Source organism: Leucopleurus acutus (assembly GCF_964270905.1).
Source record: "Leucopleurus acutus genome assembly, chromosome: 20".
NCBI classification, from domain to species: Eukaryota; Metazoa; Chordata; class Mammalia; order Artiodactyla; family Delphinidae; genus Leucopleurus; species Leucopleurus acutus.
The window spans coordinates 30,990,223-31,566,938 of record NC_139162.1 but is presented as its reverse complement, the minus strand read 5'-3'; the positions used below and the strand labels follow the sequence as shown (position 1 = coordinate 31,566,938).

The following is a 576,716-nucleotide window of genomic DNA, read 5'->3' as shown; positions in this document are numbered from 1 at the left end:
CGAACTCAGATTGAATTACACCACCAGCTTTCCTGATTCTTCATCTTGCAGACAGCAGATCATGGGACTTCTAGACCTCTGTAACCACATGGGCCAATTCCTATATTAAATCCCCTATCTATTTATCTATCTACCCCCTGTTGCTTCTGTTTCTCTGGAGGATGCTGGCTCATACAAGAGGAGAGAGGCTTCTAGACACACTGACATCCACTGAGAGGTCTCTATCTGGTGCTGACCATCAGTGCCCAGGGTCACTGCTATGTCCAGCCACAGGATTAACCCATTCCAGTGCTCTCTTGGGGACTCTTGAGTGCCCAGACTTTTTTCTGCTGCTCCGTGCCAGCCAGAGGAAAAGGGGGGCCAGGTGAAGCCTGTCCTCTACCACAAAGCCACCACGTCGGCTCTGGTGTCATGCTGAGAGAGTATGGAGAACTGTGGAGTCTTGCCAGCTCAGGGTTCAAATCCAGGTTTAGCTGAGGCCAAGTCACTCCTTAACGAATGCATGGCTGAGCCTCTTATTTTCCCCTTCAGTGTTGATCAGTAGGGGGCAGGCTCAGGTTCTGGCTACCTAACTGTGTGACACTGGAAACCTATTGAACATTCTAGGGAGGAAGCAGGAAGGTCAGTCTAGGGAGTCAGAAGAAGACACAAGTCCCTGGGACAAGTCTCTTAACCTGCCTGGCTGTCCCTCTTCAGTCCTGACACTCTTCTCAGCAGCTGAGGAATATTCCATGATGGCAGTCACCATCCTTCGTTGCTTTAATCCCTTGCTGATGAAAAATTAGGTCATCTGCACTTTTTCCTATTTTATGCAAAGCTGCAATGGGCAGTCTTTAGAAAGTATCTGCACAGGCTGTTGTTACCTGACAGAGTGTGAGGTCACTGGAACCACTCTGGACTCTAGTCCCCAACCATACCATTCATTCCCTCTTGGCTGTCTCTTTTAAAGGAGTGTTCCTTCAAAACGCAGGAGTGAAGAGAGTGCAGTTTACAGCTAGAAGACTCCAGTTCACATCACAGTTGTGCTGCTTACCAGTTGTGTGGCTGTGAGCCAGTTTCTTGACCTCTCCCAGCCTCACCATCCTCACCTATAAAGTAAAAATACTGCCTTCCTCACAAGGTATTGCAAGGTCTAGATGAGATATGATAAGTAAAAAATATATAAAGTGTTTAGCATTGTGTTTCACTATTGGCAAACACTTAATAAATGGCTTGTTGTTGCTGTTATTATTATTTTGACTTGAGTAGGGAAAAAAGAGGAAGAGCAGGAGAAGAGAGAAGGACAGTGAAACATTTAGGAGCTTATCATTCATGGACACACCAGAAGGTGGTCCACACCTGCTCAAACGTGGCTGTCGGGCTTCCCTGGTGGCGCAGTGGTTGAGAGTCCGCCTGCCGATGCAGGGGACACAGGTTCGTGCCCCGGTCCGGGAAGATCCCACATGCCGCAGAGCGGCTAGGCCCGAGAGCCATGGCCGCTGAGCCTGAGAGGCCCGCGTACCACAAAAAAAAAAAAAAAAAAAAAAAAAAAGTGGCTGTCAAGTGAAATGAATTGTCTGCAAAGAATGGATGAACCTTCACCTCCTCAGCCGTATCTCCACTTCCTGCCGTATCTCCTCACCTCCAGGAAAAAGGGAGTCCATCTGGGGTGACTCAAGAGGACCCTTCAATGCTCCGAAATGGCAAATAACTACTCAGGTATGTTAAATTCATAATAACTTTCTGGTGGAGACACATAAAGTCGGTATGAATTCCCAACGAAATGCAATTAACTCTAAGCTATTTTAGTAATTGTGAGATTTTGTTACACATAAAAATCATTCATGATGACTTGAAGCCAAACTACATTCCAAAGGGTGTATGTTGTTTGGGGTTTGCTTTTTAATCAAACAGAAATAGGGGATGCAAAATTATGGGGAACATAATTACAGGGTTGAATTTTGGGGGAGGTAGGTTTTGTTCGTATTTTTTTTTAAGGTTTTATTGTGTTTATTCTATTTGCCTCTCCTGAGATTCAAAATACAATTGAAAGTGGTATTAAAAGACAATCATTACCCCAAGCCCAGAGGATAGAAGGCTCAGCATGTTGCATATGAGCCACTTGATTTCAAGTGGTGTTAAGAGGGTTTTTAATTACTCAGCCTTGGACTCAGGTATCACCTTCTCTGACAAAACAGCAAGAGAGGAACAGCTTTCTAAATGGATTAGATCACTTCCCCCACAACCTGCCCCATGACTGGGAGCCATTTTGCCACACCGGGGAAGCTGTTTTAAACCAGCTCATTAGAGGGGGCAGGGAGAGATGCTATTCAGAGTTCCCCGGGGCCCGTGGGGAGAAAGCTGAGGGGAAAGTAAGCAACTCTCATCAGTAGTCAACATCTCAACACTTCTCCCCACCCAAAATCTGCCTCTTTCAAGGGCACCACTCAAACTATATGGAACGAAAAGAGCAATACCTAAGAGAAGGGGCTTCAGAGTTGATCAAAAAGATCTAAGCTCCAATCCCAGCTTGGGTACACAGAAGCTTAGGCAGTTCTTCAGGGATTTTAGACTCACTTTCCTCACCTGGGAACAGGGCATAAGAATATTATTTGCCCCATAGGATTTTTGTAAGAATTTTTTAAAAATTTAAGTCTTGGCAAAATGCTTCTCCCTCAGTAAATGTTCATAGGAAGTAACTATAATTAGTGTTATGATGACGGCCTTTCTTTCCTCAATCTACCAAACCAATGTCATACAACAACTTCATTCTCGTCTCGTCCTAAATCATCCTTCAACCTAGTGTGTCTTCCATGACGCTCAGCTTCACCACTGGCTTCTGTGAGAAGGGTGCCCCATTCACACAAGCCCTGATCACTCTGCTTTTCAGCTCTACCATCTCCTACCCCACCTCAAACTCATAGTAAAAACTACGGGTGGGGAGAGTGGGACTGAAAGTTCCAACCCTCCAATCATGTGGTTGGCTCCACTGGCTACTAGCCCCCATCCTTAGGTGAGACCCAAAAGTCATCTTGTTGGAACCCTCTTGCACTGTTGGTGGGAATGTGAATTGATACAGCCACTATGGAGAACAGTATGGAGGTTCCTTAAGAAACTACACATAGAGCTACCATACGACCCATCAATCCCACTACTGGGCATATACCCTGAGAAAACCATAATTCAAAAAGAGTCATGAACCACAATGTTCATTGCAACTCTATTTACAATAGCCAGGACATGGGAGCAACCTAAGTGTCCATTGACAGATGAATGGATAAAGAAGATGTGGCACATATATACAATGGAATATTACTCAGCCATAAAAAGAAACGAAATTGAGTTATTTGTAGTGAGGTGGATGGACCTAGAGTCTGTCATACAGAGTGAAGTAAGTCAGAAAGAGAAAAACAAATACCGTATGCTAACACATATATATGGAATCTAAAAAAAAATGTTTTGAAGAACCTAGGGGCAGGACAGGAATAAAGACACAGACGTAGAGAATGGACTTGAGGATATGGGGAGGGGGAAGGTTAAGCTGGGACAAAGTGAGAGAGTGGTATGGACTTATATACACTACCAAATGTAAAATAGATAGCTAGTGGGAAGCAGCTGCATAGCACAGGGAGATCAGCTTGGTGCTTTGTGATCACCTAGAGGGGTGGGATAGGGAGGGTGGGAGGGAGTTGCAAGAGGGAAGAGATATGGGGATATATGTATATGTATAGCTGATTCACTTTGTTGTAGGACAGAAACTAACACACCGTTGTAAAGCAATTATACTCCAATACAGATGTTAAAAAAAAAAAAAGTTACCTGTTAACATAGCAAAAAAACACCTTTATCACTCTCATCACTTAGGAAATTCCAAGGGTTTTAGGAGCTCTGTTCTGGAAACCTGGACAAACACCAAATATATATAGGTTATCATAAATCATGCTACCACCCTACCTCACAGGGCTGTAGGGAGGACTGAATGAGTTATTTCATGTAAAGCACCTAGAACAGCATTGAGTAAGTGTTGGCTATTTTTGCTTTGGTTTATTGTCCCAAACACATGTGCATTCATTCAATTCTCAGAACCATGCCTATGAAGAAAGCAGAACATGATTTACTGATGAGGTTTAGAAAGTTGTCCCTCCTATCAGAGTTCACCTTTGTTCTTCCAAACTTGGGTCAAGTAGAAAGTCAAATCCCCCCTATATGATCACCCACCCAGAGAAAGGCACTGTTAACAGGTGGTGTGTGTTATTCTACATGTTCAAAAAATATGAATACATATAAATGAAATTCTTCTATACAACCGGCCTCATTTTTTAATTTAATAATATATTGTAGATATCTTTCATGTCAATATTATTGGCTATCTCATTCTTTCCAATGGTTAATTCTGTCCCATGGCATCCATGTACCATACTGTGTTGAACTAATCCTCTATCCACCAAAATGTGATCCTGCATTCATCATCATTTTAAATACATCCACACAAATGTATCTGAGTATTCAGGATACCTTTCTAAATGTGCACTATCTAGGTCAAGGAATATGAATATTTAAAATTTGGGTACCTATTGCCTGTACACCCACCCCAAAGAGAGTTTTTACTGTATTTTATCTTTTGGTTTGCCCTTTCTTCTAGTTCTGATCAAATTTTACCTTGGGTTACATTTCATTTCTATCTGTATTAGTTTGCTAGGACTACGGTAACAAAGTAGTCTTACAGACTGGGTGGCTCAAACAACAGAAATTTATTTCCTCACCGTTCTGGAGGCTGGAAGTCCAAGATCAAGATATCAACAAATTAGTCCTTTCTAAGGTGCCTCTTCTTGGCTTAGAAAGAACCATCTTCTCTCTGCATCTTCACATGGTCTTCCCTCTGTACCTGTCTGTGTCCCAATTTCCTCTTCTTGTAAGGACACCCATCATATTGGATTAGGGCCCACCCTAATTTCCTCATTTTAACTTAATGAATTCTTTAAACACTCTATCTCCGATTGACATATATACACTACTATGTATAAAATAGATAATTAATGAGAACCTACGGTTTAGCACAGGGAACCTTACTCAATGATCTGTGGTGATCTAAATGTGAAGGAAATTTTAAAAAGAGTGGATATGTGTATATGTATAACTGATTCACTTTGCTGTACAGCAGAAACTAACACAACATTGTAAAGCAACTATACTCCAAATAAACATTTTTTTAAAAAAGACCCTATCTCCAAACACAGTCACATTCTGAGGTTCCAGGGGTTAGGATTTCATCATATGAATGGGGTGTGGTGTGTGTGACACAACTCGGCCCATAACATTACCTGTCACCTAACAATTGCTTTTTGTATTTCTGGAATGCCTAGTATGAAAAAAAAAGAACTCAAAGAACTATTAAGGCTCTCAAATGAAAAATTCGTATGAATACATTTAGTAGACAACAAAGTATGTTTAAAGATGAAGGGCAGTTACTACACTGTTTCTTCTTGCCTCTGCTTCTCCCATCACCACATTCATGCACCCCTACCCCTCCTGGCCGCTTCAGAGTTTACTTTCCTCAAGAAGAGGTCTGCTTCCTGTGCAGTCTCCAAAGGTAAGCAGGACTCACCCTCCCTCCCCAGGGTTTGTGAAACTCTATGCATTCCATGCTTCTAAAAACAGTATCCATGAGTTGGTGACACCATCCCAAAAGGGACCAGTTGGCTTTGGGATAGCAGAAACGACTTCATCGGGAAAGCCATTAATCATAATTATGAAATAATGAAATGGCTGTCAATTTGCCCATGCCTAATAACACCTAGTTAATAAGAGGGTCTTTTTATTTCTCGCAGTGGAAATGCATGGCAGGGGATAGTGTTTCTGGGAGAACATTACACGTCTTGGGTGGCTGAAACGCCTTGGCCAGTGGAAGCCACTCAGCTCTTGGCCGAATGCCTCGGCAACACTCTATGAGACGTGCAAGAACCTCTCCGAAATGCACTGCCTGCCTCTGTCTTATTGCTTAATGAATCCTCTTCCAACTGATATGCCTGTGCATTACCATGGCTGCTTCCCTGCCGTGAGAGCCCACAAAAACTTATTTGGCTTTTTTAACAGGACTCTCCAAAACAATGTCAAGAACATGAACTTCTAAATGACATCATACTTTGTCAGAGCTGTGAGTCCTGTGACATTGACCAAATATGATCCTGACGTCTAATAAAAACGTCCGGGTCCATCGAAAGCATTACCATATTTCAAAGAATTTATATTGCAGGGAGGTGGGGGAGAGGGGGGATGGAGGAAGATAGGAACTAATTGGAGAGTGGAGGCTGATATTGCCTTTGGTACCATCCCCTAGTGGACACTCTTCTTATCCTTCCTCCTAATTGTATCGTTCTAATCACCAAAATGTCTCTATCAGGTACCTAACTGAGTGGTAGGCTGTGTGAAGCACTGTCCTAAAAGAAATTCATTTCCAGATCAGTCAATTCTAGATGTTTCTGAGAAGGGGTTCCAAAAACAGACGGACAGTGTTCAAATCCCAGCTCCATCACTCCCTAGCGGGATGCCTTTGGACAACTTTCCTAAGCTCCCTACCTAACCCATTTCTCTCAAATATTTAAAAAAAAAAAATTAATCGCATATGACAGTATGTTGACTAGGGCTGAGAACAAAGTCTTTGCAAAGTACATATAATCAAAATCATCTTTAGAAAATCCTTTAGACCCCTGTTGTCCCTCTAAATCTACCCCTGTAATCCTCAGGCACATTCCACTTTGAGACCTCTGAAAGGAAAGTCTAGATCAAGCGTTGACAAACCATGGGCCAAATCCAGCCCACCACCTGTTTTTGTAAGTAAAGTTTTATTGGAACACAGACACACATTCATTTACATATTGTCTGTGGCTGCTTTCCCACAGCAGCAGAATCGAGTGGTTGCAACAGAAGCCATATGGCCCACAAAGCCTAAAATATTTCCTCTCTGGCCCTTACAGAAGAATTTTGCTGACTCCTAGTTCAGGAGCAGATGTCTGTCCATTCCACCCCCTCTGCCTTCAAGACGGCTCTCAAATCCCTCGCAGTGAATGGAGAGAGATGGAGAATTCTCAAGCACGCCACTTGCCTGGATGGTAGTCTCCATTAAGTTGTAATATGTAACCTCTACAGCCTTAATTTGGGTTAATGGAGTTGTTGGTTGCCAACAGAATTAAAAAGAAATCTTGGCAAACATCTTGCGCAGGAGTTAGGTTCTGAAATCAGCTAGAACTGCACTTGGGATTTGATTTCCCTAAACTCAGCACCTCTCTTTCCCAAGTGGGAATCAAAGTGAGGGGTGAGGGGTGTCAGCACAGAAGCAGGGCCTGTTGGGAGAGTTCTAGGGTTAGGCTCCGTCCCCCTGGGAGCTGGCAGGATGGGAGACTGAAGAATTCTCTGCGAAGGGACAAATCAGGGCTTCTTGGCTACTGGCTTCACAGGAGCCTTTGACAAACTGGCTTTGCCCTCCAGCTCAGTATTTCGCTGTCAGTTCCCAATGTCATCTCCACCACTTTACCCATTCCAGCTCCTTCCTTCCCACGAGAGCAGCTCAGAGACACTTCACAGGAGATATTAATCACGCTGATTAGGCTCGACCTTCCCTTTTGTAAACTAATGTTGATGGCCTCAAACCAATCAGTACCTGTCGCAATGTTTCTGGTCCCTAATGAGGGTGCAAGACAGTGCAAGGGGAGAGTGCTCTGTGTGGGAATTAGGAGTCCCTCCAGGCCCGGCCTGCTGGCGGCAGCTGCCAATTCTGGGAGGAAGTGGTTTTCAGAAATTTCCTCATTGCTGTGGCCTCTTTTTTGGTCTTTTTTTCCCCTCAGCTCTATTAAGCTATGATCGACAAAAACAGTACACGTTGTACAACGTGATTTTTTTTCAAGATGTACAACATGATGATTTAATATGCACATGCACTGTGAAAAAAATCAAGTTCATTAGCACATTCATCACCTCACAAAGTTCTCTTTTTGGGTGTGTGTGTGGTGAGAACACAAGATCTACTCTTAGCAAATTTCAGGTATACAGCACAGTATTATTAACTCTAATCATCATGCTGTACATTAAATCCCCAGAATTTATTCATCTTGCAACCCTTTTATGGTCTACATTCATAAGGCTGCCCCTGTTGGAAAACAAAAACAAAAACAAAACAAAACACTACATTTATGCAGCATCTCTGCATACAGTTATCTCCCTACGAAGATGTTACAGATTAGGGGCAACAAACCTGGGCTCTTGACTCACGCTGCCAGGATATGAATCTTGTGTGCCTCGTACTAGCCAATGACCCTGTAGGAGTGTGAATTTCTTTATACCTCAGTTAGATCATCTGTAAATGAGGGACAGTAGTCAGGGCCAGCTTTGTGGACCAGTGACGTCAGCAGTTGCACAGAACTCCACACTTAGCAGGGTCTTGAACTTGATCTAGTTCTCTGTGGTCACCAACTTGAAATTCTTAGGAATTTTTGAACAAAGAGCCTTGCATTTTTATTTTGCACTGGGCCCTACAACTGTTGTCGTTGTCCTGAAGTGGGTACCTCCCTCACAGGGATCACTGGGATAGATGAATGCATGGGAAGTTCTTGGTACAGTACCTGGCACATGGTAAGCATCCCCAAAATAAGCTATTCTCATCAATACTGCTTATCTGATCTCACAACAGGCTTATGAGGCAAACTGAACTGAGTCTATGATTTAGCCAACAGTATGATTTTACTTTACAAGTGAAAACTTTGAGGCTCAGGGAGGTGAAATATCTTCTCAAGATCATCTGACTCAGCTTTGTTCAACAAATGTTCATTCATTCATTTATTCAGAAAATGCTTAGTAGGTTCCGATTATGTGCCTAAAGGCTTGGGGAGACTAGCAAAAAAGATAGACCAGTGTATCCCTCGTGCATCTAACCATCCAGCACCAGCTCTTCAAAACCATAACCCAGGGTCACTATCCTCTAAGATCAGCAGAGCCAGCTCATGTGCCCTTCCAGCGGTGACTAAGGTGAAGGCACGCTACAAATACCTTTGGTCGTGTCCCAAGGTCTTTGCGGAATTTTCGAGTCTCAGTCATGGAGGTGTGTCCACTGCCCCAGCGTTAACCTCCAATGTCACTTGTCATTCCTAGGCTTCCCTCCTGCAAGGACACCCCAGGGGATGACCTACTGATCCTCCATTTTAGTTTCCTTGCCCCTGGGGAGAAAGTCCATATGCACAAATACTGCTCTGCTCAGCCCGTTGCTCTGGGGTCTTGCTTATCTGAGAAGAGGATGAAACAGCGAGTCCCTAGAACCTAATCAGCTGCTTGTCCATCATAGCAGAGCCAGAGCAGGAACTGCAGTTTCACCCTCTAGTCCACCTGGTCCCCAGGATGAATCGGTCCCCTCCTTATGGCCCCTCCAATTGATCCCAGCACCCATGGTTAGTCAAGTAGTCATTGCCAAGAACTCACAACCTTGTTTCTGCCTCACCCACCCCCATTACAGGGCCTTTCCATCTATCCATGAAATAAGATGTGCTGTTAAACCAGCATTTCCCAAACGTAGAGTCATTCATGGTATTTTTCCACGTCCTCATACACCTATCTTATAAGGTACGTAACGTTTTTCTTCAAGTTGCCTTTTTTCAATTAAATAAGTTTATTTAAAAGAAATTTTATATCTTTAACAGCCCCACTTGCCCTAAACAGAAAGTGACTGCACAGAGGAAAAATAAAATAAAATAATATAAAATAAAATACCGGGTAAGATCGTGTGGGTACCACTTATAACCATCTTCCATACCTCAAGAGATATGCAGGGCCCACTCCGGGAAACTCAGGGTTAAACTAATTCCCAGCACTTCATTAACAGCTGACAACACCTGAGTGTACTACCTATTTGTGGATATTTGCATTTTTATAGGGGACTCTTGGAAACATAATGCTTCACATATAGAAATAACGTGGGGATTCTAAGCAACTGGTAATACGAGATATTTTGCTGAGAGCAGGGCTTTCCGGTAAAGCTGAAAACTTAACACATGGGCAGCCACTTTACTCATCTCTGAGTAATGCAGACCCTGGACACTCAAGAGTGGAGTCTGGACTCCCTGTTGAACGGAGGAAGAAAGGTAATCTGCTTTCCCAATGAACTCTGTTTTCTTTGTGCTTTGTTCCTTTCCCAAGTGAAACCAGATAAGGAACGGCTGCCAGGTCCTCCTGTCATTACAAATGACTGGTGGAGATGTGAGTTATGGAACAAATAATCTAACAGGTATCTACTGAACAGATGTTCAAGTGCTTATCTGCTGATAGCCAGGGCTGGCCTGCTGCAAAATGGAGAAGACGGTCCTGTTTGTCAGCCACGCCTTTCTTGTCTATCTTGCTTTCCCCCTGGGGGTCATGATTCCCCTCAACTTCTCAGGGGTCCACCCTTTCATAATGCACCTGCTGACTTTTCCCTCCTCTCTTCCTACCTAAATTTGACAGCCTTGATCCATTTCAAACATTGGAGCTGCTCCAGGTAACACAATTAGAACAGGAATACCCACGATGAGCTCTGTAACTTTGCATGCTTCACCATCAGCTCAGCATACAAAACTTTCTCACTTTCTGCCCCACGATTAATCACTCCCCTGGATGACTGACAGTGGGAACATTCATTTCCTTTGGACAAAAGCACTACTTCCACCCACTGAGTGTCATCTTGTCACCATGGTCTCAAAAGACAGCCATGAAAGAGTCAGCCGTTTGTACATTTCACAATGTCCGGGCAGTCCAGTCTTATCTATGACTAATTTGTTATGCAGATACAGAACCTTCCAGAGCCTGTGGCCTCCTACTGTTGAAATGAGATGACCTCAAGGAGAGAAGACATGGGAATGAGTTCTAGACATGCTAGAAAGCTAGGGAGAAAGGTAAAAGGACCTAGTACTTGCCAAATGACATTTCTTTTAATAATCAAATTATAGTGAATCCAAGTTCCCGTATGCTTAGGTGATCCAAGGTCCAGTCTTTCCTGGAGGTTTCTCTTCAAATATCAGAGGGATCCCCAGGTTGCTTACTGGACCTGTGAGTCAGACTCCTCAATGTTACCCGCTGCCACCTCCCAACTGAGACTGACTCATGGGCAACCCAGAAGGTGTGACAGACTCATCTTCTGCTGTTGGTTGCCCCGGAAAACTTCTCCTTCCCATGGCCAAAGTGGCCCCACAGCTGGAACCCAAACAGCTCAAAAAGTGTAAAGAAATGCCCCCAGAGGTTGCCTACCATCTCCAGTGCCTTGCTTATGTCCAACTAACGCTAGATGGTAGGTCTCTGCTAATTGGTTCAGGTCACGTTCAAGCAAGCCTTGCAACAAAACTGCCCAATACTGCAAAACAGTTTTGTGTGAAGTAAGAGATGAGCTGGATGTTAGACACTGGCTGGGACATTGTCACATTATTCCCAGACGTTTTGCAAATAGAGTTTGTTTCTCCAATAAGGATAGTGGGTAAGCAGTGACTTGTGTGTCTTTCTGGGTGAGTGCAGACTCAGGTTTTAGACTTTTTCTTCTGCTAACACAACAGCACACCAGATCATAAGGATCTGTCTGGATTCAGGAGTTTGACTGGGACTATCTGGTCTACCAAGGTGTGTGCTTCCCACTACTGCAGGCCAATAAATTGAAATTCGGGGGCCCACGTTGCCTCTGTCTTCCCTAAGGTGCTATTGCATGGAGGAGGAAGCCACCCCAAAATAGATAGAACAGCCAGGGAATAAATGTCTCCCAGCCCCCAACATCTATCCCAGACAAATGAGAACATGGATGAAACAAGAGACTCTTACAGTATAATTTTCAATGCCTTGAATTCTTAACAAAACCTCCAAACAAGAATCTCCTAGGAGAGGATAGAAAAATGCAACTGAAATAAAGACTTTTGGAAACGAAAAAGAAATGGCACATTTGACAAGGGTCAGCTGGCCAGGCTCCTGTGATGACAGCATTCTGGGAGTATTGATGTGTATCAAGAGCTGTAAATGGTTGCAAAAATGTACATGGATTCCTTGACATAATGTACTAGCTCACACCATCTGCCACTTTCAGCAGTCATGGACTGCATGCTTGAAATCCTTTTTAATCACTTTCACTTAGCAAGGAGTTGAACTCCAAGCTAATTTTTGAAAATCTACCACTAGAGCACTTCCTTGGGGTTGTTGCTCTGGTGGCCTTCAGGGATACCTAAGATAGACAGAAGTCTATGAAAGAATGCCAAGCATTTCAAAACTTGTGTGCTAGCCTACACTGGGTACTAAATTGAGCTTCTCTTATGCTAATAATGTTGGCCATACATAGTAGATAGGGCAGTGAAATCCCCACATACCAACATGTAGTTTCCACAGAATTGATCCTATATTCTCAGGGGGCAAAAAAGAATTTTTAATATAGTATGGGCACTTAAGCCAATTACTCTTTCTCAAGAAACTCAAGGTCTATTCAACTCAAGAAACCACGATGCCAACACTTCAAGGAGAGTATGACAGTGCTAAACGTATTAAAGTCTGATACCGTATACCCTAAACCATGTATGCTACATTTCCCAGTGAATATAAAATATTTTTAAGGAAATGTTCAATTATACACAGTTTTTGCCTTAGACATTTAGAGTCCTAACCCCAGTCTTAAGAGTTAAGCCTTCTTTTGAAATTCTTTCCAAGTCCACAGAAAGCCACCCTCTCTTTGGAGATTGGAGGGAACACGCGTAAGGAGACAGAAGACCCAGAGTTAGTGGGTGTAAGGGTCTCTGAGGTAGACTCTCCAATTTCTGGTGGGCTTGTTTTGTTCTCCCAGGGAAGTGTCGCCTTGGCAACAGTTTGCCAAAAAAGTCAACTTTTAGGGCCAAATAACAGGACTTTCTAGAAAGGAAATAAAGATTTTTCCTGTCTTTCAAAAAGAGCATAAGAGGGCTTCCCTGCTGGCGCAGTGGTTGAGAGTCCGCCTGCCGATGCAGGAGACACTGGTTTGTGCTCCGGTCTGGGAAGATCCCACATGCCGCGGAGTGGCTGGGCCCGTGAGCCATGGCCGCTGAGCCTGCACGTCCAGAGCCTGTGCGTCCAGAGCCTGTGCTCCGCAACGGGAGAGGCCACAACAGTGAGAGGCCTGCGTACCACAAAAAAAAAAAAGAGCATAATAGAGAAAAAAAATCCCAGATCAGGGCTACATGCACTGCCACATACCCCAGAGAGATATGAGTGGAAACCACACATTGGCACCTAAACAGAGACAGTTATATAATGAGAACTTTTTTCAGGTATCATAACTGAAGCTTTATTTTAATATGTTTCATTATTTTCGGAACATCACTGGCAATTAAAAACTTGTATGCATGGGTGATTTTACAGTACAGTAAATAAAAGACCTTTACATATAAGCCACAGATGTCTGTCTGTCTGTCTCTCTCTCTCAATGGAATGACCTTTGGGGTTACATTGCCAAATGGACTGATTTTAACACCAAATTCCATTGCTCTGTATTGGCTCCAAGATTTGTTCACCATAGAATGAACCTGTTTCCCACAAAGCCTCAAATTCATCTTGTGGTGGATAATGTTATGTCTCAACTTGACTGAGCCATGGGGTGCCCAGATGTGGGAGCAAACATTATTCTGGGTGTTTCTGTGAGGGTGTTTTGGGATGAGATGAACATTTAAATCAGTAGATCGAGTAAAGCAGATTGCCCTCCCTAACATGGGTGGGGCTTCATCCAATCAGTAAAAAGCCTGAGTAGAACAAAAAGGCTGAATAAGAGGGAACGCCTTCTGCCTGACTACTAGAGCTGGAACACGGGTCCTTCCCTGCCTTCAAACTCAAACTGAAATATCTCTTCTTCTTGGGTCTTGAGGCTGTCAGCTTTTAGACTGGAGTTTACACCACCTGCATTCCTGGTTCTCAGGACATTGGACTCAGATTGGAACTATACCACTGGAACTCATGGGTCTTCAGCCGGCTGACTTTAGATTTGGGGGACTTCTCAGCCTTTATAATCACATGAGCCAATTCCTTGTAATAAATCTCTTTATACACACGCTTGCACACACACATACACATATATCCTATTGGTCTGTTTCTTTGGAGAACCCTGACTGAGACTTGCCTCTGTAGGCAGAACAGTCTCTGTGGTTTGTGCATCAAACTAGGTCTCAACGTGACTGTATTCATCAGAATAGGCTCTGGTAACAAGCAATTCCAAAAACTCAGGGACTTCTGGCAACATTGGTCATAACTCACAATACTCACCCATCCCAGGTCAGTAGAGAAGCACAATTATTGCAGTCACTCAGAGATACAGGCAGATGGAGTAGCCATCACCCCACCACACCCCCCCCCCCAGATCCTGCTGGTCACTGTGCCAGGAGAAAAGGAATCTCTGGACAGTCTTGTACCAGGAATGTAATGTTCCAGCTAGAAAAGACATGGAAAAGACAAACTACTTTTTCTTACAACTCATTGACCTGGGCTGGTGCATGGCCTCATCCAACCATTAGGAAAATAAGGAGTACAATCCTACTGTGTGCCTGGAAGGCAGAGAGTTGGAAATATATAGTAAGGATTGCTAAGGTCAGCTATACTCATTTAAGACATGATTCTTACTTCCTCTGCTAATCTTCTTCGGTTGTCTTAAAAATCACAAAGCAGTCTGACCAGATCCTGTGAACTCATTGCTAGAACAGTAAAAAAGGAAAAAGAAAAGAAAATCCTTGAACTGACTGATAGGTTGTCCAGCTAGTAAATTTTCATTGAAATAAGTAAGTAAATAAATAAACAAACACAGCACCCTCAGAGTGATGCCTGGGATTCTTCTTCGATGGTCCAGTTTTGCTTTGTGGTAGTAGAAAAGCATTAGTGCCCAAGACGAAATGTTCCTTGAAGATGTCCTTTTCTCCTCTGTCCCACTTTGTGGGCAGTGAGCTTTCCAGAGTTCTTATCTCATAGTCACTAGTCTTGATTTTAATTCTCTTACACTCACCCCCGAATTTATCTTCCTTCCATTCCAAGAATTGATGCTTTATTCAGGTGAGATATCACATTTATCTCAAGAGCATCATTACATAAATTGTAGAACAAGGCAGTGGGAGGGTAGCCTTAAAATCAGTGAGAATAACTGCTTCACTTTATGGATAAGGAAATTGAGGCCCAGAAGAGGAAAGTTACTTTTGCAGGTCAGAGTCAAGGCTCCTAACTATTAGCCCAATTCACTTTTTACCAAACCATGTGTCATCGTGGAGGAACCAAAAAAGAGATTTATTTTGCCCAGGAAGTATGGGAAAAAACAAACAAACAAAAAACTAAAAGGGGCTAGTCCCATGAATCATAGGGAAAGAAAGGAAGATAGAAAATGAGTACCTGTGATGTTTAAGAAAAAACTAGGGGATGCTTTATCATATTCAAGATTTCCAAAAACCATGTTTCATGATGTTCAGATTCACCCTCCTTGTTTTTCTCTCTTCAGTCTCTCTTTACTTACGCACAAAAAGACACGAGTTAGACAACAACAGGGTATGAAACCATTTCACTGAGCATTTCAGGACAGGTGAGTCATAAAAGAAAATGACCACTGACTCATTCCTTCTGAAGGTGAAAGGAAAGAAAACAGAGGTTCCTGTTGCATGAAGGGCATCCTTACAATTGACTTTTCCCCTACAAATGGTGTTTTCCCTGGGAGTCATATTCTAACCTATATTCATAAAGACTAGTGCAGAAATCAAAAGTTAAATAATACCTCTGGCCTTAGCCACTGACCTCTTCATAAGCACAAATTGCATTCTCACCTCTCTTGGAGCTCTTTGATATCTAACATATATTTAAAGTAAGTATCAGTCATATAGAACATCTGCATAATCTTGGAGAGGGTTATAGTCATGCAAATAATACTAGTAGATGAGGGACCGGGGGATAAAGGCACTGTTCACTGTAAGTCTTAATTTGAAAGCTAGATCTGTAACCTGTCACTCTAATTACACCAGTCCTCTGTCCTCCACGGGTCCCCTACATATCCATGTGTCGTGGCTTTCAATGGAAGGGACAAAGCGTTTTAGAGAAGCGACAAAAGTGTTCTTGTCAATTACAGCAGCTATTAATACTAATTGTGCTTTAGAATTCTCACTAACAACAGCATCAGAGACCCTAATTAATACACCATGGTTTATAGAGATAGGATGAAACCGAGGTGTTACTGACACCAGTGTAATAACCAGGCTGGTTGCGATGTGAACTGGCTCAGAGTTAGAATTTTAAGTACCATACAGAAAAGGAATTCGTATCCTTCAGTCTCCTGTTGTAATGGGGGTGTGGGGAGCCGGCCTCAATTGCAGAGTTGTGGCTGGAGGAACATAAAGCCCCTGAAAGGGGAGTCTTGCTTTCTAAACCTTTTGGAAAATGGAAAGGCCTTCCCAGTGTTGTCAGTTCGAGTAAACGTGTGCAGTGGGGTTGAACACAGAAGGGGGCTTATCCTGGGAAGTTTCACCTTCACAGTCAAACACCAAGAGAAAGAGTTACAAGGTGACTTCCATAGACGAGCTTCTACTTCTCGTCGAGAGAGTAAATCGGAGTGGAGACTTCTAGAAAAGAAGAAGGAAAGTGTCTCTCCTTTTGTTGATAGAATTAACTGTTTGCCTTGGACTTGGAGGGTATTATGCCAAGTGAACTAAGACAACAGAGAAAGACAAATACTGTATGATATCACTTATATGTGAAATCTAAAAAATACAACAAACTAGTGAATATAACAAAAAAAAGAAATAGACTCACAGATACAGAGAAAAAAAACTAGTGGTTACCAGTGAAGAGGGAAGGGGGAAGGAGGAAATAGGAGAAGGGATTAAGAGATACTACTATGTATAAAATAAATAAGCTACAAGGATATATTGTATGGCACAGGGAGTAGAGCCAATATTTTATAATAACTATAAATGGAATATAGCCTTTAAAAATTGTGAATCACTATGTCATATGCCTGAAACTTATATAATATGGTAAATCAACTGTACCTCGATTAAAAAAAAAGAGAGATTGCCTTGGTTTGGGGATGGAGGGTTACACTTGCAAATAGGTGTTTATATCTAGGTGTTTGTATCTGTAAAAGAAACACACACACACACACACACACACACACACACACACACACACACACACCTTTTCTCAGCCATGCTCTGCAGAGCTGCATGGCCCAAATTTACAAGATTTCCTCTCCATTCCATTGGTAGAGGCCCTCTTTTCACACATCTCAGAGGGCCAAGAGACTATTCCAGATGGTAAAACAAATTCCCTTCATTTAACTTGAATTTATATCAAGATCTGTGTGCAATAGCTTTGAGCACAGAGGCAACCGAGGAAGGGGATCTTATTTCTCTATGTGTATTATTTTCAGATCTCTGATCTCCTTTGACCTGGTCCTGTGTCCTACTATGCAACATTTCCATGCACAGATACTACAATCAAGGACTTGTCATAGAAATCCATTAGGACGTGCAATCATGCTCTTAACAGATAGGATCCAACAGATTTCTTCTCTTGGGCAGGGAATAGTCTTGGCCAGTGATAATGCACAGGTGAGGGGTTTTGTCAAACCAGGTACTGATCTCAGTGACCAGGACCAGTCATTTTACTGCTCTGTGCCACTGTTTCCTCAGTGGTTGAAAGAGGGTGACAACTACTGCCCCTGGTTCCTCCTAAGAATGTTATAGTGAGGAAAGGACGTGAATGCCCTTGGATGGGGGAAAGGTAGTATACAAAAGTTGGATGTTACTAACCAACTAAAGGAGAGGTTTTTAAAAAAAGGAGTAGAGAAGGGAAGATGAGAGAAAAAGGAAGGAAAAGAAAATATAAGCATATTCACAAATAGAACCATCCACCCTCAGAGGAGCTGTTGGAAAATGTCCTTATTCCATGGGATGTTAATAGGTGTTATATAATAACAATATTCTAGCAATCCCATCCTTAGGCCCGTAGAAGAGAGGACCCTGACCTGGGTCTTGAGTGACAGAGGCCTAGCTCTGGTCCTTCCCTGGTTGTACCCTTCAGGGCAAGGAGTCCCAGGTCCATGGGGGCATGTCTGCTTAGAACCCACACCCCTCCTTCCAGCCCACACTCTGTGTCCCCAACAGTCCCCAAGCTCCTATGGGAAGAAGCTTGGATATGGATGTGCTATTAGAGTGTCCACACACATAAACCAGAGGTTTCCTGTAGTGTGGGATGCAACCAGGAGTGGTATGGGAGAGAGAACAGACAATGAGCTGGGGGCCAAGGAATAACCCTCCCAATGCAGAAGCCTAAGGAGTCCAAGAATCCCAAATTCAAACCTGGATTTCCACGTAATTGAGAAGGTATATTCATCAGTATATTGAGGATATAGTATATATTACATAACAGTTCGTTATGGTATATGTATCTCCACTTACTCTCTTGTCAAGGCCCTGAAAATATTAGGAGTGGGCCTAGATTCCAGGGTCAATTAAGTTTGGGCAACACTGGGATAAACACAGTTAAACAGACTTTTTTTCAGGGCAGAGTGTCACAAAGCCTTAAATATGCATCATGCATTATGCATATCCAAGAAGGGATTATACTATATTTCCTTCATTCCAAAATGCACATTTTTTTTCACATTTTAACATTTCCGAAATCAAAATGCATCTTACATTGTAGTCAGCCAGAAAAACGGCTGTGCAAGAACATATGCATTAAAATTTGCATAGTGAGTGTCAGTGGCTTGGAAGAAAATCTCAGAGACAATAGTGGAGCGTGTTTTAAGAAATGTGGCATCACCCAAACTCCTGGTGACATAGAAGAAGATACCTTGGGGCAAAACACACATATCGATGACTCTTGGAGTCAAATGATACACAAGAGTCAAACTCAACATGAAAGAGACCTAAGAAATTTAATTGGCTTAAATTTTCTTCTTTAGGTGTATGCAAGAGTGATTATGACAAAAATGTATATAACTACATAAATATTAGACAACTCTTTCAATAAATATAAAATAAAAATTCTAAGCGCTAAGAAAGTGTTGTTTCATGGTTTAGTCGGTAGCAATTTGCCTTCCTTAGTTGAGCACAAAGTAGTGGTATGTATTTATTTAATGGCATTTTGGAGCCTATGAAATACTACAGCATGCAAAGCTTCCCAGATGTCTTTGAACAGGGAGGCTCTTTTTTGCTAAATGATTACTTGAGATTAATGATTTCTGGATCATACTTTGAAAAGGCTGCATTATATCATGAAATATTGAAATGTAGGGGTTGGAAAGGGCTTCAGATGACCCAAATCCCTCACTTTCAAGCTAAGAAAAGTGAGATACAAAGGGGAAGTGACTGGTCCAAATTTATACAGCACATAAATGGCAGATGTAAAACAAGCTACCCCGATGCCTGATAGAAAATATTTGATCCCTAGATCAATTGAATCTTCCTGGATTTTATCACACTCATTATTTCTGTCCCACACAGAGTGAGTCAATCAATATTCTGTTCTTTTGTGTCTTGGCAAACTCAAAACTTGTTTAGGATTTGCTTGTCAATCATCAATTAAAAAAACGAAAGTGACTGACAAAGAAAATTCATCCAGAGGTCTATAAGCCCACAGATTCAAGAAGCTCAGTGAACCAGTAGCAGAATAAATTTAAAGAAGACTGCTGCAAGATACCATAATCAAATTACTGAAAGCCAACCATTTTTTTTTAAATCTCCAAAACAGTCAGAGGCAAGAAATATAAATAGGTTAAAGATGAAAGAATAGAAAATAGATGTGCAAACACTAATCAAATGAAAGCTGGAGTGACTTTATTAATACTAGACAAAGTAGACTTCAGAACAGGAATATCAGCTGGAAGCTGCTGAGGAGATTTCTGATATTATTACAGGTATTACATCTAACATCAAGTGATGAAAATGTAAATCATCGAGAAGACCTAACAATCCTAAACATATACACCCAATAACAGAGCTTCACAATATATAAAGCAAAGCTGACAGAACTAAAAAAGAGAAAGCAGGAAATCTACAATTATAGTTGGAGATTTCAACAATCCTCTCTCAGGAATCAATAGAATAAATAACTAGAAAATCTGTACAAGTACTCCCAGTTTTACAGAAATGTACGTACACAACTCTTTGGAGAAGCAACACATTTTGAACCTGGATTTTACCCCTGTAAAGTAATGATGCAGACTCCTGAAACTGTGCTCAGCATTGAGTCCTGTCAAGTGAAGTGGGTATTATCTGCATTTCAGCTTATGTCAAGAATTAAACAGCTCATGAGTCATTAACTATGGGCTCTCCACTTCTGCCCAAAGCATTTGAGAAGCTAGCAGGAACTTTTACAGAGAGTTTATCACTGAATGACTGAAATGTGTACCACCTCTTTCTTGGGGACAACAACCCCATTAAGGACACAGAGGGAGTAAAACATGCATACCCCCTCTCCTGTGTCATTTATCTCTAGAGAATGCTAGATAATTCCCCTTGTGGTAGACGGATCCAATCACGACCCTCAGTGAATCATGCTTCCTTGTACCTAGGCTCATATGTAGTTTCTCCCACTATGACTGTTGTCTTGTCATGTAACTTGCTTTGGCCAATGGGACATCAGCAAACATGTAAGGTAACATACTCACAGGTCCATCCTAATCCCCAGAACCTGTGAATATGTTACCTTATGGGCAGAGGCTTGAAAAACACTAAGAAATTGGGGTTTCTCTCTCTCTCTCTCTCTTTCTTTCTGGAACCCAGCCACCACGTCAAGAGTCTAGGCCAGCCTCCCAGACACACGTGCCCCATGATAACCAAGCACCAACCACCATATATGTGAGCCAGCCATCTTAGCCAACCAGTTCCAGGCAAGCAACCATAAGTGACCCCAGATGAGACTGGGGGAAGCTCTGCAGAAATTGTGACAGAACTGCGCAAAATAAGATGATTGTTTTAAGTTTGGGGGTGGTTTAGAAGGCAGCGAGCAATGACCTGTTATTCCCCAAGCAACCACCAGCTCTGTACCAAGAAAGGCATGAGTAGTAACCACTCTTCTGGTGACTCAAGGGAGAGACAGAAAATGTCTCATTAGTATCGCCTAGGAATTCAGGCTTTACCTGTTCTAACGCAATCCCTCTCTCAGCCCCGCAAAACGACATGTTAATAAAACACATGTGCTGGAAATCCCCTGATACCATTCTAGGCAGAACTTTTTGGTTAGGAAAAGAAAAAGAAACTTAATTTGAAGCTTTAATAACCTCCCAATTAGGTTGTTTCTGTTAGTATGAATATTTAATCTTGACAGTACTGTGACTATTTTAGAACTGAACCAAAATGAAGTAAAAATGATCATAAATAATTTCATTATTAAAAATAATCTTTGTTATGTATGTTCCTGTGCCTATCTTTTATTAAGTTTACTTTTCATGTTGACATTTTTAAGGGCATAATTGTATGTTTTCGTTCTTAGTAATATTGTTACCATATATTAATTATGGCATCATGCCAGGAACACTAGTAATGAAATTTGTTGCGTTTCTAGCCCAGCCATAGTCTCTCTCTCCTTCACAACTAACAGAGAGATGATCGGCTTTGAGCTGTACATTGATTCCCTGAATTATCGTCTCTCCTTCTTAATTTGTGAGTCAAGCACCATTGGTCTTGATTTATGGGAAAAAATCAGTGTAAACAAGAATGGAAGGGATCGTTATCTTTGCCCTTTTTTCAGGAGTTTCCTGGAGGCCCCATATAGCACCCAAGGAAGGGTGATACGGTAGGCAGAAAAACAGCCCCCCAGAGATGCCCACATCCTAATCCCCAGAACCTGTGAATATGTTACCTTCCATGGCAAAAGGGGCTTTGCAGATGTGAGTAAGGGCCTAGGGATGGAGAGACTATTCTGGATTCTCTGGGTGGGCAAAATGTAATCACAGGGGTCCTTAAAAGTGGAGGAGGGAGGCTGAAGAGACATGCAGAGCGGTAGATATGACAACAGAAGCAGGATGGGAGTAATATCATGTGAGGACTCAACCCACCATGGCTGGCTTTGAAGATGGAGGAAGGGGTCATGCATCAAGGGATGTGGGGCAGCTTCCAGAAGCTGGAAAATGGAAGGAAATGAATGCACCTCAGTTTGTGAATCTAGGCATCCCACTCACAGGCTGCAGAGCAGGAGGCTAGCTATTTAACCTCTCCAAGCTTCCATTTTCTCATCTGTAAAGTGAGGATAATAGTGGTTATTTCCTAAGGTTATTGGGATCATTAAATGAGGTGATTTGCATAAAGCTCTTAGCACAGTGTCTAGCACACTTTAAGTACTTGTTAAAGGTCAGTTATTGTTGCCATTATTAAAACCTGTTGTGACCGAATGTGTGATTGTTCCCACTTATTTGCATTCTGCCTTCGTAGAGGATCCCACTGCCTGTCCACATGCAAGAAATCTACAGAGCCTTCTTAGAGGTGGTGTGCGCCCCCAGCCCCCAGTGTCAGGCTTGGAAAGGGGGCTCCTTTGGCCAATGGATGGTGAGCACACCTGAGCTGAACCACATCCAAGGGGAAGCATCCAGGCACACAGGTTGGCTGGGCCTCTTTTTCTTTTCTCTTTGTGACAAGAAAGTCATTTCCCAAATAAGGGCTGCTCCTTCCACCTGGGTCCTGGCTGGGAAGACACACGGCAGAGCCACAGCACATGTAAAGAGGGATAGAAATGTTTATTGTGGGAAGTCATTGAGATTTGGGGATAGTTTTTTTTCACAGTAAAGTTGACAAACACACCTCTCAGAGATACAGTTTAGAGAGTCTGCCAGCTCACTTTCTGTCTCTCTCTCTCTGTCTCTCTGTCTCTTTCTCTGTCTCTGTCTCTGTCTCTCTCTCTCTCTCACACACACACACACACACACACACACACACACACCTCCCCCCAGACTATTCCAAGAACTACACTTCACAGACCCACAGATATAGAGAACAAACTAGTGGTTACCAGTTCAGAAAGAAGGAGAGGGGAATTGTAGGGGTGGGAAGTGGGAAGTACAAGCTATTGGGTGTAAGACAGGCTCAAGGATATACTGTACAACACAGGGAATATAGTCGATATTTTGTAATAACTGTAAATGGAAAGTTACATTTAAATTGTATTTAAATATTTTTAAATTTTTTAGTAAATTATTAAAAAAAGAACTACACTTTGTTCTCAAGTACTCTGACACTCACATTAGTATTCTGTGACCCCCAGGGTCCCTAACCATAGTTATTCCAAGCACAGATGGACCTTTGGCCTTACTGGGGCCAAATAAATTCCCTGTCTGAGAAACTTGGAATTGTGACATAGAGGCAGCTAGAGACAAGCTCTATCTATTCCAAGAACTAAGGGATTTGTGCAGCAGATGAGGTAGAAGAAGTGACCCAGTTGGATGATCTTGAAACATCATCATCAGACTTGATATCAGACATTTGCAACTTGGATAAATTAACAATCTGTGAGTGTGAGGAAAATGAGGAGAGGAGTGAGGGCATAAGCCACTGAGCATTTTATTGGATCTGGGGAGGGTTCTATCTCAAGGAAGAATGGTAAAGAGTAACAGTAATTTGAACAATAAAGCAATGAAGACCCAACAACAAAGACCCAATGCAGCCATAAATAAATAAATTTTTTAAAAAACAATAAAGCATCCTACTGTCTTACATATCAAAGCACCGTAAATTCCCTATATACGAACCTTCAAGTTGCGAACTTTCAAAGATGCCAACGTGCGTTCACACATCCAATCACGTAATGTAGTTCACGTGTCTGGCATAAATTTTCACGTGTGTGCATCCTCTACAAGTGGTTGTGCTTTGTGTACTTTACTGTACAGTACTGTATAGAGTACAGTAGTACAGTACCTTTATTTCAAGCCCAGGATGTCCTGAAGTAAGCATAAAAGCAGTGATGATGTAGCTGGTATTACTGTACTTTTTAAGGTACTGTACTGTAAGATTAAAAATGTTTTCCTTACTATTTGTGTTTGTTTTTATGTATTATTTGGTGAAAAATATTATAAACCTATTATAGTACAGTACTATACAGCCGATTATGTTAGCTGGGTACCTAGGCTAAATTTGTTGGACTTAAGAACAAATTGGACTTACAAACGTGCTCTTGGAATGGAACTTGTTCACAGGTAGGGGACTTACTGTATAGAGCTAGGTGTTTCTGAGTTGTTTTAGCCTCACATCAGAGATCAATATTCTTTTTGTTTTTTTCTTCCTTTTACTCCACCATCCTCCACATGTAGATTTTCAACCTCCAACTTATTACCTCATAATCACAAGATGGCTGCCATAACCCAGGGTATTGCACCCTAACACTACAGCATCTAAAGCAGGAAGGGAGAGGACAAGCCCTTTCTTTCTACATGTCTCTTTGTAACCAGGCAGGAAAACTCCTTCCAGAAATAGCATTCATCTTATGCCTCATTGGCCAGGACTCTCTCACTTGATCACTGTTGAGGGTTGAATTGTGTCCACCCCAAAATCTATGTGTTGAAGTCCTAACCCCCAGTACCTCAGAGTGTGTGACCTTATTTAGAGATAAGGTCTCTATAGAGAGATAATCAAATTAATGTGAGGTCATTAGGGTGGCTCCTAATCCAATATGACTTGTGTCCTTATAAGAAGAGGAAATTTGAACACAGACACGGACAAAGGGAAGATGATGTGAAGACACAGGGAGAAGACAGTCATTTAAAAGCCAAGGAGACAAGCCTGGAACAGATGCTTCCCTTGTGGCCCTCAGAAGGAACCAACCTTGCTGACACCTATATCTTGGACTTCCAGCTTTCAGGACCGCGAGACAATACATTCTTGTGACTTATGCCACCCAGTTTGTGGTACTTTGTCACAGCAGCCATAGCAAATGCATACAGCCACCCTTTGCCTAAGTTCAAGAGACGCCACGAGAGTGAATACATAATCAGCCTCTATTGTGCGAGGCAGACCCGTAGGCATAGAATATAGAGGAGAAAATGCCTGTTGGCTGGGCAACCAGTAGTGACAATCCCCATCTTTGTTTGCAAGTCACAGAAATAGAATCTGACTAGCTTAGTGGGGAAAGGAATGCATTAGAATCATATAAAGAAGGGGTTCGGATTAGGGACTTGAGGGGAAAGCTAGAGAACCAAGCTCAGACAAGTATAGAAAGCAGGGTGGGACTGGGGGTCTGGATAGCAGGAGTGACACCACCTCTTCTCATATCTCCCCCACTATAATGAATGAGCTCCTGATACACTTTCTGCCCTTAAAATGCTTAATATTCCAAGCTCCAGGAGAGACTGGACCCACCTTTTGACCAGGTAAAAACAGAGAAGCATAACCTGAGTTAAGTCCAACAAAGCAAGCCTATACTAAGTTGAAGACAGAGAATTCTCCAAAAGAAAATTAAGGAATTATTTCTTAAAGGATTAAGAATAAATGCTGGGGGGCTTCCCTGGTGGCGCAGTGGTTGGGAGTCCACCTGCCAATGCAGGGGACACGGGTTCGTGCCCCGGTTCCGGGAGGATCCCACATGCCAAGGAGTGGCTGGGCCCGTGAGCTATGGCTGCTGAGCCTGCACGTCCGGAGCCTGTGCTCCGCAAGGGGTGAGGCCACAACAGTGAGAGGCCCGCGTACCGCAAAAAAAAAAAAAAAAAAGAATAAATGCTGGGAGGCCAGAAAAATCCATCCACTACACTGGTCAAAGAAGGGCAATGGGTACAAAGACAAATAAGCCTTTCTTACAACTATTGCAGGTGGCCCAGATCCTGGGGAGGGGTCCTCAGGGCCAAGTTATTTTTAAGCTGCCCACACTTTTCAATCTAACACCCCCAGCTCTTGAGCATGATAACTAGTTACCCAGTATCCATTCAGGAATCATTTTCCAATCTCTTCTTCTAAATTCTCCCTATTCCCTTTGGATCTTAAGCCCTCAAAGGACCAAATTAAAAAGCAAACACATAAGCACTGGTGTCAATTCACCAGGATCACCCAGTTTCTTCAGATCCAGCAACTTTTTGCATACAAATAACAAAGAAAAAAAATCACTTGAGTCTTGGTTGACAAGGTACCAAAACATTTAGTCAATTAGATCACATTGGCAAACAGACTGTCATTCTGGTCGAGGGAGGGGAGAGAATCTGTCACATTAGTTCTTTGACTAAATTGATGGACTGCCTTGGTCAAAATAAGTCTTTTTTATTAAATGTTGACAGATCATAGTATATCAAAAGGAAAATCTACAAAAGCCACTTTTCATCTATGTAAACAGTAAAATCAAGATGGCATATCGGAAATCTCTAAATAATACTTTGTCTACATAAAAGGGTGTAATTCTTTAGGTCAGAATAAATTAGGAAAGAAAGCCTCCTTTTTGAGTAGAAAAGGGTTGAGAATCTAAATTACCCGGAGATGGTGTGTCACCAATATCAGTATGATTTCTCACCACCTCTATCATTTCACAACTACCTGCATAGTTTCAGCCCCATATACTATGCACGCCATTCTGTTTTCTATTATTATCTTATTTAACCTGACCATCAACTGTATAAGGTAAGGAACTGCTCTCTCCTTTGCAGAAAGAGGAAACTGTGGTTTATGTGGTCTAAGTAGCTTCCCCAACTTTAGACAGGTATGAAATTTCAGAGTGGAGATTTGAACTTATGTCTGACTTCAAAGCCCTTGGTTTTAACCACTGTGCTAGTGGCTGCCTGCTAAGAGCATCTGACTGTACCTTCCTGGCAACTTTTTCCTTGGGTTGACTCAAAAGTTCTAGAACATTCTTTTACAACAGTTTGGGATCAAAGAGGACCCACTTTCATCAGCTCCCATAAATACAAAGATGACCTCTTGACAACCCTGGCTTCAAAATTCCTTCACCCAGGGGAAATGTGCTGCCGACTGGAGCTGTGAGCAGCCTTGCTTAGTCTCAGAGCAGTGACCTAAAAGAGCCAGTCTGCAAGGACTGGAAAGTGAATTACAATAGGAGAAAATCAGACTTCTATGCAGTGGATGCTTGATGCATTCTTAGAAGCCTAACAGTAATAGGGGGAGACCTTCAAGATGGCAGAGGAGTTAGATATGGAGATCACCTTCCTCCCCACAAATACATCAGAAATACATCTACATGTGGAACAGCTCCTACAGAACACCAACTGAATGCTGGCAGAAGACTTCAGATTTCCCAAAAGTGTGGCTGACAGGGTCTTGGTGCTCTGGCCAGGTGTCAGGCCTGTGCCTCTGAGGTGGGAGAGCTAAGTTCAGGAAACTGATCCACCAGAGACCCCCCGGCTCCACATAATATCAAATGGCAAAAGTTCTACCAGAGATCTCCATCTCAACAGTAAGACCCAGCTCGCCTCAACAACCAGCAAGCTACAGTGCTGGACATTCTATGCCAAACAACTAGCAAGACAGGAATACAATCTCACCCATTAGCAGAGAGGCTGCCTAAAATCAAAATAAGGTCACAGACACCCCAAAACATACCACCGGACACAGTCCTGCCCACCAGAAAGGCAAGATCCAGCCTCATCCACCAGAACACATGCACCAGTCCCCTCCACCAGGAAGCCTACACAATCCACTGAACCAAACTTACCCACTGGGGGCTGATACCAAAAACAACAGAAACTATAAACCTGCAGCCTGTGAAAAGGAGACCCCAAATGCAGTAAGTTAAGCAAAATGAGAAGACAGAGAAACACACAGCAGATGAAGGAGCAGGGTAAAAACCCACCAGAACAAACAAATGAATAAGAAATATGCAGTCTACCTGAAAAAGAATTCAGAGTAATGATAGTAAAGATGATCCAAATCTTGAAAATAGAATGGAGAAAGTACGAGAAACGTTTAACAAGGACCTAGAAGAACTAAAGAGCAAACAAACAGTGATAAACAACACAATTACTGAAATTAAAAATTCTCTAACAGGAATCAATAGCAGAATAAATGAGGCAGAAGAACAGATAAGTGACCTGGAAGATAAAATGGTGGAAATAACCACCACAGAGCAGAATAAAGACAAAAGAATGAAAAAAAATTGAGGACAGTCTCAGAGACCTCTAGGACAACATTAAATGCACCAACATTCGAATTATAAGGGTCCCAGAAGAAGAAGAGAAAAAGAAAGGGACTGAGTAAATATTTGAAAAGATTATAGTTGAAAACTTCCCTAATATGGGAAAGGAAATAGTCAGTCAGGTCCAGGAAGTGCAGAGAGTTCCATACAGGATAAATCCAAGGAGAAACACACCAAGACACATATTAATAAAACTATTAAAAATTAAATACAAAGAAAAAATATTAAAAGCAGCAAGGGAAAAACAACAAATAACGTACAAGGGAATCCACATAAGATTAACGCTGATTTTTCAGCAGAAACTCTGCAAGACAGGAGAGAGTGACAGGACATATTTAAAGTGATGAAAGGGAAAAAAATACAACCAAGATTACTCTACGCAGCAAGGATCTCATTCATATTCGACAAGGAAATTAAAGCCTTTACAAACAAGCAAAAGCTAAGAGAATTCAGCACCACCAAACCAGCTTTACAACAAATGCTAAAGGAACTTTAGGCAGGAAACACAAGGGAAGGAAAAGACCTACAATAACAAACCAAAAACAATTAAGAAAATGGTAATAGGAACATACATATGGATAATTACCTTAAATGTAAATGGATTAAACGCTCCAACCAAAAGACATAGACTGGCTGAAAGGATACAAAAACAAGACCCATATATATGCTGTCTACAAGAGACCCACTTCAGACCTAGGGACACATACAGTCTGAAAGTGAGGGGACAGAATAAGATAGTCCATGCAAATGGAAATCAAAAGAAAGCTGGGGTAGTAATTCTCATATCAAACAAAATAGACTTTAAAATAAAGACTATTACAAGAGACAGAGAAGGACACTACATAATGATCAATGGAACTCAAGAAGAAGATATAACAATTGTAAATATTTATGCACCCAACATAGGAGCACCTCAATACATAAGGCAAATGCTAACAGCCATAAAAGGGGAACTTGACAGTAACACAATCATGGTAGGGGACTTTAACACCCCACTTTCACCAATGGACAGATCATCAAAGATGAAAATAAATAAGGAAACACAAGCTTTAAATGATACATTAAACAAGATGGACTAAATTGATATTTATAGGACACTCCATCCAAAAACAACAGAATACATTTTCTTCTCAAGTGCTCAGGAAACATTCTCCAGGATAGATAATATCTTGGGTCACAAATCAAGCCTAGGTAAATTTAAGAAAATTGAAATCATATCAAGTATCTTTTCCGAACACAACGTTATGAGACTAGATGACAATTACAGGGAAAAATCTGTAAAAAATACAAACACATTGAGGCTAAATAATACAATACTAAATAACCAAGGGATCACTGAAGAAATCAAAGAGGAAATCAAAAAATACGTAGAAACAAATGACAGTGAAAACACGATGACCCAAAATCTATGGGATGTAGCAAAGGCTGTTCTAAGAGGGAAGTTTATAGCAGTACGATCCTACCTCAAGAAACAAGAAACATCTCAAATAAACAACCTAACCTTACACCTAAAGTAATTAGAGAAAGAATAACAAAAAGCCTGAAGAGTAAGCAGAAGGAAAGAAATCATAAAGATCAGAGCAGAAATAAATGAAAAAGAAATGAGGAAACAATAGCAAAGATCAATAAAATTAAAAGCAGTTTCTTAGGGAAGATAAACAAAATTGATAAACCATTAGCCAGACTCACCAAGAAAAAAAGGGAGAAGACTCAAATCAACAGAATTAGAAATGAAAAAGGACAAGTAACAACTGACACTGCAGAAATACAACGGATCATGAGAGATTACTACAAGCAACTCTATGCCAATAAAATGGACAACCTGGAAGAAATGGACAAATTCTTAGAAAAGCACCACCTTCCGAGACTGAACCAGGAAGAAATAGAAAATATAAACAGACCAGTCACAAGCACTGCAATTGAGACTGTGATTAAAAATCTTCCAACAAACAAAAGCCCAGGACCAGATGGCTTCACAGGTGAATTCTACCAAACATTTAGAGAATAGCTAACACCTATCCTTCTCAAACTCTTCCAAAATGTAGCACAGGGAGGAACACTCCCAAACTCATTCTACAAGGCCACCATCACCTTGATACCAAAACCAGACAAAGATGTCGGAAAAAAGAAGACTACAGGCCAATATCTCTGATGAACATAGATGCAAAAATCCTCAACAAAATACTAACAAACAGAATCCAACAGAACATTAAAAGGATCACACACCATGATCTGGTGGAGATTATCCCAGGAATGCAAGGATTCTTCAATATATGCAAATCAATCAATATGATAAGCCATATTAACAAAATGAAGGAGAAAAACCATATGATCATCTCAATAGAGGCAGAAAAAGCTTTTGACAAAATTCAACACCCATTTATTATAAAAACCCTCCAGAAAGCAGGCATAGAGGGAACTTACCTCAACATAATAAAGGCCATATATGACAAACCCACAACCAGCATTATTCTCAATAATGAAAAACTGAAGCCATTTCCTCTAAGATCAGAAACAAGGTTATCCACTCTTACCACTATTATTCAACATAGTTTTGGAAATTTTAGCCACAGCAATGAGACAAGAAAAAGAAATAAAAGGAATCCAAATTGGAAAAGAAGAAGTAAAACTGTCACTATGCAGATGACATGATCTATACATAGAGAATCCTAAAGATGCCACCAGAAAACTACTAGAGCAATCAATGAATTTGGTAAAGTAGCAGGATACAAAATTAATGCACAGAAATCTCTTGCATTCCTATACACTAACGATGAAAAATCTGAAAGAGAAATTAAGGAAACACTCCCATTTACCATTGCAACAAAAAGAATAAAATACCTAGGAATAAACCTACCTAAGGAGACAAAGACCTGTATGCAGAAAACTATAAGACACTGATGAAAGAAATTAAAGTGATACAAAAAGATGGAGGGATATACCATGTTCTTGGATTGGAGGAATCATCACTGTGAAAATGACTATACTACTCAAAGCAATCTACAGATTCAATGCAATCCCTATCAAACTACCAATGGCATTTTTCACAGAACTAGAACAAAAAATGTCACAATTTGTATGGAAACACAAAAGACCCTGAATAGCCAAAGCAATCTTGAGAATGAAAAACGGAACTGGAGGGATCAGGCTCCCGGAATTCAGACTATACTACAAATGTACTGTAATCAAGAGAGTATGGTACTGGCACAAGAACAGAAATATAGATCAATGGAACAGGATAGAAAGCCCAGAGGTAAACCCACACACATATGGTTACCTTATGTTTGATAAAGGAAGCAAGACTATACAATGGAGAAAAGACAGCCTCTTCAATAAGTGGTGCTAGGAAAACTGGACAGCTACATGTAAAAGAATGAAATTGTAATGCTCCCTAACACCATACACAAAAATAAACTCAAAACGGATTAAAGACCTAAATGTAAGGCCAGACACTATAAACCTCTGAGAGGAAAACATAGGCAGAACACTCTATGACATAAATCACAGCAAGATCCTTTTTGACCCACCTCCTAGAGAAATGGAAATAAAAACAAAAATAAACAAATGGGACCTAATGAAACTTCAAAGCTTTTGCACAGCAAAGGAAACCATAAACAAGACGAACAGGCAACCCTCAGAATGGGAGAAAATATTTGCAAATGAAGCAACTGGCAAAGGATTAATCTCCAAAATATACAAGCAGCTCATGTAGCTCAATATCAAAAAAACAAAAAACCCAATCCAAAAATGGACAGACGACCTAAATAGACATTTCTCCAAAGAAGATATACAGATTGCCAGCAAACATGGAAAGGATGCTCAACATCACTAATCATTAGAGAAATGCAAATCAAAACTACAATGAGGTATCACCTCACACCTGTCAGAATGGCCATCATCAAAATATCTAGAAAAAATAAATGCTGGAGAGGGTGTGGAGAAAAGGGAACCCTCTTGCACTGTTGGTGGGAATATAAATTGATTCAGCCACTATGGAGAACAGTATGGAGGTTCCTTAAAAAACTACAAATAGAACTACCATACGACCAGCAATCCCACTACTGGGCATATACCCTGAGAAAACCATAATTCAAAGAGTCATGTACCAAAATGTTCATTGTGGCTCTATTTACAATAGCCAGGACATGGAAGCAAACTAAATGTCCATCGACAGATGAATGGATAAAGAAGATGTGACACATATATACAATGGAATATTACTCAGCCATAAAAAGAAATGAAATTAAGTTATTTGTAGTGAGTTGGATGGACCTAGGGTCTGTCATACAGAGTGAAGTAAGTCAGAAAGAGAAAAGCAAATATCATATGCTAATACATATATATGGAATCTTAGAAAAAAAAAAGGTCCTCAAGAACCTAGGGACAGGACAGGAATAAAGACGCAGAGGTAGAGAATGGACTTGAGGACACGGGGAGGGGGAAGGTTAAGCTGGGACAAAGTGAGAGAGTGGCATGGACGTATATACAATACCAAATGTAAAATAGAGAGCTAGTGGGAAGCAGCTGCATAGCACAGGGAGATCAGCTCAGTGCTTTGTGATCAACTAGAGGGGTGGGATAGGGAGGGTGGGAGGGAGACGCAAGAGGGAGGGCATATGGAGATATATGTATACTTATAGTTGATCCACTTTGTTATACAGCAGAAACTAACACAACACTGTAAAGCAATTATGCTCCAATAAAGATGTTAAAAAAAAATAGAGTAAATTAAAAAAGAAATTATTTCACCCAAAATGCCCTTGCCTTTCTTTTAGGCTCAAAGCATGGAGTCCAACAAGGTCTCCCCTGCCCTGTCTAACACTCTGTTTTCCGAGTGCAATGTGATTTCCCGCTTAGGCTGCACAGTCTGTGTTCTCAGAGAGAAGAACTTTCACACAATAGTGCCTGACCCATGGTGTCCACTACTGCTTTATTCTATTTAACTCAGGCACCAGAGGGGCTCTTTCTCTGAGCACAGTGGTAAGATTTTCATTGCATTGTCATTGACTTTTGTCTTATATTTACGACCAGGTCTTCAATATCTCCTTTAATTTAAAGAGCAAGGGCTGTTTGAAAGGCACCAAGGCCAGCTACTCAGTGGACTGTCTCCTGCCACTTCTTTATTGCTTCTTGCATTTTATTCATCCCAACTTCAATTTCTTCTTTGTGCAGTGTGACCAAAGCCCAAAGGGGATCACAGAACATGAAGAAGGGGTTTCTGGTTAACCCTTCTCTTCAGGGATAATGGCTCAAGAGGTACATAGGACTTTTGTAGCTCATGGACTATTTTTATTCTTTGCCTTAAGGGTTGTCACAGAAATTAATAAGGAGTGAGCTTCCCGTGGTCCATTCCAGTAAGACACAAAATTATTTTGAACTATTTCAATAGCCCAAATCAATTTCTTTAAATTCTAGGCCCCTATTTTTCAACACTTATCTCTTAGACAAGCATTATATATAATTAAGCTGAGCTCCAGGATCAGACCCAGAAGGAAGAAGAGTCATATGAGAAATGAGGTTCAGAAACATGGGCTCTTCCTTTTAAAAAAAAGAAAGAAAAAAATCTTCACAAGAGTGGTCACACTTCTTGCCCTTATCCTCACCCATCTCTACTCTTAAAACTTAAAAGAATACTTTGTAATTTTCTATCATTCTTTTCCCTTCCAAATTTATAAGCACCTTCCAGGACAAAGGACAAGTAGTGAAATGTAGCATGCCCACAGAATCAGCTGTCCCAAAAGCCATCCCCAGTCAGGTCCCCAAAACATGACTCATAGGTTCATATCACTTTCCCAAACAGGGAGAGTTTAGTCTCTAGAAAGAGATCCATTGCATCTAATTGCTTGATTTTAGACAGCATTTCTTCTCCCTCTTTCCCAAAAAGTTCTTACTAAATAGATGATATATTTTATAATCCATGTCAATTTAAAATTAAAGAATTTGGGAATTCCCTGGCAGTCCAGTGGTTAGGACTCCACACTTTCACTGCCGAGGGCACTTGTTCAATCCCCGGTCAGGAAACTAGGATCCTGCAAGCCGCATGGTGCAGACAAAAATAAATAAATAAATTTTTACATGAATAAAATTAAAGAATTAATCCTCCTGCCTCTCTGTCAGGGGACTTCTCTTAATCTATTATGTATTATTTAATATAAATTACATGTATTAGTTTTGTATGTAAATCATGAAACATACAACAAAATGAAGACCTGTCAGCCCATGACCCTATGTACACCACTACTACTGTGTCTACCTGAGAGCTTCTTCTCCATCCCAGCTCCCCAATACCTATAGAGGCCCAAGATTTTTCATTGTTTTCTTTTCTTTTAGTTTTTACATGTGTGTCTCCCTAAACATATTGCTTAATTTTGTTACTCTTTGAATTTTTAAAAATTGGCATCATACTATATGATGTCTCCAGTAACCTTCCTTTTCATTCAATTTTATGTTTGTAAGATTCACTCATGGCTGGTCTATGTGACTGTGATTCATTTAGTTTCTTTTCTGTATAATATTCCATTGTGTAACTATACCCTAATTCACTTAACTATTCTCATATGATGAATATTTCGATTGTTTCCAATTTTGGTGGCTCCAAATATTCTTTTACATGTCTCCTAGTAAAGACATCCAAGGATATCTCTGAAGAACATACCAAGGAATAGAATGGTAAATCATAGAGCATGCAAATGTTCAATTCTACAGGAGAGTGACACATTGTTTTCCAAAGTGGTTGTAACAATTTACATTCCTGCCATCCTCTGCTGCAACTTCTATTTCAATCTTGTAGAAGTCTGAGAACAAGACTGAAAGAATGAAACAGGATGAGCAGAGTTTGACATAAGTTGGGAAGGGGTGCAAAAGAAGATTGCACATGGGGCGATGCCCTCACCAGGCAAGCCAGACTAGAATCCTCTTCCTGACTGTGTCTAATCCCTCTGACCCAGCCCAGCTCGCAGCCATAGGCAGCCCATAAAATCCACCATGGCTTCCTGGTCCTCAGAGCCCTTCCCACCCTTGTCTCATGCCTGCCTTCTTGGCAGGGTCTCCCAGTCTGTGCTTGGCCTTGGCCCTGAATATTGTCAGTCTACAAGGACTTCTTGAGCATCTATCACATGCCAGACGCTGGAGGTATACAAGAGATACAGCAGGCAAGGGGCTCGCCCTTATATTCTATTGGAGGGAAAAGATAATAAGTAAACAAAAAGATGAGTCCAGATTACGACTATTGTCCCTTGTCCTATTTATTTTCTTGATAACAGGTGAAGAGCTTAAGAAAAGCATTCCAGGCAGAGAGCTGGAAAGTTTGAGTTCTCTAAGGTTGAGCTCATCTCTCAGCATTGCCAAATGAAGCCGTGGCATCAAGGGGAGAGCCCTAAAATGCGAATCATGGTCCAAACCTGCTACTTCTTAATGATGTGACGTATGGACAGGTTGCTTAAGCTGAGTCTCAGATTCTTAGGATGTAAAATGGGATGGGCAGTGGGATGGGGGACTTTGAGTACTTGTTGTACATTGGGCACTGTACATATTTCATGTCTTTCAATCTTGAAAGTAACACCACTTTATGGATGAGAAAGCTGAGGCTGAGAGATATTCAAGGTAACTTTCCCAAGGCCACCGTGATAAGACTCTAACCAAGGTTCTCTAAGACTCTACAGAGCAATGCCTCAGAGATATCGTGAGCACTAAATAAGAGAATGTATGCAAAAATGTTATTGAAGCATTCTTTAGAAATGTAAGGTGTAATTACTAATTTTTAATCTTATTTCTAGTTGCTTGCCCACATACTTTCTGCGTAATGAGCCATTTGCCCTTTCCAAGATGCTTCTTGCACTTCAGTGAAGGCCTTTTCTCAAATCATTCCTTTTCCCCAAATACTCTCCCCCATCTTATCTACCAGGCACTCTTTCATTCTATTTTCAAAAAGACTTACTCAGTGATTTCTTCCTTTCCAATTTTTCTTACTCTTGTCCTGAAAACAAGACTGATTACCACTTCTTCTGGATTCGAATGGTACCTAACACATATAGCATATATATACAGCATTAGCTGTTGACACAGTAATGCATTAACGTCCACCCCAAAACTATGTAACTTCAAACAACAGTAATTTTTTCTTGCTCAAAAATCTGGGTGTTGGCTGATCTAGGCTGGGCTCAGCTCCAAACTGAATGTTGAGTCCAGATCTACTCCACGTAAGTACTGCTTGGAGCTTCTCCAGAGAAGTGAACTCCTTCTCTAGATGAAAGAGCTGTAGAGTCAAATGGCAAAGGATATAGCATCAGGGACAGGTGAAGATTTGAGGTCAATAACCCAATCTGTCACACATACCTAGTAAAATGTTCATACCATTCACTCAACAACTTCTTACTGAGCACCGACTGTGTGCCGGGCACTCTTCTAAGCTCTGTGGACACAGCAGTAAGCAAAACCAGTTAAGGTACCCAACTGAATGGAGCTAACATTCTGCTGGGAGGGAACAGACCAACAGACAAGAAAAGTAATTTCAAATAGTGTTCAGTACTGGACTTCCCTGGTGACGCAGTGGTTAAGAATCCTCCTGCCAATGCAGGGGACACGGGTTCGAGCCCTGGTCCGGGAAGATCTCACATGTCACAGAGCAACTAAGCCCATGCACCACAACTACTGCCTGCGCTCTAGAGCCCGTGAGCCACAACTACTCAGCCCACGTGCCACAACTACTGAATCCCGTGCGCCTAGAGCCCATGCTCCATGCCAAGAGAAGCCACCGCAATGAGAAGCCTGTGCACCACAACGAAGAGTAGCCCCTGCTCGACGCAACTAGAGAAAAGCCCGCACACAGCAATGAAGACCCAACACAGCCAAAAATAAATAAATAAATAAATTTAAAAGAAATAGTGTTCAGTACTGTAAATAAAACCCAGACATATGGTAGAGTAATGAGAACAACAGCAGGAGCAAAGGGGAACACAGATATCTTAGACGGGGTACGTGGCAATGTCCTTTCTGAAGAAATGGCTTTGGAACAGATATGAATAAGGAAGCAGAGCTGGTCCCACAAACCATGTGGAAATCTGGGGAAGAGCCTTCAGGGATGGCTCCTGTGTTTAAGGAGCACAGAGAAGCCAGTGTAATATCAGAATCACCTAGAAGGCTTGTTAAAACACGGACTAGTTGGGCTTCCCTGGTGGCGCAGTGGTTGAGAGTCTGCCTGCCGATGCAGGGGACACAGGTTCGTGCCCCGGTCCGGGAAGATCCCACATGCCGCGGAGCGGCTGGGCCTGTGAGCCATGGCCGCTGGGCCTGCGCGTCCGGAGCCTGTGCTCCGCAACGGGAGAGGCCACAACAGTGAGAGGCCCGCGTACCGCAAAAAAAAAAAAAAAAAAACCACAGATTAGTGGCCCTCACCCCCAGAGTTTCTCATTCAATAGATCTGGTGTAGGCCCAAGAACTGCATCTCTGACAAGTTCCCAGTGATATTCATAGTGCATGGGCCACTTCTGAAACTGTGGTACCTGTATGATCAAGAGAGTGTGGCATAAGATCAGGCCTGTTAGGCTATGCTGCAGAGCTTGAATGTTACAGTGTGTGCAATGGGAAGCCACTGGAGTACATTAAGCAAGGGAGTGATGTGACCTGATTTAGGTTGAATAGAGCACTCTGGCTTCTATATGGAGAGAGGGTCACAAGGGACCCAAAGCAGAAGAAGGAAGTTATTTACATCATATCATCAGTTCTCCAGGGTTCCTACTTGGGGTGATGGGGCACATGGCGCTGCCACCAACATAGAGGAGAATCATGGAGAGAAGCTTTGGGAAGGAGGTGAGGTCAATTCAGAGGCCCCCATGGGACATCCAAGACCACCATGCTGTACAACTCTATTTAATGTGAATGGCAGCCCTGCAGAACAGAAGCATAAAGGGACGAGGTGAACAGGACCTCTTGACGTTGTGCAACATGTCAGCCCTGGAATAGTCTCCTACCACTGAGTTGATATCCTAGTGAAAGGAGGCAGATGAGAGGCAAGCAAGGTACTTTCAAATGATGCTCAGTACTATGAAGAAAATCAACTCTCAACTATGTAGATCGAGACCACTCATGTGGCTGCTACTCCCAACTACATGGCTGGGGCGTCCTGGTGCTGCATTCTTAGAACCTGCTTAGTTAAAGAAGACACACAGAGAATGGTAACTTGCAGGTAATAATAGTAGTTAACATTTATTAGCACCTATGAGGTGCTAAGCACTAAAAGCTCTTTTCGTGTATTATTTCAAATAATAGTCCTATGAGATGTGTATAATCATTATCCCCATTTTACAAATGGGAAAATTAAGGCACAGAGTGGTTTAGTAACTTGCTAGAGGGTACACAGCTAGGAAGGAACAAACCTGGGATTCGAGACCAAGGAGGCTAAATGCAGAGCTGACTCTTGTACCCACTCAGCTCTACTGGCTCTCAGTTACTTGCTAGCAGACTCTGTCTGAAGGGGTCTATATCACCCTTGTCCCCTGGCCAGACTCCAATATTACCAAGGAGAAAAATCCAGCCTTTCCAAGGCCTATGTGCTTTGCCAATAAGTAGCTAGAACTGTCAGAGTGTCTGTAGCATTAAAAAAAAAACAAAACCCATGCCTGAATCTATGTTACAGACCTTTTATACAGAGAAAATATGGATATTTTCTTTTAATAATGCTACAGAGAAATAATGAAATGGTAGCATTACAAAAACATAATTAGGTCTTCAAAAAAAATCTCCACTGGAGTCCTATAAAAAGACCACAGGTGTTCGTCATTATTTTTTATTTAGCAGACAGTTTTAGCCACTGTTTGTTTTTTCCCCCCGTTTATTAAGTTCTGGTATTTTAAGATGATTTGTGTATAATAATATCAATAATTTCCTGTTTGCCTGTCAGTTGTGAGCTGTTTTAATTACAGATATTCATTTTCACAAGTTAACTTGGTAAACATGCTCATTTGTTATGTTCCCTGTTCATTAAATCAGTTAGCACAGCTAGTAACTACGTTAAGTGTCTTGCTGTCGGGTTTCAGCAATGGCTGTTCATCGGTTTCCAATACTATTTCTCACAGAGACAGAGACTTCCTGAGAGTCCCTTCCCATTGGACTGGAGATGCAGAGTCTTCCATCCACTTAAGGCTTTGTGTATCACAGTCAAAATCATTAATTCAGACTAGAGCGCGGTACTTGGTAACCAGAGGCGAGATATGAGATAAAGGAAAAAGGACACCCTGATGAGGGAGGATTTGTGTAGACATGTTCAGAGCACACCTGATCATAACCCTGTCCTTAGACAACCTCACAACTGACCCCTGCAGAAGGGGAGAGCCTACGCGACCACCGCTGTACCAGATGACCTGGACCTCTGGCAGCAGTAATTATTCCAGGGGTGGACGTCAGAGAGCATCGGTTGCCTCACTCAAGCCTTTGAAGGAGCAATGTCAGGTTGGAGAAGTAAAATTCGGATAGAATCGGGGCTGAGCCTCTGTGCCATTACCGCCCCAAACACACACAAGCGTGGAAAACTATTGAGATGAATGAAGCAGACATTCCTCAGCAACAGGAGAACACGCAACCAGAAAAGAAAAAGCGGACAGAAGGAAGGTCACCTGAAGACTTAGCAGTTCCCAAGAAACCTAGCTACCCGGGTCCTTGAGACTTCTGGGCGTCTTTACAATAAACTGGTTACTTAGCTAATTTAGTGAGTCTCTGTTGCTTACAACCAAACAGCCTTTGATCAGTAAATATGTAATCATAGTGACTAGGATGATGGTGGTTCCACTAAAAAGTGTCACATCTGGTACATTCCAATTTTTCTAGGAAGAAGCCCAAAATACCAGCGCCTAGGTGATTAGACGCTTCGTTCAAATTTTCCTTTAAGCAAGTGAGGACTACAATTATGCTGACATGCCAAATCAGGACTGAGGGAAGTAAAGGGTTATAAGCTCCCAGTAGCTAAGTCAAAAGGCTCAAGAGGAATTAGTTTGTCCGAGGTGTGAGTCAGGATGGAGAAACTTGTGTCAAGGCACTCAAGAGTAGATATTCAAAACAGAGTAAAAGTTCCATGAATTGACCATGGTCAATTCTTTTAACTACTCTACGTTGTTTCTTTTGCGGCCTTGCTGAACTCTCCTAAAAGAGAAAGATCCATTGGTTGTCCCTGGGCAAGCAATGATGAGAAACCGAATGAGAAGGTTTGATGTAAGCATGGGGCAATTAGGGAAGATGACATTTAGGCATGCTGAGTTTAAGGCAGGGCATCTAGATAGAGACATCAGACCCTGAGGGACACCATTCATCACCATAGGGTAAAAGCCACCACATTTAATAAACCCAAACCAATCTGGTAAGGATTCTACAAAAGGCTGCAAAACTAGTCCCATACTATTTTCTCCAGCATACATGACACTGTCCTATATTTCCTTCTCTAGTTTGCAATTTCAGTTCCTCCCTACTTGGCTCTCCTATCTGCTCATCATACACCCGTCTTTTGGCTTCTCCTATGGGCCTTAGCTATCCCTGGATTTTCCCTCCTTTCAGAGAGAAATCCCTGGGTCAATGCTGGAAATACATGCTGGAGTTCAGGAGAGAGCTAGGGGTCTCATGCTCCACCCCTGGAGGTAAGAATGGAACACATCCTAAACCACAGGGTCATGGGCATGCAGGGTAGGTAGAGAAAGAATTTTTGTCCCAAGGCCCCCAAAGGAGGTGGATGATAATAGGACCTAGAGTTCATGTGAAGGATTATAGTCTTGGAAGAGAAGGAAACTTGAAAAGAAGGAGAAATGTCAAGGTAGAGCAGAAGAATGACAAGGGATCTCCTTTCAGAGACTTTCATCTTCCCTGTAAAGTGGGAGTGTGGGGCTCAGAGATAGAATTACAGGCATGAACAGAGTGGGGAATATTTGGAGAAGGCAATGCCTATGTACTTATGAGACTCCCTTTCATGAGTACATGGAGTCATTTTTGTGCCGGCACTCTAGGTTTTAGGTACACTGCATCCATTTTCCCGACTCTGATAAGAGCACCTGGTTGTGATTTGGAATCCCCAATGGATGCAGACTTACTGAGACTGTCAATCAAAGTGTCCCACCCTCCCCTGCCTAAGGGGTGGGCAGGTGACCCAAGCTAGACCAGTCAGAGGTCTCTCCCTGGAATTTGAATCTTGAGTGTAGCAACACAGAGACTGAAAACTCTTGGTGCTGATTCATTCAGATGGTGGCTCCTGGAAGGGACTGCCGTTTGGTTCCCGCTCTCCAAAGGCAAGCAGAATTCAGATGCCAGTCTGTCAGAGGTCTGGTTCTTCAAGTTTTCCTTTAATTTTGTGAACCACTCACTGCTTTCCAAGAAGTTCCTTTTGTGCTTGCATTGGTCAAAACCAGGTTCTGTCGCTTATAACTTACAAACCCCAACCAAGGCATAAGTAAGTATTACCAGTGTTAAATAAAAAGTAAGACTTGGGGGAAAGAATTAAGAATTCTTAAACCAGGGTTGCCCTCCCAGCCCTGCCACTGACACTAAGATACTGGGCAAGTTTGAGCAATTACCTTAAGCTCACTCGGCTTCATCTTCCACATCTATAGCAGAGGTTCAACTATATGCTGCTAAGATTCTTTTCTGTCTTCACAGAAGTAGTTTTTCCCACATCTCAAGTGCTTTAAACCGTCTCTAGTCTCTGCCATCCACTAACGCTGGCCTCAACCATTGGGCTGAAGGGACTTTAAGCAAAGGGAAGAACAGAAACGTTATATAATAATACCATTCCAATAGCCTTCATTAAAAGAATTCTAAATCCCATGTGATAAGCCAATTTTGTTAAGCAATATACGTTTAATCTGATTTCATTATTTTTTCACTCTTTCATTTAGCATCAACCAAGTACTTCTTTCATAGACTTTACTCTTTTTCAGGGCCTAAAACAGGAAGTCAGGACATGATCTCTGCCCTTAAGAAGCTTGAAATTTAATTGACGAGGTCCATGAAATCCCTAGAGAGTATTTCCAGGAGGGCCAGAATCACACACCCAGCACCTAGCGGGTGCCAAGTATCTAGTAAGTAATTAGTAAACATTTGTTGATTAAATGAGCGACAACACACATACACATACTGTTATGTAGACTATAACCTTAAGAATTCGGAAGATGAAAAGAAGATGAATATTTCTTTTGTCAAGTACATAGAAATTTAACATAGGTTTCAATTCTAAAAATGTTGGTCAAAATAGCTCAATTGAAGGATGACTATTTGCATTTCAGAAAAGAATATTCTTAACTAAGGGAAATTATTTAAAGGGTCTAGTATGTTTAAAATAGATTTTTCTTTGAATGAGAGTTTAAGAACATTTCTGTCGTAAATGAGGGTAAACCTGAACTTGACGTGCTTAAACATAACTCCATCCAAAAACTTAAGGCCTGTCCCTCAGATGCCAGTGTAATGGAATTTGACATCCAGCAGTGTTAAGCAAATGGAATTAAAGCCTCGGGTCCCTCGCCAGGCCTGTCAGCACTTAGAGGTCTGAGTAACACAGGCGACTCTTGTTTCAAGAGGCAAAGTTCAACCTGAAGATCACAATCCCTTAGGCAGTAGCGAGAGCCTTCTGGCATGGCCAAGTGGACGAGACTCGGGAAAACCTGAACAGTGAATGCAATAAAATTAAAATGCGAAGGGGGTGAACTGCCATGGCAGCAAGCGTAACCTTCCTGGTGTCTTTAGCGGTGTTAATGGATCTACTTATGGCACAGATGGTGGTTTTCAGAAAAGTCATTTTTTCTCTTAACAAATTCATGGCTAAACTAAAAAGACCACTATCAACTTCATTATGCTTTCCAACTGACTTGCTTTAAGGGTTATTCTTTTATTACAGCTCTTAAGCTCCCATTTCTTTTTTAATGTACTTCTTTTAATACCAATTTTCACAGCACTAAGAAATTTAACACTCTTCAATGGTTATATTAATGGCAAGGAACTATTGCAGTCTGGAGAGAAGCATGAAAGATACTACTATTGGACTGGTCATTTGTTACCTCCTCCACCACAAGTTAGGGACACAGATCCTAGGAGGTGGCCGTCAGATTGCCACTGAGGAGAGTGGTAATGAGAGAAATGCGGTGTCATACCTCCTCAGAGAAAACTTGCTTCCTCGCCAGCAGCACGAGAGTTACGACACACAGCAGATTCTATATTACTCTTTTCCAACATGATTCTATGATAAGTCTCTCCTAGCCAACTGTGTCCAGTTAGATTTTTCAAGTGACCACAGATCTAATTTGGGGTTGGTCACACGAACAAATCCATAAGCATTTTACAAACATCATCATGAGTAACTGTAACCACAAAGATAAAACAAAGTTTGTATAACGTGGGATCAGCCAGAGTTCTGCATTAGGAGACAACAAAACAATTTTATTTTTTTCGAAGTGAGAGGCAACCCAAGATACAAAATATCTATAAACAAGATAGTACAACTAAATAAAACACCTGATCTATAGGAAAAGTACCGGTAGAAATACATGAAGATGCCACCAACGGTTGTCCTCTGGTGGTGGAATTATAAGCATGTGCTCACTCACTCCCATTTCTCTATTTTTCAATCTTCTTACAATGTGTTTATTTAAATTTATAAGGAAAAATTTTAAATATTTTATCTCAAGTGAAGGAAGAACAGGGACCATTCACCCAGAGGTTTTTTTTTTTTTTTTTGCGGTACGCGGGCCTCTCACTGTTGTGGCCTCTCCCGTTGCAGAGCACAGGCTCCGGACGCGCAGGCTCAGCGGCCATGGCCCACGGGCCCAGCCGCTCCGCAGCATGTGGGACCTTCCCGGACCGGGGCACGAACCCGTGTCCCCTGCATCGGCAGGCAGGCTCTCAACCACTGCGCCACCAGGGAAGCCCACCCAGAGGTTTTAATGAGAGAAAATGTGTCTCTAGTGATTTGAATTCCATTTGAAGGCCCCCCTTTACCATATGACTTTTGAACAGTTCATACCATTGCATTGAGAAATCATACTTAGCATCAAAACTGGTCAAAGAAAGGGTCACATGATCCAACCCTGCCTCTTTGCAGATGGAGAAACTGAGGTTTGGAAGTCCCTTACCTGGGACAGAGAAAGACATTCCTTCCTTCAGCTCCCTCGTCTCTCAACTAGATCATTCCTTTCAAGGTAAATCCTTGCCTGTGGTAGAAAATCTGCATGCCTTGAAGGAATAAAAATTTAAGACTCCACTTAGACTTAATCAAGTTTTTTCACTGTATTTTGCCATTTGGTTGCAAAACAGACTCAAATTCAGCTGCTGGATTAGATTCAGGGAGACAATGTTTCATAATTCTTAATTTATGAGAACTACCATGGTCTCCAAAGCCCTTTTACTTTGAGTCTCCCTCCTGAGTCTAGGGGTTATGTGATGGTGTGTGCAAGTGACTGCAGTTGTGAGCTCCTGTATCCCTATTTGGCTAAGAAAACTCTGGAATCTGCCTCAACAATATTTTACTGTGACATGGTCTGTGCACGGTACAGATGTTACAGGCATATGGAGAAACACAGAGCAGCCTGTGTTATCTGGAAAACAAGAGCTTGAGTGGAACACTCTAAAATCTTTGCTTGCTTAAACTAATCCTATCTTGGGGTGAGCGGGGGGTGAGTTAACATGTTGGAATATCTGAGGAAAATTAAAGTGCTTTTCAATGAAAGGTTGAATTTTTTTAAGAAAGTTTGCTTCCGTCTTTTTCTCAGAGACATTCCCCCCTTTGGAAATGGAAAGCAGTTCTTTTTTTATTCAACTTGTCTTTAATTTTTATCTCATGTGAAGAAAGAACAGTGATGACACACAAAGAGGTTTTTTGTTTTTTTGCGGTACGCGGGCCTCTCACTGTTGTGGCCTCTCCCGTTGCAGAGCACAGGCTCCGGACACGCAGGCCCAGCGGCCATGGCTCACGGGTCCAGCCGCTCCGCGGCATGTGGGATCCTCCCGGACGGGGCACGAGCCCGCGTCCCCTGCATCGGCAGGCGGACTCTCAACCACTGCGCCACCAGGGAAGCCCCACAAAGAGGTTTCAATGGCAGAAAAATGGTTTCATGCTTGATCATTTCATATCACACATTGCCCCTGGAGCGCCTACAGATCGCCAGCATGGGAGAGGCTCTCAGTACAACCCAGGAGCAGGCCTCAAGGGCTTGGCATATGCGGGGGTATTCCTTGAACAAAAAACACAGGAACAAAGGGCCACAATTAGAGGTACCTTTAGAGGCAGAGAGAAATACTCATATTGTGAAATATTTGAGCACTTTTGAATGTACTCTAAACTTTTAAACTCTCCCATCATTTTCCATATCCTGATTTTTAATGAGGAGCACCACAGATAGATACCAAAAAGAAACCCAAAAAAACCTGAATGAACAATCAGGAGAGTCCTTAAAAATCAGAGACATTTGAAAGAAGCTACATATATCTGTAACTCAACCTGAACACAACATTGAAGAAAATTGTTCTTTGTCTCAGTGTGCAAAGTTTCTCACTAAGTTATACGAATGCAGTACTTAGCTCATTTCAATTCTGATTTCCCAGCACAGTTTTCTCTGCAGTTGGCTCTGAGGTGGAATGGAGCATCACATAGCCTCTAGAAGGTTTTACTTTCTTTCCCATGAACTTTCAGGTTGGCACGGCGGTTAACAGATATTCATACTCCAAACCTCCCAATAAAATGCCCACCAGGATACACAAAAGGCCTATTGTGTCTACAACATTGTAAACCAAAGATTGAAGACCACAAACCTAAAGACAGAGGGAATGGATCCTAGCTGTTTCATTAAGTGAAACTGATTTAGAAACACATACATACTCTCTGAATCCAAAGAGGATAGTTAGCTGCAAACAAGGTAAGAGAAATTAACTCTCCTTCACTATCTATGGCTCAACTCTATGACCCAAGGATTGACCTGACAGAAAAACAATCACCCTTTCCTCTGTCCCCACAACTCCTAAACTAGAGCCCTAACCTTGCCTCCATCAGCTTGTCTCTCCCCATCCATTCAGAGGCATCAAAGCCCAACATATAACATGGCAGAAAGAGAAGGGGTTGAGAAGAGGTGTTTTTGCAGCCTGAGCTACACTACCTTCACAAGAACAGCATCAGAAACAGGCTTGGAAAACAAGAAGTGCTGAGAGCCATGGAAGGTGTTGGGGAGAGGGTGATTTTCACTTCATACACTACTCAAAATATTGAAAATGATCTGTGACTCTTGAAATTTTTAAATCAGACTGCAACACAATTTCTAAAACAGACAAAAATAGTATATAGACCAGTGGGCAGGAGGCAACTGATTTGGTTAAAGACTGTATAACATACGTGCAAGCACACATATGCATGTGCGTATACACACACACACACACACACACACACACACACACACACACACACACACACATACATTTCTCTTCCAACCAAATCTTTATTGCAATGAAGGTGAGGGCAAAGTCTTAGATATGGAAGCATTAGGTATAGTGTTGGATCCTTGAGAAATACAAAAGCTCAAAGAAACAACAAAACCATCAGTCAGAGCTCAGTGCTCAGAAATGAATGATTTGAAACATTCTTCTAATCTGAACCGAAAAAAATTAAATCCTGGATAGTGTTGGGGGATTTTGATACTTAGCTTTGAATAATTGTTTAGTAACTCACTTTGGCTACCTCAACTAGCGTTTCCCAAAAGTAACAAACTGGTCTTAATGATTAGCTCTCCTTTTGGCTCTACTTCCTCACCTTTAGACAGGAATGTGCTAATGACATTTCTTGAAAGACTATAATAAAGAGAAGACATTAAAACATCTCAGATGGTCTGCCTGGAACATGCTCTAAGGCCAAGAGGAAGGCAAATGGATGGATGATACAGCTGAAGTGGCACATTTGAGATGGGCTAGAGAAGGGTTCAAAGAATCCCTTTACTTGTACGATATTAGCATTTCCCTATGTGACCTAAACAAACTCTCAGGCTTGGGGAAAGAAGTCCTTCCTCACATCTCATTTTGTAGGTAGACTTCTAAAGAAAGGCAAGCTAGTGTACAGTCGTAGATCTTATGAAGTCTCCAATGCCTGCTATCTCTCTGTGTGCTTTTAAGATGTTAAGAGTCTAAAAGTTCTTAGGAGGAGCATTGCCTTGATGGAAGAGTCTTGTTTAAGAAACCCAAGTCACTTATTCTTTGGGAGACCTTTTCATCAGAACCATCTCCATAGTGCAAATTCTAGAATAACCCTTGTTATGAGTACTACATATGTTTTCTGAAACCTCAAAGGTACAAATCAGATATTTTACTGAGACATCTTCTATTCCCACTGTCCCCAAATCTCCTGCTACAAAAAAGTCCTGATTCTGAAGGAAAGATTCGTCAAACTACATTCAACCAAGATTTATAGAGCCCCTACCAGGAATTTAAGGGAATGAATTCTACAGTTTCCAGAGACACACTATGGAGATCCTGTTTCATAAGGTTCCAAAGGCAGCTCAAAAGAAAAAAAATAATAACCTAAATGTGATCTTTGAGGATCTAATAATCATAATAATAACCTTGGGTATTAAGTGTCTGCTGTAAGTGACACCAAGGAACCACGCCATCCAATGTTCTCTCTCTGCAGCTTCTCTAATGCTTAGTGGCATTTGAACACCTGATCACCCCCACTGTGTTGAAAACCTTCTATTGGCTCCAATGACGCCACATTCTGCTGATTTTCCTCCAACCTCAATGGCTACTCTTTCTTAATTTTTTAAATCAAAGCCATCTCTAAAAGTTGGCATGTCAGGCTCTAGGGCTTTCTCTTCTCTACCCATGAACCCTCTGTAGGTGATTTTTTTTCCTAGTCCCATGGCTTTAAATATTCTCTATACACAGAGAAGTCTTGAGCTCTCGCCTGAGAGGCGTGGGTCCATCTGCCTATTTGATATAGTAGCAGGCACTGCTCATATCCCTATATTGACACAAATCCAGCTGCCAGCACCTGCATCTCTTTACCTGAGGGCTTTCTCCGATGCCTAGAGGCTGCTCTATCTGTACACACAACAGGTCAAAGGTGCCAGGATTCTCTTTCTCCCCCAGGGACAGCCTTAAATCAATGGCTGCTGGGAGTTGATGGATTAAGAAACCCAGTTTCCTTGCCACTCAGGTGGAATAATATTGAGGTGTATGTTCCACACTGACCCCCGCAGTGTTCTCCAAGGGAAACTTGCCCACAGTGGTAACTTGCTTGATCGTGTATACTCGATTGGCTGCCTTTCCCTCCCTGCCTCACCTCCCCGTGCCTGTACCAGTGTTTCCTGGGATCATCTCCCAAAGAATCTAGTTATACTCCAATCCTTATCTTGGGACTTCTGGGAAAACTCAAATGGAGACATGTCCCTACACATATACATTAAAACCCCTCCCAATCTACCCTTCTATATATGTCTCTTTCCATCTCAGAAAACGACACCACTATTTCCCCCCTTCCTCAAACAAAGAATTAGGAACTGTCCTTACTTTTCCCATTTCCATCCATTTTCATAGCCAAGTCCTGTCTCTTGATCTACCTTGTTCTTTCACTTTCCTTCTCTAGTCCTACCGCCCATCTACCCATCGGCTTTTGTCTGAACTACTACAACAGTCTTCCATCTGGCCTCCCCAAATCTACTCCCCACCCAGATGCTCTTCTCTACAAAGTGTCCAGAGTCATCTCTAAAAAAATTTCAATCAGATCAATTCACTCCCTTGCTTAAAATATTATGATGCTTTCCCATCACACTCTGAGCAAAATCTGAACCAATGTCTTCCAGGCCCTTCACAGTCTAGCCCCCTGCTCACGACACTCCAGGCCTCCTTGCTCTCCTCCAGACATGCCAAGCTTATGCCTAACTTAGGATCCTGGGTTGACATTCCCTCTGCTCACAGATATTTCTAGGACAGACCCATTGCCATCCAGGTCACCACTCAAATATCCCCTATTCTCTGGACATCCAGTCCCAGAAGTGATACCCTGTCCCTCTCTATTACACCACCTGAAATCTTTATTTCTTTACTTGCTTTTGTCTACCTTCCTACACCAGAATGCACGTTGTTGTCTGCCATGGGCACCACGGTAACCTCAGCCTCTGGAACAATGCCGGGCACACAGCAGATGCTCAAAAATACCTCTTGAACGAGTGCACACTCCCGGCGAAGCACCACACTAGGTGTTTTACAGACACAAGGAAACATTGCCATTGACACTTACTACTCTGACCTTCAATTTTCCGTTTCTAAAGTGGCTTGCCAAAGATCACTCAGCTAATTAGGGGAGATAACCGCCTACTCAGGGATGCTGAAGAGTTAGAAATGAGGATTTGTGGCTAATTGTTTCAGTTGAAACAGCTAAAGTCATGGACAGCTGCCTCATCTAGAAACTCAAATAATTAGGTCCCACATTTAGCCTAAGTTTCCCGCCTTCCTATAGTCACCTTCAAAAACACTAAACTTGAAAACAGCAGTACCCTCGTTTATAAAGAGGTATCTAGCACAGAATTGTGCATGGAAACCTTCTGACTTAAATCCTAAACATTCAAACATGTTTGAATGCTGATGCTAAAGAAACAAAAAAATCAGAAAATTTGAAAATTAGATTTCATTGACATAGAAGTTACCAAATGACAGCAGAGTCTGATGACAGTGTTTTTTAATTTTTTATCAAAAGTCACACTTCAGAACCTCTTTGTGGATGAAACTATTCTTAGCATCCTTTTCACAGGTTAGGCTTGCTGGATGATCAAGGCCCAGTAGGAGGCATATATATATTTATAAAATTCTACATGACTTTTAGCATGTTTTACTGTGATAAAGTGCACATTTATCAAACCCTCACAGGACTTTCAGAATTTAGAATTCCAGGCCTCATCCATAAAAAGGCATTGTATTGTTTCCTATTTAATAAGGGAATTACTTGAACTCAAAAACTTGTTTGGCGATCTAATCATAGTTTGGTTACAGAAGGTTCAACGTTAATTATGAATGTAATTCTAGGCCAGAGCAAGGCTCTATGGGAATGTTTGGGGATGAGAAAGATGATCTCAAAGGAAGCAACATCAATACTGAGGGGGGGAAAGCCTTTTAACAGATTCATAGCACTAATATGTATGGCTGTTACCCAGCAGGCATCTATTAAAGAGTGAGAAGACAAAAAATGAAGAAGGCGAATATGTCCCTACAACTAAGAGGCGTGTTAGAGCCAGAAGCTGGAAACTCAACCAGTTGCGGACCACTGTGGACATCCCCCAGGTAAATGTGTCTTTTGCCCATTATATTCCAGACACAGACCCTTAAGTAGAAGGAGAGGCATCAGTGGGGAAAAAACCTACCTTCCATCAGCTGGATGGACTTTTCTAGGAGAAATTGTCTTTGCTTCTCAGGAGGCCCTGGTAGAATCAGGCCTCCCCTGGCCAAGCAGCAACCTCACTCGCACTCTCTTCTGTGGACCTTTCCTCCTCCCTGTTGCCTTCTCCCTAGCCCCTTACTCCACCTTCCTGAGAGCACCTGCCTCCAAGTCTTTGACTCAGGTTTTCAGGGTAATCTAATCAAGGCACCATTCATGGGAGTTGATAGATACGACTTAAGATGATCACTTCTTCCATTTTATATAATACTTTACTCCTTCCAATTTCCTAAGAATTTCACATACTTACCTCCTTTGGACCTCTCAAAAACCTTCTGGGTTGTTAATGGAGAGAAGGTTATCTTCCTCACCTGGGCAGTTGAGGCAATTTAGATTCAGAAGTGGAAAGAGCATTGGCCAAGATGACAGGGTTTGTCAAAGTTACGGCTGGACATCATCACCAACCCAGGGCTGACATCAAGTCCTCAGCCCCACCCAGTGCACTTGGATTTTCCTCAGACTGCCTGCAACATCATTTCCTTCCTCGTCTGCCCAGCACCTTTCTCCTACTTGTCTTAACTCCTTGACTCTAGGAAGCCTACTGAGCTCTTTTAGGGAAGGGACCAAGTCTTATTACTCTTGATATCCCATTATGACCACAACATCAGTGCCTAGGGCATCATCAGTACAATGTGTCTGTTCCTTAAATGAATGAAAAAATAAATAGTGAATGAATGAGTTCATGATTCACTCTTCCAGGGCATTTCTCTTCCTGCTCTGATGAACTGCTTACTAGTCTGCCTCCCTCGAGTCTGTGAGCCCCTTGAGAAACCATATTAGTCATCTTCACATCTCTGTGCCTGGAACAGTGTTATGCACAAGTTGGTACTTAACAGCATTTCATGAATGAATGAATGAATGGACAGAACTTCACTTTCCTAAGAATAATATGGCACTAGGCATAGGATAAACTGGCTAAAAGTCATCTAGAAGAAAACTCTGGAATCAGGTCACAGATGAACCAAATCCACAGCAATACAAAAATCGAATCCAAGCTTTTAGTAGATAATTGTTGGTTATCTTAATCTAACAATTGAAATCTAATATTAAAAACACCAGAATTGTTGATAACCATGTATAGCTGCTGCCACGTGATGGTGGTTTTTTCATAGAGAGTATATATTTACAGACAGGTTTCATAACATTTGTGTGCCTCAGGTGTCTTAATAATAATAATAATAGTAATAATAATAATGGCTGTTTCATATATCAAGCACTGACTTTGTACCCAAGCTGCCACATTGCATTGTAGTCTATATGACTGCCATCCACTGGAGTTGTTCAGTTCACAATCTACACAGCTTTACTTGGCAGCCCTACGTTGTGCTAAGCACTCCATGTGTATTATCTCATTTAATCTCCCCCAACAACTCTGAAAAATGTAGAAGTACAGGCTCCATATTACAGATAAATCAATCTAGAGAAGTTAAGTGATTTACCCAACATCACACAGCCATAAGCTATGAAACAGGATTTGCACCTGCGAAATCTGGCTCTGAGGCTCCCAGTATGAACTTCATTCAAGACTGTGCAGTATTATTACAAAATCAGAATAAACTCATAGATAGGAAGGAGATACTTTTGCAAAGGGTAAAGTCAGGATATCTTTTAAAAACTTTTTTATCTCTACCTTTCCTTGATGATCCAAACCCAAGAGGTTTTATAAATAATCTGGGAAAATTTCTAATCTCCCTGTACAAATTCATATTTTATAACGTGAACCTAAACTATAGCTAAGAGAGAAATAGAATCAATCCCAGCCATTACTGATGTTCTTTATCAATAATGGTAAATATAGAATGATTCAGAGCAAAAGGGAGAAAGAGCTAGAATCTGTTGAATAATGGAGAGTCACAGAATTTCCTTCCTTTAAAAAAGTCCTGGAAAATGTATTGGAAAAATCCTCAAAGCCATCAACTCAACAGCAGCCCTACTTCTGAGAGTGATGTATTCTCAGGCTCCCAAGCTGAAAACAATTGATTTCCCCCCAAGTTTAGCAAGCGTGGTCCAAGATACTTTTTCCTGGGAGAACACTGGTTTTCAGCAGTCAGCATAAACTGTGAGTACATAAAGTATGTTTTATTATTCTGCATAGATTGTTTTTAAAAACGGAGTAATGTAGATTTTGAATGTTCTCCTAAGCCCCATAGAGAATCTGGCCAAAGATTTGTGCAGAAAGCTGGTTTCATTAGCTAGTCTCAAGCTTAAAGAGCAAAAGATAAAACATACAGTACCACTTCAAGAGCCACAGATTTCAGAAATGGACAATTCCATGAGTTTTTCAGATAACTGACGCTCACCATTGTAAGCACAAAAATTCCTTTTTTATTTTCATCTGTTTGGTGTAACTCTCTCATATATGTTCCTTAATTCTCTATCTTTGTAATCAGAATATATGGAATATATTTTAATAGCTGCTGGAGGATGTGAGGTTATCATTATGAATCTCAGTTATCACATTTGAAATCATATCAGTGATGTTACGCTCCCAGAATGATTTCTGCCCCATGGAAAGGGCTTGGAAGGGTGCATTTATATAAGGTTCTGTCTACCTTGAAGATGTTGTTTTATCCTTCCTTCTGTTCAACAGCTATTCTTTTTTTTTTTAACATCTTTATTGGAGTATAATTGCTTTACAATGGTGTGTTAGTTTCTGCTGTATAACAAAGCGAATCAGTTATACATATACATATGTCCCCATATCTCTTCCCTCTTGTGTCTCCCTCCCTCCCATCCTCCCTATCCCACCCCTCTAGGTGGTCACAAAGCACCGAGCTGACCTCCCTGTGCTATGCGGCTGCTTCCCACTAGCTACCTATTTTATGTTTGGTAGTGTATATATGTCCATGCCACTCTCTCACTTCGTCCCAGCTTACCCTTCCCCCTTCCCCATATCCTCAAGTCCATTCTCTAGTAGGTCTGTGTCTTTATTCCCATCTTCACCCTAGGTTCTTGATGACCTTTTTTTTTTTTTTTAGATTCCATATATATGTGTTAGCATATGGTATTTGTTTTTCTCTTTCTGACTTACTTCACTCTGTATGACAGACTCTAGGTCCATCCACCTCATTACAAATAAGTCAATTTCATTTCTTTTTATGGCTGAGTAATATTCCATTGTATATATGTGCCACATCTTCTTTATCCATTCATCTGTCAATGGACATTTAGGTTGCTTCCATGTCCTGGTTATTGTAAATAGAGCTGCAATGAACATTGTGGTACATGACTCTTTTTGAATTATGGTTTTCTCAGGGTATATGCCCAGTAGCGGGATTGCTGGGTCGTATGGTAGTTCTATTTTTAGTTTTGTAAGAAACTTCCATACTGTTCTCCACAGTGGCTGCATCAATTTACATTCCCACAGTGCAAGAGGGTTCCTTTTTGCCACAATATTTTAGATCAGAGGTGGGCAAACTATAGCCCGTGAGCCAAATCCAGCCCATTTCTTGCTTTGTAAATACAATTTTATTAGAGCACAGCCATGCTCATTCCTTTCCATGATGTCTATGGCTGCTTTCACTCTACAACAGGCCAAGTTAAGTAGTTGTAACCGAGACTGCATGTTATGCAAAGCTTAAAATATTCACTATCTGCTCTTTACAGAAAAAGTTTGCCAGCTCCTGTTTTAGTTTCATAGGTAAGTCAGTGCCTTTTGGAAAAATCTTGCCCTCTCCTTCTGGATAAAGTACTGTGTTTGGCAACAATTGTGTTCTTAGCAGCTGAAAGACCTTTTTCGTTTACACCTATGTTTCCAGATATGTCCCGGATGGCTGAGGAGGCTAAAAACCTGACCCTCAAGTAAGGGAGCATTTCCCAGACTTTTAAAAGTTATAAAACACCATTATGTTTGATGGTAGTTTACAATGGCCTAAAAACAATGTTTGTAAATGAAAGAGTTGTATCTATAGCCTGAAGCCAGGTATGTAAACATCACTGTCATTCAGTTCTGATGCCTTCAAATAATTGAGCACACAGCTAGTCCCAACCCTCAAAGCACAGCTTGAGCCACTGACTTTAATAATAATAGAAAAATGAGCTGGAAAAAAGAGAATTAGGCAGTCACCCAATTAAAAAATAAAATTATAAGGAACAACAACTGAATCAAACTTCTCCTCCTACAGAGGAGAAGTCAACCAGAGACATTGTTTAAAAACTAACATGGCATTATAACCCAGAGCAGATTTCCAGCTAGAGGAATTACAGCATATGGTATTTCACATATAAAAGGTAATTAAGAACTGCCTTGGAAAAGAGCATTTGTAGACACCTCATCAGTGACCTGGCAGGCTGGTTTCTATCAGTTTCTATTCATTACTGTCAGTAAGAGCAAAACAGGGTATGATTAATGCAGTCCAGTGCAATGAACTGCAACAGAGGAAGACGCCTCCAAAAAAGTCTAGACAAAAATACCATCATTTGCTAAGCCTGAGGATTCTATCTGCATTTTATACCAATAAATAGTACTATTATAATTGTTATTATTACTAACAAAGTAATGAGCATTTAAACATCGCCTAATACTAGACTATGTGTTAGATGTGTGTTAGCTTATTGAATCATTGAAAAAGTCAGTGAAATAGGTGGTAACATCATCCCTAATCTACAGGTAAGGAGACATTTTTCAAGAAGTCAAGTAATTTAAAAGGTAGTAGAACCAGAATACACAACCAGACTTGAGTAATTCCCAAGGCTATACTCTGAATTCTAGTTCTACACTGCACCCCCCACAACCCATTTCACTGGGACTTAGAACTTTGAAGCTAGACATTAGGTGCCCTCCAATATAGCTTATATCATGGCTATCCGATAGAAATAGAGTGCAAGCCATATATGTGACTTTATATCCTCCATGTAGCCACAATCAAAAAAGGGAAAATAAATAAGTGGAAATAAATTTAATAACGTATTTTTACTTAATCCATTAAATCCATAATCGTTTCAATTCAACAAATAATAACTAATTAACTAGCAATAATTATTCAACAAATAAATAAGTATTGAAATACTTTACTGTTTTTTTCATGCTACATCTTCTAAATCCAACAAATACATTACATCTCAATTCAGACACTAAGGTTTCATTAAGAAACACAAGACATATTTAGATATAAAATTTACAGTTAGAAAAACCACTTTTTCATGTATTCATGTTATTTCAAACATGTTTAAAAGTTTCCCAATGCTTATTGAGTATCGGTCTTTAAATTTGAGCTTAAATTCATTAAAATTAAATAAATTTAAAATTCAGTTCCCTAGCTGCAGTAGCTAGATTTCAAGTACTTATTAGCTCCATGAGGCTAGTGGCTACTATATACTGAGAAGAAAAATCTATATCCTACTTTTCACATCCTAAGTATTGGAGCAAACTGAGCAAATGATAAATGGCACTGGTGAGTAGAAAAGGGAAACATTGGGAATGCAGGGACTGGGTCCCAAGTCTGATTTTGAATGTTCAAAATTGTGTAGCCTTGGGCAGGCCTTTTAACTTCTCCAGACCTCTCTTCCCCTGTGCAAAATAGGGGTTGAAATAGCTGCTCTGTCTCTTAAACTTGTTGTTAAATAAGATGATATTTTTGAAATAATTCAAAATTTTAAAAGCTATATCAATGTAAGATCCTATGATCATGCTATCTACTTTTCATGATGAGTAACTCAATTCTGTCTGGAGTACTGTTTCATGTCAGCCCAAGCCAGATCAGCATAAATGGTCATCAGGGTTAAGAAAGCACCCCAAGAGCAATAATTGGAATATTGCAAGTTGAAGTCACATATGAGGATCTCTAGATTATTATCTCCTTAAGTTTAGGGTATGTAACAAAGTAGTCACTCAATAAACATTTGTTGAGCTCATGAATCAATAATGGCATGGATGAATAAACATCTAAGCCAATCTGCCTGTTTTGAATATCAGGTCTATCCTAATTTGTTTACCTAGCAATCTAAATGTATGTTCAAAATACTTACATTTTCCCTGTCAGATACATATGTTTATTTAGACAGATGGCTCCTCATGGATGGTCCTCTACAACATGATGGCACATAAACACCTCCAAGGGTAGCATGATTAGAGGTGGCCCCTGAAATCACCTGAAACATGGGAGAATTACTTCCTTTCTAGAGCAGAAGTTGGCAAAGTGTATTCCATAGTACAGGAATAGGCGTTTTAGCCCAAAACACAGTGCTGTGGCCAAGTAAGTTTCAGAAAAACAGAGCTAATCAAATTTCTTAACTTCAGAAATTCTGAGAGCTTTTAATATGCTAAAGTGCATTGAGAATGGCCAACTAGAGAAACCTAGTCTACAGAATTTATCAAATTCAGTTGATCATGCAACACTTTCCTAAAGCAATCTTCTAGGACTATGAACCTGAGAAATCCACACTGGGAAGTGTTGTTATAAAGAAAGACAAATGCATCGATATGACAAAAAAATTACTAAAAACTTATGGACACAAACTGGTGGTGCCAAAGAGAGAAACCTGGGAGATTTACTCTTGTCAGGACTAGATCTCTGGTTTTAGGCACAGTCAAATTCGGGGGCTGAAACATGGTCATCAGGATCCAGCTCTTCTCCATGTGTCAGCATCTTCCACCCATGTGTGGGCTTCATTCCCAGGCTTCATAGGCTAGCCCTGGCCACTTCAAGATCACATCCTTCTAGGTTCAAGCCCAGGGAAATCACTTGCTCAAGCAAAAATCCCCAAGATGAACTGAATTTAGATGAATTAGATTCTAATTGAATCTAAGAGTACCCACCCTGACCCAATCGCTGTGGCCAGAGGACTGAAATTCTCTGAGTGGTCAGGCCAAATCAGGCATTTCACCACTGCAATTCGGAATTAATACCTCCTAAAGCACAGGGTTGAGAGTGGAGGACAGGGTGAGTCACCAGGGGATACTTTTACTAGAAGAAAGAAAAATGGATGTTGGGAGCTGAAATGAATCAAAGATTAATTTCCCAGGATTTCTAAAATACAAGTGGCTTTCTGATAGTTTGGGTAATGTCCCCTCATATTAACAGCTGATTAAAAATCCTAAGGTAACACAGCACCTGAGGAGGAGATCACATCCCCAGATTTGCTCAAAACCTGACCCAACTAGCAAAACCTTGATCCTTGCCTTTGTTTCCCTTTGTCATTTCTGTGGCTTTAGTCTTACCAAATTGGACACCACAGTGCTATCTCATATTTTTCTTCTACACGTTAATCCCTGTTCCCCAAAACTAGAGAATAATGAATCTAAGAAAGAGCCAAATTTATACCAATTTCCTTCTTAACAAATTCCAAGGCTAAGTCTCCCAGTCCTATAATCCACAGGAGGAACATCTGATTTCACCAGAGCTATTTCCCTATTGTTGACTATTCTACATTTTAGCACTGCATTGTGAAAACTATTCAGAATAACAGGTATTATGCTTTTAGCCTGCATAAAACTAAATATTTCTGTCATAGGAAACCTCGAGGTCTGTGCTACTCAATACAGTGGCCCGTAGCCACGCGTAGCTGTGAAGCAGTTGAAATGTGACTAGTGAGGATTGAGAAATGCTCCAGGTATAGAATACACATTGGATATCAAAGACTTATCACAAAGAATGTAAAAGATCGCATTAATAATTTGTATTTTGAATACATTTTGAAATGACAGTCGTTGGGATATCATTGGTTAGACAAAATATATTATTATAATACATCAAAATACAGTCATCTCTCAGTATCTGTCGGGGATTGGTTCCAGAACCCCTGGAGGTACCAAAATCTGGTGATGCTCAAGTCCCTCAGCGTAAATGGCCCAGGACAGCCGCCATTCATATTCGTGGGTTCTGCATCCTCATCCACATCCGCAGATTCAACCAACCAGAGATGGAAATCAGTATCAGCGGTTGGCTGAATCCACAGACGCGGAACCTACGGATACGGAAGGTGTATTGTGTATTACTAAAATTAATTTCATGTCTCCTTTCACTTTTTAAAAATGCACCTACTGGAAAAGTTTAAGTTACATATGCAGGCTTTGTTATATTTCTATTGGAGAGCACGGCTCTAAGCCCTCTCTACGTGTGGCAGAGATAAAGAAATACTACTTTACAGTTACGGTGGCAAATACCGGAAGAAATGGATAAGAGAGTTAAACGTGAGTACTTCTAGAAAGCTGGGATGACAATTTTCATGTTACCTTTTCAGTACAATCCAAATTATCTTTAACTATGTTTATTCATCACCTTAATTTTTAAAATCTCGGTAGCAGCAAAATAATAATTAAGCATTTCAGGGGGACCGCATTGAGACCTTTTAGATATGGACTTGTTTACAACTGCTCCAATTTTTTTTCAGCTCAGTACCTATACTTCTTAACCAGGGTGGATGCTTCAGAATCACCCGTGGAGCTTTAATAAAAATACATAAACCCAGGAACCATCCTAGATTTTTCAAGCATATTTTTTTCCCAAAGATTCAAGGTGATTCCTTCTCTCACATCTAGTTAAGAACTTCTGGGCTATGGCATGGAACTCTGGGATCTTATGGTAAATGTTATAATGGAGTCAAAACTATTTATTGAGGAAGATATTGGCCCAAGCTATAGGTATTCTTTAGGTAATAGGTCTACTTTCCTTTGGAAGGGGAGCCATTGTGAAATCACAAGTGTCCTTATTAGACTCTTCAACTCTACCCTTGGGAATACGCGACTGTTAAACATATTCTGGCTTAGTATTAGCTGTTGCCACAGAATAGCTATAGGGCAGGTATTGTCAGGGTGTTACCCCAAATGCACCACCACTCAGCACATATCTAAAGCCCAATTCAGGGAAATATTTATGGCAGATTTCCTGAGGAGTAAATAATCTGACCCTTTCTCTGCACCAAAATATTGTCCAGAGACCCTACACTGGAAACACTTGGGGTTCTCATACAAAATACAGATTATTTTCTTCCAGGCCCAAGGTGGGGTTGCATTTTCCTGCCTCCCTTGAAGTTTAGCATGACCAGGTGACTCGTTTTGACCAAATGGACTTGAGAAGTAACATGCCTATTTTCCAGACGGAAGCTTTTGGAGCCAACGTGTAATTTGCCCCAATCTCTTTTCTGCCTCAGCAGTCATGGAAGCTTAGAAATGGAGCCTCCCATAGCCTGGATCCCAGAGTGCAAAAGCCATAGAGCAGAGACCCCACCCACTTCCCCAGTCGACCTGCAGTGGTCATGTAGCATGAGCAAGAAATTAACCTTTGCTCTTTCAAGCCCGTGAGATTTGGGGACTGTTTGTTTCTGCAGCATAACCTGGCTTACCCTCACATTTGAGAAGTTTAACAAACTTGCTGGGTGGATCTTACGCACAATGAAGTTTGAGAACCACTACATGGGTGTGCCATGATCTCCTCCTGGCTTAGGCATGGGCAGGAGGGAACTGCCTGTCTAGGTTTCATGTTTGGTGCCCATAGAAATGTTTTTGCTGCTTGGCACTGTGCCACTGGCCTTCAGGGAAATACAAGTATAAGAAAAACCCCAGCTACTTCGTTGTGTTTCTTTAGGATGTTGTTGAAGACTCTTGTCCCTCAATTATAGTGTCCTCTTGGCGAGGACCCAGAGGTCCCAGAGACCCAGAGACCCAAAAGTCTCTCTGATGCCAATACCAAGCACAGTTTGGCTTCTCCTGAGTCATTAGTGTGTTTCTAATCTAATGGTGACTAGGAATTATGGCATTAATCCTACGAGGAGCCTCCAAGCCAAACGCATGGTCTTCCTTTCACAGTATGCAACTTCATAGCATTCCTTGTGTGGGTCAATCTCATGCCTTCATTTTATTCTTCTAAAATGATTTCCCCCTTTCCACCAATTTTTCCGACTCACTCATTTTTATTTTATTTTGAATTATGTGTTTTTGTAAGCTGCCTTAATTCTTTTCAGGAAAAAAGGTGGTGTAGGAATAAAAATATAGATGACATGCAAGCATGCATGCATAAATAACAGGCTCTTACTGCCAGAGCTGCAATAATGAACCTCAACTTGTTTTTTAATGATGGCAGGAAAAGAGGAAAGAAAAGAGCAGGAAGAGGTTGGAGGGGAAGGCGTGGGGAGAGGATGTTATGACATGAACCCTCCACAGTATTCCAATTCTGGCTCCTAGTTAGTAGGCAGCTGAGGAAGGCAGCTTTATCTTCAAGATAAATGTTATAAATTGCACCTAATGAAATAAGGTCTTATTTTCCCACCTTTTGATTTTTAAGATATACAGTCCTGTGTCAACCAAAATATCTAGACTTATAGCACCCAATTCTATTCTGCTTGTAGAACAAATTCACTGGCACAGTCGATTTTTATTTTAATTATTTGTATAGAGTGGAAAGGAATGGCCTGATTTATTACCGGGTTGGACTCCAATGGCAATATTATTATAGTTGCAACAGATGAATAAACTAATATATTTCTTAACGCCATAAAACAACCAGCTACATGTCAAGGAAAATTTTTCTCCAAAACAACTGCAGAAAAGAAAAGAAAATCAAGGAAAACAGTGGCCTCCTTAGCCTCCCAAAGCCATTCCAAAGAAAACAGGACTCCCACAGACCAGGAAAAACTCATTTCAACAAACTTACTTTCTATCTACCCCCTGAAATTAAAAGTTGACTGAAATAATTTATAATATTGTCTCTGGCATTGATGTGTTTATTCCATTTGAATGTGCTTTTAAAAACATCAGTAGCCACAGAAGATGATTGTTCTCTCATAACCCAAAGTTTGACGTGCTGATGCATGCAGCCTTTGGCAGCAAACCGCAGGATTAAGTTGATCAGAACTATGTGCTGTGATGACATTTTAATGCCTGATCAGGACAGAACTGTTCTTTGCAATTTGCTTTGAAGGGGGAATGAGGAGGGAGGGGGCAAAAATGGGAGGACGTTTTTTCAATCCATCTTTGCTTATCTCCAGTGTGCATGCCATTCCTGCGAAGGCTGAGGGCAATGAACAGCGGACTACAGAGGGTGGTTAAAGTCAAGTGCAGCACTGAATGCCTCCCCTGGAAGTCTTCACTGGATTAGGTGAACTCAGACTGTGCTGACTGCCAGGCTGCAGGGTCACCAGTGTTTCTGTTATCCACCAAGATGCTGAGGTTGATTTTCTGGTGTTTTCCATTTGTATCTATTTCAAGGTAGGCTGCACACCTCAAAACGTGCAGAACTACCCAGGGAATGTGAAATGTGTGTATTCCAAAATACACATTAAACACACATGTAATAATAGTTAAGACCTCCGGTTCTAGAATCAGAAAATTTTGAATGAAATTCACTTTCCACATACTTCTTGCAGTGTGTCCTTGGGCAAGTTCCCTGAACACTTTGAGCCTCCCTTTTCTCATCTGCTGAGTGGGGATATCAATGCCTACGTCATACGATTATTGAAGGGACCAAAAACAATAAGCTTAGCACAGTGCCCGCCTCAGGCCAACAGCAGAAGCTCCCAGGGGTTATTTACTACAAACCCAATCATTTTTAAATTGCACAGGCTGCTTTTTATGCCAATGACCACTTCCAAATTCTCTTATCAGGTCTGGAACTTGGTTTCCTTTCCAGGTACTTGTAGTTTCTTGGAATGTCCCATTTGAAAGTATATCTTTCAAAGCAAGTGCTACAGCATCATAATTCAGAGAAGATAAAACACTTACCTAGGAAACATGGAATGTAAATGCTATGGGTCTGAAAATACTAGTAGGCCCACAAGGCTAGCCCCAAGAGCTGTCAAAACATTAAGCCTTTTTCTCTTCTGGGCAGCAAATTTTAAAATAATAAAAATAACAACAACCATGTGGTTGTATGTATGAGGCACTTACTGTGTGCCAGGCACTGTATCATAGCCCTTGCCAAGCCATAACTCATCTAATCATCACAGCAATCCGCTAAGGCAGTTAGTAGCTGCATCCCCATTTTACAGATGAAGAAGCTGTCTCAGAGAGGTCCAGCCACTCGTCCAAACTAGGAAGTAACAAAGCAAGAATTCAAACCCAAGTCAGTCTAATTCTGCAGCCTATGGTTTTAACCAGTCTTAAGTGAAAATCTAAGACGGTGGTCACCCACATTCTGTTCCTTCCCCTAGAAGTCTCTTTTGCTCCTGCTGGCATTGGAAAGTTCATGTAGCACCTCTCACCCCTCACGTTGGCACAATTCCACTTTAAAGAGCCCTTTCTAAAGGGACCATCTGCAGGCAAAGGAATGACTCCCATGGTGGGTCTGGCTTTGGAGGAATACATTCTCTTCTCCATCACTAAGATTTCAACACACAGGGTTCAGGCACTGCGGGGATCGACCAAGTTATTAAAAAGGTGGTCTCTGCTTTCAAGGAGTTCCCTTTTAAAAGCAAATGCACAAGTGAAAAAGTCCCCTATTCACAAATACCCTGAGACTTAGAGGGAAATATCCCACAAGGATCGGAGGGAAGAAACCTCTTTTTCTGAATGCCAACCTTCCCTCGGCACAAGTAATTAATTTCATAGCTAGAAAACCTCCTACCTATCTGGCCTGAAGACCCCCATCTCTAGCTCAAACTAGACAACAACCAAGGGATAATCAAAAGATCAAAAACAGATGATTTAAACCTCTCTCCACTGTGAAAAAAGAACATTCATATTTATTTATTCCTTATTGAAAAAAAGATTTCATTTCTAACTCTAAAAGAATTCATAGTTTCTTTAGGCCATTGTTCTGATTTGGAGCAATTCATCACACAGCGATAACACGCTGATGATACGTTACACTAATACATCCTTACACTGGTAATGCTCTAATGATCTGGCAGGCTCCTAAATCACCAGAGAGCTGTCACTCCCATGATGTGTTACTCAGAGATATGGCTCTGATCAGAGGAAGGCATCCAGGAACCCAGCAATGGGAGAATTATACTTTTTGACTTCAGAATTGTTTGACTATAAATAATAACCTCTTTCATAGCAAATAGAAAACTCAGCCTGAAATCAAGAGAAGCAGCAAAATTTCTTATATTTTTGAATACATCAGAGACACCAAGATAAGCATATATATTAGCGGCCTCGGCTATGTGATGGAGGAGGTCACTGATAAGAAAATTTCTGGAGTATCAATGGGGTTGCTGAACCTGTTCCTGAAAGGCAATCAGTTGGGTGCTTGTGGATCCATTTGTCACTGATGTGGATTTCATCAGTGCCCGAAAATAAACAGTGTTAAAACCTGAGTTAAGAGAAAAATGACAGAGTGAGGAGAGAGGCACCCTCTTCAGCACCGTTGGCAGGAGAGTAAATTGATATAACCTTTCAGAGGGCAATTTGGCAATATTGATCAAAATTTAGAGCATGCATGTTCTGGGCCCAGCAATATCATCTCTAAAAATCTATTCTGCAGACATTCACACATGTACAGAAGGATATGTTATGTGTAAGAACATTTAAGAACTGTTGCAACCGAAAAAAAACAAAAATGGAAACAACCTAAATACCCATCAATAGTGGAGTGCTTAACTACATCAGTCTGTGTTCATTCTATGAAGTTTATGTGGTCATTACAAATGATGATGTGGATCAATGGCTTTGAAAGTGTTGCAGAGAATTGTAGAGCTGTGGTTGTCAATTTTCTGTGTGGACAGAATCACTTGGGGAGGTAATAAAAAACATAGAGGCCCACTGAAGAAGAATCAGATCTAGGCCTCTGTATTTCCATCAGGTTCTCCAGCTGGTGATGAGATACACTAAAATCAGAGAACCACTTTTCCAGAATACCTAGAGGGGCATCCAGTACTCTGGATCCTCACTCTAGCATCATTCAGAGAAGTGTCACTCTTTGTGTGTGTGTGTGTGTGTGTGTGTGTGTGTGTGTTTCTTTACTTAGGGCTCTGCAAAATATTTTCTTACAAGGTTGCTTTAAACTGGTTTGAAGGGACTTCTTTGGTGGTGCAGTGATTAAGAATCTGCCTACCAATGCAGGGGACCCTGGTTCCAGCCCCGGTCCGGGAAGATTCCACATGCTGCAGAGCAACTAAGCCTGTGCACCACAACTACTGAGCCTGCACTCTAGAGCCCGTGAGCCACAACTACTGAAGCCTGCGCGCCTAGAGCCCATGCTTCACAACAGGAGAAGCCACCGCAATGAGAAGCCCGCTCACCGCAACTAGAGAAAGCAGCAACGAAGACCCAATGCAGCCAAAAATAAATAAATAAAATAAATTTATATTAAAAAAACTGGTTTGAAAACAATCACTGTAGAAAGATAGTTAAAACTGAGTCCTTATGCTGTACTTTACAGTCATTCTCATTTAATCCTTATAGTAACACAGTGAATTAGGTCGTATTATTACCCCAATTTGGGGGACTAGAGGCACAAAGAGGGTAAGTCAATTCCTCAAGACCAGCACAGTTAGTAATTCTGAGGCTGCGACGTGAACCCAGGTGGTGTGAGAGCTGAGATCTGAGAGCTCTGTTTTCTGACTCCAACGTGCATGTAACCCCATGTATTTGTTGACCTGGAAACAGGTCTACAATATATGGGGTTTTTGAGAAGCAGGCTAATAAACAGCATGTGCAACTGGGTACCATTTTATTATATATTCATAGAAAGGGATGGATGTGAACAGAAAAAAAAATGAAGCTATACCCAAAATGAAGAGAATGAGAAGCATGTGTAAGCCAGCTGGAGAACGTGTCCTAAAGATTCCGAATTCGATATATTCTATTATCCCAGGCACGATCATGTCCCCTCCTCAAGTTGCATATGGGTGGATTGCCCTTGGAGAGCACAGCATTTGTGTATGACCAGCCCGTATTTTGGACACTGAAATGTCTTGGGTGTTAGGGTCTTATTGAGGAAGGAGATCCTGTATAAGCTCCATGCAGGCAAGAACCCCATCTGTCTTGTTTCTCTTGTATATTCAGTGCCTACTCAACGGAAGGCACATAGCCCATGATCCATAAATAGTTACTGAATGAATAACATTGTAACTATGGATATGTGACTGAAGGATATGTGACTGTATTGAGAAGAATTTTTTTCTGCATTTTAAGAATTTATTTTTTTTATAAATTTATTTATTTATTTTTGGCTGTGTTGGGTCTTTGTTGCTGAGCACAGGCTTTCTCTAGTTGTGGCAAGTGGGGGCTACTCTTCATTGCGGTGCACGGGCTTCTCATTGTGGAGGCTTCTCTTGTTGTGGAGCACAGGCTCTAGGCACGTGGGCTTCAGTAGTTGTGGCACGTGGGCTCAGTAGTTGTGGTTCGTGGGCTCTAGAGTGCAGGCTCAGAAGTTGTGGCACACGGGCTTAGTTGCTCCGCGGCATGTGGGATCTTCCCGGACCAGGGCTCAAACCCGTGTCCCCTGCATTGGCAGGCGGATTCTTAACCACTGAGCCACCAGGGAAGTCCCAAGAATTTATTTTTTAGAGCAGTTTTAGGTTCACAGAAAAATTGAGAAGTTACAGAGTTTTCCTATATACCCTCTGTCCCCACACATGCATAGTCTCCCCCATTATCGACACCCTTCCTTGGTGATGGTTTACTGCTGGTGTTATATATTCTACAGGTTTGGACAAGTGTATAATGATATATGTCCACCATTAGAGTATCATACAGAGTATTTTCACTGCCCTAAAAATCCTTTATGGATTTAGCCTGTTCATCACTCCTTTATGGATTTAGCCTGTTCATCACTCCTTTATGGATTTAGCCTGTTCATCAATCCTTTATGGATTTAGCCTGTTCATCACTCCTTCATCCCTAACCCCTGGCAACCACTGATCTTTTTACTGTCTCCATATAGTTTTGCCTTTTCCAGAATGTCATCTAGTTGGACTCATACAGTAGGTGGCCTTTCCAGGTAGGCTTCTTTCACTTAGTAATTATACATTTAAGTTTCCTCCAAGCCTTTTCATGGCTTGATAGCTCATTTCTGTTTAACATCGAATAATATTCCATTGTCTGGATATACCCGTTTATCCATTCACCTACTGAAAGACACCTTGGTTGCTTCCAAGTTTTGGTAATTATGAATAAGGCTGCTATAAACATTGTGTTCCAGTTTTTATGTGAATCTCAGTTTTTGACTCCTTTAGATAAATTCCAAGCAGAGAGATTGTTGGATCATATGGCAAGAGTATATTTAGTTTTGTGAGGAACTGCCAAAGCATCTTCCAAAGTGGCTGTACCTTTTTGCATTCCTACCAGCAATGAATGAGAGTTCCTGTTGCTCTACATCCTTGTCAGCATTTGGTATTGTCAATGTTCTAGAATTTGGCCATTCTGAAGGTGCGTAGTGGTATCTCATTGTTGTTTTAATTTGCATTTCTCTGATGATGTATGATGGGAAGCATCTTTTCATATGCTTATCTTCCAACGGTATACCTTCTTTGACAAAGAGTCTTAAGGTCTCTGCCTCTTTTTTTCAATCAGGTTGTTTTCTAATTGTTGACTTTTAAGAGTTATCTGTATATTTTGGATGACAGTCCCTTATCAGAAGTGTCTTTTGCAAATATTCTCTCCCAGTCCGTGGCTTGGCTTTTCATTCTCTTGGCAGTGTCTTTTACACAGCAGTTGGCAAAATTTTTAATCACAAGTTTGCCATAGGCATGATTAAAATTTTCTCACCTTTGTTTAAATCACCTAATCTAGATAAATCACCTTAATGGTTATTTTTTAAAGAGATTTCGCACTATGTTTTTTATTTTTTTATAGTTTATTATTATTTTTTAAATTAATTCAGTCATTTATTTATTTTTGCCTGCCTTGGGTCTTCATTGCTGTGCACGGGCTTTCTCTAGTTGCAGCAAGTGGGGGCTACTCTTCATTGTGGTGCGTGGGCTTCTCATTGTGGTGGCTTCTCTTGTTGCAGAGCACGGGCTCTAGAGCACAGGCTCAGTAGTTGTGGTGAATGGGCATTGTTGCTCCACGGGATGTGGGATCTTCCCGGACCAGGGCTCAAACCCGTGTTCCCTTCATTGACAGGAGGATTCTTAACCACTAGGGAAGCCCACCTTAATTGTTATTTTTAAAATCTACAGATATAGTGGAATTGAACTCACTCAGGAGCCAAGGGAGAAGTGACACAAAATAAGTAGCAGGTGGTTCTCCTAGTTTCATGATACTTACAATTTCTTACTAAAATGAGAAAACACAGATTTAACAAAGAATTACAAAATGACACAGAAGTTTACAAATCACATGTTAGATTACATAGTGTAGGCTGAATTAAAGGAAAGGGAAGAGTCTAAAATAGCCACAAAACACATAAGGTTTTAACTGGACTCTATAAAAATAATTTGCATTAGCCAAGAACATAAGTAGATCTAGATAAGTGGTTCTCAACCGTTGCGTTGTTGCGTACTAGTGAACCATCAGCCTGGCACAGAGGTACAACCAGATTTTGCCCAATAGGACTTTTTTTGAATAAGGGCACAACTGAAAATGCATACAGTTCCAGCAGCATCTGTTTGATGGACAGTTCAGTTGAGTAGGCAGGAAAACATAAATGATGGTTTAACCTGCTGTGAACGAAGAGTCAAGTGTGAGGTCAAATGGGCAAGAGCTTTTGAGTATTTAAGAGAGTATCATCAAGGCAGTAAACAATTCTATTCAAATAGCAGGATGGTGTGGAACCCTAACCACTAACCTCTTTGTAAACACTGGGAGATATTGTGACACTGCAGTAATGATGGCATTGTAATTATTCCCAACGTGTTCAAACGTTGTTGTTAGTCTCCTAGTCACTCCAAGAGGGCTGCCAAAATTCTAATATTTAAAAGTGTGCCATGAATCCACAAAGTCTGGGAACCACTGATTTATGACCTCTCCCACTCATATGTTCTGCTTCATTTTATAGTTTTGCCCTTAGGACACAGCATTTTAATAATACTAAGCAAAATCATTTGTGGGCTATGGAATTTTGTGATTGCCTGCAACTGTTTGAGTTGAGAAGATACTTTCTAAAAATAACTGTTTATTTTGAAAGAGTTTAAAACTCACATGAAGTTGCAAGAATAGTGTAGTGTTCCCATGTACCCTTCATCCAGTTCCCCCCAATGATTACTTTTTTTTTTTTTTTTTTTTTGCAGTATGCGGGCCTCTCACTGTTGTGGCCTCTCCCATTGTGAAGCACAGGCTCTGGACGCGCAGGCTCAGTGGCCATGGCTCACGGGCCCAGCCACTCCACGGCATGTGGGATCTTCCCAGACCGGGGCGCGAACCCATGTCCCCTGTATCGGCAGGCGGACTCTCAACCACTGCGCCACCAGGGAAGCCCCAGTGATTACATTTTGTATAACCATAAATGTCATCAAAACCAGAAAACTCACATTGGTACAATACTTTGACTCAGGTTGTACTGTTTATTTTTACAAATTGTCCCCAACTTACAGTGGTTCAACTTATGATTTTTTGACTTTACAATGTTGCAAAAGCAATATACAAATTCAGTAGAAAACATACTTTGATTTTTGAATTTGGATCTTTTCCCAGGCTAGCCATATGTGGTGCAATCTTCTCTTGTGATGCTGGGCAGTGGCAGTGAGCCACAGTGGCCAGTCAGCCACACAATCACGGGGATAAACAACTGATACACTGACAACCCTTCTGTACCCATACAACCATTCTGGTTTTCACTGTTAGTAAAATATTCAACAAATTATGTGAGATACTCAGCACTTTATTACAAAATGGGCTTTGTGTTAGAAGATTTTGCCTAACTGTAGGCTAATGTAAGTGTATTGAGCAAGTTTAAGGTGCCAGGCTAAGCTATGATGTTCGGTAGATGTATTAAATGCATTTCCAACATGATATTTTCCACTTACGATGGGTTTATCAGATGAAATTCCATCATAAGTCAAGGAAAATCTGTATACAGATAGTTTAAGGCATATTTATTTATAAAATAAATCAAACCAACTTTGAGTTTTTAACTCTGAAAAATTTGAGGCGTTTGACTCCATATGTTAACTCAGTCAGCAAAAGTGAGTATAAAAGTTTAGTTTGGGTATCTGAAAATCAATAAATAATGCTTTATTGAGAATCCAGTATATTTTAGGCATTGAACTAGTGAGTCAGATATACCAATAGTGCCTTCATACAGCTCACAGTCCACAGAGAACTACAAACCAGCAAATGGCATTGGGAACACAGCAAGAAACATTCTGTGATGCTTCTGAGGAAAGACATGGGAACACATAAGGAAAGACACCTAACCTGGGTCTGGAAAGTCACAGAAGGTTTTCTGGAGGAAGGTGAAACCTGAAAATTACACAGGAGCTAGCCAGATACAGGAGGGGTGGGAAAGATGTTCCAGGCAGAGAAATAACCTGTGCTAAGACCCAGAGGTGAGAAAGAGCATGATCTACCTAAAGGACAGACAGAAGTTTTGTGACTGCACAGGAGATGAGAGACAAGCCCCACAGGAGGGCAGCTGACTAAGTCTACAGCTACGCTCTCCAATACAGGATCCCCTAACTACACGTGGCTATTGAGACCTGAAACGTGGCTAGACTTAATTGAGATGTGCTGTAAGCACAAAATATGCACCAGATTCTAAAGATTCACTACCAGTATATATATAAATTTTAAAGTATCTCAATAATTTTTATCTTGATTTCACATTGAAATGAAAATGTTTTGAACATGTGAACAAGAGCCCCAAAATGCAGTGTCTTCTAGGTTATGTTGAGAATATAAATTTTAATCTGAGGGCAATTGAACCACTGAAGAATTTTATGCAGGAAAGTGACATGATAGATTTTTAACAAAGAGGATCACTCCAATCAATGGGATGGAGCAGGAGTGAAGTAGGGGAGACAAGTTAGCCATTGTTGAAGTATTCCTGGGCTAAATATCTTTCTGCCTGTCCTAACCCTCAACTCCCCATGTCTACCCTGGTGCAAATCCTAATTAAACACGTGCCCTACTTAGGGCATAAGGTGAGGTCAGAGCACACTTGGAAACTTTATAAGAAAGCCTTTTCTCTGTAGCTCAATTTCCTAAGCTTAAATAATAAGCGATAAGGTCCTTCCTAGATGTACTGGGTGAAATTCAAAACTAATTACAGATCCATCTCTGTTCTCTGCTTTCCTTTGCCCTATGTACATCAAAATGATATGATCTCAAAAGGACCATTAAATCAACTTAACTCTTCAATGTCCCATTGACATCTCAATTCTTCATTTAGGGGACTTATTCAGAGATCGGAGGTTAAGGATGAGTGTGCCTTCCCAATCCTGTCCCTCAGTTCCAGCCACTGGCTAATCAACAAGCAATCAGTGAGGGATCCTGCTGTCAGCCAATCAGATATATCCGATGGGGGCATGGGGGTGGGGAGCAATACAGCGTTAGTGTATTAATATGCCTACACTGACCATTGTTAGTGACATCTTTGGAGGTGATTTTAACCACCAACTCCTCAATTATACTTTTTTTTTCCTAGGTTGACTTGCTGTTGTTTATTGTTCTCATTGTTTTGTTAATTGTTGCTATTGCTTAGGTTTGGGTTTTGTTCTTGCTTTTTTCGTTAGTTTCAGTTTGAGGGTCATCTTGGGCACACTGGGTAGATGGAAACTGAGGTCTGGAGATAGGTGTATTGTTTGTCCTATGGAGTGGATGCAAAAATGAGTAAGGAAAGGGGCTTGCCTTTGAAAAAAAAATTAGCCTAGAGGGATAATGAAAATAGTACATGCAGTAGTATAGATAATTCAATGGTATGCAAATAGTGGGAAACGGTGTTAATCAAAGGGCACACATCAGCTGTCCTCCAGCCACCTCAAGGCTGCAGGTGAGTTTTGTTTAAATTGGATGACTATAAAATATTTGACTTAGTTGTCAGCTTTTAAAAATTAAGAACTTTTCCTTCAAAATCTATATTTCAGACTTCTCTTGAAAAATAGGAAGTTTTTGCCACACTGGGCCTGTCGTCCCATATGGCAATAACTGGCTGGGGCAGCTGGGTAGCTGCTGCCCATGCATCTCCAGTACTTCAGCCTCCACTCTGCCCAGCTATTTTATACCCCACCTCCCTCACTCATTTATGTTATCTGCCAGGCCCCCGTAGACACTTGGGCTAGCCACCCGTAGTATAAATGCATAGAAAAACTGCATGAAGGCTAGGCCCCATACCTTAAGAGTGGTTACCTATGAGAAGGGTCGTGGGATTGGGAGGCACTCTCTGTTTTCCAATTTACGTCTGCATTTTTGAAGACTTTAGGACAAGAGTATATTCATGTTTTATTACAACAACTTTACAAAGCAATGTTTATTGAGAAATTACAGTCGTGTGTAGAAAACTAAAAATACCACAAGAGGAGAATAAATGGATTACTATGGATTCTTAGAAGGGAGAGAAATTATCTTCAACTGGGAAAATCCCCCTGGACTGAATTGTGAGATTATGCTAGAATCTCAGCTCTGTTCATTGACATTTAGCAGACAGATGCTATATGAGAATAGGCAATGTATTTTCTGCCTAATACATATAGTGGCAAAACAGCTAAGTTGGAGATCTTCCCTCGTGGTCCAGTGGTTAAGACTCTGCACTCTCAATGCAGGGGGCCTGGGTTCTAGATCCCACATGCTGCAACTAAGAGTCCGCATGCCGCAACGAAAGATCCCACATTCTGCAGCTATAGATCCCACACTCTGCAACTAAGACCAGGTGCAGCCAAATAAATAAATAATTTTTTTAAAAAAAAGCTAAGTTGAAAGGTCAAACAGGATTAGACTATGTGAAACCTTGGACATAGTAGGTCATAATGAAGAAAAAAATCAGCCTTAGACCAGTCTATTGTTCTCTTCTTGCTTTACTAATACAAAAAACAAGCAAGACCAGGTTTCATGTCTATTTAAGATGAGACCATCTGGGCCAGTGTGCTTTTGCCTGTCCCATACAGAGGCACAAAAAAGCATGACCATCAACTGGGCAAAACCCAGAAAAACCGTGTTCTTCTCAATACATGCTGCAGGACAAGAGTATGTTCAAATGAATAAACGCTCTTTAAACAGATTGATCAGCCAGTATTGATGGTCCTGATAAATTTGATATTCTCAGCTTATTCTCTGTGCTCCATAAAAGAATTCCTTAATCAAATTTCATTTTTCAGTTTCCATTAAAACCTAAAATAAGAGACTCCTGAGCATGTTTCAAAAGTCTACAGAAAGCAGTGAAAATAAACTTAATAGTCAGCTGGGATATAGCAAATAAAAAGAAATCACTCTTCCTCTCACTGATTTTTCAGGAAAGAGGTAACACATAAATTACAGTTTTTAAATCCATAAGGAACTGCAATTATTTGCCTATACTTTCAATTTATGGCTATGCAAACAAACCAGCTTTACTTTGAAGATTTTAAAAATAATCCCCTTCATCTTAAAAGAAGTTTGGATGAGATGAATCTGTTAGTCCTCCCAGCTCTAGGAGCCTATGTTTTATGACACTAAATTCACTCAAACAGCTGTTGTTTTTTAAATAACTAATTAGCACTACCATGGCTGGCTACTGAAGTTAATTGGGGGAAAAAAAGTCCAGCAATGAATTATTTCAACCCATGTGATGATTTCTTTATTACGTATTATCTCTAAATTTCTAATGTGATTGTTTTATTATAAAAATAACGATAATATCCATTAAGTACTAAGTGTTTTTATGTGCCAGACACTTAACTGGTGGTATTTTTTTAATCTTGACATCAGTCCTATTAAGTAGATACCGTACTGCGCCCCACTGCATACATTAGAAAACTAAGGCTCAGTGGGGTTAAATAACTTTCCCAAGGTCTCAGAGATAAGAAATGGTGGAGCCAGGATTCAAACCCAGATTGATTTTATGCCAAAATTTTTGTTCTTATTCATTCCATGCTACAGTCTCCAGATTTAAGGGTAAGCTTTTTTTTATCAGGAGAAGCCAAATTTAATCTATCCCTTTGACTGATCGATTTAGTGATAGACCATATAGTCTCTATAACAAGACTCCAATAGAAAAATAGCCAATTTTTCCTATCATTGTCCTATCACTGTCCATTCTACACATTTTAATATAGCTTTATATTTCCCTTTATATTTCTTTTATATTTACTTTATAATATAATGCTCATGTAAAAAGAATCAGAGAGCTGTAATTATTTTCATCATCTCAAACATGATCTGCACTTTTAAGAAGATTCTTAGAAATGTGTATCTGAGGCCTCCCACCCACTCCCAAACATTGCTTTATTACTCAACCATCTGCATGGCTCCTTGGACAAAGAGTATGTCACTTTCATACCTAATAGCTAAATAGAATTGATATGACACCAAACAAATGCCTTTCCGTTTGGGAGAATTTATACTTGAGAAAACATTTTCCCCCAGGAAGCCTCCATTTATCCACCAGGATGAATCACGAGGATGGGTTACAAAGGCAGTCCCCAAAGAGAGGATTTGCTCACGTGCTTTGATTGGTGGGCTTTCGGCTCTGAAAAGTATACCTGCAAATTAAGCATGTGAATTATCTTCTCAATGTCTTCTAGGTTTTGTTCATTTCAGTGGGAGAAGAGAGTAAGGCAGTGTTTAGACCCAAAGCGCTTTCCAAATGGAACATGCAAGTTAGATCTAAACATTTACTAAGAAGGCATAATCTGAGTCCAGTCATATTATTTTAAACAGAAACATTGTTTGGCCAGAAATTACTTCAGGACAGAGCTGATTCCAGCATTCACCATGGCTACAAAAGGGATTCTATTTTGGCCAGCAAATACTTCCAAAAAAACATTGCTAGCCATCCATGGGAAAGGAGTGAGTGCCCCCTGGTGAAAATGTGGGAAACGTTTCCATATGTTATTTTTGGCTGGCAAGAGGGTGCAGATGTCTTCACAATAAAAATATACTCGCTATGAGTGCACGTCTCCTTGAGAAGAGTTGGCACCATTTGGAGCACTGGATCTACAGTGTGGCAAAGACACACAAAGAGAGGAGGGTAGCCAAAGCAATCGCCAAGGCACAGTTAAGAGGGCGGGCACCCAAGTTACACAAGGTGGGGATCATGGGTGACCCTTGTTTTACTTTTTTATACCTCTGTTGGATGGTCTCTTGTTTTTCGCCCCTCCAAATCCATTCTTCACCCATCTCCACCCTGCCCTGTGTCCCTGGAGACTGACCTTTAGGGACTACATTAAACTATTTCCTTGTTCTGTGGCTTCTAGTTGGGTTCAACCAAGGGAAGACACCAGCAGGTGATCAGAGGGTAGGAGGAGAGGGAAACTGGGTTATTTATTCCAGGAACTCACTCTTTGTCAGTAGAGGTTGGGATGGACGGTGTCCCTCCACCAGCTCTGTCGGAAGCTCTCTATTATACCTATAACTCTCCAGGATCTGGTGAACTATCCCTCCCGAAGCCCCTTGAGGCTTACAGTGGTAATAGTTCCTTCCTGTTGTTGGCCTTGCGTGCTTCACCATTCTTTGTTGGGTTCCCTTAATCCTAACCACACCTTTGTAAAAAGTCCATACAGTAAACATACCCTCTTAGCTGTTGTGAGTGTGCCATCGTCGCTTCCCCTTGTGTCCTCCGACTTATACAGTACTTTGCCATATGTTCCAAATTTTCTGCAATGGGCATCTATCCCAATGCAACTGCAGGGATGACTAAGGTTACTGGTAGTCCCCATTACACCAGTTCTGACCACTTGGACTTGGGTGAGGTCAGAAGAATCAGAAGGTGGGACCATTGTTTTCAGGGTCTCACCCCACCGTCCTGTTCTCCAGGGGGTTAATGAGGCCACAGCCACCCTCTCATTCCAGCTGCTGGCTTCCACTGCATCTCTACATTTTGAACGGGAAAAAGAAAGGCTCTGTTTACGTTCAGACTGTATCACCAGGAGGGAAGGAGAACAGGGTGTTCTGTCAGGAGGGATCTAAAAGATTAAGCAAACAGTAGACTGGTTCTGTGGGTCTGGAGCCGGCAAGACTTGGGCGCTCTGCAAACCACAAGAACAGAAGGGCAGCCCGCTGGGTCAGCTTCCAGCCCAGGGGTCGGTTTTTGATAAGAGGAAACAGACATAGTTAGACCTTGCCAGTTACACCTGTCCTCCAAAGACCCAGACTTGCTTCATTATTCTATTATGAAACAGTCTTCCAAGACCTTGCCTGAATATACCTTTTGATACTGTAAAGAACAATGGTGAGAGAGGAGCATGGACTTAGGCCCTAAAGCCGGGCTCAACTCCCAGCTCCACTCCCCTCTTACTGTATGATGAAGGTCAATTTTACTTACTTTACTTCAGAGACTAACTGTCCTCAACTGTCAAATGGAAATGGCAACACTTATAGCATAGGGTGGTCTTAAGGATAAATGAAATCATGTAGATGAAGTACACCATCCCGGACACAGAGCTGGAACTCTATGATATGATTTTGCTTGTTCCCTTTTACTTCCCGAGGTATTGTAGGGTTCCATATCTTCGCTGAAATTCAACAATTAGATCATCATGAAGAAAACAGCTCAGATCTAACATAGAGATGGAATTGTTATGCATCAAGGAAGTTTCTCCTTGCTTCCTTTCACATCTGCTCAGCACTGACACACTAGGGATCATAAAATTAATGATAACTAATTATTGAAGACTCATTATACAACAGGTACAGTGCTAAGACTTTTTAAAATTTTATGTTTATCAAAAATATAAATGCACTAAATAGTTAAAGAGTTGGACCAGTTTATGCAAAATTCAGCAACTCTCCCCCTTCACCTTACTTCTGTCTTCCCAGAGGCCACCATTTCCTACTCTCTGGCGAGATTATTTGTGTATTTACCTTCACATCTTGAAACAATACCCTTATTAGCACTTCTTTATTTAGATATTATCCATTGACCTCCTTCTATGCATAATGACAACTGAGCTCCTATCTATTCCCCTGCCCTTCACCACACACTTCCCAATATAACTTTCCCTTCTCCCAACTTCCCAACTAGTTTGTGATTTTCCTAGATCTACATTTCAGTGTTGACATGACAACTGTGTAAACGCTGTTCACAGCTGAGTCATGAGCAAACTAAAGATTATGTTTCTTTCCCTTACAAATTTTAGTTTCCCTAGAGATAATTGTCTTGTTTTCGTATCTGTTTTCCGTGAACTTGTCACTAATTCAACTCCAAACTCTCTTTGGTCTGAATCTCTTTTAAAAATATTTAGATGATCAGATACTCCATCAATTTCCTACTCTTGCAACAAACTTTCCTGGAGGCCTCTGATAGGCTTCAACCTCTATTTGTTACCCTCCAGGCCTGGTGCACAGCTCCTATCCTGGGACGTCCCCTCAACATCTTCCCTTTACCTCTCCCTATTTTGGGTGGAACAGATCCTTCAGTAGCTTCCTGAGAAAGCACAGTGGGAAATAAAAGTTGTTTAAACATTGCTTACTAAAAACATCCTTATTCCACTCTCATACCTGATGGATAGTTCAGCTATGTATAGAAGTCCAAATGGGAGTAATTATTTTCAAGTTCTGAAGGCATTTCTCCATTGTCTTCCAGCATCCATTATGGCCGTTGAGAAGCTTGAAACCATTCTGATTCTTGGTCCTGTTTTGTGTGGCTAGTATTTTTCTCTCTCTCTTTTTTGTCCCCAGTATTCTGAGATCTGTGGGTCTGGTGTCAATCTTTTTCCATCCAATGTGCTGATAACTCAGTTGCCCTCCCTATCTGGGAACTCACCCTTCACTTCTGAGAAATGTTCAATTGTCTCTCCCTCCATCTTCTCTTTCTGGAGCTCCCGTCATTCAGATATTGTACTTCCTAGACTGGTTCTCAAAATTTTCTTCCTCTCTATCACTTCAACTTTTTACTCTACTTTCCAGGAGATATTCTTGGCTTAATCTTTTCCTCTGCTTAATCCTCAGGCTCTCCTGTTGAATTTCTCATTTCTGTTCTCACTTGTAATTATCAAGAGCTCTATTTTATTTTCTAAATGTTCCTTTTTAAAAGCATCCTGTTCTTGCTTTATGCATGCAATGATAAAAGGTTTTTTTTCTTAATTTGTTTCCCCTGAATGGTCTCCACTTTTTTTTTTTTTTTTTTTTTTTTTGCAGTACATGGGCCTCTCACTGTTGTGGCCTCTCCCGTTGCAGAGCACAGGCTCCGGACGCACAGGCTCAGCGGCCATGGCTCATGGGCCCACCCGCTCCACGGCATGTGGGATCTTCCCGGACCGGGGCACGAACCTGTGTCCCCTGCATCGGCAGGCGGACTCAACTACTGCACCACCAGGGAAGCCCTGGTCTCCATTTTTTTTCCAGATTGTTATTGTTTGTTTGTTTAATTGTTGCTGCTCATTTTCATTTCTGTCGTTCAATGTTTAAGCTTTCTCTTGTGTCTGGTCATCCAATTGTCTGCTGTATTTAAGAGTGGTGGAGAGAAAACACAGATTACAAGCTCTGAGTGGGACATACTGACTGCGAACTTGACTAGGTGATCTGGCTGGACTGTTTCCTTGCAAAACATCCACAAATCGGGCTTCCGTGGTGGCACAGTGGTTGAGAGTCCGCCTGCCGATGCAGGGGACACGGGTTCGTACCCCGGTCCGGGAAGATCCCACATGCCGCGGATCGGCTGGGCCCGTGAGCCATGGCCGCTGAGCCTGCGCGTCCGGAGCCTGTGCTCCGCAACGGCAGAGGCCACAACCGTGAGAGGCCTGCGTACAGCAAAAAAAAAAAAAAAAAAAAAAAAAAGAAATCCACAAATCAGATGAGATTCCCCAGAAAAGACTCTGTCCACCTCCTAAGAAGGGAAAAGGCCAGAATGTTGCTTCCGGAAACTGAGTGAAGGGAGAGTTGGGGGTCGTAGCAGCTAGAATGCAGTCATTCATTTAAACCCTGTGTTTTCAGTAGGGTAACCCTTCAGGTATGACTGGGGTCTCCCAATCCAGAGAAGAAGAAGGGCCAGTTGTCTAGCTGTACACTATGCAGCTAGCTAGGATAGGATTTGAGGCTAGAACTGTTCTGAAATAGACTTTCAACCTATCCTCCTGGCCTCTGATCCCCTGCTTCACCCCATCTGTGTTCCTGACTCCAAGCCTTTGGGTCTGTGGTTTAAATCAGGTTGATTTTCAGCTTTCCACACTGCAGGTTTGAGATTCCGTTTTCTGAAGTGTGCTAAGTTGCACACTATCCTATTTATCTGTTAATGGCCTCTAAAAACTTGTTGCTGCTGTCTCCTCTCCCATTCGTTTATTCAAAACAAAGCACAACACTTCATTTAGTGGTGTTTCAGGAGAGAAGAAAAGTAAATGAGTAAAATGCATGGATTCCAAACGTCTTTACTCAGACAATCCCATGAAGCACTTTACATATATTATTTCATTTACTCCTCACAGTCCCCCTCTGAGCAAAGTACAATTATTATCCCCATTTCACAGATGTGGAAACCAAAGCTCAGAGAGCTTAATTTACCAAAGGATGCACAACCAACCAGAGGCATAACTAGGATTTTAAAATTTGCTCTGTCTGACTCCGGAGCCTCATTTCTAATTACCACACTAATGTGCAATGTACATAAATCATGTAGACCTAAAAAGAAAGACAATATGGATGTGACTCTAGACCCTGTAATCTAAAGTTCCCTATGGTCAACAGACATTATATGAAAACTGGTCTAGATCTGAATTAAAATGCATTGCACAAGTGTTGGTAATATGATGTATTTGTACTAGGACGTCTTGGGCTTAAACAACAGTTTGAAAGTTTGGATTACAATTGGCATCTTATTGGATTGTAATATAATGAGTAGCATTCTAAATAAAATGCTAGAGAGTGAACAAAGAAGACTTTGACATTTGAACTCCTTCAGTGAATATTTTGATCAAAGTCAATAATTTCATCAAAGGTACTTCAGCTGCTAAAATAAGGCAGACCTAATATTCAAACTTTTTATAATGTGAGCATGTAAAATTAAATTTTCTCTGTCAGCTTCTGATCATCTTTGCTTTTCATCAGGTGTTTGAGGGAGTGAGAGAGACTTGTAATGTTTTCTTCCATGAGGAGGAATCTGCTTTAACATAAGACTCCTGGCCTGTCTCTGCCCCCTACCCCCCAGCTCCAGATGGGGGAATGTGGGGAGAAGAAATCGGAAACACATAGTTGTCACTCCTCCTCTCTCTTTCATTTTTGTATGCTAGTTGTCTGCCAGATGCATCTTCCCCACGTGCTCTAAGGGCCAGGGCTGCCTGGGACTAGTGTGTAACTCTGTGTATCCATCAGGGTTCCACCAGGAAGAGATTTATTACAAGGAATTGGCTTATGCAATTGTGGGAACTGGCTAGACAACCAAAATTCATAGGGCAGGCTACGTGGGCATGCTGGGAACTCTGGAACAGGAGCTGATGCTGTCATCCATGGGCTTAATTGCTCCTTCCTCAGGGAACCCTCAGTTTTGCTCTTAAAGTCCTTTCAACTGATTAGATCAGGCCCATCCAGATTATCCAGGATAATCTCCTTTACATAAAGTGCACTGATTATAGATGTTAATCACATCTGCAAAATACCTTCACAGCAACACCTAGATTGGTGTTTGACTGAATAACTGTACTATAAGCCTAGTCAAGTGGGTACATAAAACTGACCATGACAGTGTGTAAGCTCATTGTTGACTCAGACCTAAGTCACATTCTCAGATACCAGCTTTCCTTCACACGTAGTAGTGCTCAAGAAGTACTTATTTGAATAAATATATGAATTATAGTCTCCATCTGCTTACCCTTCTCAATGTTTTTGGAACTCAGGATGCAAGAAAGGATATGGTCCACTGTAGCCCCTCAAACTCACCCTGCCCTCCCCCCCCCCACTCCCCAGTCTGAGTCCAGTAGGTTCGAGGGACAACAGATGCCAAGAGAGGCGGTCATCAAGCAGAGGAGAAGTGTCCCATGAGACAAGGAGGGGTCCCAATGGGGTTGCCTGCAGCCCAAAGAATTGTGGGAATAAAATAAGTGTCTCCCCAATGAAGGGCTTTGGACAAACCCAGCAAGTTGCCCTTGACCTCAGAGTGGAACAGGAAAGCAGCCAAGTATTTTTCATGATCCCAAATGGGATGCAGAAATAGCTTACAGATTAAAGCTAGAAAGGCTGGGCTTTCAGAAGTGAAGGACAACACAGCAGCCTGGATCAATGACCCAGGCCAGATGGGACCATTTCAGCAAATGCCAGCAGGGCGATTTGCAGGTCCAGGACTCAATGCCTCTCCTCTACAAAACTGTAACATGAGTAGGGACCCCAGAAACTAGATACAATCCAGGAGGACCATGCAGGGTCAAGTGGAATAGACCCTGAATTGATTGAGATTGTGTCCCACCCTCCACCATCCCTCTCAGAATGGAAGTTCAACAGGCAAATTATGGTGGATTATGGAAAAATAACATATTTCCCATGCATCAGAGTTTGTGGACCAATACTCATGCCTGGCTACACACAGAGACTGGTGGTGTGGACTGCAAACGCTTCAGTTAGAAAACCCTTCTTTCTTTCTTTTTTCCTCTCCTTCTTTCTCTCCTTCTCTCTTTCTTTCCTTCTTTCTTTCTTCCTTTTTTTTTTTAAATAGACACTTCTGGATCTTTCATCACTTTATACCTAGGCTAAAAGAGTGACCTGAGGTATCTAGGATCTTCTCAAGGACTGAAGAGACAATAATGCCTATAACTGGAAAAGAAAAAAAAAAAAAGTGTGGATGTATTCTTTACCCCAGCAGAGAAGCATATAGATGTTTTGCTCTATCCAGAAGAGGATGGAGTGTTTGGGGGAGATTTTTTTATTTTTAGTTGCATACAAAATTCATTTTGAAAATGAAGTTTAAATTTATGTATTAGAGTAATAGACTATTTGGAGGTAGCTTCACATCGACTCAATTAGAAAAGAACCTTTATAGGGTAATTGACTATTTGGATGTACCTTCAAATCGATTCAATTAGAAAAGAATTTTTACAAAATATAATGGCCTTCTAAAACACCCAGTTTTGGCAAAGGTGTGGAGAAACCCAAATTAAGACATGCTGATGGGAGTAGAAATTGCGCAGCTACTTTGGAAAACTGTTTGGCAATATCTACCAGCCTGTGACTCAGCAACAAAAGAAATGGGCAAAACAGTCACCGAAAGATATTGTGATCGGTTTAAAAGCATGGCCACAGTATTTACTACCTCCTCCCATCCAGAGGTGGAATCTATTTCCCCACCTCTCGAATTTGGGTTGACCATGTGGCAGGTGTGACAGTGTATGCCTGTCAGAGTTCCAGAGTCTAGACCTCAAGATGTCTTGTAGCTTTTATTTTCACCCTCTTGGAACAATGCTCTGAGATTGCCACGTAAGCCAGTCTAGCCTTCGGGAGGATGCGAGCCCACGTGGAGGAGACGCAAGATGCCTCAGCTGACAGCTAATTGCCAAATGTGAAGGCTGTCTCAAACCTTCCATTCCAGCTGAATACAGTTGCACGACGGGTCCAGAAACGACCTGCAGAGGGACCGCCAAGCCAACCCACAGATTCATGAGAAATAATACATCATTGTTGGTTTGTTGTGGTGGTTTTGAGGACAGCAATATGTAATAGATTCAAAAGTACAAAAATAGGTGCAACTATTCAATGCTTTTAGAAGTCAGAATAGTGGCTTCCTTTGGGGGATGGTAATTAGAAGGGAACACAAATGGGGGCTTGGGGGCTTGAATGTTCAAGTTTCTCGGTCTAGGTATTAGAGGCAAGGCTATGTTCAGCTTGTGAAAATTCAACAATCTGTGTAGTCAAAGATTATAAACTTCCAGTTATAAGATGAACAAGTTCTGGGAGGTAACACTCAGCATGATGACTATAGTTAACTATACTGTACTGAATACAAAAGTTGCTAGAAGTGTAAATCTTAAATTTTATCACCACAAAAAAATGTGTAATTATGTGAGGTGATAGGCATGTCACCTAACCTTAGAGTGGTAATCATTTTGCAATATAAATGTGCATCAAATCCTCACATCGTACACCTTAATCTCACACAATGTTATATGTCAAATACATTTCAATAAAGCTGGAAAAAAAATAAATGAAATAAATCAATGAGTTCAACAAACTATAGCCTTGTCTCCTGTGCACTTCCCCATCTGTATGTCACACTTTAATAAAAAGTTCAAAATATATACCCTATAGATTATCTACTGGGTTGGAGCTGTGGAAAGTGGGACATACCTTTCATGGCAATGCACGGTTATATATGGATTCAGAGTCTCTGAAGAGGAATTCCCAGAATGTAGCTTTAAATTATTTTACTGGGTTCTGCTAGCTCTCAGTTCTAGTTACTGTGGCCTTAAATTTTAGATACTATTTTTCCTGGGATTTAGCTAAGTGATATGACGCCAAACCAAAAATAAAAATAGAGTCTTCCCATCCTTGAATGTCCTCTACAATATCTTTGACAAATAATTAAAGTACCACTCATTCAATAGCCATTTATTAGGGATTTACTCTATCTTGAGTTCTGTGCCAGTCCCTGGGGCATACAGTGGTGAGGAAGATGGGCACTCTGGCTACTCTCAGGGAACTTACATTCTAGTGGGTCTACTTCATTTTGACTAGTAACAGGGAACTCACTATTTCACAAGGGAGCCTCTTCTACCCCTAGAAATTTGATTGTTAGAGATGGCTTCCAAACCTAAGTGTCCATAGACAGATGAATGGGTAAAGTAGATGTGGTATACACACACACACACACACACACACACACACACACACACAATGGAATATTACTCAGCCCTAAAAAAGAGTGAAATAATGCCATTTGCAGCAACATGAGTGCAACTAGAGATTGTCATACTAAGTGAAGTAAGCCAGTCACAGAAAGACAAATATTTGTATGTAGAATCCAAAAAAAAGTGGTACAAATATACTTATTTACAAAACAGAAATAGACTCACAGACGTAGAAAACAAACGTATGGTTACCAAAGGGGAAAGGGGGGGGTGGATAAATTAGGAGTTTGGGATTAAAATATACACACTACTATATATAAAATAGATAACCAACAAGGACCTACTGTATAGCACAGGGAACTATATTCAATATCTTGTAATAACCTATAATGGAAGAGAATGTAAAAAAACAATATATATATTTTTATACACATGTATAACTGAATCACTTTGCTGTGTACCTGAAACTAACACAACAACTAACACAACACTGTAAATCAAGTACATTTCAATAAAATTTAAAAACATTTTTAAAAAAAGAAATGGCTTCCCTATGTTAAACCAAAACCTCTGTCCCAGTGGAGTTCATTCAGTTTGGTCTATGAAGTAGCAGAACAAACTTCCAGGCTTCCTGAGCCTCCCTTTCTCTGGATTCAACAGTCTTGGTTCCTTTCCCCTTATCTTGTCTGATACCATTTCAAGGACCCCACCTTTCAGCCACCCTCCTGGGACAAGCTCCAGGTAGGCAAGATTTTGATTGAAGTATTAGACTCAGAACCAGTTACAATATTCTAGGTAAGACTCGATCTAGAGCAGGGTTTCTCAACCTTGGCATGACTGACATTTGGGGAAGGATAATTCTTTGTGGTGAGGGCTGTCCTGTGCATGGTACAATGTGTAGCAGCATCCCTGCTTTCCAGCTGTGACAATCAGAGGTGTCTCCAGACATTGCCAAATGTCCCCAAGTTAAAAACCAGTGACCTAGAAACAGCACGATTGCCGGGTTTTCTGTCTGGACGTTCTACGTCTACACTTAAGCCTCCAAAGTGCTAATTTTACATGGAGTTCTCAGGCAATAGCTACAAGTTTTCTCTTGCTTGCTCTAAACTACATCGCCCAAAATAAATACATACACACATAAAATAAAGTAGAATAAAAAGGCAATTGCCCAGAGAAAAACAAAGTTTGTGCTGTAGCCTCACAAAGAAGAAACTCTGTCTCTTTGCTCCAATAAAATCAAGCTAATAGTTTTATTACACATCCATGTCTCTTTCAGAAGGGAACTGTACAGTAGAATTAAGCAGACAGAACTTGAGTCTCTGTGACCAGTTGAAAGAGAACCAAGGTCCGGAAACAAAGTACATATTAATTTAATTTCCCACCAACCCATTATGGTGGGGCAGGAGGGGAAAAGTTTATGGGAAGGAGAGAGCTACAGTAGACTGTCAGGTTCTTAGAATCCTCGAGTTGTCCAGGTCAAAATCAGGAAATCTTGTCTTTGTCCTATGCTCAGTAAACAGACCTTATTCTTAACTGAATGAATAACAGCCTAGTGTGTACAAAGCAGACACTTAGAAATTAGGTGGGTGGTGTGCGTTTACCCTAGAACTGAAGGAGAATCTCAATCAGGCTGAATTTAGTTTAGCTCGTAAACTTTTGAAATGGGCAATAGACTGGATCTTGGTTACTCTGTAAACCAGAAATTCAAGTTTGTGACTAGTGTTAGCTTAACACTTCTCTGTCAGAACATACTAGAATTGTCTTTATAGAATGAGATCAGCTGGCAGCCAAATTACACTTCCGGAATAGGGCAGTGCAAGTCTTTAGCACAAGAAGGTAAACACAGCGATCTACTCTTTTTTTTTTCCTTTTCTTATCTATAACAAATGCACTTTGAGTTATCCTACTTAAGTGGGGGGGGAAGGGTGAGCGGAGATGGGAGACACATTATTTTGTTTTTGGTGTGCATAACTGGAGGAATTCCTTCAAGCTTGGGGTGGGAAGCAGGCAGTGAAAGGCCGATGGTTAATTCTTTTGTTTGGTTTTTATTGTGCATGACTAAATGTATTAGACATGTTGGATCACAGAGAATATGCATCTGTGAATCACTGCCCTGTTGAATTTGTATGTGTTTTGCCTACTAATATCAGCTACCCTTTCCAGCTACAAAAGGCCTCCCTACTAACATGATATCTGAATTACCTTAATAAAATTAGAGACAGAATGTGTTATGTGAGACTTCTGCAAGAAACAAGAGATCCTTCCCAACGCCTTTATAAAGATACTGATTTTCTGTGATTTGTGTTTTCTTTAAAAACAAAATAGGAAAAGATGAAGAATGGGAAAGTAGGAAGCATTGCACAGAAAAGAGAGTGATGAATATAATAGGTTTTAGAAACAATGCTTTATAGCGTCCAACTAACTACAAATAATGCACATTTTTAAAAAATTTAATCTTTTCAACGAAAAAACCTCATTAAACGTCTGCTGTGTGAATGGAGTCTGGCTTGGCTAGGTCATTTTCCAATATGGTCGCTGGAAAGCTACTGATTCAAAGGACAGACCATTCTGTAAATAGATGGGTGGGTTTTTCTTCTTTTGCGGATGGAGTAGTAATAACGTATTGCACTGGGCTTCTACTAGACACCAGGGGGAGAAATCTGAACATCGCAAGGTTTTCATCCGCTTTATTGTCATTCCTTGGGAGAAGAAAAATGAGATTTACTTAATCACAAAAGTATGACAAATGTCTTTCTTCAAATCTCAAAATGTTTTTCAGTGAAGATTTTCAATTGAGAGAGATTATTATTTAGGGGGGACATCCTTGAAAACATCTTTACTCCCTGTTTGAAAATCACTCACCAAGAGGATTACTTCTAGCTTTATTGCCATGTCACAAAGCCAGGTACTTTGTGTTTAAAACAACAGTAGTGTGGTCTTCTGGAAAGAACACTGGACCAGGAATAAGAGGTCTGACTGGCCCTCCTTCTACTATATGACCTTGAATAAGTCACTTTCTTTCTCTATGCCTTGGTTTTCCCATTTGCAAAAGGAGGGCTTTGAGCTAGATTATCTTTAAGGCCCCAATGGCTCAAAGCAATCTTAAGATTAAATGTGTTCCTGCCTGCCAACCAGATATCACTCTGAGCAAACATATTTGCTCTGCTGAATGGCTGTGTTTCCCCCATACACATAATTGAAGATATTTTCTACCTGAAGTTACAATTTCACCACTTACCTACCCAATATCATTTAAGGTCTCCTCCTTCTGCTTTGAAGTTCAAAGAAAGAGAAGACTCTGTATAATGAGAACGGCCCCTTTGAAATGTACCCTTCACAGCTGCAAGCTCGGCGGATCCTGCACTGTACAAAGACGAGGAGGCTATTGTGATGCAGATGTGCTCCAAACCGCGTCTGCAGCAAGAACATTTCCATGGGTCTTTACTGTATTTCTTCTATTATTCATAGAACACAATCTAAATGAAGCCATAAATTTTACCCCCCCCCACTAGATATAGAAAGAAGATAATGGAAATTGTGAATTATGAATGAATCACTGTTATTGTAATTCCTTAAGGATTCTGATGGAGATGATTAAATTCATGCAAAGACACAGATTCTAAACTTTTATGCCTGAGTCCTTAGTCATGCTGCTTGGAATTTCACAAGGAATGGAATAGAGATGATCTCGGTTTTGCATTTACTTGCGAAATCCTCTCACAGATAATCTACCTAGGTCTGGCCCCATCACCTTATTAAAGATGAATTCATTCCTAGGGGAGGGGAAGGTGTGGCAAAATAAGTGTGTCTTCCAACTATTCAGACACATTGTTTGGGATCTTAAACACAAAGCAGTTGAAACCTTCAACACTGAGTTCTTGGAATTTATTTTCTCCTTTAGAAAACCAGAGGGAGAAAGAACAAAATAATTAGGAGTCCCTATCTTTCTTTACAAAATGACCCAGCAACATAAAGTCAAGGATGCAGATTTTTTTTTCCTTCTAAATTTGTTTTGATAACAGGAATTCTGGTCAGCAATTATTCTCTCAACCTTGGTACACAATTCTTCTCAATAATAACAGTGGACCATGAGATTCAGAAGCCGTTCTGGTTTTGATAGTGATAGAAAGTGATTAGAAGTACTTCACTGATCTGAGACAAAGCCTCCGGAAAATTTCAACCTTAATCCACTTTAGTCTTGCGCCAGGCTTTTAGAAGGTTATAGCCCCCCAAATGAGATTTGAGATGATATTTAACAGTTCAAGTGTCATTCCGGAAAGAGTTCTCTTTTGCAGAACCCCAAAATAGATTTTTGACATTTTTATGCTACCGAATATGCATGAATTGATAAAGATATAGGCACATGCAAGCTTCTGTTCAGTAGCTGCTTTCAACTCTCAAACACAAAATAATTTAAATTTTAGAATATATGTGATTATGCACGGTGTAAAAGGTACCAGTGGAGATTCTCCATAAAAGATGCTAATATTCACCAAAATGTAGTAGATGCAAGATGAGCTAAGAGTTCTTGGGCAGCCAAGAACCCCTCCCTGATCCTCAATACCCTTATTTGCAAAATGAAAAATTTGGATTAGATGGTGTCTAAGGTACTTTCCAGCTTTAACTTTCTCACTTCTTGAATAGAAAGCAAATTGAGATGCAAATGTTCTTACTTTATGGGGCCTGGGCTAAGAGGTATATGAAAGGCTTAGACTCCATCCTCCGTCTTGAGGACTTAGGAGTGTCCTGAAAGTCTTGAATGGGGGTTGTCTACATACAGCCAAGTTTGGGGTCAAAAACAATGTCACTGCTGCTACTAGCCAAGAGGAGTCTTTGCCAGTTGCCAAAGGTAAGGACAACTAACGATCTGAGGCCACGATTCCCCCAGATCCCAGGTGCTGCACCCATGGTGCTTGCTTGAATGGCTGCTCAAGTGGAGGCCAGAAAGTGCCTTAAAGAAACTCCTACCTGGTCCATACGGGCCCTTCAGCTCTGCTTCCTTCAACCCAGGACCCATTCACACCTCTCCTTCCTTGTGGGCCCTCCTGACAACTTCAGGGCATCAGTCAGTATCCAGTCAGGAAAACAGAACTTACACTACACTGAAGGCATTTAAAGTGGAGAACAAGTTACAAAGGATAGAAAAATTCCAGGGCCATCAGGAGACAACCAGTCAACCTGTAAAGCTACAGGGACAAAGGGACAAAAGGAGGAGCCCAGATGCTGTTGGAATCAGGGGTGACACCTGCTGGGCACTAGAACCTTGGAGCTGATGCAGCTGCTGTCAGGGATGCCACCAGAGCAGAGAGAAAAGAGGAAGAAATGTCCTGATGTCTCCCTCCCCTCACGCCCCCACCACAATGTCTGTGCCACACCCTGGACAAACCAGATGAGTAGAAGAGCCTGGGAGCAGCGTCTGCAGGGGTCAACCTTGACATGCAAAGCAGAGCAGCAGAAAGGTGAGAAATGGGTCTCAGAGCAAGCCCACCATGACCCGCACACCTGGGAAACCTTTTCTCCCATCAGAAGCCAGAAGTTTTCCTCTGATGCAACTCAAATCCTTCCTGCTCCTCTGAGGCCTAAGGCTTTTTTTTTTAAACATCTTTATTAGAGCATAATTGCTTTACAGTATTGTGTTAATTTCTGCTGTATAACAAAGTGAACCAGCTATAAGCATACGTATATCCCCATATCCCCTCCGTCTTGAGTATCCCTCCCACCCTCCTTATCCCACCCCTCTAGGTGGTCACAAAGCACCGAGCTGATCTCCCTGTGCTATGCAGCTGCTTCCCACTAGCTGTCTATTTTACATCTGGTAGTGTATATATGTCAGTTCTACTCTCTCACTTCATCCCAGCTTACCCTTCCCCCTCCCCGTGTCCGCAAGTTCATCTCTACGCCTGTGTCTTTAATCCTGTCCTGCCCCTAGGTTCATCAGAACCATTTTTTTTTTATATTCCATATATATGTGTTAGCATACAGTATTTGTTTTTCTTTTTCTGACTTACTTCACTCTGTATGACAGACTCTAGGTCCATCCACCTCACTACAAATAACTTAATTTCATTTCTTTTTATGGCTGAGTAATATTCCATTGTATATATGAGCAACATCTTCTTTATCCATTCATCTGTCGATGGACACTTAGGTTGTTTCCATGTCCTGGCTATTGTAAATAGAGCTGCAGAGAACATTGTGGTACATGACTCTTTTGGAATTATGGTTTTATCAGTGTATATGCCCAGTAGTGGGATTGCTGGGTCATATGGTACTTCTATTTTTAGTTTTTTAACGAACCTCCATACTGTTCTCCATAGTGGCTGTATCAATTTACATTCCCACCAACAGTGCAAGAGAGTTCCCTTTTCTCCACACCCTCTCCAGCACGTATTGTTTGTAGAGTTTTTGATGATGGCCATTCTGACAGGTGTGAGGTGATACCTCATTGTAGTTTTGATTTGCATTTCTCTAATGATTAGTGATATTGAGGATCTTTTCATGTGTTTGCTGGCAATCTGTATATCTTCTTTGGAGAAATGTCTATTTAGGTCTTCTGCCCATTTCTGGATTGGGTTGTTTGCTTTTTTGATATTGAACTGCATGAGCTGCTTGTATATGTTGGAGATTAATCCTTTGCCAGTTGCTTCATTTGCAAATATTTTCTCCCATTCTGAGGGTTGTCTTTTCGTCTTGTTTATGGTTTCCATTGCTATGCAAAAGCTTTGAAGTTTCATTAGGTCCCATTTGTTTATTTTTGTTTTTATTTCCATTTCTCTAGGAGGTGGGTCAAAAAGGATCTTGCTGTGATTTATGTCATAGAGTGTTCTGCCTATGTTTTCCTCTCAGAGTTTTATAGTGTCTGGCCTTACATTTATGTTTCTAATCCATTTTGAGTTTATTTTTGTGTATGGTGTTAGGGAGCACTCTAATTCCATTCTTTTACATGTAGCTGTCCAGTTTTCGCAGCACCACTTATTGAAGAAGCTGTCTTTTCTCCATTATATAGTCTTGCCTCCTTTATCAAAGATAAGGTGACCATATGTGCGTGGGTTTACCTTTGGGCTTTCTATCCTGTTCCATTGATCAATATTTCTGTTTATGTGCCAATACCATACTGTCTTGATTACTGTAGATTTGTAGTATAATTTGAATTCAGGGGGCCTGATTCCTCCAACTCTGTTTTTCTTTCTCAAGATTGCTTTGGCTATTCAGGGTCTTTTGTGTTTCCATACAAATTGTGACATGTTTTGTTCTAGTTCTGTGAAAAATGACTTTGGTAGTTTGATAGGGATTGCACTGAATCTGTAGATTGCTTTGTGTAGTAGAGTCATTTTCACAATGTTGATTCTTCCAATCCAAGAACATAATATATCTCTCCATCAGTTTGTATCATCTGTAATTTCCTTCATCAGTGTCTTATATTTTCTGCATACAGGTCTTTTGTCTCCTTAGGTAGGTTTTTTCTGAGGTATTTTATTCTTTCTGTTGCAATGGTAAATGAGAGTTTTCCTTAATTTCTCTTTCAGATTTTTCATCATTAATGTATAGGAATGCAAGAGATTTCTGTGCGTTAATTTTGTATCCTGCTACTTTACCAAATTCATTGATTAGCTCTAGTAGTTTTCTGGTGGCATCTTTAGGATTCTCTATGTATAGTATCATCTCATCTGCAAACAGTGACAGCTTTACTCTTTTCAGATTTGGATTCCTTTTATTTCTTTTTCTTGTCTGATTGCTGTGGCTAAAACCCCCAAAACTATGTTGAATAATAGTGGTGAGAGTGGACAACCTTGTCTTGTTCCTGTTCTTAGAGGAAATGGTTTCAGTTTTTCCCCATTGAGAACAATGTTGGCTGTGGGTTTGTCATATATGGCCTTTATTATGTTGAGGTAGGTTCCCTCTACGCCTACTTTCTGGAGAGTTTGTTTTAATAAATGGGTGTTGAATTTTGTCAAAAGCCTTTTTTACAACTGTTGAGATTATCATCTGGTTTCTATCCTTCAATTTGTTAATATCCTGTATCACATTGATTGATTTACGTATATTAAAGAATCCTTGCATTCCTGGGATAAACCTCACCAGATCATGTTGTATGATCTTTTCTTTTCTTTTTTTTTTTTTTTTTTTTGCAGTACGCAGGCCTCTCATTGTTGTGGTCTCTCCCGTTGTGGATCACAGGCTCCGGAAGCGCAGGCTCAGCGGCCATGGCTCACGGGCCTAGCCGCTCCGTGGCATGTGGGATCTTCCCGAACCGGGGAACAAACCCGTGTCCCCTGCATTGGCAGGCAGACTCTCAACCACTGCACCATGAGGGAAGCCCCCTGTATGATCCTTTTAATGTGCTGTTGGATCTGTTTGCTAGTATTTTGTTGAGGATTTTTGCGTTTTTGTTCATCAGAGATATTGGTCTGTAGTTTTCTTTTTTTGTGACATCTTTGTCTGGTTTTGGTATCAGGGTGATGGTGGCCTCGTAGAATGAGTTTGGGAGTGTTCCTCTCTCTGTTATATTTTGGAAGAGTTTGAGAAGGATAGGTGTTAGCTCTTCTCTAAATGTTTGATAGAATTTGCCTGTGAAGCCATCTGGTCCTGGGCTTTTGTTTGTTGGAAGATTTTTAATCACAGTTTCAATTTCTGTGCTTGTGATTGGTCTGTTTATATATTCTATTTCTTCCTGGTTCAGTTCTGGAAGGTTGTGCTTTTCTAAGAATTTGTCTATTTCTTCCAGGTTGTCCATTTTATTGGCATAGAGTCACTTGTAGTAATCTCTCATGATCCTTTGTATTTCTCCAGTGTCAGTTGTTACTTGTCTTTTTTCATTTCTAATTCTGTTGATTTGAGTTTTCTCCCTTTATTTCTTGGTGACTCTGGCTAATGGTTTATCAATTTTGTTTGTCTTCTCAAAGAACCAGATTTTAGATTTATTGATCTCTGCTAGTGTTTCCTTCATTTCTTTTTCATTTATTTCTGCTCTGATATTTATGATTTCTTTCCTTCTGCAAACTTTTGGTTTCTTTGTTCACCTTTCTCTAATTGCTTTAGGTTTAAAGTTAGGTTGTTTTTTTGAGATTTTTCTTGTTTCTTGAGGTATGATTGTATTGCTATAAACTTCCCTCTTAGAACTGCTTTTGCTGCATTCCATAGGTTTTGGGTCATCATATTTTCATTGTCATTTGTTTCTAGGTATTTTTTGATTTCCTCTTTGATTTCTTCAGTGATCTCTTGGTTATTTAGTAGTGTACTGTTTAGCCTCCATGTGTTTGTATTTTTTACAGTTTTTTTCCTGTAATTGATATCTAGTCTTATAGCATTGTGGTCAGAAAAGATACTTGATATGATTTCAATTTTCTTAAATTTTCCAAGGCTTAATTTGTGACCCAAGATATGGTCTATCCTAGAGAATATTCCATGAGTACTTAAGAAGAAAGTGTATTCTGTTGTTTTTGCATGGAATGTCCTATAAATATCAATTAAATCCATCTTGTCTGATGTGTCATTTAAAGCTTGTGTTTCCTTTTCATTTTCATTTTGGATGATCTGTCCATTGATGAAAGTGGGCAGTTAAAGTCTCCTACTATAATTGTGTTACTGTCAATTTCCCCTTTTATGGCTGTTAGCATTTGCCTTATGTATTGAGGTGCTCCTATGTTGGGTGCATAAATATCTACAATTGTTTTGTCTTCTTCTTGGATTAGTCCCTTGATCATTATGTCGTGTCCTTCTTTGTCTCTTGCAATAGTCTTTATTTTAAAGTCTATTTTGTCTGATATGAGAATAGCTACTCCAGCTTTCTTTTGATTTCCATTTGCATGAAATATCTTTTTCCATCCCCTCACTTTCAGTCTGTATGGATCCCTAGGTCTCTGGTAGACCGCATATGTATGGGTCTTGTTTTTGTATCCATTCAGCCAGTCTTTGTCTTTTGGTTGGAACATTTAATCCATTTACATTTAAGGTAATTATCGATATGTATGTTCCTATTACCATTTTCTTAATTGTTTGGGGTTTGTTTTTTTAGGTCTTTTCCTTCCCTTGTGTTTCCTGCCTAGAGAACTTCCTTTAGCATTTATTGTAAAGCTGGTTTGGTGGTGCTGAATTCTCTTAGCTTTTGCTTGTCTGTAAATGTTTTAATTTCTCCATCAAATCTGAATGAGATCCTTGCTGGGTAGAGTAATCTTGGTTGTAGGTTTTCCCCCTCATCACTTTAAATATGTCCTGCCACTCCCTTCTGTCTTGCAGAATTTCTGCTGAAAAATCAGCTGTTAACCTTATGGGGATTCCCTTGTATGTTATTGTTGCTTTTCCCTTGTTGCTTTTAATATTTTTTTCTTTGTATTTAATTTTTGATAGTTTGATTAATGTATGTCTCGGCGTGTTTCTCTTTGGGTTTATCCTGTATGGTACTCTCTGTTCTTCCTGGACTTGATTGACTATTTCCTTTCCCATGTTAGGGAAGTTTTTGACTTCCCTAACTTTTGAAGAGCTTTGACTCATTTTTGACTCTATTTGAAGAGCTTTCGACTCTTCAAATATTTTCTCAGATCCTTTCTTTTTCTCTTCTTCTTCTGGAACCCCTATAATTTGAATACTGGTGTTTTTAATGTTGTCCCAGAGGTCTCTGAGACTATCCTCAATTCTTTTCATTCTTTTTTCTTTATTCTGCTCCCTGGCAGTTATTTTCACCTTTTTATCTTCCAGGTCACTTATCCGTTCTTCTCCCTCAGTTATTCTGTTATTGATTCCTTCTAGAGTATTTTTAATTTCAGTAATTGTGTTGTTCATCACTGTTTGTTTGCTCTTTAGTTCTTCTAGATCCTTGTTAAACGTTTCTTGTATTTTCTCCATTCTATTTCCAAGATTTTGGATCAACTGTACTATCATTACTCTGAATTCTTTTTCAGGTAGGTTGCCTATTTCATCTTCATTTATCTTGTCCTGTAGGTTTTTACCTTGCTCCTTTCTCTGTAACATATTTTTTTGTCATTTCAGTTTCTTTTTTTTTTTTTTTTTTTTTGATGGGTGGTGCTGTATTCCTGTCTTACTGGTTGTTTGGCCTGAGACATCTAGCATTGGAGTTTGCAAGCAGTTGGATAGAGCTGGGTCTTGGTGCTGAGATGAGGACCTCCAGGAGGCCTCACTCCAATTGATATTCCCTGAGGTCTGAGGTTCTCTGTTTGTCCAGCAGTTTGGACTCGGAGCTCCCACCACAGGAGCTTGGTCCTGACCTCCAGCCTGGGAACCAAGATCCTGCAAGCTTCATGGAGTGGTTAAAAAATAAAAAAGGAAGAAAGAAAGAAAAAAAGGAGCAGTACAATATCAAAGAACAAAAAACAAAATAAAATTAGAAAGATAAAAAATATATTAGAAAAAAAACTATAATTGAAACTACTGCAACAAGGTAAAATAAAACCACAACAGAAAAAAGAAAATAAAAAAATATAAAAGGGGGGGGGGGGAAACAAGCCAAAAGGAGAGAACAATAATAAAGCATAAAGAATAAAATAAAATTAGAAAAATAAAAGATTTATTAGGAAAAATATAAAAGAATCAACAGCAATGAATCAACAAGGTAAAACAGAACCCCAATCCAAAAGAGGAAAAAAAAAAACCTTGGCAACGGGGGCATAGTTTAGGTGAGGGTGGAACTTAGGCAGGGGCAGGGTTTAGGATGGGGAGGAACCTGGGTGGGTGGGTGGGGTGATGTTTGAGCATGGGGCGGGGCCTAGGCTGGGGGACGTTCAAGCATGGGGCGGGGCCTGTGCTTAGGACCTGCGCAGAAGGGGAGAGGCAGCCAGTGGAACAGAGGACCTCTGGAGTGTAGAGTTCTGGAGTTTGGAGGTGGGGCCCTGATGAGGATGTGTGGGTGGGGTTTAGGCCCAGCGCGTTGGAGGGGGTCTCAGAGGGGGTCTCCGAGGGTAGAGGTGGGGCCCTGGATGGAGGTGTAGGGGCGGGGCTTGGGCTCCGTGCGGCAGGAGGGAGGCTCCGAGGGCAGAGGATTAGGCCCGGGAACCAAACAGGCTTCCTGGCTCCTAAGTGGAGAGGGAAAGCACTGGCCCCGTTGCCTTCCGTTCCTTTGTGCCCCTCCCCCACCATCTCCCCCAGGGTCTCCCCAGTCGCTGCTGGACCCCTAACCGTGGGTGTGTCCCTCCGGGTGTAGGAACTCCTCACCTCCCCCAGCCACCCCTCAGGGGTGCCGTCCCAGAGGTCTGGCCTTTACTTTTGCTCCCCCTTCCCTCCCTCCCACTCCCTCAGGACCCCTGCAGCTGGAGGCGGCCTCAGTGGGCAGAGGATCAGGCCCGGGATCTGAGCAGGTTCCTGGGGGGCCAAGTGAGCAGGGGAAACCTGGCCACGCTCCCTTTTGATCCTCTGCCCTCCCAGTGTTCCCCAATTTCCCCCTTCGGACGTGGGATCCCTTCCCCTCCCCCAGCTGCCCCTCAGGGGAGCCTGTCCCGTCCCGCCTCTACTTCTCTTCCCCCTTCACTCCCCCGCCCCATGCCCCACATCCTATCTGGTCACTGGGGTTTCCTCCCGTCCCCTTAGGTGTCTGTGGTCCCCCACGGGTGCCTGGTAGGTTCCCTAGTTGTGCAGAGACACCAATTCCACGTCTTCCTAGTATGCCCTCTTGACTCCGCCAGGCCTAAGGCTTTTGAAATTCAAAACCAAGAAGAGACTCTTTTCTCTGAATTTCTGCTAAGACAGCAAAGATGGAGTGCCTGGCTGACTGGATGGAGAAGTACCAAGAGCTAGAGAGCAATTCAAGAAACTAAAATCACACTATTAATACTTTTTTTTTTTAAAGAAATTGGAAGTTTAATTCAGAACAAGTTTGGTTTGCTTTCTCCAACAAGAGTCATAGACATTGTTTAGTAACATCCATACTTGTTTTCCTTCTCTGGAAGGAAATAATAATGTTTAAAATTCTTCACATATTGGAGATGTCGAGATGTGCATAATTCAGATTCGTCTGGAGTTTGGTATAATCTCTTCTTAGTTAGATCCAGGTACTGTAGCTCTGTGTTATAGAGTCCAGGCTGTTGGATACTCCTGAGTTTAAATGACTAAACTCATTCTTTTACTCCTAATGATCATACATATTCATAAGAGTATGAGATGATTCAAAGACTAAATAATAACAAGTGACACCTATTATCACTTATTATGTACCAGGTACCATATTAACTGTCTAATATTTATTAGTTTATTTAATCTTATGAAAACCCTGTGAGATATTTACTATTATTATCACCTGTTTTGTATGTGTCAAAACTGAGCCATGGATATTCTGAAAAAGACCATATATATATATACATATATGTGTGTATATATATACGTATATATACGTATATACGTATATATGTATACGTATATATATACGTATATATACGTATATATGTATACGTATATACGTATATATGTATATATGGAACTGAACCACTTTGCTGTACACCTGAAACATAGTAAGTCAACTACCATAAAAAAAATCAAAATTAACATTTATGAGGAATTTAATAGTAAAAATTAAAAAGTGAAAATTATTTACTGATGTATTCATCTCATTTTTAAAGAACTGAGTACTGACCTTATAGTAATGATAAAACAGGAAAAAAAAAGGTCAATAGCAGAGCAAGAAGCAGTGCATCATTATGGTGAACAGTATGGCCTCTAGGAATACCAGAGCCAGGTTGCCTGTTCCGTCATGGTTAGTACTTTTTAAATGTTATGCCATCACGTGTTCTTTTCTAAGGCCACAATCACCCTTCTAGACACAGGTCCCTGTTGGCTGTGTCAATAGTCCCCTTACTGAGTTTCCCATCACTGCATCCCAGGATGAACATTTATTTTTACATGTGGAAACAGTCACATCAACTCAACTCACACAATGGTTATATTTAATGAATGTCAAAACGGACATATCAGTTATTTCTCATCAGATAGGTAATACTCCTCACCCAGGAGTATTAGCATCACAGACATAGCTCATATGAATTCTTCATCTATTCTAATTCAGTAACACTAGGAGACAAATGCCAATGACTCATCCCTCAAAACGACCTAGGTAGAAGTCCTTTTCTGCCCTCATTTCTCACTCATGGTGTTGGGTCATTCTTCCATAGCGCCCACTGCTGCTCTTTTCGTTGCTTGATTCACACTTGTAGTTACCTGTACAAAGTCTAGCTTTCCCTGTGATATTAAGCTCCAACTTTGTAGGGATTGTGTCAATGTGATTCACCACTACATCTTTAGTTCCATAGTGCCAGGAACACAGAAGGCATTTCATAAATACTTGTGGAATGAATGGGTGAATGAATAAATAAAGCCACTCATAAGACTGCCTTCAAGTATGCTGGAGAGAGTTATGCCTCTTTGGAAAGAAAGACTTTCACAAAGGAGGAAGTGCAAAAGATTTTGTGGGCTCCAAAATTATCTGCCTGCTGGCCTGTCATGATTACCATATTCTCTTCACAGACTCACGTCTCAGGATTCACATATAGTCCCCAAGTAGCTCCTATTAAGTAGTTCTTACTTAAGTGGCATATTTAGGCCATATCAGAGGAGAAAGTAGTTGACAAGAATGAACTGAACGTTCTGAGGTTATAGGAGCGTATGGGATTTAAGCTTGGGAATAGCTACTTCAATTAAAAAATTTCTTTCCAAGTACAATTTGCAAAATGTAATTTTTTTTTTTTTTGCCGTACGCGGGCCTCTCACTGCAGTGGTCTCTCCCGTTGCGGAGCACAGGCTCAGCGGCCATGGCTCATGGGCCTAGCTGCTCCGCGGCATGTGGGATCTTCCCGGACCGGGGCACGAACCTACGTCCCCTGCACCGGCAGGCGGACTCTCAACCACTGTGCCACCAGGGAAGCCCCGCAAAATGTAATTTTGATGTCTGACCCTCCTCGAAATCTTTCACCTTTTTATGACATTTCCATAATTACTTTTGGAGAGGAAAGTTTCCTTTTCTAAAAACTATGGGTTTCTGAAATACCAAAGATTCCTTCCTCAGTCCCACAGTTCTTCAGTTAAGGTAAAGCAAAGGTCCAGTTTATACAGAGCCTTCAATCACTGGATGAGTCCATCAGTGGTTTACAAACCACTTAATGTATTAAAAAAGGAGGGACAAGAAAGAGTCCTCAAAACCATCTCAGATTTTTTTGTGTATATATATATATATATATGTGTGTGTGCAAGTCTCTCCCTAGAGATTTCGATTCAGCAGGTCTGGAGTGGAGCCCAGGCATCTGCATCATAATAATCCCCACATGAGGCCATAGATCAGACATTTGGAGTCCCACTAAGCTCCTTTCAAGCTTTGACATTCTAAGGGTTTCAGTCTTTTCATCAGCAGAGGAGCACTTGTCCCAGCAACCCCTGCTTTGAAAGGGGACCATCAAAGGGCAAGAGTTCTGCCCCTACAGTGTTCTGCTCAGTGGTTCTCACCAGTGAGAACAGCAGCCTCTGTTTACTGAGTGTTTCTATGCAGTCAGGCTTTCAGCACATGTCAAGGGAGTTACGGGCTTTTCCAACATGACCTTAATTTCTGCAGCAACTCTCCCAAGTAGGTCTAATAGCCTCTCTCCCACAAATGAAGCAACCAAAAGGCTTTAAGAGGCTGAAAAGATTGCCAAAAGTCCTTGGCTTCAAAATGGTGGAATCAGGATTTGAACTCACAGCTGTCTGATTCCAAATCCACAGGTTTAACCACTGCACTAGCCCATCTGCTATGCCAAAGAGCACAGGCTTCCCATTTAGACAGAGGCGCTGGAGACAAGGACAAGATTCAAATCCCAGCCAGAAAGTGAGCAAAGGGAGGCAGAAGGACAAAGCCACACTCATTTCTTTTCCAAGCAAAAGTCCCCCTGCTGGCATTGTTCACAACAGCCAAAAGGTGGAAACAACCCAAATGTCCATCAACAGCTCAATGGATTAAAAACATATGGTGTGTGTATATATTAGTCAACCAAGAAAAAGAAGAAAATCCGCTCTTTGTGGCATGGATGGACCTCGAGGGCATTATGCTAAGAGAAATAAGTCAGAGAAAGACAAATACTGTATGATCACACATGTACAATATAAAAAAAATTTTTTTTAAACCTCATAGATATAGAGAAAAGACTGGTGGTCGCCTGAGTCAGGGGGGTGGGCAAATTGGGCAAAGGTGGTCAAAAAGGTCCAAATGCACAGTTGTAAAATAGTAAGTCCTGGGGATGTAATGTACAGCATGGTGACTGTAGCTAATGACACTGTAGTGTATATTTGAAAGTTACTAAGAGAGTAAATCTTAAAATTTCTCATCACAAGAAAAAAACGATAACTCTGTATGGTGATGAATGTTGATTAAACTTATTGTGGTGATCATTTCATAATAAATTCATATATCAAATTATTATGCTGTACACCTAAAACTAATACAATGTTATATGTCAGTTATATTTCAATTTTTTAAATGTGGTATATGCATACAATGGAATATTACTCAGCCTTAAAAATGAATGAAATTCTGGTGCATGCTACAATATAAGCTTTGAAAACAATATGCTAAGTGAACTAAGTCAGACACAAAAGGACAAATATTGTGGGAGTTCAGTTATATGAGGTACGTGGAATAAGCAAATTCATGTAGCGCCAGAAAGACGAACATAAGTTACTAGGGGATTGGAGGGGGTGGGGAACTGAAGAGTTATTGTTTTATGGATACAGAGGTTCTGTCTGGCGTGATGAAAAATTCTGGAAATTGTTGCAGAACGTTGTGAGAGTACTGAATGCTGCTGATTTTTACGCTTAAATGTGGTTAAAATGGTGAAAAACAAAACAAAGCAAAAATCACAGCCAAACTGGATTGATCCCAGAATCGTAAGAATGGTTTCATATCAGAAAATCCATAAAAGTAGCTCACTTTAATCGACTAAAAGAGATAAAACATTTTTTAAAATCTTGCTACTGTCACTGAGGTCAAAGTTATGTCCTATGCTACTCTTTCCCAGTCAATTCTGCTTGAAATTTTTAACCAAGGCATTCAAGTGAGGCATCAACAGGATACCACTGTGAAAATGGCAGCAGATGAGGGTCATCTGTAGAGTTTTTTAGTCTTTTATTTTACTTTCTTCTTCTGTACGTCCAGAGAAATCAATTCAGTAAATATATGGACTGTCTTTTAAAATGTGATTTCTGGGGCTGGAGCCTCTTTATCTCCCCAGCATTTCCAATTTCACTGTTCCCCAAGACTTCCTACTGCAAATGTTTCAGCCAAGTAAACTTTTTTATTGAAGTATAGTTGATTTACAATGTTGTGTTAGTTTCAAGTGTACAGCAAATCTATATATACACATTCTTTTTCAGATTCTTTTCCATTATAGGTTATTACAAGATGTTGAATATAGTTTCCTGTGCTATACAGTAGGACCTTGTTGTTTATCTATTTTATATATAGTAGTTTGTATCTGTTAATCCCAAACTCCTAATTTATCCCTCCCCCACCTTCCCCTTTGGTAACCATAAGCTTGTTTTCTACGTCTGTGTCTATTTCTGTTTTGTACATAAGTTCATTTGTATCATTTTTTTAGATTCCACATGTAAATGATATCATATGGTATTTGTCTTTCTCTGTCTGACTTACTTCACTTAGCATGATAATCTCTAGGTCCATCCACATAGCTGCAAATGACATTATTTCATTCTTTTTAATGGCTGAGTAATATTCTATCATACATATGTACCACATCTTCTTTATCCATTCACCTGTCAATGGACACTTAGGTTGTTTCCATGTCTTCGCTATCATAAATAGTGCTGCTATGAACATTGGGGTGCATGGATCTTTCCAAGTTAGAGTTTTCATCTTTTCCAGATATATGCCCAGGAGTGGGATTGCCGGCTCATATGGTAACTTTACTTTTAGTTTTTTAAGGAACCTCATACTATTCTTACAAGTAAACTTTCTAACGCACAGTAGATTTCAATTTCTTCCCATTGCAAATAGTGTGGAGTTCCCCACTCACCTGTAAAGAGAGTTTAATAGAACAGTCTCCACAGCTTTGGAAGCAGAGAGACAAACCAGTAAAAGACTCTATAAATCACAACCTGTCTGGATCTGCAGAGGGAGATTCGCCAACTTCTAGAAGGCCAAGATCTAGGGAACTCCTGCTTTTAAGTGTCAAAGAGGTAGGTAAAGAACAAGCAAGAATGGGACTTCCCTGGTGGCCCAGTGGTTAGGAATCCACCTGCCACTGCAGGGGACACGGATTCGATCCCTGGGAAGGTAAGATCGCACGGACCGCAGAGCAACTAAGCCCATGTGCCACAACTACTGAGCCTGAGCTCTAGAGCCCATGAGCTACAACTACTGAGCCCGCATTCCACAACTACAGAAAGCCTGAGTGCCTAGAGCTCGTGCTTTGCAACAAGAGAAGCCACCGCAATGAGAAGCCCGCACACAGCAATGAAGAGTAGACCCCGCTCGCCGCAACTAGAGAAAGCCCGGGCGCAGCAAAGAAGACCCAATGCAGCCAAAAAAAAAAAAGAAGAAGAACAAGCAAGAATAAAATGGCTTACTCAGCACTCAGTGCTATAATGAACTTACAAATATTGTTCAGGTTCTATGTGTAAATACCTACTGACAAGGCTTTGGGTAAGTGTGTGGCTGACATCTTCATTCTGGATTCTGAAATAAATACTCAATGATTACTATTTCCATATTATTTAAATTTAAGTAACTTCAAATGGTTAATGTTTTGAGAGACTGGGGTATTTGTGAAACATCTAATCCCCTTCCAAAAAACTGCAATATTAAGGGAGGCCAGATTAATTCACGGATTAGGCAGCAATAATGGGACACTAAGAGAAAAAAAGTCTATGGGTCGGGCTTCCCTGGTGGCGCAGTGGTTGAGAATCCGCCTGCCGATGCGGGGGACACAGGTTCGTGCCCCGGTCCGGGAAGATCCCACATGCTGTGGAGCGGCTGGGCCCGTGAGCCGTGGCCGCTGAGCCTGTGCGTCCGGAGCCTGTGCTCCGCAACGGGAGAGGCCACAGCAGTGAGAGGCCCGCGTACCGAAAAAAAAAAAAAAAAAGTCTATGGGTCACCTCAAATTACCAACTGTAAAAATCTATAAGTCTAACTGCAGCACATCGAGATCTTGGTGTTCCTGACAAAGCAAATGATCTACTTCCATGTCCACTGTGCTCCACTATCACTGGCCCCTTCTCTGATGCTAACGGGCCAAGCTCCTTCCTGCCAGGGGCCTTTGCCCATGCTGTTCCCTCCACCTGGAATGATCTCCCTAGAGAACTCTGCATGTTTGCATTGTCTATCCTTCAGATGTCTGCCCGAGTGGCTCTTTTTCTGGGTGACTTCATTGACTCCAGCCTACTAGGTCCCCTTGTTACATACCCTCTAAGCCCCCTGGACCTGTCCCTTAGTAGCCCTCATCACAACTGGAATAGCAACTTACGTAATTAGTTCATGTCTGTCTCCCTCACTAAACTCTAAGCTTCATGAGAGCAGAACTGATTGTGTATGTATCAGGACCAGCTGCATATTTAGGACGGCCAGTGCAAAATGAAAACATGGGCCCTCTTATTTGAAAATTACTAAGAATTTCAAGACAGAAACAAGAGAACATTAAACCAAGCATGAGACCCTCATAAGCATGTAGCTTTGGGCAAAAGCAGAGGTCACATGTCCATGAAGTTGGCTCTGGTCTTTAGGTTTACCACTACATCCCCAGCTCCTACATACTTGCTACATAGTAGGTGTCCAATAAATATGTTTTTCATAAGTAGATAGAGTGCAGAAATTCTCTGACATTCTCTTCTTCCTTTGCTCCATCCATCTCCTATCACTTCAAGGCAAGAAACGTGATTCCTGCTACGGTCACTCACATCTTTCTTTAAAGGTTAGACACTTCCTCAGCAGCCTCATCCAGAGCCCCTAAGATTGAGATTTCTCTGAAGTTGCAGCTGAGAAATGTATTTTTATGTTTTCTTAAAGAAGGCTCCAGTGCATCCTTCAGTGAACTGTTCTTGAAGAGGAGGGGAAAATCAATGCTCTCAGATAGTATTACATTGCCCTGAATAATCCTGAAGCTACCCATGACTTACTGTAGAGGGTATAATTGAAGTGAGGATAAACTGCACACCATTTCAAAGTCTACTAAATTGAAACCGTTCTTTTTGTTGACACAGGCTTGGGAAGCTGTAGATAATGTGATTTAAAATAAATACACTGGCCCGGTATACTTCTATAATTGAAATAAATATGGAATAGCCCATAGAGTCCACAGGCAGTTGGGTACATTAACACCTTGTGTACCAGGTGACAGGGCACCTGCATGGGAAGGAGGACGTGGCACTGAGTAAATTTGGGGAAGAAAAGGGCACACATCCTCAAAATGAGATGGACACTTTCAAATGTTGAGTTTTCAGAGCCTTTCTGTAGAAAAAAGGCTGCCAGGTAATGAATCCTCTCTTGATTCTCCCACCACACAATTCTGTTGAGTCAATATTAAGGACTCCCGATGCCCAAGGGCAACAGTTGCAGTAGATTTAAAAAAGAAAGAGAGAGAGCAAAGAATTCGTTTTCCTTTTTCTGATGGCTCCCAGGGAACAATAAACAGCAAAACTCCAAAAACTTCATTCAGATAGTTTCATCAGGGCTCTTTTGAGCAATCTGAATGTGTAATTTCTCAGTCAGGATGTACCTGAACACCCCAGTGGGTGTGTATCCATCAGCTAGCTTTCCATCCGAGAAGCAGAGCCACCACGAGTGAAAAGACAGATTCGTTAGAGGGTCTAGGTCATCAGTGATCCAGGGACCAGTTAGTTGTCAGTGAAGGTCTGTTGCCCTGTCCTGAAGTCAGCAGGCTTAGCCACTGCAAAAGGAAGATCATGATGACATGAAGGTGAATAAGGACAAAATGAGACCAGAAGAACAGTCTGGAACCACAAGGACTGATGGTAATGAGTGTCTAGCCCTCGTGGGAACCAACATTGGTCTCTCACCACCTCCAAGCCTGTAGCATCATTGATACAGGTGTCCTGCTGGGGAGCCCTGCAGGAGCCTGATGCAGAATCCAGAGAAGCTGAGGGAGGAGATGCCAGGAGTGAGAGCAGCCATCCCTCTACCCACACTGCCCCCCACACACACACACCATGATGGTCCACGCTGACGACGTGGTCAGCAGACCCATGACATCCAGTGTGAGTTGCAGCAGAACCTGACCCTCTTACCACCTTTCATAGAAACAGGACCGTAGCCACAATCCTTAGACTTACCCTTAGATATTTTCCTTTTTCACTTGAGATGTCGTACAGAAGTATGGTTGCAGGCATTTTGGTATAATCTAACCCTGGAAGACATACATATGAAATCTACCTCTGAAGACATATGTAAGAAAGCACGGCATCTGCCCCCAGAAAACTTCGGACCTACAAAGGAAGACAGTGTTTGTCCAAGGGAAAATAAGATTCAGGAGCTTTCTGTCGGTTGCAGTGTTTAACTTTTAAGCCAGGTGACATGAAGTTACACTGATTTATCAAAAAGCCTCATCGGAAGGTGCCTGCCCTTGTTGAGCTTACCTTCTAGGTATCTGTGTGGGGATGGGAGTAAAGAGGGTGGGAGGGAAAGGACCATACTGTCAATAGAGGTAAGTAAAATGAAAGAAATAAAATATAGAGTTAAGCAGTTGAGAACAAATGGGGGCAGGGGAGGCCCCCTAAAGCGGGGATGGTCAGGAAAGAAGGTAACATTTGAGCTGTGACCTGGATGACGATGAGCCTGCCATAGCCTCTATGGAAAGAGAGCTCCCAGCAGGGGGAAGAGTAAGTGGAAAGATCTCGAGCCAGAAAACCAGGTGGGGCTGCAGCAGGAGACTGATTCAAATGAACTGACACTTTTACAAATCACTCCTAGAGACCATGTAGAGAATGGGTGCAGGGTGGGAGTTGATGCGGAACAAGAATGGAAGCAGGGAGACCAGTTACAGATGGGGAAACGGATGACCAAGTAGAGGAAGGGAACTTGTTCAAGGTCAGCCAGCAAGAAAGGAGCACCTCTGAATGGACTCACTTCCCTCCTTATAGGTGAGAGCTTCTTGCTCTAGCTGGAGACATCAAACCATCAGGGGTCTTCATCCACAGCAAGTAACCAGCCGCTCCCCTGGTGTCACATAGCCTCTGGGCTGCCCACAAACATTCACTGTTGGATATTTAAATGTTTTGCTAAATGCGTCAAAAAAAAAAAAAAAAGGACATTTTATTCGAAGCAGCATTTACAGTCACTTCACAGCTGGTGGCTGCTAATCGTCATCTGTTAGGTTGGACATCAGAATGTGGCATCAGGGCTTCCCTGGTGGCACAGTGGTTAAGAATTGCCTGCCAATGCAGGGGACACAGGTTCGAGCCCTGGTCCAGGAACATCCCACATGCCTCAGAGCAACTAAGCCCATTCACCACAACTACTGAGCCTGAGCTCTAGAGCCCGCAAGCCACAACTACTGAGCCCACGTGCCTCGAGCCCGTACTCCGCAACAAAGAGAAGCCACCGCAATGAGAAGCTCTTGCACCGCAACCAAGAGTAGCCTCTCTGCTCACCACAACTAGAGAAAGCCAGCGAGCAGCAATGAAGACCCAACACAGCCAAAAATAAATAAATAAAATTTTTGAAAAAAGGAAGAATGTGGCATCAGAAAGTCTGTCCATCTGTCCTGGGCTCTATCAGGCTTCCTTATGCTTCCCATCTACAACGTGCCTTCTTACCATTCTCTCCAGGGCAAGCTGCTCTGTCTCTTGGTCCTCAAGCCAACCCTCTCTGGGAGGAGAAGACAAATTCTTATTCATGAGGTTTCACTGGCTGGAGAAGTGGAAACAGCTATATGAATTCAAAATAAGAGTCTGAACATGTGGGTCCCAGTAAGAGTCTGTCTCTCATGGCTGTCAGCCCAACACCTCAAATCCTTTTTGTACAGAGGTTGTTAGAGAGAAATAATTACATGAATAAAGAAAGCAATAGACGTGCACTCTCCCTGAGCTTCATCTTCACCCGTAAAATGAGAATGTTAAATATACATGGGGAAAAATTGAGAAACATATACATCAAGGTGTTAACAGTTTCTATTTCTGAGTGAGAAGATTTTTTTCTTCTTCTTGCTTGTGTTTGGTAACATTTCTATAGGAAATATGTATTGTTTTTGCAGTAAGAAATAAAAACAATCAAAGCTATTTTTAAATGAAGATAGGACGTACTGTCTTGCCTACCTCAAAGCCCCAGTGTGCAGGCCTTAGAAGCCATGGGATGGTCTTGGTCTTAATCCAACCCCAGTGAGAGGCCATGGGAGTCTTATAAGCAGGAAGATGACATGTTTACATGTGCAGGGTGTGTGTGTGAGACACCACTCTCACCTTAATGTGACGAAGGAATCTGAGAGATGGCAAGTGGAAAATCGCCAGTTTTCTCCAAATCCTTCTTCCTGGGCACATATTCACCCAGCTAGAGCCTCCATTTCCCAGCATCCCTTTCAGCCAGGTGTGGCCGCATCACGTGAGCATTCGCAGAACAAACAACTTCTACTCACTTGTTTACCAGGAAGTGTTAGCCACGGGCTTCCTCTCACCTGTGGGCTGGAATGTCGATGTGGCAGCGACCCCGCATCAACCAAGAAGACAAGGACAGCACCCTAGGAATCGGCAGAGCAACAAGGAGGAAGCTATCTGGGCCCGCATGACCTTAGGGCACAGACCCTCTCACCCGCTCTGGACTGTGACACAAGAGACGGACACACGTAGATCTGGCTTGACCCACTGTATTTTGAAGTTTCTGTTACAGCAGCTTAGTCTTTATCCTAACCAGTATCATGGATATTAGTTCAAATTCTTTGGTCGTAAGAAACAGGAATTCACTCAGGTTAACCTAAGCAAAAAAAAAAAAAAAAAAGCAAAGGCAATTTACTAGAAGGCTATGGGGGGCTAAGGCCCAGAATCAAAGGAAAATCTAAAGAGTCTGGCTTGGAAGCAAAAATTAATTGATAGTCTCTTCTGGTACTGCCAACTGGATGAATAACTATAGTCATTTTCAGTCTTTATTACATTCTGCTCAAAATTTAAATTCCTAAGACAGAGCCTCTGAACGCCTAGTATAGGTCACATGCACCCCTGGGCAGATAAGGGGGTTGGAAGGAGTAGCAAGCACCTTGTTTGATACTCCCACTAAGGCTGTACCTAATGGAACTGGATGATCCCCCAGGAAAAATCAGGGTGCTGCAACCCAGAAAAGGGGACTGGATGTCTACCCCGAGTGCAAGGGCAAATATGAGGCAACAGCTTAGAAGGCTACTGCAGAAGTCCGGGTGACCGTCGATGCTGTCTTGGATGAGGATGGTAGTGATGATGGTAAAAAGCAATAGATGAATGTAAGATATAATTAGGAGGTAGAATCAAAAGAAGTTAATTCATACGTACTCCTTCAGTGTCATGACAATTAAAAACAGAAAGCGTAACATAAGGCCAATCTAAGACAGAGCTCTCTTCCCCGCCGGGTAAATGGGATAGGAATTTTGTAGGTAAGCTTTAAACTGAGAGATGTACACACCCATTGTAAGATTAATACCTGATCTGTTTAGCCAAAAATACTGAGAATTCTGGGAGTTATCCTTGTGGCCTAGTGGTTAGGATTCCGGGCTTTCACTGCCACGGGCCAGGTTCAATCCCTGGTTGGGGAACTGAGATCCCGCTGGCCGCATGAGAATTCGCAGATGCAGAATGGCTGTTTGGACTAGGACTGCAGCCCCAGTAGGGCCGCAGCTCCACTGATGCTGCCCGTAAAGCTAAGACTCTACCAGAACTGAGAAGCTCAATTCTTGCTGCTCCACATGGGACTTCCGAGAAGAATGTGCATAAACAATTGGTGCCCTTGACAGAAAATATTTACAGACATCCAAGGCTTTCCAACTCTCAAGCCAAACTTAAGGCTGGCGAGGCCACATTCTAACCCAGTTTAAAAAAGCAAAAAGCAAGACAGTGCCTAGGTGCCTCTGAACAATATTCCTAGCCCAGCTTCCCAACATCCCAGAAGCCCCAGCACCCTGTGAAGTTAACTTCACTTCTCCCAGTGATACTGTCAGTCCTCTGCTCATAACCCCTCAGTGCTCACCATTCGCATGTGGGCCAACAGTTTCTACAGCGAGCACTCGTGGCTATGTCTGAGTGCTTTCTCTGGCTGCGGGAACATGCTCAACCCACACGAGGAGCAGGGTAGAGAGCAGCTCTTTGGCAATAAGGAACAGGAGTGAAGGGGTCAATATCCCAGGTCCTTAACCCTTGGGTAGATAGTGCAGAGGTGGGTGCCACACTGTCTTCCAGAAGTCCCCAGTAGGGTTGAGTGGTAACCTGCTCCTTCCTGCCCCCTGGATTGGCTGTCCTCCCTTCCCTGTCTCTCTTCCCCACTTCCTTTCTAATATCTCCTGGTATCACCTCCCAAATAAATTGCTTGCTCTGGGATCCTTGGGTCAGGATCTGGGGAAAGCTCACTCTAAGACACCCATTACAATACACTAAGATTCGGGCTTCCCTGGTGGCACAGTGGTTGGGAGTCCACCTGCAGATGCAGGGGGCGCGGGTTCGTGCCCCGGTCCGGGAGCATCCCGCATGCCGCGGGGCAGCTGGGCCTGTGAGCCATGGCCGCTGAGCTTGCGCGTCTGGAGCCTGTGCTCCGAGGCCGCGGCGGTGAGAGGCCCACGCTCCGCAAAAAAAAAAAAAGAAATACACTAAGATTGGATCACAGTGTAAAGTCCAACTACATGTTACACACAAGACATATATCTAAAACAAAATCCCTCAGAAAGATTGGAAGTGAAAGAATGAACAAGACATTCCAGGTAAAAACAAAGAGAAAATGGCCAAGTGCGAGTGAGGCCACAAATAAAACCTCAACAAATTCTCAATATCAGAAACACCTCCGTGGGAGAAGCGGGGAAGGGAAGTTATTGCTTAAGGAGTAACAGGGAAGATGACAATGTTCTGGAGATGAATGTTGATGGAGGTTGCACAACCATGCAAATGTACTTAAGGTACATTTAAAATGGTCAAAATGATAAATTTTGTATTATGTATAGTTTACTGCAAGAAAAAATATCTCAGCATACTCTAATTACAAAGCAATAACGTTAGAAATTAATAAGAATGCACTAAACAATAAACACACTGCACCTGAAAAAGTGGTGAACCTCATCTTAAGTAATTTTTGCATCAAAGAAGAAATCCAAATCAAAATATTGGACTATGTACAAAGGTGTATCAGAACATATGGAAAAAAACAAAAGCAGTATTTAGGGAAAAATCAAAGCTTAAAATGTGTATACTGTTAAATAAGAAAGAATAAAAATAAGTTACAAAAACTTCCAAAAGTTTTTTTTAAAGCATAACAAAATAAATCTAAGGAAATCAAAAATAAGGAATAAGTAGGTACAAAAGCAGAAATTAGTGACTTAAAAACATGAAAAGTTGGGAATTTCCTGGTGGTCCAGTGGTTGGGAGTCCATGCTTTCACTGCAGGGGATGCACGTTCCATCCCTGGTGGGGGAATTAAGATACCGCGTGCCGCACCACACGACCAAGAAAGAAAAAAACAACAATTTTTTTTTAAAGGCATGAAGGGACTTCCCTGGTGGCACAGTGGTTAAGAATCCACCTGCCAACGCAGGGGACACGGGTTCGAGCCCTGGTCCAGGAAGATCCCACATGCCACGGAGCAACTAAGCCCATTCGCCACAACTACTGAGCCTGTGCTCTAGAGCCTGCGAGCCACAACTACTGAAGCCCACGCACTCTAGGGCCCGTGCTCCACCACAAGAGAAGCCACCGCAATGAGAAGCCCACACACCACAACAAAGTAGCTCCCACTCGCCACTACTAGAGAAAGCCCGCGCGCAGCAACAACCCAATGCAGCCAAAAATAAATTTTAAAAAAGGCATGAAAACTTGTGACTAGAGAATAAATCCAAGAGCTTGCTTTTTGGGGAAAAATAAAATAAAATGTATGTACGATTAACTAATCTAATAAAGAAAGAAGAAAACAGAATAGGTACAAAATATAAGTGATGATGGAAATAATAAGAGATAATTCAAAGAATCATGATAGAGGCTTCAATTCCTTGTAAAGTTGAAGACTGGGGTGAAATAGATAATTTCCTAGAGAAGTATAATCACAGCTGACCCAGGAAGAGGTAAGAGTATAAATACGCTAATTTTTTATAGACATTAATTTATTGTAATGTTTTTACATCACAAGTGGAACCACATACAGATATGCTTTTTTAAATACACTAATTTTAGAAGTAATTCAGAAAGGAATTAAAGAGCTAGCCACTCAAAATGTGGAAGAGAGTTTCACAAAGGAAAATAACCAAATCTTCACAGAACACATAACTCCAGTGCTACTTCAACTGTTCAGAGTCTTAAAAGATCCTTTCCAACTCCTTTTTTCAAAGCTAGCAAAACTTTGATACCAAAATCTGACTAAAATAGCATAATAAAAAAATACAGAGTAAATCTCACTTATGAATAGTAATGCAAAAATCCTGAATAAAATATCATCACTTAAGATCTGGCAGAACACTAAAAGAATAATATAACTAGATTGAAAATGCAAAGATAGTCAACATTAGGGACTCACTAGAGTCACATGTCAATGGAGAGAAATGATATAGCCATCTTCAAAGATGCTGGTAAAGGTATCAGATTAAAAAACATTGTCTTGTTGAAAAAAACAAACTCTTTATTAAAACAAAGAAATAGTTACATCTTTAATACGATTTTTTAAACATATATATAGAAATGTATATAAGAAATATAAGCAAGAAAAAGTCATCATCGTGTATAACAGTGAATTACCAAATCATTCTCATTAAAGTCTGGAATAAAGGAAGATACCCATCACCACTACTACTATTTAACATTCCTCTGGATGCTTTAGCAAGCCACAAAAATGTGATAGTTAAAATTGGAAATGGAAAGGCCAAATAATGTGCTTGTGTACCTATGAAACCCAAGAGGATCAACTACAAAGCTATGAAAAAAAGGGGAGAACTCAGTAAAGTGAGTATTTAAATTTTATATACACATAACAATAGCTTTCTGTATACAATATCCCAATTAGAATACATAATGGAAGAAAAAAATCTCATTTATAAATAGGAATTTGAAAAGATAAAATACTGAGGAATAAGCTTTAAAGGTGCAGAATCTATAAAAAGAAAATGCTAAGGCACTACTGAGGGACATGAAAGAAAACTGGAATGAATGGAAAGACAACCCTGTCCTTGGAAGGAAGGTTGAGTGTGTAAAGATGTCACTTCACCCTAAATCAACCCATAAATTTTATACAATCTCAATAATATATCAATAGAATATTTCTTGAATGAGTAAAACTCATTCTAAAGAGCTATAAACCTTCAGTAATTAAAATAATTTGGTCCAGGTACATTATACAGACAGAAAAGAATGGAGAGTCTAGAAATGAATCTAAATACCTGTGGAAATGTATTATGTGACAAAGGTTGCATTTCAATCAGTGAAGAAAACTAGAATCCTGTCAATAAAAGACATGACAACTGGCTAGCCATTTCTGGGGGGGGAAAAAAACAGATCCCAAATTCACTTCTTACTCCAAAATAAATGTTAAAAAAATCAAACATTTAAACATAAAAAATAGTAAAAACGTTAGGGAAAAAACACAGGATAATTTAGTTTTCTTTTTAATTTTGTAATAGAAAAGGCCACTTGATGATATAAAACCCAAAGCCACAAAGAAATTTTTTTAATCTTTTAAATTTAAATTTGATTCCATAAAAATTTTAAATATCTCTATAATAAAATGGTCACCATAAACAAAGTTTAAAAACAAACAAAAAATGGAAAAAAGTGTTTGTGACACATATGACAAAGGGCTAATTTTGTCTAGGATAAGAAGATTTTTACAAGTTAAAGAGAATAATTCAACGACCCAATACATAAACGAACATGAAATATGCAATGCGGTTCACAGGGTTTAAAAAAAAAGCATTTAAAAAATATACTGAACAGGGCTTCCCTGGTGGCGCAGTGGTTGAGAGTCCGCCTGCCGATGCAGGGGACACGGGTTCGTGCCCCGGTCTGGGAAGATCCCACATGCTGTGGAGCGGCTAGGCCCGTAAGCCATGGCCACTGAGCCTGTGCGTCCGGAGCCTGTGCTCCGCAATGGAAGAGGCCACAACAGTGAGAGGCCCGCATACAGCAAAAAAAAAAAATATATATATATATATATATATATATATATACTGAACATCTAATCATCAGGGAAATGCAAATCAAAACCACGATTAGATATCACCTCACACCAGTCAGAATAGCTATTATCAAAAAGACAACAAACAACAAGTGTTAGCAAGGATGTGGAGAAAAGGGAACCCTGGTACACTGCTGGTAGAAATGTAAATTGGTGCAGCCACTATGGAAAGCAGTATGTAGATTGCTCAAAAAATTAAAAATAGACCTACTGTACAATCCAGCAATTTCACTTCTGAATATTTATCCAAAGAAAAGGAAAACACTAATTCAAAAAGATATTTGCACCCACATGTTCACTGCAGCATTATGTACGATGTCCAAGATATGAAAGCAACCTAAGTGCCCATCAATAGATGAATGGATAAAGATGTGATACGGATATACAAAGGAATATTACTCAGCCATAAAAAATAATGTAATCTTGCCATTTGCAACACCATCAATGGACCTAGAGGGTATTATGCTAAGTGAAATAAGTGAGACAGAAAAAGACTGTTGGAACACAGGGATTTTGAGTAATATCCTCCAAACTGAAAAGAAATTTTGAGACCAAAAAACAAAGCAGACAACTACATAAAGTGCAATTATGAATTTATTGTGGGTAACCTACACACAGGCAGGATTGGGTGGACAGCCATCCAGAGGCATTCACAGCTGCACTCTGCACTGCTAAAAGGGGTACAGGGGGATTTAAAGGTGCCAAAGCTAAAAACAGGATCTGACTACTAAGGGAGAAGCACATCTGCACCAACGGGAACCGGGGGAGTTTTCCCCCCCGAGGTCTCATGACCATTATTCCTCAAGGGCCATTAACCATTGCATCAGCAAAAAGGCATCCTTCCTGTTTTCATATCAGAGGAAGCCAAGGGTAAAAGTTGATAGGGAACTCATCTGGCTTGGATGCATCCCTTGTGAGTTAGGCTAAAGCTCAGCCATGCAGAAATGGGAAGGAGCGGGACCAGGTCTAGGATGGAGATGACCACACGGAGTCAGTGTGGCTTAGCCACACAAAGACAAATACTGTATGATTTCACCTATATATGAAATCTAAAAAACAAAACAACTAAACAGAAAGAGAGGCACAGATACAGGGAACAAACAGATGGTTGCCAGAGGAGGTGGGGGGGAGAGGAGGAGAAAAATAAGTGAGGGAGATCCAGAGGTACAAACTTTCAATTCTAAAATAAATGAGTCACGGGTATGAAATGTACAATGTGGGGGAATATAGTCAATTATGTAATATCTTTGTATGGTGACAGATGGTAACGAGAGTTATCATGAAGATCATTTTGAAATGTATAGAAATATCAAAGCTATGTTGTATAACAGGAACTAACATAGTGTTGTAGGTCAACTGTACTCCAAAAACAAAAAACAAACAATCTCACAGAAAAAGAGATAAGATGTATGGTTGCCAGAGGCTGGAGTAGGGGCTGGGGGGAGGTGAAATGGATGAAGGTGGTCAAAAGGTACAAACTTCCAGTTATAAGAGAAATAAGTATTAGGGATGCAATGTACAACATGATAGATAGAATTAACACTTCTGTATGTTATATATGAAAGTTGATAAGAGAGTAAATCCTAAGAGTTCTCATCACAAAGAAAAAATATTTTTTCTATTTCTTTAATTTTGTATCTATATGTGATGATAGGTGTTCACTAAACTTATTGCGGTTTCATTTCATGACATAAGTAAGTCGAATCATTATGCTGTACATCTTAAACTGATACAGTGCTGTGTGTCAATTGCATCTCAATAAAACCAAAAGAAAAAAAATATACTGAACATGACTTCTTATATTATAAAAATATAAATTAAACCATTAAAAATATGTCATTATTTTAACCCATCAAAACCCGGCAAAAATCAAAGTGCCGCTAGTGATATGGGGGAAAACCTTTATCCTCATATACTATCAGCAACATGGAAATTGTTAAAACTCCAATACAATCTCCCCAAAATTCCCATGTACATAATCTTGACCCTGCAATTGCCATTCTAGAAACAGACTCAATAATTTATCCTAGTGGTATATTCATACAGGTACTCAAAGATATATGTACAATGATGTCCACTGAAGCATTCTTTCTAATAGCAAACACTGGAAATAATCTGAATGTCTCTCACTGTGGAAATGGTTTAAAAAACAAAGGTATACAACCTGCAAAGTCAGTAGCCTTTCAATAGAATGAGGTATTTCCTGGTGTGCTGATATAGAATTATCTCCATGATATACTGAATTTAAAAGAAAAAAAGCAAGGTCCAAAACCTTGCGCATCCCATCTGTTCATAAAATGACTATATCAAGACAGTATATCTCTGGAAGGCATCACAAGCTACCAGCAAGGAGGAAGGATTCTGGGAGGGAGAGCTTGGACCTAGAGGTCAGGTATAGAGGGACACTTATTTTTCACTGTATATGTTCCTATGCTGGGTGAATTTTTTACCGTGTGCTCATTTAATTTTGAAGAACTAAACATTTCAAGTAAGTCTCCCTGAACAATCCAAAAAATAAAATAAAATTAAGAAAATGATTCCATTTACAATAGCATCAAAAAATAATAAAATACTTAAAAGTAAACTTAACAGAAGAGGCAAAAGACACATTGAAGAAAGCAAAACATTGCTGAAAGAAATTAGACAAAAATAATGAGAAAACACTCAGAAGTGATTAAAATGGTACATTTTATGTATGCTTTTTTTAAAATTAATTAATTTATTTATTTTTGTCTGTGTTGGGTCTTCGTTTCTGTGCGAGGGCTTTCTCTAGTTGCAGCGAGTGGGGGCCACTCTTCACTGCGGTGAGCGGGCCTCTCACTGTCACGGCCTCTCTTGTTGTGGAGCACAAGCTCCAGACGTGCAGGCTCAGTAGTTGTGGCGCACGGGCTTAGTTGCTCCGCAGCATGTGGGATCCTCCCAGACCAGGGCTCGAACCCGTGTCCCCTGCATTAGCAGGCAGATTCTCAACCACTGAGCCACGAGGGAAGCCCTATGTATGCATTTTTTGTTTTGGTTTTGGTTTTTTGTGGTACGCGGGCCTCTCACTGTTGTGGCCTCTCCCGTTGCGGAGCACAGGCTCCGGACGCACAGGCTCAGCAGCCATGGCTCACGGGCCCAGCCGCTCCGCGGCATGTGGGATCTTCCTGGACCGGGGCACGAACCCGTGTCCCCTGCATCGGCAGGTGGACTCTCAACCACTGTGCTACCAGGGAAGCCCTATGTATGCATTTTTTTACCACAATAATAAAAAAAAAAATTTAAGTAAATCTCTAGATCCAAGGATTTTCCAAGTAATTCCCTTTGTTTCTAGGTCCAGTGAGATACGGTTTTGTTGTCCTCACCATCATCAACGTTTTTTGAATATCCTCTATGTATGCATTGCCTTATTTAATCCTTAAAATTGCCCCATGACGTTATTACATTATTTTCTACAGGAAACTGAAACACAGAAGAGTTAAGTAACTTGCCCAAGATTAATAATTTGAGAGCTAAGACCTTGAACTTAAGGCATTCAAACAACCACTCCTCCTATTTGACCACCTCTCTCTACTCTGCCTCTCAGGAATTGGGATGTGGAATTGAAGAGTGGAGGTGGGAAAGGCAGGCAGGAAATACCCCGTTGTTTTTGTTTTTCAGAGACTTTCACTTCCAATGGCCCTATTGCACCTTAACCCTGCCCATTCACGGGAGGTTTCAGGTGAATTAAATCAGACGCGTATGGCAGCCCTAGAGAACTAGACGAAGGTCTTATTGTATTAGTCATTTTTCCTGTCATCTTGAATTAGTGTCATATTAGCTTAATGCAATACTAACATGATACAGAAATGTTAGCATATTACAGACTACTCAGTGTGTCAAGTAAGAACTTTATCATATTACCCTGCCGCTGATATGTCAAAGGCAGGGAGGAGGTGTGAGTGTGCCCATAAAATAGAACCAGTTAATGTCAAATCCAAGCAAAACCCCCTAAATGAACCTTGAATTGGAGAAAAGAGAGATTATGTTAGGATATCTGATTCCAAAACCTGTAATCACATAAATATTAAGAGAAAAGCTAACATAGTTGCCTTCCAATAAGGTAACAAAGAGGGTGAATCCTTGATGAATTGATATTTTCAACCTGGTGCCCTTTTGCCCTAATTATTGATGGAGAGCAGACTTGAAGGGAACTGGGAAGGGAATCTCTACTTAGGACCCAAAAAGTTGGATCTTCCGTTCTCATATGAAGTCTAAACCTCTGCCTGGTGGATAACACCTTATTGCTGGGTAAATGGCCAGGGTTCTTATCTTGGAATAAATAGACCCTTAAGGAGTCCAACATTGACTTCCAGAGGGTGATTAAATCCCCCAAACTTTACATAAAATTATGTGTGTGCAAATGGCTTTTTTTTTCCTTGGAAAAGGTCTGCAGACTCTTAAAGGGGAGCTCCAAATAGTTCGGCACCTCTACATTAAAGGTAGATCAGGAAACATCCAGGTGGAGTCACACAAGGAATAACTGGAAGACCTGGGGTCCAGTCCAACTCTATCTTTGACTTGCTGGATGACATTAAGTCACATCTCCCTCCATTATTTCATCCAGGTAATGGGGATAATCATATCTGTGTTTTGTATTTCACAAGGTTTTGGTGAGGCTTAATGAGATGACATATTGAAAGAACTTGAAAAAGGATAAATCCCTTTTTTTAAAAAAAAAGTGATCAATGAATACTTCCTTGAAAAATTATTATCAGTTTTCAAAGGGGAGAAGGTCACAGAGACACCTACACACACTACTGTGATCAGGACTCCTGTATGAATTACTTGGTCCTCTGACAACAGCATCAACTATATTTCTGTAAGAATCTTCTTGTTTTTCTCATGGTAACACATCTTTGGGTTCCTCCACCTGTGGGGATATAGAGACTTCATTGAACTAGCTCCTGATGGAACAATCTAATGTATGATCCAAACACAGAAAGCTATCAGCAACTTTGGCACAGAGAGAACAAGCCCATTTCTCAATTTTTCAAAGTGAATCCGAGGCTCCACGTCCAAACCAGGAGAAAGATGTTGAACTCAAGGCAGTACTACTATGAATGTGACGTTCCCTTTAATTAAAAATCTATTAACAAAGTTCCTGATAAGCCGAAGGTATTTACAAATATAAACTAACAGCTATTTATTAGAATGTTTATTCTAAGGCCTTAAAATGAGTTTTTCCTTGTAGTGTGATAATTGTTCAGATGGCTTCCTGCTGATTTAATTACTTCAGCTAACTAGGATTCTGAGAGACAAGTTTCCCTTGGCTTTGGACTTTCTATCCCCAGTTGTCATCACTGGGGCCTCATTTTTTGTAGCTTAAGGACCAAGCTTGTATCTGTGCCACCCAGCACCAAATACCAATGCTGAAAGATGTGAAGTCAGTATGAAGAGGAAAGAAGAAAAATCAGGCCTGTGCATGTGTTTCCCAGGCCCTCCTTCACAGACAAAGAGGATGCTACTGGGTCCCACAGCACTAGGTTGAGTCTCTTTTGGTTCCGAATGTGGGGGGCTAGTTCTATTTTACTTCTGGCCTCTGTGTTGTCAGTGACATACTTTAAGCCATTATACGAAGCCTGGGAGAGGTATATGACTCAGCGGAAGAGTGCCAGGCTTAGCAAATGATGGACTGAGTGTGCTGGTTTTAAAATATGTCCACATAGAGAACAGTCTGGTGGTTGCCAAGCAGGGGGTTGGGGGAAGGATGGAGTGGGAGGCTGGGGTTAGCAGATGTAGGCTTTTATATATGGAATGGATAAGCAGCAAGGTCCTACTCTATGGTACAGAGAATATACCTTATGATAAACCATAATGGAAAAGAATATAAAAAAGGAATGTGGGGCTTCCCTGGTGGCACAGTGGTTGGGGGTCCGCCTGCCGATGCAGGGGACGCGGGTTCGTGCCCTGGTCTGGGAGGATCCCGCATGCCGCGGAGCGTCTGGGCCCGTGAGCCATGGCCGCTGAGCCTGCGCGTCCGGAGCCTGTGCTCCGCAATGGGAGAGGCCACAACAGTGAGAGGCCCGCATACCGCAAAAAAAAGAAAAAAGGAATGTGTATACATATATGTGTATATATATATATATATATATATATATATATATATATACACATGGAGACAACACATGTGATAATCCAAGAAGGTGTCAGAAGAGACCAGAGCGTGAAAGGTCTTATAAGCCAACAGAGGGAGTAGCTTTAATTCCAGGGGAAAAGGGAAATCAATGGAGGGATTTAAGCTGGGAAGTGACACAGTCCAATGTACATCTTTAAAAGATGACTCTGGCTGCGGTGTAGGGGTCAAGAGGGGAAGCCTTGTGATCCGTTAGCCTCAGGGCTTCACTCAGGAGGTCAAAGGCCATGGCCGGCCTGGGTGGAAGCAGGAAAGATGAAAAGAAGAAATAGATTTGGGTTAAGTTTTTATTGTAAAATAGATACGAATGCTGAGAGATTGGACTTTGGGGGGAATCAAAGATGACTCTGATTTTGGGCTTGAGCAATGGGAAAGAGAGCAGAGTTAGTGACTGAGATATTGAAGCCTCAGATAGAAACACATTTAAGTCCTATCTCTGTGACTCAAGCCTCAGCTGGTTACAGCTTCCGTGGCCAATGGGGCCAGGCTTATGGATGAAACTTTCCTACAAACCAAGGAAGTTTGCTGGGTCATATAATGCATTGTAATTTGTTAAAAGGGCTTTAATGTAGGTTACGTATTTGAAATCCACAATTCTATGAGGTAATCAAGATGAATGTTTATATCTCCATTCTCAGATAAAGTAAACTGATGTTCAGAGAAGTTATGTAGCTAGAAAGAAGCCCTCCAGGGCTTCTTAAAGGGGGAGCAGATGGGATTTTGGACAAGACAATTCTTTGTGCTGAACTGTTTCCTGCACGTTCAGCACCCTTGGATTCTGCCCTAGTAAATGCCAGTGGGGAGCCCCTCACCCATCCACCCACCCAATCACTGTGACGACCAGATGCATTTCCAAACCCTCCTTAGGGGGGCACACATATATACAATGATTATCATTAACTGCTAATCCCCTCCCCCTGCACACACACACACACACACACACACATCTTCAAAATTAAAAAGTAACATTATCCAGCTTCCCCCTCCCTGAATTAATTTGTTCATGAAGCCCTTCCTCTCTGCCAGGCACTTGTTGGGTGATGAGGATACAGAGATGGATCGAATCGGTGCCTATTTTCCATGACTTCTAAGTCAGGTAAGGAGCTCACGATCCCTGCAATATCTAGAGAAAAATTTTAGGAAGGTTTTCCAGGCCTGATCTCATGCAAAATCTTCAACATGTAACATGAATTCCTTCCTGCTGGTAATAAACAAGTATCAGGCGTCTGAATATACAAACACATCATACAGAAGACAATTCTGGGACCTCGGGCAAAATATTATAATATCTTCATGGGCTGCCCAAATTCCAAGCATTAGATTTGATGAACAGCTTTATTGAATTTTGTGGATAAATATTTAAAGCCTTCAAGGGCTTGTGTAAATCACACCTAGGCAGACCCACTTGCTCACAGCGCCATCTGCTGGTAGCTACTGGTGTTGGGCAGGGAAAGGACGGGTAGCAAGGACTCTATCGAGAGCGCTGCAAGGCCGGTCTGGGAGACGCAGTCCTTCCGCACTGGCCCCAGAACTCAGACCCCGAACGGGCCAACCTCAAGGCACCAATCCTCAGGAGTTTCGAGGTGTCCAAGAGCAAAAATTTAATCAACATAAGATGAAGGAAGCAGAAGGAAGGCGGGTATGAAGGAGATGCAAGAATTTCTTGTTTGCAGAGGAATTTTGGAAACATAGTGCCCTCCAGAGGTCATACAGCCCTGCCCCCTGCTCCAGGCAGGAATGTACCGGAACCATCAGGAGAGGAGAGTTCACAACCCCCCCAGGTACAACCTCCCAGGGTCTTTTGCTCCTTGCTTCCCTGACACTTATCCTGTAGAGGAAAGCTGCACAGCTCTTTTGAAAAATCATGCCCTGGGAACATATTTAATAGTATACAGAGTGTTCATGCAGTCAGAGTGTGTGGGAAAAATTGACAAAATAGAAGATGTCTGTGTGTGCACGCATGCAGGATATGCACCAAAGTATTGGCAATGTTTACCTCTAATGGTGAGCATAAGGGTGATTTTTAAAATTGTCTTCCTTGTGGCTTTCTGTATTTTCCACATCGAATAAACATGTACTTTCCACATTTTCTCTAATAAACATGTATCACTTTTTTAAGAAGAAAAAGAAATCTTAAGGGAAAAAATACTACCCCAAGAATAAATTATTCCTTTCTTCCCTCCAGCTTTATTGCAAGTTCACTTCCTCTGGTTTTACCCACAAGGTAAGTAGGTTAAGGCAATTAGTATTAATAATGGTGATGATAACAGCTTACAAGTGAGCATTTATTATGCAAATCTGTACGTGTAAAGCATCTAGCCCAGTGTCTGGCCCTTGGTAAAACCTGAGTTAATGTGAGCTATTATTATTATTATCATTAGCCTTCTCTAAAATATACAGAAGACTGACCTCAAAAAGCTCACAGTTTAAATGGAGCAATAAAAACAATATATAGAGTTTCTAATAATACCAGAAAGAAAGTGACATGATAAATCAAACAGGAAGCGATGCCCCTCGAGCTTCTGTTTTAGGCAGGTTCTTTTGGTTGCAAGAGATTCACTCAGTCTTTAGCTCAGCTAAAGAATATTCTCAGGAGTATCTCTCAGAAGCCAAATGTAAGAACCAAAGTGCAGCTTGGCCCTACTGGAATTGAAAATGGGAAGCCAGGAAGAATCAAGTTTCCCTCCCTCTTCCCACCTCAACTTCTGACCTTTCCATTCTAGATCCCACTCTCTTACTAAGCTGCATCCTCTTGCACAGAGCTTGTACTATCCACTCCCAAACTGCCTCTACCACCCCGTTTGTACCCCGTGCATAATAGCTAAGTTGCTCAGTTTCTGTCTCCCCATTCCAAATTCCTGAGTGGAGAATTTGATTGAACTGGCTCTTCATGTTTCCATACCAGACCACCCAAATCACTTTATCACTGGCCAGCCAATGGCTGAACTACCCTTTGATCAGGTTCTCACCACTAGTGCAATCAACTTGGTAAGAGGAATTGGCACATGTACATAACACGCACCACTGCCAGCATCAGCTGGGGTTATAGGTGAGCATATGCAGAGCAGGCAATGATTGACATTTCTAGAATAGTACTTGTTTGTTTCCATTTGTTTTGCCAGGTTTCTTTCCTATCTGTCCTCATGGATTGATTCTTCTGGGAGTGTCTGACTGCTCAAATAGTAATGAAGGAAAAGTCTTTGTCACAGGTTGGGTTTCCCAGGAAACAGATGCTGAGATAGAGATTAAGGTACAGGAGGCTGATTCCCAAGTTCTCTTAGGGATCAACACCAGAGAAGGGAAAGACAAGAAGCAGGTCTGGTAGAGGGAGAGGTCAAGCTGTGATGAGATCTCAAAAGACATTTGGGGGACCCTGTGGGAAGTCCTCAAGATGGGTGTACCCAACAAATCTGTCCCTAGTTGGGGCAAGAGAGCCTTTTTACCACGAACTCTAAACAGTCACACCCTCAGACAAGTTACCCCTAAAAAATGCAATTCATATGACAGACCCCTAGACCATCATAGATTTTTGTCTCTCACCCTCTGGAGTTCATTTGTCCTATCAGGGCCTCCAACATGCTAGCCACGTCTTGCTTATCTAGTCAGATTAGCATGATGTTATCAATATAGTAGACCAATGTGATATTCCAAATGTGGGATGTCCAAACAGCCCAGATCTATTCAGAGTATATTATGATAGAAGGTAGAGAATTAACATAGTCCTGGAGCAAAAGTATAAATGTATACTACTGACTGTTCCATGTGAATGCAGACTGTTTCTGGTCCTCTTTTCTGATAGGGAATGAAAAGGACACATTTTCCAAATCCATGGTTATATACTATGTGTCTGTGTGTATTAACCATGTCTTTTATGTTCTGTATTCTGATGCTTTAATATCTGAGGCCTTGCTATCCCTGGAGGGACTGTCCCTCCCAGGGTTAGTCAATTCTTAGAGGTAGTGAACAGCTTGCCCACTAGCATGCTTTTCAAATGCTAGCCAACCAATCCAGTGCCTATACCCTCAGCTGCCTCCTTTATTGGGCTCTCACACTCTGAGCCACTAACAGCCCCTGTACCCCAGAGCCCACTGGAATTATTCAAACTAGCCAGTCGTAAGCCTGACAACCCTGCCTCACCCATTCCTTCCCAAGGAAGCCCCATTGTAGACCCTTTCCCGCATTTCCTCCAACTCCCTCTGCCTCCTGACCAACCTGGTGCTTCCCCATGTGCCCCTCCACCCCATGGTGTGGTATGCCCCCTCCTCTTGGGAATTATGAATAACAAACGATTTTTTCAATGATAGTTGTCTTCTAATCTGTTGGCCTTCCTGAACCTCACATTTTCTATTAATACACTATATTTTAGAACTGTGTCCTTGTTAATCTACTCTGGCAAAGATATGGCATCTGACATAGTAGCTGCAAGGGGAACTACTACTTTGTTGAGGTTGCAGTGGTCCACTGTCATCTTCCAGAGTCCATCTGATTTTTTCAGGGGCCAGACTAATCAATTGAATGGAGGGATGATGGGTACCACCACCTCTGCATTGTTTAGGTGTTTAGAGTGGCACTAATTTCTACCATCCCCCTTGGGATGAGATATTGTCTTTAATTGACTATCTTTTCCAGGGTTGGGGAATGGGAGGCAGTTTCATAGCCTTACCCTTGCCCCTTCCACACTATGGTAACTCTTACCCCATAGACCAAGGACTGAATGTGTGGGTTAAACCAACTATGAAGTATGTCTATCCTGATTATACATTTGAAAACTTGGGTAGAGGAAATGGAACCCTTGTACACTGTTGGTAGGAATGTAAATTGGTGTAGCCACTGTGGGAAACAGTATGGGGATTCCTCAATAAGACAAAATTAGAACTACCATATGATCCAGCAATTCCACTTCTGGATTTGTATACAAAGAAAACAAAAACACTAATTCAGAGAGATACGTGCCCCCCAGTGTTCATAACGGCATTATTTACAAGAACCAAGATATGGAAGCAACCTAAGTGTCTGTCAACAGATGAATGGATTAAAAAGATGGATGTATGGATGTGTATGTATACAATGGAATACTACTCAGCCATAAAAAAGAATGAAATTCTGCCATTTGCATCAATATGGATGGACCTAGAGAATATTATGCTTAGTAACATAAGTAAGACAGAGAAAGACAAATACTCTATGTTATCACTATATTTGGAATCTAAAAAATAAAATAAACAAATGTATATAACAAAACAGGAACAGACTCACAGATATAGAGACTCACAGGTATGGAGAACAAACTAGTGGTTACCAGTGGTGAGAGGGAAGAGGGGAGGGGTAAGAGAAGGGTAGGGGATTAAGAGGTACAAACTACTATGTATAAAATAGATAAGCAACAAGGATATATTGTACAGCACAGGGAAATATATACCATTGTTTTGTGATAATTTTAAATGGAGTATAATTTATAAAAATATTAATGACTATGTCATACACCTGAAACTAATATAATATTGTAAATCTAGTCTACTTCAAGAAAGAAAGAAAGGGAAGGGGGGAGGGAGGGAAAGAAAGAAAGAGAGAGAAAGAAACTAAGAAGAAAGAAAGAAAGAAAGAAAGAAAGAAAGAAAGAAAGGAAGGAAGGAAGGAAGGAAGGAAGGAAGGAAGGAAGGAAGGAAGGAAGGAAAAGAAAAGGAGGGAGGGAGGGAGGAAGGAAGGAAGAAAGAGAACCAGGGACATGATGACTGAGTCCACAGACCTTGCAGATTGTGAGCTGGACTATAGCCAGGACTTCAAACCTGGTCTCCCATGCCCCCAGTCTAATTGGGGGGTCATGATGACACTTTGGCCTCTAGGTATCAATGTAAGTTGGGATCCTGTGTCCAACAGTCCTTGAAATGTCTGGGCATTCCCCTTTCCCCAGTGTACAGTTACTTCCATAAATGGCTATAAATCCCTTTGGGGAGAACCTGGAGGAATCATTACTGTATATACTTGTCTTATGTTGAAGTGTCCTTCCTCCTGGATTACTGGCCTCTCACTGGATTTCAGGTTCCAAAACTAGTTCAGGTCTGGCAGAAATGGGTGAGTTGTTGTGCCTTCTTATTGAGAGTGAGTGATCTCAGCCTCCTGATCATCTATCCTTGATTTCTTTTGATTGTGTAGACTCAGTTGTACTCTTAATGGCTGCTCATCTCCTTTGCCCCTGGAGATGCCATTTTCCATTAAGCATCTTCATAACTCTGCAGGAAAGACCTTACTGGCTGTTCCCCTGACCTTTTAATTTATTACAAAAATTGTGCCTACCTTATGTGTTAATGTCACCCTCTGGCCTCTATTTTCCCAGAATGCTAGCTTCCCTGTTGCTATCAGTAAGCCCAGTTCTGTTATGGTGTCTCCTACTGTTACCCCTGGCAAGCCAACAGGCCAGTGCCAGACTTTAAGGAATTCTGGTGTCCCTTTCACTAGCACATATCTTATTTACTTACGAGTGTATCTTCCAAACCTTTCCATGGCACACAATCCAGTGGGTTTTCTGCCTTTACTCTGAGCCTTTCAATCCTGTTTCCACCACCTTCCATGGAAATTCTGGCATTTCCACCTCACTTACCATGGACCATTTCTTTCTCCATGCCTCTGAAAACCATCCTAGGAGCAGGTCCGCATCATCTCCTGGGTCACTGCACCATCCCTCTGTTGGCTTCTCAAAAATTCCATCTTCTGTGTAACTACTCTTTGCATTAAATTCCCTCATTTTAAATACTTAGAGGTGTTTCTGTTTTCCTGGTTAGACCTTAATGATTCTCCATTCAACATCTCCAGATTAAAACTCCCTGAGGCAAGGAACCATCTGTTCTCCATCTTTGAGGCATCTAACTAAGCACCTGATATTTAATCAGTCCTCAGTAGAAGTTTGATTAATTTACTGGACAATATTTACATAGAGGATAATTTCTCCTGTGAAAATGTCTGTCATGTGTGTAGTGAAAGGTAAGCTTCTTAACATATTGTGAAGCATCATCCTTTGAAAAAAAGAATTAGAAAGATTCCTGCTTTCAACTGGAAAGAACGTTTTAAATTCCTTTCAAAGATAATGAACTGGCAAAGCTTCCTTCCATTATAGCTGTGTTTATATGTCTGTTTTAGCCATTAGTATTTCCTCAGAAAGCCAAAACTGCAGAAAAATCAGTGTCCAAAGTCACTGCCCGACAGTATAGACAAAATTTCCCCTTCTCTTCTACTCCTGTCATAATGTTTTCCTTTCTACCATTTAATCTTTAACTATAGAAAACTTTAGCCATTTTCTAATCCAGTTCCTTTATTTTATAAGTGAAAAAGCAAAAATAGCCCAAGAAGATGAATGACTTGTCCAAAGCCACAAAGCTATGAGAATGCCTAAAACTTAGGTTTCCTGACTCCCCAGCCCCACTCACCTTCCTGGAATCACCCAGATTTGCAGCTCAGTGAAACGGCAAAGAAGACATAGTAAGACTGTAAACTCAAATATATCAGTAATTACATTAAATATGGATGGAATAATCATTCCAATTAAATGATATACAATTTCAACAGGATATTTTTTTTCTTTCCTGAAAAAATTTTATTGAAGTATAGTTGATTTACAATATTGTGTTAATTTCTGCTGTACAGCAAAGTGACTTATATGTATGTATATTCTTTTTCATATTCTTTTCCAATATGGTTTATCACAGGATATTGAATATAGTTCCCTGTGCCATACAGTAGGCCCTTGTTGTTAATCCTAGATTAAATATTTTTATACTTATTTTTCTTTATATGGACATATTCCTTAGTGTGTGAAAACAGTCACTTCTAGATTGAATGTGCTTAAAATACCAGTAGCTACAATCAGTATGTAGCAGCATCAACAGGATATTTTTAAAGTATAAGTAGTTTACAAAGGAGATAGATAAAACATAAAGTTACAAATAAAAAGGCAGAAAATATACTATATAAACATTAAATTTTTAAAAGCTGGTATAACTATGTTAATATCAGACAGAGTAGACTTTAAGACAAAAAGCCTTATCCTAATGATAAATTTTTCAATTCATCCTTAAGATACAGTAACTAGAAATTTTTGTGTACTTAATAACATTCTCAAAATATATAAGACAAAAATTGACAAGATGCAAAAGAGACAAAAGTATAATCACAGTGGGAGATTTCAGCGATTCTTTACAGAACAAATGAAAATCAGTAAAAATCTAGAAGATTTGAACAATACAATTACAAAGGTGACTCAATGAACATCTATAGAAAATTGCAACCACTAACTACAAAAAAACACATGCATTATTTCCAAGAAATAATATTTACAAATATTGCTCATTTGTCCATAAAGCAAGTCTCAAGAAATTTCTAAGGATTGAAACCATTGGAGTATGTTTACTGACCCTAATACTAGAAATCAATTATGAAAAAAAACCTAGAAAAATCCACAAGTTTGAAAAATTTTTAATATACTTTAAATAATTAATAAGTAAAAATTACAGTGGAAATTTTATATATATTTTAAATGAATTGTAAAACTAATGTACAATAAACTAGTTATGTGTAGACATAAATATTTATAAGCTGCAGATAAACCCATGGTTTAAGAAAAATTCATAGCTTTATTAGAAAAAGAGAAAGATGGATAATCAAAGGGCTAAGCATATATGTCAATAAGATGGAAAAAGAAAAACAAAGGAGGTATAAAGAAACATAGAAAGAGAAATTTAAAAAATAGTAAAGAAACATCTATAAAGAAAACCAATTAACCAAAGTTAATTCTTGGGAAAACCACTAAAATTAATAAATGCATAATAAGACTCCAAGAAAAGTAGGTAGAAGGCACAAATAATCAGTCAGAAATAAAAAATGAGGCATTACTACAGATTTTATAAGCATTAAGAAAATAATAAGAGGATATTATGAACAAATTTATGCCAATAAATTTGAAAGAAATTTAGTTGAATGGACAAATTCCAACAAAAACTAACTTAAGAAGAGATGGAAATAGAAAACTTGAATGGTCTTATTAATTTACCTAAAGAAAAAAAAAATGGCCAATTTGCCACTGGAGCCTTCAGCCAAGATTAGAAAGAAAAGGCAAACTGGTGGCCTCTGGGCCAGCTCCTGTTGCAGACTTTTTTTTTACAGCCTTACAGTGTTTTAAAGTTTTTGTTAACTCTGAATGCTTTTAGACTGGACAAATGTTCCTCAGTTCACCATAGATCTCACCCAGTGCTTCACTTTTTTAGGTTACCTGCTAGGGTCCTTAAGGTATTTAAGTAGGCAACCCTTGAAACCATGCAAAATCATTAAGATTGTTCTAATTTCAAACAGTTGAATAAAAAGAAGTCTGTCTAGTGCTGTTTTTCTAAACGTCAAATTTAGACTATTTTACAAGTACCCCAAGTGAAATTTCTTGGTGCAGCAGGAGGGATCTGAGGCGTGAGTGATATCATTGCTGTTTAGAACTAGACACATTTGCATGTCCATAGACCCCTTTCAGTTGGTACTTAACCATAAATTATTCAAACTGCAACAACAAGAGGGAACAGTTCCCCCAACACTCCATTCACTCCTGATGTCAGTTACAAGTTTGGGGGGTAGGGTTCCAAACCCAGTTTCAATAATTCACTAGAAGGACTTACAGAACTCACCAGAAGCTATGATACTCACAGTTATGGTTTTTTACAGGGAAAGGATACAGATGAAAATCCGTCAAAGGAATAGATGCCTAGGGCAGAGTCTGAGAGGGTAACAGATACAAAGTTTCTGTTGTCCTCTCCCATGGAGTCAGGATGCATTACTCTCCCAGGATTGAAATGTGACAATACACACAGAGTATTGACAAGCAGGGAAGCTCACCTGCTTTGGTGTTCAAAGTTTTTATTGGAGCTCCATTACATAGTCCTGATTGCCCAGTTGTTGAATTCAGTGTCCAAGTCAACTGACACCACGTGACCCAATCTCCCACTATAAATCGCATGGCTGGTCTTTCTGGCACGGCCACTCCACACCCTAAGACTGTCAGGTGTGACTGGTCCCACACACAATCCAGTGTGCCCAGCCCACACCTAACCAAAGACACTTCACTCGTGTATGACGAAGATTACTTCCCAGAAGCTGAGGGCAAAGCCAGACCTCTTTTGGGGCAAGTCCAAGTTCCTTACTCGAGGTTCTGACATAAGGATGATGGTCCTTAATTCAAACTCTCTGCAGTCATATCTATTAACCCACTTACGGATAGACAGGAACATAGGCAAAGGGTCCAGTTTCAATAAAGGAGCCGTAAAAAATGGAGTAACTAAAGTACAAAGTAACATCATCTTACTATATTCTTTCTACAGGAGATATTGTCTCCTGATTCTTAATGTTATACCCCGGAATAACTCACTTGAGACCCCAGCTGGTTTCCTAAGGCAATTTCAGCAAAATAAAAAGGGTAAGACACACTGAAAGCTCACCCTGCCTCTTCCTATTAAATATAGTTTTAGTATCTCTTTTCTTCCCCAGAAATCCATGTTGAGAACTGAAGAGATCTTTACCACAGAATAAGCAGCTCTATACCTTTGTTTTGTGGCTGACACCTTTCAGAAGAAAAATAATAATTTAGCATGTCTCTCTATTTAAGTTGCTTGACAACCAGACTATCCAACCACAAAGAGATCATGGCAGTCATAGAAACAAGCCTTGGGATTTTTCATAGTACTAGTCACATAACATCCCTCAATAAAGTAGTCATTCGCTCTTTAAATATCTAACTTAAAAATCCTTATTTGTTAGTGGCTATATATTCTCCAGAAACATTATTATAAAATTCTTTGAATAGTAAGCTCTCCTTATGCATTTAAAATCTGATTTACCTATGAGTTTCCAGGGGCATAGCATAAAATATAGTAAGATATACCTTGCTGCTTTGCTAAGCAGACTCCTTCTTTTTTTCATAAATGGTATAATGGTAACATTCAGCCCAGGCTGCGTTTGAATTATCACAGATTGTGAATTAATGGCATCTCTGTTTGGCATAGTATCTCATGCACCGTGAGTGCTAAATAAATATTTGTTGTATTAAATTGAATTTGTGCATGTTTTATTATACGTCCATGTTAAAGCTCTAAGAATTTGAGATAAGAGGCTAATGGGGCTCAGAGGGTACAATGAGTTCAGTTGTTTAATATCCAGGAGTCTACATGAAAGAATACCAATTCCTCTACCATGTGTTTTCTTGAGGGAAAGCACATTTGATCAGCACTGATAAGACAATAGAACGAATCGCAGAGCCAGTGTCACTTTTTTTTCAAATCCACAGTAACATATATATTCATCTTGTCAGATCGCTATATAAATAGATGAGGTAAAACAACATGGCATTTGTTGTACTTCAATTACTTTCTTGTATAATGTCAAGAAGTAAAAGCTAACAAACCATAACTTTTCTTGACATTTCCTCCCTCAAGTGACCAATGATGGATTTGCCTTAAAAAAACATTCATCATTTTAAAGAAGGGTAGAGACAGTACATTTCTTTGTGTTATTTTTTTTTTTCCATTTTTTAAGCCAGTGGTTAAATTGAAAAGCCCAGCTCTCCCACAGACAGGAACCAAACCTGGTTGATAAGATTACATGTTTCTAATCCTGGGGGATGTTTGAAGTCATCCAAGTAGAGAGGGCATATGCTGTCATAAATGGTCCAGAGATGGAACTGAATTCCCAGAGAGGCCAAAAGGCCGCCCTCACCATCACAGCACACTCCTCCCCACTGCCTTCAACCCACCTTCCCATTAAACAGTGTGCGTTTTGCCAGGCAAATCTTTTATGTGGCCAGATCTGACAGCCCAGCGTGATTGTTAAGAACACTGGCACTTGAGTTTGAGGGACATAGTTTCAAATCCTATCTGTACTATGTACCACTCTGTGACCCTGCTCAAATTATTTACGTTCTCTAAACCTCTTACCTTGTCTGTAAAATAAAGACAATAATATCTAATTTCACAGAGTTATTGCAAAGGATAAAATTAGATAACATGTTAAAAGTGTTCACAGCAGAGACTCCTCAAAAAAGAAGATATCTGTTAGCAAACTCATTGCGGGCTCTGTGAAGACAGGAACTGTGTCAGGCTTATTCACCATTTGTATCCTCAGAGCCTAGCCCAGAATTTGGCCCATAGGTGTTCAATGTTTGCTGAATGCCTTAATGTATGGATATTATTATAATGATGATTTTTATTTTATTAGTAACCTCTTTGGATGCCGGGGATCAGTGTATCAAAATAATAATTGTTAATATCATATATTGAGTATCATTAAGGCTAGCCACCTATGATTTCATAGGTGTTAAATCATTTAGTCATCACAATAACCTTAGGAGATAGATATTGCTATTGTCATAATTCTGTAAATGAAGAAAGTGAGGTATAGAGAGGTCAAGGCATTTGTACAAAATTACACAGCTAGTAAGCAGTGGAGCAGGGATTTGAGCCCAACAGAAAGCATTAAATGATACTCTACCGGGAAGTGGGGTTAGCCATTGTTCAAAAATAAGGATAATAGCTACTACTTACCGAATACTTCTAAAGTATTCAATACTTCTAAAGTATAGTCATCACTTTTATTTAACATTCACAGTGACCTGAGGAACCATAATTACCCTTGTTTTCCAGAAGAGAAAAGTGAGACACCAACTGATTAAACAAATCACCCAAGGGCACACAGCTAGAAAGTGGCTCAGGTAGGACTCAAATCCGGGTCTGTCTGATTTACAAAGCCATGCTTTTGAGCCCTATGTTTGAGGACATGGTAGGATAGTTGGAGAATGGACTTTGAATTCCACTGTCAGATTTTCTATTGTGCTGATTGTGGTAAAGATTGTCACCTGTTCACAGGTGGGTTTCCTCTTCTTCCTGGGCACACAGCTAGACAACATTTCCCAACCTCCCTGGCAATTTAGTATTATCATAAGCCAATGGAGCATGAAAGGAAATAATATGTTTTACTTCCATGCTTGGTCTGTGGAAAACTCCTCGCTTCCCTTTCGAGATAAACAAGAGAACGACTGGGCTTTGGTGCAGGGGTCAGCAAACTATGCCCCAAGAGCCAAATCCAGTCAGCCACCTCTTTCTGTAAAACATGTTTAATTGGAAAACAGCCACACCCATTAATTTACATCTTGTCTACGGCTGCTTTCATGGTACAAGGTCAGGGTTAAGTAATTGTGACAGAGACCATGTAGCATGCAAAGCCTAAAATATTTACTATCTGGTTCTTTATCCAAAGAAAAAGACAAATTGCTAACCCCTGGTCTAGGGAATGGCAGAGCCACAAGATGGAAGGAATCTGGGTTCCTGAGTGAGTTTGTCAAAGAGAGCTGCCCCGTCAACATGAACACCAATCCCAGACAGTTACTGATCAAGAAATAAACTTCTGTGATGAGGCATTACATTCCCGGGTGTATTTGTTATAGAGCTATCCTACTGTAACTTAGTCAGAGGACACTCTAGTTAGAGAAAATAATAAATTGCTTCCACGTTCAGAAAGAATGACCTCCCTGGTTTTCAAAAATGATCCTCAGATGATCTCACTGCTTCTCCATATCACTCAGCCCTTACATTCAGCCACCCCACCCAGTAATGGAAGCACCTCCTTCTTTGTGAGAATATACGGCACACAAGCGTCCCCATCACCCCCAGGAAAGACCTGTCAATGTCAGTGTTCTAACCTGGTATCTCTACTTCTTGACAATTTTTTGTTTCTGTTCTTTTAATTAGGGGTTTCGGCATTCCAGAAACAATCAGAATTACAGCACTTATCCAATAATTCTATGTTGAGAAATAGGATTCTGGCAAACATAGAAAAATATATTTTCTATTAGTATATCCAAAACTAGAATGTAATAAAACACAGACCTTTCAGAAGAGGAAGGGGGGGAACCCTCTGTAAAGAGAAGGAAAGCCAAGAGCAGATTACTTACTGCCACAGAATCCAATATTGTAAAGTACTTTTTTTCCCTTTTCCTATGTCACATTTTTAATGCCTCCGTGAGCTCAGTATGCTGTAACTATCAATCACAGGAAACTACTGACATTATGAAACTGCTTTTAAGATATACAGAGTTTTCAAAGCCAAAGTTGTCTGAAGAACAAAATTTTTCAAAGCTTGTATATTTTCAAAAATATCTATTTGATACACCAAACTGAGTAATGGCCAGCTGTCTCTAGTCTGTAACTGCTTGACAGAGTGCATGAATATTGGCTTGTGGAGAACATTAAATACAGGAAACAAAATCTTTTTATAAGAATTCCCAATTCTGCTCTGGTCAACCTCTTCATCTGTGGGCAGCAGAGGTCATACACCAACACCCAGGTGCTGAGAGCGGGCAGATCAGAATCAAATTAATTTGGAAGTAGACATAGTCCTCTTGACATAGTGTACCTGGTTTTTGACAAATTAAAATTGTATATATTTAAGTTGTACAATATAATGTTTTGATATAGGTATACATTGTGAAATGATTATCACAATCAAGCTAATTAACATATCCATTACCTCCTATAGTTACTATTTTGTGTGTATGTGGTCAGAACACTTGAGATCTACTACCTTAGCAAATTTTCAGTACATAATACAGTATTATTAACTATAGTCACTATGCTGTACGTTAGGTCTCCAGAACTTTGATGCTTAAGACATTTCGCTGTTTTTCAAACACATATGGATATAAGCCATGGAGCCAAGTTTATGGGTATGGACTGGAGCCTATGAGAATTTGCATCATCTTCTAAGTGGCCAAGAAAGGCCACCTAGAAGAAATAGATTCTGATCACCAGCATTACTATCAGCATCAATCATTTTTTCATTCAACAAATGCTGAGTTACTGCTATGCGCCAAACACCATTCTAGATATTGGAGACATGATAGCAAAATAGAGTAAACTCCTTTCTTCATGAAAATCACATTCCAGAGGGGGATTATATAAAATAAGGAAATGTACTATAGATATTGAAACAGAGTAATATTATACATAGTCTTTGATGACAACAAATACAATTAAAAATCAATAAAAAAACCCATAAAAATCTTATATGCTTGGAAATGTTCATTTATAAATATGATGAGTTCATGGACCAAGTAAGAAATTACAGTGGAAATTAAATCTCAGTAATAATGAGGAATTTCCCAGGTGGTCCAGTGGTTAAGAATCCATGCTGGGGGCTTCCCTGGTGGCGCAGTGGTTGAGAGTCTGCTTGCCGATGCAGGGGACACGGGTTCGTGCCCCAGTCCAGGAAGATCCCACATGCCGTGGAGCGCCTGGGCCCGTGAGCCATGGCCGCTGAGCCTGCGCGTCCGGAGCCTGTGCTCCGCAATGGGAGAGGCCACAGTGAGAGGCCCGTGTACAGCAAAAAAAAAAAAAAAAAAAAAAATCCATGCTGCCATTGCAGGGGACGTAGGTTCAATCCCTGGTCAGGGAACTAAGATGCTGCATGCTGTGTAGCACAGCCAAAAAAAACACCAAACCTCAGTTACAATGAAAAACACTACCAATCAGGACCTATGGAGTGTGATTAAAGCAAATATATATATATGTATATGTATATGTGTATATATATATATACACACACATATATACATGTATATGAAATCTAAAATTTAATGAGATGAGTATCCAACACCCCCAAAAAGTGATATTAGCAATGAAAAGTGAGCCATAAATACAGACATAGCAATAACTAAATATCAATATGAGTATATTATAACCATTATATCAATACACTTGAAAATCTAGTTGAAATGGACAAACTGCTAGAAAAATGTACCTCGACAAAAGCAAATCAAAAAGAAAAATAATTGAAACTGAATAAGTTAAAATACATCCACAAAAAGGAAAGTGTTAGCTGATTTACCCAACCTTCAGGAATACATCATCCCGCTCTTATATAAAATTTCAGGGAGTAGAATAATAGCAATGATAGCTAAAACCAAAAGGTTGCTTATTATGTTATGGACACTGTTCTAAGTGCTTTATTTATTTTAACTCTTTTAATCCTCAAAATATCTCCATGAAGTTGGTATTTCCACTTTCCAAATTAGGAAACTGAGGCAAGAAGAGATAAGGCTTAATTTTTATAAGCAGCTAGAATGTAAAAGAAAACAAGGAGAAAGCATTCTCCTTTCATGAGATTAATATAACTTCTTTTAAAATTTATTTATTTATTTATTTATTTTGGGCTGCATTGGGTCCTCGTTGCTGCGCTCCAGCTTTCGCTAGTTGCGGCGAGCGGGGGCTACTCTTCCTTGCAGTGCATGGGCTTCTCACTGCAGTGGCTTCTCGTTGCAGAGCACAGGCTCTAGTCACGTGGGCTTCAGTAGTTGTGGCACACAGGCTTCAGTAGTTGTGGCTCACGGGCTCTAGAGCTCAGGCTCAGTAGTTGTGGCACATGGGCTTAGTTGCTCCACGGCATGTGGGATCTTCCCGGACCAGGGCTCGAATCCGTGTACCCTGCATTGGCAGGTAGATTCTTAACCACTGCACCACCAGGGAAGCCCTAATATAACTTTAATATGAAAACCAGACAAAGGCAGGAAAGGAAAATTATACATCAAACTCAATTATAAAGCTACAAAAATCCTAAATAAGATATTAACAAACCAAATGCAAACATGCATTATAACCAAGCAAGGCTTATTCCTGGAGTGCAAGGTTGGTTTAACATTAGAAAATCTGGGAGGGAGAAATTAGAAGGTTGGGATTAACATATACACACTGCTATTTAAAAAGTAGATAACCAACAAGGACCTACTGTATAGCACAGGGAACTATACTCAATATTTTGTAATAACCTATAAGGGAAAAGAATCCAAAGAAGAATATATATATATATATATATATATATATATATATATATATATATACACATATATATTGAACTTATATATACAAAAAGTATATATATATATATAACTGAATCACTGTGCTATACACCTGAAACTAACCTGATGTTGTAAATCAACTATACTTCAATAAAAATTAAAATAAATTAAAATTTTTAAAAAATTAGAAAATCTACTAACATAATTCATCATACTAACAGATAAGAATATATGATAATCTAAATAAGTACCGGGGGGAAAAAACTTTTAGCAAACTTGTAATAGAAAGAGAACTTCCTTACTGTCAAAAACCTACTGTAAATATCTATCTAAAGCTAAAACATTATACATGTGGTCTCTTTAGGGGAAGAAACAAAAATAACTGTTACTCCCTTATACTTATCATGTACTAAAGGTCCTAGCCAGTGCAATATGAAAGAAAAGAAATTACATATATTTTTCTCACTGCATATTCAATTGAGAACTATGTTACTATATTTTGTTTCATTTACATTCTATGAGTATTTCTTTTTTGAATTTTTTCTTTTCTGGCCATACCACACGGCTTGCGGGATCTTAGTTCCCCGACCAGGGATTGAATCCGGGCCACTGCAGTGGAAGTGCCAAGTCCTAACCACTGGACTGCCAAGGAACTTCTGTTTTTCATTTTTTTAACCAATTTTTATTGAAGTATAGTTAATTTACAATGTTGTGTTAGTTTCAGGTATACAGCAAAGTGATTCAGTTATATATATGTTTATATATATATACTTTTTTCAAATTATTTTCCCTTATAGGTTATTTCAAATTATTGAATATAGTTCCCTGCGCTATACAGTAGGTCCTTGTTGGTTATCTACTTTATAAATAGCAGTGTGTCCCTGTTGTTTATCTCTTTTATATATAGTAGTGTGTATATGTTAATCCCAAACTCCTCATTTATCTCTCCCCCGATCCCCCCCACTATCCCCTTTGGTAACCATAAGTTTGCTTTCTATGTCTGTGAGTCTACTTCTATTTTGTAAATACACTTATAATGAGTATTTCTTAAAAAGAGGTCTATGGATTCATGAAGAGGACTGTGGATATATACTCAGTCCTTAAATATCTCTACAATATTTTTCATTTCATTTTATAAGCATTTGTAAATATTAAGCATTTTATATCTGGATCATTTGGATAACCTCCTTTGACCTAACTATCCCCATACAATTTTTGCACTTAAGTTGGGCACTGAGTTAATAATGATCTTTCAAGGAAAGAGTAAAAGCAGACTTCATTCTTAAAAGATGCTTTCAACATGAAAGCAAATGGTGATAGGGCAAATTGTGGTGTGAAAGTTCCACAGTAGTTAGAATGGAAACATCTTTATGTGAGAACTGAGTCATCACTGAGCCTACAAGCATGAAGGAATCCCCACCTGACAAAAACTGACCGTAGCATCATGACCCAAATGCATTCCACGTGTGATGATGCGGTTTCTGCAAAACCGTGTTTTCTATCACCTTAAATTAATATTGTCAGTTATATGTCTTTTAATTTACAGTTTCCTTTTTATTTAATTTACAATCTTATTTTGGTTTTTATATGAGCAAAACTCATAAATTTAAGGAGTATATACAACATTTAATATGTAAACTTGTTTATACTTGTGCAGGTAACATTATAATAAAACGATTTAAAATTTTTTTAAATGAGGGAATAGGACCCATGAGGATTTTGTAGCTTGCACGGAAATCAGTGGGCAGTTAGTAATTCTGGTACAATATTTATAATTGCATTATTAGATTTGAAACACCTTTAAATTTGAAGAGTCTGGATTTAACTGACAAGGAAACATGTGAGAAGCAATGGAAATGGATTGTAAATGTCAGCATCATGTTTGATCATACCAAGGTGACCTTAAAATGCCATCTTATCCACTTTAATTTAACAAGGCTGATTCCCTAAAATATCAAATATTTGATATAACCAAGAATATATATTGAACTACTGGAACAAATAGCTAGAAGATATTTTAGTTGTCCCACTTGAAAAAGCAAGATGTAGGCAGACTCTTCTTAACATGGATGGGAGGGTAGTCCTCCTTAAGTGGAAAATTTTATCTTTCCTCTTCATTGAAAGCTGGGCTAGTCAACCTTACCCAGACATGGGGAACATTTTCCTTTACAGGATTTCTTCTAAGGGCCCCTGTCCCCCCAAATGCCTACCATCAGAATGTCATTCCTTTATTCAGATATCCCAGCTCCTCTTTTTTAAAAATGCCATTTCCCTGGGAAGAACACATTAAATCCCTAAAATCTTAATGAATAAGCTTTAATCAAATTGCTTTCTTCCCTGAAATAATAGGCTGGACATATAAAAATGGAAGGAAGGAGCTGAAAATAAATAATATTTTTTAAAATTATCCTTTATCAACAGGTAATTCCTTACCAGATACTGTAGGGGCTTTATGTACTCTCTAATTCCTATAATCCTTTAAAGAAGGTTTTATTTGCCCATTTTACAAACGAGGGAACTAAAATAAAGAATTAAAGTAACTTGCGCAGTCATACAGCTGCTAACTAAAGGAGTGAGGATTTGAACTCACATCCTGCTCCAATGCCTTTCCTCTGCACCAGCTGTGTGTTCACAGAAAGTTAAATGTAGTCAGATTGGCTACTGAGCACAAAAGATAGATTTCTCTCATAGCATCATTTTGTTGAGAGCAAATCCCAGTTAGGACACCAATCCTGATCAGCTGACCTCATCCCAAAAATTTTGTCTGAAATGTGGTTCAATCACTGAGGAGAAATTTCTCATCCAAATGGTCTCCCCGGGATCTCTGAACATTGGTTATTTGGATGGTTCAGTATTTCCACGGGTTAGGAGTCCACATTTCCCCACTAGAAAAAAACAAAACAAAAAAACGGCAGGGATTGTGAGATTTCCAGGAGATTTCTATTTCTCTCAAAGAACTCCAGGGATCAATATCTGTGGGAAGAAGAGGCCAGAAGCAGGACTGGGCAGAAAGGGAAGTTATACAGCAATGTATTTCCATCAGAGCCTGGGCCAACAGCATGGGGCACTCTGGAACATACGTGGTCCATCAGAGCTCTCCCACAGTGGGCTGAAATGCTTTATACTCCTGCCGTAATCTGTGGGCTTTCCTGGCAAGGTGGCTCTCTGCAGCTGAAGGAGCTGAGAGTTAGAGGTTGTCTGTTAACAGCACTTCCAGGAGTTGGGGAAACAAGTCCTTCTCTGAAGGCAGGGTCTGGGCGGCAAATGTCAGCATTCACCACAGTCCACACTTGGCACTGCACAGATCCACTTCGACTTTGTTCAAGGAGCTGCTCCTCCAGGATTCCAATGGGCCTCCCTGGGGGAAACATAGAAATGAAGGTTAGTGGAATGAAATACAGACCCCACCCTGCAGCTGGTCTTGGAACCACACTGATACTCATCATCTCCCTCCTCCATGATCCATTCTGGATTACCCTCACCCTCAACTATCACCTGTGCATGTCTCAGTGGACCACCTGGTGGCAGGACCCCATCACTGAGGGGTCTGGGCTCCTGGTCACCATGCCCTCCTCAGGCCAGGATGGCTGCACTTTTCCATTTACCATCACAGTTGAGCAAGGGAGTAGCAAGAGGCATCCAAGTGGATCGTTTGGGTGCCACAGTTATTCAAGCTCAACTCCATCCATCATTCACACCTGGGACTTTGAGTCTTAAGAGCCTTAGGCAAGAATGAAAAGAAGTTTTCGAGGTCCTTTACCACTGTAGCCAGGGTACCTTGATCACTCTGCTCCTGCTGCCAGCTCTGTATTCCTTTCCTATGGCAAGAGATTCATTTCCTGTGGAAACAGATTACCAAACATGTCATGGCTTAAAATAACAGAAATTTATTCTTTAACAGTTCTGGAGGCCAAAAGGCTGAAATCCACATCACTGGGCAGAAATCAAGGTGTCTGCAGAGCTGTGCTCCCTCTAGAGGCTCTAGGAAAGAGGCTATTCCTTGCTTCCTCCATCTCCTGGTGACTGCCAACATTCCTTGGTGTTTTGCTACATCACTCTCATCTTCTAGGCCAGCATCTTCAGGTCTGTCTCTGCTCTATTTCCACATCACCTTCTCCTCTGTGTGTAACAAATCTCCCTCTGCCTCTCTCTTCTAAGGACACTTGTACGTGCATTTAGGGCCCACACAGATAATCCAGGGCAATCTCCCCACCTCAAAATCCTTAACTTAATCAAATCTTCAAAGTCTTTGCCATATAAGTTAACGTTTACAAGTCCCGGGGATTTACTGATATCTTTGAGGGACATTTTTCATCCTACAACAGTCTTTGACAAAAGTGCTTGAGATTTCTATGAATTGATCTGATGTGGCCCTCAGCATTTAGGACAGAAGGAGTTTATTTACTCCTATTTCCTTTAACCTATCTAGGAAGTAAGCAAAAATGAGAAGTAAAATAGTGAAAGGAAATAAATTTACATATTATCCCAGCACAATGTTCATCAAGCTAGAGGGACCCAGAGCTTGTAATGCAATTTGCCCACACCCAGGGTCTCTTTCCCTAAAGCAAATATTTCCCAAATTTTAGCATTCACACAAACTTCCGAAATTTTGCCTAAATGGAATAACACTTATATTCAGCATAGCACCTACGTTATTATTTATCCAATATTTTTCATTAAAGTCACTTTCTTTTTCAATTAATTTTTATTGGAGTATAGCTGATTTACAATGTTATGTTAGTTTCTGCTGTACAGCAAAGTGAATCAGTTATACATATACATATATCCACTCCTTTTTTAGATTCTTTTCCCATATAGGTCATTACAGAGTATTGAGTAGAGTTCCCTGTGCTATACAGTAGGTTCTTATTAGTTATCTATTTTATACATAGCGGTGTGCATATGTCAATCCCAATCTCCCAGTGTATCCCTCCCCCACCATTTTCTCCCTTGATAACCATAATTTTGTTTTCTACATCTGAAACGCAGTTTCCTTTTAATGTAAATAAACACTGTTTTAAAGAAAATATTATTTCACTATTAAAAAGGGAAAATAAATATCACCTATCATAAAATACAACAAAAAAATAAATGGTTAAAATTCCAGGTAGATACCATGCTGCCTGCAAAGGTCCTGAGTCTGAGTCTGCTCTCTTTGTAAAAAGTAAGATTTTGCAGGTGTTGGGCTTTAAAGACTAGCACCCATCTGAGACTTTCTTCTTAGTATAATCAGAAGGATTAAATGAGAAGTGAAAAGAATATGGCCAATATTTTATAATAACTATAAAAGGAATATAACCTTTAAAAATTGTGAATCACTATATTGTACACCTGTAGCATATAATATTGTACATCAACTATACTTCAATTTAAAAAATACTTTATTACTAAAACAAAAAGAGAGAGAACTGAAAAGGAATGGCTCTCTCTCCATCCAGTTCAATGTCACATAACCACCTAAAATCGTAACTCACTCACCACGTAAAATGTTCACAGAGAAGACTAGGAACCCCTGCCCTAGTGAAAAAGGAAGTTCTAAAACCTACCCAGCTCACTCCACCCTAAGTTTCTATCTTATCCTTTGTCTTCTGTGTTTTTAGAGTCTTTGTTGAAAGTAATTCTCTCTCTACAGAGACATTGAGAAGAAGCACATTGGTTATTTAGTTCCTCCTTAACCACTCTGGACTCAGTTTCCTCATCTGCAAAATGGGGGGTAATAATAATACCTCTTATAGGGTTGTGGTGAGGATTAAATCTGTTAAAATATGTAAAGTACTTACACATAATACATGGTAATTGCTGTGTCTGCTATAATAATAATGACTATTATTATTCTCATCAATTAGATAAGTAGTTATTTATTGCCAGCATTGATTTTTGCCTTGTGCTAAGCTTTGTGAGACTGGAAGAGAAATAAGCCATAATCTTTGCCGTCGATGAACTTACAATTTCACCAGAGAGGTGAGGAAATAACAGACAAAAAAATAGACAGTTCTATAGCAATTCTTAGAAGCCTGTGCTAGAAACCAAAACTCACGCTAAGAACAGATAAACACGGTACGGGCATACCTCATTTTATTGCACTTTGCTTTATTGCACTTCAGAGATAATGGATTTTTACAAATTGAAGGTTTGTGGCAACACTGCATCAAGCAAGTCTATAGCGCCAAAAGCGTTATTTGTAATTAAGTTATGTACATATTTTTTAGACATAATGCTATTGCCCACTTAATAGACTAGAGCACAGTGGAATCATAACTTTTATATGCACTGGGAAACCAAAAAATTCGTTCCACTAGCTTTATTGTGATATTTGCTATATCACGATGGTCTGGTCTGGACAGAACCCGCAGTATCTCCCAGATGTGCCTGTGTTTGCTGGCGGCTCTCATTTCCACTTGCCTCCAAGGATCCATTTTTGCCACCACCACCCCCGTTGTGCTTCCAAGGATCTGATCCCTAGGGTCTGCATCACGCTAATTCCTTGTCCTCTGGCTTCCAGTGAGAGGCAGCCAATGAGAGGCACCAGCAAGAGATCAGCTGGTGAGAGGCGAAAAGGTCAGGGTATTTCTTCCTGGTTTGCCCTGCTGCAGAGCTGTGCCTCTGGCAACAGTTACCTCTCTTCTATGGCTCCAAGTCTCCCTGATTCTAGTCATTTTCTTTTTTCCTCTTGCTTCTTCCTCCTTCCCACTGTTACTGATACCTAGAGGCCTCAACATCCTTTACTGGTCCCTTAACTCTTCCCACACCTCTGTAAATAGTCCCTTCCTAGAACTCCTTCCTAGTTAAATCCTTTTGGAGGAAATTCTGTTTTCTGCCAGGTCCATGACTGATCCAAGAACTGTTAGACATCAGTGATCTGAGTGTCATCTAATTCCTCTATAAACTCTGAAAACAATTACTAAAGACATTAAGAGCTTGATGCAGGAAATAATAGAGTCGTCCAGATTTTCTTTATTGGTCAGAGTATCCTGCAGCATACTAGTGATGGCAGCCACGTTTGGAACATTCATTACATGGCAGATCCTTTAATAGCTCCTTTTCATGCTTCATCTCATTTAACCCTCCCCAAACCCAATGAACTCATTAAGCCTAATTTTAAAATAAAGAAACTGAGATGGAGAGTAACTAACCTCTCCAACTTGGGGTAGAGCAGATCCAGGGTATAAACCCTGTTCTGCCTGCCATAGGGCTACACTTACTCCCTTAACCACCAGGCTACACATCCCCCTTCTACCGTGGTGTCACTGTTACCAAAAGCAGGGGTCCGGCTGCTCGCCACTCAAAAGCCAACAGAGAGACAAGGTTGACGGAAAGGAAAGTTTGCTTCATTTCGCATGCACATTCTATGTGTGCTTCAAGCAGTAGACTTAAAGCCAGCAGTGACACATCATAAGTAGTTATACTCTGTGACAACTTCACTAGACAGTTTATAACTAGAAGTATGACTGACAACATATTCAAATTTCAGAAACTTCATGTAACTTCTAGAACACTTATATTAATGGTATTTACCCATACAGTAAAACCTAAGAATGCTTATCATTATTATTTGACAATGTTTCCATGTAATTTAATGTACCAAATAATCCTAGTTACCTTAATATTTCTCCTGAGATGCCTCAGGGCCTTCTGGAATGCTCAAAGTTAGCTAGAGAAGAAACTTATAATCTGTTATCAAAAGTAGTTCAATATTCCAGGAAAACTTTGTTCCCTTAACAGAAAGAGAAAACCAAATTCCAGTCTTGTACCAGCTTACTATTAATAACAAAATTCATTTATCTAATTAAATTCAATGTAATCTTAATCCTGACAATGTACAAAATTCTTTTCTCAAAGTTCCTTTTTCACAAACCTTTTATCACTTTCTGAATCCATATTAATTTGTCCCTTATTTTCCCCACACATAAGCAAGCAGCTCTAGGACAAAATTATTCTTTTCTTCCTCGATAAAAATATCTCCAGTCTTTATACCTTCTCTCACCAGCTACACATATCTTACTTGCTTTACACACTGAAATGTTTCCCATATCATTTTAGTATCTTTAATTACATATTACAATTTTTAACCTTTAAAAGACCTAACAAAACCAAGAAACAAGTCATTGAACTGTTTATACCAGCATTTTCTGATTGGGAAACTTAAGAACATATTCCATAACCTCTAAAAACATACATTTTTTCATAGCACAATGTCTCTTTAATGTGGTGCAAGATGCATGTTTAATGAACCCAAATATCTTTTGAAGTTCTACTTATTAACCCAAGGCTGAAGTCTCAGACAAAGTGGGCTGCATTTGTATTTTAAGGACATGATAAGAGTTAACTTCAAGCTTTCTCTTAGGCATATTTTTGTCCTCTCAGGTCAGAATTCTGAAAACAGTATTTTTTCAAGCTAGCTTTCTTTAACTGCATATACAAAAAGAACCAGTTTTGGAGTTTCAAAAGAGTTTCATCTTAACAAATTTTCTCTGGAGTCTGAAGAATACTGTTGCCATAGATTGTTTTTTAAAAAATCATCTTTCTTTTTCTTTAGTCATAATTTCATAGCTAAAATTTTTCTAATGAATTGAACATGAATTTCCCATTTTACAAAAGACAGCAAAGATACCAATCACACAAATGGAATATACATTCACACACCAGAAGACAGAACTGGATGACCGATACGGAGGTCATCCGATACGGAGGATGATCGATACGGAGGATGATCGATACAGAGTCCCAAACGAACATTTCCGCAACACAAACGGTCCTCGACGTCAGTCACACGTCAGAACCAACTGGTAAAATGCCCAAATAGCACTTCATGCTCAAAAGAGAAGTTTGCCCGGGTGCACACTGATGGACTTACTCGGTCTTGGAGCTCGTCAGCTCGTCCAGACGCATGTTTCCATTCCACCAAGGAAAAGCGTCAGTTGGCAGCCAGTGCTGAGCAGAGGGGAAACAGGGAGAATCCCCAAAACAAATGGCTTCGGCAGCTACTCGGAACGTCCCCCCGCAGCTCCCTCTCGGAGCCAGCTAGACACAAGCAGCTGGCTCATCGCAACCATCTTGGTACATCGTCATGGCCAGCGGCTCTATTCTGGAAAACCGGGAGCCAAATGTCGTGAGAGTGCAGCCTCATGTTGGGTGGCACAAAACTGTTACCAAAAGTGCAGGTCACTGCTCAAAAGCCAATAAAGAGGCAAGGTTGGTAGAAAGGAAGCTTTGCTTTATTTCAGAGGCCAGCAACTGGTGGCGGGGTTGAGGGAGGGGGCAGACCAAAGGTCAACTCCCTCCCCCCCACCCCCCGACAATCAGTGGACAAGAGCTTTTATAGACGGGGGGGGGGGGGGGGGATGTTATGAAATTGGTCATGCCGTGGTCTGATCAGCATCATCTTGATTGCTTTAAGTACAGTTAGTCTTTAGTTCCAGGACTGGTTTGTTTCCCATTTCTTTGAGGCAGGTTCTCAGAATTGTGGCCGCTTACGTCATGGCAACAGTCTGGTCATCATGTAGTTAACTTCTTCCGCCTCTTGGGGGTTTCCATATCTATAAGACAGCTCAAAGGCTATGGCTCAGAATATCTGTAGCCCTTGAGGAGCAACTAAATGTCCTTGGACTTCGCTTAATGGCTAAACTATTATAATTTGGTCTCACTTGACTGTTTTCCTTTGTTTCTGCATTTTCTCACTTCTCTAATTTAAACTCATTCTTTGGCGAAAGATTTTCTACAGACAAAAGGCAGACTGAGGACATGGGCAGGGGGTCGGGCAAGGACCATGGGGTCCTTCTTCATTTCACCACTAGTTGTGAGATATCATGGATTTCAGAAAACTAGGAGAAAAAAGCTCTCCCACTGCCTTTTTGCTGAAGCCCATGTTTGCCTGGAATTTTTTTTAATGTATATTGTCTCCCCAAAATGTATTCTTTTCTAAAATTCCTCAGATTTGCTCTCCCTGGGCTATTTTAGAAGATTTAGGTTAAAACAAATGGACAGGGAAAGGAAACACATACATATTTCTCCTGGTTTGTGAAAACTGATTATATCACTTTAAATCATATCATTTGACTCAATTTGCTGATCTGATTACCCAATTACATACTTTCTAGGTTAGCTTTACACTATGGTCCCACTGGTGTAACCCTCTTTCCAAGCAGAGAGATCTCTCTCTCTCTCTCTGTCGTTCTCTCTCCTCACTCCCTACCCCAGGCTTTACCTCCCTCTACCTACTTTTCCCCTAAACAACAATTTCTCTACCTATTTTTTCAATTATTACAACTAAAGCTTTCAAGTTAAAGCAAACAATGCTGTTTTCTTCCCAAAGCCAGCCATTCCCTGACACAAAGTAACAGTGATACTAAGCATTGCCAGCAATTGTTATGAAAATGCATTTCTGTTGTATCCTGTTGTCATGGCAGCTAAAGATCAAGACATGCCTGCTACATACAGCAATTTATACTGATTTGAAAGACTGTTTGCGGGGGGAAACATGAAAATGTATAATCGAATGCATTTGAAACCGTAGCCTGACAAAGTACCATATCTGTTATTCAAATAACATTTCTAAAGCAAAGTACATCATTTATTTCAATCAGTGTTGTGTTCATTATTTATGCTCTTGGATTTACTTGAATTTCCAACACACTGGCAATTTTATTATTTTTCTTGGCATTCAGAATCTCTGTATCACCTTTGCTCAGGCACTGGCCAACCTAATACAGACAGAAACACTCAAGTCACATTGAGAGACCCAGAGCTGCTGTGGCATTTTCTCTACTGCTTCTTTGTTTGCTGGGCTGGGGACATCCCTTAGGTGAATTTCTCCCTCGGTCAGCAACTGCTTGAAATGTCACAGCACGGCCAATTCCCCTTCATCCAGATTGTCATTTCACTGCAAGATACTGTACCATATATATCATGTTTTGCTTCTCCATGGGGGATGGGGAGAAAAGTCCAAGAATAAAAAAGAGAGAGGATGGGGGATGCCAAACTGAGAATATAAAGGGTTTAGATGCAAATAATTGAGTACAAAATACCACTTTTATTAACAATCTGGATGGTGGTTCTTGTCCCTAATCCTTTTTATTGGTTATCCCTCCAAATCACCCCGGGAGACCGCTGGTATTTGGCAGGAGAGAAGTAGAGGCATGGGGGGGGATTAAGGGCCTACGATCACAGAACAGATCAGTAGCAGAGCAACGATGAGAACATAGAATTCTGACATTCCTGAGCCATTGTTCAGCCCGTGGCCTGCTGGACAGAGGCCTCAAGAATTTTATTGAGATTGTCTAAAGCTTAACCGACTGCCACTCCTCCGAGGATAATTAGCTATACCACTTTTCCCACAGCCAGTAATGCACACTAACATTTTGGCCTTGGCTTTATGAAACTGATTTTCATCCCGCTTGAGGATAGTCACTGATTTCATTCTCTTAAATCCTGCCTCTTCAAGATTGGCATCTGCAGGCCAAAAGCAGCGAGGTGCCTCCCTAAGGTCCAGCTTTCCTCCTTAAACTGTCCACTTGAGTCAAATGTATGCATCCACACTTGTCACATTCGTAAAAATCACCAGTTTACTGTGTCTCCCCTCTCATCCTCACCCAGGATGGACAGGATCTGGAGAACTTGGTCCTGTCACTGAAAAGGAAAGCAGCAAAAAGCTGTCACTACAGACTTACAGTGTCTGGTCATCAGGCACTATTCCATGTGCGGCACACATAATAATTTTACAACAACACATTGAACAAAGTTCTTATTATAGTCTCATGTCCACAATGAGGAAACTGAGGCACATGGAAGTTAAGTAACTTGCTCAGTGTAACAGAGCTGGTAAGTGGCACAGCCAAGATGTAATCGCAGTTGTGTGGCTCCAGAGACTGTCTGCTCAGCCACTATGCTAAGCTAAACTGCCTCTGTGACACCAAGTGGTGAAGAGCTTAGACTCCGGGATCCAACAAACCAAGGTCATCTTCTAGCTGCAAGAGTGATCCTGGATAAATGACTCTACAAAGCTCCAGGTTCATATGTTGTAATAATGACTGCTAGATTTGCTAAATAAAGTCATTAGCGCTGTACGTGGCACATGCAAGCCCTCCAGAAATGTTAGCTGCTCACTGTAAGGAATGAACACTTTCAGAGCAAATGGGCCAGAACATCTGGCCCACGGTAGACTAGTCCAAGGAAGAGATTGGATATGGGGGAAAGAAAGAATTCCTTCTGCAAAGTCTTGCCCCTTCCACTAAAAAGTGGGCCAGGGGGCTTCCCTGGTGGCGCAGTGGTTGAGAGTCCGCCTGCCGATGCAGGGGACACGGGTTCGTGCCCCGGTCCGGGAGGATCCCACATGCCGCGGAGAGGCTGGGCCCGTGAGCCATGGCTGCTGAGCCTGTGCGTCCGGAGCCTGTGCTCCGCAACGGGAGAGGCCACAACGGTGAGAGGCCCGTGTACCGCCAAAAAAAAAAAAAAAATAGTGGGCCAGGGCAGAAGGGGTAAAATGAGAGCAAAGAGATGCCATAACCTAGGAAGAGAGGAAGCTTTTTCAAATGATAGGAGGCTGACTATGTTTTGGACAAATTAAGGTAAGAAGAGAATCAACACAGACATGTTCTGGGAATGAAAGACCCTCTAACGAGAAGCTAATTTGAGGCAGTGGCTTCCCAGGGTGATTAATTTAAACACTCTCTTTGATCAAACAACTAGTCTGATTTTTTATGTTTACCAAGTCCTTTGTTGCCTGAATGAAGCAACTCCTTGGTGCAATGTGATCTTTTTTCCTTTCTGTCTTCATCTAGTCAAAGCTGGAAGGGTTTAAATTTCTCTTCCAGGAAAGAAGCATTCTCTCATAGAAAAGCATGGAACCAGGATGAAATCCCAACTTCGGTGTGGCCAACTTCCTGATACTGGGAGTCCTGGAATCACCATATATTGAAAATTCTACAAGAATCTTCTAGTCCAAAATGAGTATCTCACAGCACCACCACAATCTGGAAATCTTCCTCTGGTTCTAGCCTAACCAGAGGCTAGATCTGATGCTGATCTTATCATCTGTCTGTTTTCCTGGAGTCCTGCTCCTAAAAGATATTGTAGAGTCAGGGCCACTGAAGTTTTGTCAAGGAGTCAAAGACCTGCAGACTAAGAGTCGGAGAACCTGGGGTTAAGTCCAGGGTCTGGCACTCACTGCATGGCCTTGGGCAAGTCACACCTCCTCCCTTTGTGTCTGGTTTCTCATCTGTAAAATGAGAGCCTTTTATCTGCTTCAGGAGTCTATGATTTTTATGAACTCATTCAACGAGAAAGATATTCTTTGATCCGTAGATACTATCCATAGCATGATTTACTACTGGGGGCGTTCGGGGGGCATATTTTTCATGGTCTATTTTTTATATGGTAATCATCAGTCTCTATAGACTTGGGATAATTTTGCCATCAAAATTTTCCATTATAGTGGCATTATAGCTCTGTTTCAACAAGCTTACTCAAGTAACTTTTCCGTTGCAAATTCACACGATAATAGCATTATAAATGGCATCTCCAAAGACTTCAATTAAAATTGATTTGTCACTGTAATCTTAGCTAATAATGGTATGGTAATGGCATTATAATGAGGAGATCAAAGACTTACACTGAAATTATTTTGGCATTGTTACACTATATTCTAAATGGCTTTGAATAGGCTGCTCTATACATAGATTTGAAACTGTTGTGTCATAGCAATATTAAAAGCTAAGAGTATAGGTAATGGAATCATCCACTCCTTTCCCCCAAAGCCCAGCTAGGAATTTCTTCTACCCTTTTCATTACTCATAAAGGCGAAATTCAAATAGAACTTCAATTCTAATTCCCCCTACCCAGACCTTCAAGGAAAAGAATGAGATTGAGAGGATGCTTCTGAGTGCCTACAAATCCTGCTCTCAGATGTGGCTGGAGCGAGCCCTGCAACCCTCCTTCAGCAAATGCTGGGGCCTGAGTTCCTCTGCTCTCAGCTGGGGCTGGGACATACTGACCTGAGCCAAGGGGTCCTGTTAGTGGAGACTGTGCTCTCGCTCCTTCATGGGTGGTCATGCTATGGAACTGGAATTCTGCAGCTTCTGAAGTTTAATACCTCTTGCCTCGAGCCCCTTGTGGCTTTGCTGTTGTCACCCTTGTGGGCTTTGAGCGACATTGAATCCTTCGGCTCCCAGCTCTCTGGCTGTGAAGCTAGCTGTGTGTGTGGTTGTTTTGTGTTTATTTATTTACCTTGACAGGGACATAAATTAAATGGAATGAAATATAGACTCAGTTTACATTTACTTCAGAGAATATTCTAAGGTTCTAATATTGTTCTAGGGTTTTTTTTTTTCGGGGAGGGGGTGTTGTTTGTTTGTTTGATTGTTTTTTTGGCCATGCCACATGGCTTTTGGGATCTTAATTCCCGGACCAGGGATCAAACCCGGGCCCTCGACAGTGAAAGCGCAGAGTCCTAACCACTGGACTGCCAGGGAATTCCTGCTCTAGTTTAGAGAATATTATTATATCAGTTAACATTAAAACTAACAATTATATAGTTTTTGCTACATGACAGAAGCTATCCTCAACAATTTAAATATGGTTGATCCTTGTTATTCATAGTAGTCATGCTCTGTAAAGGCCCTACAAACACTGAATTAATGAATTCCAAGCCACGGTTCCTAGGGGAAATACAGGGTTAGTTTCCGGTGAGCCTCTGGTCACATTTTTGTCCATTGATCGATATAAAACCTTATTTTATGTATGTTTGTGTTTAAAAACACCTTATTTAACATATATTTTTCAATCATTTACGTTGAACTCACAGCCAACGGCACTGTAGCTCATGCCTGAATGAAGCTTATCTAACACATGTAATTTCTCCATAAAGGACATCACAGTCTCCCCATGCTCAGGAACACTAGACTTTAGCACTATGCCTGAGGGCCATTTTAATCAGTGAAATCACTAAAAAAAAAAAAGAACAAAAATGCTAAAAAAAAAAAAAAAAGACACTAAACAGACCATGAAAAGAACCCTTGTTTACAATATGAGAGCTGAAACAAGAAGGCAGTGTTGCCTTGTCCAACCTCTCCTGGGAACATGCACTTTGAGCAGCTTAAATGTTTTTCCTGCATGTCCGTGAATGACCACAAAATTGCCACAAGTATTGATAGTGAGGTTAAAATAAATTTAGTGAGTAGGCAAATTTGCAAATACAGAATCTACCAGTAATGAGAATTGACTGCATAATAAGTGATTTAATCTTTACCTCAACCCCATAAGTTAGGTACTGTTACTATCCTCATCTCAGAGATGAGGAAACTGAGGCACAAAGAGATGAAGAAAGTTGCTCGATGCTCAGTGTTAATTCAAATTAATTGATAGCTGCCCTGGGTTTGTTTCTACTTAAGTCATAAGCTTGGTGTTTAGTTTAGTTCGTTTTTTATTTAGGAGATTGATTTGGAAAAGCAGCATGACCCTACTTTTTGGGTGGGAAGAGGTATCGGTAGACCTCCAATTTTTCAGGCCTTTGAACTAAGCCAGGTTGGGAGACCAGCATGTAGAAGCTGAGGCAGACCCTCTTGGTGCTAACCCAAATCATTCTTCCATCTTGTCCCCCTTCTTCCTGGCTGTTAGAGCACCAAACTTCTGTGTGGCTCTGCACTGAAGACAGAGCCCCTCCACCATCCCAGGGGAAGTGAATCTCCATTGACATTAGCCAATCAAAGCAATTCCATTTCCCTAATCCAATTGGTTTAGGCAAGGACATGTGCTGCAATTCTAGCCAGTGAAAAGTGAAGGGAAATGCACTGCAGAGCTCCAGGGGAAGGTTTTCCTTTCATTTAAGAGATGTCTGAGAAGGAAGAGTTCCTTCTCCTGCCTCTGGATATCACTGTTTGAGAATGTGACACTCAGAGCCACTGCAGCCATCTTGTGACCATGAGGAGACAAACTGGAATGGCAGAGCTGAAAGATGTAGTTAAGGCACATTCCTGAAGCCAACCTACCACTAATCCTTTTGCCAACTTTTACTTGTTTAAGCTGTTTTTAATTGGGTTTTGATTAATAGAAACTGAAAGTATCCTAATAGATACAGGAATTTTGCTTAGGAATCCATTATAATGGAGACCTGGGAGACACTAAGTACAGAAATTATATAGGCAGAAACACAGAGGTTGAACCCTATTTAAGAAGCACAATGTATTGGTTGCTAAGAGATGCTGAGAGGATATAAATGGCCAGGGAAATTTCCCCTCCTCAGAGACAGCTTATAATCTAGTTAGTTGAGAAAACCAAACACAGCCATTTCAAGAATCCTCGTGCAAAGTAGATTCCATTTAATTCTGCCAACATTAATTCTGAAATACATGTGGTAGAGGTCTGTTGATGAATTAGACATACTCCCTGTCCTCCACAATCTAGTAGAGAAAACTAGACTGACGGGTGATTATAATTCAAGGAATATTATAGAAAAAGATGTTTGGGGAGAAACGTAAGTGCGAGATTAATTTCTTTTGGCAGACCCAGGAAAGCATCACGTTTCTCCTGTGTAAAATCCTTCGGTGATTTCCAGTTGTACTTCATTTATTCAATAAATATTTATTGAGCAATTACTTGGAACAAATCTAGATGCTGGGACACAGTAGTGAACAGCAAAAAAGTCCCTGCTCTTAGACCTTAAATTCGAATAAGGAGACAATACAATAAACAAATGAGTAAATATATGCTATGTCAAGGGTGGTGATACCGAGAAAAAATAAAGTAAGGTGCAGAGGGTAGGCGTGTTCTTTTATTTTTAGTTTTTTATTGGCAATCTAGAAAACATTTATTGAAAATCATGCACAGATTACAGTGTCATTCCAAGAAAAGTTATCTTCTGTCAGCTTGAAACTAACTGAAGGAGCTGGTGGAATTGACATGCTCCTGTTTAGATGCTGGGGTCTTAGGGATCCTTGAGTCTGTGCTTGATATCTCATTAGACTTGGGGACTCTACATTTCCTGGAAGTCCTATTTTATAAAGAATGGTGAGAAGCTGGCATATGAGCAGAAAGCTAAAGGAAGTGAGGATGTAAGCCAAGTGTGGATATCTGAGAATGGTGTTCAAGGCAGAACGAACAGCAAGTGCAAAGGCCCTGAGGCAGAGAGCTCCTGGCATACTTGAGGAACAAGAAGCAGGTCAATGTGCCTGGAGGAGAATGAATGATGGGGGAAGAAAGTTGTGGGAGGTGAGATCAGAGAGGCAGTCAAGGGCAGAGTCAAATTTACTGAAGTTAATGTACTCAGAAAGTCATAGGTTTTGGTATAACCTGAAAAAGTAAGATATTTTAGCCACAATCGGTTAAGACTATTGTCTCTTTCCATTCTGACTTGTCCATCACATTTCCCTCTGTGCTGGGTCTTTAGAGAGGTTGCAGGTATTTGGAGGAGCTAGATAAGAGGAAATTATCTTGGGGATACACCTAGATGGGGGTTACTGAGATATATTTATGTGAATCACAGTCACTTTCATGACTAGCTGTCCCTGTGTAGGAATGGTTCCTGCAGCTCACCACCCAGCACTGTGACCCAAAGATGCATGGCTGGAGTTCCAGTGGGAATATGAATGTGTCCTATGGAGTCCACAGTGTCCTATGGAACTCTGTGAAGAATTTAACAAAATACAGAGCCAGAAGCTAGTCTTTAGACAATTCTCCCAATATCTGATGTGTAAACTCATAAGCAGAAGTTTAGTTCTCATTGACACTTGATCACAACAGAACTTCTCTCCCATCGGGAATATATTCAAGAGTACAGAGACTACATTGATAAATGTACCTTTGTTGATGGAATCTCAAGAAACAGTTTATCAGACAAAGGCACAAACCCAAAGCAGTTCTACAAACAGCAAGTCCACCCGTGTGTAAAGTCACCCACCGTCAATAACAAAACATAAATTTCCAACAGTCATCCTAAAGGAGAAACTGAATTATCTTGTGTTCTCTCTATTGAATATGATATTATAATATCTTTATCATATGGAGAGGCAATCAAAGTGTATGCAGACAAAGAATATAAGGAGGAAAATGTGACAGGGTGGTTCAATCAGTTCTTTAATGAAAACATTATATTATTTTTCTGGATTCTGTGACGTTTGTGGTGTCAGCTTTTTGACTTGTAATTTGTAGTGAGTTCTTTTCTCATACTAAAAGTATATTCATTTTCAAATGTTATTTTGTATTCCTAATTTTGTATTATTTATCTTAAAGAAACTCCCAAAATTGTATCAGCTTGAGGTCTCAGAAAACCCAGGTCAGCTACATTTTGAAGGCTTCTGAGGCATGGTTGTAACCGTATTCCAGCTAAAGTTTAGGAGGGTCTTTCCAGCAGCAGAATTCAGTAGTGATTACCAGATTTGGGGATTTCATGGACCAGTAATATTTCCAAAACAATTTTTTGAGGGGACCAATATCTGATTGCTAACTTTAAAAATAAAAAGCCATCTAAATAAGCATTTAACACAACCATATCTATTGCTCTTTTTAAAATAAAAGTCTTATAAGGAAATATACTAAAGTCTTTATGGAGAAAATTATATAATATAATGTCTACATTTTGTTTTAAATTTATCCAAATGCGGGAGCCAGAGGAGGGTTGAATAAAACAAGATTGCTTATCTGTTGGTATTTGTTGAAGTTGGATGCTGGGTACATCGGGGCTCAATATACTAGTCTGCTTTTATAAGGGCTGGTAATTTTCATAATAAAAGGTGTAAAAATTAACCAGATCTAACATACCCATAATTCTATAAAAGAAAGAACATATGAGCACATCAGAAGTTGAGAGACCATAAAGTACCATCCTTATATTAAATAAATTTAATCTTAGGAAAAACTCATCTATACTGTGCTTATTTTTGTTACTGCTGTTTCAGAGTCAATCACGGAAATTCATACCAGGCTGCTCAGGGACCACCTATGTGGGAGTGAGGTCAAGTTGGCAGATGACTCTCAAATGTTTCAGAAAAAAAAAAAAAAAAGCAGTTTGAATTGTACTTCCTAATTTTTTTAAATTAATTAATTTATTTATGTTTGGCTGTGTTGGGTCTTCGTTGCTGCGCACGGGCTTTCTCTAGTTGCAGCGAGCCAGGGCTACTCTTCGTTGCGGTGCGCGGGCTTCTCATTGCGGTGGCTTCTCTTTGTTGGGGAGCACAGGCTCTAGGCGTGCGGGCTTCAGTAGCAGCGGGCTTAGTTGCTCTGCGGCATGTGGGATCTTCCCGGACCAGGGCTCGAACCCGTGTCCCCTGCATCGGCAGGCGGATTCTTAACCATTGAGCCACCAGGGAAGTCCCTTTCTTAATCTTTTGTAAGATTATGGTGTGTGTGTGTGTGTGTGTGTGCGCGCGCGCGCACGCGGGCGCGCACACAGGCGCGCACGTACAAGAGAACTGGAGTTAAATCTTGGATTTTGCCCATACGCATAAACATTACTGTGTAAGTCACCCGACCTGCCTGAGCCTCCACTTTACCTGAAAAATGAGTATAATAATATTTCCCACAATTTTTTTAAAGATTAAATAAGACACCATGTACATTTTACACATTGATGGTAGAAGCATGAATTTGGTACAACCCCTTTAGGGGACAATTTGGCGACTTCTTCTCAAATTTTACATACATTTATCTTATGGCCCAGCAATCCTACTTCTGAGAATTTATTCTCCCACAATCCTTGCATGTATGTGAAATGACGCATGTGCAAGATATTCATGGTAATATTGCTTTTAGTTACAAGACCTGAAAACAACCCAAACATTCATCAGTAGAAGACTAATTAAATTTTGGTACCTCCATACAACGCAGCTGTGAAAAAGAACCAAGAAGTTATGTACTGATATGAAAAGATCTCCAATCTAAATTGCTTAGTGAAAAATATAGGATGCACAGCATGTGTATAATTTGCTATCTTTAGGTTAAAAGAAAGAAGGAAAATAAGAATATGTATTCGTATTTGCTTAAAGAAAGTGTAAGGACATGCAGTAAGCTATTAGAACAGATTCTGGTTTTTTGGGAGGTTTTCTTTTTGAAGGAGTGGGAACTGAGGAGATGGGGCCTAAGTTCAAGACGTTTTTCTATATAATTTTTATATGTTTTTATTTTAAATTGTATGAATGCATTCAAAACTTAAGCTTGAAAAAAGACAATGTATGTGGAGAACATTCATGGCACATGGTACAAAAATTATGGAAGTCATATGATTCTTACTGTTATTACCACCATCATCTTTATGGCATTATCATCTTGATCTTCACTGTCCAACACAGAAGTTTCTAGACACATGTGACTATTAAGCATCTGAAATGTGGTTGGTCCAAGTGGAGATGGGTCATCAGTATAAAATACACACCAGATTTCAGACTTAGTGAGACAAAGGACTATGAAATATCACATTAAGAATTTTTATATTAAACAACAAGGTCCTACTGTATAGCACAGGGAACTATAGTCACTATCCTGTGATAAACCACAATGGAAAAGAGTATATAAAAGAACGTATATATGTGTATAACTGAATCACTTTGCTGTACAGCAGAAATTAACACAACATTGTAAATCAACTATACTTCAATTAAATAATTAATTAATTTTTTTAAAAGATAATCCAAGAAAAGAATTTTTTTTTTTTTGCGGTTCGCGGGCCTCTCACTGTTGTGGCCTCTCCCGTTGTGGAGCACAGGCTCCAGACACGCAGGCTCAGCGGCCATGGCTCACGGGCCCAGCCGCTCCGCGGCACGTGGGATCTTCCCGGACCGGGGCACGAACCCGTGTCCCCTGCATCGGCAGGCGGACTCTCAACCACTGCACCACCAGGGAAGCCCCAACAAAAGAATTTTTCTATTGAATACATTTTGAAATGAAAGTATCTTTGACAGATTGATAAATAAGATATATTACTAAAATAAATGTCACCTGCTTCTTTTCATTTTTTTAATGTGCTTACTAGAAAATTTTAAATTGCGTACTTGGCTCACCTCTGTGGCTCGCACTATATTTTGGATAACGCTGCTCTGTAGCGTTAAGTACTAGGACTCATACAAATGAGAGGCTTCATATACGCTCGTTAAGGGAATGAGAGAATACATATCCTGTGACAATCTCATAACATGTGACAAGACCCTGGAGGAGAAGAGTTAGGCTGCTCAAAGTGCTTCTTTATTTTATTCTTAATTTTTATTGAAATATAGTTGATTTACAATGTTGCGTTAGTTTCAGGGGTACAGTAAAGTGATTCCGTTAGACATGTACATATATATATATAAATATATACATCAAACTTCTTCTTTAGATTGAAAGCATGAAAGCAGAGGAAACTCTCCTCCTTGTCAGCCCTTATTATCATGGGCACACACGTGTAAATTTAACAATTTTAAATGTTCTCTCAATTAGCATCAGCAATGACCCAGTACGAAGAGGATGTGTTTCCTTCTTGTACAGAATTGTTTGGAGTTTTTCAAGCACAGTAGCCTGGAGAAAATGCTCTTCTTCCTCTAGAGGTTTGTGAAAGCAGAAGACACTTGCAGAGTCCCATCCAGAAATATATTGTATTTTTCAGTTCAGAAAATGAATCCATCTCATAAATCTCACAGATACCACATGCATCACCACATCTGAAGTGGAGCAATGGAGGAGAAAGAACACTGGCTTTGGAGTCAGACAGATCTGAATTCAAATTTGGGCTCTGGGTTAGTTTCCTAGGGCTCTGAAACAGAGTATCACAAAATGTTTGGCTTAAACAACAGAAACTCATTGTCTCATAGTTCTGTAAACTGGAAGTCCAAATTCAAGGTGAGGGCACGGTTGGTTCCTTCTGAGAGCTGAGAGGGAAGGATCTTTCCAAGTCTCCCTCCTGAGCTTGTAGGTGCATCTTCTCCCTATATCTCTTTACATTGTCTTCCCTCTATGTGTGTGTGTGTCTCCAAATCTCCCCTTTATATAAGGTTTGGATTAGGGACCATGCTAATCACTTCATTTTAATTTGATTACCTCCGTAAAAATCCTGTCTCCAAATAAGGTCACATTCTGAGGTCCTGGGGATTAGGACTTCACTATATGAATGGGGCAGGGGGCTCTGTCCTTACTTGGTGACTTTCACTAAACCTCTCTGAGCCTCAGTTTCTTCATCTGGTACCTGGCAAACTTGCATAGAGAATGGAAAATTACATACGTAAAAGCAGTTAGCTAAGCTGGTAGCCCCGGGACTGCTGTTAGTCATCTTTGCCCTCACTTGGGGACATCTGTTTGAAAACAATGCCAACACCAAGAAAACAAGGATGGAGAGACAATGTTCCTGGTGATGTCGAGCACCTGGATCCAGCCATGACTGAAGTCAGTAACTCCCTAGAATTTTCAGATAGGTGAGCAAATAGATTTCATTTTGGTTTAAAACAACAACAAATGTGAAAAAAAAAAAGTCCCCAGGGCCTATGACATAGTCAATCAGCCTTTATAAAATGATGTATATCTTTCATGTTTGGCAGAAGAGCATCACTGCCAGGCCCTACAGAGAAGCTACCAGAAAGTGCCTTGTAATAATTAGACTGTGCTCCTAAGCTCTTAAGGAAAAGCTCATCATTTGTGGTGTGGCTCCACAAAGCCACTGATGATATTTGTACGTTTCAGACACCTTAAAGAGGGCTCCAGCTTTTGCCTGCAAAAGCAGGTATTTTTCGCTGTTCTGTGCCTTTTCTCTTTCTTCGGAGCACTCTCTCAGGGATTCAGGAACATGCCTTCTAACCTCTAATCTTTTGATTCTTAAGCAAAAGCTGCTTATTTCCCTCTCTCATGGATCCTAACAAACAAATTACTCTTAACAACTTAAAATTTTCACCAAAGTGTAACTGACCAATAGATCGTCCAGAGATAGTTGCATTTTCACAGGAAACAAATCCCTGAGCCTCTGAGGGTGGGGACAAAGAGTGGGAAGAGAACTACCAGCCCATCAAGGCCCTCTTCCAAAAAAAGATTAAACAAAGTTGACCAGGATTATGCTCCGTTTGCCTACTTTCATAAACATTCTCCTTTTCAATTTTCACACACACATTTTTTTTTTTTAAAAAGACCTTACAAAGTAACTATCACACCCATTTTACTGGTACAGGAAGAGCCCAGATTATACAGCAGAAGAGCTGGGATTTGATGTGACATCTTTCTGATGACAAAAAGCATCTCACGTCACAACCAACCCTGCCCATCCCTGCCTCCCTTACAGAGAAACTTAGTACTGTGTATCCGAAGCATTCCGAAAACACCCTGGAAAATGTAAAATGCTCCACAAATGCAAGGAATGCATGTAAGACCACAAATCAACTTCTGAGATTGTTATGTGGCACCCCTGTTGAAACTGGTGACCCTAAAAGTCTCTTACAGGAATGAAACTCCATGACTCCATAGCCATAAGGTGTATAGCTGTAAAGAAAATTCCCATAACCTATTAAACTCTGCCTTGCCTAGGGTGCTTTCAGCTGCAAGCAGCAATGTCTTCAACAATAGAAGGGATTTATTGGCATCTGCAACAGAAAGGCCTAGAGATAGATTCAGGAAGGCCTTTATCCTGGAGCTTAGCAATGTCACCAAGTTCTGATTTCCTCCTGTCTCTTGATTCTGCCTTCTTCAGTTCAACTACATCTTAAGTGCTGTCAGCCTGCTTCTTCATTCATAGCCAAAGAAAAAGAGGAGGCTGTCCCAGGATCCCCTAGAATGATCCTGAGATTCATTCTGATTGGATGGCCTTAGGTCACATGTCCACCACCTCTGTACCAAGCACTGCGGCCAGAGGATGAAACGCAAGTGATTGGCTCAGTAGATCATATGCTTTACTCTTGTAGCCTGAGAAGTCTTCTACCTCAAAATGAGAGGCATTCCGGGCTTCCCTGGTGGAGCAGTGGTTGAGAGTTCGCCTGCCGATGCAGGGGACATGGGCTCGTGCCCCGGTCCGGGAAGATCCCACGTGCCGCGGAGCGGCTGGGCCCGTGAGCCATGGCCGCTGAGCCTGCGCGTCCGGAGCCTGTGCTCCGCAATGGGAGAGGCCACAACAGTGAGAGGCCCGCATACCGCAAAAAAAAAAAAAAAAAAAAAAATGAGAGGCGTTCCCAAATAGTAATTAGGAACTATTAGAAAGGGAGAAGGAAAAGATGCTAGAAAAGCATTCAATATATGTCTATTATGAAGCCTTTTTAGCCTTTCCTATCTCATAATGCCTGATCCAAACTTGTTTGGAGCTTCCAGAACACTCTGATCCAGCCCCTAATTAGCTGGATTGCACCAGATTTTCTCATCTATATTTCTGTTCGCTGAGCACATCAGTCCTCCACTTACTCATTTTAAGATTCAAATTAGTAAGACCCTTTTAATAGCTTAAATCTCTCCACTGAACAAGCTTGTCTGTTATCTGGAAATATATGGTCACATGAACTTATTCAAAACACAACATTTTCTCATTATAATGAGACATGATTATTAATGGAAGAGTGCCCATCAGAAATGAAAATAATCCTTCATTTTGTTCAAAATAAATGTGCTCTAAAAAGTACAGAGATGGTAAAATTAATTTGAGAGTGATCAATTCCTGCATTTTAAATGAACATAATTATGTAATCATTAAATTATTTAATGGGCTTCATTAGGCTTATTTCTGGCTTGGGTGTCACATTTTTTTATTCCAATTAGCTCAAGTGTTAAAATTAATTTTTTATTACTGGTAAGAGTACTAATCCAAGTCAAGATGATAACTGGAGGCTGGCCAGCCCTACCTGGAGGCTAAGCTGAGCCATCCTTCCCCTAACAGTGGGATTCTTCATGTCAGTACAAATACAGACAATCAATGTTTGGAGAAATAGCCTGGGCAGGTCCATGACAAATATCAGACAGGACAGGACACTGTCAGATTCAACTGGGTGTTCCATAGAAAGTCTCGCAAGAGGACATCTCCCAGAGAAAACATATAGCAGCCCATGTAGCAGCGCTACATTAGTACCAAGAATGGGCATGAGCACCATCTAGAACAGGAGAAACTTGGACATCTCACAGACCCACGTCAAATCCCAATTTTGCTAGCAGGAGGGGAGGTGACGCAAAGCAACTTATGTAACCTCTGTGAGCCTCAGTTTCTTCATCTGCAAATGGCAACGAAGAAGTAACAAATAGTTTCTCAGAGTTGTTTGTGAGGATTAGCAATAATGTGTATGAAGTGTCTGGTGTATCGTATTCACTCAATACATGGCTATTATTCTTGCTATCACAGATTTAATCTTCACAGGTGCTAAGGTTGAGACGCACACTAACTTTTTCAGTCTGAACATTAACAATCAACCCTATAAATAACAAGGAATCCCGAGTTAAGTGTTGCAAAAAAAGAGACACTCCAAATTCTTCCTTTAAGAAGACATTATAGGGACTTCCCTGGTGGCGCAGTGGTTAAGAATCCACCTGCCAATGCAGGGGACACAGGTTCGAGCCCTGGTCCAGGAAGATCCCCACATGTCGCGGAGCAACTAAGCCCATGTGCCACAACTACTGAGCCTGCGCTCTAAAGCCCGAGAGCCACAACTACTGAGCCCGCATGCCACAACTACTGAAGCCTGCGCACCTAGAGCCCACGCTCCGCACCAAGAGAAGCCACAGCAATGAGAAGCCTGCGCACCTCAACGAAGACCCAACACAGCCAAAAACAAATAAATAAAATAAATTTAAAAAAAAAAAGAAGAAGAAGACATTATAGAATGCAGGCATTAACTATTCCTACAAATGAGAGGGGCAATATGGTTTGGGGATTAAGAGCATGGGATCTCAAGGCAGACTGCCTGCGTTCAAGTAAAACAACTACTTCCTAGTCATGTGCCTTTGATCAAGCTACTTAATCTCTTGAAATCTTGGTATCCTCATCTAAAATTGAGAGTAATAACAGAACTGAGTTACTGTGAGAGTTAAATTATATCATGTGTACAAAGTCAAGTTCCTAGCACCAGGAAATAACAGATATTATCTATTAACATTGTTATTCATTAGTAGTAGCAGTTGTACAGAAACATAGGACATTGACAAATATGTTTTCTAGACTTTAAAAAAACAAATATTTCAAATTCAGACAAAAAGATAGATTTGGTCCACTAAGCTCAAAAACAAATTTTATTCATGCATTTCACAAACATTTAGTAGTTACCCACTATGTGTCAGACATTAAATTTAGATGTGTAACAGGAAAAAAATATTGTGAAATTTTTCAAGCTTATTATTCTAATCTGTTCTTTCTTACCGATTAAGTTAGAAAACTCTTCCTAACATGTTCTCAGGAGGAGGTGATGGGAAAAGGTCACAGGTATGCCATTCGGAAAGCTACCTGTCTCTGTTCATACATTCGACAAGCCCTCAGGTCACAGTTAGAAATGCAAATGAGGAGCTCAGTGTCACAGCCAGCCTGGCCTTTCAGTAACTTGACACAGCCAACCAGGGACCAAGTGCCTCTGTGTTTCAGAACAGGTTCTTTTTATTTGTCTTGCCATATTACAGCCATTATGGATGTGTAAAATTGAAGGGATCCGTCAAAATTTAAATTACACACAGAAGCCTAAAAAGTAGTAGCCAACCTCTTCTTTCTCTCTTCCTTCCCTCTCTCTCTCCCTCTCTCTCTCTCTCTCTCTGTTTCTTTATTTTTTTCTATTTTTTCTTTTTCTTTTTTTAAGTTTAAACAACTGATACTGAAAGCTCAGCTTCTCTGTAGACCAGTGCAGAATCAAATCTCGGAGACAAGTGTTTTGGGTGAAGTAGAAAAGGATAGCTTTATTACTTTGCCAGGCAAAGGGGGACACAGTGGGCTCCTGCCTTGAAAAACTATGTGTCCCCACTTGGAGAAGACAGTGAGAAGTTTTATAGTAATTGTTCAAAGAGGGTGTGATCAGCTCATGGACGTTCTTCTGATGGGTTGGTGGTGAGGTAAGTAGGAGTCAGCATCATCAGCCTTCAGGTCCAACTGATCTGGGATCTACGTGCTTGTGTGCAGCATACCATCATTAATCGTTAACTTCTTCCACCTGGAGGGGGTTTCCCCGGCTGCAGAAGAGCTCAAATATATTGTTGTGTGTATCCATTGATAGGGAAACAGGACCTTGCCCCAGGGCTGCTCTTGAATGTTTGTTTCTCCCTGGTCTTGCAGTTCCTCCCTTCCCTAATTAACAACTGCTTGGATCTGCCCATGTGAACTCAGGAAAGGTCGTGGAGGCTGAATGAAGGCTGTTTCCTGTAATCAAAGAAATGGGGGACACAGAAAGGCTTTGTGCCCAGGAGCCCCACAGGGCCCTGCTCCGTATCAGAACCAGAATTGCTCTCAGAACTCAGGTAAGTTTTTCTAAATCAAATCAGAAGCAGATCTTGGACAGCTGGTTAGCCATCATGTCAGGAGAAAAAGGATGGCCAACAGACATTGCCTAATTCTAACTAACCCTGCACTGACACCCCTGTGATCTCTGATTTAGCAGAAGAAAAGCTGAAGCTGTAGCCTGTGGACCTGGGTTGCCAACAGTCACGACTCCCAACATTAATTAAATAAACATTCATTAGCAAAGCAGGACCATGATGAAGTCCCAGTTCTCTGACATTTCAGGGGCTCCAACCTTTCCTTGCGTGAAAAGTTTGCTCAAAGCAGATTAGGACAGGCTTTTACAACTGCCAGCTAGAATCATCAGAAATCCTCCTAAGTCAATGGCTGGACACAGGACTGATTAAGGATCCGGTGCAGGTGACATCCCTAAAGGTACAGGCTACAAGACTTGCTAGGTTCATGCAGGAAGGTTCATGCTAGGTTTATGCATTTTAACCCAAGCTGCCTATCTGAAGCTCATTTTGAATATTCATCAAATTAATTAACAGTCACTAGATTTGCCAATAAAAATTCATTTTTTATACCAGTATTCTAATTAGCAAATCCATTGCTAGTGATCTCTAAAGGATGGAAGAGGACTTACAGTAGCCACTTCTGGAGTCTGGCTCCTCGGGTAGGTGTTCACCCCAGTCTGTGCACACTGACAGTGTGTTACCTGACACCAGGCAAGTCACCTGGCACATGCCTACTATCCCATTAATTGTGCTAAAGCATTTTAAAAGAAACTTTACAGACATTGTCATATGCTGGGAGAAAAAAAGGCCTCTTGTTATTTATTGACTTAGAGCAAACCAGGTAGAGAAGAGAATCCCCAGGGTCACCTCTATTCCTGGAATCTGAGGTCACCAAGTTGTAAAGCAGAGGAAAAAACTGCCCCACAGCCTCCTGAGAGATCCAAGAACTAATGCAAGTTTGGAAAGGGACACAGAGGCTTCTTTCTACTGGGCCTACGTGACATCTCTGGCCGTCCTGCTGTGGGATTTGGGCAAGTGCATTAGATTCATGAATCAGCTTTCCGTGTTCTTTCCCGATGGACTTATAACCTGAATCCCTGAGTTAACACATAAAGAACCACTGGGCTGGATTCAGGACAGACCCTAACTAACCATTAGCCCCCAGGTAGTTTTCCTAGCCTGATAGAAGTCCACACTGCCCGACAACCACTGTGTATTAAAGTGAGAGAAAGAGGGAGCTGGAATGTGGGTCCATCGGGACTAGAAAACTTTGTTTTCTCTTTTTCCACTTTTATATATCAATACTCTGGTTTATTTTAGCCCTGTTCTTATTGTTACATCCTTCGTTTTTCAGGAAAAAATCCTCTGTTGGAAATGCTGGAATTTTCCATTAAGTTGAAAGCTATATAGGTTGTCACATTTTAAAGTATGGGAGTCTAATAAATTACATATGGTGCTAAAACTCTGATTAACATTTCACCCAACAATTAACAAAATTTTATTTTGTTTTATTATGGGTGGGGCAGGGACATACCGTGTGGCATGCGGGATCTTAGTTCCCCGACTAGGGATTGAACCCGTGCCCCCTGCAGTGGAATTGTGGAGTCTTAACCACTGGGCTGCCAGGGAAGTCCCTTTTTTTTTCTTTTTTCAATTAACAAAATTTTCATAAAGATTTGGTGAGACCAAGACTCCAACAGAGCTGATGGAAATGTAAAATTGTATAAACTTTTTGGAAGATATTTTCGAAATATGTCTCAGGAGCCTTTGGAGAGAAAAAAAAGTATGTCCTTTATTTCATTTAATTCACATCTTTGAATCTATGTAAGAAACACTTAGAGATGTAAGTAAAGATTTGTCTATGGATGTGTTTCTCAAAAGCTTAATAATCATGACAAATCAGAAATATTTCAAATGTCCAATAATAGGGAAACTCATGAAGAAATTATGAAAACATCTATAGTATAGTCTTATAACATCATTAAAATCAGGGTTTTTTTTAAATTTAAAACATGAGAAAACGCTCATGAAATAACAGTATTTTATGAAAAGTTAACACAAAAAACTACAAACATTGCATGCTCCCTATTTTGTGTTAATATTTGTGTATACATTGTGTACTTAATTTTTAAATATTAGGAGAGGGCTTCCCTGGTGGCGCAGTGGTTGAGAGTCCACCTGCCAATGCAGGGGACATGGGTTCGTGCCCCGGTCCGGGAAGATCCCACATGCTGCGGAGCGGCTGGGACCGTGAGCCATGGCCGCTGAGCCTGTGCGTCCGGAGCCTGTGCTGTGCTCTGCAACAGGAGAGTCCACAACAGTGAGGGGCCCGCGTACCACAAAAAAAAAAAAAAATTAGGAGAAAATACCCCCAAATGTTAACAGTGATCAATCTGGAATTATTGGTAATCTCATCTCTATTTTCTCCTTATATTGCTCTGTATTTTTTAATCTTTTCTCCCATGACTATGCAGTTATCATTTTGTAAATGTATTGATATATAGATGAACATTTAAGCACAATAGAATACACACACCATATATATATATATATATATATATATATATATATATATATATATTCTATCATGCTTAAATGTTCATCCCCTTTGATGAAATAGTCCTAGATCATAAACTGCATTGTTAAGAGCAAAGGTTATTGTGCTGTGGATATATCATATAGATCCCTTTATTAACAGGGGGTTCTGGTTAAACAGAAAGCCAGATGATAGAGAATAAGTGATTCCTTCATAAGGCTGCTGAGTTTGCTGAAAAGCACAAAAATTGTGCCCCTTAGAACTGGCTGAGGCCCTAGAGATCATCTACTCCAGTGCTGTCAAATATTTTTTAACCATAGCATCCTTCTTTTATCAGAAAATCCTAGGAGAATCTGCACTACATAAAACCAACATCAGAGCAGCTGCTCTGGTTGAAGTGAGGGAGGCAAGTGTAGAATTCCACCCACTTGATCCCAGCTCTGAGGAAGCATGGGGCTCTGTGGAAAACCAACTGAGGACCATTTGGGGCAGGATAATTTATTGATCCATTAACTTATACTTGTTCAATTTATACTTTTTCCAAGCAGACTTTGGTCCATTCGGGCTGCTATCACAGAAAACCATAGACTGGGTGGCTTATAAGAAACAGAAATTTATTTCTTACAGTTCTGGAGGCTGGGAAGTCCAAAATCAGGGTACCCCACCCCCCCAGATTCAATGTCTCATGAGAGCCTAATTCCTAATTCACAGACAGTTGTCTTTTCATTGTGTCATCACATGGCAGAAGGGGCAAGGGAGCTCTCTGGGGTCTCTTTTATAAGGGCACTAATCACACTCATGAGGGTTCCTCCTTCAAGAGCCAATCACCTCCAAAAGGCCCCATCTTCTAACACCATCACATTGGGGATTAGGCTACAACATAAAAGTTTGGGGGGAACCCATTCATTCTCTGGCAGTAGACCTTTTTGTTTCAGGAAGAGTTGATGTTGGAAAGCCCAAAGCTGACGTTGCCCACAAGAAACTTGTCTTCCTGGATTTTGTTAAAAGCCCTTTGAAAGATTACACCAAGTATAGCAGGAGTGAAACACTTAGGAGAGAATCCCCAGACTGGGGACAGAATGGGGGTCAGTGGGTCCAGGGCCTCAGACCCTGTTTCCTCAGGTGGCTAAGCCTCAAGGAAGAAGGGCTATGAGGTGCACCCATGGTGACTGGGGACTGGGCATGGAGGCCATCAAGACCACCAAGCTTTCCTTGCTGCATGTATGACACCTAAAGGGACCACACAGTCTAGGAAAACGGGCATCTCAGAGGTGGCATTAGAGACCAACGATGTGAAAACTGGAGGAACCTGCCTGATGTGTGTGTATGCTGAGATGCCACAGGCTTTGAACCACCAGGAACAAGGAAAGCTCCAAAAAACAGAATGAATTTCCCAGCAAGATGCAAGGTGGGAGCTCAGCAGCATCAGAATCAGATCAATGTAATCAGACTCATTAAAAGAAAATCAAGGAAGTGGTGTTTTTGCACACCTGCAATCAGGCACTGCGGGATGAGTTGTGACGGTTAATTTTATGCGTCAACTTGACTGCCCCATGGGGTGCCCAGATTAAACATTATTTCTGGGTGTGCCTGTGAGGGTGTTTCTGGATGAGATTAGCATTTGAATCAATGGACTCAGTAAAGTAGATCACCTTCCCCAAGGTGGGTGGGATTCATCCCATCCCTTGAGGGCTTAATAGAACAAAAAGTGGGGGGAGAGAGGATGCCATCCCCTTCCTTCCTGCCTGCGTGAGCTGGGATATGGATTTTCTCCTGCCCTTAGAGTAGAATTTATACATACCTTTGGAAAGCCTATTTTCAGGCCTTCAGACTCAGGCTGAATTATATCACCAGATTTTCCAGCTTGCAAACAGCAGATCATGGGATTTCTCAGTCTCCGTAATCATGTCAGCCAATTCATCATAACCAATATATACATAAAACATTTATTTTATATATATCTTCTATTGGTTCTGTTTCTCTGGAAAACCCTAACTAACACAAAAGTCCAACTCCTTGTGCTACAGAGGTGGGAGTTCTTACCCAAGGTCACACGTGGGGCAAGTTGGTGGAAGTGTCAGGCCTAGAACCAAGTTTCCCGGAGGCCTCACACCAGATCAAGAAAGTTTATGAACAGAAAAAGCATTTTGAAAAGGAAGGAAGAGAAGGTGAAGAGTGTGGTCGGTAGAATAACAGCGCCCCGATGTCCATGTCCTAACTCTGGAACCTGTGAATAGGCTACTTTATATGGTAGGTGTGGTCAAGGATCTTGAGTGGATTGATTATCCTGGATCATCCAGATGGGCGCAGTCCAACCACAAGCGTCCTTATATGGGAAATAAGGAAACAAGAGAGTCAGAGAAGATGTTTCAATCGGAGCAGAATTCACAGTGATGTGAAGGAGGCCATGAGCAAAGGAATGGGGGCAGCCTCTGGAAACTGGAAAAGGAGGGGAAACCAACTCTCCCCGAGAGCCTCCAGAGGGAATGCAGCCCTGTCAACACCTTGATTTTTTTTTTTTTAGTGAGACTTTGACCTACAAAATGGTAAGATAATCAACTTGTGTTGTTTTAGCCAGAAAGTTTATGATAATTTGTTACCATGGCAACAAGAAACAGAAAAGAAGAAAGGGGGAGGGGAAGAAATACGGGAAAGGAGGAGACAGAGAATAAGGAAACGTCAATCATGTCTCCTGGGGCTCAGCTGCTGCAGCCTCTGGAGGGCTGTGGTCACCCAGCACCCAGCCCCTGCTCAGGTCCCAGTGGGTGTTGAGTTCCTTGAATCAGTATTAGCAAACACAAACACACGACAGCCCTCCTGACTTGCCAGGCCCTGTCCTAAGTGTTGCATTCACATTAACCAGTTTGGTTCTCCCAGCACTGTAAGGAAAGTGTAACAGGGGCAGGGTGGGCCTGCAGCGGTTAGCTCACAGCCACTAGCCAGAGAGCTCGCTCTTGCCCCATTCCCTGAAAGACTTGGGGAAGGATGAAACAGGACTGGAGGTTGAAATCCAGCCCCCCTAAAACTGAGTTCCTCTGCCGAGTTTATACTTAACCTCTCTATCCAAAACATGATTCCCCTTCTTGTCCAACACCTGTTCTCCTCGAGACCGGGGAGTATCAAAGAAAAGGGGAGAATTGTAATGGGGGAGGCGCTCGTCCATTAGGCGAGACTGTTATTGCAAGACCCTTAGCGCTCAGCCGTTAGGAGTCCTACTCTGCCATCTGGGGGGCCCGAGGAGCCTGAGGGCTGGCTGGGTCCTGCGTGCCTGGCTCCCTCAGTGATGACGGCTGGGTGAGGTCTCGGGACCTGGTCCTGAGGGCACCGCCAGCTGAGAGCTGCCTCTTCAGCAGGGCCTGGGCACTGGCAGGAGGACCCAGAGGGGGTGCGGGACAAATGCTCCTGGGCTAGGTAACTGGCCCACGTAGGGACCCCCTTCTCTTAGCCAGGGCCTGGACCTTGGTGGGTGAAAGTCGATCCTTGGGACCTTGAACAAGTATAATGAGGGGTAATGATGTTACTTTACTTATGGGATTTGTTAAATGTTAAAAGCCACAAGGAGGCATGGAGACAGAATTTAATGCCTCCCCTTTCCTTTCTTGTATACTTCTCAAAACTATGACCTTTAAGAATAGTATACCTTTAGGGACTTCCCTGGTGGCTCAGTGGTTAAGGATCCGCCTGCCAATGCAGGGGACACGGGTTCGAGCCCTGGTCTGGGAAGATCCCACATGGCGCAGAGCAACTAAGCCTGTGCGCCACAACTACTGAGTCTGTGCTCTAGAGCCCGCAAGCCACAACTACTGAGCCTGTGCTCTAGAGCCCGTGCGCCACAACTACTGAGCCTGCACTCTACAGCCCGTGTGCCACAACTACTGAGCCCGCATACACAACTACTTAAGCCCGCACGCCTAGAGCCCGTACTCTGCAACAGGAGAAGCCACCGCAATGAGAAGCCCACGCACCACAATGAAGAGTAGCCCCCGCTCATGCAACTAGAGAAAGCCCGCATGCAGCAAAGAAGACCCAACCCAGCCAAATATAAATAAATTAAATAAATTTTAAAAAAAAAAGAATGTTACAGCTTTAGATAAAAAGTTGCAGAACAAGGATAACATTTATTTTGAACACCTGATCGTGACCTGACCTACATGGACAGCTACAAGAGCAAAGGATCTGACACCAAGAAGTTTGCAACAACTAACCCGCCCCTCCCCGATCTTTCCTAGAAAAGAGCTCTGCTGAAAGCCTTCGAGAAGTTTGGGGTTTTTAAGGCATAAGCCATCCATCTCCTTGCATGGCCCTGCAATAAACCTTTCTCTGCTCCAAACTCCGACGTTTTGGTATTGTTGGCCTCACTGTGCGTGGGGCATGAGGACTTGCATTCGTTAACAAAAGTACTACTATTGTCCCCATTTTACAGGTGAGGAGACCGAGGCAGTGGAATTCTGAGAAGCTTGCCCAAGGTGACATGGCTATTAGATGGCAGAGCTAGGTTCAAACCCAAGCAATCTGGCTCTAGTTTGTACAGTTTCTTGCTGCTGTGGACAGTGGACAGAGAGAGAAAACAAGAGGGAGACAGAAGTAAGAGGAGAAGAAAGATGGGGTCTATTTTCCTCCAATGTTTCCCAATGTCTGCCTGGTTTCAAAGGCAGGGTCCACATCGGGTCTACTGCATCCAACCGGTCATGAATGCAGGAATGGACCACTCAACTCCAGGGGTTCTACCAGCATGCCTGCTCATATCTACTGCCCCTTTCCAGCTGCCTGGGAGGGACTGAGAGACTCCACATCCAGCTCTAACAAGAATGTGGAAATAGATGGGTCACATACAAGCCAGTTACGGCTGGCAGCCAGGTTTGGGGAAATCACTTTCCCTGGAACCAATTGGGAGCCCGTTTGGGGGATAAAAGGGACAGCACATTAGTCTTTGTGGTCAGAAGCAGCTTTCATGCATTTCACTGAGCAAAACGAACCTGAAACATTTTGAAATGAGAAAATGGGGTAAGGCCAAATTGCTCAGTCAAGGCATTTAAAGGGTCTTTAGTGTGACATTTCATACAGGACCTAGCGGCTTGTTCAAGCGTGCAGGTAGAGACTAACATCTGTCCATCTAGAACGTGTGTGCATATCCTCCCTTACATGCCTCCACGTGTGTCATTTAATACTTTTGTCATTAAGACATCCCATCACGTATCCATAGAAAGGAGGGTTAGGGCAAGCGTGAACAATTGAAATTCCCACATAGACTGAAATCTCATTATTTGCAATTAGTTGAACCTCCTTTCCCATCCAAGTTTTTTAGTAGCATCAATTTCGGGAAGTTAAATAGTGGTGCCTTACATAAAGGCCTATGTCACAGAGTCATACAATCAGAGAATCTAATACAGATCTTCATCAACTTACAGTGAGGTTATATCTTGATAAATCCTAGCCTACAGTTGGACAAAATCATATAACACAAAGCCTATTTTATTTTTTTAAAAAGCATTGAATATTTCATGTAATTTTTAAAATCCTGTACTGAAAGTGAAAAACAGAATAGTTGTGTGAGTACAGAATGGTTGTAAGCGTATTGGTTTTTTATCCTGGTGATCATGCCGCTGACTGGGAGCTGTGGCTCACTGCCGCTGCCCAGCATCTCAAGAGAGGATCATAATTCATATCGTTAGCCTGGAAAAAGATCAAAATTCAAAATTTGAAGTACAGTTTCGACTGAATTCCTATCGCTTTTGCACCATGGTAAAGTCAAAAAATCATTAAGTCGAACCATTGTGAGGAACCATCTGTACATGGAAAAAGAGATCATTGAATCTAACCTAGAGGAGTAACCAGACTGAAATGTTTGGGGGAGCTTCAGGGTAAATCTGGTGCAGGACCAAAATTTTTAGCTTAGACATGATTTTCTTTGTCTGGAAACATAATAATGCCTGTAGTAAGAGGTCCGTTAACCTCTGTTTGAATGCAACAAGTAACAGGAAATTCACCACTCAAGATGACTCAATTCAATCCTGTACATCTCTAATCTAAAGAAAGAAAACCTTCTCATATTAGACCCATATCTACCACCTTGAATACCTTCAAGGAGGTCATGACTCCCCAAGAACTGATTGACTTTCAGAGATTGTCTCCAAGATGTGCCTTTAATGCCTCATCTGACTTAAGGCCAGAAGTGTAGCCATCAAACACACACACACACACACACACACACACACTCTGTTTACTGGCCTGACATCTCTGCAAATGACCAGCCCAATTATAACATCAAATGAAAATGAGGTGCATGAGGCCCCAGGTTCAATCCCCAGCATCTCCACCAAAAAAAAAAAAAAAAAAGATGAGGAAATACAAGAAGGGAACAGAAGAGAAAGAGGAAGGAGAAGAAGAAAGAGAGGAAGGAAGAAAAAGAAGAGAGAAGGGGGAAAGGAAAATGAGAAGAAGGGGAAAGAAAAGAAGATGGGATGGTGATATAGTTTCATGGGGCTGTGTGGGCACTAGCTGATTTGCTCTATAGAAAGGGAAAGTTGGATCTGGAAATATTGCCATTGTCCTAAATATCCAATGGAACACCCTGCAGTCTTTTATAAAAATCATGTTTTATAAAATTCAGTAGAATAAATACTGGAAATATTCACAATATATTGCCAGATGAAAAGAGGTTATAAAGCATGTAAGGCATAATTTCATTTTTTAAATCTCTATGTTATATATTCCTATCTGTAGACAAAATTGATATTTTTTTTAGTAAACATAGATTCATCTATATATGTAGTGATTATCTCTGGGTGGGCTAATGACACAATATTCTGAATATATAATAGTTTTAATATTTCTCCTTGTGTTTCAAGTTTTCTGCATTGATTAGTATTACTTTTATAAATAACTTTAAAAATTAATTTAGAAATAAAACTTAATATCTATTCAGTCCTGAGACTGCGACATTCTGGATTTCTAGAATATTTCCTAGGATGCTTTTAAAATGGGAAAATGTAGGAACTCCCTGACAGTCCAGTGGTTAGGACTGCACGCTTTCACTGCTGAGGGCCGGGGTTCAATCCCTGGTCAGGGAACTAGGATCGTGCAAGCCATGCGGCATGGCCAAAAGAATTAAAAGAAAATGTGAAAATGAGGTAGGGCTGTTTGGGGTCACTTCTAGAATTGAGTAACTTTAGTGGTATAAGGAGACTCTATGATGATTTAATTGAACACTTTCCTTAGAAACATTGGGAAATTAAGTCCCAGAAAGATAAGTGACTTGCCCAAATTCACACAGCTACATTAACTGGTGAGTCTTGTAAAACCAAGGTTGCAGCTACACAAAACCAAAATAATCCTCTAATCCAAGCAATGTGTCAAAAATTGGATACATTGGGTATGGATAAGGGACCAGCAGGGCACACTTCCAGCTAGAGTAGATGCCTAAATGTCTACAAATCTACAGGTCCCACTTGTACAAGGTCAAAGCTCAGATCGGTGGACAGCCTCAGCTTGATGAACACGCTTGACATAGAAGGGCTATTGGCTATTTCCAAACATGAAATCCGCCCTTGAAGGATAAAGACTTGCCACTCATTGGATTGGATAAAGACTTGCCACTCACTGGATTTTCATAAGAAATATACATCTATTCATTCATTCAACAAATACTTCCTGAGCACCAGTTATTGTGCCAGGCACTTCCCACTTGTTGTCCGGGTCTTAGGATTATATATGATGTTACTTTCATCTTTCTGTTTTCTTAACATTCTGTAATATAACAGCTACATTTATAAATTTTAGAAAAATCTTTAAGAGAACATTCCAAAATAAATAAATGACATTCCATATGCTCTGTAATTTTTTAAACTTTCAGAGTTATAGCAATATCTTGGGAGGGTTAAGCCTGCCAAGTAACTATTGGAGGACAAAATTCATATTAATCTCTAAGTACTGATTCAACTGTAGAAAATGGGTCTCATGATCATAGACACATTTGTCATAGTCTGAATACACATTCCAGCAGCAGAACCTATTTCCTGTGCTTGGGGCCGTTATTCCTAATTCCATAGAAATTAGGAATCAGAAGGTGCTTGCCTGAAACCAGCTACAGGAGTGTTAGCAAGGACTCAAAGTGAGCATCTTGAGGGGCAGCAACTGTTGCCACTGACCCCAAACAAAGAGCAGAGTTGTTCTTGCTTACAGAGCTCCTGACAGAGGGGGTAATTATTTTTTCAATCAAAAGTTTGAGGGCTGAATGAATGCATGAACAAATGAACAAGTGAATTTTAAGAAAATCAAAAGTGGTTGAAGTATGTCAGAGAGGTCTTCTGGCCAACTGAACTCCCCTAATCTTCTAAAAACTAATTTCTCCCTACAACTCTTCCTTGACACCTGGCATTCCACCACTTAGAGCCCCATTGCTTTAGATCAGGGATTGACAAACTACAGCCCACAGGCCTAATTCAGCCCACTGCCTGCTTTGTAAATAAAGTTTTACTGGAACACAACCACATGATTTGTGTTTTGTCTATGGCTGCGTTCTAAGGGCAAAGTTGAGTACTTGCAGCAGATATCCTATGACCTGTGAGGTGGAAAATATTTACCATCCAACCCTCTGAGAAAATGTTTGCTGACCCATGCTTTAGATGACACTCCTTTAAAATTTCACTGGCGATAGTAACAGTGTGAATTAGTTTATCCCAAGGTCACTTAGCTGTTTTGGTAGGGGAAGGGGTACAGAGAACTTGAGGATGCTAGGTTTTCTGTGTGTTAGAGAGAACATCTCAAGGCAGAAAATGAGCACAAAAAGGAAGAAAATGGGAAGTGGTAAATAGACTTCATCTAGTTTACAATTATGCTTGCCCTTAGATTAAAATGGAGATGAGAGTAAGAACTAAGGACTGTCAAATTTTGAATAGTGAGAGTGTCAGACTTCAGAATCAAACCCAAATATTTCCCTTTTCCAATGAAAAGAAAACTCAATATTCTGATTTTTCTTCCATATACCAGGTCCCTCTGCTTTCAGACGTGTTGCTTTGCTTCCATTTCTCTGTAGTCCGAAGAGTTAGAGAAATTCTTTTAGATTCCACCCGTCCCAAGTAATGCACTTCTGATTTTTTCTTCTCAACTGACCTCATTTAGCAGGATGGAAGGCAGCTTTTCCTAGTCTATTAAGACTTCAATAAAATCATCCATTTCTAGTTAACTGGAATAGTATTCACATTTAGACCTGCATATTAATTGGCTGATAACGAGATGATAAAGCTGCTTTTCTCTGCAGGTGTACCAATCGATTTCAATGAAACTGAAAAAATGAGTTCTTTTCTTGTTGTATCTGAAATTAAAAAGTGATTTATATTTTCTAATAAAGTGCTTTTCATTGATCTCCTTCTGAAAATGTATGGTTTCATTTGCACTCTTTTAAATTATAATAGTTTCCATTTGTAAAAGAATGATTTTCCCATATCATTTCTGGCTTTCAATTGATGATTAACCTTAATATAGATTTGAAGGAGAATGTGAGGGAGGGTAGGTTAAGAGCCTCCGTGCCCACCCCCTAAAAAAACCTGCAACTTTTAATGACCTTAATAGTCTCAGACTACAGAATTCTTTTCCTAAATACATTGTGGTCAGAGGAAGTTATGTTTTTCCCCCATGAAATCCATTTTTCTATTTCACAACTTTCCTTTTGTCATAGAATTGTATACCTGTACCAATTGTTTTCCATTTCTGTTGTGTCAACCTGGCTGCAGGGCAAATGTGGAAAGAGAAGGGTTTTTTCCTTTCTTCCTCCTGTCACTGACAGCAAATTCTTACTTGGAGATGCACATGGAATCCTGCTGTTATCGGCTGAATTCTGGCAGGTGTGAAAACTGGCAGAGCAATTGCATTTCACTTTGATTTAGTATTATGGTCTTCTGAGCCATAATAATTAAGTAGCCATGAAAGGAAAGCTGTATTCTGAACATGTGATAGAAAAATCACAGAGTCCAGCACTGGAGTCTGTTGAGGAATCAGGGTCATCTCACTTCTCTGTCACCCAGATGCACCTGAATTCATATTCAGGCTGGAGATTCTTTGCAAACAGGTGTAGAGTGGAGCCAAGAGACCACATGGGCATTAGACCTAATTTAAGAGGCATTGTCTGTTTATTCACATAGGAGATAAATGTTGGCTGATGAATGGATTAACGGCTGCATGGATGCATGAATGAATGAATTTATATAAAGGCAATTATCTTTGCAGCTCTCATGCAAAGATTACCTTTGTGATAGGATTTGACTGCCCCCTACACAAAAAAATTTCCCTCCCTCCAAATCTCACAGTGCCTAAATATTCCCCAATATTCCCAGATAGTTTTGTCTAGATTCAATATTACCCTCTTCCAAGTTCTTTTTTTAAATGTTCCTTGAAGGGACAAGATTTGGATGGCTAATACTGCAGCATGGATTCGTTTATCACCTGCCTTCCCATGTCTCAGGAGACTGCAGACTACCTAATGACAATGGACATCACAGCAGGGCCAAGAACATGGTAAAAGGGGGTACCAGGGTGAGTAATAATGAAGAACTCCTCTCAGGTCTGCAGAGGACTCTGTTTCTAGTTATACTCCCAGGTACAATACTTCCCAGGTTTCCAGCCATCCTTTAAACTCTCAGAGAATAACTGTCCACCAATTTCTCAGGTCAAGGTGAGCCAGGGTTGAGGATTGATGACTCCTGTCTCCACGTGAAAATAAAAGTAATGCTAAAAATAAAAAATAATCATAAAATTTATTTTATAGTTATATAAAAATCATATTATATGTATATACATAATTATATACTGTTACATAATTATATAAAAATAATATAATATAGTATAGTGTGATAAATATAAATAACATAAATTACGTTATAAATTATAAAAATAAATAAAAAGAAGAGGAGGAGGATTTATTGAGCACCTTCTGTGTGCCATGCACTTTCCATGCATTATCCAACTTAGTCTTCAAGATAATGTCCCTTCTTTGCCCACTGAGGGAGAGGATTTGTTTTTCAGGGCCACACCAAGAAAGGCACAGAGCCAGAACTGAACCAAGATACACGAGTCTCCAAAATCCATGCTCCAAACTCTGTTCTCCCTTCTACTTTGGCCTGATACTAAAAATAAACATTTTTTAAATAAATAAATACTTTAGGGAAATTCGACAGAGTAAATAACACAATTTCTTCAACGAATAAATTGCAAAGGAAAAAAGAGAGAGGAGGAATCTGTAAATTAAAGAGACTTAAGAGATACATCAACCACAGACAGTATATGAGCTTTGCTTGCATTCTGATTCAAACAAACCTCTTGTGTGCAGTGCTGGTGGTATAGCTGTGAGCGTAGCTGCCTTCCAAACAAACCATTTGTTTAAATAAAAGAAAAAGAGAAAACGAAAGGAAAGGAGGGAGGGAGGGAGGGAGGGAGGAAGGAAAGAAGGGCGGGAGGAAAAAAAGAGAGAGAAAGAAGACAGGGAAATTTCACTGGATATTTGATGATATTAAGGAATTATTTTTCATATTTTTAGTGGATACTAATATTCTTATTTTCTTAAACAAAAGAGTCATAGTGTAATATTTGCAGCTGAAATGACAATGACATCTGAGATTGGCTTCAAAAGCACCCAGTGGAGAAGGAGGGTACAGGTAAACAAGATTGGCCTGGGTTCATAACTGCTGGAGCTGGGTATTAAGTACTAGGAGCTTCATCTACTTGTACAGAAGTTTGAAGTTTTCTATAGCAGAAAGTTTGTAAACTAAATAAACAAAATTTTTTAATGAAAGGAAAAATTGGCACTATTTTTTAAATGGATATTTGCCTAACCCTATGACTATACTAAAAACCACTGAATGGAACCCTTTAAAAGAGTGAACTTTGGCTTCCCTGGTGGCACAGTGGTTGAGAGTCCACCTGCCGATGCAGGGGACACGGGTTCGTGCCCTGGTCTGGGAATATTCCACATGCCGCGGAGCGGCTGGGCCCGTGAGCCATGGCCGCTGAGCCTGCGCGTCCGGAGCCTGTGCTCCGCAACGGGAGAGGCCACAGCAGTGAGAGACCCGCGTACCGCAAAAAAAAAAAAAAAAAAGAGCGAACTTTATGGTATGTGAATTATAGCTCAGTAAAGTGTTTTTTTAATGATACAAACAAAAGAAACTAATGTAGATTAAAATATGGCCAATCACATCGTGTTCCTAAATTTTCATCTAATATCTCTTAGTAGGTGTTTTTTTGATTTGTTTTGTTTTGTTTGTTTGTTTTGGCCATGCCCTGCTGCTTGTGGGATCCTAGTTCCCCAAGCAGGGATGAAACCGGGCCCTCGGCAGTGAAAGCGCAGAGTCCTAACCACTGGACCACCAGGGAATTACCACACGGATGATTTTTAATAAGTGAATTGCACGCATACTTGGAAAAAGAAAAAGTAAGTGATTCTGTCTTATTTGGGCTCATCTCATGAGTTCCAGGCTGTTATTCAAATGCTTTGGCTCACATCCACCAAGATGTCTTCAGGAACTTCAAATGAATTCTAAAATCACAAAAGCAAATACAGTTGCTAAAAGCACATTCTCTTCTCACTCCTCTTTGAGGCAGGAGGAGCTGGTGCAGACTTGCTGTGCAGTCCTTAGATGCAGTGAAGAACACAGGAAAGGAGGAAACATTGTTCAGTGTATGTGGCCTCCCAGCCGCCAGAGGGACTAACTGCCAACACGCCCAGCCTTGGGAGAAGCACCCAGTCTGCTCTGAGCAGGGAATCGGTCTCTGTTTGGTCTAGCCTCCTAGGGAGTCCCCATCTCCTGCCCAGGGACAGTGATAACCTCCTAACTGGTCTCACCTCATTGTGGCCATAACACATCCTCCTCCATCACACCCCATGTTAATGAAAGCCGTGTCAGAGGGTCCTTACTGCTCTCAAGATAAAGACCAGCAGCATAACTGTGGCCTAATGTCCAGCACAGTGTGGCCTCTCATTCTCTCTCCAATCTCATCTTACACCCATGCCTGTCTCTCTCTGAACTCCAGGAACACTGACTTTCTACTCCCAGTAGTCAAACATCCTTCCACCACAGGGCCTTTGCACACGCTGACCCCTCCGCATGGTTAACACCTCCTCATCCTTGAGATCTGGAGATCTCAACACACACAAAGCTTTTCTCAGAGCAAACTTTCCCTGACATCCCTCAGTCAAACTCCCCCATTTTTGGTTCCAGTATATTTGTCACAGTTGGAATTTCACACATTTATTTGATTAGCATCCCTACTAGGCTATAAACACCATAAAGAATGAAATTATGTCTTCTTTTGCTCACCACTAGATCCCCAGGGTCACCACAAAGCCTGGCATATGGTAAGCACAGAATATCCATCAAATTAACAAAAGGAATTAATGAAAGAAGAATGAATGAAGGGATGGGTCGATGAGCCTCCAAAGCACAGACCCCTGCAATCACTGTTTGTTAAGAACTTACACAAGCTCCAACAAAGTGTCCCCTCTTGCAAATTTGAGAGTTTTTCCCGAAGATACCTGAAAAATATATCCATATCCAATACAACCTACTTAAGAAGAACTCATCAGTGGCCTTCTCTCTCTGGCACAAATCCATTTCATGGGAAGAATTTTTAGTACTTTAATGATGCCTTTCTGCCTTACAGCATATGACAATTCAGAGCAATTAGCTCTACCACTATAATATGAAAGGTTGGAATGCATTTAAATTGGGCTTGATCTTTGTTTAATCTGTGTTTTCACGGGTGGAAATCAGGTTTTTCTGAGCCAGCTCATTAAAAAGGACATGGTGGTGGGGCTTTAGGAGATGTTGAAACTCCTCCTTCCCAAGAGAAGAGGGCCTGAACTCACCTTCATTCAGCTTGACTTTCGCTAGAATTGTTGTTCCCTCCACAGGTATGCCCTGAACTTGGACCTCAACTCACCTGAGCTGTAAATGTCTGCTCTTAGGAGTATACACCACTTCATCATTGACATGCCCTACCCATGACTTTCATCCTGCCTAAGGTCACTGGCCTCAAGGAGTCTTTGTCTATATGCTCCAGAGCAGGGTACCTGATGCAATCGTGTACTTTAATGCAGGCCAATTTCTGCCAAGAATGATGACCAGGGGATAGTTGAGTGGCCAGGAGTCATGCCTCAGCACTTTGGTTGTACTAGGTAATAAAAATACCATCTATCTTTTGTGAAGTGCAAAGATTCTTAACTTAGCATGTGCAATGAAATCACTTATGGAGTATTTTAAACCCAAGCATCAAACCAGACCTCTAAGTCAGCATTTCTAGAGGTAGGGACTGGACATCTGTATGTTTTTAAAGTACCACAGTGGTTCTGATGTACAGCTGAGGTTGAGAGCCACTGATCCAGTGTTCTACAACTTGAAAAGAGCTCTCACCTTAATCCTAAGGAAGGTAACGATCACCCCCATTGTACAGAAATGGAAACTGAGGCTCAGAGAGGTTAAGTGACTTGCCCAAGTGAGGCAGGAGATAGATGGGCCCCAGGCTGAGCAGCTGGAGTTTGTCCCCTGTGGACAGATACTCCAAGATGAAGACGAGGAAGAGCTGAGCCCTGCCCAGTTAAGAGACCACATATTTCTCATTCTTGAGGTCAAGGAGACCTTCCCGACTATGCATGTTCAGAAAGGCTCCGTGGAGGTCAAAAAGGGAGTGATGTCAACCTACCCATAGGCCTCTTTGCTAGAATCCATCTCGGCGAAGAGATGCTCACGCACACAGGGGAGGACCCTGAGATAAACCAAATACAGACTCAGAACCAGGCAAAGCAAGATGATTGGCCAAAGGAAACCCTGAAGAAATGCCCCATATAAGTGATTCAAACTACCACGAGGGCGCAACTTTCACTCTGAGCCCACCCTGTGCGCCTATTCACAGGTGCTCTTTTTCCTCTAATAAACATTTTACTTGCTTCACTACGTTCCATCTCTCTGTGGAAATCCATTTCTACACAGCTGATGGGCCAGGGCCTTGTCACTGGCCACTAGCTGTTGTGGTCTAGTGACTAGGATTCAGCGCTCTCACAGCCGCAGCCTGACTTTAAACTCTGGCTGGGGAACCGAAATCCTGTTTCAAGCTGCGGCAGGCCGAGGCCACCCGAGATCACAAAGACACCCAGTTTGCAAGTGGCCTAATCTAGACTCAAAGATGTTAGCCTATGTTAGCCTCATAGTCCTTTAGACCAGAATGAACAGAGGGGAGAGTACACTCAGTAACTAATAAGACTAATGATTAAAGGAAGTGTAGCCTGAGACTGCTTAGCTGCGTTGGTAATGGGTTGGTAGTGCTTTTAATTCATTGTCAAGCGTTTTGGAGAGTAAGTCAGCACTTGTCCTCCCCCTGAGAGAGAGGCCACGGGGGGTTCCTTCCATAAAGCTGTGGTGGTTAGTGTTGTATGGGCTTGTACCCTGTCCACACTGCTGATTATAGCAGGCTGGACACAAGGTCACTTACAACCAGATGGATGGTGGATGATTACCTGATCACTACTAGTCAGCGGCTCAAAACAGAGTTTGGTGTAAGGTAATTGGGGGTGGAGGGCTGGAGAAAGGCAGCAGAAGTGCAGAGGAAGTAGCTGGAAGACAAAAATAGAGGGAGAACCATTGGAAAAAGAAGCAGAGACAGAAGAGTCATGAATACAACAGCATCACAAGATTAAGGAGGAGCAGATGCCCACGCTTCAGGGGTGACAAGATGGCCAGGTCATTGTTGCAGCTCATTCCAGTTCTTTGAGGCCCTCTTTTATGTGACTGCTGGGACATATCTCTGTCTCCTTGACATCTCTGGGTATTACTAATATTATCCACACGTGCTATCCTTGTACCTAAAGGGTACTGACAAGCACAGTTACGCAACGGCAATAATAAGGCATCTCCCTGCTTGCTCAGCATCTCAAAGGAGGCTGCTTTGGCCTCTGGCCACCAGAGACATGTCTGGTTGGCCATAGAGTTTCCCAGAATCCTTTGCACCTCTGAGAAACTGCAGGGCATCCACTGCTCTCCTGGATCACAGCCTGGTAGAGCTGAGTCTTCATTCCTTTGTCTCTATTGCCCTCTAGTGCTCACTTGCTATAGCTAGCTTTAGACAACATTTCTCTTCAGCTAAGTTTAAGAATCCAAAACCTTTCAAAGAAACTTTTTACAAGTCTATCCATCACTTCGTGGAAATTCATTGAACACATATGGTATGTTCACTTTTCCATACGTGCATTAAACCTCTGTTCAAAGTATTTTAAAAGTCTATCCATGCACCTATCTATCAAATATTTATTGAGTGCTACCACAGGATATGCTACCGCAGGATAAGCCCCCTTTTAGATGATAGAAAAGTATTTGCTGTCATGGAGACCTAGCTTGGGAGACTGACATCAGATCTCATAAATGAATGTGAAATGACAACTGCGACAGTGTTACAAAGGTCAGGTTCATGGAGAATCGACTTGGCACAGAGGTTAGGGAAGGCTTCCCAGGGGATGTGAGAATGGACTAAACCATGAGGGAAGGGCCAGAGTTACAATGTCAAAAAGGCCAGGGAGGAGCACATGCAAGATCTCAAGAGGAAATGGGATGCATCTGAAGAAGTGAGAGAAGTTCTGTGTAGCTAGTACGTAAAACGTAGGAATGTGAGGCTGGAGGGGTAACTGAAGCACTGTCTTTATAGGGTCTTGCTGACCACATAAGAATTTTGATCTCTGTGAAAACCATTGAAGAAAGCTTGTTTTGTTTTGTTTTGTCCTGTTGGGGTCAGATAGTGGTAGGTGATCAGATGTGTGTTTTGAAAAGATCCTGCTCTTTGAAGGAGGAAGAATGATTGCAACTGGGCCATAGCTTCATAAAAGACTCGTTCAAAGGCTACTAATGTAGTCCAGGCAAGAGAGAATGGTGACTTGGTCTAGGTAATAGTGGCAGAAGTGGAATAAAGAAGATGGAGTCAAAGGGTATAAAGAGAATAACTGGGCTTGGTGGTCAGTTAGAAGTGGGAGGATGGTGAAGGATGGGATGCATCGAGGATGACTTAAGACTCTAGTTTGAGTAGCAGGATGGATAGTGGTGCTGTTTCCCATGACAGGGAACACTGGCAGAGAAACAGATTTAGGGGAGCAGGGGATGAGAGGAGCATGAGTTTGGTTTGGGCAAATTAAGGTTAATGTGTCTTTAGTACATTCAAGTAGATATGTCAGCCCATTCATTTATTCAACAAGTAATTTAAAAAAACAAAAAACCGGGGCTTCTCTGGTGGCGCAGTGGTTGAGAGTCCGCCTGCCGATGCAGGGGACGCGGGTTCGTGCCCCAGTCTGGGAGGATCCCACGTGCCGCGGAGCGGCTGGGCCCGTGAGCCATGGCCGCTGGGCCTGCGCGTCCGGAGCCTGTGCTCCGCAGCGGGAGAGGCCACAGGAGTGAGAGGCCCGCATACCGCAAAAAAAAAAAAAAAAAAAAAAAACATACTTACTGATCACTTAATATGTGTCAGGCACTATTACAGGCTTTTTCCCTTATAGAGTTCACATTGTAGGGACTTCCCTGGTGGGACAGTAATTAAGAATCCACCTGCCGATGCAGGGGACACAGGTTCGAGCCCTGGTCCAGGAAGATCCCACATGCCAAGGAGCAACTAAGACCGTGCGCCACAGCTACTGAGCCTGCGCTCTAGAGCCCATGAGCCACAGCCACTGAGCCTGTGAGCCAAAACTGCTAAAGCCCACACGCCTAGAGCCCGTGCTCTGCAATAAGAAAAGCCACCGCAATGAGAAGCCCACGCATTGCCACGAAGAGTAGCCCCCGCTTGCTGCAACTAGAGATAGCCTGCGTGCAGCAACGAAGACACAATGCAACCAAAATAAATAAGTAAATAAATAAATTTATTAGAGTTTACATTGTAGCTTATTCCCTTGCCTCCATGTAGAACCTCGCCCGCCTGCCCCAGTGAAGGGGTTCACAGTATGCCCCCTCAAAATATGCCACTCTGGCATAAGAATTATTTTGAGCCAAAGGTAATTAACAAAAAGACACAGGATAAGCTCTCTGCCCTCCTTTTGTCTAACAGAAGGCAGAACACAAATTCCCATCCTGAAGGTCTCCCCCACCCACCTCCCTACCAATAAGGGAATAACAACCTTATCATCAGAGACAGACAGCCCTAGGAAAAAGTCTATACAAACAAACCTCACTAACTAAGCCTTATCTACCATTGGTTTCCTCATATATTTGCCTTCCCACAATTTACTACCCCTAGAAGATCAGTCCTTTTCTTTGTCTTGTCACTTCTCTACAAAATTATGTATCTTTTGTTAAAATGCCAGATAAGTCCAAGTTCCAACCACCCGTTTGAGTTACTCATGCGCTGTGTGATGTACACATTAATAAATAATTGTTTATTTTTCCCTTATTAATCTTTTGTTAGTCTAATTGGCAGGACCCCAGCCAATAAACCTAAGATAGGTAGAGGGAAACAAATTTTTTTTCCTCCTCTACACCAGCCAGATGAAAATCCGTTCAGTATTCAATAAACTTATTTTGAGACTTGACTACACATGAGACACTGAACTCAGTGCTCTCCTTGACTGGAAGACTCATCCTATGGTCAGACCTTGGGAAGCATTTCTTCCTGTAAATCCAAAGTTCTTAAGACTCAAGAACTTTGAGGAGATAATGAAGAAAACTGTGAGAATCCTTAAGCAGAAGAATCAAAGAAACACAGAGACTTGAGGAGGAAGGGAAATTATAATCCATCAAACTAGCCTTTCCCAAGGTGAATTCCATGCAACACTATCTTTGAAGACCAGAAACAAAAATGATACCATAATCCAAGAAGCCGGAAAAAAATCTTTCATGTGTTATTGCCATTTTAGAACTTCATGATGTACATCAAGACATTAAAGGATCTGAAAAATCCTACAGCAAAGGAACCTGTTTAAACTCTGTGAGAAATATATTTCCAAACTGACTGAACCGAACTTTTATTCTCATAATACCTGTTAATATACCTGGGAATATATTCTGATAAATATACACCTATATGCATAAATATATAAATGACATAATGGCTATAATAATAGCCATGATTATTTATTATCTACTCTATGCCATATACTTTCCATCATCTCATTTAATCATCATCTCATTTCAAACAACTTGATATTATATTGCATGTATATATCTACATATGTATAATATACATGTTATATCTTCTATTATATGTGTATATATAACATATACATATTACAATATTATATAACATTTAACAGATGAAAAAACTGAGGATTAGAATGGATAAATAATTTCTCCAAGACCACATAACTGGTCAGTGGTCAAATGATGCTTTGAATGCTGGCTCTTAACCACTGCAGTATGCTGCTTCCAATCTAGTCCAAGTCCTACCCCATGCTTGAACAATCCCCTACAATCGTCAAAGAATTGTCCAGTTTCTTTTTACACATCCCCAAAATGCACCATTTCTCAAAATAACACTTTTCATTACTGAATATCTTTAAATATTTAGAAAGTTATTTATATTGAGTTGAAATATGCCTTTATGTAACTTCCACTCATTATTTCTGGTTTCCACCTCAGGGATGATATAGATTAAGCCTACTGTATTTCCATAAAGTTACAGTTCAAATATTTGAAGACAGCTGTTTGTCTTCCATCTGCTGTCAGAAAGATAACCAAATTATAATTATGTTTTTAGAAGTGGACTATAGTCATTGTGTAAACCAGGACTTGAAATAGGTCTTCTAAGTATTTTGTCTAATTCATATTCTCTTGGAAGCTTCCCTAGTTTCCATAGTGGCACAAAGAAAGGAAATTTTTTTTATCACTGGGGGACCAGAGAGAGAGGGAGAGGAAGAAAGAGATTGAGAGTGTGTGTGTGATGTGTGTGTTCAGATGCACTTTGGGATAATTATATACAGAGGCATTTGATGCTTAGTAATTTCAAAAAACAAGAAACCTTGGGAGAAAGCAGAATTATATAATTGTGTAACAGGAATAAGTTTATCAAAGTGTGAGCACTCCCAATACTCCCACATTGGAGAATTCTTTCTTTGCCTACCGGTCCCAGAGGTTTTGTAATATTGTCATGAAGGTGATGCTGCAAAAGAGGAGGGAAGAAGGAAGAGAGAGTCTTACTTGCTTAGTTCCTGGGCTCTTTTTCCTTGTGGTGAATTACAAGGTAATGGGCCAAGCAGAAAAGAAACTTTAAACAAAATAAAATAGCAAGGCAAAATTAATCTACATAATAAAGAACAAGGAAGAAGAGGAAACAGAAAAGCCACAGGAGCTGGAAGTTGGGGAAGAGTTTTTGAAAGGATTTGACCGGCGCCTCAAGGGCAGTTTTGGGTATAGCAGAATTGAGTAGGAGAGGGAAAGGAATTTTAATAAGTATTGCCGTGGGTTTTGAAATGCATCTTTCTTAATGTTCTTGAAGAGAGGCAGTAACGATTGAAATTCCTTTTCAATTAATTTTAGTTCATAGATTATGGTTTTTGAATGTCACTAAAACTAGGCATCTCAGGCTGTAGGATTTAAGAGGATTGCACTTTTTTTTTTTTTTTTTTGGCTGTGTCAGGTCTTCGTTTGGATCTTTCATTGTGGCACGTGGGCTTCTCTCTAGTTGTGGTGCGCGGGCTCCGGAGCACACAGGCTCAGTAGTTGCGGCATGCGGGCTTAGTGGCCCCGCAGCATGTGGGATCTTAGTTCCCCGACCAGGGATCAAACCTGCGTCCCCTGCATTGGAAGGCAGATTCTTAACCACTGGACCACCAGGGAATTCCCCAACTCCATCTTAATTTGACCACTTCTTCAAACCCTATTTCCAAATAAGATTACATTCTGCGGTTCTGGACATGAATGGCAAGGGATACTATTCAACTAACTACCATGATTAAAGCCTCTAAGAGTTCAAATTCTCATCTTGACCTCACTAGCTATGTGAATTCGGGCAATTCACCCAACCTTCATAAATGTGTTGTCTCATCCATAATGTGTAAATCTGACCGGCCTTGTGGAGCAAATTAGCTAATGTTTGTAAAGTCTTTGAGCACACTGCTTGGCCCTTGGTGGTGCTCCACACTTGGAACCATTGGTCATTATCTCCCATCAATATAACCCTTCATTATTTTCTGGCTCTTCTGTGGCTTTTTCTACCCAACCTGCCCTTGAATTACTGGGCTTTCCGGAGTTCTTTCCTTGATGGTACTCTCCTGCCACAGGCATCTCCTCCCCTCAGGGTGTGTGTGGTGTGGAGGAAGCGGGTACAGGGAACTCATCCCCGCCGGGGCCTTAACTCAGAGTGTGTTCCTGTGACTCTACCGGTGTAACAGGGAAGAGCTAAATCGGACTCCATGTTGGATCTGTTTCTTTGACTTCAACCTTTGCTTTTCGTTGCTTTTGTTGTCATTATAATAGTACATAACGGCCTGCCTCAGGGAACCCTTCCCTTCTGCCTGAATGTTAAACTAAAGTGCCTCCAATCAGCTCGCAGGGAGACAATCTGACCCCGCCCACCTGTGGCTGGCTGCAGGAGAGAAGAAATTAACACATCCCCTCCCCGAGGCTGGCCATTCCGGGGGATATCTGCAAAACTTATGGCCTTTTTACTTTACTTCCCCATCTCCTCCGCCTCTCGGCGCTATAGAAGAAACTGGCATCCAAACCCCGTTAAGATGGTTTCTTGGAGACATGAGTCTGCCATCTTCTCCGTCTGCCGGCTTTCCGAATAAAGTCGTCTTCTTTGCCTCAACACCTCGTCTCCGATTCATTGGCCTGTCGTGCGGCGAGCAGAGCGAGCTTGGACTCTGTAACACTTAGAGGAAAACATTTCCTCTTTCAACTTGGATCCAGTGGTTGGGGGCCTGAAAATTTAACAGAAAAAACAAAGAAATATAGATTAACAGAAGAAAAGACAAGGCTTATTTTCAAACATGCACACAGGAATTTGCAGTAATGGAAAACTCAAGGAATAGCTCAAAGGGAAGTGTAAATATCTATCAATTCAATTTAACAGAAGAGGGGTTTGTTAGGGCTTCAGTTGGGAGAGTATGGAAGTTTCTATTGCTTCTTGATTCTAAAGGTAATGGGCAGTCTGTCTTCTCAGCAAGTGAATTTTCAGGAAAATCCCTAGGATGTGGGTCAATAGCTCCTATATTTCAGGAGGCTCTGCTTTGGGCAGATAAAGAAAATTCAGATAAGATTTCTTCTGTATCGACTGTGCTCACTTTAAATGTTTTAATGTTTTCACTGTAAAACAGTGCTTATACTAATTCTGGGGGTCCAAAAGGGTCTCCACATTTCCCTCTGAAACTACACTAGAAGTTTTACACACAAGAAAAGAAACTAGGCTGATTGCTGTGGAAAGTCAGGTTAGAAGTTGTGAGGTAAAAGATCTCCAAAGGGAGTGAAGAATATGGATTAGAAAGAGGAATAAAAAAAAAAAAAATTGGGGCTTCCCTGGTGGCGCAGTGTTTGAGAGTCCGCCTGCCGTTGCAGGGGATGCGGGTTCGTGCCCCGGTCCGGGAGGATCCCACATGCCGCGGAGCGGCTGGGCCCATGAGCCATGGCCGCTGAGCCTGCGCGTCCGGAGCCTGTGCTCCGCAACGGGAGAGGCCACAACAGTGAGAGGCCAGCGTACCGCAAAAAAAAAAAGATTAATGGTTGAAGCAGACTATAAATGCAGTTTCTGAGTCCAGAAGGCAACCAGTTGAGATTCTGTCGTCGAGCACAAGTTTGTCTTCCCAATGCACAGTGAGGCCAAACAAACTGAAGCCTCGGAGTTTGGAGCAGAGAAAGGTTTATCACAGGGCCAAGCAAGAGGAACAAGCAGACCATGTTCAAAAGACCTGAAATCCCCAATGGCTTTCAGGTAAGGGTTGTTAAAAGCAACACTTGTGGTGAAAGCTACAGGGTGCCTGACTTTCTTCTGATTGGTTGGTGGTGAGGTCTCAGGGTAAAGTTTCAAGAATCTCAATTATCAAACTTCTGGTTCCAACCAGTCGGGAGTCTAGTGCTTGAGGTCTGCATGTAGTCACCATCCTCCACCTGGGTGGTGGTCTTAGTTTCTGCACAACAACTCAGATACGTGTCAGATTGTTATGTATATCCCTTGAGTAGAAAACTAGGACTGTTTTATTGCTGAACTACGGTTTCTTGACTGCTTTTCCTTTATTTCTTCATTCCCTCACTTCCCTAATTAGTTAACCGCTTGAATCTGCTCTTTGGAACTCATGGAAGACCTAGGAGACTAAAGCCTTTTTCTGCAAACAAGAAACAGGGGACACAGAGTTTTGTATCCCAGAGGGCCCCACAGGTTTCAGCTCAGTTTCGACTTCTAGGTGTTGGGTTTGAAGCATCTTTAGTGAGGATGGTCAGTGGTAATGTTGTTGCAGGAAGGGGGACCACTTCCAGGGCCTGAGAGTGGGCTCCTGTCTAACACTCAGAAATGAATTGTGGGAGGAGACACATGTGCTGAAAAAAGCAAGAGACTTTATTGGGAAGGGGTGCCCAGGCAGAGAGCAGCAGGGTAAGGGAACCCAGGAGGACTGCTCTGCCACGTGGCTCTCAGTCTCAGGTTTTATGGGAATGGGGTTAGTTTCCGGGTTTTCTCTGGCCAATCATTCTTACTCAGGGTCCTTCCTGCTGGTGCACGCATCACTCAGCCAAGATAGATCCCAGAGAGAAGGATTCTGGGAGGTTGGTAGGACATAGGGACTCTCATTTTGACCTTTCCCAAATTCTTCAGGTTGGTGGTAGCTTGTCACTTTCACGTTCCTTACCAGGACCTCCTGCTGTAAGATAACTCATGCAAGTGGTTACTATCATGCCTGGCCAGGGAGGGCAGTTTCGGTCAGTGGTTCCGCTAACAGCTCGTACACAGTCTGGTAACTTCTGGAGCAGAGCATGGAAGACTTAGGTGTTCCAGTAAACTCTGGGTGGCCTGCCCTGTTGTGATAGATCCTTTGAAGTTCTATCAAGCCAACTTCCACTTTCAGTGTTTCTGGAAAAGGACAGTTTTTGTTCTCAGTGATGTCAAGTCAGGAGGGTGGGAGAAAAATTGGAAGTGTTAATTACTGACAAAACAAACAAGACAGCAAGATCCGGTTTACAAAAAGATGAAAAATAGCTCAAAGACAAGGAACAAGACTAGAATCTGAAAACCCTCAAGGGTGGGTTACAGTTTTCCATTGAAACATGTAATTTCTCCCTACAATCACCTATTTTCATTAAAGATAATCAAAGTAAGATTATTCTTGATTGCAAAATAAGTCTGGTTTCATTGGATTTGGCCTGCTTATTTACATAAGTGCAGCAAGAATGGTAACTGACTACATAGGTCTTTTAAAGTTCTCTTTGCTGGAACTTCTTCTCATAAAGAATCTGATTGGACTTTTAAAAGTGTACTTGAGACTAGGAAGCAAACCAAGAACTTGCCATCAACTATCTACACTGTCGATAGATTTAGATGAAATCCTCTCTCCTCAAGGTCCCCAGAATATCCTAAGTTTCCTGCATCTTCCAGAAAGTGACTTTCCTTACTAACCTGTCAGGCTGGAAATCCTGTAATTCAGAGAATAGGCCAGTTCTTCCAAGAGAGCTTTGTAAGCAATGGCTCTTTAAAGTCAACTTTATTTCCTTAAAACTGTCTGGTAATACTTGATTCTATGTACATCATTCTCTAATATGGCATTCCAGTCAAAACCTTGGTTATATAACCAATTTTTCCAGCTATATACTGTTAAAAGGAAGACAGGTTCTTATTTAACTTATGCAAATAATGATATTGCCATGAAAATAAGAATATTCAATAGGGTGTCTGAATTCTGGAAGGAGCAAGAAGGGGGAAAAAGATAAATGTTTCGATTTTGTTTAAAAACATTTAATATACTAAATTGTTGTAAGTTATAGATACACTAAGAGAAAAAAGAAAGGGGTTCCTTATACCCAGAAGATACAGCATTAAAGAACCAGCAGTGTTCCCCCCAAATTATAAAAATTTAATCATAAATTTTAAAAATTTTATTAAAATTATACAATTTTTACAATAAATATAAAAAATAAATATAATAAAATATTTATTTAAAATAAATTTAAAATTTATTTATTTCATAAAATATAATAAAATTAAAATAAATATAAAAATTATTTAAAAATTTAAAATTTTAATCATAAAAATTATAATCATTCATGTGTCCCATGTAATTAATTCTTGTTCTGCTTGATCTAGTAGCAGTTTCAACTAGAGTTCTTTACCCAATCCAGTGGTATCATCTCGAAGTTATTAATACCATCAGAAGCCTATATCCCAGAGTACATGCCATGGTCCTTTCTATGGGCCTGAGACAGTCCCTTTTGTTGAATATGAAGCATTCTGGCTTGTAGCTGTTTGTAAGAGCTTTCAGGTAAGCATTAGAGTAAAGCAAGAACTATTCATGAATAATAAAAGGCTTAAAATGACCATGGTTAAAAATTCGATGGGGTTTCTCTGGTGGCGCAGTGGTTGAGAGTCCGCCTGCCGATGCAGGGGACACGGGTTCGTGCCCCGGTCCGGGAAGATCCCACATGCTCCGGAGCGGCTAGGCCCGTGAGCCATGGCCGCTGAGCCTGCGCGTCCGGAGCCTGTGCTCCGCAACGGGAGAGGCCACAACAGTGAGAGGCCCGCGTACCGCAAAAAAAAAAAAAAAAAATTTGATGAAAGTTTACTATAAAAATAACACAATTTCACAAACGAAATCTGATTGTTTCAGTGACATACAACACTTTAAGTAATAACTGGAATTATAACTGTTAACATTATACCAGTATATATCATGGACATTGAGGGCACTGAAAAATTTCCAGGAGTTTCATACAATTTCAGAAGTGGTTACATTAACAATATTTAGCCATACAAATATAGCCTAGGGAAGGTTAAGTATCACTTCTCATTTGACAACGCTTTTCATGCAATTTAACACATCAAATAAGGCTAATTAGTTTAACATCTCTCTTTTTACAAAGTGAGAAAACAAACCCTTTGAGATGTTCTAGGAGCCTTCTGCAAAATCTCAAGGTCAGTTCGAGGTCAAGAAGACTTCATGTAGAATTTGATTTTGGAAAGTTGTCAAAAATGTCAAAGGGTTTAAACCCAGGAGCACAGATGACTGTGCGACAATACTTAATTGTCAATCGAACCGAAATAACAATGAAAGATTTCAAAAGTAAATATAGGAGGTAACAAGGTTGTAAAAAAAAACTCAGCTCTTATAAAAAGTGAGAACTGTTTCTCTTTTTTTTGTTTTTTTTTGTTAATAAATTTATTTATTTTTGGCTGTGTTGGGTCTTCGTTGCTGCACACAGGCTTCCTCTAGTTGGAACAAGCAGGAACCACTCCCCACTGTGGTGTGCGGGCCTCTCATTGCAGTGGCCCCTCTTGTTGTGGAGCACGGGCTCTAGGCATGTGGGCCTCAGTAGTCACGGCACGCAGGCTCAGCAGTTGTGGCTCGCGGGCTCCAGAGTGCAGGCTCAGCAGCTGTGGTGCATGGGCTCAGCCACTCCACGACATGTGGGATCTTCCTGGACCAGGGTCCAAACCGGTGTCCTCTACATTGGCAGGCGGATTCCCAACCACTGTGCCACCAGGGAAGCCCAGAATCATTTCTCTTAAATAACTGAGGGCATGATAAAGACAACACAGGAAATTATTGTAATAAGATTCAAAATCCTTGTTTCCTAGGTGGATTATTCAAAAGGTAGAGAAAACCTTTTACAATCTCTTATTAAAAACAGACCAACAATCCAACACATTTTGTCTTTTTAAGAGAGAAAAATCACACTCTAGTTTTGGATTAGTACACTACTGATATTAAAGCTCATTTAAAAATCTTATAATAAATCAATTTAATCTTATCCAGCTTGACCATATGAGATTAAATAGTCTCTCTCTCTCTCTCCCTCTCTCCCTCTCTCTCTCTCTCTTTCTCTATCACAGACCCTTTACAACTTTCTAGACCCATCTAGTTCTTGTCCTACATCTTCCTCTTTCTCATTCTGGAATAACCTTTAAACAACCTTGAATCAACTAACTCAGGACAAAATTACTCTCTCTTTTCTTAACAAAAACATATCCTTAATACATTGTATACTTTTTCTTATCAAAAACATATCCTACTTTCCTGGCACATTTTGCACAGAGTTTTTTCCTCTGCTCTTATTATTGCCATTGGTTCCACTTACATATATTGATTATAATTTTCAACCCTTAGTAATCTTTATTTTCCAGAGAAAACTAGGAAAGAGACAATTGTGAACTGTCTGTGATATACCAGCATTCTGTAGTTGATAAGAAAAATTATGAATATACCATCTCACAATTTCAAGAGACATATGCTTCCTCATAGCACAATTTCCCAGTGTGGCAAAAGAACATGTTTATTAACAGGTCCAAGTATCTGTAGTCTTTATGCAAAAATAAGAAGTCAAAAGTATATAAACTTATGTTCAGTACTTAATGTTTCAGTATTTTATCTTATTTGGAAGTGATCTAGATATTTAATGAATATCTATCATTTAACTTAGTAAAGCTTTAAGGTTGCAAGTAAGCAAAAAAGATTTTGGAGACTATTTTGACAGGTTTATCATAAAACATAATCATTGTTGAAATAAAGTTGGCCAGAGTAATGACTTAATTTGATTAGAATCAAATCTATAAGTTTTATAATCTTAAACATCTAGTAAATATAATAGTAGCTTCGACTAGAAAATCCAAGTAGAATAAAAATGTATGATTGTAGGCAAAGAAGGTTTTTATTAAACCAGTAATATTAGACTAGTCTTATTTAACAAAGATTTACCCAAATGATGTGAATTTGAAGATCATTTGGGTTAGTTCCCACATTTCTGAGAGTTTGAGTGATATTTAATTTATATAAGTGCTTATTTTCTCTAAGTCAATTAAAATAAATCTCCTTTGTTAATTTGGTAATACCATCCAGAGGTAGGAGAATATCAGATACATAACATACATTCATATACATAGTGGCAGCTGCAAATAGAGATAGGTTTCATTTGCATTTTAAGCCATGAATCAGCCATAAATACAGGACTGTTTATGTCCCCCAAAATTCACATGTTGAAACTCTAATTCCCAACGTGATGATATTTAGAGATGAGGGCCTCTGGGAGGTAATTAAGGCATGAGGATGGAGCCCTCATGAATGGGATTAGTGTCCTTATAAGAAGAAACACAAGAGGGTGCTCTTTCATGCTCAGATCTCTCTCTCCCCCATTCTAGTTCTCCAACCAGGGATTGAACCCTGGGCCTTAGGCCACAAAAGTGCCAAGCCCTAACCACTGAACCGCCAGGGAATTCCCTGTCTTTATTTCCCCTCCTATTTCCCCTCCCTTCCTTCCTTCCTTCCTCCCTTCCTTCCTATCTTTCTTTCTTTCTTTTTCTTCTTTCTTTACCATGTGAAAATACAGAGAGTAGCCTGCAAGCCAGAAAACTGGCTCTCACCACAACCCTAATATGCTGGCACCCTGATCTTGGATGTCCAGCCTCCAGCACTGTGAGAAATAAGTATTTGCTGTTTAAGCCTCCTAGTCTATGATATCTTGTTATGGCAGCCCAAACTAAGACATACAATAATACAGAATTCACTAGTTTATATATAAAAGTTGGTTCTCGTCTTTGTCCCACTTTGTATTTTTATCTGAATTGTGTTTCTGACAGATGGAACAAGTTGTTGCCTGCTCAGTATGAGGGCTAAAGCTTTATCCAGTATTTGTGGAGGAGACTTTTAAGATTTTTCCTTTTTTCCTGATGTATAATCTTATGGAGGCTGTGGACTAAATTTTGTTTACAATTAGTCTATTTCTTCTTTTTCAGCCTCATGTGCTTGCTTTTGAGGGTCCCTGAGTCCCTTGAGAGCCCCTGAGGAGGGCCAGGGGGTAACCTAAATTTCCAGTGACTATAGGGAGTTGAAGGGCTGAAACAGAAAGCAAAAAATCTTAGAAAATCCAGCCTGGAAGATTTAACTTTTCTCAAAGGCACCACTGAAGTTCTAAATTATCCTTAGAAAAGTCAAGCCAACAAGAAAGGAAGCAGACAGAGTTAGTGCCATGGTTGCAGAGCGTACAGTCAGTGAGGGTTTAAGAAGAAAGGAGTTCAATCTACTGAAAAGTTCCCATGAGAGGAACAGAATCAAGTAGGGAGGATAGAGAGGCCTCAAAACCAAAACCGGAAGGAGAATTTCTAGCCCAAGAGGTATCTTCCAAACAAAGATGCTAGATTATAATCCGGCTTCAGAAAGTATACTCATGTCAACTGTGACTCAAACCATAAGCATTTTTATGGCTTAACTATGGGGGCAAAACTCATCCTCAAAGAGGGCACAGAAGACACAACCCTCATACTCAAAGGTAGCCAAGAGGAAGGAAGTAAGGCTCTCCATTGCCATAGGCGATGCACAAAGGCAGTGGAGAAAGAGACAAGCGTCCTTATGGGATGAGGCCCTTTAGAATTTAGACTTAGATGAATCCCCTGAGAGCTGGTAATGGTAAGTACTACACCAGCTGCACGTGGGGTACCCAGGCTACCCACATTTCTGCCCAGCTGACTACAGATTCTCAGGGGCTGCCACCTAGTGGTTGGCAGCAGATCACACCCCTCAGCAGGTGGAAAGCCAGAGAGAATGCTCTTTTCAATTTCCAAAGCCAAGTTCTCAGGAAACAAACACTTCTAGACATCACAACACAAAACAGTAGCGCAAGAGACAGACACAATAGCTACCTAATACAAGAGTCCCAGTATCCAAAGAACTGGTTTTAAACAAAAGTTTTCTTCTGTAAATCTAAAATTTGGAAAATCTTTTTTTTTCGATTTCAATCAAATTGAAAGACTCTTCCTGTCCTTGCTCGTCCGGACCCTGACAGAGATCCAAGATTCTGACTGGTAAAATAGTTTACCTTTGCTGGCATTGTCAGAGGTCCTGGGGTCTTAGTTGGAGTCTCCAGAGAGTGGGGAATCCCAACCATCCCATCCTTATTGCCAAAAGTGTTGGGAAGAAAACTTTTCCTCTTCTAGCTCCCGTTGGGGGCCTGATAATTTAACTGAGAAAAGAAGATTAACAAGAGAAAAGACAGGATTTATTTCCACACAAGCCTGTGGGAGCTCCCAGTAATGGAAAACTCTTGGAATAGCCCCAAGGAAAGGTGTATACATACCAATTTAACAAAAGGGGGATTTTTAGGGCTTCAATGGGAGAGTATGGAAGGTTCTATTGGGCTTTTTGATGCTAATGAAATGGACACTCTGTCTTCTTGGCAGCTAAATTCGCAGGAAACTCCCTCAGAGGGGGTTTAAAGGCAGCTGTATTTCGTAATTTCAGGCAGCTAAGGGAAATTTGTAAAAGATTTGTTTCTGCATCTTCTGTGCTCAAATGTTTTCAACTCTGGGGGGTCCAAGAGGATCCCCACAACTCCCAAATGAGTTCCCCAAGTCTCACCCTCTGGAGCCAAACTGCCTAGTACATGTTCCAGCTCTGTCTTTGAGAGCTGAAAGAACTGGGGTAAATTACTTAACTCCTCTGTGTTTTAATCTGCAAAAAGAAGATGGAGTGGTTGAAAGGATTAAACGAGTCCTATATGTAAAGCATTTAGAACAATGCCTGGACACAGTAAGAGTGATATAACTGTTTGCTGTTATTATTTTTTATTGAGGTATAACTGACATATAACTTTATATTACTTTCAGGTGTACAACATAATGATCCAGTATTTGTGTACATTGCAAAATGATCACCACAATAAGTCTAGATAACATCCATCACCAAGCTTAGAATTATTTTTATTTTGTCCTGTTAGCATCTCAAGCTCAACCCTTCCAAAACGCAACTCCTGATCTTCCCTCTAAACATGCCCCTCGTCCCAGAATCCCTTTCTTACGTGGTGGCACCGTCATCGGCCCCATCACCCAAGCAGAAACCTTGACTTCTCTCTCTCCTTCCGCCCCTATGTAAAATCAACCACCAAAACTGCTTGATTCTATCCCCTAAATATTGCTTGAATTTGTCCTCTTCACTCTCCTTTATGTGTCAGAGTAGATTATCGTTTAGCAAATATTCACTCCCTCACCCTCCATGAGAGAAGGGCACTTCCCTCCCTTGTTGATGTTGGTTTTGGCCACGTGACTTGCTGTGGGCAATGGAATAATAGAGGACATGACCGTGGCTGTGCAGTTGGACTCAGCCTCTTGTGCTCCTATTTGTCATGTAAACACTCCTCAGGTAGCCTTGATTGCCTGAATCACAGTGACTCATAGACACTGGAGTTCAAAGAAAAAGCTTATGCTTGTGTGCCACTGAGATTTTGTGGCTGGTTGCAGAATAGGTCTTAATAGTAATAGCTACCTGATATATTTTTCCTAGGTCAGGCAATTGTCTCCTAATTGGTGTTTCTACTTCTAGCCTTATCCCTCTCAACTCCATTCTTCAGTGAGCTACCAAGTTACTCTACCTAAAACATAAATCTGAGTTGGTCTGATTTACTCATAACTCTTTGAAAATGATGGAAACAAATTTAAACCACTCTCAGAAAAAAAAAAAAAAACAACTGAGTGTTTATTGGCTTGTGTAAATCTTCTAGGGGTGGTAACAGCTTCTGGCATGGCTGGATCCAGTTGCGCAAACAGGTTCATTGGGAATATGTCTCTCCTCTCAGCTCCACTATCTGCTGTGGCTTAATTCTCAAGCAGACCCTCCCCAGTGGTGGGAAGATTGCCATTAAGAGGCTCCAAGCTAAAATCCTGCAATTTTATTAACTCCAAAAGAAAGTGAATACTTCTTTCCTAGTTGTGTCAGCAGAAAGTCTCCAGGAAGACTGGTTTGGGTCAGATGCCCTTCCTTGAATTAGTCAATTCGACCAGGCACATACAGCACTCAGCCTTGAGCCCGAGAATGGGATCAGCAAGTCATGTAAACTGAGAGTGGGTAAGAAAAGGGTTCCCCAAAGGGAAAAGATGGGATTTGTTACCCGAAGGCAAGATACAAAGCAGTCAAAAGCAACTGACATCCTGGCATTATTCCTCTACCTAAAGTCCTTCAGTGGACTCCTCATTACCATTAGGATGAACTCTCAGCCTCTAAGTATGAAGCATAAGGCCCTTCGTGATCTGATCCTTTTAGTCATTAAGCCTCACCTCCCTGTCACTGTGTGATGTGACCTTCAGGCTCCCACAACACTGCACATCATGCCTGATGTAGCCTCCAATCTCGGCTCATACGTTCCCCTTCTCCTGAAACACTCATCCTCTTTCTCTAGCCAATCCCTACTTACTCTTCAAGGCTCCACATGGGTCTCACCTAGGCTGGAAAGATCTCTCTGAACCACCCTACTCCAGGCTGTGCTCCCACTAGACACACTTCAATATTTTATTAACAATAGGGAGTTTGGCACAGAGTAGTCTTCCAGTAACTGCTGGATTAATGGATGGATAAAGCAAGGAATAAATGATTGAGTGACACAGTAGAGTAGAAACTCAATAAATATCTGCTTAATGAATGAATTTGGTTTGAAATGGGAAGTTTATTGCCTCGTATAACTGAAAAATCCAAGGGAAGAGCTGGCTGCATAGGTAGGTAGGAAAGTAAGTATGTAGGTAAATGGATAGTCAGACAGACAGATGACGGATGGATGGATTGAATGGACTGGTTGGATGGGAGGTTGAATGGATGGATAGATGGATGAATAGATGGAGGGATAGGTGGATAGAAAGGCAACTAGTAAACAAACTCCTCCTCTTCCAGTAGTTTTGGAAGTGGGCCAGAGCAATGGCTTTCAAGTTATGGGCCAAGTCTATGCAGACCTGTCTTTAAAGAGTTTCAAGCTCATTTGAGTAAACATAATTCTGGCCACCTTCACCAGGCACTTGAGCCTCAGAGGGAGACAGATGAATGATACTGGGCCCCAATGGCACAACTGGAATGTCCTTACAAAGAAACTGGGTCCTATTTCCTGTTACAGATTAACTTCTTGGCAAATTGCAGCGTGCCTGCCACAGCTGGAGGTGGACGAAGAATCCAGTTTTTAAAACCCACAGGGATCTTGAATTTAATTAAACAAGCATTTTACACCATCTCAGAAGGAAGCAAAACAAACCACCCTGTTTTCTGAACTTCTGAGGACCTGGAGTCTCCTTCACTTGATTTGCTAAGAAGCTGAGTGAGTTTCGCCCCTCAGGAGCTGGAGAAATAAGCACCACCCTGCCTCAAAACCTCACCACCAGCTGAGAACTTTTTCCGGGAGTCCTGACGGTGTATACTGTGAGCAGCTTCTTACCAGACACTGTCCTATTTTGCAGGGTGAATTTCCATTAGGTGGGAGGAGGGAGAAAAACAGAATTGTATTAAAAAAAAAAAAAATTGAAAGCAGTTACCAGAGCTTGGCCTATGCCCAGAAAGCTGTAGAAAGAGGCCCCAAACTTCCTGATCCCCAGCTGCAAGCCCAGGCCTGTTTCCTGGCCCACTGCAAGTTTCCTACCCCCGGGGAAAAAGCAGGGCTTCGGGCCAGCTGAGGGGGCCCCATCTCTCTTGCTCCCTCCCTAAAAGACGTCAGGTTCCGCTGAAGCAACAGGAGCGCTCTGCAGTCAATTTGCAGGCCGAATTGCTCTACTTCTTGTCCTTCCTTCTTTCCTGCTCTTTACCCCAGGTGCCAGATTCTCAAAAGAATCCTCTTCAGTTTCTGAGGTTTTGATGGCCAAAAAGAAGGGTCATTTCCAGTAACGTGCTGTCTCCATAGCCCCTTCGCTCACCTGCGTTCTACAGAATCACACCCACACTTCCCCGCTGATCCTCTAATCCCGGCTCCCCAGTCCGGTCTTTCAAACGTGTTATGTCATCATTTATTTGCAAACATATCCATTTGATTTCAAATTAAAATGCTTTGGGGTCGAATTAAAAAAACACATGCAAGGGGGGGAAAAGAGAAGCTGACAGACATGTCAGTAAACAGCGAAATATTTCCAAAGGCTGGACACAGATAGCTCAGACGCTAGAGGGTTCAGATTGACAGACTCTTGATGTGAGGAGACACAGGAACATCAGCAGAGGGACATTTTTCTGGGGATTAAAAAATCAAGAACATGAATCCCTCCTCCTTCCTTCCCACCAGCACTCAGTGTTCCACACACTGGATGATCAAGGCCTTGTTGTCTCCCATGATCACAGTCTGATCCTGATTTTTCCCATAATTCATTAACAATTCTCCAAGTTAAATATTAAAGTATTCATACAAACAGTGTGGAGTGAGCCAAACCCAAAACCTTCCTGTGATGGGCACTGGCTATCCAGCCAGCTATTAGAAAAAAGGAGAGAGAAAAAAACAAACCAAAAAAAAAAAAGAAAGAAAGAAAGAAGGAAAGAAAGAAACCGAGTACCACACATCTCCATCGATGCTATGACCACAGAGCTTTCAGAGTTCAGAAACGTGAGGCACATGGAAGGGGGTAGGGTCACTAGACAGTCACAGCTCAGCAGCAGAGATTCACCAGAGCCAGAGCAGTCTGCTACGGGGCTCCCCCGTTTCCAGAAGCTCAGGGAAAGTCCCAGGATGTGTGAAGACTTCTTTCATCCTCTCTATCGGAGAGCTGGGGAAATAGGACTCCCCGTGGCCACATCTCCCTCTCAGCTCCAGAGCAAAGCCCGATGAAGGTAATTTCTGAAGCCTGAATCCCAAAGGCGGGGATTTCTCTCTCCTCCCTCTCTTTGGAGCTTCTCAGGATGGGGTTTGTCCCGAGTTTCATTGGCCAAAGGCAGTTCCACGGATGAGGTGAGGGTCCGAATCCAGAGAGAAGCATCTCAGTTCTTCTGCTCAGGGGCACCATCCTTCAAGGAGGCGTCTTTGCCATCTGCTGCCTCTGTGCCAGCCCGCAGATTTGGTTCCTCTCCCTCGGGCTGTTCTGCGGGTTTCTCGGACGCCCCCGCCACCTTGGTGCTCTTGCTGGAGTGGCATCCCATCTCAGGTGGACGCAGAGGGGGAGTGCCCTGGGATGTCCCGAGGTGAGGACGCTCTGTGTAGCTGATCCTCAGATGCCAGTGTTAAATAGCCCTTCCTCAGAGCACAGCTGAAAGAGCACAGGTTCCGTTTCTATGGTCACAGGAAGACACCAGTCCAATCTGCATAATGACACCCCCGCCCCCCGCCCCATCTGCGGGATGGGCAGGGCCTGGAAGGGAGCTCTTCCTGCTAGCACCAAGCCCTATTCATTCCATCAGAAGAATTCCCTTTTGTTTAACCGGTAACTTCTTCTTTACAAATTACAACCCCCCACCTAGTTACCTGTAAACACCAGCCCTCTCTTGCTGCAAATAAAGCCCTGTTACTAAGCAACTAGCTGTGCCCTTCCTCCGTGTCCCAGGGTCATATCCAGGTCTGGGACTCACAGACCCCCCGCTTGGAGTCCATCCCCTACCCTAGAATGCCACCTCCACCCGGGGTTGAGGAATGGGGCTAAGATCATGGACTCCAGGGTTTAACCCAAACATGTAAGTAATGAAAACATTAACACTGCTGTATGTTATACATGAAAGCTGTTAACAGAGTGAATCCTAAGAGTTCTCATCACACACATACACACACAAATTTTTGTTTCTTTAATGTTGTATCTTTAAGAGATGATGGATGTTCATTAAACTTATTGTGATAATCATTTCATGATGTGTAAAATCCAAAAAATTATGCTGTACAGCTTGAACTTATACAGTGTTATATATCAATTATATCTCAATAAAACTAGAAGGAAAAATAAATAAATAGATAAATAAATAAATAAACAAATTAGCAGGCACCAAGAGCTACTTGGTACCAAGTACAGTTTACATTCATCATCTTGTTCCATCCTCACAACAACTCTAAGAGGCAGGTTGTGTTATTTAATCCTCATTTAACAGATGGAGACACTGAGGCACAGAGAGGTTGAATAATTTAAGGTCTAACAGCCTGGAAATAGCAGGGCTGAGATTAGAACCCAGGTCATCCAGATTCCGCTCTATCACTACGTTCATCTTATCTCTTTTAAAGACCCCACCGGGCCATCTTCATAAACCATCATAGGTGTCATCAGTTTGGTAGGCCTGTCTTGCTCTTTTTTTAAAAATAAATTTATTTATTTTTATTTATTTATTTTTGGCTGCGTTGGGTCTTCGTTGCTGCACGCAGGCTTTGTCTAGTTGCAGTGATCGGGGGCTACTCTTCATTGCTGTGCGTAGGCTTCTTATCGTGGTGGTTTCTCTTGTTGTGTAGCACGGGCTGTAGGTGCGCGGGCTTCAGTAGTTGTGGCTCACGGGCTCTAGAGCACAGGCTCAGTAATTGTGGCACACGGGCTTAGCTGCTCCACGGCATGTGGGATCTTCCCGGACCAGGGCTCGAACCCGTGTCCCCTGCATTGGCAGGCGGATTCTTAACCACTGTGTCACCAGGGAAGCCCTGTCATTGCTCTTTTAATCCGGGACACATGGGTAAAAGTTTTCAAAGCTGTGAACGAATTCTCTATATTTGACTCCTCTTTTATTTTCTGATCACCTCGCTTTCTTTTTCCTAACTCCAAAAGGGGCCCGATAGTTCTGGCGCAGCTCCCAGGAAGCTGCAAAGAGGATCAAGCAGGTCCATGTAGTACCTTTTCAGAGAAGCACAGACTGTATTCTTCCCCGAGTATGCACACAGCAGTCAAAGGTGACGCCAACTCCATTCACTTCCGGAGGGGTGGGTACATGCCAGCCTCGGATGTTTTACACACGTCCTCTCGTTTATTCCTCATAATCAAACAGTCCTACAAGGGAGTATTGTTAAGCCACGCTAGAGGGGGAGTAACTGAGTCCAGAGCGGTTAGGTCAATGGCCTGAGGTCACACGCGTGGTTGGCAGCCAGCTCAGGATGTTGCCTGCACACCCTGTGACCTTCCCACTCCTTGTCCCCTCCTGCTGCCACCCCCACTGCCTCTGGTTAACACCATTCATCTTCCTGGACTTAGGCACTCAGTGATCCACAGGAATGTGGTAAGACTCCCCTGTAAATCACCTTTCTTTGAATGAGCTTCTTGCCAACCGGGCTGGCAGAGTGACAATTAGGAGGACATTATAATGCCGTCGATTTACCTCTCCCACGTAAACGCCAAAGTACATTTTGGGGGTGTCAGGGTGGAAGAGGGAGGTTCCATTTGCCTTCCAGTTAAGAAGTCCTAATTAAGGCAAATCCTCGTTTGGATACTGGGATCCTAAGCCAACAAGTCTCTTGTGAATCCTCCCAATTAATCATGCTTGTCCCAAGTCAGCATAAAAGACAGGCGGCAGGAGCACCAAGGAGACAGGTAAAACCCTCAGGTTGGGCTTGTGTTAGTTTAGAGGTGTGGTTGGTAAGACAGATGAGGGCCCTTTTCTGAGTGAACCTGGTAAGCAGCCTTGTCGTGCCTGTGACACTCACACCCAGGACTGGTTACATAATTGAAGGGCCCGTGTGAAATTAAAATGTGAGCCCTTGTTCAAAAATTATTAAGAATTTCAAGATGGTGACAACAGAAGTTTAAATGAAGCATAAGGCCTGTAAAGCCAGACCTACCCACACCCAACCTCTTCCTCAACTTTCTCAGAGATGGATTCACCTCTGATGACTCTGATTTGCCAGACCAGTAGCTGGCTCTGCCTAGGGGACATCGCCCTAGGAATAGGTTGAGGTGGCGGAAAGACAAGGAAAGAGAAATGGACCACCCAGGGATGGATGGGAACACAGTAGGATACTTTCAAAATATTTTCAGCTTTAAAATGCTTCCTTGGGACTTCCCTGGTGGCGCAGTGGTTAAGAATCCGCCTGCCAATGCAGGCGACATGGGTTCGAGCCCTGGTCCAGGAAGATCCCCACATGCCACAGAGCAACTAAGCCCGTGTGCCACAACTACTGAGCCTGCGCTCTAGAGCCCGTGCACCGCAACTACGAAGTCCAGTCACCTAGAGCCCATGCTCCACAACAAGAGGAGCCACCGCAAGGAGAAGCCCGCGCACCTCAACAAAGAGCAGCCCCCGCTCGCCACAACCAGAGAAAGGCCGCACACAGCAACAGAGAGCCAACGCAGCCAAAAACAAATAAGTAAAATAAATTAAAAAAATTTTAAATAAAATAAAATGCTTCCTTGACTTTTACCACCTACAAAACATAGCACGCAGAAAGTATCAACATAAAAAACACAAATAAAAACTAATGATGATACCATATGTTGGCAAAGCTTCAGAGCAACCGGAACTCTCATATGCTGCTGGTGGGAATGCAAAATGGTAAAGCCACTCTGGAAGACCGTCTGGCAGTTTCTCATCAGGTTAAACATACACTTACCATAGAATATTTACCTGTATCAGTCTACTCAGGCTGCCATAACAAAATGCCACAAACTCAGAAGCTTAAACAATAGACATTTTCTCACAGGTCTGGAGCTAGAACCAAGGTGTTGGCAAATTTGGTTTCTGGTGAGAGCTCTTTTCCTGGTTTGCAGATGGCCACCTTCTTGATACATCTCTACATGGTCGTTCCCCTGTGCTCACAAAGAGAGAGAACTCTGGTGTCCCTTTCTCTTATAAGGACACTAGTTCAGTGAGATTAGGGCCCCATCCTTATGACCTCATCTAACCTAATTACCTCTATAAAAGCCCTATCTCCAAATGCAGTCACACTGGGGATTGGGGCTTCAACATATGAATCTGGGGGGGACAACACATCCAGTCTATAACATTACCCAAGGGAAATGAAGACCTACGTTCACACAAAAACCTGTACACAAATATTTAGAGCAGCTCTATTAATAATCAATAACTCGAAACAACCCAAATGTGAATGGATAAATAAACTGTGGTACATTCATACAGCACAATATTACTCAGCAATGAAAAGGAAAGACTGTCGTTACACGTAACGTAATTTCAAAGATGTTCATGAGTAAAGAAGCCTAAAGGTTACCTACTGTTTGATTTCATTTATATGACATTCTCAAAAAGACAAAAATATAAGAATGGAGAACAGATCAGTGGTGTTACTACGAAGTGATGGCTGGAGAGTTTTTGGTGTTCTGTGTCCTAACTGTGGTGGTAGTTACACAAATCTAAACATGCTGAAATTCACAGAATTGTACCTGAAAAATTTTAAGGTCAAATTTGCTGTATATTAATTTAAGGAAAAAATGTTAAGATCATCCAAACAAAAAAATACATAAATACTGTTTGCCAGGAGCCTAGGAGCTTATTTGCCATCTGGTCCTAGTTCTCAAGATCATTTAAAATCCTTTCTCTCCTGCTTTTCATTTGAACAAACAAACAAACAAACACACCTGCCCCTAATTTAGCTTAACAGCTGTTTATTGAGCCACATGCTACAAGGTTCCATGCGGGGTGTTGCGCGGTTTCCAGAACCTTAGTGAATTGCAATTCAGGAGACCTGGATGTGGAAGCAGAGCGGGCTGTGTGCAGAGGGTCACCTTACAGCTATGACTGTAGTGCAGAAGAGTGGCCGGCCCAAGGCACCTTGCAGGAAGGGAGCTGGGGCCGTAAGCACCCCAACCTTATTCTCCTCCCTCCCTCCAATCCCTCCCAGGGCCCCCACTGGCCAAACCCAACTTGAGGCAAGTGGGCATAGAAGCCTTTGGTCTTGCCCATTTAGGTCAGCCTCCCAGGATGCAGAGCAGGGTGGAAAAGGAGAGCAGATGTGGAGAGGTAAACAAACGATCTAGCGCAATCCACGTGGATCCTGTTCTCAAGGGCATAGAATCTGTTGGGGAAGGCACCATCTTGGCAGGGAATTAAACCATGAGGCAGAATGCAGTAAGTGCTTTAATACAGGAAAAAGGTCACACTGGGAAAAGGGAATAGGGAAGGGACTCCTCTAGCTGGACCCAGAAGGATAAGCAGAATATTAGCTGGTAGAGGAGGAAAGGACAACCTGGCCAAAACGAAGAACTGCAAATCCCTCCTGAGGAGTTCAGTTCAATTCACCATTTGTTTATGGAAAGGCAGCTAATGGTCATGGTTAGAAGCACCAGATTCAGCCTGAGAAGAACCTGAGGTTGAATACTAACTCTACAGTTGTGTGTGGCCTTCAGTAAGTTGTTTAACCTCTCTGACTCTCAGTTTCCTGGACTTTTGGGAAGAGTCAATGAAACCGCATATATGTCATCCTGCTAATACACCTCATAATATCTGGCAGGGTTTGCAGATGCCGTTCATGACCAAAAAGTGACCAAACTTACTTCTGCCGTAAGCCTATATGACCCCCAAAGTCAAGTTTCCATTTAGCCCAAGGGCCAGCCTCGCAAGACCAAGTGACCTTCCTGGGATAGGCACCTGCCCCTTTGTTGTTGGTCTCCGGCATCCTAGCCTCCTTCCTTCTCTACCCCTCCTTCTGCCAGGATCCTGACATCCTGCCCATGCTCCTGGTGACCCATTTCCAGCTCCATCCACTTTGGAAAATAGAGGATTCTCACCCTCTTTCTTTTTTTTTTGGCCGAGCCACGTGGCTTGAGGGATCTTAGTTCCCCGACCAGGGATCGAACCCTGGCCACAGCAGTGAAAGCACCAAGTCTTAACCACTGGACGGCCAGGGAATTTCCCTCACCCTCTTTAATGGAGCAAGCTTCTAGAAGATAAACAAGCCCTCACCTACTAAAAATAGGTTACATCTCATAACATTATGAATTTATTAAAAAACAAAATGCAGCACACAAAATTCTCCCTTTGAAGGAAAGAGTGGACAGAACAAGAGCACAGAGGGATAAAAATGAGAGGCCCTGTTCATGCTGTCCCGTGTCTAAAACACAGTGCCCAGCGCGGTTATCCAGGCGCTCCATCAACAGCAGTGGAGTGCTCAGAGGCAAAGGTTCTGCAGGCAGGCAATCCAAATTCAGGTCCTGGCCACACCGCTTGCTAATTCTCCCACCCAAGGCAAATTGCTTAAGCATTATGAGTCTCAGTTTCTTCATCAAAAAAATGGGTAAAATAACAGTGATTACTTCATAGGATTATTGTGAGGATTCAACTAGTCAATCTAAAATTCTTAGTGCCTAATAACATTACAGATTATTATTATTATTATTATTGACACTACTTTTACCTATCCAACATGGCGCAGACCCTCAAGGAGATCACCTATGGAGAACCTATGCAGAATACAGACCTGTTGATAACCACAGTTTCCAAAGCACTGTGATTAGTGGAATGAACAAAATGGTAGAAGAACTCAGGGGAGAGTTCTTCTTAACGTCCTTAGGAAACCTTTAACCTCATCCGGTGATGCCTGGCATCAGACTTGCAGAGGTTATAATCTAGGTCTTTGCTGGGGCAAGCTTTGGGCCAAAGTGGGGTGGTGTGTAGGGGCGGAGGAGGGAGCTCTTGCAAGGACTGGAAGTGACTCAGAGACACTTTAAAGTGACAGAATGGGGAGTGTACCTGTCAGCACTTCTCTGACTGATTCACCTTCACCAGGGCACGAGCAAGCCCTAAGTAGGCTGGGGGTGGCCCCCGTCAGTGACACACACACACACACACACACACACACACATATGCGCGCGCACGCGCGAACCCCTTGCCCCTCCAGGTATTGCTCATAGGTAATACTCCCTCCCCCTCCCCCTCCCCTCTACTCTTGATGGTCACTTTGACCAGATGACACCAGTACAGAGAGACCAAAGTTTAAATAGGCACACGAAGGTGGGGGGAGGGGGGACTGGCTCAGGTCTCACTGTCACAGAGTGTCTAATATTTCCACTGGTGAACTTATCCCCCCAAATCACCACAGAGATAAATTGCCTTAAAAGAAGTTTTTGCCAAACTTGTCTCCATCACCACGGCACTATATAAATTGATGTATTTTTTAAAAAAAAATAAATCCTGTACTTATCCTGAGAAGAGCTCAATTACACTGCATTGCACCAGGGCACTATATAAATTGATGTATTTAAAAAAAATTCCTGTACTTACCTTGCGAAGAGCTCAATTACACTGCATTGCCTTTGTGTGTGTGCTAAAAGTTAATTTGTTACATAAATGTGAATTCAACAAGGGCAGAAATTTTGAGCTGTTTTGTCCTTTGTAGTATCCCTTGTTTGTAGGAAAGTGGCACATAGTAAGTGCTCAGTTAACATTTGTTGAAGAAAGAAATAAATGAAATGTACACACTTTCAATAAGCCACCATTTTCCTGACCTTAATAATCAGCTAATAGGTTCTCAGCCTAGGGCAGTGCTCTTCCAACCCGGGAGACAACTGGAAATATGAAGGGGTGGTTTTAGTTGTCACAATGACTATGAGGTGTCTACTGGCATTTAGCGCCATGGAGTGAGGGAAGTAAATGTCCGGTAGTGCCAAGGACGGCCTCAACCAAAGAAATGTCAATGTCACCCGGGTCAGAAACATAACTTGGGTTGCCAGCTCCTTAGGGACCTGTGTCTCCGGGTGTGACAAAGGCTGGGTGTTTAATAAAGTTCAGCTAAAGGGACAGGAGGGAACAGAGTAGGAGGGCAAGGGGGTGGGGAGGTGCGGGGTGTGAGGCGGGGCAAAAAGATAGGGTTGCTAGTAGGGAAAATGCCTCCCTGGGCTTAAGAGAAACCCAGTCCTTTGCATCTTCTGATGCTCGCAGGACATTTAAAAGAGAGGCTCTGCCACATTGGAGTGTACTGAAAGCTTTTGGATGAAAGGCAAGATCCCTGAGTCCCGCCAGGAAAATCCCACTATGCATTCCAGGCCAGCAGCCAGGGCCTGGCAGCCCCTCCGTGCCCTCAAAAGGCAGTTCAGCAAGTTTTGCTCCCAGTGCCCTCTAAGGAGTGAAGGTGATCCCACCCAGCCGGGATTTGTTCCCGGCGCGCGCAGCGTGTAGGAAAACCGCCCAATTGGGAAGCCCGGGCTGCATTTCCGCCCGGGACTGATTGAGCTCGCACCTCCCAGCCGGCGCCCCGCGCCCACTAGGTGGCGCCTGCGCTCTAGTGGGCGCCTCTCCGGCGCAGACGAAAGCGACCGCGGAGCCCGGCGACAGGTCGAACCGGAGTCTCAGGATTGCGGGCACCGGAGGGCAGCGCCGACAGCCAAGGTAGGATTCCTGAGCCCCGGGCGTTTCCCGCGAACCTCTGTGGTGAGGCGTGGGCGGCGTGGCGGCCGCCGAGCCCTGCCGGCGGTCTCCGCGGACGACTAGACAGGTCGGAGCGGCCGCACGTGTCGTTGCCTGTGGGGACCTGGAGACCCGCAGTCGCCAAGCTGGGCCTAGGGGCAGGGCTGGACGCCAGGTCGCTCGCACGCAAACATCCTCCACTAGCTGGTTCCTCTGGAGAGCCTGCCCGAATCCCCGAACAGCCAGTCCTAGGAGGAGAAAAGAGTTCCTGCCACCCAGAGCGACTTCAGCTTTGGAGCTGAGTGCTAATAAGATCCAAAGCACCATTTCTCCAACTTGCCTGCCCATTGGAGTCGCTTGGGGAGCACTGAAAAATACTGATGCCCCGTTTCCCTCCCACCCCACCACCTCCGAGACTCAGATGTAGGAGGTCTGGGTTGGGGCCTGGGCATCTGGACATTTCAAAGCTTCCCAGGAGCTTCCCAGCTAGCAGCCAAGTGTGAGGATCCTTGATTCAAAGGGTTGGAGAAAAAGGAGGACGGTTGTCGCAGCCCAGAATGCTGATTCTTCTCCTCCTCCTCCTTCTTCAACATGCCTTTTAAGCAGGAAATATCTCCACCTTTGAGCTGTCAAACCCAAGATAACAAACCAACATCTTCCCTCCCAATAGGGCTGGTTCTGAAAGGGTTGAACTCGGAAGTGGGCAGGGAACAGAAAGACACAGATGTAGAATATGAGAAAAGACTCATGAGAGAGGCAGGTTTCTTTTTACCCAGATCCTACAGAAGTTCAGGGGGCCTCCTGGAGCAGCCCTCATCATATTAGTAAATGTTACATTTACACCAAAGCGGTTATGAGCATAGGCTTGGAGTTCCCAGAGCCAGCCCTTCGTGGGCTGTGTGACCCTTGAAAACTCATGGAACCCCTCCTAGCCTCAGTTCCTTCATCTGCAAAATGGGTATGATAGTATCATATAAAACTCTTAGAGTTGCCATGGGAATTATTGCCCATAAGAGGTAATGTTTACTACGGACCTGCCTGTGCCTGGCACAGTGCTAAATGCTTTCTTCGCATGGTCACATCAACTCATCACCGTAACCCACAAGGTACTACTCTAACTACCCCATTTGATAGTGAAGGAAGCTGGGGCTCAGAGAGGTCAAGGAACTTGCTCAGGGTTAAATAACTAATAAAAGGCAGGTCCTGTGTTTGAACCCAGGCAGTCTGATTCCAGAGCCCATGGCAAAAGTACAATAATCTGCTGTTTCCCTTGTTGGCAGAGGAAACATAGAAAAAGCACTTAGCACAGGGCAGCTCGTGGTGCCTGCTCCGTAAACACTAGCTGTCATTGCTGCCAATGAAGCACTTTCACTGAATTGACTCATGTGTTCATTTAAACTGGATTTATTATTGAGAGCCTACTATGTGCCAGGCTGTTTTCCAGGCGCTAGAGGTAAAACGGTAAGACAGAGGTAAACCAGTCCTCAGTGAACTCACATGCTAGTGAATGAGAGAAATGGGAAGAAAGTACAGTGGATCCTCATTATTTGCAGATTCCGTATTTGCAAATTCTCCCACTCGCTAAAATTTATTTGTCACCCCCAAATCAATAGCCACAGTGCTTCTCGTGGTCATTCATGGACGCAAACAGTGGCAAAAAATTTGAGTCGCTCAACACACGTGTTCCCAGCTGAGGTCAAAACAAGATGACACTGCTTTCTTGTTTCAGCTCTCAGAACTGTGAACAAGTGTCCTTTTTGTGGTCTATTTAGTGCCATGTGTTTTTTTTGTTTGTTTGTTTGTTTTGCATTTTTGTGCTTTCTGTTGGTGATTTTGCTGTTTACAGTCACCCCCAAACATAGTGCTGAAGTGCTGTCCAGTGTTCCCAAGCACAAGAAGGCTGCGATGTGCCTTACGGAGAAAATGTGTGTTAGATAAGCTTTGTTCAGGCATGAGTTGTAGTAGTATTGGCTGTGAGTTCAATGTGAATGAATCAACAATATATATTAAATAAGGAGTCTTGAAACAGAAACCACATAAAATAAGGTTAGGTATTGATCTGTTGATGAAAATGTGACCAGAGGCTTGCAGAAACCTAACCTTAGGTTTTTCCCTTAGGAGCAATAGATCAGTATTTGCCAGTTCCATGTTCATGGCAACTTTATAGAGTATAACCACTGTGAATAATGAGAATTGACTCTAATTAGACATCACTGCACATGCACTGAGAGAATCAAGCACAAAGATGGAGAGGCATACAGAAAGGCATACATATGGATTAGGGGTCAGAAAGGCTGAGAAGCAGCCAGGGTGGGGGGTGAGATGAGGAGAAAGTATTTCAGGCAGAAAAAGCAGCATGTGCAAAGGCCCAGAGGTAGGTGAGAACTTGGCAAAGTCAAGGAGCTCAAGGAGAGCCAGTGTGCAGGGAGTGTAGTGGTCAGAGGAAGCAGAGGCCCGATAATATGATAATATGCTGGAGAGGGAGGCTGGGGCCAGGTGGCAGTGTTTTGTGGGCAGCCCACCTTTCGTCCAGTTACCACAGTAATCCTGGCAGACTGGGCGGGGTTGTTTCCACCTTTGACAGGTGATGAAATTGATGCCCCAGGCAGTTATATGCCTTGCTCAAAGCTACACCACAGGTAAGCAGCAAAACCCATCTCCCCACCCCCATCTTAATCTAATGTTGAACAGACATCTGAGTGTTGATCTGAGATCCAGGACACGATCCTGGGCTGGAGATTTGGTTTGATTTGGGGAAGAATGAGTAACTGAAGCCATCAAGAGTCGATGAAACCACCCGGGACAATGGGCAGAGTGTGGGGAACAAAAGGTCTTATGCCCTTTTAAAAATCAATAAAATTACTCCTGGTGTAAAAACATTAATGCCTCAGTGGGGGAGTCCTAGGTACCTGCAGAGGGCAGACGGAGTCATGAGGGTGGTCACAGAGATGTAGGAAAAGGAACTGTGAACATCTGATCCAAAAACCCCCTAAATACTAGGTCTGGTGATGGGCTTCCCATCCACTGGGCAACCAGGTCTCAATCTGCCTCTTGTCCCTGCAGGATAATGATCTTGAATAGGGGTCAGCAAACTCTTCCGTAAAGGGCCAGATAGTAAACGTTTTGAGCCTCGTGGACCATATATGGTTTCAGCTGCAACTACTCAACTCTGTAGTTATGGAGTAAAAGTGGCCATAGACAATATGGGAATGAATGAGTGTAGCTGTGTTCCAATAAAACTTTATTGATGGACACTGAAATCTGGGTTTCATATCATTTTTATGGGCCATAAAATGTTATTCTCCTTTTGATTTTTTTCCCCCCAACCATTTAAAAACCATTCTTAGCTCACAGGCTGTACAAAAACAGGCAGTGGGAGAGCCCATGGGCCGTGGGCCGTAGTTTGCTGACTCGATCGAGAATCATGGACCTAAGTGTCAGAAGGAGACTAAATGTCCTCCTGGTTGAATTCTTACCTGACTCATGAATCTCCGTGGAACATTCTCAGCCATTTCTCAAGCGCCACAGTTAAACTGTGCCATAGCTGGGGCTTCCCCGAAGTAGATCATGAGACCAGGACTTGGGTGCCCGGAATTCATTTGGGAGGTGATCCCAGAAAGCCCAGTGAGAGTGAAACGGACCGGAGAAGGGAGGAGAGCCAGTAGAGGATGCGTCGATGAGTGAGTTACCTTGGAGCAAACGGCTCAGTCTCTCTGGGGCTGCTCGGAGACACTGTGCGTCCCAGCAAACCCCCAACTTCTGCGTGCGGTCAGGAGTACGCAGCCTGCCACCAGAAAATGTCTTCGAGTAGAAAGAAGTGAGAGGCAGGCGGGGTGTCTGGAAACTGTCTGCAGGTTTCCTCCGGGGGGCGCTGGGGAGCGCGGTGGTCTATGAAATGTTTCTGACTGCTTTTTGAAGTGTGCTGATCATACCACTGGATGCCTGGTGGGATGATTCGGTATGGTAGAGCACTGTAGTGCTAAAGATGACGAAGCCTCATTCTTGGAGAGGCATTTCCTTTTTAAACCGTCCCTTTGATCCGGCCCTGCCTCTCTCCCTAGAGCAGGAGCTGCAACCACACGGGCCTTTCACTTCCTTAAACTTGCCAGACTCTGCCTTCTGACTACAGTCAACAAAAGAAGTTTCAGTGAAGTACCAGACCGTTTTGGTAACACTTGCTCGTCTCCCTTCTTACGGAAAAGGCAGCAGTCCTCAAACTCAGGGGGTGGAACAGGCAACAGTAGCTAGCTAAAATTTGATAACATTGTTTCATGTTTATTTGTACAGTTTCCATCTATACCTGACAAGTGTTTCTGGCTTTGCCTTTGCAGTAGTAATATAAAGTTTCCTTTCAAATAAATTTAGATAAATAATGTGTCTACTTAGAAATAGTATAAATGGTATGAGATTATAATAAAAAATAATAGTTGCTACCACTTGCGGAGCACATAATGTGTGCTGGGCGCTATCCTAAGCATTTTGCATGTATAATTTAATCAATCTTCACCACAGTCACATGGGTTAAGTACTATTTGAGGTAGGTACTATTATTAGTGGAGAAAACAGGCATGGGAAAGTAAGGTAACTTGCCCAAAGTTATGTAGCTAGTAAGTGACAGGACTGGAAAATGAACCCAAGCGTTTCTGTTTCCGTTTGTATTCCTAATCGCCAAGTTACACTGCCTCTCACAAACGTGACAGAAGAAAGAAGAAAAATAAAAGTGGTGATATTTGAATGACTGATATTAAAGGAAAGCTGCCTTTAAAAGTTCCGCTTTTTTTATCTCACCGAAATCTCTCTCCCTGTATCTGCCACCCCTTGGTTGTCATACTTTCTTCTGGAGCCCCAGGGAACAAATCTTTCCCCTTTGCATCACTGCAGTCCTTCAGGTATTTGATGACAGGGAACTGGTTGGCCCTCCCGGATCTTCCCTGCTCTAGATTAAACGTTGCCAATTCCTTCTGCTTGTTTTCTGTCATGTGTTCTTGGCATCTTGCCCCAAGCACAGGATCTCTTTCTTCCTTATTCTTTCTTATTCCAACAGAACTTATTTTGGTCGCTGTAGCACTTTTCTTGCAGGCCTCCCACAGCTCATGCCGGGCTCAGGGTAGACGGCTGCGGTCGGGGTGATTGACGTGGCAAAGCGCAGCTGGCTAGCAGTGTCAGGAGAAGCACCCCTCAGGGCCAATGTGGCGAGGGCTGGGGGCTGGAGATGCTGCTCATTCTTTGCAGGTCGGAGATGGAGTGCCTTTCGTGCACATGGAACTGATCAGGCTAGCAAGGACAGAATCACCAAATTCACAGCAGCCTGGTGAGGAAGCCAGACCACAAATATATTAAATCACAATGGGACAAGCACTGTGAAGCAGCCTGAAAACTTCATGTCAGCCTATCAGCACATTCTTTCCCCTGTAGGAAAGTCACAGGGGATGCCAGATTCTACTTAGAAGCTTGGCATTCCTGGAATCCAAACAAGGTGAACAAGATGAATGATTTTAATAGCCAGGATGGCCTAAGATATTTGTATCCTCTGAGGGATACAGCGGTCCAGAATGGCAGCACTACTGGCCTGATTCCCCATCGCTGTGCTCATGATAGACGTGACTAATCAATTACCGAATCTTTGCCTTCCTACTGCTCCCTGGACCAACCTTAAGATCCCTATCAAGAGAGAATTCTGGGAAGCTCTGAGCTGGCTGGAATGCTCAAGGGATTCCCACTACCCTGGACAATGTGGGAGAAGATAGACTCTCAAAGACTTGCTCTTTCTTACCCCCTTTTCTCAGCTCCTCAGACATCACCATTTCTCTCTACCTAATATTTTTCAGCTTATGTTAATACAATTGGCTTTTTTTTTTTCCATTGTCAAGTCTTGATTTGATTTCCAGGCCTTGCTCTTCCTGCTTTGTCCAGAGATACATCCTGTCCTGTGCTTAAGAACTTTTGCAGATCAGTCATCACAGACATTTTGTATGCATTCTACTGATGTAGTGTCCCCACATTTTGGGGTGTCTTGCTGTGTACCTCCAAGTAACAGCTTCTTGCAACCAAGAAGCAGCTTTCTGGGATATAGAGTTTTGCTCCATTATAGAATCGGCAGCATCACAATTTTAAGCTGTTACTACTGTTATCACTCGTCTATTCCTGAGGACTGGGATACAGGTGGCACTGGAGAGGGAGGGGGTGGAAGAGGAGGCTTAAGGCACTAAATCCAAATTATTGAGTTTGCTGCTTATGAGCATTGGTTATGCTTATCCAAAGAGTTAGGAGTCCTGTTATTTTGGAGCAAGCAGACCTTTTGCCAGCCTTTAAAAAATGTACATTTTGTTAAACAACAGGATCTACTGTATGGCACAGGCAACTATACTCAATATCTTGTAATAACCTATAATGGAAAAGAATCTGAAAAAGAATATGTATATATATACACACACGCACCTATATGTACGTATGTATAACGGAATCACTTTGCTGTACACTTGAAACTAACACAACATTGTAAATTAACTCTACTTCAATTTTTAAAAATGTACGTTTTGTGCGTAACCTCTTTTCCCACTCATAGGAAGAACCTTGACTTACATAAAGGAAGATGAAATGCATATAGAGAATTTGTGGCTCCTGGGGCTGCAGAGAAAGGCCTCCTTGAGCTCCTCAAGAGGAAAAGTGGGCCCTGCCCCTCAGGGGCTGCCCAGTCTGACAGGGGAGATCCACTTCGCACATTAGGAAGGCTGCCAGTCCAGTGAGAGAGGCACAGTCCCTAACCTCGAGGAGTCTGATGGAGGAGAGGCATGCAGTGTCCTTGGAGTGAACTGTCTCCCTCCCTGCAGATTCTGCTGTATCTGCTGCTTCTCTTCAGTCTGTCATCAGGCAGGTGGTGCGCCTGACTTCATTCACAGCTCCGCTACAGCTGTGCAAATGCGCACCAGAAGGCCAGGGGTTCTGAGGGTCAACCCAGGAATTTGTTTGTTTTTAATAGACTTTATTTTTTTAGACCAGTTTAGATTTACAGAGAAATTGAGACGATAGTACAGAGAGTTCCCATATACCCCACACCCAGGTCCCCCTACTAACCGTTTGTTAACCCATAGTCCATTTGTTATAATTAATGAACCATACTGATACATTATTAATAACACAAGCCCATAGTTTATTCAGATTTTCTTAGTGTTTACCTAATGTCCTTTTTCTATTCCAGGATCTTGTCCAGTGTCCTACATTGCATTTAGTTGTCATGTCTCCTTAGGCTCCTGTTGGCTGTGACAGTGTTTCAGAACTCCTTTGTTTTGGATGACCTTGCCAGTTTTGAGGGGTACCACTCAGATGTACTGTAGAATACCCTGCTATTGGAATTTGTGTGATATTTCTCTCATGGTTGGACTAGGGTTATGGGTTTTGGAGAGGAAGACCACAGAAATAAAGTGCCTTTTTTCATCACATCACATGACGTGTCCATAATATCAACATGACTTACCACTGTTGCTACTACCTTGGATCACCTGGCTGAGGTAGCATTGGTCAGGTTTCTCTGTGAAGTTACTCTGTTTCCCCTGTTCCATACTGTTCTCTTGGAAGGAAGTTTTTTTTTTTTTTTGCGGCACTGTGCACCATGTGGGATCTTAGTTCCCCGACCAGGGATTGAACCCGCACCCCCTGCATTGGAAGTGCAGAGTCTTAACTACTGGGCCAGCAGGGAAGCCCAGGAGGATTATTATGTGCAGCCCACGCTTAAGGGAGTGGGCGGTCTGTCCCCGTACTTTAGGGTCATGTGTCTACGTAATTTATTTAGAATTCTTCGTGGGAGGTTGGGCTCTTCTCTCCCAATGATTAATTTTTTTTAATTTGTAATAGTGTGGACTTGTGGATTTTACTTTATACCCCAGGCTATCATCCAATACCACTTTGTTTCGTTGCTCAGATTATTCCAGCTTTGGCTACTGGGAATGGAATTTATGTTTTTAAACTAGCTCCTGAGGCTTTCTTATATGTATTCCAGTTTGGGACCCATGTAGGCCTGGGTTCGCACTCCAGCCCCACCACTAACTGGCTGTGTGTGTGTGCACGCGTGTGCGTGTGTGTGCGCGCATGTGTGTGTGTGCGCGCGCGCTCTCTCTTGACAGGCTGCTTTATCCCTGGGGCGTCGGTTTTCCCAGCTGAAAGTGGAGCTGAGATTGCTACCTGCCGCTTAGGGTTATTAAGATGCATTTAGTAAGTACTCTGTCGCTAGAAGTTGTTATTGTTGTCAGTTCACAATCCGTCGGCATCTGGCTTCAGAAGGCTACAAATCAAGGCCAAGTATGCCTTTACAGTGCTTCCCTGCAAAGACCACAGGCTGGTGTGGCAGAGAAGTTCCTGCACGGGGTGCCCTTCTCCCAGGTCGCCTCCCCTCCCTGCCGACCCAGCCTCCTCTCCCAACTTCCGCCTCTCAGTCACACCACACGCCTGCCAAACAAACAACTCACCTAGATGCCCTCCACCAATTCACACAGCTGCACGTCCTCACTCCCTCAAACCCCCCTTAAACACCACTTCCTCTGTGACACCGCGCAGCAGCCAAGCAAGAAGTCCCGCCTCCCTCCTCCACTGAACCGCCAGAGCTCCTGGCAGCTGTGTCCACTCCTGCCCGAGGGCCCTCATCACTTCAGACCCTGCGTCCTCCTCAGCACTCCTTGTCTGTGTTCATCTTTCTCTCCCGCCTGCGCACGCTGGGCTCCCACACCAGCCTGTGGTCTTGTCTGCACCCGTGGTAAGTTTTGACAAGACAGAAGAAGTAGGGGAAGGGCCATTTCCTCGGTGGGGACTGGGCCTAACTGGACTCCTCAGAGGTCGAGATGCTGACCCTAGTCACTTCCACTTTTATGTACCTGTATATGTATATTTCTAATTATGGTAAAATACGCAGGGCATAAAATTTACCATTTTAACCATTTAATTAATTAATTTTTTAAAATTTGTTTTAAATTTATTTTATTTTTGGCTGCGTTGGGTCTTCGTTGCTGCACTCTGGCTCTTCTCTGATTGCGGCGAGCAGGGGCTACTCTGTGTTGCGGTGCGCGGGCTTCTCATTGCGGGGACTTCTCTTGTTGCTGAGCACAGGCTCTAGGGCACACCGGCTTCAGTAACTGTGGCACGCGGGCTCAGTAGTTGTGGCTCTCGGACTCTAGAGCGCAGGTTCAGTAGTTGTGGCGCACGGGCTTAGTCGCTCCGCGGCATGTGGGATCTTCCCGGACCAAGGCTCAAACCCGTGTCCCCTGTGTTGGCAGGTGGATTCTTAACCACTGCACCACCAGGGAAGCCCCCATTTTAACCATTTTAAAGTGCGCAGTTCAGTGGCGTTAAGTACATTTACATTGTTATAAAACCAGCCATCACCACAGTCCATCTCCAGGTGGTTCCAGAACTTTTTCATCTTCCTAAATGGAAACTCCGTACTCATTAAACAATGGGTTTAATTGTTTAATTAATTTAATTTCCTCCCCATTTTCTCCTTCCTACAGCCTCTGACAACCACCATTCCACTTTCTGTTTCTATGATTTTGACAACTCTAAGTACCTTACATATAAGGATGGATCGTTCAATCGTTGTCCTTATGTGACTGGCTTATTTCACTTCGTATAATGTCTTTAAGGTTCATTCATGTTGTAGCATACGTCAGGATTTCCTTCCTTTTTAAGGCTGAATTATATTCTGTTGTATGCATATACAGCATTTGGTTTATCCATTTATCTGTTGATGGACGTTTGGGTTGCTTCCACCTTTTGGCTATTCTGAATAATATGGCTATGAACATGGATGTACAAATATTTCTGCTTTTAATTCTTTGCAGTATATAGCCAGAGTGGATCATAAGGTAACTCTCTATTTTATCTTTTGAGGAATTGCTGGGATTTCCCTGGCGGTCCAGTGTTTAAGACTCTGCGCTCCCAAGTCAGGGGGTACAGGTTCAATCCCTGGTCAGGTAACTAAGATCCCGCAGGCCGCACAGCATGGCCAAAAATAGTAAATAAATAAAGTAAGGAAGGAAGGAAGGAAGGAAGGAATCGCCCACCATTTTCTACAGTGGCTGCACCTTTTTACGTTCCCACAAGCAATGGGCAAAGGTTCCTATTTCCCCACATCCTTGCCAACACTTGTTATTTTGTTTTGTTTGTTTTTTCATTAATAGTTCTAATAGGATCTCATTGTGGATTTGATTTGCATTTCCCTAATGATTAGGGATGTTGAGCATCTTTTCATATGCTTATTGGTCATTTGAATATCTGAAGAAATGTCTCTTCAAATCTTTTGCCCAATTTTTAATCAGTTTGAGTTTTTTGTTGTTTTGAGTCAGGAGTTCTGTGTGTATTCTGGATATTAATCCCTTATCAGATATGTGATTTGCAAATATTTTCCCCCAGTCTGCCTTTTCACTCTGTTAGTAGTGTCCTTTGATAAACAGAAGTTTTTACTTTTGATGAAGTTCAGTTTACCTATTTTTTCTTTTGTTGCCTGTGCTTTTGTTGTCATGTCCAAGAAATCATTGCCAATTCCAATGACATGAGGCTTTTTTTTTCATGTTTTCTCATAAGAGTTTACAGTTTTAGAGCCTATGTTTAGGTCTGTGATCCATTTTAGGTAATTTTTGTATATGGCATAAAGTGAAGGTCCAGCTTCATTCTTTTGTACTTGGATATCCAGTTTTCCCAACACCATTTGTTGAAAAGACTGTCCTTTCCCCATTGAGTTGTTTCGGCACCTTGTTGAAATAAGGTCATAATGGTCATTTGACTATATATGTGAGGGTTTATTTCTAGGCTCTCTATTCTATTCCACTAGTTTATATGTCTGTCTGTATGCCAGTAGCATATCGTTTTGATTACTGTACCTTTGTAATAAGTTTTGAAGTCATGAAGTTTGAGTTCTTCAGCTTTGTTCTTTTTCAAGATTGTTTTGGCTGTTTGGGGTTCCTTGAGATTCCTTATGAATTTTAGTATGGATTTTTTTATTTCTGCAAAAAACATCATTGGGATTTTGGGAGAGATTGCACTGAATCTGTAGATCACTTTGAGTAGTAGTGTCATCTTAATATTAATCCATGAACATGGGATGTCTTTCCACTTATTTGTATCTTCTTTAATTTCTTTCAGTAATGTTTTGCATTTTTCAGTGTACAAGTCTTTCACCTCCTTGGTTAAGTTTAGTCCTAAGTATTTTATTCTTTTTTGCGCTCAATTCTACTTTTTGAGGCTCCTGATACATTGCAAAATGAAGAAATATAAAACAAGATACCGGAGTGGTGGTCCATTTAAACTGTATGATCCTCTCAGTGTTTCTCAGGGGCAGCATATATAGAGAGAGTGATAGGATTATATAGTGTCAAAAGCCTAACTTGGAGTCCCTTCATAAATGTGAGGTCTCCCTATCGATTTACCACCACGTGATGGGAGGAGAGGGCCTGAGTGGTCCCTGTTACTGGGGTAGGAGTGGGAATTGCATAAATATTCTCTCAGGTGGGCCCTGCTGAGGGATCCAGCAAAGGCCTAAAGTCACCATAGGCCTAATCAAAACATCTCCCTAGAATGTGATGTTGAGAACATCCAGACCCCTTCAAAGCCCCAGGCTAGAAGACCCCAGAGTCCCAGGGTCATGGATTCTTTCTACCCGGAACAAAAACAGTCACCTAGAGGTGCAGATGAAATAGAACAACCAGCTTACCGACACCCGTAGTCTTGCTAACCCTGTGGGGATTTTGTCGGCTGTGTTGCTGGCCCACACTAGTTTCAATTTGAGGAGTTGTGTGAGGACAAAAGGTGAGGGAGCACAGCATGTGAGGGCCAGTCCCTGTTCAGGCATTTCCCACAGCCTCCTGGAAGGCTCCTAAATGGCCGCCCTCTCCTCTTCAGTCATTCAGCTGTCTTAGGGCTTTCTCGGCCATTCTTTTTCAGGCATTGGATTTATTTTGCTTCTCATTTTTTTTTGGCCTGTGGGAATGCACATACAACACAGCCACTCACACTCATGCACACACAAACCCCATTGTGTATCCCTGCTAATGTCTGCAGGATTCACAGGCTGCAATGTCTGGAGACACAGTTTCTGTCTCCTTTTCTCTCATCTTTCCTCCTTCTCCTTCCTGCTAAAGCCTGTTGTTGTCTTATCCCCAGCCGGAAGCTCCCTCTGTCATGGGGCCAGGTTCCCGGCCACTAGCTCTACTCCAGCTGCTGCTCCTACAGGCCCAGCCAACTCCTATTACCATAGCAACTGAAACTCATTTTCCATCCCTGCATTTCCACTTTGGAAAGGAAACCCATAATAGTCTTTTAAAAGAAAAAAAAATTGAGCTACATCTGGCATCATCAACTTGGACTCTACAGAATTTCTAGCTCCCCTGACTCCCTTGGTCCCCTAAAAACCCTCCCCTACTTTCCTCCGCCTGCCTCCACCCCTCCAAGTCCCAAGGCTCCTGGCTCAAAAGCAGGTTTGAGGAGAAGTCTGGGTGGGCCCTTTCTCTCTTTAAATTAATGCAAGAGGACTCTGTGCTTTGCCAACCCAAGAAGAGGATGAAGTTAGAGGCTCTATTCCATTGCATCAGGTGATGCTATCCTGTGTCATCAAGGGTAACTGTTTATTTACCTTCCCCCTGGCTGGCGAGGTCAGAGGTTGCCTGAATACGTCGTTATGTTCTCTCTGAAGATGAGGCACCCACTCTCGGACTCCCGGGCAGCATGACTCTGAGGTTTTGAGCAAGATTTGATGACTACACTCCCAGTGTGGTGGCTTGGCTGGTATATTACACATACAGGAACCTAGGAGTATGATGTGAAGGGGTTTGGGATAGCTCTCCCCTCTCCTACCCCCGACAGACTTTCCTTACTGACCTGGCCCATCCCTAGTGCCTGGAATTCCACCACTGGCTGTGAATGCCATTGGGCTCACACACCGTTTTCTACTAAAAAGGTAAAGTGCATGTTAGGTTGTGGTCAGCTTGGACACATCCACCCCTGTCGCCATACCGTGCACATGGGGCATGCTCGGTTAATGTTTGTTGGATTGAATTATCTCTTAGCAAGCATACAGTGGTTCAACAGATAACTTTCCCTGGATAGGCAGATTTTGGCAAGAAAGGATTTTCTATATTATTATTCACCACTTTTAAAAATTATCCTACTCCCCTGAACTACCCACCGCTGTCAGTATGGATAACCGAGAGTCACATGCAAAGGGCAGGAATCAGTTTCTAGTACAGCAGTTGTTTCTTCCGGCTGCTCAAAAAACAATGTGTGCCGGGAAAACAAGGAGCGTCATTAAACCCCTCCAAGGGGAAGACAGTGTTTTTCTAAACATGGGTCTTTATCTCTACAACATGCTACCACCACCCGCTCCCGCTGCCCACGTGAGCCGGGCTTTCTGAGTCACTCGTGCTGTGTTTTTGAACACAACGTGGGGGAAGAGCCTCCACGGTCTGTTCGGCTCTGGCTATGAAAAATACAAGCTGCATTTGACTGAATGACAGAAAGAAATCTGTCGAGCCAGGAAGCGTAGTAAATACTGTGACTCTCTGCAAATGTGCACAGTGCAAACAGCTTTTTCCAGTCTGGAAAAATGAAGAGATGTGTCTGTGCAAAACCAGCCAAGTCTCCTCCCCTCCTCCCTTTCCACCACTCCACCTCCACCTCCTGGCAAAGCCTCCCACCCTGCCCCAGACATTCAGTCATCAGCTTTCATCCTTTGTGACTTGCTTCGCCCCAGGAAATAACACTGCCCAGGCTCTGGGGAGATACACCAGCCTCTCCCAGGCATCTCTGAGGGATGTCTGTCTGGTTGGGTTTTGCCAGTCCTCTCCGACCTTGGCCAGATTTGGCTCACAGCACAATTGTGCGGGAAGCAGGGTGGGCCTGGTGTCTCCTATTCCCTTGCTCACAGCCTGCTTTCTCCTCCCCTTCAATCTTCCCCAGTTTGCTTTGAAAGAACCTTTATCCCATCCCGACTTCCATGGGACAGGGTTTAGAGGGAAGACTTGCAAAAGGTGAGGGTTTAAAAGCCTTCGCTTTGGGCTAGTACAGGGGGCGGAGGTGCAATGGGAAATTTCCCAGTGACTCAAAGACCACCAGGGCCAGGACAACCTTTGGTTGGTACAGTTTCTATACAAGAGGGACTTACAGGGAAAATCTGGGTCTGCACCTTGTCTTGAAGATACATTTGCATAGCAACTATGCTGTTTTTGCCTCGATGGCATGTTTGGGGCTGGGGGTAGTGCTGACAAAGACAGGGCACAGGACCGTAAACACCCGTCCACTGGCGTGTTGCACCAGAGAACACGTATCCAACTGCAGTTCAGTGTATTGGATGGAGTACTGGGGTGGGAATCGGAAGAAATGGGTTAGAACCCTGGCTCCCATGAGTAGGGAGTACGTGTGTCATTCACCGCTGTGTGCAAGCCTGCTGGCAGCATGTGCTCCACTAATGGTTGTTGAGTCAGTGAGTGAATGAATGAGCCAATAACCTTGGATGCTTTGCCCCTTGAGCCTCAGTTTCCTCCTCTGTAAAAAATAACATAAAAAATCTAACCTGCCTAGCTCACCAGGAGAGTGCTTGTGTGTGTGTGTGTGTGAAAGAGAGAGAGAGAGGACAAAAGTATGAATTTTCTCTGTCCTCTGTTGTAAACTAGAATTAAGAAGTCAGTTTTTCTCAGGTTCTATGCTTTACCCTTAGTATCTGTGTCCTTCCTCAGGAGGAGGGACTATATTCCAGTGTCCCCTGAGCACTTAGCTCTCCATCCTATATTCTGGGCACCCTAAGGACTGGAGACCATTTTAAATGCTTTCAACTGAGCAGTTTAAATCAGAGAACAATGTTGTTTTTTTTTTTGAGAACAATGATTTTTAAGGTTGGCTTATGACCAGTGCCACGTTGGTCCCATACTTGGCTCCAGAACTCCCCTGAAACCCTCCCCAGGATGGAGCTTGCCTTAGCACAAACAGTAGCTTTTCATCCGGTGCTAGGGAGAATCTGACCTCCAGATCTCTGCCCATGCTGTTTCCTCTGCCTGAAATGCTCCCCTTCCCTTTTCCTTGTCTCGTTGCAGCTCATCCTTCAGATCTCAGCCTAGACCTCACTTCTCCCAGAATACGTTCCCCCCACACCCCCGCAGCCTATCAGGTCACGCTTCCTCCTCCGTGCCCTCTCCACGTCCACTTCCTCCATCTGAGGGCTTAACCCCGCTGAATGGCATCTTCCCATTCACTTGTCTGATTCCCTCATAAACAGTGGGTCCCCTGAGGACAAACACTGTGTCTTTCTTGTTCATCAATGTAATCTCAGCGCATATCACAGTGTCAGATACCGAGAAGGTGCTCAATAAATATATATTGATTAGATGAACAGCAACAGTGTATTGGTGAAATGAGAGAGAGACAGGAGTCATGAAGGTTCTCTTAGGAGGGTATTGTATTTACTGAAGTATAGAAACAACACTTCTCCTTCTACCAAAATGGCTTGCACGCAGGCAAAGCATGCAAATCCAGACCCAGAGATTCACGCGCACACCCTGCTGCAGGCAATCGCTTGTGCAATGTACTTTCCCTTGCTCTGAAACTCTCTCTTGTCATCTCCTCCCACGCATCTTTCTCATTCCCTGTATACAGGGAATTGCAAGAATAAAAGAACCTACCTGGTAGAGTAAAGGTAATGCCAGAGAAAGAGATTCCATGATCGTACCTTTTTTTTTTTCTTCTTCTTTTTTTGGCCACACCCCGAGGCTTGTGGGATCTTCGTCCCCCAACCAGGGATTGAACCCGGGCCGCTGTAGTGGAAGCACGGAGTCCTAACCGCCAGGGAGTTCCCATGCCTAAAAGCTTTTCTCATCTCTCCCTGCCTTCTAGATTACTGCACCATCCCATTGTGAGGAAATTTTACTTACCGTTATTATGTACAAATCAGGAAGACACCTGAACTTTAAAAAAAAAATAGCTTAGTGCATGTTTCTGCCGGCTATTAGGAGTCCTCCCAGGTGTGTCTTTGGGCAAATAGCTCCCAGCTCTGTGCCTCTTTTCTCTCTCACAGAGATGAGGAACAGAAGTTGTCCTCAAAGCACAATGTGACTTTTGGGGGGAAAGAAAGAGCTCCTTAAGGATGCAGAGTTGCTGGTCATGGTTTTGTCAACCCTGAGAGGAAGGAAGGTGTCACTTGCTTCTTCCATGGGCAGGTGAATTTTAAGTTGTCTTGAAAGTTACCTTGAATGTGGTCAGAGGCTGAAGTGTCGACTTGCCTCCCCCAAAGAAAGTGTTCTGAGCTAGCCACATGAACTGCCTTGGGGAGGAGGAGAATTTCTAAAGGGGATGGGAGCGTTGTTGGTAAGGACCCAACTGGTAGCAGATCCAGCGTGGTAACATGACAGAAGCCTGCGAGTGTTTTATGAGCCCGGGAACAGCAGGCAGGGCTACCTCCTTCCTGTGCCAGGCGATGCCCTTTGCCCCGTGGCTGCCTCTGACCTCTTCCTGGCTACTTCTGCCAGCGCTGCCGACCGCACTGCAGGTGTAGAGGACCAGTTACTAGGTCTGGGCTGCAAACCAGGGGTGCTTGGGTGAACTCGCACTGCGAGACAGATCTTATTGAGCTCCTAATGTCAGCCTTTGCAATATGTTCCATCAAAATCAGTTCCCAAACTGGGAGACTTCACGTAAAATCCAGATCTCCACGTCTTTGGAAAAATGGAAGATGTGGCAACACCAGGCTCACGTTCTTCCACAAGAATAACCAGCCAGAGGTGAATGGCTGCTGCCCCCTCCAGAGAGGACTCGCTGTCTCCAGGCCCCGCTGCTGCTACCCAGGGCTCCTCCAGGCTGAAACCAATGTCCACTGCCTTTTATCATTATGTTACCTGCTGGGCCCCGTGAAGGCACCTGAGGGTCTCTCCCTGGGTGGGGAACCTTCTGTCCCCCAGGTGCTTCATGATGCACTGAGTCCCTTTTCCTCCCTCACCCTGTTGGTGCTGATGTGTCCGGTGTTTCAGTGCTGAGGACTGGCTTCTTTCTGCCTCTAAGTTGTGAGTTGCCATCATCATGAAGAAACACAAGGCCACAGGCTAAGGAGCAGGCAAGGACCTGTTCTTCCCTTCCCAGATAACACACTCCCACTCCAGCAGTAACCTTCTGGGAATCATGCCCGTTTCTTTTCTTCTTTCTATTCCATTAGTGGTTTTCAAAGAGGACGTTTCAGCCAGATAAAGGAAGCAGCTGGCACTGTATCAGGCCTCCTGCAGGATGAGTGTTTTGGGGGGAGTCAGGGCTTTCCTGTGATTTGTTTTCGTACCTGGTAAGTTGGGATCTCCCAGGTCATTGAGGTGTGCTCTCCTAAGGAAGGAATCAGGGCCTGCTTAACTTTGATCATTGAAATCACTGTTCTCCTTGCCCTTCTTTCATAAACAAGGAAATTGGAACAGAGCTAAGAGAGGCTTTTTCATGCACTTCAGGAAAGAATGAGCAATGGAAAAAGGAAATTGAGAGCTTTGGGGAGTTTATAGCAGAGGAGTATTTGAGTTTGAAATAGGAGCTGGGAATCCATATGTTTGGGAGGAAAGAAAAGAAAAGACCCTCCACACGCACAGAGCTTCAAGGGTACGTGCGGAAATAGCTATGGCAAAGGCGGCAGGGAAGCCCACGTGGGCTTTATCAGACCCAGATGTTCAGGCAGCAGTCCTCAGGATGCCCATGAAAGGGTCCAGAGCCAGAGCCTGCTGTGCTGGACTCGGTGTTTTCTTAACTACCGAGAAGCATGTGAAATCAGTGGCCAGGAGCTTTCCACCGTGCGCTCAATGAATCCGTGAGGCCCAGCCGGGGTCTTCGCCACACCAGTTACACACAGGCTGGGCTGCCTCTCGGCAAGACTTGGATGTGGACAAGACTGGCTCACCTAGCCCCGGTCCTTGCCTGTCAGCCCCCGTCAAGCGGGGGCTGCCAACTTGCCTCTGCTGCCCTCTGCCCCAGACTAACCTTGGGATACAGGAGTTGGAAAGCCTGGGTTTAGCTCTCAATTCCACCTTGCATAAATGACTTAAACTCTCTGAGCCTCAGTTTTACCATCTTTAAAATGGGGAGAAAACATTTGTGAGGTGCATACAAGATATAAAGAATAAAGCGCAAAACATGTTTTTTAAATCATGTTTTTTTAATTATTCATAATTAAAATATTACTATGGAATATTTCAAACATATGCTCATGTGGACAGAATAAACCCTCATGTACTGGTAACCTTGCTTCAACAATGATCAACTAATGGCCAATCTTTTTTTGGGGGGGGGGCGTAGTTGTTTTACAATGTTGTGTTAGTTTCTACTGTACAGCGAAATGAAGTAGAGTTCCCTGTGCTATACAGCAGGTTCTCGTTAGTTATCTATTTTATACATATTAGTGTATATATCTTATTTCATCTATATTTCCACCTACTTTCCCCATCCCCCCGTTATTTTGCAGCAAATCCCAGATAGCGTATTATTTGATCCCATTATCACACTTACATGGATGACCTGCTCCCTTAACCAACTGAAACGTATCCAATTCTCAGATGTCCCTTTCTGCACCCTTTTCCTCTTCCAGAGTGCCACCATTACCAGCCCAGCCATGCACCTGGTACCCTAAACCCCTCTCAAAGCCATTATTCCTCCAAAACTGTCACCACTGATAGCAGCTCAGGTTGTAAGCCCTGGAGTCCTGAGAGGTATTTGCATTTTACCAGAGTCTGGTATCTTCAGAGAAAAGAGTGGAACTCTAGGGAATCCCTGGTGGTCCAGTGGTTAGGGGTCCGTGCTTCCACTACAGTGGGCACGGGTTCGATCACTGGTCAGGGAACTAAGATCCTTCAGCATGGCCAAAAAAACCCCCACAAAACTCTAAAAGGTAGACACTGAACATCAGTCCTTGGAAGGAGAAGATATTGGGCCATTCCAAGCTCTCCAGGCCCTTGACATCAAGCTTAAACCCTGCAGGAATTGACTAAGCTCCTCCTCTGTTGGTGTTTTTCTTCCAGGAAGAGGACACATGTGGCAGAGAACACCAAGTGAATTAGGTCCTCCTTCAGCCACTGGCTGCAAGAGAATCAGGGCTCTCCTCTGCCAGCAGATGCTCTACTGCTGACTAAAGTCTGTGACAGAGATGACTATGAGACTCAGCTGTATTCCCAAGCCCCTGCAGAGTGGATAGAATGCAGGCTCCAGGGGCCAGGAGGCCAGGTTGAAATCCTGCCTGCACCGTTTACATCACATCACTTCTCTGTGCCTGTTTCTCTTCCTCATCTGTAGAGTTAGGGGTTCCGATACTTAGCTCACAGTTGGTGAAAAGATTAAACGAGGTAATACTGTGTCCATTAGGATTCTCTTGGTAACCAGGGACAGAAAATCCAACCCAAGATGCCTTTGGACAAAAAAGGAATTTGGCGCCTTACCTTAAGCTGAGAAGTCCAGGGCTGGTGAGAGGGTTCTGCACCCACTTTCCAGTGTGTGGTTTGGAGGGGGTGGTCCAAGGAATTCTCTGAGATGCCAGATGGGTGTCCTACAGTTCAACTCAGTCCTGACCCCACCTACCTGGAAATACCTGTCAGATCCCACAGGTTACGCAACTGCCCTTCACTCCAAGCCCACCTCACTTCAGGCACTATTTACAAGTCCAGGTCATCACCTATGCTTCTAACCGATCAGCTGTAAATCAGAGATTCCCTCAACCTCTTCCTCAGATTCCTTTAATTTGCTAAAGTGGCTCACAGAACTCAGAAAAACAGTTTACTTACTAGATTACCAGTTTATTATGAAAGGATATAACTCAGGAACCGCTAAATGGAAGAGATGCATGAGGCAAGGTATGGGGAAAGGGGCGGAGCTTCCATGCCCTCTCCCAGCCCACTACTCTCCCCAGATCACGTGTTTACCAACCCGGAAGCTCTCTGAAAATAGTCCTTTTGGAGTTTTATGGAGGCTTCATAACATAGGCATGATGGATTAAATCATTGCCCATTGGGGATTGAACTCTATCTCCAGCCCTCACCCCTCACGGGAGGTCAGCAAGGGTGCGACTGAAAGTTCCAACCTTCTGATCACTTGTTTGGTTCTCCTGGTAACCAGCCCTCATCCTTAGGTGCTTTCCAAAAGCCACATTATGAACATAACAAAGGACACCTTTACTGCTCTGTTCATTAAGGAAATTCCAAGAGTTTTAGGACCTCCCTGCCAAGAACTACGGAGGAACACCAAATATTTCTTTTCTTTTTTTTTTTTTTTTTGCAGTATGCGGGCCTCTCACTGCTGTGGCCTCTCCCCTTGCGGAGCACAGGCTCCGGACGCGCAGGCTCAACGGCCATGGCTCATGGGCCCAGCCGCTCCGCGGCATGTGGGATCTTCCCGGACCGGGGCACGAACCCGTGTCCGCTGCATCGGCAGGCAGACTCTCAACCACTGCGCCACCAGGGAAGCCCAGACCAAATATTTCTATTGCTTATTACAAATCACGTTATCACTGGTGGTCCTGGCTGGGTTTGGGGTTCTAATGTCAAAATCAGGACTTGGTTTCTCTCTACTTCTTGGTTCATATTTTATGTTTCAATTTGAGTTTTGGGTTAAAGTGGTAAACAAGATGACAGCATCCGCTTTAGCCCCTGTATCCTTTCAGGATCTCCAGAGAGAATCTCTTTTCCAAAAGTCCTAGGAAAAGTCTCACTGAGCCTCATGGGGTCACATGACCATCTGTGAAGCAATCACTGTGGTCCAAAGAAATGAGATGCACTCATTTTCCTAGGCGGAGTCCCTGGATCTGTATGACTGAGGGGAAGGGGAGGGGTGATTCTTAGAGGGAAATTGCAGAGGGAGTTGGGCAAGGTTACCAAAATGAAGGTGGCCCAGCCCTGATGACGAAGCTGAATATGTTTGCTATAGATGCTTCATAAGTCTTTGGGCACATTTTAAAAGCTGATAAAAATGATTTTTAAAAATTCCCTTCTATCTCATGGAGTATTTTGATTCTTTTTCAACTATGTTCTACATAGTTGATCTCACAACAGTCCTGGGAGACAGACAGGAGGACAGGTACTATCCCCTTTTACAGATGAGGAAATCAGAGCACAGAGCAGGTCAGGACTTTGCCCCCCGTCACACAGCCAGGTAATATGGGCTTGGCAGCTGGTGCCACATAACATAACTGGCTCTGAATCCCCTGGCAGATCCACTGGCACTGGAAACTGAGATATACAGTGTATGGGTTAATCAGGGCCTGACAGGGGGGTTGGGTCAGCTGCCCAGGTTTGTCGCAGAGTAAGCAGTCTAGACTGGCAGCAGTCTGGGTGGGGTCAAGTACCCATCACTGATGCCCGGGCAGGTGGCAAGGGAGAGAGCTGGTACACAGGCCAAGACCCTGCCACCCCAGGGATACCCTCTCATGACCAAGTCCATGTACAACAAGAAACTGGGTACAGGACTTAGTTTTCCTCGTCCCGGAAAAAAGGTGCCAGTCCAAAAAACATTGGGGGGAGGGTTACGGCCGCGTTTGTTGCCAGGCTGACTTCTCCCAAGGGAAAGTGGTCCCAGAGCCAAGAGTGTCCTTTGCCAAGACATGGAGAGAGAGCAGAATCCCCAGTTAAATGGGGGTGGTTTGGCCAGAGCACTTGGGATCCTCCTAAGTGCTGTTGGGCTCTCCAAAGAGCCTTCCAAACAACAGCACCCCTCTTCCAGGCTCTGAACACACTGAATAAAAAAGACAAAGGAATGGCAGAGAGCCAAGGTACCACCTTAATCATCACGCAAGCTAGCATGGGGGATGCAGCTTAGTGTGAGAACAAATTGGCTTCCCAACAGCCTGGAAGGAGGAGGGAGCAGAGCAGAACGTTGCGGATAGCCTTCCCAAGCTTTCCAGTCAGACGCCATTCCATGGGCATGGGCAGCGAGGGTCAAGACCGAAAGTGTGTTCAGGGAAAATCCCTTCTCATGGAAACCAGAAGTGGGGAAAAACAGACAGTGGCATGTTATTCATCTCTCTGGGCATCAGTCTCTCCTGGGTACGATGGATGATGACAGTACCTCCCTCACGAGGACGCAGTAGGGTCCAAGGGAATAATGTGTATGACAGCCCTGGCATGTAGTAATCACTCAGTAAAAGCTGCCTGTCTCTGTGTACAGGCCAGGTTCATGGCAGGTGGCCTTGCTTTTCTCTCCAGCACGAAGCCCAGGGCCCCTGTGTCCTGCTATGTTTGTGTATCGCTCTTTCTCTCCAGCTGTAAAAATTCATGAGAATGTGGGTGTGCCGTGGCTTTTCAGTTCTTGCCTTCTTCCCAGGCTGTGTTCTCCCACTTGGGGGTGGCAGGGGGATGGCAGACATCCTCTTCACAGTGGTGAGAGCCCCCCTCTCCCCCCAGGCCCTGTTCCAGCAGAGCCTGGCTCAAAGTTCAAAGCCGAGGTGGCTTTGTTGAGTAATTCAGTGATACTGCCTGCTCGACCGCCATCTAAGGGTACGGCTCACTCCCACACACCCATTTGCCGAGCATCTGCTGCCCTGTGTTTTGTGGTGTGGAGGCTGGGAACGGGCACGTCGCCCCTACTGACCGCCGTGAGGCTGCGTTTCCTTCCTCTCCCCGCTGCCCTTGGGCTCTGAGTCTCACACACAGCCTCGCTCAGTGAGGTTTCAGATCCACTCCCAGGCTGCCTGGCGCTGACTGCATCTGGATTCACACCAACCTCTTCCTCCTGGGGGTTCAGAGTGTTCTTGGAAGGCAGCCTGGGAAGGGAAAGGCCTTCCCCAGCATTCCCCATCCAGTGGTTGGCTGACAGCGGAGACCTGAACTGCCAAGAGCTCTGGAGTCAGACAGACCTGAGTTCAAATCCCTGGGTGACCTTGGGCAGGCGGCTCACTCTGCTTCGGTTTCCTATTCTGTAAAAAATGTGACAGTAACAGGATCTGCCTCGTGGGATTATTGCCAGGATTCAGTGAGATGCTCACTGTGGACTGCTCACCCCATGTCTGGCAAGCGGGAAGCGCTAGAGAGATGATAGCCCTTGACCATCAGTAAGGGACCTCCCTTCCCAGGAAGGGAGTGAACATGACCTTCTTTTGCCCACCCCACCTCCCAAATTAGACCCCTGTGTAGTTGCTCTGACTTGACCAAACCCATTTGGTTTTTGCAGAGACCTTTGGGGCAAGGACTCTATCTCATTTGTCTTGTAACTCCCCTGCCTAATATGGTAGCTGACACTTAAAAAGCACTGAATGTTTTGAGTAAATAAGTGGAGGGTAAAGAGCAAGGGAGTGTCTGGTGAGCAGCATCTGTTCCAGGACTGTTTTCTGAACTCTACACCGTTCTTTCTGCCTCTTTCTCTTCTTCCTTCCCTCCCTCCTTCCTCCCCTCCTTCCTTGCTTCCTCTCTCCTTCCTTCTTTCCTTCCTTCCTTCTGACCTTCCTTTCCTTTTTCTAAACGGAAATAGCTTCCTTCTTTCCTTTTCTTGTAATCCAAGCTGTGAGAGCATCCCTTGAGAGCCCTTCACCCAGCCTAGAGAGCTTCGATTCCTCTTTCAAATTGAGTCTGTCCCCTGACTCATTCATTAAAATGCATAGGGCATGTGACCAAACTGCATAATGAGTCTCTCATGAGGAAGGCTCAGAGGCACAGACATGCTGCCAACTGCAAAGGCAAATACATCCCCCCCCCCCCCCCCCCAGCTGTGGATCAGGCTCATTGGCCGCCATGCCCTGGGAATGCTGGGGGCTGCCGTTCATCTCCAGTAAATCAGCCAAGCCCTGGAGAGCTGCAGCCTGGCGCGGGCTCTGCAGTCTTGGAAGCTGCGTTCCTTTGGAGGATCCAACCCATGACCTTTTCTCAACCTTCCTCCACCCCCGCTTCACTTAGTTGTTCATTTATTTCAATATATTTTTAACCACACAAGTAGTAAGTGAATATATTCTTATTATAAAAAATTCAAACATAAAAACAAGGCTCCTATGATAATTCCCCAATACTGCTACCCCTCTCTGAGATAGCCTTCTTCCAGTGTCCCCCAGCTGCTTTGTAAAAACACCCCATAAAGGCGATTTGGGGACCCAAACACCCTTTTGCCCTCCTGAAGTCCTAGGCCAATTCTCAACAGAACAGCCAACATGCATCTTGGACCCTTTCTCAGCCCCCTTCGTGGCAGCCCTCCAGTGTAATCCCCACTCACTCGGGGAAACTCCCCTGAATCCCATCCCTGCAAGAGAACCCTACCATCTACACTTAGGAAGAAAACAGATAAGCCAGATTATTCCCTGATGAGACAGTTAGGTTTAACTGTTTTTCAAAGGTGTCTGCACTTTCATTTGGAATCTTGCGGCATTCAAGGTGTCAAAATCCACTGATATCATGGTGGCCTCTCAGGCACCAAGGCTGCCTGTGTTCAGCTTCCGGGGAACGAGCCTCTCCGAACCCCCTAAATATGTCACTTGGGTAATAACCTGTTCTGCCAGGGTGTGGCCTTGGGAAAATCACTAACTTCCCTGGATCACATTAACTGACCTGCAGGATGGGAATAATACTAGCACCTCCTTCACTGGGTTGTTGTGAAGCTTAAATGGAACTATCAATGAAAAGCTTTTAGCGTTTTGCCTGGTATGTAGTCAAGATGAAATTAATTTTCATATCATGGTCAGGAATGATCCTCATCATCATTAGTTTTACTCTAATCCATAATACTCCAATTCATTCATTCCAGAAGTATTTTTATTGAGCACTTACTACGTGCCGGGCACTGTCCTTGATCCTGGGAGTCCAGCAGAGAAGGAGTCAGACACAGTTCCCACCCTCGACGGGCGTGTGTTCTAACACAAATGTACTGGACCTTTCTGTTTGATAAGCACTTTGTTCTCAGTTATGTCATGTGGTCCTCACTGATGCCTTTTAGTCAGGCAATGACCATATGATTTTCCCCGTTGTTTAGGTTTAGAGAATTAAACTAATGAGACAGTTAGAAACTGCCCACCTACAACCTGATCTAGGGTCTTTCTGATTCCAGTCTCTTGAGGTATCAATGATTGTTCTGGGGCGTGGGGCTGGGTGAGGGGCTTTTGAGCAGCTCCCAGAACTTGAAAGCCCTGACCCCACCAGCAGTAGCACAAAAGAGAGACAGGACCGCCCTCCGTGTGCCTCTGAGAATCCCAGTTAGTTCTGTCCGTGAAATCAATCACCTGGGCCTAACAAGCTTTCTCTGCTTGGTGCCAGCTTCCGGGGCCTTTTTATCAATGAAAACGTGCTTGCTCCATCCAGCCTGTGACCCATGGGCCTGGCCGTGACTGCAGGCATCTTAGCTGTCTGAGTGCACTTCCCCCTGGGCTCCCCCCAGAGCAAGAGAGAGAAGGGCTAGGACTGTGGGTTCAGTGACCAAACTGCATCTCCTTGGGGAGGTGCCAGGACTCCCAGCTGGAACGGGGTTCTCTGCACACAGCCAGCATCCCTCAAGTCAGGGCCAGGCCGGGCAGAGAGAGAACAACACACAGGAACTAGAAGTCTATCCAGGGCAGGCCTGGCAAAGACCCCAGGGAGAGGGCACTGAGGGCCAGCCACCACGTGGATAGACCCAGGACGTGAACAGGGCTCTGCCAGGGACATTTTGCTGCCCCCATCACAGTGACCACTTGCTCCTGCCCTCTGACTGCAGGTGACAATTCTGAACCGGCACAGCAGCATGTGACTGGTGAAGGGTCCCCCACCTCCAAGGTCAATGCTGCCTCATCCTCATGGAAACTCACACCGCCCTGCCCTTCTTCAGGGTCCTTTATCCACTCTGTCTTGACAAGCCCACACCCTTCCGAGGTGTGCTTCACACGCATCCCAAGAGGAGAGTTTCATTTTCTCTTTTATTGAATCCAAGTACACAGGATCATTCATAATCTTTGATTCATGACATTCTTTCGTCTTCATTTGGACCCTGCACAGCATGCATCTGGTTATTTATTTATGTTTACTTATTTATTTATAATACAGTAAACACCTGTGAGCCTGCCACCCACTTCTCCCTATGTGTTTCAGCCCTTCCCATCACTTCGCCTCCCTCACCCATCCTGAATCTTGACTTTACCATTCATTGCTTTTCTAAAAATTAATTTTAATATATTTTTCTAAAAGTTACATTGCTTAGATCTTGTTTTTACCTTGCTTAAGAGAATATTCTGCTGTATGTAGTCTTCTGAAATATACTTTTTCCTCAAAGTATTATATTGCTAAAATTCATCCATATTGTAGCATAGAGCTATGTATGGTCCCTTTGTCCTCTTTATCACGTCCCATGAGTACTTTTTATTTTTTTGATAGGTAAGAAGTGGATTTATTTAGAAAGAATGTGGTCCATCTCAAAAGGCGAAAACTGCCTTGGGAGAAACACACTCCACAGACAGAGGGTGGGCCATCTCAGAAGGTGAGAGGCCCCACAAGTATTAATTTATTCTCCTGTCAATGAACATTTGAGTCGTTACCAGCTTTCCACTCCTTTGAACGTGCTGAGCTGAACGTTTTGCACACATCTCCTGAAAAACAATGTGAATGTACCCATTTACCATCTCACCAGCAGTGAACGTGTGAAGATCCTATTGATCCACCTCCTCTCCAGTACTTGGCGTTATCAGGCTTCTTAATTTTTTCCAACTGAAAGGTTATCAAATGGTGTCTCACTGTGGTCTGTTCATTTTTATTGGCCGTCCAAGTATGGTTAACAATGATTAGTGGTGCGGTGGGGATCACCCTGCCAGGGGGCCATGAGATTTAATGCAGCACAACATGCTTGCAAAGTCTCTCCCAGTTGGGACCATGTCATTGTCTTCTTCAGCTGTGGGTCCCCAATACCCAGCACGGTGCCTGGCAACTCATTGTTATCATCACTGTGATCATCCTAACAGCAACGATAATAATAGATTAACAGGTATTGAGCACTTACTAAGTGCCAGGTGCTATCCTAACTAACACCTTTACTTTTATTATCTTGTTTCATCATTTCAGAAACCCTACAAGGTAGGTTCTATATTACCCTCTTATAAAAGAGGGGGAACTGAAATTAAATATCTTTCCCAGAATCACACAAATAGTAAATGATGGATCCATTCACCATACCTGAACCCTGGCATCTGACACCCAAGCCCTTAACCACTATATTATAGGTATCCAGTAATACTTGAATGAAGTAACCAGAGGCAGGGTCAGATGCCTTGGCTCTTTTACTTTTTATCTCCCATCAGATATATTTAACATGCACCCAAATTTTGGTTCTAAACAAAGCTTAGGAGATTTTTATAATTTTACTGTAGTCAAATGTAACTCATTTATGATTGGTTATAATTTCTCAGCAATTATTATGCAGACTTGAGAACTCTCACTGTGAGAGAACTCTAACCTGCAAATTGTTCTTAAATGTCATGAGATGTTTATGAATTTCTCCTTTACCAGTAATTCCCCTAACCCTGCTCTATTTTTTTCCTCTTATCAATCAACACTTATTATCTCTAACATACCATATAATTTGCTTATTTTTGTGTCCGTTATTCACCCACAAGGGCAGGAATATTTGCTTAGTTCTGTCTATATCTTTAATTGGTTTAGCACTTATGTAGCCCTGAAACTATAGTGCCTGAAACTATACCTGGCCAGAGAAACAGCTCAGCAGATCTTTGGTGAATGAATGGCAGAAATGTACGCTTCCAGGAATGAATGAATGAGTGAATAAGCCAACGAATAGTAAATTGAACAGTTAATGAAGATTGGCTATATTATTTTCATTTGGTGGTTTAATTTTTTCTTTTAGAGCCAACTCTTTTTTTCAGGGTTCAGGTTTCAAACACTTCTGTAGGCCCTGGGAGGCCAGAGATTTTGTGTCTCTATGCCAGATGGCTAAAACAGTCCTGAGGATCCAAAACAATGTTTTGTTGCCTTTTCCTTTATCTCTTAAAAACCAACATCAGCAATGAGCAGCCTGCCTCAAATGAGACTGGCAACAAGGCAGGACGCATTAAAAAAACAAAACACAACACAACAAAACAAAAAATTCCTGGCAGCATTAATATAGCAATTTTTCTAGCAGTCTGCATCAGTGTCCAGGTCCAGCGCACGCTGTTATATGTGCAAAACATCTGACATATGCGTAACAGGCTTGAACCCCTGGCTGTTGTTTGTATTTCCAAACTGGGGTGCACTAGATAAATGCAGGAATCAGGAACCATCCCTCCTAGTCAAGCATTTGTGGCTCAGTTCTCAGAGCCAGGCCAAACGAGTAATTATAGCTTCCCTCTGTGGTGTACAGGGCAGGAGGCTGATTTAATAAAGGAAGCCTGCTGTCTGTCTCCAGCCTGGCTCTGACTCATGGGACCAGGGAGTCCCAAACTCGCTACCCACAGAGGGCGGGCGAGCAGCTGCGGAGGGTGGTAGGTGCGGGTGGCCGCCTAGAAAAGCCGAAAGCCCAGAGAATGAGGAAACTCCCTGCTTGGCCCTGACGAACCTGCAGCTGGAGCCAGAGGAAGTGAGGCTCAGACAACGCAGCTGCTGTTCCAGCAACTGCGGCCCCTGCCACACCCTTGAAAGGAGGCCCCCGCCGCGTGGAGATGTAAAATAAAATGGGTTAGTAATTTTCACATTCGGGATTAATTGGGGGAGAAACCAAATTGCCTCTATGAGGGACGGCTGCCTTTGCGTGCTAGGCCGGTGGCTTGGGTTTCTTGTAGGGGCCTTGGGTGGTTGGAGTCTGGAGAGATGAGCGCTCTGTCCTTTTGATTTCCCACTTGGGCAGGGGAGGCAGCTAATTAGGTCTTTACAGCCACAGTGGCAGTTTGACCTGGGAGTGGCTTCAGCTCCGTGAGGGCGACAGCCTGCTCTGGGGAGGATTTGGACTCCACCCTAGTCGGGTCACCGGCGGTCATTTTATCCTTCCTTCCGTCTCCTTCTTCTTCCTCCCCTGGCAGGCAGCCAGATGGAGACAACTTGCCCTCCTCCTCCAGGCCCCGTGGGCCAGGAGATTCCAGCCCGCACCCCTTCCCCTCCCGCTGAGTCATCCACCTCCCGGTCAGGTGATCCTCCCCTGGGCCTTTCTGAGAGCACCTTGACCCATATTCTGAACTCTCCATTGCAGCAGGTTCGAATCGTCCTGAGAGAGGGCCCGCCAGGCCAGCGGGCAGGGGGCCCTGGTGCCGCTGCTGGCAGCCCCAGGCTGCAGACCAGGTGCCCTGGGCGGTAGGAAGGGGGTGCTCCCCACTGAGAACCACCAGACAAGCCTGAAAACTGGAGAGTTAGGAGGCTGTGTGCCTGGCGGGGGGAGGGAGGTGTCGAGTTGAGTCAGCTGGGAAAGCTGACAGCCACTGGGAGACACACGCCTCCTCCCCTCCTGCTTCGGGCTGGTGGCTCCGTGCCAGGCCCCGACTGAGCGGGCTGCCGGGGACAAGCAGGGCAGTGAAGGGCACAAGCGATCCCGGCTCCAGGGTTGGGTGATACTGCTGTCCAGGGGAGGGGAAAGGTGAGGAAATCACGGGATCAACCTAGATGACTCATCGGGATAACCCCAGCCGAGAAAATGGCTCCACCCCACCCCTACCCACAAGGAACAAGTTCCCGCCCCCAAATCACCCACAAAACAGCCTCGACTTACTTTGTCTATGGGTTCTTTGTGCAGTTGCGGCCTGTGCACTCTTTGTGTGCCCTGAATGTGAGGATAATGGGGGCGGTGCTGTGGGAAAGGAAATCAGCAGGGAAGGGTTCAGAATCAAACTTCAGTCGCTGTAGGCCTCAGTCTCCAATCTGTCACCGGGGGCGGGGGTTTAATAAAACCACACTACGTACATCAAATGGTGTGAGCGTTAGGTCAGATGGCATGTGTAAACATATTCTATTAATCATGCATAATTATGCGTAACTATACGATGTTCTCTTCTCTAGATTGTTATATCATTCCCTCCTCCTTCTTTTTGTTTTTTTTCTAAATTGTTTGGCTGCGCCCTGCCGCACATAGGATCTCCCCCCACCAGGGATCACACCCGCATCCCCTGTAGTGAAAGGACAGAGCCTTAACCACTGGACCGCCAGGGACCCCCAACCCCAGCCCCAGCCCCTTCTGAGAGGATCATTTTATTTGCTGAATGTCCCAGACATAGAAGAGCCTGGCCCTGGGTGTGTTCACAAATGCAAACAAAAAACAGAAGTTTCTGGCTACTTTGTGGTCTATCAAGTCTAATGCACAGCCCCACGGAGCATGATTACACGCCACCCACAGGTTAACTGTACATCATTCTATTCTTTCATATCAAAAGCTGTGCCTGTATCATAATTTGGATAATAATCTGCAGACTGGAGCAAAGTTCATTTTTTAAATCAGAATGTAAACTTAAGAAGAAGTTACTGCCTGGGGCACAGTGAGTGCTAGATGGCAGGGCAGGTGCAAGTGACACGGGTGGAAGCAAAGATGAAGGGAAGAGGGAAAGAAGGGAATTAGTCACTGTAGGAGCAGAGCTGGATTTACCAGGAAGCTAATAATGCTTAAATTTCAGGGCCCTTCATTTGCATGCATTCCAAGGCCTGGTACCTAATTTTTAATTTGTAATTACGTATTCCTTTCCTAAAAGCGAGCCCGCAGTATTGTATACACTTCAGGCCCCACCACACCTGGATCTGTCCCTTTTCAGAACGTCTCTGAGAGACTCAACCTTTGTTCTTGTACAAGATTCACAAGCACAAAAGAAATGCAAGTGGTATGGGGGATGTGGCATTTCCACGTTGTCTCCACTGTGAACTCCAAATCTGAAATTTGCAGGAAGATCCACATGTAAGCCAGGCAAGGACAACACCCTAAGGATTGGGATGTAGAAAGAGGGTGGAGGTCAGGAATACACAGAATTATTGGGCCAATTCCAGCTGACTTCCCGAATCCACTGTGGTAGTTCCAGGACTCTGCAGTGTCCAGGTTTGAATCTGGTTGCACAGCATGGGGCAGTGGAAAGACAGTGGCTTGCAATCTGGAAGTCTCTAACTAGTCCTGGCTGGTCTTCTCTAGTCCTCTCTCATTAACTAGCTATGTGGCCCTGGTGGAGTAACTTAACCTCTTTGGGTCTACATTTAAGATAACGGTGGGTGCTTTCAGAGGGCTTTGCTTAAATTGCCTTGTTCATCACTGTATTCTCATTGTTGAGTGCAATGTAATAATAATAAAAGTAATAATTAGTATTATTTTATATTAATAGCAAAAAATTTATGTAGTGCTTATAGATGTGGAAACTGAAGTACAAAGCTGTTACTAAATTTCCCCAGGTCATCCATCTAGTACACGGCAAAGCTGTGATTCAAACTCAAGCAGTCTGGCTCCAGAGTCCCCCTTTTCAATCACTTTACATTTTAAATACATATTTTTTTAAACTAATAGATTTTATTTTTTAGAACACTTATAGATTTACAGAAAAATTGAGAGACAGTACAGAGAGTTTGAGGAATGAAGCAAATCAGCAAATGAAGTATCCTTTGATTGAGGCCATGATTCATTACCCAAGGTACATGGGAAAGAAACTGGTGAGCTCTCCATTTTGTATAGGTTACTCCACCTAATTCTCATAGCTAACTACTTTGTTAAGTAGGTAGCATTAACAGCATTTTTCAGTGAGGAAACTAAGGCTCAGAGAGGCTAGGGGACTTGTCCCAGGTAATGCAGCAGATGTAGGTTTAAGACTAGAAAGTTATGAGGTATCGGATCCTAAAGATATGTTTGCCTCTCTGAAAACTTCGTAATTATCACCAAAAGGTATTTTGTCTTATGTTTATTTCCCTAACGTTCACCTCTAGTGCCACAGAGTTTTAAAAATGCTTTGTAACCTTTTATATCTTTTGGTCCAGGAAGGTGGGTGAGGCAGTGATTATGATTCCATTTTATAGAGGAGGCTACTCAGGCTGTAAAAATTAAGATCCTATGATAAGTGCTGAGGTAGAGTCAGGACTGAAACACGATTTGTTGACTCTCCTCCCTTTTCATTCAAGCATCCCTCCATCATAAACTACCTCATTGCATGTTTACTCTTGCTAAGCCCACACAGAGGAAATACCTTGTTTGCTATGAGTCCCCGAGGGACTGCCTCTCTTCCCAGAGGTCGGCCAAGAAAATTTTTCCAAAACCGAAGCTTTGACTTCGTTTAAGTCCTTTACTACATGTTTGGCATTTTATCTGCTCGGTTGCCAAAGCATGGAGAGAAAGGGTTAACTGTGCCATTTTCTTTTCCCCCCTGTACTGAACCAACCCAAGGGGGAGTTGGCCATTTTCAGTTAAAGAAGGTTGTGCCTGATTCTGATGGCGCAATCAGAAACTGCATTGCCAGTGTTGGGAACCCATTTCATGATGGCAGCAAAGAAAGGGTTTCCACTCTGCGCTCAGCTCTGCGGCCAATATAAGTATACTTCTGAAGCAAGCAAATTATCTTTGGCACTTCCCCTTCCTTGACAGCCTCAAGCTGGAGGCACCCAACTTACTACCCCAGAGCAGAGCATATTCTTTTTCGTTCGTTTGTTTGTTTTTACTTGATCTTCTTATTTTGAAAAAAATTTCAAACCCATGGAAATGGTGCAAGAATGAGGCGTCATAGATTAAGAAGGGCTTCCTTAACGTTTTTATTTTAATTTTCTGTACAGTTTTTAAAGATTACACTCCATTTACATTTGTTACAAAATGTTGGCTGTATTCCCCATATTGTACAATATCATCGTTGTAGCCTGTCTTACACCCAATAGTTTGTACCTCCCACTACCCACCTCCTGTACCGCCCCTCCCCCCCAAGAGGGTTAATTAACTTTAAAAACCTTATTTAATGTAATTTTTTTTATTTTAAAATGTTAATTTTATTTATTTTGACTAGGAGTTACATTTGTCTGGTTCAAAATTCAAGAGGATATACAGTGAGAAGTCTCTCCCAAACCTTGTCCCCCATTATCCAGTGTCCTTTTCTAGAAGCAGCCAGTGATTCAGTTTATTATGTACCCTTCCAGAGATATTTCATATGTATACAAGAAAATATAATTGTATGCATGTATTCTTGTTTTGCCTCTTTTTCCCCATGATAGCATACTCTATTATCCCACATCTTGGTTTTGTATTTGAAATCATTCTAATTCCATTCATAAAGAGTACTCTCAAATTTTAAAAAATGATTTTATTGTATTCCATTGTATGGGTATTCCATAATTTGGTTAACCAGGTCCCCAGGGTCATCACTTATAGTTGTTTCTAAACTTTTGCCTTTACTGACAGTACTGTAATGAGTAACCCTGTACGTGTGTTATTCCTTAGGATAGATTGTAATAGAGACCAGAATTAAGGTTCTACTATGAGATTATGTGCGGGAGGTTTCATAAGTTCAGGTACTTAGAAGGCAGGTCATTCCTTGCCTCTGTTCTACACTCCTTTGATCTGTGATTGGTAACCTAATCTTACATGCTCTAGGTCTTTAAATTTTCACTGGTGCTATCTCCAGTCATAGCAGTGATAAAAGAACTTTTCAGCATTTTCTCATGCTAAGATGGTCTGTTTCTCACTGGTCTCTGGTGCCCACCTCTGCTCAGAACATTGGCCAGTTAGTTCAACAAATAGTACGTGTGTTGCTACCATGAATCTAAACTGGTCTGGGACCCATCAGTCAATTTGTGTTCTGACCTTGGTGCCAGGTTAGAACACTTGAACCAGAAGTTCAGGCTTCATGCTGTTTGTATTTGAGAAATAAATCAAAGTTTCCCAAGTGTGCTGTTAGAAGAATTCAAAGAAGCATGGTAAAAAGGTATAGATACCACCAACAACAACAAAAATGATAAACAACAAAAATGATAAACTCCCAAAGGAGAGCTGGAAGGTAGTGCTGCAAAGTTAAGTAGCCAGGAACATCCTCTGCTGCTTTTTCAAATTAGGTCTTGTTACATATATTTACTAGGACACATTTCAGATAAAGAACTAAACTCCATCATTGTTAGCTCAGAGGAAAAGAAGAAAGGTTCATAATCTAGTTAAAGATGCAACTGCCACAATAAACACACACACACACCACACCACCACCATCACCATACCCCACACCCCACACCTTACATATGATGTGGTTACACTGTAGCATTTTGAAAAAAAAAAAAAATCAATCTCATTTAGCATCCTGCTTCCCAGATGGGCTACCCTACATCTATTCTAAATATTAAAAAAAAAAAAAGACTGTATTTCGTCCTTGAAAATATTTAGGAAAGGAAATACGTACGTTCGTTCCACCAAATATATATGTATATAAAGGAAAGATTACATCAAAACTTCTGAGCAACCTTCCAGCTTTAAAATATGTAGTCACTCTCATCATCAAGAAGTTCTCCTTGGACTTCCCTGGTGGCACAGTGGTTAAGAATCCGCCTGCCAATGCAGGGGACACGGGTTCGAGCCCTGGTTCGGGAAGATCCCACATGCCACAGATCAACTAAGCCGATGTGTCACAACTACTGAGCCTGTGCTCTAGAGCCCGTGAGCCACAACTACTGAAGCCCACGCACCTAGAGCCCGTGCTCCGCAACAAGAGAAGCCACCACAATGAGAAGCCCACGCGCCACAATGAAGAGTAGCCCCTGCTCGCCGCAACTAGAGAAAGCCTGCACGCAGCAACGAAGACCCAATGCAGCCAAAAATAAATAAACTTATATTAAAAAAAAAAGTTCTCCTTTCTATCTGTTAACTTTTTTAAAAAATATTTATTTATTTATTTGGTTGCCCCAAGTCTTAGTTGCAGCAGGCGGGCTCCTCAGTTGCGGCACGTGGACTCCTTAGTTGTGGCATGGGAACTCTTGGTTGCGGCATGCATGTGGGATCTAGTTCCCTGACCAGGGATCGAACCTGGGCCCCTGCATTGGGAGTGCAGAGTCTTAACCACTGCGCCACCAGGGAAGTCCCCTGTTATCTATTGAAATAATTGTCACCCGAGGCTTGAGCATGATACGTGACAAGTTCATTTATTTCATAAACCTTTATTGAGTATCTACTGTGGACCAGGCACTGCCACAGCACTGAGGATGTGGTGGACAGACAGAGATCTTTATCCCATGGGGCTTATGTTCTAGTGGAGGCGGAGAGACGGTAAACAACAGCAAAAGATACAGTATATCACATGGTGCTAAGTGATATGGAGACAAATAAAGCAGGGGACGCAGTAGGGAGTGTGGGGATGAGGGGGGAGGGTCACATTTTTAAAAAAAATAATTATTTTATTTTGGGCTGCGTTGTGTCTTCGTTGCTGCACGCAGGCTTTCTCTAGTTGCGGTGAGCAGGGGCTGCTCTTCATTGCGGTGCGTGGGCTTCTCATTGTGGTGGCTTCTCTTGTTCCGGAGCACGGGCTCTAGGCACGCGGGCTTCAGTAGTTGTGGCACGCAGGCTCAGTAGTTGTGGCTCACAGGCTCTAGAGCACAGGCTTGGTAGTTGTGGCACGCGGGCTTAGTTGCTCCGCAGCATGTGGGATCTTCCCGGACCAGGGCTCGAACCCGTGTCCCCTGCATCGGCGGGCGGATTCTTAACCACTGTGCCACCAGGGAAGTCCGAGGGTCACAATTTTAATTTGTGAGGTTAAGGAAGGCCTCACTGAGAAAGTAGCATTTGAACAAAGTCCTGGAGGAGGGGAGGTGATATAATGGTGGCCCTTCAGGTACAAAGTAAATAAACCTCCTTTGTGGTATAATTTGAGGGTAAGCCCTTTTTATCTCCAAATGTTCTTTTCACCAACTAATCATGATTCCTAAAATTCTATTATTAGTGATACACACTTAGGTTAAGATGCGAAAATAAAAAATATACAGTTCTGAACTATTAAAACCTTTGGGTGAATTTGTTTATCTGATACTTTTGTAAGTTTCAGCGATGGAGGAGAGTAAGGTGATTGAACAGGGGGAGGTATGTGCAGTGATAACAGATTTGAGGACGTGCAAGGGGCTAGAATGTGACACAAGGGCCTGGGTTGCCGCCGCTGGGAGCAGGACTGAATCCTCCTTAAGAATTGCTCTCATTTTGCCTGCTGTGTCCACACCCATGTTGCCCAGTCCTGGGGCTGATCCTGGGGTTCTCAGCCAGTTCCTCCTGACCATAGTGCTAAGGGAGGTGCTCTGGGATGCAGGAAACAGGCTGATGGGTGGTTTAATAACATCTCCCCGGGGGCTCGGCAGAGTGGAGTTGTGCTGTAGACAGTCGTGTAAAAGGGGACACACAGGAAAGCAAGTCTGAGACTTGTAGCTCTATTAGTCTGTGGTTAATTTAACAGCTCTCAGAAAAATAAACGAGTCAGGAAACTCTGAAAGTTTCCTCCTTAATCAATGCAGGAAAGCAGCATTATGTATGATGACATTCACCTCATCTTTTGAAATGAGATTATCCCCTATGTCTGTATCTTAGGTTTACCTTTGTTCCTATAAGTCCCATTCTCAAAAAAATCCTTCTATAGACAAAAGCTTTAGACCATGGGTCACAAACTCAAATGCCTACAGGGACCAGAGAATAATGGACACGGGTAGGTAGGGATTGGTGGGGACTGAGACACAGTGGAGAGTGCTTGCCTCTCCTCAGCTCCTGGGAGTGTTATCAACTGGGAATGAAAGTTCAGTATTGCTAGAATTTTTCATTTTTCAACAGAAGGTGGAAATCCAAATTTTTAGGCAAAATCTTCTGATTTTTAAATGTTGGCAACCAGTCCAAGACAGTTGGATACACTGTACAGGCCATTTATGATGTCCAATATAAACAGAGAATTTTGGTACATTATGGAACACGATAGCGAAGGTAGGCAGAGGAGGGACATCTGATCAACCTGCAAGTTTGAGAAGGTAAATTTTTTAGGGAGTTGACTGCTTTGCCAAGGTTCTGCCTCATCTCTTTAACCAGTTATCTTGGGAAATAAATCAAAATTTCCCAAGTGTGCTATTTGAAGAATTCAAAGCTAGGAACCTCGGAGTCGTCCTGGTGGCATGGGAGAAAATGCTGAACAGAGAATTCAGAGGCCTGGGTCCTAGTGTTGGTTCTTTCACAAACTCAGGGTGCTACCTTGGGTGGATCTCTCAGTCCCTTGGGGTTTAATTCCCTTATCTGCAGAATGAGGGGCTGGACTTAACGGATTTTTAGAATGTCCCCCTCCAAGCCCAGGAAGTCTTCAGACATGCATTCAAGGGGTGGAGAAGGGCAGGGCATCCCAAAGCTCACAGAAAGGCTGCTCAGCTTTTGTTCTGTTTTTTTCATTCGGGACTTCTGCTTTTCTGTGTTTTAGATCTTGAGCTTCTGCAAAAAAAAAAAAAAATCTTTTTAAAGAAAGAGTTTCCTCATTTTCAAAAAAGTTTCAAAATCATTGAATTAGTTTATCAGTATCAATAATATGTTATTAGTTGAGGTTTGCAAACTCTATGAGGTGTGCAGCTAATCGAAATGATAGGTTTTTTCTCCATTTGTCTACCACTGCTTGTCTGGCTACAGCTGCTGCCAGCTCCCACCTCAGGCATAAATCAAATAAACAAGTGGCCAACAAATAGTTTAGGAAGATCTGACACATGACCCAGTTCAATAGATTGTTTAGGGGGGATTTAAGAAAATTTTTCTTTTGGTGATCAGATGTGTTGTTTTTGTGATACTATATATACCTATAAAATAGAGTCATATTTGCTACTAAATAAGCTTTTCCTGGTTCACATGATTTGGTAAATTATAGCAACTTTTCACAGTGATCTGCAGCTTCCAGGGGCTCTGACACTGGGAGAAATCTGAAAATCACTCGACTGACTTTTAAAAATTAGCTATAATTTATTGATAATCTAATATGTGCCGGGTTTAGGTATATCATCTCTAAGCTTCAGATTATTTGCGCTGCAAAAGCGATATTTTTAATCTCTATTTTACTAATAAATAAAGAAACTAAGTGAGGTTAAACTAGGTGAGGTTAAAGACTTACCTGGACCACATAGGATTCTAACCCATACCTGCCCCAGCATGTTCTCAGCCAGACAACCTCAAAGGTCGCTTCTAACCTTGAGAAGTTAGGAGGCAGGAGTTCTTCTGTTTTAAGCTGTCCTAGGATCAACTGCAAAACTGCTGTCAACTTGCAACTTTCCAGATCCTCTTATCTACTGAAACCCTTGAATTAAGGTTTGTTAACTCATAGTCATTCAAGTTTAGTGCCCTGATCTTTACTAATAAGAGGGTCTCTGAATTTAAATAGTCCCTTGCATAGCCAGGACATCTTCTGTAGGAGATGAAAGAACTTTAGATCAGACTTTTGGGGATGAATAGGTGGATTTATTGTGTTATGTCTGTACTTGGCCAAGCTGAGTTTCTCCTGTTGCAAAAGAAATGGCTTTCCCTGTTGGGTGATCTACATACTGTTCTGGTCTAATGGATTCAGTTTCCCTAGTGGACAACTTTTTTGTTCAACACTTTGCCGGGCACATAGTATAACTTAGGTCAGTATTTCTAATGACAGTAACCACTGGATTTATTTACTTATTTATTTATTTGCTTAAAAGTTCACCTACATGGGCTTCCTTGGTGGCACAGTGGTTAAGAATCTGCCTGCCAATGCAAGGGACATGGGTTCGAGCCCTGGTCTGGGAAGATCCCACATGCCATGGGGCAGCTGAGCCCGTGCGCCACAACTACTGAGCCTGTGCTCTAGAGCCCGCGAGCCACAACTACTGGAGCCCGCACACCTAGAGCCCGTGCTCTGCAACAAGAGAAGCCAACGCAATGAGAAGCCCGTGCATCGCAACGAAGAGTAGCCCCCTCTCGCCGCAACTAGAGAAAGCCCGCGTGCAGCAACAAAGACCCAATGCATCCAAAAGTAAATTAAATAAATAATTTTTTAAAAAAGGAGCTTATAAAAAAATGTTCACCTACAAGACAGTAGACCAGTAATTTTCATTTACACACCGCAACATTTTCAGAGAATAACGTTTGTGAACATTATTAGTAAGAAACAGAAATGTGAGGCAGAGAGCATAGGTGTTCTGATTCTCATTTAACAGGCAAGAAAACTTAATTATAATTCATTCAGTTGGCAAGTGGTAGGGCCTGAATTTCTACTTGTAATCCTGTGTGCTCCATTTTACTAAAGTCATTTGGTTTTCCTAACTGGAGGGGAAACCAATTGACTTTCAGCATGAATCTAGGTTTTGTTAACAGTTCTGATGGTGATTTTGAAAAATAAAGGAAAAATAGTTTATTAATTGCACAGCTTGAGAAAAATATCAATAACCATGGCTTTTCCTTAAAAAAAAAAGTAGAGGTCCCAATTATTCATAAGGTCTTCAAATTTAGAGTTTGCCATAACAAAAAACATGGACAAATGTTTCTGAGCCCACCACTACTTGGTCTCTGTTTACTGCAAGAAAGAGGATGGAATTTGGACACATCCCTCTGGGAGCATTGTTTCTTATTTACTTTGCACTTGAGTGATTGGTTGATTGCCTCTGACTTCTACAGCTATATGAAGGGGTTTGTTGATGACTTTCTTTTATGAAGGAAAAGAGAAGTGTGCTGGAACTTTCCCCTTTGAGTTTGAGGTTTTGAGAGCAGGTCCTAACAGATGAACCTCAGTTACTTGGGTGCCTTTTCTCTTTCTTTCCTGGGAGGTTAATTTTTCATTTGGTTTGTGCCTAATTCTGCCCCTTTGCGATAGCGAGGCAGGTATTCAGAAGCCACAAGGGTAGTCTGAAGAACACTTTAGGTTGCCCTAGACAGAGGTGACACAGAAACGACTCACCTAGAGGATAAGAACACGGTAGTTGGATAGTTACTCAGTTTCGTGTTACTTAGAGCAGTACTTTCTACCTTGGCTGCACAAGCAATGACACAAAGAGGTTTTAAAACATATTGGTGCCTGAGACCCATCACCCCTAGGTTGGGGCAGGGTCTAAGCAAAGGTAACTTTTAGGTTTCCCAGGTGATTCTAGTATGCAGTTAGCTTTGAGAATCTCTCATTGAGGCTTCCAATATCTTATTCAAAACCAGGTGAGATAACCCCGAATGACAGCAGTTCTTTCTCCCAGGACATTACAGGTATTTTGGGTGAACATTTCATTCAGTGGAAAATACACATTTCTTTTTTTTTTTAAGTGAGAGGTTTTTTTAAATTTTTATTTTATATTGGAGCACAGTTGATTAACAATGTTGTGTTAGTTTCAGGTGTACAGCAAAGTGATTCAGTTATACATATACATGTATCTATTCTTTTTCAAATTCTTTTCCCATTCTGGTCATTACGGAATATTGAGTAGAGTTCCCTGTGCTATACAGTAGGTCCTAGTTGGTTATCTATTATAAATATAGTGGTGAAAATACACACTTCTTGAGCACCTGTGTTCTAGGTGCTGAGAATACTTCCAGGAACAAGACTGAGCCTGCCTTGGCCTCGAGATGCTTGGTTTCTAGTGGGCGGAGACAAACACACACACACAGGACTGTGGTGTTTACAAGGAAACCACCGGAGTAATTAGGGGTCAATGAAGGCCTCTGTGAGGAGCAGCCATACCTATAGCCTACGGAAAGGCAGAGGGAATAGAGGGTGAAAAGTTCCCGAGAAAAGGAAGAGTGGTATGTTTGAGGAACAGAAAAGACTGCAGTCACTTTTGTTTATCTACAAACAGGAGTGCCAGAGAATGAGCAAGCTCCAGCCTGACATTTCTTACAGTTTCCACAAATCACTCCGTATATTCTTGCCAAATAGTACACACTCTGAAAAGGGAACACAAGGAGAAGTGTCTTCTAGGAGCCAGGGTACTGTGTGCTGGACGAAGACGGCTCCACGGGATTAGCCAAAAATTGCTGACCATGCGAAAAAGTCAGGCAGTCCTCCATGACACTGAGATAGACCGTGAGAAAAGGGAAAATTCAGTTATGTATTTGATAGCCAGAGGATTTGGCCTAATGCTTCGGTTTTTTATCTCGTTGCTAACCATCACTCAAATACAGCCAATCAGCGAGGCAGAACTGGCCCCGTTTCGGAAGAAATTCAGTTCTCTGATATACTAGTTTTGAGGTCTCTACCCAGCCAAACTTTCTGGAAGGTGAAACGTTTGTCAACTATTTGTAATGTTGGAGAAATCAAATATGTGCCTGTAGGAGACAATTTCTATGAATTTCTTGTTTTAAGAAACATTGACTCAGCTCCTTTCCTGGTTTCCACACAAGACTTCTACTTAAACTGCACAGGGTCTGGGAATTCCCTGGCAGTCCAGTGGTTAGCACTCCGCGCTTTCACTGCTAAGGGCCCAGGTTCAGTCTCTGGTTGGGGAACTAAGATCCCCCAAGCCATGTGGCGTGGCCAAAAAGAAAAAAAAAAAAAGAAATTGTGCAGGGTCACTAACTGCTTACCATCTAATGGTAACCAGAAAGCTACACTGACTTACTTTCAACAAAATTTTCTAAGGCCTCTCTGCTCTTGAATTTAAAAAAAGTTTTTTCAGTCATATAACCTGGAATTAATTTTCCTGGTTGGCATGTTGTCACTCTTCCTCTATAAAACAAACCATGGGGTTCAGTGCAGAGAAAACAACTATAATGAATATGCATCCTCAATCAGAATGTCCAGGAATTCCAATAATCTCCACATGCTTTTACGTAAGAGACCGCATGCTGCCCTGATAAAAAAAGAGTGCTTTAAAAGGTGATATTAATAAGAAAGATAGCCCTTCTTAAGAAATCCATATGAGGTAAGAAAAAACTCACTCAGTTATTTAAAAAAAATGCAAGACCATGTAATGGTTAAAGGATTTATTTTATTCCTAACAATAATATACGAGTTTTATAAGCTCTTTCCAAGACAGAATAAGGAGCGTGAAACCTGGCCGATGGGATTATGGAAAGATGGTGACCAAATTATAGTCATGGCTATAACTAACGAGGAAAAACAAATCAAGAAATATTCAGAGGAAACCTGGTGCAATTTTCTCTTTTTTGAAGCTTAAACAAGACAAGATGGGTTTAAATTGCACCAGGATGGATTTCTCCTTGAAATAAGATGCCCATAATGCCTATAAAACAAACCAGTTGATTAGAAAAATACATGTCTACAGTTTCCATTAGTCCTTAGGCTCTGTGGTATAGAGCATACGTGGTTTTTTTAGTATACCAATTACAGTACCTGTAAATGAAAGTTAAGTATTAATAAATTAATAAAAATAATTAATTAGTGGGTATTATTTACTTGACAAAACTTGCCATGAGGCAAAAGGACCATGCTATCTTTTTCATTGTTGGATTCCCAGCACCTAGCACTGTACCTGACACTTCACGGATATTCTTTTTTTTTTTTTCTTTTTTCTTTTTTGGCCACGCACACCGTTTGCGGGACTTAGTTCCCTGACCGGGTATTGAACCCGGACCCCGGCAGTGAAAGCGCTGAGTCCTAACCACTGGACCACCAGGGAATTCCTTTTCAGAGATATTCTTTAAATATTTGTTGAATGAATTAATTTCTTAAATTGCAGCTGCACATCATGCATTTCATCTCCCCAAACTTGATTTAGGTATAACTTCTCCAGGAATGCTTGTATTACCCAAAGAGAAGCAGATGAACAAAGAGAAGGAATAAGGTGCTCAGGGATGTCTTATCAAGGAAAACAGCAAAACCTCTTTTTTTTTTCCCTGAAGACCTTTTAAGATTAGGACAGGCAACTTTTGTTTGTTGGTTTGTTTGTTTTGTTTTGTTTTGTTTTTGGCCGTACCATGCAGCATGTGGGATCTTATTTTTGGCCGTACCATGCAGCATGTGGGATCTTAGTTCCCTGACTGGAGATCGAATCCGGGCCCTTGGCAGTGAGAGCTCAGAGTCCTAACCACTGGACCGCCAGGGAATTCCCAGGACAAGCAACTGTTTATAAAAGCAAAACAGTGGAAAATTTGAACTGTCAAGTAGGATCATGCTTTGAAGTATATTTCTAGCTAAAAGCAGGGGATAAAATAGATACAACTTAGAGACTCTTAAGATCTGTCCCTGATTAAGTAGGCCTAAGATAAGAGTCTGAAGAATGGCTGCCTGGCTGAACACATCCTTTGGATGTTGTTATCAGCAGCCACTAGATTTGAAAACAGTGCTGAACATGCTTTTAATTGATCTTTGAGGTGCTCTAAGCTACAACTGAAAGCCTGCCCTTTTTTCTATTTGCTTGAACAAGAGTCTGAAAAGGGAGGCTGAAGAGCTTTCTAATGATATCCTTTACCCTTTCTTCTAAAAAGAACCTATGTTTTCCACTGAGTTAAGGAAATTTCACAACACCCAGGGGCTAAAGTGAAGTTAGTTTTTATTCACTACTGAACCAACTTTCACATTCTTTTCCTAGAGTGGAAAAGTATCTAAGCTCTTCAAGCTACTATTCGTTATTGCAGAAAGATGGAAATCATGTTATATTCCATAATATAATGGGGCATAAAACATTTAAGTTATGAATGTACATAAAATGTGTAAGAGATTAAAAAAGCATTCCTAAAGTACTTACCTTTGGTCTGTGAAACAACATTTTCTTTAGTGCCTCACCTTACCTTTAGTCTGTGAATGAATGTCAATAAAGATGAATGAGAAGATATTTTGTCCACACACATTTGTTCAGTATTTATTATTATTTTAGTATATTTATTTATATTTGGCTGGGTTGGGTCTTCGTTGCTGTGTGCAGGCTTTCTCTAGTTGCGGCAAGCGGGGGCTACTCTTCGTTGTGGTGCACAGGCTTCTCATTGCGATGGCTTCTCTTAGTTGGGGAGCACGGGCTCTAGGCACACGGGCTTCAGTAGTGGTGGAACGTGGGCTCAGTAGTTGTGGCTCTCGGGCTCTAGAGTGCAGGCTCAGTCGTTGTGGCACATGGGCTTAGTTGCTCCGCAGCATGTAGGATCATCCCAGACCAGGGATTGAACCCGTGTCCCCTGCATTGGCAGGCAGATTCTTAACTGTGCTACCACGGAAGTCCCCAGTTTTTATTATTAATAATTTAATATTATTTATATGAAAATAATAATCCCTTCTTCTGTAGCCAACACAGCTCCCAGTCTGGTACACATACATGGTGAGGGTAAGGTAAATTATACCAAAGTCACAAAACTGGTGAGCCCAATGTGAGAAATAACAGTGCCACTCCAACAGTCTTCAGGTTAAAAAAATTATTTGCTGCTGAATTAATATAAATATAATTAAAATATATGTGTTCCTTTTGTCTCAACATGTGTTCCTATATGTGTGTGTGTGTGTATATATACACATATATACCTAATATATGGATTTAATGAATGTAATACTATAAAAAGAAGTTGCTGGCTATGCATTACTTTTTAAAAAATAGCTTTATTGAAATAGTATTTACTTAGCATAAAATTCACACTTCAGTGGTATTTAGTATATCCACAGAGTTGTACAAACATCACCACAATCTAATTTTAGAACATTTTCATTACCCCCCCCATAAGTACCTATTATCAATCACTCTCCATTCTTCGTCCCCTTCCCTCCAACCCAGTCCTAGGCACCCACTAATCCACTTTCTGTCTCTCTAGATTTGCTTATTCTGGACATTTCATAAATGGAATCATATATATGGCCTTTTGTATCTGGCTTTTATCATTCTACATAATGTTTTCAGGGTTATTCCATGTTGTAGCATGTAGCAGTTCTCAATCCTTTTTTTAAAAATTATTTGTTTATTTAGGCTGTGCTGGGTCTCAGTTGCGGCACGTGGGATCTTCGTTGTAGCATGCAGGATCTTTAGTTGTGGCATGCGGACTCTTAAGTTGCAGCATGCCTGCAGGATCTAGTTCCCCCACCAAGGATCGAACCCAGGCCTCCTGCATTGGGAGCACGAAGTCTTACCCACTGGACCGTCAGGGAAGTCCCCTTAATCCTTTTTATGGCTGAGTAATTTTCCTTTGTATGGATATAACACTTTTGTTCATCCATTTGTCAGTTGATGGATATTTGGGTTGTTTCCACTTTGGGGCTATTATGAATAATGCTGCTATGAACATTTATGTGTAAGTTATTGTGTGGACATATGTTTTCATTTCTTTGGGGTTTCTGGGTCATGTAATAACTATGTTTAACTTTTTGAAGAACTGTTTACCAAAGTGGCTGCGCCATTTTACATTCCCACCAGCAAAGTATGAGGGTTCTAACTTCTCCATGTCCTCATCAACACTTGTTATTGCCTGTCTTTTTTATTATAGCCATCCTAATGGATGTGAAGTGGTATTTCATTGTGGTTTTGATTTGCATTTCTTTAATAACTAATGATTATTAGTGTATTTTATTGTGTGCATATTGACCATTGTATATCTTCACTGGAGAAATGTCTATTCAAAAATACTTTGCCCATTTTAAAATTGGATTTTTAAAAAAATGTTGAGTTGTAAGAGCTCTTTATACATCTGGATACTATACCCTTATCAGATGTATGATTTGAAAATATTTTCTGTCATTCTGTAGGTGTTTTTCTTTGAACTTTCTTAATGGTGTTCTTTGAAGCACAAAGGTTTTCTATTTTGATATTCAATTTATTTTTTTCTTTAGTTGCTTGTGCAAAAGTTTTTAATTTTAATGCAGTCCAATTTATATTTTCTTTTGTTGCTTATGCTTTTGGTATCATATATAAGAAACCATTGCCTAACCCAAGTTCCTGAAGATTTACTCCTATGTTTTCTTCTTAGACTCTTATAGTTTTACCTCTTACATTTAGCTCTATCATCCCTTTTCATTTATTTTTTGTATTTGGTGTGAGGTAGGGATCCAACTTCATTCTCTAGCGTTTGAATATACAGTTTTCTTTCTCGATTTAAATATCTTGGCACCCTTGTTGAAAATCAATTGACTATAAATGTAAAGGTTTATTTCTGGACTCTCAGTTCTATTCCATTGATCTATGTGTCTATTCTTGTGCTAGTACCACACTGTCCAATTACTGTAGTGTTGTAGTAAGTTTTGAAATCAGGAAGTGTGAGTCTTCCAACTTTCTTCTTTTTCAAGGTTGTTTTGACTATTCTGTGGGCATCACTTCTGTAGGTCTCACTGAAGTAGGGTCTAATCCTTAGTTTTGCAGTTTTAGGATCTTGATTGTATCAGTTTTTCCCCAAAGTGAACAGTACCAGAGCATTGGTTCATACCCCTCAAACTTGCAAGAAAATGCCAAGTTTGATATACCATATACATTTTGAGATAGTCCTTTTTTGGTAACCTCAACCAAAATGCCTATACAGGGAGCTCCCCCTTACAAGGTGCCAAATTAGTTGATAAAAGTTTGCTTGATAAACATGGAATTGGAAACTAAGGCTGAGGGAGGAATATAGTGTAATGGTTAAGAGTTACAGGCTTTAGGGCCAATCAGTTCTAAGTTTGAATCCTATCTCTGCCACTCAATGATTGTGTAACCAGGGCAAGATTTTGAACCCTCTCCATCTGTAAAATGGGGAAAATAATCCCTTTCTCATAGAGTCGCTGTGAAGGTAAATTAAAATAACAAATATGCAACACTATAACAAAGTTGGAAGTTGCTGGCTTCCTTGGCTAAACCCTTATAAACCCTTACACAGTACTTGGGACTAGTTAGATTTCAGTAAATGTACCTATTGGAGACACTTGTAGAATGCTTCATTCGGGTTGTGAAGAAAGGCTCTCTGACATAGCACAGGCTTCCTAGTGACCTGAAACATCGTGTCTACAGATATGGGGGTCTTTTTGGTTTGAAAGACTTTGGGTAGGAATGGACCCAATTTTACTCTAGAGTGGAATAGAGGATCCTGGAGAGAGCATTGCTACCACCTGGTTCTGGACATTCCATTGCCTGATGGAACTAGTAGGCCAGTGTTGCTAGATTTTGATGTTGATGATATTGATTCTTATTAATTTAAATTGCAAAGAGTAGTGTTTACTGATGTAGCCTCTAAATTCTGGGATTTAGAGCCATCCTTTGCAATGGTTTTTCCAGAGTGCACATATCCAGAAACCTCAGTTACCAAGAATACTACTAAGGGGCTTCCTTGGTGGTGCAGTGGTTGAGAGTCCGCCTGCTGATGCAGGGGACACGGGTTTGTGCCCCGGTCCGGGAAGATCCCACATACCGCGGAGTGGCTGGGCCCGTGAGCCATGGCCACTGAGCCTGCGCGTCCGGAGCCTGTGCTCCGCAACGGGAGAGGCCACAACAGTGAGAGGCCCGCATACCGCAAAAAAAAAAAAAAAAAAAAAGAATACTACTAAGATTTCAGAAGTAAGCAAAAACTCGTCATTGAGCAAAATGTCAAAAACCCTCATGTGCTTGGGGACTTCCCTGGTAGTCCAGTGGTTAATACTCTGCGCTTCCAATACAGGGGGCCCAGGTTTGATCCCTGGTCAGGGAACTGTATCCCGCATGCCCCAAATAAAGATCCCACATGTTGCAACGAAGATCCTTAATGCAGCAAAGAAGATCCCGCATGGCACAACTAAGACTGGTGCAGTCAGATAAGTAAATAAATAAATATTTTTAAAAACGAAAAAAACGGCCTTCCCTGGTAGTGCAGTGGTTAAGAATCCGCCTGCCAATGCAAGGGACACGGGTTCGAGCCCTGGTATGGGAAGATCCCACATGCTGCGGAGCAACTAAGCCCGTGTGCCACAACTACTTAGCCTGTGTGCCACAACTACTGAGCCCACGCGCCTAGAGCCCGTGCTCTGCGACAAGAGAAGCCACTGCAATGAGAAGCCCGCACACCACAATGAAGAGTAGCCCCTGCTCGCAGCAACTAGAGAAAGCCCGTGTGCAGCAACAAAGACCCAACGCAGCCAAAATTAATTAATTAAAAACAAAAACCCAAAAAACTTCATGTGCTTAACTCACAGGAGAACCCCACAGAAAATCTTTACTCAAATCTTGAAAGTCTAAACTAATAGAAGTTTATCTGTGTCTAGGTTCATAGTACAATAGAAGCATTAAAAACAAAACAAAAAAAAAACAACGAAAGAAGGTTGTTAGGTAGGACAATGGAGAAGTGTCAGCCCAGGAGTGATAAAGGAGACAAAAAAACGCGAAAACAAACAAAAAAAAACAGATGTAAATTTAATCATAAAAACAGCATTCTAGAGGTCATTATTATAGGGACAAATCTACATAATTTTGAGGGCATTCATTGGTCATAATAAACTGCAATAGTGTTGATAATGATGCTCCTTAATCACCAAACTTTATTTTTTCAAAGGGCTGTATTCAAGAAAACGTGAGTTTTCTTGGGGAGAAAAGTTCTGTCAAGTAGGTAAAGTTGATAAATGAGATGTTACTGGCCTTAGATTTGACTCAACAGGTTGGATTTGCAAACTAAAGTGGTATTCAAATAAGTAGTGTAGCGAGCTCAGAGATGAACCGTTTCCGTGCATTCTTATCCTAGTGTGTAGTTGTTGTTAAGTATCCTTGAGGGAAATCGAAACTGTAATTGTAACTTCTCTCTCAGCAGGGTTTTCTCCTAACCCTTTCAGTATCTCAGCTAAATAGAGTTGTGTTGCTCTACTCTGGAGAGCCTTCACGCGGAATATGAAGAATGAAATTACTTGGCAACTAGCACTCTGTATACCGCGGCCATTCCATTCTGGTGAGGCATAAACAAGCACAGTGACATTGCTCTATGCTTCTTTGTGAAGACAGAAAGTCAAGAGATTTCTGTCAACTGTAAAGTGAATGTTAGATATCACCCTCCTAGGATTTGAAACGGTCAACAGTTCCGAACAAACATCAGGGAGGCTGGCTGAAGTTCTAACGTTCCATTATTTTGTCTTCTCTCGTTCTAATATGGACGCTGAAGTTTTAGTCAGGTATTAAAGCCAGCTCAGGGCCTGAAAGAGAGACCGGTAGAATTTTAGAATCGGAAGGCTTTTAGAAAAATGTGTCCAGCCTCTTCATTTCACAGAAGGGAAAACCGAGGCCTTGGGACACGTTACGATTTAATGTAGGTCACTCAGTTAATTAGTGACAGAGCGAGAGGGAACCCAGGTTTCCCCACGCCTTCTTAGGCCGCGGTTTTCTATACGCCCCCTACTTTTGGCCCAGCGTCACCTTCTCCCCCGCCCTTTTTTTTTCGCGAGGGCGGGGGGTCTTTCTTTCCCTTCATAGCTGTTTAATTTAGAACGTGGGCCTGACCATGGAGATGACTAGGTGTGTCAGCCCCAGCTCTCTACCACTCGAGGTGCGTACTCTCTCTAGATTAGGGCTTGGTGCTGGATCTCTCCTCAGCCTGGTGCCTTTTCCGCGGCAGGTGCTTAGCACCTGGACTGAATCGCTGCATCATCGCGGCGACACTCTCCTTGCTCCCGATTTTAAAGCACAGGCGTGTGCCACCGCAGTCTCAGAGCGAAGTGAGAACCAGGGTCCAAGACTACGGCCGTGTCAAGAGGGAGGCTCTAGAAACTCTCGCGGTTCCTCGGCGGCCCCGGGCCCAGCGTGTGAGTGACCTCGGCGCCGACCCCGCCACCGGTCAGCTCGCGGCTAGGGCGTGCCTGCCGGGCCTGACGTGGCGGCCGGGCCGCGGGGAGGGGAGAGGCCGCCGCGAGGGCGCGGCCTGACGTGGCGGCCGCGGCGGGGCGGCGACGGGAGCCCGGGCCACTGCACTGCCCCGCGCTCCGGCCAGAGGGCGCCCGGCCCCAACACTTCCCCGCCCCGAGGCCGCCCAGGGCTCTCGGAGTAACCGCACCGGCGATTGGGTCGGCGGCGCGCGGGGCCATGTTGGAGCCGGGCGGCGACCCCGCCTCCCGCCGCCCTCCGCCCCAGGTCAGGCCGGGCCGTGAGGGAAGGGGAGCGGCAGAGAGGATCCTCCCTCCTCGGTCGCCCGACGCGGCGGGAGCAGCGGCGGGAGCTGCCGCCGTCTCCACCGCCCCTCCGAGCCCGGGCCAATCAGCGGCGCGGGCACAAGTATGCAAATGACGCGCCGGTGCTGCCGGAGTGCCGCTCGCAGGGGCTGGTGGGGTCGCGCTGGGGGAGTGAACTGGGCCAATCAGGCGGGTGCGTGGCGGCGCGGGGGAGGCGGTGCCCCTTCACTCCTCCCTTCTCTCCCTCCCGGCCCCGCGCTGACAGGGGGGCCTGGCCGCGCCGCCGGTAAGTGCCGCAGCTGCCTGTCGCTGCCACCCGCCGCCCCATGCGTGGGGAGGAAGCCTGGGGGCGCCGCAGGGCAGTGGCCGCTGCTCAACTGGTGGGGAGAGGCGGGGGCGGGTTCTGTCAGCCGGGTGGTCGCCTGAGGCCGCCCCCGCCCGGCCAGCCGCGCGTGTCAGTCTCGGTCGAAGCGGGGGGCGCAGGGGGCGCCTCAGTCATGGCGAAGCCCGAGAACCCGTGAGCGGCGGTGAGTACGTGCCGCCGCCGCTCCGCCGAGGTGGGGGGGTCGGGGCAGGCCGGGCCGCGTTGCCGCCGCCGAGGTGAGGAGCTGGCCCCCGGGGGCGGGCGGGCGAGAGCGCGGGGAGGCCGGGGAGGGGCCGCTGCCCGCACGTGCGGCCCAGCCCGCCCGCGGCCAGCCCCGCTCCTGTCATGGCTGCGGGCTGCTGCCCCCGCCCCCCAGCACGCAGACCCCGGGGTCCGGACCCGGCCGCAGCGCCTGTTGCGTCGGATGGAGGTGAGGGCAGGGCGGGCTGGGCGTGGGTAGGCAGGGCCTCCCTTCCCTGCCCCGTGTGAGGTCGGGGCCTCCCCGTCCGCTCGCTTCCCTCCCGAGGGTCGGGCTTCCCTCCATCCTGCAGCCTCTTCCCCCGCCCGCCTGCTTTCTCGCCTCCGTGACTCATGACAAGGCGTCCCGCGCGAGTGCTGGGTGCCCTCGAGCCCTGGACGCCCTCGGCGCTTTTCCTGGCCTAGGCGTCCGGGTTACGACCGCGCTGCCTCTCTGTTATCCTCCGTCCCCAGGGCCTCTCCATGTCTGCAGCAGGGCCCGGACCCCGGACCCCACCAGCCCCTGTGTGTGTCGGGCCTTCGCCGCGACTGCTGCTTTCTTGGGATCTGGGTGTGGGACGTGATGGGTGGTTCCAGGGCTCTCTTCGCGGACATGCATCCCAAAGCCAAGCGCGACCCAGAAAGCCTGGGTGTCTGACTGGCCTGTCGCAGTCGCCAGCTCAGAGTGGTTTCTGTTTGTTCCTTTTTTGGTTTTGTTTTGCTTTTTTCTGGTTTTGTTTTGTTTTTAAGGAAAATAAAACTTTTCAGAACAAAGTAGACAAGAACTTGTTTTTTTAATGGTGATATTTACAGTGTTACTTTCTTGGAAGACTGGGATTTGACGCTTTTGTGACTTTTTATCAGTTTATGTGAAATACTCATAAGTACCTCAGAGTCCCCGCCCCCCGTTAAATAAAGTTTATTTTCCTTAATGCAGTCATTATCGCAGTTTAATTTCTCAGTTTTGCATTCCACTTTTCAGCGTTTCGTTTTCTCTGATTTCAGTCTCACCACTTTTACTTAAGTAGCTATGATCTTGAAAAGGAAAGGGCTTGTTTTGTAATGTTACTCTATCTAAACTCCGTATAATTGTACAGGTACTTAGAACCATTAGGTCTACAAACACTTGAATATACAGAAGGTGAACTTAAGGGGGGATTCCACTTTACAGAGGGAGGGTTGTGCTGTGTTTGTTTTTGGTGTTTTTGTTTTTGCAAAAGGATGAACATAGTGTTTCTTTTCTGTTTGATTTACAGTACTTGAATTTAAATGTGACTTTTTGCTAATAGGTAGCACAGAGCCTTCCATATAATTGATATTGGATAAATATTTACTAAATGAAAAATATCTATTGCTCCAAGCAAGTAAAACCATGTATCTTCCAAGACTTTTCTGTTTACGCTTCCATTGCCTTAGCACTTCACATTAAATCGTTGTAGTGTACTACAACGTATTGGCAGGTCTCACTCCTTGGGGAGTTTCCTATAAAATGCAGATCGTATAATATAGACATAAAATGATCTGAGAAAAAGCAAAGTAGTTGTCTCCCAGTTTTGCTTCTGGTATCTCTGTCATCCTTGAACGGTTTTAGGAGAGTGAGGGTAATTGAGAGTTAAAAAACAAAAACGTTGTGATTGATTAACTAGGAGAAGATGATGTCCTAAGGACATAGGAAATAGCATTAGGAAGAAAACATTGTGCTGGAGTAACCAGTAAAGCCTTCTTGACTTGGAAGGAGTGCTGATTAGAGAGAATCAGGACTTTGTCACTTCACTAGCTGTATAGATGTAGTCAAGTTTCTTAAATTCTGTGAACCTTAGTTTGCTCCAGTTTGACGATTCTGTGATTCTAAGTATCCTGAGATCCTCCTCTGAAATGCAAAAATTATGCTTGGATTTAAGTGTTAGAAAAAGCAGAGGTTTTGAAAGAAATAGTGGTATATTGGTATTTCAGGTAAGTTGGCCTTAACCGGAAAACTTTTTTAGAATAACCTCAAGTAGGCAAGCATGAATAAAGATAAGCAGTGTTGTCAATGGAAAAAGCCCATGACAAGATAAGATTAATGAAATCATAACATTTTCAATTTGGAAGTATCTCTAGAAACTTTTAACTCCAAACCCCTTATCTAATATAACTGAATGCCTTCCATAAGGCATTGAACTAGACCTTGATAATTTACCTATGGAAACAAGATAGAACTGAAGGAGGGGCTTGTGTAAATTTAGGAGGCAGGAACTGAAGTAACATTACAGATTTAGAAGTAAAATCTTTTGAAGCTTCTACCAATAGTAAAATTAAAATGTTGGTACATATGAATATTTTAGATTTTCTGAAGAGTTAGATCATTGAAATAAATGTAGAACAAGAAAAAGTCAACTACTTCGACAGAGAAGAAAAAAATGAAGTTCTAGAGAGATCAAAGGCTATAAAGGAAAAATAAATATGATTGAAATAGTAGATCTACTGGGGAAATTTCCTCAGGTGTCAGTATAGTGAATAAAGAACAGAGTGATAAGAATATGGAAACTTGAGGTAGTTGGTCAGAGTGAAAATGAGTTATGAAAACTAATTATGAGAGTGTGTTGTCATAAATGTTTGAAAAACTTTAAAAGCCAAAGATTAGAATTAGAAGGGATTTATGGAGACTGAGGTAGAATGATTTTATTGTAACCTTTCAAATGTTTTGTAGATGTTGTGGTCTTAACGTGATTAACATGTTTTAACAAAATACAGATTTCTTACATGATGAGAGATTTAGTTTTTTTACACTTATCTACTTTGTAAATATAAGTTGCCACATTCCAGTTCTATAATTGTCTTCTAACACTTTGTGTCTCTTAATTCCTTATTTGGGCTTCACTCCCCATACATTCTACCTCTCCAAATTTTACCAGTCTGAATACTCAGGTCAAATTCCACCTTGTGAATAAAATCATCTCTCATCATTGTAGCCCTTAAGGATTTCTCCTTCCCATGAAATCATACCATTATTTGTCTCACCTATTTGACATCGAGTACAATTTCCTGGCATTCCTCCTATTGTATTGCCTTTGAGTTTGCAGGAACACCTTTTGCTCCTCTCTTTTGGTAACAGTTGGAAAGTTGATCACGTGACGATGGGAGACCCAGAGGAGGGGAAGCCACTTAGAGCTGTAATTTGTTTCCTGGATTCTAGGTCATGCACATCCATTCATTCATCCACTAAGCAGATTTATTAAGTGATCCTTTTACTTATTAATTTATTATATGTAGTGTAATCCTTGCCTTTGTAGAATCTACAGCATAATAGTGGAAAGACATAATGAACAAGCAAATAAATGTAAAATTACAATTTGGGGTGAATTCAGTAAGGGAAAAGAGTGCTGTGAGAGAAAAATGGGGAGGGTTTTAGTTTGTACGGTCAGAGAAGGCCTCTCAGGTGGTGATATTTAAGTCAAGACATAAAGAATAAGAAACCAGGCAGGAAAAGAGTTTCCTAGAATGGAAAAAATACGTATGAAGGCAGGAGAGAGGTTAATATGTTGGAAGGAATGAAAGAAGTTCAGGGTGGCAAGAGGATAATAATGGAGGGAAACCGTGCAAGATGAAATGAGAGAGGCAGAGAGCAGATCATGCGGGGCCGTGCAGGGCCTTGAAGGACATGTTAAAGACTTCTGGGTTTTACTAAGGACATTGCAGTCATTGAAGATTTTGAAGCAGAGGAGTAATATACTTTAAATTTTTAAAACATCACTTTGGCTGAAAATGGATTGGAGAAAGGCAAGGGTAAAAGCAAAGACATTGTGCTACTGCAGTTGTTGAGGTAAGACATGATGATAACTGAAACTAGGGTAGCAGCTGTAGAGATGAAGGAATGGAAAAGGATATATGTGTATATGTATATATAAAATTTGATTTGATAGAGACAGGAGATGGGAATGGTGGCGCAGTTGACAACTGCATGATGAATTGGATGTAAATGAAAGCTGTCAAAAATGACCTCCATGGACTTCGGCGCAGTGGTTAAGAATCCGTCCGCCTGCCAATGCAGGGAACACGGGTTCGAGCCCTGGTCCGGGAAGATCCCACATGCCGCGGAGCAACTAAACCTGTGCGCCGCAACTTCCGAGCCTGCGCTCTAGAGTGCGCGAGCCACAACTACTGAGCCCACGTGCCTGGAGCCCGTGCTCCGCAACAAGAGAAGCCACCGCAATTAGAAGCCTGTGCACCAGGACAAAGAGCGGCCCCTGCTTGCTGCAACTAGAGAAAGCCTGCGCGCAGCAACGAAGACCCAATGCAGCCAAAATAAAATATAAGTAAATTAATTAAAAAAAAATGATCTCCACGTTCCTGGCTTGAGGAATTAGGTAGATGATGGTGAGATGTACTGAGAAGAAGATGGGGGAGAAAAAGGATTGGTGAGAAATCAAGGTTTGAACACTATCCATAGACAAGTGCTTCAGAAGGTGAGGACTGGTTTTATCTGAGTGCTGACTCTCAGTGAGGATAGCTTTAGCTATGTGTGTGACAGCACACTAAGACATATTCATAGTATGTGTTTTTAGAATTTTTTTCTATTTAAAAAAATTTATTTATTTATTTTTGGCTGCCTTGGGTCTTAGTTGCTGTGCGCAGGCTTGCTCTAGTTGCAGGGAGCGGGGGCTACTCTTTGTTGTGGTGCCCGGGCTTCTCATTGCGGTGGCTTCTCTTGTTGCGCAGCACAGGCTCTAGGCACGCGGGCTTCAGTAGTTGTGGCTCGCGCATTCTAGAGCACAGGCTCAGTAGTGTGGCTCACGGGCTCTAGAGTGCAGGCTCGGTAGTTGTGGCACGCGGGTTTGGTTGCTTCGCGGCATGTGGGATCTTCCCCGACCAGGGCTCGAGCCTGTGTCCCCTGCATTGGCAGGCGGATTCTTAACCACTGTGCCACCAGGAAAGTCCCCATAGAATGCGTTTTGAGACAAAAGACTGGGCTTCCTATTTATGTTAGAAAAGTTGGTAACTGAAATGATCTTACTTTTTAACAATGTACTTCAATTTTTGAAAGTTTATTTGTGAATATCTTAATATAGATTATATTAAATATGAAGGTTTGAGAAAAAAAGAACTAGAACGTAGTATTAGATGAATTTATGTATTACTTGGGTGATGGTGCGGAATAGAAAAGTCTTGTTTTTTTGATATTCTCAGGAAATTAACAATCTGAAAGTTATTAGCTTGTAGGCAGTCCGATATTAAATGTATCATTTTAAATGAGGCTTTGGGTGCTTATGAGTAAAAATTATAGCTTCTGTCATTAGTAGCTATTATTTATCAAATAACTGTAGATATTGATGTTTCTGTTGTAATTTGGCATAATTAAATGTAGTTAGCTAAATGAATATCTAAGGGTTTTTTGTGTGTTTTTTTTGGTTATGCTTTAGAACTTTTTTAACCAGTAATTTTAGACACTGTTATTGCTACAAACGGACGTGGTTTGAAATTTGGGGGGAAAGAAAGATTATCTTTTTTGGCCATTGGTTATTTCAGTTTAGTTTACCTGAGTAAGCAGCAGCCCTGTAAAGCATATTAAATTTTATCCTAGAGGAATTCCTGGCAGTCCAGTGGTTAGGATTCCATGTTTTCACTGCCAGAGGCCTGGGTTCAGTCCCTGGTTGGGGAACTAAGATCCCACAAGCCATGTGGCCAAAAAAAACAAACGAATATTGGAAATCAGTGGTTATTCTTCTGAAAGAAACCTGCTAATATATCTTGTTAGTTCTTTTATAAGAGGGAAAAAATGGTGAGGACAATGATTAGGTTTCATATATTTTGCATAAAATTTGTTTTATCTTAAAATTTTGTGCTTTACTACAGTTTGAGTAAATTAAAATTTTTTTTCCCATGGAATTAGCTGACTTGAATTCAATATATTTCTCTCTATATTTTCTTAGTTATCTTTGAAAGAGTTGCAGTAATTTTATGGGGGCAGAAACTAAAGTACAGGAGGTTAACAAGAAAATGGGTATTTGGAAAATGGAGGCAGTGGATAATTTATTTTCAATATTTGTCTTTGAATAGGATAGAAACAAGATGATTTCATTTGTACATTTACATTTTTGAGGTAGGAGAGATCTGATGCCTAAAGTTAGAAGGAAAGCAGGTAATTGCAGGGGGTGATTAAAGATCCTCGAGAGAGGTGGAATGTATGGGTGTAAGTCTCTTTGAAAGGCTAGATGGAATGGTAGGTATTAAGAGGTGAAAGATTTATCTTTGGGGAAGAGTCATGCTTCCTCTTCTGAAAATAGTATTTATAGAAGAAAAAAGGGATAGATACAAAGACAGATACATGGCTTCTGTAAAGATGATTGGTGACTTTCAACTGGAAAACCTCAGAAGTGTAAGAGGCAAAATTGTTTTGGGGTGAGAATGTGGAACTTAGGATTGAAGAATTGAGGAGAGAAAACAAATAACTGCAAAGAGATAGCCTAGAAGCGTAGGAAAATGAATTTAAACATTAAACAAAAGCAAGGACCACATTGAAGGTAAAGGTTTGGTTCCAGGCAAATAGTAAATATTATAAATATTACAGATATTCAGAAACATTGAATTGGACTGAGGCAAGGAGGTAAAATTACAGTGGTGATGTTAATAAACTATGGTGGGTTGAGTGAGTGAAAAAGAACACAAGGGTTTCGAAGGTGATGAGAGGACAGCATTGGAGATAATTAGTGAAAGAGTCTGAGGAGGTCTAGAAAAGCCTAACAGCCATGGGAAGGTTTGAATGACTATTGGTTGTTGCGAAGTCAGAAAAGAGATGACAGGTATGAGAGGGAAAGCTGCATTTATTAAGCACTTACTATATTTTAGGAACTTTATATTTTTAAACTCTGCAACAACCTTGCAAGTTAGTGATAATCAACCTGGGTCTCAGTTTTTAGTGTATTTCAAACTTTGGAGAATTCTTCACTTAAATCAGTTTCCTGTTTTTAATGTTAATAGTATACACACACACTCTCTTAATTTGATTATGAGTATGATTTATGTTCAGGACCACTTCAGTTAAACAACTTGACCTGACTCAGTAGCAACTAGGAAACTTATAATCTGTCTTCAATATCAGCCCCAAATTAGTTATTACCAGTTAGCTTTTACCGAGAGTAGAGATGAGATTGTATTTTTAAAGATTTCCCTTTCTGTGAGATGCAAAGCAAAGCTAAATTAAGTATGAATGCCAACAAAGTAAGTTTCAATAATTGAACTTAGTAAGTGGCGATCTACAGACTGAGATGTTAATATGAGCATCAGTTGAGTGCTATTAGATTAGTGGTTTCAGTTCTTTTAAACCAAGGAATGCTTTGTTTTTAAAAAATCCTACTTGACAGATCAATCTGTAAAGTAAAAGAATGTATAGGGTGAAATCTTTTATAGGGGAAGAAATGGGGGAAGGGGTGGTCTAAAGCCCTTTCTTTCTTTGGCTAAGGATCACCCAACAATCTAGGGAGCACAGTTTGAAAACAGTATTTACGCAGTACTTTATATGGGTTATTTACTACAGTTCTATGAGATCAGTACTATTACAATCCCCATTTTGCAGATGAAGAAACTGAGCTTCAAAATGATGGACTTGCCTAAGATTACATAGCTAACAAGTGATAAAGCTTACCAGTCACTTTTCAGAGCCCTTACTTTTAACCACTATGCTATAGGTCCCTTGTAGAATAACTTATCAATGAAAGCAAAATTCTCTGAGGGATAACCAGGAATTAAGCTTCAGTTGGATCACTGAGACATTCTGTGTGTGTGTGTGTGTGTGTGTGTGTGTGTGTGTGTGTGTGTAGGGTAAATATATATAGCCTAAAATATACTGTTTTAACCATTTTTAAGTGCATTTCAGTGGAGGCATACTTCAGATCTTAAAAATGGTACATTGTTGCTTAAAAGAATGCTTTTGAATCTCAATTTTTGGCGTAACTATTAAGGATTGAGAGGTTTTGTTTTGTTTTACGTTATGACATTGAATTCTTGAAAACATTTGGGTATTTACTATGTGCCAGGAATTATACTAGTAGATGTTAGGGATAAAGATGAATAAGAACCATTCTCTGCACTCCTCTTGTTTAGTAGGGAAGACAGACAAGTAGACCAAGAATGATAATATAGTGTGTACAGTGTGGAATACAAAAAATGAATGCTTGGGACCTCCCTGGTGGTCCAGTGGTTAACACTCTGCACTTCCAATGCAGGGGGCACGGGTTCGACCCCTGGTTGGGGAACTAAGGTCCCACATGCCGCATGGCATGGCCAAAAAATAAATTAATGAATGCTTAACCTTTCCAGAGGGCCGGGGTGTGTGTGTGTGTGTGTGTGTGTGTGTGTGTGTGTGTGTGTGTGTGTGTGTGTGTGTGTGTGTGTGTGTGTACTGGCTTCCTAGAGATGGTAGAACTTGAGTTTAATATCAGAAGCACTAAATAGAGTAACAGGGGTGGTGGGAAGTGATATTATAGGTGAAGAGAACTTCCTGTATGTATTAATGGAGATGCGAGAAAGTTTGATGAATTCAGGCAACATTTCAATATGGTTAAGGCATGGATTACCGGTGGGGGAATCGAAGCAAAAATGGGTAGAGAGGCATTGATATCTTTAGTAAGGGAATAAAATGAGCAAGCATATATATTGGGAGGGCAAAGATGAGTTTTGGCATATTGATGAAATTGCTGGTTAGTATAAATATTTTTTAAACGAGTTGGAAACTAAGTACAATCAGATATAACAGGCTCTTAGTAATTTTTCTGCAAGCCAACGTAGAATCTTGATATATGTTCTTAGTTCTACAGGTCAGTGAGAGGGAAATACATATTTGTTGAGCACTTACTATATTTTAGACTTTATTCTTCTGAACTCTGTAACAGCTCTGCAGTGTAGATGGTCAGGTGAGGAAAAAGAATTTAAAAGAACTGCTGAAGGTTATACAGCTTAGAGATGGCAGAATTTGAACTCACGCCTGAGCTTCTTCAACTATGCCATGGCTGATTGGTATTTGCCAGATATTTTTCTTATTGACTAGTGATCTAATTTATTTTATAACTGATCAGCTGGATGGATACCTTATGCAGTTAGATTAATCTGAAACATACCAAGAAAACATAGAACAGACATAAGGATGGGATTTAATAGAGTTCTATACGCAAATGTTAATAGAGATTGGAATACATGACTTGTAAAGCTTCTTATCTCAACTTCTGTGATGATTTTGTGTATTGTACATTAATAAAACAACCTAAGTTATCTTAAATTGTCTACTGGGAATAATTTTGAAGGATGTTTTTCTGGATAACTATTACAAATTAGTTTATTTCTCTGTTAAGTTCTAGTTTTTGCTGGTGTTCATGTTGTTATATGTTAAGGTCATACTAGCCTGAAAATTTTTTTAAAATGAGGACAGTGATACTCCTACAAATAGTAGAAGGATAGAACAATCGTAACATAATAATTATTATTTTTTTTAGAATTTTAGGTATAGAACATTATGGTTGATGTCTTCAAGAGGAAAAAATGTGTTTTTTTTAAGTTAAAAGGTATTTTTGAAGTTAAATCTCATATGCTTTTATTTTAGAATATAGAGCCCACTACTTTTTATCTTGCATTTATTCCTTAATGAGAATTTTAATCTTTTTTTCCTGATATCTCTAGTTTGGTTGGGGTAGGTGTTTTGTGAATATGTGAGTAGAAAATAAACCAAGTAGACAGTGTTGAGTTATAAGACACCTTCACAAGCATTCAGTCCAAACCTGTCATTGACAAGGTAACTGGGGGGCCAGACGGTTAAGTATATTGTCACACTTTCAGTTAGTTACAGAGATTAGAGTTTTGGTCTCCTGGTAGGGGGAAAACAAATAATACTAATAGGTTTTAGTCTATGATATTGGGTAAGGAAATTTCTCTTTTGGATCCTTTCAGTCTACTTTGAACATGTCTGTTTAGGCTTATAAGTAACTATCAGGTAAATTAAGGAGAGACACAGTTGATGTTCATATTAAAGAATTAAGTTTCATAGTATAGTATTTTGGTTAGAAGTTTTCTCAGCAGGTTAGGTCTGATAATTGGGTCGCAGTTTGGGATTTGGTATCCAGACATCTTTTACTCTACTTCCCATAAAATAGCTAAGTATACTACTGAAGGATAGATTCTATAGCATATCATGCTTCTTGTTCAAAAAGAACTTGAAAAATACTGGAAAAAATTTTAATGGGCCATAATATACGTACAATGGAGTGTTATTCAGCCTTAAAAAGGTAGGAAGTTCTGACATATGATACAACATGGATGAACCTTGAATATATTATGCTAAGTGAAATAAGCCACTTACACACACAAACACATTGTATAATTCCCCTTAGATGAGGTATCTAATGTAGTCACATTCTTTAGAAACGGCAGAATGGTGGTTGCCAGGGGTTGGGATTGGAGGAAGGAGAATGGGGAGTTGTTTAAATAAATGGGTACAGGATTTCAAATTTGCAAGATGAAAAAATTCTAAAGATTGGTTATACAACAGTCAATATGCTTAAAACTACTGAACTGTACACTTAAAAATGGTTAAGATGGTACATTTTATGTATATTTTACCACAATTAAAACTTTAAAATATTTTGTGCTTTGGGGACAAAAACACTAATTTGAAAAGATATATGCACCCCTATGTTCACTGCAGCACTATTTATAATAGCCAAGATATGGAAGCAACCCAAGTGCCCATCATTAGATGAACAGATAAAAAAGATGTGGTATATATAGAAGAAAGAATGCAGTCTTGCCGTTTGCAATAACATGCATGACCCTAGAGGGTATTATGCTAAGTGAAATAAGAGAAAGACAAATACTGTATAATTTTACTTGCATGTGGAATCTGAAAAACAAAACAAGGTCATAACAAAACAGAAACAAGAGTTACAGATACGGAGAACAAACAGGTGGTTGCCAGAGGAAAGAGGGTGGGAGAGGAAAGAAAGAAGTGAGGGAGATTGAGAGGTACAAACTTCCAGTTGCAAAAATAAATGAATCACTGGTATGAAAGGTACAGTGTGGGGAATATAGTTAATGACCAAGTAATATCTTTGTATGGTGACATCATAACTAGACTTATCATGGTGATCATTTTGAAATGTATAGAAAAAGACTCTTGTGTAACAAGAACTAAGATAATGTAGGTGAATTACACTTCAAAAACAAACATACAAACAAACTCATAGAAACAGAGGTCAGATTTGTCATTACCGAGGCAGGAGTAGTGGCTGGGGGGAGGGGAATTGGATGAAGGCCATCAAAAGTTACAAGGTAAAGTATAAAATAAACAAGTATTAGGGATGTCGTGTACAACATGATAGAATTAACACTTCTGAATGTTATATATGGAAGTTGTTGAGAGTAAATCCTAACAGTTCACATCACAAAATTTTTTTTTTGTATTTCTTCAATTTTGTATCTATGAAATGATGGATGATCTCTAAACTTATTGTGATAACAGTTTCATGATGTGTGTAAGTCAGATCATTATGCTGTACACTTTCCACTTACACAGTGCTGTATGTCAAGTATATCTCAGTAAAACTGGAAGAAAAAAATTAAAAATATTTTTAAATGGGTCATAAGCTTAATGTCCAGATAACCCCTAATGCCATTTTTAAAGAAAGTTTCACGTAAGATTTTTTAAAAGGGCAAAAACAGTTTCTGCCTTACGTAGAATTCCTTCTTTGCTGCCTACCCAAATAGAAAGTTTTGTGTGTATATGACATGAATAAGTATTTTTTTTACTGCTTACTATATGATAAGGATAAATTTCTGACCTCTTAGAACTTACATATTCTGGGTAACATAAGCTTTAAACAAAATAAATATGTAAAGTATATAGAATGTTAGCTAATACTAAGGCAAAAAGTGGGGGGACAGAGATGTGAAGTATTGGAGGAGAACGATGACGTTTTAAATAGGTTGGTCAGGAATGACCTCACCGAGAAAGTTACTTTTGAGAAAAGAATTTATAGGAAATGAGGGAAGAGTGTATTCAGCAAGTGCAAAGGCCCCGAGGTAGGAGCATGCTTGGCTTTGTCTGTGTTTGTGAATATATATGTATATATAAACATAAAATTTGCCATTTTAAACATTATGTATACAATTCAGTGGCATTTCCATTCACAGTGTTGTGTAACCATCACCACTATTTCCAATTTTCTTCATCACCCCAAACAGAAACTCTCCTTAAATAGCTCCCCACTTCCCCTCTTACCAGCTCCTGGTAACCTCTAATATTTCTGTTTCTATGAATTTACCTATTCTAGATATTTTGTATAAGAGGAATCATACAACATTTTCCCTTCTGTGTCTGCCTTTTATACTTGGCACAGTGTTTATAAGGTTCATCCCTGTTGTAGCATGTATCAGAATCTTACCCCTTTTTGTGGTTGGATAATATTCTATTTTATGTTTATACCAAATTTTGTTTATCCGTTGATGGCGCTTAGAGTTTTTCAACTTTTGGCTATTGTGAATAATGCTGCTATGAATATTGCTGTATAAATATCTGTTTGAGTCCCTGTTATTAATTCTTTTGGGTGTATAGTGTATACCTAGGAATAGAACTGCTGGGTTATATGGTAATTCTATGTTTAACTTTTTGAGGAACCACCACACTCTTTTCCACATTGGCTGTCCCATTTTACATTCCTACCAGCAGTGTAGGAGGGTTTCAGTTTCTCCACATTCTCCTCAATGCTTGTTATTTTCCCTTATGTTATAGCATCTCTAGTAGGTATTAAATATCTCATTGTGATTTTGATTTGCATTCCCTTAGTGACTGTTGAGTAACTTTTCATGTGTTTATTGGCCATTTCTTTAAGTTGGGTTGTCTTTACAGTATTTAATTGTAGGAATTCTTTATAAATTCTGGGTATTAAACTGTTATTAGATATGATTTGCAAATATTTTCTCCCATTTTGTGAGTTGTCTTCACTCTTTTGATACTGTCTTTTGATGCACAAGTTTTCAGTTGTTATGAAGTCCAATTTATCTATTTTTTTCTATTTTCGCCCATGCATTTAGTGTTATATTTAAGAAATCATTGCCAAAACGAAAGTCATGAAGATTTGCCTCCATGTTTTCTTCTAAGAGTGTTAGAATTTTAGCTTTTAAATTTAGATCTTTGATCTGCTTGTGTTAATTTTTATATATGGTATAAGGTAAGGGTTCAGCTTCATTCTTTTGCAGGTGGCTCTTCAGTTTTCCTAGCATCAGTTGTGGAAGAGACTGTTTTTCCCCATTGAATGGTCATGGTACCCTTGTCAAAAATCAATTGACCAGGGCTTCCCTGGTGGCACAGTGGTTGAGAGTCCGCCTGCCGATGCAGGGGACACGGGTTTGTGCCCCAGTCCGGGAAGATCCTACATGCCGCGGAGCGGCTGGGCCCGTGAGCCATGGCCGCTGAGCCTGCGCGTCCGGAGCCTGTGCTCCGCAACGGAAGAGGCCACAACAGTGAGAGGCCCACGTACCGCAAAAAAAAAAAAAAAAAAAAAAAAAATCGTCAATTGACCATAGATGTGAGGGTTTATTCCTGGGCTTTCAGTTCCATCCCATTGGTCTGTATGTGTGTCCTTATTCCAGTACCACACTGTTTTGATAATTGTAGTTTTGTAGTAAGTTTTGAAACCGAGAAGTGTGAGTCTTCCAACTTTGTTCTTTTTCAAGATTGTTTTGGCTGTTCTGGGTCCCTTGAAATTCCATATGAATTTCTGCAAAAAAACATCTTTGGAATTTTGATAGGAATTGCATTGAATCTGTAGGTCACTTTGGGTAGTATTGTTATCTTAACAATATTATGTCTTTGATTTATTTTTCTTTAATAAATTTATTTATTTAATTTATTTATTTTTGGCTGCTTTGGGTCTTCATTACTGTGCACGGGCTTTCTCTAGTTGCCGTGAGCGGCGGCTACTCTTCATTTGCAGTGCCCGGGCTTCTCATTGCGATGGCTTCCCTTCTTGCAGAGCACGGGCTCTAGGCACGCGGGCTTCAGGAGTTGTGGCTCGCAGGCTCTAGAGCACAGGCTCGGTAGTTGTGGCGCACGGGCTTAGTTGCTCCGTGGCATGTGGCATCTTCCCAGGCCAGGGCTCAAACCTGTGTCCCCTGCATTGGCAGGTGGATTCTTAACCACTGTGCCACCAGGGAAGCCCCTTGTCTTTGATTTATTTAGATTTTATTATTCACAGGATGTCTTTCCATTTATTTAGATATACTTTAATTCCTTTCAGCAATGTTTTGTAGTCTTCAGTGCCCACATCTTACATGGCCTTTGTTAAATTTATTCCTAAGTATTTTTTTAAATGCTATTGTAAATGGAATTTTTTTCTTAATTGCCTTTTTGGAATGGTGATTGCTATCTTACAGAAATACAACTGATTTTTCTGCATAGATTTGTATCCTGCAATTTTGATAAATTCGTTTATTAGCTCTAACTCTGTGTGTGTGTGTGTGTGTGTGTGTGTATTTATAGTTTTCTATAGATCATGTTACCTGTGAATAGAGATAGTTGTACTTTTTTTCCACTTTGGATGCATTTTATTTTACTTTTTTTTGCCTATTTTGTCCAGCTGAATTTTCCAGTACTATGCTGAATAGAAGTGGTGAAAGTGGGCATCCTTGTCTTGTTCTTGATATTGGGGCAAAAGTTTTCATTCTTTTACCATTGAGTATGATGTTAGCTGTAAGTTGTTCATATATGGCTTTTATCAAACTGGGGACGTTTCTTTCTATTCCTGTTTTACTGAGTGTTTTTATCAGAAAGAGTGTTAGGCTTTGTCAAACACTTTTTCTTCATCAATTGAGTTAATATTGTGTTTTTTCCTTCATTCTGTTAATAAGATATATGATATTGATTGGTTTTTTATATGTTAATTACCTTTATATACCTAGGATAAGTCCCACTAGGTCATGATGTATATGTTGTATATGTGTGTGTATATATGTGTATAATCTGCTGGATTTGGTTTTCTAGTATTTTGTTGATGATTTCTTCATCTGTATTCATAAGGGTTATTTTTCTTTGGGGTTTTTTGTTTTTGTTTTTTTGTAATGCCTTTGGCTTCAGTATCAGGGTAATGTTGGCGTCACAGAATGAGTTAGAAAGTGTTCCCACCTTTTCACTTCTGTGGAAGAGTTTGAGAAGGATTGGTGTCAATCCTATAAATAATTGATAGAATTCACCATTAAAGAAATCTGGTACTAGACTTTTATTTGTTGGGAGTTTTTTTGTTTGTTTTGTTTTTTAAATTTTATTTTATTGGGGTATGTTTGTTTTATTGGGAGGTTTTGGGTTACAGATTCAATCTCCTTATTTCTTATAGATCTATTTAGATTTTCGATTTCTTTTTGTGTGAGTTTTGGTAGTTTTTGTGGTAGTTTGTCCATTTCATCTAGGTTATCCAATTTGGTGTACAGTTGTTCACATTATCCTTTTATAATCCTTATTTTGTAGTCTGTATTAATGTCCTCTCTTGTGTTTCTGCTTTGAATAATTTGGATGTTCTCTCTTTTCTCTTAGCCAATCTGGCTAAAGGTTTATCAATTTTGTTGATCTTTTCAGAGAACTAAGGATAGATTTCATTGATTTTTTTTTTTCTATTGCTTTTCTCTATTTCACTTATCTCTAATCTTTATTATTCCTTTCCTTCTGCTATCTTTGGATTTGTTTGCTCTTCTTTTTTATTTCATTAAGGTGTACAGTTAGGTTATTGCTCTGAGGTCTTTCTTTCTTTTTTTTTTTTTTTTTTTTTTGCGGTATGCGGGCCTCTCACTGCTGTGGCCTCTCCCGTTGCAGTGCTCCGGACACACAGGCTCAGCGGCCATGGCTCACGGGCCCAGCCGCTCCACGGCATGTGAGATCCTCCCAGACCTGGGCATGAACCCGTGTCCCCCGCATCAGCAGGCAGACTCCCAGCCACTGCGCCACCAGGGAAGCCCAGATGTCTTTCTTTTTTAATGTAGTTGTTTACAGATATAAATTTCCATTGGAGCATTGCTTTTACTGCATCTCATTAGGTTTGGTATTGTTGTGTTTTCATTTTCATTCATCTGAAAGTATTTTCTAGTTTTCCTTGTTATTTTTTCTTTGATGCATTGGTTGTTTAAAAGTGTTTTGTTTAATTTCCATATACTTGTGAGTTTTCCAGTTTTCCTTCTGTTATTGATTTCCAGATTTGTTCTGTTGGGATCAGAAAGATACTTTGTATACTTTCAATCTTTTTAAATGTATTAAAAGTGGTCTACTTTTAATACATTTAAAAGTGTATGTGGCCTACTATGTGGTCTATCCTGGAGAATGTTTCAGGAGCATTTGAGAAGAATAAACATTGTGCTATTGTTAGGTGGAGTGTTTTGTATATATATTTTAGGTCTAACTGGTTTATAGTATTCAAATCCTCTATTTTCTTATTGACTTTTTGTGTGGTTGTTCTATCCACTATTGAACATAGGATATTGAAGTTTCCAACTGTTACTGTAGAACTGTCTGTTTCTTCTTTCAATTCTATGTATATTTGCTGCATAGATTATGTGGCTCTATTGTTAGACACATACATGTTTATAATTATTACATATTTTTGATGGATTGAACCATGTATTGATATATAATGATGTTCTTTGTTTTTTGTAACCTTTTTGACTTAAAATCCATTGTGTGATGAAAATATAGCTATTGCAGCGCTCTTGATTATTATTTGCATGGGATATCTTTTTCTGTCCTTTCATCTTTAACCTCTTTGTGGTTTTGTATTTAAAGTGAGTCTTTCGTAGATCACAAACTGATGGATCATGTTTTTGATTTTGTTTTTATCCATTCTGCCAATATCTTCCTTTTAACTAGAGAATTTAATTCATTTATATTCTAAGTAATTACTGATAAGGAAAAACTTATTTCTGTCATTTTGCTATTTGCCTTTTTATGTCTTACATGCTCTTGATTCCTCCATTCATCCTGCTCTTTTTTTGTATTCAATTGATTTTTTTGTAGTGTACCATTTTGATTCCCTTTTTCCCTTTTCTGTATATATTTTAGTTATTTCCTAAGCTATAATAACAGCTTGTTTGTATGCCTGTGAAAATGATCTAGTAGAATGAGAAAAATTGATGACTCAGGAGACAGAAGTAAGAGTGACTGTTACAGTGTCCTTCAGCAGGTAGGAGTAGAGAAGGAAGGCAGAGGAAAGAGAGTATTAACTTTTTACTGCTTGTTACAAAAATGAAACATTTTTTAAGTTAAAAAAAATCTAAAGCAGAGGAAATTAAAAAGTAATGTCTTCTGTGATTTTTCAGATTTATTTGTGATGTGGTTGGGAATTTGATCAGAAATAGTTTGGCTTGTGAGTGGGAGATTGTTATTCTGGTATATGAGTATCTGTATCCTATCAGTAAGGTCCTCAGAAGAGGAGAGGAAAGTAGATCTAGAAATGAATATAAAAACCTGGATGGGAGGAGTACAGTTGCTCCCCTACTTTCATCCTTATTAGGTACAGAACTTGGCAGTCCTTGTTACCTTTTAAAGGGCCAGCTCTATATAATTGAAGGGCAATATTGATTCCATACTAACTTATTATTTACATCCTTTCAATTAGTATTTGTTGCTTAAAGTCTCTGGACTTCCTACCTTTTAAAAAATAAAAATTCTAGATAATTAAATTTCAAATTCTGATTTTCATTAATATTATGCTGATGTTTTCTGAGTTGTCATGTGACATTCCAAAGCAAACTCTTCCTCAGTTCTAACATCACTTACTGTTTTTAATGATAATAAAACAACATGTTGCATTTACATGGAAAGTATAAGTGTGTAGGATAGGCAACAGGTTTTATCATTTGTGACAGCATCAGAAAGGATCAGTTTAGTTTCATTGTTAATTGAAGTTTTAAATTTTGATTAAAATAATCACAGTAGGGCTTCCCTGGTGGCACAGTGGTTGAGAGTCTGCCTGCTGATGCAGGAGACACGGGTTCATGCCCCGGTCCGGGAGGATCCTACATGCCATGGAGCGGCTGGGCCTGTGCGCGTCCGGAGCCTGTGCTCTGCAACGGGAGAGGCCACAGCAGTAAGAGGCCTGCGTACTGCAAAAAAAAAAAAAAAAAAAAAATCACAATAGCTTATTTTCAAAAGCTGTGTTTCTTGAGTCATTTTAAAAGTATGTTTATTTTAGAGTTCTTATTTATTTTAAAATTTTACAAGAGTATAATTTGTATTTACCATTACTTGCTTATTTTAACACTGCCATAGTTTCAAAATTACATTGGATAGCTGAAATATCTTATTTGAGAAGACTAACAGACTTCCATTGTAACTTGACTAAAGCTTTCAAAGCAAGTTCACTTGCTTTATTTTTTCTCAGAAAAAAGAAGAATCTGCCTTGCAAACACTTGCCAAGTAAAATTAGTTGATAATGAGGTTGAAGAAAATAAAATTTTAATTGACCACTATAACCTTCATCCTTATTTAAGAGAGATAACAGAAAATTAGAAGACTCAAAATAATTTTGCCCATATAACTTTTTCTTTATAAAATAACTTTACTGAGATATAATTCAGATACTAAATAATTCACCCAAAGTATATAATTCAGTGACTTTTAGTATATTCACAGTTATGCATCTATCACCAAAAGTAATTTTATAACATTTTCATTGTCCCCCAAAGAACCCCCATAACCTATATCCAACACTCACCAATCCTTCTGACCCCACCCCTTGACAACCACTAATCTGCTTTCTGTCTCTATATATTTGCCTATTCTTGACATTTCGTATAAATGTAGTCCTTTGTGACTGGCTTCTTTCATTTGGCTTGTTTTCAAAGCTCATCCATGTTTTAGCATGTATCAGTACTTAATTTCTTTTTACTGTCAAATAATATAACATTATATCAATATACTGCATTTTATTTCACCATTCATCAGTTGGTGGATATTGGATTGTTTCCTCTTTTTATCAGTAATGCTTCAGTGAACATTGTTTTGTAAGCATCTGTTTGAGTCCTTTCAATTTCTTTGGGTATATACTGTTTGAGGAGTTGCCAGACTGTTTTTCAAAGTGACTACATTTCTAACAGCAGTTTATGAGAATTCCAGCTTCTTTACATCCTCACTAACACTTGTTATTTTCCGTTATTATTTTCCTCCTATCCTAGTGTATATGAAGTGGTATCTCATGATTTTGGTATGCATTTCCCTGTTGACTAATGATGTTTACTGTATTTTCACGTGCTTATTGGCCATTTGTATATCTTCTTGGAGAAATGTCTACTCAGATCCCTCGGCCACTTTTTAATTGGATTATTTGTCTACTATTAAGTTGTAGGAATTTTTTTAATATAGTCTAGATATAAGTCCCTTATCGAATACATGATTTGCAGAATTTTTCTCACATTGTCACCCTCTTTATCTCATTCTGCCATGGGGTTTCTTTTCGCTTTCTTCATATCCTTTGAAGTACAGAAATTTTTAATTTTGATGATGCTCATTTTTTTCTATTAAAACTTTTCTCATTTTGCTTAAGTAAAGACTCTAGTAACCGTCTAAATAATATAGGAGTATGTTCTGGCACATATTATATAATACTGTGTATTCCTATAGTTATAAGGTAGTATATGCTTTTTTTTTTTTGCGGTATGCGGACTTCTCATTGTTGTGGCCTGTTTCAGAGCACAGGCTCCGGACCCGCAGGCTCAGCGGCCATGGCTCATGGGCCCAGCCACTCTGTGGCATGTGGGATCCTCCCGGACCGGGGCATGAGCCCGTGTCCTCTGCATGGGCAGGCAGACTCTCTACCACTGCACCACCAGGGAAGCCCCAGTATATGCTTTTTAATAGCTTTATTATATTTGCTTCCCTAAAGCTGTGTTGAGGATGCATATTTAGACTCTGGTTAGCTATTTATTTCCATTTTTTTCTCTGTGTTTAATTTGTACCTTGTGAATAATTTTCCATTCTATAATTGAAGTGACAGTTTTAGTTCCTAGGTTTATATCAACTCGAATTTAACCTTTCTAGTATTGCATTTCATCCTATTTTTTGAATAGGATGATCCCCCCTCCCCCAGTTTATTAGGATTACTTTGAAGTATATTTAAATTCATAATTTTTTGCAGTTTCATAGCATCTTCAGATTTGAGGTAGTTACTGTGAAATTCTGAGATCAATTAATGATGTAGTATAGATTATCTATATGCCTATAAACGTCGTTGAAACTCACTAATAAGTAACTCTGAGGTACTACATTAAAGCCAAGAGTTCTCAAGTGCCAGGATTCATAAAATATCAAGATCAGAAGGAACTTTAAGTCTTACTAGTCAGTTACCGATATGCTGCTGGATTCCTCTTTACAAAATCTCTTTTGAGGTCTCAGTTAGCCTGTTTAAAATTTGAATATGTAACTTTAGTAATAAGGAACTCATTATCTTTGTCTTTGGATAGCTCTGTTTCAAATTCCTTTCTTACACTGAGCCAAAATAATTTCCCCTATAGTTTTCTGGTAACCTGTCATTCTAGATCTGCCATTTGGGGTCCTACAGATAGCATGAGTAATAGCGTGGAAAATGAACAATAGGGCATTATAGAAAGATAACAAGTAGATTGGTGTGATTAGATTGTAGAGGTTATGGAGAGATGGTGGGGTGGTGACTGGAGATGAGAAAAAATTTGAAGGGCACATGGTCAGCATTAGGGAACAATAGGTTTCCTTTGACAAGTGACATCATCAAATCTCTGTTTCACAAAACTTAACTCTGGTCACAATGTGCACCATAGATTACAGTGGGGAAATAACTTTGGGCAGAAAGGTCGGTTTTATTTATACACTGCCATTATCCAAATAAAAAATGTAGGAGAAAGATTTTAGAAGAAAGATTCGTTTGGGACCTGTTGAGTTTATACTTATGGGGAAGTCCGGGAGGCAGCTGGAAAGATACTACTAGACATAAAAATTTTAAAGTTGTCAGCAGGTAGATGATAGAGGATGAGCTTACCCAGGGAGGATATCTAGACTGAGGCGAGGACTGAGGAGAGAAACTTTAAGAAGCATGGTTTCAAGTAACTTCACCAATCTGCTTGCTGTCCTCTGAGTATGTCCCATTTTGTCTGTATTCTTCTTTAAATTAAACACTCAGGTGTGAATATTATACCCAGATTTGGTGTGACCAGCATAAGTGAATATAACATTTTTTTTAACCAGCATCCTGTTGATGGACATCTAGGCTGTATTCAGTCTTTTGCTGGAGCAAATAATGCTGCAATAAATAGCTGTATCTGCCATTTCAGTCATACATGAACATATTTATGGAATAAATTGTTAGAAGGGAATTTGTTCAGTCAAAGGGTATGTGCACTTGAAATCTTTATGGATATTGGCAAATTTCTCTCCTTAGAGATTTCACCATTTTAGACTTCACAGCGGTCATACGAGAGTATTTTTTTCCAACAACTTCACTAATATGTGTTATTAGACTTTGGAATTGTTGTGAGTCTGATAGGTGAAAGATGGTATATCAGTATGGTTCTGATTGACATTCTCTTATTTTGAATGAGAATATGAACTGACTCTTGGTATCCTTTGCCCATTTTTTTATTAGGCTATTAGTATTTTGTAGGAAATCTTGATATATTTAAAAATGAGCACGTCAGGGAATTCCCTGGCTGTCCAGTGGTTAGGATGCTGTGCTTCCACTGCAGGGGGCTGGGTTTCAGTCCCTGGCTGGGGAAGATCCTGCAACCTACACCGCAAGGCCTTTTAAAAAAAAAGAGCACTTCATCAGTAAATGAGTTGCAGTATTTCTCAGTTTGCTACTTTGCTTTTGTAATCTAGTTTATGATTTTTTTTTTTTTTTTTTTTTTTGGCCACTGCTTGCTGGATGTTAGTTTCCTGACAAGGGATTGAACCTGCACCTTTGGCAGTGAAAGCCACTTGACCACCAAGGAATTCCCTAATTTATGAATCTTTTCATAAAGTTATTTGTGTAATCTAATTAGTGATTCTTTAAATGACATGTAGATTTTGTTCCATAAATAGAAAATAAGGTGACCCTGTCCATGTTTTCTTCTAGTATATTCATGGTTTTTCATTTCTGACATTTATATCTTTGATCCATTTGTAATTTATCTTGGTTTGAGAACAAGATAGGGATCTAACTCTTTTTTTCAGGTGGCCATCCAATTGTCTTGTTTATTTTATAGTTCATTTCCCCCCAATTTGAGATACTAAGTTACTTTCTATTATATCTGTTTGGCTTCTCATATGTCAATACCACCATGTTTTGATAAATGAAATTTTATAATGCTTTAATATTTAGTAGGATTAGTTCTTCCTGGTTGTCCTTCTTTTTCAGATCTTTTCCTGGCTTTGCTTTTTGTCTAAGTAGAAACACCTTGTCTGACTGTGAAAAAAACCGCTGGAATTTTTACTGAGGCCACATTAATTTCAGACATTAGTGTATGGAGAGTTCATATATTTATAATGGTATACTGAGAGTTCATTTATAATATGGACATAGTTTTCTATCTAAGAGCATTTTATATAAAGAATATGAAGTAGTTATCAACATTAAAAATCAGGGCATTTCCAGCTCCTCTTTAAAACTTAGAAACAACAATTAACTGAAGCTGACTAGTGGCCGCCCCTTTGTACTTATAGTCAGCCATAGTTCTCCTCTGGCCAGCTTCACTCATTTATGTTACCGGCCTGGCCTCTGTAGAATTTGCAACCTGAATGTACTTGCAGAATTGGTTATCTGTACTGAAAACAGAACCCCATAGTTAAAAGTTATTAGATTTGATCCATTGCTCCATTCTCTTGAGATTCTTTTGTATGTTGGTTCTGTTAACTATGGTAATTAAGTCTGCCTTCCAACTTAAAATCACCTTCATTTAAGCTGAACCAGACAAGCTGATGATAGAAATTCTGTAGTACACTATTGGAAAATTAATTAGTACTATTTCAGGGTGGTTTTACCTGGTTACTAGTATATTGTCACATAATTTATTAAGCTAGTAAATTCTGTACTATCTACCTGTCATGTACTTAGACGCACTATAGGAACCCTAGGGAAATTAGTAATATGGGACCAATAGTTGAAGGTTTATCCCTTTAACATTAAACTTTTATTTTAACCGTTTTAGATAAAATTTTTCCCATTTCAGTAAATGGGGAATATTTTGCCTATAGCTTTGAAAAGAGAAGCTTTAAGGGAGACATAAATCTTCAGGAATTTGAAGGTTTGTCACAATTAGGTTTATTTTAAACAATCTCAAAGTAAATGCCTAGAAAGGAAGGAGGAAATTTGACTTGATGTAAAGAAGAACTTTCTAATAGGTATTCAAGCCTAGTTTGAATGCCTTAACAAGAGTTGTTTCTAGAAGTATACAGAACATTTTTTTTTAAACAAAGAAATGGCAAACTCAAGTTTGCCAGCTTTTTATTTTGCCAAGTAAGAATATTCTTTTCTTTTTAATTTTAAAGATCTAATTGGCTTTATTAAATGATTCATGAATTGGGCAGCATCCCATCTAGCAAATAGAGAGGAATTCCCAGGATATTCTTTAAAATGACTAATATCCTTGTCATTATCATTTAATTTTTTAAAATAATGTTTCTGGGTCCAACTTTAAGTGTTTTGGTCACTGTCATTGGAAGAGGTGATATTTGCTATCTAACAATAACTTCAAATGTTAGTCGCCACAGTAAAAATGTTAGTCAAGTGTTAAGCCAGAGAAGAAATTTTAATCGGTGAAATAGTTCCCTATTGCCTCTAGGATAAAGTCCACATTTCTTAACATGGCTAATAAAAGACCTGGATATCTGACTTCTGCTTGCCTCTCGACATCTCTCTATTGGGCTAATAGCATGCTCTGGCCACATTATGCTATTGAGTAGTTCCCAAAATGCCTTGTCCTGGCTCACCTCTGGGCATTTCTTTAGTGTTCCCTCTGTGCTCTTGCCAGTTTTAGGTACAATGCAAGAGAGTGAGGGGATTGTAAAAGACCTGTTCTCTACCCTGATAGAGGTTACAGCTTACGTGTAGAGTATTTTACCTTTCATCTTTGGAGCAGACAGGATTGTAGTTAATATTTTGTATAGTTACTTTTGTTCTTTGGGTTTTTTTTACAGATGAAAACAAAAAGTATGTGATCTTCTCAAGGTCATACAGCTAGAAGGTAGTAGAGCCAGGACTCAGGTCTAGTGTTTGTTTAAAGTATCATGTTCTTTCTAATTCCTGTGTAGTCATTCACTGATTTAGCAAAAATGTATTGCATGCCTACTATGCTAGGCAACATACTAAGGATACAAAGATTATAAAGGTGTTCCTTTTTTCCAAGGGTGTAGAGTCTGCTGGAGAGAAAAGGTAATATATTATCACAATGCAATATTATTTATTATTTATCATATGCACATTACTAGACAGGCTTGAGTAGGCAGAATCATTCTATAGGAGATGAATCCTAAACTGAATTTTCTCCAGGTACAAATATGAAATAGCTATAAGTAGCTCATAAACAAAGTAAAAATTAATGTAGCAGAAATTTAATACTGTATAGAAATGTTGCAGACATGACTATAATAGAGGATTGAATAATTTGGTAGGGATCAATGGTTGTATTAAGTTGGAAAAGCTATTAATGTGTGGAAATTACTGGGAAGGCTAATTCATTTAGTCTCAAAATTATTTGAGAGACTTAGAGAATATAGAAATGTCTTGGAGAAAAAGCAACTATTAGACACTAAGGAAAGTAAATTTACCATTGAAGTAAGTTTATATATATATATATTCTGTTATAGAACACATATTTAGAGGTCTTATTTTTACTCATATGACCCAGTTCAAATATCACCTCTTCTCTCTGCCTTTCCTGATCTTTTCCGGACATAATTAATTCCTATCCGATCTGTACTACCACAGTATAGTGATTTGTATACATCTCTGCTAAGACGTATATCATATTATTTGTTTATGTGTTTTCTTCCCCTCTAGATTATGAATTTTTTGAAGGCAGGGATTCTGTCCTATTGATAATTGAATCCATTTTATATGATCATCATCATGTTTGGCATCGGATGACTGTAGAAATGAAGATAGATAAGTAATTTGTTTTTGATTCTAAATACTTGTTTTAACTTTAGAAGAATTCTGTCCCCCAAATGCCTTAACTTAATGTACTTAATTGATAAGGCCCACTACAGCATTGCTCCAACTTGTATTTCCACCTTTATTTTCCACTTTTCTCCTTTTATATACTCTGCAGTGGTCATACTATTTCCTAAATATACTTCCTTCCTGCCTGCCATTTCTTTATTCCTGAATTCTTTGCCTGGCCTTTCCTTCCAATCCCTTTTCTAAGACCCCTTCAAATGCTAATTGTTCTAAGAAGCTTTTCCTGAATAACTTGCCAAGTATGCTCTCTTCTCTTTATAAATCACCTTATAGATAAACTTGTGCCTCTCAGGCCACGTTTATCATATTTTATTCAGTATATGACGTGCTTTTCTTGTGCCATTTACTCTTTATCTCCCCCATTTAGATTCTGAACTTCCTGAGGGCAGGGGCTTTTGTAGTTTCTACAAAGCTGCTTTGGATGTAATGGACAGTCCATAAATATTTGCTTAATTAAATAGTTAAAATCGGACTGATGTGATGTTTTTATAAAGTTGGAAAATAGTACATTTACTAGAATGAAATAAGATGATAGCTCTTAAGAGGGGCTTAATTGATTAATCAATTAAGAAATTAATCAATTGTAGAATAAACTGTTCAAATCAGAAAAGATGACCATTTTTTTTAGATTTTATGGGCATGTTTTCATAGTTCACCTTTAGTTTCTATTTTTATAACTAAGGTTAATGACTTACATGTACCTTGTTGCATATGAAATGTATATCTTCTTAGTATAGTAAGGTGTCTATATTCATTTCCCTCATTAGATGTTACTCTTCTGTTTGTACTTTTATAAAAGCACAAATATTGTATTGTATTATATTGGTAATGGTCTATTTACTTGTCTGTATCCCCCTTCAGAGGTCAGTTATTCATCATCCTAGTGCCTAGAAGTTGTTTATCAATAAATGTTTGTTGGAAAAGTAGATAGCAAAATTGCTTTCTTAATTAAACTTTTTACTTCTCCCCATATTTTCGGTAGGCTTCGGGTTATATAAATGTAGAAAATACTTTGCTTTAGCATAATCTACCATAATGTACAAAAATTCAAAGACTGTACCATTTCTTTCCTAAATGGAATATTACTGCTCTGATACATCATAAACGTATTTCCAGAACAGTGTTCTAAAAAACATTTAACTATTTCTTAAGAATAAAACAAATGTACAAGCCTGTAGTACACAGTATAAATTCAGAATGTTTTATATTTTATGTTCACTGTTATCACAGTAATTAAGAATATATGAACTAAAGTCATATGCTTCAGATAATTTACCTTCAGCATTCGATTGGGCAGTAGTTTTTTGTAGTACTGGGTTCTGAACTCTTGAAGTAATACATTCTGAATATTCAGGAAATTAATTCTAAGATACATATTTTTTCTACTTTTAATATCTCTGATATCAGGATGTGTCTCAGTCACTGTCTGCCCGGTGGCTGTCAGGAAGTAGTTGTCATTGCCTGTGTGTACAAAAACTTAGTCATAGATTTTATATTGCCATCACTTCAGCTGGGCTATGTACATCGGTACTATACATGTTTAATTACTTAAAATGTCTCTAAAAAGATACACTATTATTCAGCTTCAAAAAAAAGTTGTTGATTATGCAGAGAGGCACAGAGACAGAGTAGCAGAGCATAAATTTAATATTAGTGGAGCAAATATTTGTTGTTGAAGAAATGACAGCAATTCTACATTTTCTTACAGAGCAACAGTCAGGTATTTATGGACCAAAAAGAGTACTTCATGGGAGAGGAAATTCTCAAATCGTTTGGAATAAGTCTAAGTCTAAAAATGTTCTTAAAAGTTATTTCACAGATTATAAAATAAAAATTCATAGTGGTATAATGTCATAGTTTATTTATTCATGTTACATCAGCTAATAATGTACTTTGTATTTGATAACATACTGGATTTGGTAACCTCCATTGTAATTCTTCTTTTTTCCTCTTGGTAAATAATCATACGTCCATTAAAAAATATATAGGACGTTGCTTTTCTGACTATTGGGTTAGGTATACATAGATGTTCCCTTGTCTAGAGTCTATAGCTAAATATAAGGTATGTTCCAGAGAAGTGACTTAACCTACTTTATTATTATTATTATTTTGGTTAATGCTGTGTTCAGTTCAGAACATATAGTACTCTATCTGCTTTGTCTCACAATTATAAAATCTGGAAAAATAATTTCTTTTTTTCTGCATTTGTACCTTTTTTAAAATTACATGTTTGTTAAAGCATTTGTATACCATTGTGATTGATAAGTCCATTTCTAGGTAAAATTAATATAGATTTTGGTAGTTTTTCCTTCTCAGAATTTTTCAGAAGTATTTCTTCATTTAAATAGTGAACAGACATTTTGTTTAGGGTATTTATATTTTCTAAAACGGACCTCCCAAAATAGAAGTTCTGGAAAAGTTTCTTAGACCTCTGCTAATTTTTGAATAAACTAATATGTAGAGAAGCAAGTATCTCCATTTGTGGTTCTCTGTGTAAGACAGCGGGGGCAGAACCCTAAATTACCTTTGTTGAAAATGTTTGGAATGAGTCCAGCCTGGAACAAAATTAGCCAGCCATTTCATATTAGATTAGCAAGTAACCTATTAGATCCTTTCCACACATAAATTGTATGTATGTATATGAGGGGTGTGTGTGTATAAATGTTATCATTTTTTCTCTTGATATTATCGTAAGATTAATTTATTGCTTAGCTTAAGCTACTGTTTGTTTTTGCCTCAGCTTGATTATCAATACACTTTATTTGCACAGTTTAGTAGCCATAATAAGCAACGGGTTATTCCAAATGATTTAATGGTGGGCCTCTTAGGGATAGAGTAACGAATATAACTGTTAACAGAAAGGTGCTTGGTTTTGCTACACAGATGTCTAAATCAGTTGGCTGTCAGTAGGCTGATCTTCCATGGTAGATGAACAAGAGGACCATGGTGGCAATATATTGCAACATCCCCAGCATAGCACATGTCTGTGTTGTCTGTCAGCTGACCAGATGGCTAACTTTTATCTCATTTAGGGCCAGCTTATCATGACCTCATACAGTTGTTCTTCTTGATGTAGTTCCACATATACCATATGAAATAGTAGCTTTATCTGCTCAAGAGGTCTAGAGCAAAAGATCACAGCATACTTGCTAATCTAAGAGGATTCTGATGTCAGTTATCTTAGCAAGACATAACATTAAAATGTAATACATATATATTTTATACATGCTAGAGCTGCTGGGGAGTGATGGCCATTTCATGGTATGGGAGAGAGTCTGACATTCCATTCTCAAGTTTACTTTACATTCTGTCATTATAACATGTGAACTTCAAAATGAAGTAATATACATCATTACTTTTAAATGCATATAGTCATGTCCCCGTACTAGAAATTTTTTCCTTGTAGGGAATATATATATATAAAAATAAATAGATCTTTATTGGAGTATAATTGCTTTACAATACTGTGTTAGTTTATGTTGCACAACAAAGCGAATCAGCCATATGCATACACATGTCCCCACATCTCCTCCCTCTTGAGCCTCCCTCCCATCCTCCCTGTCCCAGCCCTGTCCCGGTCGTCATAAAGCACCGAGCCGATCTCCCTGTGCTCTGCTGCTGCTTCCCACCAGCCAACTATTCTACATTCGGTAGTGTATATATGTCGATTCCTTGTAAGGAATATTAATGAGCTATTTGCAATGAATTACTCTACCAAAACATACTGTACACTGAGATTTTATGTTTTTTAAATCATATGTAAACTTTGTTTGTAAAACTTCAATGAATATTCATTATCAAACTTTTTGTTCTTATTTCCTAGGATTCTGACACTTCCTGACATGTCGTTATCTAGAGCAATAATGAACATTGACCTGTTTCGGATTAGTTGATGACCTTTGGAAATGATCCATTAATATCTACTACAGAGAAGCTGAATATACTCCATTTGGAGTGAACAGCCCAGTTTGTTATTGAATTTTTCAAGATGACAGATCCAATGATGGACTTTTTTGATGATGCCAATCTGTTTGGTGAGACCTTAGAAGGTTTGTCAGACGATGCATTTGTACAACCAGGACCTGTTTCACTAGTTGATGAATTGAACTTGGGTGCAGAATTTGAACCTTTGCACATAGACTCACTGAACCATGTTCAAGGTACTCCAACACATCAGAAGATGACTGATTATGAACAGTTAAATCAGTTTGATTCAATGAAATTTCACCAAGTTAATCAGTCTTTTGGTAGCCCAGCTGAACATGTGTTATCTCCACACTCTCAGTTTAACTGTTCTCCGATCCACCCTCAGAACCAGCCCAATGGTTTGTTTCCAGATGTAGCAGATGGCAGTCCAATGTGGGGCCATCAGACAGCTACTAGCATTTCAAGTCAAAATGGGTCTCCTTTTCACCAACAAGGACATTCTCACTCTATGCATCAAACTAAAAGCTTTGTGGCACACCATGACTTTGCCTTATTTCAGGCCAATGAACAACAAACACAGTGCACTTCGCTACGCTCACAACAAAACAGAAATAATCTTAACCCAGGGCAAAATTCTCTTAGCCAGTCTAAAAATTTTATGGATGTTAATGTTTCTGGTCCACACAGAGTCAGTGTTAACCATCCACCACAAATTAATAATGCATCTACTTCACAGCAGTCCCTTTCGATGCAGCAATTTTCTCAAACGTCAAATCCTTCAGTACACTTCCTGAAGTGTAGCAATCATCAAGAAGGAAATTTTAATGGACCTTCTCCAAATATGACTTCTTGTTCTGTCAGTAATTCACAGCAGTTTTCTTCACATTATTCCTTTTCCAGTAATCATGTGTCACCAAATAGTCTTCTTCAGTCCTCTGCAGTTCTTGCACCTAATCATACAAATCAGACTTTATCTGATTTTACTGGGAGTAATTCCTTTTCACCTCATAGGGGAATCAAGCAAGAATCGACTCAGCATATGCTAAATCCCAATACATCGCTGCATTCAAATAACTTCCAAATGTTGCATTCATCACATCCTCAGGGTAATTACAGCAATTCAAAATTATCTCCTGTTCACATGAACTTCCCGGATCCTGTTGACTCAGGAACTCAAATGGGCCATTTCAATGATCATGTAGAAACTAATGGCTTTTCATCGTTAGAAGAGAATTTACTTCATCAAGTGGAATCTCAAACTGAGCCGTTCACAGGACTTGACCCAGAAGACCTCCTTCAGGAGGGTCTCCTTCCCCAATTTGATGAGTCAGCATTTGGACAAGATAATTCAAGTCATGTTTTAGATCATGACCTTGATCGGCAATTTACTTCACATCTCGTAACACGGCCTTCTGATATGGCTCAAACTCAGCTGCATACTCAGGCTCGGAGTTGGCATTCATCACTTTCTAATCATCAGCATTTACATGACAGAAATCGCCTATGTTTACAGCGACAGGTATGTAGCTCTAATTTTGGTGGTTTGGGGTGGGGTGAGTTTTTACTCATTGAGTTAATTTCATATGAGACATATTCAGAATTTCTCAAACTCAGTCATTCTGTCAGGTGAATGTATATTTTGATAAAGGTTTCTATTTTCAGTAGTCTCATATTTGAAAGTTTCATTCATTGATGTGCTCAAAGCAATAGACTTCTATATTTAGAAAATTATAAGGTATTAAGACGTCTGTTGTAACTTTCAATTATGATTGCCTTTAACAGAAAGATTTATTATCAAAAACAAAAACTTAACCATAATTAAAAGGAAAACAATAGATTGGGAACATTTTGTTGCAAATATAATGGGTGTAGAGTTAATATTCCTATAAAAAACTCATATAATTTGATAATATCTCAGTTGATAATTGGTTAAAACATAAAAGCTGAAATTCACAGAAATTGGAAGTCGAATTAGTAAACATAACGTTCAGAATAATATGCAACTTTAGTAATAACTCAGTTGCAGTGTGGTTTCATTTTTACCTACTAGAAAAAAAATTTGTTTTTGTTTAATAGACTTTATTTTTTTGTGAGCAATCTTTTTTTTTTATTCCATCTTTATTGGAGTATAATTGCTTTACAATGGTGTGCTAGTTTCTGCTTTATAACAAAGTGAATCAGTTATACATATACATATGTTCCCATATCTCTTCCACTTGCGTCTCCCTCCCTCCCATCCTCCCTATCCCACCCCTCTAGGTGGTCACAAAGCACCGAGCTGATCTCCCTGTGCTATACGGCTGCTTCCCACTAGCTATCTATTTTACGTTTGGTAGTGTATATATGTCCATGCCACTCTCTCGCTTTGTCACAGCTTACCCTTCCCCCTCCCCAGAAAAAATTTTTTAATTTTGATGCTTAACACTGGCAAATTTATGGCGAAATTGGAACTTTTACATAGCTTTGTAATTGATACAGATATTTTGGAAAGCAATTTGTTGGCATGTTTGAGTATACAAATACTTTATTACAATAACCCAAACATAGCAAAAGTAATATACCCAAAGGTATTTATCTTGCTGTATCTATAAGGGAAAATTGGAAACAGCACAGTTTGTTATCATATCCGTATTAGATGGACTATTATAGGCATTAAAAAGACTTTGATAATATGTTAGTGATAGGGGAAAAGCATAATTCAAAATTAAGATCACAGTAAAGTGGTTAAGAGTACAGGCTTTGGTTCCAGACTACCGGGGTTAGAATCTTGGCTCATGTTACTTATTTGGTGCGTGACTTTTAGCTATTTAATAATTTCTATGCATCTCATTTGCTTCATCTTTAAATAAGGAAAATAAAAGGGCTTTGATAAGGATGAAGAGAGTTGTAACATGTAAAAGTGCTTAAAACCATGCCTAGCATATAATAAGCACTTAATAAATGTTTTTATAAGTATAAATTTAATTTTTTAATTAAATTAAATTAAAATTATAATTTTTCATAGCAGTATGAAAATATACATATGAAAAATACTGAAAGGAAATAGATTATTTTAGGGTAGTGCAATTACACTTTCCTTTGTTTTTTATAGCTTTTGTCATGTGAATGTATTACTTCTAAAATTTTTTTAAATGTATTTAATGCAATATTTTTATCATTTTTCTGAAAGTTTGTTGTTAAAGATTTATAAAACGCTTCAGTACGTTGTTTACTTGTGAGATTTGGTGGACAATGAAGTATACCATGGTTCTTGAAACTAAGTATTTAGGAACCATTTTTGAAGTGTTTGAAAAAGATAAAATCTTTTTCTTTTCCTTTGGGAATCATGATATTTTCAGTACAGCTTTTGAATTGTCTAGATAGATTTAAGATATTTAAAAGGGACTTGTAAACTCTCCTCCTCCCCTTCTTTTTGTGGCCTGAATATAATAATATTATGATTTTGCTCCCTCTGCTGGAAGAGGATCAAGCATCTTAGTTAGAAGGACCCTGGGGAAAAACCTCTACTGATTGAACCTAGGGTCATCTATCTACTTTTTATGTAGCTATCTGTCTACCTTGACTAATTAATTTGTCCAGCATATAATTGAAGTTATGAAATCTGAAATTTATTAACTTCTTTTCTTAATTGTATTTTTCTGAGGATTTTTTTTTTAATTCATGTTTTCCTAAACATGTTCTACGAGCTTTAAAAAGAAGTACAGGTTCCCTTTTATAGATTTGGAATGAATGGAGGATAATTATAAATATCTAAAGTAGTCCCTAATACTGATATCTAGATATTAGTACTAAACTTAATACTAATATTTAGGTATCAGTACTGAATACCATCTGAGAGAAACTTTTTTCAGACCCATCAGCAGCAGCCTTTAATAAATCATCTTATGTACACTGATGCATTCATAAGGTTTTATTTAAATCTACTCACCTTTTTGTTTCAGAGTTTGTTTTGTTTTACTAACTTCTTATTCTTTTTGTTACATGTTTAAAAACTGATAAAGGGCAGCTGGCTTTGAATACTTATCTGACTTATTGAAAGTCTGTTCTCAAGTTTCCTATTATTTCTTAGTGTTAAGACTTAGAGTTGGACATTTTTCATTGTCGGGGTGAAGAATAGAGATGGATTGGTAGAGTAGGTAGGAGATTGATTATGATTAATATGGATTGCATATAGGTATTATATGTACAGAATTATGTCAGATATCCTAAATATGTGAAATTTAAATTATTTAATATTTATAATTTATGACAAACTGTGGCAGAGCATATAAGTCTTTTATCTGTGTAATTTTTGGCATTTTCTGAACAGTTATGGTTACGACGTAGACAGAATGTTACACTATTACAGTTTTCCCCAGGTTCTATGAAAAGAATTTTTTTCCTAGGTTTTTTTTTTTTTTTTAAACTCTCTTAAACGTAGTAATTTCATTTCAGACTAAATTAGCATTGTTAAATATGTGTATAGAATGAAGTGGTATAATTTTTGGTTTATCAAAATTTTAAAAAAGGACACATATTGTTATAGCCAAAATAAGATATTTATTAATCTACTGTTTGAAAACTCACGGATGGCTCTCTATTTAGAATTTTAGAAAGCTTCACTGAGAATATTGGATATGTAAAGAATATTTCTAAGCCTTGCTTTTTATTATTCCCCAACTGAGGTAGGGTGTTTGTGGATATAATTTCAAATGTCTTAGAGTCTGTGTCAATCATTAAAAACAGTGAATATTGCTGAGAACATTTCTTATATAATTGACTCTAGAATTTTACCATTTAAAAAAGAGAAGAGAAAAAAGGTGAGAAGCAACAGCAAGTGTTTCTAAATGTAAATACTCACAAACCATAATAGAGAAAATACTAGCTTATTTTCATCTCTAACTTTTATAGCAAAGGAATTTTGAGAGAATAATACTATCAACTTTTCATTGCTCTTTTATGACATACTGCTATTTTGTAACACAAAATCTTTCATTTTTGTCTTCTTATTTGTAAAGTGGAAACACTCTATGGAGCAGTGTGCGATCTCTCAATATTTGTAAATTAAATTTACTGTAAAAGTTCTACAGCAGTGAAAGATATGTGGGATAGCTAAAATAGCAATCAACACAGGAGATAGAATTTTATGATGTATATAATTGTACATAATTCCTTGTTGGCTTTTGTATTCTGATGAATTTATTACTTTATTTAATACCTTGAATTTTTATTTTTTTTCCCCTGAAGGTAGGGAAACTTATTTATGAGTTTAAAAAAAAGAAACTTAGAGAAAGGTTAGAACAGCCAATGTAAGGCACATTTTAAAATATTGGATTTTTGAGAATTCCCTGGCAGTCCATTGGTTAGGACTCCTCGCTTTCACTGCAGGGGGCACGGGTTCAGTCCCTGGTCAGGGAACTGAGATCCCACAAGCCACTCGGTGTGGCCAGATAAATAAATAATAAAATACTGGATTTTTTTCTGATGAAAAATTTAATACATAATCATTATTTTAAAATTGGACCACATAGAGAACAGATGAAAAATGAGTTACTTGTAATATCACTATATCCCTGTTGACATTTTGTTGTATAAGTTTTCAGTGAGACCTGTTGTCTGTCTCTTCCCTGTCCTCCACCTACATATTTTTGCATTTTTAAGAAACAAGGTTGAGATCACATAGTTTACGCTGTTTGGCAAATTGCTTTTTTAACCTTCCAATTAATATGTTGCAGACATTTTTCATGTCATAAAATATTTTTCTGAAAATGAATTTGAATGGCTAAAAGTTTGCCATATTGTAAGGTTGCTAAATACCTTATAACAGTAAAGTTATTATTGAGATCTGGAAAAATCTGAATCAAGGTAATTAAAATATGTTTATATTTTTGTTGTGTTTATTACCATAATAGTTCAATTTAAAGTAGGTACAGAGTAGTAAGCAAAAATTAGGATAACTAGCACTATGATAGAGCACTATGTTTGTGCCACTGTTGTAAATACTTAACATATATTATTAACACATTGATCTTTCACAACAGTCCTTTTATTTGGAGTCAGTTATTTCCTTCAGTTTCCACAGGAGGAAACTGAGGTACAGAAAAGTTAAGTAATATACCGCAAGTTACACAGCCAATGTAGAGACAACCGGTGGCCAGACTGGATTCAAATCAGATTTGACTCCATTATATATGGTCTTAACTACTTTCACTTACTTCAAAGTATATTATTAATGCAGTGTAATGTATAACAATAATATACTAAATGATTTCTCGCTTCTCACCTCACCCTCCACCCCTTTAAAAGGCAGAAACTTGCTTTAGAATCTTTAAGTGGAGAAGACCATTCATCTCATGTTTTCTGGCAGATAGTTTGTTCATTATCAGAGGGAAAAACAACCCCAAAACAACAAAGAACAAAAGTAAAGTGAAATAACTGTTGCTTGCAAAAGTGTTTTGACATTTTTAAAATAAGATTGTGTTTAAGATGATAACAAATGCCCTAAAAGTAAACCTGATAATTATCTTCAGATGTTTGAAGGACTTTAGAGGTCAGAATTGGGTCTACTAAGTGGAAGTCACAGAAAAACAGATTAGTGTAAGGAAGTTTGAAGTAAAGCTCTTTCACTGAAAGTAGGGAGATGGAATGGCTCAGATGTGTCACAGAAGGAATTCCTGCAGTGGATGGAAAATGGACTAAATTGGTAGGTTCTTTTCAACTCTTAAGATTCTATGGTTGTTAATTTTGGGTTTCTTTGTAAGATATATCATTCATATTGCCTGTTTAGCTCCTGAGTGGCAATTACAAATAAGGAAGAAAGGTAAGGAAATGTGACAAGTTCTCTGCTATCCAGGAACATCAGGGAATTATTTATCATAGATGGGTAAATTTTCCAGATAGTTGAAATGTATTCTATTAAGCATCAAAATCTTTAATTATATGGCTCCCTGCCCCCCCACCCCCTGCAAGGGTGATGGTGATGGTGGTAGAATGATCAGTTAGGAAAAGATGAAAAGAAATCTTAGATTTTTATAGGGAGGTCTTGTATGTTCAAATTTGTTATGGTTATTGTTACACCTCCAGGAATCACCCTCACTTAAGTAAGAATTTACTGGAACACATAAGATATTTGAAAGTTATCTTAATCAGAAGCACAGCTGATTTTGCCTGTGAGTGAAATTGTTATAAAAAAAAAAAGGAGGAAAACCTCTCTAAAACTAAATGTAAACCTAAAGCAAGGAACTTGCTATACTTTGCTCATACCCATTGAATTCAGAGGATCCCAAGCTCTTTGCTAGTTTTTTTGGTTTTTTGGTTTTGGGTTTTGGGTTTTTTTTTTTTTTAATAGTCATAACTTTTCCACATCAAAAAATCAACAGATAACGAATAATTTAAAAACTTGTCACTCCGCTTATGCCCTAGACAAAAAGAAGAGAAAAAACTACCTAAGTAATATTTAGATTGTTTCATTGAATAATTTAAATTTTTATAGAGTAACATCCCTCTGTTTATCAGAATTTGTTTAAATCTTTATGCATTTGGCAAGGTATTGCTTATAAGAAGTTTCAAAATTCTTTGCTGTCAAAACCAAAACACAAAATAGAAATTCTATGCAGGAATTTCCCTTTTAGTTGCTTTTTTTCAGTTATAGTGGACTAGTTTTTGACATTTCTGTCATATCTTCTAGATTAAAATGTTCTGTTTGGACTGGGAATTTCTGGAATATTAGCTAGTTCTAAAATATGATCTTAATTATTAAACTGTGTACTATATTGTAGAAGGATTGATCTCTGCATTGAGTAACAGAAACTCTAGTTGTTAACAGTAGCTTTAAGGCTGTTGACTTCTGACATGCATACTTAAGGGTGAGAGGTGAACAGGAAGTGAATTCCAGGGGTGGGGAAGAGGCAGCAGTCGGTGAGAAATAGTGCAGTGTGTGAAGCGCATGAGATTCAAGCCAAACTTCAAAGTAGGTCTAACAAAGTTTTGTTGTATTTAAGTCTTTTTTTTTTTTTCACCCTTGCTATTTTTTTAAGTTGAAGTATGGTTGATGTATATAAGTTACAGGTGTATATTGTATTTAATTTTATTGATGAGGTGCACTCCCAAATACCTTAGGACCACTCAGTCATTTACTTATCATTATTAATATCTGAAATTGAAAAAAAATGTGTTAGGGGCTACTGAGCCATCAAACTTTATTCCTATTACGATAATATGAATACACAGTTGTTTTGGAGTACTTAAATATGGGAGATCAGGTTTGTTTGGGTAATTGGACTGAAATGATTTTAAATTAAGGAAATATTTTAACACAATATGGTATGGGTAATATATGGAAAGAGAAAGTGCATAGTTACTGAAAACTGCAGTCTAAGCTTTAGGAAGCTTAGACTGCAGTTTTCAGTTAAATAAAATCTGATAATTTATTCGGGTCAACTATGCAAATAACTTGCACATTTATTATGCAAGTAATACCTTACAAATTATGAAAGGGCAATCTTTTTTTTGTATTGAAGTTTTGTATTATTTACAATGTTTTATTAGTTTCAGGTGTACAACATAGTGATTCAATATTTTTATGGATTATATTCCATTTAAAGCTATTACAAGATAATAATGGCTAAGAACCAATCTCTAAGCAAAGTTTTTCCTTACATGAATATATGTTTGTATACCTGAAAATAGTACAAGTTTACATTGAACATTTCATGGAATCATAGAATTTTAGAGCGGGATAATATTTTACTCTATCCTCATACAAAAAGCAAACACAGTGTTAGGTCATTTTGCTTGCTGTCATATAACTGCTTAACATTCCTTTTTATAGTTTTTAAGGGTGTTCAGAAGCGAGAATGATACCACACTATGGTGAGGCACTTACAATTAATGTGTTGTAAGATACAGTTACAACTGGTTGTCTCCAAATTGAGAAATATCTTTGAGTTGCTGGGTTTTGTGTTTTTTTTGTGTTTTTTTTTTCCATGTATACCTTTCAACGTATCTTCAGTTTATAACTATCCTTTTAGTGTTAAAAAGTGCACCCTTATTGTATCTGTCAAATGTAGATATAAACTGTAGATGTGTGAATGAATGAATTTTATATAACCTCTGTGTTTTGGAAAGTTGCATTTTTGCTGCTTTTATTTGTTTGGTATTTATTAGATGTCTACCAGGTGTAAGAGATTATGCTGGGCACTGAAGTTACAAAAATGAATCAGATATGGTCCTTTGCCTTTGAAGAACTCAAATTGAAAATTAAGTCATACTTTCCCATTGATCTATATTATAATTTCAGAGGGGTTCTCTTGTCATTTGTGATTCAGTTTCAGTTGATAGAGGTTTCTAGCACTTTCCCTTAGCTTTCCAAGTACGTGATTTGGAATGAGTGATAATTACAAACAATTAATTTCTTTGATCCATCCAATTTAAAGAAGGTATCCCTCTAAGTTTGATTAGCCCTTTGTTTCATGACATTTTGGCAGTCTGTACTTACTTGATCCTTCATATATATTTTATATACATATTATAATATGTGTACATATAATATATAACTGTCTAAGGTCCAGTGGCTCTTGTAAATGGCAGAGTCAAGAAAGAAGGCCCTTTTCTTTTGAGCTTCTAATCTACTTAAATTTATTACAAACTATTACAAAAGTTTTTTAAAAAACAAACAAACACAACAACAACAAAAAAACCCCTGTGCTATGTGAGTCAACTTTGAGCACTACTTTTTTGTCAAAAGAGAAATAACTAGTTACTGAGAGATATACTTAAACGATTATATTGCTAAATAAATTTCTCAGGATTTTTTTCCTTTAAATTCCTCAAATGAAAGTAAGACTTTTAGAAGTAAGTTTTAAAAACTAATATGGTAAACATTGAGAGTCTAATTAGAGATAGAAATAATAAAACAAGTTGCATAGTATTTTTAAGTGGTTTTACTTACATTATTTGAATTTTTTAGTAATAATCTGGGGTATATATAAGTTGGTATTATTTCTTAGAGTTTACAGATCAAGTATTTGAGGTGTCAAGAGGGAAAGTGACCTGTCTAAAACCGGACAGCTACTAATGGTTTAGCAGAAACTTAACTCTAAATTCACTGTGTTTTCTACCGTATCAACTCATAAGACCATAAGCAACAAACATATTCACTGAGCACCTTCTACTTATATATCAGGTACTGTGCTGGGTACTGACATTACAAATACAGAGAGACTTACTTCTAAGGCTAGGCCTGCAAATCTGTATTTTTCTTATTTTACAAGAAAAAAGGTGACTTCAAGTCAGTTTAAGCAATATTAGAAATATCAATATTATGAATTTCTTCAAACTGTTTATATTGAAAGCATTATTTGCTTTTCCTAACTTTTTATTTTGAAAAAGTTTAAACTTAGAGGAAAGTTGAAAGAATAATACAGTGGACATCTATATACCATTCACATAGACTCACTGTTAATTTTTTGCCACATTTGCTTTCTCACTCTTTTTATTTTAAATAAAAGTTACTTTTACTAAGTGATAAAACATCAATAACAGAAAATCGTATAATCAAATTCAGATTTCTTAAATTATCCTAATAATTTTTATAGATGTTTGTTTTAAAATCCAGAATCCAATCAAAGGTCAGGCATTGCATTTAGTTGTTATGTCTCTTTAATATTCTTTAACCTAATACAGGCTTTTCATGCCTTTTTGTTGTTCTTTCCTGACGTCACCATTGTTTTAAAAGTCCAGACCTGTTGTCTGTATTTGTCTAGTTGTTTGGTCATAATTCAAATTAAACATTTCTTGGTGAGGGTGCCACATAGATGATTTTTGTATACTTCTATTGGGTTACATTAGGAGACATGATTTTAGTTTGTCCCATTATTGGTGATGCTAAGTTTTATCACTTAGTAAAAGTACCTTCATCCCTTTGTAATTAATAGGTGGGATTTTTCTATAAAGAGTTGGACCCATGGATTTAAAAAAAACATTGAATATGTTATAATCCATTGCCATTATTATTATTTTTTAATATTTTGCCAGTGGGAATCTTTGCAAGCCAACTCTTGCCCTTCTAACATGTCCTCATTAGTCTCTAAGTACTTCTACTTTCTGGTGTAAGAAGATGTATTTAATTTCCTTGCCTCAGACCTGGAATCAGCCATTTCTTTAAGGAGCTCATTTGCTTTATTTATCCTGTGTAATGCCACAGGATCTGAGTACTGTTGTGTAATTTCTTAGCTGTGTTTTTGTGTTGGAAGCTTGTGATTCCAGAAATTTTGGATTCAATTTCAGAAGTACTTTGTCACCATCTATGATTTCGTGTGGTGCTGTGCTATGTATGAAATAAGAAGTGGTCCTTGCTTGGTATTTGATTTAGGTTAAACTCATATTGAACAGAGGGATTTAAGTTTTCTTAAAAGTTGGATACAAAATTTTGAGAACATACTCTGTGCTAAGCACTGATGTAGTTGTAGTTCTAAGACAGCTTTGTCTATAAGACACTCGTTTATGAATTCAGTAAACATTTTGAACACCTGTCATATGTAAGACAATATATGAGGCATTCTGCTTTTCTTGTAACTCATGAGGGAGATAAGACCCATATTACAAATATGCATGAACCTCCAGTATTATATGTTTAGACATAATATATAAATGATCTAAAATGATGGTGAATACTAAAGTTTTACCTAGCTTTGTAAGATATTTACATGTGTTTCTCCTTTGAGAATTGATAATATTTCAAGTTTATCAATGAAAGCGATTTAGTTTAAGCATCTATTGACTGCCTAGTATGTGAAGAGATATAATTGACAGCTACAAAAGTGAAACATGTCCACTGAACGTATTTAGAAAAAATTTAGCACAAACAAGAAAAGTCACCCCTCATCTCATGAACTAGAAATAATCACTTTTTATATTTTGGGGCTATATGCTTTTAGTCTTACACTCTATAACCATTTACCTATTTGTTTTCTATATCAAATTTTCAGCTTAATTTAGGTATAATTGACATATAATAAACTGAACATGTTTAAAGTATGCAATTTGATAAATTTTGACATGTATATACCTGGGAAACCATCGTCACAATCAAGATAATTAACATATTCATCACCCCAAAAAGTTCCCTATTGTTCCTTTGTAATCCTTTCTTCCATCCTCCACTCCCCCCGCCACCAAGGCAACCACTGATCTGATTTCTGTCAGTGTAGATTAGTTGGCATTTTCTAGAATGTTGTATAATGGAATAATATGGTTTGTACTCTTTTTTAATCTGGCTTCTTTTACTCAGCATAACTATTTTGAGATTCATCCAGTAGTTGCAGGTATAATATTTCATTCCTTTCAGTTGCTAAGTAGTATTCCATTATATGGATACACCACAATTTGTTTATCCATTCACTTGTTGGTGGATATTGTTTCTGGTTTGGGGTTACTGTGAATAAAGATGCTATGAACATTTGTGTACAGTCTTTGCAAGTAAATACTTTTATTACCACTGGGGAAATAATTTAAGCCATTCTAAGGCGTGCGTAGTGGTGTCTTATTGTGATTTTAATTTGCATTGCCTTAATCATTCATGATGTTGAATATCTTTTCATGTGCTTACTGCCATCCACATATCTTCTTTGGTGAAGTTTCTGTCCAAATTGTTTGCCCATTTAAAAAATTGGGTTATTTTTTATTATTGAGTTGTAGTATTCTAGCTGTCAGATATATGTTTTGCAAATCTTTTCTACCAGTCTGTGGCTTCCCTTTTCTTTTCTTTTCTTTTTTTTTTTTTTTTGCGGTACGCGGGCCTCTCACTGTTGTGGCCTCTCCCGTTGCGGAGCACAGGCTCCGGACGCGCAGGCTCAGCGGCCATGGTTCACAGGCCCAGCCGCTCCACGGCATGTGGGATCCTCCCAGACCGGGGCACGAACCCATGTCCCCTGCATCGGCAGGCGGACTCTCAACCACTGCGCCACCAGGGAAGCCCCTCCCTTTTCTTAATAGTATATGTTGAAGTGGAAAAGTTTTTAATTTTGAACAACTCCTATTCATTACTTTTCTTTTATAGACTGTGCTTGTTTAATATTTAAGAAATCTGTGCCTACCCTACAGTCATCAAGGTTTTTTCTTATGTTTTCATGTAGAAGTTCTCTGTTTTCCTTAAATGTTTGTAGAATTCAATACTGAAGCCATCTGGGCCCGAACTTTTATTTTTGGGGATGTTTTTAATTACACATCTAATTTCTTTAATAAACATATGTCTCTTAGGTTATATGTATGAATGAGCTTTTGGTAGTTTGTGCCTTTCAGAATTTTTAAATTTCATCTAAGTTGTCAAATTTTTTGGCATAATGTTTTCATTTTTATCCTTTCAATGTACAGTTAATAGAGTACATTTATGACATTGATAATTAATGTCTTTTCTCTTCCTTCCTGATTAGTGTAGCTAGAGGTTTATCCGTTTTATGGAGTTTCATTGATTTTCTCTTATTTTCTGCTTTAGATTTCACTGATTTCTCATATTTTTATTATTTGCTTTGCTTACTGTGGGTTTAATTTACTTTTTTTAAACTGAAAAATTGAAGTCATTCATTGAACTCTTCCTTTCTGATATAGATGTTTGATGCTATACACTTGCCATTAAGTGTTGTCTTAGGTGCATTTCATTTTTATTCAGTTTCAAAAACTTTTGAATTCCCCCCTTTGATTTCTTATTTGACTGGTGAGTTATTTAGAAATGTTTATTTAATTTATAAATATTTGAATCTTTTTCCAGATACCTTTTTGGTATTGATTTCTAATTTAACTCCATTGTGATCAGAGAACAAATTTTTATGTTTTGAATTTGTTTACATTTATTTAGGTTTGTTCTGTAGCTTATGTTCATGGCTTTACATATATTCTTTGCTCTGATATCTGCTTTATTTGGTATTACTATAGTCGCTTCTGTTTTCTGTTTGTGTTAACATGGAATATCTTTTACCATCCTTTTACTTTTAACCCGTTTGTTTTTATATTTAAAGTGGCTTTCTTATAGGCAACATACAATTGATTCTTCTCTTCTTTATCCAACTTAACAATCTGTTTTATAATCGAGGTGATTAAACTATTTACATTTAATGTGATTAATTTTATTGATATGTTTAAACCTACTATCTTGCTATTAATTTTATATTTGTCCCGGGTATTCTTTATTCCTCTTTCCCTTATTTTCTGCCTATTTTTGGATTAACAGAGTAATTTTTATGATTTCATTTGTGTCGGTCATGGTCCAGTGGGACGACAGAAACTATACATTAATATGAGCAGGGAGATTTTAATTAATAATTATTAACTGAAACAGGATTGGTCTAATGTGAGACTGACTACTAAGGCATAAAGAAGATTTCAAAGAGTACAGGGACTTCTCTGGTGGTCCAGTGGTTAAGACTCCTGCTTCCAGTGCAGGGGGTGTGGGTTCAATCCGTGGTTGGGAGCTAAGATCCGACATGCTTCATGCCCAAAAAAACAAAACATAAAACAGGAGCAATATTGTAACAAATTCAATAAAGACTTTAAAAATGGTCCACATCAAAAAAATCTTTTAAAAAAAAGTACAAAAAAGAGCAGATAAATGGGGCAGCCACAATCTCTAGGATGGACACAAAGTACTCAAGGAAGGAAAAAATCTTGGACATGCACCTCTCACCAGGGCTGCAGTCCAGACTTCATTAGAGGGGGCATAGCCATGGAGCACCGCATGTTAGAGAAATTTGCTGCAGTGTCATGTTAGTGAGTCTCATTGGGCATCTGCTTTGTGAGGTACTGGCGGGGTGGGGGCGGACAGTGCCCATAGACTGATGTTATGACTCAAAACTTCCCTTGAAGCTGCCTAAGAAGGTGTCATATGAAGTTAACCATGGGGTGATTTTGTGTCCTGCTGGCTGCTGTATTCTTCTGTAGCCTGCTGAAGAGAACACACCGGAACCAGGATTTGAAACGCCTTCATGTTCCAGTAATCTTCCAGCGCCCCCTACTAACAAAGCTTGACGTTATGCCACTGGCAAAGGAAAAATGTGTACAGGTTTCAACTCCATTATTGCAGGAGCAGACAATGAAGTATGGATTTAGACCTGAGAGGTGGAAAATTGACATCTGGCACACAAAGTAAGCCTTTGTTGAACTACTATTTAGTACTTTTTGACATATTATTTTAGTGGTTGCTTTAATATTAACAGTATACATCTTTAACTTATCACAGTTTACCTTCAATTGTAATATACCTCTTCATATATATTATATGAATGATATCACAGTGTATTTCCATTTCCCCCATCCTGGACTTTGTGCTTTTGTTGTTGTATATTGTACTTCTATATAGAAGTTATAAACTCCACACTAAATTTCTATTAATTTTCCTTTAAGTAGTCAATTATCTTTGAATAAGCTTTTAAGAATAAGCAAAAATATATTTTATATTTAACCACATATATACCATTTCCAGTGTTCTTTTTCTTTTTAATATTTATTTAAGCTGTGCTGGGTCTTAGTTGCAGCATGTGGGATCTTTAGTTGTGGCACTTGGGCTTCCTAGCTGTGGCATGTGAACTCTTAGTTGCGGCATGCATTCGGGATCTAGTTCCCCTACCAGGGATCAAACCCGGGCCCCCTGCATTGGGAGCACGGAACCTTACCCACTGGACCACCAGGGAAGTCCCTCCAGTGTTCTTCATTTCTTCATGTAGATGCCAATTTCTATCTGATATCATTTTCTCTGCTTGAAAAACTTTCCTTTAACATTTCTTGTAGTGCAGGTCTGATGGTCATGAATTCTTTCAACTTTTATATGTCTAAAAGGTGTTGGGACTTCTCTGGTGGCTCAGTGGTTGAGAGTCCACCTGCCAGTGCAGGGGACATGGGTTCGATCCCTGGTCGGGGAAGATCCCACATGCCGCTGAGCAACGAAGCCCGAGCGCCACAACTGCTGAGCCTGCGCTGTAGAGCCCATGCACCACAACTGCTGAGCCTGAGCTCTAGAGCCTGCGAGCCACAACTACTGAGCCCTCATGCCACGACTACTGAGGCCCGTGTGCCTAGAGCCCGTGCTCTGCAGCAGGAGAAGGCATGGCAATAAGAAGCACACGCACCACAACGAAGAGTAGCCCCCACTCGCTGCAACTAGGGAGAGCCTGTGCACAGCAATGAAGACCCAACACAGCCGTAAATAAACAAACAAACAAATAAATAAATAAAGTAAAAGGTCTTCATTTCCCTTTTATTTATTTATTTATTATTTTTTTGCCGTACGCAGACCTCTCACTGTTGTGGCCTCTCCCGTTGCGGAGCACAGGCTCTGGATGCGCAGGCTCAGCGGCCATGGCTCATGGGCCCAGCTGCTCCGCGGCATGTGGGATCTTCCCAGACCGGGGCACGAACCCGCGTCCCCTGCATCGGCAGGCGGACTCTCAACCACTGTGCCACCAGGGAAGCCCTCCCTTTTATTTTTGAAAGATATTTTTGCTGGATATAGAATTCTAGGTTGCCAGTGGTTTTTATGTTTATTTTTGTACTTTAAGTGTGTTGCTCTGCTGTTTTCTGTTTTGCCTTGTTTCTGATGTGAAGACTTCTGTAATTCTTATCTTTGTTCCTCTGCATGTAATGTATATTTGTTCCCTGGTAACTTTTATGCATTTTCTCTCTTCTAATGTTTTTAAGCAATTTGATTCTGATACTTGTTGATGTGGTTTTCTTCATGTTCCTTGTGCGTGAGTTTTGTTGAGCTTTTTGGATCTGTGCTTATAGTTTTTGTCAAACATGGAAATTTTTCCTTGAAATATTTTTGTTGTTCTCCGTTACAAGTAGATTAGGCTGCTTGAAGTTGTTCCACAGCTCACTCATGCTGTGTGTGTGTGTTTGTGTTTTCTTTTTTAGCCTTTTCCCTGTCTTTGGTTTTGGATTTTTATTGTTGTTCTGTGTTTGGATAGATTTTATTAATATATATTCACTACTCTTTTCTTCTGCTGTGTAATCTGTTAACTCCAGCCAATGTATTTTTTAAATCTCATTTTCATTAATTTTATGTCTTCCATGTCTCTACTTAACATGCTTAATCTTTCCTCTAATTTACTGAACATTTGGAATATAATTATACTAGCTATGTTACTTATCCTTGTCTACTAAATCTATCATCTGTGTCATTTCTGAGCCTGCTTCTATTGATTTATTTCTCTCCTTAATGTAGGTTGTATTTTCCTGCCTCTTTGCATGCCTGATAATTTTTGAATAGGTGCCAGACATGGTGAATTTTACCCTGATGAGTGCTGGAAAGTTTTACATTTTTGTAAATATTCTTGAGTTTTGTTCTGGGATACAGTAAATACAGTAAGTTACTTGGAAATTGGTTTATCCTTACAAGATCTGTTTCCAAGCTTTGTTCGGATGGACAATATTTAGGACTAATTTTCCCCCACTACTGACAAAATAGCCTTGTGAGTTCTCTGTCCAATTCCTTGTGAAATGCAAGATTTTCCAGTCTGGCTGATGGAAAGATGGACTATTCCTGGCCTTAGTGTATGATCTCAGTTGCTTTCACGTGGTTTGTTCTGGGCCTTGGGCAGTTTCTTCACAAAGTAGTAGTATTGATCAGTACTTATCTAAAGCCTTGAGAGGAGACCTACTGAAGATTTCTGGAGGTCTTTCCCTGTGAAGCTGTCTCCTCTGCAGAACTTTCCCCTGCAAACTAGTCTTTCTGGCTCCCCTGAACCTCCAGCTCTGTCTCCTCAACACAGGTTGTGAGATTCTACCTGACTTCCTGATATCACTGTTGTTCTGCAGCTTGGAAGCATCCTCCTTATTCTCCAAATAAGATAATAGCCTTAGCTCAATTGTTTCCTTTCTCTCAGAGATTACTGTCATGGGTTGACTGATGTACAGTGTCTAAAAATTATTGTTTTATATATTGTGCTTGGTTTTTTGGTTGTTTTAAGCATGAGGGTAAATCCAGTTCCTATTATTCCATCTTGGACTTAAGTGGAAGGCTTAAAACACCATTTAATGACTGTATAATAATGTATAATGTAGAAATACTATGGTTTATATAGCCAGTTTATTTTTCTTAGATAGTATGATGAATATTTTTGTAGATAAATTATTGTGTGTACCTGTGATTATACAGAGTCCTAGAAAATCAAGGTAAATGTACAAACTTTCTGTTGAAAATTAGTACAATTATGAATAATAATAAAAATACAAATAGCCAAAAAATATTGAGCAGTTATACTTAAGTTCATAGCTTTACATATATTTTTTTCATTTAATCTTCAGAACAACTCTGTGAGGTAGATCTTATCACCTATTCTTTTTTACAGATACTGGCTTGAAGCATAGGATAGTTACATAGCTTGCTCAGGGTCATACAGATGGTGTTGGATACTTTTTATATGTCATCACATTTTATCCTCATAGTAATCTTATAATGTTAATTGTGGCACCTTAATTTATAAATGAAAAAAACAAACTCAAGGTACCACAGTTTATAAGTCACAGACCTAAAACTCAAACACAGATTTGAGAAAACTAGATATTGAGAAAAGATAAAGAGGGAATTCGCTGTTAGTCCAGTGGTGAGGACTCCGAGCTCTCACAGCTGAGGGTCCAGGTTCAATCCCTGGTCAGGGAACTAAGGTCCCACAAGTAATTAGTACTGTTTTTTTTTTAAATCAGATAATCCGATTTCCAAAGTGTTGCTGTATTTTATTTTGTAAAAATGCTGTTTTTGTAAAAATAAACAAAAGGAACCTAATGAAACTTAAAAGCTTTTGCACAACAAAGGAAACCATAAACAAAACGAAAAGACAACCCTCAGAATGGGAGAAAATATTTGCAAACGAAGCAACTGACAAAGGATTAATCTCCAACATATACAAGCAGCTCATGCAGCTCAATATCAAAAAAACTAACAACCCAATCCAAAACTGGGCAGAAGACCTAAATAGACATTTCTCCAAAGAAGACATACAGATGGCCAATAAACACATGAAAGAATGCTCAACATCACTAATCAGTACAGAAATGCAACTCAAAACTACAATGAGGTATCACCTCACACCGGTCCAAATGGCCATCATCAAAAAATCTACAAACGATAAGTACTGGAGAGGGTTTGGAGAAAAGGGAACCCCTCTGCACTGTTGTTGGTGGGAATGTAAATTGATACAGCCACTATGGAGAACAGTATGGAGGTTCCTTAAAAAACGAAAACTAGAATTACCATATGACCCAGCAGTCCCACTAATGACCATATACCCTGAAAAAACCAGAATTCCAAAAGAGTCAGGTACCACAATGTTCACTGCAGCACTGTTAACAATAGCCAGGACATGGAAGCAACCTAAATGCTCATCCATAGATGAATGGATAAAGAAGTTGTGGCACATATATACAAAGGAGTATTACTCAGCCATAAAAAGAAATGAAATTGAGTTATTTGTAGTGAGGTGGATGGACCTAGAGTCTGTCCTACAGAGTGAAGTAAGTCAGAAAGAGAAAAACAAATACCGTATGCTAACACATGTGTATGGAATCTAAATTAAAAACAAAAATGGTTCTGAAGAACCTAGGGGCAGGACAGAAATAAAGATTCAGACATAAAGAATGGACTTGAGGACACTGGGAGGGGGAAGGATAAGCTGGGATGAAGTGAGAGAGTGGCATTGACATATATACACTACCAATCATAAAATAGATAGCTAGTGGGAAGCAGCCGCATAGCACAGAGAGATCAGCTCGGTGCTTTGTGTGTGTGGTGGGATAGGGAGGGTGGGAGGGAGACACAAGAGGGAGGGGATATGGGGATATATGTATACGTATAGCTGATTAACTTTGTTATACAGCAGAAAGTAACACAACGTTGTAAAGCAATTATACTCCAATAAAGATGTTAAGAAAATGCTGTTTTTGACTTTCTTTATAACTTATGCTTTCAGCACTTTTTTTTCTTTAAAGAATCAATTTTATTTATTTATTTATGTTTGGTTGCATTGGGTCTTCGTTGCTGCGCATGGGCTTTCTCTAGTTGCGTTGAGTGGGGGCTACTCTTTGTTGCGGTGCGCGGGCTTCTCATTGCAGTGGCTTCTCTTGTTGTGGACCAGGGCTCTAGGCGCACGGGCTTCAGTAGTTGTGGCACGCGGGCTCGGTAGTTGTGGCTCATGGGCTCTAGAGTGCAGGCTCAGTAGTTGTGGCGCATGGGCTTAGTTGCTCCATCAGCACTTTCTTAATGTTACTCATGTGGCTGTATCTCTTACTGAATTGAGCCATAATTACTAGAAAGTTGAATTCATGAATTTCTGTCATCAGACAAATGAGCTATTTATGGAGAAAAGGAATTAGATAGTTTTCATTTCTGTTATTGGTATCTGTCATTTGTTTCTCAGTTCCAGTGTTGGATAATAAATATTTTGCAGGTGGTTTTTCGGGTGTGAGTTTCTTTGATAAAGTTGGAAAAGCACTGAATTTGTAGTGAAGAGAACTAGGCTCAAGTCCTAGCCCTTCTATCTACTATCATAGTAGTCTTAGGCAAGTTTTCTCATCTGTAATATGTGGCTGTATATTTTTAGCATTTCTGATTAATAAATGTGACAATAAATTTGAAAGTGCCTTGTAAATTGTAAAGTCAGCTTGTTGTTTAATAATGCTTCCTTGCTTTAAGGATTTAAAAAAATTTTTAGAACTAGGAAGACCTTTAATTATTAATCAACTTTTAAAAATTTTACGGGTATAAAACTGAGGCCCAGATACAAAGTCTACATAACTTTTTAGTGGCATGATCTAAAAGAGATCCCCTGCTTCTATTTCCTTTTTATTGTTCTTTTTCTTACATAACTGTTTCTTTTGTTTTATACTCCCCCCCTTTCTTATGTAACTGCTTCTTAACTCATTTTTATGCAGGCTTGCCCCTAATATTTGTGAGTCCCAGGGAAAGAGTACAATTGGAAGCTCTTAAATTGTATGTCAAAATATATAAAAGTTGCAAATAAAGCCAAACTGTTAAATATGTTCTATTCTTCCTTGACAAACAGAAACACTCGTTTGAATTTAAAGGTCTTGTGCTCTCTGGAGTTCCACATCCAGAATATGGCAGAAGTGAGCCATTCTACCACTCTTTCCACCCCTGGTTCCATCCCGTACCTTGAGGGGCCTCATGAACATGTGTGGACTTCTCAGCCTGCATATCCAAGCTCCACCTCCTTCTTGCCATCTCTTTGCCCTAACCATGCACATACTGGCAATATGTGTTCCTTGCCATACAAGTACTTCCTTGAGAGAACAAACCTAAGGAATAGACCCAAGGTGGGCTCTGCAAGTGAGTGTGAGACTGTCTTAGGTAGGGAATTCCTGTGTACCTGGAGCATATTCTAGAAGAGGGGAGGGGTAGTAGATTCTTTTGGCCCTGAGGAGGGGTGTGATACAGGAACCAGACCCTCTAAATTGTGCAGCTCAAGGAAGAGGGACCCCTCTTGCCTGATGTAAAGGAAGGTGTTTTCTTTATGAGCAGTGACACATATTTGTGAAGTTAGTTCGTGCGAGCTGGTAAATTAGTGAGCGATGTAGGTCGCTAGCTTGTCTGTGACCAAGAGAAAGATTTTCTCTCTATGGAAATCATTATTATCCATACGTTGGGCTTTGTGTCTGTCAGTTCAAGTATTGTTGATTTATGAATTAAAGTTTGTAGATGACTATATAGTTTTAAAATTTTCTTAAAAACAAAGTTGTCTGTGTTCTTGGGATTAAAGTGAAATTGTCCTATTAATATGTGTGTGTTCCACTCAATGAGTTGTTGGTATGGCAGTAGATCAGGACAAGTTATTTTCTCTGGTTTTCTAATGAAAAATATTCAGTATCCAAAAAAGTAAATAAAATGAGTAAATGAAAGAATAGTAAATAAATTCATTTCAATAGGTGTTAACACTTTGCCATATTTGCTTTGTTTTTATTTATAGATAGATACATATATTTTTGTTTCAGGCTCTATGATTTGAAAGTAAATTCCAGTCATCATGAGACTTTACCTCTAAATACTTCATGTTCCATCTCCTAAGGCATGAGGAGATAGATTCTTCTACACAACTAATATCACACCTAAGATAGTTAATAGTAACTCCACATTTCATCTAAAATCTAATTCATATTCAAGTTTCTCCAATTGTTAGGATAAATTACTGAGTTTTTTTTTTATCACTTTCACTTAAAATATCCTAATGAAATGTTTTAACACTGTAGTTTTGATCATGACTTGAGAATTTAAAATGTACCCAAATCTTTATTGCTTTGTCATTTAAAAAAATTAGTAAATAATCCTGCCATACAAACTTTGTATATTTTGTAGTTGCCAGGATGTCCTTTGCGAAGCAGTGGTCTGTAAACAGCTATGAATTCTCTCAGACATTTTTCAAATCCATTACTTTTTCCCTTTGTTTTAACGTGCCTTCTAAATTTACTTTTTCCTTCAGGGAAACATTGGCTAAAACTGGGATAAATTAAAGGGATTTGCATAATTTGATGAAGACAAGTGAGTTGCTACGATCTCTTTTAAATTTCTTCTATCTTGAGGGAAGAGAAGAATGAGAGGAGTTATAGATATTAGAAAATATTTGTTTTAGTAATATATTAAGGGGAAATATAGATGACAGTACTTTTGGTAAGGAGAAACGATCTAGACTTACTGAAATGTGGAGAAAGGGATATACCAATTACTTCTCATAGCTACTCAATTTTTGACACTGTTGCTTATCACTTTTTCTGGAATCTGTTTCTGTGGATTCAGGGATGCTACAAAGTCTTAGACTGATTATTCTTTCTCTAATTTCTTGGTTCTTTTTTTCTCCTGCCCCATTAATCCAGGTTCCCCAAGATTCTGACTAAAGCTCTCTTGTCTTCTCACTCTATATTTTCTACTTCAATTATCTTAGGATGTCCCATACCTTCTTCTATAACTTTGTACCAGATACTCCCCAAATACATATCTTCTTAAATCTAGTTTTACATTTTTCAGTTGAATGTAGACCTCTTCACCAAAAGAAGTTTTACTGCCTCTGCTTTGTTCCACTTGAATATCAGGTTAATCTGGTATAGCTTTTATCGTGATTTTTCCCTGCTCGAAGTCTTCACTTAGCCTGGCACTCAAAGCCTTGTAAATGGCACCCACCTAACTTCCCAAATCTCTCACTGCTATAAGTATGACCCGTTCATTATAATAAAATGTTTCCCTTTCTTTAAAAATAACAATCTAACCACAGGTCACTACATACAAACCCTTTGTATAGATATCAGTCACTAAAAGAGATAGTTCCATACCTATCTCTTTTAGTGACTGATAGATGTAAGATTGAATAGGATAATACTTGTAAAGAGCTTAGAAAATAAGCACTCAAAAAATATTATAGCCAGGTATCAACGCTATGCACTCCATGGATTAGCCTATTTTAATACTGAAAACAATCTTATGTAGCTGGTACCAATATTATCCACATTTTATGGATGAGGACACTAAAGTTTGGAAAGGTTAACAAACTTACATGGCTGGTAAGTAGCAGAAAGGAGTTTGAAACCCAAGGCTGCCTAACTCCAAAGTCACTATTTTCTTTTATTATTAATGGTTAATTATACACTATTTTTAACATAGAGAAAATAAGGTAACCCTCATGAAGTGAGATTAAGTAGATATTAATATTTGTCATATTTACTTCAAATCTGTCTTTTAAATAAACAGATATAACTATTCCTCTCCTCATTCCTTCCCCAGATGTTAATGGATACAGATCTCTAAGATGAAGTTACATAAACACATACTGAAAAAATAACATGACAAAGTCAGAATAGTGGTTTGCTCTAGAAAGCGAGGAATGGGACGGGGGATTTCAGTAGTTTTCAAGTATGTTCTGTTTTGCAAATCTAAGGAAAAAAAACAGATTTTCAACAAATATTATGTTTGTTAAACCTAGGTGGTGGGTTTATGGGTATTTGTATAATACTTCTATACACTTTTATGTTTTTGCATAGCTACGTTTTTAAAAAGTACCAACATATAGATTAGTGTTCAAGGCGTAGCCTAGAAACTGATATTTTTAAATGGCTAAATCATTTTGATTTTAATAACTTAAAAAAAGTATTATGTAGGAGGTGGATGGTTGTTGAGAGTATTATTGAAAGGACTGTGTTCATAGAGCAAGTAGAAAGTTAGCTAATTTATAGTCTCATATTTGTGCATATGTATTCGTACATTCATACATGTATTTAAAATATTTAATCTTACTTGGGATTTACAATTCTGCATAATAAATTTTAATGAAAAGTAGGTCTATTAATACATTTAGTGCTTTATTAATAGAATTAAGGACATGTATGTGAAATCTCATTTAAAATAATCATAAAAAATTTATTTTTCATTTAATTGGCTAGATTTCTTCTTTATAGCTCAAATTCTTATGTATATTTAATTAAGTATTGAAATCTGATTAATGAAGTTGTTTTTAAACATCAGAAATTTGAAAAAAATATTGGCTCACCTAGAACATAAGGAACTTAACTCAAATATACTATGAAAATGACAACAGAAATTGTATTAAACCCAAATGGAGAGTCCTTAACAATACTTTTTCCCCAGACAATGTCAGTTGCCATGAAAGTGTCTCCAAAAGATTATCCTCTGAAGTTACAGTAAGTCAGACTAACCAACTAAGAATAAAATTAATAAATAAAAACAAAGTGAAGCCTTTTAAATACATAAAATTTTTCATGGTAAAAGCAAATACCATGATATAATTAAATTAACATAGCAATGATAGTGTACATGCTTAATCATGCATAGTAGAAAATTTTTTTTTTTACTACTTTTAATTAGAGACACCAGTCCTCAACAACTTTTTCAGGATTATTGCTATCAACCCGAGGAATTAAATACTGCTTGAGATGTTAATATCATGCTGAGACATTAAGCTTCTTTTACATATAGAAAAAAATTTAAAAGACGCGTTTTGTCTTGCTAACATTAAACCCAATTTAACATTCAGAAGTACATCTGGGGACTTCTCCTGTGGTCCAGTGGTAAAGAATCTACCTTTCAGGGCAGGGGTCATGGGTTCGATCCCTGGTCAGGGAACTAAGATCCCACATGCTGCGGGGCAGCTAAGCCCGGACGCCACAACTGCTGAGCCCACACACCTCAGCTAAAGAGCCTGTGTGCCGCAAACTACAGAGCCCATGCGCTCTGGAGCCCGTGTGCCACAAGTAGAGAGAGAAAACCCACATACCATAACTAGAGAGAAGCCCGCACGCTGCAACAAAGAGCCCATACACCACAATGAAAGATCCCACATGCCGCAGTCAAAAGCCAACGCAGCCAAAAAAAAAAAAGACATCTGAGCTACTGTAAAAAAAAAACACCAAACTTAGTTTACATAATAAATGAGTAAAAAATATATATATTCTTTTAGTTTTAATCTTTTTTAATATTAATATTAGTCTGCTCATTCGTAGAACTAAGTTTCATGTAATCATTCCAGTTTTTGCTTAAGTATATCATATGAATTCCTGCATGGCAATAATTACTGTTCTAAAGAATTTTTACATGACAAGTAAAATGTATTTATCTCCACTTTCAGCCAAAAATTAAAATTCTATAGTAAGAAACTTGAGAAATTGTGGCTCTCATACTCATTACAGATACCCATGTTTCAATAACCATATCATTCATAAATACACAATGATGTTCATCTTGAGATGTCTAGATATGAGAGGAAAAATAAAAGTATTTCTGAAGGTTGAAAAGATGAGAAAAATAGAAATGAGTATTTTAAATGTTAATATATAATCAACTCAGGAATGTGATACATCGTTTACTAAATATATCACATTCTGAGCTTCTGATTACTGAATCTGAAGCTTCAGCAAGCTTCTGATTACTATTTTGGCAAACTTAGAAAATATATAATGATAATATTTATACAGAAGAAATTAATCTCCATGTTTTGTATAGTCTGCCTAATTTTACCATATGCTTGAGTAAGTTACAACTTTTAATTTGAGATAAAGTTTATGTAGAAAGGCCCTGTGGGTGAAACAGTTTCTTTTAATTAACAGGGGAATTGCTTGACATTTAAGTGATTAACTAAGTAAAAGAATGTATTAGGAAAAAGAAAATGGTTATTTAAATGACCATAACAATATTTTACAAGAGTCACAATGTAAATTCAGTGAAACTTTGTAATCCGCAAGAAAGCAATGAAAATAAAGTTATTTTACTTCTATAGAGTTCATTATTTTAAAAAAATAATAGCTCTGTTGTTGTAATTACATTTTGTACAGTCCACCCATTTAAGGTATACAAGGCAATAAATTTTAGTAAATTCACAGAACTGTGGAACTATTACAAGAGTTCACATTTCTCTATACTTGCCAATACTTGTTATTATCTGTCTTTGATTATAGTCATCCTTGTGGATGTGTAGTGGTACCTCATTGTGGTTGTGATTTGCATTTCCCTAATGGCTAAAGATGCTGAACATCTTTCATGGGCTTATTGGCCATTCTTATGGAGAAATGCTTATTCAGTTCTTTTGCCAATTTTTAAATTGGATTATTATTTTTTTAAATAAATTTATTTATTTTTGGCTGTGTTGGGTTTTCATTGCTGCACGTGGGCTTTCTGTAGTTGCAGCAAGCGGGAGCTACTCTTCATTGCAGTGCACGGGCTTCTCACTGTGGTGGCTTCTCTTGTTGCAGAGCATGGGCTTTAGGCACGCGGGCTTCAGTAGCTGCAGCACATGGGCTCAGTAGTTGCGGCTTGTGGGCTGTAGAGTGCAGGCTCAGTAGGTGTGGCGCACGAGCTTAGTTGCTCTGTGGCATGTGGGATCTTCACAGACTAGGGATCAAACCCGTGTCGCCTGCATTGGCAGGTGGATTCTTAACCACTGCGCCACCACGGAAGTCCCTAAATTGGATTATGTAGTCATTTTATTATTGAGTTGTAGGAATTCTTTATCTATTATAAATCCCTTATAGATACCACTTACAAATCTTTTCTTAGGATTTTAAAAAATTAATCATGTCATGTATATGTATTCTGCATATAAATATAGTTTTGTTTCTTGCTTTTCAATCTATGCTTTTTATTTCTTTTTTTTGTTTTTTTTTGTGGTACATGGGCCCCCCACTGCCGTGGCCTCTCCCACTGCGGAGCACAGGCTCCGGATGCACAGGCCCAGCGGCCATGGCCCACAGGCCCAGCCGCTCTGCGGCATGTGGGATCCTCCCAGACCGGGGCACGAACCCGCGTCCCCCACATCGGCAGGAGGACTCCCAACCACTGTGCCACCAGGGAAGCCCATATGCTTTTTATTTCTTTTTCTTTCCTAATTGCCTGGTTAGGCTCTCTAGCATAATGTTGAATAGAAATGGCAAGAGCAAACATCCTTCTCTTGTTGCTGATCTTAGGGAAAGCGTTCCATCTTTTACTATTAAGTATGATGTTGGCTGTGGATTTTTTGTAGATGCCCATTATCAGGTTCCCTTCTATTCCCAGTTTGTTGAGTGATTTTTATCATGAAGAGATGATCATCTTTGTCAGATGCTTTTTCTGTGTCACTTAATATGATCATGTGGTTTTAATTCCTTATTGATATTGTTACATTAATTGATTTTCAGATATTAAAAGAACCTTGCATTGATAATATAAATGATGTTTATATTTTTGTATATCATTTCGTTGATATATGTGTCTATATTGATAAGGATATTGGTCTGTAGTTTAATTCATTATTTATACCAGTGTTTGTTTTTTTGTTTATTTTTTGGCTTTAATAGGTCATCATGGATGATTGCATTAAACTGAACAATTAGTAAAATATTTTTACAGCTTTTGTTAGAATATAGTGCATTTGTAGTCACTACAGTTTATTCCATGTCTTAAAGGATGACGTATAGAAGAGGTATAAGTAAAGATAAATTAATTTTTCTTTTAAACACTTAGGATCAATAAAATAGATTAAAAATTAATGTTGATGGTATATTGTGTTGTGGTATAGACTCAGTTATGTACTTTTATTTTTGTATTTGTATTACAGGGATATACTTTAACATTAAATTTTTTATTCTCTCACCCTCTTATTTAAAATACTCTTGCCTATTCTCAAAATGCCATATTGAACTGTGGTTTATATTCCCTCATCCCCATATGCACATTCACGTGCGCGCGCACACACACACACACACACAGATGCAATTAGAATAGAACCAACAAACTTCTGGTACACATTGATCCCCAAACTGTTTTAAAAAAAAATTATGTATTTATTTATTTATGGCTGCGTTGGGTCTTTGTTGCTGTGTTCGTGCTTTCTCTAGTTGCAGCAGGCAGGGTCTACTCTTCATTGTGGTGTGTGGGCTTTTCATTGCAGTGGCTTCTCTTGTTGCGGAGCACGGGCTCTAAGTACATGGGCTTCGGTAGTTGTGGCACGTGGGCTCAGTAGTTGCGGCTCGCAGGCACTAGAGTGCAGGCTCAGTAGTTGTGGCGCACGGGCTTAGTTGCTCTGCGTCATATGAAATCTTCCCAGACCAGGGACAGAACTGTGTCTCCTGCATTGGCAGGTGGATTCTTAACCACTGCGCCACCAGAGAAGTCCCCCCAAACTCTTTCTTAAGGCTTCCTTTCAATATGGAAAGATAAATTGCTGATTAAATCCCTCTCTTGCCGCCAAAAATTATAGCAGTTTATAATATGGCTTTCTGTCTGGAGGGGTGTGGTCTGGTGGAGATAGGTGGTGACAAACCTGATTTCTCAATTCTTAAAAACATTTTGTACTTTTTTTTTAACATCTTTATTGGAGTATAATTGCTTTACAATGGTGTGTTAGTTTCTGCTTTATAACAAAGTGAATCAGTTATACGTACACATATGTTCCTATATCTCTTCCCTCTTGCATCTCCCTCCCTATCCCACCCCTCTAGGTGGTCACAAGTACCGAGCTGATCACCCTTTGCTTTGCAGCTGCTTCCCACTAGCTATCTGTTTTACATTTGGTAGTGTATATATGTCCATGTCACTCTCTCACTTCGTCCCAGCTTACCCTTCCCCCTCCAACATTTTGTACTTTAAAAATGATGCCTTTAAAAGATACAAAAGAGTTGTTATCTATACTAAGAATCAAAGGTATTTCTTAATTTTGCCCTATCAATTCTATGCAAGGTCATTTACTACTAGTTCTCTATGGACTTCTCAGAGTGAGCTTTTAATAAATTACACTTTATTGTAATGCTCCAAGAAAGGTAAATACAAGGCAGCTTCTCAGAATTTTATAGGAATATGAATGGTTTAATATCCACAATTTCTTAGAATATAGCTTGTGAAATGCTGGTCTTTGTAAATCTTTATTTCAGTTGTTATGCCTTTACTCATGCTTAGCTCACTCCCTTGAATATCTTCTCATTTTTTTTTTTTTTCTGGTGTGCGGGCCTCTCACTGTTGTGGCCTCTCCCGTTGCGGGGCACAGGCTCCGGACACGCAGGCCCAGCAGCCATGGCTCACGGGCCCAGACGCTCCACGGCATGTGGGATCCTCCCGGACCGAGGCACGAACCCGCGTCCCCTGCATCAGCAGGCGGACTCTCAACCACTGCGCCACCAGGGAAGCCCTCTCATTATCTTTTCATTTAAAAATTAACTTATTCTTAGGCACCACAGATCACGTCTCCTTTTCCTCTGTGATCCATATTGATTTAGCTGTTCCCTCAAAAAACTGATTATTTACTGTTTTCTTCCTTTTGTCATACATGAAATGTGGTATAGATATACCTATGTAATCTCTGCAGTAAAAGCAGAGATAAATCTCTGCAATAAAAATATTAACTTTTTTTGTAGACAGCGTTTCTTTTTTCTTTTTTTTTGAATTTTAATATTTTTATACAGCAGGTTCTTATTAGTTATCTATTTTATACATATTAGTGTATATACGTACATCAATCCCAATCTTCCAATTCATTCCACCATCATCACCCGCTCATATTTCTTATTTGTTCTCCAAAGAGTCTGTTGTTGAACATATTACCTGTATGTAATATGTTTTTAGCAAATATTTCTAAATTTGTTATCACCAGCCAATGGACTAGCATAAATTATAGAAATTAAGATAATATAATCTAACTTTATAGTGACATAATTAAAACTAATAAAAGAAGAGGAATTGTTAAATAGATAAGTCAGGGTAAAATTTATCCTGTTAACGTTTATGTTCACTGGGTAAGTACATTATAAAATTGATTTTATTCAGGCATAATTTCATACGATAAAATATACCCATTTTGAGTGTAATTTGATGATTTTTGACAATGTATACCCTATATAATCATTATCACAATCAAAGTATAGAACATTTCCATAAGCCCCCAAATTTTCCTTCTTTCCTGTGTAGGCAGTTATCCTCTCATCCCTGTTCCCCGGGCAATCGGTGATCTACTTTCTGTCACTATAGATTAGTTTTGCTTGTTTCAGATTTCCTATAAATGGAATCATATGTTATGTACTCTTTTGTGTCAGGCTTTTTTCATTCTACATGATATTTTTGGGATTTATCCATGTTATATCATGTATCAGTAGTTTTGTTTTTTAGATATAATTTAAGTACAGTAAAAAATTACTCTTTTTAGTGCACAGTTCTGACAAGTATATGTAAGTACCACCACTAATCAAGATACAGAATGATTCCCTATCCCTTCAAAATTCCCTCATATTCTTTTGTAGCAGTCCCTCCCCCAGCCACCAGCTGCTGGCAACCACTGATTTTTGCCCTTATATTTCTGTTGTGTTTTTTGAGAATGTGATATAAATGAAATCATACAGTAGGTGGTAGCCTTTTGAGTCTGGCTTTATTTACTCAGCACAATGCGTATGTGATTCATTTATGTTGTTGGGTGAGTCAGTAGTTTGCTCCTTTTTATGGCTGACTAGCATTCTACTTTATGAGTACACCACAATTGTCCATTTTACCTATTGATAAGACATTTGGGTTGTTTCTTGTTTTGGGCTTTTTTTTTTTTTTTTTTTTTTTGCGGTACGTGGGCCTCTCACTGTTGTGGCCTCTCCCGTTGCGGAGCACAAGCTCCGGATGCGCAGGCTCAGCAGCCATGGCTCATGGGCCCAGCTGCTCCGCGGCATGTGGGATCCTCCCGGACCGGGGCACGAATCCGCGTCCCCTGCATCGGCAGGTGGACTCTCAACCACTGCGCCACCAGGGAAGACCTTGGCTATTTTTAATAATGCTTCAGTGAACATTTAAGTTCAGTCTTTTTGTGTACATATGTTTTCATTTCTTTGGATACATACAAAGGTAATGAGGTTGCTGGGTCATATGTTGAATGTATGTTTAACTTAATAAAAAACTGCCAAACTGTTTTCAAAAGTGGGGTTGCACCATTTTACCTCCCACCAGCAGTGTATGAGAGTTCCAGGTGCTCCCTCTTCTTCAGTCTTTAGTGGTGTTAGTCTTTTTAATTTTAGCCACTTGATTGGCTGTATACTATATCTCATTATAGTTTTAATTTGTATTTTCCTAATGGATAATGATACTGTGCATCTTTTCATGGACTTATTGTCCAAAATGGCATATCTTCTTTTGTGAAGAGTCTGTGGAAGTCTTTTGCACAGCCAGACATGGAAGAGATCAATTTCTCTAATGTTGCTAAGACCTGGTAAAGAGGTGTGTGTGTGTGTGTGTGTGCGCGCGTGCATGTGCGCATGTGTGTTTGTGTTGTAAGACCCGGTCATTTATAGAAAGAAGTCTAACTAGGCAATTTTGTGGGATTAAGGAGGTCTAGCCACATATAACACAGACTCCTGAAAGCAGATAAGTGAGAAAACAGCATCTAGAAATCTAGGAATAGGCAATGTCTAGAGATTTAGATAATTATCATAGCATAAGGCTTCAGGGACAGCTGCTGGGATTAAGGAAAAGGGATATCAAGACATTAACCTAGATTTAGAATCTAGTGGTATTAACTTCTTAATATGGGAATTGAGACCTAAAGAACATTAATCGTTTTTTAAATTCAGGTTTATTGAGATATAACTTATATCTAGTAAAATTCACCTTTTTTAGTGTACATTTCTGTGAGTTTTGACAAACATGTACATTGTATAAACACACCGCAATCAAGATAAAGAATTTTGCCATCACCCCAAAATATCCTCTGGTGCTTCTTTGTACTCAGCCTTTCCCTCAACCCCAAATCCTGGTAAACAGTGATTAATTTTCTTTCCTTATAGTTTTGCATTTTTGAGAATGTTGTATAAATGGAATCATATATCTTGTTGCCTTATTAGTCTGACTTCTTCCACTTAGCATAATGTATTTTTTGTTGCATGTATCAGTAGTGTGTTCCTTCATGTTACTGAGTAGTAGTCCATCATATGAATGAACCAAAGATTGTATATGTATTTATCAGATAAAGGACATTTGGATTGTTTCCGGGTTTTGGCATTTATGAATAAAAGCCTTTTTAAACATTTGTGTACCGGTGTTTATGTTACCATATGTTTTCATTTCTCTTGGGTAAAGGTATCAGAGTGGGATTGCCAGGGGTCATATATTAAATGTATGTTTAACTTTGTAAAAAACTACCACCTGTTTTCCAAAATGGCAGTATCATTTTGCATTTCCATCAGCAGTGTAGGAGTTTCAGTTTCTCAATATCCTCTCTTCCTCTTCCTACTTAGTATTGTTCATGTTTTTTTTTAACCATTCAAATAGATGTGTAGTGGTATCTTGTGGTTTGAATTTGCATTTCCCTTATGTCTAATAATGTGAGCATCTTTTCTTGTGTTTATTTGCCATGCATTTATCATCTTTGGCAGTGTCTGCCAAAAATTTTGCCCATTTTTAAAATTGGAATAGTTGTTTTCATATTATGGAGTTCTGAGACTTCTTTATATAAGGAACATTAATCTTTATCATAGTAATTAATACTAATATTTATTGAGTGCTTATTATGTGTCAGATACTGTTCTAAGAACCTTTAGATACTATGATTATCCTCATTGCATAGATTATGAAACTGTACCAAACACTGGATAGATTTTAGAGGTACAAATCAAATATGACCTTGACTTATAAATAACTAAAATATGCTATGGCAAATATAGCAGTAAAATTACATATTGTAAAAAGGAAGTGATATCTACACTGAGTTTGTTTTTTTATTAATTAATTATTTATTTTTATTTTTGGCTACATTGGGTCTTCGTTGCTGCGCGCAGGCTTTCTCTGGTTGTGGCGAGCTGGGGCTACTCTTCTTTGCGGTACGTGGGCTTCTCATTGCAGTGGCTTCTCTTGTTGCGGAGCATGGGTTCTCGGCACGCGGGCTGCAGTAGTTGCAGCCCACGGGCTCTAGAGCACAGGCTCAGTAGTTGTAGCACACGGGCTTAGTTGCTCCACAGCATGTGGGATATTCTTGGACCAGGGATTGAACCCGTGTCCCCTGCATTGGCAGGCGAATTCTTAACCAGTGTGCCACCAGGGAAGTCCCTAGTTTTGAATAGACATTTGCTAGGCTACCTTTTAGAGAAAGGATACTCTAGACAACTAGAACAGTAAATTCAAAGTTATTATAACTTGTTTTTTAAAAAAAAAAAACAAATTGTTTCAGTGTTGCTAGAATATAAAGTAAAACAAAAAATTGGAGGTATAACTGGAAAGAGAGAAGATGATCATGTTATTCAGAAGCGTAACAACCTAAAATGAGTATAGACTTAAACATTCTATTTCTGTTTAAAATCTTCACATTTTGATTGTGGGTTTTAAAAAACTTCCTTTTCCTCTAGCTCCTACCTTCCCCTAATAATATTGGTTGAATTAGCTCTCAGATGTCTTTCAGCATTTTGTAGATTTCTCTTCTTATTGAGGGAACATATAATATCATATTTCCCTTTTTAAAATTATTTTTCTGGATGAAAAGCATGAAATATCATGCTAACACAATAAAGAAAAATAATTTTAGTGTCAAGACGTCATTGCATTAGAACAGATGGTTTTTTCCTTAAAATCTGGTTGTAATGAATTGTTTACTTAGATTAATGATAATACAGTTAAATAATAGTCTTCAGTTTGAGGGTTATGTAATGTAACTTCTGTTAATGTAAGTTTTGTTGATGTATAACATACATACAGAAAAGTACACAAATTATAAGTAGTTTGATAAATTTTCACAGAGTAAACATCATCTATTTCACCAATCCAGATCAAGAAATAGAACATTATCACAATCCTAGAAATCTCCTTGGGCCTCCTACTAGTCCCTGCTTGCTCTCACCCTAAGGGTAATCACCATTTTGACTTCTACCCTCATAGATTAGTTTTACCTGTTATTGAACTTTATATGTATTTATGTTGAGTATGTACCCAGGAGTGAAATTGTTCAATTGTAGGGTATGTGAATGTAGTGCCAAATTAACCATATATTTAGTAGCTTAAAACAGTATCCATTTATTATCTCATAGTTTCCTTGGGTCAAGGGTCTAGGCACAGCTTAGCTGGATTCTCTGCTTGGGGTCTCACAAGACTGCATCCAGCGAGTCCAGTGGGGCTGTGACCTCATCAGAGACTCACAGCCCTCATCTAGGCTAATGGGATCGTCAGCAGAATTCATTTCCTTGTAGCTGTAGAACTCATAGCAGCTCGTTTCTTAAGGCCAGAAGGAGACTGTCTCTGAGCTCAGGAAAGGCCTAAGCTTTCTTCTTTTTTTAAAAAATTAAACCTTTTTATTTTGAGATAATTGCAGATTTGTATGCAATTGTAAAAAATAGTACAGCTAGGTCTAGTGTATTCTTTACCCAGTTTCTTGTTATATGGATATTTTCCTGTATACAGATTTTTTTTTTTTAAGATTTTGCATAGGAATATTTAAGGAAACAGTTTTCTCAGTCCAGATTTCCTATAGATAGGCCTTCAGTAGAATGGAATCATTGCAGTCTTAGTTTTATTCATCTTACAAAAACTTGAAAATCTTAGCAGTTGGCTAACATTTGAAGATAGTTATCAGATCAAGATCTCTCATTTTCTCATTAAACTTTTTGTTTTCATTGGAGAGTATTACTCAAGAGATAGCCAAACTGCAAAGCTAACACAGTCCCAAGACTCTCCTCACTTCTGACACCAACTACAAATTCTGGAGGTTCCCAGAACCCACCCTTAGTTTCAATAATAGGCTAGCAGAACTCACTGAAAACTATTATACTTGTGGTTACAGATTATTACAGAGGAGGTTACAGGTTAAAATTAGCCAAAGAAGGGATGCATAGGGCAGTCTCAGAGGGTTTCAACACAAAGCTCTCTCCTTGGAATCAGGTCCCAGCATTGATGCATGACAGTATGCATGGGGTATTGTTAATCAGGGATGTCACTTGAGCTTCAGTGTCAGAGTTTTTATTGGTGCTCCATTAAATAGATGTAACTGATTGATTAATTGATTGCCCAATGTGGTTGATCCCATCCTCCAGGTTGACTAATACCAGGTGACTCAAAGCCCTCCAACCCTAAATAAGAGTCTGGATTGAACTCTCCTATGAAATGACATGGAAGTATTCATTAACCTCTTAGAACAGTGTTTTTCAAAGTTTTTATCTGGGACCCAGCATAGATGTGTTTTTAAATGTTTATGAATGTATATATGTAGGGGCATGTATGTATTAAGATGTAACCAGTGCTTCTCAAAACACTAGTCTACTTCATTTATAAAGAATGTTAATGGCTATCCACTGAATTGATGGCTTGTAATGAGATTTTAGTTCATAGTTAAAAAACACTGACCTAGAAAATCAGACCATCGAGAATAGTGATGGCTCATTACTAGAAGGAACCAGCTTAAAAACTGTAGGACCTGAACAGATAAGATCTGAAGAGGAATTGAGGTGCACTTCCATGGAGTAGTCTCCAGATGTATAGCGTAGTTGGTGCAAATGTTATCCAGTAGGGAAACTTCTTATTAAGATATAAAACCCAGTATGTTGGTCTTTGTGCTTTGTTGCTTATCTCTCTAGGCTGCTGAGAATAATTTGATTCATCTTTCATCACATCTTTACATTGCTAGTTCTTTCTTTTCATGCAGATTTCAGTGTAAGTGGCCTCCTCAGTTAGACTTTCATTGAGTCCATTTTAAAATAGTCACCCTATCACTTTTAATCACGTCATCCTATTTTCATTCTCTGCATAGCCATTACCCTTACCTGATGGGTTTGTTTTTTTTTTCCTTCTTGTTTATCTCCTTCTCTAAAATGTTAGCTCCATTAAAGCAGGGACTTTGTCTTGTTTACTGTTTTATTCCCAGTACTTACAACAATCTGTCTGGCAGGTAGTATGTACTCAAATAATAAGTCTTGAATGAGTGATCTAGTTTGTATTCCTCTTAAACCCAAAACAGAATACATTTCTCTTGGTGAGACTAGAGTATACTGTAATTATCACCTCCCTTGTTCCTTATGACCACATTTCTGTTTGTGCAGTGTAAGATTGCATTTGTTTTTTGGCAAGCTCATTACACCATACACTCATTTAGTTTACAGTGAGCTAAAATTCCTTGGTATTTTTCACATGAGCTGCTGTTAAGGCATGTACTTTTTTTTTTTTTAAGTAGGTAGGAGTGTGTGTGTGTGTGTGTCCACGCCTGCACACAAGAATACCCATTTATAGATTCAGTCTCATAAGATTTTTTTTTTTAATCAGCATTTTTGTGTATGATCTAAGAGGGATGCTAATTAAGAACTAATGGTAGGGTTGCTGAAGAGATTTTAAGCTCAAGTGAAAGGCTAGTAGGAACCCAGAAGATTGACCAGATGGCACCAGTTCACAAATTTAAACTGAAAATATTCATTTGGAGCAGTTTAGCACAAGCTGAGGAAGTAGATTCTGTTGTACAAATTTTGGAAGAGCTCAGTTGACATGCGTAGGTTTGCCTCTTACTATTCTTAAAAAAAATGTAGCATGACTTCCCCCAGGTGCATACTCACCATTGGAGTTACACCCTCCTTAACTCATTGTGGACTTCCCAGCACTATTGTTACAGGTCAGTGCCCCTCTCATATTCTTCTTAAATCTGTCTTTTGTATTCTACTTTTTGAAATCTGTAAGGCTGCACCCAGTATTTTTAGATACACTACATTTGTTGTTAGAATCATTTCTTATTGAATTGTTGGAATTTTATTTTTGAGTCCTGACTTGTTGAACTATATTTCCTGAGTTTATTGATCTGTCTATGCTTTTGTAAGTTTCAGGCCATATGATGATACTTTTTTTTCTTTAACTTCAAAAGGCGTACATTTATTGACACACAACTACTATGCCTAGACCTGTCATGGACACCAAAAGGTCATGTTTAGTTTTTTCATGTAATTCCCATCATTTCTACTTCCACAAATAACTTTTTTTCTTATGGTCAGAGTTACATCCAGAGATGCAGTGACTCTCATTACTTCCTTTGCATTCTGCAAGATGAAATTTTTTTTTTAAGCATTTATTTTTTCAACCAATTTTTTTTTTTTTTGTAGATGTTGGGGGTAGGAGTTTATTAATTAATTAATTTATTTTTGCTGTGTTGCGTCTTTGTTTCTGTGCGAGGGCTTTCTCTAGTTGTGGCAAGCGGGGGCCTCTCACCATTGCGGCCTCTCTTATTGCGCAGCACAGGCTCCAGACGCGCAGGCTCAGTAGTTGTGGCTCACGGGCCTAGTCGCTCCGCGGCACATGGGATCCTCCCAGACCAGGGCTCGAACCCGTGTCCCCTGCATTAGCAGGCAGATTCTCAACCACTGCGCCACCAGGGAAGCCCCAAGATGAAATTTTAATATGATGAAATTAAGTATATTTTGTGATTTCTAAAACGCTTTTGACTTTTTATATATAGATACTTTTCAGCATTTGATTTTCTTTTGCCTAAAACTGTAAATCAAGTTCAAATACCTTATTTTAAATTTTTTCCTTATTGCAAATGTATTTATGTTAGCCTTCCCTTAACATCATTTTTATTTATGTTAGTAATTACTTGAGTGTTCAAATAGTTTTTTATATATAATCTCAGAATTCTGAACATTAAAATTGATTTTTCATAATGCATTGTATACAAAAAAACAGTGTCTTTCAACAGAACCAGCTCTCAATCTCTCCTTTAAAAGACTTGAAAGAGGTTTTTTCCTTTGTATTTGTTTTATTAATACTTTTGGAAACATTGCGAAAAGAATTTAGAATATGATGGTTAGCGTTGTCCACCGAATTATGCAACTGTTTGGTTAATTTGCTTACACTGTTGCCCTTCTACTCTATCAGGTCTTCTCAAGACTTTAAGAGTGTATTTCACCTATTGGTTTTGTCACACTGTCACTGCCACACTCCAGTCTCTCTCTTAATCTGGAGAAAATGGATAATAGCAACTCTTTCATCTGCAGTTAGGAATAATTAATATTTGATTAATTTTAATAATTTGATTAATAGGAATATTGTGAAGTCAAATTTAAAAATACACCAGAAATTGTGAAAACTTTTGTGAAGGAAAATGGTTTTTGAATTAACATATTCAAGAAGTCTTTAAAAAAAATTTTTTCCCCTAAGAAGCATTTTAGAAAAGGTGCTATGGGAAGTTCATATTATTTACCAAGGTGATATTTATATACAGTATTTTAATTTTTTATTGGTGGTGTGATAATTTTGAATTGTTATATGGAAGATGCTTTAAATTTTCTACTTGTGATAAAACTCACTCTCTAGCTTTTCTTTCTCTTTCATATGTTCAAGCAGTCTACTGACTTCTTTTCTATAGCCAATAAACATACTCAAGTTTCTAATTCCACGGTAGCCTGCCATTTTCCCTTCATTTATTTAGGAAAAGTGTTTAACACTGTATCTACTTCCTTTCTTCCAATTTACTTCTTAATCTACTATAATATGGCTTCCGCCTCAACCACTCTGTTAAACTATTCTTACCATGAACCTGGAATATCTTACAGTGCCAGAAAGTAAGGAAGTGTTCAAAATATGATGGTGGTAAACAAGGTTCAGGAACCAACTTGAAGGAGCTCTATATGGTGAAAGCTGGGACAATTTGAATAACACATAATCATAGTATCAGATTATAACCCATAGAATGAAATAAATATCTGTGACTCTATACCAGTATCAATAATTGAATGAATAAATGAATGACTGAATGAATAAATAAATAAGGAGAATAGGCAACTTTTGTTTATAGTAGAATTCCAGTAGAAAATGTGGAAGGAATGATGGAAATAAAAAATTTCCATTAGGTGAATAACCAAATAATAATTGTTATAGGCAGGAACCATCAATGCATGCTAAAATTACTAGGCAAATATATATGAGAACAAGATATTTGCATAGTCTGATAAGATACTTGTTAATTTTAAAAGGAGAAATTTATAGCAGAGAGTAATGGCAGACATTACTCTAACCAAAGGATCAAAGATAACAGTACCCAGCTTCCCTGGTGGCACAGTGGTTAGGAATCCACGTTCAAATGCAGGGGACACGGGTTTGAGCCCTGGTCCGGGAAGATCCCACATGCCACGGAGCAACTAAGCCCGTGCGCCACAACTACTGAGCCTGCGCTCTAGAGCCCGCGAGCCACAACTACTGAAGTCTGCGGGCCTAGAGTCGGTGCTCTGCAACAAGAGAAGCCACCGCAGTGAGAAGCCTGCACACCAGAACAAAGAGCAACCCCCACTCGATGCAACTAGAGAAAGTCCGTGCACAGCAACGAAGACCCAACACAGCCAAAAATAAAATAAATTTTTTTCAAGATAACAGTACCAGTTATAAGACATACTGACATCATTGTATCCCCTGATATGATGATGCATAGAGGTGGGCACAATATCACATTACAGCAATAACAATAGTACCTAGCACTTCTGAGTATTTGTATGCCAGACACCGTACTAAGCACTTTACAAGCTTTATCTGTTAGGTCTCACAACAGCCCTAGAAGGTAGACACTATTATTATCTCCATTTTACAGATGATGAAACCCAGGGCTGGCTGAGTCCAAAGCCCTTTCCTTTAATCACAACATTATGCTGAGAACAGCTTTTAGTATCATAAGTAATTTATGGACTGATGAATTCAGTATATTTAATGTTGTCAGTAAGTAAGGAACTTCGTGAGATTTTGTGGTTTAATGTTTTTAAAATACACTTTTGATTTGTTTGGAAACAAAAGATGAAGTTTTGAAAATACAGCATTGAGAAAGCAACACAAGCTAATATAAAATAGAAGGTTAAATATTACTTGTTTTTATATCATATATGGCCTTTTTGTAAATACAAAAGTTTCCATGAAGTATTTGGGTATTTTTATTGAAACCAGTTAGCAGCCCTAAATCTAAAAATCTGATCCTGTTACCTCTCTGTATGTAATCACTTATTGATTCCCCAATTCACTTTAGCATAAAGTCCAGATATTTTAGCATAACTTATAACACTTGATAATCTGACCCATTACCTTTCTGTCTTTATTGCTTATCATTCTTCCACATGAATCCAGTTTTCTTGTCATGCCAAATTACCTGTTATACCCAGAATATAACGGTTTAAATTTCTTTATTATATAATATTTCAAGTGTACACAGAAGTAGAGTAGACATCACCCAGCTACGACAGCCATCAGTTTATAGGCAATTGTTTTTCATCTATACGACCCTCTGACTATCATACAGAGACTATTAGTCCCTTCAGGGACTATTTTGAAACACACCTTAATCATATCACTTTATCTGTAAATATTTCAGATATCACTTTATCTGTAAATATTTCAATTTGTGTATCTAAAAGACAAAGGTTTTAGCTTTAAGACACAATTGCAAAATTAGTTTCACACTTAAAAAAATAACTGTAATTCCTTCATAATCAAATACCCAATCAAAGTTAAAGTTCCCTAGTATTAATAAATGTAGTCTTACAGACTTGTTCAGGTCTATGTCAAAACAAGGGCCATGTATTGCATTCATTTGATACGAATTTTAAGTGTGTGTCCTTTCTTTTTTCTGTTTTTTTTTTTTTTGGCATTACATTTAGTCCTAAACCTCTTTTGATCTATGATTACCCTTCTTTGTTTTGTTTCTTATTGTTTCTTTGCTGAAGAAACAGTCATTTTTCTTTAGAATTTCCCACATTCTGGATTTTGCTGATTACATTCCCATGGTATCCTCTAGCATATTCTTCTCTCTCTGTATTTCCTGTAAGTCACATAATAAATGTTTATTTTTTAAAAAAACAACTTTTATGAATATCTACTATTTGCCTGAACTGCTATGTGGACGATTAAAATAGAGGGAATACTTTTAATAGTATTACCGTATCAGTGTAAAATTCAAGATTTAGAAAAAAGAAGGAATGTCATCATTAGCTAAAAGTGGAAACCTGGATACTAGTACAAGTCACAAAATGAAAATAAGCCTTTTAATTTGTGAACATGTGAGTTCACAAATGTGAAGAAAGTGAAATAAAATAATTGCTTCAGATACATCAAAAACTCTGAAAACAAATCTAAGGGTAAAACTCAGAGGATTTGACAGGTAATAATTTGGATCAGTTTTTCCTCCTTTTCTTCTCTTTAAAAGCAAGTCTTTATTGGTACCTTGTGGAAAAAAATGTTATATGCAATAAATGCAAAAGAAGTTACCACTAATGTTTGACACGTATTACTAAAATTAACTACAAATTTGTTTTTAGAGGTTGGTTTAATTTGAATATTTAAAAAATATCTTTATTGGAGTATAATTGCTTTACAATGGTGTGTTAGTTTCTGCTGTATAACAAAGTGAATCAGCTATACATATACATATATCCCCATATCTCCTCCCTCTTGCCTCTCCCTCCCACCCTCCCTATCCCACCCTTCTAGGTGGTCACAAAGCACCGAGCTGATCTCCCTGTGCTATGCGGCTGCTTCCCACTAGCTATCTAATTTGAATATTTAAGTACATAATTATATGATTCTTCCTAAAATAAAAATGTTAAAAACTAGCATACTGGCTTACTATAAACAATTCAACAGAACTAAAATGCTTTCTAAGTTAGCTTTATAATATCAAATTACTCTCAGATATTTACTTTCCTTTTGATGGCAGATCTTTTTATTCTTTCCTCTTGGCTTCCATGACACCACTCTTTCCTGATGCTCATCTTACCATTTTTGTAGTTTCTGTTTTCCTTCTTTAACTCCTCTTCATCTGCTAGCTCTTTAGAACTTGGTGTTTTTGGTTTTCACTAATGGTTCTCTTCTCTTATTCAGCATTGTCTCTCTAGGCAGTAAAACTCTTTCTTGATCAAGGCTTGCTATCTCTATTCTGTTTTGTATTCTCTTCCATTGCAAGTTTCATTCACCTAGTCCCCCAGGTCTGAAGCCTGAGAGTCATCTCTCCTGAGAAAAGTTGGAAGATTTTTTTTAGCTATAATACAGTTTTATATATGTTGTTGAAAATTCTTTGTTCTGTGTTTTATTATTACTAAGGAATTATATCTGTTTTATTATTTGAGACTTTTTATTCCTTCATATTGTTTTTAAAATGTGTGAAGTAGAACTTTAAATTTTTTATAATTTTCCCTAATAGTAGAACCTGTGCTCTATAGTAGATGTATGGTAGCCAGGAGATCATTCTCCCCTTCTTTTTGAAAATTTATGATTTCCACTCAGGTCTACACACTGGTGATTCAAATTTTTTAATTATTTGTATGCAACTAAAATATTTGAAATGGATGAGTTCCCCAGTGTGAGTGGGTAGGTATGTGGGAAAATTATTCCACCAAGAGGAGGAAGAACTGAGTCCCCACTCCTGTTTTAACACCTCTAATTTCTTACTCAAATCTCTGCTTCTTTCTCTCATGAAGGAAAAGAGGAGTAGTAACCATGGTATTAAAACTATCTAATTTTTAAGAGGTAGCATTCATACAGGTTAGGTACCACTCTTTTTCATTCTGTTATATTTCATTTCTTTAGTGCTGGTCTGAACCCACTAAATTTATATCATGACTTGTTATTAGATCATGACCTTTGGTTTGAAAAACACGCATACCATAAATCCTTGAGTTTCCCTAGTATTGAAATATGACATCCAGGGTCTTTCATATATTCTTCTAGTTGCTATCAAAATAATTGATATATCACATATGATACCATCTTTATGTTTTGCTGTGACTTGTTTTTCTTATAAATATTTGGATATGTTATTAATATATGTGCCTTCTTTTCTTTCACTTTTTTTTTTTTTCTCATTTAGCATACAGGTCCTTGGGGCGCAAGGCCTTTTCCTTTATGTATTTATTTGTTTAAAGATTTTTTTGATGTGGACCATTTTTAAAGTCTTTATTGAATTTGTTACAACATTGCTTCTGTTTTGTTTTGGTTTTCTGGCCATGAGACATGTGGGATCTTAGCTCCTCGACCAGGGATTGAACCTGCACCCCCTGCATTGAAAGGGGGAGTCTTAACCGCTGGGCTGCCTGGGAAGTCCCTGCCTTTATTTTAAAAATTGAGTTTTGAAATTTTGACAAACCCTACAGAGAAATCACAAATGAAATACAAAGAAATTCTTTTACTTTGTAAAAAATTGGAGAGCAGATTGCAAACTGGATGTTCCATCACCCCAAATGACTTGATATATTTCCTACAGATAAAGATATTTTCCTACATCACTGTAATGTAACCATAACAAGTGGGAAATTAATACAGCAGGAGCTGTTGGGACTGAGAGGAAGAAAACAAAATAAGACACAAGTAGATTGGACAGAATTTGTTGACTGCTTATGTAGGTGAAAAAGAGAAAAATTGTAACATTGAGAAAAGTTACTATTAACTACCTTTTTGTATGTTTGTGTCTGTGTAAATTGGGAAATCACCTACATTAAAAATGATTAGTTAGTTAACACCTCAGTGTTGATGTTCTGTGGGAATATAGAGTTAAAATACTATATCCTAAGAGTAGAAGAAATATTTGATCACAGAAATGTTTGATCACAAATATTTGGTTGTCTACTGTTAAGATTTATTGTTAAATAATTGGGATTTTTGAATCAAGTAATGGAATCTATTGAAAAGCTTTAAGGAGAAGTGAGATATTTTGGAAATCATCCTAGTTTCTGTGGATAGTATCAGTGAGTTAAGGGTATTCAAAGAAAACAGCAAGAGAATCCACATCTTATATTCCAGCCCTGACCTCTCCAAGGATCGAGTCCAAAATTTCCAGTTACTCAAAACTTTTCATTTCAAACTCAGTGTGGAAAGAATTAAACTTATGCACACATACATACCCTTTCTCAACATTTCTTTTATCTTCTCCTGTACCAGTACTTGGTCTAGAAAGCAAGTATTGACTCTTCCTGCTCTTCAGCCCAAACCCACCCATATCTAGTTGATTTCTACCTCTTGGAAAGGGCACTGAAAAAAACTAAATTTTGTTCTTGCTTCCTTACTAGTATCTCTGAGATTTTGAGAAAGTCATTTAATTTCTTTTGTGTTCAAATTAATCTCTGTAAGTTATGATATTTGAACCAAATATGGTATAATACAGTGGTTAAGAGCACGGTTTCCATTATAAGGCTCTCTGCCTCTTAATCCCTACCCCATCTTTCAGTAGCCGTGTGATCTTGGGCAAGTTATTTCTCTATGCCTTAGTATCCTTAGCTATAAAATGAGAGTAACAGTAGTACATATCTCACAGGGTTGTTTTTAAGATTAATTGAGTTAATATACAGTTGACCCTTGAACAATGCCAGATTAGAGATTACTTGAAAGATCCAAGTATAATTTATAGTCAGTTTTCCATATATGTGATTCTTCCATATTTGTAGTTCTTGATTCCTCCATATCTGTGGTTCCACATCCTTGGATAAAACCAACTGTGAATTATGTAGCACTGTAATATTTATTATTGAAAGAAATCTGCGTGTAAGTAGACCCACACAGTTTAAATCCATGTTGTTCATGTATGTGTCATAATAGGAATAGTGCCTAGAACATAGTAGGGAATAAGTGTTAGCTATTATTATTATATTATGATTTTAAAAACTTATGTGCTTAGGTCTGTTCTATCATTTTGCAGTTCTGCTGTAAGAATATCTCTCCCATTTGTTACTCCTCTCCATTATCACTATTACCCTATTATTCAGGATTAAATTAATTATTACATGTAAAATGCTTAGAATAGTGCCTGTCACCTAATAAGCACTTGGTAAGTGTTAGCCCTTATTATTGGTTATTATGATTTTTATATAGATGACCTCCAGGTCAGTAAGATCCTTTTCTTGCATTAGTGGTCCTATGCCTTTAATTTCCTCTCCTGTTCTTTAGATTGGTCTTTCTAGGACACTGTTTATATAATGTTGCTCCATTTCGAGACCTTTGATGCCTGAAAGGAAAAAACTAAAAACAGGTTCTTTAATACAGATATCAGATGACTTGCCAAGACCAATTTTTTAAAAATGGTATTAATGAAAGAGGTGAACGTGAATTTTGAGGCAGTGAAAATTTTGTTTTAGGTACTTAAGGTCGTTGCTTACTAAAATAGTCTCAATATTTTATAGATGAAAAGTATAGGTATATAATGATCAAATTCAGGAGGACTTGCTACTTAGTTATTTTTAGCAAGGGACTAAAACTAAAATTTTATCTTAAAAACAACAGTTGAGTTGAAATAGAATGTGAGGAGTAAAGGTCAGGAATGTTTAGGAGTTTTTTTATGTTAGGAAAATAAATTAATGTATTTATTCAGGTTTAAGTAAGGCAATAATTTAACTACGGCTAGTTATTTTTTTATAGACAGCTCTTTTGTGTTCATTTCAAAATCTTAAGCTTTTTGGAATTTAAATGAAAATAGCTTCATTTCTCAATTTTAAAAATGACATTGTTAGCTTTTTGTTAGAAGAATAATAAGAGACCTTATCTAATTTCTTAAAGAGAAGTCACTTGTTATGGGTTCATTTGCATGACCTCCTCTTTAACCCTTTGCTCGTCTTCAGATGTGTTTATGTTTTAAATATTTTAGAGTATCACGGAGAAAAGTATTTTTCTCTGGTAGAAATTGCATTGGACTTTGTTTTTTAATATTGATAGCTACATAAAGCCGTTTAACTACAGTTTTCATTTTCAGATGATTTTTTTAAATCAGGTTTTTACGTATATTTTTTAAAACTTTACTACAGGAAATGGTAGAGTGAGAGTTAATGTGTTACATGGAGGGAAGAACAGTCCATTGGGGGTTAAATTGCAGAGTCTAATGGAATAATAACTGGTAGCACCATCTGCTGGCCTACTTCCTCAGAAGGAGTCAGTATTTTTAACGACATCTCTAATATTCATGCTGATGCATTTTGATGCTTTGTGCATTCATTTCTTTCTGTGCTTTGTTGGAATCTGGCTATCTGCTTACAGCTATTGAGGAAACTCAGCTTTTTAGGACGGGTTTACAGTCTTTTTCATATCTAAATAGAATGAACAGTGGATATAAACTTGCCAAGGCAGAAATGTGTTGATACATCACAATGTGTATTTGTGGAGGGTTGTGCATCTCTTGGTTGCAGCTTGCTAAATAGGCCATTTAGGAATCTTCTTTCAATGCTTTTTTCTTGAGCACTGCCTGGGGTGGTGAAAAAGCAGAGGGCAAGCCTTTGTCTGACGCCAAAAATGTCTTCAGTGAAGAGGCCAAGAGGAAGGGTAAGTGAAAGCCTGAATGAGTGGGAGGAGGAGGGGTTCTTTGGGCTAAAAGGCTAATGGGATTGAATAACCTTCCTTATTACTGGCTGCTGCTGCGGAGTCGTACTGCATCGCCATCTTGAGCTTGTTGCTGTTTTCTCGCGTCTTGGTTATTTGTTATAGCCTGTAGGCCTTAAGGTGGCATTTTAGTAAGCGATTCTAAGCCCTCCCTCCTTTCCCAGTGCTGTAGCACTGCTACGAAACCTTTGATGAGGCAGGTATAGAAAAGATATCCAGTGAAGCACACTGGAACCAGCATGAAAATGTGTTTGGAAATTCCTGGTGGTTTTTTCCCTTGCTGTAGTCAGAGGCATGTTTACGGGTAAGAACGTAACAAAACTGTGATCTAAGAATATGGGATGAATGCGTGTTTAAAGAGAATATTCTTTTTAAAATGCTGTTGATCTGCTTCCTGTGATATTGCTAAAATATTAATAATTTTAACGTAAAACTAGAACTTGTGTTTTTCCAGAATTGCTTGAGCAAAATATTATGATATAGAAAGAGAAAAAAAATCCTCATTTAACTCTTTCACAGAAAAACTAAAACTTTCTCTAATTTTAAGTATGGGAATGTCTGTTGACTAACTAGCTACATTGCTGCATAGATTGCACATTAAAATGATTTAAATGAATTCAGGTTCTCATTCCACTTTCTTATAAAGCAGAGAGGCTTTGTTTTTCTAAAAATCATAATAAACTATGGGGAGTAGTCATTCTAAATTAAAATTGCTATTTAAAATTTATTAATAATTTTCAGAGTTCCGGAATGAAGAGGAAAGAAGAGACTTATTCCAAATGCCCAGAATATTTACATGACTAAATTTGAATTAGCTATATTTATAGGACAAAATTTGAATCAGCTAATCAAGAATGCTATGAAAATATCAATGAATCTATATTATCCTCCTTTAACTTTCACTTTTAAAAGCAGTAGTTGAACTTTTTATTTTATACCTACACTAATTTCTAGATCAGCAAAATGTTTTAATTTTAAATTTGTTTGTAGCACTCATATTTGCTTATGTATTTTACTTCTTAAAGTTTAATTCTAAATTTTTGGTTATTTATGTTAATTGTTTAAATGTACTTTGGTATGTTGTATAAAAATTATTTTGATTTCTCTAGCCTCCATCTTCCAAGAAGAGTGATGGTCCTGGGACATATACTAAGTTGCAGAATACCCAGGTGAGGATCATGTCTGAGAAGAAGCAGAGAAAAAAGGTGGAATCAGAAAGCAAGCAAGAAAAGGCTAATCGTATAATATCAGAGGCCATAGCAAAAGCAAAGGAGCGTGGGGAACGCAATATTCCACGAGTAATGAGCCCTGAAAACTTTCCTAGTGCTTCAGTTGAAGGAAAAGAGGAAAAGAAAGGTAGAAGGATGAAATCTAAGCCAAAGGACAAAGAGAGCAAAAAAACAAAAACTTGTTCTAAGTTAAAAGAGAAGACAAAAATTGGGTAAGTTGGTTAAGAATTAAATCTTCTTCCTTTGAAGTTTTTGTAAAGTTCAGTCTGTCTAATCTACTTTTGATTTGCGTATGATGTGTTTACTCCCACTTTGGAGTTTTAAGTTGTTAGATACTGTGTGTATGTTACTGCCTTTTTGAATGAATTAGATAATATTCCAGAATTTACTAAATGTTACTAGTCTATGAACATACTTTTTTGTATATTAATGTTAGTAAAAGGAATTTAAAATAGGAGAACATTTTATATATAAAACAGGAAAAGGAAAAACAAAACAAAACCCATATTGCTGTGCCAGTTCCTAATGTACTTTCTTTATTAAAAAAATGCCTTGAAATTTTTTATAAGATTTCTTTACCTCTTAGTTGTACTTCACTGGGCACCTTATAGTTTGGAAACATGAAATACCATATTTTCTCATAAACCCACAACATTGAACTAAATGGAATGGCAAGAAAACTAAGACCATTTAAATCAACAATAAGCAGCTCTCGGCTCTTACAGACTTCCTCCCTTACAGTCTTTCTGATTTACTTTATGTAATAAAGAGGCCAGGTGAGGATTAATGCTCCAAGAGAATTATAAGGACAAAGAATTGCTTTAGGAGGGTATATTAATCCTAGGTATTTTTATTTGACTACATACCTAATACATTTTCAAAAAATAGAATATAATAAGTGTTATTATTTGTTTTATATGTATGTTTGTTTTGCATGCAAGGGTAAAAATAATCTAAGGCCAACATAGTTTAGAATCGGTTTTGCAGGAATATTTGGTTATTTTTGAAGGCTTTATATGAAATTTTAGATCAAGTATTTAATCTGTTTTAGGAAAAATTCCCTTATTATAAAAATCTTCATTTGCTTATAAAATTATTTATGTATTATACATATATTTAGAACTAACACAAATTTGTAAACAATTCACAGCATTTTCAATGCAGCCACCAAACTGAGTTATATCATTAGGTCCTGATGCCTTTCAGTCCAAACCATTAAATAACATGGGCTCTCTTGCTATAATGGGAAAATAATTAATATTATTGATTTTGCATTTCATTTGCAGACAGCTAAGATAAAATTTGAAAGTTAGATTTCTCCTTTTTTATTTAAATGTTTTGGTATGAAAGTATCTTATTTTTTCAATATTTTGTCTAGTTTTAATTTAGGAAACCCCATATTTAATCCTTTAATGTATTAAACGTTACTGTTATTAAAATTTTCCAGTTTTAACTTATACAGAAATACAGGCAGAGTAGTGGTACCATTTGAAAGGGTATTTAAAAATAATGCATAAAATAAGAGAAAATAGGTAGAGAACCCTCAAGAGTTAACAGTAAATTTAAATTGGTGGGGGGGAGATAACTAGAGGCAAAAGATAACAGAAGTGAACCTGGTTCAAGAAAAAACAATATATAAGGGGAAATTAGAAATAATTAAATTGTAATAGAGAAACATGGATTTTTGAAAAATGTGGATTAATATGTAGGGAATAGTAATACAGTAGAGTATCTGACGTATTCTGTGATATTTGTATTTTTGTTAGAAATAGGTAGATTATTAACAGTAAATTATTTTAATATTGCACAGCATGATCAATTTAGTATTTGGTTTTAGAGATAGCATTCTTGAGAAAAGAGGTGAGAATTGTATTGGAAACATACTTCCATGGCGAGGTATTAAGTAATTGACAGAAAAAAAACTTGTTGAGAGTGGATGACTTTTTGATAGGGGAATTTATAAGTTGCAGGCAAGTAAAAGTGAAGCTTGCCCATATATTATTAAGCTGTTGGAGTGAAACAGTTTCTTGATCATCTTTATCAGACAACCAAAGATTATTATCATGTTGGAGGAAAAAGTATGGTTGGAAATGAAATTCATATACAGTCTAGAGTTCTATATTGGTCACTTGAAATATTTCATTACTGTGCTTTCCAATAAGCCACTACATTTTTGAATTGACCATTTTTAATTTTTCAGCGAAGAAGCATCATTTAAATATTAAGTTTACTTGCATCATTTTTTTTTTTTTTTTTTGCGGTACGCGGGTCTCTCACTGTTGTGGCCTCTCCCGTTGCGGAGCACAGGCTCCGGACGCGCAGGCTCAGCGGCCATGGCTCACAGGCCCAGCCGCTCCGCGGTATGAGGGATCCTCCCGGACCGGGGCACGAACCCGTGTCCCCTGCATCAGCAGGCGGACTCTCAACCACTGCGCCACCAAGGAAGCCCAACTTGCATCATTTTAATTAATAATATTTCATGATGTATTAAATGTTTTCTTGTAAAGATTTTGTTTTTCTATGAGTTTTAGAAGAATTGAACTTTTGCTAATATCAGATGATTTATATCAGATAAAATTAAAGAGAGTGTGTGTTGGAACTTAACCATGAGCAATGTGAAATATAAATTTCAAAAGTAACTAGATTTGTAGACAATAAGTTATGATTGATATATAGTCAGAGTTGGTGTTTATTTAATCCACATATGTGATGTGATATAATCTAGGAATACTAATCTGAAGAAAACCAATACTGCCTTGCCTCTGCTTGCTAGTGTGCTTGAAACCTTTTCAGTTTTTCTGTCACTTTCACAGATTAATTTTTTTTAATACAAGGAATAGAGTGTCCTTTTCAGAGGCTTTAATATAGTCTCATTTAATCTTTACAACAATTCTGTGAGTTAAATTGGGCATGCAGTATGATAATGTGGTTAAGTTCTTTGACTTTGGAACCAGTTGCACTTATTCAAATTCCCCCTTTGTCACAAGCAGTGTGACCTTGGACAAATACTTAACCTCTCCAAATTTTAGTTTCCTCAGACCTAAAATGAGGATAATGATAGCACTTGCCTTATAGTGTTATTTTGAGGATGAAATGATTTAATAACACTTAAAGCATATAGAACAATACCTGTTAATAATGTTAGCCATTATTTTCTGAAAATATAAATAACATATAGCTATTTAAGGAAAAAGCCAAGGCCAGGAGCCATGCCCCTTCTTTCAAGCCTAAACTCTCACCTATCTGCTTAGGTTCTCTTTCCATTAAGGCCCTGTTCCTAATAAGATGAATTTAAAAATCAAGCAGACAAATGAAAACAAACAGTTGCTACCTGGTAAGAAGGATAATAGGTTAACTTATTAATGTTTTTGTTTTTTTTATATGAGAATGCCTCTTTATCAGGTTAGCTAGAGTAGCATTTAGGACAGGTAAATTTTGTTTTGAAATATGCTTGGAGTTTGAAAGGAATTACATGGTTATGTGGAAGAGTGTAAGTTGAAATGGAAATGGCCGGTGTAAAATGAAGAGTGAGGTAGGACTGGAGACAACCTTCTTCTATTTTGATGTTTTTCATGGTCTTGGCAGTCAGGTTCTAACAAGCTGCCTTTCAAGTAGAAGAGCAGGTATTTCTTTAATAATGGTTGGTACGTAATAGATGCTCCATGAATGGGAGGGAATGAATTTTATGGAATGAATGAATGAATGGAAGATTAAATATTAAATGATGCCAAATGGTTGTGTTTGATTTGTTAAATCAAGATTAGAAGTGGCAAGCTAATCCTTCATTAAATTACAGGGACAAAACTAATGGTTTAGTAATAGTAGAGAGTTAAATTCTAAAATAAATTCATTCTAAGACTTCTGGTAGAATTTTCTTATTTGGCTCTCTTCGGTTTTAGATTATGTAATAAAATATCACATGATTTGATTGAAGCATTTTTAAATTTATGTTTTATAACTTTGACATTTAAACTATGTTTCCATGTTGTCAGTTATAATTTACTTCTTGCATTAGATTATCAGACTGACAAGTAGAATGCCTTTGACACTTTAAAATGCTCTTGTGGCCCTGTAAATTTAATCAGTAAAGGTACTTCATGATTAAAAGTAAAAAAATACTTTTTTGTATTATTCATAATTATTCTTTCTGTTTGTTACAAGAATGGGAGTTATCAGGTGCTAGAAGTAGCTTTTCTCTTTAGTTAAAGCAAAAAACATCTAAGTTAGGAAATATCAAATCAAGTTGGAATTAAGGGTGTCATGTTATAAAGAAAAACAGTAAGACATTAAATTAGATCTGGAACTTATATTGTGCCCTTCTTTGCGATAGTCATTCTGAACCCCCAAGAAGGAAGAAGCAAAATAACATTTGTTAATTACCTACCATCATGTGTATACATAGATATGTACATGTGTATTTTTAAACAGAACGAACATGTATGTCCACATGTATGTCTAGAGAGACACATCTAAATAATAATGTAAGGGAAAAATAATGTGAACAAAGTCTGAAGGGAAAATAAGATGAAACATCAGAAATTGGGAATAATCCCTTTATAGTCCATGTTAATAAAGTAACAGATGAGACCCTGATTGCAAGTATTCAAAATAATAAGAATTTAGTATATGTTTGGATAAAATATAAATGTATTAATTAATTGTTTTTGGCATATAAAAAAGCACTTTGAAAAATATATGGTATAAATTTATTATATATATTTTAATTATTAATCATGCCATTAGTAGTCTCTATGTAAGTTCTATAATTTTTAAATGCCAAGAAGATAAAATGTTTTATTGATTTCATTCCTTACGTCTAAACTTAAAGTCAGTGAAAATCTGAAACATATTCATCTGCAGAAAGAATTGATATATACATTATGTATTATTATGAATTTAATTAAGATTTACAGGTCCATTTTTAAGATGTATACCTTTACATAAGATGTATTAGTAAGGTTTATCATTAATAAATGATGTGCTGTTATTTCATTGAATCTAAAATGTCATTGATTATAAGACACACCATTATATGTCAGTAAGAAAGAAAAAAATATATTGCCAGTTAAAACTATGGCATATCTTTGTTTATTAGGTGAATGTTTGTTTCATAGATGTTAACATGTGGGTAAAATGTGTATCTTAGGACACCGAAGTAACGTATTTGATTTTAATGTTCCTATTTTGTCAGTATTTTCAAGCGTAAATGTCATTTTCTTTTTTAAGAAAGAAGAAATAAGTTTTTTAAAGAATAAAAATTAAACTGTGCTGATAAATATACTGCCTATGATTAATACTTAGCTAATACTTCACCTTAGTGGCTATATGAAACAACTCAGTGAATTAAACTTTTTGAAAAACATGATGTCCAGTCTTAAACAGGAAGTGATTGATTGATTGATTTTACTTTATTTTATTTTATTTTTTGGCTGTGCCACCTGGTATGCGGGATCTTAGTTCCCCGACCAGGGACTGAACCCGTGCCCCCTGCAGTGGAAGCACAGGAGACCTAACCACTGGACCACCAGGGAATTTGCTAAACAGGAAGTGATTTATAATCCAAGTTACCAAAAATTTACAATACAATGCTGCTTTCACAAATTTAAGGATTAACTAAAATAAAGAACCACTTTAAAACTTGTTTTTTCCAGATGAGTTTAAGCTAGAGTCTTGAATTGAACTTTAAACTGGAGTGATTGCATCAAGTTAAATGTGTTTCTTCTTCTAAAAAAAAAAAATACACACACATATATTTGATGGCTTTAAAAATAACCTCAGTGCCTTCCACTGGGCTTGCAAAGAGAAAAAAAATTATAGTGTGAAATAGTATTTTTGCTTGTTTCCTTTACTTATGATGAATTGGATGTATTAATTACAACAAATGGACTAATTGGATAAGATTCATTGTTTGTCTGGATATTGCAGTGAGAGAATCTACAGGGGGCAACTGCGGATTGACACTGTAGGATGCAGCTTGTTACACAGCCTCCATGAGTAACGTGGGCAGGATTTAGATGAGGGCATAAATTGCATCTGAAAATCAAATATAAACGTCAAGTATAAACACTGAAGTTTTCTAGTGCCTGTACTTGGCAAATGAATTAACATTTCAAATTTATACTTATACTTAGTTTGAAATTGCCCTTGGCTGTCTGAAATAAGTTATGTTTTAATATTTAGTTCATTTATATGCCTGAATATCTGTTGCTGCAGTTCACTAACATTGATAACAGATCCCTTTCATGTTTTAAAAAACAAAACTTGCATAAAGCCTTTATTATTAATACAGTCTGTATTATTTTGTTGCTTTACTCTGTGATATTTCTAAGAATAGCAAACGATCAATTTATTTGTAGAATGTACATATAATGAAATTTTATTTTAGAATTTTATTTTAGTTTAATATAGTAAACTTGTAATTCATGATGGAAGAATGGAATGCTCTTTGGTAATTGGGTATTTTACTGAGCTGAAATTATCTTATTTCTTCTACTTTTGGATCATCTGATTTCCTTCAGATAACATTTATGGCTCTCAGTTGTCATTGTAGAGGCAATAGAAATTTCTGGTTGTTCAAAAGTCAATAAACTTTAACCTTAATGATTTTCTAAAGATAATGTAGTTTCATAATTCTCTTTATTCATTAAACTGTATTTATTGATATTAAATATCTATTGACTGGTTGAAGTATAGTATCATTTTATTTTAAAATCAATAAGATATGTTGGAAATAGTAGAGCAGGAGTAAAGAGACCTTTATTGTCTTTTACTGGACTTGTGATTTTGGCAGTTTGTTCTATCTTTCAGGGCTAAAGTTTCCCTATTAGTTTGGTGGGACCAATGTCTGCCTCGCCTATGAGGATCAACAATATTATAGACAAAAGCACTTTGAAATTTTAAGTGTTCTATAAGTATAGAATAGTTTTATTATCCTAAATATTTGTTCCTAGAGTTTTCTTCACTAATTATTTTGAGCCAGTGGTTCCCAAACCTGGTGAGAATTTTTTTACAGTCTGATTGGGATCCCACTTACTAGATCAGAATTCTGGAGTTGGAACCTACAAATCTGGGATTTGGTTTGGTTTTATTAGTTTCTATTTTGAACTAGTCTCACACTTGCAAAAATAGGTCAGAGTTCCTTTAGGCTCTTCACCCAGCTTCCTCAAATGTTAATATCTTATGTAACCTAAGCACAATGATCAAAATCAGGAAGTAAACACTTAACACAGTTCTGTTAACTGATTTACAGACCTCATGCAAATTGTGTCAGTTGTTCCATTTTTGGGAGCCAGGATCCAGTTAAGGATCCTGCATTTCATTTTGTTGTCATATCTCCTTACACTCCTCCATTTTGGAACAATTCTTCAGTCTTTGTCTTTAATGACACTTTCAACTTTTTTTTTTTTTTTTTTTTCCCCCCCGCGGTACATGGGCCTCTCACTGTTGTGGCCTCTCCTGTTGCGGAGCGCAGGCTCTGGACGCACAGGCTCAGTGGCCATGGCTCATGGGCCCAGCTGCTCCGCGGCATGTGGGATCTTCCCAGACCGGGGCACAAACCCGTGTCCCCTGCATCGGCAGGCGGACTCTCAACCACAGCGCCACCAGGGAAGCCCGACACTTTCAACTTTGAAGCATTCTAGCCAGTTACTTTGTAGAATGTCTCTCAATTTGAGTTTGTCTTATGTTTCTCATCTGGAATCTGTATTTTTAACAAACAAGCTTCTAATGAAGCCTGCCTCACAGATTTAGGAATTACTGATCAATACCAACCAAATGTTTGTTCTTATTTGTGGTTTCACTCATATACCATTTTAGAACATATAATAAACTGATATGACTTCATTGTTTCCAAGAATCAATGTTCTGTGTAAGTAACCATAGTATGTGTATATGTATGTATGTATATGTGTGTGTATAGATATATTGTTTTTTTTTAACTCGGAATTATGTCAGTCAAGAATGACTTCAAGTTTTAGAATCAACTTTTTTCCTACAATGGAAATGTGCCTTTTTTGAACAGAATGGGCATATGTAAATATTTTGGATTTCAGAAGTTTAGTAGGAAACTATTACATTTGAAATAGCTCTTACAAAGTTACAATTTGAAAAATATTTTTGCATGGGTTAAGGATAGTTAATGAGTTTATGAAATAAGATGCTACTCCAGGTCTATAGGAAAATATTGGAAGAAAATGCAGAATATATGAAAAATAAGATTTGAGGTCTTTTTAAAAAATTTATTTATTTTTGGTCGCGTTGGGTCTTCGTTGCTGCGCGCGGGCTTTCTCTAGTTGTGGCGAGTGAGTGCTACTCTTCGTTGTGGTGCACGGGCTTCCCATTGTGGTGGCTTCTCTTGTTGCGGAGCACGGGCTCTAGGCAGGCGGGCTTCAGTAGTTGTGGCACGCAGGCTCAGTAGTTGTGGCTCACAGGCTCTAGAGCACAGGCTCAGTAGTTGTGGCACACAGGCTTAGTTGCTCCACAGCATGTGGGATCTTCCCGGACCAGGGCTCGAACCCGTGTCCCCTGCATTAGCAGGCAGATTCTTAACTACTGCGCCACCAGGGAAGTCCCTCTTTTTTTGTTTTAAGTACAATTTTCAAATAATATAATGAAGGTTTATCTAAGGTATTATAGGAAATGTTTATATCTAACCTACCCACCTCTGCCAAAAAGGGTGAGTGTTTAAGATTGCTTTGGTAGAACCTAGTATTTAGGCAATGTTTATTTATAAAAATATTGTTTAAGCAGCTTAGTCCACTGTCCTTAGAGAGTTTTCATTTAATTACTTTATACTACTAGAAAGGAAAAGTACAACCTCTTCATAGTCATAAATACAAAAAATTAAATATCTCTGCTCCTGATTTCATTGAAGTTCTATCAGTGGGATTTGAGTCTTGAAGCAGCCACACAGATACCATATCAGAATATGTATACAGAATTTATTTAGCTTACCAGACACTGAGAAAATTCCTTTTTAATCAGTATATTGATGGGTTTTAACAAACCTTGATCTGTATTTCATAGGAAATTGTTATCTAAGTAACTGAACTTTCCTGTCACTAGTGTTATCCTCATCTACAAACTAGTCTAAAATATGCATTTAGGTTAGGAGATGGATAGCAAACGGGGGAGTGCCTGAAAACTTTTTTACCAATCATTTTACTTTGAGTTATCCCTTACCTTGCCACTGAAAATCATCTGCACAAGTACTTTAGGTTATATTAAATAACCACAAGTAGCATAATGGTTACCCTAAGGAGGAGGTTGTTAATTGAAGAGAAAGCATGACAGGAGACTTCTGGGAAACCAGTAATGTCTTGTTTCTTGATCTAGGAGCTGGCTATCTATTTATGTTCAGTTTGAGAAAATTCACTGAGCTGTATGTACTCTTTCGATGTGTGCACGTTTCTGAATTTACATTATACTGTAATATTAGTACACTATTAGTTTAGGAAAAGTGAGGGATTGCATTTGGGGCCATTTTGAGATTTTAATGTCTGAGATATCCATACTGATGTGTCCAATAAACAGTTGGTTTATTGAATGAATCTGAAATTTGGGGAACGGTCTGAACTGGAGATACGAGATTTGAGAATCTTCAACTTCTAAGTGGTTGTTAAGAATAGATTAAATTAAATTTCCTGGAATAGTATATAGAGAGGGAAGAAGGCTGAAGACAGAAATTTGAGAAATACCAAAGTTTAAGGGACTGGCAGAACAAACTGAATCTTGCTGAAAATTAACATACTAAGAGAAGAAGAGCCAAAGAAGTTTAGTGAGAACCAGAAGAATGTTGTGTCATGAATCCAAGGGTGCAGATAAGGAAAAAGTGATTAGTTATGTGTTGGTAGATAAAATTTTTAGAATTTCCGTCGGATTTGGCATCACAGGGGTCATTTGTGGCCTTAGACATTAGGAGTTCAGAAACATATTAGGAGTTTAGTGAGGCATATTTAATTTCTATTTCAATTCTTACTATGGTATGACTTTAAACAAGTAATTTAATTTCTCTAAGCCTCAATTTCCTCTTCTTATAAAATTTGCCTGTCAGAGTTGTATGACCATGAAGTGAGAGAACACATATAAAACCAGCAGAGGCTGACCCAGTAAACACTGAATAAATGGAAGCTATGAATATGAAAAGTAGTTTTAAGACTTCAGATTATAGTGGGTTGAAGAATGAAAGAAACGGTATAGATGACTTCTTTGAGAACTGTGGATAAGGAGGAGGACCATCATGTGGTATCTAATAGTAGATATGACCTCAAGGGAGATTTTTATTTTAGGAGGGAAACCAGAGTAAAGGAAAAGGGACCAGAAGACTGAGGAAATGACCATTGAAAGCAGGGAGAGGGAATAGCGTATAACTATGGTTGGTTCCTTAATGTTGTTTCAGAGTATCTTTTTGTACTTCCTCTGATTTCCCGGTTCCAACATAAGCTATATGTTTGCTCGTATTTATTTCACATACTCAGAAAAGTGCAAGTGAGATACCAAGTAAGAGTTACCATTATACTGTTGAAGGTGGCGATCAAACCAATATGAGAATACCCTGGGGATAAATCATTCTAGGATTTTTTTCTCACCTCTCATCATCCAGTCAATAACCAAGTCCTGTTGTTTCTGCTTCCAAAATGAAAAATTGTATCTTTCTTTCCCTCTTCACCCATACTACCATGGCCCTGTATTTCACTCTTCATCTCTCTCACCTGAATTGTCAGTCTTATCGCTGGTTTCCCTGACTTGCATTTCACTTCCTTCTGGTTGCATTGCTCCCTTGTTTAAAATTCTTTTTTTCCCCCAATTTTATTGCGATGTAATTGACATATCACAGTGTCTTAGATTAAGGTATACAACATAATGATTTGCTGTGTGTATATATTGTGAAACTATTACCACAAGAAGTTTAGTTAACATCTTATCACCTCACATAGTTATATATTTTTTTCTTGTGATGAGAACTTTTTAAGATGTACTCAGCAACTTTCAAATATATAATTCAGTATTATTAACTATAGTCACCATGCTGTTTACATCCCTAGAATGTTTAAAATTCTTACATCTTCCAATTGGTTTATTTTTTTCATTCATTCTAAAATATCTCAGTGCCATTTGTTGTCAGTCGTGAACTAGACAGATTTCTTTTAAATTCCTGCCATGTGGAGCTTAAAGCTGAGCTTAAACTAAAACATTAAGTCCTTGCATGTAATATAAGGTCTTCTGTGATCTTGACCCATCTCCTCCTGTAGTACTTTGTGTGTTACTGACATGCTCTTATCATTGCTTATTCTCATTCTTCTGCAATGTACCCTGCCTTTTCTTTTCATTACTTGTTGGACTCTCTTTCATCATTCAGTTCCCTATCTCAAACTTTACCTTTTCTGTAAAGCCTCCTTTACTCTTCAGTAAATATAAGGATTTCTCCCTTTGTCTTCACATTACATCTTGTGCTAACTTCCTCTTTAGCATTTTAGCTGGGATCATATTCTAACAATGATGTGTTAAGGTTGGGAACCGTGTCCACTCTATCTTCAAATCCTAGAACCTAGGAAAGTGCCTGGCAGATCACAGTTAGATATAGTTATACAGTTAGATTAGTTGAGAAATTACTGTGTGTTAAAGGCTGTGCTCAGACATGTATTATCTCATTTAATTCTCAACAACAATAGAACTAGCTATTGTAATATCCCTATTTCACAGGCAAGGAAGCTATCAAGTAATTTGCCTAGTGTCCCACAGATAGGTAAATGATGAAATCAAGCTTTAAATCTTTGAAACTACGATTTCAAAGTGCATGCTCTTAACCTTCAAGTTCTCCAACATTAGTAAATAATTATTGAAAAAAATTTTGATATATTTCTGATATATCATACCTGAAAGTAAATATTTGGGGAGTTTTCTATGTTTGAAATACAGAAATCTAAAGTAGAATTTTCCAGGGACTTCCCTGGCAGTCCAGTGGTTAAAACTTCACCTTCCAGTGCAGAGGGTGCAGGGTCAATCCCTGGTCGGGAACTAAGATCCCACATGCCTCGGGGCCAAAAAACCAAAACATAAAACAGAATCAGTATTGTAACAAGTTCAATAAAGACTTTAAAAAAATGGTCCACATTAAAAAAAATCTTTTAAAAAAAATAAAATAAAATAGAATTTTCCTGATGGCGCTTGACGATCATTCCATCTCATCTGTTGAACCAGATATGGAAATGTGGGATGTACTTCTATGTACTTCTATCTTTGATCAGGAAAAAACATAGAAAACACATTTTTATTTTAGACATTTAGAGTCAGTGTGTGTCAACATACATATATATACATGTATATATTAGAGAATGTAAACATGTACATACTATAGAAATATAAAAAAATAAAAGAAAGTTCTTACTCTTTAGGAACATACAGTATAGCTAAGAAAAGCCTTAACATAAGTGAAATAATCAAAGAACAATCAATTGGTAAAGTGTTTTAAGTAAGGTAGAAACTACTATAGGGTAGAAAGAAGTATAGAGGCTTTTGGAGAATAGGCGGGATTCAAAGGAATTGAGCGGAATTTGAAATAAATAGGTAGAAGGAAAAAAAATCCCTCATTCCAAACCTACAAGATAATAAAATAAATGAATTACTTTAATTATTAAATAGTTATATCACCTGATATTTTTCTCATGAAAAATAATCTTGAGCCTAAAGAAACAAGTGATAGAATTTGTCTGCCTTTCTTTGCTTAGAAATATGTTAACTGTAGTACTGGTTTGTATTTGTTCCATTGGAATAGAGTTTATCATGTGAAAATGTCATTATGGATTTCATGATAAATAGCATCTTTGGTTGGACATTCAAGTGATATAAAATGGAAAAAAGTTTATCATGGGAATCTTAATTTGCCCCAAAATGGAAAAGTACAAAGAGATCTTACTGTTTGCTCTCTTTCTCTTGAAACAGCAAACTCATTATTACATTGGGTAAGAAACAAAAAAGAAAGAATGAGTCTTCAGATGAAATATCTGATGCAGAGCAGGTGCCACAGCATGCATTCAAAGAGGAAGACTCTCAAGTGAGTATTAAAATTTTTTCTGAGAAATGAAGCACTGGCAGAATTATTTAGATAGCATAATATTGTTTTATGGGTATTTATACTATAGTTTAGTGGTAAAAATACATTTTATTGTATGGTAGAACTTGTATGACAGCATTATTACAATATGGTCCTAGTAGTATTCCCATAGAATGTTAGACCTGGGAGGAAACTTACACATCCTCTCCAAACCCTCTCAGTTTTCGGATAATGAAACTGAAGCCCAGAGAGTTTAAGTAACAGTCCAAAGTCCCTCGTGGCTTTTAACATGGAGAAGTATCCAGTGATATTATCCTATACTTATAGAGTACTTTTGAATGAATTTAATGCTGGAGATATTAATTTTAAAAGTCACATACAAATGATAAAGCAAATGGGTTGAATCATTCCTAGAAATAATTCCTTTGGTCTGCTTCTATTGAAGAAAAGATAAACAACTATATTAAAAATCCCCTAATGTAGACAAAAATACTGTGCATTTTCCTTTTTCTTTCTTGTTTTTGAATAGCTATATATTCAAAATAACCTTGTGAAGTTAAAAAACTATATATATAAATATATATATATAGTGAAGGTCATAATAATTCAGGCCACCCTCTGCTTTCTAATAATTAAAGTACAACTATAGGCCGTAGGGGTGGTGGCATTTGTTGCATTATGGGGCCAGAAAGCCCCTGAATGGCCTTTCTTCTTCCTTATGCAGCTTCTTATCCAATGGGAGAGTAGTGGCTCAAGGCTCCTGGGCTGCTGCAAGAGTTGAGGTAAGGGCAGTGACTAAAGCTCCTAATATTATATGGCCTGGCTTTTTCTTCATATGTTATCCTTAACTTAGGCAAACTTATAATTATTCAACATGAGAAAATTAAGTTAAATTTTTACTAAAATAATGCTGGCCATTTTTCCATTATGTAATTAACAAACAATGAAATGGTAGAATAGGTTAACATGCACATTTTTTCCATACTTTTCACTGTAGTTAATTAGGTTGCTTTGACAGATGTGTTGCTTTAACACAAAAAATTTAATGGGGAAGGAAAAAAGAATTTTCTCGTAAACAATTATAAATCTATATTATTGATATATTTAAATATATTACTATATAAATGCTGTATAAATATATAAAAGTAGCTTTCAACCACAATGGATTGTCAAAATTTGAAGGCTTGAAAAGTAATGTAAGGTTTAGAGTCAGGTGGAAATCTGAAAACATGATTATCATACTTAATTTTTTACCTAATAGAGAGTAATGCGGTAGTCTAACTATATTTAGAGACTTAAGTTATTTTCAAAAGCCCCTATAGCACATTTTATTAGGATTATTATAGGAAACAAGTGATATCATAACGAACTATTCAGTCATTTAAAAGCATAATGTTTTTGACCTCTTATGTGAAGTGCTGTTGACTGATCTATTAAAGCCTTTAAGACATAAGAAGAATAAAGCTAGAAAAAGGAAATATGAAGAAAGAATTTGTCACTGTTCTAAATTGTCCTTCGAAAAACATTATGAAGAAAGAAAGCCAAAAATATCCACATTAGCCTAAAATGCGGACATTCAAATTAGCTTTGTATTTTTAAAGTAGTAGAACTATTGTATGACAGAGAAAGTTAATTGGTGAGAGTGGTACCTTACTTGGCTTTGCCTAATATGTAACTGTATGCTCTAGTGGAATGTAAGTTATGATGAAATCAGCTCATAGAGTTGAAAAACTCAGAGTTTGTTTAATTACTCAGAGACAGATAAAGTCTTCATAGAATGAGGGAGCAGTTTACAGTAAGTAGCTCTCATTCTGTCTTGTGAAAAATTACCTGAATGTGCACTTTTGTGAGTTGAAAGGATTCTTTCAGGCCACTTGTTTACTACTTACTAAGAACTGTGTGGCATTTCAAAGTTCCAGTAGATGCCTAAGTGACCAGAAAGGAAACTTTAATGCTGAAATCATCTACAGAATCTTCTAAAAGTGTACTGAATTATTCCCAAACTTCATTATTTAAAAGATTTGTGCCTAGTGAGACATAACATTGGTTATATAGGTTATTGTTAGAATAATAAATATCATGAGTGGTTATTAATTTAAACTGTTCTTGAGCATTAATAACTATATGACTCCTGTAATCGAACTCCAAACATTCCTTTAGCCTAGTATTAGATTCGAGATCCATAGAATTTTCCCTCCCAGGGAATAATAAATATTTCATATCTTTTCCAAAATAGGATGTGGGAAAATTGGGTTTCTTAAGAAGTCCTTTTTTATAACTTTTGTGTGCCACCTTCCTGTCTCCCATAATGACAAAATTGTTACCTTGAGTTTTGAAAATGTAAATATCTTCATGGCTAAGAGATGGTGACCCATCCTAATTGAGGCATGGAATTTTTCTACTACATTTGGCTGAGCTACCTCACCACAGTAGTGCCTTTCTTTCTCTCAGTATTCCACTACTCTCAAGAGAAAGAGGCACTGCATCCTTTCTGGATGCAAATAACAGTGTGTACCCACACTGCTGCACTGATTTAGTTTTGTCATGGCAACGGAAGTATGAAAGACCTCCCAAATTGAAGACATTGGCAGAAACCAAAAGGAGAACACATGGGTTATTCTTTTGGTTGCATCTGGGGGGAATGTCATGGGAGTTACTAAATACACAGAAGAATAGTAAAAGGAAGAAGGAATATTGAGCAGTAGAACAGTTGGCTGAGATGCCTCCATCCACGAGATTTTAGGGAGGTGAGCAAAAGCAAAACCTAAGTCCTTTGGGATTTTCAAGCCATTGTGAGATTTGTCTTTATAGTGGGAACATCAAATATTTGATATTTAGGGAGGTAAGTAAAGCCATGCGCATTTGATACCTGATTTTAAATCATTCAGATTATTATTAAAATTACGTTGCTACACATAATACTATCTGAAAAGCTTACCTCTGTTTTTATGATAGTGGTGTTCTTTATTTTTAAGGGAAGCTAGTAAAGGTAGTAAAACACTGGTTCCTCCATTCACGTTTAATTTTTTGGTAGATTTCATACTTTATTTTCTGTATCTTTTTTAAAACATTTAATATTATTTTGGGTTTTTTAAAATCTGTTTTAAACACAAGTTCATGGATTTTGTGTCAAATATTATTTAATTTCTTCTTTTAGTTTTATGCCCCTGATTAATTATTTAACCAACATTCATCTGATATGTACTTTTTAGGTTTGGGGGCAAAAACTGTGAAAGTATTAATAGTTTAAAATATGTTTCCCAAGCTGTGAAATAGTTAAGTAAAAAGAAGCTTTTTATTCTTAACAATTTCTAAAGAAAAGTAATAAAGGTATTATTATTAATCATTGTTATTTGACACTTTAGGAAGTAAAACTAAAGGTTGTAAACCTTTGGCAAAGGGCAAATTATAATCTTCCTTTAATTAAAAGGAAAAATTAGAAAAGATGAATGTTGAATACAGTTTTGAAAATTTAATGTACAAAATTGCCACACTAGAAATAATTTTTTTCCTTTAATATAATCATATATATGCTCCTTATCGTTCATTACAGAAAAGAAGATCAAATCGACAAATTAAAAGAAAAAAATATGCAGAAGATGCAGAAGGGAAACAATCTGAAGAAGAGGTTAAAGGCGCTATAAAAATAAAAAAGCATTCAGCTCCTTTACCTGGTGAACAGCCTTTACAGTTATTTGTGGTAAGACAGATTTTGGATTATGACAAAAAACATTTTAAACGCATGTAAATTTTAAAAAATATCTTCATTATCTTTCTTCCTAAAACCTGCTCCAGCTTTTCCTCCTAGATTCTGTACTGTAGTTAATAGAACCATTAGTTATTCAGATCAGAAACCTAGGAATTTGTTCTTTTTTTTATCTTTGCTTCTTCATCCAATTTTTTACATTTTTCACCTCCTAGATATATATTCCTAAAACTCCTCCAAGCTCTATCCTTCTCGCAATATATTTCTAAGTTACAAGCCTAATCACAGTACTTTTCCACTGAAAACTCCTCTAATGGTGTCCTAAGTCAGAAAAAAATGAAAATACACTTTTCAGCATAACTTATAAAGCCTTTTGTATGGATTTTCTAGCCTTATGTCCTTCCACTTCTCTCCACTCAGTCTTCTGGTTTTATGAACATAGTTGTCTAAATGCCATGTTTTGACACCTTTGTGTCTTTGCATATGCATTTTCCTCTTTGTAAAGTTCTTTCACTCTCCCTTGTCTGGGTTGTAAACCAACCACTCACCTGCCAGCTGAGGGATCTGGCACCTTAAACAAGAACTTATCTTCTCTATGCCTGAGCTTCCTAATCTGCAAAATGGAGATAGTACCTACTTTATAGTGTATTTGCAAGGATTAAATGAGTTAATATATGTAAAATGGTTAGAATAGTGCCTAACACATTAAAAAGCACCATATGTTTACTATGATGATGATGCCAGTGATGACGAGGACAGTAACAACAATTGATATTTTTCATTTTCGTATTCCTAACATTTAACATGGTCCCTGGAACATGTTAAATAAATGTTTGTTGAATTTTAGTATATTCATAAACAGTGGCAACTAAAGTGTTTTCAGAATGTGTCATTATACATTTTTCTTCCCTCACATAGGAGAATCCGAGTGAAGAAGATGCTGCAATTGTGGACAAAATACTATCTTCTAGAATTATAAAAAAGGAAGTAAGTAATGATATATTACATTTTACACTTTATATTCCATGGCCTGATCATAGAAGTCATAATTATTGAATTTATTTTCTTAGATATCACCTGGAGTGATGATTGATACAGAAGAATTTTTTGTAAAATACAAGAATTAGTAAGTATTTGAGTTAGAAAAATAAGAGAAAGGTGTTTAAATATGAATTAATATTTTAAGTATATTAAGTTAAATTATGATTTTTATTTTATCTGCATTTTAAAATATTTTTTTACTTATTATTTCATAAACTTAAAAATTATTAAAAAGCGAAAAGATTTTGAAAACATTTCATGTTAAAATTGAGTGTTTTATTTTTTTCCCAGAAAACATTACTTATAAACATCAAAATGCAGTAATATTTATATATTACACTTTTACAAATTACAGACATTATCCATCATATTTATATTGTTGAACTTTTCAGATTTTGTTCAACTTTTTCTAACATTTTGGTGAAGGGAGGTATTTTAAATAACATTGGTTTCAAAACAAGTTAGCTTTCTGATCATGACAAAATGATTATAATGAAGAAATAAACTAAAAGTCATATTTTGTTACCCTTATGATTCAGTTTACCATTCTGCTTACATATGGCAAATTGCAGACCTTTAGATCACAGTGGCTTTATTTTAGTAATTATATGGAGTCTATTGACATTAAATGAAATGATGAACTACCTATTTGTAAAGTTGAAGATAATATTTTGTTTTAGAGGCTGTGATTAAAAATAAATCTATAAAAAAAAATCTATAAAAACTCAAAACATGGTTTTCTATATCATTCTAATATATTGCTTTTATAAAAATTTTAGCTCCTATCTTCACTGTGAGTGGGCCACAGAACAGCAGCTTCTGAAAGATAAAAGGATCCAGCAGAAAATCAAACGATTCAAATTGAGACAAGCACAAAGAGCACATTTTTTTGCAGACGTAAGAAAAAAAAAAGACTATTATGTGTTGAACTCTGAACACATGTAGTATTATGTATCAAAAATTTAAGTATTATTAATTTTAATTCTTAGCCTTCCTCTTACGATATTTGAATATAAATGCTATCTACATATTTTTTCTTTCCCTAAATTTAGCTTGGAAAATAGCTAAAACAGGAACAGTGATAATTCAGAATGGTAGCTAACTCTTGTATTTTTAAATTAGCATATATTTCAATACTTTTTAGAGTTGAATGTGAGTGTGTTAATATCTTAAAGTATTTTATCAGTAGAGTTCTTCAAGAAATGGAAATGGTAGCATAGCAAATAAATGGAAAAGAAGATTTTCCAGTATGTGAAATATATTGCATATTTTCTGTATCATCTTTGTGTATGCATGAACAGAACCTCATTGGAAAAATTCATTAACCTTTCCAGGCCTCACTAAAAAGTCCGATGTCCTTTCCTGCTCTAAATTTTTTTTCATTTTTCTTTTAATAGACTAGAATTTTTTTATTTTACTTTTTATTTTTTTAAGTTTTTTGCTGCATAGCACAGCATGTGGGATCTTAGTTCCCTGACCAGGGATCGAACCTGCACCCCCTTCATTTGAAGTGCGGAGTCTTAACCACTGGACCACCAGAGAAGTCCCTTAATAGACTTTTTAAGAGCAGTTTTAGATTCATGTAAATTTTTTTAACTTTTTATTTGAAAAATTTAGTACAACAAATTCCCACATATATTTTAACTAGATTCCGTAAATGTTAACATTTTACCATGTTTGCTTTGTCATTAACATTAATTCTCCTTTTGTCACTATGCACCCCTCTCTCTTTCTGCCTCTGCCTTTCTCCCATGCACATACATTTTCTCTAAACCATTTGAAAATTAAGTCTCAATTTCAGTATTTTCTAGAAACAGTCTTACATAATAATAGTATAATTAACATTGATGTAGTACTGTTATCTCACCTATAGACTTTATTCATACTTCACTAATTGTTCCACTAGTATTTTTATAGCAAAAAAAAAAAAGTGTGAGTGTGTATGCTTATTCTGGTCTAGAATCCAATCCTGCAGCATATAATGCATTTAGTTGTCATGTCTCCTTTATCAATATTTCTTTGTTTTTCATTACTTGGACACTTTTTAAAGAATTTAGGTGGTTTATTTTGTAGCACATCCCTCAGTTTGGGGTTATCTGATGTTTCCTCAGCTTCAGGTCATGCATTATTTAAAAGAACACTACAGAGATGATGCAGCAGCATTCTCAGTGTATCATATCAGGAGGTACACGATACCTATTTGCCCAATTACTGGTGGTGTTAACTTTAATCACTAGATAATGGTTGATATCTTATGGCAGATTTTTCCACCATGAAGCTATTGTTATTTCTTTGTAATTATAAAATCTACTTCAAAAATTTGATGACTCTGAAATGACCTATCAGTTTATGGATGCTGGGAGGTCCTCAAAAATTTCTCACTACCTCACTCTGATATAGAAGTTTCTAATGAGCTGAAGATTTTAGAAGTACTTAACTAATAATCTTCTAATTTTTCATGAAGATTAGGTACATTCATGACTCAGGTACAAGATAAACTGGAGCTGTGCAGATTTTCTTAGAATACCTTATTACCATTCTGGTGTTGGGCAGTGCTCTTTAACAAGTGTGTCCTGTACATGGAGATGATAGTATTGCTCAGGAAAGGATTAAGATAGTGAGGAGAACTAAAGGCAGAGCCATGGAGTACTATAACGTTTAGAGGTTAAACAGAGGAGGAGAGGCAGCAAAGATAGCTGAGATGGGTTTTTGGAAGTAAGACTTTGAGGAATGGGTAGGAATTAGCCAAGCAGACAAGAGAAGGAACAGCAGTCTATTCAGAAGAGAGAAAAATTAGTATAAAACCATGAAGGTGTGACAGAACATGGAGTTTGAAAAGCATCTGTTTTTGTACTCTAAAGCATGAAATCTGGGAGAGTCATTGAAGGATTTGAAGCCAGGGAGCAATATATGATTTATATTTGAGAAACAGTACTATGGGGACAGTGTGAAAATAAATTAAAGGGAGGCAAGACAGTAGTTGGTGACTAGTTAGGAAGTTATTTGTAAAGATCCAAGTAAGGAATGATGAAGCAGTGAGAATGAGGAAGGAGGAACCAATTTGAGTTACAGATAAAAGTAGGATCTGTGTGAATTGATGAGTTAAGGGATGTGGGAGATTAAAAAAGAGAAGGAATCTAAGATGACTTCTCCATTGCTGGCTTGTGTAACTGGGAGTAGGGTGTGAAGTTGGTGCTGTGTTACTGTTAACCCAGTTAGAAACTATAGGAAGAAGTGTACATTGAAGAGTAAATGAGTGCAGTCGAATGTGAGGTAGCTCAGAGAGTTTGCCTTTAGTTAGGTAAGAGGGTCTTGAGCACAAGAACCATCAGTAGATAGAGTGTTTGATACAGATGAGACAGGAGCCTCCAGGTCGGGTGCTTAGTCTTCAACTCTTGGACCTGAGGAAAGTAGTACCTTTACAGAGGTAAAGGAGAGCCTCTTTCCAAAAGAGGCTCCCTTTCGGAAATTTTTAAACAACACATCTTCTAGAGTAACTTACTTGTCTGGAGTACCATTTTTTAGGGTTGTTTAGTTGAGTTTTTTATATATAACATGGTGATTCATAATATAGACAAATATCCTAGCAATCTTTTTGGAATTAAAATGGAAGGATTCCATTTTTTGGAAATTTAATTAAAATCAAACTTATGTGTTTGTTCTATAGTGAATAGCTAGTAAATTTGTCTTTATTTCACTTTCATCTTTCTACTTCTTTATCATATATCAACTAAATTACTTTTTAATTTTAGATGGAAGAAGAACCATTTAACCCAGACTACGTTGAAGTAGACAGAGTATTAGAAGTCTCTTTTTGTGAAGATAAAGATACTGGTGAGGTAAGTAAATATTTGATAGAAATATTTTCTAAGTAAGTAAGAAAAACCTAAAGACTTCCAAATATTAAAGCATTACTTTTTTATTTTTTATTTTTATTTATTATTTTTTTTGCGGTACGCGGACCTCTCACTGTTGGGGCGTCTCCCGTTGCGGAGCACAGGCTCCGGACGTGCAGGCTCAGCGCCCATAGCTCACGGGCCCAGCCGCTCCACGGCATGTGGGATCTTCCCGGACCGGGGCATAAAGCATTACTTTTTTAAAGTTAATGACCTAAAAACACCAAAGAAGTTTCATAAGTTTTTACCAATGTAGGTTAATATATTTAAACTATTTCTGGGGATTCTCAATTTAAACTATTTCTTACTATTCTTTTTCAAAATGGTAAAATGAAAAAAAAATTTTTTTACAGCCTGTTATTTACTACTTAGTAAAGTGGTGCTCATTACCATATGAAGATAGTACTTGGGAACTAAAAGAAGATGTAGATCTTGCAAAAATAGAAGAGTTTGAACAGTTGCAAGCTTCACGGCCTGACACAAGACATTTGGTAAGAACATGCCTTAGCATCATAAAATCTTAGTACTTCTTTATTCAACAGATTTATTTTAATTTTTGAAATTTTAATTTAGTCTGGTATGCAATTAATATTGTATTTTAAAAATTACTGCATAATATCTTATATATAGTAATTTAACTGTTCCTCCATTAGTGGATACTACAGTGTTTTGCTCTTATAAACAATGTTACATTGAACATTGAGCCCTTGTAAGATAAATCAGAAGTATAATTGTTTGGTCAGAACATATATGCATTCAAAAGTTTGATAAGTATTTCCTTTTAAATTTCCCTCCGGAAAAGTTGCAAATACTTCTACCTCATCTTGAATTTAAAACTTTCCCACTGCTTTTTCTCTCAGGTCATTTATAAAAATGTCAAGAATACCAGTTTCAGCTCTAAGCAGAGTTATGAATTCTCTATCAAAGAAAAATCCTTATTATACCCACCTTTCCTTTGTTTTCTGTAAACCAGTTATTTCTTCTTAACTAAATAGTTCTTCTACTTCCATAGTAGCTTTATTTTTAGAAAAACCTTTTGTATAGAATATTGTTAAATGCCTACATAGTGGGGCACAGTCAAAATGGCGGCGTGGGAGGACATGGAGTTTGCGTCTCCCCACAACTAGGGCACCTGCCAGACGCTGGTGGGGGACCTCAACACCCAAGGAGACGGGAGGAACCCCCAAGTGACTGGGTAGGATGTGAGGGATTGTGAGGGGGGAGGAGAAGTGGAAGCCGGACAGGACTGGGGCCCCTGAGGGGTGGCTAGGAGAGGGGAGGGGTTCCCATGCCTGGAGGGACCCTCAGAGGCTTGGAGGATCAGAAGAGTGCGCCTAGCGTTTCCCCTTCCCAGTCGGGCCCCAGGAAGCCTGCTGATCTCCTGGGCCGGTTCCGGCCCTCCAAGGCCCCCTCCAGACAACGTGGGTCCTAGGGATGTAGGAGGGAGGGAGGAGGAGAGGCAGTGGGAGGGACCCTCCAGGACCATGGGATCAGGGGAAGTGCCTTGGGTGTTTCCCCTGCGCTCAGCCACAGTAAGCCTGTTAGGCTTCCCGGTCTGGTCCCCTGCCTTCTGGGGGCCCCCTCTGGCCGTGTGGGTCCTAGGGGCATGGGTGGGGAAGAAGAAGAGAGGCCAACAGGGAGAGCACCACCTGCGATTGGAGGATCAGGGGGAACGTGCCTATTATTTCCTCTGCCTACTCGGGCCCAGGGAGCCTGCTGGGGTCCCAGACCTGGTCCTCCACCCTCCAAGGCCAGAGGCACTCCTGGGCCCCTCCTGCTGTGGTTGAACCTAAGCCTGATCACCCACCATGGCCTTTTCCAGCCCCGTGGGTCCTAAGAATAGGCCCGCCCACCACCTAAACCCTGCCCCTGCCTAAGCCCTGCCCCCCACAGCCAAGGCCTTTTCTGGCTTTTTTTTTTTCCCCCTGCTGCCCTGCACAGCTTACAGGATCTTGGTTCACAAGCTGGGGGTCAGGCCTGAGCTCCTACAGTGGGAACTCTGAGTCCAAACCACTGGACTAACAGAGAACCTCAGACCCCAGGGAATATTCATTGGAGTGAGATCTCCCGGAGATCCTCATCTTGGCATCAAGACCCAGGTCTACCCAGCAGCCTACGAACTCCAGTGCTGGAATCCTCAGGCCAAACAACCAGTAAGATAGGAAACAATCCCACCCATCAAAAAAAAAAAAACAAAAAAAGTGAAATGACAAAAATACATGTCACAGAGGAAGGAGCAAGGTAAAAACCTACAAGACCAAATAAATGAAGAGGAAATAAGCAACCTACCTGAAAAAGAATTCAGAGTAATGATAGTAAAGATAATCCAGAATCTCAGAAATAGAATGGAGGCACGGATTGAGAAAGTACAAGAAATGTCTAACAAAGATCTAGAAGAACTAAAGAACAAACAAACAGAGATGAACAACACGATAACTGAAATGAAAAATACACTAAAAGGAATGAATAACAGAATAACTGAGGCAGAAGAACGAATAAATGAGCTGGAAGACAGAATGGTGGAAATAACTGCCTAGGAACAGAATCAACAAAAAAGAATTAAAAGAATTGAAGACAATCTCAGAGACCTCTGGGACAACAATAAACCAACATTCAAATTATAGGGGTCCCAGAAGAAGAAGAGAAAAAGAATGGGCCTGAGAAAATATTCGAAGACATTATAGTGGAAAACTTCCCTAATTTGGGAAAGGAAATAGTCACCCAACTCCAGGAAGGGCAGATAGTCCCATACAGGATAAACCCTAGGAGAAACACACCAAGACATATTAATCAAACTAACAAAAATTAAATTCAAACAAAAAATATTAAAAGCAACAAGGGAAAAGCAAAAAATAACATACAAAGGAATGCCCATAAGGTTATCAGCTGATTTTTCAGCACAAACTCTGCAGGCCAGAAGGGAGTGGCAGGAGATTTACTTAAAGTGATGAAAGAGAAAAACCTACAATCAAGATTACTCTACCCAGCAAGGATCTCATTCAGATTCGATGGAGAAATCAAAAGCTTTACAGACAAGCAAAAGCTAAGAGAATTCAGCACCACTAAACCAGCTCTACAACAAATGCTAAAGGAACTTCTCTAGGCGGGAAATATAAGAGAAGAAAAAGACCCACAAAAACAAACCCAAAACAATTAAGAAAATGGTAATAGGAAAATACATATCAATAATAAGCTTGAATGAAAATGCTCCAACCTAAAGACACAGACTGGCTAAATGGATACAAAAACAAGGCCTCTATGTACGCTGTCTATAAGAGACCCACTTCAGACCTAAGGATACATACAGACTGAAAGTGAAGGGTGGAAAAAGATATTCCATGCAAATGGAAATCAGAAGAAAGCCCGAGTAGCAATACTCATATCAGATAAAATAGACTTTAAGACTGTTACAAGAGATAAGAAAGGACACTACATAATGATCAAGGGATCAATCCAAGAAGAAGACATAACAATTATAAATATATATGCACCCAACACAGGAGCACCTGAATACATAAGACAAATGCTAACAACCATAAAAAGGGAGATAGATTGCAACACAGTAATAGGGGGACTTTAACCCCCCACTTACAACAATGGACAGATCATCCAAATAGAAAATAAATAAGGAAACACAAGTGTAAAATGACACAGTAGACCAGATAGATTTAATTGATATTTATAGGGCATTCCACCTGCAAGTGGCAGAATACACTTTCTTCTCAAGTGCACATGGAACATTCTCCAGGATAGATCACATCTTGGGTCACAAATCAAGCCTCAGAAAATTTAAGAAAATTGAAATTGTATCAAGCATCCTTTCTGACCGCAACACTATGAGATTAGAATTCAATTACAGGAAAAAACTGTAAAAAACAAAAATACATGGTGGCTAAACAATGCACTACTAAACAACCAAGAGATCACTGAAGAAATCAAAGAAGAAATTAAAAAATACATGGAAACAAACGACAAGGAAAGCCCTAAATCTATGGGATGCAGCAAAAGCATTTCTAACAGGGAAGTTAATAGCAATTCAATGTCACCTCAAGAAACCAGAAAAATCTCAAATAAACAATCTAACCTTACACCTAAAGCAGCTAGATAAAGAAGAAAAAAGAAAACCTAAAGTCAGTAGAAGGAAAGAAATCATAAAGATCAGAGCAGAAATAAATGAAATAGAAATGAAGGAAACAATAGCAAAGATCATTAATACTAGAAGTTGGTTCTTTGAGAAGGTAAACAAAATTGATAAACCTTTAGCCAGACTCATCAAAAAAAAAAAAAGGGGGAGAGGACGCAAATCAATAAAATTAGAAATGAAGAAGGAGAAATCACAGCTGACACCACAGAAATACAAAGGATTATAAGAAACTACTACAAACAACTATATGGCAATAAAATGGACAACCACGAAGAAATGGACAAATTCTTGGAAAGGTACAATTTTCCAAGACTGAACCAGGAAGAATTAGAAAATATAAACAGACCTATCACAAGTAATGAAATTGAAACTGGAATTAAAAATCTTCCAACAAACAAAAGCCCAGGACTAGATGGCTTCACAGGTGAATTCTATCAAACATTTAGAGAATAGCTAACACTTACCCTTCTCACACTCTTCCAAAAAATTGCAGAGGGAGGAACACTCCCAAATTCGTTCTACAAGGTCACCATCACCCTGATACTAAAACCAGACAAAGATATCACAAAAAAGAAAATTACAGACCAATATCACTGATGAGCATAGATGCAAAAATCCTGAACAAAATGTTGGCAAACAGAATCCAACAACACATTAAAAGGATCATACACCGTGATCAAGTGGGACTTATCACAGGAATGCAAGGATTCTTCAATATATGCAAACAATCAGTGTGATACACCATATTAACAAATTAAGGAATAAGAACCATATGATCATCTCAATAGATGCAGAAAAAGCTATTGACAAAATTCAACACCGATTTATGATAAAAACTCTCCAGAAAATGGGCATAGAGGGAACCTATCTCAACGTAATAAAGGCCATATACGAAAAACCCACAACAAACATTATTCTCAGTGGTGAAAAACTGAAAGCATTTCCACTAAGATCAGGAACAAGACAAGGATGTCCACTCTCAGCACTCTTATCCAACATAGTTTTGGAAGTCCTAGTCACAGCAGTCAGAGAAGAAAAAGAAATAAAAGGAATCCAAATTTGAAAAGAGGTAGTAAAACTGTCACTGTTTGCAGATGACAAGATACTATACATAGAACATCCTAAAGATGCTGCCAGAAAGCTACCAGAACTAATCAGTGAATTTGGTAAGCTTGCAGGTTACAAAATTAATGCATAGAAATGTCTTGTATTCCTATACACTAACAATTGAAAAACAGAAAGAGAAATTAAGGAAACAATCCCATTTACCTTCTCAACAAAAAGAATAAAATACCTAGGAATAAACCTACCAAAGGAAGCAAAAGACTTTTACTCAGAAAATAATAAAACACTGATGAAAGAAATCAAACATGACACAAACAGATGGAGAAATATACCATGTTCTTGAATTGGAAGAATCAACATTGTGAACATGACTATACTACCCACAGCAATCTACAGATTCAGTGTAATCCCTATCAGACTACCAATGGCATTCTTCACAGAATTAGAACAAAAAATTTTACAATTTGTATGGAAACACAAAAGACCCTGAGAAAGAAAAACAGAGCTGGAGGAATCAGGCTCCCCGACTTCAAACTATACCACAAATCTACAGTAATCAGACAGTATGGTACTGGCACAAAAACAGAAATATAGATCAGTGGTACAGGATACAAAGCCCAGAGGTAAACCCACGCACATATGGTCACCTTATCTTTGACAAAGGAGGCAAAAATATACAATGGAGAAAAGACAGCCTCTTCAGTAAGTGGTGCTGGGAAAACTGGACAGCTACATGTAAAAGAATGAAATTAGAACACTCTCTAACACAATACACAAAAGTAAACTCAAAATGGATTAAAGACCTAAATGTAAGACTGGACACTATCAAACCCTTAGAGGAAAACATAGGAAGAACACTCTTTGACATAAACCACAGCAAGATCTTTTTTGACCCACCTCTTAGAGTAATGAAAATAACAATAAGCAAATGGGACCTAATTAAAACGTAAAAGCTTTTGCACAGCAAAGGAAACCATAAACAAGACAAAAAGACAACCCTCAGAATGTGAGAAAATATTTGCAAATGAAGCAATGGACAAAGGATTAATCTCCAAAGTATACAAGCAGCTTATGGAGCTCAATATCCAGAAACAAACAACCCAATTAACAAATGGGCAGAAGACCTAAATAGACATTTCACCAAAGAAGTCATACACATTGCCAGCAAACACATGAAAAGATGCTCAACATCACTAATCATTATAGAGATGCAAATCAAAACCACAATGAGGTATCACCTCACACCAGTCAGAATGGCCATCATCAAAAAGTCTACAAACAATAAATGCTGGAAAGGGTGTGGAGAAAAGGGATCCCTTTTGCACTGTTAGTGGGAATGTAAATTGATACAGCCACTATGGAGGTTCCTTAAAAAACTAGAAGTAGAACTACCATATGACCCAGCAATCCCAATCTGGGCATATACCCTGAGAAAACCATAATTCAAAAAGACACATGTACCCCAATGTTCATTGCTGCACTATTTACAGTAGCCAGGATATGGAAACAATCTAAATGTCCACGACAGATGACTAGATAAAGAAGGTGTGGTACGTATATACAATGGAATATTACTCAGCCATAAAAAGGGAATGAAATTAGGTCTTTTGTAGAGATGTGGATGGACCTAGAGCCTGTCATACAGAGTGAAGTAAGCCAGAAAGAGAAAAACAAATATTGTATACACATATATGTGGAATCTCGAAAAATGGCATAGATGAACCTATTTGCAGGGCAGGAATCGAGACGTAGATGTAGAGAACGGACATGTGGACACAGAGGAGGAGAGGAGGGTGGTATGAATTGGGAGCTTAGATTTGACATAAATACACTACCATGTGTAGAATAGATGGCTAGTGGGAACCTGCTGTATAGCACAGGGAGCTCAGCTCGGTGCTCTGTGACGACCTAGATGGGTAGGATGGGGGGAGGTGGGAGGGCGGTCCAAGAGGGAGGGGGTATAGGTATACATATAGCTGATTCACTTCATTGTACAGCAGAAAGTAACACAACATCATAAAGCAATTATACTCCAATAAAAAAAAGGCCTACATAAGTTAAGTACACTGATTTTTTTATTGATACATCTGTCTCTTCCCTGCTCAAAAAAAAAAACTTGAGTCAGTTATTGTTTTTTCTAGTACAAAGACTGTAGAATTCTGGAAGGCGATGGCAAGTTGTGATATTTTAATAATTATATATTTTTTTATTTTCATGTGAATCCAATTTGGGGAGCCGACCAAAAGAAATTCACTTTAAAGAGACATATTATGATTTTATTAAATATTTTAGTCAGTTCTCTTTTTTTGCCGTATGCGGGCCTCTCACTGTTGCGGCCTCTCCCTTTGTGGAGCACAGGCTGCGGACGCGCAGGCCCAGTGGCCATGGCTCACGGGCCTAGCCACTCCACGGCATGTGGGATCTTCCTGGACTGGGGCACGAACCCGTGTCCCCTGCATAGGCAGGCGGACTCTCAACCACTGTGCCACCAGGGAAGCCCTTGGCCAGTCCTCTTCCAAATATAATTTGGTCATAGAAATTTCTTACTTTACTAAAGAGAGAGTTTATGCATGAAAAGAGAAGAACAGATCACTTTTTGATTAGCACCAGAGCTAATGATTAGCTGCCATGAAAAATGTGGAGATGTGATGTAAGAGAAGGAAATGAATGAATTGTTCCATGGAAGAGATCATATTGTTTTTATAACAGTTTTTTTTTTCTGGTTGTCTTCTTATTTTCTGGTCTTCTTAGTTTATCTCCCAATAATACCCACCATCTATTAACCAAGAACACAGCAGCTCACCTCCATTCCTTTTGACTTCTAAGTACCTTTCCTTGAGCCAGGAAACAAAAGTGTTAATTAACTAATTCAGGGAGGAGTAGTCTAAAGGATATTATGAAAGGGAAAGGTATTCTTTTTGGGGTGGGGACCATGCTTCAGTAGTAACCTGATCTTTAGCCTCATTAGGTAAGCTTTTTTTTTAGATCAGTGGTTCTCAGTCAGAGGTGCTTATCAGAATCACTTTTGGAACTTTTAAAAAATTAGAGATTCCTAGTTTCTATATCCTGGCTCCAGAATCAGAATATCTGAGAGTGGACCCCAGGTGTCATTAAAAAGGTGATTTTGAAGCACTTGGTGGGAAGAGCCAGTGCCTTAGATATGTAATGTAGTCCTTGGTAAAGGGGACTCAGCTAATAAAATTAATCCCCTCAGTTAATGTAAAATCAACTTGACAACAGTGCTGGTTTATCAAAGTCAAATAATGTAGGAGGTAAGTGATTTTTTTTGCCAGTCTATTATTATTAAATAAAATAACATATAAAACATGTAAAGTATCTTTGATCAAATGAAATTTGTTCCTGGCCTAAACTAAGGAAACAGTGATTGGATTGCTAAAAAGAAAATTATGGAGACTATTAATTAATGTGGAAATTATTTTAAACAATAATTAGAGCAATAGTATATGTTATTTATTTTAAAGTTCATTGGCTACCATTTAAGAAATATTTTTTTTTAGTAAACCCTAAATTTTTCATATTTGGATGCCATTATAAGATAGTATTTTTAAAATGTATTTATAATTGTTTCTACAATATAGAATACAGTTTTCTGTATATTGATCTTATATCATGCAATGTTAGTAAAATCACTTCTTTATCTTTTTTCTAGATTCCACAGGATTTTCCATGTAGACAAATCATGTCTTCTGTAAATTAAGAAAGTTTTACTTCTTCCTTTCCAATCTTAATGACTTTTATTTCTTGTTCTTGCTTGATTGCTCCTGTTAGAACCTGTAGTACAATGTTGAATAGAAGTGATGACAGTGGACATCCTTGCCTTTTTCTGATCCTAGGGAGAAAGCATTTAGTTCTTCCCGTTTTCTGCATCTGCTGAGATTATCATATTTTTGTTTTTTAGTCTGTTGATCAACATTGATTAATTTTCAAAGTTAATCCACCTTCCATACCTGGGAAAAACCACACTTGGTCATGCTGTATTACCCTTTTTATATATTTTTAGATTCCATCTGCTAAAATTTTGTTATGAATTTTTCATCTCTGTTCATGTGGGATATTGGTCTCTAGTTTTCCTGTAATGCCATTGTCTGATTTTGGTATCAGTTTCATAGAATGAGTTGGGACGTATGCTTTCCTCTTCAGTTTTCTGGAAGAGTTCGTGTAGAACTTATTTGGTGTTCAGATGTTTGTAAAATTTCATCATAATGTCATATAATGTTATTCTTCTGATTATTTTAAAAGCAATGTTTTACCATGTATGAGATATAGGGAAGATCAAAAAATCTAAAATACATCATTCATTCTTTGTTTTTCCACAAAGGACCGTCCTCCTTCTAATATTTGGAAAAAAATAGATCAATCCAGGGATTATAAAAATGGCAATCAACTCAGGGAATATCAACTGGAAGGACTCAACTGGCTCTTATTCAACTGGTACAATAGGTATGTAGTATGTATTAATAGAAAAAAAATTTAATGTGTGTTTTTTTTATGTGTTCCAAAATACATTAAGTAAAATTGGTACTGATGTTGCTACATTATTACTGTCATGGAGTGTTCATTATTGAAAATGAAGTTGTGGTTAGCTCAGGAAGATACGTACATTATAATTTAGGATTTTGACTACAGTTGCTTCCTTTTAATGTGTACCAATGAGAATAGAAGAAAGTTGATATGTTAATTCATAATTAAATTTGAAATACCTTTGTTAACATCATCAAACGTCAGCTATATTACAGAATGTTTTTCAACTTACACTACTGTCTGCCAATAGTTGAATCTAGTTAGTAAGGTGTCAGCAGTTCCATCTGTAAGAATTAGATAGGTCTGTCATGTACGTCTTCAAGGAAGCAGATTGTCAGCAATTGATAAGGAATAGAATACTAAATATAAGAACCTAGTAATGAATTACCCCCATTTATTATTAATTTTCCAAGTTGTTCAAAATGCTTTTTGGAATATTATCTCACCTTTTTTTAGTGAGATGGAAAATTAATTGCAAAAGAAGTAAAAAATGGTATCTTGATTGAGAAAGAAGTCTGATAGTGTATATAAAAGAGCAAACGAAGGTACTATTATTAATAATAGCAAAATTTTATGACATATTCAAAATCATTTTTCTGTGTTTTTACTTGTCACATGATTCTTCTGTTTCACTAAGTAATGGTGAGTCATGAAACTCAATCAGGTGGAGTTAGGAAAAACCTGTTATTCCACACAGTGCTCTTTCCCCTGGTTTATATTTTCTAAATGTTAATCATTTTTCCCAAGAGAATCTTCCTGGTAAAATAGTTAACAAAATTTTATTTTAATTGTCTTTTATCAATACCCTTTCCCAGTTACTTGTTTCAAACTTGTACCACTTTCCTCAAGCACTTTATCACAACCCTATCCCCTTCACTCTCTGTATATGACTGCTTCATAGAGAAGCCTAGTGCCAGTCGGTGAATTCATTCAGGTTCTTGCCTGTCCTCACACCCAAGCCTACAAATGTATCTCCATCCTTAGCCATTCTTACCTCTGTCCTCATATCAGAAGTTAAAAGGTGCCTCCTCAGAACCAAGACTAATGCTACCACCTCAACTCTTGATAGGCATCTAATCCAATCTTTTCAGAACCTCACTTCAATCACTTATCCTTCTCTGTTATATCTTCAAACTATCTTCTTAAGACTAGTGCCATCCCTTCAGTCTGTGAACAAATTTGGGTTTAACTTATATATAAAAGTGAGGAAAGGAAAGGGTAAACCTTCTCTTGGCTCTGTTTTTCCTTCAAGCTACATTGATCCCTCTTTGTAACTTCCTAGGCAAAGGTCTAGGAAGTATAGCCTGCATGAACTCTTCCCATTTTCTCATCTCCAGTTCTCCTTAAACCTGTCGTTTGACTTTTGATTCTGTATCATCTCTGAAACTCTTAATTTTCCAATCCACAAGATATTTTTTAGCCCTAATTTGCTGTCTCTGCTGTGTTAGATAGTAGTTGCTAGTCCTTCCTTTTTTAAACTTTTCCCCCATTCTCCCAACAGCTTCCACAGTGTGACTCTCCTAGCTCTCCAGAACCTCTGTAACTATTCCTTTCAATAGTCTTTGCTGGTTCTTCTTCCTTGCCTACCCTTTCAGTGTTGTTGGTTTTTTTCTTTCCCAAAGTTCTGTTTTTTACTTTCTTCTCATATTACATTGTTCTCCGTAAGCCAAACTCTACTCCCCCGTGTCTTCACTTATCAATAACATCTTTAACTAAGGCCTTGAACTCCAAGCCCATATTTGTTTACTTCTGGCTACCTTAATGTCTATCTCAATGATTCTTTAAACGCAGCATATTCAAAATTAACCTTATTATTTCCTGTTTCTTCCATATCAAACTTATTCAAATATTTTACATCTTGGTTAATAATAACACAACTTATTTAGTCACCCAAACTGAAATCTGACTGCCATCCTACACTCCATATATCGGATTGGTCACTAAGTCCAAATCATTCTAACATGTAATTAACTTTGGGATCAGTTTCCTCCTCTTGATTCCTCCTACCTTAGTCCAAATGTCCACCCATTCTTTCCTGCATTATTGCGGTACTTTCCCAATTACTGTCCAAACTTAAGTCACTTCACCTTCTAATATTCACAGTGGCACCAGAGTAAATTTCAAGTACAAACCTAATCTCATCAGGTTTCTTTAAAAATGTTCAGTGACTCTCATTCATAATATTGTAGAATGATTTCTAACCTTTATTTGTGACCCCTGCTTATCCCTTTAAGTAAAGATCCCTTCCCTTTACTGTTCCCTCAAAACCATATTAAATAACTTGTGACCTCCCAGTTGATCATGTTCTTTACACTTAATGCTCCTTTGCTCTGCCCTCTGGCAAAATCCTACTCATTACTGTCCTTCTCTTTGAAGGCAGCCTTATCTTCTCTCATCTCTTCTAGCCAGGGTTAGATGCTTACTCCTCTGAGGTTCCATAATAAACACTGATAATTCTTAACTGGCCATATATCATAATCATCTGTGCAGCTTATTTTAAAAATTACAGTTGCTTTTATCCTACTCCATGCACATTGAATTGGAATGTAAAGGAGAAGGCCATGGGTATCTGTTTCTTAGGCTGTTCCAATGTATAGCTAGAGTCGAAAACCAGTTCTTTATTTGTGCTTCTGTGATAGCACATTGCATGACTATTTATTTATTTATTCATATGTCTGCTTTTCTAATAGATACAAGCCCCTGGAAGGCAGAGAACATGTTCTATTTCTTTTGTATCCCATCTTCTCATACTATCCGTGAGATACAGAAAGCATTTAATAAATGTTTCCTGAATAAATAACATATTTAGTTTGCCTTGCTCTTGCCATTTCGTTCTTTTAAAAACTCAGGTATCTAACAGGTGGTATCTTTATTTTGGAGCTACAAAAACCTATAGTTGTCCCTTTGCAATATTATAATAAAATTATAATCTTTAGCCAAATCTGCACTTCAGCAACTTCTACGTTATAAATGCAAGTATTTTAACTTGATCACTGGTTATTTTTTTTTAATATTTATCTTTTAAAACATTGTAGTATACAGAAAACCCCAAAATCTACATGGGTAATATATTTGTTTATTTCAGACGAAACTGCATTTTAGCAGATGAAATGGGTCTTGGCAAAACCATTCAATCAATTACATTCCTCTACGAAATCCTTCTGACTGGTATAAGAGGACCTTTCCTGATTATTGCTCCACTTTCTACTATTGCAAACTGGGAGAGAGAATTTCGTACGTGGACTGATATTAATGTTGTGGTTTATCATGGGAGCCTGATTAGCAGACAAATGATACAGCAATATGAGATGTACTTCAGGGACTCACAGGTGTGTTATTGGTGATGTTTTTTGTTGTTTGAAAGGTCAGGTTTGCAAAAGATAAGCATTACATATTAATTACTTTCAAATTTATGATAGATTTTAATTGCCTACTTAAATCTGATCTCTTTATTCATCATATTTATTTTACAATAAATTTTAGTAGCTGAAGAGAAAAATGACAGAAGTAGCCAAGTTCACGCTCTAGTTCACTGGAAGTATGCTGATTTATACAAATGTACAAATTTGATTGTATACGTAATTTTTCAACTAGAATAATTGTTTTACTAATTGTTTTCAACTACACATTAAATTTATTTTAAAAATAATGTGTCTCTTTGATCATCCTCCAGTTTTTTTCCTCCATTTTAAAATTTACATCTTCAGTGACCACCATGGGTTTGAATGCCCTTTGAGGTGAAACCATAGGTTCTCTTGTGTGTTCAATGAATTTTGATTTTAGACGGTTTTTAAAAATTTGGTTTGTTTTGTATATTGGTACAAGCATACGTCTGTATTTTTCTACCCTTTGGATTGGTTATTTCATTACTCTATTGCTTTGATGGTTTTCTTCTTCCCTATATCCTAGGGGCACATTTTCCATTTTACTTTGGCCAATTACTCTTTAGGAAGGAATACCTATTTTTCTGCTAAATGCACAGATCATAAAATTGAGATGACATTATAAGAAAGAATTCCCTAGCAGAAGGTTAAGACTAGAAAACATGAAGTTCCGAGTTGCAGTTTTGAGTGGTAGTTTGACTTTTCTTAGTTAAAACTTTTATTAAGAAATAAGAAACAAAATTAATTAAAACAACTCACACAAAATTGTACTTTTTCATTGGAAAAGGTTATGGCACTCTGCCTCAATATAGCACCTTAATATTTTATTTTCTTACACTGATTCTTCTGTTTTATAAGGACCATTATAACATATGGCCAGGTCATGGGATATGATACAGGTAAGGTAAAGTGCATAGCCTTCTACTTTTGCCTCCCAATGACAACTGATTTTCTACTTATTTGAGGCTGAATATCAATAAAATTAATTGATATTTTCCTTTAACCTCATTTCCCTTCTATGGTTGAAATAATTAGATTTCTATGAAATTAAGTATGTCTACAATCAGTTGTACTGAAAATTAATTACCCTTGCACCTTTGGAGCCTATGACATCTTAGTTAAGTTATAGTTTCATTTCCTTCCATAGTGTTTTATTATTCTTAATTGTACATTTATAGAATTTTAGAGCTCTATGATATCATTAAAATCATTTAGTTCAATCTCATTTTTTAAAGGTACGTTAAAATATTGGAAGTTTAAGGATTTTTAACAAGGTTACAGTTTTAATATATGTCTTGTATGAGTTTGGTATAAATGTGAGCCAGAAGCTGAAAGATTCTTGATGTGTTGTAAACTGAATAGTATATATTAAATTATATTTTTATGCTAAATGTTATGCATTCTAGAAGAATATTATGTGAAGGGTTTAAAATTTCAAGAGGTAAAGATGTCTTGTAATGAGCTAAGTAGCTCTATACTTCAAACATAGAAATAATTTTCAGAGTTAATTCTTTCAAATATATTTTAATATAAATTAAATGAACATTTAACTTCTGCTTTTTCCAAGTTATTAAATAAGCTTGAAATCACATATAGTAAAATTATGTTGTAATTTTCTCAATTGCCTTGGAAAAAGTAACAGATAGTAACACTAATATCCACAGGCATTTATTGAGTATTTACCATGTGCCGGGCATTATGCTAAACAGTTTGCATGTAGTATTTTACTTAATCTTTGTAATATCAAAGATTAATTTATCACCTTGTAAATAGGTGATAATATCATACTTATTTACAAATGAGGAAACCAAGGTAAAAAGAAGTGTTGTAGTTTCCCCTAAAATCACAGAGCAAAACTGGAGTTAATAAACCCAAATCAGTTAGACTCGAGCCGTTGTTCTTAAACACTGCAATATTACTCTAACTGAATGCATTGTATCCCAGGTTTTTAGAGCTGTGTAAATACCATAGACTTATACTTTATAACTATCAATATTTTAATAATATTCTACTGGAGCTATTGTTCATCTTAATGGCCAGCATATGCAATCAATGTGAATTATTCTAAAATTAGTGTAATTAAGTTGATAGGAATTAAAATCTAAATCAGATCACATGATCCTTCTTAACCATTCATTTCTTCTAATCCCTAATAGTTTATAATTTTCAGTCGCATTTAAACATTCTCTTCACTTGGATTCCAGTACTTTATACTGTCCTATGTCACCACCTATTCCTTCTGAAGCCCTCTTTAACCAATTTCTTCTTGTCTTCCCATATCTAATCTTGGGGGTGACCCAGGGCTCAGTCTTCAGACTTTTTATATCCATACTCATTCCATCAGAGATTTCATTCAGTCACACAACTTAATTACTGTCTGTACTGCTGGAAACTCCTAAATCTATATCACCAACTCTAACCTCTTTCCTAAATTCCAGAGTCATATGCAAATGCCTACTCAATTACTCCACTTGAATATCTAATAGACAATATCTAATCTCAAACATAACATGTCCAAAACCAAAATCCTGCATTTCCTCATTGTAGTCAATGGCAACACCAACTTCTAGTTGAGTGAAAAAGTTTAGTCAAACTTGAATCCTCTCTTTATCTCACTCCACTCCTATCCATTAGTAAATCCTGTTGGTTCTACCTTCCAATTAAATCCAGAACTGAGCACTTCTCATGACCTCCATTGAAGATCTCTTGCTTGGATTACTACAGCAGCCTCTTAACTGGTTTCTATGATCCTGTCCTTGGCCTTTGTCAGACTATTTTTACCAGAACAGCCAAGGGATTCTTTTTAAATATATGTCAAATCATGATACTTCTTGTCTCAAAACCCTCCTATAGCTTCTTGCTCACAGTAAGAGCCAGAGTCCTTACCACAGCTTTTAAGGCCGTATATAGCCTCATCCCCTCCATTCTCACTGGATTTCAATCACTCTGGGTTTCTTGCTATTATTTGAATACTGCCAAAGGTACTCCCACATTACAGCATTCACACTCTCTATTTCTACCAAGAATTCTTTCTCTTGCAGATCTCTAGATACTAACATGGCTTCCTCCCTCATCTTCAGGACTTTGCTCAAATGTCACTTCTTAATGATGGCCTCCCAGTCACTCTAATTAAAATGGGAATGGTCACCTCCAACCCCATACTTCCTACTCCCCATCCCTGTTTTATTTTAGTCTATGACTTCTGTTACTTTCTTAGTTTTTTTTTTAAATTTTTGGTGGTTTTTTTCTTTGTTTTTCTTAGTGGCTATGTCCTATATTTGAGTCATTGGAATGTAAGTTCCACTTGGATAATTATTTTTGTCTGTCTTGTTTACTACTATATCTCCAACAACTAGATCAGAGACACTCAATAAATACTTGCTGAATAAATGACATAAGTGGCCAATTTTTATATTAACTACTTATCTGCCATTATATGTGTGGAGTCACGGATATAAGTAATAAGCATTAATACTGAAATTTCATTGGCTAGATTTTATAATAACCATTTCTTTTTTGACTTAACATTGTTATTACAACTCTTAAAAATTATAAAATGTTTTATCAAGGAATACTTATTTGGATATAGTTATTAATTGTATAATTTTTAACATTCTTGAAGACAGCAGTCTAATAGTTTTAATGCTAAAATTCCTCATTTTAACGGAGTGTCTGTGCATACATAAAAGTTCCAGTGGAAAATGTTTTATAGCAGATGTCATTAAATGATTTTTATGCTGCTTGACAGGAATTAAAAATTATGATCAAGACATTCTAGCAAATTATTGTATTTGGTAATAAATTTCTAGGGGCGAATCATTCGAGGAGCTTACAGATTCCAAGCCATCATCACCACTTTTGAAATGATTCTTGGAGGCTGTGGAGAGCTTAATGCAATTGAATGGCGATGTGTGATTATTGATGAAGCACATAGGTTAAAAAATAAAAATTGTAAACTTCTAGAAGGTCTGAAACTCATGAATCTGGTAAGTAACTTAATGTCATTTTTATGACTTCTGTTTCTTAGCTACATAGTAAAAAGAGCTAATGCCAAAAACTTACTCCTTTTTTTATTTTAAAATAACAGATTTCTGATTTCTATCTGTGATAATTAAGATTATTTTGCTTTAATTAATTAGTAAGGGGGAAAGAATCTCATCTGTTTTCTAAGACTTAAATTTTTTAGTTCTTTCCTCCAAAAAGCTTTAGTAATTAACTGCTGGAATTAAAAAAAAGAGAGAGAAACCTCTGTAGAGTGTCCTATTGAAAGAAATAAAACTACAAGTTTTAAGGCAGAAATTCCTCAATAAAAAGCCTTTTCACCAAAGTTATATTATTCAGATCATTTATGATAGAGGGATAAAGTTTCTACACAATTCTACATACTTAGCATATATTTATTATAATTAATGGGATTTTTGAAAGTCATTAGTGTGTTTGCTTTAAAATCAAAGCATTTTGTGTTTTTTAATATTTTGATTTAATTAACATCACATAATTAGTACATGAGCACTTGAACAAATGACTCAAAGATATAAGGACTACATACAGTAAAACACTAAAGTGCTCCTTCTTACTCTTCATCCACGCCCACCCGTTCTCTTCCCCTCCTTACTCCAGTATTTGCAGATTGGTATATATCTGTCTAGACTGTTTCCTAATATTAAATACTTATGCAGACATACAGATACATATACAAATATTCAGGTTAGGAATTTAGAGGTACTGTCAAATCAAATTTCAAATACTTTGTGCTATTATCATTAAAAATATTTTATTTCCTGCTGTTACTATTATGTTTAATTTGTAATGCAATTCTAGTTTAGAAGTATATTCCAATCAGCCCTTCACATTGTTGGTTTGTAGTTTTAATGATTTAAGAATTTCTTCGTGTGTAAGAAGTCAAGTGATGATCTGCCAAATTATAAAGAATGAGCGCTGTTCTCTATACAAATTACCATACCAAGAATGGTTGAGTAACCCCCAAAATGCCCTCTTTGTTCTTTAAAATGTCTGTTTCCTTGAAAAAAAAAATAAAATATGCTTCTTAATTATTTAGAATTTTTCTTTCAAAAGCAATAGGTAAGAATTAATAGCAGACAAAGTAAACTATTATGAGAATGATACAGAGTTTTTAAAAAGTGATTGAGAAAGTAAATTAATGATGATGTATGGGTAGAGATGTATTGGGTTGACTCTTGAAAATTATGGTCGGAAAAAGATTTGCTTTTTAAACACTGAAACATTTGATAACCTATGTGAGCTTTTGTATAATTTTAGTACTGTGATGTTTGACATGAACACTTAGTACATGTTATTGACATGTTATTCTTGTTTTATATAGGAGCACAAGGTGCTTTTGACTGGCACACCTCTCCAAAATACAGTTGAAGAACTATTCAGTCTTCTTCACTTTCTGGAACCCTTAAGGTTTCCTTCTGAATCAACGTTCATGCAAGAATTTGGGGATCTGAAAACAGAGGAACAGGTATCCTATTGGTCTTTGTAAATAAGCACATCAAATCTCTTCTCATTGTACTTATGTATATGTATGCTACATATATTTTCATCATTTTTTATGCAGGTGCAGAAACTTCAGGCTATCTTGAAACCAATGATGTTGAGACGATTGAAAGAAGACGTGGAAAAGAAGTTGGCACCTAAGGAAGAAACCATAATTGAAGTGGAACTTACTAACATTCAGAAGAAATACTACCGGGCTATTCTGGAGAAGAACTTTTCGTTTTTATCCAAAGGAGCAGGGCAGACTAATGTACCCAACTTGGTCAATACCATGATGGAGCTCAGGAAGTGCTGTAATCACCCATATCTTATCAAAGGTAGATTAAAAGGATTGCAGACAAATTCTCTTCTTTCAACAAATACTCATGAAAAAATAACACACCACCACTACAGCTGTAGTGGCTGTTATAAAGAGAGGCGGTGATCCTATAACTCTCCACCCTGGTGTTCTGAGGGATTACAAGTGTTCCGGAGTCAGGGGCAGTGTGAGCTACTTCATTACAGTGTCCCATGTTAGCATCACCAGATTACAAAAGCAGGAGTTGTGTTCAGTCTAGCGTGGGCTGTAATTCTTCCTCCAGTTTAATCCTCCTTATGGACAAAGACAGCAAAGCCTGTCTTTGAACCTCCGAATTTACATATTTCTTCCTGGTTTCTTTTCAGTCTGGATACCCTAGTTATTGTCTCTCAATTTTTGTGTTCTAGTAACATTACTTTTTAAGGTCTTGTCAGCTTCTCTGCTAATAGTCTCTCTGTACAACATTTGGGTATTTTCACTTATTCCTGGGAGTATACTCTTAACTTTATCCAAGACAAGCCATTTCTTAGACTAGTAACTAACTCACTTGCAATCCTGGTACTCCTATAGCTAGACAGGCTGAAGGAAAGCAGAGAGCCTCTAATGCTAATCTAGACTCTGGAAGAAGTATGGTCAAAGACCTGTAACTTGACTTCCCCTTTAATTTTTCTTGTTTGTTTGCGTTGATGGCAAGCAAGATGCCCATCCAGATTAAGTATGATCACCTTTCAGTCATGATCACTGTTATATTGGTGTTTAAATACTAGATGTTTATTTAAAAATATGTGTTTACTCACCTAAGTTAGAACCACATTTTCATTAATACTTTTCCTAATAGCATTCATTAAACATTTAGCAAACATAAAATTTATGTAAGACATTATGCCCAGTGTCTTGGGAGATAAAAAGTGCTTAAGACACTGTCCATATCCTCAATTACAGGCTGGTGTTGGTGGGGATTTAGCCACAAACATAAATAATTCTAATAAAAGCAGTGTACCTACCATTAGAAAATTTTAATGTTACAGAAGCACAGAGGAGCACTATTTAAAAAGAAAGTAGTTGGGAGTCATCTGCATTTGTGCACTGATGCTGTCTTATATTTCTTTGACAGGTGCTGAGGAGAAAATACTTGGAGAATTTAGAGATACATATAATCCAGCTGCTTCTGATTTTCATCTTCAAGCAATGATCCAGTCTGCTGGTAAATTGGTCCTTATTGATAAATTGCTTCCTAAAATGAAAGCAGGAGGTCATAAAGTGCTCATCTTCTCTCAGATGGTACGCTGCCTTGATATCCTGGAGGACTATCTTATACATAAAAGGTAAGGCATATAATTCACCACTGAATTATGCTAAGTATATGTTGTTAAGTTTATTACAGCACTGTACTGTAACCCAACTTTAGTCACATCTTCCTCTTTATCTAGGTAAGAATCCATTTAAATCTCTGCATAAAGATTGTTTAAGATTATGTGTCAGGTGTTTTCCTAACCTGTATATGTTGCAATAGTAAACAGGGCTAAGGAGACTGATTAAGAAAATTTTGCAAATTGACAGGTATTTGTTGACCTACAAATAGGTTTTTTAGTGTACATTTTATTTGATTTTTTAGCCTTGTAGTAGCAACATTTTAAATGGATTTATAACTATCTTCAAAATTAAAATGATTCAAGATCCTTTTCAGATCTTTTTCATTGTTAAAATTAGAACCTGAACTTGCTGCACTTTGACTTATTGTACACTATATAATACTTGCTCATGTTTTAATTTTTTCTGATGTGTTTAATGTAGGTTTTTTGTTTTGGTTTGGTTTTTTGGTGCATGACAGTAAGATAGTCTTAAATAATGTCTAATCGGTATTTGGATAAATATAATATTTATCATAAGATATTTATCAGAGCACTTTGTGGGCCAATTAGAAATCAGCACATTAATGCAAGAGAGAATCTGAAGATTCAGCTGTAATTGTAGTTTACTATATTTTGATCCTTATTAATAAGTAAAGATCTGTCTATACTACTTTATATTATCAGAGATTTTGTAGTTCATTTTTATTTTTCATTTTGTTTTTAGTTCTACTTTTAGTGTCAGTGTTCCTTTCATTTAGTCTTATTCCAAAATGTGTATTATTCTCAGTTTTATACCACATAAGTAGATTAAATTGCAGTATTCCTAAAATAGCCATTCTTGCATTTTCTTGATGTCTTTACATGAAGAACTTTGTAAGCTAAAGATAAATTTGACTTATGATGAATTTCATGGAAAACCTCAAATTTCTTTAATGTCAAAAGTAATGTCAAAAGTAACATTATTAGAAGTCACACCCCTGTTTCACAGGTACTAGAGATAACAGTGGAGCTGCTGCTGAGACTCTAGTAAATTATAGGTGGAAAGAAGTGTCTTGAACCAGTGTCTTGAAGAGGTGTGGCAAGTGTCATGTGTATTCCTCTTCTAGTTCCTAAATTTTTATGTATTTTATTTTTATTGATGTTAAATGAGGAAGGATACAAGAAGTTAAAATTCAATTGCTTGGCAGCGATGACTATAAAGGATTAGCATTATAGTTTGCCCTTAATAAATTATAGTTTACAAGCAAGTATATCAGTTTAGAGAATAGTATATCAGTTGAGAGAATAGTATATCAGTTGAGAGAAATGTTTTTAAGCTTCTTATATCGAGTTTTATGAAAGTCTTTACTTCTTGCCAAAAAAAAAATCATTTGTTACAATGAGATCAATAAAGTATATTAATTATAAAGGTATTTTACCTATACATCCAGGAATGCAGAGATTTTGTAACTTTGTGTTACTTTGTGTTTCTTACTTAGCACCAACACTGAGAAGAATAAAACCATAGAAACTAGTTGGGGTAATATCACTTCTTAATTTTGTAGAAAACATAATGTTGCTGGAAAACAGATATGTGTCTGTCACATTTGATAGAATGCCTTCATTTTCATTATACTCATCTATCTAAATTTATTGCATTTCATTTGATAGATATTTATATGAGCGAATTGATGGAAGAGTCAGAGGGAATCTTCGACAAGCTGCTATAGATCGATTTAGTAAACCTGATTCAGATCGATTTGTCTTTCTTCTGTGTACCCGAGCTGGTGGGTTGGGCATCAACTTAACTGCAGCTGATACATGTATAATTTTTGATTCTGATTGGAATCCTCAAAACGACCTTCAGGTAAACAGATTCCTTGGCTAAGAGAATTTTTTTTTTAATTCCCATAGCTATCTTTGATAATCCACCTGTTTTATTTTTATACGGACAAACTAACTTGTATGTTTCCCTAAGAAATATCTATGCCAAATAAAATAGGTGAAATTATTTTTATTTAATGACAATAAAATAAAAAATACTTGTTTAGGTTACGTATCATACTTCTAAAAAAGGTTTACCTACTCAAGTACAGTATTGTTCAAAGTATATCATGTAAATTTGAGAAAGGCCTACACTTTAAGAATAACTTACTTTACTTCCTTAAAAATAAGTACTTGCTTATCCTGATATCATCTTCTTAATCATTACATAATATAGTATGCATGGAATTGAGACATATTGCCTTTTTATGAAATTCTGTAGAAAATTAATGTACACATATAAATTAAGACTACTTGAATTTCATTGGAACATAGGAATATTAATTAGTGATTAGAGTGAGTCAAAGTTTACAGAAAATGTGTTTCTAGGAAGGATATGAGAAGAGAACAAAGTATTGGAGAAATTCTTCTTTTATTGTTCATGATAGTCTCAGTAGTACTGTAATTGATATTATTCTTGAGAATATACCTGGCTTAATAAAAGATAATGTTTTAACCTCTCATGTGTATAATCTAGTTCAAAATTTATCAGACAAATTTTAAGTTTAGGAACCCAAGATAAAATGTGAAGCTCTTATGTAATCTCTGATGTCTCTACTTCCAACATGTCTGCATATTAGATAATTAGTTCTTCCTTTGTTTAAATAAAATTTAGGCCTCCAGAGTTGTTCACCTTAGGTTTTTACTCCCCTCAGAATTACCCAGCTTAACTAAAATATATTGAAAAGATTGTTGATAATGTAGTAGAAAAAAAATTAGAAATTTAGGGTTAGATTTTAAGTTTAAAGCCAGAGGCTAAAAAAAGTCTGTTCACAGAGTTTATGTTCCTGTCTAGAATTATGCTGATGACACCCTCTTTAAAAAATAGTATTTCTTCATGGATTTATAGTCTCTGAAATATGTTTAAATTTTAATTTATTGCTGATTGTGGAATCATGTCTCATTTTAAGAAGTTCTGCCTTCATTTCCAGAGAAAGGTTATATGCAATTCAACAGCAGGAGTGTCTAAAAATTCTTGCACATACTTTTATATTCCATCAAGATAGTTTAATGCGTAATGCCTTTTGTGCTATTTTATAAATTAATTTAACCTATAACTTCTCATTTTTTATAGGCCCAAGCTCGTTGCCACAGAATTGGTCAGAATAAAGCAGTTAAAGTCTACCGACTAGTAACTCGTAACTCATATGAAAGAGAGATGTTTGACCGAGCCAGTCTGAAACTGGGTCTAGATAAGGCTGTATTACAGAGCATGAGTGGAAGAGAAAGTAATGTTGGTGGTGTATGTATATTTTCTTCTTCACCTAGAGTTTTCCTGTTTTTGTTTACATTTAGTTTAAACCTCAGATAGCATATTATTTAATTTTGATCCATACTAAGCAGTAGATAGGTACTTTTATATAAGGAGGAATGTCAGAGTAGAGCTACATTTAGTTAGTACTTTTGGAAACTGTTCTGTCTATATAATGTCAATGCTTGTAAATTCTAAGATTGTGTTTTCAAATAGAAATTCTTCCTTTCAGGACATTTGTATCATGGCACAGCAAAGTAGAATTTGTGTTTTTCTGCATTTTTTCTATAAACAGTTTTTCAAATTGTTTTTTTAGGGCCAAACTATTAGTGTTGGCTTTCTCTTGCTGTAAATGATGTTTTTGGTATTTTTTCCCCTCAAAATCTTATTTATATCTTGTGCTTATAACAACTCTCGAATCCTAGTACTAAAAAGAACCTTGAGAGGTTACCTGCCCCAGAGGTTTTGTTTTAACTGGAGTTACTTTAGGCAAATGGCAAATCATACTTTAAAGATAGTAAAGAGTCAACAACCTCAATATGTTCTTTCAGAGAATTCTCTCAGGTACATCCCAAGCCCCAAATGCAATTTAAACATGACTTCTGTGTTCTTTAACATTCCTTAGGGATACTTTCTCATTTTATGAACTTGAAAAAACTATTACCAAAATTTTGTCTCTTTAGATTCAACAGCTTTCCAAAAAGGAAATAGAAGATCTGCTTCGAAGAGGTGCTTATGGTGCCATTATGGAAGAAGAAGATGAAGGCTCTAAATTCTGTGAAGAAGATATTGATCAGATTTTACTACGTCGTACAAAAACCATTACAATTGAATCAGAAGGACGTGGGTCAACATTTGCCAAGGTAACAGTGAGTGATATTTTATAAAAAAAAAAAACAAAAAAAAAAACCTGTAATGTTCTCTCGTAAAAAAAATTTAACTGTCTCTTACTCTACTAATTATTTGAGGAGCATCTACTTAATGTTTAAATAAACTGAATTACTCAAAAGAAGTAGGTAATATATTCTTTTCCTTCATTTATTTCTGATCTCTCACATCAAATTTCACATGTACTCTTCTGATGCTAGTGAAATGGAGTAGGAGTAATAACTAGAAATGGTTCTAAGTATTAATCAGAGTAAAACATTTGAAGTCAAATTTAGAAATCAAAGAACATATATGCCAGACTTCCCTGGGGGTGCAGTGGTTAAGAATCCGCCTGCCAATGCAAGTGACATGGGTTCGAGCCCTGTCCCGGGAAGATCCCACATGCTGCGGAGGAACTAAGCCCGTTGCACCACAACTACTGAGCCCACGTGCCACAACTACTGAAGCCCATGTGCCTAGAGTCTGTGCCCCACAACAAGAGAAGCCACAGCAATGAGAAGCCCGTGCCCCACAACAAAGAGTAGCCCCCGCTCAGCGCAACTAGAGAAAGCCGAGGCACAGCAACAAAGACCCAACACAGTCAAAAATAAATAAATAAATAAATAAATATTTTAAAAAAAGAACATATATGCCAAAGTCAGAGCAAAATATAAGTAATATAATGTAGGAGGTTAAATCATCTTACATTAACTTATAATAATTTAAAGTACTTCAAGGAAAGTATTTCTAATCTAATTTTAAATATTTAAATCAAGTTTGGGGAGGATAGAATGAAATTTTTGTCTAGAAAAGAAATATTAATAATTGTATCACCCCTATTTGGGGAAAACATTTTAAAAGTTTACTAACTGCCTCTATGTTCTTCCCCCCAACCCCCAATAGAGACATGGTAAACCTATATCTTGCATTCATCTGAAGAGTTTTTTATTGCAGTATTCTGTCCCACCTGCACTGATTCATACAGGTTTTCTCCTTTCCACTTTACTTCCTTTCTACATTTTCTTCATTCATCCCCTCTCCACTTCCAACCCAGAAGTCTTTCTTCATCTTTATGGAGAGCACTGTAGTATAGAGCAGGTAGTCCAGGTGCTACACCAAAAGTAATGATACCAATCTTAATATGAAATTTTTTTCTCGCATTCATTCAGGAAAGTAATGTAATCTTGTGTTAGGTACTTTACTAAGTGTTGGGAACACTAAAATGAAAGGATTCTAGTCGCTGAAAAAAGTCGCTGAAAAAAAAAGAAGAAAGTATTAATTCTGCGTAAAATGGGAGGACAGCAAATCAAGAAAGCCTTTTCAGAGAAGATAACATTTGAGCTGAGTCTTGAAGGAAGTTTGAATTTCGTTGTGTTACAAAAAGAGAAAGCCACATAAATGAATTATATGTTACTAACCTACAAGGAAGATTTCAAGAACTATGGTGTAGGCGTGTATGGATGCACAGTGTAAATTAAATGGAGATGAATATGAAGGTTAGGGAGGTTGGACCCAAATTGTGAAGGGCTCAAAAAATTCCATTGTGAGGAATTTGAACTTGATCCTGAGGCAATTAAAAAGCTCTGAAATCCCTTCAAGCAGAAAATGGGCATAATGTGTTCTGGTTTAGAAATTTAACTCTAGCAGCAGTGTAGAGAATGAGATTGCAATGAGAAAGACTAGAGGCATAGAGACCAGATAAGAGGCTTCTATAGGCTGTGACGATAGGCAAACCAGGGCACTGGAGACCCACTTGAATTAACAGGAATTGATGACCAGTTAGAAATTTGTGGAAGGAGGAGTCAAAAATAACTTGAAGATAGATTTCTGGCCCAAGTAGCTAGGAGGGTCATGGTGTCATTAAGTAAGATAGAGAATTGAGGAGAAGGAAGTTTATATGGAGAAAATAAAATATTGGAGCTGTTATATTTGTGGCATTTACAGGGCATCCAAGTGGAGATGTCCAGGAGAGTTGGCTAGATATAGATTTGGGAGTTAATAAAGAAAAAAGCAGAAGAAAGTAGTATTGTGGAAACAAAAGGAATACTGCAGAAGTAAAGTATAAGGTTGAGAACTAAAACTAGTCACGATTGGATAGATACACCCTGGCTCTATCTTCTTTCCTGAGAAATCTTGTTTCCTTTGGATTCCTTGGTCTTACTCAAGTTGTCAACACACTATGTACAGATACTTTTCCCCTCATGCCTGAAATTATCCGAAATTTAATTTAACCAAAAGGTATTAGTCACAGAAATCACCTTTGTTGATTAGGCCAAGTATAGGGATATTCTCCTTAAAGTTTTTTTTTTTTTTAATTAATGAAGGCATATCCTCATTTACAATGTTAATGATAATAATCATGGAAAGTCAGAATTTCAGGGTTTGAATTCTGACTCATGAGCTTAGTGACCTTGGACAGTTAACTTAACCTTTATGAGTCTTTCTTGTCCTAAAAAAGGAGAGCATGATAATCATGCTTGACCTTTCCTACTTTACTATAAAGTGCTATGTGAGTATTATTTTACTCAGGTATGCTCTAATCATAATCAGCTATACTCTAAGAATGTGAATACTTAAGCACTTAAGTATCTATTTTAAACCCTCAGACCAGGGAGTAATTGTTGCATTTGAAAAGAGAGCTTACTGAAAAGGTACCGCAGTAGCTGAAGAGGTACCACATAAACCTGTACTTGTATTATAATTTTTTCATTTCCATAATTGTGTGGGAATGCCACTACATGGTGGGCATTTGGCATAGTGGAATATGGCACTACTATATAGTAGCACCAAAGGAATAAAGTTGATACTATTTTTTGCTTTTCCTTGGAATGTCCAGAAACTTCAGCTGAGCAGTTATTTTCAGTGGTTTTGGTAAATGTCATTCCAATCCATGTTTCTACGTATTATCAAAGAGTTTTTGATAAGAAGCTACATTTATGGAGTAGGATGCATAATAAGACTAATTAGAATTAATAAATATATCCATCGATTAACTCATTATTGGTAACCTCATTTACAAGTGGTTATATCACGTAAATCTTGTTTTGAGAGATTTTCATAAGGGCAGTTAGGTGGATCCTAGAAACAGAAAAGTTTCTGGTCTGATGTTAAATTTGGTGTAGAACAAAAGGCTTTGAGTTGCTTAATTTACAAAAAGAAAACAAAATGGTCTAAATGAAGCTTCAGTTGGATTGCTTACTTATAAGGGCCCTTCTTTGGTGCCTAAGATCTTCTGCTACTTTCCGATATAGGAAGATAGACTTCACCATTTAAAATTTCCCTTGCAAATAATAAAGGAATTTAATGATTAAACGAATACATTTTAAGAAAAATATTTTGAGGGGAACTGGGATATTATGATTTAACATTTGAAAGTAGGCAGTAAACCAGTACTTGATGGAATCTTCTACAACAGGCATTTCATTTCTGTAGGCATTAATCCATCATTAGAAACCTTGAGAGGGACTTCCCTGGAGGTCCAGTGGTTAAGACTCCGTGCTTCCACTGCAGAGGGAACTAGGATCCCACATGCCGTGCAGCGAGACCCCCCCAAAAAAAGAACTTTGAGAATTTTATATGTCATCTTGAAAGTAGGTTATATGTCAGTTAACAAGAGCATCTGGAATTATTTACAAATATTAAAAATTTTTAAGATTGAAAAATGAATTTATCATTTTTCTTATAATGAATATATATTTTAAAAGCCATTTAATTGTGAAGTATAGTTTCTTCTGCGCAAGTTATTTTAATTATCAACAGTTATAAGGTAGCAGCACAAAATTGATTCTCTACTGTAACATAGAACATTTTTTTAAGGTAAGCAACCATAAAGTAGTATGTTTCAAAAATCTAATTATTTCCTTTTAGTGACTTTTCATATTTAATGGCTTCTCAAGAGGCATATATCAATGAAACTGTAGGACAAAATAAAACCCTGTGAACTTCAGTGAACTTTTCATTGTTCCTGAAAATTCATGAGCTTCTATTAATGAAGATTTGAAAATGTGGATATTGTTTGTCCTCAATTAGGAGAAATTCATTTCTGAATTAACAAAATGAAGTCCCCTCTTAGATTTGGAATTACTTGGGTATAGTTAAGATGTCTGTTACTCATATTCATACCATGTTGATGAATTGTCATCATATACTTTTATGCAGGTGATGATGGCTATCTACTTTTCATTTTATCAAACTAGTTAACCTTTACTCTTTTAAGTTGATGATGAGTTTTTAGAATTATGTGGTTTGTCATTAAGAGGTATCTCACTGTATTATCTTCTGTTGCTACTGTAACAAATTACCACAAATTTAGTGGCTTAAAACAACACAAATTTATTCTTTTATAGTTCTGGGTGCCAGAACTCCAAAATGAGTCTTACAGGGCTAAAATTAAGATGTCAGCAGGGCTGATTTCTTCTGGAAGCTTTAGGAGAGGATCAGTTTCTAATGTCTTCCAGCTTTTAAGAGTGCCTGCATTTCTTGCTTGTGACCACATTATTCCAGTCTCAGCTTCTGCTGTCACACAGGCTTTTCCTCTTCTGTAGTGAAATCTCCTCTTCTTTCCTCTTGCATTCAGGACAGCTGTGATTGAATTTAGGGCCTGCCTTGATAATATAGGCTAATCTCCCCATTTCAGGATCCCTAACTTAAGCACATCTGCCAAGGCTCTTTTGCCATATAAACTAACATTCACAAGGTTCCAGAAATTAAGACGTAAATATCTTTGCAAGCCATTATTCAGCCTACCACACTCATCATTTCAAAGAAATAAAAATTTGCTTTTTTTAGTAGTTTCATAATAATAAAGCTATAGTTTAGAACAAACAAAAAAACGGAATTTAAATTCATTTTGTTAAAGCATTTATTTCTGTGACTTGTTTCATAAATATGCCAGGAAAATGAATATTTTTAAACATTTATAATAGTTAAATACTTCCTATAAACAAGCATCTTAATAACCCAGTCTCAAAAGAATGATGGAATGAATGTATTTATTACTTGGTAAGCAATGTCATGAACAGACATTGCAAAGTTCAGCAAGAAGCATTTAGGATTTTAGTTTTTTTCCTACTCATTTTTTATTTTACTTATTTATTGATTTTTGCCGTGCCACATGGCATGTGGGATCTTAGTTCCCTGACCAGGGGTCGAACCCACTCCCCCTGAAATGGAAGCACAGAGTCTTCAACACTGTATCACCAGGGAACTCCTGTCCTACTAATTTTTTAGATGTTTTATAAACATTGAAACTACAAATATAGGCAGAATAGTATAATGAGACCTGTGTATTTATCACCCAGCTTCAACAATTATTTACTCATACTAAACTTTCATCACCACCCTACCCATCTTTCATATTATTTTACTTTTTATTTTTTATTTTTTAAAATTTATTTTATTGAAGTATAGTTGGTTTACAATGTTGTTAATTTCTGCTGTACAGTAATGTAATTCACTTATATATGTATACATATATATATACACACACACACACACACACACACACACACACATAACCTTTTCCATTTTGGTTTATTATGGGATATTGAATATACTTCCCTGTGCTATACAGTAGAACCTTGCTGTTTATCCATTCTATATATAATAGTTTGCATATCATATTAATTTAAAGCAAGCCCCAGACACAGTATCACAACTTCTATAAATGTTCCCATCTGTACCTCCAAAGATAAAGATTTCTTTAACACAACCACGATACTATTAATCACGTTTTAACATAAAATTAACACTAATTCCTTTTTTTTCTTTTTTTTGGCCGCAACAGGCGGCTTCTGGGATCATAGTTCCCTGACCAGGGATTGAACCCACACCCTTGGCAGTGAGAGCACAGAGTCCTAACCACAGGACCGCCAGGGAATTCCCAACACTAATTCCTGATATCATCAATTTCCCACTGTTAAAACTTTCAGTTATCTTGAATGTCATAAATGGCTTCTTTGCTTGTAATAGTTTTATTACCTTTCCTATGTGTAATTTTCTGCATTTTAAAGTTCCATCAAAATGGGTTCTTTTTTTTTTTTAACATCTTTATTGCAGTATAATTGCTTTACAATGGTGTGTTAGTTTCTGCTTTATAAAAAGTGAAACAGTTATACATATACATATGTTCCCATGTCTCTTCCCTCTTGTGTCTCCCTCCCTCCCACCCTCCCTATCCCACCCCTCTAGGTGGTCACAAAGCACCAAGCTGATCTCCCTGTGCTATGCGGCTACTTCCCACTAGCTATCTATTTTATGTTTGGTAGTTTAAATATGTCCGTGCCACTCTCTCGCTTTGTCACAGCTTACCCTTCCCCCTCCCCATATCCTCAAGTCCATTCTCTAGTAGATCTGTGTCTTTATTCCTGTCTTACCCCTAGGTTCTTCATGACTTTTTTTTTTCTTAAATTCCATATATATATGTTAGCATATACGATATTTGTCTTTCTCTTTCTGACTTACTTCACTCTGTATGACAGACTCTAGGTCCATCCACCTCATTACAAATAGCTCAATCTGGTTTCTTTTTATGGCTGAGTAATATTCCATTGTATATATGTGCCCCATCTTCTTTATCCATTCATCCGATGATGGACACTTAGGTTGTTTCCATCTCGGGGCTTTTGTAAATAGAGCTGCAGTGAACATTTTGGTACGTGACTCTTTTTGAATTTTGGTTTTCTCAGGGTATATGCCCAGTAGTGGGATTGCTGGGTCATATGGTAGTTCTATTTGTAGTTTTTTAAGGCACCTCCTTAGTGGCTGTACCAATTCACATTCCCACCAGCAGTGCAAGAGTGTTCCCTTTTCTCCACACCCTCTCCAGCATTTACTGTTTCTAGATTTTTTGATGATGGCCGTTCTGACAGGTGTGAGATGATATCTCATTGTAGTTTTGATTTGCATTTCTCTAATGATTAATGATGTTGAGCATTCTTTCATGTGTTTGTTGGAAGTCTGTATCTCTTCTTTGGAGAAATGTCTATTTAGGTCTTCTGCCCATTTTTGGATTGGGTTGTTTGTTTTTCTGATATTGAGCTGCATGAGCTGCTTATCAATTTTGGAGATTAATCCTTTGTCAGTTGCTTCATTTGCAAATATTTTCTCACATTCTGAGGGTTGTCTTTTGGTCTTGTTTATGGTTCCCTTTGCTGTGGAAAAGCTTTGAAGTTTCATTAGGTCCCATTTGTTTATTTTTGTTTTTATTTCCATTTCTCTAGGAGGTGGGTCAAAAGGATCTTGCTGTGATTTATGTCATAGAGTGTTCTGCCTGTGTTTTCCTCTAAGAGTTTGATAGTTTTTGGCCTTACATTTAGATCTTTAATCCATTTTGGGCTTATTTTTGTGTATGGTGTTAGGGAGTAGTCTAATCTCATACTTTTACATGTACCTGTCCAGTTTTCCCAGCACCACTTATTGAAGAGGCTGTCCTTTCTCCACTGTACATTCTTGCCTCCTTTATCAAAGATAAGGTGACCATATGTGTGTGGCTTTATTTCTGGGCTTTCTCTCCTGTTCCATTGATCTATCTTTCTGTTTTGGTGCCAGTACCATACTGTCTTGATTACTGTAGCTTTGTAGTATAGTCTGAAGTCAGGGAGCCTGATTCCTCCAGCTCCGTTTTTCATTCTCAAGATTGCTTTGGCTATTCGGGGTCTTTTGTGTTTCCATACAAATTGTGAAATTTTTTGTTCTAGTTCTGTGAAAAATGCCATTGGTAGTTTGGTAGGGATTTCATTGAATCTGTAGATTGCTTTGTGTAGTAGAGTCATTTTCACAATGTTGATTTTTCCAATTCAAGAACATGGTATATCTCTCCATCTGTTTGTATCATCTTTAATTTCTTTCATCAGTGTCTTATAATTTTCTGCATACAGGTCTTTTGTCTCCTTAGGTAGGTTTATTCCTAGGTATTTTCTTTTTGTTGCAATGGTAAATGGGAATGTTTTCTTGATTTCACTTTCAGATTTTTCATCATTAGTGTATACGAATGCCAGAGATTTCTGTGCATTAATTTTGTATCCTGCTACTTTACCAAATTCATTGATTAGCTCTGGTAGTTTTCTGGTAGCATCTTTAGGATTCTCTATGTGTAGTATCATGTCATCTGCAAACAGTGACAGCTTTACTTCTTCTTTTCTGATTTCGATTCCTTTTATTTCCTTTTCTTCTCTGATGACTGTGGCTAAAACTTCCAAAACTGTGTTGAATAAGAGTGGTGAGAGTGGGCAACCTTGTCTTGTTCCTGATCTTAGTGGAAATGCTTTCTCTTTTTCACCATTGAGGACGATGTTGGCTGTGGGTTTGTCACATATGGCCTTTATTATGTTGAGGAAAGTTCCCTCTATGCTTACTTTCTGCAGGGTTTGTATCATAAATGGGTGTTGAATTTTGTCGAAAGCTTTCGCTGCATCTACTGAGATGATCATGTGGTTTTTCTCCTTCAGTTTGTTAATATGGTGTATCATGTTGATTGATTTGCATGTATTGAAGACTCCTTGTATTCCTGGGATAAACCCCACTTGATCATGGTGTATGATCCTTTTAATGTGCTGTTGGATTCTGTTTGCTAGTATTATGTTTAGGATTTTTGCATCTATGTTCATCAGTGATATTGGCCTGTAGTTTTCTTTCTTTGTGACATCCTTGTCTGGTTTTGGTATCAGGGGGATGGTGGCCTCGTAGAATGAGTTTGGGAGTGTTCCTCCCTCTGCTATATTTTGGAAGAGTTTGAGAAGGATAGGTGTTAGCTATTCTCTAAATGTTTGGTAGAATTCGCCTGTGAAGCCTGGGTCCTGGGCTTTTGTTTGTTGGAAGATTTTTAATCACAGTTTCAATTTCAGTGCTTGTGATTGGTGTTTTCCTATTTTCTATTTCTTCCTGATTCAGTCTTGGCAGGTTGTGCATTTCTAAGAATTTGTCAGTTTCCTCCAGGTTGTTCATTTTATTGGCATAGAGTTGCTTGTAGTAATCTCTCCTGATCTTTTGTGTTTCTGCAGTGTCAGTTGTTACTTCTTTTTCATTTCTAATTCTATTGATTTGAGTCTTCTCCCTTTTTTTCTTAATGAATCTGGCTAATGGTTTATCAATTTTGTTTATCTTCTCAAAGAACCAGCTTTTAGTTTTATTGATCTTTGCTATCGTTTCCTTCATTTCTTTTTCATTTATTTCTGATCTGATCTTTATAATTTCTTTCCTGCTGCTAACTTTGGGGTTTTTTGTTCTTCTTTGTCTAATTGCTTTAGGTGCAAGTTTAGGTTGTTTATTTGAGATGTTTCCTGTTTCTTAAGCTAGGATTGTATTGCTGTAAACTTCCCTCTTAGAACTGATTTTGCTGCATCCCATAGGTTTTGGGTCATCGTGTTTTCATTGTCATTTGTTTCTAGGTATTTTTTGATTTCCTCTTTGATTTCTTCAGTGATCTCTTGGTTATTTAGTAGTGTGTTGTTTAGCCTCTATGGGTTTGTGTTTTTTACAGTTTTTTTCCTGTAATTTATATCTAGTCTTACAGCGTTGTGGTCGGAATAGATACTTGATATGATTTCAGTTTTCTTAAATTTACCAAGGCTTGATTTGTGACCCAAGATATGATCCATCCTGGAAAATGTTCCATGAGCACTTGAGAAGATAATGTATTCTGTTGTTTTTGGATGGAGTGGCCTCTAATTATCATTTACATCCATCTTGTTTAATGTATCATTTAAAGCTTGTGTTTCCTTACTTCTTTTCAGTTTGGATGATCTGTCCATTGGTGAAAGTGGGGTGTTAAATGTCCCCTACTATTATTGTGTTGCTGTCAATTTCCCCTTTTATGGCTCTTAACATTTGCCTTATGTACTGAGGTACTCCTGTATTGGGTACATAAATATTTACAATTGTTATATCTTCTTGGATTGATCCCTTGATCATTATGTAGTGTCCTTCTTTGTCTCTTGTAATAGTCTTTATTTTAAATTCTGTTTTGTCTGGTAAGAGAATTGCTACTCCAGCTTTCTTTTGATTTCCATTTGCATGGAATATCTTTTTCCATCCCCTCACTTTCAGTCTGTATGTGTCCCTAGGTCTTAGGTGGGTCTCTTGTATATGGCATATATACGGGTCTTGTTTTCGTATCCATTCAGCCAGTCTGTGTCTTTTGGTTGGAGTACTTAATCCATATACATTTAAGGAAATTATCGATATTTATGTTCCTATTACCATTTTCTTAATTGTTTGGGGTTTATTATTGTAGATCTTTTCCTTCTTCTTTGTTTTCCTGCCTAGAGAAGTTCCTTTAGCATTTGTTTTTAAGCTGGTTTCGTGGTGCTGAATTCTTGCTTGTCTGTAAAGGTTTTAATTTCTCTGTCGAATCTGAATGAGATCCTTGCTGGGTAGAGTAATCTTAGTTGTAGGTTTTTCCCTTTCATCACTTTAAATATGTCCTGCCACGCCCTTCTGGCTTGCAGAGTTTCTGCTGAAAGATAAGCTGTTAACCTTATGGGGATTCCCTTGTATGTATGTTATTTATTGCTTTTCACTTGCTGCTTTTAATATTTTTTCTTTGTATTTAATTTTTGATAGTTTGATTAATATGTGTCTTGGCATGTTTCTCCTTGGATTTATCCCGTATGGGACTCTGTGCTTCCTGGACTTGATTGACTATTGCTTTTCCCATGTTAGGGAAGCTTTCAACTATAATCTCTTCAAATATTTTCTCAGTCCCTTTTTCTCTTCTTCTCCTAGGACCCCTATAATTCGAGTGTTGGTGTGTTTAATGTTGTCCCAGAGGTCTCTGAGACTGTCCTGAATTCTTTTCACTCTTTTTCCTTTTTTCTGCTCTGTGGTAGTTATTTACACTATTTTATCTTCCCGGTCACTTATCTGTTATTCTGCTCTTGATTCCTTGTAGAGAATTTTAAATTTCATTTATTGTGTTGGTCATCATTGTTTGCTCTTTAGTTTTTCTAGGTCCTTGTTAAACGTTTCTCATATTTTCTCCATTCTATTTCTAAGACGTTGGATCATCTTTACTATCATTACTCTGAATTCTTTTTCAGGTAGACTGCCTATTTCCTCCTCATTTGTTTGGTCTGGTGGGTTTTTACTTTGCTTCTTCTGCTGTTTATTTCTCTGTCTTCTCATTTTGCCTAACTTACTGCATTTGGGGTCTCCTTTTCACAGGCTGCAGGTTCATAGTTCCCGTTGTTTTTGGTATCTGCCCCTAGTGGGTAAGGTTGGTTCAGTGGGTTGTGTAGGTTTCCTGGTGGAGGGGACTGGTGCCTGTGTTCTGGTGGATGAGGCTGGATCTTGTCTTCCTGGTGGGCAGGACTGTGTCCAGTGCTGTGTTTTGGGGTGTCTGAGAGCTTATTATGATTTTAGGCAGCCTCTCTGCTGATGGGTGGGGTTGTTTTCCTGTCTTGCTAGTTGTTTGGCATGGGGTGTCCAGCACTTTACCTTGCTGGTCGTTGAGTGGAGCTGGGTGTTAGCGTTGAGATGGAGATCTCTGGGAGAGCTCTCCCCAATTGATATTACGTGGGGCCGGGAGGTCTCTGCTGGACCAGTGTCCTGAATTCAGCTCTCCCACCTCCGAGACTCAGGCCTGACAGCCGCTTGGAGCACCAAGACCTTGTCAGCCACATGGCTGGCGAAACTGGGCTGTGAGTTGGATGTCAGCCACTACCTGTTGTAGCTCTGTCTCAGCTGTCTCCAAAGGTCACCCAGATACATTGGGTTATTCCACCATTCCTCAGAACTTGCACATGCCAGTCTGGGATTTGTATATGTCCTCCTGATACTCTTCATTGAAATACCTTGCATTCATGGTGGTGAGAGATATGCTGATAGTGTTGGTTCTCTTCAGTTCAGAGACTGGAACAGTCTGAGCCTTCATGTGGCCAGGTTAGGAGCAGCTGGCCAACGGTCCCAAACTGATTACATGTCAGATTCCAAGACGGGTTTCTGCAGCGCCCGAGCAGTAGTCCCAAGCAGCCGCTCCGCTCAGCTGCAACACTCTGACTGGGGAATTTGGTGGGGCTCTCAAACAAGGATTTCTGCCAGCCCTATAGCCTGACTTCTCCACCCAGGCAAGGAGCTGAGGAGAGCATCTCCCGACTCCATCTCACCGGAGGAGTGGACACCTGGAAGCTCCTTCCATTTATCCTTATAGAAGTTTAGCATGCATCTTTCAAGCCCTTTTGTTAAAGCATTATATATCTTCTCTGTGTATTTCATTTTTATAAAGCACTTTGATAAATTTTCTTTGAAGCAGCGTATCTATTTTTAGGAACTTAAGTTGCAAATAATGGTTATTTATGAATCACAGTGTTGAACTGTAATGTCTAAAATTAGGTCCAATGAAAAGATTTTATAATTTCTGCAACATTTAAGAAAATAAATCATTTATATTTTCTTTTATTCCTCTGTAATTTCTTAAGTTTTTACAATGCTTATGCAGTATTTTTTTTGTAAGGAAAAGAGTTTTCAAAATAAAGTTAGGCAGGGGGCTTCCCTGGTGGCGCAGTGGTTCAGAGTCCGCCTGCCGAAGTGGGGGACGCGGGTACGTGCCCCGGTCCGGGAGGATCCCACATGCTGCAGAGCGGCTGGGCCCGTGAGCCATGGCCACTGAGCCTGCGTGTCCGGAGCCTGTGCTCCGCAATGGGAGAGGCCACAACAGTGAGAGGCCTGCATACCGCAAATAAATAAATAAATAAATAAAGATAGGCAATGACTCATTTTTCTGTATTTCTTATATTCTGTATTGCATTTTTTTAGGAGACATATCTATGTAAAAATGGGATGGAAATAAAGTAGGAGAATACCAGAAAATGAACTGTCTAGGGCAAATAGGTTTGAAATTCTTCTTGTAACCTAATTTCTTAATATTCATTTTTTTTAAAATTAAATTATTTGTTTTAGCTACACTGGGTCTTTATTGTAGCACACAGGCTCTCTAGTTGTGGCACACGGGCTTGTGACGTGAGGGCTCTAAAGCATGCGGGTTCAGTAGTCGTAGTGCACGAGCTTAGTTGCGTTATGTGGGATCTTAGTTGCCCCACTATAGATTGAACCCAGGCCCCCTGCGTTGGGAGTGCAGAGGTGTAACCACTGGACTACCTGGGAAGTCCCTATTCATGTAGTATTTCCTTTCTTTCTTTTTTTTTTTTTAACATCTTTATCAGAGTATAATTGCTTTACAATGGTATGTCAGTTTCTGCTTTATAACAAAGTGAATCAGCTATACATATACATATATCCCCATATCTCCTCCCTCTTGCATCTCCCTCCCACCCTCCCTATCCCACCCCTCTAGGTGCTCACAAAGCACCGAGTGATCTCCCTGTGCTATGCAGCTGCTTCCCACTAGCAATTGATTTTACATTTGGTAGTGTATATATGTCCATGCCGCTCTCTCACTTCGTCCCAGCTTAGCCTCCCCCCCACCATGTCCTCAAGTCCATTCTCTACGTCTGTGTCTTTATTCCTGTCCTGCCCCTAGGTTCTTCAGAACCATTTTTTTTTTAGATTCCATATATATATGTCAGCATACGGTATTTGTTTTTCCCTTTCTGTCTTACTTCACTCCGTATGACAGACTCTGGGTCCATCCACCTCAGTACAAATAACTCAATTTCATTTCTTTTTATAGCTGAGTAATATTCCATTGTATATATGTGCCACATCTTCTTTATTCACTTGTCGATGGACACTTAGTTTGCTTCCATGTGCTGGCTATTGTAAATAGTGCTGCAGTGAACATTGTGGTACATGACTCTTTTTGAATTATGATTTTCTCAGGGTATATGCCCAGTAGTGGGATTGCTGTGTTGTTGTATAGTATTTCTAAAATGCAATATTGTATCCTGTATGGTTTTTTGACTAAAACGATTTGATCCCTGCTTACCCAAAGTTTAAAAGTCAAACAACAATAATAACTTCTTTAATTTTGCTCCTAAAACTCCAGCCTGTGTTGGTATTAAGCCTTTTGCCTTAAGCAGATGCTGTGCTATGTTTCAGACCATTGTAGTTTGAAACGTACTTTGAGTGCATGTGTGTATATGCTGAATTCAAATTCTATCCACACTAAATGTGAAGAGATAAGGTTTTAGATATACTTTGATAGATTTTTCCTCTACGTTTCAAAACATTTTGAAAAACTACCATTATGTATTTCAGGCAAGTTTTGTGGCATCTGGAAATCGAACAGATATTTCCTTAGATGATCCCAACTTCTGGCAAAAATGGGCGAAAAAGGCAGAAATAGATATAGATGCCATCAGTGGTAGAGTAAGTATTTATTTCCGTTTAAAAAATATTACCTGTGGGAATACTTTGGTAATATTATTATAATATTTTAAGGTGTTCCACTGTGTACTGACTGAAATAAATTAATCCGCATAAATAAATTGATACAGGGCTGTAGAATGATAACATTGAGTCAGGCACTGCTTCTGTTTAATTCTTCTGATATTTGTTGTGATAGGTTGTAATACGGTTAAAGTTTAATTTTGGAGGGTGTTTGTGTTCTTAAAATTATAATATGTTTTTTAATTTTTAAAATGTCTTAAAATAACGGATTACTTTTATTTTGCTTTTTAACCTTCTTTTTGTTATTTTGGTGTCAGATACCATTAATGATCTAGTCAAATACAAAAGGAGAAAAAAAAGCAGTCAAGAAAGTGGCATCTTCAAAATCTGACAAAGAACTATAAAAAATTTAAGATCCAGTCCTACTTACGTACATAGATCTAGCTATGCTTAGTAAATATTATGAAATTTAAAAAATAAGGTGGCATTTTTAAACTTTCTTTTATAACATCCCTTGGAGTTAAGGAAGAAAGGGCCAAAAAGCTAGCACAGAATTCATGGAACTGATAATAACGTAACTGTTCACTTCAAAAGACATCTACCTGTCTGATAATTTATAGGAATCAATGTTTGTGAGCCTTACCTACTTCCAAAATAACTGCTAAATGATTAAAAGAAATTTATATTAAGCATTGATGCATGGGATCTATTTTAATAGATAACCTTATAAGATGTAAAACTTTACAATGAGGAATAATGCCACTGCCCAATAATAATTATTATTTAATATATTTTGGAAATATGTATAATTCTGTATGAAACATTATAAAAAAGTAAATTAGAAAGAGATATTTATTAAAATATTACTATTTTCATATTGGCATGTTTATATGCCTTAAAAAGTCAATGGAATTTGCAAACCACTATAAATTAATAGATGAATTAGTGAATTAACTGATAGAAGATAAATATGCCATTTAGCCTTCTTAAATATCAGTACTAACAGCAGTAGAAAAATATATGGAAGAGGAAGTCTACTTCGTAGTAGAAAAAAAGATTTAGAACACTTAGGGGAATACCTACTGGACGTATATGATTTCAGTAAAGTAAATTACCAAACTTAATTGTGAGATTTGTCAATTGGGAAGAAAAACTACATATTTTAAACATTTGTAGGTTGAGTTAATAAACATAGAAATGCAGCCCCAATCAAAATGTTAATAATTTGTTCATATAACCAGACAAAATCTAAAATTACCCTGGAAGAATAAATACTCAACAATATTAAATCCACTTTTGGGAATCTGTCTTACAGCAATAATCACACATGTACAATGATAATGTAGTACAGTGATGTACATCGCAACATTTTTCATTTTAGAAAAAAATTAGAAACTAATTGGTACTTTTATACTGTCTAATGCAGTAAGTAAAAATAATCATGTAGATCCCTATGTACTCACATAGAGCTCTAAGACAAGACAGTTAACTTTAAAAAGAGAGAGGCCTTCCCTAGTGGCACAGTGGTTGAGAGTCCGCCTGCTGATGCAGGGGACATGGGTTCGTGCCCTGGTCCAGGAAGATCCCACAGGCCGCGGGGCAGCTGGGCCCGTGAGCCATGGCCGCTGGGCCTGCGCATCCGGAGCCTGTGCTCCGCAACGGGAGAGGCCACAACAGTGAGAGGCCCGCGTACCACAATAAAAAAAAAAAGAGAGAGAGAAATAGAACAATACTTACAGTGTGATGTTTGTTTATGATTTTTCAAAAGTATTATAATGGTAATACGCAGACACTCGTACATTTGTGCTGAATCCAACTAGAGCACACTGTGAGCCAAGTACCATTCTCACATTAGGGCTAAAATGAACAAGACAGATGAAGCACTGCTTAATAGAGCTTACAAATTCTGGTGGGTAAGTAAACAAATATATAAGATAATTTCTGAGACTGAAGAAAATAAAATGGTAAGATGGTAGAGAATGCCTGGAGGAGTGTAGATAGCATTAGGAAAAGTGGTCAAGGGAGGTCACTCTGAGGGGACATCTGTGCTGAGACTTGAATGATGAGAACCAGCCAACAGTGTAAAAACATGAGATAAAAGCTTTCAAGGTAGAGGGAATGGCAGTGAGCCATTGTTTGAAATAAGCTTACAGTGTTCCAGAAATAGAAATGGCATTGTGTCAGAATGGAGGGGGATAGTGAGAGTGGTGACAGGTTAGGTCAGAGATGATAGGTATGGCTCATTTCAATAGGGTCTTATAGATTATCCTAAGGAGTTATGGATTTTATAAATAAACTTATATAAGCATATAGTCATGTAATACTTTGCAGTTATGTTTTCTAATTTGTACTTTTCAAAAATTTTATAATTTTCTGACAAGAAGTACCATGAAGACAGACTGGCATTACTTACTATATGTTAAAACATAAAAGCATATTAACATATTATAAAGGAACCATGATACTGAGAGAAATGTATACAGAGCAAAGAATAGAATAAGAACAGGAGAAGGTCAAATTATAGGATATAAATAAAGAAATAGCATTAGAGAAAAAGAGGTTATTTAATAATCATGATTAAAATTTGAGTTAGCATTGGGGAAGCATTTTAATAATATACTCTATGCCAAGTAAACTCCAATTTGTGATAAAAAATTTATTTTTGAAACAAAGCATGAAAAAATAGTAAAAATAGATTTCTATTTTATCAAATATTTGGTGGGAAAACATTCTAAATTAGAAACAAACCACAAAGGGAAATAATTGGCATATTCAAATGTATGACTAAAAATTATGTAATGGAAAAATAAAATTGCAGTCAGACTGGTGACTATTTGTAGCAGAAGTATATATGAAAGTTAATATTTTTATTATATAAAAGCTAATGTAAATTGATCACAAGTAGAAATAAATCAAAATCTTAAAAGATTATGGGCAAAAAACACTTGAAAATTTACTCAAGAGAAAATACAATTATGGTTTTTTTTTTTTTAAGTTGGGACCAGGGAAAGGGACAACTCTTTCTTTTTTTTAATTAAGTAATTATTTTTTTTGAAGTAGGTTGATTTACGATGTTTTAGTTTCAGGTGTACAACAAAGTGTTATAAATACATAATTTTTTTTCAGATTCTTTTAAGCTTATTACAGAATACTGAGTATAGTTCCCTGTGTTATACAGTAGGTCCTTGTCAACTCTTTCTTATATAGAAGGTGCCAATTAATAAATGTAGAAGGAATAAGAGAAATAGAAAATCTCAATCCACCCCATTGATGAATTCTAAAATTAGTGTGTAGAATATAAGGAGAAACAGAATTTTTATATATCTTCAAAGTATATCTTCCAAAATATTTATTAATTACAAAAGGAAAACTAGTAAGTTTACAGTGGAAAAACTTAATAGAGAAGGCTAATGTCACCAGTATTAAGACATATTAACATTATGTACCCCTTTAAGTTCAGTGCACTGTGGTCATACTACTGTGGGACAGCAGAACCTACATGGTCTGGTCCCTGCTTCCCCTCCTAGCGTTTACCTTCTCCTGCTCTAGGACTTGAACATAGAATACCTTTTCAGGTCCATTACTGTTTTCTTCACTTATAATGCCATCTCCTCCTTGGATGCCTAGCAAACTACTTCTCATTCTTGAAGATCTCTTTCTAGTATCACTACTTTGTAAATCTTTCTTTTATGGCACCCATCTTATAAAATATTGCATCCTGAATAGCATTTATTTGTTTACACATTAAACTGAGCCTCAAGACTGTGAATTTCTCATGAGCAGAAAGCTATCTTAGTCATAGCCCATAACATAGTACCTAACTTAGATAAATTGCTCAATAAAGATAAAAGTTTGTCAACTTACGTTGTTTTGAATGAATTAGACTTCATTGACCATAGTGAGGTTCATATACTTATTACTTTGCTTGTTGTAGATTAGTGTAAGTCTTTTGGAAAGCACTGAAACATGATTCTGGATCCATAAAATAATTATGCCCTTTGACCAATATTTCCATTTTTGGATATTTCACTTCCTTTGGACTTATCTTTAGGATAAACTTAGATTACAAAGATTTACTTTTTAGCATTATATATTTTAAAAATTTAAAACAATCTATTTGTATTAATTCAAATTACATTATGAATTAATTAGGTAAAGAAAATTATGATGCATAAATTCAGTTTAAAATATAGTTTATAGTTGTTGTAGAAGCACAATACAGTAACTTTCATATTAATAAAGCCATATACCAAATTTTTTTATCCTATGATTGTAATATGAAATTATGACAAATGGTAATAAGGATTTTAAAGGAATAAAAAAATTTTATGTTGATTTGGTAGGTCAGTGGAATTGTTAGTAATTTGTTCTGGTTTTATAAAATTATTGTTTGTACAGTTTGAAAGGTAAAAATGTAAAATATTGTTATAAGCAAAATAATAAAAGGACCTTCAAGTAATAGCTGTTAAATTTTACAGAACAGCTTGGTTATTGACACTCCAAGAATTAGGAAGCAAACAAGACCCTTCAGTGCTACAAAAGATGAATTGGCTGAATTATCTGAAGCTGAAAGTGAAGGAGATGAAAAGCCCAAACTCCGGAGACCCTGTGAGCGTTCGAATGGCTATGGAAGAACTGAATGCTTTAGAGTAGAGAAAAATCTGCTAGTTTATGGGTAAAATATTATTTTTAATGTTTACTGTTAGTAGTCTGGTGTACAAATTTATGGGAAACATATACTATATTCTAATATGCTTTTTATCTTGTTAGAATCAATAAAATGTATTTTTTAAGTACCATGAATTTATATATGTAACATATACTTAATAGCAATTGATGAGATATCTTTAAATTTTAATATTATAAATGTATTGCTAATATCAAACTCCTTGTTCTTAGATTTGCATATTCAGTAACACAAAATGGATAATGTTTTTATCCATTATTGAATAAAATATACTAGAAATTACTATACCATGACTCTGCAGTTTATTCTATGGGGGAAAAAACTTTAGTAGGTAAATTCTATCAGTGACAAAGTGTGTTTTTTGCAGGTTGCAGGCCTTTTATCCATGAGTTATGTTTTCTCTAGGATTTCACCCAATATTAATATAAATATACATTTTTTTAACTAGGTGGGGCCGATGGAGAGAGATTCTGTCTCATGGCCGTTTTAAAAGGCAGCTAAATGAGCACGATGTGGAAATAATTTGCCGAGCCCTCTTAGCTTATTGCCTTGTTCACTACCGAGGAGATGAGAAAATTAAAGGCTTCATATGGGATCTCATTACTCCAACCGAAGACGGGCAGACACGAGAGCTACAAAATCATCTAGGTAAGAACATTCTTTTATTTCCTTTTTAAATTTAGTTTTAGTTTTGTAAGTAGCACTTAACATAGTACCCTATAAAATATTGAAGCATTTCAGATAATAGTAAAGAACCCTTAAGCTTCACTCTTAATTCAAGTTCCATGTTGGAAAGGACCAGTGTTATCAGTTTGGTTGGGTTTTATATACTGTTATCAAACATGTATTTGTTTACAAGTTGTTGACCCAATAGTATGTCTTAGAGGTCATCCCGTCTGTATTCATGTAGATCTATTTTATTTTTTAAACTCCTGCTTAGTAGTCCATAGTATGGATATTTCTTAATTCATTTAGCATCTCCTTTGATGATGGGCATTTAGGATGTTTCCAATTTTAGATAATTGAAAAACAGGTTTTAGTGAAGATCCTTTTACGTTCCTCCTTGTGCACAGGAATAAATCTTCCACTAAAGTAAATATCAAGAAATGGAATTGTTGAGGTACAGCATATATACGTCCTTAGGACCTAAAATGTGGTCTGTGTGTTAACAACATCAGCATCTCCCAGGAGCTTCTTAGAAATGCAGAATCTTAGACCTCAGACTTACTACATCAGAATCTACATTTTAACAAGTTCCTCAGCAATTAGTATGTATATTAAAATTTGGAACACTGTGGTATATACATTTAAAATTGTTATAACTGTTTTAATTTGCTGTCAAATGTGGCTGTGTCAATTTATAGTCCCATCAGAGATATATACAAGTAGCATTTGCTCCATAACCCTACGAACATTCTTTTTTGCGTAAAATAATTGAATTTTCTATAAAGATAAAAAGATTACTGTGCCCTTAAATTGGTGTTACAATTTTATTCTATTTAATCAACAAATACCTGTTAAAGTGCCTGTTCTGCGCTTCTTGTGCAAAGTACTGGGAAGATGAGAAGGAACAACACAGACAAGATCCCTGAGCTCATGAACCTGGTCAGGCAGACAGACATAATAAGAAAGCAGATGAATTACCTAAATAATTATAGATTATGATGAGTACTGTGAAGTAAATAAACTAAGTACTGAGATTGAGAACAACAGAAAGCACCTAGTTTAGATTAGGGTGGTCACTGGAGGTCTATCTTAATAGGAGACAATGAAATTATTAATGTGAAGAGCTGATTTCTGGTAAAGATGGAAGATTCACACAAATATAATTTCACTCTTCCTTGAAACCCAACTTATATGTCAATAAAGGGAAAAAAATTCAAGGCATCAAGCTTTATAAATTGTACAGGTATAAATTTTAGTTTCTTTAACAAGTAAATAGTGGAAGGGGAGGAAAATGGGGAGGGTATCTATAAACCATTGGCTCACACCAGACATGATCTTGTGCCCCAATCTTGCTCCCACCCTGGGTTGTCACAGCTTTGAGCATGTTAATGGCATCTAGTTTGTAGAGGCCACAAGAGCACAGACTGCCCCTACAGTGAAAAACTGTGCAGCTCAAAATAGCAATAGTGCCAAGATTGAAAACCCTGCTATAACCTGAAAGATGTTTATGAGTCCTCAGCCAGTTGCGGTGTGTGGGCCTTATTTGGATCCTGATTGAAGCAAACAACCCAGAAGAAATTTGTCTATTATCTTTATTAGATAATTCTAAATTTGAATAGTAAATATTAAGTACGTGTTATTGCATTTCTTAGGGCTGATGATGGTATTGTAGTTTTTTGTTTTGTTTTTAAGGAAGCCTTATATTTTACATATGTTAAAAGATACTCAGACATTTATTAATGAAGTGGTGGTTGTCTTCGATTTATTTCAAAATAGTGTTGGAGGTTGGGGAACAAACAGGATATAGATGAAGCCAAATTGGCTATGAATTCATAATTAATGTAGTTGGATGATAGGATCTGTGATCCATCATATTATTCCATTTATTTTTGTATATGCTTAATTCCATAATTTTAAAATAAATAAGGATAAACCCTTAAAAGTAGAGAGAATGGAAAAGGAATTTTGGAACCTAGAAGCATTAGATTAGTGATGACTAACTTAACCAACCAGAGAGAGCTGAATCTTAGGTCAACAGTAGGAAAGGGCAACAACCAACTGATTTGCTTCATAGATTATCTAAAAGTTTCAGGAGTTTGTGACATCCGTGACCTCTGAAAGTGGATATAAAGGACAGGGGCTTTGATTAAAAGTTGTTTAAAAGGGGGATCAGATCCCTAAATACCCTTTTCAACTCCATGTATCCATGGCGAAGACTGACTGAATGTTTATTCTCTGGAGAAGATAAAATAGAGAATGTCTGCATTTCATTGGTATTTGCAACATGGAGCTACTAAATGGCTGTTAAATGAATATGTATACTGGACAGTGTCATTCTCAAGGAAGAAAACTAAGGAATTGTCCTTGGTGAATATGACCAGACCAAAACCTAAAGATAATGACAGGAAAAAACCAGCTGGATTACCCTTCAAAGAGTCGACAGTCACCTCCACTTATTCAGCCTGTCTATCAACTTTTCTGTCATTCTTAAATATGAGCAAATAACCAAGGGTATCAGGCATCTGAGGAACGTCTCCAACATGAGAGAGAGAGACTAAAAACAAACCACTAAAATGAACTTGTAGGAAACAAAGACTGTGAAAGGAGAAGACAACTTTTAAAAAAATATCATTAATATCTGCAAAGATACTTCAGATATACTATGATTTTGAAAAAAGACGAAAGTACTGTAGAAACATTCAAGACACAGACCTCTTAAAAATTACAAATTAACATGTAAAAATTAACATGCAGTTACATGAAAAAGAAAATAGGATTAAATGATGAATCTGAGGAAATTATGGTAGGGAGAAATATTTTTTTTTGGAGAAATTTAAAAATATAAAACATCTCCATATTTTATTAGGAAAATTTCAATATGTGTATTTTTAAATATGCACTGTTTAGTTTCCGAACCAACAAGGGTCAGGAGGACTAGAATACAGAGCATTATTAACATAGACTAAAATGCAATTTAAGATGGAAGCATTAATTGAGATTAAAAAAGGATACTACATAATAAAAAAAACTAATCCATAAAAGAAGATATAACAAAATGAACTTGTATGCACTGAACAAAATAGTATCAAAATATAAAGGCAAAACCCACCAAAATCCTAAGGAAAAATGGAACAAACCTACGTAGTGCTTCTATTTACCATTGTGATGAAACTCCTAGCTGGTAGAATATGGCAGGGAAAAGATAGACAAGAATTGAAAGGAAGAAGCACAACTGTATTATTTGTAATCGTGAAAACTTGTAAGTGAAACAACTCCAGCATAGTTGAAGAATAATATGCAGGTGATATAGTCATAGAATAGATTTTTACACAGCAGTTAAAATGGATGAATTAGAGCCTCCATGAATCAGCAAGTATTTATAAATCTCAGAAAAAAATTAAATATAATAAATAAGTTACAGAATTGCATGTATAATGTAATGAAAGCTTAAATACTGAATATTTCTCCAACACACAAGTATAAACGTGTATGAAATGAAAATCAAATTCAGGGTAGTGACTATGTCTGGGAAGGAAAGAGTGAATTGGACTTTATGTATTATTTCCTTTAATAAGAAACTGACCAGGACTTCCCTGGTGGTGCAATGGTTGAGAATCTGCCTGCCGATGCAGGGGACACAGGTTCGAGCCCTGGTCTGGGAAGATCCCACATGCCGCGGAGCAACTGGGCCCATGAGCCTCAACTACTGAGCCTGCGCGTCTGGAGCCTGTGCTCCGCAACAAGAGAGGCCACGACAGTGAGAGGCCCGTGCACCGTGGTGAAGAGTGGCCCGCGCACCGTGAAGAAGAGTGGCCCCCGCTTGCCAACTAGAGAAAGCCCTCGCACAGAAACGAAGACCCACCACAGCCAAAAATAAATAAATAAATTTTTTTAAAAAACTGACCAAACATGGAATATGTTAAGATTAAGAGTGAAATCAAATGAATTTAGCTCTCTTAAACAGGAACCCTACAAAACCTAATCCATGTTATTAATAACAATCAGTTTTGAAAATCAAGAGGCCACAACTTGTATTTTTGTAACTAAGGAAGCAAAAAGTAAAGCAGAGGGAAAGGTTTGATCTTTCAGTTTTTACATTTGGAAAAAAAAATGTTTTGCAACATAGAGGTAATCAGAATGATTAATTGGGGATATGAAATTGGGTGGTTGGCAGAAATTGTGTTAATATGTGTGTGGTATCGTGGACTTTTCTTGTGATTGAGTTTATATTTTTACCATTAATTTTTCAAAGATCTCTGTATAGCCTACACAGACCTCTGAAAGTCTCCAGAAATTTCTTCCATTGAAAAAATGTTTTAAATTGACCGTCTTTATACAAATTATCCCTGATTTCATTTGTCCTTCTCATTTTAACAGGTCTGTCAGCCCCTGTACCCAGAGGTCGAAAAGGGAAGAAAGTAAAGACTCAGACAAGCTCATTTGATATACAAAAAGCAGAATGGCTTCGAAAATACAATCCTGAGCAGCTACTTCAAGATGAAGGCTACAAAAAACATATAAAACACCACTGTAATAAGTAGGTAGTAGGGTATTTTTAACACAACCCATTGCATGTTTACTTCTGAATTTATTAACAATCTTAAAGCATGTTGATTCTGAGTACAGAGACAGTGTGGTCTAGGACCAATCCTAATCTTATTCTTACCAGGGTATCCTTCAGCAAATCATGGTACCTCTTGTGTCACTTTTCATCAGCAGAGAGAGAAAAAATACTGGCCTCCAAGTGATCTCATTATATCTTACTTGGATATTAAATAATGATGATTGTAAAGATTTTGAAGAAACCTATTTTATATATATGATAGTAATGAGGTTTATTTAATCAGAAGTAATTATTATTATTTCATTATAAAAATTTTGTATACAAATTCTTTTCTAATTTTAACCCCATGGATGAATTTTCTTTAATGATTAATGTCTTTGTGTCTTTTGATTTTTTTTTCCCCCTCATTTTTAGAGTTTTGCTTCGTGTAAGAATGCTGTATTATCTAAAGCAAGAAGTCATTGGAAATGAGTGCCAGAAAGTGTTTGATGGAGTTGATGCAAGGTAAATTAAATAGCATGTTTATTCTTCAGCAACATAATGAGGCAAAAGTTAAATGACCAGAAAATTGTATATTAAGTGAATGCTTATTCAGTGAAATTCACAGGAAGAAAAATCTACCAAACTTAGAGTGACCCTTGCCATTTTGTTGCCTTTCGTCTATTAATCTCATCGTTGGCTCTGTCGCTGAAAGTTATCATAAGAATAATAACATTAGCATTAGTAATAGCTTCCTGCTACCAAATCTAAAACTTAACCTTCCACCCTCTTACTGCAGTGACTTTTACATCCTCATATGATCCATCCAGCACCTTAGTCTCTCAGTTCCTTGACCTTTATCTACAATCATCTTCTTTCCTCTCCACCACAGCCACACACGCACACAATCATATACTTAATCTTACTATCACCAGTAACAGCATTACCTCTTCAATCTGCATTTCAGCTGTCACTTACTTCCTTCAGACTCACTTAACTTGGGTACTTTTCACTCTCATTCTCTAATTTCATCACGATGTCCCCCATCTTATCCATCTCCACCTTCATGCCCCTCTCTCCTCATTATAAACCTGCATTCTGTAGTCCAGCAGTGTACTCACTAACTGAGATTCTTTGCCTGATTTCCCCTCTGTTCTACATTCGTGGCACAACCCCAACTCATGTTAAACCGAAAAACCGTTTTACCCCTTGCCTATACCTAAGCAGTTGAACATGGCTGGAGAAAATCACACAAACCCTGCCGAATGACTAACTTCAAATTGATGAGCATTGATCTCAAGCAAAATTAAACACAAGTAAGCTGTTTAACCACCATGACTAGGAAGTTCACTTACCTACTCTTCAAGAGGACCATTCCACACCTCTCTCCTCAAGCCATCTTCCTGTCCCACCAGCATCACCCTCCAGTAATGACTTTGCTATATATTTCACAGAGAAAACAGAAACAATCAGACAAGAGCTACCTTCAGTTCTACTTGTCGTATGTGTCCCCTTATTTATTCCTTCCCTTGGGATGAAGTAGAAATCCTCCTCCTCCTGAGAGCAACCCTTATGCTTGGAACTTGTTTCTTACCTTTTAAGGACTTTACGCCTGTAATCACCTTCTGAATCATTCTCTTGGCGTATATACATTCCTTAATATCATGTATCATACATACATCGTACTACTCTATTTCTCCACTCCCCTTCATGAAAATAAAGAGTTGTCTGTGTTGACAGTCTCTACTTCTTTACCTTGCATCTTCTCTTCAATCTATTCCAATTAATCTTTCATCTCCACTCTCCCGCTGAAATGATTTTTAATCAGGCCACTAATGACCTACCATGAGATCACTCTCTCAACTTATTCTACTTCTCCCTTCTTGAAGTGATGTCTTCAGTACACATCCTTGCTGCTACCACCTGGTTGTCCTTTTTTCCATATTGGTCTTTCCTTTGCATTTTCCTTTGCTAGCTCTTATTCCTCTAATAGAGCTCTAGATGTTGGATTGACCAAGACGTGTGTCCTCAGCTTTCTTTTTTATCTGTACTTTCCCTTTCAGTAAACTCATGCAACCTCATCATATTAAATATGGTCTTTACACAGATGACAGTCAGATTTACATATTCATCCCAGACGTTTCCCCTCAGCTCTAAGCTCTGAGTTAGCTGCTTCTAAACATTTCCACTTGAAAAATCTAATTAACAGCTCAAACTTCCCGTGTATCTCCCAAATCTGTCTCCTATTCTTTCCTCCCCACCTTCGCACATACAAGCCTTCTCCATCCTACTAAATGTACCACCCAGTTGCTCTGGTATCATTCTTGATTCTTCTCTTCCCCTCAAACCCTACAGGAAGACTTGTTAGCTTGACAAAGTATATGCCAAACCTGAGCACTTTTCACTCTCCTCTGCTAACTCCCTGGTCCAAGCCACCATTATCTCGTGTTTAGACTTTTTCAGTGGCCTCCTAAGTGAGTCTCTTTGCCTCTTCTTTTTCAAGAGTTGTTGGGTATTTTTTTGGCTGCACTACGCAGCATACAAGATCTTAGTTCCTGGACAAGGGATCAAACCCAGGCCCCCTGCAGTGGAAGAACAGAGTCCTAACCACTACTGGACCACCAGGGATTTCCCATCTTTGCCTCTTATTTTGCCTCTCTACAGTCGGACCTTCACACAGCAGCCAGAGTGATCTTTCTAAAGCAAAAATCAGGCCAAGGCACTTCTTAAAACCTTCTAGTTGCTTCTCATTTCTCTTAGAATAAAGCCCAATCCTACAGTGCCCTACATAACTCTGGGATCTCTTCCTCCATTCTGTTCCTCATCCACGATGTTCCTCCAACTTGTCAGGCTCATTCTGTGCTGTTCCCCCTACTACAAATATTCTTTCCCTTAATCTTCCACAGAACTGCCCCTTCATATCATGCAGGTCTCAGCTTAAGTTTCACCTCTTCAGATAGGCCTTCCCTGCCCACGCTAGCTAAAGCAGCCCACCAGTCACCCACTATTACTTAACCTTATTTTATCTCATTCATGTTGCCTACTAGTATTAAAAATTATATTTATTTTTTAAATTGTATTTCCCCTATCATTACAATTTAAGCTGGTTGAAGGTGAAGTATGCTATCTGTCTTATTGATCATTGTGTTCCCAGCCCCTAGAATCTGGGAAATAGTAACACCCAGTAAATACTTGTTGACTAATTGGCTCCTCTTTTTCCTTGGTCTGACTGCATTCAATCCCCTTGTGATTTCCCAGGAACTGTACTGCGATCTATGAATTATCCTCTTTCATTATTCTTACCCTCTCTGGCTTCTCATTTGGATTTTAAGATATTTACATCTCTCTCAACACACATACACATGCACACACACACACACAGACACACACACCACTTTTGCACCCAGTTCTCCTCAGACTACCATATTATTACTCTCCTTGGTTTCACAGCCAAACTTTTTTTAAAGAAGTATCTGTATGTGCTGTCCTCTTTTTCTTTTCTCGCATTCACTGTACATTCCACTACAATTCAGCTTCTACCCCCTCACTCCACCACCTACTTTAAGAAGTTCTTCACCCACATTCTCACTGCTAAATTTGATGGATATATCATAGTGTTTATCTTATTTACCGTTATTGATCACTTCCATATTATTAGAATGTGTCTGTGATGCCATTCTCCTGTAGACTTTCTTTTTAGCTTTCTGCTTGCCACTTTTCATTTTCAGTCTTCTCTTCCACCTGTCCCTTAAATGTGTTCACATAGGCCCTCTCATCACTTACTCTTGGGTTTTCACATCTTTTCTGCAGCATCAACTTATATTTCCATACTGACGACTTCCGAACCTAATTCTAGCCCACATCTCTCTTCTGAACTTTAGATCTGCATTTATCAAATATGCCATGGTTACTAATGCCTCCAGGCCTTTGCATTCTTGCAGGAACATTCTCTTTCCCATTTTCTTTCATTTTCCTTCTCTTACTGCTCAGCCAGCATCAACTCAGCCTCCCTGTCTTCTCATGTCTGGGTAAAGCACATACCCAGAGTGCCCTGTCACAGCACTCATCACAGGCATTGAAGAGGTTTTGCAGATACCTCTTTAAAAGGGCAAGGATATGTCTGTCTTACTATTGCCATTGTTGGCACATTGTGAATACTGTGAATATTTAAATCAAAATGAATATTTAAATCAAAATAGATTAAAAAATCTATTTTGAATGGATGATCTAGCCTGGGGAAGTTAGAGGCTTTATGCAAGAGATAGCACATGAACTGAATCTCTCAAAGCAGAAATCAACAATAGGAGTACATGCACCTTATTGTATTCCTTTCCCTAGCAGTTAAGGAACACTTAACATGCATATGGCACATTTAAACCGTGAGGTAGCTCTTTGGTGGGACTAACGGCAGACTCTGGGAGAGCTCACACCAATGAGTACTTCCCAGAACTTCTGCTGCCAGTGTCTTTGTCCCCATGATGAGCCACAGCCAGCCCCCACCTCTGCAGGAGACCATCTAACACTAGCAGGAAGATGAATTGCTCCCCCAGCTTGTGCCTGTAATTACAGTTATAGCAATATTAGTTCATAGTTATCAAGTGCTTTCTGTGTGCCAAGTACTCATGTAAGAGCCATGTGGCTGACAGGGTCTTGGTGCTCCAGCCGGGTGTCAGGGTGTTGGTGCTCCAGCTGGGTGTCAGGCCTAAGACTTGTATGTGGGAGAGCCGAGTTCACGACATTGGTCCACCAGACACCTCCCGGCCCCACATAATATCAAACGGCGAAAGCTCTCCCAGAGATTTACATCTCAACGCTAACACCCAGCTCCACTCAACGACCACCAAGGTAAAGTGCTGCACAGCGCATGCCAAACAACTAGCAAGACAGGAAAACAACTCCAGCCATTAGGAGAGAGGCTGCCTAAAATCATAATAAGTTCACAGACACCCCAAAACACACCACCAGGCATGGTCCTGCCCACCAGAAAGACAAGATCCACCCTCAGCCACCAGAACACAAGCACCAGTCCCCTCCACCGGGAAGCCTACACAATCCACTGAACCAACCTTACCCACTGGGGGCAGACACCAAAAACAACGGGAACTACGAACCTGCAGCCTGTGAAAAGGAGACCCCAAATGCAGTAAGTTAAGCAACATGACAAGACAGAGAAATAAACAGCAGATGATGGAGCAAAGTAAAAACCCACCAGACCAAATAAATGAGGAGGAAATAGGCAGTCTACCTGGAAAAGAATTCAGAGTAATGATAGTAAAGATGATCCAGAGTCTTAGAAATAGAATGGAGAAAATACAAGAAACGTTTAACAAGGACCTAAGGAGCAAACAAACAATGATGAACGACACAATAAATGAAATTTAAAATTCTCTAGAAGGAATCAGTAGCAGAAAAAATGAGGCAAAAGAATGGATAAGTGACCTGGAAGATAAAATACTGGAAATAACTACCACAGAGCAGAATAAAGAATAAAGAATACAAGCCTTCTCCATTTACCAAGAATAATATATTTTTGAAGAGTTTAAGAAGATAAAAGAGTTTAAGAAGATAAAATACAAAAAAGATAAAATAAAAAATAAAAAAAGATAAAAACAAAAAGATAAAATAAAAAATAAAAGAGTTTAAGAAGATAAAATACAAAAAAAAAAGATAAAATAAAAGAGTTTAAGAAGATAAAATACAAAAAAAAATATATTTTTGAAGAGTTTAAGAAGATAAAATATTTTTGAAGAGTTTAAGAAGATAAAATACTGGAAATAACTTACCACAGAGCAGAATAAAGAATAAAGAATGAAAAGAATTGAGGACAGTCTCAGAGACCTCTGGGACCACATTAAATGTTCCAACATTCGAACTATAGGAGTCCCAGAAGAAGAAGAGAAAAAGAAAGGGACTGAGAAAATATTTGAAGAGATTATACTTGAAAGCTTCCCTAATATGGGAAAGGATATAGTCAAACAGGTCCAGGAAGCACAGAGTCCCATACAGGATAAATCCAAGGAGAAATCCACCAAGACACATATTAATCAAACTATCAAAAACTAAATACAAAGAAAACATATTAAAAACAGCAAGTGAAAAGCAACAATAACATACAAGGGAATCCCCATAAGGTTAACAGCTGATTTCTCAGCAGAAACTCTGTGAGCAGGAAGGGTGTGTCAGGACATATTTAAAGTGATGAAAGGGAAAAACCTACAACCAAAATTACTCTACCCAGCAAGGATCTCATTCAGATTTGACAGAAATTAAAAACTTTACAGACAAGCAAAAGGTAAGAGAATTCAGCACCACGAAACGAGCTTTACAACAAATGCTAAAGGAACTTCTCTAGGCAGGAAACATAAGAGAAGGAAAAGACCTACAATAACGAACCCAAACAATTAAGAAAATGGTAATAGGATCATATATATCGATAATTTCCTTAAATGTAAATGGATTAAATGTTCCAACCAAAGACATAGACTGGCTGAATGAATACAAACACAAGACCTGTATATATGCTATCTACAGGAGACCCACTTCAGACCTAGGGACACATACAGACTGAAAGTGAGGGGATGGAAAAAGATATTCCATGCAAATGGAAATCAGAAGAAAGCTGGAGTAGCAATTCTCATATCAGACAAAGTAGACTTTAAAATAAAGACTATTACAAGAGACAAACAAGGACACTACATAATGATCAAGGGATCGATCCAAGAAGAAGATATAACAGTTGTAAATATTTATACACCCAACATAGAAGCACCTCAATACACAAGGCAAATGCTAACCGCCATAAAAGGGGAAATCGACAGTAACACATTCGTAGTAGGGGACTTTAACAGCCCACTTTTACCAATGGACAGATCATCCAAAATGAAAATAAATAAGGAAACATAAGCTTTAAATGACACATCAGACAAGATGGACTTAATTGATATTTATAGGACCTTCCATGCAAAAACAACAGAATACACTTTCTTCTCAAGTGCTCATGGAACTTTCTCCAGGATAGACCATATCTTGGGTCACAGATCAAGCCTTGGTAAATTTAAGAAAATTGATATCATATCAAGTGTCTTTTCCAACCACAACTCTGTAAGACTTGATTACAGAAAAAAAATCTGTAAAAAATACAAACACATGGAGGCTAAACTATATGCTACTAAATAACCAGGAGATCATTGAAGAAATCAAAGAGGAAATCAAAAAATACCTAGAAACAAATGACAATGAAAACATGATGACCCAAAACCTATGGGATGCAGCAAAAGCAGTTCTCAGAGGGAAGTTTATAGAAATACAGTCCTATGTCAAGAAACAAGAAACATCTCAAATAAACAACCAAACCTTACACCTAAAGCAATTAGAGAAAGAAGAACCAAAAAACCCCCAAAGTTTGCAGAAGGAAAGAAATCATAAAGATCAGATCAGAAATAAATGGAAAAGAAGTGATGGAAACAATAGCAAAGATTAATAAAAGTAAAAGCTGTTTCTTTGTGAAGATAAACAAAATTGATAAACCATTAGACAGATTCATCAAGAAAAAAAGGGAGAAGACTCAAATCAATAGAATTAGAAGTGAAAACGGAGACGTAACAACTGACGCTGCAGAAATATAAAGGATCATGAGAGATTGCTACAAGCAACTATATGCCAATAAAATGGACAACCTGGAAGAAATGGACAAATTCTTAGAAAAGCACAACCTTCTGGGACTGAACCAGGAAGAAATAGAAAATATAAACAGACCGGTCACAAACACTGAAAACGAAACTGTGATTAAAAATCTTTCAACAAACAAAAGCCCAGGACCAGATGGCTTCACAGGCGAATTCTATCATTTAGAGAAGAGCTAACACCTATCCTTCTTAAACTCTTCAAAAATATATTAGAGGGAGGAACACTCCCAAACTCATTCTACGAGGCCACCATCACCCTGATACCACAGGGTGGTATCACAAAGAAAGAAAGATGTCACAAAGAAAGTAAACTACAGACCAATATCACTGATGAACATAGATGCCAAAATTTCAAAACAATACTAGCAGACAGAATCCAGCAGCACATTAATAGGATCATACACCCTGATCAAGTGGGGTTTATCTGAGGAATGCAAGGATTCTTCAATATACGCAAATCAATCAATGTGATAAACCATTTTGAATATTGAAGGAGAAAAACCATATGATCATCTCAATAGATTCAGAAAAAGCTTTCAACAAAATTCAACACCCATTTATGATAAAAAGCCTCCAGAAAGTAAGCATAGAGGGAACTTAACCTCAACATAGTAAAGGCCATATGTGACAAACCCACAACCAACATCGTTCTGAATGGGGAAAAACTGAAACCATTTCCACCAAGATTAGGAACAAGACAAGGTTGCCCACTCTCACCACTATTATTTAACATAGTTTTGGAAGTTTTAGCCACAGCAATCAGAGAAGAAAAAGAAATAAGAGGAATCCAAATTGGAAAAGAAGTAAAACTGTCACTTTGCAGATGATATGAAACTATACATAGAGAATCCTAAAGATGCTACCAGAAAACTACTAGAGCTAATCAATGAATTTGGTAAAGTAGTAGCATACAAAATTAATTCACAGAAATCTCTTGCATTCCTACACACTAATGATGAAAACTCTGAAAGAGAAATTAAGGAAACACTCCCATTTACCATTGCAACAAAAAGAAAATACCTAGGAATAAACCTACCTAAGGAGACAAAAGACGTGTATGCGGACAACTATAAGACACCAATGAAAGAAATTAAAGATGATACATACAGATGAAGGGATATACCAAGTTCTTGGATTGGAAGAATCAACATCATGAAAATTACTATACAAAGCAATCTACAGATTCAGTGCAATCCCTATCAAACTACCACTGGCATTTTTCACAGAACTAGAAAAAAAATTTCACAATTTGTATGGAAACACAAAAGACCTGAATAGCCAAAGCAATCTTGAGAAAGAAAAACGGAGCTGGAGGAATCACGCTCCCTGACTTCAGACTATACTACAAAGCTACAGTAATCAAAACAGTATGGCGCTGGCACAAAAACAGAAATACAGATCAATGGAACAGGATAGAAAGCCCAGAGATAAACCCACGCACATGTGGTCACCTTATCTTTGATAAAGGAGGCAAGAATATACAATGAAGAGAAGATAGCCTCTTCAATAAATGGTAGTGGGAAAACTGGACAGCTACATGTAAAAGAATGAAATTAGAACACTCCCTAACACCATACACAAAAGTAAGTTCAAAATGGATTAAAGACCTAAATGTAAGGCCAGACACTATCAATCTCTTAGAGGAAAACATAGGCAGAGCACTCTATGACGTAAATCACAGCAAGATCTTTTTTGACCCACGTCCCAGAGAAAGGGAAATAAAAGCAAAAATAAATAAATGGGACCTAGTGAAACAAGCTTTTGCACAGGAAAGGAAACCATAAACAAGACGAAAAGCCAACCCTCAGAATGGGAGAAAATACTTGCAAACAAAGCAACTGACAAAGGATTAATCTCCAAAATATACAAGCATTTCATGCATCTCACTATCAAAAAAACAAACAGTCCAATCCAAAAATGAGCAGAAGACCTAAGTAGACATTTCTCTAAAGAAGATATACAGATTGCCAACAAACAGATGAAAGGATGCTCAACATCATTAATCATTAGAGAAATGCAAATCAAAACTACAATGAGGTATCACCTCCCACCAGTCTGAATGGCCATCATCAAAAAATCTACAAACAATAAATGCTGGAGAGGGTGGAGAAAAGGGAACCCTCTTGCACTGTTGGTGGGAATGTAAATTGATACAGCCACTATGGAGAACAGTATGGCGGTTCCTTAAAAAACTATAATAGAACTACCATACAACTCAGCAGTCCCACTCCTGGGCGTATACCCAGAGAAAACTGTAATTCAAAAAGAGTCATGTACCACAATGTTCATTACAGCTCTATTTACAATAGCCAGGACATGGAAGCACCCTAAGTGTCCATCAACAGATGAATTGAGAAAGATGTGGCACGTATATACAATGGAATATTACTCAGCCATAAAAAGAAATGAAATTGAGTTATTTGTAGTGAGATGGATGGACCCAGAGTCTGTCATACAGAGTTAAGTAAGTCGAAAGAGAAAATCAAATACTGTATGCTAACACATATATATGGAATCTAAAAAAAAAACAATGGTTCTGAAGAACCTAGGGGCAGGACAGGAATAAAGACACAGATGATGTAGAGAATGGACTTGAGGACACGGGGAGGGGGAAGGGTAAGCTGGGAGGAAGTGAGAGAGTGGCATAGACATATATACACTACCAAATGTAAAATAGATAGCTAGTGGGAAGCAGCCACATAGCACAGGGAGATCAGCTCGGTGCTTTGTGTCTAACTAGAGTGGTGGGATAATGGAGGGTGGGAGGGAGACGCAAGACGGAGGGATATGTGTATATGTATAGCTGATTCACTTTGTTATACAGGAGAAACTAACACAGCATTGTAAAGCAATGATACTCCAATAAAGATGTTAAAATAAATAAATATATATTTTTTAAAACCTATGAGGTATATATTTAGTGCCTTTTACTCTCTAAAAACAGGAAAAACCTTCCACCTCAGATGACAGTCACAATATTTTGAGCTTTAGAGTGCTACCTGATGATTGGTAAGAGGAAGTACAGTATCTGACCCACTTTATTTTTCCCCCTTTGGCATCCTGTCTCTGGTGTTCTTTCCTCTTTCTTTTGTCATTCTGTGCTTCTGCTTTGTTTAATCCTGACCAGGAATGCAATAAAAAATAAATATCTTCTTTAACTGTATTTTTCCTCATCTATTTTTCAGCTTTTGCCATATCACCGGAAAATCTCTCTTCCTCTTTCTCTGTTTCTGCACTAAGCTAAGAAATATTGTGATTGTGACACTTCTGTTTTTAAGCAAAATAAAATATAATGAGGTGTGCGTTTAGAGTATTGAAAATTTTCTTTTTGTCTCCTGGCAAAGCACTTAGGAAAAATAAAAAGTAATTTTTTAATCCATTTTTTATGTTTTATTTACTTATAAAACTTAAAACTTTTTAATTGTCAATATCTTTTATTTCAACTATATTAGTGGTTAACTGTTGGGTTCTTGTGGACTAGCCCAGGAACATATTGACCATTTATCAGTTTATATCTGTATGAAAATTTATTTTGCATTCCCAAAGACAACCAACTTACAGATGAACTTTTGCCACACAACTTAGTTATAAGTAAGAAACGCTCCATTTCTTCACACCTATAGTCCTTTCTTAATTAATTTATAAAATTTATGGTGCCATGATGAAGAGATGAAATTCTACTTAATATAATTTGTGTTAAGTTTTTTATTATATTTCTGATTCTTTGGAAATTGATAATACATTAATGTCATAGGGAAAATCTCAAGTAGAATATTTGATTCCCTGAGGTAATTTACCCTATCCAATGTCTTTGACTGTTGAATACAATATAAGAATGACGTGTATTTATATCAAAATTAATGATACTTATTTGCTAATCCTTGTCAAACATTATTAACTCTTTGCTAGGCTTCCTTTACTGGTAAGCAGTGCTTAATTTTTCAGTGTGACTTTCCTAGCAATAGCGGTCTAAAAGAGGCATAACTTGTTTTACAGCCTAGAGCCATTCATTTGCTTTTTTAGGGCCTCAGTCTCCTCATATACAAAGTGAAATTTTTGACCCAGATGATTTTTGCCAAGTTGTTTGCTGACATAAGACTCTGCTTTCTGATAGAACCTTTTGTCTATATCTGAAGGAAAATAGTGGAAAGAATATGATTCCTTAAGAATAAAGTAAACCTGTTGAAACTTATTTCTTCTGTTGCACTTAAGAATATCAATTCATTTTATGGTACCTTTGTTGTTATTGTGCAGTTTTATAATTTTAATATGTGGTAGTTGTGGAAAATTTTTTTAAATGAAATAAAATTGTATCCTCTTTTTCTTAAAAACCACAATGCTTTTTAGAAGCTATGTAAAATTTTGCCCCCTCTTAGACTTGTTTATAGTAACTCATAAAGTCATATCATGATTTTTTTTTAAGTGACATTGATGTTTGGGTCCCAGAACCAGACCACTCAGAAGTTCCTGCTGAATGGTGGGATTTTGATGCTGATAAGTCACTCCTTATTGGAGTTTTTAAACATGGTAAGTGAGAAGTAAGATAGGTAGAGTCTTCATCTACGTATAGTGTAATTCAGCTACTTCTCAATTTATTGATTTCCACTTACAGCTTTATTCCAGTAACACCCATATTATTATATACATCATATAAAGCATACACTCCCAAGCTATGTTTGTCAGTCACTACATTTCCTCATGAATGGGTGGCATATGTGAACTGCTTCTCTTGGACGTAAGTCTCACATAACGTCCCCTCTCAAGAAGAGTTTTTATGTGAAATATGTTATGTGTGGTCAGTTTTTCCTCTTTTCCTTTTAACTGATATATTTAATCTAGATTTTTAAATATACATATTGCCAGACCATGTAATGTTTGTGATAATTTCTAGAAAACATGTTTAACCTATGTCATTTTAATATATGGTCCCTTCAGTCCAGAAATATCACTCATCATAAATATGAGGAATGCTTACATTTATATTTTTTTCTTCTTTTTATCCTTTTTACTTTCATAATTGGTCATCCCTCTAGGTTATGAAAAATATAACACTATCCGAGCAGACCCGGCATTATGCTTCTTGGAAAGAGTGGGAAAACCTGATGAGAAAGCAGTTGCTGCAGAACAGAGGGCGAACGATTATATGGATGGGTACGTGGATTTCAGAGTCATGAATTCTCCATATAGCTCTATCAACATCAGCATATTCTATGTCGGTGATGTTTCTCTTTAAAAAATGTTAGCAGTACGAGAATTGGAGTTTACAATTCAAAAGAGCTAATGATACTCTAATAAGTTAGCACTTGTCTAACAGAGTGCAATGAAGGAAGAGACCGGACCTTCCCCACACCCATTCTTTTGATGAGTCCTTCGTTTTTCCATTCTTAATGGTCATGGCAATTAAGACCAAAATTTTAGGGACCTAGGAGGGAAGAAGAAAGCTAAGCATATTACAACTGAAGAGAAATATGATGATGTTCATTATACCTATTATGAGGCCTTTATTATCTTTCTTTTCTTACCAAAAGAGAAAAATAAGAGACTATGTTAAGGTTAATACCACATTTATAAGTGAACTTGGGAGTAAGAGTAAATTAGAACTAGCTTTCTTCTGACTTGCCATGTAAATAGCCTTCACGCTATTAGGCTTGGGCTCCTCTGGCTGAAGAAGAGACTTCAGTCAGACCATTAAAACATACGAAGAAGTCCTTCCAACAATACCCCATTTGTTTGTCCTACCACGAGAAATTTGAAGTTCAGTACGATAATTATAGCATTTGTTGGTATTTAACAGGGATGTGGAAGATCCAGAATACAAACCTGCCCCAGCTATCTTTAAAGATGATATAGAGGTATGCTTTGGATCATGATTTTAAATCCTCGAATCTAGTTATCCATGTTTTCTTTTGCTTGCTATTTCTTTTGTATGTTTTTCCTTCATACATTTTCATTATGCATCATTTCTTAGAACATTAGCTAAGTTAGTGACTAACTTAGGTTGCCAGACATCACAAATAACCATTCAGAATTTGCTTGATCTCGTCTTCTAGACAAGCTGGAGGCTGGTTTGGACATATGAATGAAATGGGGATTCCCAACATGCTACACTGCTAGGAACCAGAGAAACACAGTGTTCAGGGGCAAAATCTCAAAGCAGAGTAAGAGCTAGATACTAAAAGTACACAGCAACAGATAAAGCGATCTGAAGTAGAGGTGGAGCCCAGAGGAATTCTGAGCTGCTAAAGCATAGTTCTAAGTGTTCTGTTTATAGAAAGTCAAAAGGAATTAAAAGAGTTGGTTGAAAGTACAGAATATAATCTGTTGGGTTGGGAAAATGATGTTAAAAGAGGAGAAGAATTTCTATAATATTTGTGAGAATATAGTAAAGACTAGACAGTGCTATGGCTGTCAGATAGGGTTTGTTGGTCTTGGTTGCCAAGGGAATTGGATATTGAGGAAGAAAGATGAGGCTTAGGCCAGTGTGTAGCAGTGAGAATGAAATCCAGTAAAGTCAGAACCCTTAAAGGGTAGTACCTTCTGCCAAACAGCACAGGGAAACAAGTAAATTTATCTCAGCATGGTTTCTGGGTAGGGAGAAAATTGTTTCCTCTGAGAATTCATAGCCATAGGCCTGCCTTCGCTTGAGTTTATGGTTTGATTTCTTTTACTTAATCTGCATGGTCCAGGAACTCTCAAGGCAAAAATGTAATATAAAGAGAGATCCCAAGCTGGTAATACCCTTGAGGTACTTGGTAAAAAGAACAGTTAGAAGAAACGACTTCAATCTAGATTACACTTGAGTCTTGAAGATAAAGCCCTCCATAAAATGAGGTCAAAATCCAAAAATTTTTAATTTATGAGGAGCAATTTACCATGAGTGAATGTTAGCACTATAACAAAGAACAAGATTAGATCTTTAAGAATTTCTGTTAATATATCTCCTGAAATAGAAAATAAATAAAATTTTAAATGATTAAAGACATTAAAGAAAGAACTAGGAAAAAAAGAAAGACAAGATTTTAAATGACGATGGACATATGAAAGAGAATTATATGTAACTTTAAAGGTGGAAAATACTATCGTTGAAATTTAAAACTCAACAAATAAGTTAAACATCCTGCTGGAGAAACAGATTAGACACAGCTCACGAGAGAAGAAATTATTTAGAAAATAGAGGAAGTTATCCATAATGTAGCGTGATGAATCAGTTTGAGCCAATCAGGAGAGAAAAACCACATAGTAATTTGAACAGGAAAGTTTAATGTAAAGAGCTATTGACTATAATAGGGGGGTTGAAATACTGAGTGGCAAGAACTTGACAGAATATAGGAATAGCCACTATTCCTAAGGCTGAGATACAGCAGCCAAGGAAGGGTCCTGTGCCCACCAGGGCTGAGGTTCTGACCTTTTGGGGAGGGTATGACCACAGCTCACTAGATGGAAGAAAAGTTGTTGTGCTGCCACACCTGAGCAACTTGCTGGAAATCCACCCTCTAGGGTTGCCAAGCTTTTCTTGGGGAAGTGTCACACCGGAGGCATTCCACTACAAAACCACCCAGGGGGAGGTTGCTCAGGAGAAGCTGCCGGGCAAGAGGTGCTAAAGAAACTGCATGAACTGCAAGAGCAGGGCACTGAGGAAGCTGCATGTGCTGTAGGAGCTGAGCAGTGGAGGAGCTCACAGCAACCAGGAAGTAAAATGCCTTTCTTCTCCAGCTCCCACTACTGACAAAGCTTAATATCACATTGGCTGGCTAAGAAAAAATAAAGAGCCTAGATCCGTTTTTTTTTTTTTCTTAGAGCTGGCAAAAGGTATGAGAGGCAGTAAATTTAGAGTTGAGAGGCAACAAACCGAAAACCAATACAATGGAGTATATAAAAAATCTTTTTAGATAAGAAGAGTATATATAGCATGATAATGTCCGGTGTATGTCTAATAGGCATTCCAGAGGGACAGACTAGAGAGCATAAGGGAGAAGCCCTATTTTAAGAGTTAACAGCTGAGAATTCTTCAGACTTGATGAAATACATGAATCCTCAGATTCAAGAAGTAAAGTGAATCTTGCAGGGATAAATGAAACTAAATCCACTTCAAGAAACATCCTGGTGCAATTACAGATACACCAAACAAAGAGAAGATGTTTCTTAAAACAACCACAGGAAAAAGACCCACCTACAAAGGAATGATGATAATTCTAACTTAGGGCTTTCTAAAACAAAAGTAGAAACTAGTAGTCATTGGAATAAAAACTTAGTTGGTAAGCTCCTTGACATAGGTCTTGGTGATGAGTTTTTTGAATCTGACACCAAAAACAAAAGCAAAAATAAACAAGTGCAACTACGTCAAACTAAAAAGCTGCACAGCAAAGGAAATCATCAATAAAAGAAAAAGGCAACCTACTCAATATGAGAAAATATTTGCAAATCATACATCTGATAAGGGGCTAATATCCAAAATATATAAAGAACTCATACAACTCAATAGCAAAAAAACCCAAACGATCTGATTAAAATATAGGGAGAAGATGTGAATAGACATTTTTTAGAAGAAGACATATAGATGGCCAACAGGTACATGAAAAGTCTCTACATCATTAATCATCAGGGAAATGCCAGTCAAAAAAACAATGAGATATCACCTCACACCGGTTAGAATGACTATTATCAAAAAGACTAGAAATAACAAGTATTGGCTAGGATGTGGAGAAAAGTGAACCTTGTATATTGTTGGTGGGAATGTAAATTGGTGCAGCCACTGTGGAAAACAGTATGGAGGTTCCTCAAAAAATTAAAAATAGAGCTGTCATATGACCCAGCAATCACACTTATGGGTATTTATCCCCCAAAAATGAAAACACTCATTTGAAAGATATATGCAGCCTGATCACATGTGGTTTGAAGTTTTATTTACAGTAGCCAAGATGTGGAAACAACCTAGGTGTCCATCGATAGACAAATGGATAGAGAGATTGTGATATATATATATATATATATATATATATATACACACACACACACATACACGTATATTCATATATATATGTGTGTGTATATATACACAATGGAATATTATTCAGTCTTTAAAAAGAATGAAATGTTGCCATTTGCAACAACATGGATGGACCTTGAGAGCATTGTACTAAGTAAAATAAGTCAGAAAAACACAAATATTGTGTGATGTCTCTTATATGTGGAATCTAAAAAGAAATTTTTTTAACTAAGTTGATAGATAAAGAGAATAGATTGTGGTTGCCAGAGGCTTGAGGTTAGAGGCAGGATGGAAATGGGTGAAATGTTTTTGGTTTGGGTTTTTTTAGTTTAAATAAATTGAATTTTTAAAATTCTATTGCAAAAGAAAGTATTCTATTATAAAGAAAATCGATTCTCTTATTATATCTTGACCCAGTTACCCTGTGACAAATTTCTGTTTTCTTTTAAAAGGATGATGTTTCCTCACCAGGAGATCTTGTTATAGCAGATGGAGGTAAATAGCATTTATTTCTTTACTTAGTATTATTGTAAATTAACATTCCCATGATACCATGAGATCAGTAAACTAATACACTTCTGTATGTCTCAAATGTATGTGAAATTTATTGAAGACAGTTGCAATCATTATAGAACATAGTTGATTGGAAATTTAACAATATTTTTAGTTGTAAATCTTTACGCAGTGACTCACTGAATTTTTATAGAATAGGAGTTTTGATGCTTTTGTGGCTTGATTATTACACTGGTATGTGACATTTCACCATTAAACACACCATTAGTGTTAATTTAATAATCCGTTTATTTGTTCATACACACATTGAGAAACATTCTTTTATCACTCAGTTTCTACAGGCTTTTCTGTACACGGTCTTGCTTCTCCTTCCTTCTGATATCAAGATAGAAACGTACTGTCACTAGAGTACATTCATTCCCAGCTGGTACCCAAGGGGAATAGTGCCTCACCTTCCTGTAATTCAACTAGGAATAAAGGAGTAGTTTTTCCTTCGCATGAATGATTACCACTTGATTATGGTATATATGGTTATATTACACTGTAGAAATAGAGAGTTAGATCTTGCACTTTTATTAGGTGAATGAAAACTTAAAAGTTATAACATTGTCATATTGAATTTTTTAAAATATATGTTCCTCCCTGATGACTTTTTACCTGTTTCATTCTAATTAAATTGAGATAAACTTAATACAGAAAGCTTTAATTTGAAGAGTTTATAGTGTTCAACTTCTCGATGGATTTCAGTTGGACTTTTAATTTATTTAAGTTAAGGCATTGAGTATTTGCCTTCCAGTAAGATATATTAGACCTGGAAATGCAAGAGTTGTATTTTCTGTGCAGATGAAGTTCTCTTTAAATATATAACATTGTAGTTCTTTATTCCACCGTGACCTACTCTTTGAGCTTGCTCTTAAAGTTTGTTGTAATTTTTAGAGCTATAGTTAAAACTTTTTTGAGAGGTTTGTTTTGTTTTTGTTTTTCATATAATCAGATTGGAAGAAAAAATTTTAAGTAGGGAAATTTTGCTGCTTTTGTGAACTTCATGACAGTATCTGTTTAGTTTTTGGGTTTTAGTTTTTTTTTTTTAATTGACATGAGTTTCTTTAAATGTAGATGGTCAACTGATGGAGGGTGATAAAATTTATTGGCCTACTCAGTCAGCTTTAACCACACGTTTGAGGCGTCTCATCACTGCATATCAGCGTACTAATAAAAACAGACAAATCCAGCAGATACAACCTACTTTCTCAGTGCCTGCCAGTGTTATGCAGCCTCTTTATGAAGAAGCCACTCTTAATCCTAAAATGGCAGCCAAGATAGAGAGACAGCAGAGGTAAGACAATAGCACTAAATTTTTAATATATAGTGTCTAAATATAGTGTTCATTCTGAAGTTTGTTAGGGTACGATTATCTCACGTTGTGAAAAACGTATGTAGGTAGAGAAGTTGGTCAAAGCAAAATGCTTTATGCATACCTACACATGTATATAAATATATGTACACACAAATATGGTTAAGCTAATACAGATTATTGCATTTTATAGTTATTAGTCCATACTTTATATTTGATCATTCTTTTGTCATGTTTATGAACAGTGAGGTATGGGGAAAAATGAAGGTGCAAACTCAAGAATTAAATTATCAATGAAACGTATGTTTAAATTATATGAAATAAATTCCACTGTATCTTACTTTACATGATGACATTAATGAAATATAAGAATGTATGGAAGAGAAGTTCATCTATGCTTTTTACAGAGGATGAACCCTTAAAACTACTGATGTCAAAGGGGAACAAATAGTAGTAGAACTTCTTCAAGAGGCTTGTTAGGAAGACAAGCAAACTTCTCTCATCCCAAAAGCTTTAACTTCTTAAAAAGGATAGAATATATGGAAAAGAATAAGAAAGTTTAACAATAACCTGGTGTCCTTATTAAACCTGTATCTTTGAATTTTTTTCTGAAAGATAAATCATTGTTCCTTTGTTTCATTTGCAACACATTCATTGTAACCAGAATTTAGTCTGACACTTAAGATTTTAGCTATCCTAGACGTAATCTTCAAATACTCCTACCTATGTAAATTTACTGTTTCAGTTATCTATCGTTGCATAAGAACCCACCCCAAAACGTAGTGACGTAAAAACAACATCAGTTTTTTGTTTGTCACTATTCTGTGGGTTGACCAGATGGTTCTTCTGCTTCCCATGGTGTTGGCTGGAGGGAGGTGAGGGCTGGAAGGTCCATAATGGCCTCACTCACATGGTTGGCAGTTGGTGCTGACTGCCAGCTGGGAGCTCAGATTCTAAGAGGGAGCATTCCAAGTGGCAAAGGCAGAAGCTGCAGATTTCTTAAGACCCAGCCTCTGCAGTTACAGAGTGTCACTTCTGCCACCTACTGTTGGTCAAAAAAAATCACAGGGCCAACCAGAATTTAAGGGAAAGGAAAATAGGTTGCATCTCTCAAAGCGAACTGTGGCAAAGACTGTGACCATCTTTAATCTACTGCATACATTTTCCCTTGCTCTGGCAGATCTGGATAATCTTCCTAAGTACTAGTTTTATCATGATATTCAATGGCTCTTTATTTAGTATAGGGATAAAGTCTAACTTCTTAATTAATTCGAGTCTCTTCAATTTAGGCCTCAGCATGCATTACTAATTTTATTCTCTCCTATTCCCTCTGCCTGAATGCCCCACTGAGTCTTGACTCAGTATCCTACTTAAGTTGTTGCTATCACCCAGAATACCCTTCTTCCTACTTTTTAGTCCATACCTCGCCCTACTACTCCTTCAGAGTTCAACACATGTTCTATCTCCTCTATTAGTTTTTTTCTCAACCAGACTAGCTCACAGTATTCTCCCTGCTTTCTGCACTCATATAGCACTTATCTAAATAAAACTAGTCATTTTCAGAATAATAAAAGATACTGTAATGGCATTCATCTTTTCCTTTCCATGTCTTACCTTTCTAACTTGTAAATTCTTTGAAGGTAGGTGTCATATTTTTTTGTGTCCTATGTAATCCTTGAATTTATCCTTTCTTTTCCATTCCTACTTTATCACTCAGGTACAAGGTTCATATGACTTGATTGGTTGGTTTCCCAGAATGACTATTTTTACATCATCATTAATCTTCTTAATGTATCATCATGATAAAAATGGCCTGTTAGTGTTTTTCAAAGGTCTTTCTCATATGCTTTTTCTCATTACACAGCAAACTTGTGATTGTTAACCAGGGAAAAGATTCTACTGTGTTTGGAGATCTATGGTGTGTGAGGATATTACCCTCTTAAAGTATCTTCAGGAACTTGCAACTGAATAGAGACTATTTTTAGCCAGACATTTAGAGTGTTTTATAAACTGACCCCAAGCCTACCTTCCTCTGTCCCCAATATGAGCCTTCTCCTTTTCAATCTGGAATAGTCATCATCCCCTTAAAATGTAAATTACTTCCTACTTTGCTTATTCTGTGCCCTCTTTCTAGTTCCCTCCCTTAATCTTAACCTTGTTCCATCTTAAATGCCACTTACTCTGTGATGCCTTTCTTCATCACTCAAGTTTGAACAGATCCTTCCATCTTCTGTGCTGTCCTAAAATTCATGGTTTCTATAATACATACAACTGTAAAATACTACCTTATACTGTAAATATGTTTGAAATGTTTTATCTTTTTCCCAAAGGGAGGGTCGTCATATCCTATAGAATCTTGTATCCCATGCATATTTTTTTGCACAGTAAGTATGCAAAAAACTATTATTGTCTGAAGGAAAAGAAGCACAGTTGGATAGATGAGTCAGCTGGCATTTTAAAATCTATTTCTAAGGAAATAGCCCTGGATTTAATCCTTTAAAGTGTTAGGGACTTGAAATGGTTTTAAATTTTTATTATAGTCATTGTATTTTGCATTAATATTTATTTACTTCCGTGAGAAATGTGACTTTTTCTTTAATCTATTCAAAATAGATGGACAAGAAGAGAAGAAGCTGACTTTTATAGAGTTGTGTCTACATTTGGAGTGGTGTTTGATCCTGACAGAGGCCAATTTGATTGGACAAAATTTAGAGCTATGGCTAGGCTACATAAGAAAACTGATGATAGTTTGGAGAAATATTTGTATGCATTCATGTCTATGTGTCGGAGGGTTTGTCGTCTTCCTTCCAAAGATGGTATGTATAAAATTTCTTTTTTTCCTCGTTTCAATCAAAGAAGCAAAATTAGTAAAATTCAGAAATTTCCAGCTATTTTATTTTAGTACTGTCTAATTCAACATTTCACCAGTTTTTCTGAATTGTAAATAAACTCTGCTCAAAGATCCTTTACTCCTTAATTCTACTATTGAAATGAGATCTAAAGAGAATAAAGGTACACATTTAATTTTGAGAAAATAGTGTTTTTATTAGATTTAGATTTATGATTGTGGGAGGTGGAAGATAAAGGATAGCTTTTGGTAAACAGAACTAACGTGTGTTTTTAGTCTATCTTATAGGAACTGTGCTTAGAGGGCTTATTTATACAAGTAATTTTGCAAGAAGTGAGGGCTCCACTCAAAAGACATTTTAAAGAGTTATAGTAGGAAAAAAACACCCAGGGCCTTCAAAAAAACAAAACGAAAGGAAAACAATCAGAGCTGCTAATGCTCAGCTAAGGGACTATTCTGGGGTGAATTTATTGTTTTTGAAGCCCATGTAGGGATTTTCCATATATCCCTCACTCTTCCCTAATGTTAAAATCTTACATGACTATAGTTATAGTATAATTATTAGCCCAATCAGTACAATACCGTACTAAATACCTATTCAAATCTTACTAGTTTTTCTACTGATGTCCTTTTCTGTTCCAGGAGCCCACATTGTATTTGGTGTTCTTTCTCCTTAGCCGCCTGCAGTCTGTAACAGTTCCTCAGTTTTGGGGTTGTTGTAGTTGTTGTTTTCTTTAATGACCTTGATACCTTTGATCAGTTTTGCCATAAACCCCTCAATTTGGATTTGTCTTGTGTTTTCACACAATTGGATTGAGGTTATGCCTTTTTTTGCAAGAATACCTCAGAAATGATGTTGTGTCTTTCTTGGAATGTAATGTCAAGGGGTTCATGATGTCATTATGTCTTATTACTGATGATGTTGCCCTTGATTCTTTGGATTAGCTAGTTTATGCTGCATTTTTCCAGTGTAAAATGGTTATCTTCTCCCCTGTAGTTAACAGATATCTTAAGAAGATACTTTGAGACAACACAGATCCTGTTCTACTCAAACTTTCACCCATTGATTACAGTAACCATCAGTAGATCTTGTCTGCAACAGTTTTTACTATGCAGTTCTCCTGCAAGGAAAAGCTGTTCCTTCTCCCTAGTCTACTTAATTATTTATTCATATTAGTATTTTTTCATGTGGGTATTTATTTTTTATTCTGTAGGTTATAATCCAGTACTATCAGAATTCATTTTGATGTTCAAATTGTTCCACATTTGGCCATTAGTAACTCCTTCAGGTGGTCTCTACATTATTTCAACAAGCCTCTATCTCTTTTTGAGTACTTCTCAACTGCCAGTATCTCTGCTCACAAAGATAAGACCTCATCAAAAGGAACAGAGTATGGTCTGATGTTAAAAATGAACTATCTTCATACACTGTTTGACAATTATTCCCATGTTTCCATCAAATTTTAAGAAAGCCTTTGTTGTCCCTGTGAGTTCACTGTAATGCCCTGAGTTACCTCGGTGCAGTTAAGGATATGTGGACTTAGGTTTGCTTATGGGGTGTTAATTTAACAGATTTAATTTGTATTTATAAATGAATTTGAGTGCTTTTCTCTTTAAAACACATAATAGTATGACATTAGCTCATAGGGAATTTCTTAAAAGTAACTTCCTAGTTATATTAACACACCTCCAAAATAACTTTAATGTTTTACTTAACTTTCTGTAGATCCAGTGTTATATGTTACATGATTTTTAGTACTTCTTTCTAAAATTTATATTTCTCCTCATTTAAAAACGTTAAAAAGAAATTCTGGAAAGTATACAATGATATTGAGTAGAGGTGCATTTTAGAAGTTGCTTTATTTGTTATAATATAATGAAGTATCTTTGAGTGTAATATGTTTGTTCTTGTTTCAATGTAGAATTGGTGGATCCAAATATTTTTATCCAGCCAATCACAGAAGAACGTGCTTCTAGGACTTTATATCGCATTGAACTTCTAAGGAAAGTAAGGGAACAGGCCCTCCGACATCCACAGTTATTTGAGCGCTTGAAGCTTTGCCATCCAAATCCAGACTTACCAGTCTGGTGGGAGTGTGGCCCTCATGATAGGGACTTGCTCATTGGAGCTGCTAAACATGGGGTGAGCCGAACAGACTATCACATTCTTCGTGATCCTGAACTCTCATTTATGGCAGCTCAAAGGAACTACAGTCAAAGTAAGATGGCTCATTCAAAGACTTCTACCCCACTTTTACAGCAATATCAAGTAGCACTTTCTGCTTCTCCTCTTACCTCTCTACCTAGGCTCCTAGATCCTAAAGGTATTATTCTAGAGGATGTGAAAGTTAAAAGTGAAAACCTTAAAGAGGAGCCTCAGTTTTCTGAAGAAGAATCTATGACTTCTGAGGAAACCAGGACACTAATAAAGTCTGAGCCTGTAAGTCCAAAGAATGGTGTTTTACCACAGGCTACTGGAGACCAGAAATCTGGTGGAAAAGGTGAAACAGACAGACGCATGGTTGCAGCCAGAACAGAGCCTCTAACTCCAAACCCAGCTTCTAAGAAGCAGCGAGTCCACAAAAGAGGATCAGAGTCTAGTTCTGATTCTGACTCTGATTCTGAGAGATCGTCCTGTTCTTCCAGATCATCTTCTTCTTCGTCTTCCTCTTCTTCTTGTTCCCACTCTCGATCAGGCTCTAGCTCTTCTTCTTCCTCCTCTTGTTCTTCAGCATCATCTTCATCCTCATCCTCGTCCTCCTCTTCCTCATCATCCTCCTCATCTTCATCAGAAGAAAGTGACAGTGAAGAAGAGGAAGTCCAAAAGCGAGGTATATGCATAAAGTGCTTTTTCTATTTTAAGACAGCATTTCACATGAAAATGAAAAGAATTGATTTGGATCACTTAAGCATATTTAAATTTTATGTGTACAGATTTTCTTAGAGAAGGACTACTGAAAACGCAACTAAATTCCTGGTTCTTACTCCGTATTCAGTATTCACATTGCAAAATGGGTTAGTCAAACCGGATTAGCGACTTGGCACAGTAATTTTATTACTTTGTGATTGCCTTAAATTTATTATTACATCTTGCCTGGAACAAGTTGATCAGTGAACAAATAAAGGTAATATTTTATAACAGCCACCAGTCCGACTTACAAGAGTATCATAAGCCCTACTTGGCCCTACTTAGAAAGATCTAGCATAGGAACTTCAGTCTGTCGGTAGTGTTAGGTGGTCCTCTTCTGCGGGTGTCCTTATAGCAGTCGAACAGCTCAGGAAATGAGTCAACATCAAGTGGACACAGGAGCCACTGTGATACCCACAGGAGTGAGAATCTCCTGTAACAACTCCAGAAGCATGACTTTCAGGGTTACCACAAGGGACATGCCCAATTATGAGAGTCCCCTCTTTAGAGAATGATAGCCTCCCCAGCAATATTTGTGTCCTCCCAGTCCAGATACAGTTTACCAATCAGGAGTTTATGTATTTCCAGGGAAACAGACCTAGAGTGTTAACCATGGTTCAAATTTTCATGCAGAAAGGGATGTTTTGTTAACCTTTTTTTCCTCAAACTCCTTTATGCCACTTATTGTGCTTTTATTTCAATTTTAAAAATAATGAGTACTTTATTGTATTCTAGGTGAATTTTTTTTTACTTCTAACTTTTCATTTTCAAATATATCTGAATAATTATATAGGATTTGAAAAGTATATGTAAAATTGTGTTATGCAGTCTTTTTAAAACAGTTATAATTGGCTATGATTATTCTTAGCAGAAGGTGCCCCTCACGTGAAAGCCTATGATGAAGAAAGCGTTGCATCACTGAGCACTACCCAGGATGAGACCCAGGATAGTTTCCAGATGAACAACGGGACCCCAGAGTCTGCTTACATCCTGCAAGGTGGATACATGCTGGCAGCTTCGTACTGGCCAAAGGTAAATGAGTAATTTCTTGCTGGAATAGGTCATTTTTTGAGTATTTTTCTATATTTCTTTAATGATAGATATTATGTAGTAAAAAAAAGTCACTTATATGTGGAATGACATTTTGGTGTTAGCATTAAAAGTATTAAATATTACTATCAAGTAAATTAGGTCTACTTAAATGTATGTGTTTCTCAATATAATCCTAGAATATTTAGTGGAAAAGATAATGAATGCTTATGTTCACATACAAGTTAGTATTCAGGTGCTACTTTATGAATTAAGTGCTTTTAAGTGGGTCTTCTTGAAGAAATTTACCAAGCCAGTTGTGACCTAGAAAAAAGGTTCATTTAAGTACATGTACATACAGTGGTGGAAGTTCAGATTGGATTAAGACAGTTCTTCTTCCAGTATGTGACTAGGCTAGTAGAAGAGTACTTACCTTTAGGAGTGAGGTTGGGAAATAAATGGGAGAGGAGAGAACTCTTTACTCTTATGTATACTTCTGAGTTGTTTGAACTTTGTACAAGGAACCTGTGTTACTCTTATAAAAACAAAAGAACAGAAAAATATCTTTATAGTATAATATTTTTTAATGTCACCAATGGGAATTTGTATAGAATTGTAAATGTATGTGAGAATATGTATGCATACCAAATACACATATGTTGTACCAGGGTTAAATCCATCAAGGCTGTGATCCCCAAAGTTCTGACTCAGTTATTAAAATTATCCTTTGATGTTCATGCTTTTCCAGGACCGTGTGATGATCAACCGGTTGGACAGTATTTGTCAAACAGTCCTGAAAGGGAAGTGGCCTTCAGCTAGAAGAAGTTATGATGCCAGTGCAGTGGCTTCTTTCTATACCACAAAGCTGCTGGACAGCTCTGGCGCAGCTACAGAATATAGCGAGCCCAGCGTGCCCACTCCTGCAGGTGCTGGCGTTAAAGAAGAACACGATCAGTCAACACAGATGTCAAAGGTGAAGAAGCATGTACGAGAAAAGGAGTTTACAGTGAAAATCAAAGACGTATGTTTATTTTTATTGCCCTAGGACCTGATTGCGATTGCGGTGTGCAGCATGCTTTTCCTGCAAATGGCTGCCTGCTCTTACTCTTACTTCCTTCACATACTTGTTTTCTGGCATTTGGATTGTTTTCTTTTAGATATCCAGGTTATTAAACTTGAATATTCTACTAGAGGAATCGTCATTAAATATGTTTTTCTACCTATACTTCTGAAAATAGTCCTTCTGCAGATCAAGATGCTTTCTTAAACAGTCTGACAATTTCTTATTGTTTGGTTCTTTTATATAGTATTCACATGGTATGTCAGTGCACTTCCTGTTTTAAACATTTAGCATGCCCTGTTATCAGTAACATTTTATTGTTCAGTATGATTTTTGAAGCTAAATTGATTGATTACTCAGTGTCTAAAACATGGGTAATATCTTCTAATATGTCATGTGAATAGTGTACGCAGAGACATAGGTCAGAAGCTGAAAGGGTTACAATGTGCTAGTCACATGAAAAGCTCTGTTTTGCTCAGAAAAGTATATGTAATACCTGGATGTTTTTCATTTAAGATAGAAATTTTAATATTCATTATAGAAATTGATTAAATGTTTTTCTCCAATTGATGTATGAATAAGAGAACATGATTAACTTTTCAGGGTTTTTAACCTCACTTTTTCTAAGTAAAAGATTTCTCTCAATATACTACGAGGTTTTTTTTAATCATTTCTTTCTTATTAATGGTGTTTGTTTAACAGGAAGGTGGTTTGAAGTTGACATTTCAGAAGCAAGGGCTTGCTCAGAGAAGGCCATTGGACAGTGAAGATGGTGCTCTAGGGCAGCAGCAGTACCTCACTCGACTTCGGGACCTTCAAGGTGCGTCAGAGACCAGCCTCGCCAGTTTTCCGAAATCCATGCCAATATCAGGTGAATATGCTAGTAATCATTGCCTCAGCATGAAATAGTCCATCATTTGCAAATCCTTTTTTACTTACTCATAGGATACTTACGAGAACCAGATTGTTACTACTTTAAACAGCCCTCTTATTATTAGAAAGCTCTAATTATCACAAAATTTCTTCTTATTTGGAAGCAAACTTTGCCTGCAATTGGTTCTTCTCAGTGACTGAAGTTCTGTCTTCAAAGGCCTCAGAGAATTAACCTAGTCCTATGTCTGCATGATAATCTTAACATTCGGAAAACAATGATCATATCTCCCCTTGGGACGATATTTTGTACTAACCTTTTGACTATTTGAATCAACAAGTATTTATTGAATACTGAACTGGTGCCCTGTGTTCTGTGCTCTCTAGGCACTGAGGAATCCATCCATAAGCAGTTTTTTTATTTTGTTGATGTATCTAGTTGTACTTTAATTCTTTCTGTGTCCCTCTTAAAGTATGCTGTCAAGAACTGATAATTTTAGTTAAGAGCAGCTGAGTCTTAAAATGTATGGACCACAGCATACTAATCGTAAAAAATGTAACTTTTCAATTAAAAGCAGGTAAGTGACTGGAATTTCCTTTATACCTCCATATACATAAGGCTAAGGACTCTATTTCAGTATTCTACTAAATTCGTTTGCCATACAATAACTTGTAAACATTTCAAAACTCCTGTGCCTGTGTACAATGTGTGGAATTGCTGAAGTTTGGGAAAATAGTGCTTTATTATAGGTGTTAAATTGATTGCTGTTTCCAGTTGCTGCTCTTACTGCTTTCTAATTATAAATTATAATTAAATTATAAATTAGAGTCATCAGACTTACTTTTGTCTCTTATGGTTTCATTAACCATTCAGTGTAAGTCTCCAATTACTGGACTTTCAGACACGTATGAATGAGCCACAGTTCTCTTACTGAAGTATAAATCCCCCAAATTGTGATTTACAATGGCAAGGAGCTCTTTTTTTCGTGAGAAAATGGGAAGAGATGGGGAAGATAAGCTCTGGGCTTTTTTGCCCAACCTAAGTGTGTTTAATAATACCACTGCTTGTACCTTGATAAGTCCATAACTCTATAAAGTGGGATTGATACATCTATCATCTGAACATTTTACTGCTATTGCAGCTGAAGATTTTACAGTCTTTGCCTATAAGTAATTCTTTGGTAAATAATACTGTTTTAATAGTATCAATAGTAATTATAACACTAATTTGCACCTATACCAAATATTAAAAAGCCTCAAAAACATTAAAACTAGATAGAATTATCTAAGAATTGTATCTCGTCCATCTTGATAATTGCAAATGTGAAATCTGTTTTTGTTTTTGGCCGTGCCATGTGGCATGTGGGATCTTAGTTCCCCAGCGGGGGATTGATCCCTTGCCCCCTGCATTGGGAGATCCGAGTCTTAACCACTGGACCACCAGAGAAGTCCCTGTAAATGTGAAATCTAGCTCTGTCTTCCTACATGACTCTTAGGAAACCTGCTAACATTTTTTAACCTTTTCTTGTTCGCGAAGTGAGGAGTTGGGGTCAACGGAGAGGTAGCATTGTTAGGTGGATTAAATAATATATGTAAAGTGACTAGTATGGAAATTGGCACATAATTAGATGCTAAACAGATGTTAAAATTAGGTTTTAGAATTAGATGCTCAACAACTGGTATTATAATTCTTCGTATTAAGCCCTTTTTATGTTTGTATGGGCACCCCCGAATTTTATCTAAAAGCTTTGAGTGAAGATACATCATATAATGTAAATTAATTAATGAAGGACAGTAAAATAGCATAAGTTATAAGAGGACAAAACTAAAGAGCCTATTCCAGAAATCACCTGGAATAGTACACAAAAGATGGTAGAGCCAAACAGCCTGGATTTGAATTCTGTCATTTAACACTGTTGTGACATTGGGCCTGAGACATAATGTTTCTGATCACATTTATAAAATGGGCTTAATACCTCTGTGTTTTGTTTGTTTTGTTTTTGGTAATTTAAGAAAACATTTGTAAAACCTAGTCCAGAATATGGCACCTAGTAGGCATTCAATAGAAAGAAGGTATTTTTAATATTGTTGTAATTACATCTAAGATAAAGACAACACAGGCTTTATAGAGTAGACTAGGTTAAATTTTCCATTTTGGATTCTAGGTTAAAATAAATCAGTAATGTTTATTAAAATCACTCTCTAAAAGAAGTCAAGGTAGCTGGGTTTGTTGTTGATTTAAAAAATGAAAGAAGTCAAGGGAGTATATAATTTGCCAAATTGGGTATGTTTACAAATGATCAAGTAGGATTTCTTTATAAATACATAATTTGGTGTGTATACTAATGTTTTTCCATAGATAATTGTATTAAGTACTTTTCTTTTTATATAGCACTGGGATAGCAGTAAAGGGAAAGTGAAAGAAACTTAAGACAGTCTCTGCCTTTCAGTTGCTTGGTAGACTAGACCCACATGTTAAAATATTAGAAAATATGTTAAAAACAAGATAATATATCTTGCTACACAGCATTATAGTTAATAAATATTGGAAAAGAGAGAAGTCACTGCTGTCTAGAGACTTAGGCAGAGTCCTGTGGAAGAGGCAGACTTGAACAGAATTTATAAGAGGAAGATTAGATAATGGTTTTTCTGGAAAATGACATTGAGAGAGAGTCAGGAAATAGCGTGAACCAGAGACTTGATGTTGGGAAAATTGTATGGTTTTAGGATAAGACTGACCTAGCTACTGTTTAAATTCTTACTGGAGAGATATTTGTATAAGGTCAGAGACTGCTTAGCAAAGGTAAATCTAGATTATGGGCAACATCAAAAAGTGAGCTGGGGAGGGGATTGGGTTGGTGGTCAGGCAGGAATGAGGCTTGATGTAAGGCATTTCATTCATACTAGAATAGGAAGCCATGAGAAGTTCTTATAAAACAGAATAGTACTTTTAAAAGTAATATTTTAGGAAAGTTATTCTATTATTACAGTTAAAATGTACTATAGTGAAAGTATTTTCAAATATTCATAATATTTTGTTAATCTGATTTTAATGAAATAATGAAAGCTGTTCTTTTTTAATAATGTTATGTCACATTCCTCAGTGCTTTCATATGCAAAAATAATTTTTACTCATTGTAATTAGTTATTCCTTACTAATTATGAATTAAGGTATTTTTTGTAACTGAGATGTGAGGAGAGTGATTTCCATAAGATTACACAGCCAACCAAAGGGAAATGTCTTTTAGGGATACACAGGACTTGGTCAAAAATTCTCCTTGAATGATTGAAAATGCATTTCTCGCTACAAACTGTGAACCATTTTAAGCAAACATCTCATTATTAATATTTTCTTTTATAAGAGTGTTCTAGATTACGTACTCTTTAAGGACAGGAACTGTGTCTTACCTTTGAATCATCATAGTGCTTTGTACATAGCTGTTTGATAAATGTGTATTTATTTATTAGGAAAAAAATGAATGCATGGTACTGTTTCATTCATACCTCTTACAAACATTTTTTAGTGAGTGCCTACTGAAATGAAGAGTGAGAAGGGTCAGTTTAATTTGGCAAGAAACAGTGGTGGTCTTAAAGAAAATACCTTAAATAGGCTGGGGCAGGAGTGGACTGTGGGAATTGAGGAGTGAGGTTGTCATGAGAAAGGGGAGCATAATAGCAACCAACTTTTCAAAAGTTTTGAAAGTTATGAAAAAGCCGAAAGAAGTTTATTTTTTATTTGAGTTGGGCCATGTTTTTAAGTTGATAAGAATCTAATGTAGAGTAAGATATTTTGGCACAAAAAAACAAAGATAAATGATAAAACAAACTTTTAGAAAAAGTAGGGATTAATGGGTTCAAAAAAGGGGGAAAGGTTTGTCTTGTACATGAGAAAGGCATGGTTCTTCCTCGAAAAGGGGACAAAAGAAAAGATGTGTGACTATCCAGAGGAAAAATTTGAGGAGACAAGTCACAACTTGAAAGAGACCTAGATTACAATTCTCCTGGTTTTTAAATGAGAAATGAGGTGGTATTTTTAATCCAAGAATTGCTTGATTTTGTCTGACTGCTTGTAAAATAAGAACTAAATTTCTATGTATTTTTTTAAATAAACTTTTTCTTTGATCATGAGTATCATTACAAGCATTAATTATTTATTTTATTCTATTTTATTGGAGTATAGTTAATTTACAATGTTATATTAATTTCTGCTATACAACAAAGTGATTCAGTTATACATATATATACATTCTTTTTCATATTCTTTTCCATTATGGTTTATCACAGGATACTGAATATAGTTCCCTGTGCTATACAGTAGGACCTTGTTGTTTATCCATTCTCTATATAATAGTTTGTATCTGCTAATCTCGAACTCCCACTCCATCCCTCCCCAACCCCCGCAAAATGTCTATGTATTTAGAAAAGTAATTACGTTTAATTTAAGAACTAGATTTTTATCACTCTTTTGCATTTTTAATTTGTTAGGTACTCCCATTCAGTCAACCCTTGGTGCCAATGGAGTTTTATTAGACAACCAGCCTGTAGTCAAAAAAAGGCGGGGAAGGAGGAAGAATGTAGAAGGTGTTGACATCCTCTTTTTCAACAGAAATAAACCACCTAATCATGTAAGTAAAGTAATGCTTAAAAACTACTGATCCTTGAGTCCAAAATTCAATTCTAGTAAATATACATATTGCTGTTTGTGAATGTTTTGTAGAATAATAAAGATAATTAGAAAATTAGGAGTATACTATATAGCTTTAGATTGTATCTCAGTAGAATCCAGCACTGGCTAAGATTCATGAAAATTTTAAATTTGAAAGATTTAGCTGACCTTTAAACAACTTTTTTTTTCCTCTTCAAAACGAATTGCTTCATTGGACCAAAATCAGAATGCTAAAGCATGGAAATAAAATTGTCATTTGATGTTTTTCTACAGGTTACTTTAGGCTTAACCACCTCACAGATTTCTACAGGGATAAATCCAGCACTATCCTATACTCAACCTCAAGGAATTCCTGATACAGAAAGTCCCGTTCCAGTTATTAATCTTAAAGATGGGACAAGACTTGCAGGCGATGATGCACCGAAGAGAAAGGATTTGGAAAAATGGCTTAAGGAGCACCCAGGTTATGTGGAAGATTTAGGAGCTTTTATTCCTGTAGGTGATGCCTTATAAAACTTGGTATATTTTACTTCTATGATTGGTCACACCTATAATGATGAAGCATAAATTCTCACCCACTTATGTGTTCTGCCCAAGATTTAGGAAAATTAGCAGAAAAAAATAATGACTATCTTTCGATACAATACAATATCATTTTCCATTTTTCCATTCTGCATTCAATAAGTGTTTAAGTAATAAAAATCACCTCTCATATACAGAGTACTATCATAGACCCAATGAATATTGTAAAGTTACAAAACTTGCAATCTTTTCCCACAAATAGTTTGTTTTAAAATAATAAAAATGATCATAGTAAACATTTATTGAGACTTAGCTGTGTGCTTGGCTTTATACTTAGCATGGATTACCTAATTTAACACCCCCTAACTTTATCAGAATGGCATCATTATAACTTTATAAAGAAATGGAAATACTGAAATTTTAAATATTGGGTTGGCCAAAAAGTGCCTTCGGTTTTTAAGTAAAAATAAAAGACACATTTTTCATTTTCACCAAGAACTTTATTTAACAACATATTCACTATTTTGTTCCACTACCTTCTGCCATTTTTCAGGCAACTTCATAATTCCGTCTTCCCAAAACTTTTTATCTTGTTGAGCAAAGAACTCTTCCAGGTGCCTTTTATAGTCTTCCAAGGAATTGAAATTTTTTCCATTAAGAGAATTTTGTAAAGACCAAAATAAATGGCAATCTGAAGATGCAATGTCTGGTGAATATGGTGGATGAATCAGAACTTCCCAGCCAAGCTGCAACAGTTTTTGCCTGGTCATCAAAGAAACATGCGGTCTTGCATTATCCTGATGGAAGATTATGTGCTTTCTGTTGACTAATTCCGAACACTTTTCATTGAGTGCTGCTTTCAGTTGGTCTAACTGGGAGCAGTACTTGTTGGAATTAATCGTTTGGTTTTCCAGAAGGAGCTCATAATAGAGGACTCCCTTCCAATCCCACCATATACACAGCATCACCTTCTTTGGATGAAGACCAGCCTTTGGTGTGGTTAGTGGTGGTTCATTTCACTTGCCCTACGATCTCTTCTGTTCCACATTGTTGTACAGTATCCATTTTTCATCTCCTGTCACAATTTGTTTTAAAAATGGAACGTTTTCATTACGTTTAAGTAGAGAATCACATGCAGAAATACGATCAAGAAGGGTTTTTTCTGCTTAACTTACATGGAACCCAAACATCAAAGCGATTCACATAACCAAGCTGGTGTAAATGATTTTCAACACTTGATTTGGATATTTTGAGTATGTCCGCTGTCTCCCGCATGGTATAATGTTGATTGTTCTCAGTTAATGTCTCAATTTGATCACTATCAATTTCAACTGGTCTACCCGACCATGGAGCACCATCCAGCGAGAAATCTCCGGCACGAAACTTCGCAAACCACTTTTGACACGTTCGATCACTCACAGCCCTTTCTCCATATACTGCACAAATATGTTTTTGTGTTTCGGTTGTGTTTTTACCTTTCTTGAAATAATAAAGCTTAATATGCCGAAAATGTTGCTTTTTTTCTTCCACCTTCAGTATTAAAATGGCTACGCAAAAATTCACCAATTTTGATAAGTTTTTTTTTTAAATGCACGCTGATATGACAGCTGTCACAATACAGTCTAACGAAATTGTTTCGAATGAAGTAAAGACAACTAAGTGCTACTAGAGCCATCTTATGGAAAACACCAAATGAACCTTTTGACCAACCCAATAAATAGTGCAAGGCCACACAGCTAATAAGTCTTAAATCCACTGTTCAAACTGCTACACTTAAGATCTCATAAGAATACACCTTCTGGTTCTTGTCAGATGCATGGTTTATATTAGTCAAAGAGGAGAACAGATATATTAATATGCATTTTTCTTATCCTCTGAAATACTTTCTACTCACTACCTCATGGGCGTATGTCTTTCTTACTCGTAGAAATCTATTATTTAAGTTTGTAATGCTTTACTGTCAGATGCTGATGTACCAAATTTTGTATCAGTCTCCCTTGATGTTTCTATATATTTTAGAAGGTAAAAGAGTAATGGCATATCCTCTATACAATGAAGTTAGTGGGTTTGTTCTATCTGCTTCCATTATGAAGATTAATTGGATAACCCATTGAAGTCGTCCCCTACCCCATGAACTTCTTAAGGGCTGTCCTATTCACCTTGTATCCCCAGGACTTAGCACGTAATTCCTGCTACAGGGGATGGTATCTAGCTCCTTGTAAATATTTACTGAGTCAGTGATTTAAAAAATTAAAAATGAAAGTCTTTTGGAGACTAAAAAGTGCTATATAAAGGTAAAGTGATTGTTATTTTATTAACAAAAAAATTCATTACCTTATTTTTTCATGCAAAAGAACCACAGAAGCTCCAGTCCCTAGAATGTGACTGTAATATATATTTTTATATACTTGTATCTGTAATATATATTTAGTTTAATATTTTACATTGCTATTATCATCCTCAAGAGATAACCTGGTAGTCTAAAATAGGGAGCCTCAGTCTTGGCTTTTGAATGCCTTTCATATCCCTAATTTTTTCAAAAGATGCCACAAATTCTCAAATAAACTTTCTGTTAATTCTTTTGATTTAAAAAAAAAAGCACCAAATAAAGCTCTTGTAATTATGAGGGGAAGGGTTGTCAGTAAGGTGAGCAATCATAAAATGAGTATTGCAATTCTAAAAATAATGAGAATTGTTAGTTTAACCCTATACTTATTAACATGTTAGAAAATACTGTTTATTCAGTCAGTAAATTTTTATTGAGCAACTATTATGTGCTAGTTACTATTTAAAGGGATTTAGGATAAAACAGTGAACAATATAAAGTTCTTGCCCTCATGGCAGTTATACTCTAGTCTCTGAAGATTGTCATACCTTTCTCTTTCCACTGCAAAGGAATCTTTATTACTTTTTTTTTTAACTTATAGGAGTTCATCATTTTCCCTGCAAATAAACCTTTTGTCCTAATTTTTTATATAACTTTATTATTAAGATTTTAAAACATTGTTATAAGTAGCATTTGTTGGAGTACAGAATACAAGATAACAACTGGTATGATTTCCAAGGGCACTTTACATTAATGGTATATTGGATCTCACACTTTGCTGTGATATCTCTACAACAAAATGATCATAATGTGGTATATGTACTATACCAGTGGTATGTATAAACTGCCATGGAAACTGATAAAAGAATAATTACTCTGCCCAGGCAGAGTATCTGGGAAAAGATAGAAAATAGAGCTGACATGACTGGTGGATGATAAAAGAATAAGTAGGCATTTGACCAGGTTAATACTGGTCAAATGCCTACTTATTCTAGGCAGGATAAGAGGAGGATACTCTAGGCATTATAGAACAATTATGAAGAGAGTCTAAAAAGGATATAGTCATAAAACAGTAACTAGTCTGATATTCCAGAGTATGTGAGGGAATGAGTGGGGTAATAGTAATTGGTTAGAAAAGATGAATTCAGTCCAGGCTGTGATGGGACTGGTATGCCATGCTGAAGAGTTTGAGCTTTAGTCTGTTGGAATTTGTAATTGTTTAGAGATGACTACAGACATCAAGCCTTACTTTGTTAACAGTTGTTAACAGAGGTGAGCAGCATGGTTTGATAGAGTTTTTATTGCCACCTGCTAGCTGCATGACCTTGAGGAAGGTATCTTCTCTGAGCCTTGATTCCCATTTGTAAAATAAGAATAATATCTTTGGGAGACTTCCCTGGTGGTCGAGTGGTGAAGACTCTGTGCTCCCAACGCAGGGCGGCCCGTGTTTGATCCCTGGTCGGGGAACTAAGATCCCACATACCGCAACTAGAGAGCCTGCGCACCGCAACTACTGAGCCCGCGTGCTGTACAGCCCACCCGCGCACTCTAGAGCCTGCACGCCGCAATGAAGACCCAGAGCAGCCAAAATAAATGAATACATTTTTTTAGAAAAGAATAATATCTTTGAGTATTGTGAGGATTATGTGAAAAGAGATAAGAAAGTTTATTAGTGAGATGAAGAGAAATGAAAGCCACTAGTACACATATAAATGCTATCAGAGCACTGAGAAAATCTGATGTTTCACGTGAAATTCATCAGGAGAAAATGTAAAGAGGAAGCTCTTCCAGCATTATTGATAACTCCTTCAAATAACACTCTAGAAATACAGTGATCTTTGAGGGCATTTAAGGAAAGAACTAGCAATGTCCTCCTCATTTCAGGAGCCTACTTTCATACAGAAAGATAATACTGATCATTATTAATAATTGCCTTGAATAATTTTTCAAATATATAATTTGAGGAAAAGGTTCATGTAACACTGTCTTATTCAGCATTTTTATTAATAAATATAAAAATATTTAAACCTTAAATATTTTTAACATATAGCTATGGGGTAAATTCTTTAATATGATCTATTGAAGATATGTGATAGAATATATATGATATAATATAAATCTTCAATATATAATATAAACAGTTGACCCTTGGACAGTATGGTTGTCAGAAGTACTGATGCATGCCACCCCCACAGCCAAAAATTTGAGTATGACTTTACAGTTAGCCCTCCGTGTCCTCAGTTCCGCATCCCTGGGTGCAGTCAGCCATGGATCGTGTAGTCCTGTAGTACGTATTTATTGAAGAAAATCCACATATGAGTGAGCCTGCACATTTCAGACCCATGCTATTCAAGGGTCAACTGTATTAATATATCTTATCTATAACGTATCTTCAATTTTATATGACTAAATTTCTTGGATCAGCTTATTTGTACTAGTTGCACAGTTAGATTTTCAAGCCATTCCTTTGTCCATGTATTTTAGAGAATGCAGCTCCATGAGGGGAGACCCAAGCAAAAAAGGCATCGTTGCAGAAACCCCAATAAACTAGATGTGAATAGTCTCACTGGAGAAGAACGTGTTCAGCTGATTAACAGAAGAAATGCCAGAAAGGTATTTATATATTTGTTGTTAATTTTTCATGTTGATTCACTGCTTAAGAGATCTCTAGAACACTACTTCATTATGCAGTATTTTCTAACAGACCTGGTTGGGTTAAATGTAGAAGATTTGCGGGAAAAGACATGGACTACAATTTTATGCAGTCTAATTTCAAATCCCACATCTTCGTCTAAGCTGTTGAATGAAATAAGTAAGTTAGTTTACATTATCTGTGCCTAAGCAGTGGCCCTGAGCAAGAGCACTACATGTAAGTCAGTGGTTCTCAAAAGGGGGCACTTTGTCCTCCAGGGGACGTTTAGCAACGTCTGGAAACATCTTCGGTAGTCACAACTTTGGAGTAAGGAGGTGGGTGTTGGGGAGGTGGTGAGCAGGGGAAGGATGCTAGTGGCATCTAGTGGATAGAGGCCCGGAATGCTGCTACGCCTCCTGCAGCACAGGGGCCAACCCCTACAACACCAGTCCAAAATGTCTGTAGTGCAAAAGTCGAGAAACTCTGTTGAAAAGGGGACACTATTCTCATCATGGCCATTATAGATTTATATATTTATCACGTGATTTTCCATCATTTGGCTGTTAAGTGCCTCGTTCTATCAAAATGGGCATATTACATAATTTTCTGATAGATGGAAATAAAATGTCTTAAACAAAGGTACCTTATACACTAATAGTATCCCTGTGTTTACCTTCTTGCTTTATTGATTGATGAATGGTAACAGGTTTTTCCAAAGTCTATTTCTGAACCAAATGTGGCTCAACATTTGTTTTCCCAAATTGTGTCTGTTTTATGTTTGGATTGGTATATGTCTCTTTTACCTCCTAAAGTAAATGATAGAACACTTGTGGCACCCTTTTGTAAGTTCATAGCTTTGACATTTTTATTGTTTTCTATTCTGATGAGCAAGCAACAAAATAAGTAAGAAAGAAGAAATGGCCTCAGAGTAAAAACAGCAAACTTCTCATTGAGTTCCTTCACTCACAAATTAAATTACCCTACATAGGTCACATTAATTCCCTAGTTCTGTCTTGCTCTCTGTTAAATGACCTCACTGCTAGTATAAAAATACATGAACTCGGGCTTCCCTGGTGGCGCGGTGGTTAAGAATCCGCCTGCCAATGCAGAGGACACAGGTTCGAGCCCTGGTCTGGGAAGATCCCATATGCCGCGGAGCAACTAGCCCCGTGAGTCACAATTACTGAGCCTGCGCGTCTGGAGCCTGTGCTCCGCAATGGGAGAGGCCGCGATAGTGAGAGGCCCGCGCACCGCGATGAGGAGTGGCTCCCACTTGCCGCAATTAGAGAAAGCCCTCGCACAGAAACGAAGAACCAACACAGCCAAAAATAAATAAATTAAATTAAATTAAAAAAAAAAAATACATGAACTCATTTGACTTTCTCAGAAGAAATATTGAAATTGGAAGAAAACTACTTTTAAAATAACAATTGTCTTAATATTATCGTATGCACTAACTCATTAAAATTAATACTGATTTTTCCCCAATTTTGTAGAGATAGCTTATTCAGCTTTGTTAGTGCTTTAAAGTGATGTCATAGATGTATTAGGGGAAGAACAAGATGACATTTTAGTTGCATTTTACTTAATTTTATGCTTGCATAGATTGTGTTACAAATCTTTGCACTTCATCTTATAATGAAATTAGCATTTCTAGATATGAATAAATTTCTCTTAGCCAGTTTTAAGGAAATGGAACCATTTTTTAAATTTTTACTTGTTAGGTTTAACATTAAACACCCTAAATTTTATTTTTCATTGTTGGTAACCTGATAAAAGTCCTGTTCATTTCCTTTAGTTTGTAGATTTCTTTATTGTTCTGAGTTTCTAGAGTGCAGACTTGAGGATTGATCAGTTACTAAGGAAAAGATCCACTTGCTGAATCCCCATAAACCATACAGAGGGCCTCCAGTTTAAACTGGAGCTTAATGAAGGTCATAATAAAAAGGAGATGGCAACAGAAACTTGAGAGGCTAAGTAAAGATTATAGGAAATACTAGATAAGAATACCTATAGGTATTATAACTAGCCATATTAAACCCTGTCTATATTCTAACAAGATATAGTATGTATTCATTCAAAAAGGTGTGGAAAAAGGAATTATTCAAGAAGTGTCTTTAGACTCCAAAGGAACATTAAATTGGTAGGTTCAAATCATTTAAACATTTAAAGGGATATGTATATTTTTATACTTTTAGGGTATCAGTTTACATAATAGATAAGTGTATGGGCTTTTGAGACCTGAGTTTGAAAGCTGATCCTAACACTTACTAGCTAGCTTTAGGCAACTTGTATAACTTCTCTGAGGCTTAGTTCCTTCATTTGAAAAATAGAAATAATACTTTCTCAAATGGATGTAGCGAGTACTAAAATAACTTATGTACTCTAAAGTCCTTAGCACAATAGTTGGTAATATGATAATAATAATAATAGCTTATATTTATTATGTGCCAGAACCTTTGCTGAGGCACTTGAATTATCTTCATAAAACCCTATGAGGGAGGTGTTGTTATCTCCATTTTGCAGATCAGAAAACTGAGGTTCAGAGAGATTTACTGATATACCCTAGTTCATGTAGGTGGTAAGTCTGACTCCGAAGGGTATACTCTTAACTAGGCTACACTGCCTACCCAACATAGTAATTTCACAGTAAATGGTAGTTATTTATTTTACTGTTCCAGTAACTCAAAAACATTTAAGGGACTTCCCTGGTGGCACAGTGGTTAAGAATCCGCCTGCCAATGCAGGGGACACAGGTTCAATCTCTGGTCCAGGAAGATCCCACATGCTGCGGAGCAACTAAGCCTATGTACCACAACTACTGAGCCTGCGCTCTAGAGCCCACGAGCCACAACGACTGAGCCCACATGCCACAACTACTGAAGCCCGCACACCTAGAGCCCGTGCTCCGCAACAAGAGAAGCCACCACAGTAAGAAGCCTGCGCACCGCAACGAAGAGTAGCCCCCACTCGCCGCAACTAGAGAAAGCCTGCCCGCAGCAACAAAGACCCAATGCAGCCAAAATTAATTAATTAATTTTAAAGAAAGAAAGACATTTAAAATTTACATTAGCACATGTTTATATAGTATATTAATAGTTCTTGTGGATTGTGGTAGTCCTTTTTAATGTAATAAAGATTGTCAAAAGTGGTTCAACGAATACATGTGTTTTAAAAAAATAAACTCTGTACAGCACAGAATAAAAGCAAGAAATGTCTTCATATTTAATAGTGCTTTTAAGTGTCTAACGATCTGTTTTTCATTTATAGGTTGGAGGTGCCTTTGCTCCCCCTCTGAAAGATTTATGTCGGTTCCTGAAAGAAAATACAGAATATGGAGTAGCTCCTGAATGGGGAGATGTTGTTAAGCAGTCTGTGAGTATTTCATAAATAACAATTCAGACATCATTTTTAAAATTAGATGCCATTTAATTATAACTTAGATTAAATTTTAAGTTAAAAATTAACAAAATAGGGCTTCCCTGGTGGCGCAGTGGCTAGGAATCTGCCTGCCAATGCAAGGGACACAGGTTCGCTCCCTGGCCCAGGAAGATCCCACATGCCATGGAGCAACTAAGCCCATGTGCCACAACTACTGAGCCCATGTGCCACAACTACTGAGGCCCACGCGCCTAGAGCCGATGTTCTGCAACAAGGGAAGCCACGACAGTGAGAAGCCCATGTGCAGCAACGAAGACTCAACACAGCCAAAAATAAATTTATTTTTAAAAATTAACAAAATATTCCAAGAATATGTGAAGGTATTTTTTAGTTCATAATTTTTGTTTTGCAGAATATGTTACAGATTTCTCAGATGCTGTTGAGTTAGAATGCAGAATCAATATATGCTGATTTGTGTTTATTTAATCTCTAAGATACTATTTGAGCAATACCACAATGAATAGTCAAAGATACTGGGTGGCAGGGGCGGGATTCTCTGGCGGTCCAGTGGTTAGAACTCTGTGCTTCCATTGCATGGGGCATGTGTTCAATCCCTGGTTGGGAAATTAAGATCCCATGTGCTGCACAGCGTGGCCTAATTAATTGATTGATTGATTGATTAAAAGGCATATTAAGAAAGCAAAGATGGGGAAAGATAGATATATGTAAGGTTATTCATCATAATACAGTAATAAAAATTGGAAATATACCAATGGTCCATCAGTATATTGAAAAACTGCAACTATTTTAAAAATTATATCTTAAAAGAACATCTAATGACAAGGGAGAAAAAGTTCACAGTGTTGTTAAATGGGGTAGTAGTTAAGCTCTTGGAGTATCAAAGCCTAACCATGTGGTAAGTGCTGAATAAATAATAGCTATTATGTCTACAGGTGTCTAAATAAAAAAGACAGGCAGTAAACCTATGTTCAGTATGATTCTATTTTTTTTTTTTTTTATTTTAGAAAAGAGGTGAAGAGAATTGTAAAATCTGTTTATATGCACAAGGGGAAGATGGAAGCACACATCCTGAAATGTTAGCAGTGGTTATCTCTGAACAGTGAAACTATGGATGATATTTTTATTTGTATTTTTTTGTTGTGTTTTCTGTAGTGAACCCTAATGCTTTTGTAAAGAGAACAAATAAGTTGATCAGTTCAAAACAAAATTTTAAAATAGTCCCATGAGAGTCTTTTAAACCACTGTCTAGAGCTACAGTGTCACAAATGGTAGCCACCAGGCACATGTGGCTATTGAGCACTTGAAATTTGGCTAGTCTGAAGTAGGAGGTGTTGTAAGTGTGAAGCACTGTTTCTGGATTTTGAAGGCTTAGTTTGGAAAAATGAATATAAAATATCTCAATAATATTCATAGATGACATATTGAAATGGCAGTGTTTTTGTTATGTTAAATAGACTATATTGCTAAAATTTGTGTCACGTATTTTACCTTTTTTTAATTGTGGCTACTGGAAAATTTTAAATTACATACGTGGCTTACATTATTTCTATTAGACAGTGCTGGTCTAGTGGTTCTAAACTCCTAAAACTTTTAGGAATTTTCGTTCATTTGTTTGTTTTTTACTTCTAGGAGTTTTGAGCCTGAGAAAATCATGGGAGAATTTCAAGAAAGTAGCATAGGTTGCCCTCCATTGCCCTGGACTTGGTGCTTCCCAGTCTGCAGGTGCTACTGCTGTTCTGAGCCAAGTGATTTTTCCCCCCTGTCGATTATCTTTTTCGGTTTGGCTCTGTCTCCTTTACTCCCAAAGTGATAGTCAGGAAAGAGTCATATGAAGCATCTCATTTTAATCTTTACTTACTTCTTCTGTCCTTTGCTTATTGTTCTTCCAGATTAGAAGAGGGGCACTCCTTTAGTCTTCTAGAGCAATTGGTGATGTGAAAAATGTAAAGGCATGGCAGTAGTAACCCTCATGAAAAAATTTCTTCGGACCTTCTGTTTTCCAGAACTATTCTACTAACTTATGCCTCACAGTATAAAAGAGGGCCAGAGACCTCTTTCTGCCCTCTTAAGATAAAATGAGAAAAAGAGCTGTTTCAAGCCACTACTTATACTAAGATGAAATTGGGTTATCTCTCTCGTAATTGGTTATATCAATACAGAATAAGTTTATGAATGATTACCTATTTTTAATAGCTTATTTGTATCACAAACTAATAGCTATTGATTTTATTTGAAAATGGTTATTATTGATGGATTTTTTTTTTTAGGGATTTCTTCCAGAAAGTATGTATGAACGTATTCTCACTGGTCCCGTTGTGAGAGAGGAAGTAAGCAGGCGAGGGAGACGGCCTAAAAGTGGAATTGCAAAGGCCACTGCAGCAGCAGCAGCTGCAACTGCCACCAGTATTTCAGGCAATCCTTTATTAGCCAATGGATTACTTCCAGGTGTGGACCTCACAACTCTTCAGGCCTTACAACAAAACCTACAAAACTTGCAGTCACTGCAAGTAACTGCAGGGCTGATGGGAATGCCTGCTGGCCTTTCTTCTGGAGGAGAAGCTAAAAACGTGGCTGCCATGTTCCCCATGCTGCTGTCAGGAATGACTGGATTGCCAAGTCTGTTGGGCATGGGAGGACTCCTGACAAAGCCTACAGAATCTGGAACAGAAGAAAAAAAGGGAAATGACTCTACGGAGCTAGAAGGAAAAAAAGAAAGGACAGAGAGCCAAAATTCAGAGAATGGTGGTGAAAGCTCTGTGTCAAGTTCTCCTTCAACATCCTCTACTGCTGCATTAACTGCAGCTGCAGCTGCCAACCCGTTAGCTCTTAACCCACTATTACTATCTAATATACTTTATCCAGGGATGCTTCTCACTCCAGGCCTTAATCTTCATATTCCAACTTTGTCCCAGTCCAATACTTTTGATGTACAGAAAAATAAAAACAGTGACTTAGGCTCATCTAAGTCTGTAGAAGTAAAGGAAGAAGATTCCAGAGTTGGAGATCAGGAAGACAAAGGGGGAACTGAACCGAGTCCTCTCAATGAAAACAGCACAGATGAGGGTTCAGAGAAAGCTGATGCTTCATCTGGATCTGATAGTACACCATCGTCATCTGAGGATTCAGATTCTAGTAATGAAGACTGATTCCCAGACTGCACTTAAATTATGAACTGATTTTGGATTTTTTTTCTTTAATTATTAATTGTAAATACCCCAGTGTTGAGTGCATCAATAACTTACTGACTGAACATTTCAGTTATTTGTTTAGAAGTGCAAACTGCTTTCAGAGACGTTTTGCATGTAATATTTCTTAAGATTCATAAGTTTCTGAACTCGTATGTACTATCAAATACATAAAGGTGTAAAATTACAACAAAGGCATTATAATTTTGTTGGGGGTTAATTTTATGAAAATTATGCTCAATAAGAGTTGTATATTTAATATATTTGCAGTGAACACAGAATACTTTATGCATATTACTGATTTAATTTGAATATAGTTTTACAGCCTCCTTGACACCTATAATTTACAGATCAAAACTCAGCAATAATTTGGGCAGCTAATGAATGTCATGAAAGCTGTAGAATCTACATCACCATCCATTGCTTTAATTACATGAAAATGCTCTAGTGTTGTGATGCACTGCTGATATTTCCAATTCAGGTACAAGTGTGTTTTAAAGAAGAAATAAGTTTCCCAATCAGCCAATTTAACTGGCTACCTGTTACCTCAGCTGAGTTAGTTTAGGAAGTTTACATTCGTTTCTAATTCTGTACTTGTTTTCAGGGGTTTTTTAAACACATCCTATATATCATGTTAATCTGGCAAGAAATATGACTTGCTTTTTGCTGAGCTTAACTCTTAAAATCAGTAAAGTCATGAAATAATCCTGTGTCATGTAACTTTGGCACCCTCTAGACATATTTAGTTTCAGCTCTTCAAAGTTTGGCCTCCTATTAGAAATAATTGTCTCAGATGAGTAATGTCTGTTTCCAGGGTTCAGAAAAGGCAAACTCATGAAATGCCACTGAAAAGAACTTTCAACACAGCATACTTCATGTAAAAGAAATTGTTTGTTTGCTTTATTTGTGTAGATTTCTATTTGTGTTTTACGTCATGGAAATATTCCGGAATTAACAGATAATAGGGTAAAGTAATATGCAGATAGTCTCAATTCATTTTGAGTTTCTACGTATAAGCAAACTAAATGTTGCCCAGAATCAGTGTTGGGTTATCAGTTTATATTAAATATACTGAGTTGCCCATTTTGAAAATGCACTTTGAATAATCTCGAAAAAATATACGTTACTCCTATGAACCACAAAAAATGAAGCCAAAGGCTTCTGATCAATTTCTTAGAACCCTTTACCATGTAAAATTTGTCTGTTTGATTTGTGATACAATTTCTCCTGCTAAAGCTGCTATTATTCTGACAAGGTAGAGGTCCAGGTTCACCTTCATATACATTTAAAGCAATTAGAACTGAATTGGAAATAAAATATCATTTACATCCTAAGGAGAGACAAGTGTTAGCGTTTTTCTGGTACTTAAAAATAAGTCAGTGATAAAGTTTGCGAGGGGAAAAGTACCCCACTTCTCTCCCAGAGAAAAAATAACTTTTAGTATGTTTTGATGGAACTCTATTGCTTTGTCATGAATTAAGCAAGTATATTGGATTTTCCAAGACCTTTACCAGTAAATTATGTTTCTGTATGTAAAATAACTAACCCCTTATTAGAGAGACAGTGTTATATGTATTTACAAAATTATATAAGTTCCATTGGGATTGTATTGATTTTTGTATTTTCCCAAAATAGTACTTTGAATTGATAGTCCTTTATGCAATGTCTTAGCAATAGTCACTATAATGCCCTTCCAGGAGAAGTGGGTAGTAATTCTTCATCATGAAAATGATATATTACATATTTAGTATCTTCCCTTTGCAGTATTGCACCTTTGTTTAACTAGAATACACCTATGAGATAGCCAAAGTTTTTCAAACACAGTTAACTTAGTTTGCCGGTAAAGTATTTCAGCACCATCCACATTTCCCTTCTCTCCCCCTAGTTATACCCACATGATCTTCATTCCTTTCTGTCTCCAATTTAAAATAAAGGGGAAAAAAGCCCTAGATCTTGTCACTAAAATCTAATTTATATCAAATTTATGAGATAAAGTATTTTCCTAATTATGATCAAATGAATTTGGTTAACATCTTAGTGATTCTCTTTCTATGTAATAAGGCAGTTGCAGTTTTCAAAGCATTAAGGCTAGTATTAACTTTAAACATTCTCTTGGGTTTCAAGACACTTCTATCTAGTACTGATTGGGGAAAAGTTGTCCAGCTATCAGCTTAAAAAAACATGCAAACATGGTTGTGTAAAGTTAAGGGTTATAAGAAAAGAAATCAGTAGAATTACATAATACTAAAGTTGCAGTTGAAAGGATATCCAAGTATGTGTTGGTAGTTACTAAAAGAATTATAGCTGTTATTGCCTTGTATTTATAGCCCTTGTTTCAGGTTTCATGATTCAAGTCTTAGTCCAATTTTTCTTTTGGACATTGCAATATTTACCAGTTGTGTTTTGTGTAGTCTGAATTTGCTTTCTGTAGTTGAGCAAACGTCTTAAAAAGTCATTTGTAATTTATTAAATTACTTTCTATGATGTTCTATAGAGCAAATGGAAGTTTAATTATTTTTTATTAAACATATTCTTTGACTACCCATGATGTCAGCCTCTGTACATGACAATGTTTTTTTATTTTTATATATAATTTATCTTATTCTAGTTATGAAGGAAACCATAGTCATAAATCTTTAAAAGGAAAGTGGAAGAATTTTTAAGAGACAGAAGTTGGCTATAATTATATCCACAATATTATTATTTCCCGAAGTTTTCTTCCCCTGGACCTTTAAAAATCCCGAAAGACCCAGAGATATACCTAACCTCTTAAAGAAGTCCATTTTGAAGATCAGTAATTATTTTTTCCCTTGGTCTTAGAGACTTTCCTAATTCATCACTGTTGTTTGCAGTGTTTTTTTAATAAATATGAAAGAAATTTGTTTTTCCTCAAACTACAAAAGTAGAACAGTGGAGTCTCATCACCCCTCATTTAACTTGAACACATTCAACTATACTGCCATGCTTTAGAAAACCTTTCTTTTTTGTAAAATATACTAAACTAAGTCAACAGCTTCATCTGGTGCTCACCCAGAGGATCAGTAATATGTTCCACTGCTGGAGGAAGAATTGGCTGTGTTGGATGATTTTGAGAGAAGATACACTATGTATAAAATGATGTATTCTGTATATTTTGAGCTGTAGGAGGGAAAAAAGTGGTTTGGGGGGAGAGTAATTTTTGACTACAAGTAATGTTCACCTCATTCAATAAATTAAGAACTTAATCTCTACATAAATGCAACTTCAGTACAGTAAGCTATTTATTTTAAAATGCAGAAAAACAAAAAAAATTTAAATAATCCATAAACCCACCCTGAAATACTGTTCATGTAGCTATCCAATCTTTTTATATGTATGTTATATACATGTAGTGGGTTGAATAGTGTCCTACAAAAATGCATGTCAACCCAGAATCTCAGAATGTGGCCTTAATTGGAAATAGGATCTTGGCAGATAAAATTAGTTAAGATGCAGTCATACTAGATAGGGTGGGCCCTAAATCCAATGACTCTTGTCCTTATAAGAAGAGGAGAGGACATGAGAAACACAAGGGATAGGGCCACGAGGCAATAAGCAGAGATTGGTGCTGTGCAGCTACAAGCCAAGGAACACCAAGGATTACCAGCAACCACCAGAAGCTAGGAGAGAAGCATGAACAGATTCTCCTCCACAGCCTCCAGAAGGAACCAGCCTTGCCAACACCTTGATTTTGGACTTCTGGCCTGAACTGTGGTAGAATAAATTTCAGCTGTTTTAAGCCATCCAGTTTGTGGTAATTTGTTATGTTAGCCTTAGGAAACATACATTTTCATATTAAATCAGTACTATATGGGACAATATTGGCTGTTTTGCCATTAATATACTGGCCTCTATGTCAGTAAGTATCTTGCAATGTGATTTTTAATACATATATTGCCCATACAGGTGTAATTTATTTAACCAGGAACCTAAAAATGGACATTTGAGTTTATATATGCATTTTTTGTATCCATCCCTAATGATTTCCTTAACCCCTAGAAGTGAAAATACTTCTGTTTTTAAGGCTTTTGATTTGTGTTGCCAGTGCCAATGACATTAGTAACAATTTATACTATTAGCAGCATACATTTTGTGCATGCTCATTTACCCCAAATTCTTACCAATACTGTGTATTGCATTTGAAATCATCTTTGCCTTTACTAACAGGCAAAAATAACATCTTTTTAAAAAACTGAAGTATCGTTGATATACAATATTATGTATGTTACAAGTGTGCAATATAGTGATTCACAATTTTTAAAGGTTATACTCCACTTATAGTTATTATAAAATATTGGCTATATTCCCCATGTTGTACAATATATCCTTGTAGCATACTTCATACACAGTAGTTTGTACCTCTTAATCCCCTCCCCCTATATTTCCCCTCCCCCTTTCCCTTTCCCCACTGGTAACCACTAGTTCTCTATGCTTTTGAGTCTGCATTTTTGTTAAATCCACTAGTTCGTTCTATTTTTTTAGATTTCACATATAAGTGGTATCATACAGTATTTGTCTTTGACTTATTTCACTTAGCATAATACCCTCCAAGGCCATCTGCATTGCTGCAAATGGCAAAATTCCATACTTTTTTATGGCTGAGTAGTATTCCTGTGTGTGTGTGTGTGTGTGTGTCTCCACATCTTAACATCTTAATGAATTTTTAAATCATTCTTCCTTTTTCTTAGTAAAAAATAAGACAGGATGTTATAGAAAATCATGGGGAAGAAGAGAGGAGGAGAAGCACAAAGTAAACAACCCATAATGTTGAATACTCAGACATAATTTTTAACTTTTGGGTCATTTTTTTTTTTTGCATATACATATTATGTATTATCTTAATAAGAGTGAAGTTAAACTGTACATACCATTTTGTAACCTTTTCATTTACTATATCATAATAATCTTCCCATACCATTAAAGAATCTTTCACAATTTTTTTTATACAGCAGGTTCTTATTAGTCCTCAATTTTATACACATCAGTGTATACATGTCAATTCCAATCGCCCAATTCATCACACCACCATCCTCACCCCACCCCGCCCCCGTGGCTTTCCCCCTTTGGTGTCCATAAGTTTGTTCTCTACATCTGTGTCTCAACTTCAGCCCTGCAAACCAGTTCACCTGTACCATTTTTCTAGGTTCCACATACATGTGTTAATATACGGTATTTGTTTTTCTGTTTCTGACTTACTTCACTCTGTATGACAGTCTCTAGATCCATCCACGTCTCAACAAATGACCCAGTTTCATTCCTTTTTATGGCTGAGTAATATTCCATTGTATATATGTACCACAACTTCTTTATCCATTCATCTGTCGATGGGCATTTAGGTTGCTTCCATGACCTGGCTATTGTAAATAGTGCTGCAATGAACATTGGGGTGCATGTGTCTTTTTGAATTATGGTTTTCTCTGGGTATATGCCCAGGAGTGGGATTGCTGGATCATATGGTAATGCTATTTTTAGTTTTTTAAGGAACCTCCATACTGTTCTCCATAGTGGCTGTATCAATTTACATTCCCACCAACAGTGCAATAGGGTTCCTTTTCTCCACATCCTCTCCAGTATTTGTTGTTTGTAGATTTTCTGATGATGCCCATTCTAACTGGTGTGAGGTGATACTTCATTGTAGTTTTGATTTGCATTTCTCTAGTAATTAGTGATGTTGAACAGCTTTTCATGTGCTTCTTGGCCATCTGTATGTCTTCTTTGGAGGAATGTCTATTTAGGTCTAATGCCCATTTTTGGATTGGGTTGTTTGTTTCTTTAATATTGAGCTGCATGAGCTGTTTATATATTTTGGAGATTAATCCTTTGTCCGTTGATTCGTTTGCAAATATTTTCTCCCATTCTGAGGGTTGTCTTTTCGTCTTGTTTATGGTTTCCTTTGCTGTGCAAAAGCTTTGAAGTTTCATTAGGTCCCATTTGTTTATTTTTGTTTTGATTTCCATTACTCTAGGAAGTGGATCAAAAAAGATCTTGCTGTGATTTATGTCAAAGAGTGTTCTTCCTATGTTTTCCTCTAAGAGTTTTATAGTGTCCAGTCTTACATTTAGGTCTCGAATCCATTTTGAGTTTATTTTTGTGTATGGTGTTAGGGAGTGTTCTAATTTCATTCTTTCACATGTAGCTGTCCAGTTTTCCCAGCACCACTTATTGAAGAGACTGTCTTTTCTCCACTGTATATCCTTCCTCCTTTGTCATAGATTAGTTGATCATAGGTGCATGGGTTTATCTCTGGGCTTTCTATCTTGTTCCATTGATCTATGTTTCTGTTTTTGTGTCAGTACCATATTGTCTTGACTACTGTAGCTTTGTAGTATAGTCTGAAGTCGGAGTGTGATTCCTCCAGCTCCGTTTTTTTCCCTCAAGACTGCTTTGGCTATTCGGGGTCTTTTGTGTCTCCATACAGATTTAAAAATTTTTTGTTCTAGTTCCATAAAAAATGCCATTGATAATTTGATAGGGATTGCATTGAATCTATAGATTGCTTTGGATAGTATAGTCATTTTCACAATATTGATTCTTCCAATCGAAGAACATGGTATATCTCTCCATGTGTTGGTATCATCTTTAATTTCTTTCATCAATGTCTTATAGTTTTCTGCACACAGGTCTTTTGTCTCCCTAGGTAGGTTTATTCCTAGGTATTTTATTCATTTTGTTGCCTTGGTAAATGGGAGTGTTTCCTTAATGTCTGTTTCAGATTTTTCATCATTAGTGTACAGGAATGCAAGAGATTTCTGTGCATTAATTTAGTATCCTGCAACTTTACCAAATTCATTGATTAGCTCTAGTAGCTTTCTGGTGGCATCCTTAGGATTCTCTATGTATAGTATCATGTCATCTGCAAACAGTGACAGTTTTACTTCTTCTTTTCCAATTTGTATTCCTTTTATTTCTTTTTCTTCTATGATTGCCGTGGCTAGGACTTCCAAAACTATGTTGAATAATAGTGTCAAGAGTGGACATCCTTGTCTTTTTCCTGATCTTAGAGGAAATGCTTTCAGTTTTTCACCATTGAGAATGATGTTTGCAGTGGGTTTGTCATATATGGCCATTATTATGTTGAAGTAGGTTCCCTCTATGCCCACTTTCTGGAGAGTTTTTATCATAAATGGGTGTTGAATTTTGTCAAAAGCTTTTTCTGCATCTATTGAGATGATCATATGGTTTTTATTCTTCAATTTGTTAATATGGTGTATAACATTGATTGATTTGCATATATTGAAAAATCCTTGCCTCCCTGGGATAAATCCCACTTCATCATGGTGTATGATCCTTTTAATGTGTTGTTCGATTCTGTTTGCTAGTATTTTGTTGAGGATTTTTGCCTCTATATTCATCAGTGATATTGGTCTGTAATTTTCTTTTTTGTAGTATCTTTGTCTGGTTTTGGTATCAGGGTGATGGTGGCCTCATAGAATGAGTTTGGGAGTGTTCCTTCCTCTGCAGTTTTTTTGGAAGAGTTTGAGAAGGATGGGTGTTTGATAGAATTCACCTGTGAAGCCATCTGGTCCTGGACTTTGTTTGTTGGAAGATTTTTAATCACATTTTCAATTTCATTACTTGTGATTGGTCTGTTCATATTTTCTATTTCTTCCTGGTTCAGTCTTGGAAGGTTATACCTTTCTAAGAATTTGTCCATGTCTTCCAGGTTGTCCATTTTATTGGCATAGAGTTGCTTGTAGTAGTCTCTTAGGATGCTTTGTATCTCTGTGGTGTCTGTTGCAAATTTTCCTTTTTCATTTCTAATTTTATTGATTTGAGTCCTCTCCCTCTTTTTCTTTATGAGTCTGGCTAATGGTTTATCAATTTTGTTTATCTTCTCAAAGAACCAGCTTTTAGTTTTATTGATCTTTGCTATTGTTTTCTTTGTTTCTATTTCATTTATTTCTGCTCTGGTCTTTATGATTTCTTTCCTTCTACTAACTTTGGGTTTTGTTTGTTCTTCTTTCTCTAGTTCCCTTAGGTGTAAGGTTAGATTGTTTATTTGAGATTTTTCTTGTTTCTTGAGGTAGGCTTGTATAGCTATAAACCTCCCTCTTAGAAATGCTTTTGTTGCATCCCATAGGTTTTGGATCATCGTGTTTTCATTGTCATTTGTCTCTAGGTATTTTTTGATTTCCTCTTTGATTTCTTCAGTGATCTCTTGGTTATTTAGTAATGTATTGTTTAGCCTCCATGTGTTTGTGTTTTTTATGTATTTTTCCCTGTAATTCATTTCTAATCTCATAGCATTGTGGTCAGAAAAGATGCTGGATATGATTTCAATTTTCTTAAAAATTTACTGAGTCTTGATTTGATTGATGTGGTCTATCCTGGAGAATGTTCCGTGCGCACTTGAGAAGAAAGTGTAATCTGCTGTTTTTGGATGGAATGTCCTATAAATGTCAATTAAATCTATCTGGTCTATTGTGTCATTTAAAGCTTCTGTTTCCTTATTTATTTTCAGTTTGGATGATCTGTCCATTGGTGTAAGTGAGGTGTTTAAGTCCCCCACTATTATTGTGTTACTGTCGATTTCCTGTTTTATAGCTGTTAGCAGTTGCCTTATGTATTGAGGTGCTCCTATGTTGGGTGCATATATATTTATAATTGTTATATCTTCTTCTTGGATTGATCCATTGGTCATTATGTAGTGTCCTTCCTTGTCTCTTGTAACATTCTTTATTTTAAAGTCTATTTTATCAGATATGAGTATTGCTACTCCAGCTTTCTTTTGATTTCCATGTGCATGGAATATCTTTTTCCATCCCCTCACTTTCAGTCTGTATGTGTCCCTAGGTCTGAAATGGTCTCTTTTAGACAGCATATATATGGGTCTTGTTTTTGTATCCATTCAGCAAGCCTGTGTCTTTTGGTTGGAGCATTTAATCCACTCACATTTAAGGTAATTATTGATATGTATGTTCTTATGACCGTTTTCTTAATTGTTTTGGGTTTGTTTTTGTAGGTCTTTCTTTTTCTTCTCTTGTGTTTCCCACTTAGAGAAGTTCCTTTAGCATTTGTTGTAGAACTGGTTTGGTGGTGCTGAATTCTCTTAGCTTTTGCTTGTCTGTAAAGCTTTTGATTTCTCCATCGAATCTCAATGAGATCTTTGCCGGGTAGAGTAATCTTGGTTGTCAGTTCTTCCCTTTCATCACTTTAAGTATATCATGCCAATCCCTTCTGACTTGTAGAGTTTCTGCTGAGAAATCAGCTGTTAACCTTATGGGAGTTCCCTTGTCTGTTATTTGTCATTTTTCCCTTGCTGCTTTCAATAATTTTTCTTTGTTTTTAATTTTTGCCAGTTTGATTACTGTGTGTCTCAGCATGTTTCTCCTTGGGTTTCTGCTGTATGGGACTCGCTGTGCTTCCTGGACTTCGGTGGCTATTTCCTTTCCCATGTTAGGGAAGTTTTCGACTATAATCTCTTCAAATATTTTCTCGGGTCCTTTCTCTCTTCTCCTTCTGGGACCCCTATAATGCGAATGTTGTTGCATTTAATGTTGTCCCAGAGGTCTCTTAGGCTGTCTTCATTTCTTTTCATTCTTTTTTCTTTATTCTGTTCCGCAGCAGTGAATTCCACCATTCTGTCTTCCAGGTCACTTATCCGTTCTTCTACCTCAGTTATTCTGCTATTGATTCCTTCTAGTGTAGTTTTCATTTCAGTTACTGTATTGTTCATCTCTGTTTGTTTGTTCTTTAATTCTTCTAGGTCTTTGTTAAACATTTCTTGCATCTTCTTGATCTTTGCCTCCATTCTTTTTCCGAGGTCCTGGATCATCCTCACTATCATTATTCTGAATTCTTTTTGTGGAAGGTTGACTATCTCCACTTCATTTAGTTGTTTTTCAGGGGATTTATCTTGTTCCTTCATCTGGTACATAGCCCTCTGCCTTTTCATCTTGTGTATCTCTGTGAATGTGGTTTTTGATCCACAGGCTGAAGGATTGTAGTTCTTCTTGCTTCTGCTGTCTGCCCTCTCTTTCACATTTTCAAGGAGTTTCTCATTCCACATTTATATATATGTAGATGCATCATAATTTATTTAATACCCAATTATTGAGCATTTAGATATTTTTCAGTTTGGGGCTATTTAAACAGCAATGTGTTTGTAGTCAAATCTTTGCATACACTAATGATTTTTTTCATTAGAATAAATACCTAGGCATGATATAATAATGTTCAAATTTTAAGACCAGTTTGATTGTTATCATTTTATACCCCAACAGTAGAGTATAAAACTACTTTCTTCTCTATGTCTCCTTAGCAGTACTGGGCATTATAACTTTTTAAAAGTCTCTGTCAATTTGATAGATAAAAAATAGACTCTTTTTTTAGTCTATTTTGGTAACATATAGTATAAAATAGGAATCTTAATTTGAATTTTTCCAAAGAGTTATGCAATGTCCCAGCATCATGTAGTATATAATCTCTCCACTGATTTGACATGCCTGCATTATTCATAATCTAAGTAATTCATACATGTATATGTATATGTGAATTGTTTAGGTATATATGATATAGACCATATCTATCATAGATACACATAATATATCAGTAATATATCATGTAAGGAGTAACCATAAGAAAAGTGGAGTAGCTACGCTAATAAAAGAGTAATAGACTTTAGAACAAACCAAAAAAAAAAAAGTGTTACTAGAAATAAAGGAGAACATTTTACAATGATTAAAGGGTCAATCTATCAGGAAAATATAACAATTATAGACATATGTGCATCTAACAACAGGGCCACAAAATACATGAAGCAAAACCTAACAAAATTGAAAGGAAAAATATACAATTCAACAATAATATTTGGAGAATAATAGCTCACTTTCAATAATGAATGGAGCAAGCAGGCCAAAGGTCAACAAGAAAACAGATTTGAACAACACTATAAATCAACTAGACCTAAGAAACGTCTATTGGACACCACCCAACAATAGCAGAATGCACATTCTTAAAGCACACAAGGACCATTCTGCAGGATAGACCACATGGTAGGTCATAAAACAAGTCTCAAATTTAAAAAGATTCAATCATACAAAGTATGTTCTGCAACCACAAAGGAATGAAATTAGAAATCAGTAACAAAGCTTGGAAATTTACAAATATGTGAAAATTAAACAACATACTCATAAATAAGTAGTCAAAGAAGAAATCTGAAAAGAAATTAAAAAATATTTTTGGAAATTTACAAATATGTGAAAATTAAACAACATACTCATAAATAAGTAGTCAAAGAAGAAATCTGAAAAGAAGTTAAAAAATATTTTGTGATGAATGGAAACAAACAAGTAATATACCAAAACATATGAGATATAACCAAAGCAGTGCACAAAGGGAAATGTATAGCTGTAAATATCTACATTAAGAAAAAAAAATCACAAATCAACCTAACTTTGCACTTTAAGAAACTAGGAAAATCTCAAACTAAACCCAAAGCAAGAAGTAAGGAAATAAAGATTAGAGCGTAATTACTGAAATAGAAAACAGAGAAAATGAATGAAACCAAAAGGTAATTCTTTAAAAAGATCAACAAAACTGACAAACCTTTAGCTAGACTGATCAACAAAAAAAGAGAAGACTCAAATTTCTAGAACCAGGGAATTCACTGGTGGTCCAGTGGTTGGAATTCTATGCTTTCACTGCCGAGGGCCTGGGTTCAATCCCTGACTGGAGAATTGAGATCCTGCAAGCTGAGTAGTGCAGCCAAAAAAAAAAAAAAAAAAAATTACTAGAATCAAAAGGGAACATCATTCCTACCAATATTACAGCAATAAAAATCATTATAAGGGAATATTATGAATAATTTTATGCCAATAAATTAGATAACCTAGATGAAGTGGACAAATTTCAAGAAAGACACAAACTAGTGAAACTGAATCAAGAAGAAATAGAGGGACTTCCCTGGTGGTGCAATGGTTAAGAATCTGCCTGTCAATGCAGGGGACATGGGTTCGAGCCCTGGTCTGGGAAGATCCCACATGCTGCAGAGCAATGAAGCCCGTGCGCCACAACTACTGAGCCCGTGCACCTAGAGCCCGTGCACTGCAACAAAGAGTAGCCCCCACTCACCACAACTAGAGAAAGCCTGCATGCATCAACAAAGACCCAGTGCAGTCAAAAATAAATTAATTAAATAATTTTTTTTAAAAAAGAAAGTAAATTAGTGGTTGCCTAGGGCTGGAGGCGTTGGACTGCTCCTGGGTATGGGGTTTCTTCATGGGATGATGAAAATGCTCTAAACAGATTTTGGTTTGTTGCATAACTGTGAATATACTGAAAACAACTGAACTGTATACTTTAAATGGGTGAATTGTATGGTATATGGATTGTATCTCAATAAAGTTGCTTTTAAAAACTGACAGAAAGTAAAATGTACGAACTCAATGTAAAATCTTTAAATTTTTAACCTTAATAAGTACCCACTTTGTCCCTCTACTGGAGCTCCTACTGACATGTGGAAACCTCTGCCCCCCTCCACCTACCCCTTTTGCTGATCCATGAGGCTCAAACTAGCTAGCAGCTCCTGCTACTAAGAGCACTCCCTGGGGACCAAGAGGAAAAGCAAGAGTTCTGGAACCTCTTCTCCTCCTCTGTGCATTTACTCCCAAAGTGATCTCATCCAGTCTTTTTTTAAATTATTTTTTTCCTTTTTAAAAAAATTTTTGTTGAAATATAGTTGATTTACAATGTTGTGTTAGCTTCAGGTGTACAGCAAAGTGATTTAGTTATATAAGTTTTGTATATAAGTTCTTTTTCAGATTCTTTTCCCTTATAGGTTATTATAAAATATTGAGTATAGTTCCCTGTGCTATACAGTAGGTCCTTACTGATTATCTGTTTTATATGGAGTAGTGTGTATATGTTAATCCCAAACTCATAATTTATCCCTCCCTCCCCCTTCCCCTTTGGTAACCATAAATTTGTTTTCTATGTCTGTGGATCTATTCTGTTTTGTGTATAAGTTCGTTTGTATCATCTTTTATTTTTAGATTCCACATGTAAGCGATATCATGATATTTGTCTTTCTCTGTCTAACTTACTTTACTTAGTATGAAAATCTCTACGTCCATCCATGTTGCTGCAAATGGCATTATTTCATTCTTTTTTAGGGCTGAGTAACATTCCATTGTATGTACATACCACATCTTCTTTATCTGTTCATCTGTCAGTGGCCATTTCGGTTGCTTCCATATCTTGGCTATTGTAGATAGTGCTGCAATGAACATTGGGGTGCAGGTATCTTTTGGAAATGTGGTTTTCTTATGGAGAGCAATCTGCTTTACCTAAAGTCCACCAATTTAAATGTAAATCTCATTCATAAACACCCTCACAGAATCATCCTAAATAGTGTTTGACCAAATATCTAGGCACAGTGGCCCAGCCACGTTAACACATAAACTTAACCATCACAGCTTCTATGTTAAGAAGAAATTGTGGTAAAAGGAAAGACAGAAGCAGGAAGGCCAGATGGAAGGACATTGCAAGGATGCTGGTAAGAGAAGATGGAAGCTTGGATCAGAGGACTGGCAATGGAGGAGCTGAGAGGTGGATGGATTTTGAGTAAGTGAAGACTGAGCTGGTGGATTGGATGGAGAAGGTGAGAGAAAGAGGAATCAAGGATGACTCCAAAGTTTTTTGGCCTAGTCAACTGGAAGAATGATGTTGCCTTTTCCTGAGAGGGGAAAAATGGAGACCATGGGGTTAGGGGATGGGCTTTGATGACCTGAGGATGGAAGAGTAAGGGTTCAGTGGGCACAGGGGGTAGCAGAGAGGACACAGCCCCTGCTCCTGGCCTTGAAGCCTGGGGGATATGAGGAAATGCTGGGAGTTCCAGAGCACACAAGGATTCGGTGGTCATGGAGGAGAAGGATATTTCATCCTGACCAAAGTAACTCAGGAGAGAAATGACTGGAAGGGTTTTTATTTTTTTTTTCTTTTTTTAAATTGAAGTATAGTTGATTTACAATATTGTGGTAGTTTCATGTGTACAACAAAGTGATTCAGTTTTTATACACACACACACACACACACACACACACACACACACACATATACATATATATATATATATATATATATATATATTTTCTTTTTCAGATTCTTTTCCCTTACAGATTATTACAAAATATTTAGTATAGTTCCCTGTACTGTGCAAGGGTTTGCATTTTTTTAATGAAAACTGAGGAAATCAGTCTGATCCACCTGGTCAATTTCATCTCAGGAACACTGGGCCTCACAGAATTCAGTGGTGGCCTTGAAGTCAAACTAGGTGTTTAGTTAAATGAATTTAATTGAACTACTGTTAAGTGATAAACACCGTTCTAGGTTTTGGAGACAGAGTGACACTGTTCTCCTTACCCTAAAACCTTAAGTGGCATCCAATCACCTTTAGCATCAAGTCCAAAATCTTAACCAGAGCTTTGACCTCATCTCTATCCATACCTCCTGTTCCTCTTGCTTTTTACACTTCAACCACATTCATATTCCTACAACTCCCTGAACCACCCATGCTTTTTCCCAATTCGAGGTCTTTGAAAAAGCTTTTTCCTCTACCTGAAATGAACCCTTTCCTTCTTCTAGTTATGACTTTTAGACTTCTCCTTGGGGAAGTGAAGGGGAAGAAGGGAAAGCCTTTGTCCACCTCCAACCACCCAGGCACTCCTGCCCCTGTGCCTGAGAAAGGTCTTCTGGGATGCAATCCTATAGTTCCCTGACTTTCTTTTTTTTGTAATATATTCACACTTGATAATTACTTGTTCTAGGTCTGTTTTTCCCATGAGATCATAAGCTCTTGAGGGCAGAGACCTGAATGAATAATACCATTCACTACTATATCTTCAGTGTTTGGCAAAGTACTTGACACATAGTAGGCACTCACTAAACATTTGCTGAATATTTGAGTGGATGGATGACAAGATCTCTGGCTAAATGAATTAATGAATAAATGAGTGAAAGAGTAATCAGACCCCAAGAACCAAACCTCTGGAATAACCGAGATTGATTTCTCTTTTTTTAAAATTCTTTTTAAAATTGAGATAAAATTGATATACAACATTGTATTAGTTTTAGGTGTACAACATCGTGATTTAATATATGTGTGTGTGTGTGTGTGTGTGTGTGTGTGTGTGTGTGTGTATATATATATATATATATATATATATATATATATATATATATGATTATCACAAGAAGTTTAGTTAACATCTATAACCACACATGGGTACAAATTTTTTGTGTGTGTGACATGAAATTTTAAGATTTATTCTCTTGGCAACTTTCAAATACACAATATGGTATAGTTAACTATAGTCACCATGTTGTGCATTATATCCCCATAACTTATCTATTTTATAACTGGACGTTTGTACTGTTTGTCCACCCATTTTTTTCACCCATTTCACCTACCCACTATTGCCCACATCTGGCAACCACCAGTCTGTTCTCTGTATCTAGGAGTTTGGTTTTTGGTGTTTTTTTTTTTTTAGATGTCACATATCAGTGATATCATACAGTATTTGTCTTTCTTTGTCTGACTTATTTCACTTAGCATAATACCCTCAAGTTCCATCCATGTCGTCACAAATGGCAGACTTTCCTTCTTTTATGGCTGAATAATATTCAATTATATACAAATGTCTTTATCCACTCATCTGTCAATGAGCACTTAGGTTATTTCCATGTCTTGGATACTGTAAGTAATGCTGCTATGAATATAGAGGTACAGATATCTTTTTGAGTTAGTGATTTCATTTCCTTCCAGTTAATACCCAGAAGTGGAATTGCTGGATGATATGGTAGTTCTATTTGTTTTTGTTGTTGTTATTGTTGTCGTTGTTGTTGCTGTTTTTGAGGAAACTCCATACTGTTTTCCATAATGGCTGCACCAATTTACGTTCCCATCAACAGTGTACTAGATTTTCCTTTTCTCCACATCCTTGCCAACATTTGCTATTTGTAGTCTTTTTGATGATAGCTTTTCTGACAGGTGTGAGGTGAGAGCTTACTGTGGTTTTGATTTGCATTTCCCTGATGATTAGCAATGCTGAGCATCTTTTCATGTGCCTCTTGGCCATTTGTATGTCTTCTTTGGAAAAATGTCTATTCAGGTCTTCTGCTGATTTTTTAAATCAGGTTGCTTTTTTTTGTTTTTTGTTTGTTTTTGTTTTTGTTTTGTTTTTTTTTTGGCCGCATGGTACTTCTTGTGGGTACTTAGTTCCCCAAACAGGGATTGAACCTGGGCCCACGGCAGTGAAAGCTCTGAATCCTAACCACTGGACTGCCAGGGAATTCCTGGGTTGCTTGTTTTTTTGATATTGAGTTGCATGAGCTGTTTATGCGGTTTTGATATTAACCACTTATCAGTCATGTCCCATTCGGTAGATTGTCCTTTCATTTTCTCAGTGGTTTCCTTTGCAGTGTAAAATCGTTACAGATTTTACTTTTGCTTTTGTTTCCTTTACCTTAAGAGACAGAGCCAGAAAAATATTGCTATGATTTATGTCGCAGGCTCTAGAGCACAGGCTCAGTAGTTGTGGTGTACGGGGCTAGTTGCCCCGCGGCATGTGGGATCTTCCCAGACCAGGAATTGAACCCATATCCCCTGCATTGGCAGGCAGATTCTTAACCACTGCTCCACCAGGGAAGTCCCTTGATGTAGTTCTTCATGTTTGTTTTGATTTTGTTGCTTTTGCTCTTGGTGTCAAATCCAAAAAATTCATTGTTAAGGAGCTTACCACCTGTGTTTTCTTCTAGGAGCTTTATGGTTTCAGGTCTTATGTTCAAGTTTTTAATCTATTTTGAAATCATGTTTGTGTATGGTGTAAAATAGTGGTCCAGTTTCATTCTTTTGCATGTGGCTGTCTAGTTTTCTCAACACAATTTATTGAAGAGACTATCTTTTTCCCATTGTATATTCTTGGCTCCTTTGTTGTAAATTAATTGACCATATACGTGTGAGTTTATTTCTGGGCTCTCCATCCTGTTCCATTGATCTGTGTGTCTGTTTTATGCCAATAGCATACTGTTTTGATTACTATAGCTTTGTAATATTGTGATATAGTTTGAAATCAGGAAGTGTGATGCCTCCAGCTTTGTTCTTCTTTCTCAAGATTGCTTTGGTTATTCAGGGTCTTTTGTGTGCAAGTTTGATTTCTTTTTTTCTTTCTTTCTTTCTTTTTTTCCTGTACTGCACAGCTTGCCAGATTTTAGTTCCCTGACCAGGGATCAAACCTGCACCCTCAGCAGTGAAAGTGCAGAGTCCTAACCACTGGACCACCAGGGAATTCCCTGTTCATGTATTTTTTAAATGAATGATAGTGAGTATCTGCTATGATATTTAAGGTCCAATGGAAATATTTCAAGTTTAGTACCAGTTTCACTTTAAAAGGTCTGTAGTTACATGCTGGATGTTACATCCTTTGCTCTTGATCAAACTTTTAATGAAACCTTTTAGATGTCAACTTTAAAGTATGCTAGAAGGTGATTTTTTTAGGAGGACATACCAAAACATGTGAAGACCACTGTGTTTCATTGTAGAAATGTTTATGTGATGTTTCACAGTTAAGTCATGTATTTTAGGGTGATATAAATAATGTAAAGGTAAAATTTATTTTTAGATGACTGCCATTTATGGTCTTTGACATTCTATTGGACTATCAGATCACAGCCAGAGTAAGGATTTTACATGCACAAAACCTGAGACTCCAATAAGAACAAGATATATCTTGATTATCATAATCAGTCATTTATTCAATAAATATTTTGGCGAGTCAACTAGATGCCCAGAACCATGTTAGACTCTGAGGTCACAGGATGGAACTAAACAGACACAGTTGCTACTCTCATAGCACTTAACACATAATGAGGACAATAGACATGAAAGATAAACATGTAAATAATTCACTATGACTATAATGTGTCATGAGAACATTTAATAGGGAAATCCGAGAAATTGACATTGAAGGTGGTACTTGACTGATGGAAAGTGATTTTCAATGAGAATACAGAGGCAGGTGGGAGGGAACCTCTAGGCCATGGAGGATGTTGACTTCTAAGATCAGTGAGAAACTATTTAACTAGGGGAAAGAGGTGATCAGATTTGTGTTTTGTTTTGTTTTTTTTGCAGTATGCGGGCCTCTAACTGTTGTGGCCTCTCCCATTGCAAAGCACAGGCTCCGGACGTGCAGGCTCAGCGGCCATGGCTCATGGGCCCAGCCGCTCCGCGGCATGTGGGATCTTCCCGGACCGGGGCACGAACCCGTGTCCCCTGCATGCGCTGCCAGGGAAGCCCCAGATTTGTGTTTTAAGATGGCCACCCTAACTTCTGGAGGAGAAGGAGATAAGATAAGGGATAGAAATGTTTTGTACCCATAGTCTAGAGATTCAGTTTCAACTCTTTTCTTAGCTATGTCTAAGTCAGTTAATCTCCATCATCAAAAGTGCCTCTTTTTTCTTTTTTTTTTTAAGGAATGTTAATGTCAATTATTAAGTAATTTTAGCTTTTCAAAGTTAAAAAATTTAATCTATTGGTAAGACTAGTGGAGGCATAAAAAATTACCAAGAAAAAATTCAATTATTAAGTGATTTTTTTCTTTCATGATAATTGATAGATACATGTCTTACACTTAACAGGTGTTTAATTATTTATTGCTGCATAACAAACTGTCCTAAAACTTTGTGATATGAAACAAAATAATTATTGCTTTTGCCCACAGATATGCAGTTGGGCAGGGATCAGCGGGAAGGTTCATCTCTGCTTCATACAGCATTAGCTGGGACGGCTTGACTGGAAGCTGGAGGATCTGCTTGTAAACGGGCTCATTCAACATGGATGGGGCTGAGGGCCAGGGGTCTCATGTCCTATGTGCATGGTTAGAACAGCAAAACTCTCGTCTAAACCCCTGCACTGAGATGCCATAACTCTAACATGGCTTCTAGCAGCATAAGGCTGTGTCCTAGGGTGACTCCAGCCCCTATTATTGATAAAATGCCTGCCTGAGAAACCTCAATGCTTCCAGAATTTAAAGATTGTTCTTGCCAACACCTGAGGAAAGGTCTCAGCCTTCCCTTTCTTACAGCATTTACTAAATAGGGCTTACAATTGTGATACCTTCCTCTGTCCTTCTGAGATGTACAGTTGTCCCTGGTATATGCAGGGATTGGTTCCAGGAGCCCTGCAGATACCAATAACTGCTGATGCCCAAGTCTCTTATATAAAATGTCATAGTATTTCCATATAAGCTATGCACATCCTCTTGTAAACTTTAAATCATCTCTAGATTACTTATAATACCTAATAAAATGTAAGTGGGATGTAAATGTAAATGCTAAGTAAATAGTTGCCAGGGTATGTGACAAATTCAAGCTTTGCTTTTTGGAACTTCCTGGAATTGTTGTGTGTATTTTGTTTGTTTGTTTTGTTTTTGTTCTTTTTTTTAAAAAAGGGAAAGTCTTGTTTTCAGTGAGGTGTTTTTTCTTTTCTTTTTCTTTAATTAAATTTACGTATTTATTTATTTTTGGCTGTGCTGGGTCTTCGCTGGGGCGCACAGACTTTCTCTCTAGTTGTGGTGTGCAGGCTCCTCATTGTGGTGGCTTCTCTTGTTGTGGAGCATGGGCTCTAGGCGTGTGGGCTTCAGTAGTTGTGGTACATGGGCTCAGTAGTTGTGGCTTGTGGGCTCTAGAGCACAGGCTCAGTAGTTGTGGAGCACAGGCTTAGTTGCTCCACAGTAGGTGGGATCTTTCCAGACCAGGGCTCGAACCCATGTCCCCTCATTAGCAGGTGGATTCTTAACCACTGCGCCACCAGGGAAGTCCCTGTTTTTGTTTTTCTTAATATTTTTGATCCACAGTTGGTTGAACCTGCGGATGCACAACCTGTGTATACTGCAGACCAACTGTATATCCTACAAATCAGGAGTGTCTTTCTCAATGACCTGAATGCCATTCCTTTGATATGTAATCATCAGGAAGTATAGAGTCTCTGACTCCCAGTCTCTGTGGCAGGATACAATCCTAACTTCAACAAATTGATAACTAGCAGGTCCACTTGGCCTAATCACATATATAGTCACCAACCCTCTGTAACTTTTTGCTTGAGCTCTGCTCTCTCCCCATCTCTACTCTTTCCTTTTCCCTTTAAATCCCCAATTATCTCTGCACAATTCAGAACGGAGTCCAGCACTTTCCCCTACTGTCAGGAATGACTGCATAAAATGTTTTCATCCCTTTCACTGATGTCTAGCTTTGTTTATCTTTGACAACAGGCTTCTCTAAGTGACCTGGGCTTCCTCACAGTATGGTGGCTGGGTTCAAAGGATCAATGAAGACAGAAAATGACCCCATAGCAAACCAGAAATGCCTTAGGGCTCCTCGTGGATGAAAACGTTTTATACCATACCCCTTTAAGAAATCAAAGACGACTGGAAACAAAGTGATTCATATAAATTTGAAAAGAGAAAGCAAAATGAAAATAAAAATAAAGGAAATGTAAATTTAAGCCAATTGGGTGACTTAGAGTAGGACAAATATGTCACTTATAGTGAATGTAAATTCACCCTATGGGGAAAAAAAGAATTACTACTTTAAAAAAAATCCAATAATTATTTGAAAGTCGCAAATAAAATTAAAACATAGGAAAGAACTAGAATTAGGAATGACGCCGAAATTTGAATTTAGGCAGACAGGCCCTTACTATTATCTTTATTTTTTAGATAAGGACACGCAGGTGATGAGTGTTATTTCTGGGGACACTTTGGACACTAAACCTTCACATGTCAACCTTTCTTGGATGTTTTCTCTTCAGTACAACCCTGTTGAATGGTCTCCCGATGAGGAGGTACTTGAAACGGAGAGAAGTCGCTTTTATTTCCACCCGAGGGAGACGACGCGAGATGATTTTTCTACATATGAGTTTTGATCCCCGTGGGCCTCCGGCCTGGACTACATTTCCCATCAACCCGTGCTCGGAACTACGGGCACCGATGTGTGGTCCAGCGCCGTTGGCCGCGGCGCAGTCGGCAATCAGTCGGCCGACTGGCGGGCGCTTCGCGGTTTGAATGGCTGGGGGCCCAGGCCCTCGGCTCACCTGAGGCCCCGCCGCCCAGGTGTGCGCTATGCCGTCGGGAGGCAACCAATCGCCGCCGCCCCCCCCTCCCCTTCCGGCGGCGGCGGCCTCAGATGAGGAGGAGGAGGAGGATGCCGAGGCGGAGGACGCAGCGCAGTCGGCCCGGTCGCCGGCCCCTCAGACCCAACAGCGGTTCGACGAGCTGTGCAGCCGCCTGAACATGGACGAGGCGGCTCGGGCCGAGGCCTGGGACAGCTACAGGAGCATGAGCGAGAGCTACACGCTGGAGGTGCGCCCGGGGGGAGGAGACCAGCGGCTTTCCGGGCCTAGTGGTCCCGCCCCGCCTCCGGGAATGGGGCCCCTTGTCTCCCCGGCTCGGGCGCCCCGCGGTTGGGGGGTAGGGGGGACCCCTCCGCCCCTGCCGGCCCCGGCTCTCTGGGTCCCCAGCCTGGAGCGGGGAGGGAATCCTCTTTGCGAACCTTCGTCCTGGAAACCTGGCTTTTGAAAAGCTCTGTAGCAGCCCTGAAAGTGAACTCTGTCTCGCTGCTCTTCCCCCTCCGGTTCCGAAGCGGGAACAGCCCTTGCCCTAAAGTAGCACCGCGAGGCTGAGGTCGTGCTGCGGTCCGATTACAAAAACAAGCACCTTGTTGGCAGGATGAACAGGTGTAGTTGTCAAGACCGTACGCAGAAGGGGGTGGGGTGGGGCGGGGGCTTGCTTGCATTAGCTCTGAAATTAACCCGATGTTAGCGCCTGCGTTTCCGGGCTTCTTCTTCAGTTCTTTTTGAACTGTACCAAATTGCCTTTGTCCAGGCCATTGCCTCCGTTTGAGTAAAAGCGTTACGTTTCGAGCTGTGTTTATGTATGTGTGAACAAAGACGAATCTTTCCCCTGCGCAAATGAAACGGGCTTTCTGCCCGCCTGGATAAAGACACGCATTTGTCTCTAGGAAGTCAGGACTGCGACGACCTTGAGGACCTATTGGTCACTCCAGACATTGCCCAGGACTCTTACAGTTGCTGCGATCTAGGCATGTTTTGTCCCTTTCTTCCGACGGGGCTTGCAGCGGAGAAAATGGCCATTCTAGCCAGTGAGGCTCAACCCTGTAGGCACCTCCCCTTTATGGGCCAATGGGAAGTGACACGGAAGTCTGCATTGTTTATCCGCTGTTTGACTGCCTGTGTGAGTGGTATTTAAACTGCAGGCCATACGATTTTAAGTTGTTGAATAGTTTGTGGAAAGAGTAGGGCAAATAGGCTCAGAATGGGAAGGCCTAACCGAGGTGTTATTTAACTATAAGAGGGTGTTTTTGCCTGTGTGGCACTCACTAAGGTTATTATTTTTTTATTCTTGCATTAATAGAATTTTAATTCAGTTCCTTATTCCCATTTTTACGTCTGCAGCGGGGCGGGGTTGGGGGGGAAGCTAGTAATATACTGGCTTTGGAACCTGACAGACCTAGGTGACTTTGGGCAATTTAACCATTCCAAACTCAATTTTGTGGTATGTTACTTTGAGATATTTGTACCTACCTTACAAAGCTGTTCTGATGGTTAAATAAGGTAACGTCGAGTTTCTGGAGCATGAAGCACTCATATGGATAGCGCTTTGGAGTTTACAAAGCTCTTTCACATGCTTTGGCGATCTGGCTGAATAGGCCATGTTCTTGTTTCTTTCCTAGTGGTTCCTGTAGGCAGACAAAGAGAAGGGCTCTTTTTGGTGATGGGCATAAGTGCCTCCAAATAAGCTCTTATTTTACCCTCAGGATAACCCTGTAAATTCGATAGAAAAAGCATTATTTCAACTCACAGTGGTTAAGTTGTGTGAAGCCCAGGGTTATATAAGCAAGTGACAAATAATAGATGGTTAGTAAATTATTTTAAAAAATAACTGTTTGATTTCTCAGTTTTTTAAAGACTTCGATCTCAGATTCTTAGCTCAGTTTACCCAATAAGTGAATGATATTTATTCATTTCCCAGATATTTTTTGATCACCTGTTCATGGCCAGACACTGTTACGTAGGTGCTGGGGATAGAGCAAGGCACAAAACATAAAATCCCTGCCCTTGTGGAACTAGTAGTCAGGTATGCTGTAAAATAATGTCGGGTGTCAGTCTCGTGGAAGTGTACCCTGGAAAATAAAGCTCGTATGATATTTAATATAGAATAGTGGTTATAGAATTTTATCTTTTGATTTCTTGTATTTTCTCAATTCTCACAGTCCTCAGGTAAGAAAATTGAGCCTCTATAATTGTTAAGTAATTTGCCCAAGGTGATCTACTCCCATGCTGGGACTTCCACGGTGTATGTCCTGAGAGAGAGCACCAGGTGGAATTGTATTGCCTTTTATGATCTTGAAAGTTACATAGCATCACTTTCACCTGTGGTACTGGTTGAGACAGTTCAAAGTGAGAGAACACAGACTTCAACCTCTCTGTGGAAGAATGTCAGTGTCACATTATACGAAGAGCATTTGGGACAGGGACATCATTGAAAATGCAATTTCCCACAAACATATAAATAACACTTTGAATTTAAACGAGTTTTTCATACTGAAATATATATAGTTCATTAGCTAAAAATCAATTTTCTTTTCTTTTACAGGGAAATGATCTTCATTGGTTAGCATGTGCCTTATATGTGGCTTGCAGAAAATCTGTGCCAACTGTAAGCAAAGGGACAGTTGAAGGAAACTATGTATCTTTAACTAGAATCCTGAGATGTTCAGAGCAGAGGTAACTATGTCAGAGTTTGTAGAGTGTGACTAATATAAAAGCATAGTGACAGTAGGAATTTCTCTTTATCATTTTCCAAGCATTTGTACCTATGGAGTGCTAAATTTAGAAGTTAGGTCATGGTTTTTCTTTACCACATCTAAGTTAGTGTCCATTATATTTTATTTATTTGGTGAAAAATAATTAAATTTTAACATATTTGGTACTTGTATGAAGCGTTTACTATTAGGTTATCATTACATTTAATTACATTAAGATAATCAATTACATTTTCATTCCTACTAGGTTAATATTACGCAATGACTTATCATTGTGTAATATTGGGAGAACTCTAAGTAAAGATACTCTAAATTGAAAAAGTAAATATTATATGGTATTAAACTGAGAACTACATGTACTGGACTTGTATCTAAAGAGGAGGCAGAAATTGCTTTTTCTATCTGTTGTGTAATTGAATTGATTACATTTATTATTTGTGCCGTTTGGGTTAATTTTCTCTTGGCTTATTAAAGATTGGTGGAAAAAGGATGTTTGGCATTTTGGAGGAAGTGCCACTGTCAAAATTTATGGACCTAGTGGTTTAAAAAAAAATCACTTACTATTAAAATAACAAGAAATGTAATCTTTTAGCCAGAGTCTATTTATTAACCTTGAACTCCATCCTGAGTTATATTTAGGCCTAAGAACAAGAGGCAGCTGTAAAGAGTTGAACACCTGGGCTGTAAACCTGCAGAAGTGGGCTTAAATAAGGTGCAAAGTATAATCATTACAAAGAAGAAAAGTGGAGTCAGACTCATCCAGTTAAATGACAGACAAGGGACTTTAGAAGCAAAGGTCAAATTATGGAATCATCATTATAAACGCTAGTAAACTAAGCTTACCTAATATTTTAATGCAAGTAATATCTCAGACTTCAGTTTTATTTCCAGTTCGAAAGCTCAATTTTTGTTTTTAAATTTTTACCTATGGGTTCAGATTATTTACTTCTCTGCAGTAATGGACTAAATGAATTAAAAAGAAAGAGCAGATTGGGAAAAGATATTTACAGTGTAACAAAAGATTAGTATCCAGAATTACATAAAGGACTACTAACAAATAGTTAAATAATTGACAAATAGCTACTAAAAAATGGGAAAAGTATATGATTTCACAAAGGCCTAAATTCACATAGCTAATACATATAGGTAAAGATGTTCAGTCTCACAAGTAATCAAGGAAGTTTGAAGTAAAAATAAGGTAATATTTCATTCTCATCAGATTGGGGAAATTTGGAGTCTCATGATACCAAGTTTGGTCATTATGTAGGGAAATAGGAACTCTGTATTGCTGGTGTACATTGGAGAGAGTATAAATTGGCACAGTCACTCTAGTGGGAAATTTGGCAGTATCTAGTAAAGTTGAAGATGCATATTCTCTGACTCAGCAATTCTGCTTCTCAGGGTAGTTCTTAAAGAAACTTCAGCGTACAAGTACAGAAATGTGTTCATTACAGCATTTTTGTTATAGTGAAAAATTAGAAACCTCAATTTCCATTGGTTGGGGAATGAACGCAAGACATGGTAGTTCATATGAAGGAATATTTTTAGCAATTAAAAATTAGATCTACACGTAGCAACATTAATCTCGTAAACATATTGAATGGAAAAACAAGTTGTAGAATGCTACTTACAGTATGATACCATTTATATAAAAATTTAAAACCACACATACAAAAGATACTACTAAACTGTTTATGGGTACATATATAATCACACAGTAAGTGTAAACACTTGGATGGGAAGACTCAGACTATACAGTGGTGCTTATCTTTGGGGAAGAAGAGTCCAAAGGGAACTGGCTGTTTCTGTAGAATCTGAAGCAAACATGGCAAAATGTATTTGATATGTTTATATTTGTTAAATCTGGCAATTGTTACATGAATGTTGGTTATGTTCTCTGGTTAACTACTTATTTTCCACTTCTTTTGTATTGATATGTATTTCATATTTTTTTTAAACTTTTAGGTAATCTCAGGAAAAGAGATTAGGGAAATTAGATTTGGAAGATGAGAGAAATAAACCAATCTGTGAGATTAGCCAGAGAGGCATGAGTTGTGATTTTATATCACTGTCTAAAAGTAATATAATTTAATGAGTTAATTTCAATTACTTTTAATTATCTAATTTGTATATTTTACCCTGTGTTAATTACAAAAAAAATCTCATTTTTTATTTTTAATATCAGCTTAATTGAATTTTTTCACAAGATGAAGAAATGGGAAGACATGGCAAACCTACCCGCACAGTTCAGAGAACGGACTGAGAGATTAGAAAGAAACTTCACTGTTTCTGCTGTAATCTTTAAGAAATATGAACCCATTTTTCAGGACATTTTTAAATATCCTCAAGAGGAGCAGCCTCGTCAACAAAGAGGAAGAAAACAGCGGTATGTTTTTATATTTGTTAAGCAGGAATACACATTTGTCTGTACTACAGTTTTGATCCCTTAGTTTGTGTCCCTCAGTTTATTTTGCTAGTCTTAAGAAACAAATGTGATTTCATAAGTAATCTTTCTTTCCAATAATAATTTCTTGCTTTTCATTGTATGTAAGCTCTGAAGAGTTTGGCTTCTTTCACGTTGCAAAATGTGTGGAATCTCTGTTTCTATAAACTTTCCCTGTTCATTTAAGCAACCGAAAATGCAAAAATCAGACCTTAGATACTCTCAACAGTTAGCAATCTTGGGTATAGAATATGACTACTTAATTTTCTATTATCGACAATATTGACTATTTCTATTATTTTCTACATATTATAATACATATAGACTATTTCTTTATTTGATTTTTATGTCAAACTGAATAGTAAAAAAATCCCCCTGAAAAGGCTTCTCTATGTATTTTGATGTTTACAACCAGTGAAAAGTAGAGAAACTGGATTGGGGGGAGAATAGTGGAACTGAAAACTGAAACTATTATGAAATTCTGCTTCTGACTATGTCTGCAAATCTGTAAACTTATTCTGGCTCGACGTTTTCCATCTTTCCTGGTAGATAAGGGCAATTATGGGATACAAATTCTCTACTTTTATCACGAAAGTTTTTTTCATAAAGTAGAAATGAAAATTTGTTCTTAAAATAGAACTAGAAAAATGTTGACAAGAAAAGTAGGGGAAAAGAAGTTATTGTAATTGAATGAATAATGTTTGCTTCTCTTTCAATATAAAAATGTTCCCAAACTGTGAAGGATGTTTACAGTAAGTGAGCAGCTTTAAAAAATAAAACGATGTTCATTTTTATATACTTGACCCCACTGATACGGAAGCAGCTGGTCTAGTTTGCTTGCAGTTTTAGGGAATTGTCTATTTATAATTAAGTATTCTAAAGTTTGGATAGAAGCTTGTTTCTGAGTCTAAGTGAGGCTGGTATGATCATTTATAGAAAGATATAGAATATCTTCTTTCTCTGAAGTGTTGTAAAAATGATTTCAGATTGTATTTGCTTTGATATTTATTAGGGTGTATGGACTACTTAATTCTAATTCAGAAAATTCTAATAAGTTTACCTAAAAATTTTACATCTATATCACCCTGTATACTTTTTATTAGTACTTTTGGCTAATATTAGTAATAGTAATGTATACCATTTACTGAGTATTTATTATGGGGCAGGGACTTTTCTAAGACTTAAGCATGTATCACTTCAGTTAATCATTATGATGGCTTTATGAGGTTGATACTGTTGTTACACGTGGGGGGAAACAAGCCTTTGAGAGGTTAAGTAATTTGGCCAAGGTCACAGAGTAAGTGTGGAGCTCTTATTGAAACTTAAGTAGTCTGCCTGCAGAACCCGTGTATTTCACCACGACTCAGTACTGCATCTCACACACTGGTCTTTGAAAATTTCTCACTGAGTATTAATTGAGAGCTTACTGTATGTAGGATACAAATGTTAAAAAAAAAAACCCCCAAAAAAAACCAAAACCCAGAGTCACTGTCTTTTGAGAGCTTACAGTAAGTATAGTCAGGGAGAGGCATGTATAAGTGCAAAAGATAATAGAAATGTAGGACTTTGGGGGCAAAAATAAGCCACTCTGTATAAGACAGTTAGGTAAGGTTCCATGGAGTAGGCAGAAATAGGACTGGAAGGATGGGTAGGATTTTGATAGGTGAATTTGGAGATACAGGTAGCCTTCTATGCAGAGGATGAAGAATGAAGACACCGAAGCAGCAAAGTAGGAGGGAATTTGGCTAAGCAGGTTAAGTTTGTTCTAGAGTTCTAGAGCCAGTTTTTGGAGTGGCTTGAGTGTTGTTTTTTTCTTCCAGTTTTATTGTGGTATAATTAACATGCAGTACTATATAAATTTAAGGTGTACAGCATAATGATCTGACTTACATACATCATGAAATGATGACCACAGTAAGTTTAGTGAACAGCCATCATCTCACTTAGAAATACAAAACTAGATAGAAAAAAAATTTTTCTTTGTGATCACAACTCTTAAGATTTATTCTCTTAACTTTCATATATAGCATACAGCAGTGTTAATTATATTTATGTTGTACATTACATCGCTAGGACTTATTTTTCTTATAACTGTAAGTTAGAATGGCTTCTAAAATGTTTGACTTTTATCTTGCTAGGTATCAAAACTAGGTAGTTTATCACATGCCTATGGTGGGGAGGCTACTTTTTAAAGCAGGGCAATGACATTTAATCCTTGCCATCGACTGGTGAATGAAATACAGTATTATACCCAAGTAGAATGATCTTTTAGCAGATGGAGAGACTAAGGCACATGGAGAGCAAGTGTACTTAGCTAATGACAGTGCGGGAACTAAACCCCGTCTTCAGATTCTTCTCTTCAAAGCACCTTGGTAGAATAAGGCTATTGGGATATGGAGCCAACAGATGTCTTACCTAAACATTGGCAGAGGATTTGGTAGAAAAGCCAAGTTTAAAACAGGTCTGAAACTCCCTGTAGCAGACATCTTAGCAAATATAACAGGTACACTTTTATTTTACCCCTTCCTCCTCCCTGCAACAGGTACTCCTAATTATAGAAATATAAGGAATTATGGGGAGCCCCGAATTTACATTAAAAAGTCCTTTTGTGGGACTTCCCTGGCGGTCCATTGGTTAAGACTCCGAGCTCCCACTGCAGGGGGCACGGGTTCGGTCCCTGGTCGGGGTAAGATCCCACATGCCATGCAGCACAGCAAAAAAAAAAAAAATCCATTTGTGACTCGATATATAATCTGGAATGTCTTTAGGGAGGGAGGGTTTACATTTCATCAACTATGGTGGAGGGGAAAAAAAGTTGGAGGAATATCTGCCTGCATACATGGGTCTTAAAGCAGCATTAGCCTTGCTGATGTCATCAGAAGAACTATTGTTACTCGTTTTATTTTCTACCTTACTTATCTTGACCTGCAAAAGCTTTTACACTTCTTCAGAATTTTCTTCTAAGATGAGTGCTTTCCCTTGCTCCCAGCTATTCCCTTACCAGTATTTGGTTGGAGCAGAACTTCTTGCACATTTTCCATGTGAAATGAATCTGCTGTCCCTCCCTCTAACTGTGGGTTTTGTTTCTCACCTAGTTTACAGTCATTTGTCATGTCTTTTTCTGATTCTTCTGTTATCTCATGACTTTTTTCTCCCCCAAAGGCGACAGCCCTGTACCGTGTCTGAAGTTTTCCATTTTTGTTGGGTGCTTTTTATATATGCAAAAGGTAAGGAAAGAGTGATATTTATTTAAGTATTAGTTTATTTAAAAGTTCAGGTACTACTATTGTCAACCTATAATGTGTATCAGGAAAAGATTCTCACTGAAAAATTTCTCAAGGATTTTAGTCCCAGGTTCTTTTTTAAGTATTGCCTTTTCATAAGAGTCTTTTGAAATTCTTTACAGTATCCCAAACTTCCTTCATTAAATGGAAAATCCTTCGTTTTGTTCTTACACAACATTTTTTCCAAAGCACATTATCTCTGAATTATGGACTGAAACACATTAGTGTGTCTGTGCTTATATCTTGGGCTGTATTTTTCACGAGACATGTCTTATTTAATTGAGTGGGACTGATCGTTCTCAGAGTAGTTCAGATTACTTTTTACATCTTGTTCAGATAAATATGCTTGATCAAATACCTTTAGATACAACTTATTTTCTCTACCTCCTCTTCTCACTTAACCTTTCCAAGGTCTGCATTCAGTGAAATACATTTTTATTCTTATTATTGTCCTCTCTGTATTTTTTTAAATCAGGTATGAATTGACAATCACTAAGTTTATTGAAATGAAATATAAAATATGTGTAAAATTTATGCAGCTTATTCCTAGGCATAGTGTCTTTTTTTTTTTTTTAATTGAGGTATAGTTGTTTTACAATGTTGTGTTAGTTTCTACTGAACAGCGAAGTGGAGTTCCCTGTGCTATACAGCAGGTTCTTACCTCTCTGTATATCTATGTAGAAATGATTCTTACTAATATATAGAAGAGCAGAAAGTACAGTTACACAGCTTTTTCTATAGATTATATAGAATGCCTTTGCCATTAAGATATCCCAATAAAATGCAAAGTTAAAATCAAAGAATTATTAGAGCTGGCAGGTGTTTCATAAATATAAGAGGTTCTCATTATTAGATCAATTTGTCCAACTTATTTAAAGAGTCAGTAACTGAGGCCCAGAAACTAGCTGCTAGAAACAGAGCTAGGATTTGAATCCACATCTCCTAGCTCTTGGTTTCATGCCGCATGTGTAGGCCCTCTAGCAGGGATGTGTCACTCCCTTGGTGTCAGTTCAATTTGTCTGATTGTAGCTGGTCCTTTCTAGCTAGTTAGGTTAGAACTTATCCTTCCTTCCCTGAGTTGCATGCTTTATTGAAAAGAAAAATCTTTCTTTTGTCAAAAATAAGCTCTTGGTTATTTTTGCTTTCCATCACACTGGATGTTTCTTTAGCAGAGATGAAGGTGGTGTGATCAGTGGCATGAAATTTAGAAAGGCTTAATAAGAGCATATAAACTGTTTTCATGATGGTTGGAACATTTGCTACCACTTGGCTTACTGTGGCTGGTGTTATGATATTAGCCTTGACAGTAGATTGTGGGCAGGTATATCTGACTTCTAGGATTTATATCTGTTTTATGTCTTATGACATATGTATACTTGGAGGTAAGTATTTGGTACTATATAAATTATTGGAAGAGAAGTGTATTTATTTAGGTTTTGGTCTCACTTGGTCAACTGGGGTGGCATAGCTTTTGTCTCTACAATTAACTCAGTGTTTGAGTTTTACCTTACTGTTATTAATTCCGATATAATTATTTGGTCTAAAGAGCCTTTGTCTACCCACGATCCAGCACTATGATCGTTTATGATTCACTAGGATCTTTTCCAATAGAGTAGTTTAGTTGGTTTTATTCAGTTCTTGATTTAGTTATTTGGGGGATGGTGTACTCTTATAGACACCTTTTTCATGACTGTGTCTGCAACAGTGGGCATCCCAGATTATCTCATTCCTGATAAACAAGCTAACTTTTGCCTGTTATCTTTGTTGACTTCCAATGGCAAGTACACACGAGTGACAAGTTTGGGCTTGTTGTCATGAAGGGCTTTGTGGACTGAAGACTGTTAGGTGCCACTTCCTGTTTTACATGTTATCCCAAGTCTTCAGTCAGATTATCTTTGTTGATTGAAAGATAAAATATCTCACGAAGTGAGATTTATTTCTAAAGTCAGGATTTGAAATGTAGAGTATGTCATGATGGGAGAGTCCTGGAGTTCAGGTTCTGATCTTTAGGGGCATTTCAGATTTTTGTTAGAAGTCACTGTGCTGCCAGTTATTTCCTTCCATGGCAGGTACAACACCAGCGACAAGTTTAGGCTTGTCAGTGTGTAAGGCTTTGTAGCTTGAAACTGGTAGGTACCACTTCCTGTTTTACATCTGAGGAATTGAGTATATTTTAATATTAAGCATCTTTTTTGTGAAACCATGCAAGTTAGTTTGGTTATATCAATGTAAAGTTTAGCCTATTAATTATCATTTGTCTTTTTGGCAGCAGAAAACTATTTTTTCTCTTTAATCCATTTAAATTGATTTGTTGAAATATTTCCATCTATTAAAAAAAAAAAAAGAATTGCTTATCCTGCTATGCTGAGGTAAGTGGTAACTTTCTTTAGAGGAAAGGAGAGAAAACAGCCTGAAACAGAGTAGTGTGAGTGTGTGTGTGTATGCATTTGGGTAGTCATTTAGTGTGAAAATGTCAAGGTTTAGAAATAATTCTTCAGATGTATGTTAGCTATTTAAGTTGAATTCATCTGATGTTATAAGAGTGTAAAATCAATATGAAGCATATATATGCAGTGTTTAATGCTTAAAGATACAAAAAAATCTAGAAATATTCCTTAATTTCTAAGAATAATAAAACTGTTTTAACTGCCTATAAAAACTGTTTTCAGTGTTAGAGTTAAACCAGAACTACAGAAATGACATGTTTCTTTAGGTTTAGGTTTTGGTTTATTTTTTTGTTACCAAGCATCAACAATTATTCCTGGGATACTAGCTCTAGAACTGAAATATCTTTTATTGTGGTCCTGTTGCATTAATTTATATGAGCTTGTATTACTACATCAAAAAGTATTTAAAATATTACTGTTAGGAGTCTGATTATAGTTTCTGGTCTTTTTAAAATACATACATGAAAAAATAATTATATTAATCATTTTTTCAGCTTTTCCCATCTAAGCATTTCTACCAGTTTTCTTGACAGAAAAATATTTTCATACCAAACAATTTCTTACAGCTTGAGATAATTTATGAAGTTGTTTGTGTTCAGAATTTTCAAAAGAAAAACCAATTATGATAAAATTTTGATCAGCTATTAGGCATTTAATAAATGCTTATTTAATGAATATTAATGAATGGCATTTATAGTAAAGTTTTGGTTTTTCTTAAACTCTTTTTTTAAAAATACTTATTTTTAAAATTTATTTATTTGGTTGTGCCAGGTCTTAGTTGCGGCCGGCGGGCTTCTTGGTCTTACTCTTATCTATCTAGTTTAATAAATTTCTAAGAGTTTAATATTTCAAACTGTAAATTTGCCAAAACACTTTCTGTAGCTCTTGAGTCAGCTTTGTACACTGTTGTATAATGTCATTTTAACTAAAGGAAGAAATTATTTTAAAAATATTGTGAAGTTGATGCAAATTTAACTCTATAATTGTTTATAATCCTGTAGGTAATTTCCCCATGATTAGTGATGATCTGGTTAATTCTTATCATCTTCTGCTGTGTGCTTTGGACTTAGTTTATGGAAATGCCCTTCAATGTTCCAATCGTAAAGAACTTGTGAACCCTAATTTTAAAGGTAAGTTTGTAAATCAAAGACTATCAGACAACTCACATTTCTACATTATGTTTACTGTTGGGAGTTGTACACATACTACAGCTTTCCTAGCATCAGAGAACATAAATGCTTTTCAAAGCTTCATCACCAGAGTACTTACAACTAGGAGTTGAGCTCTCTGTAAAAATATTTATGGAAAAAGAAATTGCAAATATCACAAAGTTTAAAGTCTTAGATGACAACTTTAGAAGTTTCTGAAATATATATTCAACAAGAAGAAGGAATTTAAAAACCTGGAGTAGCGAAGATGACATTAGAGCTGACGGTGGTTTTCTACATTGGCAAGTTTCATGGCTGACACACAGGAGGAGGTCAAAGCAGATTTATTGAAAGAATCTCCATTTCAGATCTTTTCTATAGAAGAGGAGTAGCTATGGTTCTAAAATAAGTAAAATGAATTTTCAACTCTAAACTAAAAGGTGTTTGGAAATGATAGTTATTTTGGCTATCCATTTAGTAGGCTTTAAGGTATATAATTTCTATGAATGATATACAGTAAGAGACCAATTATGTATAAAGCAAATATTAAAAAGTATTTATTGGGCTTCCCTGGTGGCGCAGTGGTTAGGAGTCCGCCTGCCGATGCAGGGAACGCGGGTTCGTGCCCCGGTCCGGGAGGATCCCGCGTGCCGCGGAGCGGCTGGGCCCGTGAGCCATGGCCACTGAGCCTGCGCGTCCGGAGCCTGTATTCCGCAGCGGAAGGGGCCACAGCAGTGAGAGGCCCGCGTACCGCAGAAAAAAAAAAAAGTATTTATTGAGCTATTATATAATGCTGCTGCTATTTGAATAATAACTTGGTAGGATTCAGAGTGATTGTTAGTTGTGGGGTGGTTACAATTAGAATTTCAGCTTGTCTGAATCTCAAGGTAGATTTTTAAAGTTAGTGGAGTTAATTACTTCAGTTGCTTCTGGTTTGGTAAGTTTAATGTTCTCTGTATTCTGTCCTTTCTTTTATTTCCTTCCTAACTCCCTTTTATATTTCTATATAGCTGCTTCCCTTCATTTTATCCCCTCTTCTTTATTTCTCTTGCATTGAATCTAGAACAAGGACTGTAAATTAATATGATAAATACATATAATATAATTAAATCAAAGTATATAAAGAGTGTGTACTTTGAACAGTAATTTTTTTCAAAGTGCTATTTTTTATTTGACTGTAACGCTTATTGGCAAAATTTTATTTTTCTGGTTTTTAGATCTTATAGCAATATACTAAATTATTTTTTTAGTTTTTCTTTTTTAACCATCTCCAGGTAGATAACTGAATAACCGAAATCTTCTGAGCAGTGATACGCTTTACCTCTATTTGCTCTTTTTGAAGTATATTTAAATGGAGTCAAATTAGGCCCTTACACTATTTCCTGTACACTCATATGTTAACTCAAGTGCTGATTAGACTATTATTTATATTTTAGTTTATTACAGTTTGGTTTATGGAATGCTACCTGCTATCTCTATGATTTTACCCATCACAGGTCTATCTGAAGATTTTCACGCTAAGGATTCTAAACCTTCTTCCGACCCACCTTGTGTCATTGAGAAACTCTGTTCCTTACATGACGGCCTAGTTTTGGAAGCAAAGGGAATAAAGGAACATTTCTGGAAACCCTATATTAGGAAACTTTATGAAAAAAAGGTTTGTAAGTAGTAAAGAAGTAATTTGAAAATATCTTCTGGGCAAAGACTTGATTTAATACGATGACTTAAGGATCTTTTCTTTCATCATAGCTCCTTAAGGGAAAAGAAGAAAATCTTACTGGTTTTTTAGAACCTGGGAATTTTGGAGAGAGTTTGTGAGTACTTCTGTTATAAACGTACTTTAATGTTTTAAATTATGTACCTAGGAAGCCTCAGAGTTTCATGTTTTTTTGTTTTTTTAAATTTATTTTATTTATTTATTTTGACTGCGCTGGGTCTTCATTGCTGCGCGCGGTTGTGCCGAGCAGGGGATGCTCTTCATTGTGGTGTGCAGGCTTCCCATTGTGGTGGCTTCTCTTGTTGTGGAGCATGGGCTCTAGGCGCGCAGGCCTCAGCAGCCGTGGCTCACGGGCTCCAGAGCTCAGGCTCAGCAGCTGCGGCTCACGGGCCTACTTGCTCCGCGGCATGTGGGATCCTCCTGGACGAGGGCTCGAACCCGTGTCCCCTGCATTGGCAGGCGGATTCTTAACAACTGTGCCACCAAGGAAGCCCGAGTTTCATGTTTTTATTGTTTGTGTCCTGGAAATTTAGAATATGTCTTGTGGCAGAATATAGGGATGCAGTAAAAAATTCTGTCAACTGTTACTCGAAGCACATGTTTTAGATTTATTGAAAACTGTATGGCCGTTCTTTAAAGCTTTAATAGTTAAGCTTTTGGATCATGATTTTTGAAATAAAGAAATTCTTTTGGAACTACACAGGGGAAGAATGATGATGTGGAAGTACTTAGGTCTTCAAACTTGCCTGGAGCAGCTAAGAAAGATAATTAGGCTTCTCACCAGAAGCTGTACCTACCAGGCAGCTTGGTACAGGATACCTATCCTGAAATACTGTCACCAAAATATACTTACTGTACAAGGCATGAGCATAATGGAGCAAGCGTGCATTTTATACTCCTCAGTTTTTATAATTAACAGTGATCCCACTAAAACTTAACTTTTACAAAATTATTAGAATTTTTAGTAAATGAAAAAAATGAAACAAGTAGCCTAAAACAACTGAAATGGCAGTTTCGTGAGTATACATTTTGCCTATTTTTTTTCCCCTATAGTAAAGCCATCAATAAGGCCTATGAGGAGTATGTTTTATCTGTTGGGAATTTAGATGAGCGGATTTTTCTTGGAGAGGATGCTGAAGAGGAAATTGGGACCCTCTCAAGGTGTTTGAATACTGGTTCAGGAACAGAGACTGCTGAAAGGGTGCAGATGAAAAGCATCTTGCAGCAGCACTTTGACAAGGTGAGTTGAGCCATGCCAGAAGAGTGGAAATACAGGAGCAGACATGCCAGAGGTTCTATTTTATTTTGGTAATTGTGTGTGTAGATGCGTTTTACTTGCTTCCAGTGTGAAAAAGAAAATCCACATCCTACTTATCTTAATTGAAAAAGTTATCTCCCAGGAGATGGAAACAACCTAAGTGTCCATCATCGGATGAATGGATAAAGAAGATGTGGCACATATATACAGTGGAATATTACTCAGCCATAAAAAGAAACGAAATTGAGCTATTTGTAATGAGGTGGATGGACCTAGAGTCTGTCATACAGAGTGAAGTAAGTCAGAAAGAGAAAGACAAATACCGTATGCTAACACATATATATGGAATTTAAGAAAAAAAAATGTCGTGAAGAGCCTAGGGGTAGGACAGGAATAAAGACACAGACCTACTAGAGAATGGACTTGAGGATATGGGGAGGGGGAAGGGTAAGCTGTGACAAGGTGAGAGAGTGGCATGGACATATATACACTACCAAACGTAAAATAGATAGCTGGTGGGAAGCAGCCGCATGGCACAGGGAGATCAGCTCGGTGCTTTTTGACCACGTAGAGGGGTGGGATAGGGAGGGTGGGAGGGAGGGAGACAGACGCAAGAGGGAAGAGATATGGGAACATATGTATATGTATAACTGATTCACTTTGTTATAAAGCAGAAACTAACACACCATTGTAAAGCAATTATACTCCAATAAAGATGTAAAACAAAACAAACAAACAAACAAACAACACTTTTGGGGCTTCCCTGGTGGCGCAGTGGTTGAGAGCCTGCCTGCCGATGCAGGGGACATGGGCTCGTGCCCCGGTCCGGGAAGATCCCACGTGCCGCGGAGCGGCTGGGCCCGTGAGCCATGGCCGCCAAGCCTGCGCGTCCAGAGCCTGTGCTCCACAACGGGAGAGGCCACAACAGTGAGAGGCCCGTGTACCGCAAAAAAACAAAACAAAATAAAAAAAACACTTTTGAGGACCAAAAAAAAAAGTTATCTGTATGTTTACTGTTTTAAATTTTGTCAACCTTGACTTTCAAAATTTTTGGTTAGATCTGGGAAAAAGAATTTAATATAAATGTAAATGAATGTATCATGCTGATGATTGTTGGTTTTGAGAAGATGGGCCAGTAATATACAGCCCATATTGAACATAGTAAGTGTTTAGAAAATGTTGATTGACCCAAATTGGTACCTTCATCTAAGAGACTAGAGAAACTGAGAATCTGTAGTCTTCAAGAAAGTTCTGTTAAACTGAGTTTCAGGATCATGTGTATATTTCATGCAGACACTTAGGATGATGGCGACTAGGAGTTTCCCTTCTGTTGTGTGGTGTTCATACAACAGAAAATAAGCACCTTCTGACAGGTGCTTCCAGAGGCAGTGTAGCTAATTCCAAGGGGTTACTCACCTATAAGACCAGACTTAAGACTGGTTTGCTTTCTCATTCAACGAATATTCTCAAGGTATGCTGTATGTCAGATTGTGTCCTGGACACTGGGGCTATGTCAGTGAACAAAACAGCTATGAATATCCTGGAATTTACTGATGGCTTGGATCTAGGGTGTGAAAAGAAAGAAAACAGTGATGACTCCAGTTGGGTGAATGGTATAAAAGCTAAAGTCCTTACAAATGCCTAAAAAGTCTTCAGTGATCTAGCCGTGCTACCTCTCTGAATTCATCTCCCACCACTTTCCTCCTCACCCTTTCCACTCATGCCACATTAACCTGCTTTTTCATTCTTCAGATATGCCAAGCATACTCCCAACTCAAAGCCTTTGCTTTTGCTGTTTTCTCAGCCTAGAGCATGTTTCTTCAAGACGCTCATGTGGTTTACTTCCTCGCTTCCTTCAGATCTCTGATAACCTGACTACTGTATAAAATAATAACCACTAGCATCCTCCCCTACCTCAGGACTTGCTTTCCCCCTTACTTTGCCATTAGTGTTCCTGTTAGTATTTATCAGTGTCTGATGGTTGGTAGGTAGGTAGGTAGAAATAAAGAATTGTTTGTCTCAAGATAATAAATACATAGAAAGAGAGAGAGAAGGAGAGAAAGAGAGGGAGGAAGAGAGGGAGAGAGGAAGAAAGGAAGGAAGGATAGATGGATTGTTTATTATCTGTCTCCCTGCATTAGAATATAAGCTTTATGAGGTCTATGACCAGTGTTGTATTCAGTGCTTGTAGGCATTCCATAAATATTTACTATTGACATTTATTGAGGGGAAAGAACAAATCTAGCGGGGAAAAAATCAAGAATTAGAGTTATGAGCACGTTAAGGGTGAGAAGTCTTTTAAATATTCTAGTAGAGGAGTTAAATAGGCCGTTTAGAGATACAAGACTAGAGCTCACAGCAAAAGTAAGGGCTGTATATATATATATATATATATATATATATATATATATATATATATACCCTTAGGATATATATAGTGTCATTAGGATACGGTTGGCTTTTAAAGCCATGGAATTAAGAGAGGTTACCTAGTAGTATGAGTTGATAGACAATAAAAGAGGTCTAAGAAGTTAAAGAGAGACTCTTCTTGATCAGAATGCACAGGAAGCTTTAAACTAAGAACTTAAACAGGGCTACCAAGAAGCCCCATGCTGACCTTGAGGACTACAGGCAGGAAGTTGTTTGTGGTCGTCGTATGTCATTTCCTTTGTGGAAGTGCTGCTACCTGTGGGCCACGTGGTGAGATGCTGCTGGCTGCTGCTGTTGCTTCTCCTCCCAGCAATGCACTGGTTCATAAACAGGGAAGAAGGAGGCTGTAAGAAAAGCTGTTAAATATAGGGAGAAATCTTCTGAATGTAGTTAATCTATGCAGATCATCTTATTGACCTAAAAAAAATTACAGAATTAATTTCTTTGAAACAAAGTGGAAGTCTTGGCTCTACTCTTGTTTAATTCACAGAGAAAACACATATAGATTTCTTTCTGTATGGCGAATTACTGTGTTTTTCTGTATCTCATGAAACTTGAATAGTTCTGTTGCCAGGTAAAAATTTTGCTGGGTGTTTTTACAACTATCTCTAGAATAAGCACATTTAATACATAGGGAAATATAGTCTATCTTGAATAGTAAAAAACTCTTTAGCTATCTTAACCTTTCAGAGTTTGTTGGAAAAATTAGAAAAGATATTTTATTAGCCTATGTATTTTTTTTAACATCTTTATTGGAGTATAATTGCTTTACAATGGTGTGTTAGTTTCTGCTATATAACAAAGTGAATCAATTATATGTATACATATGTCCCCATATCTCTTCCCTCTTGCATCTCCCTCCCTCCGACCCTCCCTATCCCACCCTTCTAGGTGGTCACAAAGGACCGAGCAGATCTCCGTGTGCAATGCGGCTGCTTCCCACTAGCTATCTATTTTACGTTTGGTAGTAAATATATGTCCATGCCACTCCCTCACTTTGTCACAGCTTACCCTTCCCCCTCCCCATATCCTCAAGTCCATTCTCTAGTAGGTCTGTGTCTTTATTCCTGTCTTGCCCCTAGGTTCTTCATGACCATTTTCTTTTTTTTTTTTCATATTCCATATATATGTGTTAGCGTACGGTATTTGTTTTTCTCTTTCTGACTGCCACTCTGTATGACAGACTCCAGGTCCATCCACCACCCTACAAATAACTCAATTTTGTTTCTTTTTATGGCTGAGTAATATTCCATTCTATATATGTGCCACATCTTCTTTATCCATTCATCTGTTAATGGACACTTAGGTTGCTTCCATGTCCTGGCTATTGTAAATAGTGCTGCAATGAACATTTTGGTTCATGACTCTTCTTGAATTATGGTTTTCTCAGGGTATATGCCCGGTAGTGGGATTGCTGCGTCATACCGTAGTTCTATTTGCAGTGTTTTAAGGAACCTCCATACTGTTCTCATAGTGGCTGTACCAATTCACATTCCCACCAGCAGTGCAGGAGTGCTTCCTTTTCTACACACCCTCTCCCACATTTATTGTTTCTAGATTTTTTGATGATGGCCATTCTGACTGGTGTGAGATGATATCTCATTGTAGTTTTGACTTGCATTTCTCTAATGATTAATGATGTTGAGCATCCTTTCATGTGTTTGTTGGCAATCTGTATATCTTCTTTTGAGAAATGTCTATATGGTCTTCTGCCTAATTTTGGATTGGGTTATTTGTTTTTCTGATATTGAGCTGCATGAGCTGCTTGTACATTTTGGAGATTAGTCCTTTGTCAGTTGCTTCATTTGCAAATATTTTCTCCCATTCTGAGGGTTTTCTTTTCATCTTGTTTATGGTTTCCTTTGCTATGCAAAAGCTTTTAAGTTTCATTAGGTCCCATTTGTTTATTTTTGTTTTCCATTTCTCTAGGAGGTGGGTCAGAAAGGATCTTGCTGTGATTTATGTCACAGAGTGTTCTGCCTATGTTTTTCTCTAAGAGTTTGATAGTTTCTGGCCTTACATTTAGGTCTTTAATCCATTTTGAGCTTATTTTTGTGTATGGTGCTAGGGAGTATACTAATCTCATGCCTTTACATGTACCTGTCCAGTTTTCCCAGCACCACTTATTGAAGAGGCTGTCCTTTCTCCACTGTACATTCCTGCCTCCTTTATCAAAGATAAGGGGACCATATGTGCGTGGGTTTATCTCTGGGCTTTCTCTCCTGTTCCATTGATCTGTCTTTCTGTTTTGGTGCCAGTACCATACTGTCTTGATTACTGTAGCTTTGTAGCATAGTCTGAAGTCAGGGAGCCTGATTCCTCCAGCTCCATTTTTCTTTCTCAAGATTGCTTTGGTTATTCGGGGTCTTCTGTGTTTCCATACAAATTGTGAAATTTTTTGTTCTAGTTCTGTGAAAATGCCATTGGTAGTTTGATAGGGATTGCATTGAATCTGTAGATTGCTACAGAATCTGTAGATTGTAGTATAGTCATTTTCACAATGGTGATTCTTCCAATCCAAGAACATGGTACATCTCTCCATCTATTTGTATCATCTTTAATTTCTTTCATCAGTGTCTTATAATTTTCTGCATGCAGGCCTCTTGTCTCCTTAGGTAAGTTTATTCCTAGATATTTTATTCTTTTTTGTTGCAATGGTAAATGGGAGTGTTTTCTTAATTTCACTTTCAGATTTTTCATCATTAGTGTATAGCATTGCAAGAGATTTCTGTGCATTAGTTTTTGTATCCTGCTACTTTACCAAATTCATTGATTAGCTCTAGTAGTTTTCTGGTGGCATCTTTAGGATCCTCTATGTACAGTATCATGTCATCTGCAAACAGTGACCGCTTTACTTCTTCTTTTCCAATTTGGATTCCTTTTATTTCTTTTTCTTCTCTGATTGCTGTGGCTAAAACATCCAAAACTATGTTGAATAAGAGTGGTGAGAGTGTGCAGCCTTGTCTTGTTCCTGATCTTAGTGCAAATGCTTTCAGTTTTTCACCATTGAGGACGATGTTGGCTGTGGATTTGTCATATATGGCCTTTATTATGTTGAGGAAAGTTCCCTCTATGCCTGCTTTCTGGAGGGTTTTTATCATGAATGGGTGTTGAATTTTGTTGAAAGCTTTCTCTGCATTTATTGAGATGTTCATATAGTTTTTCTCCTTCAGTTTGTTAATATGGTGTATCACATTGATTGATTTGCATATATTGAAGACTCCTTGTATTCCTGGGATAAACCCCACTTGATCATGGTGTATGATCCTTTTAATGTGCTGTTGGATTCTGTTTGCTAGTATTTTGTTGAGGATTTTTACATCTATGTTCATCAGTGTTATTGGCCTGTAGTTTTCTTTCTTTGTGACATCTTTGTCTGGTTTTGGTATTAGGGTGATGGTGGCCTCGTAGAATGAGTTTGGGAGTGTTCCTCCCTCTGCTATATTTTGGAAGATTTTGAGAAGGATGGGTGTTAGCTCTTCTCTAAATGATAGAATTTGCCTGTAAAGTCATCTGGTCTTGGGCTTTTGTTTGTTGGAAGATGTTTAAACACAGTTTAAATTTCAGTGCTTGTGATTGGTCTGTTCATATTTTCTATTTCTTCCTGGTTCAGTCTCGGAAGGTTGTGCATTTCTAAGAATTTGTCCATTTCTCCAGGTTGTCCTTTTTTTTTTTGCGGTACGCGGGCTTCTCACTGTTGTGGCCTCTCCCGTTGCGGAGCACAGCCTCCAGACGCACAGGCTCAGCGGCCATGGCTCACGGGCCCAGCCGCTCCGTGGCATGTGGGATCCTCCCGGACTGGGGCACGAACCCGTGTCCCCTGCATCGGCAGGCGGACTCTCAACCACTGCGCCACCAGGGAAGCCCCCACGTTGTCCATTTTTTTGGCATATAGTTGCTTGTAGTAATCTCTCATGATCCTTTGTATTTCAGCAGTGTCAGTTGTTACTTCTCCTTTTTCACTTCTAATTCTATTGATTTGAGTCTTCTCCCTTTTTTTCTTGATGAGTCTGGCTAATGGTTTATCAATTTTATCTTCTCAAAGAACCAGCTTTTAGTTTTATTGATTGTTTCCTTCATTTCTTTTTCATTTATTTCTGAGCTCATCTTTATGATTTCTTTCCTTCTGCTAACTTTGGGGTTTTTTTGTTCTTCTTTCTCTAATTGCTTTAGGTGCAAGGTTATGTTGTTTATTTGAGATGTTTCTTGTTTCTTAAGGTAGGATTGTATTGCTATAAACTTCCCTCTTAGAACTGCTTTTGCTGCATCCCATAGGTTTTGGGCCGTCATGTTTTCATTGTCACTTGTTTCTAGGTATTTTTTGATTTCCTCTTTGATTTCTTCAGTGATCTCTTGGATATTAAGTAGTGTATTGTTTAGCCTCCATGTGTTTGTATTTTTTACAGATCTTTTCCTGTAATTGATATCTAGTCTTGTAGCATTGTGGTCGGAAAAGATACTTGATACGATTTCAGTTTTCTTAAATTTATAGCCTATGTATTCATGCTATATTCTTGACGTTAAGTTATATCTTTTTCATATTTGTGTTCAAGAATTTCACTTAAACTTATTTCTCTGAAGATCTGTCTGCTTTGGGGGGAAAAACTGTGATAGGTTCTAGTAACTAAAGGTAAAGAAGGGCAAGAAGACTGAAGAAGGCTGTTCTGCATCAGGTTGTATTCTGCATCTAAGAATGTTTGTTTTATCCTCCTGTGAAGCAAATTTGATTATTTTTTAATAAATTTATTTCATTTATTTATTTTTGGCTGTGTTGGGTCTTTGTTGCTGCGCATGGGCTTTCTCTAGTTGCGGCGAGCTGGGGCTACTCTTTGTTGCATTGTGTGGGCTTCTCATTGTGGTGGCTTCTCTTGTTGTGGAGCATGGGCTCTAGGCACGCGGGCTTCAGTAGTTGTGGCACATGGGCTCTAGAGCGCAGGCTCAGTAGTTGTAGTGCACGGGCTTAGTTGCTCCACGACATGTGGGATCTTCACGGACCAGGGCTTGAACCCATGTCCCCTGCATTGGCAGGTGGATTCTTAACCACTGCGCCACCAGGACAGTCCAAATTTGATTATTTAGATGAGCTTTTGTTAAATCATGGATTTCATTTGGGCCAGATTTATTCTCAGCTTTCCTTTGTCAATCTTTGAGTAATTACAAAAATAGCAGTAGATGGGAACGGTGAAATTCTGTTTGTCAGAGATAGCCTTAATATTTTCATGCTTATGTTTGCCTTCAAGCTCAAGTTTTTGTTTTTTTGTGGTACACGGGCCTCTCACTGTTTTGGCCTCTCCCGTTGCAGAGCACAGGCTCCGGACGCGCAGGCTCAGCGGCCATGGCTCACGGGCCCAGCCACTCCGCGGCATGTAGGATCTTCCCGTACGGGGGCACGAACCTGTGTCCCCTGCATCGGCACGCGGACTCTCAACCACTGTGCCACCAGGGAAGCCCCAAGCTTAAGTTTTGAAGGAGGAATAATAGGGAATTATGCCTTATCTTAAACATTTAACCTTTTTTTTTATTTTTACTTTTTATTTTTGGCTGTGCCACACGGAGTGGTTGGTGGGATCTTAGTTCCCTGACCAGGGATTGAACCTGGGCTCTCAGCAGTGAAAGTGTGGAGTCCTAACCACTGGACTGCCAGGGAATTCCCATAAACATTTAACTTTTAAGGAACAAACTTCTTAGTTGTCTAAAGTGCAGATTGTCCTTTCACACAATTTCACATGGATAGTCGTGGCTCTTAGTGGTGTAACGTTTAAATTCCAAGAATAATGACAGAAATCACTAATATTTATTGATAATATAAAGTTCTGATTAGCTTGAAATTCCCATTCATGAAGTAATTGAAAGTAGTTTAGGTCTTTTTGACCTAAATAATGTTCTTTTTCCTCCTCTTTAGTCTAAAGCACTTAGGATCTCTACCCCACTTACTGGTGTGAGGTACATTAAGGGTAACAGCCCTTGTGTGACTCCAGTTTCTACAGCTACACATAGCTTGAGTCGTCTCCACACCATGCTCACAGGCCTCAGGAATGCACCAAGTGAGAAACTGGAACAGATTCTAAGGTTAGTTTGAGCCATTCTTGTCTTCTAAGATTTGGTTGTTGACTATTTTCCAATTTTCTATTTTAATTTTTCACCCTTTGTGCCTTAATTCACCCATTGATAATTTTATATCAATTGCATGCTCAGTTCTGTTGTTAGTCCTTAGAGGACATAGCAATATAAAACGTATGAATAGAAAATGACCCTTTTTTTCTCAGTATCTTAGTCTTCTTGGGCTGCTATAACAGAATATGGTAGACTGCTTATAAACAACAGAAATAAATTTCTCACAGTTCTAGAGGCTGGAAGTCCAAGATCAGGGTGCTAACGGATTCAGTGTCTGGTGAGGACTGCTTCCGGGTTCATAGATAGCTGTCTTTTGCTGTGTCCTCATGTAGCAGAAGGAGGCAAAGGAGCTCTCTAGGGTCTCCTTTATAAGGGCTCTAATTCCATTCATGAGGACTCCACCCTCATGACCTAATCCCTCCCAAATGCCCCACCTCCATACACCATCACATTGGGGATTAGATTTGAACATATAAATTTGGGGCAGGGGGTAAGGAGGGGGGCAACACAAACATTCAGTCCATAGCTCTCCATTATTTTTTAACATAGTTCAGGAGATAGTAACTAATAACACTAGACACTGTAGAATAAAGCACCAAACTATCTATTACCAGTTGTTCTCCCTTAAGATTTCAGGGAAGCGGGGGATCTGTAAAGATGGGTGTTTGTCAAAGGGCTGCAGGAAGAGGATTGGACCTGAGCAAATTTCTGAAGCGTTGGTCAGATTTGAAAAGATAGCCAGTTAGATTCATAACCAATGTAAAACCACTGTAACTTTCTAAGTTTTATAAAACACCCTTAGCCTGAGAAGGAAGTCAACTACCTTTAGTTCCTTTGATCTGTTTGATACTAGTAGGAATATCAGGGAGCATTAGTGAAAAACACAATAGACTGACTTTCATTACCTGTGCATAATTTTTGGCAAATTTATTTGACAAAATGACCTCCAAGACTGCTCCTGTTCCTAAAAATTTATGATTTAATGATGTAGACTCTGTAGGAGCCAATTTGATTTCTGGTGATGTGGTGTAAGAAAGCTCTGTATAAACATAAAATAATTTCCCGCTCATAGCTAGACTCATTAAATACCAAGGCTGACTAATTTTCCTGTACATTTTCATGAAGTCTACTTTATTCATAAACTTGATTGTGATTGACACCCAACAGGGTTTGTCTGTATGGCCTCTTCCTAAGTCATATTTCTCAGATGGACCTTGTTTACCTAGAATTCAGAAGCATTTTATAAATACATTTTAGAAGCCGGTCTTAACTGTTATGTCTTCCAGATCTCTTTACAGTCTCTAACTAGGAGTAGCAGCTTCTTTAATCTTAAATAACCATTAGTGGAGTTAAATATTGCCAGTAGCTACTAGGTAAAACCAAAGGGTCCTGTTTTTGTAACCTCTGTGTATGTTCATAAATAAAATTCTGCTTGCATATGATATTCAGTAGCCATCTCTGCCAGGATTATAATTGATTATATTTCCTTTATAATTTTCTAAACTTGCTGCATTTTTATAGAGAATATTTATGTTTATGATCGAGATAAAGACATAGTTGTTACAGAAGCCCACATGGTGATCATCTGTATTATGCTTCTGCATTGAACATATATTGCCTTTCTAGTAAAAAAAAAAAAAAAAATCAATGAAATAAACTTCATTTTAGAGGAAAAAATGTAGAATGCCAGTAATGATTTATATAAGTTTGTTGTAGTATAGATCATATACCCCTTCATTCTGTTTTTTTCTAGGAGTTCTTAATAAGAGTTGTACTGCCCTCTAGGGAAACAGTTGAGGGCAGTTTTGTTTGTCATCAGTGATTGCAGGTGGGTAGGCTAGGTGGGTCATACACATCAAATAGGCACCGGTCAAAGTTCCTAAACTTAACTGCAGTAAAAGGTAAAGCTCCATGAAAGAAATATTTTTTCATTCAAATGGTAATACTAACACCTTTGATAAGGAATTATGGGATCTCCTGGATTAATAGGGAAATGTATAGTTTCTATTTGAAGTATTTTATATATACAGGTTAAAATTACTCTGAAATTACAGAGTTGTAAATAGTTTATCACTTTGTGACTTGACAAAACCTTTAACTCAGATAATTTCTTCTTATTTTTTTAGGACATGTTCCAGAGATCCAACCCAGGCTATAGCCAACAGATTGAAAGAAATGTATGAAATATATTCTCAGCATTCCCAGCCAGATGAGGATATCAGTAATTGTGCTAAAGGTAAGGCTTAGTATTATCTATATTGTTCTCATCTTTGAACTTTAACTACATGCATTCCTTTCTTGGAAACCGAGTCAGAAATATGAAGAAAAAATTTGACTTTAGACTGAGGGCCAGAATATGGATGTCCAATATTTCTGTCAACCAACTGATTTCTGGGCCATTCTCAATAAGAGAGAAATTTTAGACTGATAACCTTTATTATGTTGGACTTCTGGCACTTTAAACAAATCTTTGGTTTTCATTTGTAGGCTGGATTTTCAGTATAGAACTATAGTGATTCTTCAAAATGATAAGAACAAGGACAGAATATAATAGTTGTTACATGCCCAGACCCATTGGAGTTGTTTGATGTCGTGAAGTATGAATACCAAGTAGGAGTGGAATAATAAACCAATTACATATGTCTTAGCATAGAGCTGCTCTATTCAAAATACAAAAAAAAAAAAAAAGTATGAATCTTGATGGAATGCTATTGCAATTTTTATGTGCAAACTTCATTTCACAATTTTAGAAAAATTTCAGTGTTACCATGAAGATGAAATTAAGGAATCTTAGGGATGATTGAAATAGCAACTGTAGGAAGTGCATGTATATGAAGTGTTGGGTTGGTTTTTAAATTTTATTCTGCTGTAGGGAATGGGATGGATCCTCATTTTCCCCAATATTTATGTTCTTTGCATGTGATTTTTGTGTTTTTTATTATTTATGCAGAAATTGCCAGCAAACATTTTCGTTTTGCAGAGATGCTTTACTATAAAGTGTTAGAATCTGTTATTGAGCAGGAACAAAAAAGACTGGGAGACATGGATTTATCTGTGAGTAAATAGCTAATGTACTGAGCACCACAATAAAATGTAGTTTCCTTTCAGCCCCACCCACCAAAAAAAAAGCCATTATTGAAAAAATAATATATGGCTTTGAGGGAATAAGATTGGCATCTAAGAAAACTTGTGTTCTGAGTCCTCTTACCTCCAGTCCCCCACTTAGTGTTTCTCATTGCAGCAGTTTCTGTGGGTAGTAAGACTCTGTAGTCAAGGATTAAAACATTCAGACTTAACCTTAATTGAGGTTTTTAAATAACATAGAGTTTTAATTCAAGCCATGTATAGAATAAATTGAGTATTGACTATATAGGAATTTAACATAAACATTCAACCATTGATCTTTGGCTAAGATAATTTTTCTAGATTGTACAAGTGATATTACTTTTAATGACCTCAATAAAAATAATTTTTTAAAAATTAATTTTTAAATAACATTTTAGAGAAAATTATAAAATTGACAAATAATTGTTCTAACTCCTTGTAACTATTTACACTTCTCTTATTCTATATAAAAATATGGCTGTGTATACAATGGAATGTTACTGAGCCATAAAATAGAGTGAAATTCTGTCATTTGCAGCAACATGGATGGACCTAGAGATTATTATGCTTAGTGAAATAAATCAGACAGAGAAAGAAAAATACAGTATGATATCACTTACATATGGAATCTAAAAACTATGCAAAACAGAAACAGACTCACATATATTGAAAACAAACTTGGGTTATCAAAGGGGAGACGGAAGGGGGAAGGGGCAAATTAGGCGTATGGGATTAACAGATACTAACTACTGTGTATAAAAATAGGTAAGCAACAAGGATATATTGTATAACACAGTCAATTATAGCCATTATCTTGTAATAACTTTATTTAGAGTATAATCTGCAGAAATACTGAATCACTAGGCTGTATACCTGAAACTAATATAATATTGTAAATCAACTGTACTTCAATAAAAATATTATATGGCTGTGTATGGTTGTAGGAATTTAAAAGGCTGTTTTAGGACAGTTTTTTTTATTTTGAAAACATACAGAAGGGTATATAAAGGTTTCTAAATGTTCAAGCTTTGTTTTTTTTAATAGGGCATTCTGGAACAAGATGCATTCCACAGATCGCTCTTGGCCTGCTGCCTTGAGGTCGTCACTTTTTCTTATAAGCCTCCTGGGAATTTTCCATGTATTACTGAAATATTTGATGTACCACTTTATCATTTTTACAAGGTATTTTTAAAAATCTGAAACTGATGAGGAAATTGTGGATGAGATCCACTTCCTGTGGTTAGCCATCTAATTCATTTTAATATATGAGTACATTTCTTCTATTTTTAATTACATATTTAATAATTTCCACTCTAAATGGGGAGCAGAGAAGAAATAGGAGTCTTAAGAACTATATATATTCTTTCAATGTATTGTATAGACCTATTTTGTGTAAAAGTTTCATATAATTCCTCCTTTTGTCTGATAAAGTCTTTTAGAATACTTTCATTTTATGAGCTAAGAAGGTTTTAGAAAAGTAGCAAACATATCACTAGCTAATCGTGATAGCAACCTTCTTTTTTTAAAAAAAATTTTGACTTATTTATTTGGCTGCGTCAGGGCTTAGTTGCGACACGCAGGATCTTCGTTGTGGCATGAGAGATCGTTCATTGAGGCGCGCAGGCTCAGTAGTTGTGGTGCACAGGCTTAGTTGCCCTGCGGCACGTGGGATCTTAGTTCCCTGACCAGGGATTGAACCTGCGTCCCCTGCATTGGAAGGCAGATTCTTAACCACTGGACCACCAGGGAAATCCCCACAACCTTCTTTTTTATTTTATGAAAATTAAATGAAAGTGTCTTTCAAAAAAAAAAAAAAACAACTCCTTTTCACATATTATATAGAGGCACAGAGTTATAGCATTGATTTGGTTTCCCTCTTAATATTGATTTAGTGTATGGATTTAATTCTCCTACAGTAGTCAAAACTAATTTTTATAGTGGCATAAACTGAATGTTCAGAGTTTTTAAATGTGAAATTTTGGTACTTCCCTGGTGGTGCAGTGGTTAAGAATCTGCCTGTGAATGCAGGGGACATGGGTTCGAGCCCTGGTCCGGGAAGATCCCACCTGCCGCAGAGCAGCTAAGCCGGCAAGCCACAACTACTGAGCCCGTGTGCCACAACTACTGAAGCCCGTGCGCCTAGAGCCCGTGCTCCGCAACAAGAGACGCCACCACGATGAGAAGCCCGTGCGTCACAGTGAAGAGTAACCCCTCCTCACCGCAACTAGAGAAAGCCCATGAGCAGCAACAAGACCCAATGCAGCCAAAAATAAAATAATAAATAAATAAATATATAAAAAAAAATAAATATGAAATTTTGAGTAATGTTTTTTAATCTCAATAGACAAGGCATGTTTTTTAAAGATTTTTGAAATTTTTAATTTAAAGATTTTTGAAATGTATCACTATACAAAAGATTTTTTATAATTCATACATGCAGTTTAAATAATTATTTATAAAGATAGTGAAAGGAAGAGCACCTGTTTCAAAATAGTACTATTCTTTAAACTTGTAATTTTTGATAAATTGACTTTTTTGTTTCTATAAATATGTAAAAGATCTTAAATAAGTTTACCAATTTTGCTTTTGCACTTGAACAATTTTTTTTGTTAAAAAATTATTGTTACTAAACAAACCAAGACATTTTTAAAAATTTCAGGTGATAGAAGTATTCATTAGAGCAGAAGATGGCCTTTGTAGAGAGGTGGTAAAACACCTTAATCAGATTGAAGAACAGATCTTGGATCATTGGGCATGGAAACCAGAGTCTCCACTCTGGGACAGAATTAGAGACAATGAAAACAGAGTTCCTACGTGTGAAGAGGTTCGTGAAAAGATGTTAACATCTTTCTATGATAGAAGTATATCAATATGTAGTCTATTCATAATTCTCTTTCACCGACCACAGTTAAACTTAGCATCTTCCTCATAAGTATGGGAGGGTAATAGCTGGGTTTAATTTGGTACAATCACCCCTATATCTAAGAGGAACCAAGAGTCAGAAATAATTTGTGACTGCCCCAAGGTTTCAGTGACAGAGTAAGAGTTCAGTGTTCTTTCATGATTTTCTAATCAAGTTTCAATACCTTAAAATGGTTGTCTAATTCTCTAAATCAGTAATGAAGGTTAATTTATACTTAGTGTCCAATTATTAGATTTGAATTTTTTAAGCCTGCCAGAATCTTTTTTAACTTCAGTATGAAAGTAGAAAAGACAGGGGATTTTATTTAGGTGGAATAACTGATGAGCCAAGATAGTTTTCTTTTGCCTTAGATTATTATTATATTTCTAATTAAAATACTCTTTTGAATAATGGCATTCTGTGTAAACATTCCCTAATAGGTCATGCCACCTCAGAACCTGGAAAGAGCGGATGAAATTTGTATTGCTGGCTCCCCTTTGACTCCCAGAAGGGTGAGTGAAGTTCGTGCTGATGCTGGAGGACTTGGAAGAAGTAAGTTTAAAATATTAAGGGAAGTATTTTGGGGCCTAGCATCTGGAGATTTAAATTCCATCTAAAACTACAAGTGAAGTTAGTAGGGTGTATATAGAAGAAAATGTTCTGTACATTATAGTACCACATGGATCACTTTAACGCTTTTGAAAAATATTAAAGAACACAGGAAAATGCGTGCAAAGTCAAGTGTCTTTTAAAATAGATAGAATGCTGTATAGTAATGTGATTCCTATTTATTAAGTGTATCTTTTTTCTATGAGCATGCAAAAGGGCTGAAATGGAAAAACCAAACTATTAATGATTATTGTTGGGTAATAGAATTCTAGGTGATTTCTGTAAATTTTTTAAGATGAATATGTATTACTTTTAAAATCGGAAGAAACAGAAAAATCTTCTTAAAGGTAGAGTGTATGATCTAATTAGGTACAGATGAGCCATTGAGTTAAGAGGACTGAATGGCCTGAGCATGTTCAGCCTTTTTTTTTTTTTTTTCTTTGGCTGCGCCTTGCAGCTTATGGGATCATAGTTCCCTGACCAGGGATTGAACCCGGGCCCTGGAAGTGAAAGCAAGTCCTAACCACTGGACTGCCAGGGAATTCCCAAGCATGTTCAGCTTTGACTCTTGTCAGTTGAGCAGTGCTACCCTGGTTAATACAACAGCATTGCTGGCCCTGAGGTACAGAAAAGGGAAATTTTGCTTTTCATCTGGTTACATTTTAGGCAGTTCTTTATAACATCTGTCAGGTGCAACGTTTAAGTTTACATCAGGTAAAACTACCTTTTAAAAAAAGCAATTCTGTAAATCCAGAGAGTTCTAAATCCTTGGATTCCATTAGAAGGACATTCTTGTTTCTAGATCAACTTTTTAATGTAATTGATAAGCACTGGCTATAGAAGAAAGATCAGTTTTAAAATGAGGAATCACTCTGTGTCAGTGCATACTCAATGGATATGGATGATCTATATGAAAACTTACTCAGTTTTGAAAAAGGAGGCATAAAGGCTTAATGGTTTATTTTTCTGCTTATTATCCACTCAGACCCATAGATCTGATAGCTGGTCTTCCTCAGTCCTATTTCTGTAGAGTTTTTCCTTCCCTAATCAATGGATTAGGACTTGACTTTAAACTTCATTTTTTTGTACTTATCACTTCTCCATTTTCATGAGGTCTTTTAATATTTTACAAGATAATGATCATAATTTGAAACACTTTTTTTTTTTGGCCATGCCCCACAGTATGTGGAATCCTAGTTCCCCACCCAGGGATCAAACCTGTGTCCCCTGCGTTGGAAGCATGGAGTCTTAACCACTGGACCGCTAGGGAAGTCCTTGAAACACTTTTAAAAAAATTTTATTGAAGTATAGTTGATTTACAATGTTGTGTTAATTTCTGCTATATAGCAAAGTGACTCAGTTATACATATTCTTTTTCATAATGGATTATCAAAGGATATTGAATATAGTTCCCTGTGCTATACAATAGGACCTTGTTGTTTATCCAGAGATAATGATCATAATTAGTGTATTCTTCCTAACTCTGCAGCTTTGTTCCAAATATAAATCTAGTACATTTATTTGCTTTTGTATCACCAGGAAATTATAATGTTAAGCCGCAGTCTGTCAGAACTGCTCCTGTCAGTCCTCTTATGAACTCCCTACATAGATTTTAATATTTAAAACCCAGTGATGTGCAGTTTTTACAGCTGGACATGGAAGAGGGAAAGGGATGCCTCTCAAAAATTCAGACGGTGGTGTGAATACTTAACTGTAATGGTTAACAGAGTTTCTGTGTGGGATGTTGAAAAAGCTTTGGAAAAGATGGTGTTGGTGTTTGCCCAGCACTGTGAATGCGGTGCCGCTGAGCTGTACACTTAACAGCGGCTGAAATGCCAAGTCCTATGCTACACGTATTTTACCACAATTTTAGAAAGCTAGTAATATACCCAGAACCACTGAATTGTACAATTTAAGTGGGTGAAATATGTGTGAATCATATCTCAGTAAATTTGTTTAAAAAAAAATAAACTAAGCTTAATTGAATCCAAAACATGTATGTCCATTCTTGCTAAAGAACCGAATTGAATTTTAGTAACTTTCTACATGTAAAAAATCACAAAGATGAAAATGCATAAAACAGGGGGTAAATGCTCCCAGATGATACGTAGTAATATCAAATCCATCAAGTCTTATCAAGTAGTATCTTTACAGTGAAATCACATCTTACATGAGTGTTCTGTAGGAATTGAATATGGTAGAAAAATAGAAAATTATTTAAATTGCCCCTCAGTCCTCAGGACCCTGTGGTAGTGGAGGGCAAAGTCTAGTTTGATTTAGCAAAAGGTGGAGTGAAGAAGGGAACACTGTGAGACACATAGAGAAAAGCCCTTCCTTTAAATTTTGCTCTTAATAGTATTCAGTTGAATTTTCATTCATTGAATGTAGCTATGATGTGACTCCTGTAATTTTTGTTTTTTGATTATATAGTATTTCAAACACTAATTAGTTGTGAACATCACTTCTAGGGTGGAAGTCAGATCTGTCTCCTTGAGTTAAATGATTTTTTTTTTTTTAACCCTAGGCATAACGTCTCCAACCACATTATACGATAGGTACAGCTCCCCAACAGCCAGCTCTACCAGAAGGCGGCTATTTGTTGAGAATGATAGCCCCACTGATGGAGGGACACCTGGCCGCATCCCCCCACAGCCTCTAGTCAATGCTGTCCCTGTGCAGAATGTATCTGGGGAAGCTGTTTCTGTCACACCAGTTCCTGGACAGACTTTGGTCACCATGGCAACAGCCACTGTCACAGCCAACAATGGACAAACAGTGACTATTCCTGTACAAGGTAAGGAAGGCAGAGTTGAATATTGCGTTCCTTCTCTGTGGCACTTATTAGAAAGTTACTCAAAATTTGGCTGGAATGATGATATGAGAGAAGAGTGGGGGAAAGGGGTTGGGAGGGGAAATAATTGAAAACCTCCGCCTGGAGAATCTTATAGTATCAACATTTTCTTCATGCTTTTTTTCTCTGAAACAAATTTTAGGCATTGCCAATGAAAATGGAGGAATAACATTCTTCCCAGTCCAAGTCAATGTTGGGGGGCAGGCACAAGCTGTGACTGGCTCCATCCAGCCCCTCAGTGCTCAGGCCCTGGCTGGAAGTTTAAGCTCTCAACAGGTGACAGGAACGACCTTGCAAGTCCCTGGTCAGGTGGCCATTCAACAAATTTCCCCAGGTGGACAACAGCAGAAACAAGGCCTACCTTTAACCAGCAGCAATATTAGACCCAGGAAGACCAGCTCTTTATCGCTTTTCTTTAGAAAGGTAATTTTTCTAAAGAAAAATATACCCTTACCAGTTCTAGAGCTTGGGAAATACAAGGGTTAGATAAACAAAGTTTGAGATATTTCTGTTTATCTACTAGGTTTATCACTTAGCAGGTGTCCGTCTTCGGGACCTTTGTGCTAAATTGGATATTTCAGATGAACTGAGGAAAAAAATCTGGACCTGCTTTGAATTCTCCATAATTCAGTGTCCTGAACTTATGATGGACAGACATCTGGACCAGTTGTTAATGTGTGCCATTTATGTGATGGCAAAGGTGAGTACCATTAGGAATTTAAAGGAAAAAGTAAAGATGCTACTTCCTTACTCTCAGAACACTTTTAACAGCTTTATTGAGATAAAATTCACATACCGTATAATTCACTCATTTAAAACGCACAGCTCAGTGGATTTTAGTACATTCATAGGTATGTGTGACAGTCACCACAGTCAATGTTGGAACATGGTATTCCATTGTATGCATATATAATATTTTGTTTACCGTTCATCAGTAATGGACATTTAGATTATTTCTACTTTGGGGCTATTATAAATAACGCTGCTATGAACATTTGTATACAAGTTTCTGTGTGGACATCTTTTCATTTCGCTTCTGTATATACCTTAGGGTGGATTGCTGGGTCATAGGGTAAACTCTATGTTTATTTGAGGAACTGCCAGACTGTCTTCCAAAGTCATTGCACCATTTTACATTTCCACTGATAGTATATGAAGGTCCTTATTTCTCCACATTCTCATCAACACTTTTTATTATCTGACTTTGTTTTTTAAAATAATTTATTGAGGCGAAACTCACATAACATTACCCATTTTAAAACAAACGTTTCAAGTTTTAACATTGGTAACTTTTTTCTTCTTTTTCAAGGTTTGTTTGGCTAGTCTAAATCCCTTGAAATTCTTTATGAATTTGTCAGTTCTGACTTCTTGTCACAAAGAAGTCAGGTGGGGTTCAGATAGAGATTATGTTGAGTCTGTAGATCAGTTTGGGGAATATTGCTATCTTAACCATATTTCACTTTCTGATCAATGAACGTTTGGGACCTATGCTTTTCTTTATGGGTAGTTTATTGATGGATGGTTCTTTTTCTTGTTATGAGTCTATTCAGATTGTCTGTTTCTTCTAGAATCAATTTTGGTAGTGTATGTCTTCCTAGGAATTTGTCTGTTTCCTCTGGGCTTTCTAATTTGTTGGCACACAGTTGTTCATAATATTCCTTTTAGTCCTTTTTATTCTTTGTCAGTAGTAATTTAACAATCTCTCTTTTTATCTTAGTGTAGCTGAAGGTTTATCAATTTTGTTGATTTTGTCAAAGAACGAGATTTTGGTTTCATTTATTATTATATGCTCTAATCTTTATTATTCCCTTCTTTTTGCTTGCTTTAGGCTTAGTTTTGTTTTGTTTTTCCTGGCTGTGCTGCACGGCTGGTGGGATCTTAGTTCCCTGATCAGGGATCGAACCCAGGCCGTCAGCAGTGAAAGCACCAAGTCCTAACCCCTGGACCGTCAGGGAATTCCCTAGGCTTAGTTTTTGCTCTTCTTTTTTCAGTGTCTTAAGATGAATGGTTAGGTAATTAATCTTTCTTCTTTTTTACTATAGGCATTAAGAGCTATAAATTTCCCTCTAAGCACTGCTTTAGCTGCATCTCATAAGTTATGGTATGTTGTGTCTTCATTTTCATTCATCTCAAAGTGTTTTCTGATTTCTCGTTTGATTTAACTTACTGGTTATCTAGGTGTGTGTTAATTTCAACATATTTGTGAGTTTCCCAAATTTCTGTTAATGATTTCTAGTTTCAGTCCATTGTGGTCAAAAAACACACTTTGTATTAATTACTTCAATCCTTTTAAATTTATTGAAGTTTTGTAGCCTAGCATATGGTCTATCCTGGAGAATGTTCAATATGCACTTGAGAAGAATGTGTATTTTATTGTTGGGTGGAGTGTTCTATAGATGTAAGGTTTTTTAGTGTTTTTTATAGTGTTAAAAGTCTTCTGTTTCTTTGTTGATCTTCTATCTAGTACCCATCCATTATTGAAAGTGGGATATTGAGCTCTCTAAATATTATTATTGAATTGCCTATTTCTCCCTTCATTTCTGTCAGTTTTTACTTCATATATTTTGGTACTCTGTTATTAGGTGCATGTGTTTTTTGTTTTTTTGCGTGTGTGTTTTTAATTTTTGTACCTTTCTGATGGATTGACCCTTCATCATTATGAAATGTCTCTTTTTATCTCTAGTAACTTTTATTTTTTGTTTTAAAGTCAGTTTTATAGTGTGATATTTGTATAGCCACCCAGCTTTCTTAGGGTTGCTGTTTGCATGATATACCTTCTTTCCATCATTTTCTTTCATATCTGTTTGTTTGTTTTAATGTAAAGTGTGTCTCTTATATAGGGAGTTGGATCTCTTTTTTTATCTAGTCGGACAATATCTGCCTTTGATTTTGTTTAATCCATTCATATTTTAACATAATTGTTATAACTGGATTTACATCTATCATTTTACGTTTGTTTTTTATATATGTCTCATGTCTTTCAGAAACTCTCTTCCTCCTTTACTGCTTTCATTTTCATGTGCATTCATGGCATTTTAATTTCAGTGATGACTTTTTTTTTTTTTTTTTGCGGTATGCGGGCCTCTCACTGCCATGGCCTCTCCCGCCACGGAGCACAGGCTCCAGACGTGCAGGCCCAGCAGCCATGGCTCACGGGCTCAGCCGCTCTGTGGCACATGGGATCCTCCCGGACCGGGGCACGAACCCACATCCCCCACACCGGCAGGCGGACTTCCAACCACTGCGCCACCAGGGAAGCCCTCAGTGATGACTTTTAAACTTTATTTTTCTTAGTGGTTTCTTTGAGGCTTACCATATACTTTTCTTTTTCTTTTTGCTCTATCCCCCCCCATTTTTTTGCCCCATCTTTATTGATATATAATTGACATATCACATTGTATAAGTATAGAATGTACAGTGTGATGATTTGATACATGTATATATTGCATTATGATTACCACCCAGCTACTTTTTCTTGGTAGTAAGAATATTTAAGATCAACTCTCTTAGCAACTCTCAAGTATACAATTCAGTTTGTTAACTATAGTCATCATGCTGCAAATTAGTTCCCCAAAATTTATTCATCTTATAACTGGAAATCTGTACCCTTCGATCAGCATCTCCCCACTTCCTCCAACCCCCATATATACATCTTTACTTATGAAAACCAGCTTCAAATTTATAGTAACTGAATGCCAGTGAGATATAGAAGTGTTACTTCTATGTAACTGTTTCCTTTTTGTTATACAGTGGTAGTATTGTTATACATATTATATCCATGATGTTATAAATTCAAAAACATTGTTATTTTAATATTTTTATGACTTTTAAAGAAGCTGAGACAAGAAAGGAGTGCAAGTATTTATTTATAGCTTTTATCATATTAACCTTATTCACTATTTACTTATTTACCTTTTTTCTCTCTGTTGGTTCCTGGGGATTTGAGTTGTCATCTGGAGTCATTTCCTCAGCCTAGAATAGCTTTCCTCCTAATCTCCTCCTTTGTGCTGTTTTTGGCAAATATATATATCATGTTTCTTCATGTATGTATGTTGTTTTATACAATTTTTAAAAAATCAGTTAAGAAATATGCATTTTATACTGCCTTTCCAGTTACATAACAATCTTTACCATTGCTCTTTGTTTTTTCACTTGTATTTGAATTTGTGTGGGGTCACTTAACTTTTATTTTTTTATTTTATTTTATTTATTTAATCTATTTATTTGGCTGTGTTGGGTCTTCGTTGCTGTGCACAGGCTTTCTCTAGTTGCGGCAAGTGGGGGCTGCTCTTCATTGCAGTGCACGGGCTTCTCATTGCGGTGGCTTCTCTTGTTGTGGAGCAGAGGCTCTAGGCGCATGGGCTCAGTAGTTGTGGTGCACGGGTTTAGTTGCTCCACAGCATGTGGAATCTTCTTGGACCGGGGCTTGAACGCGTGTCCCCTGCATTGGCAGGTGGATTCTTAACCAGTGTGCCACCAGGGAAGTCCTGGGGTCACTTACTTTTATTATGAAGAACTTTCCTTAGTATTTTCATGTAAGATGGTTCTGCTAGCAGCATATTTTCTTTCTTTATGTTTATGTGAGATTGTATTTATTTCACTTTCATTTATGAAAGATAACCTTGTTGGATACTGGATCCTTAGTTTTTACTTTGTCCATCGTCTCATAGCTTCCATGGTTTCTAATGAGAAGTTTTCTGTTACTTTATCGGAGTTTCCTAGTAAGCAAAAAGTTGCTTTTCTCTTGATGCTTTCAAGATATTCTCCCTTTCTTTGGCATTCAGCTTTTTTACTCTATGTCTTGGTATGGAGCTCTTTGCATTTGTCCTACTTGGAATTTGTTAAAATTCGTGGATATATAGATTGTTTTTAAAATAAATTTGGGAATGTTTCAGCCTTTATTTCTTTGAACATTTCTTTCAACTCCTGTCCCTCCCCTCCTCCTGGTACTCCCACACTCTCTTGGTGTGCCACATTTCTCTGAAGCTCTGTTAATTTTTCCTCATTCTTTTTTTTTCTCTGTTCTTTGGATTGCACAACTCCATCTTCAGGTTTGCTAAATGTTTTTTGCCAGTTCAAATCTAGTGTTTCATTCCTCTGATGAATTTTTTGTTACTATAATTTTTTATTCTAGGTCTTGACTCAAATACCATTTATTCCCTCTGTTGTTACTGAATTTCAGTAGATTTTCTTGAATATATATTTCTTCATTTGTTATATGCCTTTTAGGGCCATTTCCAGAGGCTTTAAATGATGTTTTTAAAAATAATTTTCACCAGTTTCACTGGGGAGCAGGTTCACGGACCATCTCATAGTATTATGCTGGAAGTCAAATTCTCTCTCAGAGAACTCTTATTCTTTGCCAGGTCACAAAAGAAGACAAGTCCTTCCAGAATATTATGCGTTGCTATAGGACTCAGCCACAGGCCCGGAGCCAGGTAACTTACTACATTTTCTCTCATGGCTGAAAATAAAGATCAGTCTTTGAGGCATACAAAAAAGTTAACTACAGTTGATTCTGTGGCCTTTTCTCCAGGATAAAAAACTAACGTTCTACTTTAAGGGAAGTCTTTATTTTAATCTTATTTAATTATTGACAGATAGCAACGCATCTTGATTAACAGACAGCTACACATCTTGATTAGTTTAAGTTCTCTTTTCACCAAAAGGTAATGATGTGAAATAACTGATTCCTTTTTAATTCAGGTAATCACAAGATAGATGTAAATTAGGAAGGTGTTTGGATTCTGTGTCACCTTGAATTCAGTCTGGTTTCGGAAACATAATGTTGTACATTTAACCAAAACGGCACTAAGTGAAAATTTAAAACTCATTTTGCCTTTAATGCTATTCATTTGGTTCAAGAGGCAGGTGGGTGTGTGAGGTCTTTGTATTGATATTTGACTTAGAATGACTTGACTTTACAATTGCATATTATTACTGCTCTGTAGTACTGTAGGCAGTACTTGGAAGTTGAAGCCTGACAGGCCCTGATGTATATATCCTGTATCTGTTATTTAATAGATATGTAACCTTGGCTGCATTTATTAACCTCCCCTGAGTAGGAAAACTACTACTGTATGGAGTTGTGAGAATTAAATAACATGTCAAAGTCACATAGTCTAGGATGTGCTCAATAAATAACTCGTTTCTGTTCCCTCCTCATGACCTGTCTAAAGGTGTATAGAAGTGTTCTGATAAAAGGGAAAAGGAAAAGAAGAAATTCTGGCAGCAGTGACAGCAGAAGTCATCAGAATTCTCCAACAGAACTAAACAAAGACAGAAGTAAGTGGGATCTTTATGAACTTATAAAATGAAATTAAAAGCTTCTCTTATTTTTTAGGCCTAGGACTAAGGATTAATAAATTACTGTTGTAGAAACTATGAAAATATTTTATTGGCAAAAGATCTGTTGGACAATAAACCAAATTCTAAATTTAGTCACAGAGCTGTTTGTCCTTTATCCCGTGGCTTTGAGGCACATTGTGCATAACACTTTTCTCTAGAGGGATTAGCACAGGATGGAGAAGGCAGGCATTTGTTGACTTGAGTTCGAGAAAAATGTGGCATGTCAACAGAAACCATGCTATGGAAACACTATCCTTAATTGTTGGTTTATACCACTTAATGCAGGGCTCAGGTCCTAGAAAGCTTGGTGTAAATTAATGAAAACTACTCAGTAAGCCCTTGCTACATTAGTAGCATGGTAGTACAGTTAGTTTTTTTTTTTTTATTAATTAATTTCTTTTTGGCTGCATTGGGTCTTTGTTGCTGCGCATGGGCCTTCTCTAGTTGCGGCAAGCTGGGGCTACTCTTCGTTGCGGTGTGTGGCCTTCTCATTGCGGTGGCTTCTCTTGTTGCGGAGCACGGGCTCTAGGCGCGTGGGCTTCAGTAGTTGTGGTGTGTGGGTTCAGTAGCTGTGGCTCGCGGGCTCTAGAGCGCAGGCTCAGTAGTTGTGGCGCACGGGCTTGGTTGCTCTGTGGCATGTGGGATCTTCCTGGACCAGGGCTTGAACCCGTGTCCCCTGCTTTGGCAGGCGGATTCTTAACCACTGCGCCGCCAGGGAAGCCCTGAAGTTAGTATTTAATATCTTATCTGTGCTTTGCTCCTTGGTATGAAGAATAAGAGTGCCCATTTGCTGCTGTTCAGTAAGTAGAGCAGGTAGCCATTCAACCTTATCTTACTGAATTTTCTTTTTAAAAGCAATCTGCACTAGCAGTCTTCCTGTTTAACACTTTTTGTTCCACCGGTTATAGCCAGTAGAGACTCCAGTCCTGTCATGAGGTCAAGCAGCACCTTGCCAGTTCCACAGCCTAGCAGTGCCCCTCCTACACCTACTCGTCTCACAGGTGCCAACAGTGATGTGGAAGAGGAGGAGAGGGGAGACCTTATTCAGTTCTACAACAACATCTACATAAAACAAATTAAAACATTTGCCATGAAGTACTCACAGGCAAATGCAGTAAGTTTGATGAGGATCATTTCACACTTTTTTCACTTGTGAGGAATGAGGAATCACTTATGTTTGAGCTGCTTCTGTGTAAACTAGTTTTACAAATAATTCTTTTTGTTAAGTAAGACTAAGGAAGTCTCTAACAAATAATGGGCTTAACCAACATAATTTCTACTGTTGTGAAGCATTAAACAAGATGATATTTGGATTCCCTACAAAGTATAGTAATATGAGACAGATTGCATAGGTTCAAATTATCCAAAACTTATCAGTTGTGGTGACCCTGCAAGTTATTTAACTTCCTCTGTATCTTGTTTCCTTATATATAAAATGGGACTAGAAGTAGTCCCTCGCTTATAGGGTTGTTGTGAGGATTAAATTACATAATGTGTTTAAAATGCTTAAAACAGTGACTGGCACAAAGAAAGCACTTAGATGTTTGCTATTTGTACGGTTTTCTTTAGGTTAAATTTTTGCCGCTAATACATCACTATCTACCATTCATAAAGCTACTGGTTTATTATACCTCTTCACTCTTTCAATAAAAATAACCATTTTCAAAAAAAAGCACCTGGTTAGAAATTTCGTTTACCTTTCTTAGAAATTTTTTTTGTTAAACAGATGGACGCTCCTCCACTCTCTCCCTATCCGTTTGTAAGAACAGGCTCTCCTCGCCGAATACAGTTGTCTCAAAATCATCCTGTGTACATATCCCCGCATAAAAATGAAGCAATGCTTTCTCCTCGAGAAAAGATTTTCTACTACTTCAGCAACAGTCCTTCAAAGGTGAGCCTAATATAAATCTTGGCCTTTATTAACCCCAAAATGCTTAGGATTCTAGAAACAGGGTTTTTGGGAAACCCTCAGTACTCACGTGAGTGATGGGATCTATCAAGGAAGAGTGACCAGTAAGTCCCAAAGCAGCAAAAAAACAAGGGTTTTGGGGGAGAACTTTAGAGCTGGAGATAGGGTAAGGGATCTGGATTCTCATTCCTCCCATTTCCTATTTGTACATTTGAATATTCTGCTATAAATCTGGAATTTTATTTTTTTATTCCATTTGTAAAACTTTTAAAATTCCAAATTTCAGTTAGGGAAGGAAAATTTGGATCCCTTAACTGATTTATTTACTAAGTGCCTCCTTCTGGGACAGGAAGTGTCTCAGTCTAAGGGGAGAAATGGGCATTTTGGACACTTGGACAGTGTTACATGAGCACAGATTTAAGTGGTAGCATCTTCCTCAGTCTGCAATGGGGAGGGAAGCTTGAGTGAAGCCTTAATGGATGAAAAGTTAGCAGATTGCTGAGGGGTAGAAGGAAGGGCATCCAGGATGAAGCAGATAAGGGAAGGGAAACAAAGTTCTTGAGGCAGTAAGGCTAGATCCCTAGGAATCTTATGCTATGTTAAGGAGTGCACCTGCATCTTAAAGGTCCTTAAGTGATATTTGTATTTATAAAGATTGCTTAGGAAAAACCCATATATAACACATTGCCTAGACTCTCAAAAAAATGCCAGTATCATGAAGAGATAGATGATAGATAGATGGTAGGGAGAGTACTGATCTAGAGTAAAGGAGACTAAACAGACATGACAACCAAATGCAAGGCATGATGATTGATTGGATCCTGCATAGAAAAGCACAGCTATAAAGGATATTTGGGGGACAAGTGGGAAAACTGAATATTGACTTTAACATTAATGTTTATCTTTAAATTTCTATTAAATGTCTTTGGTATTGATGATGGTACTAGATTATACAGACTGTACTGTAAATTTATACATATTAATGTACAATGTATAAATGTATGTTCTACATTAATGTATATTAATGTGTTATGTATAGTAAGGTACACAATTATACACTGCACAGTATATTCATAATATAATGATGTATACACATTATATACAAATAACATTTATACAATTAGTGTATACAATTAACAATTTAAGGAATATTCAAGTAAATGGGAGACTAGAGATAGGAAGTGCAGAGCAGACTTAAGGAGGCAAAGAGTAGAAGAGTCAGTCAGAGGAAAGCTTTCTTAAGACGGTTGAAATTTGAGAAGGTGCATATACTGATAATGAAAAACTAGTGGTTTTACTTAAAACCTCAGAAAAGCATATTATTTCAAAATAAAAGTAAAATAAATATCTAGGATTTGGTTTAAAACAATCTGGGGGGTGAGAAATGAATGAGGGGTATAGATCAAATAAGACTGGCCAAAATTGTTGAAGTAGGGTGATGGTCATGTGAGGGTTCACTATACACTTCTACTTTCCCGTATATATTTGAAATTTCCTATAATAAATGCATATGAAATGTGCTCAGTATGCTTTCCACTAGGAAACATGGACAATGACATTAGCAGCACATGAAAAAAATTTTTTTTAACTACCAGAAAATAATGCAATAGCTAACTTTTGGGGCTTTGGAGAAACTTAGTGCTGAAGGCACCTATAAATAAATCCAGTCTCTCTAGCCCTCTGGCGAAGTTTTTCTCAATCCGAGTTCTTCATGTGAACCAGAGAATGCAGAAAATAATTGGCCTGAATTTTTCTCAGTTCTCCCAAGGATGACATGTAACTAGTATCAATACATTCTAGAATTCTAGATCATACTAATAAATTACCTACAATGGATGCCTTAGGGAATTAAGGCTTCTCTTGTGAAATTCCATGGCTGTTAAAAAATGAGTAACACTAGACTGGGGGAAAAATGGCCTAATACTGTGTAAAGTCATGCTATTTTTTTAAAAAGAAAATGGAAATGTATGAAACTGATTAAATGTGGCATAACAATGTGATGCTCTATAACTTTTGTAAAAAAAAATCATAAATTTGTGAACTCTTACATTGTGGAAAAGCTTACATCAAAATCACCTCTGGAGCTTGTTAAAAAATAGAAATACTCTGCCTCTATCCCAGATAGTCATCAATGTCAGGCAGCTGAGAAGTGAAATTGGAAGGACATAAAATTTGGTAGTACGTTTCTTTATAAAGATGTTCAAACTCTTCAAGATAAACTGTTTAACTTATTTGAGGTTCTTTGACTTAACACTGAACTATGTGTATTAGAATTTTAAAGTTTTTATATTTATTTTTAACCCCCTGCCCCCCCCCAGAGACTGAGAGAAATTAACAGTATGATACGGACAGGAGAAACGCCAACCAAAAAGAGAGGGATTCTTCTGGAAGATGGAAGTGAATCACCTGCAAAAAGAATTTGCCCAGAAAATCATTCTGCCTTATTACGCCGTCTCCAAGATGTAGCTAATGACCGAGGTTCCCACTGAGGTTAGTCTGTTGTACTGAAACTGTCTTTTCACAAACTCTGTTTAGCAGCATCATGTAATGCATGCTGGATTATGGGGCTCTTTTCCTTAATCCTTCCAGTATCCTTAGGATGTTTTTACTTATCCCAACTGGCTTTTTCCCTACCTTTCAGTGCTTGCCATCAAGGCTGCTTAGAATCCAAACTTGGATTTTTTTTTTAACTCTTTGGCAAAGCTACTACAAGAATTGCAGAGAACAGAGCACACTCAAACGTGTGTATAAGAGGTCTCTGTTAGCGTGTTCCAGCAGAGGAACTGTATTTCAATTCATTCCCACCTGGCCCTCATGAAAAGCAAAAGTAGGTATTTTTGTCCTAAAACACTTGGTAGGAGTGTAAGATTTTTGCATTCCTAAAAGGTGACAAGGTAGAGCGCCCAGATTTGAAGGTCCTAGGTTATTAGTCCAGTCTCCCATTCCCTTTGTGTAATTCTTCCCTCTCCCCATTAGGTGTGGTGCAGTGTGACAAGTGCTTGACTGGTGTGCAGTGTGTGAGTGAACCTGTATAAGAAGTGGCACTTTAGGACTGTATAAAGCATGATTTTGGAACCCAGATTTTGCTGTATATTTGCAATGGCACTTTCTACAATGTGAACTTCATTAAGTACAAAACTTCTAGGCTGAACTTAATTCAGTATCTTCTTTGATGCTTTTGTACTTTTTAAAAATTGTTAAAGCCCCAATAGCTACCTTTTGGGCATGTGTTTTAAATTCTCCATTTTTTGTTGATAGGGATCAGCTGGCTAGTAAAGAGTTTAAATCAAGTTGAATTAAGAGATTATGAAAAATTATGACCTCTTCCTTTAGGAGGTAGTTAGTTATCCAAAAGACGTGTGTCTTTATTAAGGTGATATATTTTAAATATCTTTGGGTGTGTTCCTGGAAGTTTAACAAATAGATTGGAGAATTTAGGTTTTTATTAGTACATAGTACCATTTATACAAATTAGAAAATGTTAATTTAACAGCTACTGAATTATCTATATATACCTTTATTAATCACTATTGTTCCAGCAGTTTTAAAGTTGAATGAATAATCTTATTAGGGAGAAAATTCAATTGTAAATTGAATCAGTATAAAGAAAGTTACTAGGTAACTTCATATTGCTCTGAAGGAAATATGGAACTTACTTACACTGTTCAATTAGAATAGTGTTCTGCAAAAATATTTATAAAACCTCTCAAGATACTTACTGCTACTGTAATTTTATATGAAAATAAGTATTTTTCAATAAAGCACTTATAAATTAATCTTTGTTTAGTTATATTGAGAAAAGGGTATTTAATGTCCTGCATAAATGACAAAGAACAATCATTTATTGGTTTATTGTCTCTACGAAACACATTAGTCATTCATCATTTAAATATCTGACTTCATTAGAAACCGTTTTAACACTTTTTCTCCCTCCTGCCATAAAAATACAATAAGTAATTTGCTTAAAAAAAAAAACTATGAACAAGTGTTCTGGTTTCTTCTCACTCACCTAATATGTACCTCAGTGACAGCAGTTTGTATATCAGTAACACAGTAGGCTGAAGACTGAGGTTCAAATGCTCTTCCACTTAAAAGTGCTAATAAGCTATGGAAACTGCTCTCTCTATACACCTCCTCTCCATATCCTAACATATGTACACCTGAGACCACTGATTTAAAAATCATTAGATAGTGCTGAACTCCGCCTACTTCATTAGTTTAAATGAATGCAACTTACCTTTAGCATTATATTCAGAAAAATGCATAAGCCTCCAGGTCCCCAAGAATTTGGAGTACTGAACTAGATAACCACCCTGAAGACACTTCTGACAGAAGTAATGCACTACGTAAAGAGAGGTTTCCAGAACTTGCTGTTAGAACCTAAGCATACACGGACAACACTGACACCAGTCACTGCGCACACCGTTTTACTCCGCAGGCAGTCCTTTGCCATTGGTCAGCTCTACTAGCCCAAGTCCAGCAGGAAAGTGCACGGTGCACCAGATTCGCCAGCTCTTAAGTTGCTACCGTTTTCTCTTCTTTACTGAAAGGTTGTACTGAGCCAGGCTTTACCCATGACAGGCCAGCAACGTGAACACTTTTATTGTGCTGTTCTTCAGGCTTCTTCTAGGCACAATGAAAAACAGACATTAAAAAATGACTGATGAGGGGATTTCAGCACTGTGCAAATTTGTTTCCTCAAAAGTTATTTGTATATACTGAGTGGTCTCCAGTGAAGATATTTTAGAAAGGAAACAGTGAGTTAACGATTTCCAAACTGGTAATCTACTTACTTTCTGAGTTAGCATCTTCTCTCTGGCTTCATCATGTACAGAAGGATTCCATGGAGAAAAGCTTCGGGAAGAGAAAAATATTAAAAAATAGCTTACTAAATTTGTTTAACATCCATTGTTTTTTACATTTTTAACCCAGTTCCCCTAACAAAAGTTAACAAGGAACAATCTTTAATCAGTTGTCAATACGTAAGTTTTAGACATTATCTAAATGATTTTCTCACAATAACTATCCCTTAGCACTTTACATGGGTTAGCTCATTTAAGCCTCACAACCACCCCTGAAGTCCTATTACTTGAAGAAAGTGAGGCACAGTAAAATTACGTAATCGCTCTGGGTCACCAAAGCCAGTAAGTGCAGAAGTCACTCAGTCTAACCGTAGAGCCCAAGCCCTTGACCACTCCCACTATGCACAGCAACACCAGTGCTGCCCAAGAGCTCAATCGCTTCCGTTTTCAATACTCCTGCAGACACCCTTCCTCAACATAAACTAACACAATGCTCAAGGAACCCATCATTCACACTATTCACACTATTCACACTGTTCAGCTTCCCTCCTTTCACCACATCTGTAAGTTGGTTGGGGTATGGGAGTTTAAGAGGGGCTCCAACTGGAAAGAAAAGTCCTTACATTTGAATGAGCACATTACAAGCATCCAAAGTCATTAAATAGCTTGCTATTGGCACAATGTGTCAGTCCACGTTGAAAGCAGAAATCAAGCTGATACCAAGTTAGAAAGGTTGTAGGCTAACAGATTATACACTTTCCTTTTAAATCCCCATTCTAAGGCCACCTGGAAAACAGCAGCACAGTACTGCAAAGTGTAGTTTATCTTGATAATGTACCACTTACCTAATTGCATAGGGGTCTTCTATTTTAGGTTGGTCAAACAAATGAGCAGTGCACACCTTAACACTGTCAACCACTTTACTTTTAAAAAGCTGAATATCTTTTTCGTACCTGTGTTAAAAGTTTAAATCAAAAGGTTACCAACATAATCTACTTTGCTATCTTTTCAAATTTATCTTACATAACAAAGCAAAGTAACATACAGTACTGCAGCCTCTGGGTTTAGGGGGCTTGCTGTATCAATCTTGTAGAAAACTCTCCTTGCATACATCAATACTTGCCAAATATGATTATAGTTCCGCCTAAAGGGAAATATGGCAGGATTACTGAGGCTTCCTCTTGCTGGCTTATGTCACCACACGAAACTTTTATTTACTAACCTCCATTTTGCAAATGCTCTCTTCACATCCAGTTCACCTGAGGTGGGATCAACTAGCGGGTGAAAGACGGGAATATCAAACACCAAACGCTACATTGAAAGAGAGACACATCCTTTAATGGAAGCAATGGAGCATATTAAACCCACGCGGATAAGTTGTAAAAGAAGCTTCAGGACAAGGCAGTTTTGTTGCTTAAAGTCAAAGAGCTGCCTCAAGAGGGACACCTAACTACTTTCACCATTTTCCTGTAAGACTAAATTTTGCAGTGAAGCAGGGGAAAAGTCGCCCTTCTCTACCACAGCATAACAATCGCAATTCACGTAGTGAGAGCTGTACTACAGCTTCCAGCCTCACTTGCACACCCTGAGCAGAGAAACAAGTAAAGCTGAAGGCAGAGGCTAGCATGGCAAAAGATGCAACAAAGCAAAAAATCCCCCTGAAAGACTACTGAGTAGACAAAACATTTCGGGAAACTGAAATCATAAAAGTATTAGGCCAGGAAAAGAACCAAGAAATCTTTAAAGCCCCTTATACCCTCTTCCTGCAGTAAGGGTCCAAGAAAGAAAAGAAGCCAGACTGTATCCCCAACTTACTGGACAGTCACCATCTGGGTAGTTATCGGGGATGTAAACTGTAAACTTAAATACACCATCTTGATAAAGTCCATGCCGTATGAATATTACTCCAAACCACACTGTAGGAAAAAATAAAAACAGTTACAGGCTAAGTTTGTGTCAGAGGAACCAAATATGCTATAAAAAGAGCGAATCCTTCTTACTTAATGCAGATCGATAAGATGGCTGCACATAGACACCAGGTAACTTCTGCTTCACAACCAAGGTACTAAAACAGAAGCAGCACAACAGTGAGATTGCACGGATGGAAACGACATACAGACCAAACCACCCACGTTCATTTTTTGAAAGAAGGAATAGTCCCTTGAAGGGCAGCTGATACTCTAACCATACAGACAGAGTCATCACAATCTCTCACCTGGCCCTGACTGCTGCCTGTTTACTGGTTTCATAACACATGCTTACAGAGAAACACAGCCAAATAAGGGCCCCAGATTAAGAAATTAAAGCCGAACAGGGATACACAATCAAGTTTTCCACCCAGAAATCAGCTTCCCCAAAACACCACCTTGGAAACCAACCTGTAGGTAATTCTGGACATCAAATTTTAGGTCAGTGCGAGTATCTGTACGATTATTGCTTTTGTGACCATGAACAACACATCTTACCCACACACATTTAAAAGCCTTTTTAAAATACAACTTTAGGTAATTAAGACATTAAAATTCCATGGAATTACCCTCATTTGGGGGTCATTTTAAGTTTGAACACCAGTCGGTGCGGCAGTGTTCCTGGTAGAAGGCAGGCAGCCTGAGGCGCTCACACTGTACTCTGCTCCTGAATTTACCCCCAACTCAGACACTTGAACTCTGTGGGCCGTGGCGTGGGAAACGGTGGGTGCTGAAACAAGGGAAGACAGAGGCTGCACTGGCTCTTCTGGGACCTGGTCACCTGACAGCCATTCTGCTCTGTTCCTGTTTTAGCTGAGCTGTGAGCCTAAACAAGTAACACTGTGACCAGACCTTGAAAAGAACAATGTTGACTGAGGGTCTTAAGACACATTAACCTGCCAATCCTGAATGTTACTGCGAAGCAGCTTATTGGACCTCAGCTGACTGTTTTTATTTATGACCTATTTGCTACCACACTTGTATTTCAATCATTTTAAAGTAGTTATCCCATTTTTAACTCCCTGTAATTCAGCATGTCAACAGCAGCATGGTTGGCAGATGTATCTACTGCAGTGAGGTTTGCCAAAAAGGCAATTTTGTGTCCTAATACAGACAGCAGATTTAATGCCACAACAGAAGCCTGTCCAACTCACTGCCTCGCCTCAAACACAGGCTTCCATTATAAAGCTAAAGGGACCTGTGCTACCAAATCACACTCGCCATTTACACTGGGGCCTCAGACCCTCTGACCATTACAACGTTAGCACAGTGAGAGACGGCTGGAGGATGCTTTTAAAATTAAACTTCATGTACAAAGGAAGTTTTACATGACTGAAATTCAGAATTAATTCTCCAGACGTTCTGCCCATATAACAAATGATCAAATCAAAGGCCATCTGCACTCAATCACTATTTGAGCCCCTCTGATGGGCCAAGCACTGTGGTACCACTACTAGACTCTGCAGAAGTGCCCGTCTCCTCACACTCTACTGATATGTGCAACTTCAGTCCAATTTTTGACTTTTGTGACCAGTCAAGTTCTTACTTACATGGAGCCCAAATCTTTAAAACTTCCCCATAATGGCCTAGTTCTGCCCCTGGGGGTCATAGAGAATAAGTCAAATCCCCTTTCTAATGACGGACCTTCAGGTGAAGACAGCATTAATAAGTACTTTCCAGGTTTTCTCCAAGTCAGTGGTTCCCGTTCCTTCAACTGCTGACTGCCAAGGTCAGGCTTCCTGACCTCCGCCTACTGGGACCATCTCCTCCTGGGACCATCTCTTTTGGGGACCCTCTCCTCAGTCTGTCAGGATAGATGCCTCTTACAGGGTGATCACCAGAATGGAGCGCAAACCTCCAGCTGGGTTTGACCCAAGAAAGAATAGATCGCCACCCTCCCACTGTCCCACCCTCTACAACAACCTCTTCAGAGGTGAATTCCTCACCTCATATAAAGGTAGACCAAAATTAAGTTCCTGGTTGCTTAATAAATCTGTTTCCCCCTCCTCTTGCTCTCCAAAACAGACATGGAAATTAAAGCACACATTTGCCTTTAAATCTTACTTAGCCAAGCTCTCAATAAGAATCATTACTTTTAGAAGAGGATATTTATATAACACCACTTAGGCCTTGGTGAAGAAAGGTGATTTTACTAGCAATAGAGTCCATCCTATATACATTAAGGCTAATACTGGAGGGGGATGGGTTTGAGCTTTAAGATTAAATGGCTGCTGTTTACTGAGTCCTTTAGAATAAGTTTCATTCTTCACCTTCAAGGGTCATTCAAAAGTTAACCAGTTAGTTTCAGAACTTACAATTCCGCAAGAAGGGAGTATTCCAGGTAGAAAGGTCCGTAAGAAGCATGCGTGCCATTTGCTGACTGTGTTGCCGGGGCAGGAGATGAAGGCTTAGTTATGGGCAAAGCATTTTTGGGAATAGAAGGCAGCTGTTTCTTTGGAGCAGTGCGTGGAGGACTGGTTTTCACATCCCCTGTTAATGTCTTTTCTTCACCATCAGATCGCTATTCAAGATGAAGCGGTGAGAACATTTGTTAGGATGATTCTTAAATCACAAGACTACATGTGATGTCCTTTAGTCTTTGACTGAAAAGCCGGAGTTACTCTTTTACAAGGACATTCTAGCACCATGCTCAAGGTGACCTGAAAGTCTGTTGAGCAGGCAGGCTATTACAGAGAGCAGAGCAAAGCTGAAGCAGCTAGTCATAAGGAAATTCATCCGCCAGCTGCATCCTATAAAGACAATAAGGCCAGTATTTACAGGACTTACTTGAAACGGAGAAAGAAATGGTTTCTCCTGGTGGCCCCAGAAAGAGGGCAAGGGGTTACTACACAATTAGACAAGACTAGAAAGGTCCCCTAGCATTTAGCTGTAGAAAGTCGGGTGCTAAGCATCTCAAAATAAATAGTATAGAGGACTGAAAGCAGTCACTACCTGATGCTTCGGTTAGAAACTAAGAATGAAGCTGTTCTCTCACTTGCATGGGTCTGATTTTGATCTTGTCCCTAATGGACACGTTTCCACATCTGGACTATCATCAGTATAAACTGTCATTCTTAGTCAAAGACAGAGGGGTAAATGAGTCAGAGGCTAAACTGCCGTCTCACAGGCATCTCCTCGGCTCGAGCGCAGTCAAAGCCTGCGGAGTTGGCTGCATTAAAAGCGTACACAGCATCATGTACAGGAAAAAGGATTAATAGTGGTGTTCTCTTACACGTGGAATTATGGGTGACATTCATTTTCTTTTTGTGTATTTTAAGCTTCCCTAAAATGTATTTTATTTAGAAAACTTAAACCAGTGCCCTCAAGTCTGACTTGACCGTATTGGACTGGTCTTGCCCAACCAACACTTCTCTAACCATGAAATCTTGCAGTTTGTCAAAAGACTACTACAATAAAGTGTCACAAATTTCATCATGTGTAAATATAACCTAAGTCAAAATAACAGAATTTTGATTACTAGAATGATTTCTATTTGAGATGTGATCTTGGTCTCAGAAACTGACTTTAATCAACCAAATAATTGTTTCCCAAAAGTAAAACCTAAACTAGAAAAACAAGGTAATTTTGTTAAGATTATAGGCAACCTTGGTATGAATTATTTTGGCCCCTGTTCTGACACAAATGGGTTTCCTCAGTAAATTTATCAACTATACCTACTTTGCGTACAGAGCTTGTAGACATGCTCCAGAAAGGGTTCATAACGTGTACTCCAAACAAAGAAATTCAGTGGTCTGTGTCATCAAACTCTTCCGTCCGCAGAATTCACTTTACCTTAAAATGAGATGGGAAAACAGAGAAACAGACCAACACCAACAGTTAAGACTTCTGAAATAGTTAAGAACTAAATCTGTATCTCTAAGCAGAAATACAGTATAATGTTATATAACATGTAGTTATAAAAACCTAGGGGGAAAAATCTTTAGAAATAGTTTCCTTCTATACCCCCTCCCTCTCCTGACTCCAATTTCTTTCCCATCTTTAAATGCCGACAGGAATCTGTGTACCAAGTCCTTGGCCAGGATTCAGAATATTCAGTGACACAGTTCAGCTCTGGTGCCAGAAGTGCAAAAGATATGGACTACAGCAGCTGCTACTAGCATAATGTCTAGGCATTTAACTACTGGGAAAGCCAGGTTCAGAATGCACTGTACCCACTGACACAAAAGGTCTATCACAGTTCTCAGGGTTATGGGAATTAAAGATCCAAGGGAGCTGATTTGAGAGTGTCTTAAGTACAGAATGATTCTCTCCCACAAAACTAGCAACCAAAGGCAGAGCATACGAGACAGAGGGGGAGGGAGAACTGGGTCCTGTCTGGACCATCCACAAAACAAACAAACAAAAAACGACCTTTTCCAACTGCCTCAAGTGTGGAAACAGCAGAATTATGCGAAGTGGATAAGAAAGCATGTCTCAAAAGTCACCAAGTCAGTGGGTCATTTACTAAAAATACAAAGGAAGAGGCAAAGGACAAGCAGCAAGCGGAGCGTAAGAACAGTAATTTGTCTGCTCTGGTGACTTCCCCCAGGCTTGGTCATGTTTAAAACAGAGCTCTGCTAAATTCCTACTTGCACCAGTCAACAAGCTGAAGGTGAAAAGGGTAAAAATTTAAAGCAACATTTTACAAAATTTGTAAGAAGCAAATCATTAGAGAAGCATGTACCAAATGTCCCTAATCAGCAAAAATTTGTTTTCTGCCGAGCCTATGACATCCACAGGTGGGTCCCATACCCTACCAGTGCCCATTACTGCTGCTTTGCTTTCCAAGATACAATGCCACCCAATAACTGAATCCAAGTAATGAGGATTCTGTTTCTCCCACCTACCTGATGACTTACATCCAGTAAGTAGCAACTTATTGCTGAGAGCTCTCTGCAAATCTGTCTTTAAAGGTAACTATGATACAAGCCAAAATGGCTGAGACATCAAAACTGTGTGGGTGTGTATGTTCCTGTTTGGTGCAAATAAGAACAACACTGGTTTTCAGATCCAGAGTAATGTGCAGCACCCAACCATCATCTAGAACAGACCTGATTTAACAGGGAATCCTGTCCCCCTGGGATACAGCGCTCACCACCATGTAAATTTACTGGGGTGGATCAGTCACCTGTAAGGTCCCTTCCAAGTCTAACACGTAAAGATCCTATGACTTTGCCCTTAAGAATCAAATAAAATTTAGTCCCAGTTCCTCCTGTCTTTAAGAAGGAGGTATTGTCTACTGCTGCCTTTGTTTCCAGCGACGGCATAATCGAGAAATTGTAGCACGCTTTTCATGAGCAACTACACTCTTTAATAGCTATCTACTTTACCCAGGCACAGTACAGCATTTTTCCAACAGGAGTGACATCGATGGAAGAAAACACAAGGCACGTCCTACTCATTCCGAAACAACTTTAGAATTTCTGCTTGTCTGGTCGTACAAACAACACATGATTGTCTCTTTATATCATACAGCTGAGAAGTCGTAGCTCGGCCCTGTAAGAATGTCCTGAGCCAAAACTTAAGAGACGGGCGGTGCTTACCTCCTATGTACCATAGTTCCTAAATAGGCACATCACCCCGAACAGCCTTAAATTCCACGTTAAGAGGCGACAGAGCAGGGCCCAGGGAAAAGATGAAAACAGCCTCGGCCCCGTCTCTCTGGGGAAAGCCGGGACGGGCACCCGCGCCCGGGGCGGAAACCCATCTCCGCGCACGCAGGGAATCTGGACAAACCTGTCTCGGGATGATGCAAGGCAGGAGCCAAATCCCGACCTCGCAGATAGCTCGAGGCCGGCCAGGCCCGCGAGACCCTCTGGTGGGGGGCTGCGAGCCTCGGACGCCCCCTTCAACCTGGGAGCGGGGACAGAGCCGGGAGTGGGGAGGGGCCGAGGAGTGCGGGCCCCGGACGGGGCGAACCGGTCCGGCCCACCTCCCCTCCTCAGGCCGGCCCGGCCCCGCTCCCGGGCAGCCCCCAGCGCCAGGCCCCGGGCCCCGCGGCGGCCGGTGCAGCAGGTGCCTACGAACGCGGACAGGTGCCCAGCCCCGCCCCCGTGTCCCAGTGCGGCCGCCGTCGCTACGGAGTCGAGGGCCCCTGGGAGGGTATATAAATGCCGGCCCCGAGGACGCTGGCGGTCCGCGTTTGAGGACTCGACAGCCCTCGCGTACCTACCACCGGCCTGGCAGCGCACCCCACCTCGGTGTTTTTAATGCAGTGCTCCCGGCTGCAGAGCGCCGTCGCGGCCCCTCAGCATCTCTGGCCGCAGAGCCAGCCCAGCCCCTACCTACTCCCCGCCCCGCCCAGCCCGGCTCCCAGCCTCCGGCTCCGCCCCCTGCCCCCCTCCCTTGGACCCGGACGCTTCCGCCCAGCCTCGCGGCGCCGAGTGGCTCCTACACCTGTCCGTCAAGGACGTTCTTCCGGGGGCGTTGGGGCGGCAGCACTAGGTCCTGCCAATCAAATCTGCTCGGTTCGGGTGGGGCCGCACTTGACCCTCCCCTTACGTAACAGCGTCCAGAGGGAACTGTCAGTCACGGAAGTATCGGCCCCGGGGGAGGGATGGGGCGGAAACAAACGCCGGTACATAATTGGTCACAGCGCCGCCAGTCACCATGGAGACCCGCCCACAGGTTTGTGCGTGGCCACCGCTGTTGTTCAGGCAGGCTATGGCTGCGGGTTTTCCAAATCCGAGGCAGGGCGGGGCCGGGCTCGGGGCAGGAGTCCGAGAGAGGAGCCCGGTCGCCGCCCGACCGCCTGGTGCCCGCCCCTGCTCGGTCCTCAGTCCCTGGCGTCGCTGCGGGGCCCGAGACCGCCACGTCGGGTCCGCCCGACGTGGGAGGGACTGGGGCCGCTGTCAGGTTGATAGACCCTGGAAGAACTTCTGGTGTAACATTGAGAAACGCTCATTTTCTGTGTCAAAGAATGGAGGAGCGAAGGGATGCAGAGGATGGGAGCTAAACTCCCAACTCATCCCTTGGCAGTAGCGCTGCCAGAAGGCTTTTTTAAAAGTGTACGTATCGGACCCAACGTATGGAATCCCAATCCGGGGGGTGGTGAGTACCAGGAATTTACATTTTTCACAAATTCCTCTGGTAATTCTGGTACGGACTGAAGTTTGAGAACCTCTCATGGTAACGTAGCGCCTGGTCCTCTGATTTTTTTTTTTTTTAACCTAACAAAGGTGATCTGGAACACCTTTACCACATCTAACTCCTTACTGTTCAAAAACCTTCCACGGGAACCGTTTCAGACTGAATAAAATGTAAACTTAGCCTGATTTACAAGGCACACCCTATGCTGACCTCGTTCCCATATTCCCGTCTCATTTCCCACGTTTTTCTCCAGCCTCATTCTGTGACGGATGCCCTTGGCTTACACCCTCCGAGCCTTTTATTACGATGGTGCCTCCTCTTGGGATGCCCTTCCAATCTCCACCTAACTCAGTATCTTACACTCAGAAGAAGAGGAGTATTCCCTGATCAGGTTGTTTGTTCAATTTTTGGTTGCCTTTGAAATTCTGGTAAAATGACCTCCTTGTAAAATGGCAGACAGCCAAACTCCCCTAATCCCAGGGGTTGGTTCTGAAATCCAACTTCCTCCTCTAGCGAAAACATTCCTGAGCCACTTCCTTTTGTCCAGTTTGAATAGACTTAGGAATGTTGTAATGCCCTTCCTTAATATTAGTCTCGATCAATATAAAGAGGAAGATAAACAGGAAATCCTTTCTCCTGGCCACAGGTGGTCTCCCTTGGCACCTCTTTCTGACCCAATCCCTCCTAAACTTGGCAGTCTCATCCTCTCCTAAACTTTTTTCTGATCTCACCTTCTACCCTCCTCCTTGGCAATCTATCCCTTCCCTCAGCTTCACCAAGGACTCACATATATTTCTCCAGCTCGGACCTCTCCACTGAGCTTCAGCTGCACGTATCCAACTGCCCATTTGGCACCAGATGCTTCAGACACATATCAGAATCCTTACAGCCGCACATGCCAGAAAACCCAACTCAAATCGGCTTGCATAGCCAGGGGATTTGCCTCACATGTAGGGCAGGTTCCAGCGGTGGCACTGTGGGCTTTAGGCACTGCTTTCAGGCTGGTCGCAAGATGGCTGCTGCCATTCAAGACACACCTAGATGTGACAATGTCTAGCAAAATAAAAAGCATCCTTTTCTCCCAAAGGTCTTTTTCGAAGAACAAGAAACCCTTTCCCAGAAGCTCCCCCAAGCGATGCTTACCAGAAATGAGTCACTGGGTCTCTGCCCTCAATGAAACCAGTCAAGGGCAGGTGGAATGAGTCTGTCATGATTGGCTAGGGCTCAGCGAGATTTACCCCAGATCCCTGGCCTTCAGACAGACAAGTGATATGATTGGATTTGTAGTTTGAAAAGGCCACTTTGTATGGAGAACAGATTGTGCAAATACAAGAGCGTGTGGGGAACCACTGCGGTGGCTCAGCAAGACACCATTGCATGAATTTGATGGTGGAGATGGAGAAGTGAATGAGTTCAGATATTTAAGAGGTAGAATGGACAGGACTTGGCCATGGATTAGATATGGAGGGTAAGGGGTTGAAGACAAGGGGGAGTATCATGGATGGAGCCTAGATTTTGACTTGAGCTACTGGGTGAATAGTGAGGCCACTCACTGAGATGAGAAACAGTAAGCCATACTGTTTACGGGGGTGGGGGAGATGGGGAAATAGTTCTTTTTGGGATAGGCAACATTTGGGGTGTTTCTGTAAGTACTGTTGCTTGCATACCTGGTAACCATTCCCCCTTCTTCATTGCTAACAGAGCCTTGATTTTTGTTGAGGAGCCCCCCCCCCCTTCAGTGGTTTCCTGTTGCTCTTGGGACAAAGACCAAACTCCTTACCATCACCGAGGGCCCAGCATGGCAGGGCCAACACCTGTCCAGCCCCACAGGCCCCAGGTTCCAACCACTTACATCCTTTTAATTCCTTGGAGGTGTGATGCTCTCCCTCTCTGCCCCACCACAAGAGGGGGCCTTTGCACTGGATGTTCCCTTTGCCTGGACCTTTCTTTTCTCTCCCCCTATACAGACCTCTGCTCAAACACCACTTCCTCAGGGCAATTTTCTGTCTATTTGGGAGATGACTTATTAGTAGCTCTCTCCATACTACACAGTAAGCTCCACCAGGCAGGAACCATGTCTGTTTCATTCTTTCTGGTCTCTGCAGCATCCAGTCCAATGCCTGGATGTAGTAGGTATGCAACAAATACTTGACAAATGAAGGACAGAAGCAACTAAAGTATATTTAAAACACCTGCCTACCTGCATGCCCCCAGTTCTGCACCAAGAAAGGACCTCATTATGAAAATGAGGATGATTTATTTAAACGGAAATGAGGAGGCAGCCTTGAGGTACCATTTCTTTAAGACTAAAATGTAAAGTACTAAGAAAAAGAAAACTACTGGCCCTAAACATTACCTGTAAAACATTTTTAATCACTTCATATTAGATTCATTATTGTAAGTTTTGGGAGCATATATGATATTTGTGTCAAAAGATGAATTCTGCATAGAGGGAACTTTCCTCGACATAATAAAGGCCATATATGACAAACCCACAGCCAACATCATCCTCAATGGTGAAAAACTGAAAGCATTTCCACTAAGATCAGGAACAAGACAAGGTTGCCCACTCTCACCACTCTTATTCAATATAGTTTTGGAAGTTTTAGCCACAGCAATCAGAGAAGAAAAGGAAATAAAAGGAATCCAAATCGGAAAAGAAGTAAAGCTGTCACTGTTTGCAGATGACATGATACTATACATAGAGAATCCTAAAGATGCTACCAGAAAACTACTAAAGCTAATCAATGAATTTGGTAAAGCAGCAGGATACAAAAATTAATGCACAGAGATCTCTTGCATTCCTATACACTAATGATGATAAATCTGAAAGTGAAATAAAGAAAACACTCCCATTTACCACTGCAACAAAAAGAATAAAATATCTAGGAATAAACCTACCTAAGGAGACAAAAGACCTGTATGCAGAAAATTATAAGACACTGATGAAAGAAATTAAAGATGATACAAATAGATGGAGAGATATACCATGTTCTTGGATTGGAAGAATCAACATTGTGAAAATGACTCTACTACACAAAGCAATCTACAGAGTCAATGCAATCCCTATCAAACTACCACTGGCATTTTTCACAGAACTAGAACAAAAAATTTCACAATTTGTATGGAAACACAAAAGACCCCGAATAGCCAAAGTAATCTTGAGAACGAAAAACGGAGCTGAAGGAATCAGGCTCCCTAACTTCAGAATATATCTACAAAGCTACAGTAATCAAGATAGTATGGTACTGGCACAAAAACAGAAAGATAGATCAATGGAACAGGATAGAAAGCCCAGAGATAAACCCACGCACATATGGTCCCCTTATCTTTGATAAAGGAGGCAGGAATGTACAGTGGAGAAAGGACAACCTCTTCAATAAGTGGTGCTGGGAAAACTGGACAGGGACATGTAAAAGTATGAGATTAGATCACTCCCTAACACCATACACAAAAATAAGCTCAAAATGGATTAAAGACCTAAATGTAAGGCCAGAAACTATCAAACACTTAGAGGAAAACACAGGCAGAACACTCTATGACATAAATCACAGCAAGATCCTTTTTGACCCACCTCCTAGAGAAATGGAAATAAAAACAAAAATAAACAAATGGGACCTAATGAAACTGCAAAGCTTTTGCACAGCAAAGAAAACCATAAACAAGACCAAAAGACAACCCTCAGAATGTGAGAAAATATTTGCAAATGAAGCAACTGACAAAGGATTCATTTCCAAAATTTACAAGCAGCTCATGCAGCTCAGTAACAAAAGAACAAACAACCCAATCCAAAAATGGGCAGAAGACCTAAATAGACATTTCTCCAAAGAAGATATACAGACTGCCAACAAACACATGAAAGAATGCTCAACATCATTAATCATTAGGGAAATGCAAATCAAAACTACAATGAGATCATCTCACACCAGTCAGAATGGCCATCATCAAAAAATCTAGAAACAATAAATGCTGGAGAGGGTGTGGAGAAAAGGGAACACTCCTGCACTGCTGGTGGGAATGTGAATTGGTACAGCCACTATGGAGAACAGTATGGAGGTTCCTTAAAAAACTACAAATAGAACTGCCATATGACCCAGCAATCCCACTACTGGGCATATACCCTGAGAAAACCATAATTCAAAAAGAGTCATGTACCAAAATGTTCATTGCAGCTCTATTTACAGTAGCCTGGAGATGGAAACAACCTAAGTGCCCATCATCGGATGAATGGATAAAGAAGATGTGGCACATATATACAATGGAATATTACTCAGCCATAAAAAGAAACGAAATTGAGCTATTTGTAATGAGGTGGATAGACCTAGAGTCTGTCATACAGAGTGAAGTAAGTCAGAAAGAGAAAGACAAATACCGTTTGCTAACACATATGTATGGAATTTAAGAAAAAAAATGTCATGAAGAACCTAGGGGTAAGACAGGAATAAAGACACAGACCTACTGGAGAATGGACTTGAGGATATGGGGAGGGGGAAGGGTGAGCTGTGACAGGGTGAGAGAGAGGCATGGACATATATACACTAACAAACGTAAGGTAGATAGCTAGTGGGAAGCAGCCGCATGACACAGGGATATCGGCTCGGTGCTTTGTGACCGCCTGGAGGGGTGGGATAGGGAGGGTGGGAGGGAGGGAGATGCAAGAGGGAAGAGATATGGGAACATATGTATATGTACAACTGATTCACTTTGTTATAAAGCAGAAACTAACACACCATTGTAAAGCAATTATACCCCAAAAGAGATGTTAAAAAATAAATAAATAAAAGATGAATTCTTGGGACTTCCCTGGCAGTCCAGTGGTTAGGACTCTGTGCTCCCAACGCAGGGGGCACAGGTTCAATCCCTGGTTGGGGAACTAGGATCCCACATGCCGTGCAGCAAAAAAAATAAATAAATAGAAAATAAAATTTTTAAAAAAGATGAATTCTTCTTGCATTAGGACTTAGTAGACGTGTGATCTGTATGAGTATTCAAGACTCGTGCTCATTTTCTAATCAGCAAAATATTCATTGAATCCATTCTTCTTTTGGTCTTTGGGAAATTAACTGTACAAAGCAGTTTAGATCACTGATTTACTACTAAAGCAAGGCCTGAACAGAAGGAAGGGACCAAATGATGGTTAGTTGGAATGTATATGTTTTTCATACATGTGGACACATATGAGCCAGTACGTTAAGCTCAATTCATTTGCCTCCTAAATCCTTTTCTGAAAGGTAGATTCCTATATAGTATGGTATGTGTATCACTGATTACACCCATCGTTAAAGATACATGTGATGATTGTATAGCTATGCATTTATTTTAATACATCAGAGAAAAATTCAACAACACATCACAACCATAACTTTATGGATAGTAATGTTTAGGATGAGACCACAGTAGGCATTTAAGTTGTTTTTTTTTTAAGTGAATGGATTTAAGAGAGGATATTAAGTATTACAGTTAATGATCCTCAGATATGGCAGAAATCATGAATTTTTGTCAATGATTGAAGTTTGAGAAACACTGCTATAGAGGATGATGTGGCTTTTATCCTTTCTACATCCTCACTGATCATTATACTTCTTGCTTATAACATCACAAATGGGCTTCCAGTTTTGGGGTGCATCACATTTTCTTCCCTGACCTAGTTCCTGTAACTCCTGGTTCTTGAATAAATTAGTGAGTGGATGGTTGGATGATTGGATAGACAGATGAAAGGATGAATTTTACAGAATACAGTATTTCAAGTCTAAATCAGAGTAGCCGATGGACCACTGTATTTATGCCTTAAGGGAAAGCAACCAGTATACAATATTGCAGCTCATAGAGGGCCAGAATAGAATTGATTTTCTTTTATAAACAAACAGCGCTTTGGGGATTTTCCTGGTGGTCTGGTGGGTAAGACCCCATGCTCCCAATGCAGGTGACCCACGTTTGATCCCTGGTCGGGGAACTAGATCCCGCATTCCTGCCGCAGCTAAGAGTTTACATGCCACAACTAAGAAGCCCACGTACCGCAACTAAAAGATCCCGCGTGCTGCAACGAACATCCTGGGTGCCACAACTGAGACCCAGCACAGCCAAAATAAATAGAATACTTAAAAACACCAAAACAGAACACAATCAAACAGTACTTTGAACATGGCATGACACTACAAATAACCACCCACTCTCCGCATGCTGCTAACTATTCCACCAGCCACAAGAGCTATCTTCTCTTTAATTGGCATTCTTTGCAAAATCACCTCACTCTGCAGTTTTAAAGCATTTGGAAAGATGATAAAGGCTTAAGGTTAGCTTTAACTAGAGTGGCAGATTTAGAAAGGGAAAACCAAAAAGAGAGAAAGAAATATTCATTCATTGATAAATAATTCAGGGTCTGCTGTGGGTAAGACACTGTTCCTGACATAGACACCTTCCTTTCTTACACAGGTAAATAGTGATTTGTGGAAGACAAGAAGTCCCAATGATTTTGAGAGTCTGCTACCCAAAGTAAATGACATTGTCACCATCATTTATTCCAACTTTTTAATGTAAAAATTTTCAGTCATACAGAAAAGTAGAGTACAATGACCATCTTATACTCACCACCCAGTTTCAACAACGTTTAATGGTGTAATCGTTTTGCGATATTTCCTTTCCCTGTCTACTTTTTTATTCCTGAATCATTTCAAAAGAAGTTGCAGAGAGAGACAAGATGACAGAGAAGGAGGATGGGGAACTCACTTCCCCCCACGAACACATCAAATACATCTACATGTGGAGAAATTCTCACTGAAGACCAACTGGAGACTGGCAGAAAGGCTCTTGTATAACCAAGGCTGAAAGAAAGTTCCACACGGAATTGGGTAGGAAGGGAAGAGAAGCCATCAGGTCGGGACCTGTGCCCCTGGGAGGGGACTCAGAGGAATTCCCTCTGACTCCTTTTACACAGGTGGGGTTCCTCCCTGGGGAGTAAGCACTTTGAGCCACATACTGGCCACACCAGCCCTGGGGGATCTGACTCCAGGAAAGGCGTCCGCTTGGCTGGCTGGAAGGCTGGTAGGACTAACAGGAGGACTGTAGGAAGCCTGGACTCCACCTGTGAGGCATGCATAAATGCTTGCTTACTCCCCAGACAGCGGAGAAAGGGCAGATTGAAACTGCCTGGGATCCTGGGTTCTTGCGACCACCCTGGCACTCAACCCAGCCTGAGGTGAGCGCCTCCACCTGCCCTGCCTGCTCTGCAGCACAGCTCCACACTACAGTGAGGGCTTCAGGGGCCAAGGGGAGAGCTCCGTTGTGAGGAACAAAGGTGGCTCTGACTCAGAGTGACCTCTGAGTGGGGTGGGGGCAGCCACTATGGGTGCTCATGGAGACAGTACATCAGAAGCGATCAGGGACCCTGACTGCAACCAGGACCACCACAGCTGTACCCAGACCCAGGCCAAGCACCAGCACCAGCCCCTCTGGCTCCAACACTGCTCGCCTCTGGGACAGGGGAGCCAGTGCTGGGGTGGGAGGAGAGCACACCCTTAAAGGGAACAGAGCCAGGTCAGACCTGACCGTCAGGGCTTCTGCTCCAGCAACTTGGAACTTGCCTTCACCCTCAAAATAGTGGTGTTGGCCACTGAACAGAGGAGAAGCCCTGGCTCACACTTGGTGCTGGCTCTAGCCCCTTCATCTCCAGCCCCACCTCCTACCAAGGTGATAGCTGCCAGAACACCCTGGAGAAAGGGGTCAAAAATGTATTTGATGAAATTATGGCTGAAAACTTTCTAAACCTGAAGAAGGAAACAGATATCCAAGTACAGGAAGCACAGAGGTTCCCAAACAAGATGAAGCCAAACACACCCACACCAAGACATATCATAATTAAAATAGCAAAGGTTAAATACAGAGAATTCTAAAGGCAGCAAGAGGACAAAGAGTCATATACAAGGGAACCTCCACATAAAGCTATAAATGATTTTCTCTGCAGAAACTTTGCAGGCCGGAAGGGAGTGACATATATCCAAGGGGCTAGAAGGGAAAATCCTGCAACCCAGCCTAGCAATAATATCATTTAGAATTGAAGGAGAGATAAAGAGCTTCTCAGACAAGTGAAAACTAAAAGAGCTCATCAATACTAAATCTACCCTAAAAGAAATGATAAGCCTCTTCTTTAAGTAGAAAAGAAAGGGCTATAACAAGAAGTAAGTATAGGAAAGGAAAAATCCCACTAGTAAAGGCAAATATATAGTAAAGGATCAACCTCTTAAATAAGCTAGTACAAAGATTGAAAGACAAAATATTGTAAAATCAATTATAACTACAATAATCAGTAAAGGGATAAACATAAAGATGTAAAATATGACATCAAAAACACAAAATGTTTGGGAGGAGAGCAAAAAGTGTAGATCTTTTGGAATGTGCTTGAACTTAAATGAATGTGCTTAAACAAGTAGATATAGTTTTAGGTCAACATATATGAACCACACGGTAACCACAAATCAAAAACCTACAATAGAAAAACAAAAGTAAACAAATGGGACTTAATTAAACTCAAAAGCTCTTGCACAGCAAAGGAAACCATAAACAACATGAAAAGACAACCCACATAGTGGGAGAAAATGCTTTCAAATGAAGAGACTGACAAGGCATTAATCTCCAAAATATAGAAACAGCTCATGCAGCTCAATATCAAAAAACCAAACAACCCAATCAAAAAATGGTCCTAAGATCTAAGTAGAGATTTCTCCAAAGAAGACATACAGATGACAAAAAGCACATGAAAAGATGCTCAACATCACTAATTATTAGAGAAATGCAAATCAAAGCTATAATGAGGTATCACCTCACACCAGTCAGAATGGCCATCATCAAAATAATCTACCAAAAAAAAAAATCTACAAACAATAAATGCTGGAGAGGGTGTGGAGAAAAGGGAACCCTCCTGCACTGCTGGTGGGAATGTAAATCGGTACAGCCACTATGGAGAACAGTATGGAGTTTCCTAAAAAACTAAAAATAGAGCTACCATATGATCCAGCAATCCTACTCCTGGGCATATACCCAGAGAAAACCATAATTCGAAAAGGTACATGCACCCCAGTGTTCATTGCAGCACTATTTACAATAGCCAGGACATGGAAGCCACCTAAATGTCCATCGATGGACATAAAGAAGATGTGGTACATACATACAATGGAATATTACACAGCCATAAAAGAGAATGAAATAATGCCATTTGCAGCGACATGGATGGACCTAGAGATTGTCATACTGAGTAAAGTAAGATAAACAAAGACAAATATCATATGATATCACTTATATGTGGAATCTAAAACAAAAATGGTACAAATGAACTTATTTACAAAGCAGAAATAGAGTCACTGATGTAGAAAATAAACATGGTTATCAAGGGGGAGGGGGGGAGGGATAAGCTGGGAGATTGGGATTAACATATACACACTACTATATATAAAATAGATAACTAATTAGAACCTACTGTATACCACAGGGAACTCTACTCAATACTCTGTAATGACCTGTATGGGAAAATAATCTAAAAAAGAGTGTATATATGTATTTGTATAAATGAGTCACTTTGCTGTACAGCAGAAACTAACACAAAATTGTAAATCAACTATATTCCAATAAAAATTAACTTTAAAAAAGCCCTACAATAGATACACAAAAACTAGAAAGAAAGTAACACAAGCATACCACTAAAGAAAATCATCAAACCACAAGGGAAGAAACTAAAAGTAGAAAAGAATAGAGAGGAACTACAAAAACAACCAGAAAACAAGTAACAAAAAGGGCAATAAGTACATAACTATCAATAATCACTGTGTCAATGGACTGAAATGCTCCAGTCAAAAGACATAGGATGGCTTAATGGATAAAAAACCTAGACACGTCTATATGCTGCTTACAAAGAGACTCATTTTGGAGCTAAAGACACACACAGACTGAAAGTGAGGGGATGGGAAAATATATTTCATGCAAACGGAAACAATAAGACAGTGGGGGTAGCAATACACATATCAGACAAAATAGACTTTAAAACAAATTCTATAACAAAAGACAAAGAAGGTCATTATGGAATGATGAAGGGATCAATACAAGAAAAGGATATAATACTTATTAACATATGTACATCTAATACAGGAGCACCTAAATGTGTAAAGCAAATATTAACATATATCAAGGGAGAAATTGACAATAATACAAAAATAGTAGAGGTCTTTAACATCCCAATGGACAGATGATCCAGACATAAAATCAATAAGGAAACAGTGGTCTTAAATGAAACATTAGACCAGTTGGACTTGATAGATATCTACAGGACATTCCATCCCCAAACAGGAGAATACACATTCTTTTAAAGTGCACATGGAACGTTCTCCAGGATAGATCACATGCTAGGCCACAAAACAAGTTTCAACAAATTTAAGAGGATAGAAATTATATCAAGCATTTTTTAATACCACAATGGTATGAAGCTAGAAATAAATTACAGGAAGAAAAATGGGAAAAACACAAACATGTGGAGATTAAACAACATGCAACTAAAACAAACAAACAAAAAAAATGGATGGAGTTCCCATTTAAAATCATATCAAAAAGGATAAAATACATAGGAATAAACTTGATGAAGAAGGTGAAAGACCTATACTCTGAAAACTATAAAACATTGATGAAGGGAATTGAAGATGATACAAAGAAATGGAAAGGTATTCCACACTCATGGATTGGAGGAATTAATATTGTTAAAATGTCTATACTATCCAAAGCAATCTACAGATTTAATGCAATCTCTATCAAAATACCCATGACGTTTTCCACAGAATTGGACAAATAATCCTAAAATTTATATGGAACCACAAAAGACTCCAAATTGCCAAAACAATTGTTAGAAAAAAGAAGACAGCTGGAGGTATCATGCTCCCTGACTTCAGACTATACAACAAAGCTACAGTAATCAAAACAGCATGTTACTGGCACAAAAACAGACACATAGATCAATGGGACAGAATAGACAGCCCATAAATAAACCCACACACTTACAGTCAACTAATCTATGACAAAGGGGGCAAGAATACACATTGGAGAAAAGAAAATCTCTTCAATATGTGGTGCTAGGAAAACTGGGCAGCTACATGTAAAAGACTGATATTAGAACACTTTCTCACACCATATACAAAAATAAACTCAAAATGGATTAAAGACCTAAATGTAAGACGTGAAACCATAAAACTCCTAGAAGAGAACATAGGCAGAACACTCTTTGACGTAAATTGTAGCAATAATTTTTTGGATCTGTCTCTTAAGGCAAAAGAAACAAAAGCAAAACTAAATGAATGGGTCCTGAATTTGTTATATTCGAAAGCTTTTGCTCATCAAAGGAAACCATCAACAAAACAAAAGGCAACATACTCAATGGGAGAAAATATTTGTAGATGAGATGGACAAGGGGTTAATATCCAAAATATATAAACAGTTCATACAACTCAATATCAGAAAAACAAACAACCTGATTAAAAATGGGCAGAAGACCTGAATAGACATTTTTCCAAAGAAGATCTACAGGTGGCCAACAGGCACATGAAAATATGCTTACCATCGCTGATCATCAGAGAAATGCAAATCAAAACCACCATAAGGTATTACCTCACACCTGTCAGAATGGCTATCATCAAAAAATCTACAAATAACAAATGTTGGCAAAGATGTGGAGAAAAGGGAACCATAGGGCACTGTTGGTGGGAATGTAAATTGGTGCAGCCACTGTGGAGAACAGTATGGAGGTTCCTCAAACAACTGAAAATATAAAACTACCATATGATCCAGCAACTCCACTCTTGGGTATATATCTGAAGAAAATGAAAACACCTATTTGAAAAGATACATGCACCCCAATGTTCATGGCAGCATTATTTACAATAGCCGAGACATGGAAGCAGTCCAAGTGCCCATCAACAGACGAATGGATAAAGAAGATGTGGTGTATATATATACAATGAAATATTACTCAGCCATAAAAAAGAATGAAATTCTGCCATTTGCAACAACATGGATGGACCTAGAGGGTATTATGCTTAGTGAACTACCTCAGACAGAGAAAGAAAAATACTGTATGATATCACTTACATGTGGAATTAAAAAAAATAAAACAAATGAATGAATATAACAAAACAGAAGCAGATTCACAGATATAGAGACCAAACTGGTTACCAGTGGGGAGAGGAAAGGGGGAGGCAAGATAGGGGTAGGGGATTAAGAGGTACAAACTACTATGTATAAATGAAATAAACAACAAGGATGTATTATGCAGCACAGGGAAATATAGCCACTATTTGTAACCACTTTAAATGGAATATAATCTATAAAAATGTTGAATATGTTGTACACCTGAAACTTTTATAGTGAAAATCAACTATAATTCGATTTAAAAAAGTAAGTTGGGGACATCATGAACTTCACTCCTAGATACTTCAGCATGTATCTCCTAAGGTCTAGGACATTACACTACCTACAGGGCCACTGACACACCTGAGAAAATGGTCTAAATTCCTAGCCTCATTGCATGCCTACACCTATTTAAATTGCCCTTATTTTCACACAGCATAAAAAAAGCTTTTATTGTTACTATTTTTCAAAACCACCATCCAATCAAGATCCATTCATTGCATTTGGTTGTGATGTCGCTTTAATCTCTGTTATAGAACAATCCTTCCCTCCAACCCCATAACATGGACCACTTGAACAGACCAGGATGGATTTCCTGTGATGTTGTTTAGCTTGATCATCTATCCCTGTATTTCTGGTATACAGTAAGGGCTGAACACTTGATTAGATTTAGCATTTCCGGCAGGAGTACTTCATGGGGGAGGAGCTTATTTTGACTCCTTGAACTATTGATTTAATAGAATTGCATCCTAATGATGATGGATGAACAATTAAAAACAGAAACATTGTCTGTGCTGACACAAGTTACTTGACTATCTGACACTGTAAACAGTAGTAAATTTTGAAGTTTCCAGTTGGATAATTTGGCCTGTGCTACTTCCCACTTTTAAGGCTGACTTACTGTAAATGACTTTGTTCTCACAGGAATCAATGAGACCATAAATTGGACTTGCTATTCATGGCCACTTGCTGAGCACTTAATGCCAGCCACGTTGAATTCAGTTGAAAAATTAACTGAATGCGGCTCGGAAGACACTAGGTGGAGAAGGGTGGTTGCTGTGTTAGCGAATGTGAGCGAGGAGAAGTGGGGCCGGCGGGCGTCTTAAGGACGATGGTCATGCATTTTGCGCTTGAACGTTTGTTACGTCCCACCTGCAGCCAAGCCTGGGCCTCAGGTCCCCACTAAGGGGTACCCTGTAAACCTGAACGACGCTCACTTTTTTCTCTCTCTCTGGATATGACAAGGAACCAAACATTCCTTAACATGTAGAGCAGAGAAAATAAAGACTGCTTGAAGGAATATTAAAGCCTGGTGCACTGTTGCTTCCTTTGGCAATGTGACTCTAAACAAAGGTGACGGCAGAGACCGTTACTGTATATCCTAACGGGCTCATGTGAATGTATTTGTATTCCCCCAGTAACAGGCAGCAGTTTTTCCTGACACCATTTATATGGCCCTTCCCTTCCAATTGACACTAACTGGCAAACCTTGCCCTGCTGCGTCTAATATGGCTCCACGCCCGGGAAAGCGCAGGGCGAGTAAATTACCCAAGGGGACGTCGACCTTAACGCCTCCTGGTGGAGGGTCGAGTGCCCTCTGGTGGGCAATGGGAAGAATGCGTGCAGCAAAGCAGGAATTAATTTACCTAAGGATGTTTCTCATAGAGAATATTATATGTATATTTTAAATAGACCCCTGCTCTTAAAATCCTGCACCTACACTTGCATTCCTGAAAAAAATCCACAGCTAAAAGAGTTATATTTCCCTTACACAAAATGCTTAATAGTTTCAAGCACGACAGCATCTCCACCAGGGGTTTAAGTACCCACAGATGAGGGACGGGTTCAAGAGAGGTTTTTACTGAATCTTTCACTGAAGACGCCTTAAACACGCTGTAAGTATTATCCCAGAAGCCATTTTCCAGGGCTGCCCCACCTAAGAAAGTTCATGCCTTTAACCCCCAGCGTCTCCCCGTTGGTTCTCGCACTTGACTTTATCCCTCTACAACTACCCTCCTCCTACCTCCATCAAAACCAGAACTCGGAATCTTCATTCCCTAAAACATGAATGACTAATGAAAGCTGAACCCTCTCGCACACTCTAGGACCCAAAGCCCGAAGTTAAAGAGATGAAATGCGAACGGGGCGTTTCCAGCACTGACCCAGAGCACGGCTGACCAATTCTATCCACCCCTGGAGGTGGTCTGGGGAATGAAGGGCCGGGGGAAGGGATTAGGAGAAACGGGGCTGGGATGAGCAGGCGACCGCTGCATCCCCCTCCCCAAGGCTCCACACTCAAGCTGTTAGATGGCTGCGACACAGTCGAGGAAAAGGCCAGCCTCGAATATGCCCACGTGACTAAGGATGAGGGCGGTCAACTGGGCATCTCTGAACAGGTTTGTGTTTAGGTAGAAACGCAGGGACAGAGGTGTTCCTCAGGAATATGAGTCACGTAAGAGTTAGGCCATCGCCTGAGGGTCATGTCATCCAGCTTCTAAGGACAAATATTTACATTAATCACTAATGACTGGAAGCTGCACTGGTTGCCCTGTTCTGCTGGTATGGGCAGATTAACCCAGATGATGAGTCCTCTGGGGTCAGCTGGGGAAATCCCAACTTCCAGGAGGGTTTGGGACAAAGCCCGCAGCCCCAAACCACCATCCAGCCACATCTTCACAACCAGTAACTGGGTTTACTGGGGTCTTTCTATCTTAACTCCCAGCATGGGGTGCAGTAGGAGGCCCTGCCTAACCCCGCTGTGGGAGTCCCCCCCTTTCTCTTCCCTTCTGGAAGAGCCACAGTGACTCAACCCAGCCACTGTCCCAAATGCAGCTCTTTGGCTGATTAGAATGTGTGTCGCTACTGCTTCCTGACCAGAAATGTCACTCAGCAGTAACATGCAAGGTCACACACACGGAGAGGAAGGGGAGCAAAGAATTATGCCACAGTACAGACCATCCCTGAGTCATTCATATGCCTCCACTGCTACCACCCCGGTCCAAGCCACCATGACCTCTGACCTCTCACCTGGATGACAGCACCAGCCTCCTTGCTGGGCTCTGGCTTCCCCCGCCTCCTCTTAGTCTGTCCTCAGCATGGCGGGTAGAGTGAGCATGTTAAGTCTCAAGTCAGGCCATGTCACTCTCTGCTCAAACCTTCCAATGGTTTCCCATCTCATACCAACTAAAGGCCTAAGAGATCCTAGGTAATCTAGTCACCGTGACCCACTCACCTGTCCCCAGCTCCTTCTCTGACTTAATCCCCTACCACATTTCTCCTCCTCACCCTACTCCAGCCTTGATGGACTCAGCTGTTCCTGGAAATTTCCAGGCATGTGCCTGCCTCAGGGCCTTTGCACTTCCTGGTTTCCCTCTACCTGGAATGCTCTTCCCCCAAATATCTACACAGTTCATTCTCTTACCATTTCAATTTTTTTTCCTATCCATACCCTAACCCTAGCCCTAGCCCTAGCCCTAGCCCTAGCCCTAGCCCTAGCCCTAGCCCTATTACATTGTGGACTTTCAATGAAGATACAAGGGGAATGGTATGGCTAGTTATTTTGTTCTTAAATATTACAAAGGATTGTGCTAAAAATCTGCCTAATCTCTGCTGATACCAGAGTACAACAGTTACCAAAATACAATTGTTCAGAACACTACAATTATTTTTGCAATACTGTATTTCATTTTAAAATGGTAAAATGTTTAGTTAGCCAAGACATAATTGTGAGTAACTGGATTTTTTTCAGTGTAGGATTTCATTATATCAGGGAACTAGAAATTGGTATATTAAAATTTCCATGAACACATATGCAGGAAAAGTAGTTCTGTGATTTCTTTTTTCTTTATGTTACATGGTTTCCTTTCTTACTTTATTAAGGTACGACACACAAAAAGTCGTACATATTTATTTATTTATTTTTGGCTGCATCAGGTCTGTTGCTTGCGCCGGCTTTCTCTAGTTGCAGAGAGCAGGGGCTACTCTTCATTGCGGTGCGCAGGCTTCTCATTTTGGTGGCTTCTCTTGTTGCGGAGCATGGGCTCTAATAAGCACGTGGGCTTCAGTAGTTGTGGCCCGTGGGCTCTAGAGCGCATGCTCAGTAGTTGTGGCACACGGGCTTAACTGCTCCAAAGCATGTGGGATCTTCCCAAATCAGGGCTCAGAACCTGTGTCCCCTGCATTGGCAGGCAGATTCTTAACCACTGCACCACCAGGGAAGTCCCAAGCTGTACATATTTAAATTAAACAACTTGATGAGTTTGGAGGTTAAGTATACATCTGTGAAACCATCACCACAATCTATGCCATAAATATATCCTCCCACCCTCTCTCTTATCTGTCATAATCAACACTTAATATCTACCCTCTTAACAACAAAAAAAATTTTTTTTAATATTTTGGCCACACTGCACAGCTTGTGGGATCTCAGTTCCCCGACCAGGGATTGAACCCGGGCCACAGCAGTGACAGCGCCGTATCCCAACCACTAGGCCACCAAGGAACTCCCTTAGCAAAAATTTTAAGTGTACAAATTTTATACTTACAACTCCATTGCTAACTACATGCACTATGTGTACAGTAGATGTCTAGGACTTATTCATTGTGAATAACTGAAACTTCGTACCCTTTATCAACACCTCCTTATTCTCCCTCCTCCAGTCCCTGGTAACCACCATTCTACTCTCAGATTCTATGAATTTGACTATTTTAGATTTGTAATATAAATGGTATTGTGTAGTATTTGTTCTTCAGTGTCTGGCTTATTTCACTTAGCATAATGTCTTCTAGGTTCATCCATGTTGTTGAAAATGGCAAGCTTTCTTTCTTTTTTTATGGCCGAATAACACTCCTTTGTATTTAAATACCACACTTTATTTATCCACTCATCTATCAACGGACATTTAAGTTTCTTCTATGTCTTGGTTGTTGTGAGTAATGCTGCAGTGAACGTGGGACTGCAGATATCTCTTCAAGATCCTGATTTCAATTCCTTTGGACATATACCCAGAAGTGGAATTGTTGGATCATATGGTGGTTCTATTTTTAATCTTTTGAGGAACCTCCATACTGTTTTCCATAATGGCTGCACCAATTTACATTCACATCAACAGTGTAAAAGGGTTCCCTTTTCTCCACATCCTTGGCCACACTTCTTATTTATTTTTTGATAATAGCCCTCCCAACAGGTGTGAGGCTACCTCACTGTCATTTTGATTTGCATTTCCCTGATAATTTTTCATATATCTGTTGGCCAGATACATATTTATATGTCTTCTTTGGAGAAATGTCTACTCAGGTCTTTTGTCCATTTTGTAATTGGGTTATTTGGGGGGTATTTTGCTATTGAATTGTAGGAGTTCCTTATATGTTTTGTATATTAACCTTTTATCGTCTATATGGTTTGCAAATATTTTCTCCCATAGAGTACATTGCCTTTTCATTTTGTTGGCGGTTTCCTTTGTTGTGCAGAAGCTTTTTAATTTGATGTAATCCACGTTTATTTTTGCTTTTGTCACCTGGGCTTTTGGTGTCATATTTAAAAAATCATTGCCAAAACAAATGTCAAGGACCTTTGTTTTTCCTGATGTTTTCTTTTAAGAGTTTTATGGTTTCAGGTCTTACTTTTTTTTTTTTTTTGCGATACGCGGGCCTCTCACTGTTGTGGCCTCTCCCTTTGCAGAGCACAGGCTCCAGATGCGCAGGCTCAGTGGCCATGGCTCACGGGCCTAGCTGCTCCGCGGCATGTGGGATCTTCCTGGATCGGAGCACGAACCCGTGTCCCCTGCATCGGCAGGCGGATCCTCAACCACTGTGCCACCAGGGAAGCCCCAGGTCTTACTTTTAAGTCTTTACTTTGAATTGATTTTTGTGTATCATGTTTTTAAGGTCCAATTTAGTTCTTTTGCATGTGAATATCCAGTTTTCCCAACACCAGTTATTGAAGAAATTGTCCTTTTCCCATTGTGTTTTCTTGACTCCCTTATCAGATATCAGTTGACTGTATACGTGTCCATTTATTTCTGACGTCTCTATTCTGTTCCACTGGTCTGTACGTCTGCTTTTATGCCAGTGCCATGCTGTTTTGAATACTGTAGTTTTGTCATATATTTTGAAATCAGGAAGTGTGATGCCTCCAGTTTTGTTCTTTTTTTCTCAGGATTGCTTTGTCTATTTGGGGTTTTTGTGGTTCCATATGAATTTGAGGATTGTTTCTTCTATTTTATAAAAATTGTCTTTGAGATTTTGATATGGATTGAATTGAATCTGTAGGTCACTTTGGGTAGTATGGATATTTTAACAGTATTAATTCATTGCATGAGCACAGGACGTCTTTCCATTTATTTGTGTTTTGTTAAATTTCTTTCATCAACATTTTATAGTTTTCAGTCTTTCACCTCCTTGGTTAAGTTTATTCCTAAGTATTTTATTCTTTTTGATGCTATTGTAAATGGGATTGATTTCTTGATTTCCTTTTAAGATTGTTTGTTGTTAGTGTACAGAAACACAACTGATTTTTATATGTTGGCTTTATATCCTGCAACTTTACTGAATTCATTTATTTCTAACAGTTTTTTTTTATGGAGTCTTCAGCATTTTCTACACATAAGATCATGTCAACTCAAACAGAGATAATTTTACTTCTTCCTTTCCAGTTTGGTTGCCATTTATTTATTTTTGCCTAATTACTCTGGCTAGGACTTCTAGTACTATGTTGAGTAGAAGTGGCAAGTGAACATCCCTGCCTTGTTCCCCATCTAACAGGAAAACCTTTTAGTTTTTCACCATTGAGTATGAGATTAGCTATAGGCTTTTCACATACAGCCTTTGTCTTGTTCAGGTAAATTCCTTCTATACCTAATCTGTTGAGAGTTTATATCATAAAAGGGTGTTGAATTTTGTTAAATGCTTTTCTGCATCTATTGAGATGATCTTGTGACTTTTATTCTTCATTTTGTTAATGTGGTGTATCATATTGATTAATTCACATATGTGGAACCCTCCTTGCATCCCAGGGATAAATTCCACTTGGTCATGGTGTATGATGCTTTTATTGTGCTGTTGAATTCAATTTGCTCCTATTTTGTTGAGGATTTTTGCATCTATCTTCATCAATCGTTTCAGTTTTCTTCTCAAACACCCCTCATCAGTGAGCTCTTTCCTGGCCACCATATTTAAAATAGCAACTCCTCTCCACTCTCTAGCACCTGCTCTATTTTGCCCCTTAACGTTTATCACCAAACATACTTCACATGTTTATTTATGGTCTGTCTCCCCCACCTCCTTCTCTGACCCATGTAAAGCCAGTAAAGGCAGGGATTTTTATTTTTTGTCTGTTTGGTCACTTCTATAGTTCTTTTGCCTATAAAAAAAAAAGTGTGGCACACAGCAGACAAATAATATGGGTTGAATTGTGTCCTCCCCCAATTTTTATGTTGAAGCCCTAATTCCTAGAACCTCAGACTGTGACTATATTTCGAGGTAGGGTCTCAAAGTGTTGATTAAGTTAACATGAGGTCATATGCATGAGCCCTAATCTGACTAGTGTCTTGGTAAGAAGAGAAAATTTGGACACACAAGGAGACACCCAATTCACACTCTTAGAGGGACAACCATGTGAACAGGCAGTAAGAGGGTGGCTATCCACAAGCCAAAGGTGGAGGCCTCAGAGAAAATGAACCCTACCAGCATCTTGATCTTGGACTTCCAGCCTCCAGACTCTAAGAAAATAAATGTCTGCTGTTTATGCTACCTAGCCTGTGGTATTTTGTTATGGCAGCCTGAGCAAACTGATACAGCATGAAATTTTTGTTGGCTGAATCAATGTCTTTGGAAGGCCTAAAATAGTTGCTTCCAGCTGTGGAATGGCTTCAATGTTTTTCTCCTTCCCATATTAAGATAAGCGTCCACTATATATCTTTCACTCCTGGAGGGATCTATTGGCCCCAGGGAAAGTTGGCCTGTGATTAAGGTTTCCCCACATCTGTACCAACATGTGGGGTGGGTCACACTGGAGGTTCTCAGGATGTAACTGTACAGAGGTGCTTCTAATGATGCTTTCCCCAATGGCCTGCAGTGTGGGTCAGTAGAATTGGCTGTCTCCTACGATGACGCTCTGACCACACTTAAAATCAGAAAACCCTATAAACCGGAAGGGGCGGTAAAGATCCCTGTAATAGTAGTAGCAGCTGTGGCCGTAATAGCAGCTATAACTACTGTTGTTTCTGACATTTAGTGAGCTTTTACTCTGAGTCAATATGGTAAGCACTCTATAAATCTTAGCTCTTTAATACTTGTGATAATCCAGTGAGATGGGAGCTTGTACTGTCCCTACTTCACAGAGAAGGTAACTGCGGACTGGAGAATGAGGCCACAGTCAGTGAGAATAAGCAGAAATGGAATTTGTTTTTATTTCCCCCTTTTACCAAGCTCTGCTCCTCCTCCTGATAACAGCACCCAAACTTCCCTTGAGAAAACACCCTCCCTAACTTGTTCTTTGTCCAGGCAACTCAGATGGGACTGACTCCCATGAAAAATGCAAGAGAAAGTGGTTAACACGTAAGTCCGTTCCTTGGATGGGCCCAAGCAGGGCTCTGTCTGTCAGCAGCACAAGAGGTACCAGAGGCAGATGGCCACAACTTTAATAGTTTGACATGGGAACCTTGGTGAGAAACCCAGGCCAGGAAAGAGAGACATCTCTTTGATTAGGAAAAACTCTCTCTTCCACAGCCCTCTTGGTTTGGCTGAGTGGCTCCCAAAGGCATCCTGACTTCTGTCTCATTTATTCAGGAGAAGGATCACATTTTATTTTTATTTAGCACAGCAAAGCCATGGGAAATTTTCCACTGTCAGTATCTACACAACAACTTATAAAAATGAGAGAACATCCCGCTCAAGAATAAGAGGGTCAAGTTAATAACTGTGAGGAGAAAGGAGGCTGCATGCAAATGAACATCTGGATACACATATTGCCACCTGGGCCCCTGGGGCAGCTGACCAAACCCCGATCACTGTCCCCTCCTATGGTCCTTCTATCTGCGCACAAAGAATGGGCAGCCTTAGGGATTCCAGTGACCAGTGAAGGGACCATGAGAGAGTGTCCAAAGAAGGAGAAATCACAGAGATAAATTTTCACACAGAGATGAAAGAACAGCCAGGAACCCTGCAGCCGTGGGTGCAAATAATACAGCTCTAGTAACTAGAAAAACCAAGGAAATTAATTCTTCCCCAAAGCTTCCAGCTGATGTTACGTGGACCTGCCCACCAGAAAGACAAGATCCACCCTCAGCCACCAGAACACAGGCACTAGTCCCCTCCACCAGGAAGCCTACACAAACCACTGAACCAACCTTAGCCACTGGGGACAGACACCAAAAACAATGGGAACTACGAACCTGCAGCCTGCAAAAAGGAGACCCCAAACAGTAAGATAAGCATAATGAGAAGACAGAAAAACACACAGCAGATGAAGGAGCAAGATAAAAACCCACCAGACCTAACAAATGAAGAGGAAATAGGCAGTCTACCTGAAAAAGAATTCAGAATAATGATAGTAAAGATGATCCAAAATCTTGGATATAGAATAGAGAAAATGCAAGAAACATTTAACAAACACCTAGAAGAACTAAAGAGGAAACAAGCAATGATGAACAACACAATAAATGAAATTAAAAATACTCTAGAGGGGATCAATAGCAGAATAACTGAGGCAGAAGAACGGATAAATGACCTGGAAGATAAAATAGTGGAAATAACTACTGCAGAGCAGAATAAAGAAAAAAGAATGAAAAGAACTGAGGACAGTCTCAGAGACCTCTGGGACAACATTAAATGCACCAACATTCGAATTATAGGGGTCCCAGGAGAAGAAGAGAAAAATAAAGGGAGTGAGAAAATATTTGAAGAGATTATAGTTGAAAACTTCCCTAATAATGGAAAGGAAATAGTTAATGAAGTCCAGGAAGCACAGAGAGTCCCATACAGGATAAGCCCAAGGAGAAACACGCCAAGACATATATTAATCAAACTGTCAAAAATCAAATACAAAGAAAACATATTAAAGGCAGCAAGGGAAAAAAAAAACAAATAACACACAAGGGAATCCCCATAAGGTTAACAGTTGATCTTTCAGCAGAAACTCTGCAAGCCAGAAGGGACTGGCAGGACATATTTAAAGTGATGAAGGAGAAAAAGCTACAACTGAGATTACTCTACCCAGCAAGGATCTCATTCAGATTTGATGGAGAAATTAAAACCTTTACAGACAAGCAAAAGCTGAGAGAGTTCAGCACCACCAAACCAGCTTTACAACAAATGCTAAAGGAACTTCTCTAGGCAAGAAACACAAGAGAAGGAAAAGACCTACAATAACAAAACCAAAACAATTAAGAAAATGGGAATAGGAACATACATATCGATAATTACCTTAAATGTAAATTGATTAAATGCTCCCACCAAAAGACACAGATTGGCTGAATGGATACAAAAACAAGACCCATATATATGCTGTCTACAGGAGACCCACTTCAGACCTAGGGACACATACAGACTGAAAGTGAGGGGATGGAAAAAGATATTCCATGCAATTGGAAACCAAAAGAAAGCTGGAGTAGCAATTCTCATATCAGGCAAAATAGACTTTAAAATAAAGACTATTACAAGAGACAAAGAAGGACACTACATAATGATCAAGGGATAGATCCAAGAAGAAGGTATAACAATTGTAAATATTTGTGCACCCAACATAGGAGCACCTCAATACATAAGGCAAGTACTAACAGCCATAAAAGGGGAAATCGACAGTAACACATACATACTAGGGGACTTTAACACCCCAGTTTCACCAATGGACAGATCATCCAAAATGAAAATAATGAAACATAAGCTTTAAATGATACACTAAACAAGGTGGACTTAATTGATATTTATAGGACATTCCATCCAAAAACAACAGAATACACATTTTTCGCAAGTGCTCATGGAACATTCTCCAGGATAGATCATATCTTGGGTCACAAATCAAGCCTTGGTAAATTTAAGGAAATTGAAATTGTATCAAGTATCTTTTCTGACCACAACGCTATGAGACTAGATATCAATTACAGGAAAAGATCTGTAAAAAATACAAACACATGGAGTCTAAACAACACATTACTAAATAACCAAGAGATCACTGAAGAAATCAAAGAGGAAATTAAAAAGTACCAGGAAACAAATGACAATGGAGACACGACGACCCAACACCTATGGGATGCAGCAAAAGCAGTTCTAAGAGGGAAGTTTATAGCAATACAATCCTACCTTAAGAAACAGGAAACATCTCGAATAAACAACATAACCTTGCACCTAAAGCAATTAGAGAAAGAAGAACAAAAAAACCCCAAAGTTAGCAGAAGGAAAGAAATCATAAAGATCAGATCAGAAACAAATGAAAAAGAAATGAAGGAAACGATAGCAAAGATCAATAAAACTAAAAGCTCGTTCTTTAAGAAGATAAACAAAATAGATAAACCATTAGCCAGACTCATCAAGAAAAAAAGGGAGAAGACTCAAATCAATAGAATTAGAAATGAAAAAGAAGAAGTAACAACTGACACTGCAGAAATACAAAAGATCATGAGAGATTACTACAAGCAACTCTATGCCAATAAAATGGACAACCTGGGAGAAATGGACAAATTCTTAGAAAGGCACAACCTGCCAAGACTGAATCAGGAAGAAATAGAAAATATGAACAGACCAATCACAAGCACTGAAATTGAAACTGTGATTAAAAATCTTCCAACAAACAAAAGCCCAGGACCAGATGGCTTCACAGGCAAATTCTATCAAACATTTAGAGAAGAGCTAACACCTATCCTTCTCAAAATCTTCCAAAATATAGCAGAGGGAGGAACACTCCCAAACTCATTCTACGAGGCCACCATCACCCTGATACCCAAACCAGACAAAGATGTCACAAAGAAAGAAAACTACAGGCCAATATCACTGATGAACATAGATGCAAAAATCCTTAACAAAATACTAGCAAACAGAATCCAACAGCACATTAAAAGGATCATACACCGTGATCAAGTGGGGTTTATTCCAGGAATGAAAGGATTCTTCAATATACGCAAATCAATCAACGTGATACACCATATTAACAAATTGAAGGAGAAAAACCATATGATCATCTCAATAGATGCAGAGAAAGCTTTTGACAAAATTCAACACCCATTTATGATAAAAACCCTGCAGAAAGTAGGCATAAAGGGAACTTTCCTCAACATAATAAAGGCCATATATGACAAACCCTCAGCCAACGTCGTCCTCAATGGTGAAAAACTGAAACCATTTCCACTAAGATCAGGAACAAGACAAGGTTGCCCACTCTCACCACTCTTATCCAACATAGTTTTGGAAGTTTTAGTCACAGCAATCAGAGAAGAAAAGGAAATAAAAGGAATCCAAATCGGAAAAGAAGAAGTAAAACTGTCACTGTTTGCAGATGACATGACACTATACATAGAGAATCCTAAAGATGGTACCAGAAAACTACTAAAGCTAATCAATGAATTTGGTAAAGTAGCAGGATAGAAAATTAATGCACAGAAATCTCTGGCATTCCTATACACTAATGATGAAAAATCTGAAAGTGAAATCAAGAAAACACTCCCATGTACCATTGCAGCAAAACAAATAAAATATCTAGGAATAAACCTACCTAAGGAGACAAAAGACCTGTATGCAGAAAATTATAAGACACTGATGAAAGAAATTAAAGATGATACAAATAGATGGAGAGATATACCATGTCCTTGGATTGTAAAAATCAACATTGTGAAAATGACTATACTATCCAAAGCAATCCACAGATTCAATGCAATCCCTATCACATTATCAATGGCATTTTTTACAGAACTAGAGCAAAATATTTCACAATTTGTATGGAAACACAAAAGACCCCGAATAGCCAAAGCAGTCTTGAGGGAAAAAAACGGAGCTGGAGGAATCAGGCTCCCTGACTTCAGACTATACTACAAAGCTACAGTAATCAAGACAATATGGTACTGGCACAAAAACAGAAAGATAGATCAATGGAACAGGAGAGAAAGCCCAGAGATAAACCCACACACATATGGTCACCTTACCTTTCATAAAGGAGGGAGGAATGTACAATGGAGAAAGGACAGCCTCTTCAATAAGTGGTGCTGGGAAAACTGGACAGGTACATGTAAATGTATGAGATTAGAATGCTCCCTAACACCATACACAAAAATAAACTCAAAATGGATTAAAGACCTAAATGTAAGGTCGGAAACTATCAAACACTTAGAGGAAAACACAGGCAGAACACTCTATGACATAAATCACAGCAGGATCCTTTTTGACCCACCTCCTAGAGAAATGGAAAAAAACCCAAAAATAAACAAATGGGACCTAATGAAACTTCAAACCTTTTCCACAGCAAAGGAAACCATAAACAAGACCAAAAGACAACCCTCAGAATGGGAGAAAATATTTGCAAACGAAGGAACTGACAAAGGATTCATCTCCAAAATTTACAAGCAGTTCATGCAGCTCAATAACAAAAAAACAAACAACCCAATCCAAAAATGGGCAGAAGATCTAAATAGACATTTCTCCAAAGAAGATATACAGACTGCCAACAAACACATGAAAGAATGCTCAACATCATTAATCATTAGAGAAATGCAAATCAAAACTACAATGAAATATCATCTCACACCAGTCAGAATGGCCATCATCAAAAAATCTAGAAACAATAAATGCTGGAGAGGGTGTGGAGAAAAGGGAACCCTCTTGCACTGCTGGTGGGAATGTGAATTGGTATAGCCACTATGGAGAATAGTATGAAGGTTCCTTAAAAAACTACAAATAGAACTACCATATGACCCAGCAATCCCACTACTGGGGATATACCCTGAGAAAACCATAATTCAAAAAGAGTCATGTACCAAAATGTTCATTGCAGCTCTATTTACAATAGCCAGGAGATGGAAACAACCTAAGTGTCCATCATCGGATGAATGGATAAAGAAGATGTGGCACATATATACAATGGAATATTACTCAGCCATAAAAAGAAATGAAATTGAGTTATTTGTAGTGAGGTGGATTGACCTGCAGTCTGTCATACAGAGTGAAGTAAGTCAGAAAGAGAAAGACAGGTACTGTATGCTAACACATATATATGGAATCTAAGGGAAAAAAATGTCATGAAGGACCTAGGGGTAAGACAGGAATAAAGACACAGACCTACTAGAGAATGGACTTGAGGATATGGGGAGGGAGAAGGGTAAGCTGTGACAAAGTGAGAGAGTGGCATGGACATATATACACTACCAAACATAAAATAGATAGCTAGTGGGAAGCAGCCGCATAGCACGGGGAGATCAGCTCGGTGCTTTGTGACCACCTAGAGGGGTGGGATAGGGAGGGTGAGAGGGAGACACAAGAGGGAGGAGATATGGGAACATATGTATATGTATAACTGATTCACTTTGTTATAAAGCAGAAACTAACACACCATTGTAAAGCAATTGTACTCCAATAAAGATGAAAAAAAAAAAAAGAATAAGAGGATCTGTCCATCAGCTGTGGCCTTCTGTACATCTATATACATTTTCCTTCAATTCTGTCACCTCTTCCAGATCTGCGGGAGAATCTCGATGAACGGTTCTCTCAGAGTCTGTGCTTGGGAGGAGTGAATGGGAGCACAGTGGTGCCTGGGCGAAATTTAGTGATGCCGGAGGGAGGCCTCCACCTGCCAGAGCCTTCCTCTGGTTGGGTAGATCACTACCCTTATCTCTGCTTACACAGGAGACAGCTGACTGCATGTTGCGAAAAGGGGACATGAAAGACATGGATCTCAGCACAAAACAGTGGTCGCAATAAACCCCTTGGTTTGGCTTGACAGTCTCGGAGACACTGAGATTTTCTTTTTTTTTTTTCTTTTATGTTTTATTGGAGTAGAGTTGATTTACAATGTTGTGTTAATTTCAGGTGTACAGTAAGGTGAATCAGTCATACATATACCCACTCTTTTTTAGATTCTTTTCCCATAAAGGCCATTACAGAGTATTGAGTAGAGTTCCCTGTGCTATACAACAGGTTCTTATTAGTTAGACACTGAGGATTTTCCAGTGACAGCAAATACTTCTGCTTGTCCCCTCCCTTTTGCTAACTACACACCCAAGAAGCCCACCCAACAGTAGAGGAAGGGGCAGGGCCGTGCGTCAAAGGAGCAACCCCATCTGAAACAGGATCAGGACAGACCACATACATCCTGGCTCCAGAGGACCCTAGGTGGAGCATCACACATGATTTCTGCATAATTCGGGCCCAGCTGCTGCTTTAGCTGGGCTGTGTCCACAAGTTCGTAACTTTGCAGCTTGACCGACTGAAGGTTGGGGACTCCAGGCTCAGAGGTGTTTTCTGGCACACCCACCCTTGCAGGAGCCTGGCAGAGTTGGAGCCATGCTTCAGATTCTTCCATGGTCAGCCCTTCCTGAGAGCACCCACAGCTGCCTACATCCTCCCATGTCATTTGTATTATTTTCCAAGACACACTGCTTCTTATTCGTGTCTCTCCACCCAACCCCTTGCTCTGGCAACGACAGGACACCTGACAATGTGGCCACTTGCCTGAGTGTCCCCAGAGAAAGGTCTTTGTGCTTCTACAACTTAGAGTCTTTCTGCTCCTGAGAAAGAGAAAAATAACCCTCGGCTGCAGGGAAGTTGGGGCTGGTGGAGTTGTGGTCAAGAAGTCCATCCACATCACTATCCTGCCACGATTGTCACTATCAGCTGGGACATGGGTTCCCTCTCTTGCAGGAGGAGCCTCTGCTTCCCACACTGGGAACCAAGAAGACTGGTTTCAATTCCCTCGCCCCTCCCAGCTCTCAGCTTGTCGGTGTTAAAGATCTCAAATCAGAAAGGACTTTAAAGATAAAATAGTGCAATCCTCCAATTTTGCAGAAGAAATGGGGACCTAGGAAGTGAGGTTTAGTGTCTCCCAGCCCATCAGTGGCATGTGTGGTGGTGTGTAAGCCTGGTGGCGTGTGCGTGCCCGGGCACGTGTGTGCAATGTATGTGCAGTGTGAGTGCAGAGAAGGGGCAGAGAGGGTGAGAGGTGGCGAGCGAAGCAGAGAGAATGTCTCTCTCCTTTCACAGATCGCCCCAGAGATTTTCCTGACTTTACAGGTGGAACTGAAGATAAATGGATTAGCCAGATGAATAAACCTGTATTAAAAACTTTCTGAAAAATCAATTTGAGAGAGAAGATTTGGGAGAATAAAATATGACCAACTGTGTCAGGTAGCTCGAATAAATCGATGCCTGCAAGTCTGATAAACAATTTCTGATCTATGGCCCCCATGGTCTCCTTGCTGGTGATAGTTACCTCGGTAATTGGACCGTGGGATGAGGCCAGGCCAGAGCGAAAGGCATTAAAAATGATGTTTCTTCAAGTGAAAATTAATTTATATACTGACCAACAAAGACCAAAGTAATTTCAGAATTTTAAGGATGGCGAGACATCATAAAATTGTTTACATTTTTCACCCCCTCCTGAAATTAGACATAGAAATGAAAGAGAAATGAGCCTCTCCATCCCCACACATGATATTCCAAGCACAGAGGCAGTCAGCTACTGTTTAGAGGAGGATCTGATGGCTCCAGGAGCGGGGGCGAGGGGGTGGGTAGCATCCCACATCGGGCCACACTGAACCAATATCTGTGTGTACAGCAGGAGGGAAATCGACATGGAAAGTCAGAAAGGGCTTTCTCTTCTGCTCTGGACTTTCTCCACACAATAGTTAAAGAGAAGTAGCTTTTGGCCCTGGAATGAATCAGCCTCCAAAAAAAAAGATGAAATCCACTGCTGAAATAAAATTAAGACCTAAGGCTAGCTTTTCTATATAGAATGGATAAACAACAAGGTCTTACTGTAGAGCACAGAGAACTATATTCAATATCCTGTAATAAACCATAACGGAACAGAATATAAAAAGGAATATATATATAACTGAATCACTTGGCTGTACAGCAGAAATTAACACAACACTGGAAATCAGCTACACTTCTATTTAAAAAGATTGATTAGAAAAAGAATCTAAACTCAGTGTTTATTGCCAAGTAATATCTGCTTATGTACTGCTCTGTGGATATGGCTGAAACAGGCCAAAATTTCCCTTGCAATCTTCATAAGGAATATTCAATACTTTTCTTGTCAGTAGAATGAAGTGAAAGTGTGACTAACTAGTTTTATACTAGTGGATATACTAGTTTTACACAGCATTAAGATAAACTGTCATTGTCTTTGAAATCTGTAATTTCAGAAGTATATATTCTTAGACCCTGTTGGAAATATCTAATTTTCTAAGCTCAACAACAACAACAAAAAGACGTAAGGCACCTTAGCAGAAAAGGAAGGTGGGATGTAAGAAGGAAATGTGAGGCAGTGATCGGCTTGGCCCTGTAGCAAAGGTGGCGTGGAGGCATGTGTGATTTCAGGGACTCCAGAAGGTCCATACGGCAGCCGGCATGATCTTGACACGGATCAAAGCATCTCACTTCCCAGCTTAAACCAGTGGTGCGCTGGGGCCCCTTCTTTCCGCTTGGAATGTTTTGTTTTGTAAAATGCCCTTTAGTACTTTCAATAAAATGAATCCTGAGATGCAAAGAGTTATCATTTTCACCCAACGGATGGTCTTTTGGACACACAGCTCTTCCCAGACTCGGGTCCAGGGACCTCGTTTTAGTAGCTTGAAATTGGTCATGATGGGAGTATTTCCACCACTGAAATCTGCCAACAGTACAAATCAGCCCAGCTGACTGTTGCCCATTTACCAGTGCACCATTGCTAAAAACCCTCCTTACGCTTTAAACTGCAACCAGAGACAATCCAGTCCTTCACTGTGGCCTCGGGGGCTCACCTCTCCACCGTCAGCTGGTATTTCTCCCCCTTTCACCTGCTCTGCGTCAGCCCACGAGCCTTACACCTACTCCTCAGATGTTCCCTGGATAGCCTGTCTCCTCTGCGTGGAAAGCTCCTTCCCCAGATCCTTCTTCAGGCCTCAGCTGAGATGTCACCTCCCCAGAGGCCTTCTCTGACCTTATCCTCTTCACTCACTGTTACAGCATCCTATTTTATCTTTTTTTGCAGAATTCACTACTTCCTAAAATCCTCATTTGTTTGCCTAGTTTTCGTCCGGGCTCCTGCTAGGACATAAGCTTCCTTAAGTGTGGTGATCCTAACTTTCTCATGTCCTCAGAGTCCAGCCCAGTGCCTCATACATTCATTCCAGGCTCTCGGTCAATAGTGGCTGAGTTGAATAATGAATGAATGAATAGCACAGAGCCTCCAATGCCACTATGGACCAGACATCCTTTTTTGGTAAGTATGGCTCCTTGATTACTGTTCTGAAAGTAAATCATTTCAGGGACAATCCCACTTCTAGTCACTAAAACCCTTGAGGGAATAAGTTTCTCGAGTTATTTCCTCCTGGGCAAAGGGGCCCAGAGCAGCTTGGACCTTTGGAAGAGGCCAAGCAAAGGAAAGGGCACCAAATACAGACTTTGCTCATGTAATTCTTCTGCTGAGTGACATTTCTGGGGGCTGTGTTGAGAGCCACAGGCAATCTCACCTGTACTAAGAGAAATGCAAACTAAAAGTCCATTTTTAAAAACTCAGACTGGAAAAGATTGAATAATTTGCTTACAGACTGTTGGAAAATGTGTCAAACACTCTCATATATACGGCTTGTAGGAGCTTAAATTGGTACCACCTCTGGCAATATCTATTAGAAATCCAAATGCCTATGCCCTTTGACCTAATAATTCCACATCCAGGAATTTACCCAAAAGATTTATGTTCACACGGGTGCAAAATTCCAAGCATATAAGGTTATTAATTGCGGAAAAGATTGGAAACAATGTAAAAGTCCCTGACTGGGGGCCTGGTTAGACAAATGACAGTACATCCAGAAAATGAAATACTACAGAAATAAAAAGAATCATGAAGTTCTTTATGTACTAATATGGAACAATCTTCAAGATACACTAAATGAAGAACAATAGGCCTATGATACCATTTGTGTAAAAATGAGCAAAGGGAGAAGTGGGTGTCCACATGGACACACTGATGCTTGTAGATGCTAAGAAGCTCTCAGAAAGAAGGTACAAGAAACTGGGGACTGGACTTCCCTAGTGGAACAGTGGTTAAGAATCCGCCTGCCAATGCAGGAGACACAAGTTTGAGCCCTGGTCCAGGAAGATCCCACATGCCACAGAGCAACTAAGCCCGTGCACCACAACTACTGAGCCTGTGCTCTAGAGCCCGCGAGCCGCAACTACTGAAGCCTGTGCGCCACAACTACTGAAGTCCACATGCCTAGAGCCCGTGCTCTACAACAAGAGAAGCCACCGCAATGAGAAGCCTGTGCACTGCAACGAAGAGTAGCCCCTGCTCTCCACAACTAGAGAGAAGCCTGTGCTCAGCAACGAAGACCCAACGCAGCCAAAAATAAAAAAATGAATAAATAAAATAAATAAATTTATTTTAAAAAAAAGAAACTGGGGACCTGGGGGGCTCTGGGTAAGGAGTCAAGTGGCTGAGGGGCAAGGGTAAGAGGGAGCCTTTTCACTCTGCTTTTTGAATCTGAACCATGTAACTATATTTCCTATGATAAATAAATAGATAGATAGATAAATAAATAAATAAATTTAAGCTATAGATTTGGCACCAGAGCAGTTGAGAGAACATTCTGTATTTCAGTCATGTTAATAAGTCAGCAAAACTTTTCCACCCAAATTTCCTCCCTGTAGAAGTGATCCAGATGGGGAACAACTTCTAACCCCACTGGCAACTGACCTGATGCTGTCTTCTTTGCTGGTTTTGCCATGTGTTCCTGGCCTCCGGCCCGGGACCTCCTCTCTTCTTCTACACTCACTCGCTTGGTGACCTCATCCAGTTGACACACTGGTGCCTCCCAATCTGAGTCTCCAGCCTGGATCTCTGTGCCTGAACTACAGACTCCTGCCACCAAATGCCTACTCTGCGTCTTTACCCAGATGCGGTCATCTCATCTACTGTGACACACGAGTCCTCCACGGGCTTCTCCTGTTGTAAATGGTCAGAACCTTACAGTCAGCCCTCCTCTCACCTGTCAGCACGTCTGGGTCGCCCCTGCTTCAACTATATGCTGAATCCAACCGCTTCTCACCATTAACCTGGTCTATCCTGGCTGACGCCACTCTTACTGTTCGCCTGGGCTGTTGGCAATGCCTCCTAATCGATCTCTCCCCATTTGCTCTGCAAACACAGCCAATGTGATCCTGTTAAAATCTAACTCAGACCATGTCACTCTTCTGACTCAAACTCTTGACGCTTTCCCATCTCAGAGTAAAATCCAAAGTCCTTGCAGGGTCCCTTAAGACTTAGACCATCGCCTGTCCTCACCCCATCACTGTGACCTCGCCTCCTAGCGTTCTCCCCCCTCGCCTGTGCTGCTCCAGCCATGGCAGCCTCCTTGCTCTTCCTCAGATCTGCCAAGCACAGGGCCTTTGCACTTGCCCTTTCCTCTGCCTGGAAAATTCTTCTTCCAGATAACTGTATGGCTCACCCCCTCACTTCCTTCAGGGCTTTACTCAAATGTCACCTCCTCAGTGAGATCTACCCTGGCCACTTTATCTACAATCGCAACCCTTCTCCCCCCGTGTCCACCAACACCCTCCTTTCCCCTGCTTGGCCATTGCCCTTCTCACCATCTACTGAACCATGTGTTTTACTGATCTGTCTTGTATATTATCTGTTTCCTGCTCATGGATATCCACTCCACAAGGGCAGAGATATTTGTCTGTTTTCCTCATGGCTATGTCCCCAGAATTTAGATCAGTGCCTGACACACAGTAGATGCTCAATAAATATGTGTTGAATGATGAATCATCCACTTGATTGGCTGTCTGGGCAGTGAGTGTCAACCTCCTTGAGTTTGTGTTTCACTGTCTAAAGACAGAATTCTCAGCAGCAACCGTGACGGACTTAAGCTGCATCCCTGCTTATCACGCTGGTCACCTGTACATCACCTACATCACCATCGACCGCCCTGACCACACTCAGCAGGCAGAGTCCTATATATTCCTAATATCTGCTCTTTTTGGTGCTGCATTAAGGATACTGTAGAGCAGCGGTCCCCAACCTTTTTGGCACCAGGGACCAGTTTCACGGAAGACAATTGTTCCACGGGCCAGCGGCAGGGGGATGGTTTTGGAATGATTCAAGCGCATTACATTTATTGTGCACTTAATTTCTATTATCATTACATTGTAACATATAATGCAATAATTATGCAACTTGCCATAATGCAGATTCAGTGGGAACCCTGAACTTGTTTTCCTGCAATTAGATGGTCCCATCTGGGGGTGATGGGACCACCTCAGCTCCATCTCAGATCATCAGGCATTAGATTCTCATAAGGAGCGCACAACCCAGATCCCTCACACGCGCAGTTCACAGTAGCATTCCCACTCCTATTAGAATCTAATGCCGCCGCTGATCTGACGGGAGGGGGAGCTCAGGTGGTTATGTGAGCGACGGGGAGTGGCTCTAAATACAGATGAAGCTTCGCTCGCTCGCCCGCTGCTCACCTCCTGCTCTGCAGTCCCGTTCCTAACAGGCCACGGACTGGTTCCAGTCCGTGGCCTGGGGGTTGGGGACCCCTGCTGTAGAGCATTGGCCAGAAATCCACAGAGACTGGATGGGACACAGAAGTGAGGCACTTGAGCCAGGCTCAGGCTGGGGTGAGGTAGAGGCCCAGCCTAAGGCCCTACTGCTGCCAGGCAAGGACAGCCTTTACCATCGTCAGGACTTCTGATTTTTCAGAGAAACTGGAAATCTGGATATTTTTTAAAACGGGAGATCTCCTAACTTTATTTTTTTCCTTTCATTTAGAATTCTTTTATTGAAGTATAGTTTTTTAAAATATTTATTTATTTATTTAAATGGCTACACCGGGTCTTAGTTGTGGCATGTGGGATCTTTAGTTGTGGCATGCAGGATCTTTTTTAGTTGTGGCATACAGGCTCTAGTTCCGACCAGGGATTGAACCCAGGCCTCTTGCATTGGGAGTGCGGAGTCTCAACCACTGAACCACCAGGGAAGTCCCTACTGAAGTATAGTTGATTTACAATGTTGTAGTGTAGTTTCAGGTGTACAGCAAAGTGATTCAGTCATACACATATATTCTTTTTCAGATTCTATTCCCTTATAGGTTATTACAAGATATTGAGTATAGTTCTCTGTGCTTTAAAGTAGGTCCTTGTTGGTTAACTATTTTATATGTAGTGGTGTGTATATGCTAATACCAAACTCCTAATTTACCCCTCCCCCCCACCCTTTTTCCCTTTGGTAATCTCAAGTCTGTTCTCTATGTCTGTGAGTCCGGTTCTGTTTTGTAAATAAGTTCACTTTTGTCATATTTTAGATTCCACAGATAAGTGATATCATATGATATTTGTCTTTCTCTGTCTGGCTTACTTCACTTAGTATGATAATCTCTAGGTCCACCCACACTGTTGTAAATGGCATTATTTCATTCTTTTTTATGGCTGAGTAATATTCCATTGTGTATATATGCAAACACACACATACAGACACACACACACACACACAAAGAGATCTCCTAATTTTAAAAGCAGAAGGTTTAAAAACGCTCAAACATTGAGGGTTTGATCCACCCACCCTAGGGGTCACTGGTTGGAGACCTCTGCATAAACCTTGGACCCTGTAGAAAGCCGAACCCAGGAGACAGGGTGGAGAGGGATAGGGTCTATCGGCAGTTGTAATGTGCTGGGAAGCGTACTGTCTCTCTCGTTGTTTTCTAGGGAGAGTGGATCCCAGTAACTGAAGAATCTTGTTCACTGAGTTCAGGCTTAGCCTCCTCGTCGTTGTAAGGCCATCAATCCTTCAATGGCCTGTTCTCTGCTTACAGAGAACATTAAGTTCATGTGGGCAGCAGGCTTGAAGGAGCTGAGTATGAGCTCACATGCATATGAAAGGAGCAAAATGAGGGGAGAAAACTAAGATGGATGGAGGAAGGCTTGGAGGGACGAGAGGAGAGAGAATAAGAACAAGGAGGCCAAATGGAGACTTCTGTTCATCAAGCACTGCGGGTGTTCACGGCGGCCCCTTCCTTGCTCTGTGTACACAACCTTTAGTAAAACATACACGGCCGACTCCATGTGTTCGTGCCGATGGAATTTGTCATTGAGTGGGGGAGGAGTTTGAAAAAGGAGGGAAGGATACAATTGACGTATGAATCACCGTGGACAAGATTAATTTTAAATATTGATCAAGGGCTTCCCTGGTGGTGCAGTGGTTGAGAGTCCGCTTGCCGATGCAGGGGACACGGGTTCGTGCCCCAGTCCGGGAAGATCCCACGAGCCGCGGAGCGGCTGGGCCCGTGAGCCATGGCCGCTGAGCCTGCGCGTCCGGAGCCTGTGCTCCGCAACGGGAGAGGCCACAACAGTGAGAGGCCCGCGTACCGCAAAAAAAAAAAAAAAAAAAATATATATATATATATATATATATATATATATATATATATATATAAAGTTGGTGGCGATGACCCGGTGATTCTACTCCTAGGGTTACATGTATTCAGAAGAATTGAAAACGAGTATTCCAACAGAAACTTGTACACGGATGTTCATGGCAGCACTATCTCCAATAGCTAAAGATGGAAACAACCCAGGTTCCCTTGAATGAATGAATGAGGAACAAAATGTGGTCTATTCCTACAGTGGAGCATTATTTGGTCCTAGAAAGGAATGCAGTACTGATACACACTACGATTTGATGAAGCTTGAAACCGTTATGCCAAGTGAAGGAAGCTAGTCACAAAGGACCACATGGTATATGATTCCACACATCTACAATGGCCAGAACAGGCAAATCTATAGAAACATGAAGTAGATTAGTAGTTGCTTAGGGAGCGGGGAACCTATGGAGGTGAAGGCTTAAAGGTACGAAGACTCTTAGACGATGACAAAATTCTCAAATTGACTATGGTGATGGCTGCACAACTCTGAATATACTAAAATTCATTAAAGAGTACACTTTACGCAAGAGGGAAGACATATGGGAACATATGTTTATGTATGACTGATTCACTTTGTTATAAAGCAGAAACTAACACACCATTGTAAAGCAATTATACCCCAATAAAGATGTTAAAAAAAAAAAGAGTACACTTTAATGGGAGGACTGTATGGTACGTGAATTACAGTTCAATAAATTTATTTAAAAATAGATAAAGCTGGTGGCACATCTGTGGAAGATTCACAATATATAAGGTACCCTGACTCACCTACAAAAACCACAGCCTGAGACGTGCTCAGGCAGGAAGGAGGGCCTGGACCATGGGGCAGGGCCAAGGGTTGGACTAGAAGTTCCCTTAAAGACCCCCACTGTGATGTGTGAAAAGAACACCAGCCTCTTTGCCACACCAAAGGAGGGAAGGATGGAGGAACAGGAAAGTCACCAGTACCCTCTCCTGCGGGGCAACCCGCTCTCGGCCCTTCCCCGTCGACTGCAGCATCTCTGTCCTCTGCAAATGTGCTGTATTTCATAAACGGGAGGCATCACCCAAGACAAAGTGTGTGTGTTTAGAATTAAGACACTTTTAATATTAGAGACTAGGGAGATCAACCAAGAGGAGAGGGAGGAGGGACTCAAAGGCTCCCTCTTCTCTCCTTGCAGTGTGACTTGAAACCTGGGATGGGCATCAGAGTGGCTAGGGCTGTGCATGGTCCGGCTGGGATGGCCCAGCTCAGCAGGGACCAATGCAGGGTCAGGATCTTTTGGGTCTATTTCTAAGCACTGAAACTTTTTTTTTTTTTTTTTGCGGTACGCGGGCCTCTCACTGTTGTGGCCTCTCCCATTGCAGAGCACAGGCTCCGGACGCGCAGGCTCAGCGGCCATGGCTCACGGGCCCAGCCTCTCTGCGGCATGTGGGATCTTCCTGGACCGGGGCACGAGCCCGTGTCCCCTGCCATCGGCAGACGGACTCTCAACCACTGCACCAACAGGGAAGCCCCTGGAACTTTTTAACAAAGGGCAGATAAAGCCTGTTGGAGTGCCAGCCTTGCCTTTGAACCTTCAAGTGCTACTGACTGGGGCGATGGCTTGCTCTCCCCGGGGGGCTGGTCTACACCTGGCTTCCCTGAATGCTGGACCTTCGTGGAGGACAAAGAAAGCCCAGGTCCTTGGTGGCGACCTGGTGGGAAGGCTGTGGTCCCAGAGCAGCTGATGGCAGCTGCCTCTTTCTCCCAGCACTGCTTGCCCTCGGGCCTCCTCCTGGCAAAGCCCCTTCTTTTGCCCCCCTGTGGGCTAGACCTGCTGCTTCCAGAGCCTTCATCATCACAGCCGCCATACACCTCGGCACCTTCACTTTTTATCAGCAGGACAAACATGATACTTATCCCAGATGCTGTCTTCACGGACATTTAATGAGCAGAGTCACGTAAAGCACCAACCGTAGGGGCTTAAGAAGTGCTCGCCCTTGCGAGGCTATTCGTGGGCAGTTTGTTCCTTCCTAACCGTTAATACTGAACACGGGCACGTGCAGAGGGGAATACGGTCCTGAGGATGACAGCTGCCCACGTGACCAGGCTCTAGCTACATCGGCCAGATAAAGCTGCCGAACGCACGTTTGTGCTCCGTGAAAAACGGTGTCCTCTGCAGAAGTACCAAAGCATACGCGTGCACAGCTTTAACGGTGGCTTCTCCTCTGCCACAGCCTGGCAGAGTCCTGCCTCTTCAGGGGTTACACAGCAGCCCCCAGCCCCACATCAAGTCACTCCATGGCTTCAGCTGGGGCGTCCTCCCTGCAAACCTGCCTCGGCCGGCCACCCGGGGCCCTACCGCATCTCTCCAGGGCAGGTACCCAGGAGACTCTGCTCTACACACCCACCTGGGTGTCCAGCCACCATCGAGGTGATTGGGAAGTACTAAGGCTGTGCGCTTTCCTTTCCACCAAAATAATCACCGGGAGCCCCTTTGATTTGCAAGGAAATCGAGGCTTCTTAATGCACTTGCTGTCAGGCCAGCCCTTTGAACAAGCTCACTCCATAATTTAGAGCTGGAATCTCGTTTTAAATGGCAGTTAAAAATTGTATGTGGCAGTTCACAATGAAATTTAGCTTGACAGCTTGGACATAAAACTAAAAATAAATGACTTCACATCCAAATAATAAGTAATAACAATGTTAGGCTGCATAAGAATAGCAGAGCCGGATTCAAATACAATATTAATTTTAGGAATATGAGTGACTGGGGAGAGACAGAGGCAAAGAAACAAATCCTTCATAGAGCAATCGTCTCCTCTTATCCCCCAGGCAACTGGCTGCCTTTCACCTCCGCGGCACAGCAATTATGTGGTGTAATGGAGACAGCGCAAATAAGCAGAAAGATTTTATTAAACCAAATGAGCAAATCATCTGCGTATTATTGCGATTTGATTGACACTGACAAGTGTCGAGCAGACGCGGATGTGAATATGATAAAGAAGCTTGCAGAAAAGCTCTTGATAATGTTACTCTTGATAAAGTTGCCCGGCCACCCTCTCTAAGTAAATAAAGGGGAGAAGAAGATGACGCATATTAATTCACCCAGTTTGCAGCCTGCTGGAGGACGGGAGGGGGAAAAAAGTTGCAGTGGGTTCAGCGTATGGCATTTTATATGAATACCAAAATTGCATTCATGATTCGCAGACTTTACGATAATATATTAATATTAAAACTAAAGGTCATTCCACATAACAGTTAAGCTGCCTGAGCTTCAACCTTTATACCAATAACAGACTCTGGAAAGTAAGTGAGAGATATCTGAATACTCTAAAAAAAAATTTTTTTTTTATTTGGGAAGATTGCTGGGCTAACGTTAGCTCAGGTGGCCCCTCACCCACCTGCCTTCTCCGGGGACAATTAAAGGGCTACCTGGAGGATGGCTGCATCTGAGACAGCTGGGGCTGCCGGGGAGGAGAGGTGATTAATTGCCACAGGCCTTCGGGCCCTCGCACACGGCTGTGTTCCGCTAATGATTCCCTTATGAGCTGGCGACACGCGTTGCCACCGACGGGGCCCCACAGAGTCAGCACAAAACTTTACTCGGCTGCTCAGGGCGCTCTGAGCAAAGGGCCCCAAACGAGGCAGGCTCTGTCGAGGACGATTTACAGGAGACCTGCCTGGAGGCAGGGGGCTGGCTGCGATGACCTCTGGAGCGCCCTCCAGGGGGTGGTTTGCTCTGATTCTGTCAGCCCGGCTGGTTCCAGCAAGAGCTTCCTGGCTGGGTGGCTGGGTAGGTGGGTGGGTACCTGGATGGACTCTGAACTTTTCTTGGAAGAGAAGAAAACGGACATCTGCTAAACGGAGGGGCTATTGACATGGGGTAGCACATCATCTCTCCATAGAGCGAGGTTAAGCCTGTGTGTCCAGAGAAGGGAGTGTTTGTTGCTGGAAAGTTTATCCAGCCCTTGGTCACATGGGCAGATGCGCAGGTCTGGGCAGCTTAGACAGGAGGACAGAGATCCTGATGGCTCAGGCTCACCATCAAATGACCTCGCTGGCAGCTTGAAACTGGTGGAGTCTTTCCACTGCAGAAGTTGGTAAACTCTTTAAATCGGGGCTCCCCCTCCACCAGCCAGTTTGTAAACATTTTAGCTGCGCTCTGCTGGCTGACTCAGGGCAACATATGGGGGAGATTTCACTTCCCACAAGTAGCTGGGTTGTTGCCATGTTTACTGGCTCACATGGGCATCGAACATAGATTTTTTTAAGAAAAATTAATTTATATTTATTGAAGTATAGTACAGTATTCTTTTTTTTTTTTTTTTTTTTGCAGTACGCGGGCCTCTCCCTGTTGTGGCCTCTCCCGTTGCGGAGCACAGGCTCCGGACGCGCAGGCTCAGCGGCCATGGCTCACGGGCCCAGCCGCTCTGCGGCATGTGGGATCTTCCCAGACCGGGGCACGAACCCGTGTCCCCTGCATCGGCAGGCGGACTCTCAACCACTGCACCAGGGAAGCCCATAGTACAGTATTCTTTAAGTTACAGGTGTACAATATAGTGATTCACAATTTTTGAAGGCTATAGTCCATTTAGAGTTATTATCAAATATGGGCTATATTCCCGGTGTTGTACAATATATCCTTGTAGCTTATTTTATACATAATAATTTGTATCTCTTAGTCCCCTACTTCTGTATTGCCCCTCCACCCTCCACCTCCCCACTGTAACCCCTAGTTCTCAATATCTGTGAGTCGGCTTTTTTGTTATGTTCACTGGTTTGTTGTATTCTTTAGACTCCATATATAAGACATCAGTGAGATCATCCAGTATTTGCGTTTCTCTGTCTGACTTATTTCTCTGAGCATAATGCCCTCCAAGTTCACCCATGTTGCTGCAAATGGCAAAATTTTGTTCTCTTTTATGGCTGAGTAGTACAACATAGTTCCTTTCTTTTTTCTTTTTAATCTTTTTTGGAGTATAGTTGCTTTACAATGTTGTGTTAGTTTCTAGTGTACAGCAAAGTGAATCAGCTATACATATACATATATCCCCTCAACATAGTTTCTTTAACGTAGAAAATATCTAGTCTTTGTGAAGCCACATTTGGTGCAAAGCAAGAGTGAGGGAAAGACTAAATGAAGTCCCGCCTAATGTGATGATTCTAACAACTTCTCTAGGTAGTTTCCTGCCTGTGTTGAGAAAAGAATTTGGGCCTCTTGACTTCTTAGTCTTCCACCTGCCCAGCTGGCTCCTCTCCCAGGTGGCACTTGAGTGAATGGCATGGGCTGTGGCAGGTGTCTTGAGTGTCTGTGTCTCTCTGAAGGTGTCCCTTGACCACTGGCTTCTGCTCACCTGGCTGGCGTTTTCAAGTGTCGGAACTGGAGATCTGGTCTCCCTCGGTCTGCTCAATCTCCCCCGACAGCATCATCTTGGGCAGGTAGAGCCTGCCTTCTGGCCTAAGTAGGCCTCTCATCTTCTGCTGTGGCGCCTCCTTGCCCCTCCTGGACGAGGCAAGCTCCTGGTGCATCCACGCCAGGAGGGGATGGAATGGACGGCAGCTCTGGGAAAGTGTGGTCCTCTGCCTGACCACATACCACCCATGTCCCCTTGCTGTGGCCTCAGCCAGGCTTGTGCAGAGTCAGGTGATGCATTTCTAGGGTCCTAAGGGGAGCTGGGGCAGACATACCTCTTCCTTTGGCTTCTCGCATTCTGGTCCCTCTCCAGGCCAAAGTATGGAACAGGGGAAGAAGGACACACATCTGACTGCTCTCCTCCCTGCTCTGTCTCTCCTGCCTTCTCCCTCCCGTACCTGCCAAGGCCAGTGCCTCTACCTCAGTGTCCTTGAAATAACGTAAGTGGGTCGTGACCAGCATCAATCAAAAAGGCAAAAGCAAAAACAGAATTTTAAAAGTGAGAAAATACCACGTGTAACAAGGCTAACGTGTGTGCACGCATGGGTGTTCTGGTTAAAATGTAAAATGAAAAGATGCTCATCATCGTTAATTAGTAGAGAAATGCAAATCAAAACTACAATGAGGTATCGCCTCACACCGGTCAGAATGGCCATCATCAAAAAGTCTACAAATTCCATTGTAAAGCAATTATATTCCAATAAAGATGTTAAAAAAAGGTCTACAAATAATAAATGCTGAAGAGGGTGTGGAGAAAAAGGAACCATCCTACACTGTTGGTGGGAATGTAAAGTGGTACGGCTACTATGGAGAACAGTATGGAGGTTCCTTAAAAAACTAAAAATAGAACTACCATATGATCCTGCAATCCCACTACTGGACATATATCTGTAGAAAACTCTAATTTGAAAAGATACATGCACCCCAATGTTCATTGCAGCACTATTTACAATAGCCAGGACATGGAAGCAACCTAGATGTCCATTGACAGATGAATGGATAAAGAAATGTGGTATATATATATATATATATATATATATATATATATACACACACACACACACACACACAGCGGAATACTACTTAGCCACAAAAAAGAATGAAATAATGCCATTTGCAGCAACCGGGATGGACCTAGAGATTACTATACTGAGTGAAAGACTGAGAAAGACAAATACCATACGATATCGCTTTTATGTGGAATCTAAAAAAAAATGACACAAATGAACTTCTTTATGAAATAGAACCAGACCCACAGACATAGAGAGCAAACTTATGGTTACCAAAGGGGAAAGTTGGGGGGTGGGATAAATTAGGGGTTTGGGATTAACATATACACACTACTATATATAAAATAGATAAACACACTACTATATATAAAATAGATAAACAACAAGTATAGCAAAGGGAACTCTACTCAATATTTTGTAATAATCTATAAGGGAAAAGAATGAAAAAGTATATACATATCTATGTGTATATATGTATATGTATAACTGAATCACTTTGCTGTACACCTGAAAGTAACACAACATTGAAAATCAACTATACTTCAATTAAAAAAATGTAAAATGAATTCGTGCTGTGGGTCCCTGAAGAACACGTTTGGCAGCCACATTTCTGCCTCATGTTCTCCTGCCCCAGGGCAATAGGTCGCACATCCCAAGGCCCATAGGGATGTCCTCTCCACACTGGGAGATCGCCAAACACTGCCACTTCTAAGCTTGTCTCTTGATAAGCTAACTGAAAAGATAAAACAACCCAGAAAATCTTCCCAAGACAAGTCTGGCTGGCCATGCAAAACTATTTTTGAATGTCAGACCCTGAGGATGAATCTTTCTCTTGCTTCCTTCTGTAAACAATTGTGACCTCCCCTCTCTCCCTAAGGAAGACTGATGCCTCCAGCCTCCTAGGGAGAAAACACATTTGGAAAGGCCAAATTGATTAGTCATAAGACACTTGAGTAGTAGTAAGACACTTCTCCTGTCACATGCTAATTGCCTAAGAGGTTATTTTGCTTTGACTCCCATCCACTGGGTCCTCCCATCACTTAGCCAACCACTGGCCCGTGGGTAGTGATGGGCCCTGAGCTACATACTTTTCAAGAGTCACTCAGTGCTAGACTGATCCTTCCGAGAAGCCTCTGTGATACTTCCTGGTTTCAGAAGCCTAGCGAGCCACACTTGGCTTCGATGAGCAAATCCATGTGAGATTATGAAAAAGCCAAACCAAAGCAAAGCCTTGGAGGTCCCTGCCACCAGGACTAGGCTGGGGCTGCCCTTGCCATTACTGCAGACTAAGCTTTAGGAGGACAGAGAACATACCGTCTTTACTCAGGGCTGGTCCCATACTCTGGTCCTAGCAGAGTATCTGGGGCACAAGGCAGGCCCTTGATAAAGCTGTGTAAAGTAAGTGAGTGTGAACTTATATGGGAGAAATGCCAAACTTCCTATAATTCTTGAAAGCATCTCTATCATGGGTTTCAGGGAATATTGTTAATGGGTTACTCTGACCATGTCACGTCACTGTATTAAGACAGTCAAAACACCTTTTGTGTGCTCTTTGATGGATATGCTAATCAGGCAGAAATCTTAGCGACAAATCAAGTGCTTTCTGGTCTATTAATCTTTTAATAAACCGTTATCACTGCTGTTTGTTGTTATTCCAAAAGAGTCTATCTTAAGGGCTCATCATTTAAAATAAATGTACAGCTCTCAGTGTGATACAGCAGAGTATTATATGCTCATTCTCGGGGTCTTTACACACTTACTGTTACTGCTAGTAAAAGTGAGATACACACCCATCAATATATTTTATGCCCTTCTGTTCAAGAATACACACAATTGGGCTTCCCTGGTGGCGCAGTGGTTGAGAGTCTGCCTGCCAATGCAGCGGACACGGGTTCGAGCCCTGGTCCGGGAAGATCCCACATGTCGCGGAGCAACTGGGCCCGTGAGCCACAACTACTGAGCCTGCACGTCTGGAGCCTGTGCTCCGCAGCAAGAGAGGCCGCGACAGTGAGAGGCCCGTGCACCGCGATGAAGAGTGGCCCCCGCTTGCCACAACTAGAGAAAACCCTCGCACAGAAACAAAGACCCAACACAGCCAAAAATAAATAAATAAATTTATTAAAAAAAAAAGAATACACACAATGATAACATCATTCCCTGTTTAATTTTGAATACTGGTCTGAGGGAAAAATAAACAAGGCTATATATTTTTTGGAATAATAGGTCTTTAAATTCTAAGAAATTCCAAGGGGTAAAATCAGTCAGATAGCTCTTAAATGCTAACTGCCATTTCCCTGTGTTCTTCTGTTAACAGAATTGGAAACCACCACCATTGGATATGCAGTGTCTATAAGATATGTGTGTACTAATTCCTGCTTCCTTTATGGCCCACTGAAAGCAAAACTTTATTTTGAATGAAGAAAATATTCCCAAGTTACCATTTTCAACACTATTTTCCCACAGCTGACACACAGAGCCAACTTTGTAACCTGGCTCTCAAGCCTTATATAAGCCGAGCCTACAAGTCTCTCCCAATCTTACTTACTCATTCATACACTCTTTCATCAGAAAATACCTAGAAAGTACCAGAATATGTGCTAAGACCTTGGCAAGACCAAGCCTTTCTCCTCCTAGAATTTACATTCCAGTAGAGAAGAGAAAAAAGTAAACAAACAAGTAATTATAGATTGTAAGAGGTGATATGAAGGAAATGCCCTGGATGGTGACTTTAGGTGGAGGTGTCAGAGGAGGCGCTGGAGAGGGAGGCCTTGGATCTGAGAGCCAGCTACCAGAGGGTCAGGTAAAAGCTAAGAGGAGAGAAAGTGCAAGGCTTTGTGGAGGGGAACACCTGGCCTATTGACAGATCAGGTGAGCTGGCTGGAAGCACCTTGAGAAGAGGTGGGAGTGGTCAGCGGCAGCCAGATCACCCAGGGCCTGAGGACCACAGTGAGAAATCCATTTTACGTTAAGAGCATTTTGAAGTCAAAGATCACTCTTCTTTGTCTTTATTCATAATTGCCCCCAAAGAGGGAAAAACTCACATATTCCTCAACTACTAAATGGATAGATAAACTGCGGCACAGCCATTTACTCAGCAATAAGAAGGAACAAACGGCCAATACATGCAACAGGATGGGTGCATTTCAGATGCATTATACCAAGTGTATCTGTTGTCTACGCTGCATAACAAATTACCCCCAAACTCAGCAGGGGCAGGGAAATATAATCTTACCACATATTGGAAAGGAAAATTGTAAGTATTGGAATGAGTGGGACAACAGCCCATTATAAAAGTTGGAGCTATGGTGCTTCACTTCTAGAGAGAAGGAGAAGGTTCTATCATTCTTCACAAGTGAGCCTCACCCATGGACGTTTGCAGTGTGGTAGAGATAGAACCATGTAATTCATGGTTCTTGTTAGTCACATTACTGGAAGCAAAATGTACTATTTTGTTGGGTCAGCTGGGAAAAGAGAACATCCCGTGACGTGACATAGCTGTGATACGCATGAGACGGCATGTGGCTGACGTGGTCTGTGGCAGCAGGTACACAGCTGCAGAGCCCAGTGCTGGTTCCCTGCTGACACCTGTGGGACCCCAGACCTTCAATGCTTCAGAGCCTCAGTTTCCCTCACCCGCAGAAGTTGTGGCTGAGACCTAACCTCTAAGGCTCCTTCTCTATAAATGATCAGCCACCATTCTGTGATTTAATGACACACTGCTTTCTGTATGATGCTCTCTCCTGCATTCCCAGGCAGAAATGGGGGCTCCTGAATCCCTTTAGCACATCTGTGAGACTTCCTAGGGCTATTTGGGTACCACCTGCACAATTCCTGCTACATCGTCTGGCCACATGCTCTACTGTTTACTTGATATTTTCTGTCAAATGAACTCGCTTTTTAAAAACTTAAATTTGAGTATGTTTATTTTAAAAGTAAACTTTATGTCACAACAGCAAGTGGAAGAAAATCAGTGAGACTAGTCAATTTGAAGCCAATTGTAAAACGAATACAATGATGGCAAAGTGATGTTGCCAATCGCAGCTGGAAACTTGGGTCTAAGTCTTTTTTTTTTTTAAATGGGGGGTTTATGTCTGCTCAACTTTTAAAGTGATTGAAGAGAGCACCAAACCGAGACGTCCTCTGTGCTTTATCTAAAGGCTTAAAAGATAATTGAAAAGGGAATAACTTTGTCCTTTGGTGAGTCAGTGTTATCTAATGCCATGTCTATGTACCGTCTAACACCACTGCACACCGGTATGCCCTCCACACTTTGGGAAGTGTTGAAATTGGCATGCATTATAATTATTTCAGAGTTGGTTTCCTTGCTTCCCTTGACTGAGCTCCCGGAGACCAGGTGGGTTCTGGTTTATCCATATCTGCGCCCTTACCAGACATCCCCTGTTAGCTCCTTCAGAGGGCTTATGGCACCTGGCACAGGGTCAAGCCCTCATGCGGTGTGAGGAGGGAACGAGATGAGGGCAGCCACCATCACCAGGGTGGTATTTGAGTCCCATCAAGAGCTTTATCTGAAGTTCTAAAGAGGGGAAATTAGCACACCAAAGGAGGAGTTGGCCCAAGTTCAGGTATGGATTTGAGGTGATTTTTGTGGGATTAAGGCTACAAAACAATAGATGCACAGAACTAACCCCTAAAAGCAGTGAACATTTTGGAGTGAAATTTTTTCAAATGAAAAGACATGGGGTTTAGGGGTTTTAATTTTTTTCTTGAAATATTAAAGCTGAGCCTCCCCTGCCGTGGGAAAACACAGGTAAGAGGTGCCTTAAAAGTCTTGAAGGTCCACATGATAACTTGTACACCGGTGCTCATAGCAGCACCATTCACCATAGCCAAGAAATAGAAACAACCCAAATGACCGTCAACTGATAAACAGGCATATGCTAGAATATTACTCAACTGTAAAAAGGAATACAGCACCAAAACATTCTACCAATACACCATGGGCAAACTTTGAAAGCACTGTGTTAGATGAAAGAAGTCAGACACAAAAGGTCTCACATATTGTATGATTCCATTTATATGAAATGTCCAGAAGAGACAAATTCATAGAGACAGAAAGCAGATTAATGGTTGCCAGGAGCTGGGAGGATAGGACAGGACTGAAGGGTGATGGAGTTTCCTTTGGAGGTGATGAATATGTTCTAAAACCGATGTGGTATGTGAATGATATCACAATAAAGCAAAAAAAAATAAGTCTCAGAGGAGCACAGCTTTGTAAACCAGCTGGAAGGGTGATGGGTGTTGCCTGCTGATGAGGTTTGCTTAGAGCTGCGGTCCTCAGCCCTGGCTGCCCATGAGAATCACCAAGGGGAGCGTCAGGAACTACCGATGCCGGCCCCGCTTGGACTGCTCACATCAGAAGCTCTGGGGGTACAAATGGTCTTCGTAGTTTTGAAATCTCCCCAGGTGATTCTGAGAGGCAGCTGAGGCTAGAACACTGGCTCAGGAAACTGGCAAATAAAGAGGTAGACTCAACCCAGGTGCATGCCCTTGCTCATTACCAGATTGGCCCCCTTTGTCCCAGATAATGCCCCATCCCCCCCAAAACCCCCTCTTTTCCATTTTGTGACCTTTAAAAATAAGTCAGTTACCTGAGAAGCTACATGCTCAACATTCCTCAGTCATTAGGGAAACACAAATCAAAACCACAGAGATACCACTTCACACCCATTAGTAAGGCTATTATCAAAAGGCGCAAAAGTGTTGGCAAGGTGGTAGAGAAATTGGAACCCTTGTGCAATGTTGGTGGGAATGGAAAATGGCGCAGCCACTGTGGAAAACAGTACGGCGGCTCCTCAAAAAGTTAAACTTAGATTCCTATGTAACTTTGCAATTCCACTCCTGGGTATATATCCACAATAACTGAGAACAGTTAAGCAAGTATACACATGTTCATAACAGCATTATTCATAATAGCCAAGAGGTAGAAACAACCCAATTGTCTACCAGCAATGAATGGATAAACAAAATATAGCATATACATACAATGGAATATGATTCAGCCACAAAAAGGAATGAGATTCTGATACATGCTACCACATGGAGGAACCTTGACATTACGCTAAGTAAAATTAGCCAGACATAAAAGGACAGATATTGTATAATTCCACATATCTGAGATACTTAGAAGAAGCAATTTCGTAGAGGTTGAATGTAGAATAGGTTACTAGAGGCTGGGGAAAGGAGGGAACGGGGAGTTAGTTTTGAATGGGCACAGAATTTCCGTTTGGGATGATGAAAAAGTTCTTGAGACGGGTAGTGGTGATGGTTGCACAAAACTGTGAATGTGCAGAATGCCGCTGAATTGTATCCATTAAAATGGTTAAAATGATAAATGTTGTGTTATGTCTATTTTACTACAATTAAAGAATTAGGAACTGAAAAAAAAAAGTCAGCTACCATGGCAGGCATAGGGACCGCTTTCCGAACCCCACAGGGAACAGACCCATTAAAAGCAGTGGAGGGGAAGGGCATGCACCACCCTGGAGTCGGACCCTGCGATGGTGGGCTGCCAGCTCCATCTCTCTGCACCTCGGTTCCCTCATCCACAAAAGCGGGATAACAATAAGGGCCACCTGTTTGGGGTGTGGTGCAGATTGAATGAAATAATAGGTAAAGCACTCAGCCCAGAGGTAAGTGCTCAGTGATGGCTAGTGGTATCACCATCACCATCATCATCATAATCCAGGCCCACATCGATGTGTCTACCTTGACTCTGACCTCCATTCAGAGACAGAGTGTATTTTGGGGGCGATGAAAATGCTCCGGAATTATTGGTGACGGTTGCACGATCTTGTAAATATACTAAAAACTACTAAATTGTACACTGTAAAATGGCGACTTTTTACAGATCGTAAATTCTATATATAAAACGGAGCAGGGTATATAATCATGTAGTAACGTAGACACAGAACTGAGTGTAGGAAATGCATACTTGCTAAGGGCAAAGTCAGGACCACACGGCAGAGAAATAAATACTTGAGCTGCTGTTTGGGAAGAGCCCCCTGCTCCCTGGTATTAGTGACCAGCTGGGGCTGGAGCTCGGGACCTCAGACACCTCTGTTCTCTCTAGAGCTGCCCCGTCACAGCCTAGGGGCCTGGGGTCTGGCTCCTGAGAGGCACGCTGAGCAGGAAGGGAAGATTCTGGGCCCTTGGGGGCAAAGCTAAGGCAGACACCCTGGGGAACGGAGCTCGCGCTGAAAGACAACCCAAATCCTCAACCTGTGCCCTTTCCCACGTCACACCTACCTCCTGCAGCGTTACTACTGCCTCCTTCCTGGAAGCTGTCTTCACCTTGGCCATCAGGACAAAAACTGCAGGGCAGAAGGGATGGAGGAAGATGTCGATAACCAGCTCTCCCAGCCGCGGCTTCCTTGTTACTGACCAGAAGCTAACAACACTGGCCTTGAGAGCCTGTTGGGAGGAGGAGAGATGACGCAGATCCGTAGCAGAGGGGGCAGGCCCCAGATAAATGCTCAGAAGCAGCACCTGCTTCGTGATGTTAAGTAGCAGAGCCTGCTTCGGCAGCGGGTCCTCCCCGGGGGCCACGCCTATGTGGTCAGCGCCTCCATAGCTGGCACCTGCTGGCAAGGTAATTCCCTCCTGCAAGATGCAGCGGCCCCAACCTGGGATCCGAGAGCCCAGCTGGAGCGAGGATTCGGATTCAAACACGTGGCGAGCTGTGGGAAGAGGGGCGCTGGAAGTAGAGGGCACATTCTCAGGTTTCTCGAAACTCAGACTCTGGAATCCTACGAACTGGCTTGAACAATTTCCTTTTGGGGCAGGAAAGACAATTCCTGCCGTGATGATTGTGTGATAAGGTGGAAACCTAGCAACACCCACCCCGAGTCCACCCGGGAAACAACGGATGGAAAACGTGCAAACTGTAGTAACAAAGCCAATGTGCGGAGTCTCAGGAGAGGGGAGGAGAGAGAACAGCCAACAGTCTGTTCAGTCTGGAGGTCCAAAAATAGGAACGAGGGAAAATGGTCCAAAACAATGAAAAATTCAATTTTCTTATGATTACTTAGGAAAGCAATTATAGTATGCTTTAAATATGC

The 576,716-nt window shown here is 39.3% G+C and overlaps 3 protein-coding genes across 18 annotated transcripts; 2 read left to right on the top strand and 1 right to left on the bottom strand.

Moving 5' to 3' along the window:
* The first annotated feature begins 208,353 nt into the window (after positions 1 to 208,353).
* CHD9 (chromodomain helicase DNA binding protein 9) lies at positions 208,354 to 452,698 on the top strand. Of its 11 annotated transcripts, none has more exons than XM_082862785.1 (40): positions 208,390 to 208,437; positions 283,823 to 283,931; positions 287,826 to 289,448; positions 335,789 to 336,120; positions 348,848 to 348,959; positions 352,513 to 352,659; positions 353,584 to 353,652; positions 353,736 to 353,791; positions 354,486 to 354,603; positions 357,459 to 357,545; positions 357,956 to 358,093; positions 367,151 to 367,272; positions 370,439 to 370,682; positions 374,546 to 374,722; positions 376,081 to 376,224; positions 376,321 to 376,576; positions 377,672 to 377,882; positions 379,560 to 379,755; positions 381,007 to 381,174; positions 381,867 to 382,046; positions 396,202 to 396,312; positions 400,812 to 401,008; positions 401,469 to 401,668; positions 406,064 to 406,223; positions 406,665 to 406,754; positions 418,338 to 418,441; positions 418,948 to 419,065; positions 419,709 to 419,766; positions 423,353 to 423,395; positions 424,530 to 424,749; positions 427,381 to 427,583; positions 429,538 to 430,446; positions 431,395 to 431,555; positions 432,301 to 432,573; positions 433,315 to 433,483; positions 437,968 to 438,107; positions 438,422 to 438,643; positions 443,481 to 443,609; positions 446,899 to 447,003; positions 449,298 to 452,698. In XM_082862785.1, the coding sequence occupies exons 3-40, from the start codon at positions 287,991 to 287,993 to the stop codon at positions 450,174 to 450,176; spliced, it is 8,706 nt and encodes a 2,901-aa protein (XP_082718911.1). In that variant the 5' UTR covers positions 208,390 to 208,437; positions 283,823 to 283,931; positions 287,826 to 287,990; the 3' UTR covers positions 450,177 to 452,698. The 11 variants fall into 11 exon arrangements, with proteins under 11 accessions (XP_082718915.1, XP_082718911.1, XP_082718916.1 ...); XM_082862788.1 differs by lacking the exon at positions 208,390 to 208,437 and adding an exon at positions 258,699 to 258,744; XM_082862789.1 differs by lacking the exon at positions 283,823 to 283,931 and having other exon boundaries at positions 208,354 to 208,437.
* An 18,572-nt stretch (positions 452,699 to 471,270) lies between these two features.
* RBL2 (RB transcriptional corepressor like 2) lies at positions 471,271 to 515,375 on the top strand. 2 transcript variants are annotated; one of them, XM_082862797.1, is made up of 22 exons: positions 471,271 to 471,586; positions 473,900 to 474,030; positions 476,254 to 476,454; positions 479,674 to 479,738; positions 483,244 to 483,372; positions 484,887 to 485,047; positions 485,140 to 485,204; positions 486,161 to 486,347; positions 494,698 to 494,864; positions 497,036 to 497,145; positions 497,860 to 497,963; positions 499,059 to 499,196; positions 500,674 to 500,838; positions 501,357 to 501,468; positions 504,050 to 504,319; positions 504,519 to 504,799; positions 504,900 to 505,076; positions 509,743 to 509,814; positions 510,556 to 510,661; positions 511,633 to 511,838; positions 512,451 to 512,615; positions 514,952 to 515,375. In XM_082862797.1, the coding sequence occupies exons 1-22, from the start codon at positions 471,347 to 471,349 to the stop codon at positions 515,120 to 515,122; spliced, it is 3,423 nt and encodes a 1,140-aa protein (XP_082718923.1). In that variant the 5' UTR covers positions 471,271 to 471,346; the 3' UTR covers positions 515,123 to 515,375. The 2 variants fall into 2 exon arrangements, 1 of the variants encoding a protein (XP_082718923.1); XR_014327015.1 differs by lacking the exon at positions 511,633 to 511,838 and having other exon boundaries at positions 514,952 to 515,064.
* A 31-nt stretch (positions 515,376 to 515,406) lies between these two features.
* AKTIP (AKT interacting protein) lies at positions 515,407 to 525,655 on the bottom strand. 5 transcript variants are annotated; one of them, XM_082862801.1, is made up of 10 exons: positions 525,575 to 525,655; positions 523,081 to 523,194; positions 521,718 to 521,923; positions 519,436 to 519,500; positions 519,251 to 519,351; positions 518,658 to 518,746; positions 518,481 to 518,579; positions 518,281 to 518,388; positions 517,427 to 517,487; positions 515,407 to 517,259 (listed from the first exon to the last, which is right to left on the bottom strand). In XM_082862801.1, the coding sequence occupies exons 2-10, from the start codon at positions 523,120 to 523,122 to the stop codon at positions 517,149 to 517,151; spliced, it is 882 nt and encodes a 293-aa protein (XP_082718927.1). In that variant the 5' UTR covers positions 523,123 to 523,194; positions 525,575 to 525,655; the 3' UTR covers positions 515,407 to 517,148. The 5 variants fall into 5 exon arrangements, with proteins under 5 accessions (XP_082718927.1, XP_082718931.1, XP_082718929.1 ...); XM_082862805.1 differs by having other exon boundaries at positions 515,407 to 517,256; XM_082862803.1 differs by having other exon boundaries at positions 525,571 to 525,646.
* Between the last annotated feature and the right edge of the window lie 51,061 nt (positions 525,656 to 576,716).

Coding starts and splice junctions, on each gene's coding strand:
- RBL2 (XM_082862797.1), top strand. CDS start 471,347: ATGCCGTCGGGAGGCAACCAATCGCCGCCGCCCCCCCCTCCCCTTCCG. Junction 486,348..494,697: donor TGCAGCAGCACTTTGACAAG/GTGAGTTGAGCC, acceptor CCTCCTCTTTAG/TCTAAAGCACTTAGGATCTC. Junction 501,469..504,049: donor TGCTGGAGGACTTGGAAGAA/GTAAGTTTAAAA, acceptor TTTTAACCCTAG/GCATAACGTCTCCAACCACA.
- CHD9 (XM_082862789.1), top strand. CDS start 287,991: ATGACAGATCCAATGATGGACTTTTTTGATGATGCCAATCTGTTTGGT. Junction 352,660..353,583: donor AGCCTTTACAGTTATTTGTG/GTAAGACAGATT, acceptor TCCCTCACATAG/GAGAATCCGAGTGAAGAAGA. Junction 357,546..357,955: donor AAGATAAAGATACTGGTGAG/GTAAGTAAATAT, acceptor ATTTTTTTACAG/CCTGTTATTTACTACTTAGT.
- AKTIP (XM_082862801.1), bottom strand. CDS start 523,122: ATGAACCCTTTCTGGAGCATGTCTACAAGCTCTGTACGCAAA. Junction 519,352..519,435: donor ATCTTATCGATCTGCATTAA/GTAAGAAGGATT, acceptor TTTTTCCTACAG/TGTGGTTTGGAGTAATATTC. Junction 518,580..518,657: donor AGAGCATTTGCAAAATGGAG/GTTAGTAAATAA, acceptor ATTTCCCTTTAG/GCGGAACTATAATCATATTT.